Below are 576,716 nucleotides of genomic sequence, written 5' to 3'. Positions count from 1 at the left end.
AAAAGAGACCTTGCAGATGTGATTAAATTAAAATCTTAAAATGGGGAGATAGATCATCCAAGGTTATCTAGTGGGTGCAATGTAATCACGAGCCTTCTTAGAAGAGGAGGGCAGGATGTCAGAGAGAAGAGAAGATGCTACAAAGCTGGTTTACACGTGGAGAAAGGGGGCCCCATTGGCCTCTTGAGCTGGAGGAGGCAATGAATAGATCCGTCGCTGGAGCATCCAGAAGAATTCAGCTTTGCTGACCCTGTAAGACTCATTTCAAACTTCTGACCTGCAGAAGTGTAAGAGAAGAAGTCTGTGTTGTTTTAAGGCACTAAATTTGCAGCTGCAATAGAAAGCTAATGCAAGCAGTTGCTCATAAAATTAAACATACAGCCCCAGCTGGGTGGCTCAGTTGGCTGGAGTGTCATCCCCGTGCACAAAAAGGCTTCGGGTTTCATTCCAGGTCAGGGCATGTACCTAGGTCGCAGGTTCAATCCCTGGTTGGTGTGCGTATGGGAGGCAACTGATCGATGTTTCTCTCTCTTTCTCCTCCTTCCTCTCTCTCTAAAAATCAATAAACACATATCCTTGGGTGAAGATTAAAAAATAATAATAATTAAAGTAAAGTAAAGTAAACGTACAACTACCACCCAGCATCACAATGGCCTCTTGTGAATTTATTCAAAAAAATGAAAAACTTACGTTCACACAAAAACCTTTATACAAATGGTCATAGCAGCCCGATTTGTAACAGTCAAAAACTGAAAATAGTCCAGATGTCCTTCAACAGGTGGGCTAAGCAAACAGTGAGTGGTGCATCTCTACCACAGGGCACCGCTCAGCAATACAGAGCAATGAACTGTTGATGTGCAAAACAACGTGGATGAATCTCAAGAGAATTATGTTGAGTGAAAAAAGCTCACCCCAAAAGGTTACAAACTGTATGATTCCATTTGCCACTCTTGGAATGACAAATACATAGAAAAGGAGAACAGATTAGGGACAGAAGGAGTGACAGGAGGAAAGGAGAATGTACTTTAAAAAGGGCAACACGCCCAGCCAGGCGTGGTTCGGCAGTTGAGTGTTGACCTAGGATCCAGGAGGCCGCAGTTTGGATTCCTGGTCAGGCCACATGCCCAGGTTGCAGGCTCGATCCCCAGTCAGGACGTGTAGGAGGCAGCCGATGAATGACTCTCTCATCATTGATGTTTCTATCTCTCTCTTTCCCTCTCCTTTCCTCTCTCTAAAATAATAAAGACATATATTTTTTAAATAAATAAATAAATAAAGCAACAGGAAGGGTCCTTGAGACAGAATTGTTCAAGATCTTGGCTGCAGCAGTATATATACAAATCTACTCACTTGATAAAGTGGTATAGAACTAAACCACACACACAAAGTACAAATAAAATGAGGGAAATCTGAATAAGAAAGGTAGATGGTATCAATACCAATATCTTGGTTGTCATATTGTACAATAGTTTTGTTGTTGTTAATCATCACCCAGGGATATTTTTCCATTGACATTTTATTATTTATTCATTTATTAATTAAATATATCTTTATTGATTTCAGGGAGAGGAAGGAAGAGGGAGAGAGAGATAGAAACATCAATGATGAGAGAGTCATTGATGGTCTGTAGCCGGCAACCCAGGCATGTGCCCTGACTGGTAATCAAATCCCAATCTCCTGGATCCTAGGTCGATGCTCAATTGCTGAGCCATGCCTGGCCAGGCCTCAATAAAATTTCAATTTTTTAAAATGCACTTATGGCCCGGCCGGGTGTGGCTCAGCACTTGAGCGTCGACCTAGGATCCAGGCAATCAGGGTTCGATTCCAGGTCAAGGCACATGGCTAGGTTGTGGACTAGGCAGCTGATCAATGACTCTCTCATTATTGATGTTTGTATCTCTCTCTCTCTCTCTCCTTTCCTCTCTCTGAAATCAATAAAGATATATTTTTTTAAATAAATAAATAAATAAAATAAAAATAAAATGCACTTATGCCCTAGCCAGTTTGCTCAGTGGCTAGAGTGTCGGACCTCAGACTGAAGGGTCCTGGGTTCGATTCCAGCCAATGGCATGTACCTCAGTTACAGGCTCCATCCCTGGCCCTGGTCAGGGAATGCGCCGGAGGCAACCTGTCGATGTGTCTCTCTCACACCTATGTCTCTCTCTCTATCTATCTCCTTTCTATTCTCTCTGAAAAGCAATGGAAAAAATATCCTCAAGTGAGGATTTAAATAAATAAATAAATAAATAAATAAATAAATAAATAAATAAATAAAATGCACTATTACTATCAGCATATTAAAATAGTATCTTTCTCTTTAACAGGTATTTTGTGTCCCTCATACAACCAAATATTATTAGCATCTTAATAAAACTACTTTTGTATCTATTATAAATATGTATACAATTTTTTTAGTCATGGAGAAAAACTACCCTTAAGTCAGATATGATTCAAAACTCTAAATATTTGCTTTTATTTCTGCCACGTATACATTTCTGAATACCCTACTCTGTGAAACCCTTCACATCTACTACCTCTAGTAGAATGGTGGTTGAGGCCTCAGGCTCTAAAATAAAATTAACTGGGTCAAATCCAAGTTTCACTATTTATGATTTATGTTTCCTTAAGTTCTCTATGATTCAGGTTCCTCTACTAAGAAATAGATTAATAACTGATACTGAAAAGAGTCATAGTGTTGGTGGCGGTGAAAACAGCACCAGGTTTGATACCTGTAGAGTCAGACCGGACCTGGGTTTAGCAACCTCAGTACTTGAGTTCTGGTTAGGAATGAATCCAGAGTCGAGACACAAACTATAAGAGAAAGTTTATTTAGAAAACCACTAAGAAGAAATGGGCTCAGGAAACAAGTTATAAAGGCACAAGAAGGGCCCTTGGAGCTTAGGAGAGAAGGTAAAGGTAACAGGCCTAGAGAGGAAGAACAGGGGAGCGAGGAAAGGCCCTGGTGGTCCTCCTTCCTTTAAAGGTGAAGATTTTATGGGAGCTCTCAGGGGAGTGTTTCAATAGAATATTCATCAGCTTTCCAGGTGTGTCCTTTCAGGGTCAAGCTCTCCATTGATTGGTCAGTGCCAGGGCAAAGGGACATTAGTCAATGCAGCTGCTCCTGAGGTCACCTGTGGTGTCACTTGTCTGGTTTTGCTGCTTTTCTAGGCCTGGAGCTGAAACACAACTGAGGCCTAGATGTATTTGATGCAGGTCAGAACCTTATTGTCCTGGGGGCTTAATGCTTAAGGGCTATTCTCTGGCCTCTTGTTTGTTTCCCCCTCTTAGGGGTTCTAACCTGCATGACTAGCAACATGCCAGGAGAGGAAAGGTCAGAGGAGGGTCCAAGCCACATACCAGGGATATGAAAGGTCATAGGTTTTAAATCATGTGACTAGTAATATGCTAGGAAAGAAGAAATTATCCTGGAGGTGAGGCCCTTGTTTTCCCAGTTTTATCCATTGCTAGGCACCCTGGGCTTTTGCCCTGGTGACCTTCTGTACCTGCCCTATCGTCCTTGCTCTGCTCATGTCTGTCTAACTCCCTACCACAATAGTGATAATTAAATGAGTGAATGTGTGCACAGTCTTACACAGAGTAAGCACTCAACAAGTATCACTTAGCATTCTGTTACATACCAATATTTGTGTGATTTGATCACCAAAATACTGTGATTGCACACAGACAGGATCCACAAAATTAAGTGGAGAAACCATAGAGTGCAGAACACTACATGATGAAAAAGCATCCATTGAAATGAGACCGTTTGCTGCCAGTCAAATGACTAATTTCTGGAAATCTCTTAGAATGAGAAACATAGGCATAAAGTTATACTACAAACCACTGTAATCAAAACAGCCTGGTACTGGCACAAGAACAGACATATAGATCAGTGGAACAGAACAGAGAACCCAGAAATTGGCCCATGCCATTATGGTCAATTAATATTTGACAAAGGAGGCAAGAGCATACAATGGAGTAAAGACAGTCTCTTCAATAAATGGAGTTGAGAAAATTGGACAGGTACTTGCAAAAAAATGAAACTAGACCACCAACTTACACCATACACAAAAGTAAATTCAAAATGGATAAAAGACTTAAATGTAAGACATGAAACCATAAAAATCCTAGAGGAAAACATAGGCAGTAAAATCTCAGACATCTCTCATAGCAGTATGTTTGCTGATACATCTCCGAGGGGAAGAGAAACTAAGGAGAAAATAAACAAATGGGACTGCATCAAAATAGAAAGCTTCTGCACAGCAGAACAAACCATCAACAAAACGAAAAGGGAGCCCCCTGTATGGGAGAACATATTTGCCAACGACACATTGGATATAGGGTTAATATCCAAAATATATAAAGAACTCATACAACTTAACAAAAGGAAGACAACAATCCAATTTAAAAATGGGCAAAGGACCTAAATAGACACTTCTCCAAAGAGGACATACAAATGACTAAGAGACATATGAAAAAGTGCTCAGTGTCACTAATCATCAGAGAGATGCAAATTAAAACCACAATGAGGTATCACTTCACACCTGTCAGAATGGCTGCCATCAACAAGTCGTCAAACTACAAGTGCTGGCGAGGGTGTGGAGAAAAGGGCATCCAGTACACTGCTGGTGGGAATGCAGACTGATAGAGCCACTTGGAAAGCAGTATGGATGTTCCTCAAAAGATTAAAAATTGACCTGCCATTTGACCCAGTGATCCCACTTCTAGGACTATATCCTAAGGAACCAGAAACACCAATCACAAAGAACTTATGCACCCCTATGTTCATAGCAGCGCAATTTACAATAGCTAAGATCTGGAAACAGCCCAAGTGCCCATCAGTAGATGCGTGGATAAAAAGCTGTGGCACATTTACACCATGGAGTACTATGCAGCTATAAGAAAGAAGGGTCTTTTATCCTTTGGAACAGCATGGAAGGAACAAGAAAGGATTGTACTAAGTGAAATAAGCCATCCAGAGAAAGACAAGCACCACATAATCTCACTTATATGTGGAATAAAATAAACAAAATAAAATGATGAACAAAGTGGATCCAGAGACGTAGAAGCATGGAACAGACTGAGGGATCTCAGAGGGAAGGTGGGGAGGGGGGTGTGGGTGGGGAGAGATTAACCAAAGAATTTACATGTTTATAAGCATAACACATGGACACAGACATTGGTCTGGGGAAGGTCTGGAGGTGGGATGGATGTGGGGTGGAGGGGATCAATAGGGATAAAAAGGGGACATCTGTAATATTTTCAACAATAAAGATAAAGAAGCTAAAAAAAAAAAAAAGAAAAGAAAAAAGAAATAAATAAAATGGCAATAGATAAGTACCTATCAATAATAACCTTAAATATAAATGGATTAAATGCTCCAAAGGACATAGGGTAGCTGAATGGATAAGAAAATAAGACCCAAATATATGCTGTCTACAAGAGACCCACCTCAGAACAAAAGGCTCACACAGGCTGAAGAAAAAAAAAGCTTCTGGAGGACCTTAAAGGAGAGATTGACAGCAATACACTCATAGTAGGGGACTTTAACACACCACTGACTTCACTGGATAGATCTTCCAGACAAAAAATCAACAAGGAAACAGTGGCTCTAAATGACACTAGATCAGATGGATTTATTTAATTGACATTTACAGAATATTTCACTCTAAAACTGCAGAATAGGCTTTCTCAAGTGCACATGGGACATTCTCAAAAATAGACCACATGTTAGGACACAAAATAAGTCTCTACAAGTTCAAGATTGAAATCCTATCAAGCATCTTGTTGGCCATTTACACTATGCAGCTATAAAAACAAAGGACCCCTTACCCTATGGGACAGCATGGTGGGACCTGGAGAGCATTATGCTAAATGAAATAAGCCAGTCAGAGAAAGACAAGTATCACATGATCTTATTTATATGTGGAATCTAATGAACAAAATAAACCAACGAACAAAATACAGCCAACTACCACTGCCCAAGTTCAGGCCCTAAATTATTGTTTAAATGGCCTTCTCCTTTCGAACTGGGGCCCCTGCCTCAAGCCTCTCCTTATAATCAGATCTCTGCTGCCCAGATTATCTGTCTGAAAAACAGATCTGTTCACATCATTTCCCTGCTGGAAAGACTCCTGACTTCACACCACCATCTGGCCAAGCCTCTATTTCTTAGCATAAATTCCAAGGCTCTCTGAGATCTGAACCCAAAGTACCCTTCGCACCTTGTCTTCTACTTTGACCTTTCATACACCTTACCAGGCTAGACAACCGGACTCTTCCCACACAGGTCATGAACCTTAAGAGTCCCCTTTACTCATGCTGTTCTCCTGGGATGGAATTCTGCCCCCAATATTTTCTACCCAAATGATGATCCTGGTCACTGTTTAAATCAACAGAAAGTTTGTGGGTTGAATTCAATGACTGTGGTGCTCAGGCAGCCATAATAGCCATTAACTGTGACCTGAACCTGAATATGACACTCGCAAACACAAGAGCAAAAGGTTGTCAGTTTTTTCCCAAAATCTACCTCTTAGCTTCATGATATGCAGACCTTGATTACTCCACATCTGCTTCCCAGAACAACCCTATCCCAGTCGCTGGCTAGTGCTCAAAAGGGAATAGATATTCCCTATTGGCACAATATTGATAGCTGTGCCACTCACAGCTGGCCTTTTACTTTGTGTCTCCTGGTTTTGGCTTTCTGGGTCATAATCAGAATCTGGGCACTTCCACCACTTCTGGCGTGTCACTGGACTTTCTAGTATTATCCCAGAAAAATTCCTGCTGTCCTATATGTACAATTGTAAGTTTAAGATCTATCCTCAGCATGTAGCTACCAGATTTCTGGTTTCTGTCTTAGCTTTAGCCATTAACAGTGAGAATGACAGTGTAAATGTGCCACATCCAGTAAAGTATCTCAGAATACACTAATGTGTCATTAGCATCCACTTTGTGTGCTAATAGAATTACACTGTAAGGTTGAAGCCTCCTACTATATGAAGCAATTTTATAGTCATCATGGTTAAATCACTACCATGTAGAAATCTCTTTTAGGTTCCTGGACCCAATTGTAGTGGTGGAGTGTGGGGGTGGGTATGGAGTGTTTCCACAGCAATAAGAAATTCTCAGGCCACCAGCTGAATGTCCTATAATTCAACCCATTTCTGACACTGTCTACCCAGAGATAGCATCAGCTTCCACAGACTGAGGGTTCACTTTCACAAGATGCTTCCCCTTCCCCCCAATTCAGACCCCAGTTGCAAGCCCAGGTTGCTACCTTTGCTTTTGAACAATGGGCTACAGATTGGAGATTCCCACGACACCCTCCTTGTGCTTTAGACTCCAGTTGAAAGTCTGGGTTCTCACTGTACTTCTGACTCAGTGGCTATAAATCAGAGGTTCCCATGACCCCCTCCTTGGGTTCAATTAATTTGCTAGAGCAGCTCACAGAACTCAGGAAACCCATTTACCCACCAAGTCACCAATTTATTATAAAACTATACAACTCAGGAACAGCTTACACTGTCATCAACTCTGTGACATCCACAGCGAAAAAAGGAATTAGACGAAGGCCAAAAAGAATTCAGTCTGCAAACTTATCCCAATTCAATTAAAAGTTTAATATCCAAACCACCCCTTTATGGTTTAAACAGCAGCAGCCCAGTGAGGTCCATAGCTCTGTTTAACCTAGAACAACATATGCTTTTGGTCATAGTATCAGGCTCCCCAAAGGGTAAGGAGGAACCACTGTTTACTCCACTCTTACTCTCTCAGGATCGCTCAGATCCCACAAAGTAACTGGACCTCAGCCTCTGTAACACAGAGGCATGGGGTGAGAAGGAGCTGTTGCATAATTTTTCAAAGAACTCAATGGAGCCTGGTGACAGAATAAATATGACACTCTCCAGAGCCGGTGACTGTGTCAAAATAAAAAGACCTGTGCTAACACTTAGCCAATATATTCCTCACCATTGACTATTTCTCCTGTCCATGCCAAGACATTCATTATCAGCTACAGCTTCACTCAAGTGCTATCATTTTGCAGTTTGCTGAATCAGATGAAACTGCCAGGTGTGAGAAGCAGTTCTCTGTATAAAGAAAAGCTTTCCTTATAATGTACTTTTGCTGGCATTTTTTAAGAGGGAGAGATAACTGACAATACTCATACATTAAATCAGGACCTTAAGTGTGGCAGGAGAGGAAAATGCAAAACTCTGCCGCGTATCGCATCACAACACTGACATCTGTTGGTTACAACGGTAGAGTCTTCGTCTAGTCCCTCCTTTCTCGTTAGCTGCAGAGCGGTTCCTTCTAAACCAAATATCTTAACTGGCTCTGAAGCATTTAAGGTATGCTACGTCCTTCATTCCTAATAGATTGCAAAATCAAGTTCATGGTGGTTTCTCGTGTTAGCCTTCAACTCTTTTATAGAACAAGCCTTTATGCCATATCATTTCTTTTCTAAAACAAAAATCAGACATCTGTGTATACAACAGCCCCATGAATCCAAGCACAAGCTACATAAATAAAAGCTGTCACTTAACTGACACAATTTTGAAATGTTAATAATGAGGAAGATTACAAACATGTAGCGACGCATCTCATGTCCCCCATATAAATGCTTCCTGCCATTCACCCTGCTGACCAGTCTCTGTTCCTTGGCTCCTGTTTAAACCCCCTTTCTTGACCTCCATTGTGTTCTCTTCTCTGGGACTCTCCACTCTTCTTCTCTTCCTCTGCCCTCTGAGCATCCTCCCTGTGCAGTCCTGGGAGGCCTTCTTCTAACACTTGGTATCTAGGGGACTGTATCTAAGTACACGGTTTAATATGCCATAGACCAAAAACTCCCTGACCTTCCCTTGCCTGTATCTCCTGAGGTTTGAGTTCCTCAGAGTAAGAGGGAATACTTCCAAAGTCCCTTCTTTAATACTATAATTTTGGACCCTATCCATAGCTGTAGCTTTATGTCATAAAAACTGAGCTATTATGCTCCCTTCTGAATCATCACCCCTTTCTAACTCCCCCATATCCATCAAATGCAGCACTGTCCTCCCATCCCCTTAACTGCACCTGGATGTGGTACTGTGGCTGGTTTCTCTCTCTTCTCCCTCACACTCCCTATCTACTCCCACAACAGGAGTCCTGATCCCTGATCCCAGTGCCTCTCCCTGGACAAAGACAACAGAGGTTCACTCTCTCCCATGACACCAGTTACCATCTATGTACTGATGAACTCCATTTCCTTTTCTCCAGCCTAGACCTCTCCCCTAAACTTCAGACTCACATAACCCACATAATCCATAATTGGCCATCTTCACTTGGATAGCCCCAGTTGCCTGAAATGCTGCATATCCAAAATCAAATTTTTATTTATTCCTTTCTCCCCTACAAGCTAAGCTGTCTCCTTCTCCTCTGCACCTTATCTCTGTAAATAGGCCATTGACTTTATTGTTCAAGCCAAAAACCTGGGAGTCATCCACAACTCCTGTCTGACCTTCACATATCATACCCAATCAATCACAGGAGCTTAATGAACTTGCCTGTTGAATTCCAGCTCCCGAGTTACTCTTTGTACCACTCATGTCTCACTAACCCAACTGTAGCAGAAACCACTATCTGACCACCCAATATCTGTGTTCCTCTTCTACAGTCATAGGAAAACAGCTGTTCAGATAGAAACCATGTTTTCTATTTTTTAATAGCATACTTTAAAAATATGTTTAAATTTTTTTCTAGCAAATTAATCTATTAATTGTTTAGCAAACAAAACAAAAATATATGAGAGAAAGATCCAACATCAAAGCTATAAACGTAAGTCATCATCTTGGGGAGCTTGCCAATGAGAAAATTGCCAATAATTTCAAGCCATCACTTTATCCTGATGAAGACATTACAGCTCCCAAGTTGAGCAAGTGCCAAAATAAGAAATTCTTATCATGTCATGAAATTGAGTTTCAACAGCAAAATGTTGTATATTTCAAAGTGATCTTAGCAACATCTAGCCATATGATTTTAACACGAGAGCAATCGCTATGACTTTTTCTTTTCTTTTTTTTTTTTTTTCTCTTCAAGAAACTATGTTTTCTAAGTCCCTAGCATCTGGGGTGGGAAAAAGGGCATATGATTAGCTCTTGTCTGTGGAATATAAGTTGATGTTACTTGGGCAACTTGGCATTTACGAAGCAGATGTACATTCCCAAGGCCTTTTCCTTGCCCACCAGCTGAATGGAGGGGGGCCCTTGGGTCTTAGAGGGTGATGGGGCCGTGAGATAGAAGGAGCCTAGGTTTCTGAATGAGCACTTGGAAGGCCGTCTGCCAGGAATATTCATATTGAGCTGTGACATAGCATGAAACAAACTTTTATTGTGTCCAGTCACTGAAAATTCTGGGCTTATCTGTTATGTAGATAAAGCACTCTCTGACACTACCTGATTCAAACCAGCATCATTTCTCCTCCAGGTTATTGCAGGTGACTCACAGCTGGTCTCCGTATCTGTCATCTTGTCTGAATCCCCCCTAGATTGTGAGCTTCAGGAAGGCAGAAGCTGGCTCTGCTTGTTCAGAGTGTATCCCCACCCCACACTGTGGGGTGTACTATAGTGTACTGCTGCATACTAAAATGCCTAGTCAGTGCCTAGTAGGCAATAAAAATGACTAGGTTCCTTTCTTCCCAATTACTCCCCAGCTCATACTCTCCTCTCTTGGTTTTTATTATCTAATGCCCCCTCCCTATCTCTTATCCTAATGTGCACATGCACACACACACACACACACACACACACCTGCATACACACATGCACACACATTCACCAAGAGCTGACCTGAGCCCTCCTTCCAGTCCTTATGCTGTTGATACCCTCACAGTCCACCCCCTCCTTTTCCTTCCTACCAAGGCCTACCAAGACCTCTGCTTACATTTGCGATAAATCCTCTTTCATCTTTCTCATTTCCCATGCTACATTACACCCCCTGAGGGAAGAATTGAAGTTCGCTCTTACATAGAACTCCTCGGTGAACGCTCAATAAATGCCACCCACTGACTCCAATAACTTGCTTTATATAATACTCTACCTAGTATCTTCGGAGATGCCTCTGGGTCCAACCTTATTTTTTCTCATATACCTCAATTTTAGGATTTTAATGTAAATTACACATAACTCTAAAGCAAAACACAGCATCTACAAAGAAAAGACTCTTTATTACCTCCTCTGGGACTATGTAGTTTTTCATAAAGGGGAAATAGATTGCTAATGTATGAAATAAGCACTTAGGTTCAATGAATAATTGTTATTAATTACAATGAATAGTAATAATAATAATTTTATATCTATTAAACCTGTGCCTGGCACATAGTAAATGGTCTATAAACATCTCATTTAATTCTAACAACCCTATAAAGTGGTCTTCTTGCTGTTTCTGAATTTTATCTGCTTCTTTTTGAGCTTCCTTTCTTGAAAAAGTCCATAGCTGAGGAAGGGGGCTCTCCTTGAGACATCTGAAAGACTCCCTGCCGAGGGCTTCCAAAAGACAGGGGTTTGGTGAGGGTGCCAGAATATAACTGAGAGAGAAGTGCCAGGGTGATCAGCCTCAGACTCTCCTAATTTCATAGGGTGGCTGCTGGAGACCTACAGAAAGAAAATCCTGGAGATGCAATGCTATTCCTAATACAGACACCACGACTGCCAGTGTATCTCACCTGTTCTGTATGCTCACCCATCCCACAGTCTACACACCAATGTCCCACATTCGGTATGCCAACTGTCATGGGTCATCTTAAGCACACAGAAGCTGTGTTTGCAGTACTCATGGGATGCTGACACCCAGACCAGACCAGGACCAAAAGCTCTTCAAACCATTCACTTCAGCACTCCTCAAAGAGATATAACCTAGCTCTCAAGTAAATTTGTTAAAGCTTTCAGGCATGTCTCACCATGCTTCGGAAAAATTATCTTTCATTTATGTGCTGTACATTATCACTTTATGTGCAGGCATCTTATATATTGTGCTGCAGAAAAATAATTGATTACTCATGAGTGACAGAGTAATTGGCACTACCCTAGTTATTCAGCTATTTTTATGCATTATAATTACCAGCTTCGGTACACTAGACAGGATTTAATGTTCTCTAAAATTAATATTATTGAAGGACTTGATACAAAAGAATGTAGTGTGCTTAAATTAAAAACTTGTTGCACACTGATAGAGTCTCACATTGTTGGCTATTTATCAACATTTTGTTTTAATCATTGCAAACCCTTTATTCAAGTTTCAGAGGCTGTAGCTCATGTCGGTTCAGTACAATTGAATTCTAATAAGTTTACAATCTGAATTAGTTTGCAATAGTACATGATTAGTGCTGTGTTGAAGACCTAGAATCTTTTGCTTACTGACCTGCATTATAGCCGTGAGTTGCTTGAAAGGAAAAAAAAAAAAGGCAGGGAGTCATTTATATTTTATCTTGATCTTGATAACTTCCTAGTGTGCTAAGGCTGCATGAAATATATTAAATAAGCAGAATAATATACAACAATGATGCCCATGAACTCAGTAGGAGAAATTCTATCTTCTGCACTGTGGTCTAGCTGTGAGGCAGGAGAGACACTTCCAGAATAAATGATGTGGATTTGCAGATGAATCTGGCTCTTAACTTTATGTCATTCTACCTAGAGTGATTATAGCAAGATAGGATATTTTCGGTTAAGCATTTGATTGTATAAGGGTCCCCTCCCCGCTTTAAAATGACTAATCCCAGTCTCCCAAATGCTTATTACTTCATGAAACCTGGTTTTCTCTTCCTTGCTGTGAATAATCCCCATGTTTGGTCTCTTTCTTTCCTCTTTTATTCTGTCTACCTTTGTATGTTTAACAGCACAGGAAGTTTTACATTCGTAACTAAGTGCCATTGTTTGGGTGCGCCTTCTCTGCTTTGCCAAGTTCCCCAGTCCCTATCCCTCACTCCCCATGGGAACTGCCAGGCCAAATTATCACCTGGGTGTGGCTCTCCTGACTAGTCCTCTCTCTTCATTTTCCTTACCTTCCCTCCCAATCCCACTTCTCCTTTGCCTCTTCCTCAGCAGTGGGCCACCGTATAGAACTGCAGGGTACTTATGTACTCAATTCTTAAGTGCTTAAGTATTACTTTCAGTTGCCTGTTCCTAATGCAAAAACCATATTGGTGGACTCTTTTTTAAATCTTATTACTTTATTTAAAATAATAATTAAAGTTACACTCTACTGCTGTGGCTTATGAATTGCTTTTTTTTTTTTCTTTCTGAGAGTTAGCAAAAGTTTCTTAATAGAAAATTACTTCCCCTCCCCAGTATAATAGCTTAAGAAATATGAATTGAAGAATCATATATTTTACTATTAAGAAAATTAAAGTTAGAAAATACAGGGCTAGAACCAATCTTAAACTTGGAGCCAAAATTCTAATATTTCTTCATAATCAATGAATAGATTAACACAATTTCAAGTAATTGACTATGCTGTTCTAATATATATGTTTAGTAATCAAAGTGATATCTGCCAACTTGATTAACTTCCTTATATCTGCATTTAAAAATGCTTATTACTGCCCTGGCCAGGTGGCTCAGTTGGTTGCAGTGTTATCCCCTACACCAAAAAGGTTGCGGGTTCAATTCTCAGTCAGGGCACATACCTAGGTTACAGGTTCAATCCCTGGGCGGGGCACATACTGATCAATGTTTCTCTCTCATATTGATGTTTCTCTACCTCTCTCCCTTCTTCTCTCTCCAAAATCAATAAAAACATATCTTTAGGTGAGAATTAAAATAAATAGAGAGATAGATAATAAAATGCTTATTACCTCATAATTTATACAAAAACTCAAAATGGAATATAGACCTAAGATTATAGTTCTTACTATAACTAGTAAGAACTAAAACTGCAAAACGCTTACAAGAAAACATAGGAGTAAAATCTTTGTAGCGTTGGACCAGTCAATGTTTTCTTAGATGTGACACAAAAAACACAAGTGACGAAAGAAAAAAAAAATAGATAATTTGCTCATCAATATTAAAAACTTTGTGCTTTAAAGGACACCATCAAGAAAATGAAAAATAGCCCAGCCGGACATGGCTCAGCAGTTGAGCGTCAACCTAGGACACAGGCGATCGGGATTCAATTCCCGGTCAGGGCACATGCCAGGTTGTGGGCTCGATCAATGACTCGATCACCATTGACGTTTCTATCTCCCTCTCCTTTCCTCTCTCTGAAATCAATAAAGATATATTTTTTTAAAAAAAATGAAAAATAAACACAGAAATGGGAGAAATATTTGCAAATGATATATCTGATAAGGGCCTGGTATCCAGAATATATAAAGAACTCATATAACCACCCAATTAAAAATAGGCAAAGGAATTGAATAGCTACTTTGCTACAGATGATATACAAATGACCAATAAGCACATGAAAAAATGCTCAGCATTATTAGTCTGAAGGAAATGCAAATCAAAACCATTATGAGATTCTACTTTACTCCCACTAGGATTGCTACAATCAAAAAGATAGACAATAACAAGTGTTGACAAGATATGGAAAAAATGGAACCCTCAACATTGCTGATGGGAATGTAAAATGATTCAGCCACTTTGGAAAACGGTTTGGCAGTTCATCAAAGTTTACCATAGGGTTAATGTATGACCTAGTAATTCCACTCTTTTGGGGGACATATAACCAAAAAATTTGAAAACATACATCCACACAAACACTTGTACACAAATAAATGTTCATAGCAGCATTATTTATGATAACCAAAAAATAGAAACAACCTGCATGTCCATTGACTGATGAATAAACGTAATGTGGTATATTCATGCAATAGAATATTATTCAGCCATAAAAAGCAACTGATTCATACTACAACATGGATTAACCTTAAAAATATTATGTTAAGTGGAAGAAACCAGACACAAAAGACCACATATTGTACAATCCCATTCATATGAAATGTGCAGAATAGGTAAACCCATAGAGACAGAAAGTAGATTAGTGATTGCCAGGGTCCAAGGGAGCTGGGAATGGAGAGTGGCTACTAATGGGTGTGGGATTTCTATTTGGAATGATCCAAATACTCTGAAATTAAATAATGGTGATTTTTGTATAACTCTTTGAATATGCTAAAAACCACTGAATTGTATACTTTATACTTTATAATTGTAAATTATATCTCAATAAGCTGTTATATCTTTATAAATGTTTATTGATAGAAAGTTGTCTGATCAGAGAAGGAGCTTCCAGAGATGCAGACTGGGGTGTCTAAGACCTGGGACAGACAGCATTCCATTCCAGAAATCCAGGTGCTTCACCATGGCCTTCCCCTTTTTTCTTTATGTAATTAACCATTCCATGCATATGTTGATGTTACCTTCGGTAAATTACCTTCTCCTGACCTCAATTCTCTTTTTTAAGGTATTGACCCAAGGGAGTTAGAACCTACATAGAAAGAATACACATCGAAGTTGACACTGTTACAATTTTAATCCCAGGCGTACCAGATGGGACACTTTGGTCGCGTTATTTAACCTTACCAGGCCTCACTTATCCTCACCACAAAGTGGGGATAATTACACCCACCTCACAGATTGTGAAGAATGAAACAATGTACATAGCATTTATTCTGGTTCTTGACAGGGAGTAAGCATTCTGTAATTGCATTCTGGTTCTAAAATTCTCTGAGATATCTATTAGAATTGCAATTAAGTAATATATATAAGAAAAATAGTAATAAATGAAAATTATAGTTTAAGTTGACTTGACATAGAGGTTAAAATAAAAACAAGTTGAAGTCCTCTTGTCATTCTACACAGGCATTTCCATTAAAAAAGTATGTAATCAAATGCCTTTTCCATCTTCTGGCAGTTGTTTGATTTCTCAAATAAAATAGTGTCCAGTAAGGTTTGATGTGGTAAAATTGTTCCTGAATACACAAATATTTTCTTTCCATAATCTATCTGGATTCCAGACCATGACTTTCTTATCATACTTAAGATTGCTCGGGGTCCTAGCTGGTTTGGCTCAGTGGTTAGAGCATCGGCCCAAGGACTGAAGGGTCCCGGGTTCAATTTTGGCCAAGGGCATGTACCTCGGTTACAGGCTCAATCCCTGGCCCTGGAGGGCACCCGAGCAACCAATTCATGTGTCTCTTTCATATCAATGTTTCTCTCTCCCTCTCTTCCCCTCCCCGCCCCCCACTCTCTGAAAAAACAATGGAAAAAATATCCTCTGGTGAGGATTAAAAAAAAAAAAAATTGCTCTGGTAGGTCACAAAATTGATGGATGTGCAAGTGTGGGTCTATGGTAAGCCACATATTGTTCTTTCTGACCCCTTATGTTCTGAGTCAGAGAGAAGACACTTGGATGATGGCTTAGGGGTTTTTTCCTACTAATTTTGATGCCTGTGTGCTTGAGATGCTATTTGTTAGATTGTCAAGCAAACATTACTGGCATCATTTGCAAAATGACAAAATTACAGGGGCGTCTCCACCAACTGTTTTGATAGACTGACTTCTGACTCTCAAGGTGTCTTCCTTTTGATTCAAGCAGTAATTTATCTAAAAGTTAATTACCTACCATTCGTTCTCCCACTGAGCTAGCCCAGCAGCCTAAGTTGAGAGTGAAGAAAAGGGGAAAATCATATAACATACCTCCAGTGCAGCCACTGATTTTTCCCAGAAAATCAAGAAACAGAAATAACACTAAAAGAGAATGTCAGCAATGATAACAACAAATTCCTGCAAGAAGAACCCCTTAGACCTAGATGCAAGATAACACGGTCTCATTTCATTTTTAAATGAATACATGCTCCATTAAGAAACAGCAGCCTATGATTAAATCCAGAGCCATTTAAATCCCTCTAAGCCTGTGAACATACCATAAAATAACAAGCATTCTAGTGCTCATAGCTCAACCCATCTGCAGTAAATTTGCCAGCCTGGGGAGAGGGACAGCAGATATAAACTTCAGATAATTTCTCTAAAACTTATTAGGGCTTCCATAGCAAGTTTGTCCTTCATCTTCAAAGGCACCCATGGGAAATAACAACCCATGAAGACAAACAAGTGACACAATATGTTGAGTCATAACTTTAAATAAATAAAAATACCACCATTCAACAAATTATTCTATAGCACCAGTAACTGGTATATTATGCAGGCATCATCAAAACAGTTGACATGCACAATGACATTGAGAAGAACATTACTCTGTCTTAATCTTGTTTTGCCATCTGTGAGACTCCACAATTAATGCATCCTACTGTGATTTACCATTTTGTCAAACTGGAATATTGCATGTGTGTCCACAGGCTTTGTGACATAGACACTTAATAGATAAGTTGATTCAGAAAAGAAAACCAAAACAAATTCTAGAATGTTTGGGTCATATTGAAGTTAAAAATTCAAATAGATGACTTATTATAAAACCTATGTATCTTCATACTTTTTAAAAATTGATTTCAGAGAGAGGAGGAGAGAGGGAGAGAGAGATAGAAACATCAATGATGAGAGAAAATATACTTTTTTGAAAGGGACTAAACTCTAAAGTCAGAGGAGCTGGTTTTTGATCTTTTGTTCTGCTAAACTATATGACCTTAGGCAGTTTAGCTTCCCTGAGCCTCATTTTTCTCATCAGTAAAATGGGAATAAGTATAGTATGTATCACATGGGTTGTAAAGAGAATTGAGTTAACATGTGTAAAGCACTTAGAACAGAATCTGGTACAGGGGAAGTACTATATAGGAGTCACTTGTCATTTCTATGGTACTAGAGATGGGGGCTCCAGTAGGTGCCATGTTAGCATGACCAACACAAAATAAGTCCCTTGGCTTGGTACTTCTGGATTCTTGGACCCAAAAATTCAACCTGAATATTGATCTAGAACAACAGATGAGCCTTTCTATTAACAAGTAAGGAGGAGCTCATGAGTTCTCTTTTGTCCAGGTATCTTCAACTTCTGAACATCCAGAGGATGGGAAGAACATGCACTGGATCAGCAAACATTAATTAATTAAGAGATGCCATAAGGAGACCACCCATGTATTACCACTTTGCAGAAAATTGTGATACAGTAGTCTACCAATAATAGCATTTATAGAACATATTTTATAATTCAGAAGGCACTTCAAGACCCAGTAATATTTCAGAGTCACTATTATGAGCATTAGTTATCACTATATTGTAGAGGTGCAGACAGAGAGGAATAATAAGTTGAACTTATATCAACTATATTCTAGTAGTCTTTTTTTTTTTTTTTTTTTACTAAATATCCTTGATATGAGTATTTTTACTTACTACTTGTGTGTCTTTCTACTTTCCTGAATTCCCAGTTTCTTGGATCTGGGCAATGAGGACTCCATCATGCCCTCTTTTTCTGTGAGGATGGATTATTTACCCAGCTCCCCGCCCCTCCCCCCCCATATCACATAGGCTAATTACTCTGTGGTGCAACACCCCGAAATCAAATATCCAGACCTAGTAAGCACTGCAGTGGTAGTTTCCAACATTTTCACCTCTGAAACTTCCTTTGTTTTCTTTCCCCCCAAACAATGTCTGGAAAAATTTTATCTACTGAAATATAATCATTGGCTGTTCATTTGCTTGTTGAAGGCTGTCTAGGTTGTTTCCAGTTTTTAGCTATTACAAATAATGCTGTCATGAACATTTGTGTACAGGTTTTTATGTGAATATAAGTTTTCATTTCTCTGGAATAGATGTCCAACAGCACAATTCCTTAGGTGTGTGGTAGTTATATGTTTAGTTTTATAAAATAAAAAAACAACAACTTCCAACTGTTCCCCAGGGTGGCTGCACCATTTTCCATTCCCACCAGCAGTGCCTGAGTGGCCCATTTTAGCCACATCCTCACCAGCAGGTGATACGGTCATTATTTTCCATTGTAGCCATTCTGATAGGCATGTAGTAATATCTCATTGTGGCTTTAATTTGCATGCTCCTAATGACTAATGATGTTGTACATCTTTAAGTTTATTTTTTATTGTTGAGATTATTACAGATATCCCCTATTTTTGCCCCACTTCCCCCCTCTACCAAGTCCCCACCCCACCCCAGGTCTTCACCACACTATTGTCTGTGTCCATGGGCTATGCATATATACATATAAATTCTCTGGCTTATCTCGTCCCATCCCCCCCCCACCCTAGATCTGTCAGTGTGTTCCATGCATTCATGCCTCTGGACCTATTTTGTTCCTCAGTTTATTTTGTTCATTAGATTCCACATATGAGTGAGATCCTGTGATACTTGTCTTTCTCTGGCTGGCTTATTTTACTTAGCATAATACTCTCCAGGTCCCTCCATGTTGTCTCAACAGGTAAGAGATCCTTCTTCTTTACAGCTGTGTAGTATTCCATGGTGTGAATGTCCCACAGCTTTTGTATCCACTCATCTACTGCTGGGCGCTTGGGCTGCTCCCAGATCTTCGCTATTGTAAATTGTGCTGCTATGAACATCAGGGTGCGTATATCCTTTCTGGTTGGTGTTTGATGTTGCACATCTTTCCATGTGCTTATTTGCCATCTGAGCATTCTCTTCAGTGATGTTCTCTTCAAGTCTCTTCATGTCTTTTTCCCATTTTCTAATTGCATTTTTTTGGTGTTTACTGTTGAGCTTTGAAAATTCTTTTTTTTTTTTTTTTGCTTTTTATTAAATTTATTGGGGTGACATTAATTAGTAAGATTATATAAGTTTCAAGTGCCCATGTCTATGATACATCCTCTGTATACTGACTGCATTGTGTGCCCAGCACCCAAAGTCAAATCACCTTCCATCACCATATATTTGACCCCTTCACCCTCTACTACTCCCCCACCCCCTTCCATCTGGTGACCACCACGCTGTTGTCTGTGTTTATGAGTTTTTGTTTGTTTGTTTTTCTTGTTTGTTCATTTGTTGTTTTCAGTTTTATATCCCACATATGAATGAAATCATATGGTTCTTAACTTTTTCTGTCTTAGTTCTCTTAGCATTACATTCTCAAATTCTTTATATATTCTAGATACTAATACTTTATCAGATATGTGGTTTGCAAATATTTTCTCTCATCTGTAGCTTATCTTTCATCCTCTCCACATAATCTTTTATAAAGCAAAAGTTTTTAATTTGTTGAGGTCCGATTTCTCAGATTTACCCTTTATGAGTCCTGCTTTTTTGTGTCAAGTTTGAGAACCTGCAGCAGGAGTCTAGGACTAGGATGATCAACTCATCCAGGGGTGTTCGGGACTTTCCTGGTTTTAGCTTTAGAAAGTCCCGCATCCTGGGAAACCACTCAGTCCTTGACAAACCCAGACAGTTGGTCACCTTGACTAGAACCGATGGAGTCATGTCCTTTCTTTACTTCAAAGCAGCCTCAGTGGCACAGTAGAGGGTCTATGTCTGGGAGACACCACATCCTATGACACAGAATCAGGAAATGATGTCACAGACACATGAGTAGCTATGATCCTACAATGTTCTGATGGACACACATGCTAACTGCCATTCTCTTACTATGATGGGCATGATGCTCTGGAAAGGTAGCCTGCCAGGGAGAGAGTTCCACTTACATAGTCATCCCACTGTCCTCTGCAAGCTTTGGAGTCTGTACCCAAGGCAGCAGTTCTCACAGTTCTCACCCACATCCTTCCACATCCAGTTCAATGCTTTGGGCCAGGGGTCCTCAGTCCTGGCTGCATACAAGATTCTCCTGAAGAGTGCTTCAAAAATGCTGATGACCAGGCCCCATCCCAGGCCAGTTAAATGTGACTCTCTGGGAGAGTGACAGTGGGGCCTAGGTATCTATTAATTGTAAAAGCTCCTTAGGTGATTCCAATGTGCAGCCAGGGTTGAGACCTTCTAGAAGGTAAACTGCTTTAGAACAGAGATGAGATCTGTTGGCCACCACTGTACCCACAGCACCCAGCACAGTGCCTGCATATAGTAAGCATCTGATATCTATTTGGTGATTTAAAAATGAGTGACAAATATTGAAATGATCAAAGACTGTGACCAACTATCATTGACTTTGAGTCTCCTGCTAGGAACTGAAGAACCAAGTCAGGTGCAAGATAAACCACAAGATAAGCCCCCCTAAAACTCTACTGTCCCCAAACCCTTGCCGATCTCCAGAAAAGCTCCTGGAGTTGAAAGCTCAGGAAATCCCTGATTGTACCTGTGGGCATTTTTATTCCCATCACTTGGGAGGTAAATATTTTGGGTCTGGAACAGTGAGAGCTACCCCTCATCTCCAGGCAAGTTAGAATCTAGAGCCCCTGACAGCATCAGCATCACCAGGGAGGCTTATTAGAAATGCAGATTTTTTTCAGCCCTATCCCAGAAGAACAGAATTAGAATGTGCATTTTAACAAGATCCCAGGTCATTCACAAGCTCATTAAAGTTAGAGAAGTACCTGTCCAACCCAAATGGCTGAGAAGTTGTGGGACAGAACCGTTTGGCTCCACTGGGAAGGGCCTCTGCCTGGGAGGGTGCAGGAAGGGAAGAGACCCTCAGATGAGGTTGAGGGATAAGGTTGGGGGAAGGGGTGGAGCCACACCCAGAGGACAAATCGCCGAGCTTCCTGACCTTCACGAAACCCCCACAGCAGCTAAGGACTTGAATCTTCCACTTCTCAAATGTAAGTATTGAGCCTGAAAGATTAACAAGCAGGCAAACTGACACAGCCCAGAAGAATATCCTAGAGATACCATAGTGTGTTTATTTTTACTTCCTGAATAATCTGGCTGAAGACAGGGCCATGAACAGGCACTATCATCCTGAGATGGAGTAAAGCATGTGGCCCTGTCTCTGAACCACTGAGTGGCTGAGGCAAGCAAGCTCTTTGGGATCCACTCAGGGAGACAGGGCGGGTGGGCATCCCCACTCCCTCCTACACGTGGCCAGAGTTTTGTTGTTCCCAGATGACGTCCACTGTGCTGGGCAATCCCCTCACAGCGCCAAGATCCCCTAGAAACCCTTGCTTGCCTCCCCTCGACCCCCAGGAGTTTAGTTGGCATGTCAGCATCCTCATCAGCAGTTTGCATCCGTGACTGTTATTTCCATCATTTACTTCATCCTAGAAATGGCCTTCCCTGGGGTTTGCAGGTGGAAAGGGGTAGCTGTGCCTTTTCTTTTGTTAGCAAGGGAACTTCACACCTGCAAAGAAAGGATTTATTTTTTGCAAATTCTAGATACCTGATTGTACCCTTTTATGCAATTTTCTCCAGACTCTGGCAACACCCACGCATCCTTTCCTGCAGAAGCAATAGCTGAACACACCAGAAGTTCACAGAGAACAGCTCCCAAACCACAATGAACATCAAGGCAAGAGCTCAAACCTCAACTCACTCCATCCTAGGCGTCTCTCTGTCCTCAACGCAACACAGCTGCATAGACACAGAAACAGCAGAATGGATCTCAGCTAGAAACTGGGTTGAAACAATTATGCTGTGCCCTTGATGAAGCTGCTTAATCTATTTTCTTCTTTACAACATCATACACAGAAAACATTTTTCGTGCCCAGGCCATGGCTTGAGGCAGTTTTTGCATTCTGCATCAGGAGGAAATTGATTAATGTGAATGTTTTAGCTGTGGTTGTTGTTTGTGTATAAACTTTTGTTAAAACAAGTACCGCCGAATAAATGACCTTTATGTGGACACCTATTAAGGCACTAAAAGGCTTGGCTACATTCATCTGAGACGCGTACACATAAGGAGCGGAACAATGAGGGGATCAGCAGCTGCAAGGGGTTGAATTGAATTCTCCAACAATGGAAAAGTTTTTCAGACCCAAATACCAGCAATCAAAGAGAATTTTTGCAGATAATCCGAGAGAAGGAAAATAATAAAATTTAAAAAAATGCTAGCCAACTCCGCACCAGTTAGCATAAGGTTGCCATCTGAAACATGTCAGCTTAAGAGCAGACCCAACCACCATTCTTTCGCCCAACTGCAGTTTTCAGAACTGTTTCCCCAAATAATCCCAGATGGCATGCCACAAAATTTCAATTCATTTTAAAAGCTTTCTTTGCTGTTATTATGTGATTGAAAGTGCAAAAGCAAGTTGCCATTCTCATGGCACTATTTGCATTGGCTATTATCCCCTAAAATCCCCTTTAAACAGCTACATTGTCAGCCCATAGGCCTCATTTAGAACTACAAAAAAGCCCAGATTAATTCGATCAAAGAAAGAGCCAAGTACAAAATGCACTTTTCAAACTGTATCAGAGTGGGTTGCTTTACAGATCGCTTCGGGGCAAGAACCGCAGGGGAGAGAAAGCCCTGAAATAAAGCTTGGTTACGAAGCGAAATAACTAGGTTTGGCGCCTTCTCTGATTTGTTTGAGCACCTCAAGGCGAAATCTCCAATTAAAAATTCTTAGAGGAAAATATATTTAAATATAAATGCTGAAACAGACCCCCACCAATGGCAGCGTCACATTCGTAGCCTTGGCCCTGGGCCACCATTCTTAGGAGGCAGTTTGAATCCTGGCGTGGGTAACCTGGTTAGCAGTAGGCATTTCTGGAGCCTCAAACACTGAAGCAAGCCAAAGCAGTTTACACTGTAAACATTTATATCCGACTTTTTTCACCCCATCCCCAGAGGAAATGTTTTAAATTACCACAAAAACATAAATTGCTGGGAAACAAAAGAAAACGATGGTGACAGCATTTCTTGGCACAAAATAAAACATGCTAAGATTCAGGTCAAATTCCGGATGATAAACAGGCTGCCCACCTTCTACAGGCAGGCTGCCTGGACTGTTGGTCATGGGGTTTGTTGGTTTGTTTTAGTCTCACCTTGGGGTCTGGAGGTGGGGGAGAAAGCTGGGGTGAGCCAGGCTGGAGTTTGGGTTTCTTAGGGACGCTCCATTAGTTCCTAGGCAGGGTTAGCAGCGTCCGTTTCCACTGGAGATGGTGCAGCCGGGGCTGCAGCCGCCTGCTCCCTCCCTCTGCCCGAAGCCGGTCCCTTCAGTGGCTGCTTTTGTGCGCTGAGAACATTTTACTCCTCAGTAAACAGCTGCACAAAGGTAGGGCCACGGGACGGGCGCGGCAAGATGCGCGATTGCCTCTTCAGGGAACAGGCGGGCCAGGAAGGCGCTGAAAACACAGGCAGCTGCAACAAAAATAAAAGTCATTTGCAGGAGGGGGGCACCAAGGATGATTTCAGAGGGTCGTTTCAATCTTTGGCTCCTGGGAGGGGAGGAACTCAAAGTCCTGGGATGTCTGCTGTTCCCCAAACCCACCCGGGAAACAAAAGAACATCATGCTGCTCTAATCACATCACGTATTATGTTTAGAAAGGGCATGCTTACCATAAAACACTGGTCCTGAACTTCTTAGTCACATGCTCAGCTGGAAGCGCGCAGGGCTAAGTTATTCAAATTGCACATAGGTGTTCACTACCCCCAGCCACCGAATCCTCATGATCATCTAGAGAAAACAAATATGAAAAGGAAAGTCTGCAAACTGGAAATCTTACCCCACCTCCCACCCTTGAGGTCAGAAAGACAAGGAAAGAAGTAAATATACCAGAGAGGGGGTATAAAACCAAATTGTTTTAGGTGAAGGAAAACACTCATTTTTCCCCCAAGTCTTTCCCTGACTCTTAACTACCACAACACAATATAAAGAAAAATTGTTCTTTTTTTTTTTGAGATCCATATAAGCTTTTAGTGATTTTACAAACCTAAACCCATAAAGGAAAGGGAACACACAACATCTATTGATTCATTATGGGACAAACTATGCCATTGTGAGAAAACACATCCACAGTCACTTATTTCTAATGGAATTTCAATAGACTTAACTGAGATGGGAATGTTTCCTGTGACTTATGTAGGTCTCCCTGGAGTCTAAATAAAAATACAGTTACTTCCCTTTGATGGTAATTATTTGTTTGATGATGAGTCAAGCATATTACAAGCAAAATAAGAGGAAGATCAGCTTCTTCATTGTTACCACCGCTGCCAGGATTCAGATCCCACCATGGCCTCACTGAGGACATTAAGGCAAATCCTTCGAGGTTTTTTTGTTTGTTTTTTAGGATGGCAGGAAAATAAGGAAAAAGGTGCCAGGGTATATTGTAAAAGTCTCGACTCTCCATCAGGAGATCTGAATTCAGGTTTTGGCCCTGACTCTAACCAACAGAATGACCTTGGGCTAATCACTTTCCCTCTCCAGACCTTACTTTTCTCATCTATCAAATAAGAAGGCTAACTTAGATGATTGCCAAGGACATCCCAGAAGTAACATCAAAAAGTGATGAAAGTGTTTTTCCAAAGAATGCAGACAATAGTAATATAACAGTTCCAAAATAAGTTTCTTGTGTTATGTGCTTTCTGTATAACAGAATAGCTCCACTGGCATGGGATAGGACTTGGAAGGTTTTCTCTTAGCCTCCTAGAGGCTCTGGTCATCTCTCTGCTACATATATAAATTAACTTCAACATGGCCAATCTGAAACTAGCCTTGACATTTCTGGAAGTTAGCCAAATCTGAATCTCCATAAGCAAGCTTACTCTACCTATCTGGCATCGGCCCCGAACTGTTGGTCCTCTAGAAACAGCTTCAATGTTTTGTCTTCAGTCAAATGGGAAAACAGGATGCCATTTTAAAAATTATTTGACAAACCTACCTCTTACGTATTTTGTACTTGCAAAGAGGAAGTCTTGTTTTGCTTATAAATACTTTCATTACAAGTACTGGTATCCATGCATTCAGTCAAGAAATATTTATTGAATGCCTACTTTACACCAAGCATTGTTCTATAAATACAAAAATGAAAAAGAATGACAAGTTCTCTGCTCTGATAGAGTTCACACTCTAATGGGGGCCAGGGAGGAATAATAAACAAGCAAAAATAAAATTAGAAACAGGGTGCTGATAGAACAGAAACGGGGTGGCCTACACTGGATGGAGGACTAGCCATGTATAAAGATCAGGGAGAAGAGCACTCTGGGCAGAGGGAACAGCTGGGGCCAAGTCCTCAAAGCTCGGGAAAGAAAGCTAGTGTGGCTAGAAAGCTGTGGTGGAGGAAGTGGGTGGTGTAAGATAAAGTCAGAGATGTGAGCAGGAACCAGCCCATGTACATCATTGGACTTTATGCAAATTCCAGGAGGGATCTGATCAGAGAGTTTTAAGCATAGTAGTAATCTGACCTACTGTCCATTTTTAAAATGTTACTCCTCCTGCTGTGTGAAGAATGGATTCTAGGGGGAGCAAGTGTAGAAGGGAGACCTATTAGGAGGTTATGACAATAATACATGCAAAGGTAAAGGTGGCTTCATCTGGGAAGTCATAGTGGAGATGGAGAAAAGTGAGTAGATTCATGGTATGTCTTGGAAGATTTGTGACTGGAGCAAATAGAGATGAATCAAGGGAAGGATACTAAGCTAAGGGAAGGAGAGGAACCAGTGTAACTTCTAGATGTTGGAATTAAGCAACTCACGGGCAGAGAAGCAAGTGTAGTGGGGTGGGAGGAACTAAGTGCTGTGTTACGGCAACATTAAGTTTCAATTGCCCTATTAAATGTCCACGTGGCAAGATCAAGTAGGCAGTTGGACACAAAAGTTTGCAGCTTCAGGGAAAGGTCAGCGCTGTAGATGAGATTTGTGAGTCATCGGAACAGGGTAAATGACAGTCACAGTTAATAATTCTGGTTAAGGCACTTCGTCCCAGAGATAAATCGAGCAGAAGCCCTCCAATCCAGTGCACCTGGGACTTGTAGTTGCTTCCTAAATCAAACCCCTCTTAGGGGCTCCTTCAGAGCTGTTGGTCTCAATTGAATGTAGGGATTTTAGTCACTTGTTTTTGGTTTTGTTCCCATTGCTTTTTAGAGAGAGAGGAAGGGAGGGAGAAAGGGAGGGAGAGAGAGTGAGAGAGAAAAATTGATGTGAGAGAGACACATCAATTGTTTGCCTCCCACACCCCGACTGGGGTATGTGCCCTTGACTAGAATCGAACCCAAGACCCTTCAGTCTGCAGGCCAACACTCTAACCACTGAGCCAAACTGACTAGGGCTTAGTCACTTGTTTTGGACCCAGCTGCCACAATCCAACAGCACCTCCTCTGTGGGACACCCCGCATTTCTCTCATCCGACCCCCAGGTTTTTCTTGAGAACCTCCCTACTAAGGCAGACCTGCTCAGCTCCCACATCCGTGTAGTTGGAAAATGTGAGGAAATTAATACCCAGTGCAGGAAGCCTACAGAAAAATTCTACTCTCTTCCACCTCCATATGGACTGCTCTGGAAAAATAAAAGAAAATCAAAACCTGTTGGAACATGGTCTCACAAGATTGAGAAATCAGTCATTCTTAAATTCAAGAGGTGTCCAGTAGACTAGTGCATGTTCATACTTCTTCACTCTGCTCTCCTGCCTCACTTCCCCCTTTCCCTCACTCTTCTCCCAGGATTGCATTCAAAAGGCAGAAGGGGGCAAGCTGCTCTGCCACCTTACCACCAGTAGATCTGGGGGCGCTAGGAGAGTCTGATGAATGAGAATACTGTGTGGAGTCTCTGCAAAGCCTCAACAGGAGAATTTGAGCAAATCACCAGGGTTGTGGAGCAAGGCCACACCTTCTGTGGCCAAGAATTATTTTCCACTTGACAGACAGCTCCCGGTGTACCACTGAGATGTGTTGAAATGGATTGACCTTGGGATAACAGCTGACTACACAAATGACTCTGAGAAGTGCCCATCAAATTGGATATGATTAGATTCACTGAATCGTGAGTTCAGACAAGATCAGCAATCCACTATATAGTGGAAATCGTATGTTCAGGATTGGGCCCAAGCAAGTCCAGAAGGTATGGGTAAATTACATGAACAAGTAGTCCAGGTTCCCATTCACCTGTCTCTACTGCATTAATACCTCTTCTTCATCTCACTCCCATAGCTTCATAGAAGATTCCTTAACATCAATTAACAGAGGAAGAAAGAACTCAGGCCTGGTTCAAGGATGGGTCAATAACAATATATTAATGTAAAAAACAAAACAAAATTTTAAAAATGAAAGACTACAGCTGCATTACTCAGTAGTGAGCATAAAGAACAGTAATGAAGGGATATTCTCCCTATAGGCAGAGTTCAGAACAGTATACTTGGTCATCTACTCCATATGGAGTGGTCTGAAGTACAGATACATAGATTTCTGTGCAGTGGCAGAAAAAGAAAAAAAAGGCTTAACTGTTTAGTCAAGTCCTCAAAGGAACAAGATTAGAATATTGGAAATAAGGAGGTCTGAGGAAGAATGTGTGGATGGATCAATGGAAGTAGACACTAAGTATTTAAATCTTTCAGTCTCATGTTAATGCCCCTCCCAGTTAAGGTTCTCACTAACCAAACGGACAGGGTGACTTGTTTTACGAACATGAGTCAGCCTTTCTTTCTTGGACACCACAGTGCTTATGCAATAGATCCATGCTATAGCCATAGCCTCCATCCCTGTTGTGGCCTAAATAGCATAATTACCCCTCACTGAGATTTATGTAGCTACTACCACTGCTAAATGCCCAGCCTGCCGACAGCAGAGACTGATACTGAGATACTGATGTGGCACTGTTCCTCCAAGAATTGCACTTATATCTCCTTCCACCCTAAATGGAATAGTAGTTGCTCTTTCCAGATTTGACATCTGCTTTATAAGGTTTTCTTTTCTCTACACAATGCCTCCAATAGCACCATTATCTAGGTTTACATGCCCATTCTATTGACATTATATTACATAAATATTGCCTTGATCCAAGGGACCTATTTTACAACAGACGAAGTGTGACAATGGACACATGGCCAGACTCCACTACCCTATATGCCTCATCATTCTGAAACATTCAGGCTAATAAACAGTGTCATGGTCTTTTAGGACTCATTTAAGATTCTGGAATTATTACACTTTATTCCAATATATGGTATAGGCATTGAACCAATAGGAAGTACAAGGCTCTGTGTCTCCAGATGCTATAATACCCAAGACCAAGAACGAGTGAGTAGACGTAGGATTATTCCTTCTCACCATCACTCCCAGTGACTCGCTCACAGAATGTGTGCTTCCTGTTCCTTCAGCCTTAGGCTCTCCTGTGTTAGGAGTCCTGATCCTGGGCGAGGGTACTTCTACCAAGGAACACAGTAAGAGTTCTAATAACCTTGAAACTTCAACTCCTACTTGCTCACTTTTATCTCCTCATTCCAGTAGATGAACAGGCAAATGCATGAGTTGATTTCTAATTACCACGAAAAGCTAGGATCGATGCTACACAATGGTGTCAGGAAAGAGTATGTCTAAAACCCAGGGGGTTCACTGGAGCATCTCTTGGTGCTTCCATGCCCAGCGATAACAACAGATAGACCATTGAGCAACCAGTACCTGAGCAAGTCAAGGCAACTAAAGATTCAGATCTTTCAAGGGTGACGATCTAGGTCACACTGCCAGTAAGGAAGCCCAGACCAGGCAAAGTGTTGGCCAAGGGACAGAGACATCAAGAACGAGTGATGGAGGATAGAGATGATGAATGTCTATCATGGCCAAGGAAACAGCTGCAGTATCTGGGACTATAGTCCATTTTGCTAACTCTCTCATCTTAATATCAGCAATTACGGCTGGCGAGAGAAACAAGATGGCGGCGCAGGTGACAGCTGCGCCCGCCGCCTCCCGCAACCACGTCAAAATTACAACTAAAATACAGAACCACCGTCACTCAGAACCTCCTGAGATCTGGCTGAACAGAAGCCCCACAACCAGGGAGCTGAAGCAGCACCGAGACCGGTAGGAGGGGCAGAGATGCGGGCGGATGGGGCTGAATCCCGGAGAAACAGCTGCGGGCCCACACCCAGTGCCGCGGTGTAAACCCGGGAGGGAATCTCGGCGGTGGGGGTTTCCCGGAGGAGCGAGGGGTCCCAGCCCCACAGCAGCCCCCAGCCCAGGGCTCCAGGCCAGGAAGAGACGCCCCCACAACTCCAGGCTGTGAAACCAGCGGGAACTGTCCCTGAGGGTCGGGGAGGCTGCGGGAGCCCCGGCAGCTCCTCTAAAGGGCCCGCGCACGGACTCGCTCGGACGCTCTCTCTGAGCCCAGCGCCGGGAGCAGCCGGAAAGGACCTGGGACACTCGGGGAGGAACTAACCTGCCTGAAGTCGGGGTGAGAGGCGGAGGGGCGGCTTCCTCCCAGGCAGAAGGGCTGGCGGAGGCCATGGCTCCTTTGGAGAGTCCTCCCCGCACACACCCGGCAGGCAGGCGCCATGTTTGAATCGCCAGCACCTGGCTCACACCTTTGGCCCCGCCCCGTGATTCCCGGAGGCCCCGCCCCTCCCACCTGCAGCTCATCCAGGCCATTTCCAGCAGCTTTTCTATGCAAGTGGCCTCTTGAGCCTCATGCTTAGAACTTTCCTAAAATCTCTCAAACAAGCAACAGTGGGCCCCATACGGCTTGATAAGTGGCCCCAGGCCTGGCACTAGCGGCAGCCTGCATTGGCTCATAGCTGGGCCTCTCTTGGGCACCTCCGAGCCCAGCACAAGTAGCAGCCAACTACGGTTTGCTGTGTAGCTCATGCTGGGGGGCCCTGGGCAAGGCACTGGCAGAGGCTGACTTTGCACCTCCCAAGAGGCCCCAGAGACAGTGCACCTGGTGGTCAGACTCAGCCACGCTGGATTACAACCCTACCACATCCATGAGTGACACACTCAAGAGGATCACTTGGTGAACACCAAAGCCACACTGAAGCAAATCCTGCTCCATAGGGGTGTCTCCAGCACAGCAGCTCTTTGGCCGTATTTGCAGCTGGTCCACACAGCTGATTGGCCTGGGGGTCAATTCCTCCCGGTGACGCCAACATCAACCAAGGCTCAACTACAACAGGACAGTGCACACAGGCCACACAGGGGAGCACCTAGAAGGCCCAGCTCAGGTGACTGAGGAGGCTGAGCCACTGGGCCCTACAGGACACCTACTACACAAAGCCACTCCACAAATTCCAGGAGACATAGCAGCTCTACCTAATACATAGAAACAAACACCAGGAAGCAGCCAAAATGTGGAGGCAAAGAAAGATGTCACAAAGGAAAGAACAGAAGAAATCTCTAGAAAAGGAACTAAATGAAATAGGTCCAAGCAAGCTAACAGATACAGAGTTCAGAATTTTGTTTATAAGGATGTTTAAGCATACTATTAGGGAAATAACTGAGAAAATCGATAACATAATAAAGTGCCAATTTGAAATGAAGGCTACACAAACTGAAATGAATAATTACAGGGAATCAACAGTAGAGTACAGGATGCTGAGAATCAAATCAGCAATTTGGAAAATGAGGAAACAAAAAACGCTCAACCAGAAGAGCAAAAAGAAAAAAGAATCCAGAAATATGAAGATAGTATGAGGAGCTTCTGGGACAACTTCAAGAGGCCCACCATTCATATTACTGGGGTGCCAGAAGGGGAAGAAAAAAACCAAGGAATTGAAAACCTATTTGAAAAAATAATTATAAAAAATTTTCCCTACCTGGGGAAAGAAATAGACTTACAAGTCCAGGAAGCACAGAGGGTTCTAAACAAGAGGAACCCAAAGAGGCCCACAGCAAGACACATCATAATTAAAATGCCAAAGGTTAAAGACAAAGAGAGAATCTTAAAAGCAGCAAGAGCAAAGCAATTAGTTACCTACAAGGGAGCACCCATACGACTGTCAGCTGATTTCTCAACAGAAACCTTGCAGGCCAGAAGGGAGTGGCAAGAAATATTCAAAGTGATGAAAAACATGGAACTACAACCAAGATTGCTCTACCCAGCAAAGCTATTATTGAGAACTGAAGGTCAGATAAAGAGCTTCACAGATAAGAAAAAGCTAAACGAGTTCATCACCACCAGACCAGCACTACAGGAAAAGTTGAAGTGTCTTCTTTAAGAAGAAGCTAATGAACAAAAGAATCTGACGAACTAACTAAATCCAAAGACATTGACACATGCAACAGACGATCATATTTCAGAGGAAAGAGGGAAGGGGGAGTAGAAGGTGGGAAGAGATTAACCAAAGAAGTTATATGCGTATATGCATAACCCATGCACACAGTCAATAACGGGGTAAAGGCCTGGGGAGGAGGTGGGAGGGAAGTGGAGGGGGTCAATTTGGGGGGGAAAATGGGACACCTGTAATACTCTCAACAATAAAGATAAATAAAAAAAGAAAAGGAAATTTATAGCTATGTGAGAGGATGAATCTTAATTAAACTTATTGTGGTAATCATTTTGCAACATATACTACATATATAAACCATTATTTGTATACCTTAAACTAATACAATGTTACATGGCAATTATATCGAAATAAAACTGAAAAAAATAACTATCTAGAAATTAATCTAAAGATGTATGACACTCAATTCAAAAAATTACTACATGTTGTAAGAGAAATTAAAGAAATTTAAATAAACACAGGGATATACCATTTTTGTACATTGCAAGATATTCCCCAATTTCTATCTGAACAAAATTCCAACAGGTTTTGTGATTAAAATTGTTTTTGTTATTTGAAAAAAACACACAGAAATTATGGCTGGCTATGATTTTGAAAGTGACTCTGTGAATTCTTGAACCTGCACCTCCTTTCTCAAGAAAGACATAGACATCTTCAGATCACGAAAATGAAGGCCACATATTATGGTGTGGGAGCCAGACATAGGGGCAGGGCAGAGTTGATTAGAGAGATGTAAGGGAAGAACTATATCAGCACTTCATACCTTCCAGTCCAGACCTTCTTGGTGTCACATGTCCCCAGAGTCTTTGGCCAGATGTGCCAGACATAGCTACAACTGCAGCGGTCTCCTCAATGTGGCCTCTGACCCACTTCAGGCAGAGGAACCCTGATAGAATCTTGCCCTGTGCCCATGCTGCACACACCTACCCTCTGCCTCAGAGTGTCCCTACTGGCATGACACACACAGACCCACTTCGTGCCCATCAGAGCCAGCTGCATAGTTTGCAGGGCCCGGTACAAAAGAAAATGTGAGGTGGTGTGTTCAAAAAGCAGGGAAAAATCATTTTGCTTTCTTCCACAGTCTCTTTCTTGATGTGTCATGGTATATTTTACCTGCTATTTAATGCTACATTCCCTGGGTACAGAGATACTCACTGGGTGAGTGCAGAACCCCAAGTGTCCAGGGCCCCATGCCTCAGTACACATAGCACTTATTCCTGATCCAGTTCTCCCCTTGCCCAAACCCAGGCCCCAGTGGGGGCAAAGGGCAGGAGTAGGGTGGGGAAGCAGACTGCTGAGAACCCACCCCAGGGGGGCAGGGAAAGGGAGAGACCACTTTAGAGCAGAAGCTCCAAGCCCCACAAGCACATGCTTCATTGTCTCTCAGACTTCACCTACAAAACACAAATTCAGAAATAAAATTATTAAGAATTTCTTTTTTTAATTGATTTTTTTTTTAAGAGAGAGAGGAAGGGAGAGGGACAGAGAGAGAGAAACATCAATGAGAAACATCATCAATTGGCTGCTTCCTGCGCGCCCCCTACTGGCGGTCTGCCTCCTGCATGCCCCTTACTGGGGATCGAGCCTGAACCGGAGGCATGTGCCCTGACAAGGAATCAAACCAGTGACCTTTTGGTTCATGGTCGACATTCAGCCACTGAGCCACAACGGCCAGGTAAAATTATTAAGAATGTCAAGGCAGTGATGAAACAACAGTAAACCAGAAGAGCAGGGTCCCATTCTGAGCTCAGGCCCTGCATGCCTGCATGAGCCACATGCCCAGAAAGCACCCCCGGGTGCCCAAGCATGCCCACACTTTGAACCAATGAGAGATGGGAGACAACAAGTAAATTCTTCTCCCTCCTTACCCCAGACACACTGTTCTAAAATGCAGTTATTTATAATAGCCTCTCTGAAAATGGTTCTGTAAGATCACGAAATCAGTCCCACTCAATTTTAAGAGCAGGCAGCTCAATTGGGCATTTTCATATTAGCTCTCCCTCCTCCTGGCCTCCTTCCCCTTATGTTCATCCTGCTTGGATTGCAATCCCGATTAAAGTACTAGCACTTAAGCCACTTCCTCAGACTCTGCATTCTGGGTAACCCAGGCTGAGATCATCGGTTAACTGAAAAGGCAAGGAAGCAGAGAAAATACTTTAAACATTTTATTTTGATTGAAACGTTTTATTTTAATTTAGAATTTTTAAGCAGCCATTCGTTTGCCAATTTCCCAAAGGTTTTTGTTTTGTTTGTAAAGATTGGATTCACTAGTTGAATTTCTATTTTGTGTCCATTGACTAAATCACAGCCATAACACATCATTTACAATTTATAGACTTGACTTGTTTAAAGTAAAACAATAATTTTAAAACCCTTTTAAAGCAACTTGAGTTCATGATTCCTCTAAAATTTTAATAGATTTTTTTCTGACTTTTAACAGTTGCCGCAGCAAACCCTACTTGTTGTCATTATTTTAGTGAGTACCTATATAAAGTAGTTACAAAGCTCTCAGCTTAGTTTCATAGTAACAATTATTTTTTCAACTACTTTGTCATAGCTTTATGTAACATGTAATTAAATTACAATCACAAGTACATTATGTAAACAGGCTGACACATAAATAGGTTTACATCATTGCAATTATAAAGACATTCGCACATATAACACATATAAACAGGTTTGAGAACAAACAATTGATTCCTGGTGACAGTCAGCTCACTGGTAGAAACAGAAGCCTGTGGTATCCTTAACTTAGATATGTGGTTCTCAACGTGAGCACCCCGGACCAGCAGCATCAGAGGAAACTGCTTAGACCCTCAGGCCCTACTCCAGGCCCACTGAATCAGAAACTCTGGGAGTGGAATCCAGAAATCTCCAGGTGAATCTGATGCACATGCGAGTTTGAGAACCACTGTCCTACAGATTAGTTTAGTAGCCAGAGCACTCACTTGATGGGCAAAGACTGAAGAAATGATGTGTTTTAAATTTAACAAGTTAGTTCACTGTAGGTCAGTTAAAAGAGCTTCTCTGTTTTAGTTAGGATTAGGTTTGAATTCATATAAACAAAAAACTTAAAACAACAGTAGTTTATGTGAATATAGGTAACACTACTGAACTATACACTTAAAAACTGTTAAAATGGTAAATTTATGTTATATTTTACCACAATTAAAAATCAATTAAATTAATTACTTAAAAATTAAAAAGCCAGTGACTTAAAGAAATTAGAAATTTATTTTCTTTCATCTAGAAGAAATCCAGAAATAGACAGTCATGACTTATATGGCACTCCACCAAGTGACCAAGGACCCAAGTGCCTTCCGGTTCACTCTCCACCATCCCTAGAATGGGGCGCGCGTCCTCATGGTCCAACAGGAACTGCTAGAGCTTCAGCCACTGAATCAACATCCCAGGTAGCAGAATGGAGCAAAGGAAAAAATTAAGGGTACTCCATTTCTTAAAAAGAGCCTTTACAGAAATCCCACCCACTTTCTTTTAATATCTTACTGTCTAGTAGTCAATGGTTTTGCATAGCTGCAAGGGAACTTGGCAAATGTCTTTTAGTTTGAGGCATAATATTGCCCACCTAAATACTGAGATGCTATTACTAAGAGAACAAAAATAAATATTGGGAGGCAATTAGCAGACTTCATCACACATGATAACTATAAAATCATCCCTGTCATTACCCACCTCTCAAATGAAGAAATCTCTTGTGTAAAAAATTTCTAGATGTTCCTATAGTAAAAAGACACATGGAATCAGCTTTCTTTTGATAGATAAGAATTCACATTTTTCATGAGATTTTAAATGGAAAGGGGGGAAGAAAAATACCCTTCACTGAGGCCCACTACATGCCAACCACAGTGCCTTTGCACCTGTCATCTCACTGACACCCATCACCGGGGGTGGTTGGAAGTCTAATTTACTTTCTATAATATGCAGGATGGGCTAGATTTGATGCAGTTAAAAAGATAACTCACACCCAGCTGGCATGGCTCAGCGGTTGAACATGCACCTAGGATCCAGGAGATCACGGTTAAATTCCCAGTCAGGGCACATGTCCGGGTTGCAGGCCCGATCCCCAGTAGGGGGCGTGCAGGAGGCAGCTGATCAATGACTCTTTCATCACTGATGTTTCTCCTCCTCTCTCTGAAATCAATAAAGACATATTAATAAAAAAAATTTTAAACTCACTGGTCACTTGTTCGGAGGGGGGGTGGGGAAGTCAACATAAAGGACATGACAGCACCTAACTCCTAGCCAGTGACCAAGTGCCCGGGAGAACTGGACATCAGTGTCTAATGATGCAGAGTTCGAAAGAAGCTCCTTGAGGCAGAAGCAGTGTCTCACTGCCTTTGTATCTAGCATCTGGCCCACATCCTCACACATTCAAGTAGCCCGATAAATGTTTAAGTTGAATTGTTGGATAAATGGAAATTTTAAAATCCCCCTAAATCACTCATGTGAGTCTCAATCATCTTTCCAGAACCACTCCTCTCCTGAAAGAATTAGCTTCAGCAGCATTTATTCCTAGAATTCACTCAGGTTGTGAAAAAATAAGAACTTGCTGAAAATTAGGTTCTACTCAATTCCACCCACACCGCCTGCTGCCAGAGGAAGGACAGAGTGGGCACCAGCCCTCTAGTGGAGGAATCACTTATTTTAGCTTTTGTGCTGCAGTACATTTTGATGTCAAAATTTACATGGCAGTAATAACAAATGTTGTTATGGGAATTACATTTTTAATGTGATTAGGTTATATAGCAAGCTAATCACTTTTATGAAGAATAAAGTACCCCACACTGCTGGTGTTGTTATTAGGGATTGTCGACTAAATAATTGAAGCTGTGCTGTTTATGTAAATTCTTAATTGCTGCTGGGACTTGTACAGTAGGACAGTTAATGATCTTTTCTGTCGTATCTCTTCTGCCATGTGATGCCTGTTGTGAGCTTCCTCCTTCTAACTGCATAAAACAACTAAAACACTCTATTAAGAAAAAATGGGTAACTAAATCATGATGAGTCAAAACTCACCTAATTAAGACATGAGTGCCAGAGCTGAGCCTAGGGCTGCTTAGGGGCACATTTCTAATCATTGCTGGATGTCTCAAAAACAAACTGGGCATTACTATATCAGGAGAAAGAGCCAGTATTGTCCATTCAAGCACCTTCATCATCTTCATCTTTATTCCTGAGCCTCTAGTGCCAGGACTTTAATATCATTAGCAATATGAAGTTGAAATTAGAAAACTTTATACCACATTTGAAAATAAATATTATTGTGTGGGTTCTCACCCCACTTCTCAACTCCCCAGCCCACCTCTGGATCCTTAAACATTTTAAGTCTGGGGGGGGAAAAAAGGTCCCTGGACCATTGTTGACTTTGATCTTCCTTATGATTTCATGGATGTGTTTGCTGGCCTGGACTCTGACCCAAGGCAGTTAACGTGAGCAGGGAGGGGGTGGGGATGGAGGCCTGCGGGCCTTCAAGGCGCAGGGCCCAGGAGGTGGGTCAGACTGGGGGTTCTAGGCTTAGCCTGCTGGAGCACACCAAGAGCTAGGCCAGGAGGGTGTCATTCCCCAGAGAAAGGGCAGAACTCAGCTGCAGGGTGGCGGGTAAAGACAGGAAAAGACTACTTCAAAGAGGTCAGCCTGGCCTGAGGGCAGAGGCAGACTGTCTGGCCCTGCTGTCCATCTGCCTTTAATAATCTGTCATGAGAAGTGTGCTGGCCCATTGGGCACAGTCAGAGGCCCAGGACCCCAGGACCGGATCGACCCAGTTGCGTGGCGTATCTGCCCTCAGCCCCCACTCATTCTCAGGCAAAATCTCAAGTTTGGCACAAACATGAAGAAAGTCAGAGGGAAAGACATGGAGCGTGATCCACTCCGCACTGTTGATAAGGTTCTGTTGGAACAAGTGAAATAACCTTAAAGCAGTGTGTGGAGTGGTAGAGTGTCCTGAAAGAGAAAAAGTGCCTTGGTTGGCACAGCACTAGAAGAACAGGAAAGAGGCTGAGAACAAAGCCACGTGGCTGTAAAGGAGATGTGGGAACGTGTGTTAGTGAGGAACTGCTCTATCGGTGGAGCAGGAGGGAAGGTGACTAGCCCAAGGGCCCAGAGCAGCGCCAGCCACTGGAGCAGGGACAAGCAGTGCTAGTTCACATCCCACATGAAGAGTAGGGACACAGGAACCTTTCGGCATTCTGCTCCAAGATTCGTCATCCTCCAAACAGATGGGTAAACTGAGTGATGGGCCGCAGGGGTGTATCAGGCCCACTCCCCTGCGCCATCGGGGCCAGGGACTCCCAAGGACATTTGCTTCCCAGAACCATAGATGCCTCTCAAGTAGGGACACCCTCAGGAGTCAGGGAGTGTGAATTCTATTCCATTCTCTATTTCCATCAGCACATTCTTAATTTTATCTCCACAGGGATCATAACCACCATCTCCTTGTCCGGGGCCAGTTCAGCCTCACTTAGCGAACAATCTGCTGATTGCACTGGGCGGGTGGGACCTAATACATGGGAAAGAAAGGGGTGATCACTCTGAAGCCTGGAGATGGAAGTGGCTGAGGAGGTGAGGTGTCAAAAACTAACAGGAGGTGCTTTTCCAAACTTTTCTTCATGTCCTCTAATTATTCATCACCCAGTTTTGCCTCTTTAATGCTAGTATTTTTAGTTACTTTGAGATATTACTCACATACACAACAACTTACTCATTTGAAGTGTACAATGCAGTGTTTTTAGGGTTTTGGGTATATTCACAAAGCTGTTCAACCATCACCCCCAAAATACACTCTGTTCTCATTAGCAGTCACTCCGATTCTTACTTCCCTACTCCCCAGCCCCTAGCAACTACTCACCTGCTTTCTGTCTCTATGGATTTACCTATTCTAAACATTTCATTTAAATGAAATCACACAATATGTTGCCTTTTGTGTCTGGTGTGTGTGTGTGTTTCACTTAGTACAATGTTTCCTGGGTTTTTCCCTGCTGTAGCATATATCAGCACTTTTATGGTTGAATAATATTCCACTGCACAGATACACATTTTGTTTATCCACTTATCGGATGGTGGACACTTGGCTTGCTCCCACAATTTGGCTATTATAAAAATTGCTGTTATGAATATTAGCGTACAAGTTTTGTATGAAAGTATGTTTTCGATTCTCTTGTATATCTACCTAGGAGCAGAACTGCTGGGTCATATGGTAACTCTATGTCTCACTTTTTCGAGGAACTGCCAAACTATGGCTGCACCAATTCTTTCACATGACAAGAAATAAACTTCTCTGCTGTTTCAGCCAGTGTTCTTTTGGGTTTTGATGTATGTACAACTAAGCATAATTATAATACACTTGGCCATTAAGCCTTTAGTATTTTGTAAATGGGTACATATGCTTTAATTGCCAAGCATTTCTCATCTGCCCAATAAGACTGGAAGCCATTTGAGGATGGGGATCATGTCCTTATCTTTCTGCATCTATCACAGAGCCAAGTATGGTGCCATGCCCGAAACAGAATTACTTAAAATACTTCTGGATATATGCGTGGGTTGGGGGAAAGGGGCTCATACTAATGCCAAAGAACATAGAGAGAATCACCATCCTTCTGTGAGTAGTGAAAATGTCATTTCTACACCATCCGTCACTGAGCTGCATCTTCTAGTCTGCCTTTTTAATTACAGGACACTATGTTTTCTGTTGAAATTTATATAGAGAGACACTAGGTGTTGCTGCTTTCCCATGAAAAAAAAATATATATATTGCTATGGATTACCCAGTAGTACTATAAACCTTTATTTCGAGAAGTGAGGAAGAATTTTGACTTTCCTTTTTTTTGCTTTTGCCAAAGTTCTTTCCAGGTAGAATGCTTTCAAAATATATACTGTGGTAGGCAGAATAATACCCCCTACAGATGCTCATGTCCTAATCTCCAGAACATGTTAGGTTACAGGGAAGAAGGAAATTACAGTTGCTAACTAGCTGACTTGAAAACAGATTATCCTGGATTATCTGGGTGAGCCTCATATAATCACAAGGGTCCTTAAGAGAGGAAGGGAGACAGAAGAGAGTTAGAAAAAGGGCGTGACTCAGCGGTTGAGCATCGACCTAGGATCCAGGAGATCGGGGTTCGATTCCTGGTCAGGGCACAGGCCCGGGCTGCGGGCTCCATCCCCAGTCGGGGGCATGCAGGAGGCAGCTGATCAATGATTCTCTCATCATTGATGTTTCAACTCTCTCCCTCTCCCTTCCTCTTCCTGAAATCAATGACGATATATCTTAAAATTTTTTTGAAAAGAAAAAGATGTGACTATGAAAGAGGTGTAACATCTCTGGCTTTGAAGATGAAGGAAGGTGACCATGGGCAATGGAGCAGGCAGCTTCTAGAAGCTGGAAAAGACAAGGAGACAGCTTTTCCCCTTGAGTCTCCAGGACGGAGCACAGCCCTGCTGGGACCTGGATTTTAGCCGTGAGACGCCGTTCAGACTTCTGACCTCCAGAACGGTGAGGTAAATCCATGTTGTCTTAAAGTCACTAAGTTTGTAGCAATTTGCTATGGCAGCAATAGAACATCAATACAATACTACTACTACTTTCCCACTTCATCTTTCTGAAAGTATGAATCTACTTCTTAGGGAGACGGTGGGATGGGGGACCCAGGGTGAGGGTTAGGTGACAGTTCGCCAACATATAATTTATCACTGTACTGCATTGTGTTCTCTAGTATATATAATGTCCGACGTTAATAGTCATTACTTTTTATAGTACTTTGCACTTTTCCAAGAACTTTCATACATTGTTTGATGTGATCATCACAATAACTTTGAGAAGCTAATTGTAAACACATTGCTTCCTTTTTTGACAGATAAAAACAGTGAGTCAAAATAAAGGTCCCAGTCACAGGTAATGACAGAATCAGCATCTTGTTTTCCTCTCTTTCAGGATGCGTCTTCAGCTTTTTTCATCTTACTCCTTAAAAGAACTTGGGTCCCAGGGTGCTAGAAACAAAAAGCCCACTTTCCTGTTTCCTGTACATTTCCAGGTGTTCTGCCACCGTATCTAGCACTTATGGAAAGCCTCCAAGGCCATTAAGTTAATTGAGAGTTCCCATTGGGCTTGTAGGTGATGACCTGAAGTGTGGTGGGCAGGCAGACCTGCCTTTGTAGCATGCATGCTTCCCAAGGCAAAGGAAACCCTCAGACGCCAGAGGCTACTTCCTCCAAGGGTTTCCTCCTCACGGGCTGTCCCCTCCAAGCCAGCCCCCACCCTCCTGTGACCCTTGGAGGCAGCCCTGTAGCGAGAGGTTCACCGTTTGACTAATACTAAGAATCTCTGGCATGAAATCATCCCTCTGGCCTGTCCCACTCTCAACAGTGAAGAAATCGGACACCTAGTCTGAGTATCAAAATTAGTATCACCTACGAAGGGCAGATGGATATAATTTGCCTCCAGATGTGATGTCCTAAGGAGATCACATCCCTTATATAATTTTCTGGCAGGCAACGCATAACCTGAATCTAATCATGAAGAAATATCAGACACACACAAAATGAGGAACCTTTTATTTAAAAAAGGGGGCAGGACTGTATTCCTTTAAAATGTCACTGTCATAAAAGACATGGAAAAGGTGAAGAACAGTTTCAGATTAAAGGAGATTAAAGACATGACTAAATGCAATGTGTGATCCTAGACAGGATCCTATACTAGAGAGGGGGGAAATCCTATAAAGGATAGTATTAACTGACAAATGCAAATGGTGGATTATATTATAGAACTGTACAAAACTGGTATTTTTCAGTCTCTTATTCCTTCATTCAGCTATTTATAGAGCACTTAGTATGTGCCCGGTTATTAAAAGTCCTGATAGCACAAAGATGAATGGAGCTATGGGGCATGACCTTGAGGGATTTATAAGGTAGTCAAGGAGAGAGAGAAGTAAGTTTAAAAATGAAAGTACAAAAAAATCACTGTGTTCAAGGTCAGTATGAAAAAAGTACTGAAGGACCTCAGAGAAGGAAGTACCTGAGTATCCCTGGATAACAGAAAATTCGCATAGAGGAAGTGACATTTCAGCTGAGTCTGAAAGGACAGGACCATACTGTAGATGATTGGGATGGGACGGAGGAAGGGCTTTGAAGGTAGAACGAACAGTGTACCTAAGGATCCTAGGTGTGGAAAATATAAACTAACCAGGTGATACAATGTAGACATTCAAAACCAACACAAACAAGCTTGGCCCCCAGACTCCTCTCCTCTCAGCTAAGGCTTCAAGTTGGGCAGATATCCCAGTGGAGTTTACAGGCAGGATGTCCCCTATGGGCCTGTGACATTCCCTAGACTGAGGCTTCATTTTCTGAGACCTGATAGTTGTTGAACTAAGGGGAAGGCAATGAACCCCACTCTAAATACTAACCCCGAAATATTTTGACTGTGTGGATAGCACAGCCTCCGTTTATAAAAAGTTTATGTACAATCTACATTTAAAAACTCTGGTCCTGGCCAGGTAGTTCAGTTGGTTAGAGCATCGTCCCAATATGCCAAGGTTACAGGTTTGACCTGCACATACAAGAATCAACTAATGAATGCATACATAAGTGGAACTAATTGATGTTTCTCTCTATATATGTTTAAAAAAATCAATTAAAAAATAAAAATTCATATTCACATAAAATCGTATCAGTCTTCAGATTCATTCTTTCAGATATGAAACAAAATACTTAGTCCCTCAGTGGTAGCCCACAGAGATGGCTGGGTTTACACTAAGCCAGAGATGGTCTCCTTGCTAAAGTCAAGGCACAGGGTTTGCCTCCTTAGAAGGGTCATTGGCCTCCAAATGGCCTTCGCTTTTCTGGGCTCCCAGGACTGCGGGCTTAACAGAACTCTCAACATTTAGGTTATCCAGGAGATCTGGGTCCCAGGAAAAACGGGCTGTCACTAGTCAAACTCACCTAAAACTGATTTGTAACAGTTTATTTCATAATTTTCAGTGTGACAGAGCTCTGCTGCTAGGAAAGAATGAGGCTTCTGGGAAATATAAGGCAGTCAGTTGCCACTGAAGAGAGGGCTACCTGCACAAGGACCGGTTCTCCCCCAGGCCAGGCCAGAAGCACAGCCCGTTTCTCGAGCCACACATTCGGCATTCCACGTTGCCCTCTGCTGGAACACAGCACAGATAGCAGTGAGAGCATGAGCCATGGTTCAGAACGTGTTTGAATTCTGGTTCTGCCATTACTGACGCTGGGCCTTGGGCAATTCATCTCGCCACGCCTCCATTTCCTCACCTGCAAGAGAGATATGCTTCACGAGACTGTTGAGTGAATTAGTAAATTATGTGCGGAAAATGCAAGCCATCGGTTTCATAGCAGGCACTTGATAAAAGCCAGTCATTTTTCTCCTTTTGTTTACAGCAGCATTTGTGGTTAAGAAACAGGACTTAAATACAGAAGTACTCAGTCTAACTTTCAATTCTGCCACTTAACATTCTTGGAAAAAAAGAAACACGGTTTACCACTTACTTTGCTTCAGATATTGTGCTGGTTCTTTATACTTAATTTTTTCTTCATTCTTAATCTGAAGATATAACCTAGAAATAGGTATTATTATCCCCCATTACAAGAAAATTGAGTTCAGAGAGATTACTTTATTAAGGCCATACAGCTGGCAGAAGATAGGGCTGAGATTTCAACCCAGAATGTCTGAATCCAGTTTCTTGCTCCAAAAATCACCCATAACCAGGCTGCTTAGGAGAAGCAGAAGAGGGTGAAGGGGAGGGAGTAAAGGTGGTTGAAGATTGGGAAAAGTGACCCCATTCATTAGGGCTCTATTTCCAATTCCCAAAGCTGTTTCCCCAGATTTATTAGAGCTTAGAGTTGGAACACACTATAGAGATAGCTGTTACCCAGCCCTCCTTTAGTTAGAAAGATACGAGTTTTAAAATTAGCAGTCATGTAGCGCTGGCAGGTTAGCTCAGTTGGTTGGAGCGTCATCCCAATACAACAAGGTTGCAGGTTCAATCCCCAGTCAGGGCACATAGAAGAATCAACCAATGAATGCATGGAGGGGGGAGCAACAAATCAATATTTCTCTCTATATATATATGTGGATATACAGAGAGAGAGAGATTCTTTCTTCTCTCTTTAAAAAAAATCAATAAATTAAAATTAGCAGCCATCTAGAACTTGGGGGATGGAGCAGCTCTAGGGCTCTTAGGAAGAATCAGTGTTGTCTGTTCAGCTCTGTATTGTAGCAGTTATGCTTCACTGCAATTTATAGCTGGAGCACTTACTCTCCATTTGAACCAGACCAGTTCAGCCTAGACATCAGTCTCTCCATCCCTAGAAATCATCTATGGGGACAGGCCCTGACCCTCAAGTCCTAAGGAGACAGGTGCACACCCAGATTAAGGAGGCTTTGGGGTTAATCAGACCTGGTTTAGACCTCTATTAGTTACATGATCGTGGGCAAATTGAACATCTCAGTCTCTGCTTCCTCATCTATAAAATGGGGGATAGTCACACCTGTGAGGAATAAATGATAAACGGGTGTAAATTACAGCTCAACATGGTGCTGTCACACTCCACAAGAGTTAGTGAAACAACCTTCTCAGAACAAGGCCAAGAGCCTTAGGGTTGAGGGTAACAGATGGGGACTTACAACAAGGGCATGACATATGGACGTTTACTCCCCAGACCAGAGGTACCCAACAGGAGAGAGGACAGGGGAAAAGTAAAAAGCTCTCACAGGTGTCAATTTGCCTTCCTGCCACTTTCTCCATCCATCTCTTCTCAGTGATTCTCCTCTGATTTATGTGGTAATAGTTAAACAAGTAAGGTTCAGTCTCATTACTTTATTGATATAACTCATGAACTGTCTGATATTCTGGGATCAGAACCCAAGGAAAATTTTTCTCTGACTGGGTCTGATCTCAGTTCTTTCTCTTTCTCTCCCTTTCTTTTCTAAGAGTATCTAGCACAGGCAAACCAGTCAAATAACTGAAAAGTTTATTTGGGGAAAAGGAGTGGGGAGAGAAGGAAAGTGTGTGTCCTTAAGGGTAGGAAGGGACCAAGTCTTTTCATTTCAGTTGGAAGCATTCACAGCCTCATGTAAATAGATACTTAATCAGAAACTGACTTGCTTCTTTGCCTTTTTGGTATCTTCTCCAAAGTCAAAAGCAGAGTAATTATTAGTCCCAAGAAAGCAACTGTGATTACGGGTCTTTCCGTTCTATCCAAAACCACCTAGAAATAACAATAATAATACAGTATATCCTACATTTAAGGAGATCAGGTCAGAAAATTAAGAGATGATGATAACTTAGTTCAGCATGATATCCTGAGAAACTTTTCCAGGGCACCATGAATCCTGATTAAGCATAATACACCATTCACAAATTACTTCTCAAGTTTACAGCAGTAACTATGGAAGTTCCAAGCCCACTCACTACACCCATGAGACATCTTTTTCCAGTGTAGCTGCCTACAGACAAACACATACACACGTAATTCCAGACTAAAAAACAAATAGTGTTGTAATTGAGGCAGTTAAAGCAGAGGTATCCATCCCTAGATTCAAGCTCATGGATTAATATAATGAAATATTATTTCCATCCTTCCATTTACCATTTACAATCACACTCTATTTGTGTCCAGATAAAAGTATACCATTACAGAAGCACACAGGTCAAGCTGTTCAGGTTTAATGATTCCATGGTTTATGTTATTAACATTTGAACATATCGCTTCTGTTCCGTAAGTCCATGCACTATTTGTAGTTTGTAGATAACCCAGGTCACCCAGCCTCCCAATCAGAATATTTAATCAAAGTCTTCTGCACCTCAAACCCTCAAAAACAGAGCCGTATGATGAAATTACAAAGATACAGATTAGTCCAGACAGTGGCAAGGCATTGGTCTTTAAGGTCTAAAGATCTCTACAACCAACAAGAGCAGATGGGGGGCAAGGAACAAACAGGGAATTGACAGTGTTTGAACCCGACTTTTCTGAGTCCCTCCTTTCCAGACTGACTGAAAAATAAGCCTCCTTTCCTTAAGTGCAGAATGAATCTACTTATGCAACACCAAATGTAAGAAACCCTACAGGACAAGGAAAAGTAATAGTAACACATGTGGGGAGATAACTGTGGGCTGAAACTCTATTACCTCCCTACGGGAGTGGGCAAAATACCCTGGTGACAGCAACCCATAAGCATCTTGCTTGTAGAGATCTGGGGATTTAGCCAGGATGTTATCCAAGCAGCAGCAAGTACCCCCGCTGGCCTCGGTTGAACCTCCACCACTTTCCTGTGAGGGTCCCAGCAATCTTCTGGAATCCTCTATAGCAAATCTCCTTCCTCTTTCCTATAAATCTCTAAGCTAATTCCTTGCATCCAGGCAGGGTCAGAGCTTCCCAATAAGACCTCTCTCTGTAAGAAGCTAGGATTTTTTTCTTAACGGAAGTTCAACATTGAAGAAAAGATAGCAGTCTTTCACTCACAAATCTCAGGCCAACCTCAGGCAGGCTGGTTAAGGCAGGGACAAGTGTGAAAGGTCTATTAGAACCCTATTCAGGCCAAAAGCAGGTTACTCAGGAAATCCCTAAGATCAAACTGGTGCTCAGAGTTTTCTCTAGGGTGGTCAAAAGGAGTGTTTTGTCCAGCTCGCTTCTAACTAGAACAAGCTTCCCAGCTCTGGGATGAACGCGCTATTCCCTGGCCCTTTGAACTAGTGGACAACCTGCCACTATTTCAAACTTCCCGGTCCTTCTCCAGCCTGGATTTATGTCCCCAGATAATTGGGGCAGCAGTGAACCAGACTCAGATTGTGACGATGGAGAAAATAGCCAGTCCTTGTGCGTGTTTAGAAATTACCTGAACTCCCTTTGGAGTCGCATTTACTCCTAGCTCTGCACTAGGAGCATAATAATAAAACAAAAACGTCTTATTTTCAAATATTTTCCTACCACTTCCTCGACTTTTGTATGTTTCAATCCTAGCCTCTCCCCTCCTTCCCCTCACACACACACACACCACCAGAAGATTCTGTCCCAACTCTTCCAGTATTTCTAGGGCCCAAGAATAAAGCAGCATTAATGGCATTTGGCAGAAAATCCCATCCCACTTTGAAGACTCCTCCCAGTTCAACACAGTGAAGAAAAAAATGATAAGGTAAGAGAAGAGGCAATAGAAACTAGAGCCTTTCTCTTCCCACATAAGAGGCACGGAAATTTCAGGAGTTAGTAAAAATGACATCATCGCTTGCCAGAAGGCCACCAGCTACCACTGGGTGGGAGCCGCATTATCACTTGTTTCTCCTCTGGACTGAAATGCAAGATAGTCAGGATGGCTGTGAGTGTCTGCTGGCGGCCCAGGCTGTCAGGCAAGGTCAGGAAACGGTAGATGATGTTTTTGAGGTACTCCAGATTGGCTCCCTCCCTACTCTGGTCTCTGATGTTCTTCTCAATGTGGCTCTGCAGAACTCCAACCTCCTCTCGGTGCCGCTCCCCCTCCTCCAGCAGCCGCTCCTGCAGCTGATGCACCTCCATCTCCAGCCTGTGTTTCTGCTTCCTCAGCAATGTGATCTCCACCTCCTTGCGGGCCAACTGCTCGGCATACAGGAAGAAAGTGGGCTCATTGGCCGCAGCAAGTTGAAGTGCTTGGGTCAGGTTATCTGGAGAAGCTATGTCAGCCGGGTCCCCAGGACTCCCGCCACCCACAGGGCTTCTGCGTCCTGGCAGCACAGAAGACAAGGCCACGGACCGCAGTTGCTCCAGCTCCAAGTCCTTCTCGGCCAGCACGGCCAGGGCACGGTCCCGCTGCTTGTGCAGCTCCTCCTCCAGTTTCAGCGTGCGGTCCCTGAAGTCCAGCTGGCTCCGCTCCAGCTCCTGCCGGTGGTGATGCTGCAGCCGGGCCAGCTCCTGCTTCCAGTCCTCAGCCTCCTGCTGGTGCTGGCGCTCGAGTTCATCACAGGACAGCCGAAGGGAGATATACTTCTCCTTCAGCTCTGCAAGCTGTTCCTGGGCTTCCTCCAGCTCCTTAGCCAGGTTACCGTCTTTGGTGTTCTTGCTCTTGAGGACAACCTGGGCCCTCATCTTGTACCTCTCAAACTCTTCCTTCAGCTGTTTCAGCTCCTGTTGGTAGTAGAGTGTAGTAGCCTTCTCCCCATCGGCAGCCTCAGAGCTGGGCATTATCTCCAGGTTGCAGAGCTTCTCTACATCCAAGGTCACCTGGCTTTTCCTGGCCGCCACCTGCAGTAGCCTCTTCAGCTTCTCCATCTTGTCCTTCAGGACATTGACATCCAGACTGGACTCTTCTGCATGGCTGTCTAGAGGGGACCGGCTAGAGACTGCAAGAGCCAGCGTCTTGTTCTCCAGGTCCAGCTGCAGGATGCGCTCCTTCAGCTTCTGGATGGCCAGCTGGTCCTTTTGCTTGGCTTTCTCATAGGTGCCCAGCAGTTCCGACACCTCAGATATTTGGTTCTCCAGGGCTGCCACCCTCTGCTCTTCCAGCTGGGATTGCTGGCGTAGTTGATCCTCTGCAAGGGCTGTCTGTAAAACAAGGGAACAGATAGAAATGCATCCAGAAAAGCCACAAAGTCCTATGGCAAGCTTTTGAGAAAGCAAGAGAGGAGGGCAAAAGGACGGAGACTGACCTGGCAGGAATGGGAACTGGGGATTTTTCTGTTCATTTGGAAGCTAACAACAGTTCCTATAATCTGCTTGGGTTCTGCTCCCAGTCATAAGTTATACCAAACAATAGTAAGAATCTTTGTATATCTGCTCTTATTCTGCTTTAGTGCTTTCACTTTCTCCTATCACACACTGAACTCACATATTAAATGTTACCCTTGTTTATCATACACTTCCCCAAATCCTATTAAGAAATCAGATGACATTCTTGTCCTCTTTAATATTCCTGGTAAGTTCAAAACTGAGTTGGATCTCTCTCCACCCTGAACAGAGGCACTGTAAAATAGCATACCTTTAAAGAAAAGGCAAATCTTGACTGAAAGCAATCATAAGAGGTTATTTCTTGAAGAAAATTCCTGTTGCCCCTTCAGCCACCCTACCTGTAGGCATATACTGCTACCTACATAGGCATATACTTACAGGCAAACATACTACTTTCATTGCACAGCTGCTACAATACTGCTTCACAGAGACTAGCTGGTAAGATGCCAATACCCAGAAGCTCAGAGCTATCTGGCTCCCACCCAGCTTACACTCAGAAACTCCACATCCTGTTGGAAGCACACTCTGTGGATTCTGTCAACACCACACAGAACAGGAATTCCCAGGACTCACAAATACAACTTTCTGAATAGCATCAAAAACTGAAAGAGCAGCCACTTAGATCTAACTATCAAAGGAGAAAAAAGCCTTAATATTCCCCATTTTAGGTTAAATGATTGTTTGAAGGAGATGAAGATAATTACCTTCCTCATTTCCTGTTGCAACTGAGCCTGGAAATGGCTCTTAAGGCAGGCAGCCTCTTCCTGAAGCTCCTGCAGCCGGGGGTCTGGCCGAGCCTTCTCATCTCGAAGAGCCTGCAGCTCACCTTTGAGCTCCTCCACCTCACGGGTCAGCTCTTTAGTCTGCAGTTCAAACCCTTCCACCTGACCAGCAGCATATGCCCGCCCAGCCAGGGCTTCTCGGGTCTCTTCTAACCGAAGCTCCAAGTCTTGGCGCTGGGTTCTCTCCTCCTGCAGCAGTTTCTGGAGCTCACGCAGCATCAAGGCATGGTCACTCTGCTCTTGGGCCCGATCGTGCTGTTGTGTGATAAGCCGGGCTTTGGTTTCTGCTATCTGCTCCTGCAGCTCCTTCAATTCTCCCTCCAGACGGTCCCTCTCCTCCTCTGCCTTTTTACTGACGTCCTCTAAGTCCTGTTTCATCTTCTTCTTGTCAGCCAGGTAAGAAGCTTCCATGCGGGACTTCTCCTGGGTGACTGTGGCCAAAGAGCTGGTCAAAGTAGCCAGCTGGGTCTTCAGCTGGTGCAATCGTTTGTCCACCTCCCCACCTGCAGGTTGTCCATCCCCACTGCTACTGCTAACACCACTCTCTGACCCACTAGCCTCCTCGGACTTCAGAGGTGGTGGTCCATGGGCCAGTCTGTCATCTTCTGCCCCGAACTCACCCTTGGTGCTAGTGAGACTGGCTGTGGTATCCAAGCTGGTGGCGGTCCCAGTGCTATCCTCGCTGTGAGTGGAGCATCGGTCATCCACAGAGTCAGGACAGGTGAAGCCTGGAGGCTGGACACCTGCGAGGCCCACGTCCGCTTCGTGGGATACCGACAGCACCTTGATGCTGGCCTCTAGAGCCTCTTTCTCTTTCAGTAGGCTTTTATAGGCGCGGACCACATCCTTGAGACGCGTCTGATACTGGATGAGCTGCTTCTTCTGGCTCTCGATGGTCTCCAGCAGGTCCCTCTTGCTCGGGCCGCCCCCGAAATTCATCCCAAACTTCTCCATGAGGATTCAGAACTGGTTGTTCCACGTCAGCGTTTGGCCAACCTGGCAGACGGTCGCGAAGACGCTAGCTGACGTTGTCCCCGAGAGCGCACATCCGCTCGCCCCAGCCGGCCGAGGCCCGGGCGGGGTGGCGGGGCAGCCCGGCCGAACGTCCCGGGCACCGAGGGCGGGGCGGGTCCTATCCTGGAGGCGGGGCGACGCCAGCGCAGGAGGCGCACACTCCCAGGCCTCGCCCGCACTGTTCCAGAAGCCAACCCCGCGCTCCCCGCGCGCCCGGGCGTCAGCAGCCCCGGCCGGCCCTCGGCCTACGGTCCGCAAAGGGTTTAAGCCGAGCGCAGCCCCATCCCGACTTCCCAACCACCGCGGCCCGACCAGGGCGCTTCCGGGTCCGCTGGAAGTGACGACAGCGCGACGCCACGGGCGCCGCCCCCAGGGAGCGTCGAGTGGGTGGGGCTACTCCAGCGCCGGAGTGGGAAGCAGCCTGCTGGGAATCTAGCGGGGCTGAAAGTCGAGCGCTCCCGCGAAGAGCGGAGAGCACACGTTCAGGACGTGCGAGTGTCTTTGGTTTCATGAGGTTCGCCTGAGCTTGTCCTCAGGCTACGATCAGCAAGGGACAGGGCGACGTCGCACTGAGTCCTTACCAAACACTCGGGTGAGCGACGCGTCCCTAAATAGCAATAATTAAGGCTCTCATTTAGACCACGAAAACGGCAACCCTTTCTAGGACCGCGTTTGGCACCTAGTAGGCGTATAGTACAATAATTATTCGCCCCCTTTCTGAATCTGCTGAGTTGATTCAGCAAATGTTTGTAGAGGTCATCCTAGAGCCAATACGTCTGTCCCAGGTGCCAGCTATATTCCAGGAGCTTCTTAAGAGTTTTGCTATGTAGCCCTTTACAATAATTCTGCTCAGTGGGTATTATTAGCACTGTTCTGCAGATATGGAAACCTGAAGCACAGAGAGGTTAAGTAACATGTCTAAAATCAGATAGTAAGTTTAGAAATCCTATGCAGATCAATCCCACTCTCAACATACCAAATGCTATGCCAGATAATCACCATGAAGAGACAAGGTCCTGCCCTCAGGGAGCTCACATGTAGTGAGGAACCAAGCATGCAAATACAAGTCCTGTCATCCTACCAGTATGTATAAGCATATTTAAAGTGAAATGGAAATTAGGAGGGAAGCCTATCTAGGGGAGGCAGAGAAGGCTCTTAAGGAAAAGACTTTGGGATTTGAAGGATGAGTAGTAATTGCTCATCTAACAAGATGAGGGCAACAAGCATTCCAGGCAGAGGGAAAAGAGTGAGAGAACTCCTAGGGCATCTGGGAGCCTGACTCACCTGGAAAGCATTGAGAGTCATCTCAAGGCAGTAGTGTAGGGTATGTGAAGGAGGTGGCAACAGATGGGGCTGGCATAATAGGTGGGAACCCAAATTAAGGCATTTAGATTTTGTCCTGGGTGATAATAAGACACTAAATTTTAATCAAAAGAGTGGCATCATCAAGATTCATATGACTAGGTGGCGATACCAAGGGGCAAGAGGCTTGTGAATAGGCTGATTCAATCATGGAAAGAGTTGGAAGTGAAACGGCAATGACGACAGGGATGAAAAGAAAGATTAATAAAAGCGCTAAAGACATAGAACTGACCTGAGTTGTTCACCACTAGTTGTGTTATCATACTGGGGCTCTTTTAAATGTACTCTTTAGCCTTGTAAAAGCCTTCTTAGGAATGTAAGTCTATGGCTGAAGAGTAAAGTCATGCCCTTGAGCCTGGCGCCCAAAGTCTGTTCTCTTTAAAGGCTTTGCAGGTCAGGATGGGGCAGGCCCCAGAGGTCTCTTCAGACCTCATTTCTTAGAGGACCAGGTAACATCAGTTGCATTATACAAACATTCAGATACACTATCTCGTCATTTTACTCTCCATCATAACCTCATGAGATAGCGCAGATATTAGTCTCCATGTGTAGTTAAGAAATTGACCGGTTGTGAGGATTGTTGAAGGCAAGCACTCAAAAAAGGGCAGAACTGAGATATGAACTGAGGCCTGGAACAATGGCACATAGTGGGCATTCAATATTTGTGGAATAAGTGAAAGCTCTGGTTCCCAGCTGACCTCACCACACCTAGACCATAAGCAGTTGCTCCTAGAAGCCTGCTGGGATCCAGAACGGGCAAAATGCCTGCCCTTGCTCTACTGAGCAACCTATCAGTCCAGTTCAACCCAACAAGCATTTATTAGGTACAAACCTGGCATTGACCTGGTTTCTGCAACAGAAAATATTTATAATAATTCCTAGCCCGGCCCAGCGTGGCTCAGCGGTTGAGCGTCAACCTAGGATCCAGGCGATCGGGGTTCGATTCCTGGTCAGGGCACGTGCCCGGGTTGTGGGCTTGATAAATGACTCTTTCATTATTGATGTTTCTATCTCTCTCTCTCTCCCTCTCCTTTCTTCTCTCTGAAATCAATAAAGATATATTTAAAAATAAAATAAAATAATAAAGTAATTCCTATCTGGCTACTTCCCCTCTGATGCTTACTGGTGAAGCTTACTGGTCTACGGAGGCAAGGTCCTCACGACATCCTGGACAGGTGTGCTTTAACAATCTAGGCTTCTAGGTCTGTGCCAAAGTGAGGAAGGAGCTTCAGAACGGCCGCCTGGGTCCAGACTGAAAGGCCCATCGAGGCGAAGGCGATGCAATGGTCCGTGACGGCGCCGCCCAGGCCTGGGAATGAGTCTTCTGGCTCTGCTGTTTCGGGACCTAGGAAGCAGGCGTTTTAGGGAACCGTGAAAGCCAGCTAGCACTCGGGCATCTTCTTCCCCCACCTCAGGTGCGCTCCTCTCACGAGTCTGTTGTCCGCGAACCACCTACTACGCCCAAAGCCCCTCACTGGGCGCTGCGGGGGCCAAAGAGGGCTAAGACATCAGCACGGAGCGCCTGCACCCCGAGAGGGCGGGCGGTAATCACGGTAGTTGCTGCTAGTCACCAGGCGCTAAGCCCGAGCCCGGAGCGGGCTGGACGCAACAAACCAGAGCCCCGCGGCCGGCCACTGACGACGAGGGTGGGAGCCCTGCGGAGAGTGGACAGCTTCCCTCGGTCCCGCTTGGGCTGCCGGTTCAGCGGCCACAGAAGTGACAGGCCCGCTAGGAACGGGGCGGAACCCTGACCCTTTCCTCTTCAAAGCCTGCGCGGAACCCAGCGGGCGGCAGACTCGCTCAGCTTCGGTTTCTCCCCTCGCCGAAGCCGCGGGGCGGGGCCGGGGCGGGGCCCGGCGGGCAGGGGGCGGGGCCCGGCGGGCGGGGGCGGGGCGGGGCGGGGCCTCGCCGGGGGCGGGCCTTCAGTGACGTAGGGCGGGCCGGGACGCGCGGAGGCGGCGGCGGCGCCTCCTCCTCCTGCTGCTGGGCCCCATCCCCCCGCGACCGGCCGGTTCCAGCCTGCACCCCCGCGTCCGTGCCCGTGCCCCCTCCCCTGGGCCCCGCCATGGGCCTCACCGTGTCCGCGCTCTTTTCTCGGATCTTCGGGAAGAAGCAGATGCGGATCCTCATGGGTGAGGCAGACGAAGCGCGCGGCCCGGACGGGAGCGCCGGCCCCGGCGCAGCCCTCCGGCCCCCGCGTCCCTCCAGCCCAGCTCACCCGACCTCTGACCCTGAGTCACCCACCTCCTCACCCCCGACGCCACTGCTCTCGGGCGGGTCGGCGTCTGCAGCGCCGACCGGGGGGCCTGAGACCCGGAGCTGCGGGCCTGGGGTGGGGTGAAGCTCCCTCCGCCCTAGCCCGGCTGGGAAGAAGGGAGGATTCCGCCCTTGGAGACGACTTTTAAAAGGAGCGCGACTCTTCTCCTCTGACCTTACACCCCCAGTCCTCTCCCGCCCCTCCCCTCCCGCTCCGGGTTCCGGAGTTGGCGCCCGCCGCCCAGATCGCCCTCGAGGCCGGGAGGTAGACCTCGGCGCGCACCTGGAGCGCCCGGCGTTCGGCCCCCGGCCCCGTCACCGTCAGCTGTGTGGCCTCTCCCCTTCCCTGGTCTCTAGGGGGCTCCCTCGCTCCCATCTCTATCGCTGTGCCCCTCTCCTTTGCAGTTGGCTTGGATGCAGCTGGCAAGACCACAATCCTGTACAAACTGAAGTTGGGGGAGATTGTCACCACCATTCCCACCATAGGTGAGTCTGGAGACAAGACTGGGAGGAGCGGGAGCGCGGCGGCGGACCTCCGCAGGTCTACTCCCCACGCTGCATCCCAGTACTGGGAGCTGACACCAGATACAGCTACCTGAGAAGTGGGTCACAGTATCTGTAGGGGCTGGATGGTGCCCAGGAGGGCTGGATGTGACCTAACCCCGCCCCATTGTGGACTGCCGGCCCTCTGGGCTTCTGTTCCCTGGGGCCGCCTTGATCATTGCCTTCTGGTTTTGTGTCCCTGCTGAATTCACCTAGTTTTAGTGAGTTCCTTCCTTTCAGGACTTTTTTCTCATATTTTTTCCAATTATCTGCAGGCTTCAATGTGGAAACAGTGGAATACAAGAACATCTGTTTCACAGTCTGGGACGTGGGAGGCCAGGACAAGATTCGGCCTCTGTGGAGGCACTACTTTCAGAACACTCAGGTGGGGGCGGGGGTGCCTCCCCAACCCCAGGGGAGGTGGTGTTAGGGTTAGGAAGACTAAGATGTTGGCCTAGTCTGGGCCCAGGCCAAGGAAAAGCCTTATCCCCCTTTGTAAGCCAGCCTCTGCTCATCCTTCAGAACTGGCCGTAGTCTTCTGAGACAGCCACCTTAGGTGTGTTCTGAGAAGCAGGGTTCTGGGTCTAGGGTCCAGCTGCCTCATTTAGCTCTCCTCACATGTCTTTCCCTGTTCCCATGTATGTCTTTTAGCTAGACTGCTTGCCTGAGGACAGCAGCTATATCCTTTGCAGGGTGTCTCCACTTTGTGCCAGGATGCCTGCAGAGCCTTAGCGGAAGTTTTTAGACACAATTAGAGAAAGAGCCAGAATAGAGTATGTCCTAGGCAGGAATGATTGCTTCTCCTTCCTTTATGCCTTCCCACCCAGGGCCTCATCTTCGTGGTGGACAGTAATGACCGAGAGCGGGTCCAGGAATCTGCTGATGAACTCCAGAAGATGGTGAGCACCCAGGGCCCTGGGGACTGAGCCCTTGTTTTGGAGACAGAGATCTTTGTCCTGGTATGAAAGTCAGGAAATGCCTTACAGGCCCCGAATGTGTGTTTCTCTTTGTGGACACAGACACAAGGAGACTCACCCTGTTTTGCATTTGGGTCAGGTAACAAGCACAGGACATGAGTTTTCACATCTGAGTCTGAGAAGTTGGTGGGAAGAGGGAAATATGTGGTGGAGATAAACATCATCTTATATCCTTGTTTTTGTATTTTGGAATTTTGACTAGGGCAATTACTCAAATTAGAAAAAGGCTCTTTCTTGACTTAAGGGCATGATGGCCTCCAGTGATTTATAACTCTGTGTCTTGTGTTCAGCAGTAGACTACTACAATATTATGTTTTTCCCACAAATATGCTAGAAGGAGGAATGGGGAGCTTCCCTACACAGCAGGGAAGAGAGAGCCTGGGGACCCCGAAGGACCCCTCATTCTACACCCTTGGCCTCTCTCAGCTGCAGGAGGATGAGCTGCGGGATGCAGTGCTGCTCGTCTTTGCCAACAAGCAGGACATGCCCAACGCCATGCCCGTGAGCGAGCTGACTGACAAGCTGGGCCTGCAGCACTTGCGCAGTCGCACGGTGAGGGTCCTGCCTCTCCAAGGGAGCCACAATCTGGGCAGAAAGTAAAGGCATCTCCCTTTCCTTCCCTACTGTTAACCCTTTTCTTTCCTTCCCTTCTCTCCACAGTGGTACGTCCAGGCCACCTGCGCCACCCAAGGTACAGGCCTATACGATGGACTGGACTGGCTGTCCCATGAGCTGTCGAAGCGCTAACCAACCAGGGGCCGGCCCCTGCTGCCCGGAAGCACCCGCGTGCATCCCCGGGATGGCCAGACTCCCGGACTCCTCAGGCAGTGCCCTCCCTCCTGCTCCTCCACAGACACAGGCCTCTGCTCCTGCCCCTCCTGCCTGCATGTTCTCTCTGTCGTTGGCGCCTGGAGTCTTGTTCTCCAGGCACAGAGGGGTCCACTCTCCTGCCTGCTGGGACCTATGGAAGGGGCTTCCAGGGCTGAGCCCCTTCTTCCAGAGGAGGAGCAGGGATCTGGGTTTACTTCTGTTTTTTCCATTTTGGGCATACCCTTGGGCCAGGTGGGGAGGGAAGGTGGGGGCTCCGGGTGGTGCTATGATACGGCACTGGATATTGAATAATAAATTTGCTGTGGTTTGTACATGGTATTGTCTATAGCCTAGAAGTGGGGGCTGGGTTATTGATGCAAAGAGACAATTTGAGGGAGGCTCAAAGCAGCTAAGGCTGCAGGGCCAAACCCCCTCTCTCCAAGCACACACACATACATTGCTGCCTTCATCTAGCTCAGCTTCTCCCTCCTTGAGACTGGAAGTGCTGTAGAGGTTCCAGTGGAGGAAATCCTGTTTCTTCCCCAATTCCAAGGGGCCTTTGCTGAGGGTAACAGGATGTACCTTCATGCTTCTGTAAACCACATCACATACCCTATCCATCTCCTAGCTAGCTGTGGCTCTCAATGATTACTATCACGTTAAAATTTGAGGGGAAGGGAACATTTGTTAAAAATAAGGGTCCTGAGGTAGAGAAAACGTGATTTTTCAGGACTAGTTTGAGTCCCCAGAATATGCATCTTTAAAGTTGCCCAGCTGATTCTGTGGTCTATTAGCCTTATTTTATAAAACATTGGTAGGGCCTGGGGATTGCAGTTCCTTACTGTGCACCACTGGGACTCCTTCTACCTGGGAAGACACCCCTCCACCAATGGGGAATAGGAACCAGGGCTTCGGGCTATTCTCCAAGCATGGTTCACTCTGCCCATTTCCCTTTGCATCCCAGCAAAGCTTAAAAGCTACCATCGTGCCCTAGCTGGTTTGGCTCAATGGCTAGAGCATCGGACCATGGACTGAAGGGTCCCAGGTTCGAGTCTGACCAAGGGCACGTACCTGTGTTGCAGGCTCGATCCCCAGCCCAGGTTGGGATGTGTGAGGGAGGCAACCAGTTGATGTGTCTCTCCCACATCGATGTTTCTCCCTTCCACTCTCTCTGACAAGCAATGGAAAAGAAATATGCTCCAGTGAGGATTAAAAAAAAACAACCATCGTCACCATTTATTTATTTATTTATTGCTGTTCCCCCTTCTTTTATGTCACTTTCTCCAGGTTGCGGGCTGGTTTTCTCCATGAGCTTTGTAGGAAGTGAGTCTTGGCGGCTAATGGCTGACAGAGACTCTTTGGGGGCCTGGGTGAGTGTTCTCAGAGTCAGCACTGACTGCTCAGCAGCAGTGCAGCTGGGAATTATGATGGGTGTTTGGGACTCTCCCCTCCCAGGCCATTCTCTTCCTGAGCCAAGCTTTCCTGATTAATACGAGTCACTTGATCCTTGCTGGTTATCTAGTCATATGATCCTCACCTTCCCTGAAAAGAACCTTCTGAGACATTCTGGCCTCATCCTCCCCAGGGCCATAAAAGTTAATAGATTTTTCTTGGATATTATGAACTCCAAAAACACTTGAGCCCCAAGCGACCCAGGTAGAACCCACTTGCAAGAGAAAAGGGATTGATTTTTATCCTGTGATTAAAAAGAAAAACAGGTGAAGAATGGAAGGACTTGCCTGAAGTCACAGGTGGTCTCTGGCACAAGGTAAAATTGATTCACAGTCTTAACCCACATGGGTGCCTGGCATGGTGTGGAGAGGCTAATGCCAGAGGCCTGGACCCACTTCCTTTGGGTCATGATTTGATGCTGAGCCAGTGCCCTTTCCCCACTATGGTGGGATGAGGGGCACCTCTTACAGTCATAATGCTCCCGGGTCACAGAGGTGCTGGGCCCTAGTCAGCCTCTGTCTGGAAAGTTCCCTCTGGGAACGTCTTCCGGTGGGTACTTCGGGCCTGATTCCAGGCCCTATGGCCTGTGGAACCTCACCTCTGGGGGGAAGGCTGGGCCGGACAGAGTCATCACCTGTGGTGCCGGCCCCATGGAAGAGGTGGAGTGGACGCAAAGACGACCCAAGCCGGAGGACCTAAGGGTTGGGCTCATCAGCTGGGCAGGATCCTACCTCACTTATGAGCCATATAAGAATACGGTCACTGCTACTGCAAAGGGTTTGGGCCGGAGACAGGTAACAGAGTAAGCCTATACTGGAACCACTTTTCCCAGTGACTAAGCTCTGGCAACAGGAGAGGAGGGGGGAGAGTGCACTCTACCTAATCACTTTCCTGGCCTCTACCATTGCTAGGTCAAGGCCCTTCTACCCCATGCTCTTGCCCACAGGTCTTCATTGCTCCATCTCCCTCTTTCTAAACCTATTCCAGGAGGTGGGGCCACAAGCCTGGCCTTGCTACTTTGTCTTGCTCTGGCTGACCTCTACCCTCCATTCCAGCACAGAGTGGTTGTGTCATCACAAAGAGGCGAGGTGGAGAGCCCAGGCTGGAAGCCAGAATTGTGGGCATCCAAAAATTAAATCAATGGATACTACAAGGCCTGTTTTTGTTCTGGTTGTAGTTTGGGAATGGGGCAGTCTAGAAACCCTAGAAGAGTTGGTTCTCATTTTAGAGAGAGATGTAGGCCTCTCTGAGATGGGACTAAGACTGAGGCAGTAGCGAAGTCCTCTTGCTTATAACAGGGTTGATTGCAGCTAAAGCAAACCATTGCATCTCAACGTCTGTGCCCTCAACCTCATCCCTGAGCCCAGGCCTGCCTGTAAGAGGTCATGCTTTTCCCTTGCCCTGTTGGGGAGGTGCCCTTTAGGAATGAAAGTGTTAGCTGAGTGTGCTATTGAGGGGCAACAGTGAGGAAGAGAGAAGTAAGATTTAAACCAAAACATTTCTTTAAAAATTAGGTATTAAAGAAAGTGGTCAGGGAAGAGAGGGAGGTTTACCTTCCGTTAGTTGGAGGAGGTAGGCATCAAGAACTTCTCTTAGGATCCTGAGAAGCCCTATGGCTCCATTGCTGGAGGTGTCCTAAGATCTCTTGATTCCTGTGGATGAGAGAGCAGAGGAACCAACAGCAAGGAGGCTGATGTGGAAGGGAAGTTGGTTGGTCTCAATGAAGGTGCTAGGGTGATGCCAGAGGTGATGGTTGTAAGACTCCTTGGTCTAGTCACTTGGCAGTACTGATTTCCCTCTTCTCCATCCTAATGCCTCCAGACATGGGAGATCCTGGTCAGCAATGAGCATGACACACAGGCCGTGGTACGACTAAGGAGCTTGCAGGGCTTCTACCTCCTGTGTGAGCCAGATGGCACTATATGCTATGACCGGCCAAGGACTAGCCATCATGGATGCTTCCTACTCCGTTTCCACCGCAATGGCAAGTGGACGCTCCAGTGCATAATCAGTGGTCGTTATCTGGAGTCTGACGGCCAAGATGTGTTCTGCAACTCCCGGGTCCTCTCAGCTTATCACATGTGGACCCCCCGGCCAGCTCTGCATGTTCATGTGATCCTCTATAGTCCCCTCAACCACTGCTATGCGAGGGCTGACCCCACCGTGGGTCGTATCTGGGTTGATGCGCCAGTTCCCTGCCTGGGGGAATGTGGATTCCTGTTGCATTTCCAAGATGGATGCTACCACCTGGAGACCTCTACACACTGCTTCTTGTCCCACTTAGACCGGCTGGTCTCCCAACCCTCAGCGCAGACAGCTTTTCACATGCAAGTGCGGCCTGGAGGGCTCGTGGCACTGAGCGATGGAGAAGGGGGCATGTTATACGCACAGGGCCCACGCCTGCTCCTGGGCCTGGGCTCCAATCCCCATAGGGGTGAAGAGTGGTTCATCCTACAGCGTTGTCCCACCTGGGTCAGCCTCAGGTCAAAGACTCGGAAGTTCCTCTCTGTCATCTATGGCAAGTGCTGGGTCAAACGCAGCCGTGGAGGGAGGGAGGGCTAGCTACTGAAAAGAGGAAGTTGTGTTTGGGATCAGCGAGGATTTTTGAACTTACTCATAAGGAAGATCTAGGGATCCCAAGAGCATCTCTGTGCCATGTGCCAAGGAGAAGGGCGATAAAGCAGAGGTATGGGCTTTAGGGGGAAAAGGCCTGGGTCTTCTCCAGGCTACCAAGGTCCAACAAAAGGTGATGAAGGACAAGTAGGGAAAGCAAAGGAACCCCAGTCATAAAATATAGAGGAGGGGCTGGGACTGAGGATACTAGACTCAGGCTTATTATGACATGCTCTTCCTCTGCAGATGTTGAGGTATATGCTGCCTCTGAGCACTTAACTCCAATGTCGTTGTTCCAGTTTGAAAGTGACAATGATAGACCTGTTTTGCAGCTTCGCTCAGCCAATGGTTGCTACCTAGCCCAGGTAAGACCTTGGCTTTCTGAGCAAGACAGCCCGTTAGCCCTGAGTTCTTTCTCTCTAAGCACACTTTTTCTTTCTTCAAGGCAGGTGACCAGATGGTAAAGTGAACCATGGAGGTCCTTGTCAATTAACATTCATTTTCACCCAATGGGCCTATTTTTATCCAATGGGGCCTCCTTTTTACAACAATTAAAATACACCCATTTTAAGTGTGCAATTTAATACATTTTGACAAAGGTATACACCTATGCACACATGCCACACCACTTAACAAGTTAGAGACTATTTCTACCACCACAGAAACTCCCTCTTGGCCCTTTCCAGTCAGTTCCATCCACCCTTGTCCTTCCCACTACCACTGATATGTATTCTGCCGCTGTGGATTAGATTTAGATTTCCCTACTTCAGAATTTCATATAAATGGAATTATACAGTATTACAGTATGTATGCTTCTTTCATTCAGCATAATGTATTTGAATTTATCCTTGATGTTGCATGTATCAGTAGTTGATTCCTTTTTATTGCTGAGTAGTATTTCATAATACTACTCAAAAACACAAACAGCCCTGGCCTGTGTGGTTCAGTTGGTTGGGTGTCCTCCCATGCACAGAAAAGTTGCAGGGTCAATCCCCTGTAGGGAGCATGCAGGAGTCAGCTGATCAATGTTCCACATCAATGTTTCTCTCTCTCTCTCCTCCCTTCCTCTATCTCTAAAAAAGCAATTTAGAAAACCCCAAAACATAATTTGTTTATCCATTCACTTAATTACTTGAGTTGTTTCCAGTTTGGGCTATTATGAATAAAGTTGTTATAAACATTCGTGTATGAGTCTTTCTGTGGGCCTAATTTTTCAATTATCTTGAGCAAATACCTAGGATTGTAACTACTGATAAATGTGTGCTTAACTATTTAAGAAAATGTCAAGTAGATTTCTAAGGTGACTGTACCATTTTACATTCTCACCAGTCATTTATGAGAATTCTAATTGCTCCATATCTCCTGAAGACTTGGTATTGTCTTTTTAATTTTAGCCACCCTAACAGGTGTGTAATGACATTTTATTACGGCTTTAATTTGCATTTCCCTTATAATTGATGAAGTATGAGCATCTTTGCATGTGCTTATTGAGCAATTGTGTATTTTCTCTGTGAGGTATCTGTTCAAATTTTTTGCCCATTTGTTATTGGGTTGTTTGTCTTATTATTGAATTATAAGGGTTCTCTATATGATCTAAAGTCAAGTCCTTTGCCAAACATGTGTACTGTAAATGTTTTCTCCCAATTTGTGACTTGCCTTTTCATTTTCTTAATTGTGTCTTTTGGTAGCAAGTTTTAAATTTAATGAAGTCCAATTTCTTCATTTTATAAATGATTAGTGCTTTTTTGGTCCTAAGAAATCATTGCCTACCCCAAAGTTGCAAAGAATTTCTCCTTTGTTCTCCTTTAGGTGTTTTATAGTTTAGGTTTCACTTTTACGTTATGATCCATTTTGAAATGATTTTGGAGTGTGGGCCAAAGTTTATTTCTCTCCACATCCAGATCCCTTTTTGATGCTGGGCTTTGGGATACAACACAGACTGGGGAACTGAGAGAGCTGAGGTCACAATATGTTTTCCAAAAAGGATCTGAAAGCATAAAGCAAACCCTGGGAGCATGAAAAAGGCTAGTGGGTGGGATGTAGGAAAGATGGTCTGGGAATAAAATGATGGGAAGAAAACTGTTTTCAATCCTTGCTTTCCTTTTCTGTTCCCTTTATTATCTCCAGAGGCGCCATAGGACAGTGATGGCTGATGGGCACCCGCTGGAGTCTGACACCTTCTTCCGTATGCACTGGAATTGTGGCAGGATCATCCTGCAGTCTCCCAATGGACGCTTCTTGGGCATTGCACCCAACAGCCTGCTGATAGCCAATGCTTCCATTCCAGGTGAGCTAAGAAGCCCTCCTGCGAGCTTATTCTAAATCAGAGATGCTTTCAATGGAGCTGGGGTATGTTAGAATGAGTACTGGAATGGAGGTCAGAAGATTTGGGTCTGTATACTTGCCGAGTCACTGAATTTTTGTCATCTTTTGGGCAAACGACCTCTTTGAGCCTCAGTTTCCTTGTCTCCATTATCAATGGAGAGGATATCCAATCTGCCTGCCTCACAGGATTATCATGAGGATTAAATAGATTCATGTATCTCAAAGGAAGGAAGAATATTAAAATTTCTAAATGCTTTCACAAACACTTAACAAGTACCTAGCATAAGACTTGGCACACAGTAGGTGTTCACTAAATGTTAAAATATTGACCATTATTAGTGTCCCCCCATTTAGTGTCCCCCCTTCCTGCTTCCATCTGAGAAAGCATCTAGAGGCAGCCCACCCAGATAATGCCTTACTATTTCTTTCAGGCCCAAATGAGGAATTTGGGATTCGATTAGCCAACCGTCCCTTCCTCGCATTGCGAGGTCGGTATGGGTATGTGGGCATCTCACCAGAACACGACCTCATGCAGTGCAACATGGATGAGCCCAACTGCATTCACCTGCTGCCCTGCCGCCAGGGCATCTACCACTTTCAGGGTGAGTAAGCCACTCATCCTACCCTCAGTTCACAGTCTAGCCCTGCCTTAGCCCCAACTCAGACATCAAGGCCTGCCACTCACGACCTGTTCATCATAAAAGGAAAAACAGTTTCTTTCAGTTTTCACACTTCAAGATCTCCGGAGCAGGTTGGCAGAACAGAAACCAGCCCTCTTGCATTTCCATAGAGGGATCTGCCAACACAGGCAGGATAGGGCGGCCAGGGAGGGTGCCATGTCCCCTGGGAGCCCCCTCAGAGGCCCCGCTACTGGAGGGCTCCCCTTCAGAATTGCCCACCGACCTGAGCTCTTCTCTCCCCAGCACAGGGTGGATCCTTCTGGTCAATAACATCCTTTGGCACCTTTCGCCCTTGGGGAAAGTTTGCCCTCAACTTCTGTATCGAGCTTCAGGGAAGCAACTTGCTCACAGTGCTGGCACCCAATGGCTTCTACATGCGATCAGACCGAAGTGGCACCCTGTTGGCAGACAGCGAGGACATTACCAAAGAGTGTATTTGGGAATTTTAGGTAAGGCACAGTGGGTGAGAACCTGGTGTAGGGGAGCAGGAGCCAAGGGGCAAGAGAAGGTAGGTGGAGGGGTGGCATATGAGAGTAAGACTCAAATGCACCATGGGCTGACTTCTGTCCTACAACTTGATCAACTCCAGACATATATGCCAAATCTGTGCCTTTCCTCTCAGGGCTTCTAATCCTAGATGTGCTGGGGAGAGGAAAAATCAGATCCAGGTTTCTCACTATTGTACCACACACAGTAGGACTTGCAAGCAAGCCTGCAGGGGACAGGATGAGGTGTGTATCTGTCTCTCTTTATTAAGATGCAGAGTTTTGCCTATTTTTCAAAGACTGACTGAAGATATGCTTTCTGCCCTGTGCACTTTCTATCCTTACTCCTGGGTCTCCGGGGTGCTGATGGCTCCCAGATATTTATCTGCAGCCTTGACCCTTCTCCTGAACTCTAACATCATCTCTAACTTCCCAATTGACAGCTGACTTGACTTCATCCTGCCCTGCCTTCAAAATCAGCCTCCTCACCCTCCCCTCCAAAGGTGATTATTTCTCGCCTCCCCATGGCCATCTAGGGCATTGCCAGCCTCCCAGAAGCTCAGGCTCAAGACCTCAGCACCATAACTCCTTCCTCCCTTTCCTTTCCTTCACCACCCCCCTGAAAATTTTTGGCTTCTTCCTTAATGAAGCCGTTTTAGTGCTTTCTTCTCCTTCCCCCTCCCCTCCCCCTCCCCTCCTCCCCCTATCCCCTCCTCCCCCTCCGCCTTCTTCTTCTCCTTCTTCTTCTTTAAACCCTCACCTGAGGATATACTTATTTATTTTAGAAAGAGAGGAAGGGAGGGGGGAGAGAGAGAGGGAGAGACCCTGATGTGAAAGAAAGCATCATTTGGCACGAGATTTGGGCACACAGGATGAATATGTGTACTTGAGCCCCAGCAGCCAGGCTTGCTCCTTAATTGCTGTTACTACCAGTGGTTCCAGGCTTTTCACCAAAAGCCTGCAGTGCAACAAGGGCTCCCAGCAGCACTCGCTGCTGCCAGATCCTTCGCCACCTCATCTGTTCTCCACACCAAGTTCCCTTTCCTAAAATGCTGCCTTCACGCACCCATACCCTGTCCGCAGCTCTTGAGGGCAGGCACCTCACTGCTCTTAGACCTGTCCCTTCACAATCCACCTCTCTTACCTGGCTTGGAAAGTGATGATGTTGTAGAAAGAACTTTGGTTTTGATATATAGACCTGGAACAAGGGGCTAATAGGTTTGGTATTTGGGGAAATTGCTTTAACACTTCTAGGCCTTGTTTCCTTATCTGTAAAATGGGAATAATATCTAGTTGATAGGGTGGTGTGAAGGTTAAATGAAAATATGAACCTAGGTATAAACCCCCCAATACGTGTTCTCTCCTTTCCTCAATTTTCTACAAGTTTTCTAGACCTTTTTACTATGGCCAAACTGGGAAAAATAAAATGAAATCCCACTGGACTTGTTTTCTGACCTATTTCATGAAGGGCTTGGATTGAACTAAATTTCTCAGGCTCCTTCCAGGCCTGACATTCTAGGAGACAGTGTATTGTAGTGGTTAAGAGCTCACTTCTGGACCCAGGACTGGGTTGTAATTAGATTTTCATCAGTTAAACCTGTTTGACCTTGGGCATACAAACCTCTTAAAGTCTGTTTCTCATGGGTGAAATGGGAATATGGTATTTATCTCATGGGATTGTTGTGTTACATGAGATAATGATTGTATAATGCTTAGTAAACAGCCTGGCACCTAGTACACTCTCACTTAGTAAATCTTACCTATTGACTGCAATCTCCCTAAGACCTCTGATGGTGTTTCTGCACCATTAATTTGACTTAAAAATAATTTCTACTGCTTGTTCCTATAAATTAACTTTACGTGTTCATGTGACCCCCTCATCAAGAATGCGACAAATCACTTTATTCTCTCTCTTACAGGTTTTTTCCCAAAAGCCAGAGATCAGCAAATGACTGACTTAAGGTTTCTATTTCCTCTTCCCTCCCCAGGTCAATGGGATGCCACTTACAGAAATCCAATTCCTCCAGGAGAAATTACTACACTAAACAGAACAGAAAACCCAGAGTCAAGATCCGTGAGAATATCTGTTACACAATTTTTCCTACCCAGTTTAGCAAAACATCTGTTTCGAGCAACAATACATCATAAAAGGCCACCCCCAAGACCCTGGTGTGCATCTTACTCAGTACAGAGTAGGGGTCCGGAGGGGCGGGTGTGGGTTGAGACTGAGGCCCCACACCACTCCAAGTCCTAGCCAGAAGAGGGGAGACCAAATGATAACTAGAAAATCAATGGATGTTCCATTGATCTTCCCCATCCCCACCAGAACCACCCAACTTTCCACAGTGATGCCATGAGGAGTCAGCCTTGCCCTGATGGACTCAGAATCCAGATATGACTAACTGTCCTTTGGTTTAGAAAGAATGAAGGCTTATTAATCCTATGGGTACAGGGTAATGGTAATAATACCTTATGCCTATATAACCCACCCCCTCACCACCACCCACCACCTGTGAAGTTTACCAATCATCACATCTTGTCATTACTTTTGGTCCAGTCAGTTGGGCACAACAGGTACTTTCCCCATCACTGCCCACCTTTTTCAGGGACGTGGAGTGATTTGCCCAAGATCCCATGACTGGGACCTCTGGCTCAATTCTTCAATTAGAGTGGACTCTAATGGCCACTACTCTTTTCATCAAAACAGAGCTTCCAAAGTGACAGTCATTCTTGCACTGTCTTCATAACTTTGTTGTTTATCTACTTGCCATCTGCCCTATTATTATTTTTATTGACATATGCTCTTAAGTACATTTATTTAAAAAGATATTTTGATCACTATCATAAAATGAAAGACCAGAATCACTTGCCATAAATAGAAAGTGACCATAAAAATAAATACAATGAAAACAAAGTGATGTTATCAATCCTAGTTAGATTTTTTCCCTTCCCTGCGCAAGGCTCAAAGCCTGAGGCTCCCTTTCTCTCCACTAAAAAAAAAAAAAAAAAAATTAGCAACTGTTACAGAGGCACTAAAAACTAGGACCAAAATGAAGACTTTCTCTTTGATGCAATCAGAATCTAAAGGGAGTTGAAAAGGGAATCATTTTCATATTCCTTACTCAATATTATTTAAAGCAGCATCCACACACCTCCTAAAATGTTCTCAGATACCAACAGTGATGCCTGAGCCCCACTTTGGGAAAACTGCACTGTACCATGATGAGTGCCCGGTTTTTCAGTCCATTTAGAAGAGCAGCTGAAACCCAAACATGAGACATACTGCATTTGGATAGAGGAAAATGACCTCAGAGTTTTGTAAGCATGTTTCAACTCGAGAGATAGAAAAGAATTTTGTAAAAATTTTATCCAATAAATGAAGCTTGAGGACACTAGAGGCCAGGGCACCTCCTTTCCTAGAGAACATTAAGAATAGGCCACAGATATGGAGTGGAACACATTCTTCAGAGAGATGGGACCTTGGAGGTCATTTAATGCAGATCTCTCAGCATTCCATAAATACATAGCCACACGAAGATAAGCGAGCGTGTGTGTGCACGGGGACGCGCACACATACTTTCCCTCTTATGCCCTGGTCCCCACAAATGGCCATCCGTTCTCCACTTGAATGTGCTCGACCATGGGGTCTCAGCTGACAGCTTCTTGCTGATGTCAGTCCTGCCACTGAAGTGAATAGGTTATTCTCAGATGGTGCCATGCAGATTGCCACCCCACAAAGCCTTGCCCATTTTCCTGGGCAGTCTGTCCAGCAGGCATCCAGCTTGAGGGTACTGAGGGCAGGGCAGGGGCAGGTGTGCTCTGTTACCCTTGGAGTTTCATTCTAGAGCTGTGCTGCCCCATGAGCTTCCTGTGCTGATGGGAATGTCTACCGTCCAACATAGTAGTTTCAGGCCACATGTGACTGTTGGCATGTGACATACAGCTAGAGAGAAGCTGAATTATTCATTGTATTTCATTTTAATAGCCACATGTGGCTATTTATTGAACAGCATAATTCTAGAGTGTTTGATAATAGAGATCTCTTGAAGGACAACTTTGGGACCACTACCTGGAGTAAACAAATATATCCCCACTCCCCGACCCTTTTACATCATCATTCCATCCCTGCTCTTCAAGGGGGAAGAATTGGGAGGGATGAGCCCATCCTCCATCCCAAATACCCCTTTCTTCACCCCCTTCCCCCATATTCTTCTTTTTCCCTACATCCCAAGGCTTCCTAGGAGGAGCCTAGAGATTTCTCTGCAGGGAACAAAATTGAGCAGATTGGGAACTTACTGCCAAGAAGCAGCAAACAAACATGCCCCAGGAGCATGTATAAAGGGACAGCAGAATGTGAAAAATGGCATTTCTATCGTGTGCTGCTATGCAACACACACACACACACACATGCAATTAAGAATTAATATCTGGATTTTTTTAGATTAAGGAATTATTGAAAATCTTCCCAGTATGGTCATGGTGTTGTGGTTACATAAAAATAGTTTCTTATTTTTTGGAGATGCATGTTAGAGGACTTAGGGGTGATGTGCTATTACGTACTATCAGTGTGTGTGTGTGTGTGTGTGTGTGTGTGTGTGTGTGCGCATATGTGTGGGTATATGAGCACTCAAATACCAAGATAGATAGATAAATACATACATATATTCATACGTAAATAGGTAGATAGCTAGATACATACATATATACTTATATGCATACATAGTAACATAAACACATATATACATTAGTTAGATAGATGATACATATATACATTCATAGACCAGATAGATGAGAGAGAGCAAACTCTATAATTGTTAACTATAAGGGTGGGAGTATGTGTGTTCATGGGAAAAACATAAAGGACAACAGGTATTGCAAATTTTAAAAACTTTTTAAGAAATATATCTTTATTGATTTCAGAGAGGGGAAGGGAGATGGAGAGAGAAATAGAAACATCAATGATGAGAGAGTCGTCATTGCCTCCAGCACGCGCCCGACTGGGGATCGAGCCCGCAACCCGGGCATGTGCCCTGACCTGGAACTGAACCTCGATCTCCTAGGGCCTATGCTCAACCGCTGAGTCATGCCCGGCCGGGCTAAAAATGTTTTTATTACTGCCACGTGGAGGCCTTTCAAGGCCACTGTGAGAAGTGTGTGGGCATGGCTTCTCCAGCTCCTCAAATCAGGTGACACGAATGAGTGGCAGTAGGGCAGGACCAGGCAAGGTCCACAGCTGAGGAGAGAGGCAGGAAGGAGGAAGGAGCAATGATGCACTTGAGCAGGCCGGCATTAGACTCTCTGCACCCCGTCCCTTTTCCATTCTGGCCCTCCTCCCTCATTACAGGCCTTGCAGCAGCGGGGAGCCAAAGCAGAGCAAGGCCCGAGGGGCAGCAAGACTGCCGGCGGGGCCGGTGGAAGGAAAGGCAAGGATGCCAGGACAGTACTGAATGCAGGGGGCTCCGCTGCGGGGGGCAGGTAGCCTGCAGGGACAAAGAGAGGGTGGGCTTGGGTTTGTTGCCGCCCCCCACCCCTCAAAGTCATTGATGAGGAGAGGCTCGGACATTGGTTCTCTGCCCTGGATAGAAACACTCAAATCCCATTCCCACCCCCTTTTCCTGCTATGGCTGTTAGTGGTTCTATAGACTCAGGGGATACTAATCTCCCCAGCTTTGTTGGCCATGCAAGGAAGGAGGAAAGCTGTGATGACCTTGACCAGAGATCCACGCCCTCCTGCGGAGTCAGCTAGCCCTCCCCACACCCTGCAGGAGTGAGGCCAGGACTGTGTTCTTACCCCAGCAGGGTTTGAGACAGGCTTGGGGAGTGGTGTCACTCAGACTCCTCTCTGGTGCTGTCCCCCAGCACAGTTGATAGCAGGAGGGACCCAAGGATTCTGGGACGGGCAGAGCCACCGTGGTCACACTGCCAGGGGACTGCTGGAAAAAAGCAAGAGCACCCCCTCAGCTGCCTGTGATGCTTTCTGTTTAGTAGGACTGGTACCCCAGGGCTGCCCACCCCTGGACTGTATACTACACAACTCCAGAGGATGCCATTCACATAGTAGACTATGAGGATGGCACTTTCTGGAAGTGTGCACTGTAGGGACCTGAGAGAGTCATGAAATCTAGCTCAGGCCTTCACTGGGAATGGGAAAGCGGTGAGCCCTTCAGACTTCCAAGTCCATAAACTCCCCTCTTTCTTGGATACCTGTGCAGAGACGATCCCTGGGGAAGCACTCGGTACAGTCAGACCCTGAGAAGCACCTACAAGGTGAGGGTGGATCCACTCAGAGGGACAAACCAGGGTCTGGGGAGGGAGGGAGTGGCAGTGAGAGGCAGGAAGGTTCTAGGAAAGGCAGCAACTTCTGGCAGGGGTGAGAGCAGGCGAATGCTACAGCCCCGAACGGGCAGAGCCTTGGGAGACTAGGAAGGATTAAATTCCAGGGATGGTAAGCTGAGAACAGTGCATCCCTGAAGGGCAGGGACTGCATGTGTCCAGCATCTAACACAGGGCCTGGCACATGAGTGGGCCAAGTAAATGTTAGGTGGGTGGGTGGATGGATGGATGGATGGATGGATGGATGGATGGATGGATGGATGCACAGAGAAATTACCTGGAAGCTGCATTTCCCACTTGAGCTTCTCTTGTCGGCGCCACTTGGCTCTTCGGTTGGAAAACCAGACCTGAGGAAGGGCAGAAACAAAGCCACTGGCGGTGCTCTCACCACCTGTTCCTGCCCTGGGCTTAGAGCAAGACCCTTCCCAAGACCTGACATCTTCCCCTCCTGTCCCCTTTCTCAACTCAAAGGCTTGAAGTGGGGAGGAGAGGAGAGCAATCAGCAGAAGGCGCACAAGGAGGGTCTCGTTTCTAATTTCTGCTCCAAACAAATTTGTTTCCACCTTCCTGCCCCCCTTCTCCACCTCACCAGAACCCACAGCCTTCCCTGCACAGACCCTGTCCTTGTGGCGTGTGCACATGATGTGGCGGAGCTCACTCACCCTCACCGTGTCCTCGGGCAAAGAGGTAGAAGCAGCCAGCTTCCCACGGGCCACTGAGTCAGGATAGTGCCCACGCTGGAACTCTGCAGAGATCGGGGCTCAGATAAGGGCTGGGGAGGGGAGCAAGGCGCGGGTCTCCCCCTCAGGCCCCACCCCCACCTGCTGCAATTCTAAACTACCCTTGTCCCCAAGAGAGGACCACCACAGCCCCCACTTCTCAACCTTTGCCCACAGGCCTTGGGGCCATTGCGTCCAAACGTCACACCGAGCAGCCTCTGACCCACTGCCCACCCTGGCCCAGCACCTTTCTCCAGTGCCTCAGCTTGGCCTGGGGAGAAGATAGTCCGATTCCGGTGGCCAGTCCCTGGATGGGGACCCCGAGGAGCCTCAGAGCCACTATGGAAAGTGTGAGGAACTGGAGCCAAAACAGCTGAAAAGGGGGACAATGAGTTGTGGTGGTTTGTGATGGTGATTCCTCTTGTCAGATGGGGTCCCCGAGGCCCTAGGGCTATGGACAGGGGACAGCATGGGTATAATAGCAGAGCTGCAGTGGTGGGGCATTCACAGTCACTTGGAGGTCACTGTAGAGGCACTTGGTAGGAGGCATGCTCAGTGCCATGGTAGGCTGCATGCTCAGTGTTTGGGGGAAAGCAGCAGCAAGGTTGGTCCAGGTTTGATGATGCCACAGGAAATGAAAGGTGTTCTGAGAAGCTCTGCATGAGGCAGAGGGAGGGTTAGAAGGCCCAGTCCTGCCTCTTCAATGGCAGACCCTAGACCCTGTGAACCTAGGGGCTAAGGGACCTGGGCTCTGTTCTAGGACCTGCTAACAAATAGCTGGTGACCTTGGGGAAGTCATTTCCCTTCCCTGAGCCTCAATTTTCTCCTGCCAGGAGAGAATAAGACTATAAAGAACTGTAAAATGCTTAGGTTTGACTCCGATCATCCCTGCAGGCAACACAAAGACCCACCTGGTGATCTGAGCTGTGCCCAGGGCAGCCTCTGGCCCTCCTGTAGTGCCCGCAGGACTCGGTTGATAGAGGAGACCTGGAGGTGTCAGGGTGTTGAGTGGAAGGGTGGTACACAGCCCCAGGCTTGCATCCTAAGGAGATTTCCCCAGTATCCTAGCTCTCCTCTGTCCTGGCCCGCACAGTTCCTAAGGGCAGCCTTTTCTCTTTCCCCTGCTTGCTTCTCACCTGTCTGACCACCACCACTTTTCAGAAGAAAGCCCAGGAGCCCTGCCCGCCAGCCTGGGATGGCCCCATTGCCGAGTAAGAAGGGATCTTCTCCCCAGACAACCTGTTTGCCAGCCCAAGCGTGGGGAGAGGAGGGCACTTACACTGGGAGTCTTGTCCTGGGTGCAAAGCCCTTCAGCACAGAGCTGGCGTTGGATCTCCCAGGCAAAGAGGGCCGGGCACTCACCCTTCAGCTGGGCAATTCGAGCCACTACAGGGGGTGTGGCCAGGCGTGGCTTGCTTCCACCAATTCCCTTGGGCTCCAAGACACCTGTGCGGTAGTAACGCCCCAGGATCTTGCTCACACAGCCATTAGATACCTGGGTCAGGTGAGAAGCGGGAACAGATAAGGCAATGGGCAGAGGGTGAGTATACCTGGGACAGAGTGAGACCTACTGGGCCAGGCCACAGAGTTGAGAGTCCAGCCTCATCTTTGGGAGCCTGAAGTTCCCCATCCCAGCCTCCAAGAGGATCTTCTAAGAAGTAACCCAGGTCCCAGCCTGGCCGGGTGTGGCTCAGTGGTTGAGCATCAACCTAGGATCCAGGCGATCGGGGTTCGATTCCTGGTCAGGGCACATGCCCGGGTTGCGGGCTGCAGCCAATCAATGACTCTCTCATCATTGATGTTTCTATCTCTCTCTCTCCCTCTCCTTTCCTCTCTCTGAAATCAATAAAGATATATTTTTAAAAATAAATAAATAAATAAATAAATAAATAAATAAATAAATAAATAAATAAAGCTTAGAAGTAACCCAGGTCCCAAAGGCCCAGAGTCTATAACAGCCCAGACCTGCCTTAAGAGGGGCCCCTTCTCCCTGCTTCCTGTCCCTATCCCTGGGTGAAAGTTCCAGCACGTTACCTTAAGGCTTCGTGAGATGTCGCAGGGCCGCATCCCGCTGACTGCCAGCTGCACGATCTGCTGCCGGATGTCCAGGGGCAGGGGCCGACCGTTCACAAAGAGCCCCCCTAGCTGATTCACACTGCTGATCCCTGGGCATGAGAAGGAGGCATCCCCATACCACGTGTCCCCTCTCCCTGGCCCACCTATGGCATGAAGGACCCTCCCGCTTGGCTTCCCACCGTAGAGAAAGTCCTTCCCCAGGAAACTGCTCCCCTTCTGCTCCTAAGGTCCCCCAAACATGCCACTTTCTTTGGGAGCTGGCTCATGGGTGAGACCTTGCTCTGTGACCGTATGCATTGAATGTTGGTGATCTAAGGGAAACAGGGTGGAGCAGGGGGGCAGTGACTGAACAAAGCTTCCCCAGGACATGGGCCAAGAGCAGATGAAACCATGTGGATGTGAATGGAAGCAGGACCCTGAGATGTTCCCTCCCTCTGAACGCCACCCTGTCTTCCCACTTCCCCCAGGCATTTTACCGTCCTGTGGCATGCTCCAGGCTGACCTCTTCACAGAAGGGCAGGAACTGGGAAGGCTGGGGAGGGGAGTTCCTCCTGGGATCTCCTTCGTCGGTCTTGGGGCTAGGCCTGCAATAATCAGGGCTGATATGGGTGCAGCCTCTTGCTTAGAATGGTCTTGGGTTATGGTATATTATGATAGAGGGTCAGGTTTCTAAAATTATCCAGTAGGTTAGCTAGGAAAATTCAAATTTTCTTTACTTAAACCTTTCTGCAATGAAGTAAAACATCACAGGGCCAGCAGAGGACTGAATCTTTCTGGAAGTCTTTTTTTTTTTTTTTTAATATATCTTTATTGATTTCAGACAGAGGGAAGGAGAGAGAGATAGAAACATCAATGATGAGAGAGTAGTCATTGATCTGCTGCGGGCCTGCAACTTGGGCATGTGCCCTGACCGGGAATCGAACCTCGATCTCCTGGATCCTGGGTCGAGGCTCAACCACTGAGCCACGCCCGGCCCGGCTCTGGATGTTTTGATAAGGGTTTGGGAGGGTGGGAGGGCTCTCATTTCTCACATGTCCACTACAAGGAGGTAGAAAGAGATGACACCTCTATATGTTCAGGCTTTTTCCAAATAGACAACTGTTGTCTCTGACCCTTCAGTAGCCTTCTCAGCCCTGGGTGATGCACCTGGGCCAGAGCTCCCTGCCTCCTAATATCAGACACGATAGGGTCAAAAAACAAACTTAGGATATTCTGCCCAGCCAGAAGAGGGCATCAGTGACCAAAGATCCCAGTTGCCAAAGATCTGAAGCTGGAGACCAGGTTCAAGGCTCTGCCTTCAATTTGGGGCAACTCCTGAGGTTAGGTTCCCCAAACCACCAGCTAGAGAGCTTCCTTCAGAGCACTTTAGGGAAGGGTCTTGCTCCTGTTTTTTATATTCTCCAGGAAAATCTGGGGAAACACGGAGCTCAGCTCCACCTCCAGGCATTGAGGTTCTGGTCTCACACATTGGAAACAGAGATAACCAAGTCCTGGCTTCTTCTGGAAGACACATCTCTTGGCTGTTTCTAACTTGCTGGGATTGTTGGCTCCTGTTAACTCTGGAAAGTCCTAGATCTCGTAGTGACGCTTCACTCTCAGAGACCAACTCTGGAATCAGACACTCATTCGCTCAACTAACATTATCAAAGGCATGTAGAAGGGAGGGAGGGAGAAACAGGAGAGAACAGTTTGCTGACTGAAGACATAGGAGCCATTGTGAGCACAAGCAAGGAACATAGGTCATGGGCCACCATGTCTTTCTTGCTTTTATCAGCAAGTAACTGGAGTTGAAGCCACCTCTTTTCATGCCTGGAACCCTGGCAGGGCTGGAGGTCACTGCAGAGGCTAGCTTAGGCTTAGAACTTTCCTGTAATAACTATGCCATCTTGGTTCAGTTAACTAATCTGCAATTATTTACTGGATAAGGTATTAATCATGAGCATATTGCTGGTTGTTCAGGATGAAGGGAATAAAAAGAAAGGGGGCAAGGTTTTTGCCCTCCAAGAGATTATAGTGCAGCTGAGAGACGACACTAGCACAGGTAAAACAATGAACTCATGGACGGTATGGAATCCGCTACTTTTTAAATTCAGTAGCTAAGTTGCCTATTAGTCACTCCTCTCAGGGCAGAGACACATTCCCCTTCAAACTCTCAGATTGTCAGAAAGTCAGGAAGGAAGGCAAAAGTTTTTTAAAACAAAAAAAAACTGAGGTTCCCACAAGTCAGGAACTACCCAGGGAGTTAAACTCAATAAGGTTTAGAAGCCTGTTTCTCACTCAAAGCCGAAATTTCCAGCTCCTTTCTCTGCCTCCAGCCTTGCTTCATGTTTGTGTAATTGCTACCAAAGCAATGGAGAGAGGAGAGGCAAGCTGGGAATGTGAAGGGCTCTGCCAGGGTAGGAGCTCAGAATACCAGCCAAACCCTGAATTCTTGATAGGACTGTGTCCCCTCTAAGTGACCAGAGCTCAGAGAAGCTGTGAAGACTCAGGCTCAATATCCAACCTTAAATCATCTCCAAACCTAAAATCATCATGCCCCAACTCCCAGAAATTCCATTCCCAGTAGCCACACCACACATCCCAATATTCATATTAACTCATCTGATGAAAGAACTGGTGCTCACAAGATGGGAAAGCAGGGTAGGAGGTGGAAGGGGCAGGAGGGTGGGTGCTGTAAAGACAGAGGAGGAGAGAAGTTGACTTGGCCACACAAAGACATGGAGACAGCATGGGAGGCAGAGCAGACAATGAGCCTGCAAGTGAGCTACCTGTGTGGAGGCAATGAGGTGGGAGCTTCAGTGGGAGGGTGTCAGTCTCCTATGCAGGCTCCTGAGACCACTGCAGGCTCCAGGGGTGGTAGTGGTCTGGTCCTGGTAACAGCCTCCACTGTTCCTGCGTCAGTCCTGCCAGGGGTCCAGAGGCACAGAGAGCCCGTGCTCAGGAGCAGAGGACAGCCTTCTGGGAGCAGCCAGTGATGTCACAGGCCATGAGGAGAGGAGAGAGGAGGAGGGAGGTGTGCATGGGGCTGACTGACACCAGCCCTGAGGCAGGGCAAACCACAGCCGGTGACCCATTGTGTCCATGGGAAGTCCTCAGAACCCACTTTGTGTCCAGCTGCCACCCTGAAGCAGGTACAGAGCCACTCTCACGCAGGCCCCCAGACTCTGAGTGCACTCACTCAGGGGCCAGTACTCCTGAAGGGATTGGGAAATATGGAAGATGGGGAATCCCAGACTGTGTCTCCAAGCTCTGAATGCACAGAAGCCCAGAGTTACTTCCAGATCCACACATACATCTTCCCAGCTAGAATGCACATGCCTGGATTTTTGAGTAAACTCCTGGGTCTTTGTGTGTATTAGTATAAAGTATAAATTGGTAGAGAGACGGGTACCTCAACACTCTGCAAGTTGGCTCCTAAATCTTTGAGAGAATGAGGGTGCATGGAGAAGAGTGTGTCCCATGGTACCCGTTCTCTCCCCAGTGCCTCACCAATTCTCCAACTGGCTCCTTGATTGAGGTGACACCATGGGTGAGTTCTTGCCTGGAAATAGGGGGATCCTGGAAACAGGGGGACCTTGGTCTTCAGAACGCTAGCAATAGTGGTAGTGTTGGGGATGAGCCTCTGAGGGTAGTCAGGATGCAGGTGGCTGTTTCTGAGCAGCTGTGCAGCCTGGTTTTCATTCTTCCATTTCTAGATATATTCAGGCTCCATTTCACTAGGGATCTGATGCTTTTAAACTCGAAGTTCTGAATGACCCTCCTGTTCCCAAAGAGAACACCACAAGTTGTCTGGATCATTGTTGGGGTGGAGGCACCCAGCAGCGGTGGTTCTTGTGGAGTGGGGGGATGGTAGTGAAACATAGCCCCAAGTGCATGGAAGCTTTGCTGCCACCACAACAAAGCTTGGGCAGGTCACTTGTGAAGAAGCCAACATGGAAAGCCACTTGGGTCTCTGCCATACCTTGGATTCTGTGAAACCCTCCCAGAAGTCAGGTTGAAAGGAGGCAGGGTGTGAGGCAATAAGACTAGACCCAGAGGGGGAGAATGGATTTCACGGGGAAATGTTTTGGTCTGGGAGAAAGTGGGGGTGGGTGTTGTATGTTAAGCTTGATCCTAGGGCTGGGATCAAAGCAAAGCCAATGGCCAAAGAAACAAAAAGGCAACTAACAGAGCAGGAGAAGATATTTGCAAACAACAGCTCTGACAAGGGGTTAATATAATATCCAAAATATATACAGAACTCAGACAACTCAAAGCAAGGCCAAAGGTATCACAGAAGTGGGTTTTCTACCTTACCCCCCATGTACTCCCCTCTTCCTCCATCCTCCTCGGGCTGGTGCAGAGCCCTGGGGCACGGGGGAGACTGCAGCAGTGGTTTCAGCACCATGGGCAAAACAGCACATGCCTTACTGCCTGAGGAGCCCATTCAGTCCCAGGGCAGCTGGGACTGCTGGTGGCTCCACTCAGCCACGCTGGGTGAGAGGGGGTCCCAAGGAAGCACGTGGCAGCCTGCTCTTAGTCCCTTCCAGCCTCATCTCTCTCCCCTCCATCTGCCCCTGCATCTGGGGGTGCAAGGCTCCTTGTCCTGACCTGCTGCTCCCACAGACAGGTGCATGAGGGTGGAGAGAGGGGTGCCAGGGGGAGAAGGGACAAGCCCTGGCAGATGGTGGTGGCAGCGATTTCCCCCATAAACTACCCTCTCCCCCCGCCTTTACAACGCACTCTTGGGTCTGAACAAACAGAGGCTTTCGACCCAGAGGTGATGGGGGGAGGGAAAAGAGAGGAAGGGCCCTGGCAGGGGGGCCTAGCCAGCCCAAAGGCTCAGCCACTCAGCCCTCTGCCCATTGCGCCAGACTATTTGAGGAGCAAATATCTGCCTTCACTGTCTGATTCTCTCAACCGCCCCCACCAGGTTTGGGGCTAATTGTCCCTCATTAGCTGGGCCCAGGCCCCAGGCTGCTGCCAGCCCCCGCCATCTGCTCACAATTATACATTAACTCAGAGGTCTTGCCACCCGCCAGCCAGGCTGCGCGCCCCTCTCTGGGGCAGCCATGGCCATTCCAGCCTGTGCTTCACCCTGATGTAGAGCCCTGACTGCTGGCTTCTTCTGCCCTTGGGAACCTCTGGTATAAGGCCCCTTGGCTGTGGGAAAAGATGTGTCCCTCCAAAGAGGTGGCTGGAGTTCCCCAGCCCTCCTTATGAGGCCAGAAGACAAGACAAGCCCATGCGTAAAGCTGGAGAGGGCAGGGCGCAGCCGGTGCAGGGGCCCTGCCGGCTTTGACTGACGCCTCACCTCGGACTTTTGGTACTCACTAGGGGAGGTCACACGAGTCTCAGGATCTTTCTGTCCCTCCCTGTGGTGCCTCTTAGTAGGCTGTGTGGCCCCAGCTCCCATCGTCCCTCTCTCCAGAGAGCCCACATCTCATGCCAGCCCTCTGCTCTCCAGAGCGCATCAGCCCTGTCTCCAAAACCACTCTCCAGCAGCATGTGCCTCCCAGTTTAAAGTCATGGTTGTTTCCTTGCTACAAAAACTTGGGGAATCTCCAATGCACCTGGATATTTCTAAACTTGGCGCTGAGGTTGCAAAACATCACCCCCAGAGCTTTCAGCAGTCGCCCTACTCTCCCAGCCCAGACCCTGTTCTAACACCTGCAAATCGCTGCGCTTTTCCGCTCAGCTTCTAGGACGCTGACTACCCAGCTCCCTCCCTCTGAACGTGCCAGGGAAGGACTGAGGAGCACCTCCTCCCATCTGCGGCTTTGAACTGGGAGCTCAGGAAAATCTCCCCTTTCCCCCTCTTTTTCCTCATGAGCCCCTAACCTCTGAGCTCAACCCTGCCCCACGTTTCTCTTTGCTGGTGGGGCGGTGAGTCCGCTCTCCCATGGACAGCCCGCCCCCAACTGACTGTGAAGTTCAGCTGTCAGAGCCAAGGGCCCACCGAGACCAGGAAAAGAAGCCCGTATTGATGTGAAGGGCAGGTTGGGAGAGCCCAGCCCAGAGCCGCCAGGACCGCCTGCGCCAGAAGATGCTCTGTAAGCCACCTGCGGAGGGGGCCTCCCTGGGTCCGCAGGCTCGCCAGCCCTGCCCGTATGGGGAAGGCAATGGGTCCTAGCTGGTGTTTTCACACCCAACCAGTAACGGAAACCTAAAGCTCAATCTTTTCCCTGGGGACTGTGGGCTCTGTGCTCCCCAAAGCTTCCCCCACCCCCAACTTCACTCTGCATTGGGTAGAGGATCTGAGGAGCCCACAGGGGTCCATTTTAAAAATATACTTTATTTTAATAACCTTTATTTTTTAGGACAGTCTTAGATTTACAGAGAAATTTCAAAGATAGTAGAGAGTTCCCATACACCCTACACCCAGGTTCCTCTATTAACGTATTACCTTAGTATTGTACATTTGTTGTAGTTAATAAACCAGTATTGATATGTTGCTATTAACTAAAGCACACACCTTTTCAGATTTCCTTAACTTTTTCCTAATGTCCTCTTGCCCTCTTTCTGTTCCTGGATCCCATTCAGGGCCCCAGGTTACATTTAGACATCACGTCTTCTTAGGATCCTCTTGGCTATGACAGTTTCTCAGACTTGCCTTGTTTTTGATAACTTCAAAAATTTTGAGGAGTCAGGTATCTCATAGACTGTCTCTCAGCTGGAATTGTCTCATGATTTGGCTGGGCTCACGGATTTGGCGGAAGAAGACCAAAAAGGATACAGGAAAACTGTAAAGTGCCATTTCATCACAGCATGTTAAGTGGGCGTAATCTCACAGTGAGTTGTCTCTGTTGGTGTTGACCTTGGTCATCTCTGAAACAGTGCTTGCTGGGTTTCTTCACTGAAGGTGCTCTATCTTCCCCCCCACTTCCCATACAGTACTTTCCGAAAGAAGTCCTCCAGATGCACAGCTCACTTATGGAGTGGGAGCTACACTTCATCTGCTCAAGGGCAGAGTATCTACAGAAACCATCTGGATTTCTTCTGCCCAGGAGATTTCTCTCTTCTCTTCCATTTATTTATTCAATAATTTATTTATATCAATATGGATTTATGGATACTTATTTTATTATTTGGATTATAATCCAATATTGTTCTATAGTTCCTTTTATGCTCAAATTGTTCCAGCTTTGGCCATTGAGAGCTCTTTCAGTTGACCCATGTGTCCCTTTGGCATAGTCCCATTATTGTGGGGTTTGGTTTTGATGTGTGTGTGTGTGTGCGTGCGTGTGTGTGTGTGAGCACTTCCTTGCTTTCTGACTCTACAACATGTTCTAGGCTTACCCTGTGTATTTCCTGCCCCAGTAGTAGAATTAGCCATTTCTCCAAGGAGCCCTGGTACCTTTTGTTGGAGAATAGTATGAGAAACAAAAATCTGGGTGCTAGGTGTGCTTGTTACTGGGGTGTCAGTGCTTCTAGGTTCTCTCAGCTGATAGAGCAAAGAAATACATGTGTACTAATCCGTGCATATAGACATTTCTATAACTAGTTCTATATGTAATCATTTTTACCTAAATTAAACTAAAGATGAGTTTTGTTCTGATGTCTTCAGTTCTAATCCATTACTACATGGATCATTCTAGATTTCCCCCTTGCTCATCTGTAAATTCTGGACAATACTTAAGAATAATTTATTTACCTTTAGTCTTACAGACTCCATTCATTTCCAAAGTTATTTAAATCAGCACCTTTCTCCCACGCCTTTCACTGAAGTTGTTTCATACATTTGTAATACAGTTAGATTGTTTTGTCACATTCTGCATTTTATCTTAGGATCCCCTGACCTCTACACAATTTTTTTAAATTTGCATACATTAAGATTCACTCTTTGTGCTATAAAGTTCTATGGGTTTTGATAAAAGCATAATGTTATGAATCTGCAAATACAGTATTATACAGAAGAGTTTCACCACCCTAAGAAATCCCCAGTGCTTCACCTATTCAACCTTTCTCCCTCCCCCATACCCCTGGAAGCCACTGACCTTTTTACCACCACTATAGTTTTGCCTTTTCCAGAATGTCATCTAATAAAACCATACAGTGTGTAGCTTTTTCAGACTGGCTTCCTTCACTTAGTAATAAGCATTTAAGGTTCCTCCACATCTTTTCATGGCTTGATAGCTCACTTCTTTTTAGTGCTGAATAATATTCCATTGTCCAGATGTTCCACAGTTTATCCATTCACCTCTGGAAGGATATCATGGTTGCTTCTAAGTTTTCGCAGTTATGACTAAAACTGCTATAAACATCCATGTGCAGATTTTTATGTGGATTTAAGTTTTCAACTCCTTTGGGTAAAAAACAAGAGGCATGATTGCTGGATCATATAGTTACAGTGTGTTTAATTTTGTAAGAAACTACCAAACTGTTTTCCAAAGTGACTGTACCATTTCGCATTCCCAAGAGCAATGTATGAGAGTTCCTGTTGCTCCACATCCTTGACAGCATTTGGTGTTGTCAGTGTTTTAGGTTTTAGCAATTCTAATAAGTGTGTAGTGGTATCTCATTCTTGTTTTAATTTGCATTTCCCTGATGACATATGATGTGGAGCATCATGTCATATGCTCATTTGCCATTTGTATATCTTCTTTGGTGAGGTGACTATTAAGGTTTTTGATCCATTTTAAAATCAAGTTGTTTCTTTTCTTATTGTTGAGTTTTAAGAGTTCTTTGTATATTTTGGATAACAGTCCTTTATCAGATGAGTCTTTTGCAAATATTTTCTCCCACATCTGTGGTTTTGTCTTCTAATCCTCTTGATGGTGTCTTTTGAAGAGCAGAAATTTTTAACTGTAATTAAGTTCAACTTATCAATTATTTCTTTCATGAATCATGTCTTAGGTGTTGTATCTAAAAAGACATCACCATACCCATAGACTTGTTTTTTAGGGCAGTTTTAGTTTCACAGCAAAGTTGAGAGGAAGGTACAGAGATTTCCCATATAACCCCTACCCCTAAACATGCACAGCCTTTCCCATTTTCAATATCCTGTATTTGTTGCAATTGGTGAACCTAAGCTGTAGATGTTGTAGATGTTCTTTATCAAATTGAGGAAGTTCTCCTCTACTCCTAGTTTGCTGAGAGGTGCTTTATTTTTAAATCATGAATGGGGATTGGATTTTGTTCCAGGTTTTCTGGAACAAAATTGATATTTTTTTTTCTTCTTTAGCCTGTTGGTGTGGTAGATTACATTGATTTTTTTAAAAATATTGAGCCAACTTTGCATACCCAGAACAAACCCACTTGGTCATGATGTATCATTCTTTTAATACATTGTTGTATTGAATTTGCTAATATTTTATTGAGGAATTTTTTTCATCTATGTTTATGAGACATATTGGTTCAGTTTTCCTCTTTTACAATGTCTTTATCTCTTTTGGTATTAGGGTAATGTTGGTCTCATAAAATGAGTTAGGAAGTGTTCCCTCAGATAGCCCGCTTTGAGAGTGAGAGTAAGGTTTACCAAGCAGGTGTAACTCAGGCTTAGAGACACATGAAGCTCATCTTCTGTAACAGCATCCAAGATAGTATGACTCAATAATTAACAGTGGGACCTTTAGAGCCATCAAACCTCAGTTCTTATCCCAGCCCTGCCATGCCATCTGCATGATCTTAGGCCATTTAACTACTAATTCAACAAATCATTATCGAACACTTACTATGTGTCAGGCACTAGGATAACAGCAGTGAATATAAAAGACAAATCCAGCCCTCTTAGAATTGTTTTTTTTTTTTAAGGCTAACATTTTAAAACTTTCTGTGCTTCAATTTTCTCATTGAATAAAATGGGACTATAATAGTACCTATCTGATAGGATTGTTGTATTATGTAAGTTAATATATGTAAAGAACATTTTATATAAGTATTATATTATTGTTATTGTTACTATTATTACTACTACTATTATGTGCCTATAAGTAACATTATTATTTATTGACAGAGTTCAGTAGTTCCAGGCTAGGAGATTTCTAGCCCCACCCTTGCTTCCCTAACTCTGTATTCCTGTCTTTCCTGGCTCTCTGCTCCTTTAGTTGACCCTCTTGGTCTCCAGGCTAACTAAGCCTATTACATGAAATTCCTTCTCTGACCTAGAGTTACTTACCTGAGAGATAGTTGAGCAACTATCTTTGTGCTGCCTTTGAAATATACCAAAACTTAGCAATTTTTAAAGGGAAGGGGGTAAGGAGTATAAATCACTGATGATCCAAGGTCTTTGCTTGTATGTTTTCTAAAGGTTGTGGGGTCCTGGCCTGGCCTAGGTTAGAGTGAGAGGGGACTGTATTAGTTTAATGTAGCCATCACTAAAAATAAGTCTGTAGCAGGTTTTACATAGGAAAGCTCAGTGCTCCAGCTTTGGTAACTTTCCACTGCTCCGCATGACCCAAAGGCAAGGGGAAGAAAACTCCCTCACTAAGAATAAGGATCTTACTTACCTCTGTCCCAGGAATCCACAGCTATTTATCTTTACTGCACCCACAAGAGCCCCCAAAGCAGCACCTACTCAGCCCAACAGAAGTCACCACATTACCCAGAGAGCAAGCTATGTGCAGATAGGTAATTATATATGAAGTCTCATTACTGTCTCTGGCTTGGCACCACAAAACACAATAACCTGATTTTGAAAGGTCTGTTGTTCCAGTTTTATTATCAGCCCAGCTGGCATCCCCTTCATCACCAGTCCTCAGCTCACTTAACTCCTCTTTGCTGGTCCTCAGGTCCACTTTTTGGTTCTGCATCAAATTGCTCTTCCTCTCTTAAGACTCCACCACTTGACATCAATGATTTTAGCCTTCCTTGGACTGCGCCACATTTCTCTTTTGTATGTGGAAGGCAGTGCAACACTAATGTTTACGGATACCTCTGCTTACTCCCTGATTTTCTCACCCTGCTCTAGCACTCAGGCCATTCACTGCAGCTCCGTCTCCACTTGCTCTACCGGTTTGTCTTCAGTCTCCTGGTACTTTGAGGTCTTTTTCTTAGTTTTCTTCATATGTCTCTTAATTTAATGTACAATTTAATCGTTTCAACCAAACGATGTTTGGAAATAAGCTGGTTGAAGTTGCTTGACCTCAGCCACAGGGATCAGTCACTGGGAAGCTTGACAGAGCCAGGCAGCCCCTCGGGGCCTGGCCGCGGGCTCCCCCTGCAGTCTGCTCAGTGCTCTGCGCGCCGCAGGGACGGGACCCTGATATTTAAACACCGGTGTCCCGGGCTCCCTTTGCATCTCCCCTCAGAGCGTGAGCAGTGTCATTGGCAGGGGAGCCAGCGCCAGGTTAACAGGAGCCACGAGATGCAGACTTGGGAAAGACAAGGCAGCCGTGAGTGCTCTGAGGCACCAGTTCCCCTTCCAAATGGTAAAGCGATTAAGAGAAATGTCTCTTGTGAACTCAGATTTAGGGTCAAACACAAGGACGTTAGTGCATTTTCACTGTAACCTGGTCCTGGCCACAAAGGCAGGATGGGAGTGGGAAAGTTTGTGCTTGTTTGGCTTTCACAGTGAGAGAGGAGAAGAGGCCTGAGGTGGGGAGAACAGAGGGAGTGGGTAAGCTCTTCTATAGAGGTTGGGTCCCAAATGATTTACTTGGATGAGGCTGCTTGAAGAACAAAGAGTTGTACTCTTCTAAGGCCTTCGAATTTTTTTATTTTATCACTTGTTTTACCATTAGAACTTCTAAGCCTTGGGAGCAGGGAATATTCCAGCATTAGATCCTCTCTCATTCTCCTACCTCGTTTTGGATTAAGATAACATGTAAATGGCTACAACCCCAAAGTACAATTTGAGGGAAGACAAACAAAATGACATCACAGTACCTCCTGGAATTGTTGCTTTTAATGTGAAAAGCAAAATAATAAAGCTCGTAGGAGATAATGTAGGAGAATATCTGTATGACCAAATACTGGATATACATTTTAAAATTTACTTTAGAGGGGGTGGAAGGAAGAGAGAGAAAGAGGGGGAAAAAAACACATCAATGTGAGAGACCTATATCAATTGGGAGGAAATAGGCAGCCTCCTGTAGATGCCCTGTGACCTGGGATCGAACCCTCAACCTAGGTATGTGCTCTGATTGGAAATTGAACCTGCAGCCTTCCAGTGCACATGACACAGGCCAGGGCCCGGATATACATATTTTTAAATGCTCAACCTCATTAGATATCAGGGAAATGCAAATTAAGACAATAACAAGATACTACTACGTATCCACCCAAATGGCTGGAATTTAAAAATGCTGACAATATCAAATATTGGTGAGAATGTGGGACACCTAGAAGTCTCATGTACTGCTGGAGGAAGTCTAAGTTGGTACACCCTCTTTGGAAAAAGTTTAGCATTAGCTGCGAGAGTTAATATTCACAACTTATGGCCCCTATAATTTCCCCATAGAAATGCATGCACATGAATGTTTGTTTATAATAGCTAAAAACTGGAACCCAGTTCCAGACACCACTGCTGTATATTAAACCATTCCAAACTTAAAGGCATGAAACCATCACCATTTCATTATGCTTATGGATTCTGTGGGTGAGGAGTTCAGAAAGGGCCTAAAGGAAATTGCCTTTCTCCACTGGACAATGTCTGTGATCTCTGCTGGAAGACTCAAAGGTTGTGACTCAATAATGAGGGCCTGGAATCATCAAAAGCCTTTTTCACACATAATTTGGTTGTTGGTGCTGGCTATTGGCCGGGAACTCAGCTGCGGCTGTTGGCCAAAATGCAGGCTCTCCGTGTAGTAGCTCAGGCTTTCTCACAGCGTGGTGGCTGGGTCTCAAGGACAAGCATCACAAAAGAATAAGAACATGTGTGTTGAGAGATGTTTCTGTGACCATCTTTGCTCCTTGCTGTCCCTGTTGTTCCTTGTTGCAGGGACAGAGCTGCAGGCAGAGAGAAACAGCTCAAAGGCCTTGTGTTGGGAAAGCTTTTCTTTAAGAAAAAGTATAAGGCATATTTATGAAGTGACATAAGAAGTCACTTTTGTCCGGCCAGGCATGGTTCAGTGGTTCGATTCCTGGTCAGGGCATATGCCCAGGTTGCTGGCTCCAACCCCAGCAGGGAGCATGCAGGAAGCAGCCGATCAATGACTCTCTCATCATTGATGTTTCTCTCTCTCTCTCTCTCTCTCTCTCTCTCTCTCTCCCTCTCCCTTCCTCTCTCTGAAATTAATAAAGATATATTTTTTTAAAAAAGAGAGAAGTCACTTTTGCTGTACTCTATTGGCCAAAGCAGAGCGAAGGCCCACCCAGATTCAAGGGGTGGGAACACAGATTCTACCTCTCTGTGTGTTTTTCCCCAAATTATAAGAGAAAATTTATTTAAAAAGTTACAGCCCGCCCAGGTGTGGCTCAGCGGTTGAGCATCGACCTAGGATCCAGGCGATCGGGGTTCGATTCCTGGTCAGGGCACATGCCCGGGTTGTGGTTCCATCCCAGGTCAGGGGCGTGCGAGAGGGGGCCGATCAGTGACTCGCTCATCATTGATGTTTCTGTCTCTCTCTCTTTGAAATCAATAGAGATATATTTGAAAAAAAAAAAAAAATGTGGAAGCTTAAAAAAAAAAAGTTACAGAGGTAGTAGAAGTAAGCCAGCTGGGCTGCTTAGGCTCAGGAAACAAGTTATAGAGGCAGAAGAAGGACCCTTGGAGCTTACAAAAGGCAAAGGTAACGCCTGGGGGGGGGATAGAAAGGGGGAAGGGAAAGGTGCTGAAGTGCTCCCAAGAGGTAGAGCATCCATAGATTCCACCTCTTAATGGGAAGAATATTGAAGTCACTTTGTAAAAAGAACATGTGTGTTGAGAGATATTTCTGTGACTATCTTTGCTCCTTGCTGCCCCTTTTGTTCCTTGTTGCAGGGACAGAGCTGCAGGCAGAGGGAAACAGCTCAAAGGCCCTGTGTTGGGAAAGAGCTTTTCTTTAAAAAAAAAAAAAGGCATGTAAATATCACATAACTCGATGGTTGTTTAGCCTGTTTCAATTGCAGCGTAAAGCAGCGTCTTACCCTCTGAAGTACTCTTAGGAGAGCAAACTGTGTTAACTACTCTCCACTGAACAACAGGTTACAGTATAATTTTAGAGTTCTCTTGCCTTTTCATAAAAGCATTTCTTATTGGAATTTATGCCACTCACAAATACAGGAAACAAAGACTTGGGGTGAAGAGGAAAAAGATATTTTCCTTCATCAAAATGTCTCCGTGGTATTAATATGATGTGGTGGAAATAAGGTGTTCTTCCACTTGAAATAACTCTTCTTCGGGTGAATTAAGTTGGAGGAGACCCAGAAAAGGGCTCCCGAAAAAAATGCATGGATCATCCTGAAGTCTGCTGTGAGAGATCTGTGTGTCGCTTCAGGTTGCCACCTGAACCCTGGCTTCTTGACTTAGCTTCACCCTTGCCCTTTCACTCGCAGCAAATGACCTGTCTGCCTGGACTCTGGGCATTTAACACTGGCACCACCAGCGGCACACACTGCAGTTCCCCACTCCTCACCTTGCCTCTACATTCCCCACCGTGGCTGCTCACCCAGGTCCTGACTTCTTGCTTTGTTTCCCCTTTATTGCTCTGGCCCCTCAGCTCTGATCATTGGCACTGGCTGTCCTGGCCGGGTCCATGCCAACCCACCCCAGAACCCCAGCCTTAGTTAGGCCTTAGCCCCCAGCTATTCCAGGCCCCTGCCTGCCTTGGAAAGTGCCTCATCCTCAATTGTGGGGTCAGGGCTTCCTTAAAGACTCATTTTGTGTTCTGTCTCCTGAGCCCTCCTACCGGGTGTAGAAGATTGAGAATGTCTAATGTGACCGTCTCAACGTCCTCAAAATGTTTCTGCATCATGACATGATCTCCCTTCCTTAGCTCTTGATTTTAAAGGAAGGCTGTTCTATTAGAATCTCTGTTAATGGATGGGAGAGCTGCCACCAGCCTAGGTCTTTGGATGATTACTTGAAAAGAGTGACACCCTGGGCTGTTACGTGAGAGAGAAATACTCTGAATTATTTAAGACACTAAATAATTGTTGTTTCTGCAGCTGACCTACCTTATCAAATACAAGGGGCAAGCTAAAGTTATGTGTGGTTTCCAGGATTCAAGAAGAGGTGAAGACACAGACAAGTGTTGGTAGGGTTTAAATAAAATTAATTTTTCAGATGAACTATCCTATGTCTGGATCTGTCTGATGATAATAACTCCCAGTATAATTCCCAACTTCCACCCTCGACACCACCAACATCCTCAGTTTCAATTTCCAGGAAACTCAAATGCTATGTGATGGGTATATGGGAAGAAAGAGAAGGTAAATAAGTCACCTTGGTCATTTGAACAGACTGAACACTTACAATTTAATTCCAAATATTCTTCTTCAGTGCTTAGTCTTTACAAGGAAATGTCAAGCATACAGGGAACACAAAAATTAACAAGACTCATAGGAGCTTGTTATCAAAAAGCTCACAGACCAGTTCAACTGTTGCAAAAATAACTATGGTATAGGGAAAGTGTAGATCATACCATTGGAAAGGTATAAACCAAGGGGCCTGGGTATACAGGGGAATAATTTCTGATTGCAGGTATATCAGAAGTTTGTATGGGAAAGGCTGTATCTGCACTGAGTTAAAGGTCCTTCCAAGTAGAGGGAATTGGAAGAGCAAAAACTCAGGGACAGGAACCCCTGGGTGTATTTAGGTGAATTTTCTAGTGTGGCTGGAGCCACAGTGACTAGCAAAGGACACTATAATCCGGGTTCAGTCCTCCAATAGACAGGAGTCCTTTTCACAGGCAGGAGGAGGTGGAGACGCAGAGGAAGCCTGTGTTACCCCCACTTTATGGAGGCAGGGCCTTTAGGAGAGGCTGTAACGAGCACCCTAGACCAGAGGCAGTGGAGATGAAACATAGGCTCACTGCTTTTGGCTTTTTTAGTCTGGAGAGAAAGAGGGCACAGGATTCTTCCTTGAAAGAAGGAACGAGGCTTAGAAATAGTGCAGAGCTCTAGGAAGGGCAGAGTGCGACCAGGAGCAAAGGAGAGGCCCGGGGCTTGGGACTGCTAGGAAGGCTTTTGCTTTCCTGATAAAAATGGGCAGAAGTTTATTTTTACTGGTCTTTTGCGTCTTCCTTCTTCTTCTTAAGATGTCTAGAGCTGATGCAACTATGTTGCAACTACAAGGGAAAAACCAAGAGAATTGCAGAGGTGTCTGCCCTGAGGTAGTTGAACCTCTAAACCAGGGGTGGGGAAACTTTTTTTGCCAAGGGCCATTTGGATATTTACATCATCATTCACGGGCCATACAAAATGAACAACTTAAAAATTAGCTTTGAAAAAAGCTCCTAGATTTATTGAATCTCAAGTCCCACCTGCGGTTGTGTTGGCAGGGCCAGACCAAATGATTTCATTGACCCTATACAGCCCCGAAGGCTGGACGTTCCCCACCCCTGCTCTAAGCAAATATCTCCAACCTCTTGGTCTGTGAAAGAAAAAGATATGTTTATCCCATGGTTAATCTAGATTGCTATCACTTGCTGAGACATTCCTAATGCTGAGTTTGCTAGCCACTGACTTCAGGATTCTGAGGATAGAAAGGAAGTATGAGGCTCCATCCTAGCTTGATCATCTCAGTTTGCAAAGAGGAGATAGAGATTCAGAACCACATGATACCTTGTGATAAAGGTGGTGCCACTAGTTGGAGATTTCCTTATGCCTTTTTTCCTAGAGGCTTGAGTATGGCAGGCAGGGTCCAAGATGACAAAACTCAACAGTGGTTAAAGCCAATGGCCGTAGCAGGAGCAAATCAATATATAATTATCTAAGCCCGGCTGCTGCGAAGCCAGAGGCATTGATTAATGTCATTCCGGAGAATGGAATGAAGGTTGGTCTTCCTATTGAACGACAACAGCACAGGCTACAAAGTTGATCCATTAACTAAAAGTTTTGTAATCACCTACCCAAATCATACAGTTGTATGAATAAATCCTTTACACTGACTTACCATATAGATACAGCAAATTGGGAAGAGCACATTATCTCTCTTAGATTAATACCTTCTGCTGTGAAGTCTGAGAAATGTCTAAGTCACAGGCAGAGGATAAGCTGTTTTTCTTTTGTTTCTTTAAAATAGAATTTGAATTCTACTTTTATTTTTATTTTTTAAATATATCTTTATTGATTTCAGAGAGAGGAAAGGAGAGGGAGAGAGAGAGATAGAAACATCAATGATGAGAGAGTCATTGATCAAGCCTGCAACCCGGCATGTGCCCTGACCGGGAATCGAACCCCGATCTCCTGGATCCCAGGTCAACGCTCAACCGTTGAGCCACGCCCAGCTGGGCTGAGTTCTACTTTTAATGTTATAAATTTTGTTGTTTTTCCTTAAGATTTTTTAAAAAATGATGCCTTATGCTATCATGCATTTTAATCATGTATGGCTCACAGGGAGCATATAGAAATAACTTGATTTAAAAATCTACATAGAAGATTATGGTATCAGATATGATAGCAAGATTCAAGTTTAATCACCTAGACCAGTGCTGTGTCTGGTCATTAGCTTCTTGTAGTCATAGTCTCTTGTAGTTATTTAAACTTAATTTAAATTAGTTAAAACTTAACTATTAAAAATTCAGTTCCTCAGTTGCACTAATCCACATTTCAAGTGCTCATTAGCCACATGTGGTTGGTGGTTACTGTGTTCTACAGAGCATATATAGAACATTTCCGTCACTAAAGAAAGTTCTTTTGGACAGGGCTGATCTAGACGAACTTGAGTTTGTGAGCCCTTTCTTTTATAAACATACAGTGAAACTCTGTATTAGTCAGCTTAGACTGCCATAACAAGATACTGCAGACTCAGTGGTCTAAAAAACAGAAACTTATGGAGGCTAGAAGTCCAAGATCAAGGTGCTAGGGTTCTGGGAAAACTGGAAAGCCACATGCAAAAGAATGAAATTGGATTAGTTTGTCCCCATGTACAAGAATTAACTCAAAATGGATCAAAGACCTAACTGTGAGATCTGAAACAATAAGTGACATACAAGAAAACATAGGTACCAAACTTATGGACCTTGGTCATAGAGAACATTTTATGAATTTGACCCCAAAGGCAAGGGAAGTAAAGGCAAAAATAAATGAATGGACTATATCAAACTAAAAAGCTTCTGCACAGCAAAAGAAACTGACAACAAAACAAATAGGCTGCCAACCAGATGGGAGATGATATTTGCAAACAGTAGCTCAGACCAAGGTTTAGTTTCCAAAATATATAAAGAACTCATAAAGCTCAACACCAAACAAATAAACAACCTAATCAAAAAGTGGGCAGAGGACCTGTATGAAAAGATGTTCAACCTCACTAGCAATTAGGGAAATACAGATCAAAACTACAATGAGATACCACCGCACACCTGTTAGAGTGGTTATTATCAACAAAATAAGCAATAACAAGTGCTGGAGAGGCTGTGGAGGAAAGGGAACCCTCCTTCACTGCTGGTGGGAATGTAAACTGGTACAGCCACGAAGGAAAGCAGTCTGGTGATTCCTCAAAAAATTAAGATCAGAGCTACCATATGACCCAGCAATCCCTCTCCTAGGTATACACCCGAAAAACTCGAAAACATGTATTTGCAAAGATATATGCAGCCCTGTGTTCATTGCAGCATTATTCACAGTGGCCAAGCCATGGAGACAACTAAAGTGTCCTGTGACAGAGGACTGATAAAGAAGATGTGGGACATATATACTATGGAATACTACTCAGCCATAAGAAAGGATGAAACACTGCCATTTGCAACAACATGGATGGACCTTGAGGATATTATGCTAAGTGAAATAAATCAGTCAGAATAAGCTAAGAACCATATGATTTCACTCATATGTGGGATATAAAACTGAAACTTGTGATCACAAACAGCAGTGTAGTGGTAGCCAGAGGGAAGAGGGTGGGGGAGTAGGGGGTGAAGGGGGTCTTAATATATGAAGATGGGAGAAGATCTGACTTTGGGTAATGGGCACATAGAGCAATATACAGGTCTTATAACATAGAAACTCACACCTGAAACCTCTATGTTCATATTAACCATTGTGACCCCAGTAAATTTAAACTAGTATTAAAAAAAAAAAGATGCCAGGGTTGGTTTTTAGTGAGGCCTCTAAAGACTTGCAGACACCACCTTTTTGCTGTGTCCTCACGTGGCCTTTCCTCTGAGCACCTGCAAAGGGGAGGGGGGAGAGGTGAAGTGCAGACAGATAGGTAGGTAAGTAGATAGATATCTGATCCCTCTTCCTCTTCTTATAAGGACACCAATCCTATCAGAGTAGGGAGCCACATTTATGACCTCATTTAACCTTAATTCCCCCCATAATGGCCCTGTCTCCAAATATAGGGGTACGGGTTTCAACATATGAATTTGGGGGAATACAATTCAGTCCATAACAAATTTTGAGGAGGAGGGGGAGGCAGAGGAGGAAGAAAGGAGGAGAGGGAAGAAAAGTACGACAAAGCCAGATGTAGAGAGCCTCGTGCTCTATACTAAGGAATTGAGACTTTAGGGCCTCGTGTTCTACACTAAGGAAGTGAGACTTTATCCTAATGCCAAAGGGGAGCCAGTGCAATATTGAGGAGGATTCTTTGTGACTGAGATTTTGCATTTTAGAAAGAACAGCAGGTTAATAGTGTGGAGGATGGGTTTAAGTCAGAGGTAGGCCAGTGAGAATGGACACAGGAAGTCATGCTAGTGTCGAGTTTTCTCCTGTTTCCCCAAAGGAAACTTACTGGAGAGCTGAGAATTCTTTCTTTCCCAAGCTTCTGAATTCTACTAGTGCAGGTCTAGGATGGGGGCGGGGGTGGGTGGGTGGAGACACATTTGGCCACCTTAGCAGCAGGTTTGTCAAATAGTTAAGAGCAGATTATGGTCAGAAAGTTCTGGGTTCAAATCTTGACTCCACCCCTTATTAGCTATTGACCTAGAATTGGTTGCTTACCTTTTCTTAGTATTAATGTTCTCTTTTGTAGAAAGAGATTAGTTATATCTACTATGAAGATCCATAGACCCTTTTGTCCCTGTAATGTATTGTTCTAAGGATTAAGTTATATAGTGCAGGTAAAAAGCATTTAGCTTAATGTCTGTTTAAGTATATATTTTGTTCTCAGTGTACTTTGACAATTATTACTTCCAGGGATATATTTCACTCTTTTCTCGATTGTGTGTGTTTGTGTTGTCCATCACACAGAAGGACTCAGTCACCTTCAAGGAATTTAAAGTCTCTCTCTCTCAAGCAGCTCCATTTATTTGAGTAAACAGATTGTAAATAAATCATTGGTAAATATTACCAAATTAAATACATTTTGAAAAGCTTGCCAGTATATATAAAATTCACAAACATAGTTCCTTTAAAAAATAAAATATGTTCAGAGCACCCTTGATACAAAATGCCTGACTCCTGGCCGACCGGTGTGGCTCAGCAGTTGAGCATCGACCTAGGATCCAGGAGATAGCAGTTGGATTCCCAGTCAGGGCACATGCCCAGGTTGCAGGCTCGGTCCCCAATGGGGGACTCACAGGAGACAGCTGATCATTGACTCTCTCATCATTGATGTTTCTATCTCTCTCTCTCCCTCTCCCTTCCTCTCTCTGAAATCAATAAAGATATACTAAAAAAAAAAAAAAAAAAAGCCTGACCCCTGTCCTGTGACAGGGCCACCTAGAGACATCTTATGGTAAGTAGGTGGGGTTTCCATTGAGAGAAGCCAGAAATGCAAACTAGCCATGCTTCCAAACTAGCCAATGTTCTTGTATTACCTTTCTTGAGATAAGGTGAGGCTTTCTCACCTCTATACCTGCTCAACACTCAGTTCACCTCCTCTGGTCTGATGCTGCCCAGGTGCAGAGTGACCAGAATAGACTTCTAAGGATGATCATAGTCTCTTTCCTCCTATAAAGGCACAGTGATCATGAATTTTAGAGTCACTTGAACTGGTGTCAAATCCCTACTCTACTACTTAATAGCTTTGTGACCTTCAACAAACATTCTACTTGAGCCTCTAGCAACTTGTAGGTAAAATGAATATTCACAAATATTTACTGAGCAGCTATCTGTGCCAGGCATTGTGCTGGGAATTCCACTGTCAATAAATCGGACAGTCTGGTAACATTTCAGTGGGCAGAGGCAATTACATTACAATCTGATACATGTTCTGATAGACCAAAACTAGGAGGAAAGATAACTTATCCTATCCTGAGGGAAGGCAGTCTTCTCAATGCCTTCCAGGGGAGGCATTCTGATTTCTAAGTGAGGAGTTGAACGAAGAGGAAATAGTAGTCAGGTGAAGTGAGTGGGGATGGGTGAGCAGCAAAAATTATACTCAGAGACTGATTTTTCTCTTTACCAGCCATTTATTTAGCACATGTTTGTTGTGGGAATTATAGTAATTTTATAAGCTGATTGCGTACATAAGATATTTTTCAATAAGCCAAATAATGAAATAACCTACTCCAAACAAAGGACAGATTAATCACATTATTTTTCCAGGCAAAGGGAGATGAAGGAATAAAGTCCAAACTTTAAAAGGTGTACTTTTTTATACAAGGAGAGAGAGAGCATCCAACTCAGCTGTCAGAGCAAAAGTAAAAGTCCCTTATGCTGCTAGAGCGCATTGCTAGGGAACAAAACCACCGGTGTTGGTAGTCAGGCTGATCTTTTTAAAGAGGGCTCTGAGTGGTTTATGGCCACTGTCATTGCTGACATCCTGTCATGATTTACTTCCTTCTTACATCAAAACAACTGTACAGTACTTCTAAAAACAATTTTTTTTTTTTAGCTTTGTCATTATCACAAACAACTTTACTTAAGTCACAAACAAGTGGATTTGAAATCATATGAAACCAATACACACTACTTTGAAAGACCAAGTTCACTTGGCCTGTGCAGACTATGAGAGTTAGAGCTGTAAGAAAAGAGCTGGTGCTGAGAAATCACAGGAGGGATTTGGGGAGTAGAGAGGCATGATCAGATCTGCAGTTTAGAAATACCACTTTGGCTGCAGTAGGAAGAATGGATGGGGGGGGTAGGTAAGGAACACTGGTGTCAGGGAGCTCTCTTGTAAGCCTAGTGCAACAACCCAGGTGAAATATGCCAGTTTTAAGTAGCAGGAGATATTTAATAATCATAAACTTAACACATAGATCCAAGCAGTGTTCTGTGTTTAACATACTGATTCATTTAATCCTCAACACCACCCTTGGAGGTAGGTCCTATTATTCCTATTATTATTTTTATTTTACAGTTGAGAAATCCATGGAATAGATGTACTACATAACCTGCTCAAGGTAATGTAGGGTTGAATGTGAACCCAGGCAGTCTGGTTCCAGGGCCTGTGTACTTGACTGTGCTGCTGTAGATCTAACAGATTTCAGAGATTTACTAAGAAATGAGGAATGACCGGGGTGTGTGTGTGTGTGTGTGTGTACTGATGATCTCCACATTTGACTTGCAACTGGGTAGCTTTGGGTGTCATTATTTGGGCTCAGACACATACTAGGGAAGGGCAGGTTGGGGAGAAAAGATAAGAAGTTTCTTGTGAGACATGTTGAACTTGAATTTCCAAGGTGACAGCCACAGGCAGATATCTAGAGTGTCATGGGATATGCATGTCTAAAACTCAAGAGAGAGCTTTTAACAGGCTCTATATATTTGGGAATCCTTAGCATGCAGCCATGGGGATGGATAAGATGCCTTGAAAGAATGTTTGAAATTAGAAAAAAAAGGTAATTTGAGAAGAGCCCAGAGGAACATCAATATTAAGAGCAGGCAAAAGAAGAGTGATTCACAATGGAGATGAGGAACCGCTAGAGATGGGAGTAAAACAAGGAGTGTGGGAAGGAAAAAGACTCTTCAAAGAGCTACGGAGAGCTCAGCAGAGAAGTATGAAAAGTGTCCGTTGAATGGAGTCAATGGTGGTCATTAGTGATCTTGGAGAGAACAGTTTCAGTAAATTGATAAGAACAATAGTCAGTGCAGTGGGCTGAGAATTGAATGCAAGGTGAAACAAACAATTTCAGCAAGAGGGTGTGTGAAGGGAGGAGAGCATCTGAAGAGGAATGCAGAGTAAAGGAAAGATTTATTTATTTTTACTATGCAAGAAATTTGATATTTAAATGCTAATGAGAAGAATCCAGGATAAAATGAGAGGCTATAAAAACAGGAGAGGGAATTATCTCTTAAGAGAGTTCTTGAGCCGGCTGGGTGTGGCTCAGTGGTTGAGCATCGACCTAGGATCCAGGAGATCCTGGTTTGATTCCTGGTCAGGGCACATGCTGGGGTTGCCGTTGGATCCCCAGTCCGGGCGTGCAGGAGGCAGCCAATCAATGATGACTCTCTCATCATTGATGTTTCTCTCTCTCTCTCTCTGAAATCAATAAAGATATGTTTAAAAAAAAAAAAAAAGTCCTTGAATAGATGGAGGGGGTGGATCCAGAACATTGAGTTTAGTGTAAGCAATAGGAGGAAATTTTTTCTTTGTAACAAGGGGGAAGAGAGGAATGAGAAGGAAGATAAGTTTTTAGATTTGGCGGTGGGAAATGGAAGTTCTTGATGGCTGTTATTATCTCTCTGAAGTAGGAGGCCTTATCACTATTTGAGAGTGTGGGAGATAGTAGAGTTGGAGTTAAGAGGAAAATAGGTTTTAAAGAGGGCCAGTGATTTTTAGGGCTGTGAAAATACTCTGTATGGTACCGTAATGATGGATACATGTCATTATACACTTGTACAAACCCAGAGAATGTGCAACACCAAAAGCGGACCCTAATGTAAGCTGTGGACTTGGGGTGATTATGTGTATCAATGTAAGTTCATCAACTGCAACAAATTTACCACTCTGGTGGGGGATGTTGATAATGGGAAAGGCTATGCAAGTGTTTGGGCAGGGAATATAGGGGAAATCTCTGTATCTTCCTCTCAATATTGCTGTGAACCTAAAATTACTCTAAAAAAGCCTTAATTAAAACAGACAAACAAACAACCCAGACCCAGTGGAGTTACAGATCAATGACTGAGTAAACAGAAGAAATTCCCAGTAAGTAGAAGGGACAGGTAAAAATAGGATAGAGCCCAGCCAGGTATGGCTCAGCAGTTGAGCTTTGACCTAGGATCCAGGTGATCAGGGTTCGAGCACGGGTTGTGGGCTCAATCAATGACTCTCTCATCATTGATGTTTCTCTCTCTCTCTCCTTCGCCTTTCCTCTCCCTGAAATCAATAAAGATATATTTTTAAAAAAATCAGTATTAAAAATAGGATAGAGGTTCAGGGGCTTTGAATTCTACTTAAAGAAGAGTGTGTAACAGGCAACCTCTAAAATGATCACCAATTATCCTGCTTCTGGTATTTGAGTTCTTGTGTAATCCCCTCTCCTTGAGTGTGGGTAGGATCCAGTGATCCTTCTAATGAACAGAATATAGCAAAGTGGAGGGATGTTACTTCTGAGATTAGGCTGTAAAAGCATCTGTCTTGCTGGCCCTCTCTTGCTCTCTCACTTGCTTGCTCTGATGGGAACCAGCTTCCCATATTGTAAGCTGTGCTACAGAGATGCTGACCCCAAAACTTGACCCTGGGACGCGTGAAGTGCGGGAGAATCAGCAAACAGCCTCTTCCCAAAAGAACTGCAGGGTAAGTGGTGTTCTCCGTGCAGAGTCAGGTTTTAAAGATTAAGATTAAATGTCATAATTCCTAAGGTCCTTGGCTCCACATCGTGGGCACTCGACGAATATTAGTTGTCTCTAAACGTTCTTTTAAATATTTGTCCGCTCCGGCCCCCCGCCGCCCCACCTTCCGCAATTTTATCGAAAGGACACTAGGGCTGGGCGAGCGGGTGGGAATGGGTGTGGAAGGCTTGTCACGCTCGGGCAGGGGGCTGCGTCCCCTGGCTCAGGGCGAGCCTGCAGCGAGGCTTTTCCTGACTTGACCCGCGCGGCAGGAAAGAGCCCGAAGGGCGAGGGTCACCCCCTAAAATATTTATTCTTTCCATCAACAAACATGCATCGAGCGCCTTACAAGCGCTAGACACCGGTTACACAAGCACGAGCGCGACACACTCCGGACTGCAGGAAAGAAGCGCGGCCGCGTTCCGAGTCCAGGCCAACGCGGGCAGGTTTCACGATGCTCAGACTTCTCCAAGTTCTCCCCATAAAATGTCGGAAGTCGGTGTGCAGCCGGCACCGCGAACCCTCCAGGACGCGGCCTCTTCGGCTCCAGGTCCTCGGGACGCACTCCCCGGCCCCGAGGCGCCCTCCCGGAACGCGCGTCCACGTGTGCTCCCCGACGGCCCGCGGGGCCGGGCGGAGGGGCGGGGCCAGGCCGCTGGGGTCCGCAGACCCGCCCCCTGGGGCTCCCAGGGCGCCCCGCGCCCCGCAGCCAGATGCTGACGTGTCCTTTCATTCTCACTACACCTCCCGACAGTACCGACTAGGCTGCTCCGGAAGTCCCGCCCCAGACTTAGGCCGCCACCGCAAATCAGCGCTTTCACCGCTTCCTGGAGTTCGCCACCCGTTTTGGGGCCAAGGGGCGGGGCTTCGAGAGCAGGGTGCCTATTGGCTTGAGGTCCGGCAGGCTCTGGGTGCTAATTGGCCGGAGGGCGGTGGCGCTCTGGCACGCTTGCGCGGCGAGTAGAACGTGTAGCGGCGGCGGAGATCGCGTCTCCTTTTCTGCTCGCTGTCCCGCTCCTGCTTCTGTGAGCGTCCGGCGCGTCCCTCCCGTCCATCGTCCGCAACTCGCCGCCAGCCCGCTCCTCGCTCAGCGGCCTCTCACCAACACCGATACCCACATTGACACCTCCAAGCCGGGTTTCTCGCTGTCTTCCCATCTCTACACATGGCCTCCTCCGCGCAGAGCGGCGGCTCCTCCGGGGGACCCTTGGTCCCCACCGTGCAACGGGGCATTGTCAAGATGGTGAGAACCGGGCCCCAGATACCCACAACACCGCCTGTCCCTGGGCGGGAGTCTGGCGCTGGCTCCTCTTCCCCTCCCGCCAGGCTGCATAGTCTCCCAGGTCCCCTTATTCTCTGTCCCCCTTCTTCACTTTTCACCCATTCTCAGAATCCCCTCTGTAGAAGGAACCCGACACGGACTCCCCTTCCTATTTTCCCTCCTGGACACCCTGGCATCAGGGGTCACAGTGATTTCCGTGGTCGCGGCACTCAGATCTCCCGGCTGTTTACCACGACAGACCGAGTACTGATTGATTAACGGAGATAATTGGTTGATATCTGTCTTACCATCCCCCCGTCCTTCTGTCCATTTTGACATTTGCTGAGCAGTTTGCAGTTTTTCGAGATCCTGACATCTACTCTTCCCTGGAACTCTAGGAGTGCTTGGCCATCTTGAAGTTTTTCTGTTTCCACCGACGTTCAGTTCCTTACTCAAAGTTTCCTTGCTCTCTGGCCCTCATTTCCCTTCTTTTCCTCTCCACTTCTTGTGTAAAGTGTGTAGTTCTGAGAGCTGATATTTGTGCTCCCCCTCCTTTCGACCCTTAAAATGTTAGGCCGGTAGGAATATTAACCATCATTATTCTCCCACCCCTTAGAGTGACTTGCCTAAAGTCACATGGTGGTTTGGTTTGGAGCCAGGACTAGAGCCCAAGTGTTCTGATTCTCAGTCTACGGCTGTAACACTATAGATTTTATAACCCCTCACTCCCCACATTCTTGCATTTTGAATTCAAAATCTGGTAAAATTCATTTTAAAAAATTTACTTCCAGCTCCATGATAATTTTAGTATAAATTCTCTTCACCACTTCCCCTCTGTTGTCCTTCCCCCAACCCTCCCAAATCTTGGAACCTCACATTTCTTGGTTGTTACCAGATTTTCTGGTTGTGATGACAGTAAACTTCTAGATTTTTGTTTCAGATTAAATTATGACTTTTCCATTTGGAAGAGCAAATGTCCTTTATGACACTTTCTCCTAAAGCTCCACAGTTTTTTGCTGTTGTAGAAAGTTTAAAAAACATTGTATTTCCTTGGCTCATTGCCTTTCACAGGATTAAAATGTTCTTCAGCTTGTGTGTGTGTGTAAGTTAGATTTCAACATTTTTCTTTCCCCCTGATTCTCATGTATTCATTTCTTAGGTAATATTCAGCCACCGGTTGAGATCCTTAGGGTTTTCAATATTGCTTTCCCCTGGAGAGTCAGAACTGATCAGAAACTGAATGAGAAGGGACTTTCCAAGATGCACATATTTTCCCCTTGTTGAAATATTGACCTGACCCATGAAAGGATTATCCTGAAGGGTCTCCTCTTTCATTAATTAGCTTTTTCATGTGCACTGATCTTTCCCTTTACCATAGAAGCAAAGCTTGGCTTCATGGTCTGGTGGCGGGATTGGCAGCACTGAGTGGATCTCTCTGTGAGTTTTTTCCTTTGCTAAGGCCCCTCTCATTTGTGGGGTGGGAGTGGAATGAAGCTGAACATATTTTTGCTTCTGCTAGTGCTGGAGGCTTCCAGGGCCTTTGGATTCTATGAGGTGCCTATGCCTGCTCACAGATTACCCCCATGGATATTGAATATCCACAATCACTTGTTTATTAAGGGTCATATATTGTGCTGAGTATTTTGTTTGTATTATCTCATTTATAATACCTAACAAGTAGATAGGATTATTTGCTACATTTTACAAATGTGTAATCTGAGGTTTAGAGAGAATAAATAGTTTACTCAAGGGCGGGCACTTTTTATTAATAAGAGGCAGAGCTGGGATTCGAACCCAGGTCTGTCTGGCAAAGCACATGTTCTTCAGCATGGTGCTATGATGCCTCTGACTCCAGGGCATGAATTTATAAGGGTGGGGCCAGTCATGCATGGCCACAAAATTGCAGGATAGTGAAGCTGACTGTAATTGAAGCTGGGAAAAGATTAGATGTTACTCCTTGTCTTATCCGGGAGCTGCTATTGTGGTGAGTGACTTCATTTGCTGTTTCTATTCCTTATGTACATAGGAGTGTGGTGTGGAAGACATGTTTGAGTCTGAGAGGAGGCTTTTAAAATGCAATAATTGAGTAGTCTATATTGCTGGTTTTCTGTGACCAAACTGCAGGGGATGGGTGGGTCAGTTCCAGGCAGAGGTTAGGGGAGGGAAACCCAGCAAACTGTAGAGGGACAGGCAGTTTGTGCCAGGCTTAGAAGCCTTGTCTGGAATGAAAAATCGACCACTGGCAAATTGCTCTGTGTGAAGCTCTTTTCCTAAGCAAAGTTGTATTTTCCTGGAGGGTAATCAGTTCCCGTGGACTAGGAACTGCTTTGTAAGAACTCTCCAAAGGAAGACAGAGGAAAGCGAGAAGGAAGTAATTTGAAGAATAGGAAAAACTGTAATCACTGCTTTTCTGCCTTTGGGGAAAGGGGCAGAAACTGGAACACTTACTAACCAGAGGCATGCTTTTCAGGGTGAGTCCTCTGGATTTGTCTGGACTCAGGCAGAGCTGAAAGTCTGAAAAGATCTAGGCGTGAGGCTTGCTGTAGTGAAGAGGAATGCTTCCCTTTTTTGATCAAAAGAACAGGTTATAGGGCTGTGAAAGGTACCCGTTTTTCTGGTCTCTGCCTCATACTCCTAGTGCAAAGGAGGGAGAGAGAAACATCAATTGGTTGCCATTGATGCATGCCCTGCCCGGGAATCAAACCAGCAACCCTTCAGTGCACAGGACAGCGCTCAAACAACTGAGCCACTTGGCCAGGCAGTCCTGAGTTACTTTCTTTAAGGTTAAAGAAGAAAGAACTTGGGAATCAAGCTGTAAAAAATCTTTACATTTGACCAGTTGTTTAAAATGACAGTGATGGTAGAGGCTGTGTTGGCTATTTGAGTGGAAGCAAAGGGACAGAGTTGGTTCTGGAATGTGTTTAAAGAGGAAGTAGGCAGTAAGTTCACACAAGCTTTTTGGAGCCGTTCTGTTACTGAAAAGGCAGCAAGGATAATGGAAAAACTGAAGGTGGATTTATATTTCCTGAGTTGGGTTGAGACTGGCAAATGTGTGGGCAGAAAAAAATATAACCTGGAAAAGTAACTGTCTCTGTCAAATCAGATACCACTTTTTCAAAACCCTGAAGGACGCTAACTCTGGATTTCTTTGAATAATTTGCTAGACAGTATTTAGCTGCAACAGAATATTGTTAGTACATGCTTACTAGATGAGGATGGGAGAAGTCTTGGGGAACTTAGTGTATAAAATTTAGTCGCACTACTTAGCAGCTACATAGAGATAACTATTTTCCCTGGTTGTACTAACCTGAGTTACTTTCTGATTTGGGGATAGAGACTTTTTCTATGTCTTTTCACTCTAACTTTCCCATCTAACTTGGTATGTTTGCACGACTTTTCAATCTGGAGCCCATAGGCTGCTTTCGGAACAGCAGCATGAATCTGAATCTCCTGTGCTTATCAGAAACAGCCCTGGATGCAGCATATCTTATCTTGCTTATGGTGTGGAAGGCCAAAGGGAGGACAGTGCCAAATCCCAGTTCCCATTTTACCTCACTTCATTTAATTGCCTCCATAGAGGAAAGAAATCCCTCTGCCAGTCTTTGGTTTTATGCTAAGAACCATGATTCTCACTAGGTGACTGTGCAGAGGGTAACCTCGAGGAAGGAGATGGCCATAATTTCTCCTTCAACAGGAATTGTACTGCCAGGTTGTTGTAAAGTGGGAGGTAGACATGCTGGTGAGTAGCTTAGTAGGAAATTTCCTACAACCTATAGGAAATGCTACTTATAATATACAACACTTAGCTAAGTGTTTCTTAGGTTTCTGAACTAAGAAGTATGCGCCTTTCCCGAGTGTAGTGTGGAGAGAGTAGTAGTGTGCTGACCTCCTCCTTCCTATGTGCACTTACCTCATGCAGGCTGTGAAAGAAAAAACAAAACAAAAACTTTTCCTAAGCTACTGAAAGTACCCTTATTCTACTCAAAGGGACAAGGAAGCTGAATAATGATACTTTATAGAGTCCATTTGCAAAGAAGGAGGTAGAATATGATGTAAGACTTTTCCCTGCAGTCTTAAAATTGCCCACTTCCCAGCAGGTAAACATGGCAACTTTCAGTCAAGATTATAAGTGAAGGCTTTCTGTCATTTTTTCTGTGTGAGAAGGAAGCATCTGTCTGGCTCTAGTTATACTAACAGTGGCTCCTGCCATGTACTAACTAATTATATAGATTGATGAACAATCATATTTCCTTTCTTTCTTGAACACATTTTTTGATCATCTGCTGTGTCAGGCTCTGTCTGGGTATTGGAGAAACAGCAGTAAAAGAAGTAGATCAGAATTGTTTCCTTATGGTTCACGGAGGAGACAGACAATAAAGTAAATAAGAAATAAGCATGGTAATATAAATAGTGATTTTAAGAAGGGGAATGGGGAGAGTGGTTGGGAATAAGGGAAGGGGTGGCTTGGTTAGGTTGGGAGGTTAGCAAGGGCTTCTTTCAGCATTTGCACTGAGATCTGATGGACACCAAAGAACCAACCATAGAGGAAGTGTGTCCCGGGCAGACTGAACAGCAAGTGCAAAGGCCCTAGGGCCACCATTGATGATTATCTTCAGTGTTTTTATAGTAGCTCTTAAAATTTCTTCCAAGTTCAATGTTCCACATAAATGGTATGGGTTTAATCTCCATTATTAAGATATGTGTTTGAGGGTGGTAAAAGGCAGTGGAGGCGGTCACTGTTTTGATACCCTGATGAGATTAATAGCTGACATTAAGTCCACTGAATAAATGTAAACAGTGGCAGCCCGCTCTTGTTCATATTCTTGTTTCTTACAGGGCAAAGATTAAGGTTTTTTGTTTGTTTGTTTTTGTTTTAATCCTCACCTGAGGATAATTTTTCCATTGCTTTTTCAGAGAGAGTGGAAAGGGGAAAGAGACACACACAGAGAAAGAGACAGAGAGAGAAACATCGATGAGAGAGACACACTGAGTGGTTGCCACCCACTCACGCCCTGATCGGGCCGAGCATGCAGACGAGGCTTACAACCTTGCTGGAATCGAACCTGGGGTCCACGGGCTGATGCTCTAACCACCGAGTGAAACCAGCTAGGGCAACACTTAAGGTTTTTTGACTTCCTATCAGCCACTCCTATATATTCCCAAAGTCACTACAGCTATCCCCTGCTTTTCAGAAGTTCGTATTACACCACTTAGCTTTTATGAAAGACCTACATTAGTATCTGTTTTGGCTAACTGAAAGCAATCCAAAGAGAATTTTTGCTTTTACGAAAAAAGGTGAAAAGTAATAACAGCATTCAGCATTTGTTTTGTAGCAAGCCTTTGTAGAGGCAGTGTGCACCTTGAGCAGCAAGTGTGTCCGTGCCAGGCTCCTTCCCTGGAAACCAAACTCAGCATCTCAGCATCTCAGCATCAAGCTTCCATAGCTTTGAACTGTATCTGTGAGCATCTGTATTTCATATTAATTTATTTTGTGCATCCCTTAGCAAGATGTGTCCTGAAGTATCAGAGAAGCCTAAGAGAGCTCTTAATGGTTATGCTTAGTGTAAAACTAGATGTAATTAAGCATTTTGATTGTGGTGAATGAAATAAAGACATCATATGTGTTGAATTTTGCTTCTGGGAATGCTCAAAAATTTTTCCATGTAAGTTGATGGTAATCGCTTCTTCACTTGACCTCATTTCAGCTTAAGAAAGTTTTCACAGGACCACTCTCCGTTTGGATAGTGGGGGAAACCTGTACCTGTCTTCCAGTGGAGGAGACCTGGATGAGAAGATAAATGCCAAGAGCAGGCTTAATGAGAGTTAAATAGCATCTAGAACTTGTCAGTGTTCATACTTCTGTTAGCATTTTATTGCTACATGTAATTTACTTTGGCCTCTGGCAACTCTTAATCTAGCAGGCTTTAGTCAAGCTTTCACCAGTGGTGGTGAAAAACAAAGGAGCTGCTTCAGAGGTCACACTAATGGTCAGAAAGAAACTAGCTCGTGCACAGTATGACTCTTCATTAACGGGAGTGGGGACTCCTGAGGTCTGGTAGTGATCACACTACCTGGTAATAAGTGAGCAAATGACTTGTTGAGTCTGTGCCCCAGTTTACTTGGAGAGTGGAATTTGGAAAATAAGTGAAAATTTTAGTCTCCATTAGCAGGTTTAAAAGAGAAAATTGGCCAGGTTTTGGAATCCAGGTAAGAAGGTTGTCACTCACTTCTCAGTATGGGCTGGCTATATACCTTATAGGTGTGGTTCTAGCAGGGTTGCAGTAGATATCCTTTGGGGTCTGGTCTTTGATTTTATTTTATGTCTCCAAGGAAGAGCATAGCTAAAAACTGTAGGAAATTCTTATCAGGGAGAAGGAACGAAGTAAAAGGATTTAACTCTTACTGGGCTTATATAGCTTTTTCTCTTACTTCTTCTTGGGAGATGGATATCCAGGTTCTTTTGCTGCTCCCTCTCTTGGGAGACTGACATATGCTTTTTGTTTTCACAGCAGAAATTTATGCAAAATCACAGGTTGTGAACATTTGATGCAGATGGAGTGTTGTGGGATTTCACTTATTTTCAATGAGACTCAATATGATAAGTTAATGTTATGTTTTTCTCACTTAGCTCTAATGTTCATGGAAAAAAAGAACAGTGGTTTCAGTTGGTATTTAAAAAAAATTATTTTTTTATTGGCTTTTTTTTTTTTTACATTAAGAAGAAAAAATAAACCTAATGGAAATTTAGATGACATTTTCAGATGTCATTTTTGAGATGCTCAGCCTGCTATATAAACCGGGCTTGACAGATTTTTCTCCACTTATATGCTTATGATGAGTGACTTAAGGCACCATCTCTTCTTCCTCTTTATGCCTTAACACATTTTGAGGCGCTTTACGTGGGAAATAGCCTTGCTTGGGATGGTTTTGTAACACCAAATTCATGTGTAATAGGAGGAATTGAGGAGATTTGGGGGATCTGTGCTTAAGGTTAATCTAATTTATTAACACTGTACCTGGGAAGCAATCTGGCAGGGAAGAGAGATCCTTGGCTTAGGATTCAGGGGAGACAAGTTCTAGTCCAGATGCTGCTGTTCTCCATCTGGTGATGTAGGTAAGATTTACCTGTCAGACTTGACTTTTAGCTTTAATGAGGCAGTCAGATTCATTGTCTCTGAGCTCCTTCCAGTCCCCAAAGGCTGCAGTTGAATAAGAAAGCCTGTATTACATGTCTTTTAGGCATGATGAATCAAAGCTGAGAAGTCTCAGACCTTATGGTGGGCTTCACTTTGAATTGCTGCTTATCCTGCATGAAACATGTTTTCTGTTTCTATTTCTTGTTGTTTGGGTTTTTTTTTGGAGAAGGTGAATTGGTTGAAATACGGTTTTCTCGTATGGAAGACTATGTGAATCAACTGGTGGAGTGGGTGGATAGAAGTGAGCCAGGCAGGTTTCTGGCTTCAGTAGTGGTGTTAGGATAGACTAGGGGGAGTGGTTGTTTGAGACCTGGAGGAACATGATGCCAGTGGGTTTTATTTACCTAGTCTCACCTCTACTTCAGAACACCCTGACCTCCTGGTGTAGTAAGTCTTGAATTGGGAAGGGTAGGGATGAGAGGGGTACTCTGGGAACCTGTAGCCATGGGGAGAGCTTATTCTGTCCCTGCTCTTGATTGGAGGAGTGTGGTGGGAGTGTGGGACATGATAGAGTTCTGAGCTCTGCTTTTCACACTTCTAGGCCAGAGCATCTACCTTCAGATCATTCTAATGGTCTTTTGCAATCTTTTCCTTCCATTTAATGTGCAAGTATAGGAACCATCTTAATCTATTTTTTGGTAGTTCCTCACATTTATTTTTTATTTTTTAAGTTTATCTTTAAAATATATTGATTTTTAGAGAGGGAGAGGGATAGAGAGATAGAAACATCGATGAGAGAGAAACATCAATTGGCTACCTCCTGCACGTCCCCTACTGGGGATCGAGCCCAAAACCTGGGCATGTGCCCCGATTGGGAGTCGAACCTGTGAGCTCTTGGTTCATGGGTCGTTGCTCAACCACGGAGTCACCCTGACTGGGCTTGAGCTTATTTTTTTATTGTAAGACTTCTTAAGTCCATTTTTGGGTGTAGATTTAGAGAGAGAGAAGGAATTCAGTGATTTCCTAAACAGGTCATTTTTTAGGACCACCTAGAAGGCGTTTCAGAGGCACTGAATTAGAATCTCTGCGAGTGTAGCCTGGGAATCTGTATTTTGAAAAAAATTCTAAGTGGTTCTGAAAGGGTTGGTTTGGGATTGATCCAGGGGCTGACATTTGAGACCAACTGACCTTTTAAAACTCCTTTATTGTATGTAGTTGAAGGGGCAGGACACAGGTGATAAAAAGTATATGTTGGGGCGGGTACACCAGAATTTTATGTGAGGGGATCATAGTAGTTTGTCTCCTCTTTTTAGCACTTGTCTTGATGGCTCCTGGGACACTTTGCATTGCTTTTAATCTGTAGCTCAATATTGGGCTGATGTCCTTAGGGTTCTTTTACAGTGACTAAGGGATCCCATTCCTGAGTCATGACTGACAGCTGAGAAGTTGTTTTATATGCCTGACTTAGGACATATGCTCATTTTAACACTGCCACTTTTCTTTCTAGTTGCATAGATTCCCAAGATCTTCCAATAATTTGGCACCAATAACTTGACACATTAGTACTATGGAAGTCTTTAGTGTTATCTACAAACATGAAGATTCTGAGCTCTTCACTTTTGGCTTTTGTAATCCTTAGTAGTCACACACTTGGGCCTTTTGGTTTGACTATCTGAACCTATTCTGTTTCTTGTTTTTCAGCCCCATTCTTCAACAACAACAACAGTGCAGCCTAAAATGACTTCCTTGGTGGTCTTAGGCTTTACTTTTTTTTTTTTTTTTTTAATCTTTATTGATTTCAGAGAGAGGGAAGGAGAGGGAGAGAGAGAGATAGAAACATCAATGAGGAGAGAGTCACTGATCGGCTACCTAGCCTGCAACCCCGGCATGTGCCCTGACCAGGAATCGAACCCCAATCGCCTGGATCCTAGGTTGACGTTCAACTGCTGAGCCATCCCCGGCCGGGCGAGGCTTTACTTTTTATTCCACTAATTTGTCTAATGTGGAAATAAAATTTTCTTGTAATTTGTAAGTCTTCAAAGTCTTTTGGATTAGGGAGCTTATTTGCAGTTACCTTGGTGGCCTTTCATCATTTGACCAGCAGTTTTCTAGTTCATCCCTGAATTCCTTCAAAATGCCCAGGTGACTGCCATCCAATGTTAGTAATTTAATAGTTATTGATATTTTAATTTAAAATCTCATTTACTTATTTTGAGAGTACGTTTATTAATGCTGGGGATAGTGAAACAAGGAAGGGCTTAGGACAGACGAAGCGACAGGAGAGATCCTAGATGGGGCTGCTTTGGTTCACTGAGAAATCAGAGAAAAGGAGGGACATCATCAGGCGGTTAGCCTGGGATGAACTGCCACTGCCCATTGCTCCCCTGGTTGCAAATCTTGTGGGAACCCTTAAAGTTTAGGAGATGCATGCCTGTGGGGGAAGAAGACGGGGAAGGGAAAGGCGCAGGCCAGGAGGGAGAACACTTTATATATAAATTTTGGATTTAATACTTTAAATAGTATAGATGTAAAGTTAAATGCAAAAAACTCCTACCCTCCTTACCCCTCATTTTTCTGTCACTCATTCTTATTCCCCTAAGTAAATGTTCTTCTAAACCTTTTTTTTTTTTTTAATATGTCTTTATTGATTTCAGAGAGAGGAAGGGAGAGACAGAGATAGAAACATCAATGATGAGAGAGTCACTGATCAGCTGCCTCCTGCACACCCCCTACTGGGGATCAAGCCTGAAACCCCGGCATGTGCCCTGACTGGGAATTGAACCGCTATCTGGATCCTAGGTCGATGCTCAACCGCTGAGCCACGCTAGCTGGGCTAAACCTTTTATGCAGATATATACACCCTTCCTGGGATCAAGCCTGAAACCCAGCATGTGCCCTGACTGGGGATTGAACCATGACATCCTGGTTCCTGGGTGGACTCTCAACCACCGAGCCACACTGGCCGAGCCCACCTCATTTTTTTGAGATTGAGTAGTCCATAGTTTGGGTGTACTTATTCAATTTTTCTTATTGATGTATGTTTTTGGTTTTTCATGATTCTAAACTGCTACACTGACTGAACATTCTTTTATACATCTTTGTATTCTTGTGTTAGCATTTCTGTGAGATAGATGACTAGATGTGCATTCGCTGGTACCTTTTAATAATCAAATGTTTTTGGTGGTTGTAGAGGGCCTTTCCTTATACTTTACCTGTTTGTTTCACAAGTATTACCTTAGGTAAAATTTAGGGCAAAAATATAGCTTAACATCTTATTACTCATTAATCATTTTATTTTTGGTAGTCTCATTTTCCCAGTCTGAGAATCCTTGAAAACTACTTTGTTTCTTGAGTGGAAGGCAGGGCACAGCACCTGGGGATCGATAAATAACTTCTTTTTAACTCCTTGAAGACCCTTGGGTATTTTCATGTCTTAGTACTTAAAGGTCCAGTAAACTCTTTGGTTTCTAGAGAGCTCCATGACTAAGGAAGTGTGCCACTGCCCAGCTACAGATGACAGGAGGATGTGAGGTTTGACTTTTCCTAAGGGCTAGCACATAACTCTTCCCCCTTTTTCTTTTTCTTCTTTGATAAGAAGTTGGTGTGGTAGGTGGTGGTAAACATGACTGCATCCTGCATGGGGAAACTGTCATTTTTAGAGTTGTTTGGAAAGACTGAACTAAGGGAGTCATGTTTTCAGCCCTTTCCGTTAAGGGCTGATCCCAACCTTGGTAATAGTTTACCTAGTTTTCCAGGCTTCAGATGTGTGTGTGTCCTTACCTTCGTTTTAGCATGTCTGGATACCATCTCTACTTCTATTTAGTTTGAAAATCTTTGGGATCATCAGCTGTTTTTTAAATTGAAATGTTATTTTAAAAGGAAACTTAATTTCACTATTGAAAATGGAAAACCACTGTTGCTCTAACCCAAAAGTACCTTTAAGAAAAACCCCCACAATGAAAACAAAACATTATTAAATCCTAGCTAGGTACTGTTTTGCAGAGTACTGTGAAAGAAGTTTAACAAGTGGTGGAGATGTGGTAAAAAAAAAAAAAAAAAGGCTTCCTGCCACCAAGCTGAAACTTTTATACTTACTAGGAAGGATTGAAAGAGAATTGAAAAGGGGACAGTTCTTATGTATGTGTAAATATTAAATGCTGGTACATACGTTCATATACCACTTAAAGCAGTTTTTTTTTGTTTTTGTTACTATAAGCCCACCATACTTTGGGAGAACTGAACTGATTTTCTGGGGTGGCTCTGGTTCAATTCACTAGCTTCACTGATGACTAGTCATATAACCTTGGGCAAGTAATTTTGCACCTTCAAGTTCCAGATTTGCCTGTAAACAAACATAGTAACAGTACTCACCTATGAGGTTATTGCTGACTAAGTGAGAGAGCACATGTAAAACACAGTTTAGCACATGTGATGTTCAGTAACCATTAGCTGGTATTAGGAGTCCAGCAGTTTCCTCAGTCCCCAAGTTAGATGGGGAGTGAAAATGGAACTGGCTGGGACAAAATAAGAGGAATAAGGACACTGACAAGTTTTGTGAGTCTAAAGTTGTTCAATTGAAAGGACTGGCTTTAGTTTTGAGATTATATTTTTACTATGTTTGGGGGGCTAACGTGTCCTTTATTTTATAAACAGTGTGATGACATTTGTTTTATAAATAAAACATGGGTAACATGTCAGTCTCTATTTTTGAGGGGTGGGGGAAACTTTACTGGTTTGAAACTTAAAAGAGCCTGGGAACCTCTGGCACCGTAGGACCGTGTGTGCTGGCACAGCAGAGACATGCACACTGGCACGTGTGGAACTCTTCTGAACTTCAGAGGCATCATCCATTGTACTGTTATTTAGGAATGACAAAACATTCAAGTAATGTGTGGGAACGGGCAATTGTGTGAGTACTAGTCATTCATTGGCACAGGTGCACCTGGTTAGGCAAAAATATAGCAGGCAAAGTTCTGACTTCCTTTGGCTCCTGCCCCTATCCTCCCAGCAACCCTCTAGCCTCTGGTTCTTGAGGTTCAGCTTGCATTTCATCTCCCTTCTCCAACACTCTTATCACTGCCCCGCCATAAAAAACACTTATCAAAACTTGAAGTTGATATATTTAGAACAATTTTTTTACTATACTGTAAAACATTTTCTATTTTCTTTGTCCCAAGGGGGACTGAGTAATCCATATTTCTTTGGGGTTTTCTGGGCCTCTTTGCCAATTCCCCAAATCCACAAGGAAGAACAGCCACAGCCCTTACCCGGCTTTGGCACCTCTATTGTCTCGGCATAATTATCAGCAACCCCCCCTTTTTTACTGTCAGAGTGTTCTGATTTGAGTGATAAAACCTATATTTAGTGGTCATAGTAAGATCAGTTAAGTCTGGGAAAAAGAGTGTGGGGTGGCACAGTTCATAGACCAATCTAAACAGAAGGTGGATGGTTCTGTAAGCCTAGCTTGGGTGGCCTGGAGGAGGAGGGCCTTGTGGCTGAGAAGAAAGGCTTTTATGGAGAATAGGCAGCCTAGGCTTGAGGCCCCAGTTTGTACACTTAATTCTGGACAAAGCTGTTTACCTGAGGCAGTAGCTTTGTTTCATGGTGGAAAAGGGGGACTTGAGAATTTAAATAGTGATGGTTTTCTTGGAGAATGGGTTGGGAAAATCAGATGTGATATTTTCAGATCTGTTTTTGTTTTAAAAATCGTTTCTGGGGAGATGGTGAAATGACAGGACTTGACAGAGGCAGAGGAGTAAAATGGATGAGATAAAAGGCAGGAGACATGGGTAAAAACAGGTGGGAATACTCAGATGTCCACAAAGCAACCTGGATTCAATGTGCAAGGTAAAGGCAGCTTGCCTGAGGTGACTAAGGGCCCTGGAAATTTGGAGGGGAGAAAGGAGAACGAAGGCTTGCGAGTTTCTGTTTCTAGTCTCTAGAGTACACTAAGGTGATGTCAGTGAACTTTAAAACCTTATGAATTCTGTTCCAGGAGGGAAATTCCTTTGTATTGTAGCTTTGAATACCAAGGGGCATTTTTATTTTTTGCAACACCACCAAACTGGATCGTTATGCAAAGTGTAATTTATCTGCTTACCTAATAGGACTCTTGCAGGTCTTCATGCAAAGTGGTGTCTTCTGTTCCTCCCTTTCCTTCCTTCCCTCTGTGTGTAAGGGAGAGGAGACTCAGTGGACCTGGGTCCCGGAATCCCTCTGAGATCTATTATTCTGTGTGGGTAATTGCTTGTGTTATTACTCTTGGCAGGTGAGCCCTTTCACGGCCCAGAGGCCTGGAGGCTGCCTCTATTACTTAAAAGCCCAGTTATCTTGTTAAACTCCTCTCCAGTGAGAGCTTTAGAGTCTCCTGAGACCTCCCTCCTGCCTCTTTGTGGGGCACAGGCCCAGCTAGCCTTTAACCCTGCCCTGCCTGTGTTAGTCATTGCGATCCTAGCTCCAGAATAACTTTCTACATAGCAAGGCAGTATAGGGCTGCTAGCCAGACTGCTTGGTTCCATTAAATTCTTAAGAGTCCTGTACAGGTGCTCTGAATAAAAGTATCTCTTACTCTCAGTTCAGAAGAAAATGTATTTCTTTGATTATCAACAGGAGAAGCTGAAAGTCAATGTAGAGAGAAGAATAAGCTTGAGACTCAGATAACCTGAGGAACAGGAACTCAGAAAATTGATTTTTGAAAGTGGTTGATGGTACATCAGGCTAATTGTAAAGATGTCCCACATATCTGAGCTGCCCATAAACTTTCACTTGAAATTTTTCTGCTGCATATGTTACAGTTAATTTATTTTGTTACTCGGTGGAGAAAGTGCCTTCTCCTCCAAAGGTGAGGGGAATCACCAGCTAGATGATATGGTTTGCATAGGGCAAGTAGAATATTATGGGTGTTTTAAATATGGAGGAGCAGCCTCTTTTGGGCAGTACCTGCAGTGAAGATATCACAGCACAACCCAGATTGTGGCCAAACAGCCTTTTGTTTAACTTCCTGAGGACCTGTGAAGTCTGTGCATTTTGATGGAGGATAGGGTGGGCTAGGGCACCAGCATATAGTGGGGAAGGAATGACTACTTGTCTGGCAATTATTCCTTCATGGCAGTCTCCCTAGGCTTTTAATGATGAGAATCCTGGGATGGTGCCTTAACTTAGCAATAAAGGACTCTGAAATATTTATGGTAGATTTGTGATTTGTATTTCTTTATTTTGACATCTAAAATTGACTATCAACATTTCAAATACGAAAAGTTTCCAAACAGGTTTGGAAAATAAAACTAGAAATTTAACGCTTTTCGTGGATAGCATAGAATTTGAATTACTTCCTTGAGTTCTACAGTCAGTTCTGCGTATAAACCAAAATAAATGTATTAGATGTTCTTTAGAGATGATTCACTCTGAATATTATTATTATGCTTAATAACTTAGTTTCTGTATTGCTGTAAGTTCTAAAAAATGCACATGACTTTACAGAAGCAAACCTGAGGAGTAGTGAATGCCACAGTCTTCATTTGTCTTCATTTCTCTAGGATATTTCAAGATCTCTGGTATACTTTCATTTAGCTGTATCTGGCACACAGGCCCCCTACCCCTTTTTATCATTGAGTTATGATTTGACTTTGGTACAGTGTACATTTTGCTCAGGGACACAGTGATGGCAGTGCTGTGAGGAGGAGCGATAAGAGATGACAGCAGCTACAGCCATTGTAGATGGGAATAGGTGCTCTCTCCCCCTCCCTGGATCAGGAATTGTGGCTGTACTACTCTTCTTCCTCTGAGCATTGGAGTTGGGGAGGAGGAGTCAGAGTTAAGGGGGAGAGGGGCTGAACACACAGAGCCGACTGAGTAGCCCCTGTGACATAATCTCAGGCTTTCCACCCTGCCTTGGCAGCCCTGGCTTCACCTCTGTTTGCCCCTAAAGGGAGGAGGACAAGTCTGCTTGTCATCAATACTTTTTTCTTGGATTTCTTTAACAGAAGAAGGAAATTCCGTTGTATTGTAGTCTTGAATACCAAGGGGCATTTTTATATTTGGCAGCAGCCCCAAACAGTGAATCATTATGTCTTGCATATGGTAGTGTTTAATAACTGTTGGTTTGATTTGGGGAACCAGCCCATGGAAGCTTTACTTTCTTAGTGATTTAGTCTCTGACACCTGCTTTGTTGGCACACATAAATGGAGATTTTAATTTGGAAAAAGATTTAATCAGTAGGTAACCTCAGATACCCCTTTAACAGACATCAGCTCCCCAAATGCTTGTTTCTACATGTGGCATGGTGGGCCATCAGGATTGGGGGATTTCAGGTCTAGTCCTTGCTCTTCCATCAATACTTTATTTTAAGCAAAAGTCACTTGACTTGTCTTGCGTGCTTTTTCATCTGTAAAACCAAGGTCTCAGATTAGATGCTCTCTGTAGCTGCCCTCTCTCTGTAGATGATCTTTATAGTCCCCCTGAGATTTAAACTCCCCTATTTCCAAACAGGCCCAATTTGTGGTACAGCTAGCCTGGGAGCAGCCACTTAAGCTTGTCTCTGCTGAATGTGCTAGTTCACCTGGAGCAAGTGAAATGGATGCCATGATCCTGTGGGCTTCCAGTTCACTATGTTTGAATGCTGGGCTCTCTTAATTTAGGTTTGCTTCTTGCTCTTGCCAGAAAAAGAAAGAAGAAGCTGTCTATGTTGGCAAGTATTCTGGAAAGACCTCCCAGACCATACAGCTTATGTTCTTTTGGGATTGCTTGCTTTTTGTCTAAATGACTTTTTAATTTTCAAGAGATGATTCTTCCTGTGGAGGCAACAGCTCTGGCTGATAGGAAGCTTTTTCCTGATCAGCTTTCCAAAATTTTCTCTAATTTAGTTTCTTTTTGCCTCATTAAAGTATATGTAATAAAACCTTTCTTACCCTGTCTGCAACAGCTCCTTCCTTGTCCTCTAATGATATTTTTAGGTGGAGAAAAATGTCCAGAGAAGAGTCCTCCCTGGCTTGCTTCTTTGTCACTCTGACAGTCCCTACACATGTAGCCTTTGGGTTGTGGCAGTCGCAGGGTCCCAGATGGCACTGTGCACCTTTCAGCCCAATGACTTTCCTGGTTCTCCTTTCTCTGCCACATAAGGAAAGGACTTTATTGTACTTGCTGTATTGTTCTCAGAAAACTTGTATTGTTTTCAGTCATTTTCATCTTTTAAGAGCTTTGCAGATTTCACTGAAGTTCTGCTTCCTTCTTGTGACTTCTGTCTTGTCATTTCCATAGGACTCGAAAGTTTACAGTAGCCCTCCATTCTGTGGTGAATCACCATGCCTGATTTTAGGTTCTGAGTCAGCTGCCCTTTAAAAAAAAAACTTTTGTTCGTGTTGTTCAGCTAAGCATCTAATCTTCCTGGAAGATATGGAAATCCTCGGTAGGAGTGATAACACATTTTTATGTCCCTATGCTTTTGTACTTCTTTATTGGACCTTAAAATTTTTTTTAATTGAAATAAATACACATACCATAAAATTCCCCATCTTAAAGTACACAGTTCAGTGGTTTTTACTGTATTCACACAACTAGCACTACTGTCTAATTCCAGAACATTTTCATTGCTAATACAAAAGAAAAAGAAAGGCTGTACCCATTAACAGTTACTTCCTATTTTCCCCTCCCTTCAGCCTTTGGGAACCACTGGTATACTTTCTGTCTCTATGGATTTGCCTATTCTGGACATTTCATATAAGTGGGATCATTCAATTTGTGGCTTTTTCTGTCTGGCTTCGTTCATGTAGCATAATGTTTTCAAGGTTTGTCCATGTTGTAGCATCAGTCAGTACTTCATTTCTTTTTAATTTCTGAATAATACCATTTTATGTGTAAACCACATTTTATTTATTTGTTCATAACTTGATGGACATTTGGATTGTTTCCACTCATTTTGGCTGTTATGAACTGTATTGTAATAAACATTTTTATACGAGTTTTTGTGTGGACGTATGTTTTATTTTTCTTAGGTATATACCCAGGAATGGAATTGTTGGGTGATATGGTAATCCTTTGTTTAACTTTTAAGGGGCTGTCAGACTGTTTTCTGTTCAACAATGTATGCAGCTTTGGATTTCTCCACATCCTTGCCAATACTTGTTATTGTCTGTCTTATTGATTATAGTTATTGTAGGTACTGTGAAATGATGTCATAGTGGTTTTGTTTGCATTTCCCTTATGACTAATGATGTTGAGCATTTTTTCATGTCCTTGTTGGCTGTTTGTGTATCTTCTTTGGTTAAATGTCTTTTCAAATCCTTTGTCCATTTTTAATTGGGTTGTCTTTATTGTTGAGTTATAATTGTTCTTTATTCTAGATACTAGACTTTTATCCAATATGTTTTTCTTCTTATTTTCTTAAACATGTCGGTTGAAGCACAATGTTTTTAATTTTGATGAAGTTCAGTTTATACTTTTTTTTGTTTCTTGTGCTCTTTCAGGTAGTATCATATCTAAGAAATCATTGCCTAATCCAAAGCCATGAAGATTTACACTTCTGTTTTCTTCTAAGAGTAGAAGAAAACGTTTCACTCTTACATTTAGGTCTCTTACGTCTGATCCTTTCTACGTTAACTTCTACCTTGCACCATCTACAAAAGTTAACCTCATTCTTTTGCACATGGATACCCAGTTTTCAGTTTTTATTGAAAAGATTATTCTTTCCTCATTAAATTTTCTTGGCACCCTTGTTGAAATTTAACTGACTGTAAATGTGTGGGTTTATTTTGGGCCTCCTTTTTGTAACATGTTAGTATTTATTAGATGGCTGTCTTCATTCTTTTTGTTGTTAATCCTCACCTGAGAATAATTTCTCCATTGACCTTTTAGAGAGTGGAAGGAAGATAGGGAGGGGGAGAGACAGAGAAACATCAATTGGTTGCTTCCCACACACACCCAGAGCTGGGCTAGGGAATGAACCTGCAACCCAGGTACATGCCCTTGACTGGAATCGAACCTGCGACCCTTTGGTGTGCAGGCTGATGCTCTATCCACTGAACCATGCTGGCAGGGCTGTCCTCATTCTTTATATTGGGTCTGCATATTGGCAAATATTGCTAAGGTATACCGGTTCTATCTTAACAGGTTGATAGAACTGTTGTATCTTAACACCTTGCTGAACAACTAATATGATCCAGAACTAGTCCATGTGGCTGGCTACTTTTATGTCATGACCAGTCAGCAAGCTGTTTAAAGTTACTTAAATTAATGTAAGTGCAGACACGAGTTATCTCGTGACTGGTCAGCAAGGTGAACATGTTGGTAGACCTGTTAAGCCAGTCCTTGCAGAGCTAATAAGATGCTCTCAGCTAATAAGATTCCATTCTTAGGCCAAGATGATTTTTGCTCTTGGGCTGTGAAAAAAATAAATACTGGCTTTATTGGCATGCTTAAGCATTTCTGTGCCATTGCTTTCTTTGCCCTAAGTATAGTGTAGCTAGGTTTTTAAGAATTATTCTATTCTATCTTCTGGTGTCTGCGGTCTGGAGGTTTAAGAGTTAAATGCACCAAATCATTTATCAGGATCTAGTAAAGATCTAATGTGGCGTTTCTGTTGCTGAGCAACGTTTTAGTGGCTACCCATGAAGTGTTGCACTGTAGGTAAATCTAGTAAACCCGTAAGTGGGTTTGAACAGTTTTGAGTCCCCATTTTCCTTCTCAGCTGGCTTATTTCAGCCTTTGTCACCATCGAATTGTGCCCTGAAGCCAGGTCCTCTGAATCATACTGTGTCCTTCTGCAACCTTTATTGGCAGTGCTGAGAAATGTCTAATCCATAACCTCAATCAAAATGACTCATTGTGACAGCTATTTTCACAAACCTCCTAATGTATCAGGTAGGGCTAAGATCGTTTTTCTAGAATGTCACTTTATTAATGTAATTGGATAAAGCAGTTACCATATGACTTGCTTTCTATGCCCTATAAATTAGCAATTAAGGATAATTACCACATCCATGAAAGTTTGCAACATGAATCAGTACAGCTTTGGGAGAACAATTACCCATGACAGTTTCCTCTCAATATTAATATTTCTCTGAAATTAAAATTTCAGTAAACAAGCGATATATTTTACTTATGTTTATTGTTTGTTTGTCTTCCCACACTAGAATGTTAGCTCTTCAAGAACAGGCATTTTTGTCTGTTTTATTTCACTGAAGTGTGCCACTTGCCTGGAACAATGCCTGGCACATAGTAGGAACTCAGTAAGATTCCACTGAATTAATAAATGATAAATGAATCAATCAATGAATAAAACTATAAAAATAATCAACTTAGGTGTCAGGTCTTTCACTGAGGAAAATGACTTGTTTTAATGCCATATGAGACAAAAATTGTTTGATATATAGACCCTTGTTCTTTTTCATATTTTGTTTTAAGTATTTTTTCCCCTAGAAACTGTTTCTCCTTGGCTTATTTGGTGGGGAACCTTAGGTAAGAGAAAGTAATTAAAATTTTTTTATTGAGGAAGAACTTGAGTGAAGACTATTGACAAGTGAGGCAGGTAGAGGGAGTTTAGCAGTACTTGGAAGATGAAATGGAGATAGTTCAAAACAAACTAGCCCTCCTTTCTGCTACTTTGGTTCCTTTAAATAGTAGGAAGGAGACTAGTTCTTCCCTTGTGGACAGGTCTCTCTTCTTCCGTAATGGTCTGCAGACAGTTTTTTCCAGCCCCTCTGGCAAGGCTATGGTCAAATGAGGGGGGAGAGAGTTTCAGAGGAAAGATGCACACATGTCAGTTCTTCCTGGGGGAATAGGAATAGTAGTGTCTGCCACGTGTGTATCTATTCTTGTTGCTTAGGAAGTTGAATTGGTGACTGTTGCTTGATTTTATATATACAATAGTATAAAAGGTGTAGAGCAGCCTATAAAGTAAAAGTCATCTCTGCAGTATTAATTCAAGCACTGACTACTGTCTGAATGGCATTATTTGGAGTAAAAATGTAAAGAAGTTCTGATAGCAGTTTTTAGAAAGCATTCTGGGAGTGGAGGGTATACTAAAGAAGCTTTGCAAAATTTCTGTGTACAACTTGTTTGCCGAAGGCCTTAATGGGACCAGGATAATAGTTACAGACCCATTGTTCCCTAGAAACCTAGTATACTAGGTGGAGACATTAGCAGTAATACCTCTCTGATATTTAGGGGAAAAGGGGGGCTCTTCTCATCTGTCATTTTGCTTTCTTTAAAAAATGATGTTTTTATTGATTTCAGAGAGGAAGGGAGAGGGAGAGCTAGAAACATCAATGATGAGAGAATCATTGATTGGCTGCTTCTTTGTGCACCCCCCATTGGGGATCGAGCCCACAACCTGGGCATGTGTCCTGACCTGGAATCGAACCTCTGTCTTCTGGATCATAGGTCGATGATCTGCTGAACTACACTAGCTGGGCAGTAATTCTGTTCTCGAGTTTTTCAGTGGCCTTCGTCAGACTGAGAAATAAGGATTGTGTCCTAGTCTGGGTCAGTATTCACTTATCAGAGTTCACCTTGATTAGCCAAGGTGAGTTTTCTTATAAATGGGCCTTAGCAATTCCGACTGGGCTTACCAAGAGGTACTGGCTCTCCTAGGAGGGCTTTATTACTTTTTGTGAAAACTTGATTAAAACTGAGGAGCAGGCATTAGAGACAGATGCTCTGATTTTCCTGCTGTATGTAGCTGGGCTGTCCTCAGCCCTGTTTGGAATATTTGCATGAATGATTTCAAGTGCAGGTATTTTACAATGTGCTATTCTTGTTCCTGCCACTTGTGAAGAATTAACTATAAATGAATCAGGTCCAAGCTCTTTTCCTTTTCTTCCTTTGGCCCTTCTCATTTCAGGAACATCAAGCATCCTCTGCCCTAGTATACCTGTTCTTCCCTGGCTTTGCTTTGTTTGAGACTGTGTTTTATTAGAATGTCAGTTTCTTGGGATTATATTCAGTTCTCAGGAAAGGCTCTAGCATGGGTTCTCAGGAAAGGCTCTAGCAAGGCTATTTGGTTGGAAGCTGTGAAGTTTAATTGCTGATCACACTTGATCAGAAAGGATAAAAAGAGCATTACTTGTAACTAGTAAGAAGACAGTCTTTTATTATGTGTGTCATGGTGTAGCTGGGGAGGAGCCATTAAGACTAAAGTGTATGTGCTGAAGGTATTAGGAGTACTTAGACATTGATTAGAGTACTATTTTTTAAAAAGTTGGAATATGTGTATTTGTTGGACAGAATTTCTGTAACAAGGTAGTAGAATGGATAAATGAATTGTGCTATAGTCGTACAATGGAATAAATACTATACAGCTGTGAAAATTAATAAATTAGTGTTTCACATCACCATGAATGAGTTTCACCAAAAAACCCAAAAACTGACTAAAAGAAGCAAGTTACTGATGGGTACATGCAATAGACTCAATTTATATAGAGTTCAGAAAAAAGGCAGAATGAAACTGTGTTGCTTAGAGATGTGTACTTAGGTGGCAAAATTGTACAGGAAATCAGGGGAAGGATTATCACAGTGGTCAGGATAATGGTGGTTGGGAGAAGGAAGAGGCTACAGGTAGAAAAGGTCACGGAGAGAATCCAAGGTTCTGGCAGTGTTTTACTTCTTAACTTGGGTGCTGGTTACTCAGTTATTTGTTGATCTTATTCTTTAACATGTACATGTATGTTTCAATGCACTTCCTTTATTTATATTAATATATTTCAACTTAAAGTGTGAGTTACGGTAGAGAGGTGAAGGAGTCTTGTCAGCTAAGCAGATGTGTATAGGAGAGGCTTCCCTTCCTATGCCTGCCTTCCTTCCTTTGACTCAGCTTCCTTTCCAAGGACTCTTCCTTCACAGAGAACTATGTGGTCTTGTCTCCTGCAGAGCTCTATGTTGGCAGAACTCTCCAATCTTGTGTCTGTGAACTTTTCAGCAGCTTCTCTTGTTTTGAGGCTTGGAAATGAGGGTCTTTCAGACCTAGTGAAGCCAGTGTCCACCTGTTCATTAAATCATGCCTCACTGAGCAAAGACAACTTGAATGGCTTGGGTTATGTTTGTCATTTTTTCTTTACACCTTTTCTTCTCCCACTTGAAATCCTCCTTCTACCCTGCAAATATCTGAAAGTTAAAGAGCTTCAGAGCTCTTTTCACAGTTGATCTAATCAAAGTTGCTCTAATCCAAGACACCAGAACCCCGAGGTTCTGTGCCTGGTGCCTTTGATTAGAGAGATGAAAGGAGCTGCTGTGCTCAGGAGCCTTAAGGTGCTTCTTAGATTTTTCTGCTTCAGTAATCTAGAACATGGGTTTTCTAGATTACTTCTGTATTTCTGTCTTAGCCTAGACTCAGTGCTGTAGAAGCATATATACTAGTCTCTGGCTGCACTGCTCTTAACTCAGCTTCTTCTGATGGTGTGTAGGGGCTTCTTCCACCAGTTTCCCCTTTTCATAGGCCTTCCTGCCCTGGAATGGATGTGTGGATGGAGACATTAACTTCCTGATAATTGAAAAGAACACCAGGTGGGGGTGCTTGCAGGGATGAAATTATAAAGGTTATTAACCTCCATCTCACATACCTCTTCACTCTAATCAGTCTGTTTTATGACTTTTCTAGCACTTGTTAACTTCCTACTTGTATTTCTGGATCAGATAATTTCAGCGTTTAGTCCAAGTTTTTATGTGGGTGTTTCTCTTATAAAATTAAAAATAATCTCCTGCGGCCTGGCCGTGTGGCTCAGTTGGTTGGAGTGTCATCCCGTACATCAAAAAGGTTGCATGTTCCATTCCTGGTCAGGGCACATACCTTTGTGGGTTCAATCTCTGGGCAGGGAGCATATAAGAGGCAACTAATCAGTGTTTCTCTCTCAAATCAATGTTTCTCTTTCTTCCTCTCTCTCCCTTCCTTTCTCTCTCAAATCAATAAGTATGTCCTCAGTTGAAGATTAAAAATAATCTCATTCATTTACTCACTCAACAAATATTTGAGTGCTTCCAAGGTACCAAGTACTCTTGTACATGTTGGGGATACAGTATTGAACAATCTGTATTATGGTGCTGTTACCTCTAGACTGCTGATTTTTCTCTTTTTTTTTTTTTCTCCCCACACTCAGGTCCTGTCAGGGTGTGCCATCATTGTCCGAGGGCAGCCTCGTGGTGGGCCTCCTCCTGAGAGACAGATCAACCTTAGCAACATTCGCACTGGAAACCTTGCCCGCCGTGCAGCTGTAGCACAACCGGATGCAAAAGATACGCCTGATGAGGTAGGTTCTTCCTGAGGCCTCTCTGAGGCTGTGGACCCAGGTGATAGCCCACTCTTCTTGACAGATGTAAGGTTGATCTACACTTTCTTTTCTGTATATTTTGAGTGTTTTTATATCACAGGACTGATGACCCTGGACATACCCACAGTGTCTTGCATTGGTTTATATATGTTCACTGCCCTTGGCAGTGATCCCAGTCTTGGGGCCTTTTCTCATACTCTTTCGCTTTTCAGATTTGTTTGTGTTTAGATTCCTCCATCTCTTGGAATAGGTTAGGATATTTCCTAGGTAGTCTTGGCTGTTTGAGGTTGGCATTGGTTTTGGCAGAGCTTTTATATTAATTTTATATTAATTTATGTTTGAATTCTCCATTCATATTCAAAATTCAGTGAAAAATCGAGTTCTTCCCCCGAAGGACTATTGACATTACTAGTGTTTTGTGTCTTCTTCCAGAGACATTTATTGTCTGTGCAGGCACTCTCATTTTTCTAAGTGGTAGCAAATATACTATAAATACTGGCCTGTGTTTTATTACAGAGTCTTAATCTGGAATTCCTAAAGGCGTTGGAACTTCATAAAGTTTGCAAAATTTTGTGTAAACATGCATTTTTAAGGAAGGGAGCTTTTGTCAGTTTCTCAGGGCAACTTGTGGCTTAATACTAGTCAAGAACCATTTTGTTACGGGGATTTGAGAAACTTCTGAGCTTTTGCTCACTATCCTCTCCTTATCCCTTGTTCCCCCACCTCTAATGCCTGGCTACCTAGCCTTCATTGTAGTCTGCCTTGGACTCCTTCAGATCTTGCCTTTCCATATAGCTGCCATGAGTCCTAATTTGGCACTGTTTAGTCTTCTTGCTTCCTATAATTTGAAACATCAGCTCCTGTATCTCCTTTAGTTGTGCTTTGGTATCAAAAATGGAATTTCTGGAATTCTAATGATTTTTTCTTTGCCCCAACTTAATGATGTTGGGCAAGTTGGTACCTCAGCTGTCCTCTGCTATTCCCTGAGATAGTAGCTCATGGGGATCTTTTATGTAGGGAAAACATTTAATTTCCCCCCCATCTATAATCAAGGGTATTTTGTTTGAATTAAGAAGATAGTGAAGCAATGTTAGAGAAAATAGAGAAAATCACCCCAAATTCTGCTTTCAACAGCAATCAGTTAGATATTTGGGATAATGATCAAGTAGATCAAAGTCAGTTCTTTTTCATTGGTCCTCTCTCAGTGAGCACAAGTATTTGGAATAATAATAGTGAAGTGCTTAGCACATGTCTATAAAGTACTTAGTTGTTAGTTGTGGTAAGCACTAGTGTAATTTGTTAATTTCTTCTGTTACAAGTACTCCTAGTACTGTCAGACCAAGCACTGAAAATTAAATCTCTCTCAGTACTTTTCAAATTTTGGGTGGTATGTGCTTTTTTTGACAAAGATTTTGAATAGTTCTTTTCCCTTCAGTTATATGTATGTAACAGCTTGAGTGCTTCAGAGAGAAGAGTGTTGATCCTTGGCTGGCTAGAGCTGATCGAGTTCATTCCCCAGAAGGAAGAAGCAGTGTAGCCTCTAGGAAAGAAGGTTTTTATTTATTTATTTATTTATTTATTTATTTATTTATTTATTATTTATTTTTTTAAAAAATATCTTTATTGATTTCATAGAGAGGAAAGGAGAGGGAGAGAGAGATAGAAACATCAGTGATGAGAGAGTTATTGATTGGCTGCCTCCTGCATGCCCCTAACTGGGGACTGAGCCCACAACCCGGCATGTTCCCTGACAGGGAATCCAACCCCGGATTGCCTGGATCCTAGATAGACGCTCAGCAGCTGAGCTGCACCCGGCCGGGTGGAAAGAAGGTTTTTAATTTCCTATTTTGTGGATGCGAATCTAGGGCAGAGAAAGGCAAGGCCAGTTGGAACTTGTTTTAAAATATCTTAACTTGCTTGGCTCGCGTGGCTCAGCGGTTGAGCACCGACCTGTGATCCAGGAGATTACGGTTTGATTCCGGTCAGGGCAGTATGCCCAGGTTGCAGGCTCAATCCCCAGTAGGGGGTGTGCAGGAGGCAGTCAGTCAGTGACTCTTTCATCATTGATATTTCTGTCTCTATCTCTCTCCCTCCCTTCCTCTCTCTGAAATCAATAAAAGACATATTAAAAAAAAAATCTTAACTGTATCTTATGTAACAATACAGTAAAATCTTACCAGAACTATCCTAGGTGAAAGAATACCACATAATCTGATCCCAGATCTCTTTATAGTTTTATATATTTATATAATCTAGTGCCTTTTGTTTCTTCCAGAGCAATTCTTTGTCACTGGTTTTTCCTAGTAACTCTTCAAAGTTCTCTGACATGAAGTATTTGATAGCTGCAGATTTCATCCTTTCTCAGCTACAGTCACTATTTCTCCATCCTAATAATCTAGTCTCTCCTCGCCCTACTGTGATCTGTTTTTCCCCTGCTACCATGCCCTTGAAACTGCTCTAGCTCAAGGTAAGCAGTGACACCACTAATAAATCAGAAACCTGACTTCCTTGCTCTTATTTCAGCCATCCCCAGCCCCTAACATCCAGGTCTTTATCAAGACCTAAAGATTCTGTCTCCTTAAAACCTCTCTTCTCCAACCTTGAAACTTCATTACTACTCCTATTGTTCTTTGTTCAACTCTGATTGTGTGCTTGGAATTTTTTTTTTCATTTTAAGTCATTTTTATTTTTCAGTTATAGTTGACATACATTATTATATTAGTTTCAGGTGTACACCCCAGTGATTAGACATTACATAACTTACTAAGTGATCATCCTGATAAATCTTGCACCCATTTGTAAGATAGTTATTAAGAGTATTTTTTACTATGTCCCCTATGTTGTACTTTACATTCCCATGACTGTTCTGTAACAACCAGTTTGTACTTCTTAATCCCTTCACCTTTTTCACCCATCCCCCCAACCCTCCTCCCTTCTGACAACCATCAAAATGTTCTGTGTATCTATGAGTCTATTTCTGTTCTGTTTGTTTGTTATTTTGTTTTTTAGATTCAGTGTGGGTTTTTTTGTGCTTTTTTAAAAAAAGTATGTCTTTATTGATTTCAGAGAGAGAGAGGGAGGGGGAGAGAGAGATAGAAACATCAGCGATGAGAGAGTTATTGATCAGCTGCCTCCTGCATGCCTCCTGCTGGGGATTGTGCCTGCAACCCAGGCAAGTGCCCTGATTGGGAATCGAACTGAAATCCCCTGGATCATAGTAGATGCTCAACCGCTGAGCCACGCCGGCCAGGCAATCTATCAATTGTTGATAGATATACACTTATTGCCATTTTGTTGTTTATATATTTTCTCTTTTTCTTCTTTTTTTTAAATATATCTTCATTGATTTCAGAGAGAGGAAGGAAGAGGGAGAGAAAGAGATAGAAACATCAGTATTGAGAGAGTCATCATTGATTGGCTGCCTCCTGCACTCCCCCTACTGAGAGATGAACCCAAAACCTGGGCATGTGCCCTGATTGAGAGTCGAACCATGATCTCCTGGATCATAGGTTGGTGCTCAACCGCTGAGCCATGCCTGGCTGTGCCCTTTTTTCTTCTTAAAGAAGACCCTTTAACATTTCATGTAATACTGGTTTGGTGGTGGTGAACTCTTTGAGCTTTTTCTTTTTTCTCTCTTTTTAAAAAATTTATCACCCGGCCGGGCGTGGCTCAGTGGTTGAGCGTCAACCTAGGATCCAGGTGATCGGGGTTCGATTCCCTGTCAGGGCACATGCCCGGGTTGCGGGCTGCAGCCAATCAATGACTCTCATCATTGATGTTTCCATCTCTCTCCATCTCCTTTCCTCTCTCTGAAATCAATAAAGATATATTAAAAATAAAATATTAAAAAAAAATTTATCTTTATTGTTGAAAGTATTACAGATGTGTCTCTTTTCCCCCCATTGATCCCCTCCACCCTGCATCCGCCCCCACCCTCCAACCCCTAGGCCTTCACCACACTACTGTCTGTGTACAAGGGTTGTGCATATATATGCATGTAAGTTCTTTGATTAATCTCTCCCCACCCACTCCTCCACCCCTACCTTCCCTCTGAGATTCATCAGTGTGTTTCATGCTTCTGTGTGCTGGATCTCAGAGGGAGTGAGTTCTAGTAAGTCTATGCACAGGCCCTTTAAGAGGAGCTGCCTGGGACTCCAGCAGCGTTCTAATTCCCTCAGTCTCAATCGCTGTTAGTTTTTTACAGCCAGAAGTTATGGGGACTTCTCTTCCTGGCCCTGGAACCCTGGACTGCAGGACCTGGTGTGGGGCTGTGACCCCTTGCTCCTCAAGGGGGCCTCTGTAGCCAAGATACCCCTCCCAATTTTTATCTGCCACGCTCAGGTGTGGGACTAGCCCATTCCACCTCTACACCCCTCCTACCATTCTCTGTGTGGTTTCTTCTTTAGTTCCTAGTAGAACTTCTGTTCGGCCAGATTTCAGGTGGTTCTGAATGATGATTGTTCTGTAGTTTAGTTGTAATTTTGGTGTGGTTGTGGGAGGAGGCAGTACTGTGTTTACTTACGCCACCATCTTGATTTAACAAGTCCTGGAATATTGAAATAATAGTCTCTTTGCCTTTATTCTCTTTCTCTGTATGCTCCTAGATATATTTTTTAAATATTTCTTTATTGATTTTAGAGAGAGCGAGGGCGAGGGAGAGAGAGATAGAAACATCAGTGAAGAGAGTCATTGATCTGCTGCTTCCTGCACGCCCCTGACTGGGGATTGAGCCTTCAACCTGGGCATGTGCCCTGACTGGGAATTGAACCATCATCTCCTGGATTGATGCTCAACCACTGAGCCACACTGGCCGGATCCCAGATCTTTTTGCAACATACTTTTTAAAAAAATTTTTTATTTTTTTATTTTTAAATTTTATTTATTTAATTTTATTTTTTAAAGGGTCTCAGTCTCTCTCTTTTTTTTTAAATATTACAGATGTCCCTTTTTCTCTCCAGTGACCCATTCCACCCCGTCCCATACCTCTCCCAGTCCCTCTCCCCACCATTGTCCGTGTCCTTGGGTTGTGCATATATGCGTATAAATTCTTTGGTTACTCTCTCCCCCTCCACCCACCGGCCCTTCTCCATTCCTCTGACATTCGTCAGTCTGATCCGTGATTCCATGTCATTGAATCTATTTTGTTCATCAATTTATTAAGTTCTTTAGATTCTATGTATAAGCGAGATCATGTGATGTTTGTCTTTCTTTGCCTGGCTTATTTGAAACATACTTTTATTTATTCCCTTGCTCAGTGTCATTCCCAGACACTTCAGTGATTAGCTATTACCTCTGTGACAAACCTCAATGCCTTAGCCTGGGATTCAAGCCCATTTGTGGTTTGGCTTTTAGTTTCTTACTGACCCTGCTCCAGGATGCTGAGTTCCAGCCATGCTGAAAGTATTAAGAGCCACTTAAGTCTTGCCTGCTTGTGCCTTGGCTCATGCTGCTCCCTCCATCAGGAGCTCCTTCTTCATCTGTCCTGGTGAACACCTCCTATCTCTGAAGAGTCAGTCTCCTGAGAAGTCACTCCTGACATCTCCTTTCATTGTTACATTTTTGTGCTGTCCTAGCGTTCATAATATTTCATTTCATGTTTATATGTCTTGCTCTCTGTAGGCTCCTTGAGAGGAGGCACCTTATCGCCTGGTCAGTGCATGGTGTGAAGCAGGTGTCCAGTGAACGCACATTTACGTGAATAATTGGGAAAAACCCTGCGTATCTCTTCTGGGATATCAGCGGGATTGTGCAGTGCGGCACTACCTTTCATCTCTGGCTTTTTATTGTTTTGGAACATGTCTGATATTTTCACATTCAGATAGAGTCGAGGACATTAGTGCTCCTTCCCTTTTGTTTCACGATCCCAAATAGCATTCACTTGATTATTCTCTGCTTTCCCCCATGATACCTTCTTTCAAAGAAACTCAGCTCTCTCCTAAGTCCTGTGGCAATAAAAGCAGCTCCACAGCATGTCCCCAGCCATCACTGTCCTGTTGCAGGCTAGTCCCCATTGTTGCCTAACTATAGACAGCCTAGATACTGCATTGATGGGCACTGTGCGAATTGCATATTATATCCTACAGATTTACTGAGCTCCTCTTACGTGTGAAGCTCTGTTGACTTCATGGGAAATTTAGAAATGAATGTCATAGCCCTGCATTCAGTGGAGCTTTTGAGAATTGGGGTGTGGGGTATTTGGGGCAGAGAGGGATTAGTTACACATACAGGTAGTACAGAGGGATAATTAGAAGAGAAGGAGGGACAAGAAGTATAAAATTTTGGGCCAAGTACAAAAGTAGCTAGCTTTAAGGTTTTACATTGTTATGGGATTGAATCTTGTTTCAGTAGTTCATGAGCCTTTCTGGTCCAAAGAAATATTGGAATTAAAAATTCCATTTATCATGGTAGACATCAGAACCTTGCTTGAGTCTGGGCTTGGAGAATAAGCTGCTAGATTGCCTACTGTTAGGCATTCTAAAGGGAAGAGGGAATTTTGAGCCCCAGCAACTTAATGGTCATTTGCTTCTTCGATGGAGCCCTGGAACATCATTTGAACAGACCGCAGTTAGTCTTCCTGTTAGGCCCTGCTGGACCTTATTTGATAAATACTTTGAGCACATTTTCTTATACTTGCCTCAGAATGTTCTGGGAGGCTCTGTTGGGACAGGCTTCTCCATCAGGTAACTTCCTGCTGGCTACCATCTGTGTGGACACTTTTACAAAGATTCTCTCCTGGGTGCTTTGTTGCCCTTGTGAGGAGTGAGGTGGTCAGTCTCTTTCCTGATTCTCCCAGTTGCCTCTTTTCATATAATATCATATCCAGTTAATGAATTTGCCCAACCCTGAGTGGAACACAACTTGAGAAGGCTGGTCTAAGAAAGGAAGGTTGCAAAAACTAGATTTTTTTTCTTATAGGATTAGGTATATGTCCTTTTCAAGCCCTCCCAAAAGTGTGACTTTCTCCCATAACCCAGTGACTGACCAGCTGTAAAATGCAACATCTTTAAAGAAGGATGTTCCTTCAGCAAGCTTTAAAAGCTTTTAGTAATTCTGCCTAGGTGGTAGATACTGGAGGTTTCCCCATAGAGGCTAGATAGTTCCTTGTGAACTGACCCTTGATAAATGAATTTTTACCAAATTCTTGGCCTCCTCTAGGAGTACTTGTCTTATCAGAGCTTTTCCAAGTGTTTAGGAAGGCAGTGTGTTACTGAATTTTAGATATTAATGTGGCATTCAGAACTAAATCCTAAGCATTAGATCCATAGTTAAGATATTTTTAGACTAAGTAGATCATTAAGTTAATAAAAATGGTAGGAGCCTATGTTACTAGATTCAGTAGTGTTTCTGTGATTGGTTGATAATTGGGCTCATTTACCAGTCAACAGACTGTGATTACAGGTACTGTTTTTCATTTTTAGGAGTGGGGCAAGGGGCACAGATGGGACATAAAATATGGTGAGCTATATATTGCATTCAGTGATTGGTTCTTTTGCTTGTTGGTGCTTTGAGGAGAGTGCATTAGATGACTGAGTGTAAGCTTTTGTGTCTTTGAGAGTACTTACTCAGGATCAGTTCTTCTTAGAACTCTCCACAGTTGATTTATATAACAGGACTGGTTTTGTGAATACTAGCCCCACCAGGTGCTTGGTTTCTGGGAAGTCATACGGATGTTTTTCTTCTAGAAAAGCTTTTTTGGATAACCTGTGGAATAGTCCTCATGGACTGAAAGTTCAGTAGAGGGTTCCTTTTCCGGTCACACATATACTGTTGTTCCTTTACGATGTGTGGCCTGAGTTCTGGGCTGTACGAGATTATGGTAGACAGGGTATGCCTGTAATATACAACTCTTCCCTTTTATACTTTGCACTTTTTCTGCTTATAGCTCCTGCTGATCATATAATCCTGGAACTCTTACCCCGGCCTTCCTCATTTCTGTTCTAAGGGAACTTGGGGCATTAAACTAGGTCCAGACTGTAAATTCAAGTGCCTGTGGCCACTGACTGTGACAGGGCTGCTTCAGAAGAGAAATCTCCCTTTGTCTGTACCATCCCAGAAGTGATGGGTTGTGGATGGGGCAAAACCATCCCTTTGCATAGTATCTTGAGATCACATGGAAACTCTACTTCCCATTGTGTAGATGTGTGACTCACTCCTTCTGTCATTGTCAAGGTAACCAGGGCCTGTTACTGGTGTCCTCTCCAAGATTCTGGGACCTGGCCCGGCCGGGCGTGGCTCAGTGGTTGAGCATCGACCTAGGATCCAGGCTGTCGGGGTTCGATTCCCGGTCAGGGCACATGCCGGGTTGTGGGCTCAATCAGTGACTCTCTCATCATTGATGTTTCTATCTCTCTCTCTCCCTCTCCTTTCCTTTCTCTGAAATCAATAAAGGTATATATTAAAAAAGAAAAAAAAAGAAAGAAAAAAAGATTCTGGGACCTGTATAGGGTCCTACTGGTATAACTTCAGACTAGTGCAGTAGAAGAAGAGGAGACGTTTTGGGGAAAGTAGTACTTGCCATTCTCAACTGTTAGCTGTTCTTAAAAAGGTGAAGAAATGACATAAGCAAGGCACTTACTTGAGTAGGGGACTTACTTTGAAATAATAATAGCACTATAATAGAACCTTATTTCTACGTCGACGGTGCCTTGAACTGGTTTCAGGTTAGTTTAAGTGAAAGTGCTTCATAAACTGGAAAGAGGTGAACAAATGGAGGTTGTAGTTGTTATTTATGACTTCCCTTTGGCTAGGTGAGTGCCTGGAGCCTGGACTTTCCACTCAGGAGTAGGTTGATAAATATAAAGCATTTAAAGTAGTGGCTGGTATGTGGTAAGTGCTATAAAATTATTGGCAATTGTTATTTACAAAGTAAGCTATAGCTCTGAATAGACAGTGATGGGGGGAAAAAGTACTACTGCCAGCCTCTGGGAAACTGTGAAGCCTGTTTTTAGGGCCTGTGCTAGTTAAACCAACTGCTAGACCCTCCTTTTTATGAGCTCCCTAAGTGTGCGATATGCGTTGTGTGCATTTCATTTTTATATTCTCCTCAGGGCCTAGTGCAGGGCCAGGATATTGAAGAAATGAACTTGAATGATGGTTGTGGTGGGGAACTCGGCAGTTCTCATGTGACACATTTGTTTTGTCTCTCAGGCCTGGGCATTTCCTGCTCGAGAGTTCCTTCGGAAGAAGCTTATTGGGAAGGAAGTCTGTTTCACGATAGAAAACAAGACTCCCCAGGGACGAGAGTATGGCATGATCTACCTTGGAAAAGGTGAGTAGCAAGGAGGAAAGGACTCATTTCTCTCCTCTCTGAGTCTCAGGTTTCTCTGATCAGTTTTCATTTGGTGGAGGTAGCTCTAGGACAGTTGGCTGTTAAGTAGCTGGAAGTGCAAGTTCATGGCACATAGGTACAGAGGAGTTTCCTGATATTCTGGCTTCTTCTTTACTCCTGTGCCTGCTTTCCTGGCTTGGTTTAGGTATATGTTGTACAGCATAGCATCCTTCCCTGTATTTAGGCCCTCAGCCCTTGGAACTCAGTGGCTCTGTGCTTCTAAGTCATAGTGCTGATGAAATTCTTATAGATTTCCAATTGCATCTTCTATTTTCTTTATCTGTCTTGTGGTTTTTCTTCTGCTCATAGGGACTCTCTTTAGGAAAGGCAGATTTTTTTAGGGCTTGTGGTTTTTTGCAAGCCGTGTGTTTTGCAATTGAATGAGAAGAACATAGACTTTGGAGGTGTGCACATGTGGGTTAGAACCCTGGCTCTCCTCTCATGGACTCTTATTTAACCCTTAACTTTTCTAAGCCCAGTTACTTCATTTATAAGTTATTGAGAGAGTTTAAAGAGATAGTAGCTGTAAAGTACCTATCTCTGGAACAGAGTGTTCAATAAATATATTTGTATATGTGCACACATATACCAGTTGTTTAGCTGGGCCAGTGGCTCATGGGATATTAGGTGTTCTGGTCTTTTGGATTAGGTAGAGGGAGAGAAAGATTGTGAAATAGAGTTAGAACAGAAATAGGACATTGAAATACTTGGTAGACTGTTCTCCGTAAAGCATAAACCAGTTATGTTGATCTGGAATTATTTTAGTAACAGATATTTTTAAGTTTCCTATGATTATTTGATAAAATAACCTTCCAACTGAGCTGCTTTAGACAATCTATTTGACTTGGGTAGTCAGTGCTAGAAGTAAGCAAGCAGGGTAGAACGACAAGGCTAACATCCTCTTAAGATTCGGGCTTTAATTGTAGAGGGCGAGTTGGGCATGACTTTGGAGGCGTCTTGCCAAATTTACCCAGTAGAGAAACACCACCTTCTTCAGCCTCCCAGTGAAATGGCTATCTGTTTCTTGACTAGATGGGAAGTTATAGTAATGTATGGAATCTTTTAAAAAAGAGAAATTGACAGATTTGCTTTTTACATATGATTCAAGTAATATAATAGGAAATAAAACACATAAACATTATTGTTGGATGGTTACTGGTTAGAAAGAATGTAATACAAGTAGAAGTACTCTGTCTTCAAAATGCAATTCTTCAAGGACCTCATTACCTAAAATAATTCCAGTTCAATAACAGCTGGTCCCGCTGTTGGCTCAGTGGTTGAGCGTCAACCCATCGACCAGGAGATCATGGTTCGATTCCCTGCCAGGGCACATACCTGGGTTGCAAGCTCGATCCCCAGTAGGGGGCATGCAGGAGGCAGCCAATCAATGATTCTCTCTCATCATTGCTGTTCCTCTCTCTCCCTCCCTCTCTGAAATCAATAAAAACATATTTTTTTAAAAAAAGCTGGTAAATCTTCTATTACTCTGAATGAGACCTCACTGTGGGCATAGATATGTCTATAAAGAGCCAGTGTGTAAGCGTTCATTTAAATAACCCTGGTCTCCAACTAAAATGGTCAAATTGTTTATGTTAAGAGAATCTGACACTTAAAATAATCTTTAATGTTGTTTTTAAAAAGTTTATTTTTTAAACTGACTCAAATTACAAACTGGTTATAATTTAGCAGTTAAAACACTAATGTTTAGAATAAAACCTGGCACATTGGATTTGATCAATAAATATGTACTGAAAGAATAATTGAAAATTACCTATGTCTTTGAGTTTTAAAAGCTTAAAAGGCTTAAAGTTTAATATTTTCATTTATATACTTTACCCAACTCTCAATGCCTTTCTAATGAAAGGGAACAGTGGCTTAAATATTAATATTCATATACTTATCCTAGTTTATGGCTACTCTTTATGATGGGGGAGAATGATAGAATTTGAGAAATTGTGGTTAACCTAGAACTTATTAAAAAAAGAGATGATTAGTCTTCCAACTTTTGTAGAAAATACAGTCACACAGCTGCTCTTAGTGCCATCCTCAATTGTGACTTGATCAAGTTCATAAGTTGATAAGTAATAAGTAAGAAAATCAGATACATACCCTACAGATTCCCTGTTTTCAGTATTCTGTAGACCACATTTTGTTGCCTTCTTTGGGAGGCTGGCCCAGAGAAATATATTTTTCTTCCTTTGAAGGAGCAATCAGAACTAAATTTTTAGAAGTGGGCCTGCTGACAGCCATTATCAGAGTGCTCTGTGCTAAGAATGTCTGTTGGGTGTGCTGTTGATTGGCTGGTTTTATGACCACTCACCTTGTTTGTCCCCTGGCTTTGTGCTTTTCACCCCCAACCTCTTGGCCCCCTTACTTCTCAACTTTTCCCTTATTTGTTGACTCCTTCCCTTTGTCTTTTCGTTCTTTGTATTCCTGTTGTTTTGAAAGAACCAATGTAAAATTTACTAATGTCAGATAGCTGTGTCTGGCCTCAATAGTAACGTTCAGTGGAAAGTTTCTTGTGATCAATGCTCAGCCTCAGAACCTGAGTGTCCTTTGTATAAATATCATTCATCTTAACTTTTCTTGTCAAGAAAAGAGGCTTACAATTTGCCTATGCAGAAATTTGGGCATGCTAATGGCAAGGCATTTAGGTTCGTTTTGAGGGTGGTGTGTATATTTGTGTTTGCTTGCAGAAGTCATTGTATAGTGTATTGAATATAAATCTTACAGAATTTTATTCTGTGCCGACATTACCTATTGGCTAGACTGCTGTGTTTCAGTTTATCTAGGAGCTTGTTCTCTGTCATATTAAACATTTTTATGTGGTGATTCCCTCATAGATGGCTTCTTTTCTCGTTTTGGCTGACAAGCAGAGATTTAAGAGAATACACAGAGCCTAAAAGCTTTTTCAATAGCATAGAAATACAATTAATGGTTCAGGTGCCCAGGTAGAACCTAATCAGGTTGGGTTTTACGTTTAACTTTATTTTTCTTGCCTGCTTTGAAGACTGCTATTTGAGAGATTAGAAATCTAGACACTGCCTCCTACATCTCTATGAAAGCAGGAGAAAGTCTTTGTCAAACTGCATAGTTTGTCTTGGTGTCCTGTTGGAGCAAACAGTAGGACATCCTGAGAGGAATTGAACATTCTGGTGTAAAATGTAATAAATAACCCTGAACAAATCTGTCTATCTGATTGTATGTATGTTTTTAATTCCTATGTACTTGGAAATTTACAGACATTATTGTTTAATTTTCACAAGAACCCACCTAGGCAGGTACTCTTCTCATTTTTTAGATGAGTAAAGTAATGCTGAGAGACCTTGTCTAAGATATTAGGGGGCAGAATGTGTATTCAGCTCCAGGCCTCTCCTCCTTAGGTCAGTGCTCTGTATTATACACTCTTTGGCTACTGTACGTGTCTTGCTTTCTTGTCAATCTTCAGTAGTTACTGAGATTGCCTTTGGCCTGAGAGATACACAAGAAAATTAGAAACAAAGTCCTGAGAAAAAGATTTATAGGCCTTTGGTTCTTAGAGACTAGACATTTTGGGAGAAAAGGTTTTTTGAAAACCCTACACTATGTTGCTGCCTTGTCCAATTCTCTGGCAACATCATTTTCCTTGAAGAGCTAAGATGAAAGTGGGCTCCATTTGAGCTCTGTTGCCACTGGAGGCAGATTTGAATCTTGTGTTTAATTTTCTTTTTCTCTCCTCAGATACCAATGGGGAAAATATTGCGGAGTCTCTGGTTGCAGAGGGCTTGGCCACCCGGAGAGAAGGCATGAGAGCTAATAAGTAAGTCTTTATTACTCTTCTGACCCTCTTAATTCCTTCTACTCGACTGAAAGCTGGGGTTGCTCAAGGGAGGATGAGTAGTCAACTCTACATTGGCTTTGCTGCATTTTCATTACTGTCCCCTGACATTAAATGGGTAACCTCTGGTACTCTCTGGCTTTTAGGACATTCTTGCTCAGGTGTGGATTATTCTGAGCCAGCAGGTCACTCACCATTTGATGTGTGGCATTTGATGTGTGCAACCCCTTTAAAAAACAGGCTTTGAGACAAGGCAGCTCTACTCTTTATATCATAAGAATCAACAGGCTATGTCTTACACCATAGATATTCAGTTCCAGCGTATTTATCCATCCATGTCAAAAGATTCATTGAGTACTTACTATGTGCCAGGCTATGTTCTAGACACTGAGAATAGAGCTGTGAACATATATACTTAGCTTCTGCTAACATTTTAATGGGGAGACAAACAGTAAACCAATGAACAAATAGGTATCATATGCAAGGAATAAGTGTAATGAAAAATAAGTGGAGAGAATAAATAGAATTGAAAGCGAAATCTACTGTTTAGGATTTAAATTGCTAAGGGCTCAATAGTTTTTTGTTTTTTAAAAGTAAGGGAAAATTTATCTCTCTCCAAAGCTTTTGAAGTCTGTTTTGGTCTGTGTAAGTACTTAATAAGTAGTAGATAAAAATGTATTTGTTTAGCTAATGCCAGTGTGAACTTACTAGAAATGAGTGCTATGTACGTAGGCTTTATAGCACATGTCATGTTCAAGTTCACCAGTGTTGGCTCTTAGTAGGATGGATTGCAGCTGACTTTAATTAACACTTTAGTCTCTGAAAAGTAATAAGCTACATCAGTAATTTGGAGGCTAATGATGCTGTTTAAATCACTAAGTTCTTGCTGTATTATATGACTGTTGTCGCTGTAGAAAGGCTTTGGATAAATATTTGCATGGACTGTACTAATGATGGGGATGAGCCAAGGCAAAAATGCGCTTTTTGCCTTCTTCCTGCCTTGTTATTCTTAGGGCCTCTTCATTCACCAGCAACTTCTGTGGCCCTTTCTGACTAACTAGAATCATTTGCTGGGAATTTGTTGAATTAAGACATTTGTCTTAGGTAATGTTTTTGGAAGCATGCTGCAGTTGTATCTTAAGGACAATTGCTGGCATAGTTACTGTTGCACTATATTTTAGGAATCCAGTTTGCAACCAGAATGAAGAATTTTTTCAAAACCCATACTAGTATTGTACCATCTCAACAAAGAAATCTCCCTTGGTGTACCAATCCTTTTTTTCTTCAAAGTTGTCTCGACTTAAAGCCTGCTTTTCTCAGTTTTTATGTTTGCTTATGTCTCTTAAGCTACATTTTTTTCATCGAATTCTGGCTGTGATTTTTGGTTCCCTGAGGATATGATTGTCTCTGGGGTAGGGGTAGAAAGGTACTGAAGACTTCTGATTTGAGAAATTATAGGGCAGGGGTCCTTGTTTAGATACTCCTACTGCTCAAGGTAGGACATTGCATTTATGCATACAACCATTGCTGGAACCAGGCATCAAGACTGTAGAAAGGCATGCAGTTTACTTCTTTTGCTCAGATATGTGTGTGAGAGAAGAGCAGAGCCATTTCTGTTTTTATTTAGTTATTTGTTTGTTTATCTGCTGGCTTTCTTGCTGCTCTTGTATGTAGTGTGGTTTCATGCCTGATGAAGGAGGGGTCTTTTCATTTTCAAACTACTTTTGCTTAACTGGCCTTACTGAATGTGTAAGTAGTTTTGGGCTTACATTATCTGCAATAACAGTATTTGCTGCTCTGCATTCTCCAGCCCTATTCTGTGGACAACAAGGAGTAAGGGTGATTCTTAGTCATTTTCCCTGCATTGTGTCCTGCTGAGCTCTGCCTGGATTTCAGTTTCTGAATCTGGGATCGTTAAATGAAGCTGTACCCCCTGGAGCAGCTTCCCCCTGAGCCACCAACTTGTTCTCTTGTAATCGCTAATGGTAGAGATGTGTGTTTTTTGGATCTTCTAGTTAAATGCTCTTGATTGAATCAGTTGTTTGTGAAAACAAATCTGTAATCCCAAAGTTGCACTCATGGTGGTTTTCTGGTTCTTGGGTCTAAAGCTATTGGTCTGAAATAAATGCTGTGGTCTCTTTAAGGGAAGAAGATGCTGAATAAACCCAGAGTCAAAGGAGACCCTGGCATTTCTGTTGTGAGCTCACTAACCACATGTTTATTTTTCACGTCCCAGTCCTGAGCAAAACCGGCTTTCGGAGTGTGAGGAACAAGCGAAGGCAGCTAAGAAAGGGATGTGGAGTGACGGGAATGGTTCACATACTATCCGGGACCTCAAGTATACCATTGAGAACCCAAGGCACTTTGTGGACTCACACCACCAGAAGCCTGTTAATGGTGAGGCTGGCGGGCAAAGACAGATGTGGCTAGGGTGATTTCTTTCTACTTGCTTTCAAGCTTCTTGAGGTTTATAAAGCCTATTTTACTTATTTAGTATCCAAGGGAACTTGTTAAGGGTAAAACAACACCATGGTATTTTGGAAGGAAATTTGATCCAGTTCACATGGGTCAACATCAGAAATATTTTGCAGGGGTTAGTCCTTTGTCGGTATAGGGTAGTAAATTGCTGGTATTCTTGCACATTGGGGATGTTCCTGTTTTCTAAAGATGGCTACTTAAATAACATCCTTGAGACTGAGGTAGAAATGTGTATTCGTTGTACATCTAAACACACACATAAACACACACACACATGCACACGCACGTGCACACACACATACTATAGTTCTGGCCCTACTTTGAGACCTTGTTAACACTAACTCAGTAAAATAAAATTATTGGCAATCCTGAATTATTATTATTTTTTGCTGGACACCTGGTACTAAGGTAAGCAACTTACCTTACTGATAACAAAGCTTAGTTGTGAGCCATGAGGTCCCAGAGAGTTCAGAAGACGTGGAAGAATGGAAGTGCTTCTGATCTGTGTTCCCAGGAATAGTTGTGGAAGAATCTATTGTGTGAATGCTAATGATCTGTCAACACTTCATCATTTTTCAGAGGGAGGCTTTCCAGAGGGTATTGGGGAGAGGAACTGTGTTCAATGCAGTTTGATTGGGCATTGTTTATCCCTGGCATGAATTTTGCTAATGACTTAAGTGGTTTATTCTGTCATGCAGCTATCATCGAGCACGTGCGAGATGGCAGTGTGGTCAGGGCCCTGCTTCTTCCAGATCACTACCTGGTTACCGTCATGCTGTCAGGGATCAAGGTCAGACCCTGGGCTATGGGGTGGGTTTAGGGTTTGTTGAAGTGTTTAGCCATAGGTAGATTTTTCTACTTGTGGACTTCGGATCTGCGGTTTCTTCCTAGTATGGGCCATTAGCATTGGCTAGAGTACTTTAAACTTTGCAGTGGGACAATTCTAATTAAATCAAATAAGATTTTTTAACTTTTTAGTACTCATGATCTCTTTGTAGTGGACTGTGCGGAGAGATTGTTGAAACTCAGCAGTGGGGGATAGGAGGCTCTGAAGTTTGCTGAGTTTGGCTTGTCTTAATGTAAATACACATTTTGATTAAAACAAAAAAAGCCAAAGCTTTAATGTAGGCACTGGTGAATTTTCTCTTGGCAAGCAGTCATTTCCAACTGTAATTAAAATTATTTTCCCCATGATAACATGAGTTTTATTTGCCTTACCATGAAGTTTGTGATGATGCTATTTCTAATTACATTTTACCAGTATCTTTTAAAAAGTGTTAGAAGACCTGATCTGAGACTTTCCCCAGTGTAGCCTGGTTGGTTTATGCTTTTTGTATGGTTCAGTGTGGCATGAGTGTGTCTAGCACTCACGTTTAGGTTGCATTACTCACCTTACTTTTGCTCTAGTGCCCAACTTTTCGACGGGAAGCAGATGGCAGTGAAACACCAGAGCCTTTTGCTGCTGAAGCCAAATTTTTCACCGAGTCTCGACTGCTTCAGAGAGATGTTCAGATCATTCTGGAGAGCTGCCATAATCAGAACATTCTGGGTACCATCCTACATCCAGTGAGTGTGCCATGCCAACTGGGCTGCATGGGGTTGGGGGTCCATTTGGGGTTTGATGAGCTGTAGTTTGCTTCTCTTTCTTTTTTCCTGGTTTTAAGAGGCATTAAATATCTTTTTTTTTTTTAATATATCTTTACTGATTTCAGAGAGAGAGAGAGGGAGAGGGAGAGTGAGAGATAGAAACATCAATGATGACGTGTCGTCATTGATCTGCTGCCTCCTGCATGCCCCCGACTGGGGATTGAGCCTGCAACCGGGGCATGTTCCCTGACTGGAAATCAAACTGCGATCTCCTGGATCCTAGGTTGATGCTCAACTGCTGAGCCACGCCTGGCCGGTCCATTAAATATCTTGACAGGATTATCATCTACTGGTTTTTGAGGCATTTTCCAGGGGATGTCACTTATCTGATAGAATTGGACAAATGTGCAACTTCTCACTTTTAGAAAATTAATCTCAAATGTTACTGGGTTGACAAGGGGAAGAGAGGACCAATGCTATCACATATTTTTCCGAGCGTTGGTCCTAGAGATTGTGCATAGGAAAGATGGGAAGCTGCCACATCGATTAGAAGTGGCACTGAAACTTGCAGAATAGGATTGGCAAGTTTGCTTGTAGGTCTAGAAGTTTCCTACTTGGAGTATTGGTAGAACTATGATGGGGAAATCTTTCTATGGAAAAATTATTTTATGTATGCCAGGCCTTATCCAGTTTCCCCATAACTCTGCTTTTGAGCCGGAAATAGGTTCTTTATGTTCTGACTATTGGTGAGTTGTACCTATTTGTATACCTTGGTAGGCGGGTTATTCTTAGACAGGAAATGACCTTGTTTTTTAACACCTGAGTTTAAGTAGATTTTCATTATTATAACCTATTATCCAGTTCAGAGTAAACTACTGTTAATTATAATTTGATAGAGAATTCTTCAACATGGCAGTTGTGAAGGCTGGGAGGCTTGGTTTGGAATATGTCAAGGTCATGTCTGTTTCTTCTGGAGTGCTAGCTGTCTGCCTGTGCCTGCCAGATGGCTCTGTGTCATAGCAGACTGTGAATTGTAATTCTTTGGGCAAAAATGTAGCTTTAGTTATTCCCTTACTCAGCTCATTCTTGAGCTTTCCCTTTATGAAAAGAGGAGTAAGTGCTGATCTTAGGGAAGGAAATAATAAGGTGTAATCTCCACTAAAGATTAACAACCTCCTCTGCCCACAAGAAGAGCTATTGAAATGTCAATTCCATTCAATGCTGCTAACATTTATCCTGTTCCTATTAAGTGAGAGTTACTGTGCTGGGTGTTGTGAGGATATGAAGCCAAGGTTGTTGAGAGGAGTCATAGAGTAGCGTGTCCATCTTGGGGCTGGTTTCTTAATGAGGGAAATGGCTCTAAGGTTTGTTTTTTTTGTTGTTTAAAATGAACTGCAGACTGGATTGTAACTATGTTAATTGTGTCAGAGGTCAGAGAGAAATGATTCTCTTGCCATAGAATTTAATTTGTGTCTGCTTTCTCATGTGCCTTGTTTTTCAGAATGGCAACATCACAGAGCTCCTGCTTAAGGAAGGTTTTGCACGCTGTGTGGATTGGTCAATTGCAGTGTACACCCGGGGTGCGGAAAAGCTGAGGGCAGCTGAAAGGTAAGATCTGTCAGGGAAGCCTTCCAGCCAAGGATCTTGTTAAGGATCTCTAGGGAAAGAAATCTAGTGATCTCTCACCCATCTATGCCAGTGTCTGTTTTATTTCAGTAACGGATTAAGGAAATTCACAAGAGGTTAGGATCTCATAGAAGATTTGTAAATCTTTAGACTCAGTCGAATTCAGTGCTGTATAGTAAGGACCTAGATTTTTACTCAGACAGTATTCCTTACCTGATGTGCTTTTTTAATGTTTCCAGGTCATTTTTTTTGTGTTAATAAGCCTCTCAAATTTCGGGTTTTAGGCATTTGGGTTGAAATAAACTTGAGGTTCATTTGAGGACAATGAAATCTCTTACTAGCTACTCCCAAACAGGCAGGCTGGAGCCAGGGATATGATGGAAAGATAGAGCCTGTGGGCCTAACACAGGACCATTCAGTGCTGTTGTGAGGTCTAATGCCCTAATTTATTTAAAGGTATGTTTTAATTATAAATACTAATGCAACTGTGAGGTGCTGTTATGTTTTTGGCTAGGTGCAGACGTAAAATAACTTATTTTGAAAAAAACGATAGTGAATATTACAAAGATTGGTGGTGATTCCAAGTGTCAAGGTCAAGTATTTCCAGGTGTAGGTGAACCTCCTTCACTTGGTGGGGTAGATGGAGGAAAATGAAACAGGTAGCAAGAGTAGATGAACAGGGACGAGGGTTCAGGAAGCTGTAGACACCACCACCCAGGATACATTAAGCAAAGCCTACTGACCATGATGACGATGCTCCACTCTCAAGGCTGGTTGTGTGGCTCATTTTAGAATCATAAAATTATACTGGACTTTATTAACTTCACATGCTTGCCTTTGAGGCACACAGCTGAGAGATGTGCAAGAACAAGAATTGAATGCCTATAACTTTCTTCCCTTCTCTTAGGTCTTTTACATCCTTCTACACCTATAAGCAGGAATACTTGCAACTTTTTATAAAAATAGATTGTAATCTGGGTCATTTGATATGGCATGTCTGACAAAGGTAGATGGTCTGATTAAGAAAAACATAATTATTGTATAAAAGTTTTATTAGTCTTTATGTTACACAATTACATTCAAAAGATGTAATACTCTTTATCAAGTACAGTGTTCCAAATATCTCTGATTATTCTGTAATGCTCAATTTTTTTTTGTTGTTGTTCAGAAAATCCTGTCAGCCTGTTATTCTAAATTATTGTTTTGGTTGATAATTTTTATTGCATTCTTTAAGTTCCTGCCTCTTTGAAGAAAGTGAATATGATGACAGCAGTATCTACATGTTTTATAACATCTCTAGGAGATTTTATGGGTTTTTCAGAGAGTGCTCATCATTGTGAAAGAGGTTTAGACCAAGGAATACAAATCACATTTTGATAACGTGATTACTTGCTGCCGTTTTGCATGCTGTATTTGACTTGGTTGCGTTATTGGTAAATCTCCATCGAAGTACTTTATGTATTTTACAAATGCTACATGCGGCTTTGTCTTTTTCTCATTTTAGCCGCTTCTTTAAGACAGTTGCAATACTGTTTTAAGAAATATAGTTCCTTTCCCCTGCACATGTATCCATTTATTTGTAAATAATTGAGACAGCTGTTCATTGATTTATTTTTTTAAAACTTTGCACATATTCCATTTACCTCTCTTAGTCTCAAAGAATATCTGTTGGGCTTAATACTTTTAATAAAGTTCTGCCAACATGATTTTTAAACTCTTTTGTTTGTTTTGTTAATCCTCTCCTGAGGATATTTTTTCCATTGATTTTTAGAAAGAATAGGAAGGAGGGAGGTAGAGAGAGAGAAACATCAGTGTGAGAGAGAGACATTGGTTACCTCCTGCCCATGCCCCAACAAGCACCGGGGATTGAACCTGCAACTCAGGTATGTGCATGTCTTTGACCGGGAATCAAACCCGAGACCCTCTTTGTATGGGGTTCTAACCACTTAGGCACTCTGCCCAGGGTGATTTTTATTTTTATTTTTTTAAAAATATATCTTTATTGATTTCAGAGAGAGGAAAGGAGAGGGAGAGAGAGAGATAGAAACATAGAGAGTCATTGATAGAGCCCACAACCCGGGCATGTGCCCTGACCAGGAATCGAACCCCGATCTCCTGGATCCTAGGTTGACGCTCAACTGCTGAGCTACGCCCAGCCGGGCAGGGTGATTTTTAAACTTTTGTCAGTGAACTTCTCTTGTAGTTTGGTCCATTTTTCTTACTCTTTAGATGCACTACAGTGACAATTTTGTTCTTGTTTTCTACATAGGATTTGGGTAGCTGATAACCTTTTCATAATTCAAATGAAAAGGCCTATGTTTTTAAAAAAAATACAGGATGGGGCAAAAGTAGGTTTACAGTTGTGAGTACCTGAAACACAGAGTTTATCCTTGTATTATTATTTATTAATTATTGAATTTGTCATACGAACAACTGTAAACCTACTTTTGCCACACCCTGTTTATGTGTTTTAGTATATGTATTCTTCCCGTTTAAAAGAGCATCTGTTTTGTTTGTCATCTCAGTGCCTAGCATATAGTCGTCACTCAGGAGATACTGACTGGCTAAGCTAAAGAGCTAATTATCAAGGTGAACTTGAATTGTCCATGCTCAAAAAATTGCACATTTAGATCCACTATACCACCGATGGGTTTATGATTTATATATGCATCTTGGATAGTTGCTTATACACTTTCTCTTGTGGCTGTTGTCATACTTTGTTCTGGTTTGACTGATGGCCGTTCTCCTGCATGCCTTGTCGGTGAGGTAGGGTAGGATTATGTACTGTTTGCTCCCATGGTGATGGTGGATTCCCTTTGCTGACCTAATCTGTCTGAATGATTTGCATCCTTGCTTTGTTGTCAGGTTTGCTAAGGAACGCAGGCTGAGAATGTGGAGAGACTATGTAGCTCCCACTGCTAACTTGGACCAAAAGGACAAGCAGTTTGTTGCCAAGGTGAGTCATTCTCAGCATCTTGAGATGCATAGTGATTGTTTTCAGACTACTGGTAATACAAAAATTTGAGCAGTCCATCGAGAACTGAAGCATTTTTATTTGAAGGCAAGCCACTGGTGTGTACAGGTGCATGCATGATTGCACACGTGTGTTTATTGTAGGGGACTTAGGCACCATAAGAACTTTAAAATTTCTTTTTGTGAATTTGCATAACCTCATTAGAAGTTCATGGGTTAAAGTTGTGGACATTGCATTTTGAAATATCACTTATATTTTAGGGGTTCTTAGTAAATGACATTCTCTTAGATTTCCTGTGCCCAAATATATAAGGCCTCAAGTTTCTCTTTTTTTCTGTTTTAGGACTCTTGTGGTTTTGAATTCTTTCTAATGTGATTTTTTTTCTGAGAGCTCTCCACTGTTGTGTCCTGGGATGGATTTCTTTGATGGAAACTAGAGCTACTAAATAGATTGTTTGGTTCCAGGAGTGGTGCTATAGAAGTGTTTTTTCTTGCCTTGGCTGGTGTGGTTCAGTGGTTAGGGTGTCTGCCCATGCACAGAAAGCTCTCGGGTTTGATTCCCAGTCAAGGGCACGTACCTGGTTTGCAGATTTGATCCCTGGCCTCTGTCGGGATGCATGTGGGAGGCAACCAATCGCTGTCTTTCTCTCACATCAATGTTTCTCTCCTCTCTCTCTCTCCCCTTCTCCCCTTCTACTCTCTCTCAAAATCTATGGAAAAAATATAAAGCATTTTTTCTTAAATTACAGGCTTTGGTACCTTGGGGGGCAGACCTGTTCTCACTTTCCCCAAATGCTGTAATGTTTTCCAACCTATTTTTACTTTTGGCAAGAAATGCTAGAAGCTTTGTCCTTATGGACTGAGAGGTGGCTGTCCCAAATGTCGCCTAACAGTTTAAGATGGAAAGCCACTAGGTGGCACTGTCAGCCTGAAAAATCCTGGAACGATTTATCTTAGAATGATAAAATTTTAAGTCCTTGAAGAATTGGCTGAATTTCTTCACTTTTTTTTTTTTTTTATGATGCCCAAAACAATAGGTCACAGAGTGCTGAAGTTAGCCTCTTTCCGTCTTCTTCTATGTGGTTTCCAAGGAGTGGTCAGGTTAACCATAATTGCACCTTTTAGGGGACATCAGTGAGATTAGTCCCTGGTTGGACACTCCCTTATGCATTTTCCCATTGTGATGCAGACCAGAATGGATCTCTGCTTTCTTTCTGTGTGAGGGCTGTGCTAGCTTGGAACCTTGGACGTGGCTGCTCCACCTAATTGGAACTTATTGGTTGTGCTTGTTTCCTGTATTCTGTTCTGTTTGAAGACTGTAGCTACAAAATGAAAGAATGATCATTTACTCAACAAGGGAGGCAGGCCTTCCATTTTCACCATCGTCACTTTGAGGGCCTGTGATAATAGTAATGTACATGAGCCTTGGGTGGGTCCCGTTACTCTGTATTGTCACTACCAGCCCCCTCAGTTGTAGAGAAACCTAGAATATTTTGAGGATTTTGGGTCTTTGCTGGTTGGGGAACTAAGACATTATTGAAGAAATTAAAAATATTAGGTGACTGGGTCAGTAGCTTTGCATTTATCTTAAATCTGACTTTATTAGTAACTAGAACATTTCCTCCATTTTTAAAATCCAGGATTCCAAGATCTGTTTTGTGTTCTTGGTCTCTTATGTTTAGTTATAAAACACTGTGAGGCTTTTTTCATTACAATCAAGTTTTATTCATTATAGTGCCAGGATACAGGAGATTGTAATAACTATTTAATTGAGGATTATGAGGAATAATCATTCTCCTGGAATATCTTAAACATAAATTTAAGTCATTTGGATTTAGGTCTGCTTAGGCAATAGAGAGAAAAATGTGTTTGTAGACAGACAAATAGTTTTAAAACTTTTTGATTTTTGAAAATTTTCAGGATTTTTTTCTGTTTTTAAAACAGGAAAAAAAAAAGGCATAAAAAAAGAGAAGAAAAGACACTTACACTAGATGAAACTACTATGACAGTTTTTTTTCTTTTTGATAAAGTTGATCAGACTGTCTATGACAGGGATTGACAAACTATGGCCCATGGGCCAAGTCTGTCCCACCACTTGTTTTTGTATAGTATACAAGCTAAGGATGGATTTTACATTGAAAAAAATGTTTTGTGTTGTCCAGCTGGCCTGGCTCAGTGGTTGAGCATCGACCTATGGGAGATCAGTTCAGTTTCTGGTCAGGGCACATGCCTGGGTTGTGGGCTTGATCCCCAGTAGGGGGTGTGCAGGAGGCAGCCAATCAATGACTCTTTCTCATCATTGATGTTTCTGTCTTCCTCCCTCTCCCTTTCCCTCTCTGAAATCAATAAAGATATATGTAAAAATAAAAATGTTTTGTGGCACATGAAAGTTAAATGAAATCAAATTTCAGGGTCATGAAAAAATTGGAACATAGCCACATCTGTCTGTTTACATATTGTCTACAGCTGTTTTCCTGATACAGGAGCAGAGGTGAGTAGTTGTGAGAGACCATGTGGCTTACAAAGCTTAAAATATTTACTCTCTGGCCCTTTATAGAAAAGTTTGTTGACCCTTCATCTATACTTGTCCTACTCAAAGTGCCTTGATACAAGGAGCTTGAGCCAAAATGTAAATCAAGGCATTGCTTCTTTCATCAACGAAAGCTCGCTACAGAAAAAATGTCAGCAATGTTCTCAGTGATGTAGTTGGTTTATGTTCTGGTACAGGCTCCTTATTTCATTGCAGACTGGTAGCTATGTTTGAGTAGTACTGATCTGTAATCTTGTTGTTATTGTTTTTTGTTAATCCTCACCTGAGGATATATTTTTCCATTGATTTTTAGAGAGAGTAGAAGGGAGGAAGGGAGAGAGAGAAACATCGATGTGAGGGAGACACATTGATTGCACATCGATTGGTTGCCTGCTGCACTTGTGGATTGAACCTGCAACTCAGGTACGTGCCCTTGACCAGGAGTCAAACCTGGGACCTTTAGGGTGTGTGGGCATATGCTCTAACCACTGAGCAGCACCGGCTAGGGCTTATCTGTAATCTTTCGTGTATAATTTTTATGTTTGTGAGTTTTAATTTCATTATGATTTTAAACAACTCTATGTGCTTATTAAGAAATGAAGTAATCCATTTTTCCTCTCCCTTGAGGCAGCCATTTTTAACTCTTGGCAATCACTATCTCTGAATAAAATGTTTGTGTTGCTCTTTTAAAATTTTTCAGTGTTAGGCATAACTTCTTTTCTTTATGCCATGCAAGATGAAGATTTAGTTTTTTCACTCATGTACACATATTTACTTGGGTGTGCATGTAATCTTACCAAGTCTTTCTATTAGGACTTTATCATAATTCTGGTTCAGTTAATATCCAAAGTTTATTGGGGAAATACTAAGAACCACCGAGCCATATAGCATATTATGACTACATTTCAGTTCCTGCACAATTTTTTTTTTTTACCTGGAGTTAATTTTTAAAATTTATATATATCTCTTACATACTGATTAATTTAACTCCCAGATTCTACCTGTCTAACCCTTCTCTCAAGGCATTGATTTAGTCTGTTAATTTTATCTTTTTCAGCAGTACTTTCTAGGTGTCTTGTGATCTGTACCAGTCTGGACTAGTTCTTTTTCCCTGTAACAGAGCTGTCATCATTGGATTTCTTCACCATTACCCCGGGTTTTTGGGGTTTTTTTGCCTCATCCCTGGGTTGGAACTATGTTTGCTGGATTCCATGGCTGCTGCTTTTTTTTTTTTTTTAATTTTAATTGTCATCCAAGAATGTTTTTTGTTTGTTTTATTGATTTTAGTGAAAGAGGAAGGGGGAGAGAGAGAGAGAGAGAGAGAGAGAGAGAAACATTGATGTGAGAGAAAAACATCGATCAGTTGACTCCTGTATGTGCCCCAACTCGGAGTCGAACCCACAACCTAGGTATGTGCCCTGGCCAGGAATCCAACCTACAACCTTTTGGTGTATGGGACAAAGCTCCAACCAACTTAGCCACCTGGCCAGGGCCCATGGCTTCTTCTTTACCATTTAATACTTTATTTTGGTGGCACAGATTCTCTACCTTCGTGGGAAAAGAGTGCTTAGTAGATAAATATTTTGAGACCTTTCATGCCTTTTTATAATTACAACTGATTGATAGGTCAGCTGGGTATAGAATTTTTGTTAGAAGTTATTTTCCTTTAGAATTGTGAAGACATTGCTCCACTGTCATTTAGCTATTAGATAATTTTTGTTTTCTTAATTTTTAGAGGTTTGAAACCGTTCTTATTCTCTGTCCTTATATGATTTTTTTCTTTCTGCAATATCTTAGCAAATTCTTTTTCATCCTAAAATTTCACAGATGCACTTAGTTTGTCCATGTGTGAATATATTAAGAGCTTTTCTTTTGTTCTCTGAATGTTTTTCTTATTGTTATTATTATTTTTAAACATTATCTTCATTGATTTCAGAGAGAGGAAAGGAGAGGGAGAGAGAGAAATAGAAATATCAATGATAAGAGAGTCACTGATCATCTGCCTCCTGCACGCCCCTGACTGGGGAACGAGCCCACAACCCGGGCATGTGCCCTGACTGGGAATCGAACCCAGATCGCCTGGATCCTAGGTCGACGCTCAACCGCTGAGCCATACCCAGCCGGGCTCTTATTGTTATTTTAAAAAACTACATCTACTAGTTTCAGAGGTGAATATCATCTATTAGATTTTAGAGGAAATTATTATAATCTTTTGAAAAATTTCTTCTTCCTGCATAATCTGTGTTCTCCAAGTTGTTTTTAAATCTCTTTGGTTATTTTGGTCCCTTATTTTTCCATATTAGAGGATTTAGGCTTTCCTCAGCTATCTGGTGATCCTTGGTTGTTTCTCTTACTTAAGAATGAGGTATTCAGCACTGGATTAGAAGCAATGGACTTTTGTATGGGTGTACATCTTAAACCCAGGTGCTTCTTACATAAGTTTTAAACCAGTTGTAGCCTTGATGATTGGGGGAAGTCTACAGTATAAATCAGATTGACTATTGTGTTTTGTCACCACTGGCTCAGGATTTAGCTTTTGTGAGTCTGTGGAGACTGTTTCCACTCATACATCTGCGATCCAGCTTTCAGAGTTTTGTGCTGTATTCTTTTCTCCCATTAATCTTTGTCCTTTTGTGCTTATGGCAATAAAATTTAAAAAATTCCTTTATTTTTGCTTAGAGGTATTTAGGGAGGGAACCAAGGTAAATGTTTGCGCTTGCTTCAGTTTGTTCATAATTCTTCGCTCCATTGTGAGGCGCATCATAATTTATTTAACCAGGAAAAGTGATATTCATATAGTTTATAATTTTCCCATTATTTAGTAAATAATATTCATATTCATATAGTTTGAATATATGATATTCATATAGTTTATAATTTTTCCATTATTTAGTAAATGGAATAAATCTCTGTGTAAAGGACAATTATTTCCTTAGGAATGTTTTGGAGCATATTTGCCAAATAGCTCTCTAGAAATGTTAACAACTGTATATGCCCGTTTGTGTGTTCATTTTCTAATCTGTTGTAGAACAGAGGGTCAACTTCTTAAAGGGCCGTATAATAAATATTTTAGTCATTTTGAGCCATATAGCCTCTGTTGCAGCTACTCAACGCTGCCACTGTAGCATGAAAACAGCTATGGACAATATGTGAATGAATGCACATGGCTGTGTTCCAATAAAACTTTATTTATAAAACAGTCGGCAGTGGGCTGAATGGCTCTTGGACCATAGTTTGTCAACTCCTGTTGTAGAACGTGGGATATCAGCAATATATGTAAAAGGAAAAAAACGACCTGCATTTCTTTTTATAACCTAGAACTCAGATGCAGTTTTGTAGTCGTTTTACCTGATTTAAAATGTCTGTTAATGCCAGGAAAACCTAAAAAGGTCCTAAGATGCCCAGGGCCTTCATGAACATAGTCTGACAGTCCTATCACTTTTCCTGAATGATTCTGCTCTGGGGTGCCTATAAGGCCTGAACAAATAGTGGTTCTCTCTTCAGCAATCACTGTCTCCTAGGAATTAATTGCACAGAGACAGCTAAATAGCCTGAAAAGCCCCTGAAAGGGTGACCTATGAACTCTCTAACTGAATGCCTCTGGGACACTATAGGTGATTTCTGGAACTGATGCAACACTGTAGGTCAGATTGTTGGCCATGAGTCTCACTTGTGAGCAATTCGAAACTCAACAAAGTATTCTCTTGATATGTGTGGCCTACGGAACAACTGGTTTCCATTCCCTGCTTCAGCAGCTTTGCTTCTTAAGGAAGGAAATGCAAGGGAGGGCTCTCCTTGTCTCTCCAGGTTAGCAGAGAAGCATGTTCACTTCACAGTGATTAGCTGAGCCTGCTTGAGACTTTCGTGCCTGTCGTGGCTTGCCAGTTTCCTGCCTGCATTCCCTGTGGCGTTTTAGCTGATCTGTGCTGTTTGTAGCCATATGGTCCCCTGAGCACGTGGCTTGGCTTCCCTGTCCCTGCTGCTGGATGCTTGGGTTTTGCAGATTTCATAGACCTGAATAACATGGGGGTGGGGGCAGTGGTGAGGAGTGGCAGCATGTCCTCAGGAGGTGGAGTTTTCTCACTACCCTGCCTGGTTAGAGGCTTCTAGCTTGGTTCTCTGTACCAGTTGATTGCTTAAAAATACAAACCCTGAAAGAGGTGCTTTGAGGTGATTCAAAACAATGGGAAGTAGTTTTTGCTTTTAAGGAGTTTACCCTCTAGGGCTGTGTACGGGAGATTGCCTAAGTAGTGAACTATCTGGCATTGTCGGCCACCTCCAGTTTTGCAGGTGAGGTTATAAGCTATGCATAGATGCAGTGGATTCCAGTACTTACTTGGTTTGATCCTGATTATTTTTTACTGCACGTCCAGTCATAGCTTTGGATGGAATTCATTATTATGCCTCTCTAACATGGTTCTTAAACAAGGATACTTCTTAATATTTTTGGCATTATCTAGACTTTTCTATTATATTCCCATTTGGTAATGTGGAGAGAACAAAAAAATACTAGCTACTTCCTTGACTTTTCTGTCATAGGTCTTTCAGAAGTTTTGTGGATGATCTGTTCGGGAAGGTGGCCTCTGTTATACCAAAAAGAGATCAAGATTTGGTTTATAGCTTAAGTTAGCAAACTGATTGCTGCTAAGAAAAGAAAATGATTGGATTAGAAAAGATCTGTAAAATATATTTACCTGGCTTTTTAATTTGAGACTATTTTTTAGAATAGTTTTAGATTTACAGAAAAAATGGGCAGATAGTACACAGAGTTCCACATTACCCTTCCCCTCCAGTTTCCCCTACTATTGTTTGACATGAGTATGGCACATCAATTGTAAGTGGTATACCAATATTGATATGTTAGTATCAACCGAAGTACATGCTTTAGTGAGATTTCCTTAGTTTTTCTCTAATGTCTGTTTTGTGTTCCAGCATTTCATCCACGATAGCACACTAAATTTAGTTGTCGTGTCTCATCAGGCTCCTCTTGGATATGGCAGTTTCCCAGACTTTTATTGCACTTGATGACCTTGACAATTTTGAGGAGTCCTGGTCAGGTGTTTCGTAGGATGCCCTTCTGTGGGAATTTGTCTGATATCTGGTTTCCTTTGAAGTACCTGTTAGAGTGTCCAGTCTGTTTAATCATGCTTAGGTGCCTAGAGGTATTTGCATCAGGAAATTGTTCTGCTTAGTATTTATTTTGTCAAGGACACAGGGTAGCAGCTATACTCTTCTGGGGGATGGGGAAGGGAGTATGGAGTGACTCCAGGCCATTGCTGTAATAGTTGTGGGATATTCCTTATTTCGTCCAGGTTCAGTGTTGCTTCATTAGCATTTGCAGGATTAGCTTTGGGGAGAATGGATATAGCATACATATAGCCTTAGGGAGCAGGAGAAGCATATGAATGTCATGATTTCAGAGAGCGGAAAGGGTATTTGGTGACCTGTTCCTAGTGGCCCCACCAAGGGCACTCCCTGCTGGTGCCTATAGAAAACCCCTTTTGGGCTGCTGGACCTTTTGTTCCTATCTGGTACTGATAATTTAGTTAGCTTGGGAATATTGGTAGTTGTGTCTGGGGAGCTATTCTGTGTCTCTGTAGCTCAGGAGGCTGTTGTAGGCTCTTTTTGTTCATTTTATATACGCTGCAGGATTTTAAGAAGCTGAACAGCAGCAGCCCTTCACCACCCAGTGATCACTGTGGATAGACTCTGCAGATGGGGAGCGTTGCAGGAGGCCAGAGATGGAAATGGATGTCCCTTCCTTACCCCTCACAGTACTCTGGACTTCTTTTGACTTGTGCTAGCCTTAGCCTACACTCGTCATTATTAAACCATTCCTTTTTCCTTTTATGATTGGGCTTCAAGAAATGGTGGATTTGGATTTAGGGCATGTATTTCGAACCTAGTTAGTGACTTTTTTCAGTGTAGATTTCTGTTCCTGTGCCTTAGGTTATCTCCTAGAGTGTGTGGTATGGTGTGTGTGTGTGTGTGTGTGTGTGTGTGTGTGTGTGTGTAGATTGACTAGAAATCTCTGTAGCTTGTGGAGAAAGTGAGTGATGTGGGCATACTTAGAATTATCTTGATGAAAAGCACCATAAGAAATTCACTATTAAAAATGTGGTCGGTAACAGTGCTGATGTGCAGGCTTTGGGTAGTAATGCACTCTGCATTTTAGTTATTGCACAGTATATGACTAGAGCTACTATTTTAGTGCCTCTTGCATGCCTCAGCTCCGGAGCTGCTTGTTCTCTGTCCAGTAATGACACAATTTTCAGTGGAGTAATAAGTCATAAATCCCCCTTAAATACACACACGCACACGCGTGTGCGCGCACACACACCCATGCACACACAGTCACCATAAAACCCTTCACTAGAAAGTCAAACCTCATTTAGCTGGTAGCGTCAGAGTGTGCAGGTCTTCAAGAGGAGGTTTCTAATCAGGAAGATGTTGAGCAAAGAGAGTCTGCTGCCGAGGCCTGAAATTTACAGCTTCAGGAATCCATTTGCTGCTGCTGCTGCTAATGCATTTCAGGGGTTGACGAACACCAGTAACTTGTCACAGGGGCATGCTTAGATCTTCACATTCTATAATCAGGGGGTGAAGGTGTGAACACTATGATACTTTCTCTGGTTTTATTCCTCTCTAAGCATGACTACGGAGTGGAGAAGGTCTAGATACTTCTCATGTCTTGATTATAGGATTCTCAATGTTTTTGGCAATTGACAATTTAATGAGTTAGTTTTGGTGTGAGAGGAATGTGTATCTCTGTTCATCATTGGGATTTAGGAAATGATGTGTGTTCATCTGAGATGCCTGGCAATTAACTCTTATCCTGCACTTTTCGGGGAGGAGCAGTATTGATTTGTTTTACTTAGCTATTTTGCTTGGCATGGCTTTGTGGAACTTTTTCTTCTCTTTGGTTTGAAGGTGGGATAGCAGAATAGCATGTATCGTGGATACCTTGCCCTTGGGATGTTCTGTCAACCATTTTATAATTTGTTTCCTTTTACCCAAATGAGGGATTTTAAAGGATAGGGAAATCATCTTTTATCTATTTGGTCAGTTCTCCAAGTTGTTGCTTGTGTCTTCAGGGAATGAGAGGAAGTTTCCATTATGATGGGCATTTTTACTGGGTATTAATATCTAGATGGTAGTGGGAATGAGATGCACTCTTTTTCATTCAGTTACTGAATCTGTATTTTTGGTTATGTTTTGTGAGTTATTTTTAAGTGCTATACTCATGGATGTATTTTTGTGATTGGGCTGGCATAAGGGGCTCCTTGATTTGGAGGGTTCTATGCCCTTTGGTACCACCCATACCTAGGTAATCATCCCTGACCTTGACTTGGTCCTGGTGTGACCAAATACCATGCTTTTGATTACCCTTGGACTTCACCAAGTTTTTTGGCCAAATGAGTTTTAGGTTCTGGCTGTTTGGTTTTTAGTGGGTAGCCTTTGTGATGATCAGCTCTGTCGTAAAGGTGATAGCAGCATGCCTGTGGTTATTTGAGACTGGCTTTTCACAGCTTTCAGGGTTGCAAGTTAATCTTATGTATAATGGAAAATTAGAAAGGGGGCTGGGGGGAGATGAAGGGGTCAGAAATGTGGAAACAGAAGGAAACTAGACTTCGGGTGTAAGCATGCGCTGAGTATGTACAGATGTTATATTATGGTGTTGTACACCTGAAAGCTATGTTATTAACCAGTGCTGCCCCAATCAGTGTAATTAAAAAATATATATATATGCGCCCCTCCCTCCTTTCCTGCCCAGTCTACTTAGGCACTTCTCAGACCTTCATTACTTCTCAGTCAGTGGGTCTGGTTTTCTGAACACGACTTCCATTGCATGGTGGTAAAACCCAGGGATCTCTCCCATTCACCAGCCCTAGTCAGCCTTCCATGGATTTATAGCTCAGTTCCAACTATCATCTTTATTTCATTCTGTGTGATGACACTTTCCTCCTGCTGTTTCCTGTTATGTACAATTTCTTGCTTGGTTTTGTTTTTTGGTCTTTCTTCAGCTTTAAGTCACTCCTTTTGGTGTGCGGTTGGCTGGTTCTTTGGAAAAAGTGCAGGATCGCCATTTTGGAGGAGCCTGCAAGTAAATGGGTACATTTGTTCTCCAAGATCTGAATAGTTGGCAAAGGCTCTTTTATCTACAGCAAAGGAGAGTCTAGCTCTTTTTGTTTCATTTGTGAAGTTCTACCCTCACTGTGGCAGCTGACCCTGTAGTTTGTTTGGCTCTCTGTTGGACCCTGATGGGGCCTGATTGAAGCCCAGAAGAGGTGGTTTTGATTTTGCAGATGAAGTGGATGGTGACACTATTTTGTAATCAATAGCTACCTTGTAGCAAAGTGATGCTTGTAAAAAAAAAAGGGAAAGAAAAAGAAAGAAACAGCCTTGTAACTAGAGGCTCTGTGTATAGTTGGGTGAATTGTAGACTGTTGGCTGAATTGTGGGTTCTAGTTGTAACCTTGATGTGGTCCTAGCCTGGTTTCAATGGAATTTTATTCTGTGCACATTCAATGGAGTGTCCTGATAACCTCCACAGAGGAATATTTGTACTTTTGCCCTTTGAATAGTTATCCTTGTAACTTATCTCAGACTGGAAGTTAATCATTTTTAGCTGAGAGTGGAGTCCAGTGGCACTGATTTGGGGTTCTAAAAAAAAGATGCCCATAATAGTGCTCTGAAAAGGTGGCTTTCAGAGTAACTGAAGTAATGTTTTAGCAATTCACTGTTTCTACCTGTGAGATTAACATCTTTTCCACATTGAGATGACAGTTCTTTTTGCCCTTCACTTGGTTTTGATTTTTCTGCTCTCTATTGGGCATCCTACTTTGCTTCTTTCTCATCTAGTGCTGGTACCTTCTTCTAACCCAGCTCTTGCCTCTTTTCCTAGATTCACATTGAGATAGGGATTTATTTTAGTTTAGAGCCTGTTTCCAGGAACATCTTCAATAACATATAGAGACTGGATTTCCAGTTTGTAAGCTTTGTAGTTAACCACGTCTTGGTCAGGGCAAAAGATAAAAAAGGTTGACCATCTTTATGAATGATATAGACTCTGCTCGTTGAAAAATCATAATCGGGTCTTTTGGGGACTGGCAGTTGTAGTATAGTTTTTCCAACATTGTTGCCTCATGATGGATGATATTAGATCTACCTCAATAACTATTGATCTCACTTTTCTGGGGAGGGCCTTGTTCCATAGCATGTGTGCTGCCATATCTGGGCCTTTGAAGCAGGTTTAAACATTTTGCCTTCATGCCCACAGGTGATGCAGGTGCTGAATGCTGATGCCATTGTTGTGAAGCTGAACTCTGGCGACTACAAGACCATCCACCTGTCCAGCATCCGACCACCAAGGCTGGAGGGGGAGAACACACAGGTAAGAATAGGGAAGCAGTGGAGCCTCTCTTAAAAAACCCTATGGAAGAAGCTGGAGAATTAGTTAAATGTGGTACATATGTCTGAGAATGCTAAAGGACAAGTGTTTTAAATCTCCAAAGTATTTTCTAATATTTGAAGCCTAGCTGTTACTGGGCTGGCCTCAATTTGTCCTGAACCACACTCACTGCTCTACTTTATTATGGGTGGGCACTGCTGCCATTCTTCCCCTGGGGCTTGAGAGGAATTGAAGTTGGGATATGTGAGGTGGTGGATGCGTTTTAGGGAGCTCTTGTTTCCCTGAGAAGAAGGAAAGAGAAGGTCTGCATCTCACATGCGTAGTAGTAAGTCCTGTTTCTACTGGTCATTTTGATTAGATAGTTCCATATGTTTTTGCTGTAGGAATAAATGAATTTTGCTATATATATTCTCTGGGTCACCTACTCATCTTTTGCAAGTGGTAACTATAATGATCAGTTATACAGTTTTGCGCTATTTGTTGGATCTTCTGGAAGCATAGGTGCTTGCCTAACCAGTGTGGATGATTGGGGTATCTCAATTTTGAGAAGTTATGCTTAGATGAAAACTATAAAAATTGGTAGTCTGCAGACAGTTTTGTTTTAAATTTTGAGGTCATTTTCTTTTGATCATTAGAGTTACGAGAAGTTGAGAATGAGGATTGAGGTTGAACTTTTTTTGTTTTATGTCTTGTTGTTACACGTACCTTTACAACTCCTCTGATCACTAAAGTGTGTAACTGTGTTGACTGGTCACAGAACTGGGTTCTCAGTGAGAGCCAGTAACACAGGCAAGTGTTTGGACAATTTTCACAAATTAAATAGTGTGGTTGAAGTTAGTGCTGTCCATGTGAAATATGCTTTTCTATTGTCTTGCAGGTCCCCTTGACTTGGTACATTCACAAGTTGAAATTCATGCCCTGTTTTCATTTGCATGAGAGTTTACAGACAGCCCATAAGAGTAAAATAAAAATATCATAATTGTCTTTTGAATCAGATTATGCATAAGAAACACATACGGGATGGGTTCTTTGAATGTCTGGCCAATCAGTTCATTTTCTCCCTTTTTTCCCCTATGGAGGAGGCAATTTAATGCAGCAAACAGTATTGTGGTAAGGTTGAGAATTTAAATGTGTGAAAGCCTAGAAATGCCAAAATAAGTTTCTCTTAGTAACTGTAGCTCTGCCTCATTGCACAGAGTAAATATATAAATCCAATTTCATCAGTATTGGGAGTAGTCCACAATTCTGCATCTGTGCCATGCAGTTGGAATTAAGGTTCCCACAGCAACCACAACTTTGAAATTCTTGAACGTTAATTTTTGTGCCTTCATCATCAGCCAAAAGCATTATGTTAATGGAGATTATGTAGCCGAATTTTAAGCAGGTTTTAGGAGGGTGGGAGTGTTATAGCTTAGGTAAGATGATAGCAGGTTTTCTGGAGTAAGAACTAAAATATTACTGAGGGTTTTTAGTTTTTCTGGGACCCTTTTGAACTCCTCAAGGTGTAATGGATAGATTTTCCCTATCCTTCGTGGACAATGAGAAGTTGTTGGAATATATGTACAAGTTTAGGCAGAATCCTCTTTAGAACCCCTTGTTCTTTACCCCAAGGTAGATTCATTCTCTCCACCCCACCGCCCCCTCTTTTAAATTTCACTCCTGAAAATCTTTCTCCATTTTAATAAGGTTCTAAGTAAGACTTAGCTCTTAAGAGTCTACAACATGTGGCTTTTGATTGTCATGAAGAATGATTTCCTTTATTTGTTCATTAAATTCCTTTAGAAGATTGTAATGTGATATCACATAAAGAAGTAAGTTAATGTAATACAGTTTGAGCACAATGGTGGGAGGGTGCCATGAAGAACTCACCTGTGGTGGATGCTAGGGAAGTCTTCTCGGGATCAACAAGTGTATATTTGAGTGCTCACAGAAGAAGAGAAATTAGCAGATTGGAGAAAAGGTACTCTAGACCAACACTGTCCGATAGCTATATAATGTAAGCCACAAATGCAAGCTGTATTTGTTATTTGAAGTTGTCTAGTAGCTATATTAAAAATTTAATTTCAATGCATTTTATTTAATATATCCAAAACATTTCATATTTAAAATATTTAAAAAATTTATCTTTATTGTTGAAAGAATTATAGATGTCCCCTTTTTTTCCCCATTGGCCCCTTCTACCCTGTACTCACCCCCCACTCCAGACCTTCACCGCAGTATTGTCTGTGTCCATGGGTTATGCATATATGCATATAAGTTCTTTGGTTAATCCCTCCCCCCGCCTTCCCTCTGAGATTCATCAGTCTGTTCTGTCGTCATGCTTCTCTGTCTCTGGATCTGTTTTGTTCATCAGTTTATTTTGTTCTTTAGATTCTACATATGAGTGAGATCATGTGATACATGTCTTTCTTTGACTCGCTTATTTCACTTAGCATAATACTCTCCAGGTCTCTCCATGCTCGCTCAAAGGGTAAGAGATCCGTCTTTTTTTTTTTTACAGCTACATAGTAAATCCAATTAAAAATGGGCAAATGACCTAAATAGATACTTCTCTAAAGTGGGCATATATATAGATGGACAAGAGACATATGAAAAAATGCTCAGAGTCACTAGTCATCAGAGAGATGCAAATTAAAATGACAGTTAGGTATCACTACACAGCTGTCAGAATGGCTGCCATCAACAAGTCAACAAATGACAAGTGCTGGTGAGGATGTAGAGAAAGGGGAGCCCTGGTACACTGATGGTGGGAATGCAGACTGGTTCAGCCACTATGGAAAACAGAATGGAGGTTCCTCAAAAAATTAAACATGGAACTGCCATTTGACCCAGTGATCCCACTTCTAAGACTAGATCCTAAGAATCCCGAAACACCAATCAGAAAGAATATATGCACCCCTATGTCCATAGAAGCGCAATTTACAATAGCTAAGATCTGGAAACAGCCCAAGTGCCCATCATTAGATGAGTGGATGAAAAAGATGTGGTAAAAACATTTCAACATTTAATGAATATGAGAAATAATGAGTATTTTACTTCATTTTAAAGTTTTTACTAAGTCTTTTAAATCTGGTGTATATTTTACACTTGGAAGACATCTCAATTTGTTCTAGTATATTTCTAGGGCTCAATATCTACATGTGGATTGTGGCTTGTTAATGGACAGCACAGATTTAGAAATTCAAATGAGTGGGTTCATCATCATTGGTAAATATTTACTGGGGGTCACTTTGCACTGGATACTGTGCTGGGAATGCAGCAAGGGAGTAAACCAAACCCTCGTGGAACATTACAATCTAGTAGGGGAAGTATACAAGTAATTTCATTTATATTATGAAACAAAGTTTAGAATTTATGAGAATTTAATCTGAGAGGGCTATTTTGAGAGAGAGTGCTTTGGAGTTAGCTAAGGTAAAAAGTGGTGAGAAGTTTCTGACTGATGAGAATTGGGTGAGTTTGGGAATAGAGAAGGGATGGCCACTGTGGATGCTGCATGAGGTATGATGCCTGTGTGGTACAAAATCTAGGCAGGGCCAGACCTTGCTTGCCCTGTAAACATCTCAGGATACTTACGAAGAGGGAGAATATGGGGCATATGATGAACTCCAAATAATTTAGTATGGCTGGAATAGAGAGGATGGTTAATGCTAGAGAGAAGTGGGCTAGGGAGTTAAGCAGGGGCCACATGTTAAACATATGTGCCATGCTTTTAGATTTTGTTTTGAAGAATTTTAAACCTGGAATGGTTACTGTTAGATTTGAGTGTTTTCGTGTTGGTCGCTTGTATTTACAAAACATGAGAGTAATTTGTATTTATAAGAGATCATACTAGGTGAAAACTGATCTTCAGCAAGGAGTTGCGGTGTTTCTTTTGGTAAGCCCCTGTTGACCAAGGCCCAAGGGGGTGAATGATGGGATGAATGAGAACTTGTAGATGTAGCCCGAGCAGTCTCTTTTTGTACTGAGGGATTCAGAGTTCTTGCCTTTCTGCTTAAAGAATTTCACAGAACTGATAGTGGATGGAAGATTCAGCTCTATGCTTATCTTATAAAGTTATCAGATTTATAATATGCATGTAGGAATAAAAGTCACCTGGAGATCCCAGTGAGGGTATAATTATGTCTGTAATGACTAGACAAGCAGGCATCCATCTCCTTGAGGTCTTTGGTTTCTAGTATTCTTTACTGTATACCAACTGTTCTTATACAAGGGGAGACCAGTCAAGTAGTCAAGATGTAGGTATTGGGGCCACAGCTCTGTTAGCCCATATGGCATTCTTGTACAAATTAGACAAGGCTTCCCCTTCCTCTGAGTAGCCTCATGTCAGAGCATGTGGTTTGACAACAGAAAGGAGGCTGAATTTCAGCTCCCATTCAGCCCCTGTCCCCTTGGCCAGGCATCCGTGAGCAAGGTACAGAGTGCACAAGAATATGTTGCTGTTCTAGTTAGAACAGGGCTGGTAGACTCTCCAATGAGAATGTTGAAGGTTGTTTAGGAATCGGGGGACTTCTAGTGGCAGAAACACAAGAGTGCTTGAGGATTATTTGGAGACTATGGGTAGACTGTGGAGGGCCTTGAATAAAACACTCAGGAGATTGCCTTCCGTCTAATTTTTGGACACTTTCTGAAGGTCAGTGGTTTTAAAATAGAGAAAAAGATATCCTGACAGCTTATGGTATTGGGGCTCTTTCTGAGCAGAGTGGGAGAAGGTGCAGAGTAAGGAACTGGAGGAGTAGGTAAGGAGGGCAAGTCGTTGCATGAGCTTCCTCAAGGGCAGGCAGATGGCTTGCAGTAATTCCCTACAAGCTCCCAGATGACCAGCCAGTGGGGCCTGCCTGTCACGTAATGAAGGGGAGATTTGTTTGAATGTTTATCTTCCCAAACCCTAAAACCTCTGATAACATGTCATCAACTAATATAGATCTGCTGAGACATCTATATATTGTGGAGATAGTAGGGCAAATTAGATTTTCCTTTTTTTGTACAGAGATTAGTTCATTTCTCTTACAGTATACATAGAGACAAGAGGATTTTGCCCAAGGCTAACTGTATACTTCTACTCCCCTTTTTTGGTTACTTTCTAATTGCAGCCAGAGGAAGGGCTCTGGACAAGACAGCAGGATCAAAGGAACTGTTTTCACCCTAGGCAACTGCTTTCCAACAGTATCCCGGAATTCATGCTTCAGATTTTGGTTAGAATTTGATTTGTTGGTTCAAAATGTGACAGGAGTTAAAAGCAAGGGTATGTAATGGTTCCCTCAGAAAGATTACAGTTGGATGGCTGATGCTGCTGATTCTCTTTCTGTGGCACCATACTTTTGGATTATTCAGTGTGAATCCAGAGTTGACTCTTTGGAGATGTCAACTACTTCAGGCTGAGAGCTGTTTTGGACTCTGATATGTGGTGTTCCTGTGGTACAGTCTTCCCTTGGGATCCTTAGGGGATTGGTTCCAGGCCCGCTGTGGATACCAAAAGCTGTAGATGCTTATATAAAATGGTGAACTATTTGCATATAACCTGTTTGCATCCTCCCATATACTTTATTTCTAGAGTATTTATAATACCTAATGCAGTGTAAATGTTCTGTAAATCAATTGTTACACTATATTGTTTAGGGTATAATGACAGGAACAAAAGTCTGTACATGTTCGATACAAATGGGACCATTTGTATTGACTACATAGTACATGTCAGCAAAAACATAACATTTTACTTTTCCCAAATATTTTTGATTTGTGGTTGGTTAAAAGTGGAGGGCAGACTGTATAGTTGATTTTATTCAGTTGTTTGCTACAAAGAAACAAGTGCTAAGTCTTGGAGAAAGGCTATAGGTTTTCTGCCTTAAAGGAGATACTGCCTTAAAGGAGATAACACATCATGCAGTCTCAGGACTTCCTAGAGAGCAAGTGGCTTTGATGTGAAACTGGAAAACCTAGTGCTCTATTGCGCTGGGCTGCTGTGGGCTTTGTGTTACACTTGCAGTGTTAATGACAGTGGCATCTGATGAAGGTGCTGACTTACTCCTTCGTGAAGTCTGCTCATGCAGTGCTATTGTAGTAGACAAAGAAATAGGAGCTGAAATTTACCTTGAAAACAGGCACATCATTTACCCAACTCCCAGGTGTTAAGTGTAGAAAGTGTAGAAAGTTGCAGGGTCTTTTCCCTCAAACTCCTTTCCTTAGCTTCTCTCTCTCCCTCTCTCTCTCATACACACACACCCCTACCCCTACCTGCACCCCTACCTACACCCTTCAGCTTGGTCCTCTGGTAAGTATGGAAACTCAAAGGTGGAGCCCCTAGTCCTTTGCTTTCACCTTGTATTCATTTCTATCACCTTGTCTTTCAGCCTCTTCCCTGTGAACTTACCACATAAATGTTCTTTCACAGCAAGGCCTCTAAATATTCAGACCTGGGTGCTAAACAGTCAGTTTTATTAAAGCTGCAGTCTGCCTAATCTCCCAGTGCCCTTGCTGCCTTTTGGGGTGGGGGTGGGGGTGGGGGTGGGAAGCTGTTCCCAGGCCTGACCCCACTGGGTCTTCTATGTAGGGAGTTGATGGTAGATGGAGCTGCAGGTAGGCATATTATGACTGATGCCCTGGGATTCTTAAGAGCTTTTTGTCAGAGGCAGGGCAGTTTCAGGTGCTAATAACTCCATTCGTTGCACAGGGCTCCAGGGTCCTTTGCCATTTAGACACGATTAAAAGCGGTTCTCAACCTATTCCCTCCAGTTTAGATTTCTGAAAGCAGGATGACTGGTCCCTCTGGACCCTAAAGCAAATGATGCTGCCACTTAGATGCATACCAACAGAAAGCTATGGGGATGCGGTCCCTAAGAGAAGCAGGCAAACCAATAAACCCACTGACTGTGATCTGGCACTTGTGATGGAAGCATAAGGCAAATAGCAAATTAGAGAGGGACTCCAGCTTGGCATTAAGGACCTTGGAGAGAAGCAAAAGCTCTTTGAAATGGATATAGCGTTTCACCGGTTTCCAGTGGGGAGATTTGGGGACTGCAGCGGAGTGATCAAAAGACAGAATATGCCTGAGTGCTGGCAGGGGCATTCTGTACGGTTCAGATTTGCTTGATCTGGGTATTTTTGAGAAGAACCCTTGAAACCATCTTTGTTAGAGGACTGAAAAAAAATTATTAGGAGACTATGGGTAGGTCTTAGCTCCTCTTTTTAAGGTTTCAGTATGTATATTTCTTATCATTTGTGAAAAGATTCATATTTAGGTACAGCCTGCTCCTCGGCTGGAGAGGTAACTGGGGGGACGGTCCCGAGTCAGGGTGGTAAGGTAAAGACACTTGGTATTTGGATAGATAGAGTTCCTAACATGTTTATTCCACTGCTCTATATGGTGAACTAAGACCTGGAGAAGGCAGCAAGAACCTATCCTATTTCCCTTGGATTTGCTTTCTTCTCCCTATTACAAATTCTGTTTTCTTTTTGTTTCCTTTAGTTAATGCAAACCCTTTCCTATGTTCTTGCCTGTTCCTTTCAAATGATTTTTGTGGGATTTTAGCCTCTCCCAGTGGGCCTTGGGCATTAATCCTTCCCTGAACCAGGTGCATTTACCTCTTGCAGTGCATCTCTTTTTCTCTCCTCCCTTCATCTAATCATTGCCATTACATAGTTCTGTATTTTCAATTTATCTAAGTCTTCCTAGTGCTGGTGTGTTCATATTTCTTGCCTCTTTTCAATTCCTGTGAGCTGCAGTAATTCTCTGTTGTTTCCTACGTTGACAGTACCATCATGTTTACTGTCCTTAGACCATTTAGCAGAGTTCTCTGCTCAGGTAACCGTTTTTCTTAGGCTGGTTCTGAAGGTAGGCACCTTTAAGCCAATGTTTCCATACGCATAGTATTTCCCACTCCGTATCACCTGTACTATTTATTTATGTTGGCCTGCTTTCCACTGTGAAGCCTAAAGTACTCGGAGGGCTGGAATGGCATGGTTTTCTCAACTTCATACCTCTTCTTTTTTAGAATCTTTAGAGTGCCGTGAATACAGTAGGCTTTTCTGCTAAGGCTTAAGACCTAATCCATACACTGCTTTTGAGTGGCATTTTTACTACCTCTCATTCTGTTGCTAATCTCTGACTACTTCTGATGGCCATTCCAACTTGAGCTAGTGTACTGGTATGATAAGGAGGGAGTTTTTGCACTCCTATTTTTCTTGTTTCCTAATTGGATTATTTGTTCTGATGGCCAGGTAACACATGGCTTCATTTGCTGTAGACACTTACTTTTCCCCTCTCCTAGTTAGTCTGGTTGCTGCCATTGGGTTGACTAGCCCTGCCTCTCTGGGCCGTGGTTTTCCTTCTAACGGTATTCCGTTATCACAATGCAGGTTGGGTTCAGTCTACCAGAGGGCTTAATTTCAGGATTTTAAGTGTTTTTGCGGATAGGTACCCAATTGACATTCTTTTAACACCTCTACTTTTATTCAGGCTTTCCCAAATAGCCTTCTTTCATAGCTGTTCAGGTGTCTTGATTCATTGAAGTTTTTAGGTGCACGTTTTCCCTGAGGGCTATATATATTTTTTTTACTGTTGTTGACCTTGTTGGTTGTCAGATTATTTCTTTGCTTGGAACTAATTTTAAAATCAATTAGAATGCTTTCCCTTCATCTTTCTCTCTTTATTTATGAGGTACTGATTGCAGAGCTACCTACACTGTGTTTAGATAAATTACCTTTTCTTCTGCATAGCATTTATATTCAAGGCAAGTTTAGTGCAGTCATCCAGTGCCTTGCACTTTTGCAGGCCAGGGCTATAGGTTTCACTTGTTGGTGAGCTAATTAGCTTTATACTGGGAAAATTTTGCTCACTTCAAAATCTAAACATTTAAGTTCCTCATGTCTCATAGCACTGTGGATTTGGGAAATTATTTTTATTAGTAAGGTGTTTATAGTTTTAGAAACTAAATTTCTAATCTTGTTGAGTAAGTGTGTTGTGGTCACAAGGTAGACTTTAGACTGGATTGTAGATTATGGATGAAGCAGCATCAGTTCATGTCACTGTTTTGGAAAAAGCTTTTCAGTTCTGAGACTAGAAGGGGAAGCTGAAGGACACAGATGCTCTCTCTTTTTTTTCTAGCAAATGACAGGCCTGTTGCATAGGCATATTTTTTATGCCACTTCATTTCAGCCCTCCTTTGAAAATCTGCGGCCCATTTATGGGTGTTTGCATTTCCTAGGCCTTAATCTTACCATCTAGTATGTTATCGGTCTGTTTTTGGCTGCAAATGCCTTCGCCTGGTTCAGGGTTGTGTTTGTGGGGGCCACCTTGGCATATTGCTGTTTCCCAGGTGGGTGTCTTCAGTTATCTCTGAAGGTGTTCTGGAGACTGTGTTCCTGTAGAAGCCAGCTGATGTAGTCTTCTTCATCCTTGTTTTGGCCCCTCTTGAGGCTAAGCAGAAATATGCCCATTACTTGAACATCTGCATCTTTGTATTCAGACATGATGCCCAGAATTTGGGTGCTTCTGCTGCCCTGCTGATTCTGGATAACCTGCATAATGGATCCTGTAGTTTCTAGTTACTCCCTTAAAATGCCTCCTCCCCTTCCCTACTCAGTTTGATTTTTTGGGTCAAGTGGATTTCTCATTTCTTCACGTCTGTTGCCAGGTCACTACCCTGCACATAATTGATACTCACTTGTTCGTGGTATAATGTCTCATTCCATTCTCATTGGTGGGCTTTACTCATTCATCATTTAGGGGCGGGGGATGGCAGAACGCACGGACACTTGACTTTCTGAGTCTACCCTCCGCCACTCCTAGGACTATTTCCTTATTACTAGGGAGCCCAGGAGGAAGATTGGACTTTTTAATGTGCTGTTATCTTTCGTAAGGTGGTCTGGAATGAGGAGGAAGCGACTTCTTATTCATATGGAGCTGCCTTTAGTATCTGCTTATCCAGCTGGAGGGGCTTGTTTTAGAAGCACTGCCAGGCAGAAGCTGTAGGTGGATCTCTGTGGAGGGGTTGCTCATGTGCTGCGTCTCCAGGGCGCCCTTTCCAGCCTGCCTGCTCCCTCAGGGCCTGGCTGTAGGCTGGTCCCTGTGGGTGGGGGTGCAGCCTGTACTGTCCACCCTATTCTTATTGGGCCCAGTTTCTTCTTTTCCTCTTAGTGCAGCTGCTGTGAGTGAGGGCACTGTGTTCTGCATGAGAGAATTGGCAGACAGCTCCATTTGTTGCTTTTGGCCATTGGGACAGCCAGGATCATTAGGCCAGTTTGTGTTTTAAGAGGAGGGAGACTTGACATCACTGAAAGCAGAGCTTATTTATTTCTTATAAAGGGGAAAGACATTATCCCAGCCCTTTGCTGTTCCTTTCAGTGTGTATTAAACTAACAGCTCAACGTTAGTTTAATTTCCTCAGGAAAATGTCCAGGATTCCACCCTGCCATTTGAACCAGGCTCTGTCTCATCTTCACACATTGCTCTGTGGGCCCTCCTCCTCTCTTTTAAAGCTTTTTGGCTTCACACCCCCTTCCCTCACCCCTTCCCAATCCCCTTCTCTCAGAGGAGTGAATGGTTCTTTCAGTCTAAACAGGAATTTAGACATTCCTGTTTGCATACCAAGTTATAGTTATTCTAGAGGTGCATGGACTTACTCAGTAACATCAGAGTTCAGGGAAAAGTATGCTTCTCAACCGAGAAGCCGTTAAGCTGCTTCAGTTTTTAACAGCATTTGGGCCAATTGTATTATTAGATATCCATAAAGTAAAGCAGGTAGAGACTAGTCACTGGGGCTCTGTTAGAGAGATATGTCTCCATCCTAAAAGATACAGATTAGTCCCAGCATACCTGAGGTAGTTGATGGAACCTGACAAACTGAAAATTCAGTGTAATAAAATCCTACAGCCTTTCATCTCTCACCCTCATCACCCAGCAAGAAATGAATTCCAAGAGCAAAAGCTGTTAGTGTTTAATATCTCTGTCTTGTCTGTCTGTCTAGGAATATAATCGAATGTGCTCAAGTGGGAACATGCTCTCTCCTTGCTCTTGTGCCCATCCCAGACTGGCAGCTTTGGATACTTGTGGCCTGGTTCTGTTCTTTTCCTCCCAAGCTCATTATCTTCTCCGCCTCACAGTTCTCAGAAGTTTTGTTTGCTTTTGTGTTTTGGCTTGGAAATATTTCTGGAAGTATCTGAGCAGTAAGAGTATAGATTTCTGCTCCTCTTACTTTAGTTTTCATTTGAATTTCTTTCAGTTACCTCTCCCATACCCACTGTGGTTCCTCCCATTCCCCCCTACTACCCCCCCCCCTTCTGGGGTGCAGAGAGGGCGTTTATAAACTTGAAATGATGAGGTCACTCCTGGCCTACACAATTTGGTCACTCTCTTACTTGTTGCTGCAGACCTTGCAAATGACATGTGGCTGTCCCCTATGTCCCCTTCATCTTGAATGTTGCTCTTAAATTCTCTGTGCTATGTGTTGGATGCTGCATGAGTCTGCAAATGAATGTTTAGCATTGTTGAAGTTCACTGTTGTCCTTTAGCTGTCTTGCTTTGGGTTCAGCCAGAAGGAGTAGCATCTTTCACCTGAATTCACTATTTATAACATTGACAACAAACAAACTTGGTTACTCTAGTTTTCTTAGATATCCACATTTAAACTGCTTATTAAATGCAATTTCATGTTCTACAAAACTATGTTTGCACAATTTAAGCCTGGTCAGTATCCTTCTACTCCCAGAATTTACATAAATTGATATCTTAATTGGTCAGATCTCTAAGTCTATAGCTGATAGTGTTGATTTGAAGAGGGCATCTCTCTGATTACAGTAGAGTCTTTGTCTTTGATCAAGTGTTTGAGCCTGTGCAGTGTGCTTGGGGGGGCAGCGGGGGCAGAGTTCTCCTCCTGCCGTGTTTGTGTTAAAGAAAAAGTTATTCGTAACACTTGTTAAGGGAGAATAGGTAGACTCGATTCAGGACCATTGTGATATGCGTAGGGAACACTGCAGTGGGGTTTTGCAGTGGGGAAGAGAGATCGGACTCAACTCCCAATACAGTAAGAAAAAGTGGGAATTTATTGTCAAGGAGCATGGTGGGGGTGGGGATGGTAGGGGATGAGGAACCCAATAGGACATCGAGGATGCTGAGATGCTGAGGGTCGGGGATTCTGACTGAACTGACTTAGCAGGATTCTTGCTCAAACTGGATAATGCAGAGATGAACCTGGTACCCAAAAGTCAGGACCTAGTTGAAAAGAGAGTTCAGAGGAGCCTGAGTTGAGTTTGGTCAAGGAGAGAATCTTTGTCATTTGTGATGTCAGGTTTTAACCTTGGTGTTTGTACTTTGTTGTAGAAGGTTTCAAAACTCTAATTCTTTAGAGACTGTTAAGATTCACTTATGTGGTGCCTGTGGGACAATTGCAGCTTCAAGATACTTTTCCCAGTTTTATTCTTGTTCCCTCTTTTATTGCCGCCTTTACACCTTTCCCTCTCCTGTCCCTCTTCCTAGCAGGGTCCTCATTATTAGGACTCTAGCAGGGTCCTGTCTTTGGTGGTGGTCAGGATGAGTAAGAGGGAGTGGACAGTAAGAAGGTAGGTATATTTTCCATTTTCTTCCTTTACCGTGAGTCCACATTGACCCTGAATTGTAACCTATTGCCATGGCTAATTCACAGTTCTAAAGCCCCCAGTATAGCAGGGGACTTGAGGACATAAAGTCTAAGGAAGCAGTTTTTTACTTTGCCATGCTCATCCTGTGTATCTTGTAGCACTGTGGTGATGCTGAAGTGACTTGGAGTTCAGAAGCTTTGGAGCAGGGGACCTTTTGGTATTTCTAAATGCTGTTTGACTTTGGCACATCTCCCTTTTACGTCTGTCCCCTTCCCTGCTAGGAAAATGCTGTTTATACGTTTAATTCTATATTGTTCCCTGATGGGAAGTTCTGCAAGGACCAATCATTTGTTTGTTAACTGTTAGATTCAGTGTAAATATGACTGCCAAAATTATTGCTTCTTATTTGCTACAAATGAGCTCCAGCCTTCTGATTCACACAGGATTGCTCTGAGGGCAAAGATTAAGTGGATCTCTGTTGATGCCATATCTTTTGAGTGAACAGTGGACTTGCAGTGCACATAGGAGTCTGCCGCTACCCTTCTCTTCATGGTTTCCCTTATTCCCTCCTCCCACTAAGCCCTAGCTCAGATGTAAAGGAATATGTTCTCTCCGCTCTCACAGTGAAAACCAAGTGAGAGCTTTTCCCCTAGAGAAGAGGCTAGGTCAGGTTTTCTTTCCGTGCAGTTTCCGAGTTACTTTTGGTAGAATCTCTGGTTAGAGCCTGGACTGTTCACTGTTCACAATTGCAAGGTGTTTCTTTTGCACTGCAGCTTGAGAACTACAGTTCTAGAGATTGCTGCTGCTAGCAGTGGAAAAGTGGGGCTTTGCTAAGGCCATCTGTCCAGGGTCTTGGTCTTTGATAATACCACTTTTCTTTCTTGAGCCAGACTTAGACACAGTAATCTCTCTGCTGTTTCCTGTAGAAGCTTTTTCACCCTCCAGCTCTCAGAACCAACTGCTAACCAGACATATCCCTTCTTAGCTTAGAACATCTCCCGAGGATTCCATTGAAAGGAGATATGAGAGGAAATTTATCTGCTTCAGAGAATAGGTTCTCTAGGGAAACAGTGGAATTTCTTAGGGTTTATAACACTGTTTGAGCCAATATTTAGTTTAGGTGGGGCCTGTGATCGGTTTCAGCGTGAATTTCACTTTATAATATAAAGTGAGAAGGATTTTGAAGTGGTGCCTTGTTAGGTCTGGGTTCACACCTCATGTGCCATTACACTAACTGAACTTAGTAAGGCGGAGAAAAGGGGGCAGGGTAAAGAATGCGCTTGTCTTTGGCATGTGCAAGCAGCCTCAAATGGTTGGGGAAAAATGTAGGAACTTTATGGCACATACAGAGGAGCTAGGAGCCTGGCCGTGGTTCAGGATACAGCACAGCAAAAATCCTAGAAGATGCTTGATATGATTTCAGTCTTATATTTGTAGCAAAAATCCTAAAGTGACTTCTGAATCGTGGCAGGTGCACAAAAGTACAGTGTGTAGGTTTAATGTTGGGTGACAGCTCTGCATAGGCTGATGATGAGGAAAGCTTGTCCATTTTTTAAGGCCTTATAGAAGGTCTTCTGTTCAGCTCAGCTTTTTAGGGCTCAGCTCTAAGCATTACAGGCTGAGAAATGCTGGTTAACTGATTTCTGCAAATACACTCACAAAGATGGGTTTTAAAAGTCAGTTTTTAGATTTATTAATCTTATGAGGTGAATCCCACTGCCAAACAGACCAGAATGTTCTGAGGGGCAAGGCATTCTCTTTCTTGTGGAGGAAGCTGGCGTATTATTTATAGAATTGGAGTAAGGGAGGTTGCTGGATACTGAGGGAGACTGAGTAGCCCTGGATGCCTGTGTGGCCCAGGCGGAGTGTGAGGTACTGGGCATGTGCTCTCTCCACCCCCCTCCCTGTTAGATAGATGAGGATAGTTAAGTAGAGGCGTGGGGAGATTGGATACCTTGCTCAAGGCTCCTCTCTGCTAAATGAAGGAACCAGGATCTGTTTTACTTGTCTCCAAATGTGCCACATGGACTGTCCTCTGAGCTGAGCAGGCTGTTGACTGTCCCCCTTAAACACAGTTGGGTGGACTTCTCTAAGCCCATGCTTTTCAGAATTTCTGCTGTGTACCAGAAGCTGCAGCTGGTTGTTTTTGTTATGGTAACCCAAGCTTTCTTCTTTCAATGTATTTTTGCAAATAAATATTTTGTGCCATTTTGGAGGCACCGTAATTTATATGAAGAGGGATTTTAACTTATATTTCTAATGTTTGTTTAACATCAGAAAAGTAGGTGAACTGTTTCACCTAAATAGTCTTGTCTCCTGTATCAAGTTTTCCTGGCAATAACCTCACTGTCTAGAACAGTCAGGCCAATCCTATGAATATACAGTATCCTCTGCTCCCATCCTTTAAATTTAAGTATAGTTGGTATACAATATTATATTAGGTTCAGGTGTATGAAATTCTCCATTTTTAATAAAGAGTCTCAATACTAGTCATTTTTGTACAGGTCTCCAAGCCCTGTGAGCATCTGCTTTGAGGCACTTCATTATCCTTTATTTTTCATTTATTATTTTCATACATTGACCCCATTAGATAGATGGCTTAGACTTCTGGTTTCATCTTTATATACATTCTGTATCCTAGACACTTTTCCCTTATTATAAATGAAACGTTGATTTTATAAATTTTGGAAAATTTAAACAAGAAAATATAAATTACTTAAATCTCACCATCCAGAGGCAACGTCACCACTGTTAATATTGCATGGTCTTCACCTGCCTCTCAGTGTTCATGTTTTGTAACTGAGCATTTCCCTTTGGCCTTTAAATAATTTTATAAAACACGATTTTTAACTGCTGTGCAGTTATTAAGAATGTGGACATACCATATTTTATTTAACAGGTTTCTACCAATTTTTGTATAGATAAATTATTTCCAACTTTACAATTGTTAGACCTTCATTTTCAAAAGAGAGAATTTGCCTTGAAGTAGGAAGTATGAAAAGGCCCATTCAGATCTGAGGTAGTTCTTGGGCGAGTCCTGCTGGAGTACAGTGTAAGAAATTCTTACCACAGATCCATGTTCCCAAAGGGGCTGATATTTAGCCCTGCTGGCAGTACTCTCTCTAATCACCTAATTCTTTATCTATTTGTGTTACTTAGAAGCAGGCTGTGATCAGGCCCTTTGTGTTTTGTTGCCAGGATGGCTCCTTCCCCCCAGCAGCTGAACTTGCTGCTTCTGAAATGAAGGGTAGGGTAGATGTAAATCTTCTCCCTCCCAGGGACCACTGCTCTTTTCTGTTACCCTGGCTGGGATATGGTGAGACACTTTAATGGGAACACAAAGGCTCCGGTGGCAGCTTTGTGAGTGCAGCCTGCAGAATTTATTTGTTTCGTCCCATGTGCTGCTCTGTCAGTGACTTCCACAGTGCCATACACTTGTTATTTGCACAATTACATTGCACCCTATTGTGATAAAAACAATTACCCCCAAGTAAATGTATACAAAGTGTTTATATTTGGTTAAAGTACAACAGTATTGGTGACCAGTAGATATTAGAATCACTATTGCTAATTTAAAGGAATATACCACACCCCCAGCTTGAGGCGGTTGGCAGACAAATGCAAGTTCTCCACAGCTGTCTCTTGCTCTGTGTGTTACCTGAGCACTGGCAACACAGTCCTGTTTGATCTCAAGAAGTGGTGTGGTATTTACAGGGAGTTAAGGCTCAAATCATTGAGGGCTCTTTAACCTATAGTCAGCATGTAGAATACACATTCAAGCAAAAGGCAGCCATTGACAAATGCAGGTACAGGGTGCTGTCTTCCATTTCACTCAGCAGTTGAACTGTTTCATTCTTTACTGGCTAAAATCTCTGGTTGGTTGTTTGGGAGCATAGAGCATATTATTATGTACCAATTCAGAAGTTACTGCAACTCTTTCTGGGGTTAACATCTATGTGTCGTGATTAGAAGACACTCTCAGGTCCTCACCATTGTTCACGTGGACAGTTTTGCCTTCGTGTGTCTTTTTTCTAAGGGTCAGCTCTTACTGTTGGTGTCTCCTACTCCCCCACCCCCTGTCCCCTTCCCCCAGGAGTGGCAGGCACATTGTTTACTCCCAGGGCATTTTCTCAGCCACTGGCAGTTCATCTCAGGCCTGGTTGAAAGCTGTTTCTTCAAGGATCAGCTGCTTATGTGGGAGAACTCCATCAGCCAGAGGTGAGAGGGCCCCAGATGTATCTGTTTACTGTTTTTTAAAATCTTCATCCTTCAGAGATGATCATTTCTTTAGATAAACATGGTTGGGGGAACCCAGGAGGCAGGTGAGGATGGAGGGGTAGGAGCTGAGTCACCCGTCTCTGTCTGCAGGAGGTGACCTGCATGTCTCCAGAGGTGGTCTTCACTCTTCTTCCCCACCTCCTTGCCTCCACTTGGCAAACTTTCTTCCTGTTCTCCTCCGATTGGCTCTGAGAACTAGCTGTAGGAGCCAGGAGAGGGCTTTGGACACTTTGACCCTTGGTTGTGTCTGATGCACAGGAAGTGTGAGTGGAGATATTTCAATTTGTGCACAGGTATGTAGCGTGGAGTGACATTGGCTCCCTCTGTTTGATTCTGATGAAGCCTTAAGCGATGGGTGTGTGCTAAAATGATCCTGAAATTTCAGGAAGGGGATAATGGGTTCAGGGCTGGTGATCCTTCTGTGATACAGTGTCTTTCGTATGGGACCTTCCCTCTTGTTCTGAATAAGAAATTAGTTTATTGGTCATTTGAAAAAGTAATTTTAGCTCATAGACTCCTTGCCACACTTGAGTAACTTTTGAAAAGTATAATATTTTACCTAAGTCCCATTAAGTAGTAGGTACTCTTTCTATATTCCCTTTACTGTCCTTTAACTGATTAGCGAAATATTTATGTGAACCCAGAAGGCTGATTTATTTTATTGTCTCTTTTAATAACTTGCTTCTCCCTAGTGCTGGGTGCTCAGGCCCAGACACCGCTATGATTTCTGCCGCAATAATTGTCTGCCCTCCTCTGGCCTGCATCCTCAAGGGACTGCTTTGTGATTTCTTGGCTTTAATGAAGCCTTTAGCTGTCCCTCCTCCTGGGTGGGTGGTAATAAATCCACTCAAATTGATCCCACCAAGAGACAGTGTAACTCATTTTAGGGTATATAGCAGATCAGTGGATAAGACTCAGCATCCTGACCCTCAGGCATGTTCCAGAGACAACCCAGGAAGGAGATATAGAAGTGAAAATGCCACATGTCTACTTGGACTTGACCTCTTGATCTGGAAACCTTTCTTGGCCTAGGTCTGAGGGTTGCAGTCATGGTAAATTTGCTGGCCAAGGTGCTCCAGAAATTCTTCTTCTTCTTTTTTTTTTTTTTTAAATCAGGCGACCTAGATTACACCCTGACTCTACCACTCACTCACAGGTCTTTAATGAACTACTTTTTTTTTTTTTTTTTAAATATCTTTATTGATTTCAGAGAGAGGAAAGGAGAGGGAGAGGGAGAAAGAGAGAGAGAGGCAGAAACATCAATGATGAGAGAGTCATTGATCAAGCCCGCAACTCGGGCGTGTGCCCTGACCAGGAATCGAACCCTGATTGCCTGGATCCCAGGTCGACGCTCAACCGCTGAGCCACGCCCGGCCGGGCTCCAGAAATTCTTACACCTCTCTGAGAGTTAGGCAATTGCTGGTAAGAATGGTGTCTGAGATGTTGTCTGGAAATAGATAACAGGTCTTGGGGTCCAAGTCCTAAAATCACAGTGGAAAAAGATTGTTCAGAAGAGAGCCTGTGAGCGGGGAGACACATTTTGCACAATGCATGTGCCTCCAGCCCCTTCTTATTTGTCAGTATAAAGCACTTACACATCGAGCTGGCAGTTCCCTCTGTGGTGAGTCTATGCTCAGGTAACTTTCCATAAATTCTCATTGTTGCCTGCAAGCACAGATCTTTGGTGTTTTTAAGGTTTAGAGCAAAACAGGTTTCTGTATCTCTCCTGCTCTAAGGGTAACTGGCTGCATTTGTAATGGATAATGCCTGGCTGTGTGTGTGTTGTGGAGGTATCTTTTATTCATCAAGCATCTTTGAATGCAGAAGTCTAACAAAAAAAAGAAGAGAGCCTGGGTCTTTTTCAAACATTTATTTTTTATGTGATGATTTGGAATCATGGAATGAAAAGCACACACAACTTGGAACACGATAAAAGATTAATGAGAAACAAAGCCATGAACTCATCAGTGTCTCAACACCACTAAATTACAGCCCCTGAAGAGTCACAGTAACTCATCTGTGTGTCACAGAACAGAACCGATTATTGCTTGCTTCGGGTCTGACTGTGTAGCAACATGGCTCAATCAGCAGAGCAATGCAGAGTTAAAATGTTCAGTGTCAATGCTTTTTAATGCAGAGGGTCTTAGCCCTTGGCTACATATCCAAATCACCTAGGGATCTCTAAAAAATTCCTATGTGCCCTAGGCCTGCTGAATCAGAATTTATAAGTATGGGTCCCACAAAGCTTTCCATTTTCCCCCCTCCTCTCCTAAAGCTCCTCAGATGCTTCTATGTGCATCTAGGCTTAAGAATCACCATTTTTGTGTTCTGAGTGGCTGTGGTAGAAGTGGAGATCTGGTGGAATGGATTCTGGATGGAGTCTTATGATTAAAAGTGATGGCATCTAACTCAAATAAAATATTGTAGATGTAAATCTTGTTAAGCTTGCCATAAGAATTGTTTGAAGTAATCATGTTCTTTTACACTTTAGGGACTTTTCAGTTATTCCAAAGATGTCATAGCCACTCATTTCTTAAATGATGAGTTTAAAATTTCCCCCTCTGGAACGCTCTTCCTTTATAAGGCATTATTATACATTCTGTCTTGTCTGGAGGTGGTAGAAGGGAGAGAAAATCATTAAATCATTACCATAGTGGTGGAACTGTGATTTATATGAAGTAATACGTATTTGGTCTTCATCCCTGTTTCTGGCACAGAGCTCCTAAAACCCTTGGAATTTCCTACTTGAGGAGAGGAGGAAGCTGTCTTTTGTTATGTTAATGAGGCGACTTTTGGAAAGCCCCTGAGATTGGGGCTGGTTGCCAGGAGAACCAAACTGGTGATTTGAAGATTGGAACTTTTAGTCAGGGGAATGGAGGGGAGAGGAGGGCTGGAGGTAGAACCAACCACCAGTGGCCAATGTTTCAATCAGTCAGGCCTATGTAATGAAGCCTCCATAAAAACCCCAAAGGTCTGGGCTTGGGGAGCCTCTGGGTAGGTGAACAGGTGGAGATTGGGGAGAATGGTACAAGTGGAGAGGACATGGAAGCTCTGCGCCCTTTCCTCTTACCTTGCCCTATACATCTCTTCCATCTGGCTGTTCCTGAGTTATATCCTTTTATAATGAACCAGTAACCCAGTGAGTAAAATGTTTGTCTGAGTTCTATGAGCCTCTGCAGCAAATTAATCGAACCCAAAGAGGAGGTTGTTAGAACCTCCGATAGACCCAGAAAATGCACACGTGACAACCTGGACTTTCGATTGGCATCTGAGTGGGATGGGCAGTCTTGGAGGAACTGTATCTGAAACTTTCTGCAGGTAGAAAGTGTCAGAGTTGACTTAAATTGTAGGACATCCAGCTGGTGCTGGAGAATTGCTTGGTGGTGTGGGGACACCTCCTTGCCCCCACGTTAGAATTGGTATTATAGTAATTAATTGTAATAGTGTCTGAGTTTTCTGTCCTATGATTTTGGCCAGTGGCTGCCTTAAATGCCGTAATGTGGCCTGATTTGTGAGGCTTATCTGGGGAAGCTTTCATTCTCTTAGGAATGCCTGTAACTCATACAGATACTTAGGTGAGTGTCATCCCAGACTTGTCTTGTCCTCTATTTAATTAACTTTCTCAAGAAATAAAAATTAACGTGACTCTTAAATATTGAATGTGACTTTATTTTTTTCGCTTCCTCTTTTACAAGATGGCTCCTCCTTGAAATGCCCTTTTCCTTTTGTCCTTTACCTGTTTATTTTTTGTTTGCTTATTCTTTGTTTTTAACATTGTTTAATGTTAGAGCGTTACCTTAAAATTACCCATGGAACTTAAAAACAAACAAAATAAAACCAATGCCTACGTCTCAACCAGAATAATTAATCACAGTCTCTGGGAGTGGAGCTCAGGCATTGTTGTACCACAGGCGATTCTAATTCTCAAACAGGATTGCAAACCACTGTGTTCCAGTATTGCTTGGTGGCCTGCTTCTTGACCAGCCCCTGGCCTTTCTTCCTTACTCTTTCTAACATATCCTTCAACTGAGTATGTGTTAAAGCCCTTGAGAACGAGACCTAACCATTTCTCTTCTGCAGGTGACTTTAAAAGATTCTCTTGTTAGATTGGACCTTTTGAACTTTGCTTTCAGTAAGTAATAACACTATGCTTATTTAGCCTTCATTTGGGGGAGCTCAGATCTCTTTAGTAGTCTTATAATTAATTCTCACAGTGTTTCACTAGAGTCAGGTAAGGGATTCTTTATTGTTAAATCTAATACCCTGGAATTGCTAGGCTCAGTTGTCTTGTTCTCAATTTGACAGTTATACCTATGAGGTTGGACAGGTTCCCAGATTGCCTTTTTGGTAATCTGAGCTGTAAGATTCACCACCTACCTAGTTTTTCTTTACCTGGAGGATAAGTTCTTGAAGGACTTCAGAAAGATATTCTTTCTAATTTTTGCTGAAGAGATCTACTTGATGGGCGAGGCATGAGTAGCCTTTGAAGAAGGCTGTTGTAATGTTAGGATTATTATGTGAAAGTGGGCATCAAAGCCGGACTGATCCAGAGCAGAAACAATGAGACCAGAAGACAACATGAACTACCAAGATTGTGTCTTTAGCTGATGTTTAAATTGCATCAAATTAAAGGGTATTTTCCCTTCTCCATTGTGGTATCACCAAAGGGTGGAATTAGTGTCATTTTCTGTTGCTTTGAGTTTCTGGAACTGTCATTCTCCCTAAGGGTCACTAGGGGTAGTAACTCAGCATTTTATAACTGAAGAGGCAAGAAACTTCTCTGGAGGGCTTCTTAGGAGAGTTATTATTCCAGGTCCACTGAACCCTATTCATCTTTGTTTTTCCTGTAGTTCTTTAAAACACAAAATAAGAAACCTCTAATGTTATACTTAAAAGAGCGGAAAGTGCCTTGGCTTCTTTGGTTTAGTGGTTAGAGCATTGGCCCTCGGACTGACGGATTGGGGGGTTTGATTCTGGTCAAGGACATGTACCTCGGTTGCAGGCTCAATCCCTGGCCCCAGTTGGGGCGTGTACAGGAGGCAACCAGTCGATGTGTCTGTCTCTCTCACATCCATGTTTCTCTCTCTCTGTCTCTCCCCCTCCCTTTCGATGTTTCTCTCTCTGTCTCTCCCCCTCCCTTCCACTCTCTCTAAAAAATCAACAGAAAAAAAGAGCAGAAGGTATCGGGAGTGGCTTGGGGAGTGTGGCAAGTACCATGTATTCTTTTTTTAAAAAAAATGTTTTTATTAATTTCAGAGAGAGGAAGGGAGAGGGAGTGATAGAAACATCAATGATGAGTCAGTCATTGATCGGCTGCCTCCTGCACGCTCCCACAGGGTATCGAGCCCGAAACCCGGGCATGTGCCTTGACCAGGAATTGAACCGCAATCTCCTGGATCATAGGTCAGTGCTCAACAGCTGAGCCACACCAACTGGGCATGTATTTTTTTCTTGTATGAAAGTGGGTCACAGGAATGTTTTCAGTGTCTAGTCATTTTCTAGCAGTATCGTTCTTCAGGTGGTTACTTCGCCCTTACTTTGAGTGTTGTATCATGTTGGGAGTGAGGAGGGCTACAAAGGTGTGGAAGATGAAGCCCTCACTGTCAGATGTTCAGTCTGGTGGTGGGAATAACTCACGCACATGTTAAACAAGGCAGCATATGCTACATGCCGGGAGGGATACAACCCAGTGCTGTAGGGATTCAATGGAAAGAGATCATGTTTGACCTGTTTTTTACCACTTGGATTGACTTGTTTTTTACCGCTTGGATTCTGGCATTCTTCCTGCTTGTACCTCTCATGAGGTAGAAACCCAGACACAGGCCATTCAGAGACTCTATCACTGGGCAGGGTTGTGGAGGAAATGCATGTTTAATCCCCCATCCTCAAATTGTATTCTTCCTTCAGGGGTTTGTCTCTTTTTTTCGTTTGTTTAAATCCCTTCAGTCAAATCCAGTGTTGCAGGAGCCAACATCATATCCGTACAACAGTTTAGCTTTCTTCTTTGGGAAAAGAGAGAAAGAAGATGGATCTGAAAGATTGATGGAGAGCTTCATACACTAGGGGTGGAACTGAATTTTAAGTTGGTCAAGAGCCCGGTGAACCTGCAAGGTGTTGCTTGTTAGTTAGTTGTATGGCTTCAATTTGGAGAGCTGCCTTTGCAGTGTACAAGAACCTGCAACGTGTTTTTCCTTGAAGCTCTGCTTTTCACCTAGACATTTTGTGAAGGCCTTTCCTCAGGCAGCTCTTGTCGTTTCGCTGAATGTCAGCAGGCATTTACTGTCACTACTCTGATGCCAGAAGGGTGATGTTTTTACTTTCTAGCAAAATAGCCCCCGGCCTTTTGGTGTCTGTACATTTAAAGGTCAGCACCCTCTTTCTTCCTCTTGTCTCCTCTGCCCTCACTGCCATCTTTTTAACCTGCCCCTTCTGGAAGCTGTTTTTTGTAAAAAGCTCTAGAGCCATATTTTAAAGAGAACAGCTTGAGTTAAGTCTGAAGGTTCCAGTGCTGACTGTGAGCTTGAGATGGCCACCTCATTCCTCAGGAGAAAGTTCATGATTTATGGTTTCTGGCTCTTAGGAGGAAGTAATGTTGACTTTTTTAAGGGAGGGTGTTTTTTAAACCATGTATTCTTATTCTTGAATTGTTTCACAGCTTGATCATATTGTAATTTTGAGTAGTTTTCTTATTGAAATTGGCCAAGGCAAACACGGTGGCTTTAGTGGTGGAATTCTCACCTGATGTTAGGTCCTATTTCATTTCCCAGGCCTTGCACCTGTCTTTTATTAACAGGTATGTAAATTTCACATACATACAAATGTTTTCAAAGATGTAATGATGCTGGTTCTAATGAAGAATTTAAGACCTTCTATAAAAACCCCTTTTAAATTAAGTTTGTATATGGTGATTTTTAATGATAGAATATGATATATCTTTCATGATGGTGATTAGTTGTAAGTTTAGTCAGACATCTGTTTATTTAGCAAAGTGGTCATGAATATTCCCTTTGCAATTAACACTGATTTAGGGAAGATCTATATTTATAATTAATATATATTGAAGGTGTGCTAAATATACTTAGGCTCATGTTCATGTCCTTTTAATCCATTTTGTTCTTTTTGGTGGCATTCTCTACTTATGTTTGTTTCCTTTTGTGTATGGAAATTGTGATATTTTTAAAAAGTAGTGTACTCTTATGATAAACACTCATTTGCTAATTAAGTCAGTTTTCATTCTTGTATATCCATGCATGGCCAAGGTTAGAGTTGTTCCCTGTATGGTGAGTGTGAAGTAAAGGTATTGCCTGATAGGATACTTTCTTCTGTGCCTCTCGGCCTGTCCTGCTCAAGAAACATTTTGAACTGGACCATTCCGGTTCCCATGTGAGTATGTAAATGATGATGTGCTAATTTCCCCTTAGCTGTCTTATGTCTTCTCTCAAAGGAATCACCTGTGGTCATCTCTTCCCATTCTTGTGTTCAAGAAAATAATGTATTTGATAAAGTCCTTTGTCAGATGATGACTTCTAATTGGGGCCCCCTTTCTGTAAGTTAAGAAGTATAGGTGCAGAAAGAAAAATGGTTTCTTAAAGGGTGCAAAATAAATAGTGGGAAGAGAGAGTTTGGAGAGATAATAAATTCTCCCATTTATAAAAACGTATTTATAACTCCCCTGAATGCTTAGATGGCCACTTGGAGTAAATTCTAAGGCGCAACTGATTTGTCTCTTAAGTGTTCTCTCATTTGTATCTTGCAAATTATGTAATGCTGAGCAGCAATTCTTTTGTTAAACTATTATGTTCATAAACTGATATTTAGGAAGATCAATTCCAAGAGCCTTAAACTAATTAAAAAATGGTAAGTTAATTTTTTAAATGTCCTTGATAAGTAGAAAGACAGTCATCCTTTATAGGTAAAAAGTTCTTACTCAACTGTGAAGATTTGGGGAAAAGATGAAATAAGGGACTTAATATGTCCTGCAGAGGTTTAGGGTTGAGAATCATGCATCTTTAGAAATACCTTTTTTCTTTGCTTCAGTCATAGCCATTGTGATGCATTGCAATTTTAGAAATAGTTTTGACCATATCACTGTCTTACAGAATCAGGCAGAAGTCTTAATTTAATTTTCTTACACATTTTATTCAGCTCTTTCTTGTCTGCTAAACTAGCTTTTGAGCCTTAACCCTTGTGGTCTTACATTCATTTTCATAACAAAGGATTGTTGTGCCTCAAACTCTAGGGATTGTGATTTGAGGTGGGAGTGTATAGCAGGAACCAGTGAATGTGTAAATGAGAAATCTGTTTGTGGTGTCACAGACTCATCAGAGGAGGGCAGGAGAAGTGGAAGGGAAGAGTGGAAACACAGACACATTGCTGGGAGAGGGAAAGTCTCCCTCTGTCTCAACTTTCTGTGCCTTATTTCATTGGGAGGTGGTTCTGATTGCTTTATGTGGCTGGCCTTTTCATACTATTCCTTTCATCGTGTGAACATTCATCCTTCGCATGCGGTGCTGATGCCTGGCTTTGGTAGTAAAACATTACCTACTTATGCCCTGGCTTATGTGGCTGTATTGATGTCTGGTGTCTCTTCGTCTTCAGTGCAGAGCAGTGCCTGGCTATTTTGAGCCTGTGGTCAGTGTGTTGCAGAAATGGCTACCAAAGGCTGCTAATATTCCATCTTAGCAGGTGAGTGAGTCAGCCTGTGCTGATAGTAAAGTTTGACAATGGAGTGTTCATATGACTTGGAGGCAAAGTGCTCTGTACTTTGTCAGCACATTTCGTTCTATGTTTTCTTTGGTATTAAAGTAACTTTTAAGAAACTTAGCTGGAATCATTGAATAAACACTTTAGGAATGACTTTGCATTAGGTGCACTTAAGGTGTTTTTTGATCGCCTGTGTATGTGGAGGATGCAGCTTGAATGGCAGAGTTAGACTTTATACGTAAAAATGAAGGGAAAATGTGATTTGCAGGGCAACTTTTCAGGTTGGCCACGCTCTTCAAAGTGACAAACATCTCTGTTCCTTTGAAAATTACAGATATGTTGGTGTGCCCTATCATGAAATGAATTGTCAAAAGCCCTGTATCTTATGCTTTGGATATAAATAGCATATGTGGCTGTAGAAAGGACTCAGTTCCTGCCCTTGCCCTTGTCTCTCAGAGGAATCATGGACTTGAAATAATTTTTGCTTCTGTTTTCACTCATGTAGATCACCAACACTTGTACTAACATGGCCAATTACCATAATTCATTGTTTCTGTTCCAGGCTCACAGGGTGTTCCAAAGAATTGGCATTGGGTGTCGAGGGATGGTTCTGGGAGAATGCATTCTCTGAATACAAATGGTTTCTCTAACTATGGTCTTGGAGGGAATTTGGAGTCAGATAATCCAAAAACTTCATTGTTCAGTCTGGAGGATCCTTAGGAAAAAATTTTTTTTTTAACTAACGGCAGTTATCAGAGCCTGGTTGACATACTTGACAATAGTGAACATCAGTGGTTTGAGGAAATGACTCTTGTTTGTATAGGCCCACAGCATGGTGTTTTCTTACAAGGAGTAATTTTTTAGGACATGCCACTGTAATAGTTTTTAGCAGTACTTTAGCTACAACTGACTGGTGCCTTTCCATTATCAGTGTCACCATGTTGTATTGTCACTTACTTGGGCTTTCTATCTTTTCTTTGCCTTTTATTTTATGCCAATTCTTTTATTTAGGAAGAAACTGTATGTTATAAGACAACAGGAGTGAACAGTATATCTTGATAATTATAGAATTAATATATTTTTGTATGATGGCCCAAATGTATTTATTGTCCCCTTTCCATATCCCTTGCTCTCAATGGTTTTATTGTGTTTATTTATGTGTTTTATAGCTTTGGATTAGGAAACATCTTGGCTTTTTTTAATATCTTATATGTTTGGTTATCAACTGCCCAAGTCAATGTTGTACTAACCTATTTCTTTGACCTTGTTTTGGGCCCAATGGAAACACAGGCTTGCATGAAAACAGGATATTAAAGTGAGAATTTGGCACTCATGAGAGTCATTCCATCTTGACTGAACTGTGTCTGTGCTCTGCCCCCCTCTTCCTGTCCTAATCGAGGTATCTTCATGCTGACGTCTCCTGCTTTCTGAATCCATGCGAACAGATCATAATACTTGGTGATATAATTGCTCTGACTAGGCTTTGCACCATTTTTTAGAATGATCCCTGTGAGCAAAGCTGGTGTGCATGACACTATACTTCTAGAGCACTGCCATCCCCTTTGGGTACTGGGCCATAACCACACCAGCCAGGTGTATGCTGGCAGTTATTTGTCTGAAGTGGTAGCCACGAAGTCTGCTAACTCTCTGATACGTGGCAGAAGTAATTTTAAAATCAAGATACCCTAATAGTATGTGTGAGAATTAATCTAAGTATCTGGTGAGAATAGAAAAAAGTCTAAATGCCTTCTTCCTCTAAATTACCTAATTGAGCAATAAGCTTAAACACACAAAAAGTTTAAAAAAGCCCTAGCTGGTTTGGCTCAGTGGTTAGGTGCTGGCCTGTGAACTGAAGGGTCCAGATTCGATTTTAGCCAAGGGCACGTACCTCAGTTGCAGGCTTGATGATCCCTGGCCCCAGTTGGGGCACATGTGGGAGGCAACTAATTGATGTGTCTCTCTCACATCAATGTTTCTCTTTCCCTCCCTCCCTTTCTCTCTATGTCTCTCTCTCCCTTCCTCCTTCCCCCTTTCACTCTCTCTGAAAAGCTGTGGAGAAAATGTCCTTGGGTGAGGATTATAAAAAAAAAAAGTTTTGAAAAAAGAAGTGTCTTAAAAAACATTCCTATTTCAGTAAAATATAATTTTATAAAGACTGTACAAGTGGATTGTTAGAAATTGCTGTAGTTATTAAGAGGCAGGAGAAAGTGTTTCAAGATGGGGTGGGATGGTTCAAGAGAAGAAATGGCTTTTTAGCAGGACTGGAAGGGTAGGCGAGTGAAAGGTACAGGCATACATGGGTGGTATGTAGAGTCTGAATTCAGGTAGTGGACACAGAAAAGGAAAGGATGCAAGAACGTTCATGCCAGGAAGAGTCAGCAAGGTTTATTGATGAATTAAATTTGGGAGGGGATAGTTAAGTTGTAGATCAGTGGATATATATTTTGTCAATAGAGATTTAATAGTTTGATCCAGGGAGTAAGAATTTAGTTAAAAATAGGTAAGTGGAAGTAGAGCTGGTTTTGGGAGACTGGGTGACCACAGAAGGTCAGCTTCAGACAAGTTTGCACAACCTACAGGCGGGGATATTCAAGCAGAGAGTTAGAACTATGTGAGGCGCAGCTAGACAAAATGTGCGTGGCAGCAAAAAATTTTTAAGTCATCTGCATAGAAGATTATTGTTAATCCAGTGAAGGGTTCCACTTGCTGCAGATGGGTCAAAGGTTAAGTTTTGAAGCCTTGAGGCTTGGGTTGGAGGGTTTTGGGGCATTCCACATGCTGGTTCCCATGAGTGGAAAGACTCAGAGCTGGCTACTGATGGGAGTAATGAGGAAGATTAGGAAATACAGGCCCATAATCCCTTGACAGAAATCCTTAGGGTCACATGTTTCTGAATTCAGAAGTTTTTGGGTTTTTAGGTAGGTTATATAGTATAGGTATGGTATATTAATTGCATCCCATCCTCAGCGGGGCTGTGGATAGCAACCCCATAATTAAATACATTAATATATTTGCAGTGAAATGAATATTCACACTAAATGGGATGATAACTTTAATCTCACATCTGTTCATGTGAGTTTTGCAGCAAATAAGTTCAAATTAGGTTAAATTTTACTATCCAATGTGTTAATGAAAACAATCTTTTGGTTTTTAGAGCTTTCTGGAGTTCACGGTTGTAGATAAGGGATTTTAGACCTGTAGTTTGAGGCTACTTTGTTAGAGAATTTTGACAAGTAAAGGACATCACCGCTACCACCTTATTCCCCAAACCAGAGACAGGCAGAAACTCAAAAGTATAATGTAGGAAATTTCTTTTAAAAGATGGATTTGTACTAGTGTCTAGACTCCATACATTTCTTCCCTTCCATTTAAGAGCCTCCATTCTCAGGTGTGGGTAATGAAACTGTGTACTTTATCTGTGTTGGTAGACATTTTCTGGTTTACCAGTGGCTCTAATGGGGTAGATCATTCCGGGTGCTTTGTTGATATTACTGAGGCCAATTTGAAGAATTAGACAGTACAAACAAACAAATGTATTGTAAGTGGTGTTGGCATTTCATTGCTGTGTCAGCATTTTTTGTCAAGACCCAGTCAGTCTCCCCTTATTGAAAGGAGCAAAAGCCTACCTAGACTTCAGGTTATAAGTATTCACACTTGGTTCAAAAGAAGCACTTAGCTTCTCTAGGTAGCTTTAAGATCTTGACTTGGCTCTGTTTACACGAGACATTTGGTGTCTAATAGCCCACACACTAGGGCAGTTTAATGGTATGCATTGTTTAGAACATCAGATGAGCTGTGGAAGCTTGCCTTGCTGGTTGGGCACTGCTCATATCAGCCTCTCTGTACCACCCCCGGTATTTCACCTGGTTTTACATACGTGGTTTGAGGGATGGGTTAGAATGGGGAAGGTTTCCCAAGGGAGACTAATTTACTGGTTTTTAAAAAATGAACTTCGCAGAGGGAATTTTAGGTTATAGACTTCATTTGGCCTAGGGACATTCTTTCTAGAGAGACTGGCCTCAATGTCCTCATTTGTTTGAAAGATAATGGTGTGGGGTTTTGTGTCACTCACAGCAATATCCCTGCTCTGGCAAATGCTTGGCTAAGGCAGGATTTGGAAAACAAGGAGAGACCTTGCAGTTTTCCAGGATTGTTATGAACAAATGACCCTATTGCATTCCCTGCTTCCTCAGCACCCTCTGGACACTGTTCTGGTCATGGGCAATTGGCTTTCCAAATAGTGTGTGCGGGTTTGCAGCCGGAGCTCTTAGGACGAGGCCCAGTGGTTCCCCAGCTGACTGCTCTCGGAGCATTACCCAGTGTGCAGCTGTTGCCTGAATCACAAGTAGCATCTGAGTGCAAGGCTGGTGCTTGCCTACTCCCCTTCCTTTCTACTTGCTGCTCTGTGAATATCTGATCAGTGGGGCCGGGTGTTGGCTGGGATCCAGCTAAGTCAGCCGTGTTGTTGGATGTAGCCTTGTAGCATCTCTCCTTCTCGTTTTCTCCTTTTTGTCAACCTCCTAGGGTAGAGCGTATTCCAGTAGGAATTGTACTGGTTATGATGGTCTCCATATAAATTGAAAGAATGGTTTTCAGCCTGCTTTTCCTTGTGGTTTCTAAATTGAATGGCAAGTGAGATTTGGCTGATGGGTGGAAGTTTGCTGGCCCTCTGGCATAAGGTGTTGGGTATTGACCTCTATCTGACTTGGCCTCTTTTTCTTCTGTTGCCATCTCAGGAGTGTCTCTTCAAAAGCAGCTGGCTTAGCATTGATCAGGTGCTATAGGTTTTTGTTTTTTCCTAAACTTGTTTGTGTGGTTTGGCCTCTTGGAGACAAACATGGTATTGACCCGGTGATCAAACTCACTCCTAGCTTTTTAAGGGACAAATAGCATCCCCATTTAGAGCTGCAGATGGCCAAAGTTTCAGTGCCTGCTCCTGGGTAATGAATTCCTGTCAAGTGTCTTAACTCAGAATTTGGTGTAGAAGAGACTGGGTTCAGAACGATGTGTTTGTTTGTTTGTTTGTTTTTAGTGTTGGCTGAGCCAGCTGAGACTTCATTTTGGGGAAAACAAACTTGATTTGGCTTTTGAGAACATAGGAAAAAGGTGTTCCCCCTGGCAGTAAACTCCCCCACCCCAAGGGTGAGCTGAGGACTGAGGCTGAGCCTCAGGCAGGTCTCCTGTGCTCGCCGCTCTCCTGCACAGCTTCTTTCTTGCAGGCTTGGAGGACAGGAGGGACCACAGTAGTCATTCACTTGGGCAGGACATCAGATGATTCAGACACAAGCTCCCCATTTTGGGTCTCAATCTTCTTCACAACCACCATCTTGGAGGAGCTGGTACAGCTAAAGGAGCCAGAGCTCCCACCAGAGCCCAAGTTGGCCTGGAAGCCCATGCCATAGTTGGGGTTCCCATAAGATGGGCTCAGCACACCTGAGTAGCCGCTGGTAGTCTTGGTGTGGATACTCGTGTTCTGTATCCCAGACTCCAGGGGGTTCTCCTCACCCTCCAGCAGCTTCCTGTAGGTGGCGATCTCCATGTCCAGGGTCAGCGTGACATTCATGAGTTCCTGGTACTCGTACAGCTGCCAGGCCATGTCCTGCTTGGCCTTTCTCATAGCAGCTTCCAGCTCAGCCACCTTGGCCTGAGTGTCCTTGATGGCCAACTCGCCACGCTGCTCAGCATCAGCAACTGCTGCCTCCAGGGAAGCCCTCTGGCCTTTGAGGCCCTCGATCTCAGCCTGGAATTGGCTGATGTTCCGGTTCATCTTAGAAATCTCAGTTTTTGTGCGGCGCAGGTCATCCCTGTGCTTCCCAGCCAACGTCTGCAGCTTCTCATACTTGATCTGGTACATGGTCTGAGCCTTGACCCAGCTGCAGTTGGTGATCTCCTCATACTGGGCCTTGACCTTGGCTATGATGCCGCCCTGGTCCAGGGAACGGTTGTTATCCGTGGACAGGAGCACGGATGTGTCAGAGATCTGGGACTGCAGTTTGCAAACCTCCTCTTCATACAGCTGCCTGTAGAAGGTGATCTCATCGGTCAGCCCTTCCAGGTGGGACTCCAGCTCCACCTTGTTCATGTGAGCTTCACCCATGCCATTCTTGATGAGGACAAGTTCATTCTCCATCTCTGCGCTTGCTGATCTCATCCTCATACCGATTCAGGTCCTCCACCAGCCCCTGCATGTTGCCAAACTCTGCCTCTAGCCTCAGTTTCTCCTGGGCCAGCCTGTCCAACTACCATCGAAGGTTGTTGATGTAGCTCTCGACGTGTTGTCCATGTTACTGTGCATCGACTTTTGCTGCTGCAGGAGGTTCCATTCGGTCTCCAGATCTTATTCTGCTGCTCCAGGCTCCGCACCTTATCGATGAAGGAAGCAAACTTGTCGTTGAGGGTCTTGATCTGCTCCTCCTCCTGGTTGCGCACCGTCTGGATGTTAGGGTCCACCTCCAGCTTCAAGGGGCTCAGCAGGCTCTGGTTCACTTGGAGAGCTGTGATGCTCCCCATACTCCCAGCCCCGCCATAACCCCGGCCAGACTCATGTTGGTGCCCTGGCCAACCCGGTAGCCGCTGCCCACCGGAGAAAGGGACAAGGGACAAGCTGATGCGGGTGCCAAGCCCACTTGAGTACGAGCAGCTGCTGAAGGCCCCAGGGCCAGAGGTGGACACCCTGTAGGTCTTCTGGGTCACCCTAGTGGACATGGTGGAGGAGAGGAGACTGAACCAAACAGATTTAAGAAGGAACCAAAAAGCTGCTTGTCAGAATGATGTGTTTAAATTCTTCCTGGAGTACTCTGTGTTCTTGGGAGGGTAAATCTGAGTGGAAATTTTTACTAAGCCATAATGATAATAGAAAACAGTGAACTTGAATCTCTCGAAGAGCAGCGGTAGTGCACAATAGGCTTGTTGGAGCCTTGGATGCGGGGAGCCAGATGTTGTTTGTAGGTGTGTTAGGCATGAAAATTGAGATGCTGATTTTTCTTAAACTTTTTTGTAATTGAAAAAATCCCTTCTCTCCCTGTCTGGGTTGGGGGTAGGACAAGAAAGACTCCTAGGGTGCCTAGATGCATAGTGCACCTCATTTCTGAAAATGCGATTATTTGGCAGAAAATCCATAAAGTATAAACAGAGTAAGGTGGGACAGTCTGATCTGTGGAGTTTCCTCCTCCCATTATGTTCATTAAGGTACTAATTGTTGTATCTTGCCTTCTTAGGACTCTGAAGAATTTTTTAAAAAAAATATATTTTATTGATTTCAGAGAGAGGAAGGGAGAGAGAGATAGAAACATCAATGATGAGAGAAAGTCATTGATCAGCTGCCTACTGCATGCCCCCTACTAGGGATCGAGCCCACAACCCTGGCATGTGCCCTGACCGGGAATCGAACTGTGATCTCCTGATTCATAGATGCTCAACCACTGAGCCACGCAGGCCAGGCTGAAGAATATTTTTTGACTCTGAAATGTCAAGAGCTTCAGCTCTTGTTATATCTTATCTCTTGAACCTTGCATGGCTAATACAATTTTGTAACAGTTGATTCCTGCTTAATGGTTACCTTTGTCATACCTCACTTATCCAGATCACAGTGACAAAGTAAAATTTTGACTCCTGAAGAGCCAAAATAGATATCTTCCTAAAAATTAGCTTTCAGTGGAAACCCTTTGAATACTCAGAGCCTATTTATTCATATTTTATTCACATTTAGCCCAAAGTAGATTTATCAATTAGAAGTGAATTGGGTCTAGTAGCAAGGTAGAAAGCAGAGGAAGATAAAACAGATACTAGCCTTTGAATATGATGTGTCATTTTGCACCATGATATTTTATGTGTTGAGAATAGAAAATGATTTTACTGTTGTAATTTTATAGATTATTTTCTTGAGTGAAAATAGGTCTCAGGTTGAGGAGGTCAAGTAGAGTAAAAGAATTTTGCTTTCCTAAAGGGAGCCATCATACTTTGGAAGATTCTATCTTCTCTTACTGGATATTTTTTTGTTTTTCACTGTAGTATCAGTATCCTTGGTAGGACCAAATTTCCTATAGCCTTTACTTAGTCCACTTGAACAAAAGCTCAGTGGCTTCTAACAATAGCAAAATATCTAACAATATTTCTTGTTCCTGTATCCATCACAGGTAGGCTGTGGTTCTGCCTCATGTTGTCTTCTCTTTGGGACTCACGGCGATGGATCATTCATTATCTGGGATCTTACCAATATCATAGTGGAGGGAAGAGAGAGAGACATGGCGCCAAGAGCTGACTCAGTCTGATTTCATTGGCCACTCCCAAACTCACCAGGACAGGGATGTATAATCCTGCCTCAAGGAAGGGCTCTATGAACCACTTGGCAAAGTCTCACAGTGAGGTGGGAGATTATTATCTTCTCGCAGAGAGAGACAGACAGTATTTGTAACAATGCCACATACTTGATGGATGGCCGGATTTATCCACCCCAAATGGGGAACCCATATTTATTTACTTTGGGAAGTCAAGTTGAAAACTACTTTTGGCCTGCAAAAATTTCACTGGTCTGTTGGATCAATAACCATAAGCATTAAAACCCTAAGGGAATATAGTATATAAGTTATGGGTCTTATTTTCACTTTTTCAAAAAACTTAATTTCTTTTCGACCTGATTAAATCCCCTTGAGTCTATGGACTTGTTCTGATTTGCATAGCTGTACTTAGCTCCGGGGCTGAGTTGTAAGGGTGATCTCTCTAACCTACAAAAAACAATTGGAATATTGTTCTTCCATCTGCCACCAATTTGTATTTTGAGTAAATGACACCAGGAAATATGTTTTATAACTGACATCTACTTCCTGTTACCTGAAATAACTGAGTAGATTTATGCTAACATAATTCTATGCAGTATTGCTTATATTGGGGAACATGGAGCCCAAGAGGAATAACAGCCAGTGGAGCGACAACTAAATGCCTACCTCTGTGCAGTTGTAATATGGAGGCATCTGATCAAAGCTGAACCAAAAGGAAGCTCTGCTGTTCAGGAAAGGTTCATTGCTCTTCCTCCCTTCTCCCATCCTTGCTGGAGAAGAGTAACATTTGGTGGTTTGATATAAGCCAGGTGCTGATGTTAAAATCCACTGACCACATCTTTTACCCTTGACAGCCATTCTGAGGACCAGGAAAAAAGAAGTCCAATCTGTCTTGTTTAACAGACTTCTCAAAATATAGTTCTGCTGATTCCGGGCAGCCGTAGGCACTTTGTATCTGGGAGTGAAATATAAAATCTCTCTTGCTGCTGGTGAACAGTAAGATGTATGCTGAGTTGCCGTGTTTGTGCCCTTCAGAGGGTACATCAAGCTGCTGCAAATGCTGCTGTCATTTGATGTGGTGGCTCTGTCAGAAAGCGGAAGCTGCTGATTTCAGACTGGCTCCCTGTAGGATAATGAATTGTCATGCCTCTGCTGATTATCTAACAAGTTTGTACAACGTGTAACACAAGCTGACAAGACAAACAATTTTATTAATTTAAGCCTGGTGCTAATGGGATTACAGTGTAGTATGCAAGTAGGAGTATTATACACAAATACAGGAGTACGCTACCCCGCAAAGACTTGGATTCTGGGTTTGGCAACGAGAATTGCTTATTTTTCAAGAAACAGCGTTTGGTATTTCCGTTTGTCCTGTATTCATTTGAATTTGAATTGAAAAATACTTAGGAATCTTCAGGGATTTATGCAGCTCAAATGAAATGAGCCCTTGCATTAGCTTTCGAAGTATTAGTGCTGATAAATGCCAGTGGGCAGTAGATAAACTTTTGCTTTTTACAAACCAATTACCACTAAAAGAGCTTTTGTCTTAAATCTGTCTAGAGTTCTGTCTTCCTTTGGGGGAGTGCTGGGCCCTATGAGGAGATGGATTATATTTTTATGATCTCTGATCTGTCTTAATTTCAAATTCTCATGTTCTTGTATATGAACTTGACAATTTTAGATAGTTGCATCTTGGGTTGTTGACTAGAATTTATTAACTATGTTTATGAGAAGAATTCATCACCCAAGAGAAACTATGTTAATCTAGGTAGATAAGAAAGAGGTTTCCTATGAACTCTGTGTAATCTGATTCTGGATTCTGAGAGAGTTGTTCCCAGCGTGGAAAATGATCCAGCATAAGAACTATGGGAGTTTCAGAATCTGTAAGAATACATAGATGTTGGGATAATTTCAGAGCTTCAGAGATAGTAACAATGGGCTGCTTCTTTCAAGACATTGGGTAAGGAATGTAGCAGTGTAGCAGGCTCTTATCATTTGTGTGTCCACCAACATGCAGGCATTTAGTGCAGGCTATAAACTGTTCCAACTTAATGCAGTAGATAATCTAGAATTTAGAGCACTGGCATAAAAAAAAGTCACTTAAAAAATCTTAGTAAATCTAAAACAGCAAGTAGTATCATTCACTGTTTGCACCCCAACAATTGTGATGTTGCTGCTTATTAGCTCTCCTTTCCTCTCTCCCTGGTACCTCCCTCACAACATCTGCTTTAGTAGCAGCTTATATACTTCAGAATGTGTGTTGTTTTGAAGGAGATCAGGGGGTGCGGTGTGTGACTGCAGGTAAGTTCTGTAAGTGCATTTTGTATAATTAAAAAACAATCATAAACTAGAGAATAGTTGTTGATATGTTTTCCATTTTGTCTTCATTCTTCTTTTAAGAGGTAGAATTGCCAGCTGCTGTCAGAAATAGCAATATGTTTACATAGTGGTACAAATTTCAAATACTTTCCAGATTATACTCCCAGTACTAATAAAAGTTATTCTTCGTTTGAAGGTAAATGGTATTACTCTGCTTATCTTTGCCACTTTCTGAAAGCTTTTTTTAAAGAAACTTTTTTTATTGAGGTTAAACATCTAGACATGTATATAAGGTATAGTAATCTTAAGTATACATCTTGATGAATTTTTAGGTATGTATATGCCCTTTATCTACAACCCAGGTCAACATAGAATATTGGTATTCCCAGACTTTATACCTTGTGGTAACCACTCTTCTGATGTCCGTTATTGATTAGCTCTGCCTATTCTGAGCTTCATTGAATGGAATCATACATTGGGTACCCTTTTGTGTCTAGCTTTTTAAAAAAAAAAAAAATCTTTATTGATTTCGGAGAGGAAGAGAGAGGGGGAGAGAGAGAGAAACATTAATGATGAGAGAGTCATTGACTGGCTACCTCCTGCACGTCCCCCACTGGAGACCCAGCCCACAACCCAGGCATGTGCCCTGATTGGGAATCAAACCTCAATCTCCTGGATCGTAAGTCGATGCTCAACTGCTAAGCCACACTGGCAGGGCTATGTCTAGGTTTTTTTCATGCAATTATACCTGTGAGATTTATTCATGCTGTTTCCTTATGTCAGTAGTGGTTCTTTTCTTTTGAGGATAATATTTCATCATATGAATAAACTATTTTTTGTGTAGCCATTTTTTTATTAATTGACAATTAGATTGTTACCAGCTTGGATCTAGTATGATAAACATGCTAATGCACATTCTTGTATATGCCTTTTGGCGGACATACACATTTTTTTCTCCTAGGAGAAATAGTATACCTAGGAACAGTGTTGGTTGGGTCATAGGGCAGGTGAATGTGGATGGATTTGAGCTTTTTTGACTTTACAGTTGTATTAATCTGTGCCGCGTATTTATTACTCAAAACCTGTTAATGAATGGGAAAGGAATGGACTTTAAAGGATTTGGCTAGTTTGTGCCTGAAATTAGCCTACCACTAGTTCTGAGACATTAAGAGGACAACTAAATTTAAATCTGTTTTTGAATTTTTAAAATAGGCATTAAAACAATGACTTTTCTTGCCCGGCTGGCGTTGCTTAGCCTGTTGAGCATTGACCTAGGATCCAGGAGATTGCAGTTCGATTCCTGGTCAGGGCACATGCCTGGGTTTTGGACTCGGTCCCCAGTGGGGGGCGTGCAGGAGGCAGCCGGTCAATGATTCATCATTGATGTTTCTCTCTCTCTCTCTCCCTCTCCCTTTCTCTCTCTGAAATCAAGAAAAACATAATAAAAAAACAAACAAACAAAAACTATGACTTTTCTTTGTTGTGTAGTAAATGAGTTTGAATAAGATAATACATAGGGAACATTTAATAAACATTCCTATGTTTTTTTATTTTCTAGAGAAATCTGATCACCTGCTCATAGCTAATTAAAGGGAAAGTAATTGTTTGACTTTAACACTGTTAATTTTAAACTTTCCTAGCATTTTTTGTTTGTTAATCCTCACCAAAGGATATTTTTTCCATTGATTTTTAGAGAGAGTGGAAGGGAGTTGGGGGGTGGGGAGGAGAAGAGAGAGAGGTAAGAGAGAGATAGATGTGAGACAGATAGATGTGAGAGAGACATCGATTAGTTGCCTCCTGCACGTGCCCTGACTGGGGCTAGGGATTGAACCCGTGACCCTTTGGTGCAAGGGCTGATGCTCTAAGCACTGAGTAGCACCAGCCAGGGCTAAAGTTTCCTAGTTTTGCCAAGGACAGTCAGCTATGTGCATACATGACAATAAGAAAAATTAGTCAAGAGGTTAATGTATAACTTTATAAGAGTCTCAAAGGCACCTCTCTTCTATTTTTTGTCATTCTCTCCTCTCTTTGCCATTATTAAGGGACAAGTCTCTGCAAAAAAACTCTTTTTACCTTATTATCTGTATCTAATAATTATTTGAATTGCTCGCTTTTTGTTTAATAGCTTCCCCTTTCTTTAGTTGTTTCTTCATACCTTCAAGAATTGAGACCACTCTGTGTGTCCAGGCATTTACTAATTGCTGGTATTGTAACAACATGGACTTGATGAACTAGAAACTGCATTTTAATTGCAGACCTTATTCTGAACAAATTTGTACGTCATTGGAATTTCCTTTTATAGCACAATAATTTTTAGAGCACATTTAAAAAGTACAAAAAGATTTCAAAAATAGATTTCAAGTGGTTTATTGCTCTCCATATATACCTTAACTAGGACTTCTGGAAATCACTGTTTTCATTGTATCTCCATATGGTTTTCTAGGCCACCCACCACTACCATTTTGGCCATCAAGTATAAGATTAGCATGCTGGAACTGTGAATATTTTGCCTGCCTCTAATTATAATTCAGCTTCCCTTCAACTAAGTTTTAACTGTCCTCAAACACATCTATCTTCCTCCCTCCCTCCCTCCCTCCCTCCCTCCCTCCCTCCCTCCCTCCCTCCCTCCTTCCTTCCTTCCTTCCTTCCTTCGGAAGGTGAAGGTTTGGGGGAAGAAAGCGCTTTTATCAGATATATTTAAATTTCTTTATTAAAGCAAATCTCTAGACCTGAGGGCTTCGTAACTAGCACTGTCCAGTGTGATCATTTGACCAGCTATAGTTTAGTGGATTATTTTTTATTTTCAAGGTGGGGGGAAAGAAAAAGCTGTTGGCCACCATCTCATCTGGTTTATTTTGGGATACTTGATATCCTTGATTAACTGAGAAAGTATCAACTAAGGAAGGAGAGCTAAGCCAAAAAATACTTAACATGCCAAGGATAGAGGATTTACAGAGACATAGACATTTAAAATAAACATTTAGTCATATTTAAACTGTTCTGTAATACTCAGTGATCTCGCCCATCCTGTGTAAGTCTTCACCTTTGATAACCTGAAAGTTCTAGTTTTGATTAATTTTCTTTAGCCACAATTAGCAACTAGCATCTGTCTGGTCTTACTGCTCATTTGACCTCATTCTTTACAGCATTTTTCCTTGAAAGCTGTTAAATTTAGCTTCCTCTTTCGTTTTATTTGTTCAGAGCCCTTGTGTCTTTTTAAACGATCCAGTTTTTCTTTGAAGGCACATTTTTTACATAGCAGGTACAATTGTTATAGTAGTCTTCAAAGGTTCGTATCTCAGTACGTTGTTGTTCAAAACTACTGGCTATGATTGAGCATCCTCAAGAATTGTGTTCCAGAAATTAATTGATTTAAGATTAAATTGTAGGCCTTTGCTATTGATGTTCAGAAATATCTGGGACTCTCATTTATCATTACTCTTGTAATATGAAGGAAAGAGCTTTGGTATGAGATGTAGATTCTCTCCCTTGTTCTTCTAATTACTTGTTTTTCGGGCACAGGTGAAAACTCTAACCTCACAGAGCTTGATTTCATTATCTGTGCATGGAAGGATTTGACCTAGATCAGGAAGAGCAGGGAAATATCCTCAGGGGTCAGATAACCATATTACGTTATAAAGGCAGCCCTAGCAAACTAGCATAGACTAAATGGCTTAAATAACAGAAATTTATATACTCAGTTCTGGAGGCTAGAAGTTCAAGATTAAGGTGGTGTTGGGTTGGGTTTCTTCTGAGGCTTTCCTCCTTGGCTTGCAGGTCACTACACTCTGATTCCTCTTCACATGGTCATCCCTCTCTGTACATGTGTGACCATGGTGTCTTTCTAACCTCCTCTTCTTATAAGGACTCCTTACCAGTCAGATGAGGGCCCACCCTGCTATCCTCATTTCAACTTAATTACCTCTTAAAAGGTCCTGTCTCCAAATAAAGTCAGATTCTGAGGTTCAACATATGAATTTGGGGAGACACAGTTGAGTGCATAACAGTAACCTAAATGTTTCAAGCAGCTTAGTTTGGCAGAGAAGACTTTGTCCTGGACTTTATATCTACAACTATGACCGATCCCCAAGTTAGGCTTGACACATGATACTGACTCTCTGAAGAAGGCTTGGCACTCCTAACTAACTTCTAAGTTGAACTGTTTCACAGTTGTAAATTTCTCTTCATTTTATTTTCAAAGAATAATTGTGAAAGAAATTAGATCTGCAGTTGGCATCCTATCCTTTGCTGTTGGGTCCAAGCAGTCAAATTGGCTAAAAGATGTGGGTGGCTTCATAATTTGTGCATAATCTTTATCACAGTTCAGTAAACCCTCAATATTGTGGACCTTGATTTAAGGACTTTGGATTTCATGCACAAAATTTCCAGTTCATATGTCATATGTGAAAATTAATACCTTATTAATTTTAAAATGCTTTTAACCAAGATTTGCTTATAATTAAATGAACAGGTTACTTTTGTTATTAATTCACTGTTATTTTTAACAAATTTTAGTGAGTAGGCCATATGTTGGAAAAAACACTGTAGTAATTTTGCTGACATAAATAAATATTATATATCTACAACTATAGTCTACATATTTAAATCCAATAGTCACCAGTTTTAAACAGTGTTTGGTGAATGAATAGCACGTGATCACACTGATTGAGCTCTGTAATTGGCTCTGTTGTCTCCTGGCATGACTTTCTGCAGCAGTTTTAACTCCTGTCAAAAATTCCATGTGTGCTCAGCCACGCCCCAGCCATGTACATTTGTTTACTGGCAGTGACTGGTGAATGCACATGTGTACTAAACCTGTTCAATATAAATTTTAAATTATAGTAATACATACAGAAAACTTTTCTGTGAAATGAAACTTTTCATACATAGTTAATTTTAATTACACAAATGTGTCTACATAAGTAAAAACAGGTAAACTAATTTGCCAATTTGTTAACTGTAGCACAAGCTCAGAAAAAGTAGAAATAGTCTAAATAGTCAAAATCAGGGGTAAGTGAAGTAAATACTGTAATATCCATGGTCCACTAAGAGTTTTAAAAATTGAATTATTACTTTTAGTACAGTGTAGAAGTATTGAGTGTACAGTTTGAATTTTTACTTATATATAACTATGCATTCCAATTTTGTATCTACCAAATTTAGAAAGATTATATGTCTGCTGGGATGATTATTTCAGTTACAGTATTAAGTGAACAAAATGTCAAAGGTCATTCTATTTGTACTACAATTATAATTGTACAAAAACATGAGCATAGAGTAAAATGAAAAGGAACTGTTTTTAGAGCAAGGTTAAACAATTGTGTTTGAATAAATAGTAGAGTGAATTTTTTCATTTTAATTTCCTTTACTTTTTTTTATAATCCAGATTTGTTTATATGAATGAGCCTCCTATTTACAAAGATGATTTTTGATGAGGAACCTTCACATTAATGCTCTCCTGCATTGGGCCTTTCTTATGTTGTCAATAACTATAGTTTATCTCTTGAGTTCCTCTAAAATAGTGGTTCTCAAACATTTGATTTGAGGACTCCAGCATATTACTAAAAATAATTATTGAGGACCCAAAGAGTTTTTGTTAATGTGGAATAATTATCTGTTGGTACATACTGTATTAGAAATAAAACTGAGACATTATAAAATATTTAATTAAAAAAATAGCAAGCCTGTTATATATTAATACAAATAGGTTTTTATGAAAAATAACTATTTTCCCCCCAAAAAATTACCAGTGATACTACTTTTTTTTGGCAATAGATGTGTGTCTTTTTTGGCAAATCTATTTGATGTGTGGCTTAGTAGAAGACAGTTGGAATCCTATTACCTGCTTCTCATTTTTTTTGTTTTATGTTACTTTGGTTGAAAAATTGGAAGAAATTTTAGCCTCACACACATAAATAGCTGGAAAGGGAGGAAAAGACAGGTGCAGGGGTCTTTGGCCTACATTTTGAGAATTGCTGCTGTAAAACAATATTTCCCAGGTGACATTATGAACCACCTTGAATGTATTACTCAAACCCTGTAGAAATCTTGACTTGATATGCGTGTGGCTATAGATTGTGGATGGTGCTGTTGATAAAGAAAAGGTGCCATCAGTAAATCAGTATCTTCTGACAGTCCTCTTATTTTGTTCTCTTACAGTTGAGACTTAGATGAAAGTACTAGCCTGAAAGAGCAAATACACTCTCTTTATACTTAGGGAAGATAAGAAATCCCTGGCATTTTTAGCCTACCCCTGTTGTCAGAGAACAGAAGTACTGCATCTAGAATTGTGTATCCTCTGAGTCCCTTGTTTAATATGTAATAGTGTGAATTGTTTTTCTGAGCATTTGGTATTTTGCCACCATTAAGTTTGATAAATAATAGCATTGGCTCCCAAACATGTTCAGGTGGCAGAAATACTAGAACTCGTGGTACATAAAAATACTTAATGCTGTCATTTTAATTCGGGATAATTCTCCAGCTAGGAAATATATTATATGTAACTTACATAATATTAAGTATATTTGTGCACCAAAGTAGTCATTCTATTAATAGTAATGTAATAGTAAGAGTAGCTTGATATTGGTTCATTGATTTATTGATATTTGACACTTGATAGTGAATACTCTTTTTTATTAAAAAAAAAAACAACTTATGGGTAAAAATCCCAAACTGAGAGTATTCAGTTTATTAAGTTACTTTTTGGTAACATCATTTTTAAGTGATGATGACATTTTTTCCCTAACTTTGTTCTTCTTAAGGTTGCTGTGGCTATTAGTGGTCTTTTGTGGTTCCATATAAATTTTTGGATTATTTGCACTACTTCTGTGAAAAATGTAATTGGTATTTTGATAGAAGTTGTCTTGAATCTATAGAATGTACATTTTATGCTGTTAATCCTTCCTATCCATGAGTGCGGTATATGCTTTCATTTCTTTGTGTCGTCTTCAGTTTCTTTCTTCAGTGTCATAGTTTTTCAAGTACAGGTCTTTTACCTTCTTGGTTAAATTTATTTTTAGGTATTTTATTTTATTTTTGAGGCAGTTGTAAATGAGATTGTTCTCTGTTTCCCTTTCTGATAGTTCATTATTGGTGTATAAAAAAAATGCAACTGATTTCTGAATATTTATTTTGTATCTTGCTACTTTACTAATTTGCTTATCAGTTCTAGTAGTTTTTTGGTGGAATCTTTAGTGTTCGCTATATACAGTATCATGTTATCTGCAAATAATGAGAGTTTTACTTCTTTCTTTTCAAGTTGGATGCCTTTTATTTCTTCTTCTTGTCTGATTCCTGTGGCTAGGACTTTGAGTACTATGTTGAATCAGAGTGGTGAAAGTGGACATCCTGTCTTGTCCCTGATCTTAAGGGAAACGCTTTTAGTTTTTCGCTGTTGAGTATGATTTTAGGTGACACTTTTTCTGCATTCTGTTTCAGAAGTATCAGTATTCTAGAAAAGCAGACTGAGACCTACTAAAATATATTGACAAAGCCTATTAAGTCTAATTTCAAGTAATGATGTAATTATTTATGGGATAGCAGTTAATTCCAATCTGATTATTACGGCTTTCACAACAGTAATCTGAAGGTTGCAATTTATTTTTTACCTATTGATATTATAAAAGTGTTTCATTTCTTTTGCTAGAAGAGCTCTCTCACCCCACCCTTTTTGCCCATTCCTACATGATATGTACTTTCACATTTCTTTTGGTTAGTTCCATTGAGTAGGTGCAATGTGTGCGCATGTGTGAAGTACTTTAATAGGGCTATTTGGCTTTTCATAGTCCTTAACTCTGGAAGAACTTCACATTTTCATTAGGTTTCTGATGTTGCTGTATTGCAGATGCTGCGGAAGGCTTCTTTTGCCCTAGGCTGCCATCTTGTTTGCTTGGTATAGAGTTGATTAACAGAACAAAACCAGTCAGAACCCGTGCATGTAGCAGGCTGTGATTTTTATCAGAATGTTCTTTAATGTTTGTATATTTGAGCAAATTTTCAAAACTCCTGTGTTTTGGGGGTTTTTTGAAATTTCCTTTCTGCATTTTTGTGTTGAAGTGAAGGATTTGGGATCAGAAAAAGAATAATTTGTAAGTTGGTACCAAATGGTATTTCCAGAACTGGTTTGTAGGATCAGATGTGTGTTTTTCAAATTGGAACCTTTTCTAATGGGCCCCTGGGAAATGTCTTAGCTAAATTGCAACAGTGACTGGTGAAGTCGATCGAGGTAAATTGCTCCCATTGCTGAGGGTTCAGAAACCAGGCAGTTGAAGCTAAAATTCCTGGGGAAATCGGGTAGAACTATTGCAGATGGTTTCCCCTTTGAATAGAGAAAAGGGGGTTGGTGTCAATGTTGATGAATGGGAGGAGATTAAAGCCTGATTTTGTAGTGAATTGGTATCGTGCTCTTTGGGAGACTAAAGAGAATTTTATGAAAAGCCCATCAGAATCAGATAGGTGATTCTTTTCAATGTTGGCTACAAAGGATATCTAAGAACATATGGCGAAAACATTGGACTGTCAAGTAGTTTACATTATAGAAAAGTAGCACTAAGAAACTTCGTTGTGTATACCCTCGGTGAACTCAGAGGCCAAGGGATTCCACAGGCAATTTCTAATTTCTATTTCATAGTCAACTCCTGAGCAGTTTTGATTTGCGTTTAGTAAAATGAGCCTGACTGGTTTTGACTATTTATGGCGGTGTGTTAAAATAAAGAGGCCATCGGGAAAGTATTTGTAATGAGTATTCTGATGGCCTAGTTCATGTCTTTCCCAGACACCTGCCATGTATTTGAGAAAGACCCTTGAGCTCCCTGCAAAATGGGAATAATAATACATTACAAAATTGTGTGACAGCATCATGGCTTTTATAATCAATAAAGCTCAATGCTAACACCTATCTGTCCATTGTGCTGAATCTCTGGTAAATACAGAGAGCACTAAATTAAGGACCTACCTTAAAATTTAATTCAAAGTTAAGGAATTTCTGAGCCATGGCTCATTGAGTTGTGTTCCCAGACATTTACAACTTTTTATGTGTTCTCTCGATGGAGAGAATTTCTTGTGTTTCAGTTCTGTGTGTCTTGGAAATTCCTGTATACCTTTTTGGAGCTCAAATCTTTCACTTATCTAGGAGGGTAAAGGAATTGACAGCTCCCTTAGTTGATGAGAATTGTGTAACCATAGCTTATAATGGCTAAACTTAATATAATTTATGTTTGCAGCTCTCCCAGGCCCATTATAAGATCACTTTTTTTAAAAAAGTGGGCTTGACCATTTAAAAAATTGTATTTTTCAATTACAGTTAACAAACAGTATTTTATTAGTTTCAGGTGTACAGCATGGTTCTTAGACATTTATATACCTTATAAAGTGATCACCCTGGTAAGTATAGCACCCATCTGGCACCAATAAGATTACTTTTGATCCATTTTTCTTGCCTTTCCTAAGCATTTGGGTGTTTATTCAGTATTTACACTTTAATATTACTTGGAGAATGAACTTGGCACCATATGACTGGAAAACCAAATTCATGTTTAATGCCAAAGGTGGAAATTGCCATAGAATTGCTATGATGATACCACTCTTAGCCTTCAAGAGTTAAGGCTTTGGATTACTGATGGGTTGATTCTGGTTTGTGTGAACTTTCCTATAGATCGGGGCTTAATAGTCCCTTTCTGACTGCCTTTCAAGATTATTCTTGCCAAGAATTTGGTGCAACTAAATATTTTCCTTTTTCTCTCACCACTCTGTCCATGTCTAATTTAGGCTGAGTTCCTCCAGGCTCCATTGCCTATGTTCTGTGGTTTGTAAAGCGCTGTGTACTTTTATAGCCTCTGTAAATAACAAAATATGGCTCATGGCAATAACACTGTGGCATCCTATAGGTTTAGAGAGTGTGTGAGAGAGACATGTATCTTGGGTACACAATGTCTAGCATGCAAAACTATTCATCTTCTCACACAAATCAATGATTTTTCTGATATTTCTTCATTTGTTAGTACATGACATCCCTTTATCTTTGGGACATTTTATAGATAGAAAATAAGTGTGATGCCGTTCCCCTTCTTTTCTCCTCTTAACATAGCAGAGATGAAAGGGAGACAGGCTGGTTCCCAACTTGGTGAGATTTCTAACCAGATGCTTGCATGCTAGGGGCCCAGCTTCTTATCCTAGTCTCTCTGTGTATTTTGGTTTTTTTCCCCCCAGTGGGTCACTACAGATGCCATCACATATTTGAGAGATGCGAAGCTAGGAGCTAGAAGCTATTTCTATTGCCCCTGTCAATATAGCTTGATAAAATGAAAATGTCTCTAAAATGGTAGACTTCCAATTAAAAGGCTCCAGCAGGGAGTCTGTTTTGATAATGAAAGTGATTAAGAAGACACTATTTTTTCCATTGGAATGAATGTTTAGCCGAAATAGCTGGGTTTTCTCTCTCTAATTGGACTCTGCTAGTGAGGGTTTAATAATGATTCTAACAATCTATTAGCTGTCTTTGGTGATCAATGCTGGAGACACAGAAGACAAGTTTCTGGGTGATGGTGGCATATAGGGTTCTTAATGCCAAGCACTTCCTTTTCCCCCTCATTCTAAGGAATCACCAGCAGTTCATATTTGTTTCCTTTAATTCTATTATTTGGACATATCCTAGGTCAGAGTAAAGTCATACATGTATGGTTCATCAGTATTTATGTTTTCAATTGCATTCAAAACCTGCAGTTTATAGGTCTAGAAGCATTGGTTTTGATGTATAAATGGGGAAGTTCAGAATAAACACAGCTGCAGGATCAATTGCAGTCTAGGTACTATGTAAAACGTAATTTCTTAATAGTTCATCATCTTCCCCTTTATTCCATATGTAGCCCCAAGGAACAAAGCATGGAAGATGGGCTGCCCTGTTTATCTTTCAGCACCTCATTAACAGTCTGTCACCTCCATGGTGAGAACATTATGAAGACATTAGAGATACAAATAATTGTCCTGGGTATGCTCAGTGTCTCAGAAGGGTCATCCAATTTTTACTTTGTCATTTAGGTTCATAATCTTCCCTCCCTTCCTTCCTCTTTGGAGGGGGTACCCTGATTTGAATTGGGGACCTCTTGGTGTACAGTCCATAATCTCTTGTTTTATGATTGTGGCCTTGTTAGTGTAGCCATCTGAATAGAATAATTAGGGGTTCCATTACGGAACAACCAAGTGTTCTTGATAATTGAGGAGTATTTTTAAATGAAAAAAGCTAACTGAAGATTTGCAGGAGATGAGTCTTGTCTTCGTGTGCATGCTCTTGTGGTTGGAAGGGCCATTTTTCTCTGGTTTCAAACTTGTATAGATGGTATTCATATTCTCGTAGCCAATGAAATATAGGGGAGTTGTGGTTTTTTATTTAAACATCAGAATGACAATTTACAGTAGAATTATATCCTACTGGAGATTAGAGTCTAAGGTCAGAGTATGAGATAAAAATTGTGTATAGTGAAAAGTACCCTTGAAAATCACTTTATTGTCATTTTGCACAAACAGAAGAGCTTTAGGATGGGCAGATGCATCGTCTAGGACCAGGAACAGTTTGAAATTAAGGTTTTTTGATGGATAGACAGCTAACAATATTTAAATCCCTACCCTTCACCCCTCCATCTCAAGTCTTTCTCTTTGAGAAATACAGTTTTATTCTAATAAGCTTACTACATGTGTGAGGCAAATTCTTTGTCTTCATTGCACCTCTGGAATTTATAAGGAACTGCATCTGGAGAAGTAAAACCCATAAGACTCATATAGGTAATAGGAGGTGGAAGGGAATATGCAAGGTCTTTTATTTATTAAATTTATTGATTTTAAAGAGAGAGAGGAAGGGGAAGAGAGAAGCGTCTAGAGAGAGAAACAGCCTGTAATGAATTAAATAGTTATTTATGCAATCATTGGTTGATTCATGTATGCGCCCTAACTGGGGATCGGACCTGCAACCTTGGCATATTGGTACAATGCTCTAACCAACTGAGCTATCCATCCAGGGCCAATAGACAAGGTCTTTATATTGCCAGTGAAAATGTCAACTGCAGACACACAGTTTTAATAGTGATCAAGAGGGAGGGCTTGGGTTTGTTCTAGAAGCTGAGAGCACTTGATGGATATTTTTAAGAATTGGCAATGCTGAACAACTGAACTCGGCTTTCTCAGGTTGGTGACTAGCCAGAAGCCTGTCCACAGGTCAAGCAGGCATCTGCTCTTCTCCTAGGGGGGAGATAAACATCCTTGCCTGGCTCTGTTAAATTCTTTGTGCCATTACAGGGTGACTTCATTTTAGATTTCTGAGTTATTGCTGAATTCTGAGGGCTCTCTAGCAACACATCCAATTAATTCTGGTTACTTCCCGTTTCTGGCAGTCCTACTTGGTATCTCTTTTGTTAGGTATATGCTGACCAGTTTACTTATATTCCTTGCCCAGTTCTGTTTATTCTGTATACCTTGTTGCTGAGTAGTGTTCTTCAAAATGTCCTGTCTTTTCCTGTATAATGCTGGCAGGTTTTTATTGTTTTTGTATATATTTTACATGCAGTTTTATAGTATGTATTGCCTCGTATCTTCTGTGTTCCTTTTTACTATTGAGACAGCTGTATTAAATGCAACAGTGCCCTTCTGTAGCCCAGTACTTGATTGTACATTGCTTAATTCTCTCTTGGTTTTTAAACTCTCAGCCTGTAATGAATTAAATTGTTTCGGACTGTTCCTGATAAGGATATTTATGGATTGGAGATGGCAGAATTCCACAGAAGCACATTAGTGTCTCCTCTAAGTTGAAGCATTTATGTAGAGGCGTCCTTCTGAATGGAGGGAAATGGAAATGCTTTGGGACCTCTTGGCCTGTCTGGCCATCTAGCTTCATGCCACTCACCTTCACCAGAGAGCAGGATGGCAGGCGGTGATTACCAGGTCATTAACCCATAGAATAATGTTCATTCAAGCTTCAGTTGTTGCCTAGGTATTTCTCTAGCATACTCTATAGAACTTAAATATTTTTCAGGGTTTTATTAGTTACTGAGGTGGTACAAAGATGTTCCTGAAAGTAGATGGGGATGGAGGGTGGATGAGTCAAGATAAAATAAAATAAAGACAATGCAGGGTGGAATAAAAGTGTTTTAGGAGAGGCACAGAGACCAGACTACCAATGAAATTCAGAGCAGGAAAGTTGTTTGAGGATTGGGAAGTGCATAACTTGATAGAAGTGCATAACTGGTAGCAGCGATAGTTAGAACATACCATTTTGCATATTTACCCTGTGCAAGGCACTGGTTGAGAGTTTTCCTGCGCTCTGTAATTGATTCCACACAAAGCTAAAGCCCTATCAGGTGAAGATTTTATTATCTTCATTTTGCATGTCAGGAAACTGAAGCTTGGAAAGGTTAAGTTATTAATGTAAGGTCAAACAGTTGGTAAATAGAGCCCTTAGGATAGAGTCCCGGCCTGGCCCAAAGGCTGTACTTGTAACCACTTCTTACTGTTCTTGATTTTCAATTCAGTGCTTTATCTAGGTCACCAATTCTTTCAGTCAAAAAAAGTGTGGTGAAATAAATGTGTTGAGTAATGTATGTTATTGAATGCTTATTGCTATTTCATGCTATACACTTAATTGCTTCTATATGCTTATTGCTTAATTACATAAAATGCAGTAGTCCTTTTTATCATCTTTCTGCAAAATTGCCCCATATTTATTATGTTTTAAGCAGATAGAAAAGGCAAGAGAGTGGGCTAATTTTTAATTTTGGTGGTCAGAGGTTCTTTTTTTGGTAATGTTTTCTTTATGAATACACTGATACTTCGTTTGGTTAAAGCATGTGTCTGGTCAGAATGCAGCTATTCTGTGTGAAAACATCAAACAGCTGTCACTGTGCAGCATCTTTTCCAGGCACCAGGATTTGACATCTGGACTCAGTATTTTGGTTTAAGAGAAATGGTTCTTGCTAATCGTGTTGTCACAGGATCATACATCAAACAGAGCTGGGGGCTTTGTGTCTCTGCCAATTGCCTTCTGATCATTATTCACCCCGAGTTTAATGCAAAGAAAATGATCAGCTTGGGGACCACAGGCTAATCTTGGCCTACACATGCTGTTGGTTTCCCAAAGGACCAAATTTAAGTTTCTGTATTTTTCCTAGATTGGTATAAGTGATTTGGATGGGTGATGTTTGGCCAAGCTGTAAGCTAGTTAGGTGCCTTCTATGTTCATGCACTTCCTTGTGGTTGGCACAATATAATTTTAACTGTTTGTGGTCCACTTGAAAGTAGAGTGATTATGCTTGATATGAATGATACATAATGAAAGTAAGGGTTGGAAATAGCTATAAAGTAGTATTTGCCAGTAAGATTTTTCAACTGTGATAGGTGAAAAACCAAGCTTTGCATTTATGAAATATATCCTGCCTTCTTGACTTTATTGGAAATATACCACATTTCTTTGATTCTTAAAAGGCATGCCCCACATTTTAACATCTCTGATTTCAGGATGAAACTTGGTCATAACTGACAGCTTTATTTTTAGTGACAAGTCAAATAATAGTGCCTCTTACAATTGGCAACTTAGATTTGATTAAATACAATGACTCTATTATGCGTCATTATTTGGTTCTAACCCCCACTGTGTCATCTCTATTTCTACCAGCTTGGGAAATTTCTTGGTAAATTTGGAACATCTCAGTTCCTTTGGTTTTGGCCTGGCCATTTATTAACAAATGTTACTGTCATTGGTGCATTTGTACAGTTGGGATAATTTATTTAACACTTCAGAGATTAAGTAACATTTGAGAATTGTAGATGATGGAAAAGATGCTGTCTATTTTAAATGCATGGGAAGCGTAATCTTCACAAATATAATAATGCAAAGAGACATTAGAGGAGGGGAGTGGAACACATATTTCAGTGAAAACTCATTTAGATTTAATGCTGTTTACCTTCACCAAGATAAAGAAAGAACAGTAGCTGTGCCCTTGAATCTTAGAGACTTAGACCTGGAGGAGACTATGAGAGGATATGTCTTTTCTCACCAGTCAAAATTAGATTTAACTACCTCAGATGACTGGTCCTTTTCCATGTGAACGAAGGTTTAGTATTTCCTCACCCATTCTTTATTTTCATATGCTTGCAAAACCTTTCCTGTAGACATTGGGCTTTGTGCCCTCATTTCTAGAGACGTCTCTTTATTATATATACTATATATGTATGTATACATGTTATATATATATGTAAGGGGGAAAAACATTACACCATGTTTAAAATATACATGGTAATTTTAGGATTGGAAGGAATGGACTGTATTAGATCTGGTGTCTCTTTATACCAGCTCTAGATTCACTTTTAAAGCATTAACCATATTTTACTCATTATTAGAAATCAAAAAACAACAACAACAATGCCCCAGTTTCTCATCTGTGCTGCCACATTGCTGATGAATGTAAAAAGGGCATGTTAGAGGGCCATTTTGACACTGTTGTTTATATGCTGCCTAGAAATAAATTGTGGGACAAATAGTTTCCATTTTTAAAATTACTAAGTAATATACTAAACAGACATCTCCAGGCACTGTCTGGTAAGCAAATCATATGAACCAGAGACATTTGTTTGCTACATTTGCATTGATAACAGAATGAACCCTCAGTCATCTGTCCCATCTCTGAGAGGTTATTTGAATCTCAGACAATTTATGTCTTCAGTTTCTTCCTTAGTGATATAATAGGACTAATTACTTAATTTAATACATATATTTCACTATTTAACAATGAAATATTTTCCATTTGAAAATCTAGGGGATAGGAATCAAATTTTTATGTTCTGAATTATGCCAAGCTTATTTGATTGGTACATATTAGACACTGTACCCTAAGCTAAGAGTACATTCTAACAGTACTGTTGTGTATATATGTAAAGGAGAGAGGAAGAGAGAGAGACAGAAAGTGTGTGTGTGTGTGAGAGAGAGAGAAAGATAGAGAGAGAGAGAGAGAGAGAAACATTGATCGGCTGCCTCTCGTACATGCCCTGACCAACCAGGGATTGAACCTGCCACCTTTTGGTATATGGGAACTATGCTCAAACCAACTGAGCCACACAGGCCAGGGCTCAAACAGTATATTTGAGAATAAAAATTCTTATTTATTAATCAAAGAAAATTATGGATGGAATAATGGTCAGGGATGTGTGTTGCAAACATAGTTTTGAAATTAGAGAGAGCCTGGCTGGTGTGGCTCAGAGTTGAGCATCGACCTGTGATCCAGGAGATTGAGGTTTGATTCCTGGTCAGGGCTTTCCTCAGCAGAGGGCGTGCAGGAGGCAGATGATCAATGACTCTCTCATCATTGATGTTTCTTTCTCTCTCTCCCTTCCTCTCTAAAATCAATAAAAAAAACCATCTGTTTTTTAAAAAGAGAAAGACACAAAAAGATAATGGATTTTTTTGCTTTTAGCTAGCTATTTTGAAGTGTTTGAATCAAGTTAAAATGGCCACAAGTTATATTTGAATTGAAGACCTTTTTTGCTACATTAACTGAAATCTCACTTTCCCTTATTACTGCCTCCTTCATGAGAATTGTACTATGTTAGATATTTGCCCCCTATTGTGGTTTGAGTTGTGCCCCCCTCAAAAAAGGTATGTTAAAGTTCTAATGCTGAGTACTGTGAATATGGCATTATTTGGAAATAGGGTCTTCAAAAATGTAACTAAGATGAAGTCATACCATATTAGGCTGTGCCCTAAATCCAATGACTGGTGTCTTCCTAAGAGAAAGGTAGGACGGACACACACAGATGAAGCAAGCCATGTGACAACAGAAGCAGAGGTTGGAGTGATGCAGCTGCAAGCCAGGCATTGCCAAGGATTCCTGGCAACCACCAGAAGAAACTAGGAGGGGGCAAGGGAGGATTCTTCCCTTGAGCCTTCACAGGGAGCATGGCTCAGCCTTAATTTTGGACTTCGGGCTCTGAACTGTAAGAGAAACACCAGTTTGTGGAAATTTTTTATTGTAGCCCTAGGAAACTTAATACCTGTGTCGTCTCCCCCCCCCCCCCCCCCCCCCGCTTTTGTTTACATTTTACATCTTGTGATTAAGAATGACTTTTCTGTTTTAAAAAACAAAACCACACTCACAGTTTTTAAGTGAACATCATTTCTGCCAAAGCATGTTAATTTGGATTTTCAAACTGTTGCTTTGAATACTTTAATCAATCTTAAAAGAACTGGCATTTCAGGAAATTGTGACACTGGGCTAATTTCCAAATATTGTCTTTCCTCTGTACAAGGTTTCCCTTCCTGCCTCACCGGTGGGAGTAGCCTGACTGCCCTGGTGAAACTGGGAAACATTTCTCTAGTTTCTCTGCTTACAAGTCTTCCAAAGCAGCCATTTCCTGAACATCTCGTTATTCAGCTGTATTCTCACGCTGTCACTGGCGAAACTTACTTGAGTAATGACTGTAGAGCAGAGATGGGGTATCTTATGAGTTGTGTGGTCCCTATTTCTTTCCCATGACCTTTTCATACGATTATGAAGGAACTATTATTCAGCTCACTTTTCTGGAGAGTAAGAGTCGCCCTTTAGATTAAATTAACTCAGTGGGAGTAAATTTTTTAAAAAGGTAATTAAGCCAAAACTCCAAAGACCTTAACAAACTAGTATTTATGTAGATCTCTCTAAACTTCTGATGATTGTGGCTAATGTATATGCTACTTTGTATTCTAATACTTAAAACTGTTCATACAACCACTTTTCCCCCCTATTTTTACAAATAGCTTTATTGGGACATAATGGGTATGCAGGGAAACTGCACTTATTTAAAGTGTACAATTTGGTAAACTTTGAAATATACATATACCCATGAAACCATCACTACTGTCAAGATAGCGAACATATTCTTTACTCAAAACGTTTCCCTGTGCCCTTTGTATCCCTTCCCTCCTCCCCCTCCCGAAATGATCTGCTTTCTGTCACTAGAGATTGATTTGTATTTTCTAGAGTTTTATCTAAATGGAATCATACAGTATAAGTACTCATTTTAATCTGGCTTTTTTCATCTCAACGTAATTATTTAGACATTTATCCATGTTGTATATCAGTAGTTTACTCCTTTTTATTGCTGAGTAGTATTCCATTTTATGGCTATACCATGGTTTGTTTATCCATTTCCCTGGTGGTGATCATTTGTATTGGTTTTAGTTGCTTCCGGTTTTTGACTATTTACATATAAAGCTTCTATGAACATTTCTGTGCAACTCTTTGTATGGGTATATATATTTTTTATCTCATGGGTAAATACTCTGGCGTGGAATGGTTGAATCTTGAGAGTTGGGGTGGGCACTGTTCCTTCAAATGCTTTCCTGTGGTTCTTCCTCTGGCCTTGGGTGCTTAGAATTTCCATCACACTCCCTGCACAGATCAGTACTCTGCCCAAGGTGGAACCCTGTGTGGATCTCAGAGGTAATCTCTCAGGGCTGCTCTCTTCTTGGAACTCTAGCCACCTTGGTCTCTCCAGACCCTGTCCATTCCCTCTAGAAACTCCTTGAAAGCAGTAAACTGGCGCAATTGTGGGTCTTACTTGTTTCCTGTCTCTTAGGGATCATTGTCCTTCGTTGCCTGTTACCTAGCATCATGCAAACCATCTTTCGGAAAAAAAACTTTTTTGCATGTTTTAGGCAGAAGGGTAGATTTGGTCCTTGTTCCATCTTGGTTGGAAATGGAAGCCCCACATTTTTCTTTAATTATGGAACTTTTGATTTTAAACATACACATATATATTCTAGTGTACTAATATACTGTTTCCTAATTTTTCCAGTGTTCCAGATTTTAGTTTTTCCTAATAGCATTAAAGATGTACTTTTTTCTTATTTGAGATTATATATTTTAGAGCTCTATCCTCAAAGTGGATATATAGATCAAAGGGTAATAAGCTAATTTTCATACTGCATCCATAAATATTTAAATTTTTCTACACATAATCTAGTTTAGTTTTGTCACTATTTTTGTTCATTTCCTAGATTAACAGGGCCTTAGAATTCTTTTCATTTGCATGTAGTATTGAGGATGTGCATTTTTCATGTAATTTACCACATTTTATTTCCCTTTTTGTAAACCATTTATCTCCTTTAATTACTTTTAAAATAGGAGATTTATTTTATTGGCTATATATATTTGTATCTTTTTTGTGTGGCATCATTTCTTGCTTTATATATGGATTTTAAAAATATATTTTCTTAAACTTTATTTTTTTATTCTAGAACATTGTCTTTCCACAGCTAGGCTTGAATCTTTCTTTAATCTTTCTTTCTTCATTCTGTGTCCCATTTATTTGTTTGAGGTTTAATTATGGGATACAACTGGAAGGTTACTGCAATACCTGGTGAAACAAAGTTCTTATTAGAAACCAGCTCTCTTGATTGGTATCCCTACTCATTCCAGCCCAGTTCAAATCATCCCTTTAAAACTGCATCTTTAAAAGTGGCTTCTTTGAAAGAGTCATATAGATATTCTGGAAGCATGCTCTACATCAAGAACACCCCAGTGACAAAACACTTGTGTTGTTTTAGTGCGGAAGTCTAATCATTTCTGAAAATGAAAATTGGCTTCAACATAGACATTGGTAGGTATTCCATGAGGTGTGAAAGGTCTGGCTGGAATGCACGTGTGTGTTGGTTCCATTTTTAATTTATGTAGTTTATATGTGAATATACGGGCACAGTAAGCATATGTGTTTCTGCAAGATGCTAGCTGCTGCTGCTTAGAACTCACAAGTAGCTTAGGTTTGAATAACAGTAACACATATTTGTTGATGGTTCCCAAGATGCCAGTTACTGCTTCTAAGTACTTGACATATATTATAGATTTAATTCTACTAACAGTATGTGACTGAAAAGACTTGTTCTTTCCAGTTACAGATGGGGAAACTGAGACACAGTTCAGGAAACTTTCCCAAGGTAATGTTTCTGTTAAGTAGCCAAAGTTTGAAGAAAAAAAAAATTATTTTCTGACATTATACCCCATTCTGAGTCTGACTGTGGTATAGAATTACAATGCAGGATAAATAGCTAGGAAACTATACATTTGTTCAAGGTAAAAAGCAGTCCAAAAAAGTTCACAGTAGTCACAAAGCACAGGTTTTATGACTGTAAACAGGTAGGACCCTACTTAACCCGCTAACCTTCAAGTATGAACAAGATGCTATTCATACACTCTTTGATTCTGAAAGCCTACTGAACATCAAGAACTCCTTGAAAAATGCCGTGCAAATGTTCCCGTATAGTTTGCTTTTCCTTTGAAACTGGAAGTGTTTTTTCATAGGAAACTGAACGTTGGTAGGAATATAACCTGTGTCATTGTAACAGAAATAGTACTACATAATAGAAATTTACTGGTCTATATAATGAACCGGTATTTATTTTATTTTTTATTTTTCAATTACAGTTGGCATACAATATATAGTTTCAGGTGTACACCCCAGTGATTAGACATATAACTTTCTAAGTGATCTTCCTGATAAATCTCGTACCCATCTAGTACAGTGCATACATAGTTATTAGAATATTATTGACTGTATTTCCTATGCTGTATTTTATATCCCCATGACTGTTCTGTAACAAGCAATTTGTACTTCTTAATCCTGTCACTTTTTTCACCCATCCCCCCAACCCTCCTTCCACCTGGCAACCGGCAAAATGTTCTCTGTATCCATGAGTCTCTATCTGTTCTGCTTGTTCATTTATTTTGTTTTTTAGATTCAGTTGTTGATATATATGTATTTATTGCCATTTTGTTGTTCGTATTTATCTTTTTTTCTTCTTCTTAAAGAAGACCCTTTAACATTTCTATAATACTGGTTTGGTGGTGATGAACTCCTTTAGCTTTTTCTTGTCTGGGAAGCTCTTTATCTGGCCTATTCTATATGACAGCTTTGCTGGGTAGAGTAATCTTGGTTGTAGGTCCTTGCTTTTCATTGCCTTGAATATTTATTGTCATTCCTTTGTGGTCTACAAAGTGTCTTTTGAGAAATAAGCTGACAGGCTTTTGGGAGCTCCCTTGTAGGTAGGTAACTAACTGCTTTTCTCACTCTGCTTTTAAGATTCCCTCTTTGTTTTTAACCTTTTGCATTTTAATTATGATGTGTCTTGGTGTGGGCCTCTTTGGGTTCGTCTTGATTGAGACTCTGCACTTCCTGGACTTGTATGTCTATTTCCTTCACCAGGTTAGGGAGGTTTTCTGTCATCATTTCTTCAATTTCTTGTTTTCTCTCTTCTCCTTCTGGCATTGCCATGATGCAAATGTTGGTATGCTTGATGTTGTCGTAGAGGCTCCTTACACTATCTTCATTTTCTTGGATTCTTTTTTCTTTTTGCTGTTCTGATTGAGTATTTTTTGCTTCCTTATATTTCAAATTGCTGATTTGATTCTTGGCTACATCTACTCTATTGTTGATTCCCTGTGAATTATTCTTTATTTCAGTTAGTGTATCCTTCATTTCTGACTGGTTCTTTCTTATGGTGTCTGTGTCCTTTTTCATGCTGTTGAAGTTCTCACTAATAATCCATTGTTTTGAACTCTGTATCTGGTATAGTTTGCTTACCTCCATTTCATTTACTTCTTTTTTTTTGAGATTTTTTCTCTTCTTTCATTTGGAATCTGTTTTTTCTGTGTCTGCATTTTGGCTGCTTCCCTATGTATGTTTCTGTGTATAAGGCAGAGCTGCTACATCTCCTGGACTTGGTAGAGTGGCCTTGTGTAGTTGGTGTCCTGTAGGTTCCAGTGGCACAACCTCCTGGTTCACCTGAGCTGGACACTACAGGTGCACTCCTATGTGGGCTGTGTGCACTGTCCTGTTATAGTTGTGCCTTGGTTACTGTGGGCGTCACTGGGAGGGACTGACCACCAGGACAACTGTGTTCAAAGACTGGCTGTGACTACAGCAGAGGAGCTGCTGTGCAGGAGCTGACCCTACAGAGCAGGAATTGCTTCAGTGGGCTTTAGTGTTTACTGCGTCTGCCCCTTAGTGTGTCACTCGTGGAGTTGGTAGGGTTGTAATCCAGCATTGTCTGAAGCTGTCTACTGGGTGCACTGGTTCTGGGGCCTCCCGGGAGGTGCAAGGTCAACCCTCACCTGTGCCCTGCCTGGGGCCGCCTGGTAGGAGCTACAGAGTTATCAACAAATGGCTTCTACTTGTGCTGGGCTTGGAAGTGCACAAGAGAGGCCAAGCTGTGATCCAAGGCCAGCTATTGTTGGGCCTGGTCCCACGTAGCAAGAGGCATGGGGTATGCAGAGGCCAGATACTGCTTGTTTTAGAGATTTTAGGAAAGTCAGAAGCATGAGGCAAGAGAGGCCATTTGTATGGAAAAGTCACTGGAAATGGCTTTGGTGGGCCCACAAATTGGGTGGTGTGGGGTCTCAGGGAATCACCAGGGTGAACAGTCTGAGCCAGGTTGATGGAGACTCAGATATGGCGCCCATCTGCTGGCTGTGTGTGTGTGTGGTGATAGTGGTGGTGGTGGTGTGGTGTGTCTCTGAAAAGGAACAATGACCTCTGCCAGCACTTTTGTCTGGCAGAAAGCTGTTGTGTCCTGCCCCCACCCCATGCCCGACAATGTAATTCCTCCCCGTATATCCCTGTTGTTTTTCAAGCTGCTGCCCCAGCACTGGAGCTCAGAGGGAGTAAGTCTGAGTAAGTCAGTGCGTGGGCCTTTTACCAGGAACTGCCTGGTGCTCCAGCAGCCGTCTGTCTCCTTCAGCTGCAATCCCCACTGGTTTTTACAGCCAGAAACTATGAGGACTTCTGCTTCTGCTCTGGAACCCTGGACTGTGAGGCCTGGTATGGCGCTGGGGCCCCTCACCTGTCAGAAGCCCTTGGCAGATGAGATACGTCTCCTGACTTTTACCCTCCACTTGCGGGTGTGGGCCCAGCCCATTCTGGTCTCTACCCCTCCTGCCAGTCTTGCTGTGGCTTCTTCCTTAAGTCCCTAGTTGTAGGACTTCCATTCAGCTGGATTTCAGGTGGTTCTGAATGACGGCTTTTCTTAGTTTAGTTGTAATTTTGATGTGGTTGTGGGAGGATGCGAGAACCGCGTTTACGTACAGAGTCATCTTGACTGGAAGTTAAACGGGCATTTTCTAACTCCACTTTTCAATTAGCACATCTTTTGGCCAAACTAGTGTAAAGTCTTCATCAAATTGGCTCTTGTCTGTTGTTCTAGAGCAAAACCTGGTAAAATCTGAGTAACTCATTTGTTTTCCCTAGGATTTTTAATGTTTCAACTTTGATTATCTATTGAAACTAAAGTTTATAGTATTTGTTTTCTTGTCTCATTTAAGATTCATTGTTTTTGTGTGTTTGTTTGTTTTTATGAATATGGGAAATACATGTGGCAGTGATGCTTTAAGTTAGAAGAGTGTTTGGTGAAGTTTTGTGTCTTTGTGGCCACACCAGGCAGTATGTACTTTTCTGGGCCAAATGAGAATTTTAATAAAATATTCCTATTAGCCAGTAAATAAATCTTCTTGTCCTCATACCTTTCTTGGGGATAGTGTAGCAAAGGCTTGTGAGTTTTAAATAAAGTGTGCTGACTTGGTATTACCTGTGTATATGGGTGTAGTGAAGAAATTAAGGTGAGAAACTGTGTGTGTGTGTGTGTAGTTACTGTGCCATTTACACATCCAGGCGTGTGTGGGGGTGTATGGTATGAAACTAGGTATTTCTTAAAACCAGGAGTTCTAGGCACACATATGGCGAAGCCACAGGAATGAGGGTGTTGGAGTGGTGTTCACTTTTTAGCCTACTGTTTATACAAATGAGGCTCAGAACAGAAATTTCTGCCCAGGGACAGATTACTTTTAGGAATGTTGTGATGGCCTTTACCCTTTGAGATCTGTGGGTTTAGAGAAAGCACATTCTTCTTCTCTTGTCACCCATAGAAATGAGTCACATTTCTTCTGTAGTCGTCTGCATGTTCACTTTTTAGTTTTTATCCACCAGGACCCTTTTTATCCTTGTTCATAAATAGTGAATTTTATAACTAAAGTTAAAAGGTTCTGTCCAGTGAGCCAGCTTGTTAAGGAGGAAAATCACAGTTGTTCCAGTTTTGTCTTATGCTCAAGGCCTCACTGCACTTCCTACCTTCCCACCTCCCCATAACAACTGGGAACAAATTCCTGCAAAGAGGAAGTGAGACCTTCAGATGGCAGAAGGGATTGAATTTAGGACAAAACTATTCTGTTAGACTGATATCTTTACATTTTATGCAAAATATCATCTTCAAACTGACAAACTCTTAAAGTGTTGGAAGAACTCTCAGGAAGAGTTGATAAAGTCATTCAACTTAAGGGAAGATTTGGTAGAGGAAGCCACTTTGGAATCGAGATTCTTATTAGCATTGTAGCACAGACTTGGGTGACGGTTCTTCCTGGTCACTGGGGTGAATGGAAGAGGAAGTTATGTTGTCCATATCTGGGGACACAGTCAGGAATGGGCAGTCGTAAAGGGCTAGCTGCTATAGTGGATGAGAATAGACATTATGCTCTTGATTTCAAAAACACATAACCATGGTATATTCCAGAGTAGAATATATTTCAAAGTGTTAAAAGGGAAAGCCCAATATATTTGTCAGCTTACAGGAAAAAAAATCATTAGATTCTGAGATTTTTACACTGTAGCATAGAGAAATTTTTGACTATAGCAGAGCATATTATGAGCCTTCATACATTTCATGAGTGACACTGTGTTTTTGTTGTGTACTATCTGTACCCCCAAACACCTTGCTAAAATGTGGTATCCTCTTTTCTTTGTAGCCACTCCTGCTCAGTCTAGTGGCTCTGTTGGGCTTTCTTAGAAGTTTGCACTTGATGTTACATTCTGCCCTTACCCTCCATGTAGGGTGTCTTAACCCTAATTGGTCATGTTTGTCCACCCTCTTGCCAGTTCCATTTACATGTGTCTTCAAGTCACCTGCCTTGTCATTGTTATAGTAATTTCTGAATTGAGTGTTGTAGAAAGTGGACAGTTAGCAGTCAGACTGACCTCGGTTTCAGTTATTTCTCTGACTTAGTGACTAACCTTAGATGAGTTATTTAACATCTTTGAGCTCTGGTTTCCTTATTGGTAAAATGATGGTATTGTTGAAATCTTTAATAATTATCATTTTTAAATCAAGCTTATTTAGCAGCTCTGACTCACTTTGGTTTTCTAAATAAGAAGGTGCCTAAAGAGCCTCGGGTTTTTCATTTGTTATTGTACATCCACCTCACTTAGCTGAGAGCACTGACTACTTCCCTTAGGTCTGTGTTGAAAGACTCGCATGTACTAATGATCTTGGATCTTGGCTTTTATTTTGAATGGCTTTTATTTTATTTTGAATGATCTTGGATCTTGGCTTTTATTTTAAGTGTCATTTTAAGTGGATTTGTTATGCTAATGTATTAACAAATAATGTGCTTCCTAATTAGTCCATATGTAATAAGACAGGGTATCCACCTGAATACTTGCATACACAATTTCCTTAGCTCACCTTTTCACTGTGGTGAGGATTGCTGCAGCACATAAAGAAATCTGTTCTTTTTCTGACATGAAAGGTGGTGACATTACACTAGAGTAAATCATGAAAGCTGGGGACAACATGCTTGTCGGAATCATTTAAAATTGGTTTGGATAGTGTGCCATATTGAACAAAACACCTTTTAAATAGTTCTGGCCCTAATTTAATTAGGTTTTCCCTCTACCATTGTAATAGCTCCTAACTGGCCTCCTTATCTCCAGTTGCCCCCCACCTCTAATCCAGTTCTACATATTGCTGCTAGATTAATCTTTCTAAAATTTACTGCTGATTCTGCCATTTACCACTTTTAAAGCTTACCATTTCCTAGAGAAAAGGGTCAAACATCTCTAAGGCCCCATGATGTGGCCTAAGCTTCTAAACTTATTTGCTATAATATTCTGTATATATTGTTTGCTTTTAGAGTGGTTCTGACGGGGGAAGGGGATTAGAAATGTGTGTGGACTTTTTTAGGTCACTGGGGACATTTTTAGTAGTGGATGGGGCCCAAAGTGCTAGTTGGAACAGTCTTGCCTGCCGAAGATTTGACCTATCTGGGATGTCAGTGGTACACCCATTGAGCAGGACAGCACAACTCTGACAAATTGGCTTGTGGTTTTTCCTACATGTTTCATGCTTTCTTGATACTTTTAAAAATCTGCCCCCAGCCTGGATTATTCTTTGTTCTTATGTGTATACAAGTGTTACCCACTCTTCAGTATTCAGGCAGATAGGGCCATCTCCTTGAAGCTTCCTTAGATCCTTTGTGTCAAAAGTGATGATCTGTCATAACACTTTATCCATATTTTGTTTTATGGTACCATTTTCTATTTTGCACTGTGGGCACATGGCTTATCTTTGTTATTCGACGTTTAGGTCCTTTAAAGGTAGATTCATATTTGAATCATGTTTATATTCCCAGCATATGCAGCATTGTTCCTTATATGTCATGAGCACTTGTTTTATTTGAGTGGATGAAGACATTTGTTTCTGCCTTGAAGCACCATGGCACGTTCAGGAATTGCTGCTAGTTATTTGAAAATACTAGATTCAGAAATGGAAGAGCCACCCAAGATCTGATTGCAAGCATTTGTTGGATACTGGAGTGCATGCTCCAAAGAATTTCAGAAAAAGGCTAGTGTATGTTTTATAGACCATAGTAAAGCCATTGACTGTGTGGATCAGAAAAAGCTGTGGGTTGCTCTGAAAGAAATGGGCGTGACTTAGTGCTTGATTGTCCTGATGTGTAACCTGTGTTGTAGACTGGAAGCCACTGTCAGGACAGAATATGGAGACAGAATGATTTTCTCTAGGCAAAGGTGTCAGGCAAAGGTGCATTTTATCTCCCTATTTGTTTAATCCATATGCCAAACGTATTATATGAAAAACTGGGCTAAATTCAGAGGAATGAGCGGTGAAAATTGGTGAAAGAAATACCAATAACTTAAGATAATGCAGATGATACCATTCCTTCTGGCAAAAAGTAGCAATGGTTTGAAGTGACTTCTGATGAAAGTGAAAGAAGAAAGAGCCAAAGCAGGACTGCATTTGAACATCAAGAAGACAATAATCATGACTACAGAAGAAATATACAACTTGAACATAGACAACAAAGATATTGAAATTACGAGGTAAGATTTTGCTTGCCTTGGTTCAGTCATCAGTTCAAATGGAGACTGTAGCCAAGAAATCAAGGGAAGGCTGAGACTTGAAAAGGCAGCAATGGAAGAATTAGGAAAGATCAGCATGAGCAAAGTTGTATCTGTGGAGACCAAGGCTAAGCTAAGATCATGCACACCCTTGAATTACAGTTACTATCTATGGATGTGAAAGTTGGACAGTGAATAAGGCTGATAGGAAAATGATTCATTCAAAGTGCGGTGTTGGAGGAGAGCTCTTCGGATACCCTGGACCTTCAGAAAGATGAACAAGTGGGTCCTAGAGCAAATTAAGCCTGAAGCATCGCTGGAGGCAAAAAAAATGACAAAACCGAAGCCATCCTACTTTGGGCACATCATGAAAAGGTGGTGGTCTTTGGAAAAGACTATGATGCTGGGAAAAATAGAAGGCAGCAGGAAAAGAGGAAGAGCCAGTAAAAGATGGATTGACCCCTTAAACGAAGCCATAGGCATGAGTCTACAGGACCTGAGCAGGGTGTTGAAGACAGGACATTGTGGACATCACTCATTCATAGGGTCACCAGGAGTCAGAGCCACTCAATAGCACATAGCACACACACTTGAAAATACCCAGTAAAGGGACTGAATCATGTTGTGATAGTTTTGGTTTCTCATATGTTTTATAATTACTTTCAGATCATACTGACTAAAGTGAAATATAGCCAAGCTGTGAAACAATAAGAAGATTGTTTTATCTTATGGTGAGTTGGATCATATTCTTTGGAGGAAGCAGTAGGATGGGTGCTTGAGTGAAAATTCTTTTCATGAGTTAGGATAATGGAGTAGCAAAATTTTTAGCCTTCTAAGTGCATGAGTCCAATGTCTTGATGTTAAAAATATCACTTGTGGCCCCGCCGGGCGTGGTTCAGCGGTTGAGCATTGACCTAGAATCCAGGCGATCGGGGTTCGATTCCCGGTCAGGGCGAATGCCCGGGTTGCGGGCTGCAGCTGATCAATGACTCTCTCATTATTGATGTTTCTATCTCTCTCTCTCCCTCTCCCTTCCTCTCTCTGAAATCAATAAAGTTATATTAAAAAAAAAAAATCACTTGTGGCCCAGTGAGACTAACTTGTCCAAGGCAACAATATGAATGAATCCCAATGGAAATAATTTCAGCATTGTTGTATTTGTTTTCTTTGACATCTCAAATTTATACTTAGAATCACCTACCTCTTCAAAGACTGCTTCCTTTGTAATTCTTTTTCTTGACATAACGAAAGCCTGTCCCAGTGTTGTCTGTCTTGTTTAGGGTTTAACTCACTAATTATAATGGCGCCATTAATCTTTCTGTCTTTTGTTAGAATTGTTTCAATGCCTGAACTGGCAGATTGGACGATGAGAAGAAGAAATCCATAGTTTTAGATTCCCCTCCATTCAGTTTGGCCATATTAGGAGTTCAGAGCAACAGGTAGTCTAGTTCATGAAGAACAGGTTTCAGAGTGCCTTGGGATTTAGTAGCCCAAGCTGCCCTATGGCTGAAAAGTGAGTTCTTTATGACTGCAGCATTTAGATTCCTACTGAGCTGCAGAATACCCAAGTTTTATTACCTCTGTTTTAGACTACAGTGCAGAGAAACTAATATTGCCTAGTCAGTGAGAACGTTTACTAGGTTTGTTCTGTAGGGCATCAAAGAGTAAAAACTAGGACCAAATATAAGGAAACATATTTCAACTTAATATGAGAGAAAAACTTTCTAAGAAAGGTGTTCAGTGAGAGAGTGGGCTGCCCCAGGAAGTTCAAGTTTCCTTGGACTTTGAAGGGGTTTACACATGGGCTAAATAACCATATTGTAGGAATGTTGTGGAGGGGATTTGACAGTGCATAGGAGGCTAGATGTAGAATTTTAAGTTCCCATCCAACCCACAGACCCTGTGATTCTATGGTTAATAATTCATGAAAATAATGAGACTGGTTAACTCTCCAGAGGTGTAATGCATTTGCACTGATTTTGTCCCCCATGCATTCATTACAAGTTAAGTAGCTGGTTCTTGTTGAAGTTTGCATACGCCATGTGACAGTGACCCTGACTTTTTTCTCCTTCATTATACTAATTGATATAATTGAACTGTAGAATTCATTGAGAAAAATGAGAACTAGTTTATTGCCTTTGATACTGAATTTCCTTTATAGTTGTAACTCATTTCAGCTATGCCAAGTTATGGGGACAGAGATAATAGCAGCAGTTAAGAAAATTTTTTTGCTCCTTTGATCTTTCATTTGGAATAGAAATCAAGGTCTGAACGCTATTTCATGGTTTGATTTGTAAGTCCTACTTTTTATCCAGGAATGACTTTTGGCTAGCCTTAGAGCAAATTAGCCAGATGCTTATATATTTAATAGAGCTTTTCATTCTCTTATTAAAAATTAAAGTAAAAGCAGTCATCGTGAAATGTCATTCCTATAATAAACTATTCTAGAGCATGTTCAGATTTGTAATCGCATAAAATACATGAGAATGATTACCTGGATCATTCACAGGAGGGGAAACCCAAGATACTGAAATTAGGGAGTTATTTGCAGAACCTAGTTCAGATTTTCTTTTTTCAATTTAAGACAAGTTCCTACAAAACTTTTACCTGGGTTATATACTGGTTATAACTGTGTTATATAACTGGTGGACAGTTCCTTACGTGTACGTATCTTTGTGATCAAGCCGCAATATCTGTGATCCTGCTTGAGGCTGCAAATCTCTTATAAAGGAGGCAGAGAATAGTTTTATGCCCTGCCTGGCAGGATCCTCAGTAACTATTCGTAGGCCAGTACCTTATTTACCTGTCGTATTTATCGTTGCTTCATAATTGCTTCTCCCAGGCCAGGGAGATTAATTCAAACACACTGACTTCCTTTGTGGTTGTTGAGGACCACTACCATTTAGGTCTGATTCTTTTCCAGAGGGAAAGGGGAAGTTAATTTAAGAAGACTTAATCAGAATAGTGGTTTCTGTAGTACATGTATATGACTTTGAAAACCAATCCTGGGGCCATACATTCTGACACTGGCCTGCATTCCCTTGCCAAGGACTCTGAGAAGATATTGGTCTTCAGATGAGATGTGCAGTTCCTTTGAGGTTAAGTCATTTTTAAACTACTCAGAGAGCTTATTTTTCTATTTAAACCTCATTCTGTCGTAGGTTACAATCCTTTGGGGGCAGATATGGGTTGTTAGTTTCCTGAAAATAGAACTTAATTGGCTACTGTATGAAATAATCATTTTTAATTTGGCAAGAGAATCATAATTCAATCAGCCTATTAGGTCTTTAAGGTTGTATAGAAGCTAGAAAAAGTAACTAAAACCTCACTTGGAACACTGCTCCTTTGCAAACCAGATCTGTAGACTTCTGTGTGTGATTGTGGGTTGTGCACACTGGTGCATCTGATCATTCTTTGGTGGGGGGGGAGTCTGCCCCACCTCTGAGGAGTGCCAGCGACCATATTCAATGGCCTGGACTGAGTTTTTTAACTGCTATACATTTATTTGCTATGGAAATGCAGAGGACTAGAGCTGCCCAGCAGATGCATTATCTTTTTCTTATTATTTTAAAAATATTTTTAATATTTAATATTTTTAATATTTTAAAATATTGGCATCTAGCAAGGAAGCATGAGAACATAAGAGGCTATAATAAAAGTAATAAAGGTTCTTTTTAACATGAAAAAAATTAAAATATTAAAAAAATATTAAAAATATTGCCAATATTTTTTATTGATTTCAGGGGGGGGGGAGAGAGAGAGAGAGAGAGAGAGAGAGAGAGAGAAACATTAGTGATGAGAATCATTGATCGGCTGCCTCCTGCACACCCCCTGCTGGGAATCGAGCCTGCAACCCTGACGGGGAATTGAACCCTGACCTCCAGGTTCATAGGTTGATGCTCAGCCACTGAGCCACGCTGGCCGGGCTGTCTTTCTCTTCTAGACTTTAGGTTTTCCTATTTTGCTAAATAGCCAAGAGACCTATTGGGGTAGTGTAGTAATGTACATGGTCAGTGATTTCCTCTTTAATTCAAAAAAGATATTGTAGGAGGGTGGGGACTGGTGGTAAGCATATGATCATCGAAAATTGGGCAGGGAGATCAATTCTGATTTTATTTCCTTTAAACTTTAAAGGGTAGTTAAAGTTTCAGTGTCTGGGGCATGCATGAGTCACTTTTCCATGTGGCAACCCTTTTCATTTGGATATGTAGAGCTGTGGTTACTGTTCACAGCAGACGGTGAACCAGATGTGCCTGCTATTACAGAAGTGAAGTCTGACAGCTGTTACTTAACCTCTTTAATATCCTTATTCTATCTACTTCAGTCTTTTTAGATTTTTGAAACTTTATTACATATGAACAATTTTTGCCCAAAGGAACAGGCTTCCTCTCCCCAGTGATTGACAAGATACTGGTCAGCAGTGATTAGCAGAATGCTGTGATTCTCGTTTTGCCCTGATGAATATTTGTGTTAACAGACTAACAACAGCTTTGTGATATAACAGTTGTGTGGTGTCATAGCAGGATGGATTTCTTTCCATTTTTAGCTTTTAGATGTTTGTACTTATTATTAGAGTTTGGGTGCTCTTAAGACGTTGATAATTAAGGTTGCCAAGGCTAAAGGGAATGGTGATAAGCCAAGCATGCTTTCATGTTCCTAGGGACTCTTGTAGCAGCTGTACCAGTGCCCCTCGACTTACGATGGGGTTACATCCTGAAAATATTGTAAGGTGAAAATGTATTTAGTACACCTTACCTACTGAATATCATAGCTTAACCTATCCTACCTTAAACATGCTCAGAACACTTACATTAGCCTACAGTTGGGCAAATCACCTAACACAAAGGCTATTTTATAATGCCTAGTGTCATGAGAGTATTTGCATATATTATTAGCCTGGGAAAAGATAAAAATTCAAAGTAGCGTTCTCATCGTTGTAAAGTTGAAAAAAATTTAAGTGGAACCATTGTAAGTCAGGGACCATTTGTACTTGGATTTTAGCCTGAGTCTCTTGTTAAGCCTTTTCTTTCAGGTGACATTTCTTGAGAGAAATTTCTCTTCAGTTATCAAGTATTTATTGAGCAAACACCTGCTGTACCTAGATCTTTTTTATGCCCTGCCTTGAAGACTTCTTAAATTTTCTCTGGTTTGATTATGACTTCAGTTGTGTTATAAAATACTATAGTTGGGGTTTGAATAATTAGTGTTCATTGAGATAGGGACATACACCAGTTATTTTATTTTGACAGTTTTGTTGTACTGATAGGAAATGCTAAATTGAAACCTTTGGGTTCTTAGGTATGTGCTGATCTTGATGGGTTTTCCTAGGTGTAAAGAAAACAAAGTGAAAAAACAAATGTGGGTCATATTGAGGTGGCTCAACCTGTTAACGGATTTAAGCTTCAGAAAATTATCTCCAAATCTACCCCCACCCCCCCATCCACACACATACACTGTTGAAAGCTTCATCTTTTGTCTCATTTGTTGCACAAGCTTTTTGGCTCCGTTTCAAATACCAATCTTTCCAGTTTGTCATTCCACACTGCTCTCACTTTGTCTTTGTCAAATTCAGATCACTCCACTCCCCTTACTCAAAAGTTTTCTTCATTTCTGCATTTCACGGTTTAACACCTCTGCCTGGCGACTGCACCGGGCCCTTGTCGAGCGGTCCCTGGCTCCCTATCCAGCATTACCTCCTTGTTGAACTCCCCATTCTTTCCAACTGCTTATCTCTTTTCCTCCCTCTGGGAAGCGCTTAACTCGTCTTTCAAGTTTGAATATTTGATAAAAGTGCCTCTCCTACTTTTTGACATCATTATTTATATTCTGAAACAATGAACAACAAATTCCCCAAAAGTTAAAAAGTATGTGTGTGTGTGTATACACATATATATTATATAACATAAAGATATATAACATATTATATATATAATTTATGAATAATGGTAGACCTTTAATCTAGAAAAATTGACAATAAATTTACTCAAGCCCAGCCTTAAGCCCAGACTCGCCACATTGCTCTCCCTTTCTTCACTTTGTGAAAACTGGAACAGCTTCACCACAGGCTGGCCCTCATTCACAGGCTTGTGTTCTTGAACCTCTTGTGTAGTAGTGAAATTGGCAGAGAGGCTGGAAATGTTATGGAAATACGGAGTATTGGAAGAGTAGTTTTTAGAGAAAGGCAGGAGCAGGGTGAGAGCAGAAAGAACTGGAGAGACTTGGCAATCATGAAAAGGGTGCTGACTTAAGGGATGACATTTTAATTGACCAGTGGAATTGGAAAAGGGTTAGTCAAAGTAGAAATTGGATGATGAACAGCACAGAGAAAAAAGGTGAGACCTGAAGCCCTCCTCCAAGATTGTTTAATGACCACTTTGGTTCTGTGAGTGGATTCTTCATTACAGAGAGACAGAAATGATATTGATTCATCTTGTGAATTCTGATGTATGCTTTCAAAGAGGAAAGAAAGAAAATTTTTTATTCAAGTTTGTTAGCGGTAAGATGACATTCTTTAAGAAATATCATCCATGGTGGCCATGAGGGACCTTGAGCTATCTAATGCCTTTTGGTCTAAAAGTAATTTAACAATTTAGTATCTTTCTGGGTGACTGTAATTGCTAGATGTTTGATAGTCATGAAATTTAGTTAGCATTCTTGCTGTTGAATTGATTTTTAATGTTTATTTGCAAAACCTCAAATGTGTGTCCAAAGCCTTGAATGCTTTCTCAGAGTTATCTATTGCACACTTCCTAGGTATGAAATATCAATTTTACAGGCTAGCAAAGTGGTATTTAATGGTGGCTGACAGGATAGTGTTTAAGGACAATATGTATTGGATACTTAAATTTTCCTATTATCTGATTCTTGGCACAGATCATTGAATTTAAGTTGTACTGAGATTGCAGAAGATCTGGCTGCCTTAATAGCCCAAGCTATGCAGCACGTTTATTTAGTCCCAGGACCTTTCTATGCCTTTTGCTTTCTAAGCATGTACCGAAAAAAATAAAACAATTTTGGTTTCTACCTTCACATCTACTTGCATTAGGAGAGATGTCTAAAAAAATGCGAGGGACATTTTCAGGACGGCGCCTGAAGCCTGGAGTGCGCCAGTTTTGTGTGATTTGTTGACATCATTTGTTTTTTCCTTCTCTGTTTTCTTTCTTTGATTATACTTCAAGGCCTAAGGTTTTGCTACATTCAAACTTAAAATTTTGAGGCTAAATTTGGTAAATCTACAGCTGTAAAGGATGGTCTGTTTCATACTCTGTTGTTTGGTATTGCATTTTATTTTAAATTGATCACTGAATTTTAGGAATATGCAATGTCTTCTTAGTGGCTCCTTGTATACAATACATTGTTCAGTTAGATAAGTAAATGGAATCGCCTGGGTTACTGAGCATGGCTCACTTAAAATCTCATTTGGAACAATTTCTCTGTCCATCCTTTGTTAACTATATCTTGCTGGTTTATAGTACTGGAACTTGCACTGGAGTTAAACCTTGGAGACCTGGATTTGAGGTAATAACCCCTCCTCAATACAAGGACTATGGCTCTCTTTCCTTTCTGCTTTTCCTTTGATCTGTTTTTGGTTTTACTATCATTCTTTGCTGTAGGTTTCTTAGCTGCTTGTTTATTTTTTCTTAAAAAAGTGTGAGCATCTGAGTTAAACTACAAGGAATTTTGGAATGATTCAGTAGATATGGTGTTATATATATAATCCATATGGTTTGTCAGAATAAGAAGCCCTTTTATGATAGGCCCAAATTTGCATATTTGCTTTTATTTCTCCATCATAACTTTGTTGAGGGTGTGCCTCTGGTACACACCATAAGCTTCCCATCATTGTTGTGCATCCATCTGTTCATTGGAACACTGTCTCCTTACTCCTCTGCCCCTGCCACTCATAATTCTTAAGTTACAACCTCAGTGTGCAATGGGGAGCGATAACATGTTGTTATTGAAAACACCGAATAAAGATGTTGACTAAATAGGATGAAAAAGAAGCGAAGCCATAATTGTTTTCTTCATCCTTATATCCTGTGTACATAGTTCCTACGTAAAGAAAAGAATCTTTTTATAACACAAATAATCACAATATTTTTTCACTATTTTTTGCAATAAATTTTAAACAGTGCTACTTGATTTCAGTTTGGATTGATCAATTAAATGTTTGTGGATCAATATAGGAACATAGGGCAAAGTGATGTAATTTACCAAGTGTTAATACATCATCATTTGGAGATTAAATCTATGTTCTTTGAAAATGACCCCAGGCAAAAAAAAGTTTATTGCTAAAACCTGCAATTTAAATACACCCTGAAGATTAAGATAGATTAAATTGTATGTCCCATCTGTTCAAAAATGCATGTGGATATTATTTTATATTTAAATTTTGATTTTGCAGGTTGACTAGAAGGCCTAGAAAAGGCTAGAAAGACATAAGGGGCCAGTGGAGGTCTAGGGTTGTAGTGGGTGGTGGTGGTGGTGGTGGTGGGTGAGGCCAGGCAGTTTCATCAGTCTTGTTCTTGCCATCTGGCATTTCTACTTTTTCACCATAATATTGGACAGTTGCCTTCTGATTTTTATGGGTATGTGACTTTCTTGATAGTGGAAATTGTTTATTCATTTGAGTACTTTGAGAAACTGTTGATTAGCGTTGATGTTTTAATGTCTACTTTTGAAATTTGGCTCTTTCTTTTCTCTCTGTTCTTCCTTTCCTGTCTCCCTAGCTCCCAATTTGGATTAAAACTTAAACAGCTTAGTACTAGAAGACATAAGACATTTACACAATTGCAGATTTATTGCCTTTGAATTCTTAAAAATGAACTTTAAAGGTTCCTTTTACATTTTGAAGATTTCCAAGTGGTGCCTATATCTGTGCAGACTGACAATTACATTGGGGGAAGGGAGGGCAGAAGAATTACACACATCATAATATTTTCTCTAGAGATATAGCTTCTGTTTCCTTCTGTGACTTAATGAAGATGTTTCCTTCTGTGACTTAATGAAGATATTTCCACCTCAAAGAATGATCTCAGAAATACCATGCAGTCTCATTATTAGATGAATGGGTACAGCTTTGATGTTCCCAGTGCCCTTGCTTGAGTGTGAATGTTACAACATGGTGCATTTTCAAGGGGTCACAGGGAATTGACCTATTTTATGAAGCACACACTGGTGGGCATTTAGAGCCAGAGGGAACCACATTTCGATCCAGTCACTTTTTTTTTTTGTTGGTTTGTTAACCGAGGAAGAAATGGAAGCCCAGAGAGATTAAGTAATTTTATTCAATAAACATTAATTGAGTGTACACCATATGTCAGATTCAATACAAGGTGCTGGGGGCTACAGAGATGAATAAGTTTAAGTTCCTGTTGGAGATAAATACATAGTTCTCAGATCATACAGTTTGTAATTAGCAAATCAGGAAGTAGAATATTTATGAATCATTCATAATCAAATCTTTCTATATTGATATGACAAAAATTATGTCACCCTTCTGTCCATTCCCTGAGCTTTACTTTATTAAACCATTCAATAATGATCCTTTTCATTTATTTACCTGCTTTTAGAACAAAATCCAGTCTTCCATTGACTTCAGTATTTCTTTGGCCTAACACTCTTTTGTGGAAGATTAATGTACACCAGCCACCTACATTTTATCAACTGTTCAGCCCACTAAAAACTGTTCAGAATGGCTCTTGCTGAAGTTGCTGCCACCTCTGCTGGGCGCATTTCAGCCCTTATTGTGACTGCTCTGAATGTGTGACTCTGTTGTCATGCCTTAAAACTAGATCGTTGGTGGTCTTATTCCCCTGCCTCCTCCTTTTTCCTTCCCTTAGAGCTTCAGCTGCCTACTACTTCTTCCCCAAGTGGGCCATACTTTTGCACATCTTTGTAGCAATTGGTCATCCTTCAAGCAAGACTTAGCTAAAATACCTCCTCATGAAGCATATCTGACCTGACCTTTTCAAGATTTTAGGCACTTCATTTCTGCTCTTCTTATAGCACCTTGTGCATGTTTCCCAGTCCTGTAATTTTGTGGTCAGTTTTTCAAGCTTCTTCTTGTCTTGAGAACAGGAGCAATTTTCTCCAGCAACTGGCATATGATAGTGTTTTTTAAAAATGTAGTTTAAGCCAGAAGACTTCTGACTAGCTCAGGCCACTCCTCCCCTCCCCAGCAGTCCATCCCTTTGTTTCTCTCCAGCTCTCAACCGGGTTCTATGAGGTAGGCTAGTGCATTGCTGCCAAGAAACTTTCCATGGTGCTTCACTGTTAAAGGTAGATTTATAGCCCGGCCAGGCATGGCTCAGCCATTGAGTGTTGACCTAGGATCCAGGAGATCACAGTTTGATTCCTGGTTGGAGCAGATGCCCGGGTTGTGGGCTGGATCCCCAGTCGGGGCATGCAGCAGGCAGCCGATCAGTGACAACTCTCTCATCATTGATGATTCTCTCTCTCTCCTTCTCCCTTCCTCTCTCTGAAATCAATAAAGATATATGTATTTTTAAAAAGGTAGATTTGTAGTTCTATCAATCAGCAGTATATTGTATATATATTCAGTTAAGAAGCTTAAACATAGCCCTTAGTTACACACAAATCGATTGGCAAACCCTTTTTAAAAATTCATAAATTATACATGTGTAAACTTGAGCCCATCCCTATCTCACTAGTGTGAGACAACTGAAATTTTTTTTACAGCTAAATTAAGGTTATTTTTCAGTTCTCACTATGGTAGCGAACATCCTACATAATGGTATTGTTTTCATACTTAATTTAACTTAAGCATTTGTGGTTTTTTCATACTTAATTTAACTTAAGCATTTGTGGTTTAGATGTGCTGGGCAGCACCATATTCTGCAAAGACAGTTTCTGCTTTTAAGGAAATATAGTGTGCTGAAGTTAAAAAAAAAAAAAAAAGTGCAGATTGGTTTTCTCTAGTGCCTGTTATATGGCCATGATTATTTCTTTTTGTTATGAAGCTGATTCATTTGCTTAGCCAGAATGTTTCTCTCTTGGTTTGCTGGCCCTTCATCCTTTTGCCGTACCTTGTTCTTGATTAAAATTAGGTCATTGTTTTATCTTTGCTTATAGCTTTTTAGAAAATTTCTGATTAGTATGGATTTTAAAACCCTGTATGGGCTATATCTTATTTTTTGGAAGTATGTTGGCAGGCCATGATGTGGAGTGGTTTGGAATGTTTGCACCCCCCGCCCCCCGTAACCTCCTGGTGTTGGGTTGTGTTTGAATCTGTAAGATTTATTAGGTGAACATTCTGTTAGGTAAGTGACAAGATGTTCTGGCTTCTCATTAGCAGTGACCCTGAGTAGTTTCTTGCATTCAGCAACATTTGTTAGGAGCTGCCCGGCATTCTTGTCATCTGGTGGTGAGGTCGAGCTGGGATTCTGGGTGAGGTCACCTTGTGCACATCTCCCAGGAGGGCGGCTGCTCGAACAGGAACTCAACCCCGGTAGGTCAGAGAGCTTAGTGCTTGGAAAAGGAAAATGGGTCTTTTGCACTAAGCTGTTAGAGGGATCATAGGATCCTTGGACACCTTGTAATAGAATTCAGTGGCCATGAATCAGTTAAATTAGAGTTCAGCTTTTGCCCTTGCCATTTTCTTTTTCTTTCTTTTTTTAAATCCTCACCTGAGGATATTTTTATTGATTTTGGAGAGAGAGGAAGAGAGGGATGGAGGGAAGGGGGTGGGAGGAAGGAAGAGAGAGGAAGAGAGAGAGAGAAAATAAGAATGAGAATGAATTATCGATGTGCAAGAGAAACATTGGATCAGCTGCCTCCCATATGCGACGGGGGATCAAACCCACAACCCAGACACATGCCCTGACCAGGAATCTAACCCACAACCTTTTGGTGTACGGGATGACGCTCCAACCAACTGAGCCACCTGGCTGGGTTGCCCCTACCATTTTCTACTCGTGTGGCCCAGGACCTAAATTACACTGAGCCCTGGCCAGTGTGGCTCAGTTGGTAGTGTATCATCCCATGCACCAAAAGGTTGCCATTTCGATTCCCTGTCAGGGCTCATGCCCGAGTTGTGGGCTTAGATCCCCTGTAGGGGGCGTGCAGGAGGCAGCCAGTCATTGTTCTTTCACATCGATGTTTCTCTCGCTCTCTCCCTCTTCCTTCCTCTCTCTCTAAAATTTCAATAAAGAAATCTTCAAAAAAAAATTACACTAGTCTCTTTTCCTTCACCTGTCAAAAATATAGTATTTGTTTATTCTGTTGAATTGTTTTGAGGATTAAATAACTACAGTGGAATTTTGAAAGATACAATGCTGTTTGTAACCTCAGATAGCTTCTAATCACCTATGAGATGTAAGAAGCATATATACTGACTTGGGTCCCATGTTCCATGAGAGAAGAGAGAATATTTGATTAGAGAGCTCAGAGAACAGTTTCTTGATAGGTGGGTAGCATTTGGCCTTGGCCTTACAGAACGTTTGGCATGGAGAATAATGTAAAAAGAGGCGTACAAGGTTCAGTCATGGGGCTTGTTGAGGAAGAAAACAGCTTGGAATATAGTTGTTGGGACCAGAACTGAGCTAGCGTGTTTGATTGTATTTATATATATTTTATCTGTCTGTCTATCATCTATCTATCTATCTGTATCTATCTAGTCTTTATTGATTTCAGAGTGGGGGGGGAGAGAGAAGGGGGAGGGGAGAGAGAGAGAGAGAGAAAAGCATCTACAATGAGAGAGTCATTGATCGGCTGCCTCCTGCATGCCCCACACTGGGGATCGAGCCCTCAACCCGGGCATGGGCCCTGACCAGGAATCAAAGTGCAATCTCCTGGATCATAGATCAACACTCATCCGCTGAGCCATGCTGGCCAAGCTGATTATATTTATAAATAGTGACTAATCTCTTTTTGCAGTCAACCGGAGATTAGGATTAATATCTGAAAATTCTCATGTTAACATGCATTTAGAATTTGATAGCATGCTTGTGCCTCTCCCAGATTAAAGAGATCAGGATATTATCTTTAGTGCTCCCCCCCTTTTTGTGGTAAAAAATCGTTAAACATTTAGAATCTTAACTATTTTTTAAGTGTTAAATATATTCACATGGTTATGAGACAGATCGCCAGAACTTTTTCATCTCCCATAAATGAAGCTTTATATCCATTAAACAATTCCCTTTTCCCCTTCCCTTAAGTTCCAGGTAATTATTGAGCTCCAATTTTTTTGATGAAGTTTCCAGACTTCACTTAGTGACATTACATGATAAGCTATGATGTAGCAAATTTGGTGTAATTTTTCCATCTTGCTGTGGGAGAAAAATGATATTTTGTTGATGTTCAGACCTCCTTTAAGCTTGGCCAGCCCTACTAACCCTCACTTTATTTACATCCCTCTTTATGCAATTTGGTAACCACCTTGATACATTTTAGGTTTTTACTTTTCCATCTTTACCATGATCTCAAATTCAGAAACCATGCATGTAGCCTCCTTATGCTAGGGCTTTAAGGTCACAAAATAATTCACTCCTCACAAGAGAGTTCAACAATGTATCAAGTAGAAAAGAACTTTTAGGGTACATTGTTCTCTTATTGTTTAACTTTGTATATTGTAGACTTCATGGATTAGACATATGGGCTTGAAAGTTGTCTGTTTACTCTAGTGTAGTGCATGTGTTACAAGTTGTTATATTTTTCTAGCATTTCTCTCCATCACCTGTTTTAACTGTGGAAGTTCTTCATGTGCACTCCTTCCATTTTTCTTGGGTCTTTTGTCCTCACTTTTACATTGTAGGTGCTCCTGCTATTTGGGAACCGGCTAGGTTGGGATAGTCTGGGGCAGTAAGGGACAGTCTTTTTGAAGAGAGTTTTGGTTATCAAGAGAGTTGGACTTTCTGATGGTTGAAAATGTCTCTGTCCAGTTACATAGACAGGGTGCTATGGCCACTATATCAGATGAAAGAAACTACACCTATTATTTTAACAGAGACAAGTTAATCAGGTATTAATCAGGTATGGGAGTACTAAGAAGCCCAAAAGAGAACCCTAATGGTCACATGGAGGTTTTGACCATCATCTGCCTCAGTGAGGGAATAAATAGGAGGATCGACCCAGTGGAAGTGGGACTCGGACCTCCTTTGAGTTGATATGTGTGTCTGTAAGCTTGGAGGAGTAATCTGATGGAGCTGGGACCCAGTCCTCATAGGATGGGCTGCCAGGTGATTGGTAGTGGTGAATCTGAGGAGGTGCGATGTGACTTTCCTGGGAGTGTAGGGAAAACTACAAGCTGGAGTCGGTTGCTGCTACTGGAACACACTGTCATTGCTGGGAGGAAGCAGTATTGCTCTGGAGGAGATGACAGGAATGGGAATGGTGTTTGTCTCTTCTTCCTGTCCATTCTCCCTCTAACATCCCCTATTGGCAGAGCCTAGCAGGGAACCAGCTGGCAAAGCAGAAACATGGTTGGCAGGCTTCCCACCCCAGCATTATAAACAGGAATTTAAAAAAGGTTAGGTTTGAAACTGAGTGACAATAGCTTCATAACTGGCACAAATACAGTCCAACTTACTTAATCTCGGTGAGTTTCCCAGGAGCTGGTGGCTTTAGTGGGCATACATTACATGTTGAAATTAATTGACCTTTTCAGGTCTGTGGGGGACTGAGTGTGGAACCAGATGTGAGTGGAAAGCCAGTGAATAGTCTGTCACTTCTTGCAACCTTAATGGTACTAAGGCAGATGATTGAGAGAAACTAGCATGGGCTCTAGGGCCAGACAGATCTTTTCGGGATTTTTTTTTGCTCTGATGTGTTATTTTGGGCATGTTTTTGCTGTGGGCACCTAATTTATCAGTTGAGTAAAGCTAATAATTTCAGCTTTATTGATTCTTGTGGGGATTAGAAATAGTATGTGTAAAATGCACATAGTAGGCACTCAAATGGTAGTGATGTTTATTTTGCTTTTTAAAGAAGTGTTGTAGAAATTTAGGGCCAACCCTTTGTGTTAAGGGAGTTAGTCTGAAGGCTAGCAATAGGAAAGGTAAGTGTGTGGTTGTCGCAATGAGACGGTGAAGGGATTGGCATAAAAATGTGGTTAAATAGGCACAGTTAAAGATTCTTTCATGGCTAGAAGAACAAGGGGATTTAGAGTGACATAACATATTACAGGAGCTAAAACTGTACTCTCACGGACCTATACACCAGTCTCAGGTCTCTCATTCCCCATGGACACAAACAGCTGTGGATGACACCACTGTTGCAGAGTGAGATTTCCCTACTCATGCCCTGCTGTCCCTCAGTCTCACCTGACTGTCCTGGGGATCTGGTTACTTTCCTGCTTGTTCACTAGGTGCAAACAACTGGTATAAAATAACTCCAATACATTCCTGAGTATATTTATTTCAAACTGGGTAAAGAAACACTCTTTCCCAGGAGCAGCCTCCAGCAGGTCTTGCTTTTCAGGCTTGTCAAGGCCCTTTCTGCAGCAGGACAAGGCATATCATGTATATATAATGAAATTGCCTTGCCAGCTGGGTGCTGTATCTGAATGCCTGTGCTGTTCATAGTTCTGATAACTTCATTTACCAGTATTTCTCCATGGTAGTAGTGGATGATAAATGTTGTAGTTTACTGATTGATGACAGAGTAGACTATACCGTAAAAGAGAGTCATCTTTGCTCTGTAGGGTTAGAACGATATCTGTCCTGAAAAGGTACACGTCTCGTTTTATTGAATATTTAAACACAGGCTGAGAATACTTTGAATTCGGTGGATAAAATATGTGACACTAGACCTGGCAGCCTGATTCGGATCTTGGAGTGATGCAACTGGCAAGACAGAAATTCAGTGTCTAAAGGGAGACCTTTCTGCTGTGCACTTACATAATTCAGTCTCAATTTTGGAAATGCACCACAATTTATTGCACAAATTTGACTGGAAATCTGGCTCAATTGAAGGTTCCACTGGCATCAGCTAAAATGGTGTCATATCCAGCATCATTTTCCCTTCTGTGTTATTCCAGGAAGAAACTTTAATAATAATTATTTTTTTTAATATGGTAAAGAAGGGAAGGCATTTGCAAAGAAGCATTTCTCTAACAAGATGGTATTATCTTCTGAATGGGCTCACCCGATCCTGCTGTGTGTTACAGAGAAAATTGGTCTCCTATTGTAAGAGATTTATTTTCTCTCCATCTTGTTCCATCCTTCTAGAACTGTGGGAGGGCTTGTGGCACATCACCCTGCTGGACGGGTTTCATCTGGCTCGAAGCCTGTACTTGAAGTGACGGGCTTGCCTCTTCTGAGGGCAGTGGCTCTCCATTTTTAGCCTGGGGATGAAGGGTAAGAAATGTGGGAGAAGATTTCTCCATTACTAGAAAACATGATTTGGGGCCAACTGGTTAATTACGAGCTTCCAATGAAAAGGAAAGAAACTGTAGAAGAGCAGAGCCAACTGTGATATACTGGTCCCCGCTGGTTTCCTTTTCCTCGTGGGCCTCCAGGCCTGCTTTGTCCTTGAAGATTCTGTCTCCCTGCCCCCTGCCCCCTGCCCCCCATCCCCCATTAAAACTCTGCTTTCTTATTTGGAGATTTTTTGTGTCCTTTCCAATGAAGGGGTTTTCCGTGTTAACATGGACTTATGTTTGCAATCAATCGTCAGAACTATTAGCTCGAGAGAAAGAGGCTAGAGAGACAGTAATTATTTTTTTATTTCTTCATAGCTTCATTTCCTCATTTGAACAGCATGTGAAGAGTGCGCAGTCAGCAAAACTTCACACCTGTTAGTATTATTGCAGATTAGCCTTTCCAGAATGAAGGAAAGGCTCTGCAATCTTTCACCACCCCTTTCTTCCGCTCTTCCATCTTAACTGCAAATGTTACCACCCCAGCAAATGTCCTTGGTATTATATGTGCTCTGTAAAGATTTCTGTTAACTATTAGCTAATGATAGATTGAGGGCGTGTTTTTTCCAAAGATCATAAGTAATAGAATTTATTATGTCACACTTGTAGACAGAGCAGTAGAGAGAGCAGACATTGTTTTGAAGTCTTAGCCAGGTCAGAAGAGAACACACTGATTATTTGGATTTTGTAAATCTGTTTTTTTGGTAACACTACACAGTGAAATTACCAAGAGTACTATTTTTGCATCACTGCTTACATAGAGCCTAGATGTTGTACAGTGAGATACCTAGTCTAGAATCTTTTAATCATTTTTCAGTAATATACATATCTTTCTGTAGTGTAGAGTCATATCTGACAGTAGTAGCCAGAAGGTTGACACGTTAGAAATAGTTCATATTCAACTAGTGCTGTATAAGTGGCATTCATTAGATGAGTTTGCCTACAGTTGTATGGACCTGCAGTCGCATTCCCTCCCCCCACCTTTGTTTTGATTCACTTTTATATTTACTAACCAGTTCCATTCATTTCCACAATCACAGTAAGTGTAATTTGAGTTTTAAAAATCTTTAGATAGGCCTTTTTGTATTCCTCATTTTATTCTCTCTGTGTGTTGGCATTTTATAGGAATATGGCACTAGGCTAGGTGCTTTCTAGATAGTATAAAGATCTTTTTTCTCTCAGATCTTCCCGCTTGTGGTCTGGTAGGAAAGATAAAGATAGGAGCTATATAAAGTAATACAAGTCAGAAAGTGATTAATGCTGTAACTTGGGCTTATGTCTTCTGTCTCTTGGCATTTTAGCTCTTGTTAACATCCATGTTAGATATTGTAAAACTTAACTCAGGTAAGTAGCTTTGCTTCTTAGTAACACTCAAAGTGCAGTTGGTGTCCCCCTGACATTTATATCACCTAAAATGTGGCTGGAGTGTGAACTTAGCATTGCTTTAATTTGTACCAGTGTATTTATTCCTCTTTTGATTTTTACAGTATTTTGAAATAATTTTGCCTGGTTTTCACAGCAAAGTCATATATAATGCCAGGTCTTTTTTTTTTTTAACATGTCACCATGAAATTAAATTTATTCCAAGAAAGAAAGCAAACCTGGTTTGACATTTAAATATCAATAAATGAAATTTACATCCTTAACAGACTAAAGATAAAAAGCACGGGATCTCAAAGGTGTCAAAAATATGTTTGCTAGAATTCAGTATCCATTCATGAAAATGACCAAAGTTAGCAAACTAGAAAAAAAGGAAGTCTTAAAGAGTGGAATTTGAACTGTATTATTGACCGACATTAAGTTGTGATAACTGAAATTCATATATACCACAATTGTGCAAAGTGAGGACTATTTGTAAGTATTTTTACATATAAATTATATTAAGCCAGGTAATTCTTAAGTTGCTGATTCTTAGAGGAAACTGAGGCAAGCCAGCAGCCAGGATCATTGTTTAGAGCCCAGGCGTCTGTCTGATTGATCAGCAGCAGTGACCGATAGAAGGCTTGTGAGCCTTCTCTTTCTTTGGCCTTGAGGTCTGTAAGGGGTAGTGCTGTTGTTTTATTTCACTCTTTGTCTTATGCCTGCTTGGATAATGGTTTTTGAGCCCTTTGAGCCCTTTTCTTAGTCTTGAACTCTTTTAAATCTTGAACAGGGTCTTGGTAGTGGAGGAAAGGAAGACCTGATGTTTGGCCTTCTTTTTCCCCCCATCCTTACTGCATCGGATCAATAAATAGCAAGTACTTCTGGAAGTGCTCTTGGTCAGCTAATGTAATTGAGTAGAAGAGCAGTCTCCAGAGACAGATTTTTTCCTCCCTTACATGATGGTCTTGAAAATGATACTTTAATTTTGGGATGTGCAAGTTGCTGTGGAATGTAATCATATACTGTGCACTGCAGATGACAGGTGAGTCCCTTCAAGGACATGAAGCTGCCTAAATGGGCTTTGCTCCTTTCTCCCTGGATACTATGAAACTCTTCTCCTCTCATGTTGCCAGGAGACATTGTAACTGTGGCTGATTCTTGGATTTGATACTTTTCTTCTGGCTAGTCTAGGTCTAGAGCAGTCATTTTCAACCAGTGTGAAAATTCTGAAAACATACTGTACCTGACTCGCCAGAGGCGCTGACCTCTTTTCCCTTAGATAGTCAAATAAAAAATGACAACAGCCAACACAATAGCCACCCAGTATGAATGAATCAAAATTACTGTATACCTATTTTTTTTTTTTTGTCAGATCAGCAAAAAAATGCATTTTTTGGTGTGCTGCAGAATTTAGTAATTAGTTTATGTGCCATGAGATGAAAAAGGCTGAAAATCGCTGGTCTAGAGCACTGGATGTCTGGGCGGCAGAGAGGATATACCTTCTGCTGTTCCCTGGAATAGGCAGGTTGGTTTTCTCTCTTGATTCTCAGATTCCAGATTGTCTTCCTGTGTTGGACTTGAGGAATATTTGGAAATCTTGTTTTCCCACCATTATTAGAATGTTTCAAGTTGTCTTTATAGAAGCTCAAGGCAGATTTTTAATTACCTCCAGCTACATATGCAGAGGTAAGCCTAAATTCCCCAGTTGTTACTTACTTATGTTTTATTATTATTATTTAATCATTTTGACATTAATCAAGTTCCTCATTGTTGCTTTCTGACTTTTTAAACCTTAGAACTCCCCTTATTTCGGTTGGTTTAAGTGGGGCCAGGAGCTGAAATGGTGCTCAGCAACATTTCTCAAAGTGTGGCCCACAGTCCTCTTTGCTACTTATTAAAAATATAGAATTGTGGAAATCACACCAGATCTCTCCTAAATCAGAATATGTGGTGTGAGCCTGGCAGTCTGTATGTTGAAAGCTCCCATGTGATTCTTAGGCACACTAAAACCTGATAACCCCTGCCGGGCTGATTGCCTTCTGGCTCACCGGCCGGGAGCCTGGGCCTCTGGGATAGCTGCTATCAAATCCTTGCTCTACCGTTACTTGTTACATGACACGATGCCCGTACTTAATTTAAGCTTTACTTTCCTTGCTGTAGGAGGGGTATCGTAATCCTTACAGCCATTCAGGTAGGATTGCTATCCGCGTTAAGCCTACTTTGAAAGGGTTGTTATTGTAGGGGGGGAAAGTTTTCCTAGCCTCATAGGGTCCCTGTCTGGCTCTGAAAACTAAACTGACAAAGATTACCAGGAGAAATACATACACATGTATTTCATATAAATTTCGTGTGACTTAGGAGCTTCCATAAGGAAATGGAGACTGGAAGAAAGAGACTTGAGTATTTTATGCTAGGTCTGACAAAGAGTAGGCAGTCCTCTAGAAATACGATAGGCCAAAGAGCATGAGGGGCGTGGAGTAAACTGGGGGAAACTTAGCAAGGCCTCTCAGTTTGGATTCTTCACAGTGTCCCTTATTCTTTGTTAATAAGGATATATGGAGGGCACCTCTCACATGAGGGTTATAATAGGACCTGTTGCAGGGGAGAAAGTAGGAGGAAGGTCACAGTGATCTTCCTGATTCTGCCATTTTCTAAAACTCCTTCAGCTTGGACCCTACCATTAACAATAGCAATTATTATTATACCTTAAATTCCAGTGTTTTTACACATTTTATTAGATCCTTAAACATGGGATCAGCAAGATCAAATAGGCTTGTCAGGAAAATCTAGAAGTTTGAGGGTCTTATAAAGGCAGTAAAACACACTTAAGGGTTCTGGTATCTTGCATAACCATGGGGTTGAAAGTACAATCCCCTTCCATTCTCACACCCATGAATTTTTACAGTCACATTTTCATGTTTATTTAATTGGATTATTCAATTTGATTTGTTTTTATTGTTTACCATTTCTTCTTTGTTTTCTGGAGATATGTATAAACTGCATTGCATTGTTGTGAATTTGTGACTTACCCAGACCTTGTCTCTTTAATAGGCCCTATTGACCTTTAAGAGGTTTTTGTTGAGATAGTGAAGCAGAGCTCATTGGGGAGATAGACAGTTCCTGGGGAAATGTTTGGGTGTATGAATCTTCTGTGTATGGTCGTTTAGGTATAGTGGTGCAATATAACTTCCATTTGGCCAAGGTGGTTACAATTTTGAACCTTTTCCCAGCTGCTGACTATACCTTTCTAGTTGTCTACCCACCTTTTGTGGATTCTGTCTTCTGGCTGCCAAGGGAATTGAAAGGTCCTTGATTGTAAATACTCCCAGGGCATGTAGTAATGTTCCTATTTTTAAGTCTATAATTCAAATGGAAATCACAGCCTTTGTTTATTAAAATGGCATGTGTGGTAGGGCATCTGGGACTGGTCCAATATTTACTGTTTGAAATTTCCTCCATTTTAATCTGATCACGTCTGGTCTTATTTTAATTCAACAGTCAGTTTTAAGATCTTCATAGAAATTAATTCCGCATGGCTACTTTAATATGTTACAGTTCAAGCTCCTTCAAAAACAAAAATCAAACTTGTTTTTTACCCTGGTTATTTGAGAGAACATTTGTAGATAAATTATTCCCTTCTGCCTCTTGGAAGCATACATCTATGAAAGAATATATATTTTATTTTTTGAGGAAAAAAGGAATCTAATGCATTTTTTATGAGGAAAAGAATGGCTAGTTATTCTGCTGCAGAACGGTATTTTAAAATTTAAAAAGTTGCCCAAACAAATTTTGGGGTTTTCTATCCCCCAAATTTTTGACTTAAAAAAAGTCCAAAGTTATATAACAAACATTTTCTTTTCATCCTTGATATTATACCACACTTGCTTTAGATCCTCTTCTTTCAAAGAGATAAAACTTTACAGATAAAGTTGAAAGCCCGTGTACTCACCCCTAGCCCCATTCTTTCTAGCTTTCCTTTGCTCTTCCACCGCCCCTGGCACATCAGTCACCATAACCATCCATTCTATATTGTAACACTGTTACCCTCTTGCTGCTTATATAGCTCTATGAAGAATGTTGCTTGTGTCTGTTTTTAGTCTGTATTTAAGTGGAATTTTACTGTTTCATTCTACAACTTGTTTTTCTTCTCAATATTGTTTTTCACATTTGTTCATTCATTTGTTGTGTTGCTCTAATTCAGCTTACCAGCTCTGTGGTATTCTGCTCTGTGACTATACTGTAAACAGTGTTAGCATGAACACTGCTAGACTTGTCTTGCACGTGTGAGACTTTTCTAGGGTATAAATCTCCCTGTAAGTAGAATTTCCTAATTCTAGGGAAGCAGATCTTAAACTTTCACAAATGATGCCAATTAGTTCCATGTCAGGATGCCACAGTAGTTGGATCATTTTATAATTCCATCAGTGGTTAAAGGGCACTCACTCCCATTTCCCTGCATTCTCACCTTTAAAATTTTTGCCAGTATAATGGATATCCTGTAGTATCTCGATGTATATTTTCCTAATTATTAATGAAGTTACACCTTTTTTTTCATACACAGTGTCCAGTTGGAGTTCAGACTTTTGTGAACTACTTGCTCATACCTTTTACCAAGTCTTCTATTGGATGGATTGTTTCTCTTTTTTCTAGCTCTTCCTTTCTTTACTGAGTAAATTGAAGTAATTAGAAGAGAACTTCCAGCGACTCCCTACTACGTCTACCCACCTAATAGTACCTGCATCCGCACAGCTAAATATGAATGATTGGTACACCTATGTAAGGCCAGTTCTCTCCTTGCCTATTTAAGGACCTTGCTTTACCACTTCTGTCCTCTGCCCTACTTTATCACTTATTTGCTCTTTCCTGGACAATTGCCTGTTATTGCTCCCATCTAAAATAAAAAACAAAAGCACCTTCTCTTCACCCTGTTTCCTTTGCCAGCTGCCACATAATCCCTTCATACTCCTTTGTGGCACAACTTTCAGAAGTGCTGTATGTACTTGCTGTCTCCAGCTCTTCTCTTCCCATTCCTAGTTCTAGTTCCATTCAGGCTTTTGCCCCAGCAGCTCCCCCAGAATTACTTTTGTCAAGTTACTGGTGACCCACACTTAGCTGAATCCAACATGCACACCTTAGTCCTCCCCTCCCTTGCCCTGCTGTATTGGACACAGTAGGTCATTCCCTCCTTCTGAATTCACTTCCTTCCGTGGCTTCTAGGACATAACACTCTGGTCGTTTTGTCCTACTTGGCTCACTGTTGCTATTTCTCAGTCGTCTTTTGCAGATTTCTTCTCTTATTCTTTACCTCTTAATCTTATGTCTCAGGACTCAGCCCTCGGTCCTTTTCAGTCTCTTAGGTTTTTAAATACCACCTATATGCCAACAACTCCCAAATGTATACACTACCAGTTCAGACCTTTCTTCCAAATGCCACACTTGCATATCCCACTGCCTGCTCAACATCTCTTACACTTGGAAGTTTAGCATGTCCTGTTGCTGCACTCCTGATATTACTCCACTTTCTCTAGTCTGCTCTACCTGTGGTCTTCCCCATCTCCTTTGTTGATCCCACCTGTATTTCCATTTGCTCAGCAAAAACACTTGGAGTCATCCTTGACTCCTCCCTTTCTCTTAAACCTTACATTCTATCTACCTACTTCCTAAATATATCCAGATTCTAATGTCTTACTTTCCTCACTGCTACCTCTTTGGTGTAATCTACCATTATTCCCATCCCAGATTATTGTCATAATCTCATAAGTAGTCTCCCTTTGCTCTACCCTTTCTTTGCTATAGTGTCAGTTCTCAACGTGGTGGCCAAAGTAGTTCTTTCTAATGTTAAGTCAGACCTCTGTCTTTGTCTCCTTCAGCTGTCCCCCTGTACTCTGCTGTAGCCACAGCGATGTTTTTGCTGGTCCGTGAACTCACCAGGCATGCTCCTAACTCAAGGCCTTTGCCCTGATTGCTCTCTCTGCTTTTCTCCAGATTGGAGTGGGGAACCTTTTTTCTGCCAAGGGCCATTCGGATATTTATAACATCATTTGCAGGCCATACAAAATTATCAGCTTAAAAAATTAGCTATGAAAAAAGCTCCTAGATTTATTGAATTTTGAGTCCTGCCTGCAGTTGCCTTGGCAGGGCCAGACCAAATGATTTCATGGGCTGGACGTTCCCCACCTGCTCCAGATGATTACATCTCATACCTCCTTTCCTATTGCTAAAATGTAATATGATCAGGGTAGGCCTCACCAAGGTAATTACAGTTGTCGCCCTACACCCGTTTTCTCGCATTCTGCTGTGCCATTTCTTTATCCATTTCTCTTATCAGCTGCTAAGAGTCTTCACTTTAGCCTGTCATGTTGTTCATGATGTTTTCTCAGTAATGAATTTTTAAAATTTTAGTGGACCCACATTTATCAATCTCTCTCTTTTTTTTTTTTTTATAGTGGTTTGTGTTTATTCAGCCTTGCTTAAGGAATCTTGCAGTATCCCAAGTCATTAGATTATTTGGATACAGTTTTTTTGGCTATTGCATGGGCTAGATAAAATGAGTCCTGAATTACGGTTGAGGTAAGGCTTTGATTGGAGGTTCCTTCGATTCCCTCCAAATGAGCATTGACTGGAGATGTCATTTTGGAAACCAGCCAAAAATGATCTTCTTATAAAAATGCCACGCCTGTCTTTAGATGCCTAGATGTGGGCATTGGGCCTCTCTCCCAAACCCTAAAAGCTACAGAAGACTGAAGTCACCTCTGATGTGAATCATTGCAGGACCTACATACAATGTCAGGATGTACAGTGATTACAGCACAGACTGGTGTGTGTGTATTGTCCACCCACCAGATAAAGCAAGCATTCTTTTCTATTTTTATTTTTAAAAAAATATTCTCATGTAAATTAGAATCTAAATTTGACAGTCCTTTTTAGCAGGCAAGATTTAGCTAAGTCCTGTTTTCTCAGAATACATTCCACAGACTTCAGTTGCCTGTTAGAGATTTTAAAGGCTTTTATGTACATGGTAATTTGGAAGAATTGCTTTTATTTTATAGTTTCTTAGGGACCTCTAATATCTCTCTTGTAAGATGTTTGCAGATGTCAATAGCTGCTAGCTCTGAGGGGTTAGAGTAACAAGATCATTCTGTTTTCACTGTGGTGTCTTGTTTTCAGCTTGTGCTGTTAGTTCTTCCCTAGCTTCACGAGAGGCATATAATCGCACTCCCATGTTGCCCTGTGTTTCATTGGGATGTCTGTCAGTGTACTGCTTGTTTTCTTTCATTCTTTTGAGGGTATTTTGTCTTGGCCCAGTCCTGTTGAGTGTCTTAAGGAAAGGATTCTTTTTCTTTTTCTTTTTTAAATATATTTTTATTGATTTCAGAGAGAGGAAAGGAGAGGGAGAGACAGAGATAGAAACATCAATGATGAGAGAGTCATTGATCGAGCCCGCAACCCGGGCATGTGCCCTGACTGGGAATCGAACCCCGATCACCTGGATCCTAGGTCGACGCTCAACCGCTGAGCCACGCTCGCCGGGCAGGATTCTTTTTCAAACAGCCATTTTCACACATGTTGATGCACCTCATCCCATCATTTGCATTGAATGCTGGTTCGACCTGTATTTCTTACCTTTCCTTAATTGGTTTGGAGTTTCAGTCAGAGTGTACTGCTGGTGTTTGAGAATAAGTAGGATAAGGTTCGGATACTTAGATGCTGTGGCAGTCATAAGACTATGTAAGGTAAATGTCGATAGTTTGTGCGATTCATTTTTTAAAATATTCACTTAGGCTGGTGTAACCACACAGCTACTCTCTGTAAATAGATTGTCCTCTATTGCTTGGTGATTATGAATACATGGGTACTTCTTTATTTCTGAGGGCTGATTCTGATAACCATTGATTTTGTGTTTATTAAAAATCCTGTTCATTACTGGCACCTAACATCTTCTGTCTAGCAAGCATTCTTACTATATCATCACTGAGTGTCATCATAAGCTCTATTTTATGGCTTATCTATCATACTTACCTCCTCAGTAGTGACCCATTCTTTTCATTTGGCTGCCTGGATGTTTGTAAAAATACCCATAATCCTATACATCTGCCCTTATTACACAACACTCCCTCTAGCCAGGCAACTCTCATCTGTCCCATTGTGCTTGTTATTTTCTATAAGAAAACCTCAGTGTTATATTAGTAAAAGTTTTCATGTTTAGTGCCATACTTTACCTATTAGACAGTAATCATAACACCCAAGGACGCTGGTCAGAGTTTGGCCATCTCAGTAGTTTCTGGGCAGAGTACGTGGTCTCCCACACATTATCTGGAAGAAGGAATAGAGACTCACCTTCATTTCTGAAGGTGCGTTAACTTCCTAGAGGGGCATTGGAATGATAACTTCTACCTTTTTTTTTTTTAACCAAAGAAGTAGAAGACAGTTGGATGATGATAAATGTGAAGCTCAAACTCAAAAGAATTATCAACATTCTGATGAGAGATTTATTTGGTGATATCAGTGAGTGAAGTGTTTAAATGATAATGTCCTGGACCCCGAGGTTTAGTTAGGATCTAGAAGGAAAATTTATTTCTATTCCTTTGACCTCAATATTTTTATTAGGTTCAGTTTAAACATAGGGTATTAAAATGAGAGATTGTTTGGGAGTTGTTGATTATTTAAGAAAAATAATTTAAATACTTTTTGAATATAGAATGGGTTATACAGAGATAATCTTGTTTTGTCAGATGGCAAAGGTAAGGCTAGGTGGACTAGCCACACAGCATGGGAGTCGGGGAGCAACAGCCTGCATCTAGATTAGGAATTAGTCCTTGATTTTCTCCTTGAAAAAAATACTTGAATTTTTTCAAGTATTATCTGGGACCTGGAGATTCACAAATTTGTACAACTATTTATGAGTATGTACTATGAGGGGGGTACTGTACTTGGCTCTGGAGTCACAGGGAACAGCAGAAATGAATAGGATCTCTGTTTTCATGGGACTTGAGAGCTAGCAGGAGAGAGACATTACAGTAATTATACCAAATGATCTAGCCAACATCTTTCTACTTCTCTATACATGCTCTAACCCTCCTCACTCTCATTTTTAAAGGCAGACTTCTCTTGACTTTGAATGCTGGTCATTATGACTTAGAATATTGGATTCCTCCTCTTTTATTCCCTCTATTTTGTTGTCAGTTCCTATTAATTCATTTCTTAAAAATGGTTCTCATATCTCTTAAGTTCCTATCCATTTCCAATTCTGTCATCTTCACCTAGACTCTCATATTCTCAAAGTTACATTGCTTAGAATAATAACCTATTTTTGGAGAAATCTGGGGCCCATGAGATAATGAAGAAATAGTGTGTGTTTATATTTTTGTGTGTATGTTAAAATATTATTTATTTCTGCCTCTCTTGTTTGTTTTGTTTTTTAACTCTAATTTTCTTCCTAGTTTTTTCCTATTGTGCAAATTCACATGAAGTCCATGAAACCTTTCCCATGAAACCTTTTCTGATTACTTCTTTCCACTGACCTGAATTCTTGTAGCACCTAGTCCCTAGTTTATATCATACAATTTAACACTTATTCAAAATGCTTTGTGTTGCTGTTTCGTATCTGTAGGCTTTCTTCTATTACTCTGTTAGGTTACAAGAATTTTAAACCCATGACTATATCTACTTACGGAGTGCATTGTATGGGGCTAGTAGTTGGTCAGTGCTTATTAAAGGCTTACAGAATAGTAGAATTAGATTTATACTATGTCTGTGAATATTTGAAGGGCCCTAATACTTATCAAGCTTCCCCTATATCACAATTAATGTAGGTATTTCCCTGTCGATTGAACTTTTAGGCTGTTTCCAGTTTGGGTATTTGGAAACATTCCATTGCTTGTTTTTGAGCCTGTCACATGAAAAAGGTAATCTTATTCCCTGTAAAGCATTCAACCAAATATTAATCATTTACTGTGCATCTAGCACTTATTCAGTGTGTTGATGCTAAGAGGGAGGGAGTATGTTTCACTGCATTCTAGTATATTGTGCTTTTGGGTGTGCTCGTTTGTGTTTTGTGTTATTTCGGCTTTATTCCTCAGTCCTGATGTGCTGTTTTATTTTGCTTTTAGGATAAGAACAAGAAGCTGCGTCCCCTGTATGACATCCCTTACATGTTCGAAGCCCGGGAATTTCTTCGAAAGAAGCTTGTTGGGAAGAAGGCAAGTGATGACGAACGTATTGGCCAATGGGTGGGGATTATTTTAAGCTGGACCCTTCTGATGGAATCTCAGATACCAGCAGATGACAGACACTTCTCCACAGAGTCAGGTGGAATTGGTTCGATTCGCAGAGAGGCATGCCTTTCTATCAGGGAGTGGTATCTCGTGGGAGAGGTTTAAAATTGAGGCTATGACCAAAGTGTGATTCCAAAGTCTCACAACATGTTCCTTCCAGGGCCCAGGCACAATTCCAGTTTTAATTGTATATTGCCCTTAGCTCCATCACTTGGCTCTCTTGTTCTCTCCAACCACCTCCCTTAAAGGTTGGTGCTGTGGGATTTGCTAATGAGGGAAGGTTAGCACTTTTTCCTGCTTCCCCTACTTTTGAGGGATAGGTTGTCTCTCGAGGAGAAGAGGGGCTTTCCTGGAATAGGAGCATGCCTTTGTGGGCAGGGAGCGAGTGCGTGGTGTCCTATGGAGCCTTTTGGGTAGCACACTTGACTTTCTAGTTTAGTGTGGCAGCTCAGAGGCCCTAAGAGTGCATTCCCTTGCATTCTTAGAGCATAATATTCTATGACCAGCTGCAGAACTTGCCATTCTGGGAAACTGGTAGTGAGCTCCCGAGTTTCCCCTTATTTTTCTTGACCTTCCCACCCTAAGTGTCTTGGGCAGTTCTTCATGTCCTGAATAAACACAGGCAATGAATGGGATTGTTCCCTTGGTAAAGGAGAGAAATCTGTTCAGCAAGGAACTGTGATTGTCTTTTTCTTACTTTGATTCAGTGGGGATTCCTGTAGGCAGTGTCATGTTTTGGGCCACTTTTTATTGTATTTTCAGAAAGGTAAGGCCATTTTTTGCTATATGAATGGCCTTAACAAATTGAAGCGATATTAACATTCTTTACCTAAATGTAGATTTTTAAACTATTTATGATGTGACAGTTTGATAAGGCTCTGGTTTTGAACTTGTGCCAAAATAGTGTATAATAAATATAAATATCACCAATTTTATTATATACCATAGTCACTAGAATGATAAATTATAGCAAGAGATTTTGAAGTTGGGCATAAGATGAAGTTGCTAATTTTGAGGTAGAGAAAGCAAACTGGATTCCCTAAAACAAGTATTAAATCTCCTCAGGTTCCTTCAGAGAATAGGCTCATTTGTCATCGTATAAACCTTGACAGAATGCTGTATTCATTCATGAAGTGTAGTGCAAATGATGGCTTTAAGCCTCTTTCAATTTCTAGGTCTCCTGTTACCTGATCTAATGTCCAACATCTCTGTTTCACCAAGTTGGTATCGTATCACTCATTTACTGGCTCATAAACAATAGCTTAGAGACAAATAAGGAATTCCTTCACATGTGTGGATTTTACTGAAATTCATCTAAAATCACATTGAAAGGAGTGGCAGTGCGTATTTGATTCATGAGCAGCCCGTTATGGCATGTGTTATGGCATCCCCCTGGTTTCTTTGAAGACTGCCCTTCCCTCTTTCTCTTTCCCCCCTGGGAACATTGATCACAGTTTATTGCAGCAGCTGCTGAACGGTCCTACGGGTGGCCCAGGGCTCAGCTCTCAAACAGCCATATGCCAGGCCTCTATGTTTGTCAAGTCCTCTATCTCAGGAAAAAGGGACCTCAAGTGTCAGAAATGGTGGCAGTTCTTAAGCAATTAGGTTTTCTTGGTGGGAGAAGCCTCATTTACTGGTTCCTCTGCATCAGACCTGATTGGATTCTGTTTGTGCTGAGTCCAAGTTTTGTCCCCCATGGTGACATTGTATAAATGATGAATACCGTCATGCCTGTGTAGGGAGTAGGATGCAGCTCAGCTCTGCTGGGCTGGAACATTCCTGATGTGAACTGCTTTTCCTGACTCACCACCTGAAACCACTTGCCTGTCTTCTGGGGCCATCAGTTGCAATAGCGAACACTCATGAGCTCTTGAGTCTGGGAGCAGGCAGGGCAGTCGCTGCCTCAGGGGGGTGGCTAGCACATCATTGCACATTTCTGCCAATTCCCTTCAGACCACTGCAGCTGTTGAGCATGGCACATGGTGATTAAGAAGCACCGAGAGGGAGCATGTGGGCCTGTGTGCCTATGTGCTTGTGTGCAGGAAAGCTGATTAGGGTAGCCTGTCAGAGCTTAAGCAAGATAATGGAGGTAAAATCATTTTTTCTGTCCAGACTATTATTTGACTATCCTAGAAAGTCTATAATATGACAATTTTGAGTAATTTCTAGAATGCAGAGAAATAAGATTGAAGGCAAACTGCTGAGGTGCTTCGTTAGGTTCAATGGCCTCCATTTCAGTTATGGAAACTCGCTTTGATTCACTTCCAACATTTAATTCTGGCTAAATGCCTTAATTAAAGTAATGATGCACCTCCCTGAGCCTTGGTTTTATCACTTGTGAACTGGGAATATTATTTGCCTTTTCTCTCTCATGGAGTTATGAGAATCTAGGATAATGCTAGTCCTTTCAGATGGCAGGAAGATATATTGTTTTGTTTTAATAATGCTGTTTTTATATGTGTATAGAATTCAGCATAGCTGTACTTTTTCTGTTATGATTTTTTTTTTTTTTTTTACTGGTTCTGGGGTCAAGAGATGTAAATCAGCGTGCAACTAATTTGACTATCATCAACCCATTATACAGATTTGTATGGTACCTGGTTAGATGTGGCTTCAGGGTTCCAGCTTCCACAAAATGAATATCTGCAGTGTGTGTGTTTTCTCTGGTTTGAGGGAGAGGTAGGATACAAGGGTATGCTGGAAGCGTTTCAGAAGCTGTAGGAATTGCTATACTGCCTGGTAGAATGCCCTCCCCACCTCCTGTTTACCATCTGCCATCTGTGCTTTCACATGTACAATCTTGACTAAGGAATATGCATGGTCTTCACTGGGTTCTTCACGGCCCTAGTAGAGTGGAGAAATGCAATCCATGGTAATTTCAACATGTTTTTCAGTTTTCCTAAATGATATCCCAGGTATATAAGATGGTGAGATTGAAACCTTCCTAAAAGAACCAGGGCTGTAGTTCTCTTCCTATAGCAGAAGCAGTTTCTGTGTGTACATATTTTTTTCTTAATGATTAGACAAGTCAGCCCATGGAAAGCGAGTTTGTGTGCCTGTTATTTTTCTCTCAGGCAATAAGATAATAATAACTGCACCTTCATTGGCATTTTTTTCACACCTGCCTCTGAGAATCTCTAAAGTAGATCTCAGTATTTCTAATCTGTGTAGTATAGCATTTACAAATGACATAATTGCAGTTATCACCACAGGAACCACTGTATTCAAAGTTTAGATAATTGAAGGGTCAAAAATGGTGGAAGAGATGGAATTACATGAGCCAGAGGGCATTGACGCATCTGCCCTGGCAGTCGATGCTCTCTTGTCTTTAAAAGCCTCTGCCCCAGAATACATGTCTGCTCCTTAACTTGTTTTTGCCACTGTTTCTATTGAATAAGCAAAATTTGAGAATGAGGCTTATTTGTAAACGGATGACATTATGTGGTTTTCATGCCATTGAAAATTTTTTTGTGAACCAGGCTGACTCTTTTTTAGGCACTTAAAATTGGGCATTTTTCTTCTTATTATTTTTTTAATCCTCATCTGAGGATACTTTTCCCATTGTTTTTCAGGGAGAGGGAGGGAGGGAGAGAAACATCGATGTGAGAGAGACACACAAGCCCTGACCAGCGCCAGGGATCGAGCCTGCAACCGAGATACATGCCCTTGGTCAGAATCGAACCCAGGACCTTTCAGTCCACAGGCTGACGCCTAACCACTGAGCCCAACCTGCCAGGCCAAAATTGGCCATTTTTCTTGATAAATGCAGACATTTGGGAAGTTATGAGGCTGAAAATAATTTAGAAAGTTATTTCAAATTCATTTTGCTTTAGATTGTTCTCTTTTTGAAACCTATCTTTCCTGAGGGCCATACTCACAGAGGCATGGAATTCTTTGGGAATGGAGGGGAATGATCTCCCTATGTGCCACACTTATAATAAATCCAGTATGTTCGAAACTGAACTCATGATATCCTGTCAGAAAATCTGGTCTCCTCAGTGTTCTGGGAGTCACATCACTATCTGTTGCTGCGGGAGACATCTTCGACACCCTCTCTTACCGTACCTCTCATATTCCAGTCTCCCACCAACTTCTGCCGGGTGTATACGTGAATGTTTCCTCTTCTTTTCATTGCTCTTTTCCACCTTGTCTCATATCTCCTCTCATCTGGACTTCTGTAGTCCTTTTACTGGTTTTCCCACAGCCATTCTTTCCCACTCTGGTCCCTTCTGCACCTGCAACTAAAGGCTTCACAAATGACAATTACATCATGCTCCTCCTTTGCCTAAGCCTAATGGCTTCCCATTGCTTCCTATAGGGAACAAAGTTCAGCATGATCTGGTTCCAAGTCAATCTCTAGCCACAGGGTAAGAAAGCCTTAGAGTGCTGAAAACTTCTCTGTTGCTCATTCTGTTAAAAAATCCGGAAAAAGAGGGTGAGGTCAGCCTGCTTCTCAGATGTAACCCTCTACCCCTTTTCTCACCCACCTCCTGCTCAACTTTCTCGCCTTCATTCGGTTTCTGAAATTCATTATGCTCCCTCTCACCTCAGGGCTTTTGCACCTGCAATTTCTTTTGTTTGAGATGCCCTCTTTGTTCTCATTGTTCCTCCACTATTTATCTCATGATTATACTTTGGATTCAAGCTAAATGTGACTTCCTGGGAGAAGCTCTCCCCAAGCAACCCCCCTTCTAGCATATTAATCTGTACATAATTTTTACATCTTAATGTATTTGAATGTTAGTATCCATCTCTCTTGTTAGATTTGTTATATTAGGCAGACTAGGGCCCCCATCTGTTTTTGCTCATCACTCTAGGGCCCAGTATATTACAGTTCATTGTGCAGAGTAAGTGCTCAATAAATTTCTACCAAATTCATTAACTTTAGGGGATAAGGGAGACACTGGGCTGATGACTGTGGACCCAGATAAGAATATATAAAGGGCCCTGGCTTGTGTGGGCATCGTCCTGTACGCTGAAGGGTTGCTGGCTCAATTCCCGGTTAGGACACATGCCAGGTTGTGGGCCTCATCCCCAGTGTGGGGTGTGCAGGAGGCAGCTTATTGATGTTTCTCTCTCCCTCTCCCTTCCCCTCTCTGGGGGAAAAAATACATAAAAGGAGGTAGAAATAGGGCCCGTTTGATTTCCAAACAGTTAGCTTGTGTGCAAGAAGTAGGGTGATATTGCCTCTTCATTTCAGGACTCCCAAGTAAACCTGCAAATGGCTAATATTATATGTAAATGATGCTATCTCTGTTTTGGGTTAATGTGCTTTAATGAATCCGATTGGCAATCTGGATTCTAAACTGCTGTTAATAGTCTTGTTTCCTTGGGATAAAATATCCTGAATGTCTGAGTCATCTCTAGAAGATGTGGCTCATTTGTAATTTGGGGAATATCTTTTTATGATTTCATACTATTCCAGTTTGCACTGAGAACTAGACAGATTTCTTAAGGCAATTTATATAATGCTCATTCCAGCTTAATGGGGTCAGGGCTGTCATTTCTTGAGTTTTTTATGGTAAACTCTGAATGTTTTCACCTTTATTTAATTCTCACCTTCACCACCCTACAAGATGTGTGTATCTTTCCTATTTTTACAGGTAAAGAATATGAAGCTCATAGAAATTAAGTATGTTACCCAAGTGTCTATGCTTTTAATTGCTATGCTAAATTAGAGACCATCTAGAAAGGCCTGCTTTCCTTTGTGTGTGCTGAATCATGTGCAGATATCCAGGGTCACAGTCATTTTTTGAATGTCAGTTCTTGTATGGAACACATAACTCCATGCTACAAAAAGTTCATTCTCTTCAGCTGCATTATCCTAGTCTACAGATATCAGCAGGTGGTAATGACACCATAGATCAGCCCTCTGAATGCTTTCAGCCTACTAGACATTATCTCATTAGTCTTTGAGATGTCCCTGCGAAGTGACATTTCATCAAATTGTTCTTCAGAGAAAACTGTCAGATTACATGTTCTAGTTACACAAACAACATGAGGTCATAGGTAGCACTGCTAAGTCAATGTTGAAGCTTGATTTTCCCTTCTTTTCAATCTCTTGGAATAGGTGAGAAAGGAAAGGACAGGCCCCCTGTTTACCTTGGCCTAGAGCCAAGGAGAGATTGAGGAGCAATCTGAAGGCACCAGGGGTAACTTACATTCCTTACCAGGAGCAGTTTTTCACTCAGCTCCTGAGAGCTCTTCAGGCTTTTTTGAGGAGGACTCCTTTACTCTTTCGGGCTATTTAACAGGGCTGTCCTTTTCCTTAAAAACACTTGTAAGTTCTTTCTTTTGCCGTGTGTTACTTAATCAGCTGTGTTAAGCGCAAAGCTGGCAGTTGGGGATTCTTGTTAATTACTGCTGATGTATTTTAGTTTGGTTTTTATAAATGTTTCATTTGTCATCTCCACATTTTGCACTTCATATTAATTGGACTCACTCACGCCATGGAAAAGTCCTTTATGTTAATGATCAAAACAGGCCCAATGGGTGTGAATGTGTTGTGATTTAAATCGACAGGTTTATATGAGGTTGCTTGTCCTTGCCTTCTTAGTGGCAGCTGTTACCGCCAAAGTGGCTGTAAATTTTTTGAATAAATGACTGAAGATATTCACCAAATCGTGAGATGTTTTGAAGGACTTGTAATTCCTGACCATGCCTTTTTCTAGTAAGACTTCTCCCACTTTGACATGATGGGAATGTGTCAGAGTGCTTGGAGACCAAGGGTCATTTTAGATACCCTTTACCCTTTGTGTTTGGGAATGATCCTTGACTCATTAGCTCCTTTGTCTGGTAAATAATGAACAGAAATGACTGTAGATTTGCAAGTTTCTGGAAATTGTTGTTCTCAATAAGACAGAACCTGGTACCACCTAAATAGTAGTTCTGACAATGAGTGCTTGTTTTTTGAATCTGCAGACTGTGAAAAGTACCTCTGTGCTTTAGGGATTACCAGGGTATTGAGTTGAGCACATAGCTCTTAGGTGAAGTGTGGTATTTGTATGATGTATATTGTAATATCCTTTCTAGAAAGCTTCTCTAAGTTAAGTGAAGAAACTAGAACATTCAGCTGCATTCCTGGAAATTTCTTCTGTATGCTCACCTGTGGGAAATGATTTTTTAGCTGCTAGAGCCCTTGAGATTCTCTTATCTTGGTAATACTCTCATAGTACTTTGCTTATTAATGACTTTATTCCCTGGACTCCTAAGTTGCTTGTAGCTTTCTGGTGAAGGTTCTTGAATATATGACATGATTAGTGGTCTACTTGTCTTAAGGCACCCGCTCATCTTTTCAGCTGCGATTGTGAAATGTCATCCTTGGGGCTGGAACTTTCCATGCTTACTCCCTGCAAACTGGGATTTTATTTTAGAGGGAGATTTGTGCTGAATCAGCTCAGCTGTGTTTGGGTATAGGGAGAGGACAGGCTTTTTTCCCCACTTTAAAAATAACCCGCATGTGCCAAAAATCCTATAAAATGTGCTGAATTGCAACTCTTCCAACTTCTGATACCTCCTGGTTTACAGAAAATAGATTCTTTTCAGCTTGAGCTCAATAATAGTGTATAGAATATTTCTCGTTGTAGAAGAGTGTAAATGAGACTGTGTGCTCAATTACAAAAGAAACTCTGCTCTTGTCTTGCTTTTTACCTTCCCCTAGTTTTTATATTTTAATAAGAATATGGACAGTATATATAACTATTCTAGTAAGAAAATACACATTATCAAAAGTAGTGAGTCTAATTTTTAAGCACCAAATTTTCAGGGTTTCCTTCTGTGCCACCTCTCTTTTTATGTTTAGAATTAGACTAATATCTCCAGTTGCTTGAGTATTTCTTTTCCAAGGGAATGAATAATTTGCGTGTGTACAAGATAGTATGCATAAGTTTCTGTTGTGTCTAAGGTAGAAGTTCCTTCAACTCTTTACCACTGAGTGACAGAAGTGGTGTTTTAGGGCCACATCTTCATAATTGGGGTCATGAACTTATGAGCTCAAAAAATATGAGTTCCTTGTTTTAATGTATTTAAAATCTCAGTGAAGCTTTTTGTTCTTATTTGAATCAAGTTAAAAAAAAAATTTAATTAATACCTGGAATTGCCTTCTTGCATTTACTTTGCTGATTATCTCTTCTCTGGCAAATTTTTAGGAATTCCTAAAATGCTGCAGTTCTATCCCATGAGGATTGCTGCCTTGGACAGGCTCTGCTGGTGTTTTCATGATGATAAGCATAGTGTTCCCTCAGAATTTGTGTCTTTCTGGAACCTCAGAATGTGGCCTTATTTGGAAATAGAAGTGTCACACATGTAATTTAGTTAAGTTAAAAGGAGATCATGCTGTACTAGAATGGTCTCTAAACCTAAAGATTGGTGCCTTCATCAGAAGAGGATAGGACACAAACACAAATAGCAAAAGGCCATGTGAAGTTGGATTTTAAAGTGATGCAGCTGTAAGCCAAGGATTGCCAGAAGCCACAAGAAGTGAGGAAGAGGCAAGGATGGACTCTTTCCTAGAGCCTCTTGAGGGAATATGGCCCTGTTGACACCTTGATTTCAAACTTGAGAGTAAATTTCTGTTGTTTTAAGCCAACCAGTTTGTGGTACTTTGTTATGGCAACCCTAGGAAAGCAGGTTGGCATCTTTCTCTATCTGGCTTGACTCTTCACCTGGAGTTCCCCTTTTCTGGATTTGTACCTTGAAGGATGGGTGCTGATGTCCACTTAAGAAGGCTGCCATGGTTAGAGGGCTTCCATCACTTCTACTTTGACACTGATCAGCATTTTGAAATATGGTATGCCCTGGGAGAAATGATTTCTGTCAGTAGCTTTTGATGAGCCATGCTTATCCCATTCAAGAGTGATGACTAGAACATTAGGAATATTAGCGCCAGCCTGTGTTTTGGAGCACCACGTCTGACATTTTGCCTGCATAGAGTGCACTCTACGTAGAGCTGTGCATAAATTTTCTTCTGTAACTATAGTAATTTCAAGTTTGCCTTCAACCTGAAGCTTGGACAAGGTGTGTGTTTTTTTTGTAGTTTTGCCTTGTTACTTCTTCTGGTTTCAAAAAGTCTTTGGATTGGGCTGGGCTGAGCTGATGAACAAAAACAGGTAGTCTTCTGAAGGCAGAGGTTGAGTAGTTTTATTCTCTTTAAGGACTCAGTCCCCACTGCTGTGATCATGCCTCATCACCTGGTATGTTAAGAAAGCCAGAGGGGTAGCCTAGGAAATAAATTTATTTTTATTATTTAGCAATTATTTTTGGAGCAACTACTCTGTGCCATACCTTGTTCTAAGCATTGGAAATAGAGCCCTTAACAAATACCTATTTTCCTGGAACTAATATTTTAGAAAGGGCACATATGGTTGGTTGGTACCTTTTTAGAGGTGAAATGTGAATAAAATATCTCTTACAAGTTGTTTACAGGCCAGCTGGGGTAAGATTACATCAAAATGTGTGAAGTAAATAAGAACAGATTTGAATAACTGGTGAGATAATAGAAATGTGTCTCTTGGCAGTATTGGATTAATATTAATGTGAATTGTACAGATCATAGTTGTCTTTTAGAGACAAAGAGAGGTCTCACCTGCTGTGTGACCTTATGCACTTAATGGCTTCATTTACCACACATACTCCTGACTCTTATGAACATTTCTACTCCTAACTTCTTTTTCTGCCTACAGATCTGTTTCCAGCTGCTAACTACTGGATACCTAGATCTCAGTAGATAGCACACATCTATTCTGTTCAAAATGTAGTTTGTGGCTTTTATAGGACTTTCTTCCCTGTGTACAAACTGCCTTGGCTGCCTTTATTGTTGCTCTTATATAATGTCATCACCCACCCATTGTCCTGAACTTTAGAATTAGCAGTCTGCGCCTCCCAAGTTCACTCGATTCTGCCTCAGTTATATTTTCCAAATCTTCTTTTTCACAGTATTTCAGTGACTTTTAGTTTGTGTGCTCCTTATCTTTCATTTTCATTATTGCAACTCCTTCTCATCTGTGCCGTCTTTCACTTTGCTGTCAGAATTGCTTTTTGTATGCACAGTCATGATCATCTTACATACTATGGGGTGGGAGTTAATACTTTGTACAGATGCTTGCAGAAAAGCATATACTCCAGCTCTGGCCGGTGTATCTCAGTGGTTAGAGCATCGCCCCGTAACACCGAAGGGTCACGGGTTCGATTCCCAGGCAAGGACACGGACCTGGGTTGCAGGTTCCAGCCCAGATCGGGGAGTGTGCCGGAGGCACCAATTGATGTGTCTCTCTCACATTGATGTTTCTCTCTTTCTCCTTCTGTCTCCCTCTCATTGTCTCTCCCCCCTCTCCTTCCCTTCCACTCTTTCTAAACAATATTAATGAAAAAAAATCTTGGATGAGGATTAACCAAAAAAAGCAAAGCAAACCATCTAACTCCTTCATAAAGGACATAAAAGCAAAGGAAAGGCTGTTGTGTGTAAACATGATAACTTCCCTGAAGGATCATGCTCTCATTTCCAGTTTTGCTCCCTTTTATCCTCTGTTATGCGTCGCGAAGAACTTCTCACCATTCCGGGCCTCTCCCAGCCCTTTCGCAGCTTCTAGCCTTCACACTTGTTTTCCTGTAAGACTCTTACCGCTACCCGATACTGTCTCCCCAGGTAAAGTCTGGCGTTCTCTGGCCCAGTGCACTTTGATGTCCATTTCTATACTAGCGGTTTCCACGTCTCACCTCCCTGCCCCACTCCCCACTGCAGAAGGGCGAAGAGCCTCTTACCTTTTCTTCAGCTCACAGTTCCTGATGTCGCAGTCAGGTTAGGGTCCTCAGTAAGTCTTTACAGAAGAGGTGGGATTTGTCCTGTATCTAGATAATCGTAGGAAACCTTGGGGGCATTTGGTTATAGAGAAGGGATGTGAAAGCTCATCCTGTAGCTAGCTCTAAGCTGGGCAGATGGTTTTCTTGTCACCTGCCTTCTTTAATTTCCTCATGCTAGTGTAGACGTTGAGCCCATTCCATCAAGACTTCAGGCATAGCAGTCAGACTAAAACGTAAAATGAGACTTTAAAAATAGGGAGAGTAAGTTTTTTTCTTTCAAATTTCTGCATATGAATTCTGGTTATTGTCATTCCACCTGGTTGCTCGGCAGCAGCATGCTGGATGCCTGCTCTCTGCTGTCTTCACGAGGCAGCCTGAGTAGCCGCTCCTTAGTGCTGGAGGTCTGGTTTGGGGATATTTCTGTGTCTTTTCTTCATAATTGAGAATGTGCAGCATTTGTAATTTGTCCTTTTTAAAAATGATTTGACAGGGAGATTTACTCAACTAGTAGGCAGTAAGTTAATATTTTTTGATTTGGAATCCTTCATAATTATTTTAAAGCTCTAAGTGACAGAAGCTTGATGGACCCTGAATGCTCCCTGCTGCTCCCATTCCCCCCTGACTTGGGGTTCATAATGTCCCTATTTTCCAATAGAAGTCCAATGAATTGGGTGGAAATAAGTTCGTGACTTTTTTCACTTTGCCATTTCTGCAATGTATGGGGTACCTTTGAAAAGCCTGGCAGGTTGCTGCTGAGCCCAGCTCCTCAGAGCCTGTCAGGCTAGACTTTGATGCATGGTGGAGAACTGAGAAAAGAACGGCCAGTTAAGCATCTGACTTTTCCCCACTAGGCCTGGTTTCTGCCACCTGTAAACCACTGACCCTCCTTTATGTAAAAAGAAAAGAAAAGAAAAGAAAATGGGAAGGGAAGGGAATGTAAAGAATGAAGAAAGGAAGGAAATCATAGAAGTGACCTGGGCACTGATTAGAAATTAGGTGAACATCTCTTGGTGAAATGGTACCACATGCAGCTGGAGAGCTGAGGAGGCTTCTTTGTTTTTCTTTGTGAATCTCAAGAGTGGAGACCTAGAATCAATCCTAAGTGGATCGTCTGTTTGTTTATTTGTGGAACAGTGGTAGTATTTGGGCAGCCATGATTCCTTTGGATGTGCTTGCTAGTAGAGGGAGGGAATCGAAACAGACCCTGCATTAGGTATAATTTTTGGGCAGGGCAGAAAGGATGAAGCTGATTAATTTCTTAAGGATGGCAATAGAAACTAGCACCTTAAACACAGACCTGCAGCTTTGTCCACAGTTTGTCAGCCCACATTGCATTGAAGAGGATAGGTCATCTCTGTGGCCTCAGAGGCAGGAAGATAAGCACCTGAAGATTGTGTATGTCCAAATTCTTACACTTGGGATAAATTAATTTCTTCTGGTGTACAGTACCTTATTTTCTTAGTTTATAAAATGTAAAGGAACAGCCCTGGCCGGGTGGCTCAGTTTATTGGAGCACTGTCCCAGGCACCAAAAAAATAAAAGGTTGCTGTTTTGATATCTGGTCAGGGCACATACCTGGGTTGTGGGTTCAATCCTGGTTGGGGTGCATACGGGAAGGCAACTGTTCAGTGTTTCTCACATTGATGTTCTCACTCTCTTCCCCTTCCTCTGTCTCTACAATCAATAAAAACATATCCTTAGGTGATATATATATATATATATATATATATATATTTATATTTATATTTATATTTATATTTATATTTATATTTATATTTATATTATTTATATTTATATGATAGAACATATTTTCTATCTTAAAAGATGATCTTAGTAGAGAATCCAGAAAGGCTCAGTTATTCATCCTGGTATCTCTGATCAGACTCTGGTGTAACAACATTTACTGATCAGTGTTTAGTACTCCTAGTAGTGAGTCTGGGGAGGTCCACCATAAAGAGGCAGACGGAGTTCCATTCCCTGACCTGGGCCTCACCTCACAGTGTGGGCTGGAAGGGAAGAAAACTGGGAGCTCCGGACCTGAAGTGCAACTAGTCCTTCCTTTTCACCTCTCTATGGCCTTGGGTGCGTCTTTTTATATTAGTTCTTGGTTTCCTTATCTCTTGAGAGGGGAGTGGACTGGCAGTTGCCAGAGATCTGTTCCTAAACCCTGTAGTGAAGATTTTTGCCCTGTTTACGCTGATTGACCTACTTCACCTTTTATAGTTGTAAAAGTTTAGTCTTTTTCACACCAAAGACTTGTTTTCTTTTAAATATCAACAAATGTGAATGCGTGTGGCAGACAAAATGACAGAGCTCGAGATGTGTGTGAGTGTGAGACACATGCACACCCCTGCGGCCTGTGACCACTGGGTGATTCTTTATACTTACACTGAATGTTAGTGGCCTGTTTGTTGAGGGAGCTGCAATATAAATCTCTGCCACCTCTGTGGAATGGCTCTGATTATCTTTGGCCCACCAACCTCCTCTCACCATAAGAGGAAACAAGGAGATTGAACTAATTCTTTCCCACTTCTGCTTATGTTCCTGATATATCTGTTTATCTGAAATATTTCAGTTGTTATGGTTGAGGTTAATTCTAGCTTACTACTGAATCAAGGACCTCTTTTCTCCCTATTCTAGAACTTATGCCTGTCTTCAAATGATTTTCTGCCATTTGAGGGCTGGTGTTTCCTTCCCTCCATCATTCATCAGTTCACTAAATGTTGAAATAATGGCTTTAGAAACCAAATCCATCAGAATGATTGACTCCTTGACATTGGCCTGGCGCCTTTTCACATTTTCCACTAGTTTCTTCCGTTGCCAGTGGTGCTGCCAACTGTGTAGAAGGAAAGCAGCAGGCAGTTTGAACTACCCATCACGTGAGAATTTTTGAAGATGAAAGACATAGATGAGTTGCATTGCTGCTCTTCAGTATTTCTGGTTTGGTGGTCACTAATCATAGCTCCCTGAAGGAATATGGTATACGATCACTAAGTCTGGGTGGATTCAGTGTGTCTCTCCCTGTTCAGAGAGTGAAAGTGGTGTTGATAGTCTCTGTAGCCTCTTTACAGATGCACACTCCCCCTTCCTTCATTCTGTCTCCAGCCTCTTTGTTTCACTCCCTCCTCCATACTGTATCCTTTCTTTCCCCTCCCATCCCTCTGCTTTCCATTTTCCATCCCCTCCTCAAAGGTGCGTAGATCTTTAACACAAACAACTTCAAAATGCGAAGCTTGTCGTAGCTCTCGTTTTCCAGTACACACGCCCCATCTGCCATACTTCTGACTTGGCTGTTGCAGAGGATCCCTGGGACCTTTCTGGGCTTAAGAGGAAAAAAGTGATTTGCTAAATGTCACTTTTTCTTGTTTCTGTTCTTCCAGCAGCATGCAGCTTGGTTCAGAACCAAAGCTGACAGAGCATTAGCTTCTCTCTGAACAAGGTCCACTTAGTTTGCTTGATGTTTTCAGTTTTCCCTTGGGCTTGGGTCCTCCTGGATGAACATACAATATTCCAGGCTAGATAACTTTGTAGTACATTTTAAACTCTGCCTATGTGAAGTGCCATTTCCTGCTGATTTTAGAAAAGGGAAACCGTGGGTGAGGAAGAAATTTGAGCCACCTCCCTTAGTCTGGATTTCCCTTCCCTGAGGGTTTCTAGTTGATGGAACTGGGTAGGTGAGCCCTTGCTAGGTGCTCTAATGACATGTCAGCTTGATGCTGCCCCAAGCACAAGTACCATGTTGAATGCTTGGACATTGTGTCTGCTAAGAAAGGAGTAACTATTTGGATAACTGTGACCTGTTTCAGAGTCTGTGAGAAATATGTTTTCCTTGCATAGCCTTGCTTCCTGGAATTCACATTAGGATTTGATTGTTTCTTCCTTGACTCCATGTCATCATCCCTGTCCTCCAACCTTGTGGGTCCAGGTTAATGAGCAGTAGTGCAGGGTTGATGTCTTTGGGTCCTTGTTTCTTCCTTTTCTTACAGGGATTGCTCTTTGCAAAGATACTTCTTTTTAAAGGATTTTTTAAATTTAATTTTTAAACAGCCAGAAAGACATAATTTAAAACATTTTGTTCTATATAACATAACATATTTTTCTTTAAAAATAGATGTAGACAGAATTTTTAGAAAGCATATATATGGATAAAACAGTGATTCCTTTTTTATTTTCTCTCAAGATTTTCAGTCAAATCAAGAAACTAAATGCATGTGATTGTTTCATTTGCTGAAACAGACATTTTGAAGTCATTTGGCAGGAAAACCAATATGAAAACAGGATTTTTTTGACAAACTATTTTATAAAATAGGCAGATATTTAAATTAGTTAACATACCTTTTTATCTAATCTTTTAGATATTTTTATTTACTAGGAAGCCAATAACATTGTTTGTTTGTTTGTTTGTTTTTTAATATATCTTTATTGATTTCAGAGAGAGGGGAGGGAGGGGGAGAGAGAGAGATAGAAACATCAGTGATGACAGAGAGTCATTGATGGGCTGCCTCCTGCACACCCCCTACTGGGGATTGAGCCCGAAACCTGGGCATGTGCCCTGGCGAGGAATCAAACCAAATCCCCTGGATCATAGGTCGATGCTTAAAGGCTGTACCAAGCCAGCCGGGCCAATAATATTGTTTTAAGTTTTTTTTTCCTTTTTTTTTTTTTTTTTTTTTTGGTGTGCTGTTCACTTTTTTTTTTTTTAACTCTCACGTGAGGATATGTTTTTATTGATTTTAGAAAGCAAGGAAGGGAGAGAGATAGAAAGAGGGAAAGAAACATTGACCTGAGAGAGAAACATCTATTGGTTGCCTCCCGTATGCTCCCTGACCGGAAATCGAACCCTCAACCTTTCAGTGTATGGGATGACACTTTTTATTTTAATGATTTTGAGTAGGTAGCACATTCACTTGAATACTGAAGTGGTAAGAAAGGGTACACAATTGAAGAGCTCCCTTCTACCCTGGTGCCTCACTGTTTCAGTTTGCCTCTTCAGAAACAGCTAGTACCGTATTACCATTTCCTTAGGAATCTTTCCAGAGATATTTTAGACCTGTATAGGCAGATGTGTTTGTGAGTGGGTGGATATTCTTCTTATACAAATGTTAACATTGTAAATACAGTTAAAATTTTGTACATGTAACCAAATATAGTATCTTTGTGTTTGTATTTCATTTTTATGTGCTTAAAAGTACTAAAAGGTTATCAGTGTTGCTCTGCACAATTTAGGGAAAGCTCACAATTCTCCTGAAAATTTCAACCTAGTTTTTTCTGTGGCCATAAATATCCTATTTGAAAATGTAATTATGAATTCTGCTAATATCGATGATATTGTCCATTCTATCCTTGTTTATGAACTGTATTTTATTTTTGCTGTTTTATTATAAGTAACATTTACTGCTCATTTTATTGGTCACAAAAGCAATACTTGTTCATTCTAAAAAAATATTTTTGAAAAAAAAGGAAATGTTAAAACAAAAAGAAACTAACACCCAGGGATAGCGCCTGTTAATACTTGAGTGTATATTATTCCAATCTCCTTTTTATGCATTTGGGCATTTGCATAATTTTCAACTTAGCTGCTAATTATATGGCACTTACTGTTTTGTAACCTTCTGTGTGATGGTTTCCTGTGTCATTAAATAGACTTCTACATGAGGTACTTTTATCATTTAATATCAAGTGAATATTTAATCAGTATCCTATTGTTGGCTATTTATAGTGGTATAGCATATGGGCTTTGGAACTATAAAGACATGGGTTTGAATCTCTGGGGTAGCATTACCTAACTCAGGCCTGTCATGATCATTAAATGAGGTAATATATGTTAAGTGCTTAATGCAATGCTCAGCACGATATAAGAGCTCAATCGATAATTGCAAACTACTGAGTCAGGGCTTAGGAAAATTAAGAACAGAGAGTAGGCCCTGGCCAGGTGGCTCATTTGGTTGGAATGTCGTCTTGTACACCAAAGGTTATGGGTTCAATTCCTGGTGGGGTGTGTACTGGAGGCAACTGATCGATGTTTCTCTTTCTCATCTATGTTTCTCTCTCTCCCTAAGAATCAATGAAAACACATCCTCGGGTGAGGATTAAAATACACACACACACAAGGTTGAGTGAGAGAGAGAAAGGGAAGTGGAAAAGGAGCAGTGGGGGGGAGAGGGGAGGAATATAGAGTTAATTCTAAAGAGGGAGAAGGTGGCCAGCATTTTATTTTCCTTAGGCCCCATGTTGCCTTCAGAACCAATCTTATAAGATTACTCTATTGCTTGGCCTTCTTAAGATACTCATTTTGGTCCTGGATGCTCAGTGGCCCTGACTCGGATCCCCCTGATTCAGAGAAGAAGTGGCCTCTTAACATCCTGTTTCCTTCTTTTCTGAGATTCTTGGTATATTTTTCACAGCCTAATGGAGTTCCCCTGGGAACTGGCAGGAGACCTGATGAGAACTTAATTTACTGTGGCCCAAAAGAAGCTGAATAAAGTGGAAAGGATGTCTGATCCAGCAGTCTCTCTTTTTTTTTTTACCCCCAGTCTCTTAAAACCTCAGACTTGAAGCTCAAAATTGAAGGGTCTCCATCTCCTGAATTTACTAATCCAACCATAGCTGGGTTTTTGGATTTTGTTTTTAATGTTTTTATTGATTTTAGAGAGAGAGAAAGGGAGAGGGATAGAGAGATAGAAACATTAATGAGAGAAACATCAGTTAGCTGCCTCCTGCACGCCTCCCACTGGGGATTGAGCCCACAACCCGGGCATGTGCTCTGACTGGGAATTGAAGTGGTCATCTCCTTGTTCATGGGACAACACTCAACCACAGAGCAACACCAGCCAGGCCAACTAGAGCTCTTTGATCATCAGTTAGAAATAAATAAATAATATTGGATACACTGCTTTTTCTCAACTCCCCAAATGAATGATCAATTAATTTGGGATTTCAAAAGATTATTTATTTGCCTTTGATACATTTACTTTTAAAAGGTGTTTGATAAAATCCAACACCCATTTTTGATAAAAACTCTCAGCAAAGTGGGAATAGAGGGATCATACCTCAACATAATAAAGGCCATATATATGATAAACCTACAGCCAGCATAATACTCAATAGGCAAAAACTAAAACCATTTCCCCTAAGAACAGAAACAAGACAGGGGTGTCCACTTTCACCACTCTTATTCAGTATAGTACAGGAAGTCCTAGCCATAGCGATTAGACAAGAAGAAAACATAAAAGGCATCCAAATTGGAAAGGAGGAAACAAAACTGTCATTATTTGTAGACGACATGATATTGTACATAGAGAATCCTAAAGACTCCACCAAAAAACTACTAGATTTAATAAATGAATTCAGCAAGGTAGCAGGGTACAAAATTAACACCCAGAAATCAATGGCATTTTTATGCACCTATAATGAACTCTCAAAAACAGAAACTAAAAAAATAATCCCATTTACCATTGCAACTAAAAAAATATACCATGTTCATGGATTGGAAGAATTAGCATCATTAAAATGTTCATATTACCCAAAGCAATCTATAAATTCAGTGCAATCCCTATTAAAATACCAACAGCATATTTCACAGATCTAGAACAAACACCTCAAAAATTTATATGGAACCCAAATACACGCTGAATAGCCACAGCAATCCTGAGAAAGAAGAACAAAGTTGGAGGGATCACAATACCAGATATCAAGTTATACTACAAAACCACTGTAATCAAAACAGCCTGGTACTGGCACAAGAACAGATATATTGATCAGTGGAACAGAACAGAGAACCCAGAAATTGACCCATGTCATTATAGTCAATTAATATTTGACAAAGGAGGCAAGAACATACAATGGAGTAAAGACAGTCTTTCAATAAATGGTGTTGGAAAAATTGGACAGATACATGCAAAAAAGTGAAACTGGATCACCAACTTACACCATACACAAAAGTAAAGTCAAAATAGATAAAAGACTACTTAAATGTAAGGCATGAAACCACAAAAATCCTAGAGGAAAACATAGGCAGTAAAATCTCAGACATCTCTCATAGCAATATGTTTGCTGATACATCTCCTAGGGTAAGAGAAACTAAGGAGAAAATAAACAAATGGGACTGCAAAATAAAAAGCTTCTGCACAGCAAAGGAAACCATCAACAAAACGAAAAGGGAGCCCACTGTCTGGGAGAACATATTTGCCAACGACACATCGGATATATCCAAAATATATAAGGAACTTATACAGCTTAATAAAAGGAAGACAATCCAATTAAAAAATGGGCAATGGACCTAAATAGACACTTCTCCAAAGAGGACATACAAATGGCTAAGAGACATATGCAAAGATGTTCAACGTCGCTAATCATCAGAGAGATGCAAATTAAAACCACAATGAGGTATCACTTCACACCTGTCAGAATGGCTGCCATCAACAAGTCAACAAACTACAAGTGCTGGTAAGGGTATGGAGAAAAGGGCATCCTAGTACACTGCTGGTGGGAATGCAGACTGGTGCAGCCACTATGGAAAGCAGTATGGAGTTTCCTCAAAAGATTAAAAATTCACCTGCCATTTGACCCAGTGATTCCACTTCTAGGATTATATCCTAAGAATCCTGAAACACTAATCAGAAAGAATATATGCAGCCCTATGTTCATAGCAGTGCAGTTTACAATAGCTCAGATCTGGAAACAGCCCAAGTGCCATCAGTAGATGAGTGGATAAAAAAGCTGTGGCACATTTACACCATGGAGTACTATGCAACTGTGAAGAGGAAGGGCCTTTTGGCCTTTGGCACAGCATGGAGGGAACTAGAGAGTATTATGCTAAGTGAAATGAGCCAGTCAGAGAAGGACAAGTACCAAATGATCTCACTTATATGTGGAATATAATAAAATAAACTGATGAACAAAGTGGAACCAGAGACATAGAAGCTTGGAACAAACTGAGGGATCTCAGAGGGAAGGCGGGGAGGGGTGTTTGTGGGTGGGGAGAGATTAATTAGGGAACTTGTATGTTTATGGGCATGGCACATTGGTGTGGGGAGGGCCTGGAGGTGGGGTGGAGGGGATCAGTGGGGTTAAAAGGGGGATATCTGTAATGGTCTCAACAATAAAGATAAAGTAAAAAAACCAAAAAACATTATTTATTTGCCTTTGCTACATTTACTTTTAAAAGCTGGACTATTAAATTGAAGAGTTTAATGAATTCAGATATTCATTAAATTTGAAGTAATACTATGAAGTAGGCTTATTTCTAATCCCATAGGCAGCATGTTTTGTTTAAAGTACTTCAGGTGAGAGATTTGTTGTGATTTGTATTATAGAGTGATGATTCTTGGTTGTTCATATCATAGTCAACACTTAAGCAATGAAGGATTTACCCCAATACTAAATATAGGGTATATTGAAAACAAAATGAAGTAGAAATGCTGCTTTATTAATAAATGCAGGCAATCTCTTATCCAGATACAGTGTTATGTTATAATACTGTCATTTTCCCCTGGGGTTGCCTTTATATTCCTATCGATTCTAAGTGGTGTCCTTTTTTAAATTAAGCACATATCAACCAAAATTTTTATTAAAACAAATGGGCATATTTTATATACATACTCAACACTATTGTCATTTCTTGACTCAGAAAAAATTATCTGCTAGTTCTTTGAGTTTTTCATAGAAAGGCACTTATAGAAATCCTCATTTTTAGGAAAGTAATGAGCTTTTATTTTGTTTGTGTAAACACCTAAGCTAAGTTCCCTGATGTGATTAAATCTGTTTCTATCATTGGTCATTGGAGACAGAGCGAGGATAAATGTTCAGGGATACCTCTTTGAGTTTTCTTCATGTTTCCTGAAACTTTGTAAGTTTGCTTCTTTAGAGGACCAAAGCAATTGAGGTTTAAGATTCACTTTGGCGCCCAGCCAGCATGACTGAGCGGATAAGCATCGACCTAGGATCCTGGAGATCCTGTTTCGATTCCTGGTCAGGGCACATGCCTGGGTTGTGGTCCCAATCCCCAGCAGGGGGCGTGCAGGAGGCAGCTGATCAATGACTCTCTCATCATTGGTGTTTCTCTCTCTCTCCCTCTCCCTCTCTCTGAAATCAATAAAGATATAGTTTAAAAAAAAAAAAAAAAAAAAAAGATTCACTTTGGCTCTGTAGCCTAGAATGTAAATTCTGATCTTTGTCCATTTTCATTGTGTTAACCACTTTATCTGGTATTGTCATTACTTTAGTAGGGGTAGCATTCCCACTGCTAGGAAAATATTTTCTTTTTAATTCATACAGATAAAGATCTTATACAATCTCATTTTTATTTTATTTTTTATGCTTGCTTAAAAAATAATTGGACAATAGAGTTCTTCATTTAGATAGTTCTAATTATTTTGCTACTTTTTACCATCCTATTTCCTTAGTTCTTGACTTTGGAAAGCTTTGCAAACCTTTACTCTTGACCTTTCTTCTTTGTGAATAACCCCATTGACTTCCATCTCAGGTTGTGTATTTACCATTTTTTTATCTGTTTATTGGAATATTGTACACAGTTAACCATGGAACTGTACATTGCTTTTTGAAAATAGAGAAGTAGGAACGTTCAAACGCTAAGAATTGTTCAGCTGATTATAAGCCTTCTAGAGAATTAGAGCCAGAGTCTAGTCTTCCCTATTGTAACAGGTTACTGCTTTTTATGGCTGTCACTGACTAATGTTACTCTAAATCACACCTTAACTATGGTGTTCTTTTGTTTTCCTCTGTGTTTATTTTTTCCTGATTAAAAAGCAATATATGTTTGTTATAAGTTTGGAAATTATAAAGGAAAAATAAAAGTAATTCTAATCACTGTTAACTTTTTGGGGATATTCTCTTTTATTTATATAAGTTTATACTGACAGTATAACCTGAATGTTTTCCCACATTGTTAACTGAACTTCTTTTAATTTTTTTTTTTTAATCTTCACCCTAGGATATTTTTTCCATTGCTTTTCAGAGAGAATGGAAGGGAGAGAGAAAGTGAGAGAGAGAAACACTGATGTGAGAGAAACACATAGATTGGTTGCCTCCCACATGGGGGCCCAGAGATCAAGCCTGCAACTGAGATGCCTGCCCTTGCCTGGAATCGAACCTGGAACCCTGCAGGCCGAGGGCTGACGCTCTAACCACTGATCCAGGCCGGCAAGGGCAAAATGAACTTTTAATGTAATAATTTCACGACTGTGTCATTATATTCCTTGATGATATGATGATTTAGTTTACAAATCTGTGTTCATCGTAGGTTTTTTGAACTATGGTAGTGTGGTTTTATTTTATGTTTTAATAAACAGGCATAGTGTATAATAGAATCAGCTAGATTCCCTAAGCATGCAAAATCAGACTTCTAGACCTGGGAAGGTAAAGTTTACAGATGTTAAGGACAAAAAAGCTTTTATGTCTATTAATTGATGTCACTGAATAATTTTTTAGACAGAACTTGGTCCTTTAAGAAGTGTCATAGCCCCCCCCCCACCCCACCCCATATCCCATGCATTTTATCTCATTTTAAAAGATCAACCTTTTATGTTAATTTTCTAATTTTAAACTTTATTTTTATTCCCTTTTCTCTTAAATTTCATTTAGCCTAGTTCTCCCATTGTTTCCAGATTTTTAAACAACATAGCAACAAAATAGTCCCTTTGTACTTTCATTTTTTATTTGCTTGTGTGTAGACCAGCAGTAGATATAGTATAAGTTGGGTAGTTTTGGAGAGAACTGGAGTCAATAACAGGAGTTGGAGGTTCCCTGTCTCTCAGCCTTCTCATGAACAACATCTTCAGCCACCTGCCTTGTATCATCCATTTATTTTAAGGGTAGCTTCTAAAAGGACTCAGTCTTGGAATATCCTTGGGCTAATCACTCCTAGACTTTAATTCTCTCTAGGCATGTAACAGACTGAAATGACTTGATTTTACTTTGGATTATTGTTTTTGTACTTTCAGATTTTATTTGCGCTGATATATAGGATCTAGTCATAATTCTTTCATTGAGTTGTTATTTAAATTTGGAGAATTTGCATAATTCTACCGAATCTGCTTTCTCTAAATAGTGGTGTATGCTTGCCCTAAATATAACCGTAGTCCCTTTCATTCTGATTTTAAGTAAAAGTTGTTCATTTGACTTTATCCCTTAAAAGCTCAATTAACTAAGAGTTGGATTGAAAAAGAAATCTCTAATTATATAAAAAGCATTTAAATTTTAATCATTTAAAAAAATTACAGATCTATTTTTTATTTTTTCTCTTTGTAAGTTTGCCTAATTCCAAGTTGTATGACTTTGCCTTTTGTATTGTAGAAGACCCTTCTTTCATAATTTTTGTACAGATAATTTAATCTTTCTGAGTAATTGTTATTGTTGTAGATGTTATTAATGTGAATTCCCCTTACTGCACAGCCCAGCCATCTCTTAAGCAGCTAAAAAAAAATTCTCCTAATGTTCAGGAGAAGCAAAGATCTTAAAACAAAACAAAAGAAAACCCTTTCAGATAAAGATTGATTACTGATATATTGTGGAAATTTTTTTTAATATATATTTTTTATTATTGATTTCAGAGAGGGGGGAAGAAACATCAATGATGAGAAAGAGTCATTGATCGGCTGCCTCCTACATGCCCCACACTGGGGATCGAGCCTGCAACCAGGGCATGTACCCTGATTGGGAATCAAACCCCAATCTCCTGGATCATAGGTTGATGCTCAACCCCATCAGCCAGGCAGAATTATTAAAAATTGATTATATTTATTCATTTTAGGTTTGGGAGTTGATTTTATTAGATCAATACCTGTTAATTCTTCTCTGTTATTTCTGTTTGTTTCTGATCAGAGTGTATAACATGCCTGTAATATACTATCAACTATAGGATGTTTATCTAGACTTTTGAACCCCATACTTATCATTGAATATTTTATTGATTTAATTGCTATATTCTTATGTTTATTGTGATGTTTACTCACAGGAATTTTATCAGATGTCACTGACAGAATACTCATTTTATTAGATAAGGTAACAGCATTTCAACTTACGGCAATTACAATCATTTCTTATTGCAGGTTCTATTTTTATAAGTGCATTACTGTTTAGACATGCCTGTGCATCTTGGCTTATCTTTTACAGAGAAAGCAAAGAGACAATATGTTACAGATTCATCCTTTCTACTTCACACAATTAACCTGAATATTCATTCTTGTTTTTTAATATATTTATAAACATCACTGTTCTGTGTGAGATACTATATATGGCATTTTTGCTTGTTCATTTTCTAATACAGTAAGTTTGATTTTCCTGTACCTACTGGTTGTTCTGGAATGTACTCTTTAAGTGATTGGCCTTCTTTTGAGATTGTTTGAAAGTCTCTCCTTAGGGTAGTTTGCATGAAATCCTTGGCCAGTGATTACAGTAAACTCTTGTCTTTAGTTAGAAACATCAGTTGCTGATTTTCTAGTGTAAATATCATGTCTTCTTAGACTGGACCTTTGATTATCAGTTTAACAAGTTTAAAGCTCAAAAAGTTATCTAATGAGTAAACTAACTTTTCTAGTTTTGAGATATTTTCTTGTGCTAAAAGACATATAGACTTTCCTTTAATGGCACAAGAATAAAAATTCTTTCCATGCTGTATTATGGAGAAGATCTCATTGGGTCTTTATGTTTATTCCTTTACAACTATACTGTGGAAAAGTTTACCATTGGTTTTTTTCACTGTGGACTCTTGGAGTTGGAGGAAGGAGAGGAATTGGGTCAGCTGATGTGAAGAGCAGCATCCCATAGAAATGACCATACGTGACATATCAGGGAGAGATACATTGCTGTGTATACCAAGAATATATTCAGACAGGCTAAGTAATGAAAATATGAGAGTCCTTGAAACATGAATTACAGTTCAGTTCACTTTGAGTGTTTGCAAGGAAACTTGGAAGCAGATGCAGCCAGTGAGAGAATAAAGCCTATAGGGAATTGTGCTCTTCGGAAGAATCTTTTCGTAGCTTTTATATACATCATTTGTGGCATCTTTAACAGTAGCTTTGGTATTTGTCCTGAGTTCTGTTAACAGGGGCAGTGGCTTTGGAGGCAGTTTATTGGTAGCCCACACATCTTTTACCGTTTTTGTTACCTGTCGATTGTCTCTGCCCTGAGACAGTGACTCGTGTTATCGCACTCTTTGCTAATCTGTATTACATTACATTAAACTAAAAAGGGCAACTCCATGGGTTGACATCAGTTTTTATTGACTCAACTATGATGTTTAGGGAAACAGAATGAATTGACTTTGCTGCAGTGGGAAATTTGTGCTCTTTGTCCACTGTACTAATGGGAAGCAGGATCACAGGGCACGACTTGGGGATGGGGTGCAGCCCTTCACATGATTAGCTCCTGGCCTTAGAACTAAAGGAAGAATGGCAGGCTAGTTCACTGAGAAATGCTGGGGTTTAGTGCGTGGTTAGCAAAGGATTATTTTGTGTCCTTTGTCCACTATTCCTCAGCTATATGTAGGGCTGCAGTGAGGAACACAAACATCAAGCAGTAGTATCAGACTTGTCAGTGATCAGCATGCCAAAATGTACTTCCTTGTTACGTGACAAGTAGAGAAAACATATGGCAGGCAGGTGGTGGTGGCAGCATCATTATCAGCTCACAGTGAGATTGGCAGTTCATTTGCAGATAGTGATGCCCACCTGCCATGGAAACAGTACACCACTGGGCACCCGGAAGCCCTCACGATCGTGTCCTTCTAACAGTGTGTAGCCTGCCCCGCATAATTCTTATTGGTTGGCAGACATTGCCTAGTGGTGACCCTGGCCTCAGCCGAGGACGTAGTGTGATGAAATAGGAACATTGAAGTTTCTGGTTGTGAGCAGGCCAGTTTTTTATTTTTTACTTTTTAAAAATAAAGACACCTGTTAACTTTATATGTTTTATGAGCAACTGACCATTTGCTTATTTTTAAAAACTCAATCTTTTTTTCTTCTTCCAAATGTAATTTAAAATTTTACAGTCTCAGAAATTTACGTTGATAGTGAGAAATTGAAAGTACCCAATAATTCTACCTTTGGAGGTGAGCCCTTCTACCAGTGTTAGGTATATTCCTCCAGATTCTCTCTCTGTATGTGTCCTGGATCTTATTCCACCATGTAGTATTGTATGTACCATTGTGCACTTGTTTTTTTTATTAGAGCATACTTCCATAGTAGAGCGATAGCTCTCCCTTGTTTTTAAGAGCAACAGTATTTTTGAGAAGTGCTGGTAATACACTAGTGGAAAACAAATAGCCATGATCACTGCCAACTTGGAACTCATGGGCTAGTGTGAGTTAGATCGCAATTTGTAATTATGCATTTATGTTAAACTACCATGAATGCAAAGGACAGAGTGCTTGTACATATATCTTTGTTTCTATAGACTAAATTCCTAGATGTGGAATTGCTGGGTCAAAGGATATCCACATATTAAATGTTAGTACAATTGCCAGTTTGACCTCCAAAGATGTACCAATTTTGGTTCCTGCCAACAGTGAAAAATATCGCATAGGGAAACACGTGAAAATGGAAGAAGTTTCATTAGACAAAAGCATGGATAGCACTGATTAAATTAAACTGGGAAACTGGATAGAGATGGGAAAATTATGGTGGGACACAATGAAAATTCCCCAAACGTGTAGATCTCCACCAACAGATCTCCAAGGGAGATCTATTCTTCGTAGAGGAAATGTGTTAGAGCACAAGACATCCAAAATTATTTGACAGTTTTGTAGGAAGTCCATGAGCTATAGACTACTCTATCCCATTCTATGACTGCCTCTGAGAAATGGTGAAGCAGGCACACTTAGTTAGACTTGTGATACCTGTACATGTTCCTTGAGTTGGCTCTTCTTTTTAGAAAGCAGGAAAATAGACAAAGATATTTCATATACTGAGAAAGGTGGAATAATTTGTCCTACCTTAGACTTTTCCTCCATTTTTATGGGTTATTGGACATGTATTATAATTATTATTACCTTTGGGTAACCATGTATTTTTCTGGGAATGTGATGGAAGTATTTCCTTGAATTTCCTGAAGATTTTGCGGTTAACTGGGTTTGAGGTAAGAGCTCTCTGGCCATTGTCTGGCTCATGCTGCTAATTATTGTCTTATGGAATGCATGGGTAGAATTACCAAACAGACACACACACATTTAATTGTGGTAAAATGCACATTGCATAAAATTTGCTGTCTTAGCCGATTTAAAGTGTAAATACCATTAAGTAGTGTTAAATATATTCACATTGTCATGCAGCCAATCTCCAGAACTTTTTCATCCTGCAAAACTGAAATTCTGTGCCCATTAAACACCATTCTCCATTCCTTCCTCCCTCCGGCCCCTAGCAACCACTATTCTACTTTGTTCCTTTGACTACTGTAGATATCTCATTTCAGTGGAATTGTACAGTGTTTCTTTTTTGTGACTGCTTATTGAACTTAGCCTAATGTCCTTGAGGCTCATCCAAGTCATAACATGTGTCAGAATTTCCTTTCTTTTTATGACTGAATAATACTCCATTTTATGTATATACCACATTCTGTATATGCATTCGTCACTTGACTTGACAGACTCTTGGGTTGCTTTCGCCTTTCAGTAATTGTGAATAGTGTTGCTATGAACATGGGGTACAGATATTTCTGAGATCTGCTTTCAATTCTTTTAGATTAACCATACCTAGAAATAGAATTGCTGGATCTTATGGTATTTCTGTTGTTAATTTTTTGAAGAACTTGAACAATAATTTTCCTTCTTGTCCCTGAGAAGTTAGCGGTGGACACTGGTGAACTGTGAGTTTGGGAAAGGCTTGTTTGTCTATACAGTTGCCTCGAGCTGGCTAACTTCACGAATTTGGGATGCAAACACTGCATTTCACCTAAGTTTATTGTTCAATGCTAATAGCCTAGTTTCTGAATATGTGATTTGTTTTTGGCCTGGGGAGTTGGCTATATGCATATCTACTGTTTGTTTGTTTGTTTGTTTGTTTGTTTGTTTTTAAAATAGTTATAAAAACATAGCTATATGTCAGGAGACCTGGATTTGGAAGTGGACACAGATGGAATTCAGGTTGGTCTTTGCTCAGTGTCTGTGTGTAGTTTTAGACATTGACCTTTGTGTTATTGCTCTATGCACGCTGTGCCTTTGATCAAGGAACCTTGTTTCATTTAGTAGGCCTCTGTTTTCTGTGAAATTCAAAGAGAGGCTGGTGTGTGTAAAGTAAGAAAGGCCTATGATGTTAACACCTGACTATCTTGGAACCTTTTCTTAGCAGCAAAACTGAAAATATTTTATAACACAAGTGCTGTATCCTTGAGCTATTTTTCTTTGTGCCACTGGCAGGTATTTCTTAAGAATTATTATACTCTTCTTTGTATTTCTACTTTGAGGTCATGACATACTTCTTTCAGTCCAATTCACCATTCTAAGTGTAGCCTTTAGTTAACTTACCTGAATATATATTTCCTTTGTCTGAATGATTTCTAAGTGCCAGCTCATGGGCATGCTAGAGAAATGGGTGTGCTCTGAACTGTGGTGAATGAAGGATGGCTTTTCTATATTGACTTTGGTCACTCAGACAATACCTAGCCCCCAGAGCAGTAGAATTTATTGGAATGCTTGACAGTGTGAATATTTTAGCCCCCATTTTATTGCTCAGGTGTCCCAGTTTGGTCTTTTGGTGAGTGGAGACATTTCCTTCACAGACTGGCATATATTTGCAGAGGAAATGTAATGTAACCTTGTTATTAATCCATGTCATAATAATATCCCTTTTCTCCCCAGTAATTCTTCTTAGATGTCATTAGGCAAATCCTTTTTCTTCATATCCCTAAGCCTTGCATTTAGTTTTGTTACTGTTGTTTTAAAGACTGGGTGACATTATGTGTGTTCTGCACAAAGGCATAACTATCTCTGTATATTTGTGCTGCTTGTGTGGCTCAACTCCTCCAGGGAAGGTTCTGGATGAAGTGATTTAATTTCTCCTGACTGATGCTGACCTTGGACAATTTGGACACAGATGACTGTGATTGACACTTGTGTAAAGCAGAAAAAGGCCCACACTCAACTTCCAGCCTCTAGAGCAGGGGTGGGGAACCTTTTTTCTGCCAAGGGCCATTTGGATATTTATAATATCATTCATGGGCCATACAAAATTATCAACTTAGAAATTAGCTATGAAAAAAGCTCCTAGATTTATTGAATTCCAAGTCCCCCCTGCAGTTGCCTTGGCAGGGAAAGACCAAATGATTTTAGTCTGAATGTTCCCCACCCCTGCTCTAGACAAAGGCAGTAGGAGATGATAGCTTTTATGAGGGGTAAGAAGAGACATGCAGGGGACACAAAGGACAGTTTTCAGTAGTGCTTCTGGGGCCCCCAGCATTCTTTTTTAGGGACAAGCAGTGTTGTATCAAAATTAGGTATTGGGATGAGTTACACCATGATACAGCAATGAGTAAGGTAATGGTCAGAGCACTAGCACAAACACAGATGATACTTTCTAGATATATTTGTAAGTTTATAAGGACTTACGAATCAAGAGGATTAATGAAAATTCTCGCAGCTGGGAGGTTATTTTCAAATAGTGTTCTGTTTTTCTCTCTGATCCCCATCAGATTTACTTGAAATATTTTCAATTGTCAAACTATATTTCCATAATGATTTATATGTGCCTATTATTTACCTCATACAATAAACTGTGCAGTATATTTTCAGTCCATTTTAATGATATAGTTGTTGTTAGGTTGCTATGACTACTTCTAGACATCTTTGCCAGTCTCTTACGACTTCTTATATATATGAAATGGTTTCACATATATTTGTGGATCTCATGCCAGTGTATGCTTCTAATTAAATATTTACCAAACTGCATGTTTATTGTGGAGTTGTGATGTCTGCTTTAGTGAATGCCTAATGCCAGATAGACCCTCTTTGTGTCTCTAAGGGCCCTGTGGTAAGCTGGATTTTACCTTTCCCCCTGCAAACAGATGAAAGCATTTGCCCATTCAGCAAGGGAGGTGGGGGACAGGGGTAAGGGGTTTGTTTTGCCAGAAATACATCAAATAAGAAAGTTCCTTGACTCTGTTTATAGAGGTTTGTGAGCACTATAGATTAACATTCCATTGATGAAAATGAAATGTGCTTAAAATAGTTCTGACCCTGTGGGGAGTTTGGAAGGGCGATTGTAGATGGGCGAAAGCAACATGAATGCATGTGAATAAGCAACCAGCCTTGGCACCCAGTTACAGTGGTTTTGAAGGGATGTTACAGAATACATGTGAGCTGGGTTGCAGAGGTAGGAAGGGAGCTCAAAGATGCTAATGAAGCATATACACTGGATTATGGTTATAAAAAAATGGTTCACATCTACCAATTCTCATTTTCTTTCTAATATCAGTACTCAGCAGAAGCATTATTCATAACTAAAAAGTCGTATTTCATTAAACTGAATTTCTAGTCACCAGCCGTCCATTAGAATAAAGTTCAGTCACTATAGTAAGGAATTCTAGAACTGTGTCAGCAAATCAAGAATAAATAAAATATAGCCATTGAATTGATAGAAGTCCCTAAAAAGTATGTTCATGAAACTATTGAAGAGAGTATACTTCCCAATGGTAGTTTTAAATTAGAGGATCCCCCCCCCCCTTTCTACAGATTTATTTTCATCCAAATTCTTTTTTGAAATTGAAAAAGTAAGTGACTTATCTTTCTAGTCTAGTCAGGTAATAGATTTTTAAAATAAAATGAAGGATAAACATTTTATACCTGGTTTTTCAATATGCTTTAAGAGTGTTTTCAAGGATTCACAAAACAGGAGATAACAAAAGTTCCCAGGAGAAAATAGAGAAAGTTAGAGCCACAATAGCTAGGATCATATAAGACAGGAGTGGGGCTCAGAACAAACATTTGAGGCATGCAGTCAAGCACTTGAAATGTGACTGGTCCAAAATGAGATGTGCTATACCTGCAAAATACACACTGGATTTCAAAGACATATCAGAGAAAGAATCTCAGTGCTTATTTTTTTATTGTTTATATCTTGATAGGATGATAATCTGGGATATTTTGAGCTAAATAAGTATTTTTTAAAATAACTTCATCTATTTATTTTTCCTTTTTAAATGTTGCTAGTAGAAAATGTAAAGGTACATATGTTGCTCTCATTTGTGACTCTCATTGTTTTTTTTGTTACACTGTACTGCCCAGAAGGATTCTCTTGTGTTGAGTAGCCAGCCCCTCAAATGTTTGCTGCTTAGCTGAGTTTGGGTCCAGAAGCAGGACTATGAACCTCCTAAGAATTTGTTTTGAAGCTCATCCTATATCTGATGATTGGGTGATTGAAATGTGTTTTAAATTTTAAAAAAATAGATAACTCTTATGTTTCTAGAATAATTACGTAAGATACTTTTTAGCAGGAAAAAAGTGAGAATACATAAATTAAATATTGAGTATTATGGAAGGTCCTTTTATGTTAAAAACAAATGGAAACTTGGTTTCTCTTTGTTCATTGTCTTCTTAATTTTGTAAGGCAAAGAGTATCCTCCCAAAATATGTTTAGTTAACCTATTAATTGAGATGGTTCCCTACACTCTGCTCCAGTTGCATTTAGTAAATAAAATCTCCAATAACTGGTACCTGCAAGGTTAATCTGAAAAATGTCTAAATAAATACTAAATAGTATGTCATTCTTTAAGCCCTATTTATCTCTAAGTTGGAGTGAATATTTATGAGGTATATATTCTGGTTTGCTGTGGCTTCTTAAGGAGAAAAATATGTTTAATTGAGTTTTTCTGCCTTATGATTTCAGTAGTCTAATGATTTAAGTCAACATTCATCTTATTTATGCATATATGTGTCTAGGCATTTTTATTTTTTTATCTCACGGGTACTTATTTAGCACTTGCTTTGTGTGAGGCTTGCCTTTAACAAAATCAGTATATGTTTATCTAAAAATAACTGACTTGTAGAGCTTACCCTGAGTCAGGCCCTGCTCTGAATACCTCATGTATATTAATGCATTTCTTATAACAGCAATATAGGTAGAGTTATCCATGTTAAACTGAAGCACAGATAAGTTAAATAACTTATCCAAGTTCACATAGCTCATATGCAGAATTGCTGGGAACTAAACCCTGCAGCTTAGAAGCTCATGGTTCATGCTCTTATCTAAACTATAAAATATCTTAGTCTACTTTTGTTTCCTGGCTGCATTAGCTGCACTTGCCTAGATGATGATGTCTTTTCTGCATCTGGGGTGCATAGAGGCTTTCTTTAACTACCTGGAAATTCTCTCTTGAGAGTGATGGGTCATATAAGAGCTTATTTTGAGAGACAGGGTATTTATTACAGCTTTTTGTGAATTTATGATTGGCCATGATGAATAGTGGGTGGGATTTTATGTCAGTTATGCAAAATAGCCTCACATAACAGCCCTAGTTATATTAAAACTAAACTCAGGCTGTGGCCTGGAAATGTTGTGGATATGAAATTGTTCTCCTTCCTACCTTATCTTTTATGCATAGATAGTTCAGATTTTGTCATTTCATTATCATCAGCATCATAAACTCAGAGGTCTTTGGTAGTTTGACACTTTTCTAGTGATTAGTTGTATGAAGAACATTCATAGATCCTCAGAATTTCTTATGTGTGGCCCAAAGATATTCTTTTATACTAAAACTGCTTCCAGTCTTTATAAGAGATTGAGATATAAATTCAATTCTAAATTTTCATCTTAGTTCCTCTGAAGGGCCCTTGAAATTGCTTTTAAGGAAAACTCCACAATCTAATGGACCAAAGATGAATTAGATTGCCTTCTACCCTTTTCTTTGAGAACCTCTTTGAAAAACAAATAATGTGGGAAATTATATATATTTTGCTTGCTTAGTCTGTTTATAGGAATGGCTTTGATTAAAGCTTTATTCCAATTTCAAAATACTCCTCCCCTCCTCAATCTTTAAATTAATATATTTTTGTTATATAAAACAGCAGAATGGTCAGTATCTTGATAAAATGGTCTTCAGAATGCCTAACCCATTTCAAAAGTGTCCTTCAGAATTTTGTCTGAAAGGGTTTTGTCTGAAAGGGTTCCAGATTATATATGTCCATTCATGAAATGAATATTTCCTACATGTATACCCTTCTACTGTGCAGGCCCTGCAACAATTTCAGTGACTAAAAGACACGGGCTCCCCTCTCCTGGAGCTTACAGTCTTTATGTTTCAGTTTATTGTAGTAAATGTAAGGTAGGAATCATCACCGGAGAAAGAGTTCTTGCTCCCCCCCTCCCCCCCAGGATAAAAATCAGGCGAAACAGATTCAAAAGAAGGTTTACTGAAAACAGGATGGAGGGAAAGGAGAAAAGGAGGGAGCTTGATGCATCAAGGGAGCGCACTAACAGAGAGTCTGGCTCCCCGAACTGCTGCTGGGGTCTGGTTTATGTGGAGCTGGGCTTCTCCACACAAGTGCAGAGTAGGTTTCTTTGTTCTCCAGGTTCCCGCCCGTGGGCTGGCATTGACTGGCACAGGCCCGTTGGTTTGGAGAGTGCCTAAAGAGAAACTTTAATCTTATCGAGGAGAGACTACAAAAAATAGAACTGAAGAACGTTTTCATCCATCTTTTCTTTTTTTTTTTTAGGTATATCTTTATTGGTTTCAGAGAGAGGCAGGGAGAGGGGGAGAGAGAGACAGAAACATCAATGATGAGAGGGTCGTCATTGATCAGCTGCCTCCTGCATACCCCGTCCCCCACTGGGAATGAGCCCTAAACCCAGGCATGTGCCCTGACCGGGAATTGAACCACGATCTCTTGGATCCTAGGTCAGTGCTCAACTGCTGAGCCACGCCCACAGGGCTCCGTCCATTTTAAGAGAGGCTCAGCCTGTCTCATTATTACAAAGGTCCAAGAAAACACTATGTAGTACACCATTTTTAGCTAAGTTATCTTTTAGAATTCCAGAGTTCAATGATTCTCTAAAGTTCTAGTCTAGTGTGCTCATTTTCCAGGTGATGAAAAAGTGAGAACAATGATGTGATAGGACTCATTTGTAAGAGAGTGACAGGTGGGGCCAAGCCAGAGCCCATGGCTCCTTGTTATTGCTGTAAAGAGGGATCAGGCCCTGCTTTGTGCCATGTGCATGTAAAATACGTACTTGTATACTAAACAGGAGTACCTTTGTTTGAAAAATGAGGACCTCATCTGCATCATCTTATTATTTCTCTTTAACTCATGCCATTCCATATGTACTTACCCACAGCCACGAAATGCAGGTTATCATTTATTCAGATGAAGGCGTTGCTAGTATTTGCAGTTGTTTTAATTGAAACCATTTAAACTGTGTTTCTTTTTCAAGTGATTGAAAAGTCAGTGATGAGTATCTGAGATGAAAAACTCCAGCGTAGGGGAACAGATCTCGGAATCCACAGGAGAGGGACATAAATGCTAATTATACATTGACTTTAATTCCTGATTTGTCATGGCTGCCTGCAGGTGTGTGTCTTGGCTATGGGCTATTCTCAGGGCCTCATTTGTATTTGAGATTTTCTTTAATAATGATGCCTCCCCAGTGAGCTCTTTAATGTCCTACTTATTTTCAGTTCTCTTTCTCTAGATATAGGAAAAAATTAATTGGCAGATAAATGTAGCTTTTGGTCGTTTTGGTTATTGAAGAATTAAGGCCTTTTTTTCCTCTTCCCATTGATATCCCTGAGGGACATTTTTGGGGATAGCATGTCTTTTGGCCTTTTGGACTAGAAGATGAGATGCTCAGTGTTCATTTTTGTTCTTTGTTATTACCTTCCCCCCCCCCCCCCCCCACACACACACACACTACCACCACTCAAGTGGCCTCCTTGATGAGTAGGCATTCCTTCTGGGTAGAGAGCTAATGTGACTCTGTGCGGTATATTTGGCACTGAAGAGCTGCTCTCCACTCCTGTGTGCTGAGGAGGCTTGGCACTGGTACGTACAAGGTAACCTTGAGATTCATTTAGTTTATTTTTAAGCAGGAATGGATTTCTTTTCCATGGTAATAGAATTGAGGGCTTGACCTTGTTAGATGGATTGAGTGAAAGGGTATGTCACCCTCTTTCCCCATCTCCACATATTTTTTGACTTCCCACCAAATCCCCAAATTATACCATACATTGTGGCTATCTATGCCTTTTTGAACATGGCCTGAGTTATTTTACATTCCATGATGCAGGCACCCTTGAGTTAGCTTCTGTACACTGCTGATTTCCTGTGTGATTTTGCCATGACTCCAACAGATATCCAGGTATACTCCTGTCCCTCTTCCTGCTTCTGTAGCTTTGTTGTAGGGCTTTGCCAGAGATGAGTCAGGTGTACCAATGTAGACAGCACAGAGACCTTCTTCCCCTCGTGAGGATTTGAGTCAGCTACCCCTCTCTGTGTGTAGACTTCCCGTTCCTTACCCTGTCTGGCCTGTACTAACTCTGGCTGGCTGCACATGGGGAAACTATTGAAACCCCTTTGTTGGAGGTAGGTACAAGTTGTTCAACCTCACCCCCACCCCAGTCTGATCATGCTCCTCACATTCTCTACCCATCTCTTTAGCTTTACACAAGTTGACTGAGCAATAATTTCAATGCAGGCACCTGACTGTAGGAGTCATCTTTACATTGTCTTCTTTTCTGTGTTGCTGTATTATGACAGTACTTTTTATCCTTAGCTCTTAATTGGCTTTCTCTCTGGCATTGCTCCTTGTTGCTTTTGAAATGTGATTAGATGGAGTGTTCAAGTGTGTGATCTGACAGAGTTTTGAGGCAGCTGTCCTTTTCAAAATTTCCATATTCATTTTAAAATGAGTTTTTGAAGACCAGACAGTTTGAAAGGATTTTGATGGTGCTCACCAGCAGTGTGGCTGAACTTGATGCCTGTGCTGTAGGCTGTCTTTAACCTGATCCATGGGAACTAAAGACATGTTTAAAAAAAAATGGAATTCTGGACTTTCAGGCTGTGAGGCAGGCTTCAGGCTGCTTAATCCAATGTGTGTCTTCCATATAGGTATGAAAACTTGGCCATGACCCAAGCCAAGCATATGCCTTAATTGTAAAACAGACCCTGTATGTTTGCTAAAGGATATCACACACTTATTTCTTTTGACACATAAACATGTTTATTTTAAAAGAGTTCATAAAGAAAAAACATTGCTCGGTATGTCCATAATCCATATATTTAGTGTATACTTGGATTAAGCAGCTTTCCTATTTTAGAATCCTAACTTCCTAACCTGTTTGTATACATATCCTTTCTTAACTCAAAACGTAAAGATTCTTCTGATCCATTTATTCCGTGTTGTTTTCAAAATTTCCTAACTCCAACTTTGTTGATATTGGGTATAGTTAGCTGTGTCGTTTGGATTCACATACTGTGAAACCAGTCCCAAGCATCTTTGTGATTGTCATCTTGTTTGATCTTCTTGCTAGTTCTTAACTTGGTCCTTGAGAATTTATGGCAGACTGAAATTACATGCAGTTTTTCTGTAGAGGCATTTCATATTTTTAAGAAACTGATTTCAGAGAAGTCTGAAGGTTAAACAACCACGTTACCATAATATGGAGGAGTCCTGCAGGGACGCTGCCAACCCCTGCTCTGTCAAATATGATTTCTGTGGGGCCTTACATGTACAGCCATTTATCTCTTTCTTGGTATCAGTCACCTTTTTTTAAAAAAAAACAAACACTATATATTTTTAGAGCAGCTTTAGATTCACAGCAAAATTGAGCAGAAAGTACAGAGTTCCCCTCTTCTCCCCTCCATCCCTCCCTCCGCTACTATCACAACCCCTCCACCAGAGTGATACATTTGTTATGTTGAGGAAACCGTAGTTACGTTAGGGTTGACTCTCAGTGGTGTGCTTTCTGTGGGGTTGGGCAGATGTGTAATGGCATGTATCCATCATTATAGTATCATAGAGAGTAGTTTCACTGCTGTGAAAGTCCTCTGCTGCGCCTGTTCATCCCTGTCTTGTCCCCCAGCCCCTGGCAACAACTGATCTTTTTACTTTCTCCATAGTTTTGCCTTTTCCAGAATGTCATAGTTGGTATTAAACAGTGTGCAGCTTTTTGATTGGCTTTTTTCTCTTATGTATTTCCTCTGTGTCTTTTCATGGTTTGATGGCTCATTTCTTTTTAGCACTGAATATTTCTTTGACTTCGTGAGCCACTGTTTATTTATCCATCCAGCTGTTGAAAGACATGTTGGTTGCTTCCAAGTTTTGGCAGTTATATATCTTTATATAACTATAAACACCTATGTGCAGGTTTTTGTGTTGATATAAGTTGTCAGCTGTTGGAACGTTATGGTAAAAGTATGTTTAGTTTTGTACAAAACTGCCAAACTGTGTCTCAAAGTGGCTAACTATTTTGCATTCCCTCTAACAGTGAATGAGAATTCCTGTTCCACATCCTCACCAGCATTAGTTGTCAGTGTTCTGGATTTTGGCTGTTCCAATAGGGGTGTAGTGGTAGCTCATAGTTGTTTTAATTTGCATTTCCCCAATGACATACAATGTGGACCATCTTTCATATATTTATTTGCCACCTCTAAGTCTTTTTTGGTGAGATGTCCAGGTCTTTTGCCCTTTTTAAAATTGGGTTGTTCATGTTCTTATTGTTGAGATTTAAGAGTTTTTGGTATATTTTGGGTAACAGTCCTCTATCAGATAGGCTTTGGTGCAGATATTTTCAACCAGTGTGGCTCCACTGTCTTTCCATTGTTGTTTTTTAATATCTTAGATCCAGAAAATCAAACTGTGAATGAGGTAAGATTTCACATTTGTCCGGACACAAGTAGCTACTAGTGAGCTATGTGCAAAGTCCTAATCTTAACTTCCTTGATTCTTTATTTTCAGGTCAATGTGACTGTGGACTACATTAGAGCAGCCAGCCCAGCCACAGAGACGGTGCCTGCCTTTTCAGAGCGTACCTGTGCCACTGTCACCATTGGAGGAATGTGAGTGCTCAGCTGTAACTAAGAGTTCTCTTCTCGTTCACGTCTCTCCTTCCTTTCACCCCGATTTGCTTTCTGCTGCTCTTAACACAGTGATTTATGATTGTTACGGGCCTGTATGGCACTTTATGTTTGTGAAGTACTTTTTAATCACTCACTAGCTAATCATATACTTCATTATTATTGTTATTTAAGATTTATTGGGCTCTGTGTACTTGGCATTATGTAGCACATTATTACTATTAATAATGCCATTTATTGAGTGTCAGTCAGGCCCTAGGCACTATCTAAAAGTAGTTAGAAAGATTCTCTGCGCATATTAGTTTAGGAAGTTCAATTATAGACCAAAAAAAGGGGGCGGGGAGAAGAAGAGAGGTTAATTGGACATTTTCTTTGTGTAGTTGTATGTAATCAGTAGATGACAGGGTCTTCCCCTTGAACTGTGCTGGCTGTCCCCTGGTTATATTCTAAAGTCTCCTGAGAGCTTGATTGATGAATAGTCTTTCAAGGGAGGTATCTGTTGGAGGAAGGAGGAAGCCTGCTGGGCCTTGCTTCCACAATAAATATTAAAACAGTCAGTCAGTCCCCAGTAGCAATTCTTACTTTGCATAAAATATTCCAGCATGGTAATTGTTTCCTTCTCTATTTAACAATCTTAAGTGCTGTTTGTTACCAAACTGGTATTTTTCTTTTCTTTTAAGGGAGCATGATGGAAGGGAAGAAAAGAATAGGTTTCTTATCAAAACAGGGATTGTCTTATTGGAAGTACAATGAAGCCCATTAGGAAAAACACCTCTCAGCTCCAGCATGCCTCTGAAAGGAAAGAGGATCTTGCAGCTAATTTACCTTCCAGAAGTTCTCCAACCAAACAGGAACCTTTCCCTTCCTTCGAGTTATCACATTTGGAAATAAGTGTTTTTAGCCACTGTTATCACTCCTGTAGCAATCTGAGACTTCATTTTTGCCGAGAGGATCTTATTATAGCCTTTTGATGTCACTACCTGAGCACTATCACAGGTATCATGTTTGTTAGAAACAAGCTTCTTGACTGATTAGATAATAATTTTGACGTGGAAGAATGTAGGAAATATTTTGGTCATTCTTCTATCTGTATAACTAGCAATATTTAGTATCAGTTCATGACCACTTCTTAGGGAGCTTGATGCAAGCTTTTCTACTGTGGAGAGCTGGAAGTTATTCCCTGTATTAAAAGTTTTACTGACACAAACAAGGAATCCTCTCAGTAGATAACTGCTCCTCCTATCTAATTACTAGTAAAAACAACATCAGTACTGTAAAAATGTATATCTTATTTTTGGCAGATGGCTTTCACCCCTGTTTATCGAATAGTCTTTTAGAGTGGATTTTTTTCATTTAATTACTACTGAGGTATATTTTGAAAGTAAATTTACACTGCTTAAAATGAGATATCCTGGGAGTGTTCTTTTTATTGTTGCTTTTTTTTTTTTCTTCTTTTGGTGTTTTTTTTTTTTTTCCCCTTTATTCCCCCAGAATGTTCTGTAGGAATTTTAATTTTTTTAATATATCTTTATTGATTTCAGAAAAAGGAAGAGAGGGGGAGAGAGGGAGAGAGAGAGAGAAACATCAGTGATGAGAGAGTCATTGATCGTCTGCTCCCTGCATGCCCCCCACTGGGGATCGAGCCCCCCAACCCAGGCATGTGCCCTGATCTGGAATCGAATCACGATCTCCTGGATCATAGGTTGATGCTCAAAGGCTGAGCCATGCCCGGCTGGGCCTATAGGGATTTTTTTAAAGACAATTTGAGATAACTAGTTTCAAATTTTTTCCAGAGTCGGGTGTTATGGCCATGCCCATGCCCATGCCATGAAACCTTAAGGTTTCAACTGCATTGATCTTGGCTTTGACCAAGATTACTCTTTCAGGCTAGGCTGCCTTTCTGCAGAGGTCAGGTGACTCTGTTCCAGCCAATGTTTTTGTTAGATTCTTAGTAAAAAGACATCAACCTTTTAATCAGTTTGGTCAGCTAACACAGTTGATTGAGCTTGACAAGGCCATGTTCCTGCCAGGGGTGATAACCTTGACCTTCTACTTCCTGGTTCTTGTGGTTAGATTGTAAGAAATAATATATTTTTTTATGATTTACCTTGAATTGGACCAGCCTTGCAGGGTACCCGAGAAGCATAGAGTTCCCTCTTAGACTTGTTTCTACTGAACTAGACTTTGGAGTAAACTGCCCATCTGCAATTGGGAGACATATAGAATTTAGTGATATTGTTGAGGCCAGCCCTCACTAGACATTAAGCTCCTTGAAGATAGTGATTTTTGTCTCTCTTATGCCTTATTGTAGTCTCAGTATTCAGTATGGTAGGAGTTCAAAAAATTTGTGAATGATTTGTTTACTATATTGCAAAGTGTACCCTTATGAAGCATAAGAGGGAGTACTGGATGTTTCTTTTGAGTTACAGGTTTGTTTTTATCTGATCAATATTGAAAAACTTGTTTCCGATAGTTTTCCTCTTTTGTTTGATTATTGGAAGCTCAGTCCAGAGATACTACATCTCTAGAAAGTGTACCTAGAAGCATGCTTTTATATTCCAATCCTACTCATAGCTTCTCTTATTCTCCCTTTGCCTTGATTTTGTTTTGATTTACTTTTTTCTGAATTTTCTATACTTAACTCCAAATAGTATTGTAGAAAAGTTGAGGTAATATATATAATAAAAATGTCCAAATACTTGACTTATATTTAGAATTAAGATATACTAAAAGCATTCCATCTTATTTTAATGGTTAGTTATTAAAAAATATTGGCTAGAGAAGGGGATTTGATTTTTTAAATTTCAAATATTTTAATTTCATTTTAAACACACACATTTCCAAATCTTTGCTGTATGAGCAGCATGGATCAACTATGATATTCTGGTGAATTGCATAACTTCCTCTTTGGCATGAGGACTTAAAAACACTAATTATGGAACCCTATATTTTTGTGATTTACTCCTCCCTCGTCTATTATAGTTGTCCTTTTATTTATTTTGCAGCCACTTTAAAGCCATTTCTCCTTATTAAACCTTTTTAAAGTATTTATCTGTTTTCATACATATCCTTTTTGTATTCATATTTCAATTATTAATGTAACATTTAATGAGGTACGTAATTAAAATAATAAGCACAACCAGTATACACAAATCTGGAGACAGAAACAAATGGTACAACAGAGGAACAGAAGTGCACAGGTGTGCCAGAGTAGCCCTCAATCACTCTTACCTGGCATCAACCAGTGGGTTTAGTGAGTTATAGAAAGTCCAGGTCAGTTAAGGGAAGGTTAGTTAGGAGAGCTTTTATAGTAATGCATTCCCTCTTTCAGAGATAGGCTTTTGTCCAAACTTGTAGAAATGATGTTGAATTAAGAAGCAATCCAATCTAAAATATGTCTGTCATCATCTGTAGGCTTACCCACCTACAGATTGGCCCTCATAGTATCTCGTGGCTTTCCTGTTACTCAGGAGATCAGCTGGGATTCTCTTGACTGTGGAAGAGCTTCCCTCAAGCTGCTGATTCCAGGGGAATGAGAAAGATGAGGCGGATGAGATGGAGGCTCTTACAGGGTTATTTCAAAGCAGATTTTTAAAGGAATTTCACATGCCCAAGTATGTAAATTGTCTATATCCTCAATAGGGCCTGGTCTAATCCTTCTGTTTTTCCTCTTGATGTATTGGGGGGGTGGGGGGGTGAGTCACAGCATCTCCAGGAGGCTCTCTCTGGTTTGGCACAGCCTTCAACTCCCCATCTCTTGCCCTCTGGGGAATCAATGAAAACAAGGTTCCTCATTCCTCTAATAGATTAATTTTTTTTATTAACTTCACTGTGGAGTGGCAAGAGTTGTTATCTGCTAATCAAAACAATTTAAATAAAAAAATAAAAAGATCAAACTTTGAATTGTTTCTCATTCTCTGGCTCCCAGGCTGGGAATTAGCTGATCCTTTTAGGCCCCGTTTGTGACATGAAGCTGTCAAGATGGCGCTTCCTGTTAATTACTTTTTATTGTATTTAAGACACTTAAATAACTCTTCTTGTGATTTAGTCTTCTATGTAATTAGCTCCAGTGATTAAAATCTCGTTCTTTCATTATTGCCAGAGCCTTCTTGAAGAGTGAGATTTTTCTGGGGTGACCTTTACTTGTGCTGGACTTCTCAATTACTTTGAGCTCCAGTTTGGCAAACCTATATAATCTATTAACTGATTGCTCATGTCTTTCTGCATATCACATTTTCAAAGAAATGTGGTAAAAGAAAATTTGTTCACATTTACAAAGGGGCACCTAAAATATGTAACTTAGGGTCAAGCCTCACACATACACGCTTAAAATTAACACCACCCCAACCCCTATCCCTGGAAAATTGTCACATACCCAGTAGATGCAGTGTCACTAAGGTAATTCCTCCAATGCTTCCTATTATGTGAAGCATTTCACAATAATAGGAGACAATAGATATGGCCCATTTTGGGAAAGTGAATGCCACAGAGATGGAACTATGGACTAGGAACTGTTGGAAAATGCCTGTTTATTTTCTGTACAAGGTCACTGTTTTTTTTTTTGAGGTGATTGTGTGTTTTTTAACAGTGCTCTTCAAAACATTGTTTAAGTCTACTGGTTCCCTGCCTTAAGGCTTTCACTGTCAGGCTTAAACTCCTGTCTCTAGAGTTTTCAAATCTTAAAACATACTAATATCTGACTCTCCAGCTAAACATAGGAAGAAACCCTATTTTCTGGCCTAGTGTTCTTACTCAGAGTGTCCCACAACATCCTGAAAGTACACCTTTGACTCCTGAGGAAGTACGGAGACAGTATTAATGCCAGTGGCTCGGCCAGCAGTTAGGAGCTGGGTGGTAACCAACCCTTTTCTCTACAGACAAATTGGTTACATTTCACCGAACTTAGTGGGGGGTTTCCCCCAACCTTTTCCTACTTTGAAGGAAAAAGTATACCCCAGAATAAGGTCCCGCCACCTTAAATCATAAACACTTAATTAACCCCCACCTCTAAAAAGAGCACCTTAGATTGTTTTCTGAAAGTCAGAGGCAGATTGATTTATACAACTGTGCTGCTTCTGCTGTGTTGAGTGGTAGAAGTATGCCTGTCCACCATTTGAGGCCACTGGAAGCCTCTGTGGCATTTAGTTTTAGAATACTTTGGAAGGAACTAGTTGAGTAACGATGCCCATCTCCTGCTAGCTAAAGTATATAGTGATCATTTTAGAGACTGGTCCCATAAAGCGCTGTAAGAAGGAATAATGTGGCTTTTGCTAAGGGTTCAGGGTAGGAGTTAGGAAAACACTGGTTAGTTTCAGACAGAGGTCTCTTTTATTGAAATATTTTGTGGCTGTCTACCCATGCGGCCAAGTCTTATTTCTTTTAAGACCTCCTGGTTTCAGATTATTGTATTACCATCATGTCTATATGGAAGTTCAATTAAGTTTTTCATAGTGGAACCCTTGAATCATACAGATCAGCAGAATCCTTTCCTGAGCAACATGTGCTCTATTTTCCCCCTTTTCTTTATTCTTTTTTTCCCCTTCAGTATCAGTTGAGTATAGTGTCAGGCATTGGGTGGCTTAATGTTTTCTGAGCTGATCCTTTGGAAGCTCCCTTTCATCAGTTTCCCAAAGTATATCATAGAGAACCTAAGGGGAAGTTAGGCTTTTCTCCAAGTAAGGGGAGCTCATCATAAGGGAGGAACATTCTGGAATGTTTTAGAGATACAGGTAAGTGTGTTCAAAATAACCTCAGTTGTAGGCCATGTTTGGAAAAGTAAAAATGCTGTCCATTCATTCTGATTTCCATGGGCTCTCAAAGTAGCTCAGAGAAGTACTGGGCCCAGACAAGGGACAGGTTGCTGCTTCTAGAGCTGTCTACAATAACAATAGATTTATCTGTTTATTCATTCAACAAATATTTTTTGATCACCTACTATGTGCCATGTCCTGGGAATATAGCAGTGAACAAAAATGGTTCTGAGCGGTAAGGCTCTCCTGGCTGCAGCTCTCAGCATTTCTTGGCTCTGGTTGCTGAGGCCTTAAGAGTCCTGCGGATATTCAGTGTCTTTGCCACCCACAGGACCGTGTTTATGTAGATTTTATTTTTTTGCTTTAAGAAACACAAGTGACTTTAAAGAGTGCTTACAAAGGTTATTTTCTCTTCAGGTTTTTCCAGGGACTTTTAGAGACTTTAACATTCAGAGACAGGTTAAAATATAATCCCTCTTGTATCCCTCTTGTATTTTTAGGAGTCAGTAACTTAACCTCTCAGTAGACAAAATGAAATGCTCAAGTGACTATCCACTTGAGCCCACCTGTCCGTTTCCTCCTCACATTATAGCCCTTGGCCATTCAGTGTTGATAGAGCTCTGTGAATCCCGACAGTTCACTGTGGTTCCCATCCTGCTGCACGTTCTCCCAGGAACCAGAAGGACTGCCTACTTTCCTCCTACCTCACCTGGCAGAGGCACAGATGCTAACTTCCTAACAGTGTCTGCTTTTCACTTTTTTGGATGGTCATCCCTATCATTTTATAAATTAACACTATTGATTTTAAAAATTTTAGCTCTAAATAGTATCTGTTTACCAGCTTATATTAAAGATGAGTATTTTTGAATATTTCCACTATTACTTACACCCTTTATCCCCTAATTTTGTTACATTATTTTACTTTTACCAATAGTGAATTTTATAATTTTCAGTTACTCTGATTCTGATTAACTTTATAGCAAAAGATTAGGAAATTAGAATGCTTATACTTTCCCCCCCCTTTTAAAAAAGTTATATTTTTTCTATTATCAGATTTAAATGTTTTTTTCATTGATTTTTTTTTTGTTTTAGAGAGAGAAAAAGAGAGAGGGATAGAGAGAAGGAAACATCGCTGAGAGAGAATCATCATCTATCGGCTGCCTCCTGCAGGCCCCCAACTGGGGATCGAGCCCAAAACCTGGGCATGTGCCCTGACTGGGATTAGAACAGGGGACCTCTTGGTTCATGGGTCGACGCTCAACCACTGAGCCACACCTGCTGGGCTATTATCAGATTTATATCATTTATTGCATTTCCTCTCTGTCACTATAATTGACTTCTAAGCTTTGCTTGTAAGTTGATCCTAAAAATTTAACCCATACATCCTTCCCTCCCCCAATAGCAGTTATAATTGTGTTAAGCTGTTGGACCAAGAAGTATGGTAGTGGGATTAGACCTCTAGAAAAAAAGTCCTGTGTTGTTAAACCTCCAAAGAAATATTAATTCTCTTCGTGTGTGTGCCTTTCTGTATGTCTGTCATTTTCCTTTTTGCACATTTTCATGTGCAGCTGCCACTGTATCTCAGAAAGGCATTTTTTTTTACTCTGAAAGCTTTTCTGGCTCTGGAAATTTCCTGTTTATTTTTGGTTTCCTGAAATTTTATTAAAATATTTCTTGGTGAGTTTTGTTTGTCTGTTATTTGCATGCTCAATTGGCTTTTTAGATCTGAACACCCAATGTCTTCAACCAAAGGAGATTTTTTGTTGTTATTGTTAATTCTTGAATTCTTCAGGAGTTGAGCATCAACCTAGGATCCAGGAGATCATGGTTTGATTCCCCGTCAGAACACATGCCCGGGTTGCAGGCTCGACCCCCAGTAGGGGGCGTGCAGGAGGCAGCTGATCAGTGACTCTCTCGCATCATTGATGTTTCTCTCTCTCTCACTCTTCCTTCCTCTCTCTCTGAAATCAATAAAAATATATTAAAAATAATAATAATAAAAAATTAAAATAAAAAACACCCCCTCTTTCATTGAATTATCTGTTTTCCCCATGACTAATTGCTCCTTGCTTATTTTGTTTCTTTTCATTCATAAGTTCTCAAGTATTTTGTGGACCTTGATCTATATTTATGAAGGAAGGACTAGGTTTGAGTTGACAGCAGGAAGTATCAGAGGTAGCCTTCCTTTTTCAGTGCCTGAAAGTATCTGGGCCTGGAACATAGAGGAAGCAGGCAAATTTTAGACCTGACTAAAATTGTCAAGGTGAAGGGAGTTTTCCTCAGCTGGTAGAGAGCTTTAGTATATTTCACTGTGGTGGCATAGGAGATGGGCAGGGGTAGCGTCTATGATGTACTTTGGCCAATTCTGTCTCAAACGCTATTCCTCTGGTTTTTTTCAGGCTACAAACTCCATTTAACATCCTTCCGATGCTGAATCATCTACCCTCTGTTTTATAACACGTGTTTCTTTGAAGTATCTCATGTAATGATCTCATGTGACGTTCGGAGTTTGGGGAATCTCATTGGTATAAAGTTGAAGTCATGTTGGTTTCATTCCCAAATACACTACAGCATTGAAACAATGAGAGAGTTAAAGGGAGAGTTTTAGAAATATATAAAGACTTAAAGAAAAATCTGTAAAAGTAAAGTTGAGAAATCTATTGCAGTAGCTTACTTTAGTTTAAGTTATCACTGCTTTAGTGGCTTCAAGAACCTTTGTGCTTTTTGCTTTAAAGCTTTCTGCTGTTATGCTGGGTAACCTGCAAGTGCAGTTGAAAAAACCATGAAGACCCTCCTCCCATATTAAAACAGTGGATTAGTGAAGAAGGGCTACATCCTGGATCAGATTTTATGTTTTAATTAAAATGGTCTCTATTGGAAACAAAGCCTCATCTGGAAGAAGGAAGCATGAAGGCCCCAGGGTTAAAGGCCACTCTGCCAGTAGAGATTTAATTGTGACCCTAGGTTATTTATGCTGGTGCTCAGGGTAGAAACTTTTATAGGATTTAAGTGGTTTATCCATGACCCAGCTCTTCTTTCAAGCCATGTTTGTTTAGGAGTTTTGGGTGGTTTATTTGGAATGTCAACTGTTCAGGAACACACATAAAAAGTATGTAATCAAAGAAATGTCTGTGCTTGCTGGTAGAGTAGTGGGTGTTTGCCTGGGGTCAGAACCCTCTTCTCTTAGCACCTCTGTGGCCATCTGGGGGCCAGGGAGAGGCTGGCTAGCCCAGCTCTTCTGCATGGCGCTCCTGGTCAATTCTCAGATGATGTCTCAGAGCCTACTCACTGTGGTGCTTTGTGTCTGTCAATAAAGGTCCTTGAGGTGCCCCCAAACCTCCACCAGTCTCATACCATCCACTTTCTGTCTTTTGGGATTTGTGCAAGCTTTCTGACACGCTGTTAGCATGCTTTCTTGTTGTTTAACGCCGTTAGGCTTTATCTTTGTCCATGTCTATCTTCTCTGTCGTTTCGGTGGGACCTGGTAAAGGGGGTCATGTGTACGTAAGTCCTCAGTCTGCCTTTCTGACCTCCCTTGAGCGTTCTTTATTTATACCTTTGGATAGTGATAAAGAGAGGGGACATTTGATGTAGTTACCAATAAGCAAAAATTCTGTATCTTTTATATGCCATTTTCTCAGCCCCTTTCTCTTCCCAGTTCCTGTGGCCAGCACAGTACCAAGTGGTAAAGGGAAATAGGACTGGAGTTTTTATAGATCTATTTCCCAGTCATGATGCTCCTTGACAAGGATTTGCTCCAGTTCATACTGAATAAATTTTTAAAAAACTGATAAAAATTGTGGTAACATTTTCAAAAGCTTAGAAAATAGGGTAGAATTACCCATTATTTATTCATGCTAATATAATAGCTATTATTGTGTGTGTGTGTGGGGGGGGTAATTCCTTTTCAGTGCTGATTATTTTTTAAGAATTTAGGAATGGGAAAACTGACCACTTAACATAGTGTTGAGATGAAGTCTACAGGCAAGTGATTGTTGGATATTCAGATTCTGTGTATGTTTTTTTAAAGTAGGCTTTGGAGGTGAGCATTCCTGAGGTAAAACCTCAGCTCTGCTCCTAGACAGCTGGTAATCTTGGGCCTTTGTTTTTTCTTGTGTAAGAAATAATGATCTCACTCCTGAGATGCTGTTGTGAAGATAAAATATGCTAATGCATCTTAAATGTTTAGCATAGTTACGAAGATCAGCCTGGTCACCTTTGACCTTCTTTCAGATCCAGGGGTCTCTTCTGTCCTTCCTCTTTGTCTTATCAGCATCTCCAGCTGCTTCTTTGCTCAAACCTTTTTCCTTTTTGTAGGAATTTTTCTTGAATATTTTTATATTCTCTTCTCATTCTTCTCACTAACCCCTGGCCAAATTCATCCACTGATAATACGGCTTCCTCACGGAATGTACTAAGTATTAGCTTAAATAAGATACAGGAAATGCCCAAAGGTTAATTAAAAAACAAAACAAAAATGCCCCATTGGATTATGGCTCAGCTTTTGTGGCAGTAGTTCATTTTTATTGTTCCATAGCAGGCACTTCGGTTTGGATTGATCTCTTTTCTCACGTTTTAAATTGTCATGATGGCTAAATTACATCCATTTTTTCACTAAATATTGAATGTATACTGTGTTAACACAGTAATGATTGGTAAGTACGTGCACAAAGGTAGAAGTAATACCTTTTCATGAATAATTTTTAATGTTTCAAGTTTAACACACATTTACCAATGAATAGGCACACAATTTGCCCCTCAATAAAGGCAATAATTGAATAATATCTTTCAAAGCAAGAGGTGTATACAAGCGACCTACATGGATACACTTGCTCTAGCTAGTGATCTCGACTCCTACTTCTCTACTTTCTGCCTCTGTATCTGAAGTGTTGAAAAGGCAGAGGGTGTCGAAGTGTTTTAGGAAGTGCTCTTCCGTACCCACACCTTAAAGTCTTACTGAAAGTCGTATTCTGTAGAACTTACAGAGCAACTCTTTTTGCTGTGATGCCTTTGTGAGTTTTTGTGCTGTCAGTAAAAATATGTTTACAAATGGAACTTGGAGGAATTTAGAGACTGGCCCTTGGAAGTCAATATGTATGGAAGAATGCAGAGATGTTTAATAGCATGAGTGTCAGAAAGGGTAAAAGGAAACTTGGGGATTGCCTTCCATCAGGTTTACAGTGTGGGCTTTGCATGGAGCCTTATGGCTTTCTGATACATCTGCTTACATATCAACTGTGATTCAGCAGGCTTTTGACTCAATGTGTGAGCTTGTATTGTGTTATAATTGTGATTTTATGCACCAGTTCAGTAGCAAGGGCAATTACAGTGCAGTTCTTACACCATCCCTCCTCCTTCCAAACACAGTTATCTTGATGTTGATTGCAAAGTCACCCTTTTTTTTCTTTTTTAAATGAAAAGCAACTATGCAAAGCATTTATTCTTGTCACCACTTTCTCAAAAACCCCCTTCTAAAACTGTGTTTCTTCTGTGTCACTTAGTACAGCCTATGGCAGTGGAGAGATATGACCATTGAGTGAGGATTGACACAGGGTAGGGGAGAAGAAGAAATACCAAAACCCTTGGCTTTTTTACTGGGATCATTTGTTGCTTATATTCGAGCTATGAATCACTGAGTGAAAAATATTATGGCTTCTAATCCTTAGGAAAAATGTTGACCACCAGAAAACATATTTGTTTTTACTTAGTTTTACAGGTGGAGACTCATTTCTAGAGTTTTTACCAGCAAAGGTTCTATACTTTGTTTATGCAGTGAAAGTCTAAAGTGGCTATCGCATTCTAGACCTTAGCCACACTGACATTGGGCTTGATCCAGTTGCTAATGGATTCTGGGGAACAAAAACACAACTTGCTGTGTTCCTGTGATGCCAGCTGGCTGGTTGTGGTCCATAAAGCATAAAGGCACAGGTAGTAGAATTTTTCTTACTGGGCCTCTTTTTCCTTTCTGACCTGTATGAGAAACTTATCTTGAGTTTCCACCCCAAGAAGGAACCTGTGCCAAAACAATTTTCTTCTGCCTTACCTAGAATGATTGGGCTTGGTGAAAGAACATGGAGTTATTCTTCCAGTTGATAGTGGCTCGGAATTTCTCAGACTACAATGACAGCCTTCCAGACTCTAGGGTATTATTTTGAACTTCTTCCTCTAAACAGAGCATTGCATGAACTCTTGAGGATGCAAACATGACTTCTAGGGCTACCCCACCCCCATTTTGCTCTTTGCCAGACCCATCTGATTTGTCTGGTTCTACTTCCACTGTCAGAGCAGATCATTCCTGATGCTATTATATAATCCTCTATCTTGGGGTGTGTGTTTGTGTGGGCGGGTAGTTTTGTTTTTAAGTGGTGTTTAATGTCAGGCTAATAATAAACTGGATACGTAGGCCTGGGTTTGTCATAAGGCCACGAGTTTGCTTGTTTGTCCCTTACTCCCCTGAGAGGCGGAGAACTCCCCCTCCCCAAGTGATGCCTGCAGTTTGGAGGGGGCTCTTGTCATCACAGCTGCCTGGAAAATGCAGCATGGAACTCGCAGTTCTATCTGAAGAGGCAAAGATGAGGCATGCTCTCTTCTGGTCGCTTCCACATCGATTTCTTGTCTTCCTGCTACCTAAACAGAACCAATAGGTACGAGTTTTCTGATCCTGAACCAATTCCAAAGTTTGGTTTATTCCCTACCCACAATTCTTAGGCTCTTGGTCTTTGGGGGAGTTCCAGGTTCTTCGACACATTTATGATTCTGGGGACCTTAAGTTGTATTAGGTCATTCTTGGGCCTTAAATTGTGGAAAAGAAGAATGTATTAGTTGAACTCTTCTGTGTGGACAGTTTTTCACAAAACCATGTGATATACTCATGTAGTGCACTTTAAAAAATAATGGTGCCCCATATTTAAAATGTGGGTACAGTGTTTGTTGTTTTAAAAATACTGATCTTCACACCTAAAGATTCTGGTTTTATTGGCCTGGCATTGGTGTTCTGAATGGTAATTCTAATGTGCAGCTGACATTAATAAGCACTATGAAACAGGAGGTTCCAAAACCAACGTTCTCCTCTGTTCTCTGGCAAGTATAGATATAGGTAAACAACTTTACCAATATATATTTTCTTGGATCACTTTTGGTCCCGAAACACAGCCTTTTACCTCCACTAATTTCTCCCTTACCAGCTCTGCTTAGAAAAAGTACAGAATGGCAGAACAACATAGGAGCTAATTGGGTGATGGTTATTTCTAGCCCTGCCTCCAGCTTATAGGATGACCTGACGAGTCATTCTCCGTCCTTTCTTAAGGCTCTTATCTGGCCTCTTTGAAGAAGAAAGTGGCATAAACAACACTACTAATACTACGTTTCCTTAATGTATCTCTTAGTAATCTAAAATTTCTTTCAACCTGCTCTCACGGTCTATCAGAGGGAACTTTAACAAGGGTATGTTTAGGGGTGAAAGAAGTAGCAGTGAAGCCAAAAGTTTCCCATTGTCTTTAAAGTCTAGCCATGGGCTTTTCCTTTTGTGTAACCCTCTCCTCTGACTCTTGATCATAAACATTAGGTTCACTGGGATGTCTGTAGAACTGCAAAATTATATTTTCCCCAAACAGTAGTGATCACTACCAATTGACTCAGTGGCCTCATTGCCATTAGCCACTGACATGACCTTGAGTTAAATTATTTACCTGAGGGAACAGTGGACAGCATTGGAGAGAGCTTTGAATTTAGATTTCGAATATTCTTTTACCTCTGTCTGTAATGATCAAGTTTGTAGATTTTGTCTGGTGGGTAACTGTTGTATTATTGTTTTAAAATTCCCTCCTTAAAAGGACCGCTTAGGCTGTAAAAAGTATTAACATCTTTTGTTGTTGGGATTGTTGTTGGTAACTAAACAAAACTGTATTTTTTAAATGCTTTGGGGACGAACGAAATTCAAGTATAATTTATCCATTTGTTAGACTCAACAAATGCCAGTTGTGGGTGTATTAAAGACTCAAGCCAATAGTTAAATATCTAAGCCCTCGAGTTTATTGTGTTTTGGGTGTACACTGATGCATCTGAAATTAATAATGTGTGTTTTGATGACTGGCCTAATCCAAACTAATATCCTCAAGTGATTTGCTGTTTTATGTTGATGCCCTTTTAGCTATAACACCATTTATGACCCTGGTGGTTGCTTTTTCTGTTTGTTTGTTTTTTCACGTCTCTCTATTTATAATCAGGGCTTTATTCAGCTAGCATGCACAAGTATAACAAACTATCCAGTGCCATAATGTTCAATATTTTTAATATCATCTCTGATTATAACACATGGGAATTTGAGTTATATCACCTGCTCTTCAAGACTTGTTTTCAGGGAGAGATGTCAATCTTGTTCTTACAGTGGGTTGGCAGAGAAGGGAGAGTCAACAAAAAGCATTTCTATTTTGGTTTGGATCGTTTGAACTGGAACTATTTTCTACACATTGTCCTGCATTAATGAGTTTAGTGTGTTGTGAGGATGTGGTTGAATCATTGACTGTAAGGGATTCTCTCCACCTGAGTATTTACTTTGGTGGCATTTGTTTTTCTCATTAGTGCACTAACCTAGGATAGAACCTTAAAAAGTAAGTAGAAGTCTCTGAGGGCTGTGTTTTTTCCATTCAGAAATTCAGGGAAATTGGAATGTATTGGTAGGTTATAGTCTGGCACGCTTGTGCCAGTTCTGTGTTTTTCATCATGCTTTATCTTTAGAGCATTTGTTGAAGGTTTTTGTTTTCCCCGTTGATAGATTGTGTTCACCAGTAAGACACTACTCATTGTGGATTAGACGATAGCTCATTAGGGTTACCATACATCTTCCCCTCCTCCCCCTCATTCAGGCCTCTCCACAGCTTATGCTCCATTTTAACAGCGAGTAGTCTTTTTTGGAGGGTATACTTCTTTATTTATGGCATCTCCAAAAAACATGAGCTGAAGAACGAGTTCGCTTTTCCTAGAGCCTGGCACGAATAATCAGACCGTGATTATTCTAAAACTTTTCTAGATAACTTGTTTCCTGGGCATTAAGTGTTACCCGTCCTCCTGCCTCCCCTCCCACCAGCCCAGTGTAAAACAAAACCAAAACAGAAAACCAAGTAAAATCTGGTCATAGTGTCAGGACTCCCTTCTCCCTCTTACTGTCTTTAGGAAGTTATTCACCCTGGAATTCTGTTCCCTGTGGTTTTAGAATGATAACTTCCCATTCATAACATAATTTATATGTTCCTACCCTTTTCCCCCTGTACTAACAAAATTGCCAATAGCCATCTAACCAGTTTCTTTTTTAAGTCAGGTAATTCATTTCCAAATTAGACCTTGTTTCCTTATAATCAGCCTTGTAATGTATTACACACATCATTCTCAGCATTGGCTACAGAAGTGATTTAATGCCGGGTTTTTAATGTTCCTTCATTAATCCTGGTATTCTGGGATTTAACACTTACTGCCCTTTGACCATTGGAAATGATGAAAACTTCGATTTCTTGCATATTGGATAACACTGGACTGTTGCTGGAGCCATGAATCTTGCCTCTGCAGTGGCATGTATGCCTGAGTGCCACGGATGGATGGGTGCTCTCCCGGCCGCGCACTGCTACTGAGGAGCTGAACACGACGTCCTTATCAGCTCAGGGCCACCCCCTCCTGGTATAGCTGGTGTGACAGCTTCATCCGCTGGGCACATCTCTGGACTTGTGAAGTCAAGTTGAACTTTTTCAGCTATTTCCTTAAAGATGCTTTCTTGAGAATGTGTACCTTAATATCTGTACTTCGAACATTTTTCTTCTAATGAAGTCATGGAATTTTATAATAGGAAGATACGTTCAAGACTACCTAGTTCCTCATTTATAAACAAGGCGGCTTAGTCCAGGAGAAGTGACAACTAGGTCACTATCATGTTAATGATAATGGACACCAACAAGAAGAATGGTCACCAACATGTAGAATCCTCAGCCATGTGCCAGGCAGAATCTAAGTATAGTCTTGTTTCTTTCCCATAGCAGTGTCATGAGGTAACGTGCATTGCATAGCAAGTCCAGCGCTCCAGGCAGCTTCTCTCTGTATGCCCTGCTGTTGTTAAAAGCAGAGATGACAGCGTTGGTTGCTTTCCTTATTGTTAATGGAAGCATTGTGAAGGTTCTTTCGAAGAGAGGCTAGCTTATTTACTGTAGAGTCTTGTGGCCAGGGTAGTAATACCCCGGAAAAAAATGCCAAGTTCTCTCCTCACCTCATCCCCTCAAAAAATCACTGCTCAGGAGAAAGGAAGTCTCCTATTTGGAGTCTTTGCAGAGCCTCTTGTGTTACAAGTAGTTCCTCACTTAGTTTATTTTAAATACATCAATTATCCTGACTCAGTTGTAGTCAATGCAATATGAAGGTTACATGGCAGAATCATTAAAAAGCAGCCACTTTTTTTTTATACAAATACAGCAGTTATTCTGGTGCGTGTGACCCTCTCCACCCCTCTGACTGCAAGTGCTAAGTGTCATAGGAAATGGCCTTTCAAAGCTCACCTTAAAGAGCAGTGCTCTAAGGGGAGAGCTACAAACCTTTTCTGTAAGGGACCCAGACAGTAGATAGTTCTGCTTTGAAAGCCATATGGTCTGTGTTGCAAGCGTTCAACTCTGCCTTTACGGTGCTAAAGCATCCATAGATAATATGTGAATGATTGGGCGTGGCTGTGTTCCAATAAAACTTTAATTACAAAAACAGGCAGTGAGTTTACAGACTTATGGGACTTAGGCTGTGGAGATATGAATAAATACTTATAGAACAAGTGATAAAACCAGGCATTGGAATGTTGCAAAAATGAATCCTTGTGATTTAAGGAAAGAATTTCTGATGGCAGCATCATATGTAAATTTCAAAAGAGCTACTTCTAAAAATTTTAAGATGGAGAAGACAAGAAAACTACTTCAAAAGGTGGCTCTTAATTACAATGCGCATTCTGGTTGAGTGCACTTCTGCAGAGTGTAGCTTGAGGAAAATATTTCTGAAATGTAGTGGTTTAAACAATGCCTCCAGGTTAATAAATGTGGTAAATATTTGGTGATTTCACATATATCCCAAAAGTTATTTACTCAAGATGAACAAGAACCCCCCCCCCCAGAAACATGGTATCATTTTATATGCAAATATATTTTCTTAAAATGTTATCTCTTGACCTCTACCAAAAGCTAAGTTTATGAGGAAATGGCTGACTTTGGAAATTGTTTTCAATACAGTGTGTTCTACTGTGATCGCTTTGCACTTCCTTCTAATTTAACTGTCTCTGTACTGGTCACTGGTGGTAGAACAATTCACTTCCTTTATGTGCTGCCACAGGCAGCCATCCATGCATTTATTGTTTGTACTCTTCTGGTTATTTGATCCTATGAGCATGTTTTTGTTTTTCTAGGTGTCTGATTCTTATTTTTTGTTTAATGCTAGAACTGTAAAATGGCAGTCTTTCCTGTTAGAATTTATTTACCTGCTTCCCATTTAATTTTCTGATTTCTTTCTTTTCCCTTTCTCCCTTTTGTCATTCTCACCAGATCAGCACTGACATACCTTTTCTTTGTATTACCCTGTTGAAATTTTCAACCTGATCTAGTTTAAGAAGGCTCTGCCCTGCACTGTACTTGCTGGACTCCTAGAGGCAGTTTTTCTTTATGTTCAGCATGTCCCTTTTAGATGCATCTGGAATAACAGCTGCATTCCAACTCCTGAATAAAATGAGTCAGGAAAGCTTCTCATCGTAAAGCACCTGGACTCCTCCACAAGATTGGGGGTAAATTTCTGAACCTATCCATCATCAGCAGGGTAGTAAGACTAATTTTTATGGGGTGGAGATAGACCACGTGAATGAGAATATGACTGAACTGGTGTTATAAGAGTGCCATTTGTATCTGTTAAATGGAAGGGATTAGATAATTTGTCATTATGCTAATTCTAGGTAACAGATGGTGGCGAGTTCTGCATCTCAACAGCACTGTTCACCAAGGGGGAAATTAGCTTGCACCCAACTCAGCAGTCAGGCAGGAATTCCACTGAGAGATAAACACGACTGGTGCTTACATTAGTGTGTACCTCTGAGAACATCCGCACATATGCTGGGTTTCTTGAATTTCTCTATAGTTTACATATTCTTGGCCATGGCCCTCTCTAAGTTACAGGACCTCTTTGCTCCGAGCTGTAAAGAATTCCAGGTGATTTCTCTCCATTTGGTTACTTTAGGAAGATCATGAGTAGATGTAGGTTAGGTAGATGAGGCTCAAAGCAGTACTGTTTATTCTTCAGAGAAAAGATGCTGTACAGATAACAAAAATTTTGTTGCTTGCCAGTCTTTAGAAATGAACATCAGAGCTAAAATAAGGAACAGGAAAGCGGATGTGCTCTTTCTCAGTGCCATACCTTGCCTTCGATACAATATTTATTTATTTTTTTAAAAAAATATTTAAGTTTTTAATATTATAATTAAGTTCTTTGGCTTTATATTCTCTAAGGGTCAATCTTGAGCCTGTTATATTTTTCTCTGTAAATGATTTCCCTTTGGTATTTTATTAATTCATAGCTTCACCTATCCTTTATATGCTGATGATTATCAACTTTTTCTTTTTTTGCGTATCCCTACTCCTAACTTACTACATACCTGCTTTCCATTTCCATTTGTATGTCCTACTCTCATTTCAAAGCCAACATGTTTAACACGTATGCTGATTTAAAATGGTTTTCAAACTCAAGTCGCCCCAGAATCACCTGTGTAACCTATTAAAAAGCACCCCAGTGGAGTGGGCCCAGCTTCTGTAGGACTCATTAAATTACAGTCTTCTCTCAAGTGATTCTATTCTCTGTCATCTCTGTGCTGTAGTGAGCTTAAGAGAGAAGCCAAGAATCTAGACTAGGGTGATTGTGAAGAACTGTCCAGGCTGACTGGATAGACATCAGAATTGATCATTGCTTATACAGGTTATACTTCCAGATGTCCTTTAAATAGGCATGACCATTGAGTTTTAAGGGATCTGTAACGTCATTTAAGAAGTAGTATAAGCATTTTGGGCCAGGGAGCTTAAAAGTTGGAGGCAAACTAGCCATATCTTTAGTTCACACCAGGAGCTGAAATAATTGAGGATGTTTGATCCTACCTGGTGATCCTTGGGGTCTTGGGAGAAAGCAGTTTAGTTGGGTAAGTGGGGTGGGTTAGTTGTTTATCTGTTAAAGAAGTCCCTTATTTATTCTTTCCTGTTACTTATGCCATAACTCTACTCCATGCACTCAACAATTCAAATCTAAATTAATTCAGTAGTCTTCTAGATGTGCCTTTTGTAACTGCAGGTTTTCCCATCTCCATTTCTCCCTGCATAATGCTGCTGGATTAATTTTCCATAAATGCTGTTTTCATGCTGTTATTTCACCACCACAACAGCTATTTTAGATTTTCACAACCATCTTCAATCAAGTCTCCTCCTCTATTCTCTCTCTCCTCACTCTCAGCAGACAGTCTCATCTCCTACTTTATGGAGAAAATATGAGCTCATCAGGAAAGTGCTGTTAGCTTGCTCTCAGCCCCAAACTTGCCTTCCTCTTCCTTGCGTTCCTACCTCCTGCCTCGTGTCTCTGTGGAAAACGTCGACCTCTTTCCCTTGACTACTTTTTATTACGCATGTGCTCTGAGTTCTCTTTCTTTTTGTCTCCTGGGACTTTTGTGCCATTAGTTATCTATCCCCTTTTAACTAATTATTTGTAATGATCCTTCAGTTCTCTTTCTTTTATTATATTTATTTTCCCCTTCTTCATAGACAAGTTAATTGAAAGAGTTCAAAGAAATTTTAATTCTGTCTCCATTTGCTATTCATTCCTTTCCTATCTGGCTTTGACCCTTCCACATCATTGAAACTGAGCTTACCTAGAAGACCAGTGCTTCCCTTAAGGGCACTTTTCAGTCCTTAATTGGACTTCATCTGTCTGCAGTATTTAAGATTTATCATAGTCTTTTTTTTTCCTTTTAATATTTTTATTGATTTCAGACAGAGGGAGAGAGAGATAGAAACACCAATGATGAGAAAGAGTCATTGATCAGCTGCCTCCTGCACACCCCCTACTGGGGATCAAGCCTGCAACCCTGGCATGTGCCCTGACCGGGAATTGAACCGGGATCTCCTGGATCCTAGGTCGATGCTCAACACCTGAACCACACCAGCCGGGCGCATCACAGTCTTTTTAAAATTTTTTTCTCCTTTTCAGTGTAACATACTTGTCTAGCTTTCTTGCTACAACTCCGATGATTTCTCCTCATTCAGGTTTTGAGTGTTTCTTAAATATTTGTGCTTTCTAGGCTTTTGTCCTGGTCCCTCTTACCTCTGTTCAATCTCCATGGGTGGTCTCATTCATCCCATTGCTTCAATTTTCATGTAGATGTTGCTTATTCCCAAATCTGTCTCTAGACCAGTTCTTCCTACCAGGCTCCCCACCAGTTTATCTAGCTCCTTACTGTACATCACTTCTTAGATATCAAAACTCAGTATGGCTAAAACTGACTCAGGTCACTTTTAAAAACTGTTTCTTTACTCTAATGATCCCATTTTGATTGATGGTACCACCATTTACTTAGTCTTTTATTCCAGAAGTTGAAGTGTCATCTTTATCTCACTCTCCATACCTGATTATTACTGATGATGTTGGCAGCCAAAATGGCACCAGTTGTTACCAGTGATTGGACCTTGGTTCAGCAACCTTGGTACCTGAGTTCTAGCTAAGAAAGAATTCAGAGCCAAGACTCAAATACAAGCAAAAAGTCTATATGGAAAGTCATATAGGTAGAAAAAGTAAGCTGTGGAAGAAGTGAGCCAGCTGAGCTGCATGGGCTCAGTGAACAAGTTACAGAGGCAAAGGAAGGGCCCTTGAAGCTTAGGGGGAAGACGGAGGCAAGGAAAATGCTCCTGGGGGAAGTGGATGGGGAAGGGAGCAGGCATGCTGGAGAAAGAGAACCGTGCTGGGCCCTTATGTTACAGGAGGGGAGAGGGGCTCGTCTTCCCTGGTTGCTTGTGGGAGTTGGGATCTTGGGGTACCACTGGAATAAGCATTTCTGGAGGCCCCCATGGGAGGATATGATATAGTAGAAAGCTTAATTTTTGTGGAATTATACTCCTGAGTTTCCAGAATCCCATTTCCCTTAGTCCAGTCATAGAAGTGTAGCTGGGGTTTCAGTAGAGCTAAAATCAGAGCCAGTGTCCAGTTTCCTTTCCATTTTGAAGCCGAGTCCAGTTCAGCATCAGACTGGCTTAGCTTGTGTGTCCCTCTGTAGTCCAGTAGTCCATTGTCTGTGGAATCTGCATGGCTGTGGGCCATACAGGCGAGTGTATGGGAACCAAGAGAGAGCATCTTGAGCAACAAGAGTCCCAAGAGAGCAAACTTCTTTGTTTAGGAGATTATGTATTCCCAAATGTTCGTGCTCTTGTAGTGGTCACACCCATTCTGGCCAACCATCTCTGTCCCAAAGTTTTATTGCCATGCAATAAACTTCTCTAGTCATCCCAGCTTTACTGGCATGTGTCTGTCTTCCCTTTGTTAGATCCCTTCTCTCCCTGGAGAATGTGAAATTACAGCTTCCTGGTGAAGCTGCCCAAACGACATGCCTGTAATGTCTGGCCTTTCCTTTGCTCCTTTTCCATTATTGATAACTAGCTAATTACAGCATTATCACTTAGTCTGGAGGGGTTATATCTGCAGCTCTCACAGGATGATTATTCATTAGTTTTCCAGGTGTGTCCCTGTGGTCTCCACTGGTTAGTTGGTGCCAGGGCAGGGTCATTAGTCAATGCAACTAGTCCTGATGTCAGCCATGCTGACTCTTGTCTGGTTTTGCTGTTTTTCTGGGCCTGGAGCTGAAACACAACTGAGGCCTAGATGTTTTTGATGTGGGTCGGAACCTCTGTCCTGGGGGTCTAATGCTTAAGAGCTATTCTCTGGCCCCCTTTTTTGTTCCCCTTAAGGGGGTCTAACCCACATGACTTGCAACATGCCAGGGAAGGAAATGTCAGGGGAGGGTCCAAGCCGCATGACCAGTGATATGAAAGGTCAGGGGGGCTAAACTGCATGACTGGTGATATGCTAGGGGAGGAAAGGTTACCCTGGGGGCGAGAGCCTTGTTTTCCCAGTTTTGCCTTGTGCTAGGCACCTGAGGCTTTCAACCCTGGTGACCTTCTGTACCCGGCCTGTTGTCCTTACTCTGCTCATGTCTGTCTAACTGCCTACCACAGTAATTCTCAGGTTCATTCCAGCCTTTCTCTCTTACTGCCTGGTTTATGCTGTCAGTCTCCTTACTGACCTTCTAATTCTCGTCTTCCTCTCTTCCCATCCATTTTTCACACTATTGCTGCAATTCACTTTCTGAAACACAAATCTGATTGTTATTCACCTGCTTAAAACTCTTCATTAATCATTCCACAGCCTTTAGGATTAAGACAAACTCATGATCTGGAACCTACCTAGCCTACCTCTCCATGTTTATATTTAACATTGCCTGGCTCTCATCCGTCATTTCTGTAAAAAAACAGACAAAAACCCCCCAACTTAACCTCACTATTCCTGAAGTCAGTCTGCTCTTCTTGCCCGGAACATGCATTTTCCCCTAGCTAGCTTCTACTCATCCTTCAGCGGTTGCTGTCTTAGGGAAGCTTTGCCTTAGATGCCCTGCCAAAGCAGGATCCTAATTGGACATCTGTGCATGTGCTTCCTCAGCACCCTGTGCTTGCTTACTCATAAGGTTCATAGCACTTACAACACTAGGTCACAAATCTCTCTCTTTTTTTTAATTCCAAGTGCATAATACAGTTTTTGCCCTGTAGAGCGGGTCTTTGAGTTAACAAATGCTGAAATATGTTCCATGACTTCCCATCGGTTTATTTTCTAGACTCGCATGAGTTATACTTGAAACGTGGATGGTAGAGCTTTAGCTTTGTCTGGGGCCCTAAAGGTTCTTCATTTTAGTCCCTTTGATATGATAAACAGAAAAATAGGACTTAAAAGGTAAAGGTGTCTTAAGTTTCATCTAATTCAAGCCAGAATTGAAACCAAGGTCACATGATTGCAAATCTAAATGAAGCTCAGCTTCATTTATATATAATCCTGAAATAGCACCCTTTCCTTAGGCCACATGAGCATAACATGTTAATTTTACTTTTCTACATTGGTTTTTGTTTTGTTGTCTGTTCAGGTACTGTGTCAGGTACTGATCTTGGCACTGGGAATAAAGTATTTAATACTATAGAGAAAATTCTTATTTTGGGGGGGAAGAGTGTGGCTTACATTGTAGTGATGGAAAACAGATAAAGAAACAAAATATGTAGAAATAGGTAGATGGTCAAAGTGCTATTATAATACAAATAAAGATAAGGAAGGACAGAGGAGGTATTGTAGGGTTGGGAGGAGGGAAATTTTCAGTAGGGTAGTCAGGGAGACTTCAGTGATAAAAGGTGAGGCAGCAAGTGGTGCAAGGGCAAAGGGAACACCAGAGGCAAAGGGCTAGTGGTGCAAGTGTGGCTGCATAGAAAGAGTGCATTGTGGCTGGAGCTGAGCGAGCAAAGGTGGAGGTGGTGAGAGGCAAGGTCAGCAAGGTAGGGAAGGGGGCCAGCAGACCATAGAGGTTCTTCTAAGTCATGACAAGTATATGGCTTTTATTTTGAGTGAAACAGAAGTCATTGCAGAGTTTTGAGCAGAGGAGTGATGGGAACATCTATGGACTTTAATTTTCAAAGAATTATTCTGGCTCAGAATTATTCTGATTATTCGATTGAGAATGGAGCTTAGAGTCTTTGGTGTTTTTCTTTCTTGTTAGTAAGTTCACATTCTATTGACTTTTTTTTTTTATTAAACTTTATTTTTAAATAATTATAAATTCACAGAAGTTACGAGGGTAGTAGTACAGATAGGCTCATCCCATGTACCCTTCTTCCACACCCCCCAATGATTGTATCTTACAATTATAGAGCAGTATCAAAACCAGAAATTGGGCATTGGTATAGTGTATCTGTAGGTCTGTGCCATTTTATCACATGTGTAGGTTCATGTAACTACCACCACAATGAAAATGGAAAACTAAAGTTGCCATAAAGTTCTCCCTTGTGCCTTTCCCCTACCATCCTCCTTGACAACCACTAATCTGTTTTCTATCTCTATAATTTTGTAATTACAAGAACATGATATAAATGAAACTGTACAGTGTGTGATCCTTTGAGACTGACTTTTTTCATTTAGCATAGTGCCCTTGAGATCCATCCAAGGTGTTGCGTGTATTATTAGTTTTTCCAGTCTGTATGTGGAAGCTGGAGGCAGACTGTCATGGTGGAAGGATTCCTGTTTTATAACTTGAAATCTGAGTTCTATTCCAGGTCAGTCACTAAATAGTTTTTAATGTCTCTGAATCTCAGATTAGCCATTTGTAAAATGAGGGAATTGTAGTAGAACAGTAAGATCCTTTCGGCTCTAAACTCCGCGATTATGTTGAATGAAATTTTTCTGATTTTTCCTGCCTGTAGTAATGAAGTCCACCTCTTACGTTAATAATTACTGTGCAGTAATCTTCTATAGTCATATAAGGACTACTCAAGAAACACCTCATAATTGTTTTATTGACACATTGCTACTACTTATACTTTTTAAGAATGAGCTATAAGCTTGATAGGCCAAAATATTACTTGGCAAACTATTAAATGTGAAAGCAAGTCTGATTTTCTACTGTTTTCAGTGATAAGATAGATACAGAAGTAAACTTCCTAATCTACATAATCTAGTGAACCACAGAGGTACAAGAAATGTAATAAATTCCTGTTAAATGTCAACTCTACTCTTAATCAGTTCTTGAAACACATTTTTACTAATGAAGTAAGTCAGTTTCTTGTCACTGAATAAAGTGCTTAGCCAGAAGAGAAGGAATTAGCCAGAGAAGAGTCAAAGAGTTTGCTCCTTAGTAGTTTCCCTAGTAGGAAATAAATACCCTGTATGCCCTTTATTTGCTTATCCCTCCATCCTCTTAATACAGGGCATTTGGGTAATACATTATATCTTAAAGAAATGGTGGGTGTGAAAGAGTTGAAGAGAATAAATATTTTCCCATAAATTTGTCAAGTAGCCTGGCCTCCCACCCTTTACCACCATAGTGTGTGTGCACAGAAGGGGTTAGGGCTCTGGCAGTCCCTAGTGGAAGGGTTGGATGAAATGTGCATGCTGCCACAGTGCTCCACAAACCACAACCAGAAATGTGTATAAACCTGAAGGTATGTTTACTACTTACTGGAATGATACATAATCTAGGTGACCTCTAATATTATCATCTAGTGCTGTATAAAGATATGGAGAGATAGATGAAGATATATTGACTATGCATAACTGTCGATCAGTGTATGCTAGTTCATTTTAAAAATTAGGTTAGAATATATGTGAGGTGGAACATATTTTGTAGTGCATTTAGATCTACCCCCTCATTTTACAGATTCAGTACCCGATACAGGCTTTAGTGTCTTTACAAGAGTTGAAACAACCAGAGAGCTGGGGTAAGAAACCAGATCCTCTGTCCTGAATGACTGCTCTGTGCCATGAGTTCTTTATGAAATGAGCTCATAATTGCTCTCTATGGCCACAAAGGGCTGGAGGAAGTGGGAAACGTTAGCTGGCTTTCACTATTGAAGAATAAATATAAATGCTGTGTATAACTTCTCTTTTTTGTTAGATGGAGAATTGATCAACATTTATTCTTAACATTCCTGTTTTATCATATTCATCTGTTTTACTGTATTGTTTTGTCTCTCATTTTTTATAATTTAGATGATTTTTTTCCCCCTAATAAAATGTTGGTGTGAGATATTACCTTATATTAGACCTTTCTTTTTAAAAAAACTCTGCCATCCTGATTTTTTTTTTTTATGGGAAGTTGGTTTCCTCTTATGTGCATTTTGGAAAGCAAACAACAAACAAAATAAACTAAATTTTCTTTTTTTTGTTGTATCTAAAGATGTGGAATTGTTGTAACTGGTAAGCAGTTTACTGCCTCTGATTTATTTTTTCCAATAAGAAAATGAGTATAGTTGGGGCATCATTTTTGTTTAGAAACTCAAATGAAATAACTAGGAAAATCTCTTTTACTAATAGTAGGCCTACTTTACAATTACCTTGTTCATTCATCCTTATAAGCACCTCTAATTGATACCCACATCTGAATATAGTAGGATATTTGTAAAAACATAAATACATGTTTTCTTGACTTTAAGATACTCACCTTTCATATACTGCACACTTTAATGTGATCATGAATATTCCTGAACTGGCTCTTATTAACCCAGTGGCAAGGTCCTCAGAGCTCTCCTTACTTCACTGCTCATCTTCTCCTGCACTTCTGCTTTTACTTAGCATGGTGGCTGGAACTATTGGGTTACAAGTTGGTTAGGGGACTTCATTGAGCATCAAGTGTTTAGATGGAGATCACACTGTAATAACTCCTTACTCAGCTAGTAGTGAGGTGACAGGGCAAGATAAGAATTTTCCCCACTTATTCACTCCAAGTACCTAAGCAGAAGGCTAAAGATTAAGTGCTTTCCTACCACCTGCCCTGGACCCTGTGATAGGGGTGCCATTTGGGTAGTACAGTGGCACTCTGGAAGGAGAATATTCTGTATGGCCTTTGTCCGGCCTACAGACCTCTGGAAACTTTACTATGGCATCTACCTCTCACCCTGGGCATGAGTTCCCCGGTTTCCTGATTTAGAGGAAACTATGACCTCTGTAACCCATGCTTAGGGACTTAAAAAAAACTCTTAAGAATGCAACCTCATAATGTAAGAGTCAGTTAAACCCATTGAATCCGTTTGGAGGGCAACAAGCCTGACTGTCCTAAAGAGGAAGATAGATTGGGAAGTTATGAGAAGCTGAGAGAACTGACCTAAGGACAGAGTATCAGACTTGGAAAATAGATGGGGACCAGGGCAGCTCCAAAGGGTGAAAAAGCAGGAAGCAGAAGAAATTGTCTTTACTCAGGCATAGCCTAAGGACCCATCACCTGCACCAACCCTGCCTCAGGGGCAAGACACCACTGTAAATGAATTCTGATCGCCTCCTCTCCTTTGCTTCACTCCAAAAGCAGGGGCATTTAATTGGCAGAGCCACTGTCAGTGTGTCTGCACTGGCTGCCAGGGACAGGGGCAAGGGTGAGCATGTGGTGATTTTTTTCTTCCATGGTGTAGACAATGAAATACCCTACAGCGGGATATTACCCTATGAAGAAAGGGGGGATGGCAGTTGTCTCTTACTTACATCCACTGTTTAACATGTGATTTTTGGCTTTCAAACACATGTAAAGACCATATGTTGCACAAAAGTATGGAATGACTACAATCAACTTTTGTCACAGGACCTCGCCTAGGTCAGTGACTTTATTGACGTGTTGGGGATGATGGTAGGGGAAGGAGCCCTCTGCTGACTACAGATTCAGTTCCTTCCCTCCACTATTACTGAGGGAGAGATGTCTGAGGATATTTTCATCTCACACCTGTATCCATGCTCTCCACCTGTTCTTTTATAAAACGTTGATTTCTCAAAGGAAAGAAGAAACTAAGAAACAAGGGATGAAGAAAACATACTTGTGTCTACAATGAGCATTTCTACCTTGTGTTAAAATGTAGAGAGAAAAAGGCTATCAGACTTTTTCAAATCATTCTCCCCCTCCCCCAGAAAAGAAGTCCTCTGAATCCGCAGAAGGCAAGCAAATTATTATAATTAAATGTTTAATATATATATTTACCTAGCATTATTAGTATTAGAGTGATCAAATGTATAATATGATATGGATATATTATTCTTAATGAACTGATAAATTTTTAATGTATTAATGGCATCTTGGATAATTCATGTGCAGAATATTTTTATTCCTATTTTATAGACTCTTAAAAGGACAGTAGCATAATAAAGGGAAATAAGATGAGAATCAGAAGGACCTGAGCTGCCCATTGTGATGGTGTTCTCTGTGTTTCTTTAGGCAACTCATGTAAAAATTTTCAGGGTTTCTCTCTGTCATCATTTATATATGGAAGGTTTTGGATTATTTCATCTCTATGGACTCTTTCTGCTCAAAAATTCTAAGACTCAATCAGTTATTACATTGTTTTCATCCAACAGCGCATAGAACCTTCTGGGAACTCAGAGAGTGAAATCAATCAGCTAACCAATAAATATTTATTGAGTGCCTACTAAGTGTTTTGCTCTTTGTGGACCAGTAGGGAACATGATCTAGTTGGGAAGACGTGACATGTACACAAAGAAAGTTAATAGTATACAGCAGTAAAAGGTAAGTGTCAGATGAGTAGCACAGCCACAGGCATAGAGATGCAGAGAATGCAGGGCTTGGTTGGTAGCTAAGTTGACTGGTTGGACTAAAGCAGAAGACTGAAAGGCATTTAATGGAATAGGGTTAGAGACATATGAAGTCTCCATTGTAGAATGCCTTATATTGTCTGTTACCCTGTAATTTGTGGCAGTTAGTAAAAAAAAAAAAAAGGATTTAGAATTTTAAAAAAACTGGCTTCTAATCGTGGCAAGTCTGAAACTGTTTACTCTTTTTTTGTGAGTATGTAGAATTACCATATATTTACCACTGTTGTATTGCTCGAAGGCTTAGGTTAATGTGTGTTAAAGTGCCTGTCCTATAGTAGACACCCAGTAGATCTTCATTAAAGCTACAATTATTGAGTGAAAAATCAAAGAAACAGTTTTGTTGTCAGGTGTTTACAATTTAGGGGTTCGATAGGATTATTAGCAAGATCTTTTTTATCGTTGAAATGCCAAATCTCTATGCATAGCCTTCCTTGTTGGTTATAACTATGTTTTGTAACCTTTCTGTACCTAAGGTTTCTCATCTGTAAGCAGATGATAAAAACTCCTACCTCATCAGGATTTTGTGACCATTAAATAGTTTTTAATGTGACCGTTAAAAACTATTTACATTGAATAGTTTCATAAATGTAAAGCATTTAAAACTGTGCTTAAAAATTGTTCTTCTAGCCCCGCCGGGCGTGGCTCAGCAGTTGAGCGTCGACCTGGGATCCAGGCGATCGGGGTTCAATTCCCGGTGAGGGCACATGCCCGGGTTGCGGGCTCGATCAGTGACCCTCTCATCATTGATGTTTCTATCTCTCTCTTTCCCTCTCCTTTCCTCTCTCTGAAATCAATAAAGATATATATATATTTTTTAAAAATTGTTCTTCTAGCCCGGCTAGGCATGGCTCAGTGATTGAGCATCACCCTAGGATCCTGGAGATTGTGGTTCAATTCCCCGTCAGGGCACATGCCTGGGCTGCGGGCTTGATCCCCAGTCGGGGGTGTGCAGGAGGCAGCTGATCAGTGACTCTCTCATCACTGATGTTTCTACCCCTCTCTCTCCTTCTCCCTTCTTCTCTCTGCAATCAGTAAAGATGATAGATGATAGATAGATAGATAGATAGATAGATAGATAGATAGATAGATAGATAGATAGATAGATAGATAGATGATATATAGATAGATAGATAGATGATAGATAGATAGATGATAGATAGATAGATGATAGATAGATGATAGATAGATAGATAGATAGATAGATAGATAGATAGATGATACTTTTTTTAATTCTTCTTTTCCCTCCCTTTCCTTCAATTCTTTTTCTTCTCCTAACCCTAACCCTCTCTTTTTTCCTTCCGTTCCTCCCCCCTTCTTTCCCACCTCTGTCTCCTCCTGTCCTTCCCCTCCTTCATTTTCATTGCATATATGATAACTTAATGTTGTCTCTATATTGAAAATGTCTAACAAGGTTTCTATGCTCATGGTGGGTTTGAGAATGAGGATTATTTGCCAGACCTGTGTTTTCTGAGGACTAACCTGGCAATGTTTGGAATTGGTCAGCATTGCAAGGAAAGTGGGTAAGGGAGGCTGCAGTAAGTGGTCCAGATGAGAGTTAGTGGGAACCACATCTGGGCTAGAGAGAATAAATAGAATAGAAAACATTCATGGGAGAAACATTGGAGATTTGAATTCAAAGTTTTGACAGCTAATTTTATCTGGGAATGACAGAGACATCAGGCCTGGGTGACTGGGAGTATGATGGTCCTAGCAAAAGATGTTAGGAGAATGAGCTGATTTGGTAGGCTTCAGAAAAGCTTATTCTAGAGAACTGAGTTTTATTTTTGAAATGCTGAGTTTTACGTGATGATGAATCATACAAATTCACATGTCCTGCAAATAGTTGGAACTGGAACTGTGTGGCATATTTGGCAATGAGTCGACCGGTTTGGCTAGATTGGAAGTGCGTATTGGTTAGATAGTTTACTTTCTTCAAGCTAGATCCGGTATTTAATTTATTATCTTCATTGTTTTTGAAGGATCTAGTTGCCCCCTTCTGGGAAAGATGTCTGTCTAATAAAGGGAGTGTCACTTTGGGTGCATATTCCTCTGTTCTGCCCTGTTGTATAAGGGAGATTCAGATAAGTCTGTGCAGTTTGTCTATGAAACAGACATTTTTTTCTTCACTGTTTTTCTTCTGTCTTATTTTGAGGATTAGAGATCTGGGAAAATATTAGGTATTTGAAGGTGATGTTGTTGTATTGCCACTTACATTTAATGTGCCCCTCATACATATAGCCAAGCTTCATCATTGTCCTAACTTCCTCAGATATTTTGCTTACTTGGAAGTGCAGTGATACTCAGAGAGGAGCTGGCATAATAGAGTATAATACCACAGTTTTCATTGTCTTATAAAGCCATAACCGTGATAATGCTGAATAAATGAAAGTATCATATAAGAGGTGGCAATAAGATTACAGTACTGCAGAAATCCTGCGGGCAGGATAAAATTGTCTATTTAGTAAGCATAACTATTTGATAGAGCTATTTGGTGTTATGCTTCTTCCCCCTCCTTTTCTAAATCACTTAGACACATATTTTCAACACTGTTCTCTCCATTAGCTAGAGTTATGGAGTGAGTTAGGTGTTTAATTTTACCTCTTCCAAGTGCAGTAGTCCCTCTTATTTGCAGTTTTGCTTTCCATGGTTTCAGTTACCCACAGCCAACAATGGTCCAAAAATATTAACAATTCATAAGTTTTAAATTGTGCACTATTGTGAGTAGCCTGATGAAATCTTGCGCTGTCCCACTCCATTCCTCCTGGCATCTTTACGCTGTATATGCTACCTGCACGTTAGTCACTTAACCCTTTGCGGTCGTATTAAATTTGGACATGGATGTTGTACTGGTCGGAATTAAGAGCTTTCAGAGAAATTATGAACTGATACATGAATGAATAGAGTTAAGATTCGTACGGTTCCTTGCTGTGGTGGCTGAGAGCAGACATACGACCGGAACGGTAAAAAAGCTTTGGTGGCTGAGAGTAGACATACGACCGGAAGGGTAAAAAAGCTTTGGTGGCTGAGAGTAGACAAACGACCGCAAAGGGTTAATAGCCATTTTGGCTATCAGATCCACTGTCATGGTGTCTCGCAGTGCTTGTGTTCAAATAACTTTTATATTACTTAATAATGGCCCCAAAGTGCAAGAGTAGTGATGCTGACAATTTGGATATGCCCAAGAGAAGCCATAAAGTGCTTCCTTTACGTGAAAGGGTGAAAGTGTTCCACTTACTAAGAAAGGGGCAAAAATCTTGTGCTGAGGTTGCTAAGATCTACAGTAAGGACAAATCATCTATCACTAAAAGTATGAAGAAGGAAAAATAAATTTGCTAGTTTTGCTGTTGGACCTCCAACTGCAAAAGTTAACGGCATAATGAATGATACATGCATCTTAGTTAAGATGGAAGGGCATTAAATTCGTGGGTGGAAGACATGGCCAGGAAATGTGTCTGCTTGCTAGCAGTGTGCTGCACCAGAAAGCATTGCAACTACAGAAAGACTTCAGCCAGGGGTCCCCTGAAATGAGTGACCACATTCACATAACTTTTGTTATGGTGTATTGTTATAATTGTTGTCTTTTATTATTGTTATTGCTAACCACTTACTGTGCCCAATTTATCAATTAAACTTTATCATAGGTATGTATGTGTAGGAAGAAAAAAGGACATATAGGGTTCAGTACTCTCCCTGGTTTCAGGTATCCATTGGGGGTCTTGGAACATGTCCCCTGCAGATGAGAGGGACTACTTTATATTTCTATCTTATTTTCTTGTCTGTTAGTTTTTCTTTCAGGAGATCAAGGGTGGTAGGTATACCCTTGTATAGGCATGAGTAGAAATAAGGTAATGGGTGTGATGTGGCCCAGAGCTACCTTGGAATAGAGAATTAGCTATTCTGGCAGGTTGAGAATAAAGTGACATCTCTTCATCACCCACTTTTAAAACCCTGGTCCCTAGGTAGCTTTGGTTTTCTTTCTTTTCTTCCCGAACTGAAGAGTACTGTTGGTGCCCAGTGGGACATGACCTCTGAAGCTAGAGAGGTTTTTGTTGGTGCTCAGGAGTAAGTCTGTTATTTATAGTGAAGTTTGGATGAATATGTACTTTAGGGTTCAATGATTTATCTTTCTACAAAGACTAATTTTTTCATGGAAGGACTTTTTCCTTGTTTTCTTTCTCCTTTCCTTTCTCTACCTTCCCTTTCTCCTTTCTTCCCTCTTTTTCTCCCTCCCTCCTTTCTTTCTGCCAGTGTTTTTTAGGGCCTCCTTTGGTTTCATTCTAACCATGCATCCTTTCAGGTTCTTTAGACTTCAGTTTGCAACAGTCTTCATAGTTTTCCTTCCACATCCCCCTCTCCGCCAGGAAGAAGGATTAGGATTCATTCAGATACAAAGAGAAGGTGGAGGCTGTTGTTCCCAAGAGTTCTTGATTTTCATATCTCAACTCCAGTCTCTGGAAAATGCTCTTATGTAAAGAACAGTTGTGTTTAGAACCTGTACATATTCTGAATGCTCATTAAATAGGAACTAAAACTTATTGGGAAATTTGTTCTGAAGAGTGTTTTGTTGCTTGATTTGCTTCTAAGGCTGTTCAGATAAGCCCCGTTCCATATGTGCCCATTCTTGAGTCTGGCTTTCTGGGGTTACGCTTCTCTGTGGGTCATACTATGTCCTATGTTCAGTATAGCCACAGCTGGGTTGGTGGGCTGTTAAAAGCAGTCACCTTTGGCTCTCAGAGCCTGGAACAAGGATGTGCTGCCCTAACACTCCATGTGCCTTATAGCCCTTGAAAATCATTGACACCCCCCCCCACTCCCGTTTTATCCTAGTTTGTAGAGCCTAGCTCGGAACCTCGAGGCATTTGAATCTTCCTGTTTGTTTTCAATGTCATGCATTCTGGGCAAGTCCCTAGTCACTGTGCTGATCTTCTGGTGGGGCCTCTGGTGGCTGTCCTGGTGACAGGACTTGTTAAACAGATAAAGAAGCAAATAAGAATAAGAAGGCAAAAAAAAAAAAAAAAAAAGATTTTAGTTACTTTTAGGATTTTACATTAATTCGAGGGAGAAGTGAGAAAATAGGGAAGACAGTAGGACAGAGATTTGGTAAATCTATACAGGATGGTGTGCCACCTCAGGTGTTTCTAATTATTAATGCTTCTAAAACAGAGTCTCTAGTCTACATATGCTGCTTGGTTATGTGGGAGCACCTCCTGGATGTATTTTAAGAAAAAAATGAGGGGAAATCATAGTTTCAGATTCATGGGAATTCAGTCACTGGGTATTGGAGCATAAAAGAGACTGAATGGAAGAGGTCAAGTGTGACCCCTTGGAGGTGTCATCATACAAGTTTTTGGAAGCTACCTGTGGTTCTATAGGACTTTTTCCTAGTTTGAGGCCTGCTTGAAAAACAAGTAACATAATAAATAATAGATATTTGTTTATTGCCCATTGTCTGCAGACCCCTTTCATCTAGAATTTCACTCTCTCCTTTTACAGGCTTGTCAGCCTGCAAAAGTCTAACTCAAGCTTGCAGTTGTCACATTCATTTCTCAGAGAGCGTGGACATAGAGGTCTTCATGTGATCCTGTAGAGAAGGAAGGCTTTGGGGCCTGTTAGCCATCATTTTATCACTTCTTTAGTATCTTTTAGGGTGGACAGCCCACATTTTCCATAGACATGAGTAAAAGTAGATCTGATATTCTGAAGAAAATAGTTGTCCAGTCTTCTTTCCTTTCTATCTCCTTGTGAGTCCTGCGGTTACCTCTTCTTCCTTGCTTGTCTCTAACCTAGTGGCAAAGAAAGACGTCAGCATCGTGAAGCTTCCCTGTGGTTCAGCCCCACAGTAGGACATCCCTCTGTAGCTGAGGAGAAGTGAGATGAGCCACCTGGTAGGTTAGAAATCAGTACTGGAACCCTGTCAGCTGGGGATCTCCATCCCAGGACTTGTGAGAAAGACTGTCCTTGTGGCAAAGGTACACCCAGTGTGAAAAGGAAGTGGAGGCAGTTTTCCAGAACAAGACATTGGAGTCTTTGAGTGTCACAGGTGACAGAGGCCCAGGCTACGTGCCTGATGTCTTGTTGGATCTAGGTTCTCTCACAGTAAATAGCCATGGGATGCATTTTGTGCTCAGTTTATGAAATTTGACCACAGGACCTTGAAATTATTGTAAAGAAATTGTATGAGGAGTGTGTTTATTTTTGTGCATGCGTGCACACCGGGTTATGTACCTCTGCTATAGACAATGTTACTGTTATGAAATGCATTGAGCTGTTAATTATCTATCAACCTTTTCCTTTAGTCTTGGCTTGAATATATTGTAGAGGCATTTCTTATGGGCTTGCTTTGTTCTGAATATGTACGCATGTGTATGTTTGACTTAAGGAAAATATTTCTGCTTTTATAATCTCTGTGGACACCTCAGTGACTGATAAAATATCGATGGTTTTTAAGTGGAAAATGTTAAGCTGAAACAGCTAGATAAAGATTTGTGAGCCAGAGCCATTGAGAGTTACCTGTGATCTTTCTTCAGGTGGAGAATGAAGTGTGTGTGTGTGTGTGTGTTACGGCATTATTCCCAATGCCCTCTCTTTTAAAATACTTATCCACTTAACCCAGGTCCTTTTTTATTAAGTAGTATATTCCTTTTAAATTAGCTCTATTGTTAGGTACTAAATCAAGGAAATCACAAAATGTGTGAGTGAGCAAGTGTGTATGAATATAAGGGGAGGTTTTTCTTAAAGTAAAAAATTAAGGATAATGCAAGTCAGGTTTCTCACAGTCAGAGAAGGAAGGTATAAATATGGAAAGGAGGAAAACTACAATGAATCCTGTAACGTTGGGTTGGGACTATAGATATTTGTGTGAACTCATGGTATGTTGGTTGAGGTTTTCTAAGAAGCTCATGCCAAGATGGGACTAGATGTATAAGAGATTAATTGGGGAAAACCCTTCTCAGGGATCTGGATGAGGCTGGGAGAGCCGTCAGACTGCACTGTGGGCCTTAGCCCTGTGGAGAAGGAGGGAGGGAAAGAAGGAAGGTTGAACTGGAAAAATCTAAGCTGTGGGGCAGTTAGTTCTAAGAGTTTCTGCCAAGCTGACAAGGAGCCCTTGAGCCAGAGTTGCCCATCAGAGGAGTCCAAAGTCTCAGCAGTAGGCCTGTCTTAGTATCTCTGCTGTGCTCAGTCATTGGCTAGGAGCAGCTGATGGGAAGCACAGCCCTGGCTAAAACAGTGGTGGCTTTCCAGGCACAGCAGCTGGGACTGTCAGTCAGTTATGCTTCCTGCAGTCAGAGATCTGAGAGGCACATTTTCATGGCTGCCACACATGGTTTCCAATGGTATTAGAAATAAATGTATAGCGCGGGCGTGGCTGAGCGGCTGAGCGTTGACCTAGGATCCAGGCGATCGGGGTTTGATTCCCAGTCAGGGCACATGCCCGGGTTGCAGGCTTGATTCCCGGTTGGTGGCGTGCGGGAGGCAGCCGATCGGTCACTCATCATTGATGTTCCTATTTCTCTCTCTCCCTCTCCTTTCCTCTCTCTGAAATCAATAAAGATATTTTTTAAAAAAAAAAAAAAACCTTAAAAAAAAGAAAGAAATGTATAGAAATAATTATGTGAATGTGGCTACTTAGATAAATGACTGATTTTAGAGCTACAGAAAACGGCACAAGGTAAGCCTGGGATATGTTGTACCAGAAGTTAGGACATGCTCAGTGGATGATGGCGACATGTCCATAGGACACAGAAGCCTGCTTGAGCCAGTTCTCACTAGCCAAATTGGGAACAATTTCCACATCAAAATAAATAATGATAGTAGTTGATTATAACCCTTTGAATAAAATGAGATTCCATGAGTTTATACTGATCTAAATTAATTAATTAATTAATAACTTGGGAGAAATTACATAGTTTAAAGTGTCTCCTCACAAAATACATATTAGTCATAAAGAGGAAGAAGAGTAACTTTACAGTCGAGAAGCCTGGTAGACACTATCCTGATCAAGCCATCAAAGTGGACATCAGTGGTAAATTACAGATCATTTCATAGGAGGCTAAGGGAACAGTTCAGCCTCTCTCCTGTGGTGGTCCTGCCAAAGATGCATAACCTGCATCTGATCACAGTGGAACATCAGACAAACCAAAGTAACTGGCCTGTACTCTTCCAAGTGTCAAGGCCATGATATGCTAAGACCAAAGAAGTGTTCTAGACTAAGGCGACATGACAACTAAATGTAATACCTGATTCTGAACTAGGTCCTTCTTTCCCCTCAGTATTTTATTGGAACAATTGGCAAAGTTTGAGTAGGGTTTGTGAATGGTAGGAATGTGTCCACGTTGGTACCTTGGTTCTATTCATTGTTTTATGATTATGTAAGAAAAATATCCTGGTTTGTAGGAAATGAACACTAAAATATTTGGGGATGATGATACACCTGGTCGGTTACTTACTCTCAAGTAGTTCAAAGATGGAGGGCCCATTCTTTGTACAGTATGTGCAACTTTTCTGTAAGTTTTGAGTGTTCCAAAATTACACACACACACACACACACACACACACACACACACACACACACACAGAGTTAGGTAATCTAGGTAATTTTAGCTAACTATCTGACCTATCAATGTATTATTTGTTACTTCCAATCTTGGGGTAGAGGGATTAGGGATGGAGAAGGCTGACAAAAATGTGCTAAAACAATTATAATCTACAGTAAATGAAATCTATTTAAATAATCGTATTCTCGTGTATGGGCACAGAATACCTTTTCTCTGAGATGACAGAATATTAGGACCCCATGGTTTCAAAGGTATCTTGTTATTGGAAGGTATGTGCTCATTAAACAACCTGCTTGCTATGAAAACAAGTGTGTGTGGGGGAATTTCAACTACTAGAGCTCTTTGGAGAAAGTCTGTATGTTGGTTGTGTTTGATTCAGGAATATCTGACCATGTCTAATGAAAACTGTTCACTTTTAGCAGAACCTAAATTTCTCTTAGTTTGGAGCAGCAGTTGTATCCCAGCACTATTTCTCTTTGTTATTCTAGCTGATACAGAGAGACATGACTTCCTGTTAGACTTCCAAGGCTGTTAGTTCCCTTTTTGTATGCTGATTGTGAATTATCCATTCGAGCCAGACATGTATAATTGGAGTAGAATTACTGATACACTCAAGAAAGCAGAACTTATAAATTTGTCTAAAGCAGCATAATGTCATGGCACATAATTTAATGTTCTCTTTTCTTACTGGGCAAATGATCAACACACCAGTGTCGGTTTCTGAGCCATCTTTGGCCAGGAGGGACATCTCCTGACCTTTCATTAGCAGCCAAAAGAAATGAATGGGAGAGTGAAGTACATGGATGTAGGCTAATTCCATTTTCTCTCCCTCCCTTTCATTCTCTTTAAATTCTGTCTTAGATAATGGAGAGGAGAAGGACAAAAGCTGGTAAGGCATATGTAGAAAGCTTTTGTCCTTAATTGTGTTCTCAGCATGCTTGGCTGATATATGCTTAGGATAATAAATAATGTTCCAGCACTGTATTTCTAAAACGATGAGGTGTTTTTCTGATATTTCAGAGAATATCTCAAAAATTTCAGAATGTAAGCCCGGCCTGTGCAGCTCAGTGGTTGAGCATCGACCTAGGATCCAGGAGATTGAGGTTTGATTCCCCATCAGGGCACATTCCCGGGTTGCAGGCTTGATCCCCAGTGAGGGCACACAGGAGGCAACGATCAGTGACTCTTTCATCATTGATGTTTCTCTCTCTCTCTCTCTCTTTCTTTCTCTCACTCTCTCACTGTCTCTCTTCCTCCCTCGAAATCAATAAAGATATATATTTTTTAAAAAATTCAGAATGTATTAAAACAAAATTATAAGAATGTGCTATAATTTTACCACAATGAAAAAATTACTTATTCTAAATAAGCTAAATTATTTCATCCAGAAAACATTTACTATCTGCTTTATGCCAAGTGTGGTTCTAGTCCTTGTGGTACAAAGCTAGAAACAGGCAGTCCTTGCCCTCTCAGACCTCGTAATTTAGACAGAAGATAGACACTGAGGGAGTATCACAGGAGAGCACACACCAAGAAGAAAATACATGTGATGTGATTCTCACCTGCCTGGCTCATAGTAAATGCCCAGTGATGATGGTTGTTATTATCTCATGTGTTTTTACTCTCCTTACTGCTAAGCACCAGCACCAGCACCACAACTGTTCCTCCAGGAGAAATCTAATTAGGGATATGAAGCTAAGAGAATATGGCTTACACTCTGAGTTTCAGAGAGAAAGAAGGGGGGTAGTGGGCAGGGTGTGCAGTTGGGAATCTGAGGCCTTAGCTGGTTTGTGGACATTGCTGACAGGATGCGGAGGGCAGCGACCATGAAGGGATAGGGGATGATTGTACCCTTGGTTGTCTGCTGGCCACACAGGTACTCAGTAATTCTGTGAATTGATTTGAGCAGCGTTAAACAGGAGTGGATCATTAAACATTTGTGCAGTTTGGCTTAGTATTCTCTAGCTTTTCAGACAGAAACTCGTTTGTGAATTTTTTCTTGCCTGCTTTGTCATTCCAGCTTTCTCCTTCAGACCCCGTGTATTGACTGTAAAATGTCAATGCGCAGTAATTCAGATTGCAGTAACAAATACGTCTTTGTTCTTCTGGCATTTCAAATCTCAGCCTGGCACAAGTGGAGCTGTCCCCCAGTCTTCTTTCTGGCTCCTTGGTGGATCGAGCCTCTCTCCTGCCCTGTTGGGGCTTTATGGTGACACCCTTAGTTAATCCTCACCATATATCAACATCTACAGCTGTTGACTTGGGGCTGTTGGCATTCTCCACACTGCCAAACCTAACTCTGTGATAATGACAGCGTTTGCCAGCGTGCTTATGTGGTGACTCAGGAGACAGGGTGGCCAGCAAAACAGCCTCTTTGTGGGAGTGGATTTTGAGAAGTGCTAATTCTGTGGCAGTTTGGAGATATTAATATCGTGCTGGCAGTAGATAAACAGGCAGCAGAGGGGCACATAATGAGAAGAGAATCAGCCACGGCATCTTTTCCCTTCCTGCACATATTATTTTTTTTCTTTGTCTTTAAAAAAAGTAATTCCCTGGGTTTTGATGAAGAGAATCCTTATTTAAGTGGCTTAAACATGCACGTAAAGTGGTTAGTTCAGCTCCCGGCATCTCCAAAGTTTGAGTCTCTAAGAACACCAGTTTGTTAAGAGTTAACTACATCTCCAAACAACGCTAAATCATAGCATATGGTACAGTAGCCTATTGCTTAGCATACCCCCTCCCTAAAGGGCAGCTAACCAGATGGTTTGAGTGGGGCCTTTCATGTAATTATGACAGACACAAAGAAAGACATAAGCGCCAGTCTGCCCCAATAATATCATGCCTCTTGGATTCCAGTACTTACTACAGGTAATTTTTGAAAATTTGTTTTTGCAGTTTATTGCTTTGCATCAAGTTTCCTTTTCAGGTGGGGAGTAACCGTGCAGATATGCTTCATTCGTTGTCTGAGAGTCATGTCCAATGCAGTCTTCTCTAGTTAGTAGATGTAGGTCACTTATAGTGGATCCTCTTTCTAATTCTGGTGAAGGAAAGAAGGTTCGACACAGTTGAGAAATGATTTAAGGATTTTAATCTGCATGTTCTGTAGTCCTAAGGTAACTACTCAGACTATTACTTTAAAGCCGGTCATCTCAGATTTTATTTCCTCCATTTTATGCCATTTTTCATAAAGCATTTTTATCCCACCACAGTACCTTCCTTCCCCTCCCTACCCTACCCTATTTATTCATAGTCTTACCTTCTGCATGCCCCTTTGAGTGGGAGAGCCACTGTCAGGATTTCTGATGAGATGGGAAAGCACACCGAGTGTTCTGTTAAACCAATGTTTCTAACACTGCCAAACTGGAACAAGACATTTGCTAGTTATAGTATAGGCTAGAAAGGAGATTTCTGAGAAAATTTAGGTCATGCTTTTATGTGTTTTGTATTTTTTATCTGTGTATCTGATGTTTTAGAGCAGACTTTTCTTGAGGGTAGTGGCTTGTTTATAACAGTTGGTAAATAGCCCGGCCTAAAGTGGGCTTCTTATAAATATTCTCTGCTTGGTTTTATGTATGGATTGATATAGCATCTGACTGTGCTAGCCAAAAAGTGCTGAGCTGGGGAACTTTGTTATTCCATCTTTTATTTGGATTTTAGCTTAGCCACTCATTGGTCTTAACATCCTTGGCTTTTCCTCCCCTCTGCCAGGATGCGTTAAGACCTCCAGGTGCTGTTATTATTTCTGTTGACTGAGCCCCATATGCACCCCTCTGCTCACTGACCTATCTTTTCTGTTGCAGAAACATTGCTGAGGCCCTTGTCAGCAAAGGCCTAGCCACGGTGATCAGATACCGGCAGGATGACGATCAGAGGTCCTCTCACTATGATGAGCTGCTTGCCGCGGAAGCGAGGTGAGATGAATGATTATTAAGTAAAGACATTGGGATCCACAGCCCCGCTTTTTTCTTTCCCAGTATCCTGCCTAACCCTGGGCAGAATGTTATGGGAAATAATATGCCAAGAAAGCCTGTGTTCTTCTATTCCACATTTTCCCCATGAAAAGAAAAGGGGCACACTTCAAACTTGCTGTCTAACATTAAGTACACTTGGGCCTCTGTTTTTTAAATCTGCATAATAGGTATATATTAGCGATGATCTTTCTCTGGACATCAAGTACTGCATAAGATGCTCTTGTCATCACTGTGCTGTCTTCATTCTCTGGGACTAACAGTGAAGCCATGCTTACGAGTGTAGGACATTTGCCTCTGGTTCTTACCTCCAGAGGCCCCTGCTCTCTAGCCCCTCCCATTTATCACCTCTGGACCTTTTGTCATGTACAAAGGAAATGAAAACATTTATTAGGAAATGAGTTTTGCTTTCACACTTCTGACAGCTGGCAGGAGAGCATTTGAGAAGCTCTGTGACATTTTACTTTTGTCCTTCATCCCTGTGGCTGGTTGCCCCAAGGACATGCATTCTGCTCAGCAATATTTCCTACCAGCGACATTCCTCGAGGCTTTTACTCAGAGACATCTGTCATTGGGTGATACTGGTAGTTGAGTGATTCCCAGACTTCCCAGGAAACAGAGTAAGATCTAAGCTACTGTTGCTGAACTGACTTGGATAGCTCAGCAGACTGCTTGGACTTGACCAAAATATATCCACTCTTTCAAAGTGATTGCAGGTGCTTGCCTCACTCAGCCCTTTTTCTGCAGCCTAGTACTTCTTTAGTTTTAGAAGTTTGGTAATAGCCAGGTTATGCTTTATAGTTAAAGGAGGAATGAGTATGGGCACATTATTATGTGTACTTCAGACTTTGTCATTGAGATCACTTCTCTTGCTCTTTGGCCCAGAACATTGCCCTGATATGTGACATTTACTTCTCACACCATGTCACATCCTGATGGATAGAGCATCTGTAGAATGTCACACAGAATGTCAGCTAAGAAATCAGTCAAACTGCTGTAGCTTTTCAGATTCTTTCTTGTGGGCTTTTCTCAATGGGCTCAATGTAGGACCTAATTCTTGAGCACAAAAAGTTCAGTGAAAATACCAGTATCTTTGGTCGTTTAAGGCTCATTAATGGCCAGTGTAAAATAATATGGTAGAGAATCCATAAATGGTGTTTCTCTAATTTTTCCTTACTTCCTCATTTTTCTCTCCCTGCCCGTGTTATCACTAAATCAACTGGGCTGAAAGAACCCATCGTGGGAAATGTGGCTTCACATCTCTTAAGTACTATTTGATGATCTGGTTACTCTAGGAAATGGACAATGATTAGACTATACTTAAGGTGGGAGTGCTGGGGGAGGATCCGTGCTGGGCGTGCTCAGCTTGGTCTGGTGGTAACTTGAAAAATAAGTTATGCATTTCCAGAGTAGCAGGAGCACTTAGTAATACAATGGGATCCCGAGTCCTATTTTATCTTGGGTTCACTCTGCCACTAGTGAATATTTAATTCTGGCCAGCAGGTAAGCATGAAAATAATTTGCATAGCTACTCTGGAAAGTGAGGCCACACAAGCTCTCTTATTAAGCTGTTGGAAGTAGCTATGTTATGCTGTAATGTTTAATGAGTATACATAGAGAGTGAAATTTTTTAAGTTTTAGGTTTTAAGAAGAAAACCCGCCTCTTTAATCTAGTACTCATTCTGAGCTGAAGGAATGGAACAAGATGCCTTCCTGCTAAAGCAGTGAGCTTCCTGTAGATAATTGTGTTGAGCCATTGCTTTCAGATAGATGGTGGAAAAACTGGCTTCAGGGTCATTGCATTGTTGCAGGTTGAGTAAACGGAGAGAAATTGACTACTTTCCTAAGCCTGTGAGGCATTGCTCTAAGGCAGTACAGACCTCGTAAAGATTTAGGGGAAATGGCCAGCATGAACTGTGAGTTTTCCTTTGAAGCAGTATTGTCAATGAGCCTCAGAATGGCGGCCCAGGGCCATCTTCCAGATGCTAACCTCCAGCAAGATGAAATAAGATCTGAGAAAGACTGGAACATCTGCCAGATAGGAATAGTGGTTTTGTATCCATTAAAAAATATTTTTCAGTTCAGAAGGTAGCCCCCCTTTAAATTATAAAGTTGGCCTCACCTCAAAACCACCTGTTTTCTGATGCTCTGCTTTATTTCAGCTTGCCTGCAGTATGAAGTGCTCCATTTTCCATGACATACTCTCTTAGCATTCTTACTTGCTTCTGTCATGTTACAGCATGTCAGAGCTCTTTTTACATGCTGCTTCTGCCCCTTATCCTGCCTGTCTATTGAATATTATGGGAGTTTAAGGTTGTTTTCCCCAAGATAGATTAACTGTATTTTTTCCAGTTGAACTCTGCCTTGTAATTTTATGCCCCTGTCAATGGGCTTCCTCTGTCTCCCAGCTTAGTGTCCTCTGCAGATCTCATTAGCAAGTTGTTTATGTCTTCTTGGGCCCTGAGTAGAACCCCTAACAAGAATGGCTTCGGTGTTGACCCCAAGTCTCTTACTTTGTGGACTGTCATTTAACTGTCTTTTATTTATCATCCTTTAGCCACTTTTTAATCTTCGGTGATTGCATACTGAACCAAGCCAATTTGAATTAGTTTCCCAAGTAAAATTTCTTGAGGTACTGTGTCTAATTCTTTAGCAAAAGCCAAATTAATAACATCTGCTGTGTTCATATCATTCATTCTGAAACTTGTTCAGTAAATAATGAGTGGTTCTTTAGGCCCTACCCATAAGGGTGCTGATTCCAACAGATTTCTTTGTCTCTGACCCCTGGATACCTGTTTTTCTCTGTGGTTGTCACTAGTGGTATCAGCATGGTGCACAGTGCTCTTCCATTGACTTCACTTTCCAGAGCACTGCTCAGCCGGCCATTAATCCTTTTAGAGAAACATTGTAAGCTATGGGGAAAGGGCGTCCTGTTAACTCGTCTGACTTCTCGGGTCAGTGGACCTGCCTGCTTAGGAGCTGATGCACTTTCTCAGGTCTCTGCAGCTGTTGTTTCCTCTGCAGAGGGGTGGTATGATCTGCCAACCTTTCTAAGATCATCTGACGGGAGCTCAGGGGGAGCTGCGTTATGCATCCATTGGGAGACCAGGTGAGACAGAAGAGAAAGAAGAATAGCAATTTGCAGCCTGCCTACTGCTTTCAAGCATATTCACCTGCCTGCCAGAAACACGCTCATACCACCTGAGCAGCTGTGTTCAGTTTGCTGACCCTTCTAGGCTCCTTCATAGAAATGTCTTTCTGCTTTTGGGAAACCCTCGTTATACCTCAAATACATGGCACATCTAAAGGAAGCCACATCTTGTTTTGTTTACAGGATAAATAAACCCCTAATTCCCAGCATGCAGGCCTTCTTTTCTAGTTCAGTTGTCTGTCATCAGCTGCCTCCTCCCTCATTACCTTGTGTCCTGGCAAGATAAGGTTTTGGCATTTTTGTATGTACTCTCAGGCCTTGCTTCTCTCCTGGGCTCCATTGAAAAGCCCTTGATTTTGTCCAGGGTTCTGAGACCTCTAGTGTGTGTCCTTATTTTTAGTAGAAAGAATGTAGGAGCAGCTGATCTACACTTCTTGGTGACACTCCTGAACTTGGTTCTTCTTTTTAGGGACATCATATGGGCTCCTTTGAGAGTGTGACACATCATTTCTATTCTGCACCATGCTAATTTTTCATTCTCCACATTGATTTTCCAACATTTCCAATTCTCAGTTAACTTTGGTATGTCTCAGCCTGCTGGCCTGCTGCATTCCTAGTCTCGATGAGTGATCTAAACTGAAGATAGGGCCTTTGGCTCCTTCAGAGAATCTCTTGTATCCTTCTGAGGGATTTCCAAGATACTGGACCCTCTTATTCTCTAAGGTGTTTATACACTCAATCCTATATACTTGGTATAACACATCCAGTATGATTTTAAACAGGTTAATTTCCTTAGCGTTCTAGAGGTCTTTCCAATGGGCTTTTGTTGAGCTTGTTATGGACACTGAAGATGAGCTGGAATTAGATGCTTGGAATTAGATCAAAGCTTGTCTATGTGCCTGGTTTTCCTTGGACATCATACCTGGAGAATATAATCCGTGAGCATTCCTCTTTACCAATAACTCTATTTTAAAATGTAATACTTTAAGGTTTCCTAGAAACTATTAGTCTCTGTGGCTCATTGCAGCAAAACACGGAAGTTGTGCTAGTTCAGAAGTTGGGGCTTGTCTCCCTCCCTCCCTCCCTCCCTCCCTCCCTCCCTCCCTCCCTCCCTCCCTCCCTCCCTCCTTCCTTCCTTCCTTCCTTCCTTCCTTCCTTCCTCTCTCTCTCTGTTTCTTTTTTTCTTAATTTTAATTGACTTTTAGAAAGAGGAAGGAAGAGGGAGAGAAAACAGAGCATCAGTATGAGAGTGGAACATCTGTTGGCTGCCTCCTGCATGCCCCTGACCGGGGATCGAGCCCACAACCAGGGCATGTGCCCTGACAGGGAATTGAACCAGCAACCTTTCGGTGCACAGGAATGACGCCCAGCCAACTGATCCACACCAGCCAGGGCTGGAGCTTTATTTCTTTAAGGCACCTCTTAATTCTAATATTTTGTGATACTGAGATAGGATGTTTATATATTCAGAAAAGAAAGTGATGTCCCAGCTTGACTGTGGGAAAGCAATTGTTTTGAACAGTCTAGTGTCTGAGCCAATTTAAATGACTTTAGATTCATTCTGGACATACATAATGAGGTTAGGGCTATCTCAGAAGAAGAGAAAAGGGCAGGCTAGGCTCTCTTATCTTTTCGTGTATTTTCTATTTCTTGCCCAGCATACTGCGGATTAAGAAAACTGTGGTGGTGTCCTCCATCTTTGAGAAGCGAGCATAAGCTTGCGCCTCTCAGCTCTGCCTTGGTTCCCTCTCTTCCCAGGCCCCTAAGGGACTGTTTTCTGATTGAGCAAACCTTACCACAACTCCTTCCTTTAAAAATGAAAACCAACTAGTGCTCCTGCCTTGCTGACTTCCACTTCTCCAAACCCTATCAACACCAGTCCTTGATTAAAGCCCTATCAGACTGTTTAAGTAAGAATCTCTCTTGGTGATGTGATTACTGGGGCCACAATGGGCCTACCAATTTCCATGCATTTGGAGCAGTGACTTGTCAGTGTATGTTGCGTTTGCACTGAAGTGCTTTCAGTGCCACTGGGAAAGAGGTGCTCTTGGCCTCCTATTCTTGATTTAGCTACAGCAGTGCCACATTTCGTTCTGAAATAGAGAAATTTTCCCTCAAAATTTCAGTAGGTGAAAAAAAATAACCTGTGCTTAAAAAGTACACTACTTGATAGAGTCCTTCCTCTCTGTACCTGTAATTTAACTGGCATTTACAGTACTGGTTATGAATGTAATGTCAAGACTTACTCACCGGCACTTTCTGTTGCAAAGCTAAAACCTTTGGCTTGAGGATTCTTAAATGGAAGAGCTAAATACGACCCGTTTGACATAGTTCTGATTTGTTAAATATCTTAGTAAGAAGCAAGTTTCATCTGCATGTCAATCCAATGAGAAAACTGGTGTTGAATTTGAATGTCTGTTTTAAAATTTTAGAACTAATATATCCTATTACCGTGTATAGATTGCATGAGTTAATCAGTTCTCCAAGAAAACAAATCATTCCTCTACGGGGAGCAGTTGTTCAAGGCTAGTTTATTTTGCATGTGATTGCTTTTCATTCATTTCTTTTCTATATTCTCATTTTCGTGAGTATATCCTTGGGCCCAGGCATTGGGCATAATAGTGGTGAAGAAAAAAGATAATAGACTCAAGTCTTGCAAAGCAGGCAGTCTCTGTGGGACAGACATTAAATAACTTTATAGTGCCTCTAGATATTGCTATTTTTCCTATTCTCTTTTCTCACCTGTTTTCTTAGCCCCTCCTCTTTCTCCCTCTGTGTTATTAATACCACCTGCTGTACATAATTTTTATTCCATCTCTCATTTCTATTAAACTTTCCCATGAGAGCATCTCCCTGAAATTCATCTCTTCTATCCAGCCTCTGTTCTTACCTTCTCAATAGTTTAATGATACAGCTTTAAATAAACCAAGATTTCTCACTTTCAATGTAATGACCCCAACAAGTGAAATTTATTTTTGTATAAAACTACATCCTACTGAATACTGTTAAAAACAGAACTTTGATTAAAGTTTTTCTTTCCTTCTCTGCGTAATCGTAGATTCCTGTAACATCAGGGTACGTTGGATTGTTAGCCCAGGCTTCATAGAAAGCTGGAGTTGGGTGAAATTTCTTCTGTCTTCTTCACCAGCTGCATCACATCGTGCCAGTGCAGGTCAGAAGCCAGCCCAGAGGAAGAAGGCTGTCCTTTCTCCTCAGTATCCCTGTGGCACCCATTCTTCTTCAACCTGGGAAGTGCACGCCCCACTACAGTTTGGGCTTGCAGTTAGGTGTCATGGTCATGAGGCTGCTAATGGAATACAGCACACGTCAGTGTGTGGAGCAGTTTCACTGTTGGGGTGTAGGGTAGATAAGCTATTGCAAGAGTCTGTGATAACAGGAAAATGCATTAAAAGAACTGGTATGGGGAAGTGACTTGACGACACAGCTGAATGTGGGGAAATGGAGCTTTTCCCTTTCTAAAGAAAAGATGATGCACTCAGCATCCAAATAGCAGTAATCAATCTGCATTTAAGGCAGCACAAATGGCCGCTTCTGGAGAGCTGTTTCATGCCTCCATTGCCCAATGGTTTCCTCCGCCAGGATATTAAGAGGGTGTGCTCGCTCTTCATTTTATCCTATTCCCGCCCTACCCCCAGTTCCTTCAGATAGGACTCAAGCTGCGAGGCTCACCTTGATGCCTAGTGTGAGGGGTTTGGGATAAAGTTGGAACCTATTAGGCTTTTTTCTATTTTATATAGAAAGCTGTGGGTGGTTCTGCCTGGTCATGGTGAAATAGATCTCTTTGTCCAAGCTTTTGTGTACTCATTAATCTGCGCTTGTTATATTCTTTCAGAGGAAGTCATTCCAGATTAACCATCCCAGATAGTTGGGTTTGTCAGCCTTCCTCCATCCTGTCCCAGGATGCTAAACCAGTTCAGCTAAACCATTTATCTGTCCAGAGCAGCTTATCCATTCTCTTCATCTCACAGTTCTCTTGGCTAAATGGCTCTTGCTTCTTTCACACAACTCCTAAATATTTGAGGTTTCAATATGTATTTCAAAATACATTTGAAGATTATCAGACTGGGAATAATTTTAATTTTAATCCAAAACAATAGAGTGATAGTACTTCTCTGTTGACTTTTGAATGTCTTATAACTTGACTCCCTAAACCAAGACATTCTTAAATTATGGTTGTCAGACCAGCAGTGTTATTGGCACCTGGGAACTTGTTAGAAATGTGAATTCTAAGGTTCTTCCAAAACTTCCCCCACTCCAAATTTACTGTACTGAACCAGAAATCTGGACTTGAGTTCCAGCAATATCTTTTTACACATCCTTCAGATGATCCTGATGTACACTACGATCTGAAAACCACTGCCCTAAACAATTTCTCACCACTGTGAAACAAACCAAAATATTTGTCCTATTGTGGCAAATTAATAACCTTATTGCAATGTGAATTGTAATTATGGTTGTAAGTAATAGAAAGCTAGACATGGAATGATAGGCTTTGGGTTTCTTTGGATGCTTCCGTCCCAGTAGTGCCTTTCCTGTGGTCATAGCCACCCTGTTCTCACCAAGTCAGGCAAACAGCTCTTTGACTCTTGTCTCTGTCCCCTTCCTCATACTTTGCATTCATGGCTTTCTAATTCAGTTCCTTTCCAGCAACCTTCACCAGTGTTTGAGGGTTGCTGTGTTTGCTTAATTTGGTTCATCTGCAGTGTGAGGTGGCTGAGTGGGTCAGAGGGCTGAGTCTCTATCACAGATGTCCCTATATCCTACTTTGCTCTAAGCCTTGGAAATCTCTCAGGAGGACTATAGTTCAAATAATTAATCACTGATACATCAGTGCATGAACAGAATTTTATAGCTACTGGTGAAGGGGAAATCCACTTCATAGCTTTCTTTCCTTTGCAGGATTCTTCACATCTACATTTCCTATAAACTCCCTCATGCATTTCTGTTTTATCCTAAGCTCCCCCCCCCCCCAGCTTTGGCCCAGAAGTTGCGATGGAATACTTGCCATTCCTTTTGCCTCTGCATCAAGTTCAGAGATCCAAATCTCTAGTGGATGGCAATGAATCTTTTCTAGCAGGTCCCAGTAAATGCAGCTCACATTGGAAAAACCATTTTCCAAACAGCAAGTCTGTTGTTTTTCACTCAGTCAAAAGACACATTAATTATGTTACAGTAACAAATATATTATCAGGTGCATTGGGGATTAAAACAAAAATACACAGTCTAGTGAGGATCTGGAGGAGCAAGCAAATAATTGCAAATATAATTGTGTAAGAGTAGAGATGTAAGTGGATATCTGGCATGCATGGGGAAGGAGCACTGAAATCAAAGAGTTATCCATAAATAGAATCCATGAGGAAAGGCGTGCTCTGTCTGGAAATGGAAAACCAAATAGTGCTTTGCTGTTCTGTGACACGGCACTTACACTTCTGTGAATTTATCCTAAGGGATAATTAGTGAGGCACCCAACAATTTATTTAAAAGTTATTCCTCATGGCATTATTTATAATACTAGAAGTATTATATTAGCATAAATATCTAGCAGTAGACAATTGATTAAATTATGATACTTGTATCCATATGATGGCTTTATGTGCAGCTATTAAAATGATATAAAAAATTAACATAGGAAAGTGTTCATTTACTTGTTGTTTCTGGGAGGGGAAGATTGTAAGACTTTTCCCACATTTTTTGGAAGTGTGAGTGGGTGGGCATGTGTATATAGCACTCAGAAATTATGTTGATGATGCTTTTATCTTGGAATGTAATTGTGAATCATTGTTACACCAAATTTTTTTCTGATGGCCATTTGCCTTTGTCATCAAGACATGAAAGATTATAAAACCAATGTCATCGACGCACTTTTAAGCTATCATTGCATCTAATCTCACCTTTCTGAGGCCTTATCCTCTCGAGAAGACTTTAGACTGATACCGATCATTTCTACCCAGAAGTAATAGTTCCATGGTCCTAATCTGGGCCATTGAATTTGTTTGCTTGTGTTTCCCATCAATTTAGGACTTGGATGCCTTTTCTCTGGTAGTTCTTTCCCACAGGACTCAAAGTTTTTCCTCTTTCTTACTAAGCACTGCAGATCTGTAGTTATACCTGGCACAATAGCATGTGTCTTCGTTTCTTCTTATATTAATTTTAGATGAAATGATGGCCTAGAGTTCTTTGTTATTTGCTTCACTGCCTCATAATACCTACTAAGTCATTAGTCTGCCCACCTCCCCTTGACTGTAAGACTCAATTTACTCATTTCCAGTCTGCATAGGCTCCATCTTTTCTGTCTTTCTTACCAGTAATTCTGATTTCATTGAAAATCAGCCCCATAATCTTAGCTCTCCCACCTACCATTTTGCACCTGAGCCTGCTCTGTATCTTATTTTCTGAGTGTCAGGACCCTGTTGCTTCCTCCAGCTGCCAAGGAACCAGTAGGCCAAAGGAATTGTTTACTGCTGCTATGTTTCATTGATACCTATATTTGGTTCCTGCTGAAACACTGTATTCATCACTGTGACCTGAAACACAGTGAGAGGTGCTTTAGAAGTTTAGCAAGTTATTCACTTACTGTTCCGTTTTCAACCTTTCCTGTATTGTCTAGTAGGAGTTTCATACAGTACTGCCACTATGTTCTGTTTTACTGTTTATTGTTTAGGGTGGTCAGAGCTTTGCTCCCACTCACTGCCATTCAGATTGTTGCCCATGTTCTCTAGTTCTAGGAGACTTGCTGAGGGTAATGTGATGCCTTCCTTCTTGGCACACTTCTGCTTCTGTTCAGAGGCCAGGCTTTAAGCTCTTCTGCCCTGTTCTAGTCCAAGTAGTAAAACCAGTGTACATATAGCCTGACACTGTGCATCTAGGAGAGCCAGCATGCCTCACTCTTTAGCTCACAGACACTTCGGCATTATCCATGTCTCCAATTTGAAATACTTTCAGCATTCTGCATTAGTCAGTCACCAGTCTTTTGTTCAGCTTTGCTAGGCACACAAAAATGGAACTAGATGGTTCTGGGTTTATATAACTATGTGAACATAGCTCTGTGTTCAGTACGATAACAGACATTAAGGATAGAGTCCTACCCCTCAAAGGGCTTGAATTCTAGCTATAGAAATAAAGATGAATACATGATGTGCTTTGAAAGCAGTATATTGCAGTTTATCATTAGCTGCTGAACTGAGCCTGCCCCCCTATGTGTATTTATATAATTCCACTACCATTTCAAAATCATCTAACTACTCCCAGCATATAAACTGCGGCTTACCTAGGACCCCAGGTTAAGAATTCCTGATGTGATAGCTATGTTACGATTGTGATGAGGTTGTTGCCACAGGTAAGTTATAACTCTTTCTATTCTGTACCTTAGACCTGAAAGAGCACACATAATGAATAACGTTTGTGTAGAGTCACGGAGAAAATGTGCCTATTGGATTAGGAGGAGTGATGTAGAAACCTTGTGAAGATAAAAACAGGTCGAGGCCCAAGAAAGCTAAGCATTATAATTTCCACTTGATGTCACAGGCTGGTGGTCTTTGTTTTGGGTGGAAGTGGGGGAGCAGAATGATGAAATAGATTTTTATGAGCAGTCATGCAGCAGTGGAACGCAATGTTAGTCAAAGTAGTATGCGGTATCAAAAGGGATTGGTTGAATTTAATTAAAATATTCTTGATGTTATCTTGGGATAAATTGGTGAGAGCCTGGCCCAATAGGGTTACAAAAAGGTCACCTGAGTATAATTAGGAAGGAAGGAAGTATTGGATATAGGCAATGAAGCAGAAGCAGAGTTAGGGGGCATTTTGGTTCCTGGTTACCAAGGAAGCATTGTTTAAGGGAAATTATAGCTTCAGGACCTCCTTATACCTTTCAGCTCTATAGCTTTTCCTTGCCACGGCATTTCCCTGCTAATTCTCTGTTGTAGGCCATTTTTGCTTTCCATCACTTTATTTTCTTTAAATGTCTTTCATATATGAGAACATTTCTTTTTGTGAAACTGTTGGAAACTCCTATTCTCCAGAAAAATTCAGATATATACTTTTACCATTTTGGGGTAGTTCACAGATACACCAGCTTTCTAAGTGTGCAGCTCACTCATGTCCCCAGGTTAACAATTCCTGATGTGACAGCTATTTTATGGTTGGTGTAAGGTTGCTTCTAACCATAGATTCTTTGACTTTCTTTGTAATCTTACAAAAGTATTTGTTCAGAATAACAACCTGCCATCACTGAGTTGAGATTAAGATCGTGGTCTGTTGGCACAATATGAACTGTGACATGTCAATGATGCGTTGGAGAGGGTTGGTCTGTAGGTTTTTCTGTCTGAGTAAGGGAGCCCAGAACCTATTTCATTGCATAAAGCATGCTGAGATTCTAATCCTGTTGTGCTCAGGCAGTGGGGGTAATCTTGTTTTAACAGTTGATGGTTTTAGCGTCTAGTGGGGAGGAAATAGCATCTCGTGTGAGAATTTTAAACTCTGCTGTTTAAAGAAAGAAGAGTGTTTCTAATTATTGGAATGGGATTCTGCTCCCACACTGTAGCTTCTAAAAGCTCCCAGAAGCAACTTGGAAAGTTGAGTTTTCATTTCTCTTCTGACCTTTACCCCTTTGTATGAATGTGGATGGATACTCACTTTTCCTAGCTGGTGATGATTTCTGTCCATTATCGACACCACTGGCCTTTGCCATCTTTGCACTGGTGCATCTTGGAGACGAAAGGTTCTGCAAGGAGCAGGCTGTGTTCTGCCCCGCTGCTTCCTTTCTCCTCGCTGGCCTGAGCACCAGCCTGCCTTTGTGAGAAAGCAGCTATTAAGGAGACTCAGCAGGAGAAGTTTAGAAGTCAGGGTTTCATTCCTTGCTTAATGAAAAGGCATGTTGAGCTGTGGTTGCAGCCTGCAGGGAGAGGGATGTGGGAAGGGGTGTTGCTCTGTGGAGCAGGTTATCAGTGGAAGCAAATGTGCTAGCTGACTCCCCTCCCATATCTCAAAGACAGAGCTCCCCAAACCTAGCCCAAAGAAACTAGGTTTATAGGATGCATGGGGGGGCCCGCTGAGTAGTCACAAGGCAGCAGAACCTGGATCTTGACTTTATTTACATCTGTACAACTGTTAGGGGCAGTTGTGTCCTATAACCTTAAAGTCCTGGAACAAAGCTGTATACTCTGTTCCCTTTGGCACAGAACTGTGGCAAGCCTGCCACCCTTGGTGTTTGCTCCTTTCCTCCTCGAGAGACATGTGTGCATTTCTATACTGGGCACTTCCCCCGCTTGCTCTCTTAAGGAAAAGCTCTTGCTGTGGCATCATTAGCCTTGTGTCAGGCTGAGGGAAGTTTTCTGGGGATGGCTCACTCAGGTTATTTCTGCAGCAGTATGGGAACAAGAACCAAAGCAACCCTGGCACAGGGAAGGAGAACCAAGCAGAATTACATACCAGCTAGTTCATTTCCCAGAGAGCCCGCACAGTTGGCAGCCTGAGGCCAGTGTCCCCCTTACACTGTAGAGTGCTTCCTAGATAGGCGTTATTTGTCCTTAAGTGCTTACGAATTATTAACTTTCAGTGTTGCCTCTGTTTTGTTAACAACAATGAGAACTATTTCTCAGTTTGTATATGATGTTATAATACTACTTTCTTGCTGCCTCTTGAATGTACCTGAAATTGATCTAATTTGCAATCATAAATATGAAAAATTAAGTCTTTGAAGGTTTATAAGACTTAATTTTAAAGAATTCTGGTTTGTTTGTTTTAAATGTCTTATGCACACTATTATCCATGTTTTTTGGTTTGGAGTATTTTTTTTTTCCCTTGGGTGGCATGCTTAATCTTGGTTAAGTCCTTGATTTCTGCTTATGGCACAGAGCTGCTTTGGGGTCACAGAAAGCAAGCAAAATTTTAATTTATCACCTCACTTCCCTTTGCCTCGAGGACCTCTGTTTTCTAACTTACTGCTCAGGCCCAGTTCTTTCCTCTCATACTGTATGAAATGCTTTCCAGCCCCCAGGAAAGGCCACGAGTTCAGCGGTGCTCTCACATGAACCTGTCTGTTTATAGGGCAGGTCCATTTGTCTCAGTTGTCCTTGTTGTTGGAAGAAGATAAGGCTGTAGGCATTTTGTGCCCCCAGAGGACCTGCAGAAAACTTGGCAGGCCTCACCTTGAAGGAAGGCAAGTTACAGTCCAGTGGCCATGGGCTGGCCTTGCCTCACAGAGGCGTTCTCCCCAGGCGGCTCCTCTGAGGTTATGGTAGCAGAATGGGGAGGGGAGAGCCTTGGTGGCAGAGGATGAGTCAGGTCCTCTGTTGGCTTCCAGCCAGTGGTTTCCCATATAAACCATCCTCTAGTCCTCTCCCATGAGTTTATAAATCCCAAGGTACTGGGACAGACTTCGAGAACCAGCCCTGGTCCGTGGTCATTAACAGGTTCCCTTAATGATCAATCATTGAACTAAAAGGCAGAATCTGACCTATTTGCAGTTTCTAAAGCTGAATGAGCCCTTGATTCAGGCTTAGGAGGGAGCTGTGGGATTCAAGGAGCTTGGAAATGCTTTCTTTCAGTTAGCAGTTCAGATCAGAGTATGTGTGTGTGATTTTTATTTTTGTTTATTTATTTTTCTTTTTAACTCTGCTTTCATATCTTACCCTCATCTTGGAATGAAAGCTAGGTAGTAAGGAATGCATTTGTTTATTGTTTCTGAACAGAAGGCATTTAAATCAGCTGAGTGAGAGACAGATCCCGAGATGGAGGAAGGGGCAAGGGGTGAATGGTAAGGACCCAAGAATTTAAGAAGTATGACTGTTCCACTTTGCATCAAGCAACAGTCACCTCATTTGGTTTATGTGAGTTTGATTTAGAAAGTTAGTACCTGAAAGTACCCCTGCAGAGGAGTACCCCTCTACTGCTGGTCATTTAGTGAGCGCCTGGGTAGGAAGAATGTACAAGGGTGTCATTAGTGTGAGGGTTTGACATATTTGACCCTGATCTGGACAGTGTTCATTTTCTCGGGAATTCAGAAACTCTAAAAAGGCTAGTCACACAGTGGGCACACCCCTGAACCTCTATTCTTCATTCCCTAAACTCATAAATGTTCCCTGCTTGGGTCTGCAGACTGCAAGACACAGGAAGGTCTTATCTAATAGTGTAGTGACTTAGTGTTTACCCGTCAGCTTTTATTCACCAGTCCTTCATTGCTACACGAGTGATCATACACAGTGATGCTTAGGCTTCTGTCTCTGTTACCTCAAGGGATTAGGAGATAAAAGGTGGGAGATTGAAGCAAACCAACCAGTGGTCAGACATGTAGCAGAGTCCCAGAGTCCCCTGTTAAATCCACTGTTATTATAACCTGAGACTGATTGAAAATGAGGCTTAAAAAAAGAAAAGAAAATGAGGCTTAACATCAGTTATACAGCCTTTGCTAACTTTTCCTCTCCTGTTAAATGGCTTTTCCATACAATATTGCTTCATTCAGAGCAACTTATCTTTCTACCTGGGAGGAACTTATTTCCATTAGAATTGGAACACTAGCTACATATTTTGCATTTTAAGTGTTTCATGTGATTAAACACAGAAAGAAACATTATTACTTATGTTTCTTAGGAGTGTACTCTTCCAATTGATTCTTCTTTTGTGCCTGGAACAATGCCTCTAATTTGGAAACAATATCCGGGAGCTCTCTTATTACCAGGCATGCCATAGCTGAAACTAGCAGCCAACTGCTGATAACTGCGTTTAGGAGAGCAGGCTTGTATTTCCCTCCACCAAATACTCTTGCAGAGACTGGCTACTTAGCTGTGTGCAGTGTGACTTGCGTAGTGATTGATAGACCCCCGTTTGAATGACCTCTCTTCTTACCCTGTTTTCCCACTCTCCTACCCCTTCCCTATGAGATTTGTATTTTAATTGTGTTTTTCTTCTACAGAGCTATTAAGAATGGCAAAGGATTGCATAGCAAGAAGGAAGTGCCTATCCACCGTGTCGCAGACATATCTGGGGTGAGTTGTGTCCCTGAATAGAGCTATGTGGCTCAGAGGTGCCAAGAGCTTGGCTGCTGATTCACCGAAGGACTTCAGCTTATGTGTGTTCTGTAGCTCGTTTGTTTTCAGGCACTGAATGTGAATTTTTCCAGAGCTGCTGCCCATGTATCTACAGAGATACTGTTTTATATTCTGAAAAAGCAGAATTCAAACCAGGACCTAAATTTAACCTTCTGTCTTGTCATCTGAACTGTTACTGTGTTGCTTTTCCATTTTTTAATTATTATGCCTTAGAAGGTATTTCTTTCCAGTTTTTTTAAAATCTGTTTAATTCTCACTCTGGAAAGTCTTAGTGGACAAAAGTCAAGTATAGGTTTCAGGACAAGTTTAAGTATTGTCATTTCCTCGTGACTTATATTTCCTGTCGTTGCCTCTAATGGGGAGAAATGTGTGAGCATCCTTTGAGCTAATGGATGCAGATGCTGTAGAAGAATAGAAGACGAGATACTTTTGATCTCCCAAAAGACTGTCCAAATGAGTGTTCAGTGATGAAGCTCTACCCTTGCACAATTAGGATCTCTTGGCTGAATAGATACCCGTGTTAGTTGAGGGGGTTTGTTCACTTATTCAGCAGGTATTTCAGTGCCTGCTGTGCCTAGAACTGGTCTAGGCACTGAGAATATAACAGTGAACAAAACTGATAGTCTTTAATACACATGGGAATGGGAGACAGTAGCAAAATCAGGTAGTAGCAGCTGTTATAAGGAGAAATAAAACCAACTAGGGGGATAGTGAGCAGCTGAGGTGTTGATTTTAATCAGCTGCCCAGGGAAGGCTTGTTCCTTAATCAATTTGCCCTCTGTTCCTAGGACAAATCATCCATTTCAACTCCCTTAGTCACTGATGGTTAGAGGGGATTCAGGTCATGTGTAGAGAGGGCCACATAGCCCAAGGGTGGTGACAGAGGAAGAGCTAGTAAATCTTATCTTGGACACTCAGGAAGCTTGTCTTGGGCGCCAAGAAGTAAATGCAACTGTAAACAAAAGCTGCTAGAGCTCGGCCCAGCCCACAGCGGGTGATGAAGTAGAGTATATTATCTTCCTGTTTTGTGTCTGACCACCAAGGCCGAGGCTTGGCCGGTCGTTGCTTGTGATTGCCTATCGTGACTGTGTCTGTCAGCCAGCTCACCCTTACCTAGGCGTAGTGGTTCCTGTTCCTATTAAGCACTGTGATTCTTTTGAGCTTCTCTTTGTAGCCAGTCACTTCAGATTACAGATTAAACACTGTTGCCTACAGTAATTGGACTTCTGTCAAAAAGTCGTGCCTCTCTTTAATGAGTGAGGTACATTGATGTGCATTCTTCACAGTGGAGAGTCCTGAGCAGCCCACAAACCTGTTGCTAATGGCCTTAGAGCCACAGGTGACTAAGTTGTATCTATTTATTGTTAACAGTGTGATGCTATCAGACCTGTTTTCTCAGTGGCTTACCTTGCTGAGTTATTATTTACATATATTAATTTCTGTGTGCCTGCTGTGGCATTCTTAGCAATATTCTCCTTAATATCATTCTTTTGGTGAAGATGTTGGGGTAATCAAAGGGCAGTTTTTTGGCTGTTCAACTACGGCGGGGGGGGGGGGGTTATAAATACCTATTTTGGAAAGCACAATGGTGATGATTCCTCTACACTAGGACCAAATATGCCCAGCCAAAAGCTCATTTCAGGCTCACACTCTAGGGTCTTCTAAAAGCTGACTGAAACCTGAAAATGAAGTTCATTTTCTTGCTGAGATTTCCCGTTGGCAGCAAGTTCAAGTCCTCAGCAGGTTTTTGAGGTAGATGCATGCTTTCTTCAGGACTGTCTTCTTAGCATCTGCCAATGTAGTGTCCTAGTGATCTTTAGTGCTGTCTGTGAATGTGTGCTGCCTCCTGCTTTGATGCATTTTGGTGTTTTCTTATGTTTGTTTTTGTTTTTGGTAGCAGCATATCTTAGGAAACGTCTTCGTATTCTTCCTTGGTTTTGTTTGTTTGTTTGTTGTCCCCCACCCCCATCCGTAGCTCAGCTTCATGCATATCTTTAGTCTCCTTCTGTCTAGATATTGAAGGATTAGTTTGCTCTCATGTTATTTTAAAATAAATGCCAATTAAATCTCCCTCAGTTACCACATAAAAGCAAAAAGCTTGAGCAAGTGTGAAAGTGAAAAAGTTATTACATTTAAATAGATGTCAGAATGATCTTGTCTCCCTTCATCACACTTTGTTCAGCTTAGATTGGAGGTTTCCTTTTCTTTTTTTGCTTTTGGTGCCCTCTGTAACAGAGGAGCTATTCTTCCCGTTCCAGCCTTCCCTTCTTTCTGTCACAGTGTCCTGTTGGGGGGGGGGGGGGTGGTTGGACACCCTGGTGTTGTTTAGTGAGATGTATGGGTTTGATCTTCCTGAAGCATGCTGGCGATGCGTCTGTCTGAGAGACAGGTAGGCATATGGGGTCAGGCAGGCAAATAGTTTACAGCTAGATGAAGACAAACTGCCTAGAGTAAAGGCCATGGAGTACACACGTAGAATGGTTTCATAGAAGTTTCTTAATCTTTTTGTAATTTTTAACTGTGTTCTTTCCCCTCCCTTCATGACCCTCATCTTAGTTACAGGTCATGATAAATGGAAGTTTTTGTTAGGCTGACAGTATATATGCAGTATGCTGTCAAAATAATTGACTGTGAACTGGTATTTGTATAGTACCTCTCCCCACCCCAGTACACATCCTTGGGGGTGGGGGGAGACATACAGTGTGGGACAAGGGTAGGTTTACAGTTGTATCCACGTATGCGAAACAGAGTTTATTCTTATATTATTATTTATTAATTATTGTATTCAAAAGTGGATACAACTGTAAACCTACTTTTGCCCCACCCTGTATATAAGCTCCTCATGTTTTGTCTCCTAAACACCCTCAAGAAATGTGCTGTATAGAAGAGATTGTATATCATGTTTGTGAGACAAATAACCTATAAAATTCTAATTGTAATGGCCTCCAGCTTTTAGAGTTGAGTTTCAACCTTATTGTCCATTTCTCTTCTCTTGCATTTTTATTTTATTTTTTTAATTTATTTATTGATTTTAAAAAATATATATCTTTATTGATTTCAGAGAGAGGGAGGGAGAGGGAGAGAGAGAGAAAGAGAGAAACATCAATGATGAGAGAGTCACTGATAGGCTGCAGCCCACAACCCGAGCATGGGCCCTGACCGGGAATCGAACCCCAATCTCCTGCATCCTAGGTCGATACTCAACCGCTGAGCCACGCCCGGCTGGGCTGAGTAATTTTTTGAGAGAGAGAGTGACCTGTTGTTCCACTTATTCATGCATTCTTTGGTTGACTCTTCCATGTGCCCTGACCCAGGATTGAACCACAACCATTGCGCATCGGGGCAACACTCCAACCAACAAAGCCACCTGGCCGTAGCCTCTTTTCTTGCATTTTTAAAAATGATTTTACTGGGTAAGGGTCAGAGTGCATTAAAATGCCTTGTACGGACTTAGCAAGTGCAAGGCTTCCCTGGCTGACTTCCTGTGGTGGAGTCAGCGATCCAAGCACAGAAGTGAGAGGATGACTGCCTGCTCTGGCAGATAAGATACTGGCCTCTGTGGCAATGAACCAAGCAGGCCTTCTCATGTCCATTCATTAGCTTTCCCCAGGACTGGACTGGTCATTTTTTGGCTACTAAATATGCTTCCTGACTTTGGGCTCTGCTGTCCCAGTTCGGCCTGTTTTGTCTCTTTCTGTATTGAGAGCTTGGTACAGTTTTTTGACTTTTCGAAACTTGTGATGGCTCCCAACTTGTGGCTTTGTTTTCTGTTTGTCTGTTAGTACAGACGATTTTTGATGTTAATGTCAGCTGAGCTTTTTTCCATAAGGTACATAGCATCTGTGTAATGCCAACTGAATGAACCCTATCTTTTGGCTAGGGCTTTTTTAAACTTGGCTCTTCTGCATCTTTTGCACCTGTTTCCAGGGTAACCACTAAGGGAAAAACATACTGCCAGTCTCGTCATTTGAATCCTGAAGACGTTACTAGTTTCTTTTAGTTCTAATTTTTTAAGGTAAAGGAAACGGGGTATTACAGGTCCTGGTCATTGCTTCCTTTCTTAATCGTCTGTCCAGTTTCCTTCAGGCCAGGATATTCTTGGGAATGTGAAACCAACTAAGAATTTGACCTACTTGGCAGTGGATCTGATTAGGTTTGGAGGATGCTTCTGTGGTAAATGGTTCACATCATACACCCACAGTTTCATTATTAGTGGGTTCTGTTTTTCCCTGATCATGTCTCCACTCCCTCAACAGCACACAGAAAGTTGGAATGTGCATGTCAGTGGAATATAAGGCTGTTGCTTATCTTGGATTTATTATTGTTTTTGCTGTAGCCTGCTCTGTAATAAATACAATTTCCTACAGATATAGAGTGTAAAACAGGCAATAAAATGGGGCTGGTGCGTGGCTTACTGTTGTTCTGGTAAATCAGACAAATCAATTACAGTTCTGAGGTAAGAGAGCTCCCACTCCTCAGATTGCAGCCAGCACACCCGTTTCCTCCTGTCCTTCCCTGCGTGCCTTCCTGTCCCAGTGTGTGTGAGCAGTGCTGGGTGACTCGTGGTGTCTGTCTCACTTCTCCTCCTTTCCCTGTTGTAGCTGTTCTTTCCTCTCTTGTGCATGAGGAGTTATGATGTTTGTTTGTTGACAGCACTCTGAGAAGATAGAGCCAACCAGCGCCCTGTCCTCTCCAGTCATATTCCTCAGTCCCAGAACGGGACAGGGTACTAGAATGGGCTCGTACTTCTCCTGAACAACTGACTTTTCATGATGTGGAGTCCTGACAACTTGTGCGTTCGTTTTGTGTTGTCTCTTCTGCTTTCCTTCCTTGCCTTCCCTAAGTCCCAGGGCCTTTTTTTGTTGTTAACTGCTGCTGTGCTCACTTGAATATTGCTTTCTTTGCTCATGTTACCTACTAACTTTTTCATGACTGATTTTTATTGGCGATACATTGTGTTACTGGTAAGAATGTCCTTAACCCAGGACCCACATAGCTCTGGGGCTAGCAGGTCAGATTTTTGGGTCCCTCTTATTCTCTTATATCATGAAGTGAAGACTTACAGAGTTGACCAGTGGGATTCAAACTTGCAAATATAAAAGGTGGAAGTTTCCTTTAAAATAAATAAATAAGTAAATAAATAGGTAGGATTTTCTCTAGCATCTCTTGACCTCTTGCTTCAGTTCCTGGTTTCTCAGTGACTTCTTGAACTTGAATAGCACCGTCCTCCTTTCCTCAGGGTATTTGAAGCAGTCCTTTCTACAAGAGGGTTGGGCACCTGTATAGAAGTTATCTTTCTGTAAGGCCTAATGGAGTTGGGCCTCAATGGAAGAGTTTAAAAATATTATTTTTGGCTATAGAGAGGTAAAAAATGATTTGCCCAATAAGTCCGAAGAAGGTTGTAAAAGCAGCACAATCACCCAGAGGCTTTATACATTAGGTCTGTGTTCAGTTGCAGTTCCCTTTATGTCTTCTGGCTCACTTGGTTAGATAGTTTTCTTATTTTCATATAATTCTACAGCACCTTTTAGCTAGCTACCTTTCTGTTCTTTCTAATCCCTGGTAACTAGATGGCATAAATGCTCCTTTCTTGTTTGTTGTTTTGTTTGTTTTAATGGCACTTCCCCCTCTTTCTCTCCCTTAGCCTAATATCACATTCTAATGTCCCCTTTGTGCCAAACACACAAGCTCAGTGCCTATGGTTCTGCCTGGTGGGTTTCTGTGACCTGGGAGGGTTGCTTAGCTCTAGGGTTCCATTCACACCATAGCCCCTGGACCCATGACTAGGCTTTGCATTTGCTACCCTGGGGAAATCCCAAAGGAACCCTGCCAGAGCCCACTCACTGTCTGCTGACCTTGCTCTCTAGAGCAGGCATTATGTTCTCCATAAATATGATGGCCCCTTGCAAGAGAGCCATGGTTAGTGCTAGTGGGGGGTTCCTATGGTTGTTTCCTTGCATCTCTCCTGCATTCGGCAGCTCGAGTTTTTGTCAATTTAGGGGAAAGTATTTCTTTCTCTGTTATGTTCTTCCTCTACCCACACCCAAAGGTTCTTGGACTGCAATGTGCAGCTCATTGCCTTGTATTCTCACAGCATAGAAACATGCACTGCAGCCCCGTGGTACAAGGCCATGTGATGCCAAAGTGGCAGCGACCCCAAAAATTTCTCCCAGGTTCTTTCCATTTCTTTCTCCTTTTCCTGTCTTTCTGCCTCTGCCCCCGCTGCACCCCCACACACCCGCCGACTCCTATCTTCCCATCACCCCTCTCCCCTCCCTGAGCCCTTTTCTTCCATGTCCCTGTCCGCCTCTCCCTCTCCCTCTGAAAAAGAGGTGGATGTTAAGGAGACCTTGATTGTGTCATGGAGTTTGGTTCTCCTTAGGATGCACTGCCTAACGGTTGAGGGCATTGCTTTACTGTCTTTTGTCCCTAGTTCAGACTTAAGAGTCCTATGTGGCCAGTTCTTGTTTTGTCAAGCTCTCCTATTGAAATTCCTCAGAACTAAGTGCAGGAATATCCCTCTGTACTTCTAGAGAGAAATAAAAAAGCGTTTATGCTTTCCATGGAAATAAGAGAAAAGTGTATATTAGGTTGAGCATGTTTCTGAATGAGTATGGGAAAGAAATGCTGGAATTTTGTAATGATTGTATTTTAGCATTCACCACAGTTACTAGTGGTTGTATCCAAGCACCTCCTTTTATAAATTTAATCTACTTTTCAACTGAGTTCTGTTTCTTTTGTCAATTTGTGCACTATTAAGCACTAAATTTAGGACATAGTCTCTCACCTCTCTTATTTAGTTGGGGGTAGCAGGAGAAATTGTTAAAGACTTTGGAACTGGGAAGGCTATCAGGTACCCTTTCATTGGAATGCTGAGCACTGCCTAGTAAACCCTTTAGGGTTAACTGACTTTATGGGGGTCTGCTGCTTAGTTTTTAACCTGGTTGTTTACCCTTCTCTGGAGAGAATTTAATTTGTGAAGGCCTGATGGTTGGTTCAGTGATTCCTGTTTGTACAGATGTGACCCCATATAGATTTCTGCCCTGTAAAAGAAATGATTTCAAATGTTACATTTTCATTCCATGGTTTTACTGTACAGTTTTGCATCTTTAGCATACTCACTTCAGCATTCCTTGTGTATATGTATATGCCTGTTCTTCAGATTCTCCTTTGAAGCAGTTGTAATATCTTTCCAGTTCCCACATTAATTAGTGGGTTAAAATAAAATTTTTGGCATGTGTGTTTGTTTTATGTTTGTATAAAAGTCATGGTTTTACTCGTTTAAAAAGTATCTCTTAAGAAGAGAAGCAATTGCAGGAAAGAGAGAAATACAAAAGCATTTGTAACACTGGGCAATAAGCAATCATGTAATTATGTGTTTTAAAACCTTTGTTTTATTGTTTCCTCTATACCTGGAAATGAAGTCATTTAGAACATCAACAGTTCTACAGTGAATATGTGTCTTTCACCTGCAGAATGCCTGGTTCCATGCCTGTACCTTACTTGGTCCACCTTTTTGTTCACTGACAAGCTTTTGTTTTGGAAAATGCAGGCACCATAGGTAGAGGTAGTGAACACTGAAGGCCGGGTACAGTGTCTTGCCTTTTGGTGAGCGTGCCCAGCTCTGCAGTTCACACCTCTGAAGACATGCTTGACCTGGAGACTTGCCTGAGGTGGAGCACTATTGAGACAGTGTTCTTTATTTGTTGCTTCTTACAATAAAACATCTTCCCAAAATAATCAGCAGACTTGATATGTTACTGTAGTGAATTCTGTTCTTGAGGAAATTTTCTGCCACAAATTTTTCTAGTTCTCTTCTGAATTTCTTGTTTAACTATGACTTCACATAGGAGTGTGTGCAAATGAAGTGTCCTGAGTTATAATGATTTTTTTACTTTATTCCTTTGTTCAAAAAAAAAGATAAAGGAAATTGAGGGAGTACAGGAGCATTTTTTCCAAAGTGGCATCTCTTTACAAAGAGACTTGCCTCTAGCAGCATAGATTCTTCTATCGCTGATTTATACCTTCAGTTCCCTTTCCCATTCTCCAGATGCATAAGGATATTGTTCTGTGATTCTGTTTCATGGATGCAAATTGGTTAAATGAACCTATTACAGACATGGCTAAATGAATGTTAGGGTATTTTGAAGGCATTTGGTAAAATCCCTTATTCCCAGGTTCAGGTATATGATGGGGTTGTCTCATCTCTCCCTTGGCTACTGAGTGATGTGATGAAGCTTGAAGTATTTCTGCCCAGCCCTGGCTTTGCTCTCACTTCACCATCATAACACTACTTAGTCCTAGATTGAACTCATTTTTGTCCTGTGGCTATTGCTTACATAAACATCTCAAAGTAAGTCATTTTACTAGCATAGACATTCTGCTTACTTGTATTTTAAGGCTTTATTGAGTATGCTTCCAACATATTCCCTACAGAATGCCCAACATACACAGAATTTTGGACACTCCTTGCATTGTTGATGTGCAGCTAAATATCCTTGAATTGGAGCTCTGGGTAACCCTGGATTACCTAGTAATTCTGTGCCTCAGTTCCTCAGGAAATGGTGTTCTCAGGAAGAAATAATGAAGTTCCTAACACAATATCAGAGTTGGAAGGTGTGTGAGAATCTAAGTTATTACCAAGGTTTAACTCTGGAGGAAATCCTGTCTTCTGTTAATAGTCCATTATTGCAGTGTGCCCAGTGCTTCATCCACTGTAGAGACTGTGTTCTTCTGTATCTTATTCGGTTCTTTTTCTTTTTTTAAAAAATCCTCACCTGAGAGTGAAAGTGAGAGAGAGAGAAACGAACATCACTGTGAGAGAGACACATCAATTGGCTGCCTCCCATACACACCCTGACCAGCGCCGGGCCGGGGATCAAGCCTGCAAACTGAGGTACGTGCCCTTGACCGGAATCAAGCCTGAGACCCTTCAATCCATGGGCCGCTGCTCCAACCGCTGAGCCAGACTGGCCAGGGCTTTACTCAGTTTATTTCACCATTGGAAGTTATCAGTTCCAGTGACTGTGTTGTCAATTAGCTCTCTTTGAGAAGCGTTTCTTCTTGGATGGCCGACTCCTCTCCTGACCGTGCCTTCCTCCTCCTCCTGGGCATTCCTCTTCTTCCAGGCAATTTCCCCCCTCTATCCTCAGTCTTCTGATATCCCTTTTTTCAGCAATTACATGATCGGTTATTACCATGATTTTGCACCTGTTGATGCATTGATTGGTAATTGTTCTCAAGTCGATATGTGTGCAGTGGTTTTCCTCACTAGTTTCTAAACAAAGAAAGGGGCATCTTTTTTGTATCCCTTCAGAGCCTAGTTTAGATTTGATCTGCCAGATGATGATCTTAAACAGGGTGATACTGTTTTAGAAAATGTGGCCCTGTACGGGTAACTGTGCTGGTAGTTACTAGAAGTGAACAGGCATATTTTCTAGAACAGCTGTTTTCAACCTTTTTCATTCATCATACCCATGAACTAATTACTAAAAATCTGTGGCACACCAAAAAATCCATTTTTTGCTAATCTGATGATAAAAATAGGTGTAATTTGATTCATTCACGCAAGACAGCTATTGTGTTGGCTGTTGTCATTTTTTAATTTGGCAATCTAAGAAAAAGAGGTCAGTGGCCTTGACCAAATAGTTAGGTATTGCACATTTAAAAATTTTTGTGGCACACCAGTTGAAAATCGCTGCTCTAGAATATCGCAGCTGTATGGAGTCATGAGTAGTAGCATGGGCTCCAATATTAGATCACCCAAGTTCAAGTCCTTGCTACATTGCTTATTACTTTGTCTCCTTGAGGAAGTTATTTAACCTCTGTGCCACATTCTTCCCATCTGTAAAGTTAATAATAATAGCCCTTACCTCATTAGATTTGTTGTGTGATTGAATGAGTTAATGCATGCAAAGTATTTATAACAGTTGACATAATAAGAACTCAGCAGAGAGCAGTGGTTCACATGGTGGTAGTGATTATTATTAAATTGCTGAGTATTCTGCCTTGCACAGATCTATAAAGTATTTTTGTTTCAAACTTTATTCAAGTCCCAAATCATATTCCTCCCTCTGCTGAGTTCTTTTATTGCCTCTTCATCTCTCATTTAATATTTAACATATGGTATCTGGCTCGTTTTTTAAATGCATTTTTCATGTTGAGTCAGTGAATGAATGATCAAACAATATGTATTTATCAAGAACTTATTGTATGCCAGACACAATGCTGGGTGTTGAAGATATAGCATTAAACAAGATATATGTAGTTCTTATGGGGCATACACAATTCGTTGTATAATTACAGTTGTGATAGAAGTACAGAGGCCTGTGAGATTGTATACTGAGGGCCATATAGCTTATTCCACATAGCCAGAGTCTTTTAAGTGATTTTTAAATGAGTCCTAAAGAAGGAGTTAACTGAAGACAAGACTATGTATAGGAAGGTACTGAGAGAAAGCTGCTTGGGTTGAAAGGCAAGGCCTGTATTGTTGTAATGTGAGGCTAGTGATTGGAAATACAACAGTGAGTGAGTGGAACATTTACCTTTGTAGTCTCTGATAAGGGTTTTTAAATTGGACTGGAGAACAATGAGAAATCATTGGCATGGGAATGGAGTCATTAGGTCAGCATTTTGTATATACTGTGTATAATATACATGTTCCTACCCTTTTCCCATCCCCCCTTTTTGTGGAGAGAGATGAGGCAATAGTGGCTTTGGGCTATACTGGTAAGGGGAGGACATTGCACTGCACTATGTAAGGACTGAATGGTGGCTGTAACAAGGGTTATGACAGTGGATTTGGAAAGATAAATTTAAGATCCAGTTTGGTGATAGCACTGATAGAATTTGGTCTCTGCATTGGGAGTCAAGGAATGAGAATGAAACCAGGTGTCACGTGTGAGCATCCTGTGTGTCTGAGTACAGATAAAGGTGGTTGATAGTGCTGCTTTTCTCACATGGTAAATAGTTTGGTGGTGTAGATTTGGGAGGAAAATTAAAAATTTCTGGCCCTGGCCGGTGTGGCTCAGTGATTAGAGTGTTGGCCTGCACACTGAAGGGTAGCAGGTTTGGTTCCCGGTCAAGGGCACGTACCTGGGTTGCAGGTTTGATCCGGGGCGTGTGCGGGAGGCAACCAATTGATGTCTCTCTTAACACTGATGTTTCTCTCTCCCCCTTCCCCTCCCCCTCTCCTTCTTCCTCCCTCCTTCCCTCCCTTCTACTCTCTAAAAATCAATAGGAAAAATATCCTCAAGTGAGGATTAACAAACAAAAAAATTAAGAATTTCTGGACATGTTAAAATTGAGGTACCCATGAGCCATTCGCATAGTCCATAGCCCAGAAAGTGGCTTGGGCTTTATGCATGAATTTAGGGTTGTTGGGCATATAGATGTGAGTGTACAAAATTCTCCAGAGAATATTAAGAGAGAAGAGTCCCTAGGCCAAACCCTTTATCTCCAGAATTTAAAGATCATATTTGGGGAGTCACTCACCAAAGAAACTTAAAAAGGAGCTTCCTGGGCTGTCGGAGGAAAATCATAGAAACTAAGACGAGAGAGAGCTTCAAACATAAGAGTTGACTTTTGCTGCTTCAAGGTCGAGACAGATGAAGATTGAGAACTGTCCAGCGTATTTAGCAGCATGGGTTATTGGTGACCTCAGAGCAGTTTTTGTGGAATGGAAGGGTGGGAAGTGAGAGCTAGATGTCTTCCCAACTGGCTTATCCCCAGGAAGGCTTACATCTCTATGGCTTCAGTTTTAGGAGTTTTCTAACAATATAGTAAATGGATAAATGTCTGTGATAATGGTATCTGTGTAGTTTTCAATGAGTGAAAAAGCTTTAGCACATTCGTAATTACATATGCACTGATGAAGAAATGACAGTGATCCGAGAGCCTTGGTTGAAAAACCAAATTTTTTTGTTGCTTTGACCAGAACTCTTTGTCTGAATTCTCTGCCATGACTCATGCATTCTGGGGTATATGGGTTTTCATTGGTGGGCTAGATACGTAGAGTTTCACTTCTAGGACCCCAGTACAATATTCACATATGATTACATCATGCCAGAGTTACAAAATCATACCAGGTGGGGAAAGGGTTAAGTCTATGTTTTTCCTTAGGAAGAATTAGAATTTCCAAATATATGCAAAATACTACAGTTCTAACTACTCTTTTCTTAAGGGTAATTTAATAATGGTTTAAGCATGTTAGCACACATTTTTTTGTCTGCATGGAATTCTGGGTACTTTTTATCAAATCATTTGCTAAGCCCAGAAATGGGACTCTTTACATCATACCGCTTGCTTTACTCGGAACACATTTTTCTTATTCTTACATCATGTAGATTAACGTATGATTTTTGTTTCCTACCTGTTGTTGATACTCTTTCAGCTCTGAACTATAATTACCTAAGTCAAATTTTTATTCCTTAGGAAAAGAGCTACTTAGTTCAGCGTAATCAGTGCCATAAAGCACTGCGCTCAGATGCTGGTTTTGAAGGAATCATGGAGCAAATGTCATATCCAGTTTCAAATTCAGATGTTTTCCAAATCAGTTCACAGACTTTATTACAGTGTCCATAATAATTATTGTCTTAAAACATACAGAACAATTATAAAGAACTAATTTCTCTAGAGAATGTTGAATTTGGCTCGGAAACACTGGAGAGACAGTTATCCAACTGAATAATTTGTAAGTTTATCTGGGCAAAACTGAATCAACACTGAACGTTAATCTGTTTTCTTTTTTTTAAAAAAACCCACTTTTTTAGAGAGAGTGGAAGGGGGAGGGAGGGGAGAAGAAAGAGAGAAATATCAATGTGAGAGAGAGACATCGATTGGTTGTCTCCCCCACACGCCCTAGGGCGAGGCTAGAACCTACAACCCAGGTATGTGTCCTTGACAGAGAATTGAACCCCAGACCCTTCAGTGCTTGGGTTGATGCTCTAACCAATGAGCCACACTGGCCAGGGTGAAAGATTTACACTTTTTTTGACTACCAGTTTTTTGTCAGAAGTTTTGTGTTTGAATGCATCAACTATAAATAAGCCAGAAAATAAAATCATCTCTACGACTACCATCAGAAAAATTTCAGTAAAAAATACATCTTTTCACCAAACTGTGGGGTTTTCTTTCCTTCATTTTTCTCCCACCCACCCCAATCCCCTTCATAGTTTTTTTCAGGATAGGAACTTTCTATTTTATTCTTAATACAATCAATGCCTTGAACAGTGCCTGGCACACAATAGGTGCTTAATTGCTTTTTTCTATTAATTATATTTTTCCATATGAATATTATTAAGCCGTACTTTTAATGTCTGCCAAATATTCTGTCTTATTAATGTACTTTAATTTATTTAATTAACTTCCTATTGTTGGCTATTTCCGTTGTTTAGATTCTATTTTTCTTTCATAAACAACATTGATTCCATTAGCTAATTCATAGTCTATAATTAAGGAATATATGCCAAAGGATAGCATATAGTTTTTTAATGTCATCATTCTATATCTCTTTATTGAGTAAAATAATTAGGTTTTTAGTTTGATGTATTTGATGTTCTTCAAAACACTGACCACCTCTGTCTTAATAATAAATTTCTATAATAGTTGCCATTTTTCTTCATATCTTAAAAACTAGAACTTTCTCTTCCAAATTTTATAATTATCTATTTTTATTAACTCTTTAAAAATGTAAGGCTTTAAAAAGACCAATTAGACATAATAAAACTTTTCTTTAAGATTTATTGGACCTAAATTGATATGACTGCAGGCAAGAAATGAATGTTCACAGTATTTTTAGAGGATGTTGAAATTATTTTAGTCATCTAACCTTTTATGTTTTTTAAATTTTTTATGTCACAAGTTTCTTGTGGATTTCTTTTCCCTTCATCCTTTTCTGAAGCTGTGCTCTTGTCTCAGGTGGGGCAGAGGTTAGCATGACATTAATTTCCTTGCTCCTGAATTCCTGATTTATCCATGAAATGAAACTTGTGCTTCATCAGATTGTCTTTTAAATTCTTTACTTTGCACATATTATTTTAATTATCTCCCAAGCTATTTTCTGCTTCTGTAATAAATTTCTAACCTCTTGCCTATAGAGATTTTGAAAGTGATAAAAAAATGATCTAAAACGTTTAAAGAAAAAAATAGTATTTCAAACCTTTAGTTATTTTTTAATCTTGGCCTTGGAATTGCTATCTAGAGCAGTAGACTCTTCTCGATGTACTTTGTTCCATGTTCTTTCTGTTACGTACCATGTATAAGCTCTTTTTTAGACCAGTCTTGTGTCTTTTTTCCAGAAATGTTCAAGATGTTTTTGTGGTAGAGTCTTGTGCTGCTTAACGATGGGGATACATTCAGAGAAATGCCTCATTAGGCGATTTTTCTCGTTGGAATGTTTTAGAGTGCACTTACACAGACCTAGAAGGTCTAGCCTGCCGCACACCTAGGCCGTCTGGTGTAGCCTGTTGCTCCTAAGCTACAGGCCTGTACTTGTCACTATACTGAGTACTGTAGGCAATTGTAACACAGTGGTAAGTATTTGCATAACTAAACAAACACAAAAACGTAAAAATATGATATAAAAGATTAAAAAAATGGTACACCTGTATAGGGCACTTACCATGAATGGAGCCTGTAGGACTAGAAGTTGCTCTGGATGAGTCAGTGAGTGAGTGGTGAGTGAATGTGAAGGCCTAGAGCATTGCTGTACATTCCTGTAGACTTTATAAACACTGCACACTTAGACTACACTAAACTTATAAAACACAAGATTAAATCAAGCGCAAGAGAAAATGATGCAATCAAGAGACAGTAAGCACAAGATATGTGAGGCTACTGTTGGCATAACACAGCGTCCTGTTTTACAGCAAACCATTTTTTTATAAGTAGAAAGAGTACACTCTAAAATAGTGATAAAAATATGCTATGCTAAAGACATAAACCAGTAACATAGTCGTTTATTGTCATTACCAAGTATTATGTACTATACATAATTCTGAGTGCTGTACTTTATACGAGGGGGGGTGCGGTAGGTTTGTTTACATCAGCATCACCACAAACACTGAGTAAACAAATGCCTTGCAACATTAAGACAGCTACAGTGTCACTACGCAATAAGAATTTTTCAGCTCCCACCATTGTATATGCCGTCCATCTTTCACCAAAAAGTCGTTATGTGGCACCAGACTGTATTCCTATAAAGGTTCATTATTTATTCTCAGAAAAGGAATGACACGATTGTTAAGTGGTCTCTATCTGTCATCATTGATTGTGTTTATATTTACCAGTTTAAAACAGAAGTGTTACCTTTAACTATTTTCTTATCCATTTAATGATTTGTTTGCTATGAATTAAATGTCTACAATTTGGACAAATTACACGTTTTTAGAGAAACATTTAATGTCCTAGTAATTGAAGGGTCTGCTGTCCATTGCGTTAAGCTCCTGTGCACCTTTTTCACTTACAAATTGGTGTTACTGAGCTACTCTACTACCTCTTATGTCTGTATTTTCAGGTCATTACAATTTAGGTTCATAATAAAATAATTTTTCTTCGCATCGTAATTAAAGAAGCTAATGGTATCAAAAAACATTGTGTATTACTATGCTCTGAAATTAAAGAAATTTACCTGTTGGATTCAAAGTAGTCATAGGATACAACAGAATAAAACCATTTTATATTTACTTACCTGACATCAGAGAGATAAAACATTTTCTCCATGAAATGGGAATAGGAGTTTTTTGAAAAAGGAAAAGGGTAAATCAAGAAAGTGGAAGGCATGGATTTAGGAAATAATCCAAGACAGTAGGTGTAAGGACTTTCCAAGGTCTTGGTGAAAGGAAGGCCCAAGACATCTTACGTGAGCAGACCTCAAAGGCCACCACACAGAAATTAGCAGGAGGGTGGGAGCTCTCCAAGGAGGGCTATAACTTACAGTGTCATAATTTTATAAACACTGAATATCAATTTAATATAAAATTATCTGCTGGGAAGTTATAGAGTATGGAGAAATGGGAAAAGGGACTATTTGGGGTGGAGTTAAGGTTGGGAAGAAGGTGTGGTTTATTTGTGAAAACTTTCTGGAGCCCACAAATTATGAGCCATAATTTTCAAATTGTTCTGTGGTTAGGCAGACCTAAGGAAGGACCTTGCCATTGCGTTGGTGGACTGCACCCCTCAGACAAAACAGAGAAAGAGGACTGAATGTAGGAAGAGAGCGAACTTGTATAGTTGATACTTTCTTGTAACTAGGTGTATACTTCTACTCTTTTTATATGAGGCACACATACCATCTCTGTGCTTTCTAAGGTAATCTTATAGTTCAAAAGAAAAGTCTTATAGAATAAGCCAGGGCATTGTATTTCCTATTGATGATAAAATGCAGATTTTCCCACTGAAATGCAATGACTTTATTTCTAAAGGTTAAATTGAATGATTCTCACAGCATAATTCAGCTGGTTAAATTGGGGAAACTAAAAGTCATTCAATAAAGAATAATCTCTGAGCCTGTGTAGAATTTTCATTTGATTAAGAGTTGGATATTATTTTATTCACGTTAAGCGATATCACATGATTTTATTTCAATGTAGAAAAGAAATGTCAATAGGCATATGTACTCAGTAGTACTTTTTTCTTCCTTTGAACAGAACATTTCCTCTTATAGCCAATTGAGGATCATGCTTTCCTTTAGCCATTGCCTATGAATTGATACTTTCTCATGCTGCTTTTAGGAAACTGATAAGATTTTTTTCTGTGCTCTTCTAACCCCATGATTTCTCATCTAGACTATTTTCTGCTTGAATTTTTAAAATACTGTAATACATTGAATAGTTAAATACATTGAATAGATTAAAGTAGTTTATCTAAAACATGATTACTGAGTGCTTAATTTTGAACTTATTTTCTCTGAGCTATTTATAAATTAGTTGACTAAGAAAAAAGTTTTCTTAAGTTAAATAAAATATTGCATAGTCTACTTATCCATGACAATTTTTAATTTATTTTTAAAATTTAGGCATAATTTATATATATAACTTTTAGTATATAATTCTAAGAATTTTGATAAACATGGACATTTTGAGAGCCATGAACATACGGAACTATCACTGCAGTCAAGATAATAGAGCTGTTGTATCATCCCTTAGAATTCTTCTGTCCCCTTTGGAATCAACCCCCAGCCCTTCCCTTAGTCCCTGGCAGCCACTGATCTGTTTTCTGTCCTTACAACTTAACCTTTGCAAAAATGTCATGTAAATGGAATCATGCATTTGAGATTCACCCATGTTGTTGCCTATATTCTTTTCATTGTGGAATATTTCATTGTGTGAGTATACTACAGTTTGTCCATTCCCCTGATGAGGGAGATTTAGGATATTTCCAGCTTGGGGTGAGTGCAGGTAAATTCCAGGCCATATTCTGGGTTTCGGAATCTGTTTCTGTAACGTGATTTGACTTTCTTTCAGTTATACTGCCGTGATTGTTAGTCAGAATGCTGCTCTGCATGCTTTCCGTATAAACACAGGGTTGTCTCTTCCCTTACCATTTGCCAAGTCCCGGTTTCTTTTCTCATTACTGTACCTGTGAGAAGGTAATAGATGGGGTGAGCAAGACCAACCAAACGAAAATATTTAGATGCCTGTTCTTTGCAGGACTCCTGAGGGCAAGCATATTCTTAAAGTGTTGGAAGATTTAGGGTTTTTCAAGTCTGATTGCAGAGAACTGTTTTCCCTCCACATTTGGGACATGAAGCTATACTTGTGCTGACATGCTCTGCAGCTTCCTTCTTCCCATTTGGGAAGCAGACCATGCCAGCGCCTTCTGCCCTTCTGTCTGTCCTTATCTTGAAGGTTTGGAAGCTTTACTTAGCCAGGCTGTCCAACCTTAATAATTCCTAAAGGAGTAGAGTTAGGAAAGAAAATGGAAGGTTGTGTTCTGTGCTAAGGGTGCCACAGGTTAGAATGCCAGCCTCCCACGCGCAGGGCTTTCTTCCAGCCCAGTGCGCCTGCAACTGTCCTCTTGATTCATGCTCTCAGGAGGAGAGCCCAGAGCCCGAAACATGATTTCTCCTGCACTCCGACATGAGCCTGAGCGAGCTAAGAAACAGTGTGAGAAACTGTAAAGTACAGACAGCACTCTTTGATGAAAGGTTATTGATGGCCTAGCTTCAGCACCTTTTTTTTCTGTTTCCTTGTAATTTTATTTGTTTTTCAGTGTTTTTCTCTAGGGTTCTCTCCAGTGTTCACTCATTCCTATTAAACTTCACCTCACTGAAGTTTATGCCCTTCCCCATTCCCCCTCACACGCACCTCACCATGAAACATTGATAATCAGCCAGACAAGATTGGTTTCAGATTTTTTAGTGCTTTGTGGTATTGTTGCTGGAGAAGATTCCCTAGTGTCTTCCCCCAGGGCCCCATTTATATCAAGAGATTATCTTGCTGTACAGCTGGTTCCTCACAGAGAATCATAAACTCATTCTGTGAATTAAAATGTCATTTGGGCCATAGAGCCTGGGCTGTGGAAGGAGGAAGAGTGTGGAGTGATTGATGACTTTTTTGCCTTCCTGGTAGGGGACATACTTATGATTTGTCTTCCAGATAGCTGCAGAGGTAATTCTGGTCTGGAGAGCTCTGCAAAGATAGATAACTAGTTATCACCATACACCCTAAAGTGAGAGCGTGTGTTTGCTTCAGTGTCCTGAGCTTTCAGTTCTGATCTCCACACTCTTAGGTTTCCTGTATGTCTGTGCTCTTTACACACAGATTTTGCTGCTTCAATATTAAGATTGGTTGGACCCAAACACGCTGTGCTGTGGAGTCCGTTAGCCTCAGATCAGTCAGCGCTGTAAAGACAGGAAACTGTCCTCGCAGGGGAGGACCCTTCCTGGTTTGCTGGAGTGGCCAGTACAGGAAATCGCTGTAGCTCCAGGACGCTTCAGGTGTGGTGCTCTTCCCGGGTGTGGAGTGCCCGCAGTGCCACAGCGAGCGCTTGCATATGTTTGTTTTTAGTGCTTTTTCCTGTGATGTTCATCAAAGAGTGATTGTGATGGGAGCTAATTAGTGAGCTTCGTTATTAACAGTTCCCATTTGAGGCTTGCACGTGATAATCCTGAGTGGTTAATTGTTAACTAATAGGTTTACTTTGCCATTTCCCTGTGCGGTTTTGTGTGTGGTGCTGCTCCCCTCTTAGCAGTGTTAACTATGGTAATGCCTGCTCTAATGGGTATTGTCCGTGGAAAGATCATAGAACTCACTTTGCTAACATCAGGTACAAACAGCCTAAAACCCTGTTTTCAGAATTCACAGAACTTTGGTTTATGCCAGTTCTGTCCTTCTAGGATGCAGATGACCTGGCTGTCTACTCAGTGTTCCCGGGACCTTGGCCCTGTACTGGCCACATAAGTATCCTGCTTCCTCTGCTCTCCCCCCACTCCCACCCTGAACTTCCCCCCTCTCCCAGACTTGACAATCCATAATACTAAATTATTGTAAACATGTATTTGCTTACACAGCAAGTTATTTTGTAGAGATAAGTTGCAGTCTAACTACTGAAGGGGATTTCTTTCAGGCCTTGACACTCATATGGAAGAGGTTTGGGATGACAGGCCAGAAGCGCGGGAAGAGTAGGAGTGTGTAATTAAGGTGTCTCTATAACCTTTCCCTCTATCTGAGGGCCGTCCTGCCTATCTCCAGGGTCATTCAGAACCGCGCTTCTGTAGGTTTGAGGTATAGATATTAACATCCTTTGAAATGAAGTCACCCCAGGCACATTTGTTGCATCATTACTTTCTCAATTTCAAGGTGCATTGAGGAGGCAGAAACATTCCTTAAAGAGATGTCATCCACAGTAGCAGGTTAAATGTAGCTAATGTATCCTTAAATTAGCTTTTCTAAGAGTACAGGAAAATACTTCTGTATGGTTTGTTGTGGAGTACAGGTATTATGAAAACTGCCAGTGCAACCAAACAGACCTATCTGCTCAGAAGTACAGTTGCTTCTTGATTAGTTACACCAGTGGAGGGGAATATTGGTACAGAAAGTAGGAAACTATGGCTAATTTATCTGCTCAGATTCTCAAAGCCTTGAGCCAATGTAGTACCTGATAACTATGGCAGGTAGATTCTTAGACCTCCTGTAAGTAAACCACAGCATAGAAAACCTAGAGCTGAGAGTCTCTGCCACTAGATGTGAAAGCAGAAATATTGGGTGTTTAATGGTCTTATCATGAAATCAGCATTCTGTTGTAAATATCAGTGTTACGTCTTAAAATCTGAGGCCTTTAATTTTATTTTAAAAATACATTATGTATAATTGTCTAACCACTATGCTCTATACCTCAAACTACTATAAAATAATATTGAATGTCAACTGTAATTAGAAGGAGAAAAAAAGACTGTCCAAATTAAATTATCCAAACTAAGCCCTAACCTGTTTGGCTCAGTGGTTAGAGCGTTGGCCCGCGGACTGAAGGGTCCCGGGTTTGATTCCAGCCAAGGGCACGTACCTCGGTTGCAGGCTCGATGCCCGGCCCCAGTTGGGGCTCATGCGCAGGCCATCAGTCAGTGTGTCTCTCGCACATCGATGTGTGTTTCCCCCCTCCCCCCCACTCTCTCCGGAAAAGCAATGGAAAAAATACCCTCGGATGAGGATTAAAAAAACTACCCGAATTAAAGCGCATACCCAGTCTCTGCAAGGAAAGAACCACAAAATAAAATTAATAACCCGTTAACCCCCCCCCCCCCCAAAAAAGACTCTTGGAATTTTCCCTGATAGTAGTTCCAAAGTGTAAAAATTATATGCTGTATGGATACATTGGATACATTTGAATTCAAGTGCTGCATATTTGGTTTGTGACTTTCAATTAATTTTGTAACCTCAAATAAAAAATAATAAAATCTTTTTATCTGTATAAAAAATAAAATACATTTTGGAATTCTGAAGTTATAAAGACATTCTTAATTTCACTAAACTTTCTGTAGGTCCTCCTTCAGGATTATTGGAAGTGAATTAAAAATGTCGTGTTAATGACATCGTTTGAACTTGATCACTTCACCATAGTCCTTAATATCCACGTGGCATCTTTAACTCCTCAGCAGGCCTAAATTGGTCTCTGTTATACTGTTTCTCATAATCAAGTCTTCTCTTATTTACCTTTTATTGCAACCTTAGAAATGAGTGTAAGAGACTGAATCGCATTGCTCTACTTGCACAGGCTCTTTGGAAGGCAAATCATTTAACCACATTTAGTTAATTTTATAGTAATACAGTCAAAACTCCTAATATAAGTAATTTTCATAGCTAAATTAGTAGGGAATGATTTAAGGCTACATCACCTGAAGAAATTTGTCAGTTGGTCTTACCTTTCTTTTCACTTGTGCCACTGAAACAAATATTACAAGTTTCAAGAACTTTTATATTGAAAAGGTACATGCCAAGCAAAGGAAGTGCTTGAAATGACAAGGGAAGAGACATTATTGTCTGCCTGCGACTGAAATTTGAAAGAGCTGACATCTTTCGGTGATTACATTCAATTTGGTTGACTTTATAAGAATTTTTTATTCCTAAAAGCCCATCAACCTGGGTGAAATTTCCATCTTTGTCCCTTAATGGGTGGTCCATAACATATCATCTTCTTCAAGCCTTTGGAACACTTACCTCAAGAGGATGGGGGAGCTCCATGTGTTGTCTTACAGTTTTGCCTCTGGAAATAAACATGACCAATTCTGGTAGGCCTTTAAAATTTGCTTTCATGCCTTCAGTTGTCTTGGTTGGCTTTCACCTCTAGTCTTTGTCATTCCTAATCAGGGGCATGTCAGATTCTCTTTGCTGTTTCTGGAATAGGACTATTAAGTTGTAGGTTGAGACTTAGAAGGAGTCAGGAGCATGTGTTTTTTCTTTTTATTATTGCATGACTGAGAGTAAGGTACCTTTGCTTCTCTTGATCTCATTCTGAATAAGTACAGGTGACCCTTGAATAATACAGGGGTTAGGAGAGCCGATCCCCTGCACAATCGAAAATCTTTGTATAACTTTTGACTCACCAAAAGCTATTAATAGCCTACTGTTGACCAGAACACTTACCAGTAGCATATAAACAATCGGTTAACACATATTGTGTATGTTATATGTATTATATACTGTATTCTTATGATAAAATAAGCTAGAGAAAAGAAAATGCTACTAAAACTGCATTTACAGTACTGTATTTATTGAAAAAAAAATTCACATGTAAGCGGACCCCTATGGTTCAAACCCATGTCAGTCAAGGGTCAATGGTATCTGTCAAATAATTATTTAGCAAAATAGGACCAGTCTGGTACAACTTCCTTTTTAGTATTAACATTAAAGGCATATCTCTATGTGTGTGCATGTCTTTTTTCCTGATAAATACATACAAAAGACAGTGATGAGCAAAAGGCCGTTTCTGAAAAATAATAGATTGTTGCATTCTTAAGGGAAAGGGCCTTCTCTTCAAAGATAACATTGCTTCAGGATTTGCCATAATCAGTTTGATAATTGTTGACTTACTGGCTCGGCTCATGATTAATGTCCCAGATTTAGACCTGTATGGCCAAAGGGTTTTAGTCAGGTAGCACTTTCTTCCCCTTGGAGCATTCATCTTGCTTGACTGTTCTGGGCTTCAGCCAACTGCCAGAAAGGCCTTTCCCACTGTATATGTGTAGTGGAATATGTGTGACTTAAGTGTTCGTTGAGAGTAGTTTTCAACCCACTAAAGCTCCTGTGCCATTACCTTTTCCAGTGCGCCGTTAGAGACACGGAAAACCATCTCTCCTTTTCTCTGAGAATCTGAAGAGAAGGATGAATCTCATTACTGTAAATATGTTTCATCCCAGCCCGCCTCACTGCTCCCGAATGGGTGGAGCCCCTTTGGCCGGTGTGAAAACTCTCACATACTTTTTTTAATCCTCACCTGGGATATTTTTTCCATTGCTTTTCAGAGGGCAGGGGAGAGAGAGAGAGAAACATCGATGTGAGAGAGATACATCCATTGGTTGCCTTCTACACGTGCCCCAACTGGGGCTGGGGATGGAGCCTGCCACCAAGGTATGTGCCCTTGACTGGAATCGAACCTGAGACCCTTCAGTCCACAGGGCGATGCTCTAACCACTGAGCCAAACCAGCTAGGGCAACTCTCAGATACTTGATGGCTTCTTAAATTTTCATTATCTAATATTCATTAATTTAGATGCAATAACTCTTTTGCTAGAAGCAGAGTTAGCAAGGAAGAGCTTGGACTGCTTATGTCGCAGGTGTCAGGAAAGTGTGTAGAGCTTGCTGTCCTCAGAGGGAGTTTACAGTTCTGCTGGCTGGGCTGCAAACCTTGGAAATTCTGACATCCAGTCACTGTTACCACAGCACATGGGATGTGATATTTTGATGGTTGGTCATCTGTTTAAGTAGCTTGAGAGGCTGAAAGGATTGGAAGGTTCTTGGCTCCTCTATAACTTAGAACTCTGAGGTTTGAATGTCCACGGTTTGGTACTCTGGAGGGTGAATGCATGTACTTCGTGTGGATGCCTGGAAAAGGGTTAAAAAGTTCTGTGCGGTTTCATGTTTCTATTGTTTCTGTAATTATTCGTGCTGACATGATGTGGGATTGGTCCCTGTGGAGTATGTGCTGCTGTTACAGATTTCCCAGCCTGGGAACAGAGCTTTTCCCTGAAAAGCTCCTGGAGCAGGGCTTGCTGTACTGGTGCCCAGATAAGGCTGCACTCTTCCCCTCGGGAAGAAGCTGTGAGCCCTGAGTCTACATAACTATTGAAGGTGGAAGATGAACTACTTTGGGTTTCCTGGGAAAGGGCTTTAGGGACTGTATCACACAGCCCTAGAGTCCGTTTTTTTCTTAATGAAATTAAAGGTTAAATTAAACTCCACAGAAGGTTAGTATTGTTCTTCTCTCAATTTCATGTAGACAAAAGAGGAGCTCTTTCTGTCCCAGAGAAGGGATGACATTCTCATTTCAAAGCACTTTCCTAACTTGTATTTCCACTGATTGCTTATTAACTGAACAGACAGAGAGAGTCAGTGAGAATGTTCTGAAAACTTTTGATTAATTATATCTCTTCTATGAAGTCACATGGATATCTGATCTATATCATGGTTTTAGAAATGTCTAGTTTTCCAGGGTTATTTGCCCAGCTTCCTGTGGTCCGCTAAACCAAAGAGAAAGGAACATTTACCTGAATCCCGTTACTTTTCTAAGGGTTCTTTTTTTTTTCTCTACTAGGATACCCAAAAAGCAAAGCAATTCCTGCCCTTTCTCCAGCGGGCAGGTCGTTCTGAAGCTGTGGTGGAATACGTCTTCAGTGGTTCTCGTCTCAAGCTCTATTTGCCAAAGGAAACTTGCCTTATCACCTTCTTGCTCGCAGGTAAGTTTTATGTGTTACATGTTGCTCGGAAAATTCTTCCTAGAGCTCAGAAGTCATTTACGGAGGTCACATGCCCTTCTTTCCCCTGTGTCTTAGATAGGACCTGAAGCCCATCTGGGTGCTTTAATCTGCAATTGAGATTTGAACGCAACATTTCTGGATTTGGTCCTCTGTCACTTACAGACCCAGCATGGGGCCCTCTTCCTGTTCCTCATTTCTACTAACCATGGGATGTAGGAGTAGCTTAAAAGAAAGCATGTATCTTCATGCAGCCTGAGTGAAGGGAATTCCAGACATAGAAAATATTAATGATGGAATTCCCCAGTTGGCATTTCCTGTTTGGAATAGACCCCACCCCCCACCGTGTTAGTCCCAGGCAGGCCGCAGAGGAGCTGAGACACTGCCCTTGCAGTTCCCCAGGCAGTGCGAATGTCTATTTTTTATTCTTTTTAAATGTCCTTCAGATGCAAATCCTTCATGAAACCGCTCGCCATTGCCTTCACAGGCTCCTGCCCCTACCGTATCTGTCTGTTGCGCTGAGGTTGACATACTGTGGCAGGCCTTCCTTTCTTTGCTGACTGACTGTACAGCTTTCTTATCCTACCCTTTCAAGTAGCTTAGTGTTTCACAAGCCAGCAAGACTCTATGAACTGTGCTCTTCGAGCAGTTTATATTTATGCATTCAAGGAGCAAATTGCTTCATTTCTTCCCTCCTGGCAAATACTGGCTATTGGTTCAGTTAGGACTTTGAAGAAACTGTGGTCTTTGAGAGAAAGTGTCACTTTACTTCGACACCCTGCACCCCACCCCATACACACAGAAACATCCACTCACTCACAAAGGACTTACTCGGCTGTGTTCTCCCCATGCGCGCTGTTTCTGAGGCTGCCCTGCTGCCTCAGCACTTCTCTCAGATTCTTGAATAGAATTTGCCACGGGGGAGAAGAAACAGGCGCCATGTCATTGTCCCTGCCAGACTGCCTCCGCGGCCCTCTGCTGGGGGCACTGGTAGCTTCTCCCCTGTATAAGGGGCTCCCTCAGGCCCCAGCTGAATGGATTGTTGTGTGAGATAAATCACTCGCTGAACACATGCCCATGAAGCTCACGCTGCTGCTGGGTGGTCACTTCTGGTGGAGGCTCTCTCACACACTCTTAAGAAGTTAATGATCATTCCACAGCCCTGCAGGCTTCCTGAGGGACTAGTCGAAGCCTGACATGAAGCTCAGAGGTAGTCATGGGAAAGAAGGGCTGCAGCAAATCGACACCTCTATGGAGGGCTGTGCGTGTTTCTGCGAATGTGCGTTGCAGCAAACGAGGGGTGGCATAGCAGTGGCGAGAGTCCTTCACGCAGCCATCTCTGCCCCTAAGATTTCCATAGCGGAGAAATTTCTTAGCAGTAACTTCTTGCTGTTACAGAGTTTGAGATATGTATGTATCTCATCCTGTGCTCTATACCTGCAAAACAAAAGCTTCTTTTTGGCATTGTAGAGCTTCATCCAGAGGTGTGAAAGAAAAACAGTACTTTTTTTTCTTTCTTGGAAATTTGGCCACAGATCTGTAGGGTAAAGAAAACAATGTAGTTCTGGCTTCTAAACTCAAAACTACCTGAATAGAGCCAGCTTGGAGCTTTGGATCTATCTTGGTGGGATTTTTTTTGCAGAAGCTCCCTGGTCATACCTTACTTAAACACAAGCAGTCTGATCACTCATCTCAGCATCAGCCAGTTCCTTTGTGGACCTGGCATTCTAAGCTTAGCAATTCAAAAGGCATTGCCTGAGTTCACTTATATTCTGAGAGATAGATTACACAGGCAAATGCATGATAAAAATATAAGCTTTTATATTTGTCTCCTGCCATACTATTTGCAGCTATATTATACATCTTCTGGTTTCTTTAGAAATGTGGCAAGGATACAGGACATTGAAAAGTCGTAAGAGAAAGCAGATCTTGGTTTGAATCAAGGCTCTACTCTATACAGGCAGGGACTTAGGGAGATTATTTACCCGCTTCAGGCCTCAGTTTATACATCATTTAACTGGAAAGAGTATCATGCCTCTCAGGATTATTGTGAAAGTTTAATGAGATGAGAAAAGGGTTTAGAACAAGCTTGCCATAAAGTAGATCATCAGTACATATATTTCCTTCCTTATCCCCTCACAAAGACTTTGGGAATTCATAATTAGAGCTTTCCTTAACTCTTGTATGTAATGGCCATAGGTCATAGTCTCTGTGGTGGAGCCATAGTTATCTACTGATAGAAATAAATCATGAAAAGGCACTGTTTATGTCTCCTCCTGACTGACAAGCTCATTGAAAGGAAGGCTTCTGGCTTTTCCCTTTGAGACTTCGGAGCAAGGAACTCTGCATCATCCTGGTAAGACTAGGTCCTAGATCTAGGGAAGCTCTAGGGGGAAGACAGACATGTAAACAGACTGCAGTGTTGGGCACTAGGTGAGATAATAGACTCATTTACAAGGCATAGAAGTAGCACAGCCCGGCCGGGCGTGGCTCAGCGGTTGAGCATCGACCCAGGATCCAGGCTGTCGGGGTTCAATTCCTGGTTAGGGCACATGCCCGATTGCGGGCTTGATCAGTGACTCTCATCATTGATGTTTCTATCTCTCTCTCCCTCTCCTTTCCTCTCTCTAAAATCAATAAAGATATATTTAAAAAAAGAAGTAGCACGAAGAAGTGAATGGTTATTAGGCTGGAGATCAGGGAATGCCTCCCCAAGGATTTGATATGTGAACTGTGTTTTGAAGGACAAATACAAGTTTTCATTGTTGGGGCAGAGGGAGGAGGTGGAGAGGAAGGTTCAGGGTAGAGATGACAGCATGTACAAAGCTGTAGATGTTTGATATATCCTAATGTGTCCAGACAACCATGAACCCTTTGGTACCAGTGGAGTATAAACAATGAGGAGAAGGGCGGTGGGTTGAAGCTGGAAATGCAGACAGGAGCTAGTATTTTGTTGTTGTTGTTGTTGATGTTGGAGCTAGTCTTCCCGGGTTAAGAAAGTTCATTTTGGTGGATACATTGGACTGTGAGGCTGGGGATTGGGAGAGCAATTAAGAGGCAAGAGGGATAGAAGCCTAAAATTTGGCAGTGGGGAAGAGAAGGGATTAGAAAAGTATTTAGGAGGAAGACTTGATAATTTGGGAAATAACTGGATTTATTTTTTATTTTTTATTGGGGATAGGAGATGATGTTGAAGTATAGAAGAGAAAATAAAGCATCCAAGCTTGAGTGGTTGGGCAGAGTGTGATAGCCAAGGGCAACACATAAGTAAGAATAGGTTTTAGGAAGAGGTTATTGACTTGGTTTTAGACATGTAATATTTGAGGCATCCATGGGAATGCTCAGGTCAGCAAAGGGGCCTAGGCAAATTCTTCATGTGGGGGAGCCATCAGCATATAGGCAACAGTTAAAACAGTTCCAGTGCCTAAAGGACTGGTTTAGGAAGATTAAACGCCCTGGAAAATGCCAGCCTGTAAGGAGTGGGCTAAGAGTTCATACATGGGTGGAGAAAATGTGGTCAGAGGACTAGAAGGAGGATTTCAAGAGAGTAGTCTTCTGGAAGCTGAGGGAAGTTAGAACTCCAACGAGTTAGCAGTGTGAGATTTTCCCTGAAAGATCAAGTAAGTAAATCCTATGAAGTTGCCAGGCCGGGCGTGGCTCAGCAGTTGAGCATTGACCTATGATCCACAAGGCCTTGGTTCAATTCCTGGTCAGGGCATATGCCTGGGTTGCGGGCTTGATCCCCAGTGGAGGACATGCAGGAGGAAACCAATCAATGACTCATTGATGTTTCTATCTCTCTCTCCCTCTCCCTTCCTCTCTCTGAAGTCAATAAAATATATATATATAAAACACGATGAAGTTATTTTCTTGTTTATCAATTAGTAAGTCACAGATGACCTTGGCTGATGCAGTTACATCAGAGTTGATTCGGTCAAAGGCAGATTGCAGGCGATTGGGGAATAAATGTGGGAAATAAGGGACAGAATTAAAAATAGGCTACTCTTCACAAAAATTCAACAGAGAATGGAAAAGGAATTCAGAAAAGTGAGAGCTAAAGGGTCAAGGTAACATTCGAAGGATGTCAGCATTTGAATACTTTTGTAATTGCAATTCTTATTCAGGATCAGAACAGAATGTGGCATGTATAGTTGGAAAAGCTATTCAATATACCTATTGTTTTCATAATACCAATTACAGAATCTAAAACTCAACAAAATCTTCCTGGCAAATGAGAATATAAAAAAGATGGAGTGAGAAAATATCATAGGGGACATGAGAATTACTGGTCTGATTTCTCAGGAGAAGAAACTAAAAAGTGATGTAGGGAAATGACTAATAGACTAGCCACCTAGAGGAGATGGAATGAATAAGGTGGATGGAGGGAGTATCCATAGAGCAAGAAGGGCCCCTGGTTCTCTGAGACCACCTACAACTCTGAAAGTGAGTGGAGCCACAAGCACGGTGTTCATGTTGTAGAGCTGTTCACCTACACAGTGATCCTCAGGCCATAGCTTTGCAGCTGTGGGATCTCTCCACACCGTGTATGAATGGTGTTCTGCCAGAAAGGATGTCTCTGCAGCCAGGAGAAAGTTGGGGTTGTGATTCTCAAGGGGAAGGTCAAGATAATTGTTCAGCAGTCCCATATGTGCTGCTCTCATTAATCCCAGCCTTTTGGAGAGCCCTCTGGACTTCAAGGAGGGGTGGATACTTTCCATTTTTATGTGGTCTTTTTTTGGGCAGACGGCTCCACAGCTTGATAGGGAGTGGCATTTGGCCCAAGCCAGCTGGCCTCTCTGTCACGGTTCCTGCACCCCTGTACGTGGACTGATTGCTTGGTCAGATGGGATAGCAGGTGGGGCTGGACAACGTCAGCTGTAGCGAACAGGTTAGTGCCTCCTGAAGGCTCTTGCCCTTTAGTCCTTTGAGCACCTGGCTTAGGTTTGGCCGGTGAGCAGGTGACCTTACACCATTAGAACTGAGACTATTCAAGGTCCCTTCGCCTGCTGCTGTGGCCTCCTCCTATGCATACTTACTGCAGTCTTGGAGGCACTCACAGTTCTTGTCCTGAGTTAACAGGAAGTCAAGAACCCAGGCAGCCTGCATTTGTTTAAAGGCATTCTTTTTCCTCATCTAGCATTTAGTGAGCTCCATACATTTCCTTCCGTTAGAACAAAAACAGCTTACTGGCAATCTTTATTTTTAGTTTACTTTCACTTGTTATGTGTGTCCATTTGACTTAGTTTTTTGTCTAAAGGGATATTTAGTCACATCTTGGCAAATCGTTTGGCCCTTGAGTCCCATTTTTATTTAATAGCACCAGAGGCATGGAGTGTGTGTCTCATTGCTATGACCTTTATGTTACATTTCCTTATTTTGAATTACTTTCTTAGCCCTGGGGTGTGTGGGTCATGCTGAGGGCACAGTTCAGAAAGTTGTCCTGTTGGCTAAGCATAGCAGGTGTCAAGTTAGTGCCTGTAAACCAAATGCCTGAAATGTAAGATAGTAATCAGAGGTTTCAAGGCAGAGTAGTCTAAGGAGTCAGATCAGATTTGGGGGCTTCTGCTAACTCACTGAGAGTGCACCCCTCATTTGCATTTCCATATTATAAAGGTGAGACAGCTTATGTCTGAGGAATTATGGACTGAGGCAGGTTTGGGGTGGGGAGAGTGGATGTCAGCCACCTTACTTGGAACTCATGGTACAAACTACTTAGAGGGCAGCCGCCACCTGGCAGGGAGTTCCCATGTGCATCACAGCAGGTGCTTATAATTAACCAGTTACCTATTCATATGAAACAAGACTAGAAAATGAGACTAACCTCTGCCTGCCCTTTGGCATTATCCAATACTTTTTTTCTCTTTCTTTAATTACAGCTCCCCTCTGGAGCTGCATTATGACAAGGGAAGCAATGAGAAAAGGTTCTAGATGTCTGGGATTTTATAAATATTGGTGGTGGAGTGGATGGTGAACTAGAGTTTACCTGTGTGTCCTTCCACCCTGAATGCTTTTTTAATTTTTTAAAAAATTTATTTATATTGCTTTTTCAGAGAGAAGAAGGGAGAGGGACTGGGAGAGAGAGATAGAAACATCAATGATGAGAGTCATTCTTTGACTGCCTCCTGCATGCACCCACCAGTAATTGAACCTGCAGTCTGGGTACATGCCCCGACCGGGACTCAAACCTCGACCTCTTGTTTCATAGGTCAATGCTCAACCACTGAGCCATGGTAGCTGGGCCACCCTGAATGCCTTTGAATGAAGTGCTTCATTTCCTTCTTTGTCTTTAACGTCTCCATCCTGTAGGAGTATCAACTGCCTATTTCAGTAAACTAAAAACTTCTAATGAGAGAGGAGAAGGAAGGTGAATAGGAATATTCTCCTCATCTCCTGGCCCCAGGAATGGCGGATCCCCATTGATTACCAGTGCCTAACCAAATTAAACAATTAAAGCCAATGTATGTTTAAGTGAGAAATCCCATTCTGCTATCACAGAGGTGCTAATGAATCAGGCCGTTGCGTGGTTGTGTTTACTGGGCTTCTATCCTTAATTAAGCAATTACAGGGTCTGCTGATACTTATGAATTCTTTTCAGATGCTTTAATTGAATTGCAACTTAATGGATATGTGTAAAGTGGGGTATTCTTTCTCTTGGGACTTTCCAGTTTGAGTTTGTCTCCACCACCTACTTGCTTTCAGTTGGGTCCCATTACTGGAAATGGGCAGCCTAACATGAGACTTTTCAAGGGCTGCTCTACTTCTTTGCTGTTAAAGATATCATTATATGAATTATACAAATTATATTCTTGTCAAGAGATCCTGGAGCATCACTTGTAGGCATTAGCACAATAAACAGATTTGGGGAGCCTTTTTTAACAAGGCCAAGATTTTTGCAAACCAGCTGTAAGAAAGGAGTCTTTGATAGACAATGGATAATATGTAAGTTAATGAGATAGTTTCTGCTTTCTTGAATAGCTTTTAGTGTTGAGAGCCATATGAAAAACTTGAACAAGGAAAAAAAAAGGAGTTATGAAAAGTATATGCAACATCATGAGAGTACAGAGAAAAGAACAGTTAATTGGGGAATGGAAAATACTTCCCAAGGGAGATGGCATTTGAGGATCCAAGATCTGGAACATTTTCTTTTGGCCGGCTGGGTGTGATTCGTCTAGGCAAAAACAACTTAGCCTGTATCATTAATTCTGAGGAAGAGTTGCCTGAAAGAAATGGATCTACTCATCAATCATTTTTCTCTCTGGTTTTTTTGAGTGTGTAAACCTCTTTCTCTGCTCTACTGCCATTGAGTGTCAAGTGCTCTGCCCTCAGGCATACCATACCATCACCCACTGGTCACGTGGATGAAAGTCAAGCCTACTGTTAGAGCCTGATTATCTCCCAACTTTAGATCGTGAATCATCCCCAAAATGAGTCTCATCATACTTGTAGGTCATTCAATTGCATGGCTATTTAATAATTTATGTTATTTCCACTAGGCATTATGCTAGGAATATAGAAATGCATAAGATAGAATTCCACCCTTCAAGCAAAGTAGTTGCATTTATTAAAGCAAAGAATATATAGGCATGAAGAAAAAAAATACATTTTTGAGACAGATAAGAGTAGGAGAAACATGCCTTAAATACCATACAAATGAAAACATGTTGGATTTTTATAAAACACTAGCAATAAATATTGTGATAAATATTATGTCAGAAAGGCTACAGCTCTAGTCCATAACCCAGAAGTATAGAGTCTAGAGAGGGGTGGAGCTGAGTGCTGGCTCAGCCTGGGTCAGAGCAGGCCTAGAGTATGATATTCCACCTGAGGACCACTCTTTTAGAAAGGACAGACATTAGCACACTGCAGAAGGTTCAGAGGAGAGTGACCAGGATGGTAAGAGACCTAAGTCTCCCAGTAGACCTAGTAGCAGGAAGCAAAGGAGACTTCCAGGACACAATGGAGCAAAAGGATAAAGGAGATAGAGATTCGATTTGTTCAGTATCCATTTCAAATATTTTTCTGATTGAGACAGAGTAAGAAAGACATCAATGAAAATAATATTTGTTCGGTATGGTTTAATAGCAGTCACAAACCTTGGAATTAGGACACTTAAATATAAATTCTTGCTCTGGCTTTCTAGTTCATTTCCATCAGACCAGCCTGCAGATCTTGGTGTGATGCTGGGACCTAGCGGTGAGGAAGACAGCAAGCCCCATATGGCAGTTCTGTACCTGCCTGTCTAGATACTGAGGGAGAGAGGGTCCTAGTGGTGGCACCACCTTCTATGAAGAAAGTCTGAGGATTGTGCAGCCTCCTAATTGGGATGTTTAGCACTCACCATCTCAGTTGGGTTTTTTGGTGCCAAAAAAAGAAATATGATGATTTATTCTCAGCTCTTGCATGATAGGCCCATGGATTGCCTCTGGATGGATAGGTCAAAGTTAAATGAAAAGAATCCTCACCTCCTAAATCCTCTGACTTCTGCCTTTTACCTTTGCTTTTTACTCTTGTTTTGGAGTTTTAAAGATGAGACAAGGGGAAACTATCCTGGACAGGATCAGGCCTATTCTGTGCAGAGCTAATAAGAGCCAGCAGAGTATGGTTCGAAGGGTTAGACCTCTGGGCTTTCCCCCGAGGGTCCCTCTTCCTTTCCTTATCCTCCCCTCTTACTTTCAGGTTCTTTCTGAGTCTGTTAAAGGTTATATAAGCCCTGGTCAGTGTGGCTCAGTGGATAGAGCATTGGTCCACCCACTGAAGGATCTTGAGCTTGATCCTAGTCAAGGGTGCATACCTGGGTTGCAGGTTCGATCTCCTGCCCCAGCTGGGGCACATGTGGGAGGCAACCAAGCAATCAATGTGTCTCTTTCACATCGATGTTTCTCTTTCTCCCCCTCCCTCCCTCCGTTTCACTCTCTCTAAAAATCAATGGAAAAATGTCCTCGGGTCAGGATCCCCCCCCCCCCAAATAAAATGTTATCTAGGATGCCTTCCACCTGGTTAGCATGGGGGAAGGAATGGGAAACTTAAAGCAATTTAATGGCTCCTCTCTGATGGAGTGTTTCCAATACCAGCACCTGTCTCTGGTTGTGCCCAGATGCTTCAGTTCTAATCCTGTTTTATGTGGTTTTCCCAGAAAAATACATTTCAGTGTCGATTTTTCAGTGCCATTTTGTCAACCTGTTGGTATTTCCCAGCAACCATTTAGTAACAGTGGTGGCAAGCAGTAGCATCCAGGATTGGGCTACTTACTCATCACAACCTCTGCCCTGTGGGGGTGTCTGTTTGACCAGCCCAATAGTAGAAGATGCCAGGACCTGGATGCAGGAGAGGGAGTGTAAATGGTGCGGTAATTTGAAATGAAGGGAAATGCTTTGAAATCGTGTAATGGGCAGCCCTAGGGTGAACAGTACACACTGCCTGTAAGACTAATCTTGGTTACTATGGGAACCACCTCCTAACATCCCCCTTTCAAACAGAGATATAACTTGATTAAAAAAATAGTTGCTCATCATCGAAAAAATGTCTTTTCCCCAAACCCCAAGTCTTTGCTCACCTTAGATTCCTTTCAGAAAGTTTTCCTGAGCCTTCCCCAAACTAATGGGCTAGGTTTGCCAGCCTCTTCCTGGCTTTTTACATAAATTTTGAACGAGTGGCACTAACATGGGAATTAGAACACACTAGTGTCCAGTGTGAGGCAGCCAGCCCAAGCACACTCTCCTGTTGCCCCTGAGGGGGCACTTCAGGTTTTCACGCAAGGAAGTGGGTAGGACCACTGGCCACAGAATGTACTTCCTGATGCCTGTCCCCACAACCCCCTCGCCCCCATGCATGGGCTCTGCGGAATCCCAAGGAGTTGCTCTCGGTCTCAGTGCCATGGTATTGGTCCCAGATTCTGATGTAGGGCTGCCAGCTACAGACCTTACATGAGCAAGAACAATTTACAGTTCCTTTCATATTTGGAAGGCTTCTGAGATACAACCACATTCCCTCTCAGTCATGTTTTTTCATCATTAGAGCTTTTTTTCTGTTTAATTAAATTACCCACTTAATCCAGGTCTTATAAGTATGGGGTTTTTTAAACCACCCTTTGCCTGTGATAAAATAAATGAGATCTCCAGCTCTCTTCAGTGGCCTTTGATTTCTGGACATACAGCTCCCTGCAAGGTTGGCTTCTAAGTTTGGAGAAACTTGCTGTTTAAGCTTTCTGGGTTCCCTGTAGTTTCCCTTATTATACTTATGCTTTATGCTTATACAGTAGCAGTCCTGAATAAACCCTAGGAACTCCCATGCTGACCTTCACTATATGCAGGAAGCTATTTAAGTAAACTAGTTAGTCTACGATGGGTAGAGAAGTTCCCACTTCTCTGCCCTAGTGTGCCTCCTTTTTCTGATCCTGTACATCTGCTAGTGATTTTTCTAGGGTTAATTTGGGTGTTTTTATTTTTAAATTGGAACATGGTGTCTGTCTCTTCTCTGTGTTTTGGATGCAGCCCCTGTGCTAGGCATGCGGTTATTAACTCCACTGATGTACCAGTTCACTCATTAGCATTTGCATTTTAAATTACCAGCTAGAGCAGACGACATTTATGCTATATTTGTACCAATGCTTCTTCATGAATGATGTCATATGTGCAGGGAATACAGAAATAGCTCCTCTCAGGCCCTGATGTATTTTAGTCTTTATTTCTTTTTTACTCTTGATTCTCATTGTTTGATAGGGATTTTTTTTTATTCTTTTCCAAGTTTAGACCTATTTGTGAGTACTGCTGATTGGGAAGTGCTAATGACAGACCAAACCTTCATAACAAAATAGACGTATTACATAGAGTGGCCCTCTTTCCCTGTCACATGCGTTCCTGGTAGGCAGTCTGCTTTGATGAGAGAGGAGGGAATTTTCTCCTCCAGTTAGGTGGGTGGGGAAACATGGTAACAGATACTTGTTCTTGCTTGTATTTGTTCTCACATCTTTATTTTTTTATAGTTGATTAGTCAGTGGTTATTTATTAATACCTGCTATCTCTCGGCGCTGCGTGGGAAAAAAGGAAATAGTGTATGCCTTTAGGGAGCTTATTTTTAACAAGAAACATTTAGATTACACTATAGTATAGCACATACTTAGAGATAACAGTGTAAAACCAGGTTAGAGGGGGGCTTCTTAAGAGGGAGTTGTCAGTAGTTAAGTTCTCTTGGGGGGAACTATTCTTAGTGAAGGGTAACTTCAGCATCCAAGTCACAAGAACCAAGTCAGATGCCCAGTCATGGATCCTGGACCCGGGAATGGAGCCTTCCTAGGCTTAGGTGTGCCCAGCTCTGCTTAAGCTAGTCTTTGGCTGGTTTCTGGCAGCAGACTTGGGCAGAAAGTAGAGCTCTGGTAGGAGGTCTGTGTTCATGCCAATGTGCTGTTTCTTTGTGATCTCGAATTTTGGTTCTCTGAAGCCTGTTGCAGGGACCCTTCTTCCTGGTGAATTCTGACTTTTAAAACATCTGAAAATGAGATGTCACACTGGAAATAGTAGACGTGCATTCTGGGTAAGCAAACAAAAATTCTGCAATTGATATAAATGATTTCTATTTTAACCCTTTCTTACTAAAGGTCTTCCCCCTTGCAGTCCTCATTCTGTGGGTTAGCTGTTAGAGTAACCGAGACATGAAAAGTTGAATTTGAGGCTTACGATCCAAGTACAGACAATGTGTTAGTGTAGAACCTGATACCATTAAGGTGTGTCATTGCCACACATGACATTTCATACAATAATAAAAGAAATGACATGGGAATGCATTCTAAGCCTACTCTCGTGTTGACCCGCTTCATGCCTTATGGAAGCACTGGCCTTCTGAGATTGGCCTCACAGTAAACCTGCCATAGCCCACTCATCCTTCTTCCCTTAATGAATGGGTCTTACCCACTGGAATGAGTGCTGTAGGGCTAGTAACCTTTTTTCCTTCACTATACTATCACTTGAACAGTTCTAAATCCTACTTCACACCTGATACAGCTCTGTGTATGTCCTTTGATTAGTTTTGTAATAATTTCTTGCCCTGAAATATATGGATTCAGTTTTTCGAGAAACCTACACCAAGCAGTAAAAACTTTGGAATCAGATCTCCAAATGGGGTCTATGAGTAGTCCTATGAGGAGCCCATAGTCCTGTGAGCAATCCTTCCATTTAAGCATCTAAGAGTTCAGGGATGGTTCTGCCTCACGTCATTACATTTGCTCATTTTTTATAAGCAAAAGCACCCATGGAGTTCTTCTGAAAAGTTGATAGGCAAGAACTGCTACCTACCTCTGTGTTCTTTTCTTCCATGAGATGGTCTGCATTTGGCACACTCCATGTTTGCCGTGCCCTTTAGTGGCTTCCGTGAGCACCAGGCTTTGAACACAGGCCTTTGAACCTGAGTCTTTGTTTTTTTTTCTAGTCTCTAGCTTCTTTTGGTCTCTGTGCCTGTTACCTGGCAAAATTGTTCTCCAGAAACTAAGTTGTGTGTGACAAGTCAAGCATAGATATTATGGAGGAGATGATTGGGGCCCTGGGGACTTCAGAGTGGTAAGGCAGAACAAGACATACAGTTGGCTGGCGTCACCTGTGTGGTCATATGAAGGTGGATTTGGGCTGTGTTGTGGCAGGCAGATAGATGGCACTCAGTGTTCCTTCAGGAGCATTTATAAGTGCTACCTAATGATGCTAATGAAAGCAGTTGAGACAAACATTTCACTAAATTTAGAGCTGAGGAATCCCACAGACTATCTTTCATTTTGTCATTGCATATGTTATCCAGGTGAAGGGCTGATTGCTGCCAGTCTTCCCTCACCCTGCTGAGCTGGTGCTCCAGAGGAGGAGAGACGGGGTTGACTGCGTTGCCCCAGGTGCCAGGCCATCTAGCCTCTTGCGGTTCTCTGCGTCTTCCTCTGCTGTATGGTTGGCTTCCAACAGAAACCTTGAATTAAGTGGGTTAGGAATAAACTGCTTGAATGCGTTTGTGCAGATAGCTTCTCTCACCAGCTCTCTGAAGTGCTTTTTGAAATACACGGGAGCCCTTTGTAAGCTACTTTATAAGCTGTGAAGTCCATTGTTGCTGCTCTCTGCAGCCAGCGTGTCTCTAACCTAAGTAATGTCGACTTGGCTCCGGGCCAGGGCTAGGGATTGGAAACTTGAGTAAGCAGCAGAGCCATCCACCAGAGTCACTAGCAGCTGGTGCAGGTTGGAGGATTTGCAGAAATTGAGATCGCTGTTCCCAGATATTGGCACTTGCCTGGTGATGAATGACCGAGTCTGTGCTAACGGACTCTGCATGCTTTCCTTCGGCCTTTTCTTCTCAGCAGCCTATTGTGGCGCCTGCTCAATGGCTCCATTGTGGAGGAGAGTGACTAAATGGAGGGGTGAGTGGCCTGCTTCTACCACCATTCCCTCCCTCAGTTGGCTTAAATGGAGACATTAATAATAGCCCTTTGATCCCCTGAACTGGTTCTTGGGGCAGAAATTTCGTGGCACATAGCACAGATGCCACGGGCTAAGAATCCAGTCTCCAGAGGGTAGAGACATGGATTCACCTGAAAGAGAGTGACATGAACCCTAGGTCCTTTGCCTTAACTCACCCATCTGTAGCAGATTAGCTGGGGAGGTAAGACCAAGAACCAGAAAAGGCCTATTCTGATAAAGTCATTAATCATTAGTGTTCATTTCTGATATAATTGCCCAAGTGAAATTTTTAGAGGGTGATGCTTCTTTGTATAATTTTTTCTTATCGTATACAGTCATGCATATTCATATATGCATATGCTGAAACCACTGTTACAATGCCATCTTCCTAGAGATTAAACTGCAAAAGAACCGCATGAACCTCTGTTAAGAGACTCTCCCAACTCCAACCTCTGCCACCATCACTCTGTCATGTCATCTTTTTATTATCTTTATAGCACTTGCCACTATCTGAAATTATCTAGTTTATTTATTTTTGTTATTTATTCTTTGCATTGACAGAATGTAAGATGCTTAAAGGAGGGGGCCTTGTCTTTCTTGTAACTGCCAAACCCTGGAATAGTGCCTGACTTAGAGTCAGCATTCACTACCTAGTTCTTGGGTGAATGAGTAAACACTGATTCTGGGCTAACACTTAGCTGATTTTAAAATTCAAAAAGTGAAATAACAACACTGTTCCCATGGAGAAAGTACTAGAGCCACAGCAGCCCTAACATGGCAAACAGAGCACCAAACAAAGCTTACAGCTATTCCTGAGTCACATGGGTCTTGGATTTCTTCATAGAGAGGGTTGAATTAGGTTTCTGTAGGCTTCTTTCCAGGTCTGAATCTCTAATAAGAATAGCTTTTACTTAATGAGTATTATATGCTGTGGATTAACTAATTTAATCCACAGCGCTATCAGGTGGATACCATTCCCATTTCATAGGTGAGAAAACGGAGGCTTAGGAAGGTTAATTAACTGGCTAAATAAGTAGTTGAGTACATTTTCTTGATCTTATTTGTGCTATCATTTAGAATGCAGTACTCAAATTGACATTGGACATACTGTTAGCAAGGTCTTAGCTCTTCTGTTTCTCTAGTCTTCCCTCCATTCATCTCATCTGCCAGTGCTCTTGTTGACTGGGAATCAGCCAGGTGCTGCCTTTCTTTAGGGATGTCCAAAAGCAAAGCTTAAGAAGCAGACATGGTAGTGGCCCTCTTCAGGAATTGTAATGTGTTATAAGATTTTAGTTGTTTTGGAGTTTGAATTTATTTTGTTTGGCCCCACAGATGACACCAGTAGAAACACAACTAAGATGAGAGCATGGCTAGCACATGTGACTGTGAAGGAGAGACCATGTCAGACCTATGGGATGGGTTTATAAGCTGGGGCATTTATGGACAAATTAAACTTTAGCCCTGAATAAGCAATGTCCTAAGCCAGTTATTACTGCTCTGGCACTTCTAATGGGCCCTGTGCAACCCTTATAAATTATTCAGCTGCTTTACTAATAAAAGGCCAAGCAACTTGCCTAGTCTTGGTGATATTTAAGTATAGCTTAGAACAGGTTAGAGGTACAGAATACTTGCTGAACGCCAGGGAACCCTCCTTTCTAACTTGAGGTTGAAAGGGTTAAACCTATTATCTTGAGTAGCAGAGTTTTGAGAGATAATGCATAAAACTGGTGTTGAAATGTTAACATTGTAGATTCACAGGCTTTTCTCTGAGGAAATGCCTGCTAATGTTCCCTGAACTGACTGTTGCATCTGTTGCACCTTTCAGAGTATCATGATTATGGTGATTAAATGTCCCAGGATAGCCAACATTTAAACATTAGAAGTTGTTGGGGTTTTAATAAAATAATTTATACAACTTTTTATTTTAGAATAATATCAAATTTACAGGAATGTTACAAAAATAGTTCAAAGATCTTTTGTTTACCTTTATTGAATTGTTAACATATTGCCCCATTTGCTATCAATATAGAATCAGAAGATTTTTACCAGATTGCTTCTCACATCTGTAAACAGAATAAAATAAAATAATTTTTCCATTCCATATAGAACATACTTAAAAAAAAAAGTGTGTGACTACCAAACTTGTTCCCTGGCCCACCACGGTATTGTTGAGCCTCCAGTTTGGAAGGTGAGCTGTGGCAACTGTATATCCTGGCCTTTCCAGGGAAACTTCTGCTTTCAAGTACTCTTTTCAGCATTCAGGCCAAGTGTTAGCATCTTTGGGGCTCTGTTAGGCCCAGATGTTTCCAGAGGTGAGAGAACTTGAAAGTAGCACTTATGTGAGGCAGTTTATAGCCCTCTCTGGAAGCCACTGGGAACATGCCATCTCAGTCTATCTTTATGTTTGTTGTCCAAGGTTTTCGTGCTGCCCCTAGAAATGATGGGGGCTTGATAATCTTACTTCCGTTCAGATTTCAGTAAATAATAGATAAGATTAAAGCAAAATTATTCATTCATATATACCTTCAAGCATGCTTGGGTTCTCTTTTTTAAAGGTGCTCTGAGAATATCAGTGATTTCTTGACAAACTCTAAATTTACCTGAGTCCTCACCTGCTGCAAGCTGCGGGGCACCCTGGGAAGCAGACTCTCAAGGCTGATGCTTCCCACTGTGCCAACTGAAAAGCAAGACAAGTCATTTGAGGGCCCTGACTGCTTGCCTCACATTTCGTGGCACAGACTTTTAAAAGAAAGACTTCTTTTTCAACTTAGCACGTTCTTATATTGCTTTTCTGCATCCGCTCCATTTCATGTTTTCCTGAATTTTCACTGAAATGAATACTGTATTGGTATGTATACATGTGTTTATTGTCTCTGTCAGCTCTACTATGCTCTGCTTTTTTTCATTCCTTGGTGAGTGGCCTTGATTTTATAACAGCAAGAATTGTCACAATTAATGATACCTCCATTATTACCATTTGTACTCCTTAGTCAAGCATTTTGCCCGCATTGCTTTCCAAGATCCTTTACAGGACTTCAGTGACATAATCTTCCAGTGCTGGAGGAAATATTTAGCTTAGTGGAGTTGGGATAGGAAGGCTAATTATAGGGGAATGAAATAGGTGAAAGGTGAGTTTGAAATATTTTAAAGGAAAGTTGATAATAGAAAGTTCACCGAACAACAAATTGGAAGACCTTATTTCTCACCAGACTACTGCTCATGTATCGCCTCTAACCAGGCTCACACAGGTGCCTGCCCCTTCTGTACTTTATAAGCTCTACCCCACAGTTGTTAATTCTGGGATATGGTCCTAGCTATGGGGCCTTGGATTATATTAAGTGATAGCAGCCATTCTTTCAAGCCATGATGTTATTATGAACTCTTTCTTTTCCTCTTAAGTTTTGAGTTGAAATCAAGTCAGCTGATCAGTAAGTTGAGTTGATTGGATTTTTGCCCTGACATAAATGTGATCTGTATGAGTAGGAGATGACAGCTTAGAAGACAGCCTGTGTCTTCCCTCAGTTCATCAGATAAACAGTCTAATTGGATGACAGCTCGTATACTGAGCTCAAAGGTGAGCTAGCCAAGGGCTAATGGTAATGCCATTGATCCAGTTCTCAGAAAAGCAATTAGGGCCCAAATGAGGACCAAGGGCTTCTGGGATAGGATCAGAGAGAAGCCCAAAAGCTGTGTTGACCTGTCTTACCAGCTTCTGCGGGGCAAACTGCGTGTTTAGGGTGCCCCCTTTACTCATATGCCTCTCAGATGGTCATGTAGGACCTAGGCCCCTACGTGGCCCATTCGTCTTCTGTTCCTGGTTCTCTTCTTGGTGGGATTATAAATTCATCATGCTAAGTATTGGCTTTATCTGGGTTGGTTTCTTTTTTTCACGTGCCCATTTTATAAAGCTACAGATTTAAACACAGAAGTTGAGAAATACATAAGTTTAAAATTCTGTTAGAATGCTGGTTCGCCCACTTCACACATGAGGTATATTAAGGGTTCACCTTTAACAACAGCCCAATTAGTAATTACCAATACTGCTTATGTGCGGTGTGGGATTGTTCGCAGTTGCTATGAGAACCTCAGCTTTTGCATTCCCTGACTCATTTTACAAGAACAATGCAAATGGGAAGAGATTTGGAAGGGAGGATGATAGGACAGGGAGCCGGCAGATAAATGAAAACTCTGTTCTCCCTTGAATCACTTGGGATGGTAAATTCTCCGTGCTCTTTCTGCTTTTCTACCTTGTGCCCTCGTGGAAGTTTGTTTCCACTAAATTCTTAAGAAGTAAAACAGTTTGACCTTTATTTTCATCAAGTTTCAAAGCAGTTCAAGTTCAGTACTTAACAGGAAGATTGCCTTTAATGAGCCAGGTTTAGAAAACATGGATTTTAATCTCTTAGTGTTTGGAAGGATATGAGATGTGCATACACAGTGCGAAAGTAAGGTTGCAGCTTTAGCTTTAGCTATTGCATTCAAAACAGAATCACTGTCCCAGCAGCATTTAAAAAAAAAAAATTATGGATTTATTTTGTTGTTGTTGTGTCTTGGGGGACAAAAAAGCATCTCATCTACAGCATGTGCCTGTGTGTGGAATCTTGAAATTTTTTTTTAAAAAAAAACACACCCTTTATATAAGTAGCTCAGAAGTCATTTTACTTGTTTTGAACTTTATCTGAAAAAAAATTCCTGTTCCAAACCAAACTCCCTCCCTGCTCAAGATCTGGCCCCAGCTCAGGGTTAAGTGTGGGTTAGATTCTCTATAGAAGACTAAGGTGCTTCCCTCAGCCTTCGTCAGCGCTCATCGCCAACTGCGTTTGGTGCTCCATTACTCTGTGTGGTTTTATGCTGCATAGAAGATAAAGTGCTTACTTATCCCTCCCTATCCCTCTCATTCCTCTGGCTTTCACTGCACTTAAAAAAAATTGGAATGCTGGGTGAGAAATTCTTGATTCACAGTTTGGGTCAGAAGCCTTACATGGCCCATAGTCACCAGGACCCAATGTGAACTGGCTGGTACTGACTGCCTGTTGCTGTGGGCAGTGATGTTTCCTTAGAGTCGTGGGATGGTTACCCGGCACTTTCAGGTGTTTTCTGAAAGCTTATCAGTCCCATTGAGTTCTAGCGTGGTACATCTCAAGCTTGTTCAATAGGTCTAGAGTAGGGCCAGAAAAGCTACTTTCTCTAGCAGTAAGATTCAGTGCTGCTGATTTGTAGACCACTCTTTTGAGTGGGAACGGTCTCTACCACCATCTTCCCCCCTTTTTTCTCCCCTCTAGCTTGAAAATTATGAAATATCCAGTGTACACACAAAGCCTTAGTCGCTAAGAGCAGATTTTAGAGCCAGTCCCCATGTAACTGAGCTGAGGCTCCCCCACTTGCTAGATATGTGAAACTGTTTCCCCATTAATAAAATGGGGATGGAATGGTGTTATTGTGTGATCAGCAAATCATCCCTGGGAGGTGCTTCTTAGCCAGTGATAAGCAAAACTCTAAGTGGCCATTTTGAGTCCTAGGTTAATGCATAACCTGAATTCTATCCATAGAAAGGCCATAATCTGGGGAGGCCTCAGCCTCATGACATTTTAGGGCACTGCTCTACTTGAACCAGCACTGTCCGTGGCTTTCCCTTCCATCCATGAAACTAGAACTATGTCTTACTGTTCTGTTCCCCTTCCTCCTGCTAACATTAGCCCTTGCTTGTTGAGAGGTGTGGGGTCCTCAGTGGGGCATCCTCTGTCATTGTAGTCACATCTTGTGGAGCTATAATGGATGTACTGTCTTGATCCCTGCACTCAGTTCCTCTGGGTGGTACAGTGAAGTAAGGCCAATAATTAGCCCACGGGTAAGGGTACTCAAGCAATGTTTTAGTAGCATTGGTGGTTGCCAGTGAAATCTCAGATGTATGTAAGGTTACAGACTTTGAAAGTAGAGAGATGCTGTGTCTGAAAAGGAATTCCTTCTAGGGAGTAAAGGTAATTTGTTTGGGACAGAATGTGATGGTTAAAAGTGGAAGATGGACATGTGGGGCTGAATTGGTTGAAGAACTTGCCTGAGACCACAGGGCTTTTCACAGATCCTTGTCCCCTCCTTAGTAGAGAGTGTGGAAACATCAGTGAATGGCCTCAGGTGTTGTCTTGTATTTCTGAAAAAGCAAAAGTTACTTTCTCTAGCCTAGGATCCGTGCACTTTCTTTGTCCTTATTTGGCCTGCATGTTGGAAAATCCACACTGGCCACATTAAAGTAGCTGGCGTCTTCCATCCTTCCCTTCTCAGCTTCTCCCTTTTTCCCAGGGAACTTTGACTCCTGGTCTAGAGTAAGCTGTTTGCATTATGTATGTTCCCAACATTTTCTACAGTTCCCTACTTTATGCTTCCTTCTATTTCTTATTGAATGTAGGCCTTCTTTAGTAGACTCTAAACTCCCCAAGTCTTTCTGTTGCTGGTCTCTGTTGGCATTCCCAGTGCCTAGCACAGTCCCTTCCCCAGCATGTAGTGGGCAGTCAGTAAATGTGTGTTGAATAAATAGAAATTTACTTTACTCCTGAGCCATGCATGCATTCTTCAGTAGAAAATGGGAATAAGAAAATTGTGTATGTTCTTGTACATACAAGCTCTTGATCTTCATTTCTTTTGGATATCATTTCCAAGATACTCATAGATTTTTGTTCTATAGTCATCTGTGTGGCACCAACATGCATTTCTCTTGAGAGTATATTGTACCTCCAGGAACCAGGACTGTATATAAATAGAGATCATCACTGATTTTCAAAGGTCAGGCAACAGCCACAGAGAGTGCAAATTGATGGAACAGGCTCAGGAACAGGAGAGAGCAAACTTCACTGAGACTATTAGCTCTAGGCTGAAAATTAAGAACTCTTAGCTTTCCTCATATTTCCAGACCTCATGGCCTTAGCAGCCTCTGGAGATTGCTGAGCAGATCCATCAGCCACTACGGAAAGCAGCTATGTTAGATTTTATGGCTGTTTGCTCTAGCTTTCCGTGCTAGTAACTCACTGTTGACATGGCAGTCTACAACAATCCAGATTTTTCCTGAAGTTGCTTATCAAAATTGAAAAGGTCAGAAACACAATTTTTTTTTTTTAAATGTATCTTTATTGATTTCAGAGAGAGGAAAGGAGAGGGAGAGAGAGATAGAAACATCAATGATGAGAGAGTCATTGATCGGCTAGCCTGCAACCTGGGCATGTGCCCTGACCGGGAATCGAACTCCGATCGCCTGGATCCCAGGTCAATGCTCAACCGCTGAGCCATGCCCGGCCGGGCAGAAACCCAATATTTTGAGGCCAGTAATTAACTAGAACACTTTTACTTATGTAGATGCCTGTAAAACATGCTTATCAAAATAATCTTAACCTTTTCTCCCAGTATGGGTGACTGTAACACAAGTAAGAAAAGCATACAGTTAAACGATTACATCTGTGATAAGGTGTTTGACTCACTCCCACATTTCTTCATCCCCCCCGACCCTGAGATTGGCTAAGGGGAGTGGAGGGCCATGCGCTAGAATGCTCTCTTCCCTCCCTTTGAATTTTTCTCCCTCCAACTTCACCAACCACACAAACTTTCCCATTCAACAATTCCTCTTCCATTCTTTTATAGTTTCAACTGCATTTTCTCTTTATTTATTTCAGCTTTTTTTCCCTCCCTAACTTTATTTTTTCTCTCCCTATTCCCTCTGGTAGGAAAGGAGGGCAAGCAGGAAATTAGTATTTCTTTCATGGGGCTTGTGAACCAGTGCCTGTGATCAGTGCTTTTACCTGGATTACTCACTTAATTCTCCCTTGGCTCTCTCAATCTACCCTTTATTTAATTTATTGTCATAATGATACTGTTTGGGATAGTAAATGAAATATCAAGGAAAAAGTTTTAAATGTTTTGAATCAAATGAAAATTTTTCCTCATCCCATCAGTGAATTCTTTCCACTTAGATTTGAAACTTGGAAAACAAGTCTTGTTAATTTTCACTTATTCAGAGGCTGCTTATCCAATTTGGCAGCTATCACTTCCTTCTCTGCTCTCTCCTGCTGCTACTCTTATCTTAGCCTTTTCACTGTTCCTCCTCTACCATAGAGGAGAGGGGAAAGGAAATAAAACTTCAGCAATAAATGTTGCTACTTATTTTTAATTAGATTAGTGTGAGGCACTGTAAAATCTGACAGTTAGGTTTGGGACATTGGACTGACTTTTAAAAATTCACTATCTTGTAAGTACTTGTTGGTACTGTGGGCAAACAGGGTTGACTGATTGATGTAGATGAGGGCAGGTAGGTGAGTGCCTCTCGGTGGAGTGAGTCTAGCAGAACCTATCTTCCTTCCCTCTCTCCCTTTAGTACACATTTACTGAATGTACACTGTGTTCTGGGAACACAGCAGTCAACAAGACAAAAGCCCACCTTCATGAAGCTGACAGTGGGGTTTTGTATGAGGGCGCAGTCCTAAAGATCTGATTTGTGGAAATACGTATCTTCACTCCCCACAGTGCACCATGTGAGCCTCATGAGAGCAGGAACTGTTGTTATTACTTACTCCAGTAACATCATCAGTCCTGCCACCATTTCTGCTCGATTTCTTCTTTTACATGTTCAAACAGTTGCTCTGCTGGTTGCCTAAAACAAGGGATTGAGGAAGATTCATCTCATCCTTTAATCTCTTAGGTCTTTAGCTTTGTCTCTCTTCCTCTGGAAATTCAGTCTCCATCCATGTGACCACTCTCTGAGAGCTGTGTGTTTATATTGGCAGAAGTTAGGATCTGGAGAGCAATACTTCTTGTAGACTAATCACCAGAGTAATTATATTGTAAAATAATATGCATGATTGATAGTTAATATATCCCTCTCTGGGGAGCTGGGGAGCTTCATCGATTTGGAGAGATGAGCCCATTGCTTGTTTAGGAGCAGAGCTTTGTATGAAAAGCCAAATTCATGGCCGGACTTAGAGTCAGGAGCAGATGGTGGGAGGTGGTTAAAGGAAAACCATCATTTACCATAAGGGTGTTGCACCAGGAAGGATCCCGAGGGTTACACTAAAGGAATTATAAATGTCTAGATGACAGGCAGCAGGGTAAGAGAAGAGGTAGCATGTGCTCTTGTTCAGAATGAACACCCCTAGTATCTGCAGCAGATCATGCTGATCAAGGGATCTCCTCCTCTGCGCTCCTGCCATCCCAGCTGGCTCTGGTCTGAAGGATACTCGCTCCAGAGTGGTCACTCTGTAAAGTCTCTGCCTCTCCCTTTTGTCAAGCAGGGCACACACAGCCTCCCTATGTGGGAAATGTCTACATAACGAGAATGCCTCATTTATTTTGAGTCCATGAGCTTGCGTAATGTGCCTATTTAATACCCTCCTAAAAGTGCTTTACAGCACATGAGGAAGTAAAGAGGCCCACTCAGTCGTGCTTCTGGGCACAGTGGGCTGTGTAAGGTTGTTCTTGCTGCCGTGTACTTATGGGCAGGGGCTGGAACTGTGACATTTATCTCTGTTGATTAGGGTACCGATATATATCTGCCCCCATCTCCCATGGGGAGCTGCACCATATCTTGAGAGAGTGATGAGAGCACACCCATAACTCATGCTGCCTGGTCACTGGACTGTCAGTATGCAACGCCACTTCACCCCCTACACGTGGGGGAGGGGCACAGTTATACATAGGAGGGAGACTTGCAGCTCCTAATAAGTTCTCCTCACGGTGGCATGCCCTCCCTTCCTTTTTTTTTTTTTTTAACTATAGAGACTCATTTTTTTTAAACAAAAACACTGGTTTCTTTTTTTTTCTATTTTGTTGTTTTAAAGAAATACACAGTTATTGCCCAGCAGGCATGGCTCAGAGGTTGAGCATCGACCTATGATCAGGAGATCACAGTTCGATTCCCAGTCAGGGCACATGCCCTGGTTGTGGGCTCAATCCCCAGTAGGGGACGTGCAGGAGGCAGCTGATCAATGACTGTCTCTCATCATTGATGTTTCTCTCTCTCCCTCTCCTTCTCCCTTCCTCTCTCTGAAATCAATAAAAACATACTAAAACAAAAGGAAATACACAGTTATTAATGAATATGTGGAAAGAGAAAAATTGAAAATGAATAATCACTTCTACTTCCATCATCCAAACAATCTCCAACATTTATGTGTAGCTCTTTCCTATTGGGTTCTCAGCCTGTTCCCTGCCCACTCTAAGAGCCAGGAAAGACCTGGTTTGATCTCCAAAATTTATGCAAGAACCCTCAGTACCTTGGATAAACTTGTCTGTTTCTCTGCCCTTAAAATATAGGACTGGTAAATTTAAAGGAGATTTAAAATAGAAAACTGAATGGAGAGAGAGCTACATAAAAGACAGGCCAAGTTCTGTTGTTTTATTGTCCATGGTACTGGTCCTTGGAATTTGCAGTTGAGCAGAAATTTAGGGCTCCTTTTGAATTTCTGAGACTCGGCCTTTTAGGCAACAACACCCACCCATTTCATGGGCATATTATCAGTGTCCATATGTTTATAGAATCTGTTCATTCTAATCTTTTTCCCAGACAGGATCCCAATCTTCTAATGAATCTTCCTGCTTCTGTTCTCATGACCCTTCTGGTCTGTCTTTCACGTACCAGAAAGACCTTTTCTAAAATGCATGTGTGGGTCCCAACCAGGTGGCTTGGTTGGAGTGTAATCTGTATACCAAAAGGTTGTGGGTTCAATCCCGGTCAGGGCACATATCTAGGTTGCAGGTTTGAACCCAGGTCAGGTCGTGTAGGGGGACTGATTGATGTTTCTCTTCTCACATCAATGTTTCTCTCTCTCTCTCTTTCTCTCTCTCTCTCTCAAATCAATAAAAACATATCCTCCAGTGAGGATTTTAAAAAATAAATGCACATGTGCTCATGTCATTCACCTGCTTACAACTTCTCAGTGGTTCCACTGCCTTCAAAACAAGATGTTTATGGCCCCCCATGATCTGAGCCCTGTGCATCTTTCTGGCTTCACCACTCTACACCCTCACCAAGCCCTCTTCCTGAGCAGGGTCACCTGAGGTATCCAGAACCAACCAAGCTGGACTCAAGGACTTTACATATTCTATTCTCTCAGCTTAGAATAGCTGGGCCCTTTTCTCCTTCCATCATCGCCCCTTCACCCCCAGAAGCCTGACCTAGGCATGTGCTCGCAGAGAAACCTTGGATTAGCATACTGGTTATCTGTGTACATGCTTGTCTTTCCCGCTAGCCTGTGTGTTCCTTGTTCCTTTTGTATGCCTGGTCCTTAGCCCAGTGCGTGGCACAGAGCAGGTGTGCAGTCTATGTATGCTGAATGAGCGGAGCAGTGCACAATCACTTTGATACAGTAATCGCCTGCCAGGCCTCTGCCATCATGTCCTTCCTCCATGACTGTACTGCTCCCTGAAATCCAGAGGCCAAGTACCCCACTTACTCTGATTGCCCCAGTGTGCAGTACAACTATGGAGGATTCATCAGATGGCATCCATAGGAGTGACAAGTCCATGTTGGGGGAGGGGGGAGGACTGTGTACCTATTAAATCAGATTAAATTGTGAGGGTGAGGTTACAGAACATCTGTGGAAGTTCAGGTGAGAAAGAGTGGTCAGGAGAAGCTCTGGGGAGGGCCTGAAGCTTCATTTAGAGTCCTAAGGGCTGTTTCCTGGTATGCCAGTGATTCTTGCTGGCCTGCTGCCGGGTTCCAAGGGCAGGAACAAATCACAGTTTAGGACAAATCATCGCATCATCCTAGGCCTGAGTACTCCAGGTCAGGCACTTTGATACACATTATATGTGTATACGTGATTTTTTGCTGTCTTCTCCCTGGCACTTCCTTTGTCCCTTACTTTCTTTATTTTACTGCATATTTCACCACCTTCTATCACATTTACAATTTACTTGTTTATTATCTTTTTTTCTACTCAGAATATAAGATTCATGAAGGCATCGATTCCATTCTGCTTCATTTACTACCATAGAGTGAAACCTAGCACCTAGGACATTGTCTCAGTTATAGCCGGCCTTTATCAATAAGGACCATTTCCCTAAACAAGGAAATCCTATCCTAGAATTTCTATATCCTAGGTTTCTATGAGAGGCCATATAGCAACCTAGCATTCACCAGTCCTCTATTCATTTTTCTGTGGCCAGGGGAACTGCAAATTATTAAAACTGCATGATTCTATAGTCCTATCCCCAGCTCCCCAAGAAAGCACATCCAAGCATGTTGTCCCTGCCACTTCTGAGCCGAGGGAGTAGAGAGGTGACATTGTTGGGACCACATTGGCATCATGATTGGAGCCAGGGTAATACACTAACTTGTGTCCTCTGCAGCCAATGTTCTCAGCATCCTGATTGAAACGGCCTTGTAGAGCCCAGTCCTTCCGAGCCACTGATCCTGTGTAGGTGGTTGCAGGTTAGTTGGCCATGTCACTGTGAGAGTGCCTTTGATAAACTGGAACTCATTCCCTTTTTGATTCAAAACAGGCACCAAGAGTATCACCTGCTAAGTTTGTTTCTGACTATCCAGTTTCTTGGGAGGTGGTTGTTTCTATTCCACTTTGTATGTACTTTTTAAACAGCAAAAAGATTGTGGGTCCATCCTTGCCAGTCTTAGCTATGCAATAGAGGTTCTGCATCTTCCAGAGCAGGTTTGCCCAGGATTCTTTAGACTAAGAATTGTGTGATGAGAATATGGTTGCAGTAATGGGTTGTGATCAGCATGCGTTCGACTGCTTCTTCAGCTGATGCAGGGATCCATGTCAAAGGCTAGGGGGCAGGAGGGTACAGGGTGAACTTTGTGTACCAACAGGCTCCAGTTGGATCTGCTGAGAGACCAGTAGTACCAGGCAAGTCCAGATTCAAGATTCCAGTCACCTGTTGGACACTTCGTTCCTTTCAAATCACGCTGGTCCTTGCTGCCCAGGGGCTTTGGGCAAAATGGTTAACTCTTATGGATTGCTTTAATAGGCACTAACTATTCACCAACACTGGTAGATGCCTAGTAAATGATCTAACACTTGCAATAAACCAATAAGGCATTTTAATTTTTATCCCTGTTTCACAGGTGAGGAAACTGAGACCAGTCATCTGTAAATAGCACTGCTGGAATTAATCAGGGCTTGCAGTGCATAACCACCCATGGTGGCCCTGAGAGGCACTAGGACTAACCCTGAGCCCTTTACCTCTGAGTGTCAGGGGAGGCAGGCATCTTAATATTGAGTCTGATGAAGACTAGGGTTCAGATTCACCATAGAGGTTGAGGTCTCTGTAGAGCCACATAGAGCACATCATCTTAAATTAACCATTTTACCTTCTTTTCAGCTCTTCTTGTGTATCCAAAGTGCCTGCTCCTTGTCTGTGGAACTGTGTCTGCTCCACTTTGAAAGAGGCAAGTGGGGCTTTTCCCACAGCAGCAGTTGCCTCATCTGCCTTCCCCCAGGCCTGTGCAGAATGCATAGGTGGGGAGTGGTACAGAGGAGCAAACCCCTGTCAGCATTCAGAAGGCATCAGGAAGAGTACTGTACTACGACCAGTGACTTCTTGGCCACTTGGTTTCTCTGCACATACAGGGAATATGACCACAGATGAGAGTAGAGCGCATAGGAATGGAGAGAGCATGCAGCATGCTGGCGTGTTTGCTGATTGCCGTTCTTATTACAGCTCTAAGGCAGTGTTAAATTAGCCAATTAATAAAAATGAATATACCATTGGAAGCTACATTTGTGTGGAGCTTTTTGTTGTTGTTGTTAAATTGGCTAATTTAACACCATCCTAGAATGGTAGTGATTTGTAACAGCAGCAGCCCACGAGTTCAGAGGAGGTGGGGGTGATTCCCTCCAGAGCTTCCCCAGGCACTGCCTCATGCCCTGTGTCTTTCTTCTGTGAGGAAATGGAATAAACAATATCTAGACATCAGCTGGCAGTGGCCGTTGGGACTCTTCAGGGTGCTAGCCAGATATTCATGGTCACGGGGAGTTTTTCCCTGGCAGACTACATTGCAATCGTTTTCATATCCACGTTCCTACGCATGTGGCTGTCTATATATGTCTCATCACTGGATGCATCCTATCACTGTCTCCCCATTTTGCTCAAAAGCTAAGTTCTTATTGTGGCCTGCAGGTGCCTCTCTATCGCTCCACAATGTACGTATCTCCAGTGTGTGCACCGGTGCTTGGCACACAGTATGTGCTTGGTAAATATTTGTTGAATGAACGAATTCCAATGAGTAACCACAGTGTTCCCTGTGAAAGGTGTGTTGGCAGTCATGTTATGAGGGCAGATTTGCACTTCATCCTTAGTGCTGGACAAACCTCAGCCAACAGAAGAGTATGTACGTGGTCTCCTTTGAGATCACTCCCCATCTGCTCTGTTCTCACTCAGGTAGAGAGGAAAGTAGAAACAGTTCTGCTCTTCTAGCTGTGGCCCACTTGTCCTGACTGGGTGGGAAGAAGCAAAGGCCAACAGTGCCTTTGCTTCTGTTGCTTACTCCTTTCCCAGTCCCACATGACAATAACCAGGCCAGTCTCACAATCATTGGCAAAATACTGTGTTTCTCAGCTTTCTAGAATGGATCCTCATTACCGATTCCTAGGCATACTGGAACATGGGCTCTATCTAAGACAGACAGGCAGTTTATTGTGCACGACTGCCCAGTTAGCATTGCTCACAAAATGCCATTAGGAGCTCCCCTCCTTCCAGCCATTACAGCCACCAACAGTGTTTCCCACGTATATGCAAACTCCCTTTGGGGGTGAATAATGCCCTTGATTAAGAACCACTAATCTCTAGTGGAAGAAGAAAGAAATATTTTGTTACTGTTATCTGGAAAATGGGATGGATTATAGAAGTTCTGCTGAGCAGCATAACATTATTTTTGTTTTTGTTTTGTTTTTTTTGAGGCCCCAGCTGAGGTTAAATAAAGATGAATTAATAATGAAGTGAAATCAGCTTGGTTATATGACTTATTCCATTCAGCTATATTCTACAGCCCCAGGGGCATCAGTTGCTGAGGAAATAGACATTAAATCTGTATTCACCATAATCTTTCTCTGTTGATCTGTGCAGAAAAATGTACCAGGTTGCCATCTATATTCAGATCTTCTCTGAGTTATATTTTAGGAGGGAGATTAGGGCCAAACTCTGAGAGTCTTTAAGGGCTTATATGAGATACTGCAGTGTTGCAGAGAAAATGGAATGAGAGCTCAGCTTCTGAGAGACTGGATACTAGCCTGCCAGCTACCCTGGAACATCCTGGGATGAAGCTTACGGGAATCCCGACGGAAGTCAGGTCTTGGGGGATTTTCTAATGGCAAGTGTGTCCTTTCCTTCCTGGATGGACTTGGAGTTGGTAGGTTCCTGGCAGAGGTGTTCCAAACCATAAAATCTTTCCTTCTTCCTGGCAAGAGAGGACATTCATTAAATTCATTCCTGCTCTTTAAGACCGTGTCAACCTGTGCACATGTGGATCCTCTGGACGTTTTTTCACTGGCATAGCTTTTTATGCAGATAGTTATTGAATCTGTGGATAATATAAAGTATATACATATGTGTGTGTGTGTATGTGTATATGTATATATCTATATCTGTTTTGCAGAATTAAATTACCTGTTTGGGTAATTAAGTAACATGAAGTTTTAACATATTACCTAATGATCTCATTATAGTTAATCAGTGGTGATTTTTATTATCCAGTAACTACAAATGTTTTTTCTTTCCTTTTTTTTAAAACAAGTGGAAGTACATGGTGAGGTATCTTCATTTTGAGCTGCTTGCAAAGAAAGCTAAAACATGAGAATAGAAGAAACCTTTGGATGATAGCAAACAAATAAACTTAAATTCTTTGATTGAGTGTTTGCCACTGTGCCAAACACATGCAAAAGCATTTATTTTTAAGAAAGGGGGGAAGAAAGCAAAACCTAACACCAAAACAACCAAAATTTAAATACCACTTTTGCCATGTGAAATTGTCTAATCAGCCTCATTTTCTTCTATTGACATCATCAGCTTCTATTTGTTCTGATGCTTCATTTTTAGTATCTTTATGGGCTTATGAAAGCAGAAAGATTGCGTGAGTTGGAACAAGTTTCTCTACCATTTCCTATGTGTCCAATCTCAACCAAAATAAATCTATGCAAATGCCAGTGTCCTCTCCCTTGTCAGGTCTTTGAGACCTACTTGAAAGAAAACCGAGACCTACTTGGTATATGTCTTACCAAGCTAGGTGAAATCAACAAACAGAACACCCTTCTGCAACAGCAAGTGTTGCCCTTTGGGGACAGAATGGCATCTTACCATCACCTTTGAGAGCTGATGGGCCTGACCATTCTCAGCACATAACCTGTGAGTTGTGATCGGATCCTATGAGCATATTAAGATCATTTTTCATAGCTCATAGAAATTATTAAGAGAATATAAAGGTAGCATAACTACATTGGTGCACATAATTTATGCCTTTTCTTGTAGTTAATAAAAAGTAACTCTAGAGAGTTCTAATGTAAAGCTAAAGTACTCTTTGCATAGAGGAATATGATGGATTCTCTCACTACTTGGAATTGCTGTGCTGAGGAAGATGAGGAAGGGAATGAACACAGTCAAATAAATTAGGCCTTGAAACCCAAATAGGGCCATGTAAGCAAACTGAGTACAAATCAGAGAAGCATTTGCTAAAGAATATGTGATCTTAATTGAGGCTGAACAAAACCAGCCTCTCTGTACATTTGTGTGTATTTCTCTTGGCATGTGCAAAGAGTTGTTGCATTTCCACTCCTGTGATCTCAGATCTCTTTGGCAAAAAGTATCACCTATCCATAAAACTGCAGAGCAGATTTCCCCAAATGGCAAAAAATAATCTTTATTAAATATAGACAAGCCCATTGGCAAATAGTAGGTGGGACTTGTATGGTTTATCTAGCTTTATGGATCCTCAGATTTCCGGTGTTTAATTATTTATTGTTTTTAATATGCGAGTTTTATTTCTTTTTTCTTTTCTTTTTTTAATATGTTTTTATTGATTTCAGAGAGAAGAAGGGAGATGGAGAGAGAGATAGAAACATCAGTGATGAGAGAGTCATTGATCAGCTGCCTCCTGCACACCCCCGACTGGGGATCGAACCTGCAACCCAGGCTTGTGCCCTGACCAGGAATTGAACCTCAATCTCCTGTATCCAAGGTCGATGCTCAACCGCTGAGCCATGCCCAGCTGGGCACGAGTTTTATTTCTTAGCGCTGTCCTGGTTAGCACATATCAATCCTGGAAGGTTAGGTCCTGATGTGGGTGAAGCCAAGTGGGTTCATTCTTCCTCCCTATCCCGCAGGCAGCTTCTGACAGCCTTCCTGTGGAAAAGTATCCACTGTGAGGAAACAGAGGCACCATTCTCAGGGTCACAGACTGTATTTGGCGGTAAAGCAGGGGCTTCGTCCCATGACTTCCAGCTCTGCGAGCCACACTCTGACATAACTTGTTCTTGATCTCACTCACCTTTTCTGAACTGTCTCTCCCAACCCTGAGCCAGAGCTACTTTAAACACCAGTTCAGATGACACTGCAATTTCTTGGAGTCTATAGAAAACTTTGGAGTGGAGTATGTTTTCCTTCTTGGAACCTCAAGTCAAATCAACAATCACTTTATAACTTACTCTGATAATTGGATTCTGTTTGATCTATTTTTCTCTAAGTAGTTCAACAGCCTTAGGCCAAAATTATTATGTTCTGACCTGAACAAGGAGATCGGTGCAGCTAGATTTGAAACTGAAATGCAAAGCATGTACAGGGTACATGCAGCAAGCGTTCGCTTTGGATGGGTGTGGGTGGCAGGTGAGGGCGCCTGGGAGGAAGACTGGATTGCACATTTCTCAACAGGGGGCAGTCAGTAGTGGTATTTTAAATGGAACATTTCTTGTCTTAGCTCCCTCTCCCAAGTGCTGTAGCACCCTCTGCCATTGGAAGTATTGAGAGCATCAATAAACCACTCCCACAGTTTATTCCCGGTCGTGGGGGGTGTTGCACAGTCCCCGAGTAAGAGATCTATTGATTGGCAGCAGAATCAGAGAAGGCAGAAGGTAGAAACTGAGGGAACACTGATGAAAAGTCTCCTGGTTTAGGAGTCAGCAGTCTCCTTTTCAATAGGATCCCTATTTATTTATTTATTTATTTATTTATTTATTTATTTGTTACCTCACCTGGGAATAATTTTTCCATTGATTTTTAGAGAGAGTGGAAGGGAGGGAGAGAGAAACAAAAACATTGATGTGAGGGAAACACAGTAATTGCCTCCCACATGCACCCCAACCAGGACCAAGGATCAAACCTGCAAACCAGGTACGTGTCCTTGGCCAAGAATTGAACCCTCGATGCTTTGGTGCGTGAGCCGACGCCCTAACCACTGAGCCACACCGGTCAGGGCAGGATTAGTATTTATTAACAGTGGCATCCAGAGAAAGAACTCCCATGCCACCCTGATGCCTCATTTACAAGTTAGTGGCAGGCATGGCAGTGGTGGGAAGAGAAATTACTGAAATGACAATGGACAAAATAAGTAAGGAATGCAATTTCTCTTCCCATGTAACTGTCACTTGTTGCCGTCCATGCTGTAGCTTTCCGGGAGCGTGAATAACAGCAGCTTGATTTATTTCCTGACTTCCCAGCTGCTGTCTGTTCACAATTCACGGACTTCAGTCAAAACCATGTTCTGGGGAGATGCAGGCCCTTTCCTCCTCTTCAGCACCCCATCCCTCCAGGCTGGTCCTTTCTCCTGACATGCTCATTAGAATCAAAAGTATTCTTGAATTGTGTTTATCCATATTAAGTTTTCCTTGTAGTATCCTTTTATCTCAAGTATGGTTATTCTGCATTTTCCAGGTAACTAAAGTTCCTAAAAATATTTCTAAGAGGGCTAACAGGTATCTCTTGTCACCAGAGTGGCTGTTTTCAAGCAGTGGTTTAGACCATGTTTAAATATACTAAAATTTATGGGATGATTATCCTCTAAAAGAGCAATTTTCATCCAGTGTGCTGCAAGAATTTTTAAAACCTGCAATACTTATTTAGTTAGGGGCACTGACCTCTTTTCCCTTAGATTGTCAAATAAAATTTTTTTTTAAATGACAACGGCCAATACAACAATTATACCTTTTTTTTTTTGGTCAGATCAGCAAAAAGTATATTTTTTGGTATGCTGCAGAATTTTAGTAATTAGTTTATGTGTGCCATGAGATGAAAAAGGTTGGAAATTGCTGCTTTAAAGGTATTAATTTGTTTAATAATACACACTTTTCAGAGTGTTTTCACAAACTTTCCCGTCCTGGATTTTGCTATAGTGCTGTGAGGTAAGTAGGGCTATTGTTATTGCCACTTAACAAGTAAAAACACTGAGACTCAGTAAAGGTGTCTCTTGGACAAGGTCACACAGCTTAATTAAGGCTGGAACTGACACTTAATACTCTACCATTTCCTCTCCTTTTTAGGGACTGAGGGAGGAGGCCAATTTGATTTGTCCTCTTTGGATGTCAGAACAATGTTTCTTTTTTTAAAAGAATATTTTAAGCTTTTCAGTTCGGATCTTCCATTGAGACAGTTCTTTTTTCTTCAAATATCTGTGTCTCCCTTTAACCCACTGGACTCTTGGTTGTTTTTTTTACCCTCACCCAAGGATTTTTTATTTATTATTAATGAATTTAGAGAGAGAGGAAGGGAGGGGGGAGAGAGAGAGAGAAACATCGATGTGAGAAACATTGGTCAGCTGCCTCCCATGTGTGCCCCGATTTGAGATCAAACCCACAACCTGGGTCTGTGCCCTGACTGGCAATCAAACTTGCAACCCTTCGGTGCACATGACAGTGCTCCAACCAACTGAGCCACACTGGCCAGGGCTATACTCTTGGTTTTGAAAGTTGTCTCAGTAACACAGAGACCTGCAGTCCCTGTTGCCTGGTATATGTATATTATATACATATGTATTATATGCATACTACAAAGTTAAAGATTTTTGTAAAGTGTAGATGAATCATAAAAGCGTCAACTTTTTAAAAAATTTATCTTTATTATTGAAAGTATTACAGATGTCCCCCTTTTTATCCCCCCATTGATCCCCTCCACCCTGCATCCACCCCACTCCCAGGCCTTCCCCATATTATTGTCTGTGTCCATGGGTTATACACTTATGCATATAAGTTTTTTGATTAATCTCTCCCCTCCCACTGCCCCACCCCCGCCTTCCCTCTGAGATCCCTCAGTCTGCTCCATGCTTCTATGTCTCTGGATCTGTTTTGTTCATCAGTTTATTTTAGTTCACTATATTCAACATATGAGTGAGATCATGTGATACTTGTCTTTCTCTGACTGGCTTATTTTGCTTAGCATAATACTCTCCAGTTCCCTCTTTGCTGTCTCACAGGGTAAGAGACCCTTCTTTTTCACAGCTGCGTAGTATTCCGTGGTATAAATGTGCCACAGCTTTTTTTATCCACTCATCTACTGATGGGCACTTGGGCTATTTCTAGATCTTAGCTATTGTAAATTGAGCTGCTATGAACATAGGGGTACATAAAGTTCTTTCTGATTGGTTTTTTTTGGGGGGGGGTTCTTAGGATATATTCCTAGAAATGGGATCACTGGGTCAAATGGTAGTTCCATATTTAATTTTTTGAGGAAACACCATACTGTTTTCCACAGTGGCTGTACCGGTCTGCATTCCCACCTGCAGTGTACTAGGCTTCCCTTTTCTCCACGTCCTTGCCAGCACTTGTCATTTGTTGATTTATTAATGGTAGCCGTTCCGACCGGTGTGAAGTGATGTCTCATTGTGGTTTTAATTTGCATCTCTCTGATAACTTGTGACTTTGAGCATTTTTTCATGTCTCTTGGCCATCTGTATGTCCTCTTTGGAGAAGGGTCTATTTAGGTCCTTTGCCCATTTTTAAATTGGATTGTTTGTCTTCCTTTTGTTAAGTTGTATGAGTTCCTTATATATTTTGGATATTAACCCTTTATCAGGTGTGTCATTGAAAAAGCGTCAACGTTTTACAGTTTCAGCTCCCTTTGAATTTCTCAGCAGAGGTTTGATGATTAGATATTGACAGAGGGAAGAAGAAAGCTACAATAATGGTTGTCAAATAGATCCTGATTTTAATTAAAAAGAAATTTGATAACAAAAAGTTGTGTTTAGGTAGTAGTTAAACACACAGAGAGTTTGAATATTATTACTTTCTTTGATGTCTATAAAATTATAAAAATAAGTTGTTGGGAGAAAGAAAGCAGTTGTATTTTCCTAAGCCAGTTCCTTTTCTGACTTGAAGTGAGTGTAGTAGAAGACTTAATGTTGTGCTCTCCCAAGGACCAGCTCTCATATATCCTGACCTGGGCTGTGGTTCTCAGAAGAAACTTGAATGCCGTTCCAAGGCACAGGTGTACACTTCGCTCTTGCTCCCCCTCTTGAATCCCACCTCTACTGCCTGCCACTGTAAACATTGGGAGCATCAGTAAACCACCCCCACAGCTCTGCTCGTTGCGTGTTTCTCTGGACAGCTATTCATTCTTTAAGACTGCACGCCAAGTTTGATTCTCTAGAATGCTTCCTTTTCCCTTTCTGTGTTCACATGGCATCCTCTGCTCCCGCTGTCATTGCATGATCCTTGTAACTGTTTCTTTGGGTGGAGTTTTGGCCCTTGGGACATACTAGAAATTCAGTTAATAGTGGGCGGATGGGTTGATGGTATACTGAGTTACCTACCCCACCATTACATCCTGAGGAGAGCATCACTGTGCGCTGTTCCTTTCTCTACTTAGTCATTGTGAGTGCCTTAAACCAGGGGAGGAAAGGGGATGCTGAGCTTTCGCTACATGTCTGGGTAGAACCTGCAAACTTGTGTAGTGGTGTGGTACAGAGGAAAAGTAAGTGATTTCAGAGACAGGACGCTCGGTGTCTGGTCCTTGCTCTCCTCCCTCATATATAATGAGAGGTGGACAAAGATTATCTCAAGGGTGTCTTCATTACTCCAGCTTTGGGAATTCTGTGATATATCCCTTTTGGCAGGGAGACACTTTAGTGTGTTCATTACAAATACGGGTTTTAGAATCAGGAATAGGCACAAATTCTGGATCTGCCATTTATAAACACTCTGATCTAGGGCAAGTTATTTAATCTGTCTTTGCATTAGTTTTCTCATCTGTAAATGAAGGATGTACTAAGTATTAAATAACATAAATTAAAAAGTACTTAACTGCAATACCTAACAAAAGAAGTAGCACTCAAGTCGTAGTAGCTGTTGTTATTCAGTGAATTTCCTTGTGACCAGTCTCCCCTGTCTCTTGATATACTTCAGGAAACTTTTAATTATATATAGGGTGTCCCCCCAAAAATGTATACACACTTTGAATGATTATAAAGTCAGTGTTTATTAACATAGTTTCAAATTTTAAAAGACTACAGAAATGAATACTATTTTTTGTCAATATCTGTTTTCAACCTGATGACCATTCTGTTCCAGGCACTGCTGATAACGCAAAGCAATGGAATTGCAAACATCAAGAATCATTTTATTTGGTATTTGTGTGCCCTCAATTCTTCAGCTGTTGCCAGTTTTGTACCATAAACTTTATCTTTTATGTATCCCCATATAAAAGCCTAGTGGATAAATTTTCTTTGTTCAAAGCTTAGTCTGGCTTCATCCATTATTTCAAGTCAGTTAAACCTGAAAAGGAGTGAAAATTAAGTGAGTTATCAGCTGTTGAAGTGTGTATACATTTTTTGAGACATCATATGTCCCTAAAATGTATACACACTTTGAATAATTATTAAAGCAGTGTTTGTACGTCAGCTGCATTTTCAAACTTCCAGTAGCATTTTAGGATGAATTTCCTTTGTTCGAAGCTTAGTCTGGCTGAAAAGAAAGAAACATCAATTGAGATATCAGCTGTTAAAGTGTGTATACATGTGTTTGGGACACCCTGTATAAACCTGCCTTTGAAAATACCAACTGTTTCCTAATATGTTTTTAAGGAGTTCAGCACAGCCTATAAGATTATCTGTCTACACAGGAAAAGACATCCAATAACAGACTGCCATGTGCCAAAGCAGGGCACTGGGCATCATATTAAACAACCCTGTTCCTGACCTCAGCAATGTGGTTTTCTTCCTCAAGTTTCCCTTTAGGTTTCGTGTGACATAGAACTGTAGGCAAATGTACGTGTTTTTAATTTGAATTAAACCATGCCACCCTTCTTCTGTTGAGCACTGCGTATTATCCCTTTTCAATGTTATCTTGTTACCTTTCACCCCTGATTCTTGCCTGTTTGAATCTTTTTGTGTTTGTTCTCTCATCTGATATTGTATAAGTAGGTTCAGTGTCTTCACTTCAGTTGTTAATAAACATCCCGAATTGGTCCTGTGGTCATTTTCACAGGACCACAAGGGCAGTGACTTCAAGCGCTCAGGTTCATTCATTTCTTGAGCATTCTTTACTGAGCTTCCGCCCAGCCAAGCCACCGGTTGCCAACAGATTATTTTGCTGCAGTTCAGCTCTGAGTTGTTTAAATGAATTTCTTTTCAGTTTCTTTTTTATTTGCGGTGGTAGCTCAGTTTCTTTTTTATTTGCAGTGGTCACCAATCTTTTTACATATCTTAGAAAGCTGTGGGCCTTCTCTCCAAAAAATGCCGGATACATGAAGAGAAAAAGTGTATAACCACCACGGAAAGAGAGAGCCTTGAAAAACCATCATTATTTAAAAGGGCACATAGTTGAATACGGCTGCCATGTCTGCTGCAACAGGGGCAGTGGTTGAAGATTAGTTTGGAAAGTCAGATACCCCGTCTTTGAAGGGTACTGTGTCTGTGCAAGGTTTGTTTAGATTGTACCTAAACGTCCGGGTTGCACATGTTACTAAAGCAGCTATGAATTGGATGACCTTCCCTGCTCTGACTGCCTAAATTTCCTGGGGGGCTCTCTTGCTGAGGAAGCTTAGGCCAGGCTGTGTTGTGTGCTTGATTTTTGGCACGGGTTTAAAACCCTGCTCTGCAGGGCCTCAGGAGCAGCGAGCTGTACCGCTCCCTGGGAACGCCCTCTTCCAGCAAGTTAGGTGGCTCCTCCACTTACATAAGATGCGTGTGTTCTGGCAGGGAAGAGCTGCCCGATGAGTGTTTAGCAAAAATGATTTGTGTGGAGTTATTTTGAGACCCCAGGGGAGGGAATGACAGCCAAACCCTGCAGTATTTTAAACCACATCACTCATCTACAAAGATTAATACATTACAGTGTCTCAGCCAGAGCATTGGTAACAGGGAAATAAGAATGCTAGGGCCCCATCAGATTATAAATGCCCGTTCTCTCAGTCCACACAAGGTGACTTCAGTGGTTTGGACTGAACTGGGTACCTCCAGCTCCCCCCATTCTCTTCTGATACTGTTTGCCCTGAGGCAGGAGTGGACATGCACGTTTCCTCCTGTGGGGTTGGCCCGGGCTCCCTTTGGAGCTGCAGTATGATTCTCTCATTTACTATATGGGGAGCAAATTAGTTTTCGAGTAGAGAAGTGAGCCTACTTTTTGTGGCAGCCCAAATACTGACAGGTCATGGAGCTAGGAGAAATCCCTCCTTCCTCTCCAAAGCATTCACCTTTGCTCCTGACTCAAGCCTGAACAGCTGTCTACTAAGAATGAGTGAATTACAGAATATAGGATTTCCCAGTTTAGTGACATTAGGGGAGACGGCCTCCATAAAAAACACTTTTCTTGTTTCTGTTTTTCTGTGAAATTGTTTTGCTGTGAAATGTGTCTCACTGCTCCCCACCCTCTTGCACACAATTGTCCTCTTTGTCACCCATGAACTGGTGTCTCCCTGGGATGGTTGTCTGACATGGAAAAAGCCTCCCACCCCTCCCCCATCCATATTTGAAGAGTTCTTGTGCCAGAAGATCTAGTTGCCTCTGACCCCGAGGGATCCATTTGGGTGGGAGAGCATCCAGGCACTTGCTAGACGGCAGAGGGAGGGCACAGAAAAAAGGAACCCTGTGCGTGACTGATCGTTTGTTTTGTTTGTTTTATAATTTTAGAGGGCACAAGATTACTTTAATGACAAAAACTACAGAAACAAAATATAGTTACTGTATATAAGACAGGCGCTGACAAAATGTACAGCTTTCCAGAGTCCTCAAAATTCCCTACAACGATGTGTACCCTGACATTTTTCTTTTAATTCAGGTGCCTAGTCACAAGCCTCATGTGCCCCATCCTGGGCATAATAGGAAGGTGTGGAGGGGACACACTTCAGGAGAAGCACTGCTCCCTCTCGGGGAGGGGGGATTCTCTGCCACTTGGCCCTGCTGAGGAGTCAGTATCCACAGTCTCAGGTTTTAGCTAATGGCCTTTCCTTTGGCTTGTGATACTGGACAAGACCTGCCTAATGTGGAGTGGGGCCAGGGTGTAGTGGAGAGGGAACCTGGAATAAAAGTCAGCGAGGAGGCACAAACGGGCCATCATAGACTTTTTCAGGGTGGGGCAAGGAAACTGGAGACACCCTAAGGCTTTGGAAGAGATGGGAAAGGTGTGAGATACAAGGAGTGGCTCCTCTCCCCATTTTCCTGGAATGAAACTTTATTCTCAGGTTTGCGGTGCCAGTGGATCTTCCCATTCTTGTCTCTGGTCTCTGCCGCTTCAGACACTAACACAGAGGGTGTGTGCCCATCGGTAGGTAGGCACTGCCCTGGTATCATAGTTCCCACAAATGTCAGATTCTGATCTGAGTCTTTAGGACAGCTGCTGTCTCCTGCCATAGGAGTGGACATGTAAGCTCAGGCTCAGAGACTGTGCTTTTCTCAGTCAGCCTCCTTCCCCTTCCCTCCCTTTTCGTCACCCTCTTTCCTTGAGCTAGTGAGCACATGGCCCTGGGTTGTCACAAGCACCAGGAATCATCAGGCAGCGTGCTTGATCACCGGCTGTGTTCAGGAAGTCTCTGCTCCCACCCTCCCTAAGCACTCCCTCTCCACTTCCTCACCTGTCACTCCTGTATTAGAAATCATGATTTTTGGCAAGCTTCCCATCCAGGGTGTGTGTCTAGTGCTGCCCTTCAGTTGTGCAGTAAGTGCACTAGAGCAGCTTTCCGCTTTCTTGAAGACAGGCGCAGCTGATGAGACAGGCTACTATCTCCCATTTGGCTGCAAAAAATCTGGAAGCTTGTCCCTCAGGTACTGTGTTTTCTCCCTGACTGTCCTCCCTTCTCTCCCGCTTTCCCACTGAAGCTTTGCATCCAGTGTCACAGTTCAAATCCTGGTGCTTGGTGCCCTGTGGGCACAGTGTGACAGGAGCTAAAAAGCCTCAATTAAGTGCAAGTGGTGCTTTCGCTGGCCGCAGCGATGACTGAAATAGTTGTTTCTGCAGTGCTGCAGCCGTGGAGAATAAAGGATGCAGAGGCCCTCTTGTTCCCTCCGGTCTCCCAGACAGGGAAATGACCACTTCACTAGAACACTCTTTCCCTGGATTCGCTGAGTGGGTTCTAGGCAGTGTTTGGATTTGCTGTACCTTTTTTATCCCAGAGAGCCCAGTGAATGCGAGAAGGAAATGAATAGACTGCTTGTCACTACACCACCAGGGTCTCCGCATCATGCCTGGGGCTGCTGCTGAGAGACAGAGAATGAGAGTGGGCTTCCACAGGACAGGCTCGGCCTCTCCCACACAGTCCCTTAGGGCTTCCTTTCCCTCGGCCCGGGATTCCTGCTGCACAAATGGAATTGTCTCTCTTGCTGCAGCGTCCTGCCTGGAGTAAAGTCCATCTGCCTGGTCCCAGGGAGGGAGGACTGGTGTGCAGTCCCTTCACACCCCTCCCCCATTCATCCAACAAAGGCAGCAGATCTCTCTGCCTCAGCCTCCAAACGTGGCTCTCAAAGCCATGAGAAGGGATGTACCCACTACCCCATCAGACCTTTTTAATTAAATCAGCTAAAAATGTATTTCCAGTTTGAAGATTCCCTTCATGTTATGTGGGCTAAAACTGGAAAAACAGTAGAATGGTAGCAGATCAAAACCCATGTTTTTTGAGGACCTGGGATGTTTAGCCTAGAGAAAATAAGACATGAAGATGAGACGAAATAGATGTTGTGCTGTCTTCAGATATTTGAAGCGCTGTCAAGTAGGTAATGAATGTTTTATATGTTCCCAAGGAACTGGACCAAATCTTAGAGAGGGCCTAAATGTCAGATTGTGAAGCTCTAAGTTTATATGGGAAACCGCGGGAAGCCACTGAAGGGTTTTGAGCAGAATATTTTGCTTTAGGATAACTAATCTGTTAGCTGTGTGTGGGAAGAATCAAGTATAAGGGGAAATAGGGGGCAGGCAGGTAAATCAGAAGATGCTTGTCCCAGCCGGTGTGGCTCAGTTAGTTGAGTGATATCCAGTGTACCGACAGGTCACCAGTTCGATTCCCAGTCAGAGCATATGTCTAGGGGGTGTGCAGAAGGCAGCTGATCGATGTTTCTCTTCTCCCTCTCCCTTCTTCTCTCTCTAAAATCAAATATGTGTGTGTTTGTATGAAGATTATTGGCTAAAAGTGACAGGAGCCTGAGCAAGCTGAATTATATTGAAGATTGAGAGGAATCTATGGACTATACAAACAACTATGGAGATGAAATTAATGGAATTGATAAGATATAGCAGTCGTTGGGCTGTGTGGATAAAGTAGGGACAAATCAAAGATAAGTGAGTTTTTCAGATTGGGAGGATGTGCTGAAAGTACTGAAAACAGAATAGGGACAAGGGAAAAAGGAGGAGAGTGAGGAAGATGAGTTTGGTTTTAGACATTTTGAATTGAGGTATTAGGAGGACATCCAAGGGGAAATGTCTGTCAGATATTTGGGACTTGGATCTAGAGCTTAGAGGACAGTTAAGATTCCAGGTCTGTGGGTTCTGCCTGATCACAGTGATGGAGCACGTGAAGATGGATGGGCTTTCCAAGAGACAGTGCGGAGTCAAAAGAGGGCAGAACTGAGGCAACAACAATAGACAAGACCAGCAGCCCGGAGAGATAGGACACCACTAAAGAGAAGCAAGGGGAGGAAAGAGTTTCAGTAAAGGGTTCATGCAGTGTCGAATGCCATATAGAGACCTAGTAGGGCTCCCACTGAGAAGAGATTATCAGAGTTGCCAGTGAGGAAGGCACTTTTCCTCGTAGAGTTTCACAGAAAGATAAAGCCGGAGTATAAAATCATGGGAGCGAAGGTCTGTTGTCAGGGAGTGGAGGGAAGTAGTTATGGTGAGGAACAAAGAATGGCAACTCTGGAATGTCAAGGTTTGTGTTTAGGGGGTGTAAGTTTTGAATGGGGACATCTGAGTCTGTGGGAATAAAGGGGAAAGACCACAAATGCAGGAGAAGGAACATTCCTAAAACAGGGTGCAGGAGAGGCATATTGAGGCCACACACCTGTGGTTAATTCAGCTGCCTCAGACAGTTTCCCTTGAGCCATGTGCCCTTCCCTTTTACCTTGTAGACCATACGACCATAAACTTTTTTAGTATTGTTTTTATTATTATTTAAGATATTCTTATGCTCTCACCTGTACTGATGTTCTAGTTCTGGGAAGCTGAACTCTGTGCCTTGCTTGGATTTATTTATTTTTAACCAGCCTACAATGTGCTCTAGAGCAAGAGTCAGCAAACATCTCCTGTAAAGGGCTAGATAGTATGTATTTTAGGCTTTGTGGGCCATACGGCCTCTGTCACAAATAGACAACAGAGTGTGGCTGAATTCCAGTAAAACTTTATTTATGGAAACTGAAGTTTGAATGTCACACAATTTTCATGTGTCACAGAATATTCTTTTGATTTTTTTTTAACCTTTCTAAAATGTAAAAACCATTCTTCACTCGTGGGTTGTATAAAAACAGGCTGCGGGCTGGATTTAGCCTGCAGAAATTGTCTGTTTACCCCTTTACATTATGGTAACAACGACAACAAAAGACTGCCACGCTTCCTTCATCCATGGCCCAGAAGTCAAGTTACTCATCAGGATAAAATGTACTTATATGTCCAAGATCATCCTGTGCTCTTGAAGAACCTTGGCTTTTTAGAATTCCTTTTTGCCCCTGCCCCTGCCCCTGCCCTTGCATGTATGTCTGTCTATCTGGATTTGCTTATTTATTAGTACAGCTAGTGAGGTAAAGGGCTCTTGAAGAGTTTCTCAGCTTTCAGTGCTGTATTTATTGTTCTTGGTTTTCATGCCTTAGTATTCCTGACACTGGCTGGTTTCTTCTCCGGTTCCACTAGCTGAGTAGACATCTCTAGACATTTACATTTCACTTGCCTCAGGAGGAGAGGCTCAGAGCAAGTTTCTGTGAGTGGAATCAAGAAGGCCGATAGTTTGGAAGTACACTCCACACATCTTAGAACCATTTTGTTCAAACAACAACACAACTTGGTTTAGAAAAAGTCACTCTAAATTTATGCAGGTAAGTAGCTTTTACATTTGGCTGCCAGGTGTGTGCCAGAATACCTTCTGGAAGCTTTACTTAAAAGATCCAAGTGCGTATTTCCTGTGGCTTTCTCGCAACCCTGTAGCTATTCTCTACCAGCCTGGACCTTGGATTCAAATTTTTCTCTTTATCCATTAACTTGGAATTTAAAATACTGATTGGAGTTCTTCAGTGCCAAAAATGAAGGGGGGGGGGGATAATCTAAGTTTTATTTGATTCAGAGATAAAGTTAACATGTTTAAAATAAGTCAGAGAAAACAAAAGTTGAGGTTCTCATAGAAACCAACTCCCCCTCGTTGCTCACACTTGGGGTTTGTGCGTGTTAGGTGCTGTCTCCATGGTGCCAGGGTGTTACATAAAAGCTTGAGCCATCCATATAGCTGTCTTGTCATTAGAAAGACCATTGTTGCCCTACCTTTTGACCTCAAATACTTTGTTTTCTATGTAATAAAGATAGAAGGTTGCTGTTTTGATATGGAAAATGAAGAGAAACCCAAGAGAAAACATTTTTGGAGGGCATAGTTCTTTCTTTTGCCCAGTTGTTTCATTCTGCTCCTGGTTGATGATAATACTGCAGCTGCTGCTTGTAGCAAACCCCAAAATGAATATGTATTGGGAAGCAGACAGCTTGTCTGCCATCTCCAACCCCCTCCTCAAACCCATTCCAGAGACTACCTGGCTGGATTGTTTATGGCCATGCTCTTGGGATGCCAGGGAAGGGAAAGGCCTCGTTAATCAGTGAGAGTTTTTTCTTTCTTTGAAAATCATTGTTTTCAGATCTTGCTCTGCAATAGGGACATTTATAAGAGGTTATTCTGATGCTGGCCCAATTGTTATCCGTACCAGCTCAAACACGTTTCTTCCTTTTGGGAATGATTCTTTGGTGTCTAAAGCCAGTGATAAGTCAAGTTGGTGAAGCCAGTTCTGCACACTGCCCAGCTAGACTGAGAGCCAGAAAAACGCAATAAGGCCCCTAAGCCATCTCTTCTTTGTCTCCTTGGATAATGTTCGGTGATTTAGCATTTAACACTGACTCGCCTTGGTCCTAGAAATAAGAGTTACTAGAAATCCTCATGAACTCACCAAGTGTTAACTAGTATGCATTCGGAACTTGGAATAGGACATTGTTAGAATGGGTTTGTTGCATTTATCCCTGTTAGATTTTCTCCTCTCTGGCATTCGTTTGGCAAATAATTATTGAGTATCTATTATTTGCCAGATACTGGGGATACAGAGAGAACTGGCATATATCCCTTAACTCAAAATTACTACAGAATGGGGTCTGCCATGAATAGGCTAACAACAATTAGAGAAGAGACCTGAACCATCAGCTCTCTCCTAGGTCATGCCATTGATCAGAACTCAGATCAGAACATTTTAAGGCACATTTACAGCCAAGGACTGCACCTCCTTTCGCAGATGCCTCCCCTTCGCCCCTTCCCTCTCCCCACAGGGGACTGCATTGCATTTTGAAGATTGCATCTTATTGCTCCTCTTCCCAGTTAACTTCAGTTTCTGGTCTTTCAGCAAGTGCATCAAACATCACCAAATCAAAGTCTACCTCAGCAACTGGAGCTATGGACTAAAAACAGCTTCAGTCTCACCTCCTGACTGATTCTGACTTCCCTGACTACAATTACCTGAGGAGTTTGATCCCTTTAATTAGGATCTGTTCATTCTTCTTTTATCCCTTTATTCTGGTCACTGAAAGAACTTTAGCAGTGACATGTTCCAAAATTGGCCACAAGACACTATCTCCCCTGAGCAAAGTAGCAGGTTTAGAGAACAAGGGAAAGAAGAAAGAATTTGAGATAATGCAAAATCCTTGTTTCATTTCTGACCCTTTCAATACAAATTGAGGCCTCGTACCATGTAGAACTAACTCTTAGGAACCAACTGGTTTACCGTTTGCCTTGCTCTTTTGGGCTGTTTTGAGAACATGAAAATGGAGGACAAGCTGCTCCAGAGTGGGATGGTTGCAGTTCTCAATTGTTAACTGATTCCATTAACAGCATTTGCAACTTGAGACCTCCAAATTATTTCTGCTTTAAAACTTATGAGACAGAACTAAGAGCAAGCTTTGGTGTATGAGATGTGTTACATTTCTGAGAACCAACAATGTGAACTGATTTGGCTTTGCATGTATATTTAGGTGATAACCACATTCTCAAAATCAGGCAGATGGCCTGTCTTCCTCTGCATTTTGTAGCAATGGTTTGAGTTCTTGATTTTGTGCTTGATGCTTAGATAAGGAATAACTATCTAAATATTGTTAACCCCAAAGAATATTTTAAATTGACCTGGACATAGTTAAATATGGTTTTTTTCCTTGGGCTACATACAGCATTTAAATATCTTACCCTGTATGTGTAGTGGGTTTTTAAAAAAAATTGTGGGTTTTTTTGGTGGGGGGAAGGGTGGCAAGAGAAAGTAGAAAAATGGAACTAATTGAATCTAGGGGTAAAAAATCTCTGCTGAGAGTCTGTGAATTATAAATTGTCTAGCTGCAGCAGCAGGAACTCAGGCAAAGGTATTGGAGTGCAGTCAGTGTGACAGGAAGCTTATTTTGGTGTTCTTCTGTGCTTTGCCATGTCCTTGATGTTTACTCCAGGGACTGTGTATTTAGAAAGAAGGGAGAGGTGTCCATACTTTCCCATCTGGGAAACTTACAGCATTTTACAGCATTCTTACCTAGGTTCTTCGAGACCAGGGGTGAAAATGCCTCACCAGATGAGATCATCTAGTCTCCTGCCCCTTTCCCAGCTGTCTGACCTCTGGCTCTATACTCAGCTCCACTTTATCTGCTAGCTAGGCACATGCCAATGCTAGCTGATAAAGCCTGTTTTTGTTTCAAAAGTCCCATCGAAACTACCATTTTGTCTCCTCTGTGTTTTGATCAACAAAAATTGTGTTGGAGTTTAGGGGAACAATGTTTAAAGCAGAGGTACTTAGATTTGACTATTATTAAAGAAGTTTTCCCTAAATGTAGAAAATAAAATCACAGTTCCCTGGTCTGGGCTGCTTTCACATAAGCAGAGGGTAGGCTTAGTGGCCACCTTTCAGCTTTAGAATCAAACAGTAGCATTTTCAGTTTCATTGGGAAACTTCTTTATAACCCAGTAATCATCTCCATGCTAACTTTTTCCAATATTTTGTCCGGATTTTCTTTCCCCTAATAAGCACACCCCCTGTTTTCAGGCTAAGCATTTTCCCTCCTTTCTGTGTTTACACCTTTCAGATATTTGCAGATTGCTGTCGTGTCATCCTTAGTCACCGCTTAACCGAGCTGTACAGATCTAGCACTTTTTATCTTTCCTTTCCTTTAAAGGCACGCCTCCCTACCTGAGTCGTTTTCTATTGCTCTCTTTAAATGTGCTCCAGTTTTCTGTACTTCCATTTGGTCACAGAGCTTCCTAGAGCCAAACAGAGGGTCAGAAATGGTAATTGTTTTTCTTTGTTATATTGGAAACTAAACATCTTTGCAGTGCTCCAGCCTCAGGTCTCGCTGACATTGCTGGTCAGTGTTGACCACTTCCTCTCTGTATTGAACCTGCATTTCCCAAATGTTCTAATTTAAAGACCAGTGGGTAAGTGGGTGTTGCTGGGTTTTTTGTTTGTTTGTTTATTTGTCTATCTGTCTGTCTTCCTTGAAGTGCTATGTAACCATGGGAAAGTGGGATGTATGTAGTTAGGGGTTCTATTGGCCCCTCTCTTACTATTTGCATAAGGTCTACAACCTTGACAGTTAATTAGCCATTTCCTTCTCTGTGTAGTTCTTTTCTAAAGTACTTCTCCCTAATATTCATTCAGCATTTGTTGAAGATCTACAGTGGCCCTATGTGCTAGGCATGTGTTGGATCCTAGAAAGCGTAAAATCTGAATATGATATAGTACCCACCCTAAGAAGCAACTTAGTTTTAGTTTTATTTGGATTATTTTGTTCTCACCTAGGCTTGCTTATGGTAGCAAATGAGGAGAGAGAGCAGTTTTATGGGAACATCCAGGAAACTAACAGGTTCCAAGTTTAGGTCAGATCTCACAGATCCTGGAACCTGGAGGGCGACTGTTGGCCTGAGATTCCAGGGACTTCTGTAGATAGCCAGTATTCGTGCTCCAATGTTGGTGCAAGGTATTCCCCTCCCTCTAGCTCCCAATGGACTTGTTTTGTACCCAGTCCAGTTCAAATTCCAGAAAAACACCTTTCTTACCTGATTTCTACTTGGACAGAGCTTTTTCCCTCTGCCAGCCTGATTGCAAGCTATCCTTCAATCAGGTGCAGCAGCAACTCTCCTCCCTCCCTCCCTGTCATTCTCCACCTTCTGCTCTGACCTCCATCCCCATCTGTGGTGAGGGGAGAGGACAGAAGCCAGGGTCATGTGCTAGAAAACATAGATGCCTGAGGCTGTCCCTTAACAAGGGACATGGCATGATGAGCCCCGTAATGACTTGTCCATTCTACCAAGTCTCCTAGACACACGTGCTTGTGCCTAACATAATCCCATTATCACATGTTATTTTTTAACGCTCTGCAACCTACAGGCGAATGGTGAATTCAGCCACCAATAACGTCTTATACAACGGTAGAGGAAAGTAATGTTTTCATGATGGAAATTAAGCTTCATTGGCACAGAGTCTTTGCTTTTCATCATTGAGTTTTCACCTTCCAACACAGTGCCTAGCCCAGAGTAGGCACTGATACGTATTAGTGAAATGGAGTGACGGGTCTGTGACGTGAACTGTGTCATTTTTAGGTGTCCTAAATAGGCAAAGATTATGTCTGCGTGCCTCCTGTGCCCTTCCCTTGGCGGTGTCCAATGTGGTAGTGAGCACACAGTGGGCATGCGATAAGCACCAGTGACTGATCCTTCCAATTGCTTATTGTCTCCCCTAGATTTCTGTTTTCTTCACCTAATGCCCAGTCTCTTGTTTGGGAAGCTTCCACTTCTAGCTAAGGCAGATTTGCCACACTTACTTCCCTTTAGCTACTAATAAAGGAAAAAGCAAATGCACTCTGAGCCCAGAGGCTTAATTATCATAAAACTCAACGTACAGTGTAAAATAGAGTGATACATGACTCGTACATAGCCATCAATAGAATCTCTTCTGTGGCCATTATTGTATCATTAACAAGAATTTGTACTTCTTTTCCAAAGCTGACTGACCAAAGTATTTGAGTTAATTACCTGGTTAGTCAATGTCTCTAAATATATAATTTCTTTTTAATAGAATGCTCTGTAGTCCAGCATTTTAAATTTGAAAGGAGGCACTCTATACTCCAGGAGTCAAGCCTTGGGTGAGGAATCTTAAAAGGGCATAACCAAAATTATAGGATTTTATGGACGGGGAGACTTTGGAGCTCCTTCATTTTATAGACAGAGACAATGAGGCCTGGAGAGGTTTTCTACTTGATCAGTGGCAGAACAGAAACTATAACTGTCATGTGCTGATGGCTAGTGTAGAATTCTCTCTTCCTGAACCATACAAAATGAGGCAAATCCTTGTTTTGTTTTGTTTTTGAAATAGTCTTGTTCAGCCATCATATCCAGAAAGCATAGAAAAGCTGTGAAAAATAATGTTTTACCTATGGGCAGGTAGGTCTGTAGGGCTTCAGAGCAGTCCTAGAGCCCTGTGGAACAGGAGGGTGGGGGGTTGTCTGCCTTCTCAGCTGAGTGGGAGGTCAGCTGAGAAGGCCCCACAGGCAGCGTGTCTCTCTTGATTTGGGCACATTCCATAATAGGAAGGAACTCTTTTTTTTTTTTTTTTTAGGTTTAGAGGGTTTTTTTTTTAATTATTATTTAAATGTTTTTGGTTTTTGAATGGCTTGTAAGTGTCGGGGGAAATTTGACTGTTGATCTGCACCTGTGGTGTTTGAAGCACAGCAGGTTGATGCGTCCGTATCCGCAGGCAGCGCTGCCCTGGTGTGTTACGGTGCATTATCTGGAAAGACACTGGGAGTGGAAATAGTCATATCCAGAATCACCGGCACTTCCTCACCTGGCGCCAGGGAGCTTCTGGACCTCTGCTTATTATCTCCCTTCGTTTTTTGTGGGTATTTTTAATTCTCACTTGAGGATACATTTTTATTTTTTTAGAGTAAGAGGAAGGGAGGGAGGAGGGAAGAGAGAGAGAGAGAAACATTGATCCATCATTTGCCTCCTCTACCCTCCCCGAACCCACAACCTAGGTATGTGTCCTGACTGGGAATCAAACCTGCAACCTTTATGGTGTACAGGATGACGCTCCAATCAGCTGAGCCACCAGCCAGGGCTCACTTTGTATTTACCACCTTGGGATCTCTCCATTGCTGTGTGTTGACTTGCCCAGCTCAGCAACTATAGCCTCGGGTTCGCTTTCTGAGAACCCAACTTTCTTTACCTTGATCTTTTTTATTTATTTGTTTATTTATTTATTTATTAAGTGCCGTATATTGGTAACAAAGCTGCACATCAGAGACCCCTGCCAGTGCTGCAGTCATTTGAATAAAGGTGCAGCTTGGACAGAGTTCACTTCCTGACCGCACTCTTGGGAAAGGAAGGCGCAGTACAACTCTTCTGGCTGACAGCATGTGTCCTCACCGGGTTTTCAGCAGTGACACCTGTCTTTTCAGCTTTAGAATGTTAGCGCTCATTTGGTTTCTTGTTAGTGGACAGCATATTTCCTGCCCTGTCCTTTGATCCATAGGGACACAAAAGCAAGTCCAGAAGCTGATAAATAAGCACTTGGTAGCCTTTGAACTCTCCAAGAAAGCCATCAGGTCCTGCCTGTCCTTGCCAGCATTCTGTCTTCACGCCTCGGTCTACACCAGTGTTTCTCAAGCTGAGGGTCTTGCCCCACTGGAGGACTTAAATTAATTCAATGTAATAACCATCTTTATTTTCTTTAATGAAATAGAACAGAAGAGAGACAGAGCACAGCACATGTAGTCAAGATTAACCATTATTTTGTGGAAACTTTGTTACATAAAGTATATAAACCCAAATATACATGTGTATATGGGTCAAAATAAAAATTGAAGTTTGAAAAACAGTCACCTGCACTATCTTTCATGTGCAGGATTAGCTTGGTGCATCGATTTCTAACAGTCATACATTTGATATCATCAAACCCCTCCTGCTATCCTGGCCCCGACTTTGACCCCTGGTCTGATAATAGATTCTGCCTCCTCCTGCCCACTCCATGTGTCTGAGTCCCTGTGTTGGTATTCTGCCTAGGGTCTCCCCTTGTGTGTAGGAATTCCCCTGCCCAGAGCAAGGAACTGGCCCCTGTGCTCTATCTGACAGTGCCTGAAACTCTGCTACCATGACCACCCCAGTGCTAAGTGCCTCTTCGTGTTTTCTAAATACCAGCTGAGTCTGTTCACTTGCCCAGCTGGAAACTAAGTGCCCCAGGACCCTGGACTCTCCTACCTGCTCTCTCCATTGTGGGTTATAACACCACCTGGTTACAGTGTTGTTCAACTCCAAAACTGTACTTTTTCTCAATGGCTTTAATATCTGACAACCTAAGGGTTAGCTAGGCCACTTACTACCTTTGTGATCTGGGGCCTTATGTCAATTTTTGGATACTCGTGGGTACTCAGTAAATGTTCATTTTCTCCCTTTGTTCTTCTAGCCAGGGGTGGGGAATGTCCGGCCTATGGGCCGTATAACAGCCTGCCCATGAAATCATTTGGTCTGGCCCTGCCAAGGCAACCGCAGGTGGGAAATAAACCTAGGAGCTTTTTTCATAGCTAATTTTTAAGTTGATAATTTTGTATGACCTGCGAATGATGTTATAAATATCCAAATGGCCCTTGGCAGAAAAAAGGTTCCCCACCCCTGTATCTAGACTTACTCCTGGGTTTAACTCTGTTACCTGCTTCCACTGGGTCTGTCTTTAAGATGCAACTTCTCTATCTGTCCTAATAAGTAGTGTCAGCTAAGCTACATCTGACCCTGGGCTGCGATGTGACAGTGAGACAGGTTTTGACTAGGAAAGGGTGACTTCAGAGAAGACAAGTAGAGGAGAAGAGTTCACCCAGAAGAAAAGGAAGTAGATTATAAAAGCAGACATAATATTCTTGTTCCCAAGCAGCTTTGTGTCCCCCTCTTCTTTCTCTCACCTACCTGCCCGACAGGAATTGATGTGCATGGATGTGTTTACTTTTTCCACTTAAAAAAGGGCAGGGAAACAGCATGCTTCCGCTTCCTCCTCCTGAACAGCTGGAGCTCAGTTGTTGGGAAGCGGAGGAGCACTCAACAAAGGCCCTCCTTTGCCTTTGCTTCTATGTGGAGTGGTTGGGCTTTGGTCACCACAGAAGAGGACTGTCTTCTGAAAGATATTTTGAGTACATTTCAGCTTGACTTGTTTAACTCCCTGGGTTCATTGAGCCATCTTGTTTTCTGGATTGAATCACTCAGTGGTCTCCCAGGATTCAGAGAGAGCTGCTAGGATCTTTTGAGATTTCAGAGTACCAAGAAAGTGACAGGGGAATAGAATGTGTACATCTTCTCGACAAGTGAGACTCAGTTATCTTGTTTGACCTTTTAGTGAAAGTCCTTTCCCCTAGTCCCTGCTGCCTGGTGAGTTGCCCTGGCCTCATCCCAATTCTAGGCCCTGGTCATAGCCCAACCAAATGGCTGCTAAGGGTGGAAACAAACGCTTATTTTAGCATTATTCTTGTTTCTGCAATAATGCTTTATCTATGGTTATGTGGCCAAAAAGTTTAATAGACTTGTTTATTTTTCTCTCTGACAATTCTATTCTTGCTTAGTTTGCAGTTATAAAATGAGAAGTGTTTTTGGCTGTTGGTATTGTAAAAACCATGGGCTATCTTTCATTCCATTTTACTCCAGCCCTATCTCTCCCTTCAAGGTTAATCTCAGGCTCTTTGGCTCTATGAGTTTATTACTGTCTTACCTAAATAAGCTTCACTTCCCTGTGCAGCCAGGCATGAGGTGCCGGGAGTGAGGCAGCCCTGGTGATCTTGTTACCTGTGTGACAGCTGGGTGGGACCTTCAGCTGTCCGATCTCAGCTGGGTGGGAGAATGGCCCTGGCCACAGCTCAGGTGGCTACAGTGTGCTCCCTGTCTGGCATTTGGTTTGACTTGATGTATTTCTTTTATGAGGCCTTGAGACTTGAGGAGAAAGCTCTCTTCTTGAGCTTCTGAAAACCCAAGGTATAAACTATTCCTCTTCCTCTGAGCTTTATGACCTTGAATCTGTGCTGTGGCCAGAAACAATGAACAGCCACCTGGCTTCATCCATAAGCGATGTACCTTCTGTCCCAGCAGTGGCTCTTCTTCTCCCAAACGCTCCCCAGCAGGTGTTTGCAGTAGCCTAGATGCCCTGCTACTTTGCCTCCCCATGCCAAGTCTCTTGTTCCTCCACCTGAGGCTGTTTGTAAATAAGAGGTAACGCCTCACCATTCTGCCTTATGGCAGCAGGAGCGACCAGCAGTGAATCACAGACATGGGCCCTAAATGTGTCCTCCCCGTAATTTGGTTGTTTTCTTTTCCTATGTCTCTAGCTTAGTTCAGCTTTTTATTGCAATATGACTTGGGGGGAAATATTTATAAGTCTAATTTATACATCAAAACACAACCCATTTCATGGCCTGTCACAGATGAGCACTGTTAGCAATAAATGTATTTGCAAAGTGAATGATTAAATCAAAGAGAGGAAGAAAAGGCCATCTAAGTTGGATAGTGAGCACCTATTTTGTATAAAATACTGTCTCTGGATACAAAGAAGTGTGAAGGATGGAATTGTGTCCTCAGGGATCTTACAGGCCAGTTGTGGAGTGAAAGATGACTGAGATTTTGAGCATGGGTAACTGTTAAGAGTAATAATGGTAATAATGATCAGGTAATCAGAGCTAAAATGTATTGAACCTTCCCATCTGTCAGGCATTGTGCTAAGTATTTTACATACATAATCTCCCCTAGTTCACACAACCACCATGTGAAGTAGATATAAAGTAGATGTATTATTATACTAGCTTTAGAAATAGGGCAGTGTAGGCTTTGAGTGGTACAGTTACTTGACAAGGTCACAAAGCTAAGTGATAGAGTTAGGATGTGAATCTGGGTCTCTCTGACTCCAGACACCTGATACTTCATCAGATTTTGTTTTTCTGTCTCTGATTCTGAATGAAAAACTAATTATACTATTGATAAAATATAGCCAGAGGACAGAAGGGAAAGCTTATTTAAAGAGGAAAATGACAGAGTTAACACTTTTGAATTTGATGGGAAAATCAGATAGTGAAGAGGAAATATCTGAGAGACAGCTGGAATGGCTCTCAGAATGCAGAATGGCTGGGCGTATTGGTGTAGTCTAGGTAAAAGAGCCATTTATGTAAGTGAGGTTGAGGCAGTGAGACTAGGATTGTAAGGAGCTAGGAGTCCAAGACAGGACGCATCCCGCATGTGGGTGTGCGTGTGTTCCCTGCACATCTAACTTGGAACTCACTGGGTCCTCCTGACAGTCCCTGGATGCTGTGACTGAGTGAGAGCTCCTCTCCCCTGTTGCTGCCGTGATGGTGTTGGTTTCTCCCTTCTCCTACTATCTCTACCTTGTCTCAGACATGATGGCATTCTGATCTAAATGCCTGCCTTATTAGAAGTGTCCGAGGACTGTCCTTGCTGAACACTAAGCCTAGTGACCCCTTTTCATCACAAATTCTCCTTTTCTCCTGACACAGGCATTGAATGCCCCAGAGGCGCCCGAAACCTCCCAGGCTTGGTGCAGGAGGGAGAGCCCTTCAGTGAGGAAGCAACACTTTTCACCAAGGAACTGGTGCTGCAACGAGAGGTAGGACATCTTCCAGATGCTTCTTGGATAAGGAGGGGTGAGAAAGCGGGGTTCACTCTGTTTCGTGTTTCTCTACCATGTCAGAGACCAGCCTGTCCTTCTTGCAGTGCTCAGCCTTCCACATCCGTGATCCATTCTGCCCACATCTTACTTCCTGGAGCCCTGAATCATTGGACAGCCGCCCCCAAATTGCTCCTCACCATTGGTGTCCTGGGATACGTGGTGATCACCAGGCCAACCTAGCCAGCATCCTAATGCGGAGAGCTTACAGCTTTGCAGTCCTCCTGCTTGGCGAATTAGCCTGAGCTGCCTGCCTCCAGCTGGATTTAGAAGCTTGACTAACCCTGTCAGGGTCCAATTTTCTTTGAACATTTATTTGTATCTTTGAGTAATTGCATTTTCTATAGCAGGTTTTCTGACTTAATTTAATTGTATTTCTGTTTCTGCCTGTTGGGCTGGCTCTTATAGGCAGAAGTTAGGCTTCTCATCTGCTGTGGTTGGTGCCCATCTACTTGCTAATTTTTATCAAGTCATAGTCAACAGATCCATCTTCTTTCCAGGACTGTGCCAGCCATTAATCCTGCTAGGTGGGCACAAGAAAAGAACAGTGGGAGGAGTGTGCTGGGCTCAGGCTTAGGATCTTAGATCTGCCTTTGTCCTCGCTTTTACGATCAAATCCATAGGGCCCCTCCGGCACAGAGCTAAAAGGTTAGGCTCCTAGAGGTTATCTTGTTCATGGGTCTTTTTAGATCCTTGAGATCAGACATGTGGGCTTCTTTGGGATGTTCAGTGATACAAGTACCTATTTATAAGCTTCAGCATCTCTCATTTTTATTTGAATCACCAGCTAATATATTAGATGTGAGAGGTACCGGAGAACAGGATAGCTCATGGTGCTGGCCTAGAGAGAACCACCACTTTGACTCCTGACAAAGCAGTAGTTTTTGCTGTTGGTTGCCATCTCTTAGGGATTTCTCTAGCCTTGCTTTCCCATTTGGTGAAAGTGGCATGGCAAAAGAAATTCCGAATTCTTAGTTTGAGAGATACGGGTTCCAGTTCTCAAATATCAGCTGTAACCGCATGGATATTACTTCACATCTCCTGGCCCTCTGTACAGTAAAGGGTGGGGCTAAACCCCTTAGACGTCTCACCAGTTTCACATTGCCCTCTATTTTGTATTTGGTAAGGCATATTTATGTTTTTCAAGAAGAAATCCTTATATTGGTATGCAAGGTGCCCTCCCTCCTATTTTGTAACTGCGCAATGTAGCTTGAATTTTTATCGATTAAAGATAGCCCCCTGCTAGAGAAGCATTTAAGAATTCAAACACTCCACTTGGTCTCTCAGTAGCTATTACAATTTTTGAAGTGGCCCAAGAATTAGGTAGAAGGGGCCATTATTGTAGAATTTTTCTCTGTGTTGGCCTTTGGATAGGGAACTACAGAGCAGTTTCATGTTGGAAAAAGCAGGTGAGTTAATTCAATGTCATGACTTACAGACATTACAGAGGAAGGAGCCGCAGATGTCTGTTTGTTCTTTGGATAGAGGGAAGAAATCCCCAGGTTAGATTGCCTGAGACATTTGTTAGTAACATCCTCATCAGTTACTATCTAAATCATGCTACTGTTTTGCCTCCCATTTTCCACTGTTGTTTCTCATCTTCTAAAGTCCCTTTCCCTTTCTCTTTCAACTCTTGTTTCCCCACCCACTTTTTTTTCTGATCATGTTTCTGGCCCACTGGTGATACCCAAAAGCACAAGGGGGTCAAAGAGAATACTGACCACTAGATGAGTGAGTGGCCCAAAGCTCTTTTACTCTCTCATGGTTATTATGACCTTACCTTTGTCTGTATATTTGCTCATATTTGACTGTTAAAAAAGATTAAATTTTCCTCCATCTTCTTTGATGCTCCAGGCATGTGAGTGAGTTTGCAGATCCTTAGTCTAATCCAAAGTTGATATTGACCCTTCTTGTTTGTGGCATACCAGTCTTTCACAGCGCTACGTTGGGGGTCTCTTGAAAAAGAACCTTTCTGCATTTTCTTAGCTGTTCATATGATTACTTGGGCTGACTGTTTTAAAAGGTCTTTATCCAGAGGAAAGACAAGTATGGCCTACACTAAGGATAAGTTGGAATTTTGACTAAAGCAACCAATTATAGCCTGTTCCTGTGGGCATTTTCCTTTATGTAATACGTGAAAACTGGTTTCTGAACAGTGCAGGAATGAAGAGAGGTCTTTTGTTTTGTGATAGGTTTCTTCATTTGCTTTTACCTGTGCAGCACCTTCATTTTTTCCCAGGTGGTTCTGCAGAACTTTTCTTTTTGCCCTTCTTCCCTCACCCTTCAAGGATCTATGTAGAAAACCTGATGCGGAGTCCTTCCCCCCTGCAGGAGAAGGTACTGTGTAATTGCATGGGTGCCTGAGTGTGGGTCTACAGCCTCCCACCTGCAGAAGTTCTTACCTTCAGGGCCGCCTCCATTGTGCCAAGTTCCTCTCCAGGAACTCTTCCGGACCCAGGCTACTGCCATGATAGCCACAGTTAAAGTGGTGTTTTTTGTTTGTTTGTTTTATTTTTCTTAATCCTCACTGCAGATATTTTTTTCATTGATTTTTAGAGAGAGTGGAAGGGAGGAGGGTGTGAAGGGGGGAGAGAGACACATCAATGGGTTGTCTCCTGCTGGGCCCTGTGTGGAGCCAGGGATTGAACCTCAATCCAGGTACCCTTGACTGGAAATCAAACCTGTGACCCTTTGGCCTGTGGCCAACTCTAACCACTGAGCACACCAGCCAGGGCTGAACTAGCGTTTTGTACCTTCCTCCTATTCCCTTGATAATCAGATTTAGCTCAGATAATCAGGTATTGTGAAGATGTGATTATCCTCGACCCTGTCCTATCCCTCACCTTGAAATATTTTTTATTATCTTATTTTTGGCCAGAATTTCTCTATCTTCTGCATGCTTTTCCCAGTTACTGTAAATCTTCATTATCATATAGGAAAGGAGAAGCACACAAGTATCCTGATTTCACAGTACCTCCCGGGCCCCCTGTGTGATCCCACAGAGGCATGGCCATCCTTGGACTCCCACCCATGTGTGGGTAAACTGACTGGAGAAGGATATGGAGTGGGGGAGGGACTGTGTAATGGGTACTGCCCCTGGGTCAGCCCCTGCCAGGGAGGGGACAGAAAGTTGGGGACAGGGTGCCTGGTCCTGAAAAGTGCCCCCCCTGTTTGTGAATAAAGTACATTGTCTTGGCTATGGGTAGCCAGCCCAGGAATTGCTGCCTGTCTCTTTCTCTGTTTTGAGTGAAGAGAGAATTGTAGTCTTTTCATCCATACTTCATGTGGAGCCTGCAGTCTCAGACAAGTCTCTTCTTTACATTTCAGACAATCCCTCCCACCCCCCATTAACTTGAGACCTGATATCCCTGCTTTCCTTAAATGTGTCTTATAATGAAGCCAGTCAGCACAGAGCTATTGGCATTTCTAGCCATCACTCAGCTCCATTTTTCTGAGTGTCTCCCTACCACCTTTCATTACATGTCTTCTTTGTCTCAATTTTTTTTTAATGGTTCTTCTCCTCAGCCATTGGCTTTGTTTCTTTTCCTGAGTTGGGAGTCTGAGGACTGTTGCAGGTCAGTGGTCTAGGTGTTCTGGTGTTCTTGCCCCAGGGTTAGATACCTGATGACCTTTTACCTGATTCCCTTTATTACCTTGAGAGCAAAGCAGCCAAGGAACTCAGAGGATTTCCCTTATTTTTACTCAAAGGAAATCAAATAAGCTCAACAGTTCTTTCCAGGCTGACTCAGTTGGTGTATAGCAGGGGTGGGCAGATCTGGCCCACTGCCCATTTTTGTAAAGTTTTATGGAAACACAGACACACTAATTGTTCTGTGTACTTTCTGTGTCTGCTTTAGTCCTATGACAGCAGAGTTGAGTGGTTACAACAGGCTATATGGCCTGCAAAGCCTAAAATATTTACTTTCTGTCCCTTTATCAAAAAAGTTTACTGACCTCTGCTGTAGAGTTGGATTTAAATGGTTTGTTACATGAGTTTGCTCTTGTGTCCCTGCCTTTGAGGCTAGACTGCTTCTGGACCACACAACGTGAGATTGTTGTGTCTGTTGCTGTAGCTATGACTGTGAGCTGAGTGCTGTGTCCCTTTTAATGGCATGTGACACCCTCTTTGCCCCCTCCCCCAATACAGCTGCCTCTTGCAGGCAATTCTCTACCATGTTGCCAGGGGTAGGAAGATCTGGTGTCATCTCGCAGAGGGAGAATTGTGCCCATTGCTAGCATCTTCCCAGAAGTCGTGATGGGAGGTAGCATTAGCTAATGGGAAGATAACTGGCTTAAAAGTGCAAACTGCTAGGTTTTCACACTCCAGTTATCATGTGGTCCTGGGTAAACGATTTTTTCCTGCCTTGGTATTTCTAAAACACTGATCTAGCGGTCTGAAGCCATCCTCTTCCTTTGGAGGCCATTCTGTGAGTAAAACAGTCATTTGGGATCTCTTTACACCTTCTTGCCAGAAGGCCAGCTGCTGCCTGTACAGCACTGGGGTCACTGTTAGGAAAACCTGCACTTTTAGAAAAGGGGCTGTAAGGTGGTGTTCAAGAGATCAATACCTCAATTTAACCCTCTTAACAGTTCCAGGCTGTAGGAGGTGCAATTCCCTGGGGCAGGGGGCAGGACACAGAGGTTTGGTGATCATTTCCAAGGGCTTTCTCAATGACCCCTTTGTCCTCTCTGAGATCTCAGAAATTGCCCTTGCTGCTGTCTGGAAAATGACATCCTCATGCTGGACAGCCTGAGCTGAAAACTCCGGCTGCTGCCCTGACCTATTTCCCTTCTTCCTGCTGGCATAAAAGGGAGGATGTTCCCCTGGGGAGCTCATTCTGCAGGCTGCAGTAGCCAGGGCACAGTCCTGGATTCCCTCTCTCCCACTACCCCCTGCTTTTTTACAAACAAAGGTGCATAAAAGCATTACAAGCAGCTGTTGCTGTTTGAAAAACGTGTATTTATGTTTCTGGGAATATGGACTCGGGAGCAAATATTGGTATGTATTTATAGAGGGGCATTTGTCTGGGAAAGAAAACTTAGAATAAAAGGAAAGTGTTTCTATCTCCTTTGTTAGCACCAAGTGTCCTGCATCTTGTCTGAAAAAGATAACTCGGTCTAAGCACTTTACCTTTTATCTAAATAGGTGTGTCCCCCGCCGTGCCCTCCGTCTTTCTCCACGTCGCCCCTAATCACTGTGGTACATGCCCTCTCACTCTTCCTGTCTGTAGGCCCTTCTCTGTCCAGGAGACACATGGGAGGAGGGTCAGTGGCAAAGTTGTGTATCTGGATCAAAGCGATGAGGATAGTTTAAGCCGTAGGGAAATCTGAGGGTGAAGGACACCTAGTACGGGTGAGGCCAGTGACACACTGATCTCCAGCTCTCCCTGAGTGCCATGCCCCTTGGTAACCCCCCGAGTCACAGATAGTAAACTGATGGAAAAGTAAGCCAACTACCCAGCAGTGTTTCACTTATTTGCACAAAGACACCCTATTCTAGACTCTCTCTGCCACTGCCCAAGGGAGAGGAAATGCAGTAAGGCCAGCTCTCCAGACGGCTCTTCCATAAGGTGTGAAAGGCTATGTGGGGGCTAAGGTTTTTCTCACCTCCCCACACTCTTTTGACAGTTCATCACCAACCAGTGGTCTTTTATATTTTTCCATTTAAGGCTATTTTCTTTGAAGAGGGCTCAGATAAACATCTTTGTCTTAATAGTGATCAGGCTTTTATTTTATATGGCATTTTCTAGCATAAATAGGCTTTCATATATAATATTTTATTTTAATCTCACAGCAAGCCTATAAGAAAAATTGCCTTTATAAGGTAATCATTCTTTTAGCCATATTTTATCATTTCTCAACCTTCAAATATTTGGAACTAGTTAATTTGTAAAGGACTTCCCTGAAGGTCCACCATTGACTGAGAGTTCATCTCCAGCAAGGAACCATGGAGTCTGATTTTGGATGCTCATAAGACTGCCCAGGGATCTAAGGCAGCAATTTTCAACCAATGTGCCACAAGAATTTTTAAAACATGCAATACCTGACTGTTTAGTCAGGGGCACTGACCTCTTTTCCCTTAAATCAGTGATTTTCAACCTTTTTCATCTCATGGCACATATAAACTAATTACTAAAATTATATGGCACACCAAAAAATATATATTTTTTTACCAATCTGACCAAAAAAAGGTATAATTTTGATTCATTCACACCAGACAGCTGTTGTATTGGCTGTTGTCATTATTTTTATTTGACAGTCTAAGGGAACAGATGCCAGTGCCCCTGACTAAATAGTCAGGTAGTGCATGTTTTCAAAATTCTTGAGGCACATCAGTTGAAAATCACTGATCTAAGGAATTTGCTGTGGATATGCCTCCCCAAAATACTTACTCTGCTCTTGTCACAGTCCTTGTGTCTTCTGACTGCCTCATTCCTGCTGCATCTGTTGTTTGACCTTTGTGGGCCTTACTTCTCTTATAATGATGCCTCTGCAACCTATTTTGCTTCATTTCAGTTTGATCATATATGCGATCAATATGAAATAGAGCTATGTATATCTATAATCCTATTCTAATCTTTCTTAAAAGACAAATCTGGCTAAGTAAGTACATTGTTGGTAAATATATAACTCCCCACTGCCTGTGGGGTAAAGTCTAATTTCCTTAGTTCACACATCTCCTTGATTACCTCTTCAACTTCATGTCTCACTAGTTTCATAATTTGTACCTCATCAGAACTGATCTTATACTCACAGTTGCACATACATATCATGCCTTTTTATCTCTCCCATCCCTTAAGTCAACTTAAGCTCTCCACCCAGTATATCAACCATGCCCCTTCTTTGCCTTTTTATTCCTGCCTGTCCTTCAAGATGTACTTTCTTTTCTAGGAAGCCTCCTCTTGATCTCCCAGGCTGGGTAAGATACCTCTCTTTCAGTCCCCACAGCACCCCATGCACACATCTGTCATGTCCTGACCAACAGTGTTGAAGGATCTGTGTTGGCCTTCCCTCTAGATTGTAAATAACTCAAGGACAAGAACTTGCTTCTGTCTTGTGTTCTTTGTATTTTTGCCTAGTATATAAGAGACACTCAGTAGATACCTGTATCGGTTAAATCACCTGATTCCCTGTGACCCAATTCCAGAGACTGGGAAGAAGGCCTGGTCTTTTGTTGTCCTTTATAGTTCTTTGGGAAAACCCTCTAAACTCAGCATTTGTTTAGAGAGAGGAAGACTTTGGAGCATGAGTATTGAGGTTGGACACACAGCTGATAAATCAAGAACTTCTCATTGAAAAAGTCTATTACCAAGATCTGTCTATGCACTTACTATGGGACACTGACCTCCCTGGGTCTCCCCATCTGTCCAACCAGAATACTTAACGGTAGTAAAATAATATGTGACTGTTTTGAAAAAATTCCAGTGTTCAAAAAGAAAGCATTCATCACTCTTCTAATTTAGGCTACGCGTTTTTTCCCCTCCCTGGTATGTTTCCCATCCTCTGCTTTTGTGGATCAAACTGTTAATGAGGTGAAGGGCTTAATTTGAAGTTCAAGTCAGCAAATTCCTGTTCAGTGATAGACTGTAAGCATCATGAGAATACCAGGCTGTTATCTGCCCACTTACAGGCCCTTCATTTCTGGGCTCCTGGCCCTTGCCAAGTATCTGTAAAAGCCCAAGAAGGAGGGCCCTCTAATCCCATTCCAGCCCCTAAATGCAAAGGGCATCACAAAAAGAAGAGGTGAGGTTAAAATGAAGAATGGGAGATACTGTCACATTGCCCTTTTTCCTTTCCCCTGGCTGCTGGGTCTCCCCTATTAGCTTTTAAACTCAGCCAATCACCGGTAGCTTCCCCAGGCAAGCTCAGTGGCATTTGCTGGTGGGTGCCAACAGTGTGCTGGCTCCAGTGGGATTCCTCTCTGCAAAGCTGCTGGCTCAGCTAGCTGGTGTCTATTTCCCTGTTCTTCTGCTTGGAACTTTCATAGCCAGTCAAGCATAGAATTGCATCCATTCTTCTGAAATAGCTGCTGGGCCTAATTTTTCATTGGCTTGGCCATGATCCTATTACCTGTGATTATGTCATATAGGCTGACTGTTACAAGTTGGGTAGGCTTCACTGCCCTCCAGAGGCCAGTGTTCACATCCCAGGCTAGCTATTTGGGATTGGGAGCAGAATAAGGTGGAATAAGGTTTAGGACCTCAAGGTATTTGGCCTCCTTGGGACATGTAGGAAGGTCTCAAGTATGTAATTCTATCCCAGGGAAGAAAACCCTTTTCAGAAGAGGGATTCTTCCTTTCCCTGGGGAGTTAGTCCTTACTGTTGTAAACTCTTTCTTAAGAGACTTTTGTGTTTTCTGTGCCAATCAATTTGTTTTTCTTACTGTTTGTTCCAGTAAAAGGTAGTAAGAGGTATAGTCCATAGAACTGACAAATTCCATTTCCTCCACAAGTAGAAGCCTTAGCAATGCCAAGGCAGGCCCTGGCACTGGTTTCTCTGCCCTGTCTTTAGTTCTCACCCACATCAGTGTCCCAAACATGACTTCCTCTTGCATCTTTCTACTAGAATGGTCCACAGTACTTACTTTGAACCTCATCAAATTTGAGGCCTGAAAGTGAGTATAGTGGGCAGTGATTGCAGAATACATTTTACTGGTTCACTATAAGATTAGCATTGCAGATACAAGGTCATGAAAATCCTTCAAACAGAGCCTTGCTAAGCAGAATCTCTGCCACCTATTATATTTGGTTCTTTCCACCTATCTGCCATAAAATTTTGTTGTTGTTTTTTAAGGTAGTAGTAACCCAAGCACTCTATTTTTCAGCCATGAAGAAATTACGAATGTTATAAAGAAATGTGAAGAACTTGAACCAATTGGTTGAGAGTACAAAAGGCATGGTGCCTATAGCAGTAGGTCAAGAAAAAACATTTATAAAAGTAGCTGAACTGGCCATTCTTTTTTAGGGTGGTTGGTTTTGGGGGGGCGGGTGGTATTACTTTTTTTAAATTTTTGTTGACACTATTACAGATGTCCCCCATTTTCCCCTGCTTTGCCCACCTCCACCCAGGCCCCAACCCTCTTTTCCTCCCTCTGCCTTTCACCACACTGTTGTCTGTGTCCATGGGCTCGCATTTATGTTCTTTGGCTAATCTCTTCACCTTCTTTCATCCAGCCGTCTCCCCACCCCTCCCCTTTGATATCTGTCTGTCATTCTATCCTTGCTTCTGGTTCTATTTTGTTCGTCAGTTTATTTTGTTCATTAGACTCCACACCTGGAGATTAAAATGATATTCTTTATGAGCCATCCCTGTGGAAGACAGCTATTGCCAGGCACATTTAGCCTCCTGGTCTACCTTCTGTAGAGCTATGTAGAACCTGTGACCCAGAACAAATGGGGAAATACTGTCAGAAGGTAAGAGACCACTGGGTTTCTCACAAGTGAGGATTGTGGTAGGAGAGATGGGTGCCATTTATTATAATTAGATGTATTAGATGCCACTAGTAACAATTCCTCATTTCTCGTACCTCTTCAATCTTCTTGAATACTCACCACTTCTTGAGCTTTGGTAAATGTGCTCTTTAAAAAAAAGGGGGGGGGAGGGGAGCTAATATTCTTAATATAATAAGAAAGGGCTAAAGACAAGCAGCTCAGAATTTTTGTTTTTCAGGTGAAATCCCATATTGTGAAGTCTGTCTAACTTGGAAAATAGTTCTGTGTTTCATTAGTATCTTTTGACTAGCAGGTCACATAAAAGATGACCTCATCTAAACTTGCCCACTCTATTTGCAGAAGAACAGGACCCTGACACCCATGTAGACTTGCATGTGAGCTTTCATGCTGGCATGTTTGGGGGTCTTCAGGCCTCGTGCCTCCCTGTTCTATTTGTCCTGACCATTCCCACTGCCTGTGTTAGTAATTTCCCCTTGGAATTATATAATTCAACTGATACCTTTTTAGAACACAGCTCTTAATATACAGTAGCAGGGCTGCCTGCGCTGCCAGCAAAGAGTAAGCAGATTGTAGATTGCATTTGCTCTCCAGGTAATACTAACATTCTGGTGTTCCACATGTGACTCCCTCAAGGACACAGGAGTGACTGTTCTGGTAGATGAGCCGACCTTACCCTGCCCTCTTCTTGTCATTATCATGGCTATTCCTTGTGCCTGTTGCCAAGGACTAGATGAGATCCTGTTCCAAACCAAACCAGGCTTTATCGATGAACTTCCCATTTATCACTCCACCTGTGACAGTTTCTGGTCAGCCGAACTCAAATGGATTTTATATTTATTAATTTACTTTTTTAAATATGTCTTTATTGATTTCAGAGAGAGGAAGGGAGAGGGAGAAAGAGAGATAGAAACCTCATTGATAAGAGTCATTGATTGGCTGCCTCATGCACGTCCCCTACTGGGGGTTGAGCCCACAACCCGGGCATGTGTCCTGACCAGGAATCAGACCGCAATCTCCTGGATCATATAGGTCAAAGCTCAACCACTGAGCCAGACCGGCCAGGTTTAGATGGAATTTGAAAATGAAAGTGACCAGTGGTCTGTTATAAAATGCTATGGTCCATGAAATAAGATTATGAGCAAGCTTTAGACTTAATAGAAGCACCCTAACCTGGTCTGAATAACGTGTCACATATTCAGGAAGGATGAGCTCATTCTTAGACCCATCTTCAGAACATTCAAAGGCATCTTTCCCTTTCTGGTCACTTAACAAAAACTCTGTTAGTGACATGTGCAGAGTCAGACCTAGGTTCTTATTCTAGCTTCACCATTTGGACATGATTCTTAGCCTCTCTAAAACAAGGCCAATCTCGGTGCATCATAGGAATGGCGCCCCTGGGGTTGTGCAGTGCAGCAGTCCTGCTATACCTAATTGTCTCACCTATAACAAAGGTGCCTTTTCCATAACAATATTGAGATGATGTCTGTATATAAAGTGCCCAGCACTGGAGCTCTGTTATATAGTAAACACTCAGTGAACAACAGCTTGCATTATCATTTTTATTATGAATGAAAGTTCTCTCAGGGTTTAGCTAAAATCTAGAATTAGAACTTCAGTGTAGATAGGCCACTATCCCCAGATAGGGAAGTAGGCTGGGCATAGGCAATGTGTATTGGGAGTAGAGTAGCATTCATATTAGAATCAACAAAGAACAACAGTTAGTCCTCTCTAGTGTTCAACATACCCCAAAGCCAGTGATGGCCAATACATTCGCGCTACCCCTGTCCAGTCTTGTATCCATGGCAGACATTTCCAATCAGCTACAGCACGGCATTGGCTTGGGATCAGAACATTCTCAAAACAGGGCTCCTAGAAGCTACTACCAGTTGAATGGATTTTGGACTTGGGTTGATAACCTATTTGCCATCCTTGGACTAAGTTCTCAAAAGATTGTTTAAGTCCCATTAGGGATATGTCAGACTCTTCTATGAAGTAAGATAAAAGACAGAGTCTCTTTGCCTTTCCCTCTGCTTCTGCAGGGTCCTACATGTTGGGACCCCTTCTTCCTAGGCAGTGTAACATTTGGTGGAAAAGCATAGGTCTGGAGATAATGCCAAAAAGGCTCACCTGTGCACAGAGCCTCTTCTACACTTGACTATGGACAATAAGGCCAACCATCATCAAGGGGGGCGGGAGCCAGGACTCCACAGATACCTCATAGACATCTAAGAAGGAATGATTTGAGTATCTTCATCATGCACGTCAACTGCCATAGCCGCATTTGGAGGTGATCTGCCAATACCAAGGGCTCTCCGTGCTTTTCCTCGGTTTACACAGGACTCCTGCTGACCTTGTTCATTTCCCACTGTCACTGCGACTTGAAAATGAGGGATGTAGGGATGACTGATCTAGATCCTGGCTCTCTTATCCTCTAATGGAATAGCAGTGCTCTTTTCTGTCCTCATACCACCTTATCATGACCACAGCAGTCTAAGATTGCCATAGGTTTATCTTCGATCTGTATTAAATTGGAGGGTTGGAGGATAGTGGAGTGTCAGGCAGGAGCACTGAAGAAATGTCTAGGTGTTAACCAGGATTGAAAGGGACAAGAGGCCCGGCCAGGCGTGGCTCAGCGGTTGAGCATTAACCTAGGATCCAGGCGATCAGGGTTCGATTCCCGGTCAGGGCACATGCCCGGGTTGCGGGTTCCATCCCCAGTTGGGGGCGTGCAGGAGGCAGCCTATCAATCACTCTCTCACCATCCATGTTTCTACTTCTCTCTCCCTTCCTCTCTCTGAAATCAATAAAGATATATTTAAAAAAAAAAGAAAGAAAGAAAAGAAAAAGAAAGGGACAGGAAAAGGACCCCAAGACTAATCCTTTGGGACAGTCACTGCAGCAAGAACAAAAGCTGTCCATTGAGGCAGGAGAGTTGAATTGGAAACTGCTTCACTTTTTCTTTCCAGGTTAGCGTAATACCTCCCTCTTCCCCCTTTCCCTTCTCTTGATGCAGCGGGGTTCTATTTAATGGTTATCAGAAAAGGATCTTGGCATTGAATGTCCAGCTAGAGGTGGAAGATCATGCAAATAAGGCCAAAAGATCCCTTCATCCCCTACCAGAGCCTGCATATACCACTTCGCTTCAGAATTCTTTACAGTGCTTACAGTGCTGGGATGCTGTTACCTCTCCAGTAAAATAAATCTAAAACTACTGACCCAGGATTTTTATAACAGTGCTGCAACGTTATATGAGGAAATGCAACAAATAGTCCATTACCACTGATTGGATATGGATTTTTGGCCTGGCCACTTGCCACTTGGTAATTTTAGAATAGGGTCACTTTCAGAATTGGAAGATTCCTTGTAGGAGGGTACTGGTGTTTGCTAAATAGTTATTTCTTATCTTTCTGCCCTCTCACAGCCATGCTCCCCACCTCTGGAGGGTAGGGCCAACCTCTCTCTCTGCCTGGAAGAGATGGCCAGAGCTCATCCTTCATTAGCTTACAGGGCTGCAGACGTGGCCATTTCCAAACGCCCAGGGTGTACTTAACCACTTCCTCCTTCTAATCTCAGCACTTCCACTTCAAACACATCAGCAGCTTTGTAACTTGCATTTTATTTTGCTCTACGTTTTGGCCCTTCAGGTATTCGTGGGAGGAGGATGGGGAGACTGGGGAACTGTGTTGTCACTGATTTCAGAATTACACAATTACACCCTGAGTCATTGTCTCTGGAGAATCGTTGAAGCAAGAGTGCCAAGAGCATCCTTAAAGACTTGGCTTTTTAAAGTTGGATTCTGTTTCATATTTGATATGTGCCTGCCTGCCTGCCTTGGTTTCACCACCTATAAAATGGGTTCATTGGGCCCTGTTGCGCCTAGAGAATGCTGAAGGGTGATTACTAAGGCATGGTGGTAGAGGTTTCTGGGGACCCCTCCAGTTATTCCTACTTACTTACGTAGAAAAGGATTGCCAGGCCCCAGATGACAAATAACCATACACAAGCTGAAGGCATTGTGTGACCTGGACAGGGACCTCTGGTCAGTTTATTTTCTCATCTGCATCTGAATAATTAGACCCAATTAATGAAACAGGAGAACTGCTGGTCCTGGAACCTGAGGTCTGACCATTCTTAACCTCATCGTGCTGAACCGTGGTCAATTTTCCCTTTTTCTGCCATTAAATCTGTTATATTGCCTTTTTCTTGACATGACTTTGGTTCTAATAAGCAGTGTACCCTAACCAGAACCTGTCCCAGAGTGCTGAGGGGTTGGTTCTCTCAGTCCTCCTTATGGCCAATAGGTTGGACTAAGCCCTGAGAATCAGACACTGAATGTGTGTCTTCCTGTTGTGAGTTGTTATGCCCATCTGTCATAACAATGTGTCCTATTTCCTGGTTCTCTAGGTAAGAATAGAGATTCACATATACATAGATTTTGAAAATGAAAATGCCATCTTGCCTTCTGCACATGGTCACTGTCCCAGGACTCAGGTCAGACACCTCACATTTTGACCTCAGCCTCTGATCTTCATGGCACATTTAGACTAGAGTGTTTCAAAAGATAGGTATGAACCTCAGAAGCCATGGTCTTTGTTATTATCAAAAAGGATGCAAGATAGTTTCACCTTATCTGCTGCCTGTCTGGCTTTTTGTGGCCCAGGGTTGGGGTTAGTATGTCAAAGCAAGAGATTGCCCTTGACGCTTTAAATTCTTGCTTTCCCATTCAGAATTATGGTCAGCTGTTGAGATAGCCCAGCCAACCACCATGGCAACTTCCAAAAATCATGAGCCCTTGGGATCCGACATACAGACTTCTAGCCTTGCATCAAAAGATGCCATGTGCCTTCATATGCCCAGTTGCCCTGATGAGGCATAGCAAGCACATGATGTGCAGAGGGAGTCCCTGAGACTCCTCTCCATGGCCAGCCCTTCAAGGTGTGAGGAAGGGCTCCTCATGACACATTCACACATGCACCCGAGCGTGCCTAACACCCAGTGACAGGAATACTAACTCTAGGAACATAGGGCATTCTCACACTGCCCAGACTTCTTTCATCTGTCCTTCCTCTTTCATTCTTTCCCCCTCCCTCCCCCTTGCATTTCTGTAATTTGTACAGTATCGTTGAGAGGTGTTGAAGAGATCAATAGCAATTCACCTTTTCCCTTATTGATTAAAGTGACGGCAAGTAAAAACGGCAGGCAGTACCAAATCATTTATCATGAGCTGCCCATTTCCTACCAGGCCACCAGTGACCTCTCCCTCTGCCTCTTACATTGCTGATCTACAGCTGGGGTTACCCTTGTTGCTAGGCTGCTTTAGTAGGAATGAGAGAACCACTGTGTTTGGCTCCTATAATCAGAGCTGGGTGAGGAAGGAGACTGCAGGTAATGAGCAAGAAAATGACTGTGCAGCCTGTGCTTTGACTCTGGCTTTATTGGAGGGTTCACCACATGTGCTGTGCTCTCAAGAAGAGAAGCCTGGCATCAGTTGATGGACGATGCTGCCTTACCCAGCACTGCCTCACCCTCCCCTTTGTTTTTCTAAAGGGCACAGCCTGCTTTTATTATCTATTTTTCTACAGAATATAAATTGAGTGTGGTGAGTGAAAAGCCCATGACACCTGTGAACTGGCTCTCTTTTTGCTGAAGGTGCGAAGGTTTGTCATTTCCTCCATGAGCCTTCAAGTAGTAGCTTTGGCTCACTGGGGAATTTGGGGTGCCCGGGGTCGAGCATGAGTCAAGGGGTTCAGGAAGGGTTCTGGTGCTGAGAAGGGGTCTGTATCCACCAGGGGTTGAAGAATGGAGACAGTTCTTAATAGTTTCTTTCTCGACTCCAGAAACAAGCCTGGGGAGTGTGTGTGTGTGCACACTGCTCTTTTCTCCCTCGATGGAAACACCCTGATTCCTACTCAGGAGAGGTGATAGAGATACCCTCCCCACTTCATGACACTTCAGGTGCCACACACTAAAGAGTTTATTTTGAAAACTGCATCTCAAATGGCAAATTATTACTTCACTCACCTGATGGGATGACCAAGGGTCTTTGAGTCCCAGGGCTTGTGAAAGGGAAGTTAGCACTGACTACAAAGGCAAAGCTTGGTTAACCCAGTCTCTTTTTTCTTTGGGTGTCATAGTTTGAATTTTGTTGGTTCTCTGGCAACTCACTTACACAGAAGCAGCTATTGTCCACCATACCCAGCAAGGCCAGTAAGCCTTAGCCCCTCCAAAGTGCCGAAGTTTGTTGCCTTGAGGTGCATGAGCCAATTCCCAGAGACTCCTGTTTGTGTAGTTTTGGCTGAGGAGGCAGCATTTTGGGGCTACTGGGAAGCTGACCCTGCTTCCCAACCTCTGTGCTCATAGAGGGACTCACTTACCTGAGTAGGCAGTTAATGGTGACCAGTGGAATTAGCAGTTCCCCGAGCTGGTTGGTGCCCTCGGGGAGCTTGCAGTCTTACGTGTCATCCTGAGCACACAGCCAGGCTTCTCCAGAAGAGCACTGCCATCACAGTCATGTTTCCTGAGTGCCCAGTGGGTTGAGGTCACTATTTTGGATACCCTTCTCACAGTAGGGAGATTTCGCTAGAAACCCAGCGTTGCTATGTCAGGTAGCTCTGCGATCTGCAGATGCCAGACCTGGAGAAGGCAGCCAGCTCTCTGTGAAGCCAGTTAATTACATGTGAAGCTGCCAGCAGGACGATTGTTCTTCCCCATGGATCGTTAGTAAACCCTTCTGGCCTGCATAGATGGGGCAGGAGAAGTCTGACAGTTCCATCCCCTTCCTCGGCTTGGTCAGACAGGCCTTCCTCCCTTTCAGCCTAAAGCTTTCAAATAGCTGGGGATTGGGGGTGGGGGAGGAGGAGAATACTTTCTTTCCATTTAATGCAGGAGGTTTTCTCCTAATCGGAATAGCGGCCCTCTGCTTTCAGACAGGCTTGGTAGCCAGAGTACAAAGGGCTCACAGACTTGCCGTGGGTGGGAAGTGCTGGTGGCTTGGCTCCTAATATTTGCAGCAAACTACAGACTGGACGCAATTTGGAGATGAGGCAACTAATGCAGCAGATGGCGAATGGTCCCGCTCCACTGGGGCCCAAGGCCGGCACCATCTTCTTCCTTTAGCCGAGGCAGCCTCATTCCTGCCATGCCTGAGTACAAGAAGCATTTCTGATTTTTTAGAAACTTCTTTTTTTAGGAAAGATGGAAAAAGGCAAAGCAAATATAATATTGGAAACTCAATCTAGTTAGAAACATTTCCCCGTCAAACAACCTAAAATAGAGCTTTTCCTTTGTTGGTTAGAAAATCTTAGAATAGAAATCTACATTTCTACATAGAGCATTGAGTGCAAAAATAAAAAATGGGTTATAAATAGAAATAAGCATGACCCATTCTGTTTCCAAGGACTTGAGCATACAACCTTCAGAATACGGAATTAGAGCATCTTGTAGCTCTAAGGGCTTAGATGTTGTTATACAGTCCAATCCAAGCAGTTCACAGTAGCTGAGAAAGCTGAAGCATGAAGAAGTTGATCGCTTGGGCACCTTCACATAGTGATTCTTGAGAGAGCTAAAGTCTCCACATTCCCATGGTGTCAACCTTATACATTACCCCTCCATGCCTCCCAGATGACAGCCACCACCGCCTGCCCATCCACTTGCCGTACAATAAGTGGACTTTGATGGTGGCACATGTAAAAGAGAGTAGGTGTGTGTGACAGAGGCAGACAGAAGAGCTAAGCATGTGCATTCTCTAAGTTGTATTATTTTAGTGAGAAAAGGCCAGGAGGCTAAGTCAGAGGAGGAAGTCATCTGTGGTCTTGGCATTCTGTAAAAGGACTACCTAGACTGGCGCAAAGAGCACTGGGCACAAGATGGAGAAGGCGTGCCAGACAGGGAGGAGTCCAGGTGTCTGTCAGACCTGAAATTTTCCATTGCTTTTCCTGACATGTGATGATAGAAAAGCTGCTGGCTTTTTATGCCAAAAACTAAGCTTCAGAAGAGCCCAAAGGCCCAACCAAGGAGTGGGAACTGTCTTAAGTTGTGGGGTTTTTGTTTGTTTCTTTGGAATCGGAGGGCAACTTTCTTTGTTGTTTTGCTTTGTTTTTTTTTTACGTTGGGGGAAGCAGGGGAGGGGCAGGTGAAATTTCCTAGCTGGGAATGCCCTCGAGCTCTTTGGGCAGGTCTGTAGCTCAGACACTGTGTTCTGGTCACATCCAGCCAGGGCACAGGATGGACCCTCCTGTGTACCATCCCTTGCCCCCAGCATACTGTGCTCTTAGACCTGCTCCCTCCACACACAGGAGGCTGATCCAAAAGCAATGGCATATTGTCAGGATCTGGGTGTCACCCCCACCCTGTAGCTGAGGCTGTTTACCATCTTGTTAGTAATGATGTCTGTTTGTCTTTTAAGGGGTTGTCAAATGGGGGAGGAACAAATCATATTTTCCAGCAATTTAATTTTATTAACTCTGATTTCTTTTCCTTTTTCAAAGCACAGCTAAATAGAGCTAAACATATACACACAAGGGCTATATTTAGTCCTGATGGTGTGGTAAAGTAGGGAAGGCACAAACACAGAGGTTTATCTGCTACCTAGTAAACAGTGAGGCGTCAGGGCTGGAGAATTAAATAGTAATAATAAGCATTTATATGGTGCAATGACAACTTTGATACAGGGCATAATTTTCTGGGGATTGCTATTAATTGTGCTTCTGCCTGTGAGCGGCCCCCTGGTGAGGGGCTTGGAACACCACGCAGAGTTAAGCTATATTAAACGTCAGTTAAAACTGCGTAAAATAGAAATAGAATAAAATATGCAAAGGTCAGAGTGGCTATAAACATGCAGACATAGCCCTAGGGGGAGATGGGTTATAGAGCCTGGTAAGCCCAGTACACTGGGGGAGTTATGCTCATAGTTGTCCTAAGCTTCTTTGAGTTCCCAGGTTTAGTAGATTTGCTGGGGAGGGTTAGTTAATGGTATCCTCTAGCTTTCCCAAGTTCAGTTCTTACCCAAAGGAATCTCAAAAACTACTTACTCACTGTGGTCAGCCAGAAATGAAAGACAACCAGACAGAGTCTACCAGCGCTGTCCAGTGGAACTTTCTGCAATGATGGAAACATTTCTTTATCTGCACTGTCCAGTATAGTAGCTATCAGCCATGCATGGATATTGAGCACTTGAAATGTGCTTAGTGCAACTGAGGCACAAAATCTTTACTGAAATGTAATTAATTTTAATTTAAATAGCCACATATGGCTAATAGCCATCATAGTGGACAAACACAGGATTCTAGACAGTCCCTTCCCTACACTGAGACCTCAGGATGTGTTTGACTTGCACTTCACTCTTCTTCCTAAACCAGTAATCTACACTTTTTCCGTACCTCTGAGTGTTTTTCCTCAATGTTTTTGACCCAGTCCTCTCATGATGTTGACTTAAGCTCCCCAATTCTTTCATAAGGGTCACACACAATGCCAAGAAATGAAAAAGGTCAATGCCTGACAGCCCTGAGTCAAGCTTTAATACCAGGTGTTTCCTACTATCCTGGGCAAAAAAAGAAGGGAATGGCTTTTGATCTCTGGCCGAAAATCATAGATCTGCAGTATCGCCACTGTTCCCACAGAATATCTGATTCAGTTGCTGATTCTGACCCTTGAGTTCCCCAGAACCTGCAGGGATTGCAAAATTCCCAGATCATCCAGTGAAAACTCAACTGAATCTCTTTGGTCCCTTCGGCACCTGAACTGAAAATATACCTTTTCCCATAGCTAGTACAGCACTGTTGAATGCTTGGAATGAACCCATTAATTGGGATGGCATAGTGTAGTGGAATGAAGTACTGTACTGTTACCAAAATTCTTATGTTTAAGTTCTAGCTCTTCCATTTACTATCTCTGTGACCTGAACAAAATCATTTAACCTTCCTGAGGCTTCGCCTTCCCCAATAAAAATGAATGTGCTAAACTAGATGACCTTTAGGTACTGAGAGGACCTAAAGAAGAAGTCCAGTGGCCCTAATTGCTGTGAAGTCCTATGCCTCCACTCAGTTTCTCCCTCTAGATGTCAAGTGTACATGTGAAGCACCGCTTTCCTGAGGCCACCATAGGCCTCACCTGTGTCTAATTGCCACTGACCTACACTTGGAAATTGTCCAGCAGCACAAACACACCCTGAGCCGGACTAAGTGTCCTTACCTCCTCTGGTTATTATCATACTCATGTGAACCTCAGGGAGTCAAGAACTGTCCCCAATTACTTTGGGTCATCCTCAGAGATGGCATTTTGGCCTGTTGTAGAAGAAGGCTTGGGCACTGGGTCCATAAAGCAAAAGAGGGGTTTGTAAGTTACCTGATGTGTACCGATTATGCTGACTGGCTGGTTATTCACCAGCCCCCCTCTACCCAGCAGTCACTAGTCACTGCTCCCGGGATTGTCCCCAGCCTCCCAGAGCCCCTGTGGAGCTGTCAACACTGCACAGCTCACAAAGGACCCTTTAGCATCTCTAATTGAGGAGCTGGTGAGCCAACGCCCTCACTAAAGGTATTTTTAGCTGCAGTGATACAGCCTCATCTTTTTGCAAGATGTTTTGTGTACTTATTTTAAATGAAATTAATAAAATTGAAGACTGTGGTCCCAAACGCTAGTCCCCACAACCAAGAAGTTTTGGCACACCACCACCACAGACCTAATTAATCCTAAGACCAGGTGCTGAGACTCAGAGTTTGCCAGAACAATAAGCCAGAGAGCATGTACAGAAAAGAGAAGATCTGGACGTAAGAGGAATAATGCAGGCTGGCCTGGTATGAGGTGCTGAGGGCCCAGGGAGTGGCCTGGGCAGCACCTGGGAACAACTCTCCTTCTCGGACTCTCAGACCTTTGATGGATATGGGGGATTGAGTGAGTGGGCCTTGACTCCTGAGGATCTGGCAGCCTTGCATTATACAAGAGATTCAGTTCCATAGCTTTCTAACCTAATGCTTTTGTTTTCCTTCTCTTCATCATGTTCCGTGACCTGTCACCTTTCCTTGGCTTTTTTTGTTGCGTACCATGTGATCGGGGGCTAAAAGACATTCACAGAGCTTTTGCAGCAGAACCCATAGCAGGATCCTGGATTGATCCAGCCAGTGGTTCCCAAACCTGGCTGCACATTGGAATCATGGAGTGTGGGAAGCTTAGGAAAATCCTAATACCTGGGCCTCCCTCCAAAGATTCTGGCTTCAGCAAGTACCATCTTTCAAGTTGCCCAGTTATATTAGGTGATACCAAGAAATAATTTTGTTGATTGTGTTAGGTGTGATAAAGGCATTGTTGGTAATGTAAGAAAACGGCTGTATTTTTTAGAGATGCATACTAAAGTATGGAAGGGTGAAATGACATCACATCTGGGATATGCTTTACAATACTTCAGCAAAGAAAAAAAGGGATAGACGAAGTAAATATGACCATTTTGACAATTGTTCAGTCTGAATAGTATGTATATGGGAGTTAGGACTATTCTCTATTTTCAGTGTTTCAGATTGTTCAAATCAAAGGTGTTTTGTTTTTTAATAAAAATGTTTTTTGGTGGTTTTTTTTCATTTAAAAGCTCCCCAGGTAATTCTAATGTGCAGCTAAGGTTGAAACCTAGTGGTTTCAGTATTAAATTTGTACCTCCACATCCTAGAAGATCAGCTTTAATTTTGGACGTTGTATAACCGAAAACTGACCTTTCAGGATAATAAGCTCCCATGAGTAATCTGGATCCTAAACTCTTAGGTAGGTGAAGAACAGAATAGGCACAAAGAACAAATTAGACCTGTGTTTAGAATCTGAATTCAGAGTGGACAACTGGACAGCTTTGACTTTTATTGAATGACCTCAGTATCACCCATCCTTGAAAGCTGCTGTGCCGTATAGTTTACTTGCCTTGTTACCTGCCAACATTTCCACACACCACCCTGAGGACCTCTGTCTCTTGCCACACCAGGGAAATAGAAGGCACATGCCACAGGAGAGTCCCGATTTGCTCAGTGCTCAACACTTGACCAAGTGGAATTTTGCTAAAACCGTGTGGGGGCGGGGGGGAGGGGCTGAAACATGTACTTCCCTCCCTTCCCAGGAGTCCACATGCTCTTAGCTCTGTGTGCAAGTATGTGAGGGCTCTTTTGTATGCCTTTTCCAGCTCCCAGGCAGTATTCTGCTCTGGCTGCTCAGCTTACGGGGCAAACAGCAGCTTGCTGCAGCCAAACTAAATAGAGCTCTGGAGCTTAGGCTGGAAGCTTCCATGCTACATCTACACACCACAGCCTTGCTTAGCACCCTGGCTTAGCACCTCTTCATTCAGGGGCAAGCTGCTGGCTCTTGTTTATTCAGGGGGCTTTATGATTTATACCTAAACATTAAGTAAATCTGTGTGTTGCTTAAAGAAGCTGAAGCTGAAGCAGAGGGAAGGCTATGGACTGACTGCCCAAGGTCATCCAACCAGCCCAGACCTTTGCTACCATCAGTGTTTACTGAGAGCATGGGTACCCTCCTTCCTACTCCCTGGGGAAGTCTTCATACAGCCCTTTCCAGCAAATGCCAGCTTGAGAGAGGTACAGAAGCCACCCCCTGCACCTCTGGAGGAGGGCCCAGAGGATGTCTTTCTCCTAGGGGCTGAGTCAGTATTGGTCCTACTACTGCCCAGTGCCTGCATCCAAAATTCAAACCTGAGAAGTCTTCCTCAGCTCAGTCTAAAGAACAAGTAGCCTTAGAGGCATTAAAATTTTATATTTCAAGACATATGGCCTGCTCTGCATTTCTTCATAGGACCCTGGGTGGGAGGAGGCAGAAGCTTTCCCTGACTCTGATGCACCTCAGTACGTTCCTCCCCTGTCACCACTCTTAGACTATCCACCACAGTTGCTTCCCTCATTGGACTGAGTTCCTCAAGGGCCAGGACCAAGTTTTTCATCTCCACTATTCCCCAGCACCTGGCACAGTGCCGGTCACTGGACTGGCTCTAAAAAAGCATGCACATGAGTAAGTGGACCAAAGAAGGGCTATGCCAGGGACTTAGCCACTAAGCTAAGGGTCAGAAGCCTAACATTTTAGAAAGTAGTTTCTCATTCTCTAGGGCTTACTAATCTAAACTGTGTGATGATCCTGAGCCCTCCCTGAGTTAGCTTGTAGAGCAGCCTATGATGGGAAGGTTTCTGGCTGGTGACAGCTAGAGAGAAACATGCTATCTGGTTCTCTCCCTACTTTTCTTTGAAATAAATAGTAGTCTCTCTGTGCCTCGTTTTCTCCCATTTGATATTCATGGGCCTGTAAGCAATCTGTTCTCTCTCCCTCCTTACCTGGGTCTCTGAGGAGGGTGACATGTTTGTGGGATGGTTTCTCTTTATTTTTCCAGGGCAGTCAGTCAGTTGCTACTTGGCCAGCTCTCTTAGAAGTTAATCCCCCTGAACGTGAATGAAAACTCAGGGACACTAACAGCTTAATTAAAGCCACATGTAAGAAGAACTTCTGGAGTTGGTGACAGGACTGTCCTGCCTGTGTGACCACTTAGTCTTCTCCCTGCTCCCTACAGATTCTAGAGCAGAGGCTGCCATGCTGGGTGCCCTGGAATCACCTGGATATATTTTTGAAATATCGAAGTCCTGCCTACCCCCTCCCCCGCAACATTCCATTAAATTTGATCTAGAGCAGCAATTTTATCTCATGGCACACATAAACTAATTACTAAAATTCTGCAGCACACAAAAAATACATTTTTTTGCTTATCTGAAGAAAAAAAATGGTATAATTTAGATTCATTTACACCAGATAGCTATTGTTATGTTGGCTGCTGTCATTTTTTTAAATTTGACAATCTAAGAGAAAAGAGGTCAGTGCCCCTGACTAAATAGTAAGGCATTGCATGTTTTAAAAATTATTTCAGCACACCAGTTGAAAATTGCTGATCTAGAGTCTGAACATTGGTATTTTTTAACAGCTTCCTCAATGCTCGTAATATGTACTTGGGAACGAGAACTCAAAGAGCCTTCACTAGAAAGAGCTGTAATAGCACTTGAACTATTGAATAGTAGCTTGCCCCCTTCCCATCAAGGAAGGTAGAAGAAAGTATGTGTTTGCCTCTTCTGGGCATCCCTGTGGCACCTTCCTTAGCCAGTTCTGAGACAATCCCAGACGGTGCGATTGATAGTGCAGTCTGTCCCCACCCCACCACACACACACAGCCCACTGCTTCTTAACCTTGCGCAGGTGACCGGAGGGGAGATAGGTCTCTGTGGACAGTGGTTAGATTCTGTTTTGGAGGGCATTAGTGAGGAAAAATAATCCAGAACTGTGTGTACAATTTAGAGGAAGATTTTTTTTCAATTGTAGTTCAAGGAATGCTCACCTGGGTACAGCTCACCCTTCAGTTGCAGAAGAATCTGCCTTATCAGTGAGAGGCAAGGCCAGATACCAGTTGAAATCCCAGACAGCCTCCTACCCTCCCTCCATATCTTGTCAGATATTTCAAGCTTTAAGTCCTTATTCGTGCTCTGCCTACTTGGCTAGCTGTTCTTGCACTTGAGCGGCTTGTTTGCCTGGACAGGTCCAAGCTGTCTGAGCCATCAGCAGCTGCACCTCCTCCCTCGCGCCTTCTGTCTCAGCCAACCTTGATTCACAGTAGTGCAGATGGCCGCAGCCTTATCCGGCGACGTCTGCCACTCCCATCCCTCTTCTGCCCTGCTTTCCCAGAGATGAAGGGGCTGGGCCAAGCCTTGCCTACAGGTCAACCTGGGGCTAACATAAGACCACTCTTAGTTTATACTCTGGCATATTAACCCAAATGACATGATAAAAATAATTTTTATCTGAACCACATAAAATAAGGATACAGCAGGTCTAAGTTCATATTGTGCAGAAAACACTTTCCAGCCTGCATCAGAGCTAATCTGTTTTTGCAAATAGCCTGAGTTCCATCCAGTCTGCTTCCTAAGTGTTACTTGGAATGAGGATGAGCCGAGAAAGAATCAGAGGCAAGAGCAGGTGTCAGAAATCACCTTTCCCTCTTTCTTACCCTTTCCTCCCTTTCATGCAGACTTGGCAACTTCTCAAAGTACCGCTCTTCAGTTTCTCAGTCCCATTCAAGGTGCTGAAAGGTAGTGCCCTGTAACACCATTGTAATAAATTAGTTTCCCTTCTCCTTGTCCCTCTCTAAGAGAAATGAAGTGACGGATAACAAATGCGAGAGGGGTCACGCATGACCTTGTACACAAGAAAGATATGCCGCAGCAGCCCTAGGGCTTCACTCTGCCTTTGCCCATGCCAGCTTGCTGCTGAGCTGCAGACAAAGCACAGGAATCAAGGTGTCCCAGCTAGCAGGCTCTGCCGGAGCGAGACCCACAGCCATACCCTCTGGCGACAGCCTGCAGCAGGGAGGGACGCTGTGGCAGCAGTGTGCTTCATCCACGTGTGCGGGTTTGGCTCATTGGGGTAGGTTGTCTGTAAATCTGAGCTGTAGGTTCCCTAGCAGCTCTTGGAATGCCATTGATACAGTAAAACCAATATTCAGTGGTTCAGTCTGAGGCTTGGTTAGGTGTTACACACATTATTTCAAGGCTTTCTTCTCCACTGGAGAAAGTAGTTCTAAGCTACTTAAACAGGGAGGAACATAGCCCCCAAAGCCAACCCTTTCATAGGCAAATATCAGACCTGGGGTATATTATCCACTCTCTCTGTACAATTTGAGGTGTTTTCTTCTGGATAAGAATATTAGTAATTATTGACAATGACAGAATATCTTTATTGGCACCCAAGGATCAATAACATACTAACTAAAGAAAACAGAGGCTTCCAGAAAAGATATTGGCTTCTTTCCCTACAATTTGAAGCCAATTATTTGATGAGCATGAGGCCAGTGGATGAGTGGAATTAGGGGCCTTCCACTCCAAATATCCTGGTTACCTACAGCCTAGGGGTGGGGTCTGCTTTTTCCTACCTGATTTGGTTAGGAAGGAAGATTCTTTACCATAGTGCAGTACCCAAGAACCTTTTTGTTTCTCTAAAGCCACATGATAGATATAACCAAACTGCTCAATTTCATGTTCTTCCTGACTGGCCCTAGGACTCCTGGCCTTCTGTCTAGCATTATATATTGCTTTCTTTTCTTGCTACATTTTAACCATAGGAAACTTACTGTCTTGAATCCATTCTCTTCCTGTCTGACCACATTTTAGTGACCTGTCTGCTTTTGGTTTTGATCCACAGATTCTAGTCATTTAGAACTGCTAGACTGAGAGTGACCCACAGGCACAGCCCAGTTTCTGAGTTGGGTCCCAGGGACATGAAATGACAGTATTTGTCTTAACCCTTAAAGTAACTATCAGTTTGATAGCCAAACACCTTAGCCAGCAATAACCCGTAGCAGATACACTACCACCCTAGCCCCAGTTATGAAGGAGAATTGCCCTGGAGCTGCTCGGAGAAGTGTCAAGAGGACAGCAGAGCTCAGGGTAGGATGCTGCCTTCCCCTTCCTCCCAGACCCCTCATAGCACAGAGCAAGTTCAGAAGTTTGGAGACTGGGGTAGGGAGGTTTAGCCCGTCTTCTGCCTTCTATACTCACAGGGGCACTGCCTGTAAACCTGCCTACCTAGGGACCTATAGAGGGCTGCCACAGCTGCCAGAGCTGCCTGCACTGTTCACGTCATCTGGGTGTCTGCTGATGCCAGGATGCCCTGGACCCAAGGGGGCTGCATAAATACAGCTACTCATTGCCCAATACAGGGCTACTCTTTTACATTCACTAAAGTTTTAGACATGAAAGATGAGTCTATTCTCTCTGGAGACGGGTAGGGAAAAGATTCCCCAGCTGACTCTTCCTGGATCTCAGTTCCAAATGGAAAAGCCCACCACAAGGTCCTCAGTGTGTCCTACTCCACACACCTGATTCCACCTCAGCCTTTTTCTTATAGTTAGAGCAGCAGCACTACTTGGTGAGTCCAAAATCGGTACCCTTATATTTTTGTTTTTATTGTTATTTTTTAAATATATCTTTATTGATTTCAGAGAGAGGAAGGGAGAGGGAGAGAAAGAGAGATGGAAACATCAGTGATGAGAGAGTCTTTGATCAGCTGCAGCCCGCAACCCAGGCATGTGCCCTGACCGGGAATTGAACCCCAATCTCCTGGATCCTAGGTCGATGCTCAACCGCTGAGCCACACCTGGCTGGGCTACCCTCATATTTTTGAAACTGGAACAATGAGGCCTGGACTGCCAGAATGGAAATGAATGACCTTGTGGGGTCCACAGGTACAGCAGAGCCAGAGTTTGTTTTGGTTGTTGATTTCCACATGTTAAGTATTTCTAGTCGTTATCGAGTTTCCCTTCCTCTGTGTGATGGTCAGATTCTGTGTCCACTGTGGCCTTTGTGCAGGGACGGGAGAAAGAAAGCTTTGCTGCTTTATTGTGGCACCTGAAAATGGTTCTCTCTCCAGCATGGAGTTGCCAGTGGGGAATTACTGAGACAGCACTCTAGAGAATCACCAGGGAGACCCCTCCATCTCCTGCCAAGCTAAACAAACCCTGCCCTTGCACCATTCTGAATCACACCTCATTGCAGCTCATTCCTCTTTCCTGGCTCAGCACAGGGCACTGCCTTATGGGAAAGTCCTGGGTGTCGGCAAGAGAGGTATTTGAGGAGAAATGAACTGATGTAGGAAGGGGGAGTGCCACTCAGTCATCTTTTAAGTAGAAAGGAAAAGGTCATCAGAGCCACATGGGGCCTGGGTTGGATTATTGTTGACTCGGCCTTGCTGCGACAAAGGGGCCAGCTTGCTGGGTCCAGCACTGGGCACTGCCAGCCCCATCCAGCTGATGACGGCCAAGCACAAAGAAACGCATGCTCTCTGTACACAGATGGGTCTGCATGTCAGCATGAGCCCATTTTTAGCCCTTGCCCAGAAAGGGCAGCCCACAACACAGTAATTTAATTAAATTTGCCTCCCTCCATGGCCCACATATTTGAAGAGGTTTGGGGGGAAATGAATCTGGCTGAGGAACATTACCCTGCCGCTCTGGCACTGCCCCAGAGCTGAGCCGCAGTACCATAAAGGGTCTCGCCATCCTGAATACGGCCCAGGGCATCTGTCTGCACTGCAGGCTCTCTGGCCAGGCTGACTGCTGGCACATCTGGCAGCCTCTGGAAGCAGTCCGTCTCCATCACAGGGACTCCCCACCCCCTATTTTGCAGCAATCTCAGCAAAGCCTCAGCAAAAACTAGAGCCACAGTATTAGCTCTCCCCACTGATTTTAAAGTGTGGAAGAGAGGCAGAACGAGAGGACCTCACCCCTCAACTGACACTGCAGTTGCAGTAACAGTTATCACCCCAATTTCAGTGTTAGCCCACATCCCTGTACTTCTGCCCTGGAAAGTGATAGATATTTAGAGACTTGAAATTGATTCCCCCTACTCTTCCAGCAAACTTATTACCATGTTTCATGTCACAGATGCTCATCAGTTTTTTTCCTTTATGCCTGAGCTCAACCCACACCCATTTTCCACGCCCTATAGACCTCTGCCTGCCTCCCAGCCAGCACTTGTCTTGCACTGCGTTCAGCCACTCCTCAGGAGGGTACCTAAGCTTTTGCTTTCTCTTGTCTTCTCCTTGTCCAGAGTGTCTGTCCTGTCTTATCACTAACCTCTCACCTTTTCTCAGCCTTTTATATCCTAGGTCAGCAGTACCATGCCTGTTGGAGAAGAACATTCTCTTTGGTTGGCTTTCGCTCTCCCCACCAAAAGCACATCCTCATGGCTGGCTAATCTCTCCTGCGTAATGATAGCAGCACCTCCGAGATAAAGGGAATTTCTCTGGCATAGCTTGTCTCGGCACCAGCAGAACACAGGCTGTTGCTTCGGAGTGGGAATCATTAGAGTCAGGCCATTATTGGAGAGGACTGGTCTCTAGGGGCGCTAGCAGAAATTACCGCTCCTTAATAGATGGAAACTCATTTGCTTGAACCCCCTGCCCTCCTCTTTATTTATCTGCATTTTCACCTCCCTTCTTTTCCTGGTTTTGAAGCTGAAAAGAGACATAACTCCACCCAGTCCAAGATGGCAAATTTCTGCTAAATTAACTTGGTTAAAAGAGAGCCTTGGCTGAATGAGGCTGTTCTTTTAGAATGTTTCTATTGGGACTTCGCTTGAAACCATCGTGAAGGAGACAGGACAGATTCTAATTAAATGTATGTGATAAAATTATAGCCAGGGCCACATTGTTTCCCAAGAGAGGGTTTGTTGAGACATTTACTAGCTTTTTAGACCCCCGTTTCCGAACAGGCCTCTGAGTCAGTGTGGGCCATCTAAGCTTTCCCAGTACCAAGGGAAGGCAAGGGAGTTCCGGAAGCAGGAATCCTGCTTGACCTTAAATGGGTCTCTGACATGATTTAGTTTCTGCAAGACTTCCCCACATAGGGATGCATGTTCTTTACTTTACAGCTCTTCACTCTTATAGGGGAGGGGAGGACAGTGTAAGCAACAAATCCTTTTAATTTATACGCTATTTGGGCTGCCATAAGAGCTTCCATGCTCTAGAACAGTTGTGGCTGAAGAGAAAGAAAAAGTTGCCTGATTCCTCAGTTCTAGCTGTTTGAATGAAGTCATGAGTGGGCACCATCTGTTGCAGAGCATTAAGCACAGATAAAATGCTGGCATGAAAGGCCTTCCCCTTCTCTTCCTCCCTCCCTGGAAGCAAACTATAAGGGATTGCACCAAATTGCAAACTCCAGGGGGCACAAATCACTTTGTAGTTTCTGTAAATGGCGCCCCCTGGAGTTGTAAATCATAATGGGACCTGCTGGTATTCAGTAATAGTGCTGGGTTGAGAACTTAAGAGACCAGAGGCCTGGTCTCTGAATCAGCGATGGGACACTGGGAAAGTCACATCTCCCTGGGCTTCATTTTCCTTATAAATAAAATGAGGAGGTTCAACTAGATTTCCTGAACTAAGTTCCCTTCACTGTCTCCATTATCTCTGAAGTTAGAAGTCACAAAACGTCATTCTGTCCTCAGTATCCATTGCCGTTCCAAGGTCAACCAGCCTTGGTAACACGCCCATGAAGTGAAGATGCCCTCAGCTGACTTGATACCACTGGGAGAGGAGAGCAGCTGTGGACTTAAAACTGGGATGTGGAAGAGGGATTGAAGGAAGGGAAGCCATCCTGCAGGCACAGCGGCTGAAGCAGGAACGTGGAGTAGGCCAGTTACTTATTCTTCTTGTGTTCATATTTATATTTCTGTGTCTTCGGGACCTTTTTTCTCACACACATGTATACAGCATACCCAGTAATTGTAATTACTTCCCTTAGAAGGAAACAAAATGAAATGCAAACATGCCTTCAGATATCTCAGTCTGGCCATATCTCTCCAAGTCTCCGCTCTCCATTTCTAATTAAAAAATTGTCTTCCCTCTCCCGGGTTATTTAGCAATCTCTTTCTTGGCCCTCCCTCCTTTCTTATTCCAGACTTTCCCAATTTATCCCCTTAAAGAGATGAATTGGAGGAATATGCTGTCATATCAGAAGGAAGCCATTGTCAGTTCACACAGGCAGACACTAATAGGATAAAGTATTATCCGACTTCCTTTAAGTCCAGAAATTAAGTCTTCTTGCAGTGGTAATAGATTATAACTTGTAACCACTGCAGCGGTGGGTCACAGGAACAGGCTGTTAGTCTGAGGCCTCAGCTTCATTTCTGGGACTCTGCTGTGCCTATTGTGAGGGATGCACTGAGCACTCCTACAAACACCGCTGCACTATCCAGGGAACTGCCTCTGCAGAGAGCTGCCAATAACTCGTTGATTTCACCTACAGGGTGGAATCTGAGTGGGAGGAGCTGTCTGAATGGTCTTAATGAGCCTGGATGAGTGGGTAGGTAAAGGGAAAAAGCCAGGTCCTTGAAGACTAGGAAGTAGCAGCCCCGGGCCAGGAAACCAAACTTTGCACAGGGAACAGTTAGTGTGAAAGCCCTTCTCAGTCACCCTTGCTGATTCACTGAGCAGGCAGAGTGACTTACTTAGTGAATAAATTGACACCAGCGTGAAATCGGGGTTGAGACCTTAAAGGAGCTCTTAGAGACTATAGATTAGGACTTGCCTTGGAAGAGGAAACAGCATGAGAACCGTTGGAATAAAGAGCCATCAGTCTTCTAGAATGGAGTGCCCTTGTGGGATATCCTAGGTCCTCTCATGGCAGAAGACTGTACTTGAGTGGTGATTGGTGGCGTTGATACAAGAATTAATTGGAGTGTGCTTTTTATTAGTGGGGGTATAGGAAGGTAGGTGGGTATTAAAGAAACAAGTGGATCAAGGACTGTTCCTTTGCTACTTAGTAATTAATCTAAACTTTAGTAATTGCTCCATTATTGTTCCTAGGTGCACAGAATGCATGAACCTGAAAGGCTAAGTACTACTTTGGTCCATATAGTCTCCACACTTGGCATTAGGGTAGCCTCTAACTTCAATGCTTCCCCACTGCAGGTTCAAAAATCTTCTTGATAGGATAAACTAGAGAAAACAACACCATCCTTCCAAATGCTGACTGGCAAGAGAGCTTCTCCCAGGGATATCCGCACAGGCCTAGGCCTAATCTCTGACTCACTGCCAGGGTCCATGTGCACTGAACTCACAGTCATCATTATTTTTATGGGAAACATGATTTACATAACACCCTCCCTCTGGAATAATACTCTTTTTGTGGATAAACAGTGAGTTGCACCCTCTCCTCACCCCTCATGGCTCTGCCTTACTAGAAATGAGGAAGTATTCAGAAGAGCTCTGAGTAAGTCTGTCATGGTTAGATTATGGCCCTGAGGGCTGGTTGCTTCCCCCAAACAGTGGACAGCCTCCAGCATAGGGAACCAGGACTGTTGTGGGTAGGTGATTTGGCCCAAGTACTGACAGCAAAGCTGGCATGTACCAGAGAATAAAACCTGTGATCATCCTAAAAGCTAATTCTAGTCTCTCATTAGGAAATCAAGATGCATTCTTTCTTAGGCTTCTCTTGGAAAGTTGATCCTCCCTGCTTTTCTTCTGTTCCATGCCATGAATTTCATGCTAACAGCCCTCCCCCATCCAGGGTCCAGCCAGCCTCTTTCTTGCTAGGGCAGAAGAATCTCCCTGGTGTTCCTCTTTAACTGCATTGCAGACCCCTTAGCCTGTGTATGTGCCATATAACTTCATTCTGCTCTCATCTGCACAAATGATGGTGATTTTTTTTCCTGCTTTTGTTTTCTCCAAGCCTTCCAATACTGCTTTAAAGCCCCAACAGCCCTTCTTTCTTCTGCCTCCTGGTGCCTCTGCCCTCCCCACCCCCACCCTTGGTAAGGCACCCTGACAGAGAAATGGGTAGGTGGAGAGGACTCGAGAAAGCTTACCATCTTGGTAAGGGACCAAGGCTTCCTGAGTAGATGTCTACTGTCCCATTCCTCAGCCTGTACAACGCCAGTAGCAGCATATTTCCTTTCTTCCTTCTCTCCACAAGGAAAGATAATCTATTCCTAGACATAATGCCTCGGGCCACTATAGAGCTGAGTTAGGGAACAGAGCACAGGGCAGTATCTTCCTAGGAAGAAAAGTACAACCTATCTTTCCCACAGTGCTTGGGCTTATAAATGGTGCTGTCCCGCAGTCCCTGACTTCTGGATTACCATTCTTCCTCTCTGATATAGCTCAGTAGGCCTTTTCTTTCTCTTTGGGCATGGATGAGATTCAAGAATAAACATGGTGATGAGGGCTGGGTAGTTGGCCTATCCCCTTAAATATATCATGAAATAACTACCAACTATTATAGCATTACTAGATGATGTCAGGCACTGTTGTGTGATTTTATATAATGTCAATTCTCACAGTAGCCTATGAAGTAGTAAGGTAGGTTTTAATATTATGTCCATTTTAAAGATGAAAAACTGAGTATTTGTCCAAAGACATACATCTAGTAAGTGATGGAGCTAGGATTCAACCCAGGAACACTGGCTCCAGGTCTATACTTAGAAGCACTATGCTATATTGCTTTGCAGATAATGTATGTTCCACTGATCTGTTCCTGAAGCCTTTATCCCTGCTCCAAGAAGCAATTTATTCATTTTCACTTAAAGCAAAGACAAAAACAACCTTAATCCACTGCCCAAACCATTCTTCCCTCTGAGGGGAAGGGTACTTTCTGAATGGATGGAGACCTAGAGACATGCTTTCAGACAAAGGCTACCTTGCTGTTTAGCTGAGGCAGGATTTAGAAATGGTGTGAACAGTGCCTGCATTAGCCGATGGTATGGAGCGCTGAATGCCAGCAGAGGAGATAAAATCAGACATATGTTTGGATATAAATGTTCTCTCTCTTTCCTCTTCTCTAATTTTAAGTCCCTGCTGCTTTGTTGTAATAAAACGTTGGAGCATTAATTGTGGGCTCTGGCCCCCTGAGGTGGTAGCCTGCCTGGGCTGAGTAAGTCCTCTCTCAGTCTCTTCCATCGCCACTGAATGAAGCCTGAGCTCTACTACAAATGGCCATGGACTCTGGACTCCTTCCCCACCAACTACAGGAACTGTCTTATACGACTCTTTGTTATGTTTTTCCACCCAGCACCCAGCATGTTGCTGGCCTCAACACAGGTTAAATAGCCATGATAAAGCTGATGTCTCTAGGCCTCAGAACCTAGCCTGTCTACTCTACCTTCACTGAGAATAGGGTGCAGCATTACACTGAAGAAAAGGCCCTGGAGCAGATGCTGGGAGTGGCAACACCGCATGGCACTTAAAGAGCAAGGGCTGGGGTAGAAACAGTGCAGGAGAGGAGTTAAGGAGCCTGCCAAGAGTTTGATTGTTGAGCCAAATAGAAACCACTCCACTGTGGAGAACTTAACCTGATAGGTGTTTTAACACCTCTGTCAATCTTCTACTCCGCAAAGTTCCAAGGCAGGGAGAAAGCCAAGCCACCTTTTGCACTCTGAACACACTGCTTTATCTACCCTTTCCCCAGCAGCAGTCACCCTCTGTGGGATCCTGCAGTTTCTGTTTGCCATTGAACCTAAGATTCAGGAAGCTGTTTCATGCAGTTCTGATAATCTAGTTCCTTAAAGAGCACAGTCACCCTTGGGACAGCTGTGGGACCCCTGTGATCAAAATTCTGGTCATGCCTTCAAGGGCAGTGGAGCCAGTTCTGAAGGAGATCAAGCAGCTCTAAGAGGAAGGACAAGAGAGCACAGAGATGTCTGTAAGAAGGTCCCATTTTCACTGCATATTGGACAGGAAAGAAATGTGTTCTTGAAAGCCAGTAAGGGCCTAAGTGAGAGCACATTTGGGTTGGGAGTCAAAAGACCTGGGTTTCAGTTCCCACCTTTTCCACTAACTAGCACTGTGACCTTGAATATATCTTTCCGTTTCTTTGGGGCTTGGTTTCTTTGACTGTAAAATATGAAGGGATTAGACTAAATGATTTTTCATGGCCTTTAAAAAATTCTGTAATGAAAATTCTCTAACAACATATAATCAGCAGCAGAGTCTTTTCCTCTGACGTGTTGCTAAAACTATGCTCCTGAAGAGCTACCCACCCATGTTCCATCCTCAGGTAACAAACCCTACAGCTTGGCCAAGCTCTAGGATGAGTCATCAACATAGCATTAAAGGCTGCTCTTTCAGTGTTTGTGGGATTCCTCTTGTGGGACTCCTCTGAAGAGCTTTCCCAAGTATCTGCTGCAAAGGAGGGTTGCTGCTCTAAAAGCTGAAATGGTGCTCAGATCAAGGAGTAGGCCTAGCGAGGAAAGGAACTATCCTTCCAGCCCTAAGAACATTTATATCCAGGAACCATAATCTGTCTCCCCCAACTCCTCTGAAGTTCCTTCCGGAAAGCACTTCTTCCTCAGATTCCAAGACCTAAATTTCCTCAACCTCCACCACAAATGCATATGTCCTTGGGGCTCTTCCCCACAAATGTTTTAGGCCCATTTTTCTACCTCTCCCTCAGACCTTTGTTCAGCCACAGACCCTTCGTTAGTCCAGAGGTACTGCATGATTCCCTGACTGCCCAAATACCTGTCAAAAAAGGAGGGGTGTTAGGAAATTTCTGAAGCAGCAACTTCCACAGTTGCCTCTAAATCTGTTCTAAACAGCCTAAGTTGAGTCTTGTGGCACAAGGAAGGGGTGATTTCTTGCTTTTTCACCTGGCCCGAGCCAAGTCCCACCTTTTATTCTGCTGCAGTTTCTCTCTTTATTGGAGGTAGGGAGCCTAGAAACATGAGTGGTAGTTTCTAACTGTGTGCCCAGGCATATATGCTTCCACAAACACTGATTCCCAGAACTGGTGTATAAACACCCAGGAGGATTAAGAATTGGCCCTTTCTTAGCCATTTCTTAGCCAACTGCTGCAAAGTGCTGCCTGCCTCTCTCCCTATTCAGTGCCAGAGATCACACCCACTCAGTCCTGATTCCCTGCATTAGTATAAATACTAGCGCTGAAGAGACGCAGGGTCCAAGTTCATGCAGCCTCCCTGGACGTCATTACTCAGTAAGCATCAGGAGACAGACACCCACCACCACAATACATGTTTGACTCTTTAACACCCAGAGAACCGAAGCAACGCTGCCTGTGGGAAATTTAAGCCAAACATTATTGCAGACCGCTTAAATCCAGGTCCCCCGGGGTCCCCGGGGTAGAACTGGTGCTGCCTGAGCAACTTCTGCTGAGGTGGCATTTACCATCTGGCCAGGTCCCAAGAGCTGAAGCTGACCCATTTCCCCTGCTTTTCCGGGGGCGTAAGGAATTTGATTCTACCCCCCAACAAAGCCAGGGACTAACACATTTAGCTCATGGAAGGTGCACTAGAATTGGGGCACTTTTATTTAAGCTAAGGAAAGGTTGTTGACAGCTTTATTATTTTCCCATTCTTTAAAAAATTTTAACATTGTTTTCTCCTCCCACCTTACCTCACCCCTCCCCTTCGCCTTTTTCTTTAATTAGAAATGGCTTCGTCAATGCTCATAAGAATTTATAGGTTCACGGTCTTACTCAAGTTAACCGTTTGGGAACATTGAATTAAAAATTGAACAATATTTATTAAAATACAAAAATACACTTTTCTCACATTACAATCAGTGTTCTTTTGTTGGCATTCCCCCCCACCCACCCCCTTTCAAATCTGAACCCTTTATTTCCTTTTAAAGCTAAAATAATAAATGAAAGAAGTTACAGCATTAAATGGACCAGAATAACAAGAGATCTCTGCCTTCCCCACCCATGCCCACCCTTTATCTTCCACCTCCTCCTGAGGTAGGCCTGGGAGAGGGAAGCCTTCCCCCTGTTGTGCTACACTCAACAGGACTCCATGCAGAACTTACTGTGTACATGTGTATCACTTGTTTTTTTTCTGTGGATTTCACATCTTTTTATGAAAGGCTTCATTTTACTTTAAATGAGCCTGTGTCCTTGTTCTCTCTTCTTTTTCTTCTCTATTCATGTTCTGCCCCCACCCCATCACAACAACCAGTTAACATCAGCTGTAATAATCCCTAATGAATCAGCATTTAGAAGAAACACCAAATCACAAGCATGAGAAAAGCTTCCACTCCCCCAAGCTCCCCACTCCCAGCCTCCTCCCTCTCCATCTTAAAACAAACAAACCCATTTTCAAAAATCATAAAATGCCATCATTGTCTACAATCATTTGTCAGATACTGGGAACAACAGGTGGACATGGCACAATGTTAATTTATGGCCTCCTGTGAATACATTCTCTCTGCTTCTGCTCTCCCTTTCCACCCCCTCTGTTGCCGCACCCACTTTAGGGGCCTCCTTCTCATGGGAAACCCTGAATAGACACATGCCTTGCACAGATTGGGTTAAGCCCAACTGCAGGAATCTGGTGCAATGTGAAAGCATTTGACTGAGAGCTACGCCAGCTCCCTTCTCTGCTCCTTCCTGAAGCGCTCTATCAGGCAGGGCACATGTGTGTCCCAATGCACAAACCAAGGAGACTTGTGCACATGGACAGACATGAAGACTCAACCCCCTTAAGGATTCATTTGAATTTTGGTGGTTTTCCTGTTTAAAATACATTTACAGATCTATCTTCCCCTTGGCCTTTGAAGAAAAAAGTATTGCCTCTCAACGTTTTAGCACAGTACAAATTCTTGGTGCTTTTTTTTAAAATTTTTTTTTAATAAGATAAATCTGCAAAGACAGCTCTCAGTTTAAGAAAGGTGTCTATAGAAATGGATATTCTTGTATCATTTGAAGCATCTTCTAAAAAGTGACAGATTCAGTCTACCCCCACCCCCACCCCACCCCTCAGCAGCCCACACCCTACCTCTTTAGGGATGGTTTTTGATGTCTTAATTTGTTTTATCTTAGCAGTTTCAACCTTATACCAGAAAGCCCTTCTGGCAGCACAGCAAGTTGACTTGTGGCTTCTACCCCACAACATTCCCAAGAACCCCACTCCCTGTTTAAATAGAACTTACAAGTTAGAAAATAGTTTTGTTTTGATTTTTTGTTTTTAAATTTTAATATAATCTGTTTCTTTTACCAGCCCATAGATTTAATATATAAGCATATACAAGAAAAAGTCTCTCCCCACTCTGTACAAAAGTTGCTGTCTTTTTTTTTTTTTTTTTTTTTTTGTGCATTCTATTGCATTTTATAAGTTTTGGAGGGGAGGGGGAAATCATATTTGAGTTTCCTGTACCTTGTCCTTGGTATGGGTCTGAATTATGTAAGGTTCAGAGATAGTGGTGACTGTGGGGTGCAGAGAGTTCCCCAGGCTGTTTTCTGTCCAGTGGGCCCCATGTGCTGGTTTGTAGGTGTTGTAGTTAATATGGTCATGAATTGTGGGCAGCACTACTGCCCCCTCACCTGATACACCGGCTGGAGCTGCTGTTGCTGCGGAGGATGCCGCTGCTGGGATGTCTTCATCCACTTGTATAATCTCAACTGTTCGGGCGGCTGTGACTGTACTCCTCTGCTGGTGCCGCTTACGAAGTTTATAGAAGACAATCAACATGGCGGCAGCTAGCAGAGTCACTGCCACAAAGCAGCCAATGATGATCTTGGTGGTCTTCATGACTTCATCCAGGCTGGTCTGCATCTTGTCATTGGTGTCTGTCGCGGGTACTGCCACCTGCTTGGGCACACGGGTGGTCTGAATGAGCACCGTGGTAGAGGTGGTATATGCCGGCTGGTAACCAGTGGACGTGGTAGGAACAAGCTTGTATTTGCGTGTTGTATCCTCAGGCGAGATCTCAGTGGTCTCCACTGTGACTGTGGTAAAGAAGCTATAGTTGGAGGTGTTGAGCTCGGCCGTGCTCACATTGAGGTAGGCCGAGGCATTGGAGTTGCCTGCCACATTGGTCACCATGCATGTGTATACCCCAGTATCCGAGAGCAGCACGTGGGAAAAGTTCAAGGTGCCATCATTGAGGACAGAGATCCGGGGGTGGCGGGAGGCGTGGCTAAGCACTGTTCCATTGGGCAGCACCCACTTCACAGATGACATAGGGGGAGTCCGACACTTAAGTTCCGCCATCCGACCTTCAGAGATATTGAGGTCTCGAGGTGCATCCATGATGAAGGGGGCAGAGCACTGGAAGGAGGCCTGGTCCACCTCCACCAGGTAGCGGCCTCGCATGTGCAGGGGAGCGTGACAGCGGCCACAGCAGGTGGAATTGGTGGGTATATACTCCCGAAGCCACCAGGCTAGCCACAAAATGTCACAATCACAGTTCCAAGGATTGTGGTGTAGATGCAACTCCACCAGATACCTCAATGGAGTGAAGAGGTCATGGGGCAAAGAAGAGAGGTTATTGTGGGCCAAGTTGAGTTCCACAAGTGAAGCCAGCCCATCAAAAGCATTCCGCTCAATCAAGCTGACCTGTGAGTTCATGACCCATAGCTTTTTGAGGGAGCTTAGGCCATGGAAGGAGCCAGGCCTGATCTCAGGGAAGTGGTTCCCTGACATCTCCAGCTCCTCCAGTCCCACCAGTGGGGTGAGATTGGGCATATCTTTAATATTACACATGCCCAAGTTCAGGTACTTGAGGTTGAACAGCCCCTCAAAAGCCCCCTCAGAGATGTACTCCAGCTTCTTGAGCTCCCCCAAGTCCAGGCGCATGAGGGAGGGCACCCGGTTGAAGGCATAAGAGGGGATGCTTTCTATGGGGTTGTTTCGCAGCCAGAGCTCCCGCAGCTTGGACAGGTACTCAAAGGCCCCACTGGGGATGACTGTCAGCCAGTTGTCGAACAGTTCTAGGGTGTTGAGGCTGGCTAGGCCATTGAAGGCCCCCACCTCAATCTGCCGGATGGAGTTCCTGCCCAGCTGCAGGACCTCCAAGTGGTGGAGGTGTCGGAAAGTGTCCGCCTGGATCATCTGGATATTGTTTTCCATGAGGTTGAGGTACCGGGTGTTGGAGGGAATACCCTGCGGGACCTCGGAGAGACCCCGGCGGGTGCACACCACCTTGCTGAACTGGTTACTGCATGAGCAGACAGACGGGCAGTTCTGGGGCCCAGCGGAGGCAGCAGCAGCGATGGCTGCACACAGAATCCACACTTGCGCTGTGAGGTAGACAACCGGGAGCAGGACGGCATTCCAGGTGTGGTGCACAGTTACCTGCCACAAGAGCTTCATGGTGTGGCACGTTCATAATTCACCATCGCCTGGGATTTTGGCTCGGAAAGGAGAACCAGCCCTACCCCGGCTTAAGTGAGCTAGGAGCGCCTCTTTCCATCTGGAGAAGGAGGTGGGGAGGGGCGATTAGAGAGACGGAGCAGATCTGCCAGAAACATGTCAAACTCAAGAGTGGCCCCTCGGCTCCCAGCCCCCGCTCAAAGCAAGCCCTCGAAAAACTGACTTTCTGTCCCCCGCTGCAGCCATCCCCACCCAATTTGCTGTCACCTACCTCGGATGGGAGGAATTGGCGTGGTGTCCTTAATCGGTCTCCCCAAGAGCTGGCCACCTCGTTCCCATTCTTACTTCTTAGTTGTAATTAACAAAAGGGGGAAGTAGAGGGGGCGGGGAGGGCAGAGGGGAGGGGAGGGGAGGGGAGGGGGAGACAAAATGGCTTCTAGTAAATCCAGAGCCGGCAACGCTGGAGCAGCGGAGTTGAGGCGCCGGGGAGAGCCAAGGCCCGGCGGGCTATGCAGGTGCATGCCCCCCCCTCAGCCTGAGGAGCGGCGCCACCAGCGCTTCTTGGCTTTGTCCTTGGACCCTGGCACCGGCTTGCACCAGCCAAGGGGGAAGCCGCTTCATCGCCGGAGTGAGCCTCCGGCGCCCCCAGCCCGCTCCCCGGGCTGCGCCCCGTGGGGAGTGAGGGGGCGCCCGCAGCCGCCCAGGCCGCGCGCTCGCTGGCTGCTGCGCTGCCCGCTCTCCTTGTGGCGGCCGCTCCGGCGGCGGCAGCTGATGCAGTCGTTAGCTAGCGGGGCTGTGAGAGTTAAGAGGCGGTGTCGCGGCTCCTGCGCCCTCCCCAGACACACACCCCCTTCTTTCCTCGCCTCTTACGGGTTAAAGAGACACAATCTGGGCTGACTTTCCCAGTCCGCTGTCTGCTGGAGCGAGGAGCAGTAATCCGTCCAGCCCCCTGAGGGGCAGCGGCGTGGAAGCAGCGCCGGGACCAGGTTCGCTGGCCGGAGAAGCGCACGGCCGCCGGCGCGCGCCTGCACCGCAGGCCCCTTCGGAGGGTCCGGGGACCGGCACGGATCCGGCGGCAGCGGCCGCAGCCCCGGCAGCGCGTAACCGCCCGCCGCAGCCAGGCCCCCGGCGCGCCTCCGGCTCTGGCTTGGTGCGGAGCGAACGAGTTTGGGGCTTCGGCTCCAGGCGCCTTCAGTGGCTGCGCTGCCGGCGAACTGCTGTGGCGGCCCGAGAGCTGGCGGCGGCGGTGTGAGCAGCGGGGGTGGCGGCTGCGGGAAACGCTCCGAAGCCCGGGAACATGGTCCCCGCTTGCTAGTGGCAGCAGTGGCAGCAGCAGAGGGGCCCCTGCGCTCGGCGCCCACCGTCTCCTCCTCGCGCCGGGCTCGCGGTGTTGCAGGCAGCCACGCAGACTGCTCTCTCATCCTTTTGTCCTTCAGTCAGAACGTGAATGTACTGCTGACGCATACTGTTCTGGGGAGAAGATTAGCGTGATGCAGTGCTCTTATGTATGAACGCCGCTCCCCCTCCGCCGCCTGCCCTCGAGGGGTTAACGCCGGCGCCTTCCAGCGCCGCGTGCACCCCGCTCCGAGCCTCCGTCCCGCTTCCCCCGGTGTCCTCCCTCCCTCCTTCCCTCCCTTCCTTCCTTCCTCCCTCGCTTCCTCCTAACTCTCCCACCCCCACCCCCCTCCCGAGTAGCTTCTTCCCGCCCCCTCTAGACGTTGGGAGCGGGCCGGCGAGCTGGCGGGTGGGCGAGCTGGAGTGAGCGTCGAGTGAGCGGCCGCTCGAGTCGCGGGCGTTCGCAGCTATTTTGGTCCGGTCGGTCGCAGGGAGCTGCCGGGTGGCCGTTGATAGGCTGGAGAGGGAGCGGGGCTGCTGCGGGAGAGACCGCGCCGCCCCCGCAGCGTCGCACCTGTCCCCCCAACCGCCCCGCACACACGCACCGGACACCCTCCGCCACCCGGTGAGGTGGGCTCGGGCCGGGAACCTGGAGCGCGGCGGCCCGCGTTGGGGCTGCTGCAGTTGGCCAGCCTCCCGCCTGGACCGCGTCATCCTCACCCCCGCCGACTGCTGACGGGGCGCCTGGCCGCGCGGCCCCAGCGGTGAACGCAGAGTTTGGAGCTGCACCGTGGGGACGCGGGGGCGGCGGGGGGGGCCGGGGGGCAGAAGACCCGGAGCCCGGGCTGCTGCACCCAGGCCCCTCCGCCCTGCCCCTCCCTCGCAGGTTTCCTCAGCCCTCCTCGGCGTTAACTAGGGCTTTAAATGGTAGTTATAAGAGGGTTGCGGGGGAGGCAGACAGTGGAAGGAAAAACCAAGTGCAGGGAGCTGGGGAATGACAACCTGGGACAGCACTAAGGCTGGCAGAAAGGGTCGAGGTGAACTCCCAGAACCCAGGGCACAGTCCGTTCATTCACGGAGCCGCAGCCGCTGCTTCTCACTCCTCACTGCCCTGTGATGCCCCTTTCCCCTCCTCGCCCTAGAGCATTGGGGAGGAGGGGATCATCAGCCTCGTGCCCCTCTGCTTCACCAGCGCCTCTTCCTCGCTGGGACTTCCTGAGAAGAACTATGCAGCAATTTGCCCCTATTTGTAGTGCGAGGAGACCCTGGGGCATTTGACATTGTAGAACAAGACTAGGTCAGCCTTTTCCTAGCCGAAAAAGGCAGCCCCTTTCTTTGCCTAGCGGAGGTGGGGCCATCTGTGGCTAAGCCGTTGGAAGCCGGTCTGGTAGAATTTTGCCTCCGTTTAGTACTGCTTTTTCTCAAGGGCTCTTTCCAGACCCGTCCCCCCAACACCAGCTCACCTTGGCAAGCTTGCTTAAACCCTTATCACCTGCACGTGGCTTAAGAGCCGGGAAGTCCTGGATTTCTCAGCTTTCCACACTGTATCTCAGTATGGTTTGCTGCCAGTAACCTGAGCCTCGGACTTAAATATGCTAGGGATTCTTGAAGTTCTGGCAAGTTGGATTCCTCATTGTTTACCAAGACATTTTTATTAAGCATTTGCTGTCAGTATGCTGCCTAGGGTCACATAATAAGTGGTAGAGCCAGTATTTGAACTCTGGCAAAGCTCAGGTGTCTGGGAACTTGGGCCTGGAAGTGGTTCCCCAGAGTTTTCTCTCTGTTAGTGAGAACTCAGGTTTCACCCATCCACTTTAACAGTCATTTACTGGGACGTTTCACGCTCTCCACTATACTAAGGATGGATGGATGGATGGATGGATGGATGGATGGATGGATGGATGGATGGATGGGGGAGGGGGTGCGTTTGGTTAATCTTCACTTACCCAGGGAAGTAACTGCCATAGTTGTCTCCACTTACAAATGAAAGTACTGGGCTCCGGTAGGCAAATAATATGCTTAAGGTTATACACCCAAAAAGCAACAGAGTCAGCATTTCAATTCAGTCTTCAAACCCTGAGCCCAGTGTTTTCATTGCTGTAACAAAAATGTCCAATGTGTCCACTCTGCGTAGAGTAAATAGTGAAGGTAAAATTGGAGGAAAGACTATTAAAAAAAAGTTCAGTGAGGAGAAATAGAATGAAGGGTGGGAGAGGAGGGAATGAGAAAATAGATCCTTTATTTAACTTGTTTCATTCACAATGACTGATCAAGAGAAAGAATGAGAGAAATGGAAGTAAGTCTAACCCTGATAGTCAGTTCCATCTGGGCTCTTCAGCAGTTCTTTGTTTTCTTGACTAAAGCCCCATCTGCACATCATCAGCCTCAAGCAGGACACTGGCATCTTATAGGAAATGTAAACCTAGCCTGACAGGGATCTGCGGAGGAGCATCAGAAACTTGCTGGTAAAAGGTTCCTCTCCTTGCCACAGCTGGCATCAAGCTGGTAGAGTGCCAGAGGGTACCCTGGCCAGGGTGTGGGTAGCACACCACTGTATGGCTACCTCACCCTCCTCAGGCAAAAGAGGGTCTCTGCCTGGGCTGGTTTCCTGCCATTGTAGGCAAACTCAGGCTCCATCTGTTCAGCTCCAGGCCCAGCAAATGAAAGGTTCTATCCCAATACTGTGTAGGTGGATGGAAGGGTGGGCTAACCTTGGATCAAACCAGTACTTAGTAATCAGGTTGTCTCCTGGTAAATATTTGTACCTGATTGATCCCCAAGTTCTGTGAGCCCATGGAGTTCTAGGTGGGGCTGCTTTGTCCTCTGCTGGCCAACTAGGCTGAGAGAGCACCACAGAAGCTACAAACTAGACTGAGGAGGCTGTGGGGTCAACGCAGCACATAGCCCTTCTGAACTGTGTGCACTTCCGAAAGTGGCACTGTAACCCGAGTATTATGTAGTCATTCTGTTGCTCTTCACAGCCCCTGGTTCGGACTACTTCCTTGATTTGAAGTGTTGGTGCCAAGGAATAAAAAGGAGAGGAAGGCTTAATTTTTAAGTGCAAAAAAGGAAAAAATGCTTTCTCTTCTGGTTTCGCACAGACTGCTGTGATAAAGACGGAGAACTGAAGAAGGCAGCCAGTGACTGGGCAAAGCCTGCATCAATAGCTTGGTACCAGCACTAAGATTGAGATACCTGAGTTCTAGTTCCCTTTCCGCCATGAATTAGACATGTGAGAAATTTAAAACAGCTCTAAACCTTGGTTTTTTCATTTATAAAATTTAAGGAAATGGACTAAAGTGTTCTTTCCGGCTTTCATAGTCCATGATTTCTACCTCTTCTCAGATATGTAGCTCTCTGAAGAAGGTTGATCCTTTGGGATTGTAGCCAAGTCTTGGAAATAAGCCATGAAGTTGAGAAGAGAAAGCTTCCTTCAGTTTAATCTAGCCATCCACAGTGCCAAAGCAGATCAGTGTTTTCCCAGCTACTAAAAAGGCTTATAGATTACAAAATGTTAAAGCTAAAAGGGACCTTGGAGATCATCTGAACTTAACCTCTCATTTTATAAATGGCATTAATGAAAATCAGATAGTCATAGTGGCTTACCTAAAGCCACAAGACTAATTAATATCAGTCTGTCGTTCTGAGCTCAGCCCCTCAGTCAAGATGATAATGTATGGCTAATTGGCATTTACACCTGGGGCTTGGAAAATATTCCCAAGTGCCTGCCTCCTGTGGTCTTGTATGCAGGTGCTGTCATTATACTTGCTGCACTCGGATAAAGATGGGTCCTTGCAGAGCCAGTCTACCATTCCGAGTGACTTTGGACCCATAATAAGTGGAGGAAAAGTTCATCCAGGGACTGACTCTAGAGGACTTGGACTGACTCACCCAGCCTGATAATTGGGCTTTTGGTAAAGCCTAGGGCTAGACCACTTCCAACCCTGACATGCAGCCCTGAGGCATTATCTCCGAGCAGCCACTAGATGTCCATAATGTCTCACAGGGTGTGCTATGAGTGAGAAGTCTTGGGCAGGGTATTATCTTGCCTCCAATAGGCTTTTGGGCCCCTTAAGGTAGGCCCACCAGTGGCAGGGAGATCCCATATTTCCTGAAACTCCAGTTCCTGTTTGCAGTGTTGGGCTGCCAAACCGTACTCCAGAAATTCTGTCACAGTTCTGGAGTCTAAAAACGCAAAATCTGCCAAGACCACACTCCCCCCAAGGACCCCAGCGGAGAATTTGTTCCTTGCCTCTTGCCTCCAGTTTCTGGTGGCTGTCAACGTTCCTAGACTTGTGGCTGCATCACTTTAATCTCTGCCTCCATGGTCATGTTGACTTTTCTTCTGTCCCTTTCCTCTTTGTGACTTATAAGGACACTTGTCATTAGATTTAGGGCCCACCTTGATATCCCAGGATGATATCATCATAAGATCCTTAATTGCATCTGCAAAGACCCTTTTTGATGTGAACATATCTTTTGCTTATTCAGCCCACTGCAGTGACAGAGCCAGGTTTCAATCTCAAATCTGTCTAGCACCCAAATTCTAAACCGCTGTGATGCCGTGATGTCCACTTAAGAATGAGAGAAAGGAAGGGTACATCTGATAACCAGAAGGTAACTCCACATACCTGTGCTTGTTGAGGGGTAGAGGAGCCAAGGGTGAGCTTTATGACCACTGGATCTTCCCATCGGGAAGGGGGGGTGTCCCTCAGTCAGCACAGCCTTAGGAAACATCACACGAGTCAAGAGAAGGGGGCAGGCTGACCAGAAAATCTCTAGAAATCTGCCTCCTGTTATTTTCTTTTTTGCTTCTCTTGATTTCCTTTTACTGATGATTTTCTCACTTTTCCTTTACATGGTCCTTAGATTTTATCCCAAAGATCTTGGAACATGTAAGCATTACCAGTAATACTTCTTTTGGCATTGTTAATAAAATTCAGCTCAACTGTAACTAAGTCAGAAATGTTGAGCTTCATGCTCATTGGAGATTGAGAAAGACCTCAAGATGAGCCCAGCAGATACAGAGAGGTTTGAGTAAGAATTTAAATATATGTGTGTGTGTGTGTGTGTGTGTGTATATATGTGTGTGTGTGTGTGTGTGTATATATATATGTTCTTTAATCACAGCTCCATGCCTGTAGTTACACACTCATATATACAATGTATGCATAAATTTATTCATTTTGGTTGGATTTGGGGGAAGACCAGATATTTTTTTTCCCCAAACTGAGTCATACAAAGTATGTTACATAGAGGAGTGGGAGTTGAGGGAAAGAGAGCACGCTGGTGGGCGTTATACCATAGTGTGGTCGTCATGAAGGTATTCCTGAGTCAGAGAAACCTGAGTTCTGCCTCTTGCATACTATCTATGTAAGTTACTTTAAGCTTCAGATTCATGTGTAAATAGGATTCATTGTACTTCTTTTGTGATATTATTGGACTAGAAGTAAGGAAAATCAGTCTTAACAAGTAGTAATCGTGGTAAATAGCTGTTATTTTCTAATATGGAAACTAGTATAGAAAGCAAATATTTTTTCCAAAGTCAATTATTGAGAGAATCCATTTTTTTATTACTTTTTTTTTTTTCCTGAACTGATCTGCTCTTGATATTGCACCTAATTTAGACTTTTCAATTCTTCATTCAAGATATAAGGTGTTTTTTATTATTGCTTTTAACAGTTAATTTGAGGTCATTTTAGACTTACAGATAGGTCAAAAATAGTTCTCATGTACCTTTCATCCAGCTTCCCCTTGTGTTAACATCTTATATAACCACAGAACATTTATTAAAAACTAAGAAATTAACCTCTTGAAGACATGGGTTTTTTTGGTTTTTTAGTATATATTTTTATTGATTTCAGAGAAAGGAAAGGAGAGGGAGAGAGAGAAATGTCAATGATGAGAGAGAATCATTGATCAGCTGCCTCCTGCACACTCCCTACTGGGGATCGAGCCCACAACCCAGACATGTGCCCTGACCGGGAATCAAACCTCCATCTCCTGGATCATGGGTCAGTGCTCACCCACTGAGCCACACCAGCTGGGCAAGACATGGATTTTTTTACTCTTGCCCTCTACAATCTTTTCTCCATAGCTACCAAAGTGATCTTTGTGACATTATATCGGGTGATGTTATTGGTTTGCTTAAAATGCTCCATTGTCTTCCCTTCACAATTCAAATAACAACAAAATTGCTTGCCATGGACCATAGGCCCTAAGCCAGCATGCCTTTCTTGTACCTATGCCCTCTTGTTTTATCATCTTCCTCCTATTCCCTACACTTCAACTGTACTGCTCTCCTCTTGCAGTACTTTTAAGCTGATTGACCGAGTTAAGGCCTTTGCTCTCTCCTCCACCTGCAATGTTCTTTCCCCACATCATTAGGGAGTTGGCTCCTTCTTTAGCAGGTCTCTTCAGAGACTTTTCATGACTGCCCTCTCTAAAGTAGCCCCACTGTTCACAGTCATATCACCCAGCTTTGTTTTCTTATTTTATTTACTATTACCTGTGTTTATGTATTGTACACTACCATGAAAGCAGAGGCCCTTCCCATCTCTGTCCAATACATACATCGTAGTAGCAAGTTAAGTATTTCAGAAGAAAGAGGGCTGTTCTTTGGCCCATCAGAGTAAGAGCTCAGTTCTCTCTCCTGGTATATCGCTAGCCCTAGCCCTATTCTATAAATCCTTGAAGACAGGTTAAAAATTACCAGCTGCTTTTTTTTTTTTTTTTTTTTTTAATGCTAGGAAAATTAAAGAGGGTCCTAGTGACCTTAAGATTTCTCTAGTCCTCGGTTCTTAGAATTCCCAGCCCCTTGCTGACAGCTTTATGAGCTTTATGGAGGTATCATAAAGGCTCCCAGGTTCTTAGCAGTTGTGGGTATGTGAGGAGGGAGACGGAGAGGGAGTATAGGTGTGCATATGCCTGTCCTTTTCACATTTGCTAAAGTGTGTTTTCTCCAAAGGGAGTGGGGACAGTTGAGCCTCAAATAGGAAGCCCCAGGACAGTAAGACCAAATGCCCTGAAAGTGGCTATGCCAACACTTGTGCTAATTAAAGAATGTTAGGACAATCACCACTAGCAGCAGTAAAGGGTGCCCCATTACCTTGCTTTGTGGAGAGCTGGATAAATTTTAAGACAGCTATAAATATCCCACTGAGTGCCTGAGCTATAGCACAGTCTGGCTGGGCAATGAGAGGAGCCCAGAGCTTCTGTCCAGGATCCTCGTCTCTATTAGCTCTCAGTCCCCAAAACTTTCATGATTAAAGAACAAACAATTTCATCAAAAAATTCTTAATTTAAAACACTTAGGGGGAGCCAAAACAAAACAGCTGTGTAGAGAGTCTGCCTGGGAATCCAGGTCACCTGGTCCTTCTCCAGCTTTGTCATTGACTTTCTTTCCCTTTTGCCTTCAGGGAAGATGTTTCTTCAGCGTATGAGTCCATTTTTCTCAACGATGGGTATGTCACAGAATATTTTTTAAAATAGTCACGTGGCTCAGGGCTGTTCTGGCAATATTCTAGGGCCCCTTACTGAGCAACTCACTGCTTCCGAGAAAAACTTAGAGTTTAGAAAGTGTGAACAAGATGGGAATATACTTTTTATACTTACCCTAGGGAATTTCTGACTGAATTTAAGATATATATTCAGCTTGGAACTTTCTCCATGTTTTTAATCTGTTCATTTTGTCTTGAAACCTGTTGAGTCCTTTTCTGCAGTTTTGCCTTACATCCCTTCTGTGGCCTCCAAGCCCCTGCACGCCCCCTCAGTTTGCAGAGGGGTGTCATGTCTCGCCGCCTGCGCTCTGCCAGCCTTCTTGACCTGCTGTTCAGTTTCTCTGCGGATCGACCTCTGCCAGCTTTAGCAATGACTAGAGTCTTCCTAGGTCCAGTTGGTGTGGCCTCAATTCATCATTCAGTCCTAGCCTAGTGATGTGAATTCATTTGTCTTATCTAGGAGTTTCTTAGGGAGAATTGGAGGGCCCAGAATGGAAACATGAACTTGAATGTTGTCTCTTACTTGCACCCTCACCCCACTCATCCTTCAGCAAAAGGACAGGCTCTTGACCCTTAGAAGTGGAGGAGAGTACAGCACTGGGAACACCAGGAGGCCAGCCGGGAGCTCACACCACTGGCTTCCCCGTGAGTCATCTAACCACCAAAGGGTAGGTTGGCTGCCACCCAGGTTCCTGGATGCTGCAATCCTTTTTCACTATGATACAAGCCTCTTCAGGAGGTAGATCACCCAGCCTCCAGCCTGCTCTTGCCCCGTGCTTTTAGACGTGACTTTCTCTATCAGAGTTAGAGAGAAGAATTAGAATTTCCCAGTTTGTTGCTTGCCTATTCATACTCAGATTCTCTCTCTTTCATTTACTGTCTCTCTGGCAGTTCTGGATAACACGGCTACTCTGAGCCTCATTCTCCCTTAACCCGGAACACCACCCCCATCCACGATCCCCACCTCAGTTTTTGCCTCCCTCCCAGCCAGGAACACTAAGCAGTGTGTTCTTGGGAACCTGTTGGTCTACTTTAAACTATTTCTCAGAGGGACACCAGACTGAAATCGCTCTGCTTCTGATGAGGGGTCCTGAAGCCCCAGCTTTTGTGGGGCTACCAGCTGCGAGTCTGGGAGTCTCCCACTGTGATGCCTGGATGCTGGCAGCTGGGCCAGGGGAGCCCTCATTCTATATCACTTTCTTGGTGACTGGGGCCAGTTTGTGTGACAGCCAGGAGACTGCTTGATTTGTATTCAGTGCACAAGCCCTGAAAAAAAAAAGTCTGAGGAGCCCTGCCAGGCAATAACTCTGAAAGGATTCTTTGTGTCACTGAGCAATCTGTAGGCTGGACAAGAGCTGCCACCCCCCACTCCCCCCAGCTGGCCTCTCTGGCCCAGCAACTTGGTGGTGTTTGGAGCTGGCACCGAGCCCTTGGGGATCCCTACCCACAAGGAGACCCATCTTGGGATCCCAGGCACATGAAGCAACTTCAGCTCCATCCTTCCTACCCTGGTTCTGGCAGGCTGCCTCCAAATGCCAGTCCGTGGGATCTGTTCAGAAAAGGCGTGCGTATGCATGTGAGACAGACAGTAAGTGAAAAAGATATGGATATGAAAAAACCAACCAACCAACAAATGGGGACATTCTAATTCTCTCTAGTGGAAACCTCAGAGAGAAGGCTGTAACCTGTGTTCAAAACTGTGCTGCACTGGTCCATCTCTCTCAGCCAGCAGGACTGTTCACCTTTTCTATTTCCTAACCCTGTTGTCTGAAAAGACAGAAATAAGACCCTCAGGTAGCTGCAGCGTAAAATTCTTTAGCAAATTGAAACCAAGAGGAGCTCCCACTCTGATAGTAGACCACGACCACCTCTGGCCTTCAACACCATCGACAACCCTGCCCCATTTACAGTGCCGCTTAAGTAGTTGGCTCCTCCCAGCTCCTGTCTGAGTCTCTCTTTAAGAATGTTATTTGTTATGAGTTTTCTAAACATATAACCATGACTCTCCTGCTTAGGCGAACAAGACCATTCTCATAAATACTATTCTCTAGGAAGGAGAAGAATTAAGCAGGTGTTGAAGAATTTTCTAAAGCCTCACATAATATGAGCCTCGAGGACAGCACCACTGGCTGGCGAGGGGGGAGATGGGTCTTAGTATTTGGCCCCCAAACTTCACCATGTTAAAGCTGCATCTCTTTGTGAGAGAAGCCGAGAGGTTGGCTGAATTTTGTCTCATCATGTGGTGCATGTTCTTGGAGGTGACACCCGTTCTCCCTCTCTTCATATCTCGGTGCTGCTGGGTTTTTCCTACCAGCTTCACCTCTGCCAGGGTTAAAACCTCCTTTGTCTCTGATTTGCCCTAATTGTTTTGAATATATTAATGTCCAACTCTTTGAACAAAACTATGTTCAAAACATATGGTTGCCCATATTTAGTCCATTATAAATAATATACCTGTACTAAACACTGCAGTACTTTCTAAAGAGTGTTCATTCAATAGGACATTGTAACTAGACAAATACTTTTTCCCCCCATTTTATTTTAGAAGCCTCTAGGAAGGACTATGGGCTTAAAAGAGGCCGTTTCTGGGCCCAAAAACTAGCAGAGTTGGGTCTTCTGCATTGGCCTGTATCCAGCTTCTCCTAAGGAGCATCTGGTCTCCAAAAGGAACAGAGTTGATGCTCCACTCAGGGACTCATCCCAGACTCAGTGCTGTCCACCTATAGATACGTGGAGGAGAGGAAAACCAAGGGAAATATTTCCCTTTGGCTAAAGGAGAGTTTTTCTCACACCCACCTCCCATCTCCAGCGCTCACCGCCACATTTGGGTCAGTGTACTTACGGTTTGCATGTGATTCACCTCTTAGCCCTGATGTGTAGCACAGAAGGATTTATTTATCCCATCCACAAGGGGGGCGGGGGGCAGGCTCATGAAGAAAAAGGCTTTGTAGACAAGAGCAGCCCTGCTTTTTTCAGAGACCTTTGTGCCCTGGAGCAGGTCGGATGAGCAGAAATTCTGAAACCAGTGACTTGAAAGCTGGTCACCAAGGAAGTTTCTGCATGTGCCCTGTGCAACATGCTTATATTTAAAATCCTTCCTTCTTTGCTCTCACCTTACTGAAAGCATTCATTGTTTTCCCCCAGAGGAGATGATGTTTAGAATAAAGAGAGGGACTTTTCTTCTCCCTCCTTCTCCCTTGCCCACCTTTTATTCCTCCTCTCACTCTTACTCCCCAAAATTAAATTATTTTTTTTTTAATCCTTGCCCAAGGATATTTTTAACATTGCTTTTCAGAGATAGTGGAAGGGAGAGAGAGAAAGGCAGTGGGGGGAGAAAGAGAAACATTGATGTGGAGAGACACATTGATTGGTTGCCTCCAGCACCGGGGATCATGCCTGCAACCGAGGTACGAGCCTTTGGCCAGAATCGAACCCGGGCCAACACTCTAGCCAGTGAGCCAAACCGGCTACGGCCCAAAACTTAACATTTAAGAGAACCTTTGAGAAGGGATTTGAAATGGCTTTCCTCTCATCCTCAGAGGTATGAATACCATTTTCCTGTTCAGCCCTTTTTCCATGTAGTTCATATGGAGTAGAAGGAATGTATCTTTCTGTACTGATGGGTCTCATTCAGTCATTGTGTGCATTTGTCTCTGTGGCCTGCTAATGCCATTTGAGTTTCTAAAATCCTTATTTTGGAAATGTACTTCTGTCCTGGGTTTAGCTTCCAGTTACAGGATTAGCAAAGATTATAATTACAGGGTCTGTCTGATGTCTTCTCCAAGCTTTCTATCAGATTTATGCCTATGAATTGAGAAATTTGTACATTGATAGAATGGAAACTAGCAGCACATGTGGGCTAATGGTGGAAGAAAATGGATCTCTTATAAAGAATTGGAGTGGTATCAGTCCTGATGGTTAGATCAGAATCAATTAAGAACCAGGAAACCTAGATTTTCAGTCTGTCTCTTGACTTTACAACTATGTTGGACCGCCAGAGCCCTCTTCTCTAGATCAACTTTTCGCGGACCCTAACTCACCTTCCCTCCACCACTGTCATTGCACTCTGAATAGATCTCTAAGTTATACTCTGGGTGGCACCCTTAGTTAAGAGCTCTCCTGTCAAAAGGGCTCTCCTGTCATCAGCAGTGCCTATGGCATCCATCCTGTCAGTTCTCATTAGCTCTCCTGCCCTACACTGAGGAGCCCTAGAGGCTGAAAAAAGGACAGAGATGGGCTTGGGACACAGAGCAACCCTTGTGACTCAGAAATATTGGAGGATCCATTTACCTAGTTTAGTTATAGAGGTTAAAAAAGACATGACTATGGAAAAGGCTCCCAGGTCACTTTAGGCTATATAGGTGTTTTATGCTGCAAGTTAACATCCAAGCTAGAGATTTATCATCTCACATTAAAAGTCTCAGAGTAGCCCAGCCAAAGTGGCTGTTGGTTGAGCATCGTCCTGTGCACCGAAAGGTTGCAGGTTCAATTCCCGGCATGGGCACATATCTGGGTTGCTCTTCCATTCCCCAGTCTCAGGGCACTTGCGGAAGGTGACCAATTGATGTTTCTTTCTCTCTCCCTTCCTCTCTCTAAGCATGTGTTCAGGTAAGGATTTCTGTTTTTAAAGTCCCAAAGTAGGGAAGCTCAAGGGCAGGTTGATTTAACTAAAATGTGGCCCCAAGGTCAGAATTGAGCACCTTTGTTCTTTCCATCTTTTCTGTTCTGACGTTCTGGCAGCATGCTCACAAGTGTCTGCCTTGGCTATAAAATGGTTGCCATAGCTCCAGGCATTGCATGCTCACACACCAAACTCCAAAGGCAGAAGAAGTAACTTTCTTGTTTTGTGTATCTTTTTTAAAAGCAGAAACATATATATTTTCCCACATGCCTCTTACCTGTCTTCCTCTTACATCTTATTACCCAGATTTGAGAGAGACTCCTATATGGGACTAGGAAAGAGAACTCTCCTACCTCACTCCAATGATTGGCTGATACCAGAGATTCATGGAGTCCTTGAATTGAGATAGAGAAAAAAATACCTCTTCATTTTTATTACCCTCTAACTCAAATTTAGCATTTTCTTTGAATATGAATGTAAACAACAAATCATAGTAAACCTAAGACTATCACCAAGAGAAATCACAAACATTTTCACATTACATCATAGTAGTTACAAGAATTCCAAAATGTTTACCTTCATCACTGCTGTGAAATTATAATTTTTAGACCTACTGCTAGATCTTGTTTTTTAGCATGTTAACAAAGAAGCACATATATTTACTGTATCCTAATTTGAGGGACCTGTTGTTTTTGAAATGTATTGTTGAAAGTGTTACAGATGTCCCCCTCCTTTTCCTCCATTGACCCAGCCCCCCCCCCAGGCTAATTTGGATGGGTTTTTAAAAATATTCTAATAACAATGTTTCAGTATAATTGGTTTCCTTTGCAATCTTATGTATTTTAATTTATATATTCAAAAATACACAATACGCACAGTATTGAATCCTTATGTTTTATACCTGAAACTAATATTGTATGTCAGTATTATTGACATACATAATTGACATACAACAATGTAATACTACATGTCAGTTGTGCCTCAATAAATAATATATATGTATTATTCTGTGAAGAGGGTCCATAGATTCCTCTTGACTTCCAGAGAGTCAGGGCACAAAAATAACTTGAACCAGTCAGCATTTTCCTGAGTCACATACATATACCACAAGGAAATACAATGGAGACCTGCCAGCATGGAGAAGGGGAAATAATGGCTGTTGAGTGGGCAACAGTGGGCCTTCCTGTAGTGAGCGCCTGTAGGCTCAGGCAGCTTACCTGCCACCAGGTGGTTCCTTCCCTGCTATTGTCCAGCTACATTTAATTTGCAGCAGTGTCTCCCAAACTTCAGGTATTCTTAGGCCATCTGTGTGCTGCTTCCAAATCCAAGTACCCCTTCTATTACTTCCTTAGTCTTTTTCTTTCTGAAGTTAATTATTTTAAAGGAAACTTTTTAAAATGAAAATGTATATTTACCATAAATGAAAGGAAACCTTAAATATAAGTATGGAGCCCGGCCAGCATGGCTCAGCGGTTGAGCATCGACCTAGGATCCAGGAGATCGCAGTTCCATTCCCAGTCAGGGCACATGCCCAGGTTGTGGGCTTGATCCCCAGAGGGGGGAGTGCAGGAGGCAGCCGATCAATGACTTTCTCATCATTGATATTTCTGTCTCTCTCTCCCTCTCCCTTCTTGTCTCTGAAATCAATAAAAAAAGTATAGAGAATACAGAATAGTGTTAAGGAATTCTGGCTAAATCTTATGTGGCTACAAGGCTCTGAGCCTGAGGTCTGCTCTTTTTTTGTTAAAGAAATGGTAAAGACAGATCAGCAGTAAGCCTAGACTTTCTCCTAAACTTAATCACAGGAGTTGAAAAATAGTTTAAAAGGGAATAACTCAGTTTGTGGTTGTCATTTTGTGTCCGTCATTGAGTCCCTTGGGGAAGCAGGTTTCTGATGGACTCCTCGTCTTACCGACTAGTGACCCCACCTACAAAGGAAATTAGGTTAGTCTGACTTATTGTTCGTGAGCATGCATCATCTCATAACAATCACTTGCTTTCTAAGAGCTCCGAACTGTTTCAACAACTGATTCTGGGATTTGGTCCAGGACAAACTAACTTTCTTACCCTGTGGTTCATGGAATTATTTGTTCTGTTCTTTTTTCCACTTTCGAAAGGTCAGACCAGCATTTGCCTGTCTCTTGTTTAACGGCATCTCTTCTGTCCTCTGGGACCCAGCAATGATTGGTTAATTGATATGGCTTGGTGTTACTCAATGGGACTTTTAAGCGGGAAACCCTGTAGCAGAAGAGGGTGGCCCATTTTGGTTGGCTCAGCTTCAAAACTCAAAAAGAGGCAAAGTAGATGAGCAGAGGACCTAAAGGTCAGACAACAGGGACTGAACCAGAGCGATTTTGGCCCTGGTCCCCTCAGGAGAAAGGCATGCAGGAGGGGGTGGAGCTGAGCGTGCAGTTTCAGGGTGCAGAGCCAAGGATTGCACTCGTGATGTTTGAGAGCTAGAAGGAAGCTTAGAAATCTATGCCATCCCCTGTCTAGAGATGAGAAAACACCCAAAGAAGTTAAGTGGCTTATCTTAAAATTTCACTGGCATAAAGTAGTGGTAGAGCCAAGATTAAAACCCAGAGACCTGTCCCCTGCCCTGAGCTATTTCCACTCATTATCTTAAGTCACTCTAAAAAATACATTCTCTTCCTTCAGCCCACAGTGTTAAATTGGTTTGGGGTCACTCACCCACCGTTTGCTCCTACATTCTTCTTTCCCTTTCCTCACTTATCATTTCCCCTTCGCCCTGTTCCTCTTCTTCCTCTCACTTTTCCTCACCAAGGCCCTGAGGGCAGAGCAACAGGAATGAGCCCTCTCCTCTCATTCTTGGGTTTTTTTAGGGCTTGTGTTGAAGCTCTAGGGAAGGATATTCTTTTGGGAATGTCAAATCTTTGTACCCATGGACCTCTCCTTTATCTATGCTGTTGCATACAGGCATCCTTTATGTCAAGGGAGCCAAGAAGGAACCCCCAAGAGTATTTGAGGGGAGTGCCTCTGTCTCCCCCTCTCTCATACCTCCTCCCATAAAGATTCTAGTTGCCAAGTGTGGGGGGATCTGAGGTCTGCACATCTCTTCTTTCCTGCTCTTTTCTGGACCTCAGGGAACACAAGAGGCAGAAGTTCAGGGTGGGGAAGATGAGACCACAGCTGCAATTTCCAGGCCCTGAATTAGGACTAGCAGTGATTTTTTAAAAATACTGTTTTGTTTTGTTTTTATTGATTTTTAGAGAGAGAGGGGAAGGGAAAGAGAGAGAGAAACATCAATTTGTTGTTCCACTTATTTATGCATTGTTTGATTCTTGTATGTGCCCCGACCAGAGATCGAACCCACAACCTTGGTGTATCCGGACAACACTCTCACCAACCAAGCTAGGGCCTGGCCAGGGGTGATTTTTTTTAATCGAAGAAACCCTGTTGAGAAAGACAGGCTGACACTTGCTGACTATGCTTTTACAGAATTTCTCCTGGAGCTATTAGTTGTGTGCATGTTACATGTTGAGTGAGCCTTATGGGCATGTTTGTATGTCAGCGTGTACTGCAATCCCCCAGCAGGCCCCATGCATAACATTCTTAATGGTTTGAAACGACAAATGTTATTGTCTTTGAGTTAAGTGGTTCAATTAGCGCTGATTGGAAAGAGTGGGATGAACTGGAGAAAGCATATTTGGTAACAGCCTTGGGATGGCAGGGAGGGAAGGAATGTGTCGCCACTGAAAACAGCTTCCAGGGGTGGCCTGGCTGACTGCAGGGCTGTGGGAGAGAACTGCTGGGACCAATTTTTATTTGGGGGGCAAAAAAGCAGAAAGCAATTAGAAGATGGGTAATATCAGTCAATGCAGAATGTATGTGTATCAATTCCCCCACGTAAAATATTAATCACTCCACTGTGTGCCACCTCTGCTCCACTCTTAGCGCACTTTGGGTTGGTAGGCAGAGAATGCTCTCTCCGGTTTACAGGTCCTTCTTGCAACTGTTCACTTGAGTATTTATATGTCTCTCTCTCTACCAGAGAACAGGACCTTTGGGGAAGAGTGGGAAGATTGCAAAGCCTTTCAGAATTCCTTCTAAGCAGCCTCTGATATTTTGGCCCTGTAGTAGTCATTCTTGGAGCAAATGTGGGGCCAGAACCTTTACCCCTGAGAGTGTGCCCCCTCCCCAGTCTTTCTCTTCACCCCTTTTTCTCTGTTACCCTTACAGGTGCAAAACCAGCATCATTTCAATGCCCAGAGTTTTTTCATTCTTCCCTTTCCATCCAGGTTTGAGTTTCACAATAATGTGGAGGGTTCAGTGATTGATCTTCTCTCTGCCAAGTCCCCCAGAGGTTTTCTCTTTCTACTCTGGATAAAAGAAACCAGGCCTGGCTGCTCTGTGCTTTTCTCTCTCAGACCTCATTCTTCCTGGCCCCTTCTCAAGCTTTCTCTGTTCTTCCAAGGCCTGCCAAGGAGGACACTTTGCTCTTTGGGTACCATCCTGCTACAGTTCCCCTCTTCCTTCCCTTAACTCCACCATGATTATAACCACCCACCACCTCTAGACTCAGATAAAACCAGAAGACTTGAGGAGCCTTGAGTCTTAATGACATGTCAGTGTAGCTGCATGGCATGATGCTTAGCAGTGTGGACTTAGGAATCAGAGACCCACTTTTGAATTCTGGTCCTGTCACATACTGGCTGCATGGCCTTAAAGCTAAGGCACTTTAACTCTTTAAACTTCAGTTTCCTCATCCATAAAGTGGGGATGATACTAATAAGTAGAATTATGGGAGAAAAGTCACCAGAGAACCCCAAATTATAGGAAGGGATAGAATGGAATAGTCAGAACAGAGGCTCTCTGGAGGTGACATGAATGTAAAAGGTTCTGAGCTGATGTCTTAGGTTCATCAAATGAAAGCTTGACTAACACCAGGGAGGCCAGGGTAAACACATGCATAGTAAGGCTTCCCAGAGACCACTGCATTCTGTATCAAGAACTGGCCTCAGGGACACCTTGTATCCCAGGTAGATAACCTCAGGTACCACTCAATTGGTCCCATCTGGTTTTCATGAGAAAGCTGAACCTGGAGCTGATGTGCGCACATGCATGTGTAGAAGAGAAAAATATTTGTCCAGTTCACCCTTTTCTTTCTCTCCTTTCTCTTTTTTGCATGTGGGGATGGTTCTTCTTTTTGAATGCCCCTACAGAAACAGAATTTTTCCAAAAAACACTTTTCTGGCAATCCTAAGTCCATTTTTATATCATTTATACACAAATTGAGTCAGTGATACCCAGCAGGTCCTGTAAAGTACAAGAGTCCATGCCTCATCCATCTTAGCCCTTTCCCCAGATAACCCACCCTTACAGCGCCACTCTCATACCAGGAAAAGAAAGCCTCTGCAAGTTTTGCCTTCACTGACTCAAGTGATTCAGTTACTACACCATAGCAATGAGATCACTGCTGCTGAACCATCCAGAAGGAGGACCTTAGTGCCATGTAAAACTCCAGGGGTAGTTGGACACCAAGCGAGTCCCATGTGCCCCTCAGATGCCCAGAGGTCTTGCCATCAGAGCAGTCTATGAAAAAAGCTCACCTCGGCCTCAGGTTCCTGGCTGATTTTTTGGGCCTCCCTCACACTATTTTCCCATGGTCTTTCTGCCCAAGTCCCTCTTCCATTTATCATGTCGCCTGCAAATCCAGTTTCTTGTGCTCCTGCCAAGATCCTTCTCCGCGTTCCCACAGCTGTCTACCTGTGACCCAACCAGCCTTCCCCAGAGAGTTTCTATAATTATTTGAGAAAACCGTTGTTCCAAGAAGATAGTCAGAGCTGCCGAGATGAGGGGCTCTGGGAGGGGACAGAGCCAAGTCAGCCCTCCCGTGCTGAGAAAGAACATCATTTCCTATGTTTCTAAGCTCATCTCTGCCTTATCTACATTTTTAACATAGACTCTTCCCTCAGATTCATGCCTGTCCACATAAATGGCAGTACCGTCACTTACCTAGAAGCCTCCAGTCCAGTGAACATGGAGGAGGGGTCTGGGTTTCCATAGGGTAGAATTCAGACCTTGTTCTTCTCAGCTTCTGCCTTGTGTGCTCTGCCTCTAGACCTTCCCACAGGCTCCCACCTGAGGGTTTTCCTTTCCAACAGCATTCACCACATCCTTACACATGGGACAGCTTGGAACCACAGTACAAATTTAAGTTTCTGTCCTGGGTCTGTCTGCCCTTCTTCCTAAGATTTAGGCATACTTATCATTTTGAAATGAGCAAGACTGCTCTATTAACAGAACATCAAGTTTCAAAATATCTTAAAAGTACGGAGAAAGATGGGCTGCAACTTGCAATGTGAAATGTGATTTACCAGTTGTAACAAATGCCAAGTCCTGTGTTTAAGTTCAAAAAAATCACTTTCACAATTACAAGATTAAGGTGACTTAGCTTGACTGCAGTTCATTTTAAAATACCCCGGAGGAGGGGAGGTATTTACTACAAACTACACACTAAGGACCATGTGTAGTGACTGATAAAAATTACATTAATAGAGTAATAGTATAGATCGAAGGAGGTAATTATTCTGCTCTGCTTGAGCAACATCTGGGATATTGTGTTCAGTTGTGAGCATTGCAGTTTTAGAGTTTTTAACAAAAGGGAGGAGCATTCCTCGGAAGGGACTGGGTAGTATAGAATGTGGGGTCCAAGTCGAGGGAGTAAAGGAAACCACGGGGGATGGAAAGAAAGGACAGAGGAAACATGAATAATATGAACGGCTATCACATAGAGGGTGGTGGCAGTGAACACTGTTCATGTTAGTTGCTCATAAATAAGTCTTTTCTCTTGTAATCCTCAAAAGCAGCTCTTCGAGCTAACTCTCCTACTATTACCTACTGGTAAATAAGAAAAAGGGATCTGATTTACTCCAATTTGCTACAGACTACAAAATATAGGCCAGTAGAAGGAAATACAGGTGGGTGGCTTTTAACTTGAAAGAGGAGTCTTGTTGAAGTGAGAGCTCCCTGTTGTGGAATATTTGGATAGAAGCTGATCATCTCCCAGAAGCGTGAGGAAGACATTCGAAGTGGGAAGGGAAGGAAAGGGAAGGGAACCAAAAAGACCTTTGGTTCAGATGGGGTGTTCTGTAATTCCCTCGGGCTTTCTGGGGGCAGCCTCAGGGACAGGAGAGATGCTGGGCAGGGAGGGAAGGCTAGAGCTGCCGGTCCTTTCTTCTGCTCAGCTCACAGATTACAGCCATTTACAAGCTCTCAAACTGGCAGCCTGTCTGTCAAGATTGGATCTGGCCTTCCTCCCCTTTTTCATTCCCCTCCATTGCCACAGCTTGTCTTCCCACTCAGGAAGGGGTATTTTAAGGAGACTCCATACTGTCTCCCCTTCTCTATCGTCTCCTTCCTGGCAGCAGCCACTGAGGGGGGCGTTGCCATCCTGTCTTCAGATCCAAGTATGTTGACGAGGCCGGTTTGTGTGTCTGCATGCTCACACTGCAGCCTGATCGATGCCTGTCAGAGCTCAGCATCAGAGTGACAGCCGCTTGCCAGGCTGTTTGCTGAACACAACTCGTCCGTCAAGGGAAATCAGACGAAATCCATCTCCTTGTCCAAAGCCTGGCCCTGAGTCTGGAATGCCATTTTTATATCCCACCCTACTTTTGTGCCTTGAAAATTAGTCCTCCTGGGATTTCGGTGTTACATTGGTGGGTCCCCTAGAGCAGAGAATTATGGTCAATAGAATGAGGTGAAGAAACCGATCCTAGTCCCTACCCTTCAGGAACTTCCAGTTTAGAGCAAGTGGCTGCTGTATGGGCAGTGCTGGTTTAGTGCATACAGAATTGACATGTAACTTTTTAAACTGATTTCTATGAAATAGCACGTAAATCAAAAGGAATTAATTTAAAATTTTGTAAATGTATTTTGGGTAAGGTGTGACCACATTAAATATGTGTGTTGCAGACAGTTGGTGGAGAAGAGTCTCTCTAGAAGATCTCATTAGACAGGTAATTAAGGGGCGTTAAGGCTTTCAAATTGACAAGGACAAATTTTGGCAAAGGTTTTACGTTTGTAAACCATTTGGGGCTGTGAGAAACTCTGTCACCCTTGGCAGTAAGCCAGCTAGCTGTTTCTCTTTACCCTCCCTAAAGCCTCTTTTATCCCATACAAGCCTATACCTGAATCTTCAAGAAGACCCTCTCTAACCCTCAGCCACTCCAGCTCTTCCATTTCCCAAGGCTGCTGGCTCTTAAGTAAGGAACTCTACCGTGCTGCCCACCTCAGGCTGTGCCAGGTAATGCTCTCCCCCTTGACTGCCCTCCCTCTCATCAGGGGTCTGAGTGACTCACAGGTGTCAAAAATGTTACAAAGGGGCCAGTCATTTTGGAAAGTAATATTTTTTATGCCACTGCCTAGAAGACTGTGGAACACAAAATTGATCAAAAGACAAAAGCGGATGTCTAGATGGTGAGGGGAAGCAGTCAGCCCTGGAGCAATAGGGTAGAACATAGCAAGCTGAGAAAAATGAGGTGTTGGGGGCAGGTGCAAAACCAGCAAGCAGAGGATGGAGATCCTGGATGAATGGGAGACTAGGGAGAAGCCAGAGTTTGGGAGTGGCTCTTTCTTTTGCTGGTCTTCAAAGGGCCTTTCAAACTTGGGAAGGATTATATGGTACTAAGCCCCTGGGGATGTACCTGCAGGAATCAGCCCCCTGCTTGGGCCTCCTGGCCCCAGGCTGTCCTACATCAGCAAGCTGAATTCTCCCCCACCCCAGGCCTGTGGGCTACAGCAGCCACAGCTTTATTGCCCACACACAGGAGCCACTCTGCAGTAAAAGAAGGTAAACCAAGGTAAAGGGAATGGCTGGTGCAGGAGCTGTGCCTGCTGCCTCTGGTCTTCCCTGCACCCCTGACCACCGTTAAGGCCGCTGTAAGTAAGTCATCTTCCGTCCCCTGGGCCTCCTTTCTGGGGCTGAGTAAGCGACCCACGTGATGGTCAGTTGTGGCAGCAACATCTACATAAGCACCTTTGTTCAGTGCTTCATAGGCCACAGGCCTCTAAGGACAGGAAACAGAGAGGTGATATCACCGCTTGAGGCAGACCGGGCTGTGGAGGACATGAGTCCTGCCCAGGACGACCTCAGGTCAAACCTTTATAATACAAGCTCTGCTGTCCTATACCTGGGGTAAGTGTCTGTAACACAGAACTAGCTGGAAGAGGTGGAGTCATGGGCTTGTCAGTGTCCAAAGAGAAGTGGAGGGAGGCACAAGCCCCTGGCTGACTGTCCTCCCAAGGTCCCCACCTCACACCCACTGTTCTGCGCAGCAGGTATTTATGCCTTGCACGGAGGATGGCATTAGCCGTCGTTCCAAGTCGCCAATAATTTTCATTTTGTCATGCGGCATGCCCGGCCCTTTCGCCAGAGAGCTTTTAAATTCTTCCTCCTTGGCCTTCTTTCTTCGCCCCCCCCCCCCCCCCCCGTCTCCTCCATCACCAGCTTGATCGAGAATCATCAGTGAGCCTCAGCTTTCCCCCCACACACAAGCCACTAAATCTTTCCTGCCTGCCTCCTGACCTGCCATCATTTCCCAGGCTCACCTCGGCCCATGAATGCTTAATTTAAAACTGCTGCTGCTGCTCAGCAGTTTGTAATTCTGAGGTCTATTTCAACACAGGAAATGAAATGGACTGATGAATGTAGGCAGAAAGGTGAGCAGAAAACCGTACATACAGTATCTCTGTGATGTGGGCAAAGACTTTCTTAACTATTTAGTTTAATAAGATGAATTTCTGCAGCGTTGTTATTCTAATAGAATGGATATCTGCCTGATCTGTGGCCTGCAAGATGGTTATGCGTTTTAAATATCCTCCTCTCCACAGTGATAAGTTCTCTGGGCTTTTCAATAATAAACTTAGTTTTCAGTTAGGGAAGCTTGAAGGATTTTGCTTTGGTTAGAGGATTAAAAAGGCAGATCCACACTGGGGGTTGGGAAGCAAGGAAGGTGGGCCAGGTTCTCTACTTCGCAGCCTGTGCCCTTCCCGAGGGAGCTGTCCACAGTTTCCCAGGTTCTTGTCATCTCAGTGTGGCTGATGTCCCCACCACTGGGATCTAAAGACGCCCCCTGTAGCTTCAGAGGTTTTAACTTCCGAGGTTAGAGCCCCTCTCGGCATTTGTTGTAGCATTCCTCTGCAGAGTCCAGGGCAGCAGGAACAGAATGAAATAGGAATAGTGAAATCTGGCCTCGTGGCAAGGGGATGCCCTAGCCTGACCACACCCTGTGTGGGCCCAAGAGAAGGGGTCGCAGCTGGTGGCTGGGCTCATGCTGAGCAGCCAATAGAGAGTAGATGCAATGAGTCCCAGAGAGTAATGAGCCCAGAACACTGCTAACTGGAGTGCTCAGCTTGGAATCATTGGGGAAGCCAGCTCAGACAAATCTGTGTAGAGGGGAATCGCAGCTTTCTTAACGACTTTCTTCCTCTATACTGACACATCACCCCTTTGCCCAAAAGCAGAGCAGCCAGGGCCAGCAAGAAAACAGATGCCTCCCTCAGGTCCACTTCCTGGCCTCTCTCAGCATGCCTCCATGCCTCAGTCTCAACCCCTCATGGGCCTCCCACTCTCTGGGTCAGAGCTCCAAAGAATTCTTAGACATCTGGGAGTGTGATTCTCCTGATGTCAGTGAATCATTCTGCCCTCTGGTTAGTGACAAGAGCCAGTCTCTGCAAGTTGGCAGGACTGTGTTCAAATTCTGGCTTCTCTATTTACCAAATGACTTCTGAGCCTCCTTTCTTTATCAATAAAGTAAGACTAAAAATAACCACTAAACGGAACGGTTGTGAGGATTAACTAAGGCAATATGCCGCCTGTGAACCTAATTCAGTGTGTGGCACCCAGCAGATACTCAATAAATGTTAATTCCCTTTCCTCTTCCTTGTAATAGGAACTATTGGTCTTTCCTTCAGATGTGGAAGTGGAAACTGCAGAGCCCTCTTGCGTAGAGTATTTGTGATCCACAGTGAGCCTGGCTGTTCGGACTAAACCTGTGTTTAGGGCAATAGAAAGAATGTGGCAGGTCCTGAAAGCAGGCCTTTGCCCCAGATACTGTATGTCAGGGACTGTGTTTGGATCAAGTAATAAAAGAAAAGCAGGCCTTGTTTCTCTGAGATTATCTTTTTTAAAAGCATTTTTAAAAGCAAAGACAAATCGATAGATAAGTGGCAGTGATTAGCACCTGGGTTTTCTTTTCATTCAATTCATTTGACAAACATGTATTGACCTTTTACTGTGCGGCAGGCACCCTGGTAGGAATTGGGACCACAAAGTCAAGTAAGGTATGTTTTCTACCATCAAGCCTGCAGGCTCAAGAGCTCATCACCCCTCAGAGCATATATGGGGTATATGTGCTCTGCGACTCACAGGATTCTCTTGGGAAACAACTTGGGGTTCAGAAAAGACTTCCTGGATGAAGTACAACTTAGGCCGAGTTTTTAAAAATGAGTAGGCATCAGCCAAATCAAGGGCAGAAGGACATGCACTCCGGAGAGAGATACCAATGTATCAGAAATTGCAACACATTGCTCAGTCGGCCCAGATCAAAGAGTCCATGTAGTTTTAGTGTAGAAGGGATAGGAGGTGGAAGGAAATGAGACTAGAGAAACATCCACATGTCCGTCTAGGTGTGAAGCTCTGCTGGTTCAGCTGAGCAGGGCAGTTGCCAGTGGTCAGGCCAGGCTGGTCAGGCTCAATACCTCCAGTTCAGACTCTCTTCTCTCTCAAAGGCAAGTCCCTGGGTGGTTCTAGAAGTCACATAGGCCTTGCCAAGGCTAGGACCATACAAGCTGGACTGTACATTGGCCAAAGGCCTGTACTTTTTCCTTAGAGAACCAGAGTTTGGTTCTCTCTCTGACCTGGGTACACTCAAAATATGTTCTGTTCTCACTATAGGTGCTTAACCCAATAAGAAGAGCCAACATTTATTGAATGCTATTGTGAGCCAAACGTTCTGAGAGCTTTATGTATAATAACTCATTTAAACCTCACATATTCCTTCTAAGGGAGGTATTCAGTTTTATTACTTCCATGTCATGGTTTGGAGAAACTGAAGCACAGACTTAAAATAACTTGCTCACAGTTACTAAATGGCAGAGGCTGAATTCGAACCCAGGTAGTATGGCTCCAGAGCTGTCACAGGTGGTCACTGTGTGGTTCTGCCAATGAATGCAGCCCCCAAATCAGGAGGAAATGCTGAAATCGAGGCAAGTGGATAAAGGTAGGACTAGACACAAAGCATTTTGCTCATCTTTTATGCAGGGAAGGAATGGAAACTCATGCTGCTGACCAACCCTGGTAAAGGCTGGGCCATCAGCCTTTCCCTCCTCTTTCTGACTCCTTTGTCTGCCCTCTGTTCCTTCTGACTCATCAGCATGGTCCATTAACAAGCTACCTACCTCTATGCCTTTTTATTTCTTCCCAGTCCTGCCTCCCAACCATCATGATTTTAACAGGATTTTTGTACATCTTATCTAGGTTCTTATCCTTTCCCTCCTGCCTTCCTAAAAATGGACAGAATCTACCCTGTGATTCCTGTGTCTCAGGTTTGTGTCAGGGGCACGCTGGGCTCTGACTTGTCCCATCACTACATCCTTCAAGATCAGCCCTCTAAACCATTTCTTCGGAGCTACTTGTCCACCTTCTCTTAGCCTCTGCTCTCCCCTGCATTCATTGCATTCATATTTCCCCTCCCTCTCTCCCTCTCTCTCTCCCTCCCTCCCTCCCTCCCTCTCCCTCTCTCTCTCTCCCTCTCCCTCTCCCTCTCCCTCTCCCTCTCCCTCTCCCTCTCCCTCTCCCTCTCCCTGTCCCTCTCCCCCTCTCCCTCTCCCTCTCCCTCTCCCTCTCCCTCTCCCTCTCCCTCTCCCTCTCCCTCTCCCTCTCCCTCCCTGTCTCCCTCTCCCTCTCCCTCCCTGCCTCCCTCTCCCTCTCTTTCTCTCTTTCTGTCTCTCTCTCTCTCTCCCTCCCTCTCCCTCCCTCCCTCTCTCTGCCTCTCTCCCTGTCTCTTTCTCTCTCTCCTAACCTCAGCCCTTTATGTCCTGAAATTTTATTCTTGCTTCTCCCCCGCCCTGCCAGTCATGCACTATTTCCAGAGCATGCCCCAAGTCACTCCACATCCTAGAATGTGTTTGCCTTGCCCCTGACCTGTGATGTCCCATCCAGCCATTAATCCTGACCCCTCCCTGAAGAGTTTCCTGACTCTCCAGCCCTCAAAATTGGCTCTTCTTGAACCCCTCCAGTACTTGTCTGTGCTGCCACTTGGTGGCCATGTGTTTTACATGGCATTTTGTCGATAGCTGACCTGATATGGTTTCATCATGTCTTCTCAACTCAATCAAGTTTGTGTTGTTCTCCATTTGGATCTACTGCAGTGCCTAATGCAATGCTTTTCTGCTTAGTAGATGCCAAATAACTATTTCTTGGTTAGTTGATTACAATAAGTCCTGGGTCTCTTTAGGTATTCTAATGATTTTTATACATTTCAGTTCCTTCAGCATTTGTCTCCCCATTTTGAAGAATCCCAATTATTTTTGGATTTTTCTTGTCTCTTTAATCAGCTCCACTGGGCATCCCCGGTCCTTCTCCTGCCCTGCTGCATCTTTCCAGAGATGCAAGGCTGAACCACAAAGATCTCCCCTTACAGGACACACTCTACTCTTTTAAAACTTTAACCTGCATTTTTTGCTGCCTGCCTGGCCTTGGAAGCTATCTTTGTTAGGAAAGCTCTGGATAGCGATCAGGAATATAGCCATGTGGAAGGTGTTGCCCAGAAACAAAAGAGCCCTGCCAAACACAGTCTCTCCCAGGAGTCCGGGATATTCCTCCTTCAGGCACCCTCCAGTGCTGCCTAGAATCCTGCTGCTCCTGCGCAGGCTGTGGGAACTGGGGGGTGGAATCAAACAACCAACAGCCTCACTTGGAGGGCATAACTGAAAGATAATGGGTTAACAGAGCAGGTTGATTCAGGACAGGACCTGAGCGCTGAGACATGGAGTTCTTTGTTAGGAATAATGAATCGGGAGGCTTCCTGGGAGACAAAAGTTGTGTGGAGTCGCCCCTTACAAATAGCTTCGCCCGTTTCCATTCTGCACCTGGGCAGAAACATCCTGAGGGGAGCTTCTTAGCATTCCTCTCCTGGTAAATGAGCAGACGTGCCGGAGAGGGCCCTGCCACCTCTGCGTCTCCCTTGGCAGAGCAGGGGCTGTTGCCTGTCTGGCTTTTACAACCATGGTGCAAGATCACCGTCTCGGGCTGGCAGGGCCACAGGAAGGGAGCTGGACAGCCCACACACCTGGCAGATCAGCCGGACCAGAGCACAGGTCCTTGAGGGGGACTTAGAGGAAATAAGGTTGGCGAGATGGGGAGTGTGAGCACCATGTCATATACTTTCTCCTTGAGGAGACAGAAGATGCTGAGAATCTCTTCTTAGCCCTTCTCTTTCTTTCCGTCCTCTCGGTGGCATCCCTGTGAGTACCTGCCTAAAGGAGAGGACGGGAGTGGCCTTTCCCTTCCTTTCTGCTGCTTCTGCTCATCCCAGTCTGTGTTTTCCTCCCACTGGTCCAGGCAGCAGCTCAGCAGCAGCAGGCAATTGAGAGCACCTCCAAACAGCATTAAATTAAATCAAATTGCTTAAATGGTATTTACACGGAGTGGTGGGGTGGGGGCAGGAGTCTCAAAGCCTTTTCCAGAGGGCACAGTGGCAGGAAGCCCATGGGGGGGGGGGGGGGTGCATTAACAGCAGTAGCTGCAGCCAAGCTGTCCTCTGTCAGAAGAGCCTTGAACAGGCAGCCAGGCTTAGGCAAGGGTCAGGCTCATTGTGCTTCCTCCAAAGTCAAAGGGACTCTTAATTGTGACTTCTGGGAAATCTTAGCCAGAGACACTGAGCATCTTCATTTCCTATCTCCATTTCAGAACATGCCTACCTTGGGGGCGTGCTCCCCACGTGGAGCAGAGGGCAGGTGTTAATGGATTTCTGCTTATTGGAACCAAATTGGAAGGTGGAACAGGTCAAATAAGGCCACTAAGTCCCGTTTGGGGGAACACAGGGTATCTACTCTCTGCTGAGAACAGGGCAGACTCAACCTATGCAAACAGTAAGGTTGAGGGTTACCCACTAGCTCCTGGGACCTCGTTAAACTGAATTGTATTTGGCACATTTGGTTGAAGTAGGAATGAGAGAAATAATTGTGATTAATGGGACCCTGGCTTCTGTCAGGAGGATGGGCAGAGTTTCGTCAACAACCAAGCTGCTGACCCATCCTACATAATATCCTTTCCTGTCACTAATATTTCTCCCTCTTTTGCCTGTGATCTCATTCCAATGGCTTTGAGAACTTTCAGGAACTGGTTATCCCAAAAGAACACTAGGAGCCTGTGTCCTAATGTAGGTAAAGTGGAGGAAGAAGAGGGAATATGGTCCCAGTGCAGTGAAAATGCCCATGTCCATTACTCCTTGCCTTTCTCTAGGCAGAGACGGCTGGGGCCTGCTGCAGAATGAGGTGGGGCAGGGCTGCTGACTGTGGCCCAGCAGGCTCTGGGTACTAACTCCAGCCCTGCTTGGGGAGTTTGCAGGGCTTACGGCATATGAGAGCTTCACTCTGACAGTGTAAGCAATGCCATATTTAAAAAAATTTTGTTGAGCCCTGCCAGTGTAGCTCAGTGGTTAAAGTATCGACCCACATACCAAAGGGTCATTGTTCAATTCCCAGTCATAGCCACATGCCTGGGTTGCAGGTTCGATCCCCAGCCCTGGTTGGGGCGAGTGTGGGAGGCAACCAATTGATGTGTCTCTCACATCAATGTCTCTCTCTCTCTCCCTTTCTCCCTCCCTCCCCTCCACTCTCTCTAAAAATCAATGGAAAAAATAGCCTCAGGTGAGGATTAACCAAAATAAAAACAAAATTTTTTTTATTTTTAGAGAGAGAGGAAGGAGGAGATAGAAGAAAGACACTGATTGAGAGTATCAGTGTGAGAGCAAAACATCTATTGGCTGCCTCCTTCACACACCCTATTGGGGGATCGATCTGGCAACCCAAGCATGTGCCCTGACCAGGAACCAAACCGGAAACTTTTCGGTGCATAGAATGATGCTCAACCAACTGAGCCACACTGGCCAGGGCAATGCCATATTTTAATTGTCATTAGTAATAAAAAATCACAGAAGACATCAACCCACAGAAGAGGGCAGGAAACAGGGTCATTAACCAGGCTGATCTGGCCCCTGGTATGCTGGGTTTATCCCAAACTTGGCTGTATGTGCTCAGACCTTATAATGGGTGGCCTGAGAGATAACTGGCCCTCCAGATCATGCGGAGCAAAAATCCAGTTTTCCCATGCCACAGGAGGGTAAGCACATACAGCCCTCACCCACTCACACTGCTAGAACTCAGAGTGTTACAGGGACTCTGCATCATCTCAGAGAGTGTTTTATGTTTCTTACTCTGTTAGCATAGGTTTGTAACAGAGTTTGGGAATGTGCATCAGACATGAGCAGAGTCCCCTGTGGGGGAGAAAGAAGCTTTCCTCTATAGATTCCTAATCAAATTTAATTACATACATACATACGGGAATCCCACATACATGAGAGAGTCAGAGACCCCACATACATGTGAAGTCAGAGACAAGGTAAAATGAGGTATATATGGCATTTTGAGCTAAGGATGAGGTAAGACATCTTGTAGCTTCTGAGGGGCAGAAGGTCATTCACAAAACGATAAACATAGATGTTCAATACTTAGATGTTTGCCCTGCCCTATAGATCGGGGATAAAAGTTATCTCTGGTGATAACTCTTATTATGGGCAAGACCTCCAGTTTAAATTCTTTAAGGGAGAGGTAAGTTTCTTGTGAGCCCTCAGGGTCTTGATTGCCTTGAGCTCAACAGAATTCACATGCCAAAGTAGTACATTTTAGGGAGGTCTGTTCTGAACCCTTTATCCTCACATGCCCAGATCTCCTCTCTGTTGGACCTAAGAGAACAGCTCCTTAGTAGAATGAGAGGAGAGAATGGGATTCTGTCTGTGGCCTGTCCCAGGATGTAGATTAGCATTACCTTCGTGTGGATCAGAAAAGGGCACCCTCTCTGGAGTCAAGCACAGAATGCACAGTGCACAGCTTGATGAGGATAGCGAGGCCCCCAGCTTGGCTAGTGAGGGAAGGTTGGAGATAAAGAAGGGTATGTGTGAGTACAGGGGTGTGGGCTTAATAAGAGGATCCCAGAGGAGATGCTGGACTGATGGTGAGAAGTAAGGAGGCCCCGTGGTCACCGTGCTCCTCCACTGAATCCCTGCCTTCAGTGTGTCAGGCAGTTAATCTGACAGTATTCGGGAGAGATGAGCTTTCCATGTTTATGTATTAGAATTGTTTGCTGTTTCTTATTTTTAGTTCAGTAAGACATGTAAATTGGCTGGTCCCTAGCTGCAGGTGTAGAATTTTTATTTGTTTGGGTTCTCTCTGATCCCGTTTTCTGGCCTACAGCAGGGATTGGTGTCTATGTACTTTTTGCCAAGAGACCAGGTGATGGTGAAAGAGAAGAAGGAGCTCCATTTCCCTTTTCCCCCAACATAGGACATTCCTGTCCCAGCCTGATAGTTTTTGAGTAGCCCCTATGGCCATAGCCCTGTTCTGAGAATTCTGAAGTGACTAAGCCAGGAGTTGGCCTCCCAGCCTAAGCCCCAGATTCCCTCAAACCCAACACATTTGCCTTTCCTTGAAGGTTCCCTTGTTCTCCTGGAAGGGCCTGAGACCTTCCAGCAGCAGTAGGTGACTCACAGCTTAAGGTTTTCTCAGTCCTGTGCTCAGATGTTCCCTCAGGTGACCGTGGCCCGACTGGCACACCTAACCCCTGGCTTTGAGGATTTAGCACTAGACAGTGGTCTGGGGGCTTGGCTTGTCCTCAGAGCTCTTCCTCTCGCTGTCTCATGTCTGCTTTTGCTCTTTCCCCCTTCTTGGCTGAGGGGTGGTGGCCAGGAGGTGGTGAATGTGTGGAACAGAGGGAGGCACACACAGCTGCTGCGTGCGCTCGTGCCTGGATCAATGGGGGAATCCATTCTCACAATTATACTCAGCACAGGCAAAGCCAGCTGCAAAGCAGCCCCTTCTGCCCATGACCCCTGGGTGCCTCTGAGTCATCAGTGCTGGCTGGCTACACCGACCGAGCCTGGTTTCTGCCCCTCTGGGTTCCTATGAGCAAGCCTGCTCTGGCATGGGCAACTGTGGGACAACCCTGTTACCTTAGAGGTGACACCTCAAAACAGGCCCTCTCCGGTCACTTTGGTGCGACTAGATTTCCCCAAAGACGGTTTTCTGTTTCAGGAACTTGCCTCCTCCAGGTTCATTGCCAGTGATCTGGAGAATCTAGGACCTTTTACCTTTTACCATCTATTGACTGTCTACCATATCCCGTTAATAAGGTACCATTAATAAGTGCCCATTATAATAGTGTAATTAAAAGTGGTATAAATGGCCCAGACGGGCGTGGCTCAGCGGCTGAGCATTGACCTAGGATCCAGGAGATCACGGTTCAATCCCCAGTCGGAGGTGTGCAGGAGGCAGCCGATCAATGACAACTTTCTCATCATTGACGTTTCTCTCTCTCCCCCTCTCCCTTCCTCTCTCTGAAATCAATAAAGATATATTTTTTAAAAAGGGGGGGGGGAAGTGGTATAAACAAAGTGCTGGTTGGGGAGGTGGGCATTATTTACTTAGCATTACCTAAGTAAGTATCGAAATGGTTGGAGTGAAATCACATTGTGTAGAACCTTAATGAAAGGGCTGGATACAGGTTTGTAGGTGACGCAATAGGAGGGAACATTCTAGTCAAAGGAAATGACGTGCACAGAGGCCTGAACGATGCGTTGTGTGCAGATGGAGGTGGCTTGGCATAGCTGGAGCAAAATAATGGGGACCAAGCTGGTAGAAACCGAGACCAGTACAAACCCACGTACAAGGAGTTTATACGCTGCTGTGCTGAGGAGTTTGAACTTCAGCAGAGAACAAGGAAAGGATTTCAGTAAAGGAAAAGGTGATCAGATTGGGACTTTTTTAGAAAGTCGTTTATTGTGCATTTACTATGTCAGATTTCTTCAGTAATCCCTTTGAGGTAGTTACCATTATTATGCTCATTTGACAAACAGGAAAATCGCCGACCCAGAGAGATTAAATAACCCACTCAAGGTAATAAGTAGTAGAGCAAGATTTAACCAGGTGGTCTGGCTTCAGGGCCTGTGTTAATTCTGTGCTCTACTGCCTGCGATAAGCCATGCTCGGCATTGTGGAGGGGCCTTTAGGAAGGGGCAAGGCTGGTGGCAGGGGTGCTGGTGTTGGCCAAAGCTAGGGCCTGAACTCCTCAGGGAGTGGCACTGAAGATAAAGAAGGGGGGAAGAACTCGAGACATTTATGAAGTAGATCGGTGACCTGGAGATTGACTGTGAATGTCAAAGGAGTCAAGGGTGATTCCTGAGCTGCTCATGCTACCAAGTGGGATAAAAAATGCAGGCAAAATAGCAGGTATTATAGTGAAAACAGTAGATAGACATGTTATATTTGAAATTTATTTGGCAGAGTTGAATTCTGAAGAGAGGTTTGGACTGGAAATAGAAGTTGTGGTGTCATTTAACTCAGAGAGCCATGAAATATGGGGACTGTCTACAGCTTAAAATGGCCCCCTGGGGAATATCCGTATTCAGGGGGCATGTTATCAGGAAAGAATTCACAGTTGAAACTAAGAGAAGGGAGAAAAAGTCAAGATTGGGAATCACAGAGGCCTAAATAAGAGTTTCAAAATGGAAAGTGGGTGCTTAGCTTTGTCAGACCTCTCAAAAGGTCAAAAATAATGAAATCTGAGAAGAAATTATTAAAATGGCAATTAAGAGGTCTTGAGTGACCTTTTGAAGTGGTAGTTACATTGGAACATCAACGGCAGGGACCAGCTGCATTGGATGGAGAAGTGAGGAGTTGGACAGAATACTCTGTGGGTAGAGAAGAAGGCCAGCTGGATGGGATGTGAAGTCAAAGCAAGGTTTTCTAGAATGGACAAGATATTTGTGGAAAGAGGTAGACGCTGGTGGAAAAGGAAATTGGCGTGATGATAATAGAACTTCTCTCTCTCACAACTGATAGAAATAGGTGCCCAAAGAAGCAAAAGAGGGTGTGATCTAGAGCCAGGTTAGTGGTGGAGGGGAAAGTAATCCTGGATGCCAACATAAGTGCTTTTTAAAGGCAAACCGTGGGAATCCATAGAAACCCACAGCAGTTAAGGTAAAGAAGCCTGAGAGTTGGAGTCAGCAGTACAGAGTACACCTGTCCCCAGAGCAGGCCTTGGGGTCCAGGAGATACGAGTGCTTGCAAAGGGGAAACTGGCAAGCTTGACCTGATTGGACAACACTTGGTCTTCCAGACCAGGTCAGAGATTTGATAACCTCATGCTGTTACTCCATAGATCATCCATACCGATTTCTACTGACAAAAATGGCCAACCATCTTGTCGCCCTAGCTCAGTCCCTATGGGGCTCTGGTACAGCCTGAAGTTCTGTGGGAAAATGTCACTGCCCTGACTCCCTGGCCCAAGCCCCAGGTTTGGATGGGAATGCTGTCCGGAGGCACCTGATACAAAGCAGTCTTCACTGCTCTTTGGGCTATGACTATTTTTCAGTCAGCCAGGGAACGTAAGGAAAGCTGGGCAGGTGCATTCCACTTCAGGTGTGTTTCCAGCCCGGCTGGCATGGCTCAGAGGTTGAGCATCGACCTATGATCCAGGAGATCGCAGTTCGATTCCTGGTCAGGGCACATGCCCGGGTTGCAGGCTCCATCCCCAGTAGGGGGCGTGCAGGAGGCAGCCAATCAGTGACTCTTATCATTGATGTTTCTTTCTCTCTCTCTCTCTCTCCCCTTCTCCCTTCCTCTCTCTGAAATCAATAACACATATTTTAAAAGAAAGAAAGAAAAAGAAGTTCCAGAGCCTATCTCAGGCTCAGGTAACCTGTGGAAAAGTACGCCAACAGTGGTGCCCTAGCCGGGCTAGGGGCAGAATGAGGTCCCCCTGGTTCATCCACATTCTCTGCATAAACATCAGGGAAGAGAAAGTTAAATCTCCCTCTAGCCTCCCACCCCAGGTTTCCCTGGGAAGATGAACAGTCTGCTTTCCTTATTGTCTGCACCAAAGGAAACAGATTGCGTCACTTTGTAAACTGTGTTACCGCTTGCAAAGGCCTGGAGTCAGCAGGTTTGCATTTCCCGGCAGACTCCGGATGCTGATCCCCTTGGCTGCCTCTCTGCCTCAGGCAGGACCAAAAGCTGCCTCCACCCCTGTCATCCCACTCCTCATCCCTGAGGCGTTCAAGAGAAGCAGCCCTGAGCCACCTGGGCTCACTGCTCAGTCCTTCCCTCAACTTCAAGGAGCTTCTTGACCCTTCTTGCCCTGGGCCTGATTTCCAGGCATTTCTAGGGCTTGGGCTCGGCCAGAACAGGGACGTCAGAAAAGTAGTTTTCTGGAGAACAATCGGCTGTGTGGGTTGAATTTAAGAGTCATCTGATCTGGAGCTGATGGGGGATTAGGAGCAGAGGCACTGGTGGGGACTGGAGCCCTGCTGCCCCGGGAGCATGGGGAAGATTGCAGTGCTGCCTGCCTTTCCCCTGCCCACTCCCCACCGGCAGCTGCCGCCGGTTGGACCCCAGAGGCGTTTCATAGGCACCACTCCCAGAGTATTATATTATTAATTGCTTCGTGTTAATGTTCATTGACTCCGAAAGACGTTGGTGTGCCTGTGCGTGGCCAGGAGTGCAGGGGATAAGTTGGCTGTGTCGAGATGATGCTTTATTTAGGTGAGGTGTCTCTTCAAGTTCACAGCTCCACGGTGGCAGCACATTACAGCCTCACACAGCATCAGTGATGGTGGGGAAGCTGCTCCATGGTGCGGCTACTGCTACAGGGCAGAAAGGGAGTCTCAGCTGCACTCTGGCTGCTCCGGATCACTACCCACATTCTTACAGAAAGCTCTGGAGGGGGTGCTTGGGTTGGGAAGAGGCTGGAGTGCCTTTTTCCTCTCCATTTACCACCTTCCTCTCTCCTCGAGTTCTCCTACAGGAGTTGGCGATTGCCATGTGGGGCTTCCCCACTTGCCCTTCTCTCATCAGCTGCCACTCATACCTGGTATACACCAGCACCCCCCACCCCAACTCTAGAAAATTCTGACCCGAGAGAGACTCAGAAACCCATTTACACATGAAGAAACTGAGCTAGGAAGGCAAGTGACACTCTCAGCCCAGAAGAGGCAGAGCTGGTACCTAGCTCACTGTTCTAGTCTGAGGCTTTTGCTTTGCTCATTGAAGCCTTCTCCCATCCAAGCCTCATTTCCATCTTGTTCCCAGTTCCAGGCTTTGTGCTATGCTCGTTGCTGATGGCTTTGGGTATTTAAAGCCAGACTATGGTGAGACAGCATGTGGAAAGATGGAGGCTTCTGCCTAGGAACCCTGTCATGGGGGCCCCTGATGTCACCTCCCCAGATGTAGCGAGTGTTTCTGCTCTACCTTCCAGAGGAACTTGTAGCCAGCAACCCCTCTCCCCAACAGGAAGTCTTCATTTTAGATGCCCCAGAGCAGGGGTGTCCTGAGCTGCTGCTCCTGCCTACCCTACCTGGCATTGCCTGTCCTGCCTGAGGTGACCCACCTCCCTTGGGGGCAGGAGCATTCCCCGCAGCTGTTTTCCTGGCATCCCACAGCCTCTCAACCTATGGAGCTGAGGATAGCTGTTGCTGGGTAATTTCCTGTGCTGCCTCACGCTGTGCACAGAGGCAAGGCCAAGGCACTTGAGGGATCTACGTCTCTCCTGGCACCTAAAAAAGGGAAGGTATGTGGGATCTCCCGCCCTCCCCCATTGCCAGTAAGTTTCCTCTGTTCTCTGCCTCCTTTAGCTACCCTGAGTCACCACATGAGCATACAGCCCCCTGCTGTGTGTCCTCCCCTGTTCAAGTTTTTTAATCATTTGCCCTCCTGGGCTCCAGCTGCCTCATTTGGGCCACCCTTTCAGTGGAGTCTGCCTGCAGTACCCTCCTCCCCCTCTCCCTGTCCCCCACCTCACCATAACCCAAAGAAGGCTACCTACAACTTTTCAGCTTACCCCAAGACTTAAAGCCACTAGGCATCAACTTGGCTCCTGGAGCAGGAGAGGAAAAACAACTAAATGAACCCCCAAAGCAGTCAGAATTTTCTCTGTGGTCATAGCTGAACTCTTAAATAATTCATTTTCTCTCTTTCTCTTCCTCTCTCTCTCTCTCTCTCTCTCTCTCTCTCTCTCTCTCTCTCTCTCTCTCAGGATCTGAAGGCTGATTGGCTGGGGAGGGCAGGACCAGCTGAGAGAGAGTAGTAGGATCTATAAGAACATCGGCCTCTGCCTGGCTTCTACTTCTCTTTCCTCCTGTACCCCCTCAGTGAACCCCAGCAACTATCTGACCTGTGTTGCACCCCAGGCAGAGAATGTGCCTCACTGCCTAGAGCAGAATGATTTAGCCCCCACTGCCTGTTTGATTGAAGTAGTTCCTGTGTTGAGACATTGGACAGAATCCAGACAAGGGAAAGGAGGGGAACAGTTTGGGAGGGATGAGGGACAGGGACTGAGTATATTTTTCTGCAGGCCCAGGGCACTGCAGCTGCTGAGAAAGGGACTGTGGGAAACTAAACAAATTCATGGCCACCCCCCTCCCTCTCTCATTCTCTTGCAGCCATGCAGAGCTAGGGGCTGCCCAGTTCTCTTTTCTCCTCCCTCTCTCCCTTCCTCACCCACCAGCAGCTGGGAGGGATGAGACCACAGCCTGGCTGGGTGGGCACTGAGGTGTGTGTGTTGCCTGGGCTTGGGAGCTCTTCCTCAGTGATTAGGAGACATGCAAATTAACAGCCTGTGCCGTTCGTATTAATTTGGTAAATAAGCCAGAACAATTTCATTAGTGGCACATTAATGTGCTTGGGAGCAGGAGGAGGTGTCTCATTGTGAAGCAGCAGGACCCGCTGGCTGCCTTGGCCCACAAACAGGCCAGGTCCAGTGTGTCCAGCTGGGCATGGCTGGCTGGGCCACAGTCCCCCTTTTTGGCCCTTTGGCAAAGAAAGACCCCCCCTCAGCTAAGCAGAAAGGCATCTGTCACACATTAGCTCTTCCCATCAACCCCCACTTGCCTTCCCTCCCACTCTATTTTGCATGAGGCCCCCAAGGTGTAAGAACCCAAAGCTTTCCCAGGCACGGAGGAAAACAAAGGGGTCTGGCTCAGCCAAGCAGAGCTGCTGTGGGATATCACGGTCCTGCTGCTGTTGGCTGACATCAGTTGAAGGGAAGACAAAGCAGTTACATGACCTTATCTAATACGCAGGGCCCTCTTTTCTTTTTACAGTAAGAAAACAGGCTAGGAGAGGTCACGTGACTTGCCCAGAACTTCACAGCTAGAATTAGGACTTGAACCCAAGTCTATCTGACTCCCAGGAACTATGTGTTTTCTACAAGTTCATGGCCCTGTCAGTATACCCAGCCCTGGGGAAGATTGCAGAGGCTAGAACAAGCTTCGTTCCTCATGAAGCACACAGTCTAGCTGGAGAGTGAAGACATTTGGGAATGAAATAGCCGCTCCGACCAGGAAGTAATGATTGATGATGATGATGATGATGATGAAGTGTTCATGTGTCAAAGTGCTTAACTTAACTCTTCTAAGAGCTTAACTTATTTGGTCCACATAACAAATCCTTTGAGGGAGGTACTATTGCAATTCCAATTTTACAGTAAACAGGCACAGAGAAGTTATGTGACTCTCCAGATGCCATGCAGATGGTAGGTAGATTTAAATTCAGGTAGTCTGGCTTCAGGGTCTGTGCCCTAAACCCCTGTGCTGTATACTGTCCCCTGAATGCCAGAGGGAGGATAAGCCCATAGGTGTTCGGAGAGTGCTTCACTGTAGGCCGGGTTCAGGGAAGCCTTCGCAGGAAGGTGGTGTTAAAGCTGGAGGAGCTCAGCTCACAGGGCTAGTTCAGGGCTGCAAAATCCCACCCACTCCACTAGCATTAAGTGCTAAAGGCAAGAGATGCTGGCACATGACTGGGCCATCCGAGTGCACCATGAGGCAGCATCACAACGTCCTTAAACGCCTGAAGGTCACGTCTGACCACTAGGGTGCTCGCTTGTCTTAACCAGACTTACCACCAAGGTACTTACTCAGTGTGGTGCCCCTCACCCCCTTCTCATAGTCCCGGTAGTCTCCTCCCCACCACACCGCCTCACCTCCTGCTCCAGCTCTATGTTTTCCTAGGTCTCAGCTTCAGCATGAGCATTAAAGAGGGGGAATGAAGAGAAGAGCCACCACCTGTCCCTTGCTGACACTGTTATGTCCATATATACATGTAACTCTGGTGCCCTCAAGGCCACAGCCCACACATGTATACACTAAATGCCCACCTGAATATGAAGCCCTCTGGCAGTCCATAGTAGTCACCCAAGACCTGAACTCCCTGATGTGACATGCCATTGTAGTAAGCCTCCCAAGAATATAAAAAATTTGAGTCTTTAAGTTGAAGAGAGAAGTAGAGCTTGTACAGCCATGGACCCACATTATATATAGTCAAACCACAATTTCTGGCAGTCAGTATAAGAGAGACATATAATGAAGGATGAACACATATACCAACCTAGGGGTGCCCTGCTTAACCTTCTACTTGCTCCCCTGTAACTCTCCCAGAGCTAGGAAAGAGTTAAGACTTTGATCTTCAAACTGAATTCCATGTACCATCCAGGCTGGGGCATGTCCAGAAAGATAACACAAGCACAGGACTTGGCTGGAGAGGCGGGAAGCTGAGAGACTGGGAGCAGCTGGACCACTAGCCCAGCCCTATCTCTCCGCTGGGGCCAGCCCACCTTATCCTCAGTGCCTTTGTTTGGCTGAGAAATTACTGTGGTTGCAGCAGCTGTAATAAAAGGGGAAGCAGAGACCCACGGGCGACAGCTTTATCTCCCTCTATAACCCAAGATGGATTCAGTGGCAGCGTAGTGCCCAAGGCTAGAGATTTCCTCTCTTCGGCTGACCGAGCCCAGGGACTCGTCAAGCCCAAGTTAGTATATCGATTGCAGGATGAGAGGGGCTGTTTAAGTGTGATGTCAGTGCTCACCTGCCAAGAGAGCCTGGCTGCTCCGCGGCAGCATTGGCCCCAGGTATGGCTGCTAGTTGCTGGGTTCTCCCTCTAATGTGAGCCCTTGAGAGGCCAGCCTCTGGTTTTTGGCCTCAGAGAGAGAGGTATGAATTTGGGGTTTGCCATGTGGAGTGAGGTCTGAGTTTGGGCACCCTATAGGACAAGAGGGAGGCTACCTGCCCGGTTGCCTTTGCTACCCATATCTGAAGTTCTTGCATTCATTTCCAGCTGTCTATTGCCAAGAGGAGTGATGAGGGTGACCATCAAGCTTCTTGTCACAACCATGCTGGCCCACCACAAGCTACTCGAGCCTGGAGGCAGGCCTTGTGCTCAAGCAGGGGAGCCATCCTGTTTTAGGGAAAGGATACTTGGCTACTAACATATAGAAAGGCAAGAGACCAAACCTGGGAAGTCTTCCAGCTTCACTGCTTTCGGCTGGGCATAAGGAAGTGTCTCAGGAGCCCCCAAATACAAGGAGGCCAGTGGTTTAGTGGTGGAAGCCAGCATCGCACATACACACACACACACCCATACTCCACCTATTATCTCATGAGCCCCCAAACACAAGGCAAGTAGCCTCTCGCTTTCCTACTGCTTCCCAAAATTCCTCTGGGGCCTTCTGCTTCTTGGCCTTAGCATGTTCAATAAAACTTGGCAAATTTAGAAAGATAAGAGATGGTTTTCCCATGTGTGTTTTTTTAAAACAGAGTTGACCTACAATATTATATTAGTTTCAGGTGTACAACATAGTAGTTTGACATTTATATAACTTATAAAGTGATCATCACGATAAGTCTGGTAAATTATCTGTCACCATACAAAGTTATTACACTATTTTTTTGTTGTATATTTTTTCCATTGATTTTTAGAGAGAGTGGAAGGGCTGCCCAGTGGTCCAATAGCAGAGCTTCCCTAGTGCTCCAGTGCCCTGGGCATTTGCAAGGAGGCAAAAGGCCCTTCAGTTAGTCCGTCACTCACCTCAATGGATTTGGTTGCCTTACTAACTGGTGAGCTCTTGAGGCACTTGTTTTTATCAGAGCACCATTTTGCCCACTTGCCCTTCTCCCTGACAAATGCAGGTCCCCCAGTAAATTGATTGCCAGCATTAGACAGGAGAAACATGTTTTAACATCTACAGGTAGGTACTAGATGTTGGTTCTCCCTGCTTCTACCCCTCAGCAGCATGGTGCAGGTAGACGCAGCCCAGCATATCCCTACACTCCACCCTGGCTCTACCAGTGAGGTGCAAGGTCCCATGGTCTTGATGGTAGAGGGAGCTGGCATTAATTGGGTGGGAAGCAAGGAAATGGGGGTTAGAGGTGTGACTGGAGGAAGAAAGGAGTGCTCCTGAAACAGGGCTGTGGAAAAGGGAAGGAGATGCTCTCAGCTCTGCCCCTTTCTAGCTGCACTTCCTTCCCTGTGCCTCAGTTTCCCCACCTACAACATCAAGTTGAGTTTGGTCCTATACATATAATATCTTTTTTTCCTAGCTCTTGTAAACTCTGCATATCTTCTTCTGTACATCTCAGATTCAGGCACTGTTGAACTTTCATTTACCCTTGAAGGGTTAACTGTGGACCTCAAGTAGGAAGAGGGTGTCCAAGAGTGGGGAGAAGCCAGGGTCCTTTCCCCTGGCCCTGCCCCTTCTTTTCCTCCCACTGCCTTCTCTGCGCACCCATGCCATCTCTGTCTGCTTCGAGGGAGTCATATCCCCGCCATCCTCCCTTGCTGAGTCAGAACTCCGCCAGGTGGGCGAGCTGCTCTCCTGCCTGCCCTCACCGCTCCAACCCTCTGCCCTAGGCTGCTGCCACTGGCTCTGGCCCAGGCTTAGAGAATTCCCAGGTATTTAGACATTCATTTTATTGCTTAATTGAGCTTGAAGCCATTTAAATTAATACAAGTTTTTACATTTGTCAGCAAAGACTTTTACAGTCTCCTTTAGCGGGGGAAGAACAAGACTGGGAGAAATCAGAGAAGGAATTTTTCCTGGGTCATTGCCTCCTTGAGGCAGGAGCAGAGTCAGTGCTGGATCTGGGGACCAGATCAGTCTTACAGAGGGTGGGAGGGGGGCATCTAAGAGCCCTTGAACCCTGTGGGGGATCCCTGAGGGTTCTGGAGTTCAACCCCAGCACATAGCTCAAGGTCTGGGCTTATGGCAGTTGTTCTTCCTTGGGGGTAAACCTTCTGTTGGGGTCGCCCTCTAACTTTTTCAGGGTTTAATGCACTTCCTGCCCACTTGTCCTATCCTGCCTCTCCTCGCCTGACTCTCATGCAGCCACTTTTTTTTTTTTACCTTTGTTAAGCATTAATTCATTCAGCTCTTCCAGGAACAACATAGGCTGCCCTCTCCCCAGGGATTGACTTGCTCCCCAGAATCCCCCTCTTCCTAGCAGAGCTGGAGGAGGGTACTGAAGAATAGGGGGATGTAGCCAGAGCTGCCTGCTTCTGATCTCACTCCTGACCCCCAGCTACACACACACACACACTTCTAACACCGACTCCCTTGCTTAAGCTAAAGAGTGGAGTTTACCCTCTTAGCTCTCTGTCAAAAGGAAGGAGAATTTGAAGTTGCTTTGTCAGTGATGTTATCTATCAAGGATGATTCTGGGGTGTGTAGAGGCAACTTTCAGAACTAAAGCGAAGGCTTCTAACGGTCGGCAGTGCAGGGGCTCTCACCAGCTCCTGCTTTTCTGCTTAGCATATCCTTTCCCTCTCCTAGTTCCAGCCGCTCCTGTCACAGTGGAATGACCCTGCATACTCAGGGCCACCCCCTGCAGGCTGACGCCCCCTTTCTCTGTGCCCCAGGTGGAGGTGGAGGTGGAGAGCATGGACAAGGCCGGCAACTTCATCGGCTGGCTGCACATCGATGGCGCCAACCTGTCCGTCTTGCTGGTGGAGCACGCACTCTCCAAGGTCCACTTCACTGCGGAGCGCAGCTCCTACTACAAATCCCTGCTGTCTGCCGAGGAGGCCGCCAAGCAGAAGAAGGAGAAGGTATGGTGCGGGATCGGGCAGCGGGCGGGTGCCGCTACCCCAGCTCGTACTTTCTCTCACTGCCCCCCAACACCGTTGCCTTCATACAACAGACAGAAGTGGTTCTGTTGCCCCTGAACTGAGTCACCGTGGTTGTCAGACCCCATATCGGGAACCACATAAGACCAAGGGCAGGGCTGGCAGCTTAGGCATCCCCAGCCATAAGCCTGTTGCACGCCTGCTCTGGTGGACCTGCAGCAGAAAGCCATTGGGGAGGTGACCTTGGATGGATGAGAGAAATGACTGGGGGAGCCCCTGCTCCTTCCTCATTCCTAACCCTTCCTGTAGCCCACATCTGAGTTTCCTGCACATTGCCCTGCAGGGAAGCCCATTTTGGAAGCGGCCCCAGGAAATGTATAAAGCTGTTAGGACAGCAGAGTTATAGCCCATCAGTCTCTGCAGACAGTGCATCAAAGAAACAAGGGGGATGGGTTGGAAAGCAGCTTTTGGAGACAAATGGATGACTAAGGAACCCCGGGGGTTTAGTGGAGGGAGCTGGGCTTAGCACCCACCCCACCCCACTCAGCCTATTGCCACTGACTTAAACCCAGCCCTGATAATGGGGTAAATCAGCCGGCCACCAATTTGTCAGAGCTTCCCTGAGCTTGAGGAGGAGGTCATGGGACAGCCATGCAGAGCCATAAATTTGTTCCAGGAATAAACGTTTTCTTCCCCCATGGGGCACCCATCTGACTTGCAACTTGCCTCCCAGAGCCAAGGCTCAGACACCTGCCAAAAGGAGTGGGAGGCTTAGGGGTCCCAAAAGTTCCTCATTTTCCTCCAGCCTGGGGCAGCCATCTCCTCACTCAGTCTCTTCCCACCTTTCTTCCAAGAGAATGCATCACTTTTCCTGGGGACTGGGCCCCGGTCACCCTCCTGGATCTCTCCTTTCTTCCATCCCCTGGGGATTAGGGCTGGTGACCAACCCCCTAATGGAGGTGGAATGACTCCAGGGAGAGGTAGCCCAAGAAGCTAGGACAAATGAAAGGGACTGTTCATGCCTTGGAGGAGTGGGCCACCATGAGGCCTCTGAGGAGGTTTCCACCCTTTCCTGTCCCAGTTCTGCTCACATTAAACCATGTCTTCCTAGAGTGATGGGGAAACAGGCAGCCTCAGCTCCTACAGCAAAGGAGCTCCCTTTTGGATTTCCTGTTTGTGACAGCTGAATTTAAGACTGCCACCCGTGTCCTCTGCCTGCTGCAGGGAAGTGGAGATGTGGTGCTGGGCCTCATGTACAGAGGGCTGAACCTTCACTGAAGACAAGCACCAGCCTCTGAGGCCCAGATTCTGAAAGCATCTTTGCCCCCTGACCCTGCTCCCTGGCTACTCAGCACGTGACCCTAGTAGCTACCCCTTCAGATCTGAGCGGTCCTCTGAGAGTAGAGATCCCAGAGGGACCCAGGATAGAACAGAGAAGGGAGTCTGGCCTGAGATGGAGAGGTGGGTCCCTTTCCGGGTACATCACTGTTTACTACACAGTGGATTTGCCTGAAAGAGCCCAAGTCATCTTTGCACTGGTGCCACATGACAACGCTGAGGAGTAATTACCAGTGATTAATTACTTACACAGGCTGCGTGTTTTTATTCCAGTCTAATTAAAATGCAGCGCACCGCTCTCAGTGCGGGGCCTGCCTTCCTCCTGGGTCCTTCTCCTGCACATCCCTTTCTCTCCAAGTCTCCTCAGGGAACCTAGTGTGGCTTTCCTCTCCCAGGAGCAGCGTGGGCAGAGCTTTGCAGCAGCCCCAAAGTTGGCTGGACTCAGATGACTGCATATCTGAAGTGTCCCCAGGATCCCCAGTCTTCCCTGCTTGTGTCCCCATGACGGCTGCCTTAGCTGTTGAGAGACAGGCACACTCGGGGTTCAGAGATCATCATGGTGGTACCTGTGAGCTAACTGAGGAAAGGCAATGCTGAAAGATTGTGTGAGACCAGGAGTGCGCAGAAGTCTTCAGGGAATAGTCTGTGTGTGTGGTTTGTGAGTAGGTCTGTCTGGCTGCTGCCTTCCCTGCCTCCCTGCCAGGCCTTATTCCTGCTCCCTGTGCACTCCGGGCTTCTCTCCTAATGACGAGGCTGGTCTTGTCCTCTGCTTCCTCTGCAGGAGGCTGAGGCAGGGTTTCCTCCCCCCCCCCCCCCCCCAGGGATTCTGGGTAGGTCTGAGGACCAAGGAGGGAGCTGCTGATGGCAGTTGCCTGGACTGTTCCCTTCCCCCAACCACTCGTGCCCTAGCAGGACCCTGGGCAGGGTTGGTTTGGCTATTGATTGGCTTTTATTGAGCTTTGCTTCCCTACCTTCGACTTGAAGGCCTCCACCACCCTGGCCACATGTCAGCCCCACCCGTGGAGCCTCCTAAGCAGTGGTATTAAATAGGATTTAGAAAGGAAAGGCTGCAGCCAGCCAAGGCTCAGTCCACATTGCCCAGCTCCTGCGGGGAAGAGGACCTGGGGCTCCCTGAGGAGGAAGTACAGGGAAGGAGTGGGGGTGCAGGAGCAATGTGAGGACAGGAGGAGAGACAACCTCTGCTCCTGAGCTGGCCTTGCCTGTGCCCAGCCAAGTGGGCTCCTTCCCTAGGACAGCCACAGGGGACAATTAGGAACCCCAGAATGTAGAGGGGACCTAAGCAGGACAGGAACTGACACGACAGAGCAGATGAGGAAGGAGGGACGTATCTCTCTTGCCCTGGGTCCGTAGTCAGGGCCATGGAGGAAACATAGAGGGGCCCTGTCTCAGGACAACTCCATCTTGGCCCTGGCCTTAATGCAGGAGAGCTGCCACCAACTGATCAGAAAAGCTGGGGATCTCTCCACACTGTTGCAGCCCACGTGCTCCACAGGTGACTCCCAGCATCCCTGGGCCCTGCTGTCCAGGCCTGACTCAATCTTGTCTCCATCAAAGGCCAAGAGCATTCACAGCTCCCAGACCCCTATCCTACCCAGCATCTTGGCCCTGGAGGCCCCTCCCCAGCTCTTCCTTCTGCTAAGAACCTGGGGGCCGAGCCTTAAGGCATTGACTCTGTATCTGTGTGCACAATTACTGTTCCTATTGGAAAGGGTCTTTGGGTTGTTCTTGTCAGGTATCTGAACCATAAGAGGGCCTGGGGTGGCTGTGGGAAAATGGCACATGTCTGGCAGGTATCTTGCTAATATGTCCATCCCCTCCCTGCCCCAGTTCTACAGAAGGGCAACATAAGACAACATGGGCGCCAGGCCGGGCGTGGCTGAGCAGTTGAGCATCAACCTAGGATCCAGGAAATCGGGGTTCAATTCCTGGTCAGGGCACATGCCCGGTTGCGGGCTAGGCAGCCAATCAATGACTCTCTCATCATTGATGTTTCTGTCTCTCCGCCCCCTTCCTTCCCTCTCTTTGAAATCAATAAAGATATGTTAAAAAAAAAAAAAAAAAGACAACATGGGCAAAATCAACCCCTATTTAAGGGTGGGGACATGGGCAGCCAAACCTGTCCCAGCTTGACTTCGTTTACCAGCTTGCCTAGGGCCACTGGCAGCCAAGTTCCAGGGAATAGCTGGTCTCCTCCATACCCCAAGGGGAAAAGGGAGTCTTCAAGGCTCTACTATTCAGAGGGCCAGCCCAGCCCTCTCTTAGAAATGAGGTTTCTTTATCTGAGGAGCAGCTCTCCCTCTTCTACCCTTTTGCAACTGCATGCTTCTGGTGTCTTCTCCCCTCACAAGGCATCAGTGTGCACCCCACTGCTCCTTTCCTGCTGCCCAGTGAGCTGTGGGACCTGTCATAGGACTGACTGGCCCCTTTGCTGCCTGCCATGCAGGAGCAAGGGGCCTGAGGGCCATCCCTTAGGCTTTTGTTTACATCATCCGTGACCTTAGGCTTGCTGCCTGAGCCTGCCAGGAGAGAAGCCCCAGCCCCTCTCCCCAGGAGGAAACCTGATGCTGTCGCCAGAGGCTCTTTTACTTGAGTCATTAGCAGTTTCTGCTCTCACCCTGTCAGTCTGTTCCCAATTCATCAACTCCACTGAGCAGCCTCCTTCCCCCACAGCTGAGGGAAGCTGGATGGGGTTAGGATGGGAGCCCAGAACTTCTCCCAGGCTCAGGGCCCACTCAAGAGCCAGTCTTGTCTCAGAGGCAGTGAGAGTCCTCAGAGCTGCAAGGATCTCAGAGGGGGTGGGAGTCTGGAGGTAGATAGGAGTGACTGGCTAAGTAGTCACTTCCCTGGAGGGGATGGGGGATCCTTGGCCTCAATAGGATGTTGACCTTGGAATTGGAAGGAATTGTGGCTGTCCCCCAGAGTGCTCTCAGTAGTCCATGTGTGGCCTCTGATTAGAGAGGCCCTTTCATAAGAAAGTCCAAAGTTTAGAGACCCCCTTTTCATAGGGCAGGTGGGCCCTGGACAGATTAGGCCAGGAGTCTCTGGTCTGCTGCCTGCCTCCTCTCCTGTGGCGGCCGGGCTTGGGGCATGAGGAGCAGGGGTGTCTAGGTGCTTATGATGAGGGAAGTGGCCAGGGTAGTAGGACGGGTGTTAGAGGAAACTGAGAAGGCTCAGGAGCTGTTTGGGTTAGAGCCCAGCCCCAGACCAGGAGCCCAGCAGCTCAGCCTCAGGAGGCAAAGGGCACTCTCTCTGTGGGTGGCAGAAGTTTGGACCTAGGAGATGTCCCTGGCAGCCACCCCTTCCCCCATCCAGGGCTTGGAAAGTTCCTGTTGCTCATTCCAGTGCTCTGGGCCCTTGCCTCCCCTTCTAGTGGAAGGACACACACTTGTGCCACATTAAAGGCCAGAGCATGGCCTCTGTGCCTGTGACCCAAGGTGGCTCAGTAATTCCAGCAGTCCTGCCCACAGCTGCTTCCTGATGCCACCCAGGAATCTGCATGTCAGCTGAGCGATCCCATGGTCAAACTGCCTCATTTTACAAGGGAAGGAAAGGAGACTCAGAGAAGCAGGTGACTTGACCAAAGTCAAATGACAAAAGGCAAAATGAAGGGACAAGAGGATATATAGGTTTTCCCACTGCTCAGTGCTGCCTTCTGTCTCCAGAGGCCCAGTCAAAGCCAGAAGCCTCTTGAAGAACTCTAGAGCCAGCCTCCCTGTGTTCAAATCCTGGTTCTGCTACTCCTAACAAGCCTGTGTGCCTCAGTTTCCTCTTTAAAATGGTAATGTTGCCCTGGCCAGCATGACTCAGTAGTTAGAGCATCAACCTGTGCGCTGGAGGGTCACGGGTATGATTCCCAGTCAAGGGCACGTATCTGGGTTACAGGTTTGATCCCCTCCCCTGGTTGGGGCACATGCGGGAGGCAACCAATTGATGTGTCTCTCTACATCGATGTTTCTCTCTCCCCCCCCCTTCCACTCTAAAAAGCAATGGAAAAAATATCCTCACTCCTTGGGCGAGGATTAAAAATAAATAAGTAAATAAATAAAACGGGTAATGTTTACCTCCTCTCAGAGTTTTTGTGAGGATTAAATGAGTTGATATATGGAGAATGTTTAGAATGGCACCTGGCACCTAGTAAGCATGTAAGTTTTGGGTGAGTTCTTTTATCACCCCTTGGTCCTCTGTGTGTTTGTCTGTGGGGCCCTGTGTGTGGTCCAGTCCCCCATAGTCCCTCACCCCCTTCCCCCTGCTCAGCTGGAAAGCCACCTCCCTTCCCTGCTCTGACAGGGCTCACTACAGGGATAATCTCCTGGCCGCAGGATTGGACTTGACATGCTGTCACATAGAATCAGCTTCTGAGCTGCTGCACCCCTGACAGCACAGGGCTGGGAAAGGTGGAGGGAAGAGCCCAGCTCCTGAGCTAGAGTCAGAGCAGCCTGCTCGAGATGAGGGCAGAGAAGCTGCTGAGAAGGGCCGTTCTTGCAGTGACGAGCCCTCCACTTCCCAGGGCTGTCACTTGCAGAGCCTCAGGAGTGCCAGTGGCCCTGTGACAGTTCAGCGTGACCCTGCAGAGTGGTATGGGGGGGACCCAGAACCACTACAGCTCCAGCGTCCTCCTGGTATGCATGAGAATCACCTGGGAGCCAGCTTTGATTTACTATCTCTGGGACCTTTATAACAGATCCTAATTTGGTAGGCGCGTGGTGGGACCCAGGCACCTGCATTTTTAATAAGCTCCCCAGTTGTTTCTGCTGTCTGCCAGAATTTGAGAACTGCTGGATCAGAAGCTCTTAAGAGCACTCTTCCCCTTACCTCCCAGAGGTAGGAAGGTTCCAGGGGCTCAGCCCAGCGCCATGTGAGTGCCCTGTGCTGATTCCCACATTCACTCTCCCAGCAGTGACCCGCTTGCCTCAAAGTCCCTTTCCTGGTATCCTTTCTGACTTTGCTTCCTCACCCCCTCCTCCCATCTGCCGACCACACACGCAGGTCTGGGCCCACTACGAGGAGCAGCCCGTGGAGGAAGTGACACCTGTGCTGGAGGAGAAGGAGCGCTCGGCCACCTATAAGCCAGTGTTTGTGACCGAGATCACTGATGACCTGCACTTCTACGTGCAGGATGTGGAGACAGGTGAGTGCTCAGGCCCAGCCCAGGCATTGCTGCCTCACAGCTCCTGGTGTGGTCCAGCCCGCCTCCAGGGGCTCCAGGGACCTCCCCTACTGCCCACCCACCAGGCCCCGGATGCCACTCTCTGGGCCCACGTGTCATTTCATGACCTGCAAGTGAGCCCTAGAGTGGGCGGGCTGAGCAGGCCCTCTGAGGACTGGTGAGGTAACCAGTTTTGCCTGGGTGGTGCTCTGAGACTCTTAGGTAATTGTTTTGCTCCCAGGCACCCCTGGCTGGGCTGGGCCTGAGTATTTGTAGCCCTGAGTCTATCAGGAAGCAGTGAACAGATTGGATGTGGTGAGGAAGCAAGAACGGGCATCACGCAGCCCTCTCCCCCCAGCTTCCTTGGGAAGGCAGGTAGAGGAGGGGAGCGTGGGCTTGTCTCTGCTGGGGTTTCTTCTTCTCCAGAGGTTACCACAGCCTTGAATGGCAGCCATTTGCCATGGAAACGGGTACTTCAGGGGAAGTCGGCCCCAGGCAGTCTTCTAGGACTCTCTCTCCCCATCCTCCTTCTTCCTGCCCTCCAGTGTTGCGCCCTGTGGCCAGGGTCCTGTAGGCAGAGACCTCAGGCTCCTGGTGGACAGGGTAGTAGAAACGGCTCTCTCAGTGGCTGCACCGTGGCCCCTCCAGCCCAACTTCCCACCTCCACTCCCTTTAACCTGACCTCCCTCTTATTGCAGTCCTGTACAGGGAAGCATTTTAGTTGAGCTCAGAGGGAAAAGCTCTTAGAGCTGCCTCTAGGGCCAAGGAGCCAGGTCCTTGCAAGGCAAAGGGGGCAGAAGACCTCACTGGCATTCGAGGTGGCCTCATGGGTGGCAGGGTGCAGCTCTGCCCAGCCTCCTCAGCCCCCCTCATGCCCACTCCAGATCACCAACAGCCTTGTCTCAGCCACTTCCTCTCTAATGATATTTCCCAGGCAGCTGCTTTTGTGGTAATGTCATTTTGCCAAGGAAAACTGACAGTTTTGAGTCCTGGGCTGGCTATACTTGGGAGGGAAAAGAGCGGGGGAAGGGCAGAGATGGCGCTGATGAGCCTTCAGGATGAGTCTTTAGTTCTTTTTTTGTTCATTGTCACCTGAGAATGTTTTTTCCATTGATTTTGAGAGAGAGAGACATCAATTGGTTGCCTCCTGCACACACACCGACTGGAGCGGGGATCGAACCTGCTACCCAGGTTCATACCCTTGACTGGGAATCAAACCCAAGACCCCTTGGTGCGCAGGCCATCGTTCTAACTACTGAGCCACACTAGCCAGAGCCGGGTCAGGTTCTCTAGAGGTCAGCTGCCATCCAAGTGAAAGTTGGGCCAGCCATTGCCTTGGGAATGAAGCCAGGAGAGACCCATCCTCCAGATTTGGGTGGTGTGATGGGAAGGAGTCTTGCAGTGTTGGTCCAGGTAGGAACGAGAGCTGTTCCTGAGCACAGGAGCCAGCAAGAATGAATGGCCCTCAGGGAACTTGGGAAGGAACATCAAAGACAGTACCCAGGTTACAACAACTCCCAGACAGAGGCTCCACCTGGTCTCTGGGTCCTGCTGGGGAGGACTCCCCTTGAATAAGAACAGGTCCCTGAGGTCTCCAAGGGACAGAGCTTGAGGATTCGTGGCCTTTGCCCACAGTCTCTGTAATCTCAGAGGCTTCTTGCGCCTGCCCGGTACTCCACCTGGCTGTCTCTGTCAGCTCTTAGGAAGCCATGACGCTGCAGTGAGCAGTAGCCAAGGCAGAAAATAAAGAGAACTAAAGAGGAAACTGTGTATTCTTAGACTACTGGAAAAGGGACTGAGGTGCTTCATGGCTCGCTGCCTGGAGGGTTGCGGTGGGCTCCAGAGAAAACCCTTGCCTCAGGTGGCTCCATGAAATCCAGGAAAATAAACCTCAGCACGCACAGCCTCCCTCTTCTGCAACTTTCCATCCCCTCTTGGGGGACATCCTCTCACCCTCTCTCCCTTCTCCTAATTAAAGCCTGCCTTCGGGAAGGAGCTGATGAAAACATTTCCATTAGCTATAAATGACCAACCAGGTCTCTGTGTAAGGACCTCCCAGAGGGCTTTGCCTTTTTGCAGGAGGCAAAGTCTGCTTCTGTTGCCTTGGAGCAAAAAAATAAAAACAGACCGAGTATAGGAGAAACTTGTCTTATGTAGAGGCTTCTCCTTAGTTCCTGAAATTTTACTGTCTGGGCAAGGAACAGTATCTCAGGAGAATTAATAGAGTGTTTGCCACTGGGTAAGGGAAGGTCAGTTGCGTCCTAAAAGCCCCTGTTCTGAAACAGTCTGGGCAGTGGCCCGTGCAGAGGCCTGAGAGTGGACAAACCTCGTGTGCATATGCAGAGGTCATCTTTAATGCAGTTGAATTATTAAGCACCCTGCACATGTCAGGGGTTCTACAGGGCCTTGTAAGAATGAACAACCAAGGGAGCTATCGTCTGTGCCCTGAAGGAGCTCACCATGTAGCAGCAGAAACATAAACTCCAACAAGGAACTTAAAAGGTTGACTGATAAGGGTACGAACAGCCGACATGTGTTAAGCATGTTATAGTGAGTGGCGCCTTGGGCCCTGAAGATGGAAAGAGGAATCCATGTGTACCCAGCCACCCTGACCTTGGAGAGCAAAGGGGGCACAGCAGGTCTGATGCAGAGCTGCAATCAGGACTAGCAGGGTCGTGAAGGAGAAGCCACTGGGGACTGATGCTTGCTTGGGGGGGGGGGCAGGAAGGAACTAGGAAGGGAACCTGAGAAGACCTTGGGTGTTGCTGAACCTGGCAAAGGGGAGGGGACACACAAGCAGCAGTGCCCCAAGGTAAGAGCCACTGGGGGAAGACAAGACAGGGAAGGAGAGTTCCCCCGCCCCCGCCCCTCCCTGGTTGAGGAGGACACTGAATTGGGGGTAGGAGGGAAGAACCCCAGCCTGACAGCACCAGGAGTTCAGTTCAGCATGTATCTCACAGAGTAACTGGTCAGAGTGGACAAGTCTGAATATACTGAGACTGGATCCTGCTCTCAGAATTGCTCTCCATCTTTTATGGTTCAGATTCCTGGGGCCCTCTCCTTGTCTAGAGTTGTATGGGGTTTATCCTTCATCTCCACTTTAGCTCCTCAGAGACATTGCAGAGAGTGGCTGCTGTCAGTCACCACCTCTGTGGCCCAAGGCAGGGCCAGCTCTTGTAGGAATGGGCTGCAGGCTGGCCAGCTCCCACCCTAGAAGAGGCTGGTTGGCCTTGGCCTAGCTCCACATCCATTCACGTTCTCCACCTCCTAAACCAAAGCCCAGGAATGTTGCCAAGAGGTCCGCAGCCGTGGCCAGTAAATTGGAGAGCTGGGGTTGGAAGACTGTGTTCCTATAAGGCCTGAAGTGTCAGCAAGTCACCGTCCTGCTTTTGAAAACAGACAGCATGAAACCCTTGAACGGAGACCAAAGAAGACCTCCCTGAGGGGTGGAGGCGAGCCAATGCTGCAGGCGCTTTACAGAATTCCTCACCCCACCCACTCCCCAGGCTCCTCTGCCTCCCAGCCCATCCAGAATGAGGCTCCAAAGAACCCAGCATCCTGGCCTCACTCTCTTTTCCTCCCCATCAGGCACCCAGCTGGAGAAGCTGATGGAGAACATGCGAAATGACATCTCCAGTCACCCTCCTGTCGAGGGCTCCTACGCACCCCGCCGGGGAGAATTCTGCATTGCCAAATTTGTAGATGGAGAATGGTAAGCCACTTGGGCCCCGAGCGGAGCAGCAGGAGCCATGGCAGGTCTGTCCTCAGGGTACCAGCTGGACTTCAGGCATTTGCCTCTGCAGCCTGGTTTCCACTGGGGTGTTGTTGACCTTGGCCAGCTCCCCAGGGTAGCCCTCTTCATTGCCCAGAACCCATCTGAGTCTACACTGGAGCCTGTGATTTTCCTGCAGTCCAGCCAGCCTCTCGAGTGCAGAAGTGTGTTCCTCCTACTCTCTCCCCTCACTCTGTTGGGGGGGCTCTGGCTGACTGGGGCTCTCCGACACACTGGTCACTCCACACAGGAAAAATGATGTTTCAGTGAGCCCAGACCAGCCACCCAACCCTCCACCCCGACTGTCTGGGACATGAGCAGCAGCCCACACAGACTGCAAGGTCACTTGTGTCTGGTCTACCAAGGGTAGGGCCCATGGCCTTCCCAGGGTGACGAAGTGACTTGGATGTGTTCCCTGCTGCGGCCTCCCAGACAGATCTGCCAGCTAATTACAGCTGCTGTTTAGTGTGCTGAGTTTAAGCAGCAGACATCAATCTAGTCATTAGTCTTGTTGCGTGTGCCCCAAGGACACATTAATCTGCTTCACATGCTCCCCTCTCCCTCCTTCGGCTCCCAGCTATGCTCTGATTTCATTAAATGGTGACCACAGTGCCCTGATGGAGTCTGAGAACTGTCCTCTATGACACCCATGGGTGTGCTCTTTGAGCCCTGGGCAGGGAAGTGCTATGCCCTCTCCTCTGCCATCACTGAGGCTCCAGGGAGATTAGACTCCTCAGGGCTGTCCCTTGAGCTCTGCCCATGATGCCATTGCAGGTACCGGGCCCGAGTAGAGAAAGTCGAGTCTCCTGCCAAAGTACACGTCTTCTACATTGACTACGGCAACGTGAGTGGGGGACCGGGGGGTAGACAAGTAGACAAGAGTGGGGCTCCAGGGGCCATTCAAAACAGTAGCTCCCTAGGTCAGGGCCATCTGATCTCTCAAAGGTCCCTCTAAGCTTTGGACTCCCTTACTGACAACAGTGCACATATGGGCATTGCTGCTATTTGTGTAACAGGCGGTGACCCCAGTGACTCAGCAAAACTGGCATCTCTGGCCAGAGGCCTGTGTTCACCGAGTGGTCTCCCAAGTGCCCAGCCGCACCCACGCTTCCTCTTCTGCCCTGTTTCTGAAGAGTGGGCCCAGGAAGGCCCTCTACACCCTGCAGTCCCTGGTCCTCATGCTCAACATGGTGCTTGTCCCATCTGCTGATCTCTAGCACATCCCAAAACTGGGTTTGCTGGGAAGGGGCAGTCATGAGGTGGCCAAGTGACTGGGAGATTCCATGTGGGTGGCAGCAAGCAAGAGAGAGCGCTGTAGTTCAGAACATGTGGTCCTTGGGCTGTGGCTATGGAAGAGTGATCAGGGAGGCCATTGAGGGAAGGCATTAGAAATAAATGGAAACGGCGAATAGAGTCCAGTTATCAAATTATTTTAGTGGGAACCAACAAGTGTGCCAACACCATGCCCAGGGTTAACTCTGTGAGTCAGTTACCCACCTGCAGGTGCCAGCAGGCCGTGTTCTCCCAGGGCTTTGCTGAGTAGGCAAGGCTGTGCATGTGGCTCAGTGGAACCGAGTTGTGGGCTAGTGGGCAGGCCCTAAGTTAGAATTCCCAGAGCCTGGCCACAGGGAGTAGTCCTGTGAGAACAAGGGGCCGTCAAGTGTGTGATGTTATTGGCCTGGTGTATCCTCTGCAGAGAGAGATCCTGCCATCCACCCGCCTGGGTACCCTGCCACCTGCCTTCAGCACTCGTGTGCTGCCAGCTCAAGCCACGGAGTATGCCTTCGCTTTCATCCAGGTGCCCCAAGATGTAAGTCGATGCACCTTCCCTCCTTCTGAAGGGGACTGTCCAGTGACACTCAGCCACTCCTGCAGCCGTTAATAGGCTGACAGGAGATGGAAGCAGTGGGTGGTCTCTTAGTAACAGGACTGAAAAGATGGGAGTGACTGAGGAAGTTGAGGGACGGTGCCATCAGAGCACTTGAGCTGGTTCTTGAGGATGGTTAGGCCCCATGGCCAGGGTGCACTGGGGCAAAGACTAGTTTACCACAGTCGAGTCCTGGGGTCTGGCGGGCAATGTCAGGAGATGAGAGGGGAACAGTAAGGCAGCGTCTGGGATCAAGGCCCTGTATGCTCTGCCCTGGCAAGGAGTTTATTATTTATGTTATAGGCAGGAGGGATGTGGCAGGATGTTCAGCAGAAGTGTGACATAGTCAAATCTAGTTTTGAAAGTTACTTGTAGTGCAAGGGGGAAACTGGAAGGAATGGTTGGGACACAAGTGCAATTGAAAATCCAGGCCAGAGACAATGGTGGCCAAACCAGGGGGCCCGGGGAGTAGGGCTAGGGAGAAAGGGCCAGGTCTCAGAGCACCATCAGAGGGGGTGGGGATGCGGGAGGGGCAGAGCCTAAGATGGGTTTTTACATGTGGATATGTTGCTGCTGGGCGAGATAAAGGGGGTGAGAAGGAGCAGATTAGAGGCTGTGGGAGCTCCAGGGGGCTTTGTAGTGTTCAGTGTGGAAAGCGAGGTAAGACCCAGAATCACGGTTTAAACCATGGGAGCGAACAGGTGTGGAGTCTATGGACATGGGATGGGGAGGGGGAGCCTGCAGTCCCACAACCTAAGGAAGAGCCTGAGGTGAATGTGCCTCCTAAGGGGAGAACCTGTGCCCAGGGTTGCCGGCGCCACCCACTTTCCAGAGGGAAGGGGTGGCCTGCAGTGTCCAGCTCCCAGGGAGTCGGGCAGGCTGAGGAGCGGCCCATGGCCTCAGCATCAAGGAGTCCCTGGGCTCAGAGCGAGAGCCGTGTGAATGGCATGGTTGGAGGAGCCACCAGGTGCAGGGTGCTGAGGAGCAAATGGTAGGGTAAGAATAGGCCTAGGGGCGGTCAGTCTCGGGGATGGGGAGACATGAGCATGGAGAGAACCTGAGATAACAGTGAAGGCAGAGAAGTGGGGACTGTTACGTCACTGCGCTGGAGCAAGGCCCAGCCGAGGTGGGAAGGGCAGGGCCTGGGCAGCAAGTGCAGGCTTAGTGTGGGACGGGGAAGAGCCACTTGCCTCAGATACAGAGCAGGCGGGTGGGGGTACAGGGTAGGGAAAGAGGATGCGATGACATGCAGATGGGCTTGGAGGGGAGGGGAGGGACAGAAGGAGAGGGGACACTTCACGGCCAGAGCCTGTGTCCTTCATTAGGATCTGAGCGGGCAGTGAGCTGCAGGCGGAGGTCTGTGACCAGGACCTGGGCCCACGTGGCGAGCTTTTGCTCGAGCTTGCCTCTCCCCTAACCCGGGTGTGTCCCTGCTCCAGGAGGATGCCCGAACAGACGCCGTGGACAGCGTGGTGCGGGATATCCAGAACACCCAGTGCCTGCTCAACGTGGAGCACCTGAGCGCCAGCTGCCCCCACGTCACCCTGCAGTTTGCAGATTCCAAGGGGGACGTGGGGCTGGGCTTGGTAAAGGAGGGACTGGTCATGGTGGAGGTGCGCAAGGAGAAGCAGTTCCAGAAAGTGGTACGTGATGCGGAGGTGGGCACCACTGCGGGGGCAGGCCCCTAGTGTCTCCAACTGTCGTCACAGAGGGGACTGGGGACTGCGCCAAGAGCCAGTGAGGGAGCAGGGAACCCACCATCCTGCTGCTCCTGCTGGGGAAAGATAATGGATTTCGGTTTGTTGGGGTTTTAAAAAAAGCTAATTACATCCCAAATTAATTGGCTGCAGGTTTGGCTGAGGCTGCAGCTGCAAACTAGAGCAGAAAGTTTCCCTTCGCATGTACCCCAGGTGACAGGCCGGAAAGCTTTGCCAGGGGTGGCATGGAAAGGGTCAGAGCTTGTCCTGCCTTCTCTCCTACTCTCGCTTCCTTTTCTCTAACATACAACTTCCAAGTCCAACTCCTAGTGCACAGTGCCACCAGAGCCAGGTGGCAGTGCCAGGGGGTCCGAAGGGACTCTGCCACAGCACTCCTCCAGCCTGTTAGAAAAGCCCCAGGGCTTGGCGCTCGGCCTGAGTCCTGCTCCCCTGTTCCTAAGATAACCTTAAAGATCAGCCTTTGCAGCCTGAGTCTCCCTTTCATGAGATGAGGAGAGCTAGCTGCTTCACAGGGCAGGCTGTGAGGATGGGGGCTGACACCGGGAAACCAGCTTGCACTGTTCAGGTGCTGATCATTACGATCCAGTTCTGGAGATAAACGGCCCCTTCCACTGAGCACCCTACTCATCGAAGTCCTCCCTGCCTCTCGCCAAGCCATCACTGAGATCCCATGACACACCAGCCCAAGGGATGGGCTGGTGGCCAGCTCGTGCCCTCCTCAAGGCAGGAAGTGATTAGAGAGCCAGCATCGCCCAGCTTGTCCCCACACTCCCTCCGAGAGGAAGGATGAGAGAGGCAGGGTTGAAACCAGTGTTCTATCTTCACATGCCCCTTGCTTTCCCATGTCCCAGCCCCTCTTTGCCTTTCCTCTCTCCCCACGTAATGTATCAGTGGTTTGTGGTTCCATGGACTGCTTGTGCAAGTTGAAAATTCATTTGGAAAAAGACCCCAGTGTGAATTGCTCCTGTGTCTTCTCTGGACAGGAGAGGCCTGATTCTAGTCCTCCCCGTGGAGACCCCCAGTGTCCTGAGATTGCTCCGAGAGGTTAGCTTAAGTTTCCCTGTAAAAGTAGAAACCTTAGTGTTACCCATATGAAGCTACCTACAATGTCTCTGATGTCTAGAAAATTCCTTTGCCCAGTCCCTGAGATAAGCACCTGATGTGTTCATTGATTCATCTATTCTGTCAGCAAACATTTATTGAGGGCCTACATATCTCAGTGAACGAGACAGTATTCCTCCCCTGTGGAGCTTACATTCAAGCATGAGGAAATGAGCAATAAAAATAAGTATAATAAGTCAATGAAATAGAATGTTAGAAGGTGCATGCAACGGAAAAGGTGAAAATAGAAGTAAAGGGCAACTACACTATGATCTCCCTTATATGTGGAACCTAACGAAGAAAATAGAACCAGAGGCATGGACACGTGAGACAGACTGACAGGTGTCAGAGGGGAGGGTGGCTGGGGACTAGATGAAAGCAGGTAAAGGGATTAAGCAAAAAAACACACCCATATATATATAACTCATAGACACAGACAGTGGAGATAGCCAGAGGGGAAGGGGGCTGGGTGGGGTGGTCAGATTTGGGGGAAATGGGGACAGAAAGAGACTTTGCTGTGGGCAATGGGTGCATGATGCAGGGTGCAGATGATGTTTTGTTGAGTTGTACTCTTGAAACCTTTATGGTTTTGTGAACTGGTGTCACTCCAGTAAATTCAACTAAGAAAATAATAATATATACATACATAAATAAAAGCCATTCCTTTAAAAAGAAAAAAGTTAAATAATAGGTTTTCATTTTAAAGTAAAGGGAATCAGGAGTGTGTAGGTGTGGGGCTGGGTGTAATTTTAAATGGGGTCATTGGATGCCTCATTAAGGAGGCAATGCTTTTTATCAGAGACGTGAAGGGGCGGGATAGTAGCCAGGTGGCTGGAGTGGGAAGAGTGCAGATGGAACAGCCAGCACAGAGCCGAGGAACAGCTAAGAGACCAGCGTGGCCCACACTTCGGCTTTTACTCTGAAGGAGCTAGATCCACTGGGCAGAGGGATGACACAGACATGACCCGGGCATCCTGCAGGGTCACTCTGGCTGCCCATTAGTGAATACCCTCGTCTTGACCACTCCCTTTCTCTCTCATCCCTCCAGATCACAGAATACCTGAATGCTCAGGAATCAGCCAAGAGCGCCAGGGTGAGTTTTCGCCTCAGGAGCCCCAGAGGGTGCTGAGAGAGGGGGCTTGGCTGTCCTGGTTCCAGCGGGTCCCACCTCTCTGAGGAGCCATTTTCTGTTTTCCTACAGTTGAACCTGTGGCGCTATGGAGACTTCCGAGCCGATGACGCAGATGAGTTTGGCTACAGCCGCTAAGGAAGGAATCGGGTCCGGCCCCCAGCACCCCTCACGCCAGCACCTCTTCCTCTGCCAGGAGAGTGTTTCAGCTTCAGACCCCAGACCGGGGGCGTAGATTGGTCCAGCTTTGCTTCAGTGTGTGGAAATGTCTTGCAGGGCACCATCTGGGCTGGGGGTGGGGTGCAGGGAGCCTGAAGCTTTTAAGGGACAGGCATTGGCTTCTGATATGGTGGGCACTGCCATCCAGTCTCTCCCAGCTAATTTCCTGTTTTTATTTAGATGGGAATTTGTGGTTTTTTTAAAAATTGTCCTCAAATCAGGAAGAAACATGAAAGACTTTGTGCTAAAGGAGGGTATAGTCCTGGCACCAGAGGCCGGCTGCCAACTAGCCCCCCATTTCCATCCCAGACTGCCCTTCTTCCCAGCCTTGCCCAGCGGTTGATTATGTGATTCCTCTGATACATCCATTCTCAAATGCCAGCGTGCCCTCTCCTTTTCTGTATTTAAAGCTTTTGAGGCCCAATAAAATAGTACATGCTGTCTGCAGCCCTTGTTGGTCATGGTGGAGCCCAGAGCTTGGGATCTCAGCAGTCCAGGCCAGGAGACCTGGGCACCTGAGTGACTCCCAGGGTTGTCATCACATGGTTGGCCGCACCCCCAGAAACCTAGCCATGACTACATCCAGCTCCTTATGGGACCCAAGAAGTCAACAGGAGTATAGATGATGAATCGGTGTGAATTTCCACCTATCCTGGAGATGCGGTCCTGCCCCAACAGGCAAGCCTACTCTCACCATGGTCTCTCACTTTATTTTTCATTGTGGAGGCTGGTCATGGAGAAGAGAATGCCCGTCAGTGGGAGCTGGGTGGTTCATCATAGTTCCAAGCAGCCCTTAGGGCATGGCGGGCATCACCTGACACCTCGGCTACCATGCAGGAGGCTGCAGATCTTCTCTTTTGACTCATCCATCTGGACACTGCATGTGGCTGCCCTCAAGGACCTTAGAGATTGGAGCAGCTCAGGAAGCAGTGCCCAGGACTATCCACGGGAAAGACCAGGCTTAGTCCTGCCAGGGCCCTAAGTCCCAGGGACTCGTTGAGGGACATAGGCGTTCCTCCTCCAGGTAGCAGGAGGAGTGGCTAACACTAGGTAGGCTGGCACAGTGTGGGTAAGATCAAGGCCCTGGGTCCTGCTCAGCTGCCTCCACAGTGTGTGTTCTTTAGAGAGTGGAGCTAGAGGTCAGGGTGCTCCAGGGGGGTCAGGGCCACTAGCTGAGGATCACCTGTCTCTCCAGGTTATTAGCTGTTGCTCCATTTGACTTGACACAGTGCGCCAGTCCTCAAGGTAGAGCTGTCTGTGGAGTTCAGAAACCCCAGGCTACTGCTAGCTGCCAAGGGAGGAGAGAGACCCGGGAGCAGCCACTGGTGTGTAGTGAGAGCCTGTCCTGCTATTCAGGGAGTACCAGGGAGAGAAAGGAGGTGTGTGTGATGGGTGGTCACCACTCTGCTGTCCACAGAGTCCAGGAGATCTGCCTGTACTCCCAAACCCCCTTGGCCTCATTCACCTGGCCCTGCCCTTCCCAGGCCTGTACTCTGGTGAAACACGGTGACACCTCTTCCCGGTAGCCCCACTTGCCACCCTGCTTTCTGATCTGGGGTGACGCTCCAGCTGCCATGGTCTTGGGGAAAGTCAGTAGAGGTGGTGGGGCCTGGTTAGCCACCTGTCATTTTAAACTAGAGATCCTGGGCCCCTGAAAATTCTGGCTCCTGGCAGTTCTGCCCCCACATCCTCTTGTTCAGGCCCTGGGTTCACCTGGAGTTCTTCCCAGTGTGCTTCCAAGGACTAGTTAAAGGGGGCAGTGAGAATGAGGGGAGGGGAGAGGAAGGGGAGAGATGTTGCATCAGCACAGCTCCAGAGACCACTGCACTCCCTCCTCTAGAAGACTCACAGTTTCTGCCTGCGGCCCCTCTGGGTGGGTCAGAACAAGTGCTTATGCTCCTCGTGCCAGCTCCTTATGGGGCCCAAGAAGTCAGCAGGAGGCGGACCATGGATTGTACGAATCTCCACCTGCCCCCGCTCCTGGAGAAGGTGTCCTGCCCCCAGCAGGCAAACCCAGTCTCACCATGCTCTCATTTCATTTTTATCCGTCACGGAGAAGAGAATGCCCACTTCACCCATTTCTCTACCTCCTGGTGGGGCCACACGGCGTGTATTCACTTGAGCACAATTTTCAGGGGGCAAGATGCCAACCCACTCTTTTGTGAAAGGGTCCGAAATCATCTCACCGTCTTAACAGTTGCCTTGGTTACATCTGCGCCAAAATAAACCCTCTGCGGTTCTCCAATTGAAACGATGCCTGAACCTTCCCACTTCTTACTTCCTTTCTTTTCCAAGGCTGATTTAGACAAAGGTCAGAATATCCATTGGCGGGGGGGGAGCCACCCAGGGTGCACAGTGTAAGGAGTCACTCAGAATGTGCAGGCGCACTGGCACATTTTCTATGCATCCATAGTTGAAACCAGTTAGCATCAGCACTTGCACAAGTAGCGCCCGAACCCTCTCTGGAGGTCCTTCCCCTGCAGGAGTTACTGAACATGGTCCTCAGTGTCAGGATCACAATTTCTGCTTCCCATCCACCTTCCCGGATGAACAGCAAAATCTCATGAACACATTATTTGTCCCCACCAGACTAAGATTCAGCTGGCCACCAGCACAGCGCTGGGTTCAGTGAGTGCCCAGGTGTGTCCGGTCTAGGTGTGGAGGAGGCAGCAGATGCCAAAATACTCAACAAGCCGCAGTGGGCACTGCACCCAGACAAGGGGCTGAGCCCTGGCCCAGTGGCTGGGAAGGTGTAACAGGAAGAGGGCCGGGTTGGGGCTGACAGATGGCCGAGGGCAGCTGGTCTGTGAGCAGGCTCTGGAGTGTCCGGCCTCTGAGGCCGATGCAGCAGAGCCACCAGGGCTGTTCTGATACTGAGCCCTGCCAGGTGAGCCTCCCTCCCTGCCAGCCTGCGGGACCAGCAGGGAGGGCGGGCGCTGGAGGAAAAGGCTTGCGTAGGTGCCTCCAGTTTATTTATTAGTTTGATTATTTCTACATCCCAGGGAGATAGTCAATGGACCCCTTTTCTTGCATTAGCCCATGTTGGGAAGTAACAGGGAGGGGCTGGAGAACTGAGGCCTCAAGAGTGGTTATTGATGTCCTAATTACAAGAGGATGCTAATTTAATTTGAACCTAATTACAGTGCACTACCCTGGGTGGCATGTGTTTTAATAATTAATGTCCTTCAGATGCGTAGGAGTGTAATAATATTTACACTGGGTTGGCCAGCAGCCTGGGGAGGCTGGCTGGGGGCCATACCCCACCCTCCTCCCCGGGCAGCTTGGCTGCTAGCAGGTGAAGACGGCACTCAAGTCGTAGTTGGCTAGTGTCTTGTCATCCTTCCCAGGGACCATGCTTGGGCCTCATTTCCCACCACTTCCTTGGCCCAGCTGGCCACTCCGAGGGATGGGCTACCAGTCCCGAGCTCTGAAATACCTGGTGGCCTGCAGGATAGGGCTCTGGACAGCAGCTCCTCCCCCACCCCGCCGCGTGCACCGGTTTCTCATTCCCCTGCCTGCCTGGGCCCATCCTGACGGAGGGCTTGTTTATGGGGGAGGGAGAAGGGTGCTTGGTTTTTCTTGGTTTTTTATTGGAAACACTTGTAAGGAATAGTACATTCAGAAAAGTGTACAAATAAGGGTACAGCTCAGGTTTTCACAAAGTGAACACACCTGTGCAACAGATCAAAAAAGAGAACATCACCCCTCCCCCATGAGCTCCCTCCTCAGTCACTGTCACTCCCAAAGGTAACCCAGCAGGTGCGTTTTGCCTGTTTGGTTGCATCTTTGTGGATGTTTTCCAGTTTTGCCTGGTTTTCGATTTTGCGCAGGTGGAGGCTGCGGTGTGTTTTGTGCCTGTCGGCTCTCACTCGGGCCTGTGAGGCCCGTCCTTGCTTCGCTAGTTTGAGTTTGTGCGTTCTCACTTCTGTATGTTCTCTTGTCTGTGGTTGTGAAGAAGTCAGATGCTCAGCAATCTGCTAGAGCCAGAGCTATGCCAGTCCCTAAAGGACAAATCTGCTCGTCCTGGCTATGCAACTGGGGTATGGGAGGTGACACTTTGTGAGAAGGGGTAGCAAGATGACAGGGCAGTTCCATCCCCCACAAGCCCAGAACAGTGTGGTTGCCAGCATGGCTCCTGTGCCCAGCGTTTCAGAGCTCCCAGAGGTGGGAAAAGGGTCCGTCAGCAAAGTTCCAGAAGCCAAGCAGAAGAACCAGGGGTTTAAGAGATGGTGTGAGGGCCCTGGCCGGTGTGGCTCAGTTGGTTGGAAATCGTCCTGTGCACCAGAAGGTGGTGGGTTCGCGTCCCAGGCAGGGTGCACACCCAGGTTGCATGTACAGGAGGCAACCGATCAATGTCTGTCTCTCCCTCTCTCTCTGTCTCTCTCTACATAGGTGGCTTAATCACCTGGGGTGCTCATTAAAATGCATTTTCAAGCCCTAGTCGGTTTGGCTCAGTGGTTAGAGTGTGGGCCCGAAGAGGACTGAAGGGTCCCGGGTTGATTCCAGCCAAGGGCATGTAGCTCAGTTGCAGGCTCGATCCCCGGCCCCAGTTGGGGCGCAGGCAGGAGGCAACCAATTGATGTGTCTTTTTCACATGGATGTTTCTGTTTCTCCCCCACCCCTTCCACTCTCTCTGGAAAGCAATGGAAAAAATATCCTCGGGTGAGGATTAAAAAACAATAATAATAATAATTAATAAAATGCAGCTTCCAGAAATAGTGCCAGGACTATATTGGGAGTGGGGGTAGGCTGAGTGAGCTAAATGCTCAACTAGTGTAGCAAGAAGAAAACGGATAATGTTTGAAGTTGATAAAACAAGAACTGGCCTATTGTTTAGCAATAAGATAGTAACCACCTAAAACGTGATTAAAAGTGGTTGCTTGTAGCACAGCTAGGGGTGGGGAGTGCTTATTGTAATTCCCTGTGTACTGTTTAAATCACATAAATATGCATGGATCACTTCCCACTCCCTGCCTACTATCTCAGTTCCTTCGGGCCAGCACCTGGGAACCTGCACTTGGACGCTTCCTAGGTGATTCTGAGGAGTTCTCAAGTTCGAGAATTCGCTATCATCGTCCAGACTCATTTTACAAGACGAGGAAGGAGACAAAGTGACTTGCCCAAGGTCACCCAGCTTATTAATGACAGGGCCAGAAATAGAAAACAGATCCCCTGGCCCCAGGCCTGTTAGTTTTATCTACATCATAACTTTCACCTTGGTGGGCCTGAGGGGCGAGCTGGGGACCTGGCTCAGTTGCTGGAGGGCAAGGAGCCCTTGCCCAGGCGCAGGGGGGGCGACCCCTCCAGCAAGCGGAACACTTCGGATCACAGCACGCTCGCACCGCCCTGCCAGCAGCAGCGTCTTCAAATCATTTACTCAGAATAGGAATGGGTCGGCCCTGAGCCATCCAGAGCCCCCTGAACATTCAGGCATTTGCCATGTACTGCGCTCCTCCCTGCTAGTTCCAGGTTCTGTTCTAAGGGCTGGGATAAAATGAGGAATAAGCCCTGGCCTCGGAGACCTCACAGTCTGTTGAGGACAGCAGATACTGGTGATAGGAAAACCTACTTAACTTCACCAAAATAGAGGCATGGGCAGATGCCATGGCATTAGCTTGTCAAGTTGACAGTGTGCAGGCCCCATGATCCAGCAACTCCCTCCTGATTCTGTCTTCAAGGGCTACTTGCCATGTGAGAACCCCCACCAGGAGTCTCCTGCAAGAATGGCCATTGCCGTTTTGTTCCTACTAACAAGAAAACAGCACAGCAGACCCCGCAAGTGTATCCACACAACAGATTAATCAGCAATGAAAATAAATGAATTGTGGCTACATAGCAACACAGACAAATCTTAGAATCAATAAGCACATCTCAGGCCTTCATATGAAGTTCAATATCAAGTTACACTAGCTTATAAATACATGTATGTGAAATGGTCATATAATTTATGGGATATTTGAGAGTGCAGAGGGACACTTAAATTCTTACATTTGTACCACAAACGTAAACTGACACTGGCAAACTGGGGTGCCTGGACACCTTTGACATAGGTCATAAAATAAGCAGTTAGTGGTCACCTCCAGGTGAGGCAGGGGACCCTGGGGTTGGGATAAGGAATGATGACAGGGAGACATAAGTTAATGGGAATGTTCGAAGTCTCAGTATGAGAGATGGGCCCATAGATGTTTATTGCATTATTAAATTAATAAGATGGTATGGGAGCTCAAAAAATAAAATTTTTCCTGGGAGTTAGGTGGAGTTATGGTCAGAGAAACCTCGTAGGAACACTTCACTCTGCGAGGGAAAGTTATGGAAGGTTTGAAGACAAGCTGACACCATTTACCAGATGCAGAGCAGATCTAGTTGAAGGAACACACTGTGCTAAGCCCTCTCCTGGCTGGTAGTGCTCAAGGCTGCCTGTTTGGGTCCCAGTGTCCACAGAACTAAAGACCAAAACCCAGGCCTGTCATCACCAGCCCTGGGTGCTGACCAATGAGGTCCCACACCCCTTTGGGAAAAAGCCTTGGGCTGGGGAAGCTGCCAAGCCTGCCCACGACACTTGACTTTCCTGGAACACTTTTCAAATTCAGCTGTAACTGAAAGTCAGGTGCACAGCTCTTAAAGCTTGTGGGTGTTTACAAATCTAAACATCACCTCTGAACTCAACTCAGATCAAAGTAGAACATAAGCGTCTCAGAAGGCTCCCTGATGGCCCCTCCCAAAGGTAATGATGACTTTTACCTCTGTCACCATAAGTTTTGGCTGTTCTTTGCAAAAGGGTCTTTCAAAAGCCATTTCCCAAAAAAAAAACAAAAAACCAGTGCCAGGGAAGTGAGGGGGCCACACAGTCTCCAGAGACCTTTACTGGAGCACCTAAAACTTGGGGTTGGAATTGACATGCAGCAGGATGGGGGTGTCAGAGCCCACCACAGCTGCTTCAAGACCTTGGACAAGGCCAGCAGGATTCAAAGGTCCCTGTCCCTGCTGCCCGAGGGCTTTGGCTTCTGCCTCCCTGGCAGCTCAGATCCATCATCCTAGGTCAATGGAGTCATTATTCTGTGCCCTGGGCTCAGCCTCTGTGCTGTGGGAGCGGATGACACTGATATGATTCAGTGAGCAGGCAGCCTCAACCCATAGGAGTCATCTGGGGACCTGGGCCTAGGAGTCCAGCTCCTCTACCCGGGCAAAGCACCGAAGTGCTGGCACAGACCGAGTGAGTGTGGCCCTGGGACAGAGCCTGTGGCTTTAGCATTTCATGTTCTCAGCTGTGTGCGTGGAAGGAGGAGGGGCCAAACTGCAGTTCATCTAAATGGGGCCTCTTTCGGGCTTTGCAATGTGTCCTTGTGCACACGCACAGCTCACCTGTGGCCAGCTGGGTCTGAGCCTCGAGGTTTCACCGGAGAGGAAATGGAATAGATGGGGCAGGCTTCCCTCCGGTCCGCTTCAGGCGGCCACCTTGCCCGCCCTCTCTCCAGCCTCTCACGCTGCCGGTAACGCAGAGTTTGGATTTCAAAGAATTTCTTGCTGAGCTTTAGGCTGCATTTAGAGATTGAGTCCACAGATAGATGTCACCCAGATTAGTAATTATCAGGCTGAGTTGATGCTGGTAGAAAACCTGGAAATGAGGTTTATCTCGAGGAGTCAGTACAACACAGTGGTTGAGGCTCTGAAGGCAGAAAGGCTGCCCCAGTTTGCCCCTACTTGCTGTGTGCCCTTGGCAAGCTAATTAACCTCTGAGAGGCTGTTTCTTCACTTGTAAACTGAAGATAAAAAGGTAAAAGTTCCTGCTTTTAAAGTTGATATCAGAACTCACTGAGATATTTGCAAAGCCTTTTGTGCAGAAGCCTAGCACAGACTCAGCGTTCGGTAATGGCCACTGTAATAGCTCAGGGCAGACAGTGCAGTGAGGTGAGAGTCTGGACAGCCCAGAACTGTTTGTGTGAGAGGAACTAGACCAAAGTCTGAGACACTTAGATCTGCTCCTGCTCATGAGAGCATCGTGTGGTTCAGGCTGGATGGGAGCCAGGGTATCAGGAGGGGCAGGGGGCTGAGGTCGCTTGGCTGAGTCCCTGGCTGTCTCCCATGAGGCCTCAACACTCCCTACTCCAGTTGTGGCGTGGAGGGAAGTGGGTAGCAGGGTGACCTGGGACTAAGCCTGCAGCTGGTCAGCCCACATGTCCTGAGCACCTAGAATGTGCTGAAGATATAGCAGCAAACTGCTCATGGATGGATGAGAGCATGTGGCCCTACTCAGCTGGGCATGGGGGATGCCACACCCAGCCAAAACTTACCCATGGACGCCTTCCCTTGGACCTAAAATTTGGACCTAGCAGACAGAAGGGAAACGTGACGGTAGGGGTTGGCTGTGTGCAGGTGTCTCTCAGCAGCCATCTGATTAGCCGACCAGATGACCTGCCGTGGAAAATGACGCCTCCCCCTGATGTACGTGAGTGGCTGTGGCTCCTAAGAAAGCCCTGTGGGGGGCAGCTGCGGGGCTGTGGGCAGAGTGGAGTGGGCTGCAGAGTCTGTGCTAGGAAAGCAGGGTGCTGCAGCTATCAAGTGTGGAGCAGCGTGTCCCCATTCCCGGCAGGAAGCCCAGTGCTGGGGGTTACCAGTGCCTCAGCAGGCAGGGCAAGCAGCCAGCATCAAAGCCACACTCCCGCCCGAGCTGCCATGGGAATTCTGGGTGCATGTCAGCCCCAGCCGGGCCTGCCTCCTGGGTTTGGCATGGGCCTGGCTAGCTGGGAAATGAGAAAGTCAGGGTTTCAGGTTCCCCCAGGAGAGCAAAGCCAGAGCAGGGTTGTGCAGAGGAAGCCCCCCAGACTCAGACTGAGGACACCATACCAGGCAGGAAAGGTTAACACCCATGTGTATGACACTTCCTAGATGACCCTCCAACCCACGTTCACCGAAACACTGGAGTCAGAGGGGCACACTCTGGGACATCATAGTGTATGCTGTTGGGGGCATTCCCATTTGACAGGGTCACCAGGAGGTCAGTGTCTGATCTGAAGTTACGCAGGGTGTGAGAGTGTCAAAAGCCACACACAGGTGGTGAGCCACCTAGGTGATCTTGTCCCCTAGGGAGGACAAGATCAGGAAAGACAGGTCAGAGCTAAATTTTACCCCTCCGGCTGTGAACATCTGGAGAGGCTGATGCAGCAGCACACATACATACACACACACGCACACACACACACACACCGTGCAATGCAGTAGGAAGGTGGGAGCAGTGGGTATCACTACAGACTGGACTGGCCGCCTTGTCTCATCTGGCCTGATCTGTAGAGGACAGCTCCCAGGGGGGACTCGAGGCAAAGATCTCAAATGGTGCCTTGTCTGATCAATTGATAGTGGCTCCCTCGGGTGCTGTGTACAAAAGGATTCTGAGGTCATAATAGAAAGTCAACTGTAATTAATTATTGATGTCTACCAATGAGGCAGGATAGTAAGAAGTTAGGCAAGTGGAACGGGGGAACTGAGACAGCTAAACAAATTGGCTGAGCAGTTTACACCCGATACAGAAGGTCATCTCTCTAGAGATAACACCTAGGGCTCAGTTGTATTTCAGGTCCAGGTCCAGAAAAGCAGCAAAACTAGATGTGTGATGCCAGGACCAGCTGCAATGACCCCTGCCCTGGTGCTGACCAATCAGTGGAGACCATGACCATGAAAGGGCACACCTGGGAAAGCTGATGAATATTCAATTGCGATCTCCCCTAAGATCTCTAAACTCCCAGCCTTTAAAAACCCTCAAAGGACCCGGTGCATGCTCTCCCTCCCAGGAGCATGCCCACACCTTTCCCCTTCCCCTCTTCTTCCCCCACAGGCTTGCACCTCCTGTACTCTAAGGGACCCCACAAGGCTTGCAACCAATGGAAAAATGAGCAGTGGCAGCTTGTCCCAGGATAACCCCCTGAACCTGTCCCCAAAGCCCCCTTTTCTCTGACTTCTCAGTGAGCCAAAGCAGTCCAGCCTGGGCTCATTTTTCCTATAACATTTTCTAGGGAGTCAAAGCAGCCCTGCCTATTCTCTCTCCTGTTGCTGCTTCTGTCCTAGGCCCTTCCTTTCTTCATTGTCCCCAGCTTTAATAAATGTTCTTTCAAAATCACTTGGACCTGTGTTATGAAATCCTTCCTGCACAAGGTCACACACTACTGGCTGGCCCTAGGCAGACCTGCTAATGGCCAGGTTTCCTTTTTGGTAACATTTTCTGGCGACCATGCAGCGACCTTGTTTCGTGAACCCACACATCCCAGCTGGCCCACTTCTACTACTTTCATAACTTTCGACTTTGCTGGTAACAACAGGTGGGGCTTCACCATCAACATCACCGGTAACATGGTGCTGTGACTCAGATCACCTTCTCAGGAATAGCCCTCGCCTCCCTTGGCCAGAGGGGCCTCCTTACGCTTTCAGTAAATCTTTCTGTATCTGCCTCACATCTGGGCACCACTGATACCTCATGTCATCTCCTGAAGTCACTCCCTTTTACCATCTGGCCTCCAGAGACTACCTCTGACCCAGGGCCTGCTTAATCACTCATTGCCGTGACCAAAAGACTCTTGCTTACAAGTATTACTTCCAGCCTACTGTTCTTTGTCTATATCTCTCAGGTGTTTCACTCATCTCCACGGGTTTCCTTCCTCAGATTGTCATATCGTGGTGTAAAGTGGCAGGATTCCAGAGAAGCCCGCCCAGGACCACGTCACAGCCCCAGCCCTGTGCCTGGGACCAGCAGGGGCCCATTGCGCCCTCCCGGCTGCTCACTTCCCACTGGTGAGGCTGGGGCAGAGTTCCTGGAATCCCCGACCTCTGTGTTGTAACGTAAGAGGCTGACTTTGTTTGAGTGGTCTTCTTTAAAATCCTCGAGCTGGGTGAAAGGTTAAGGGTCGAGAGAATATCAGCTAAAGGTTAAGGGTTGAGATAACTCAGGACAAGAGGGGAAAAATGGGTGGCTGGTTTTTGACTTTGGCGTTCCAATTGGAATTCCTTTCTGAGGCTCTGAACAAAATCTTTTGCCGGATAAATGAGAGCCTGAAGTCATTCTGCTCCGAAGATAAGGGGCGTCTCATCCCTCCAGCTTGAATCTTGGGTTTCCTTAGGCAACTAAGAATCTAAGGCCTGCCGGGCGTGGCTCAGCGGTTGAGCGTTGACCTGGGATCCAGGAGATCAGGGTTCGATTCCCGGTCAGGGCCCATGCCCGGGCTGCGGGCTCGATCCCCAGTCGGGGGTGTGCAGGAGGCAGGCGACCAATGATGACTCTCATCACTGAGGTTTCCACCTCCCTCTCTCCCTCTCCCTTCCTCTCTCTGAAATCAATAAAGACATCTTTGTGCCGGTGTCAAAGGGTAAACTTCATGACATGCCAGAGCCCCATACAGAATTCCAACTCAACTATAATTACAGAATTGACTAATCCAGGAATGCACACATAAAGGTGGGTTACCTGGCGCTCCAAGTTTTCACGGCTGTATTAGCTGGGGAGAGAAACCAAGATACATAAGAGGATTTGAGATGACTCGGGAGGTGACAGCCCCTTGGATCTCAACCCACTAAACAATGTCCCTAGAAATTTGTTCAGACTCTGCAGATCTCAAAATAAAACCAAAATCTACATGGGAAATTGTGCCCCCAAGGACAGAAACTCCCAGCCTCCAGCTCTCATTAATATGCCTGCAAATATACAATTAATAGGAAGGCTTTACTTGCAAATACTTACAGAAATGAGAAGATTTAACTAGAAGTGATATCAACTTAAGATGGCCAAAATGTAGCTCTTTTGATGCCTAAATCAATTTTTGCATGCAAAATTAGAAACGCCGGCTCTAAAGTTAAACTGAATGAATGGGAAACTTATCTTAATTGGAAATTAGAAGCTCTTAGAAGGAGCACAGGTAAATCACACTCAGAATAGAAAACCAAAAAGGCTGGTCTCAAGCAGAGGGGAACCAGCAATTGTGTACATTCCTTGGACTAGAACAGAGTTAAGAAATCTACTTATATATTTCCTTGACTTTCTCCGGGACCCTGATGGGTTTGCAAAGGAATTTAATTTAACTGTTAGAGAATATGGTCTTGGCTATTCTGACTTATTCCAATTAATAGACCTACTGGTTTTGGGGAGCAAAACAACAGAAGTTCTAAGTAGGGTCTCCTGGGAAACTCCTGTAGAGGGGTCCGTCTTTATTGTAGAAAGCCTGGTGACCTTAGGAAGGATTATAGGAAACTGAAATGGGATTTAGAAAGAGAAAAACAGCAGCAAGCATAGGTTGCTCCAAAGGCTTTCCCCCTTCTCACCGATAGTTTGGGAGAGGTTGGGATTATCATAAAAGGGAAAAGCCACTAAGGCTCTTGTAGATACTGGGGCTACTTCATCTGTTCTTAACCACACGCAACTGAGTTGTCTCCATCCTCAGAGTTAAAGCTTCTGCACAAATGGCAGGGATATCTAATCAATGTCTGTTTGTTGTTGTTTTTTTAATTTTTTTATTGATTTCAGAGAGAGGAAGGAAGAGGGAAAGAGAGAAACATCAATGAGAGTTATTGATTTTCTGCCTCCTGCACACCGCCTACTGGGGATCGAGCCCAAAACTCAGGCAAGTGCCCTGACTGGGAATGGAACTGCGACCTCCTGGTCCTAGGTCGATGCTCAACCTCTGAGCCACACCAGCCGGGCCAATGTCTGTTTCTTAGAACCTGTTCCCTTCCAACTAAGGAATGTTATGGGACAATATATATTTTTGCTAATTAAATCTGCCCCCATTCACCTGATAGGGTGAGATTTTCTTGAAATCAGTGATGCCCACATATGCTTTTTCCAGAAGGATGAAATGTATTTAGAACTAAATGAACCAGATGCTGAACCAAATGGGAAAATAATGATTTTAAAGGAATCTCCACAAGAGGAAGCTAATCTTGAGACTGACTGAACATGTGCTAACCATCTCTTCTTCGTTATTAATTTCCATGATTGCTTCGGGGATGGCTTCACAGGGCACCCGTCCTACTCAGAACAGTTCAGAACAGCCCAGAGACTTGCATAGATGCCTCTAACTCTTGGCTTGTTATGTAGATGGGGAACTAGTGCCTCAAGAGTCCCCTTCTGGGGTGCATACTTGCCAAATGGGAGAAATTTGGCTCTGAATCCCTCAGGAAAAAGGCTAATCTTCTTTTGTAACATGACCGGGCCCCAATATAAACTGGGTGACAGAGAGGTTTGGCTAGTCAATGGCACCGTTAATTTTAATACTATCTTGCAGCTGGACCTGTTTTGCCCAAGGGAAGTGGATGGATGTTCCATATATTCAAGCCTTTATGGCTTTCAGAGATGACCTAGCTATGTGCTGCCTGTAACTAGAAAAAATGTACCCAGATGGGAAGAAACATTCCAAAAGTGGGTGAATGGATTTGTCAGTCCTTTGCCAACATTTGAGTGGCAACCCAACTGTTGAGGTATTGAAAACAACTGTCCTTGTTTCACAAATGAACCCTTTATTGGGCCAGAGTGTGGCTCCAAAAACAATTCAAAACCCACCAAATCCTTTTACCTTTCCAAAACCTCCCTTAATAATCTTAAAAGACTTATAGATAATTGGCTTTATGAAACCAAAGTCCTTCTCAGGGGAGCTCGCTTTTCTATAGCTTTGAAATACAAATACCTGATCCTCTTCAAGAATTCTTACCTGGGCCATCTTTTAAAATGCAAATTTTTGGGAGGGGATTCTTATCAAAAGAGGTAAAACCTTAACCATCTGAGCAGATCAGTTTAACTTATTTCAGCTGTTTCTTTCTAAATTAGTGAATTTTGATGAGAAGTTATTGAATATCTAGATATTCTGAAATAACATGAAATATTGAAATGATTGCTAGACAAGTCTTAAAATCACTTACTTTTGGCTTCTTATTACAAAGAAACTATAAAATAGATTTGGAGCTGTTAATGAATGGCTTATACTTTATTAGAGGTATGTTTTTTGAAAGTGAGAGTATATTTGCCAATAGGGGAGCCTATGTTTCTAAAGGTTATGAAATGTGTTCATAGAAGTATCAGTCTAAGGAATGCTGGTTGCTTACTTTTTGGTTATCATTGGAAATGGAGGTTTCTAAGACTTAAAAATTCTAATTAAGTTGGACATAAATTGTATGGTTTTGATAATAGAAGGTATAAAGTATGGAGATGCATTTTTGAAGGACAGGGATTGAAAGTTCACTGTTCTAAAGATGGCTATGTCTGAATGGGTAAGAAGGTTTGTGAAAATTGTAGAAAGGTTTGTAGAAGGTTGTAAAAGTTGTAGAAAGTTTGTGAAAGCTGTAGAAAGTTTGTAAAGAGAAAACCTCCAGTCAGGCTCCCAGTCTCCCTTCCCCCACCTCATTCCTCTCTGGTAACATTCTTTGATGACTCTGGTGGGACCTGGAATTTGTTTTCTTTTTTTCTTTTTTAATATATCTTTATTGATTTCAGAGAGGAAAGGAGAGAGAGAGAGAGAGAGAGAGAAACATCAATGATGAGAGAGTCATTGATCGGCTGTAGCCCGCAACCTGGACATGTGCCCTGACTGGGAATCGAACCCTGATCCCTGGATCCTAGGTCGATGCTTAACCGCTGAGCCACGCCCGGCCGGGCTGGAATTTGTTTTCATTACACTCTGTCTTCTCATCGTTGGTGTGGGGAAAACCTACCAGTCAGCTATAAATTCTTCATCAAAACACGCCTCCTCAATGCTAAGATGGAAGGTAAACCTGCCCTCTGGACATGGAGTCACCCACCCACACAACCCCAGGTGATACCTAGATGATGGGATCCAGTGAGTCAAGACCTGATCACCCCTGACATCCAAAGGGACCCCTTCCCTCCCCCTTGTTTGGCTGGTGTGGAGTTGAATGCCCTGAGTAGGGTAAATCCATCCCCGTGGCATCTGGCTACTGCCCTGGTAGTTGATAAGAAAACCCTCAGGGCACTGAGTAAACACATTCACAGGACAAAACACACTTTCTCTCTCTACTGGTGTGGAGTTGAGTCCCATGTCTGAGTGGGGTAAATCCATTCTCAGGGCACCTACTGCCCTGATCATTGGTAAGGCCACCCTCAGAACACAGAGTAAACATCCACAGGCTGCTCATGCTATGACTCCCTGTTCTCTATCTGGAGCATTTATCACCTTCTGTCATTGGGTTTCTTTTTTTTCTATGACTGTTCAGTGAGCCAAAGCTGCACCAGTTAGGCTCATTTCTTTCCTATAACATTTCTTGGGAGCCAAAATAGCCCTGCCTAGGCTCTCACCTGTTGCTTAATTCCTCAGATTGGAGCTGATACTGTTTCCACCACTCATTCATGGCCTTCTAAGCTTTTATTGAGTCTCAACAGGTCTTCCTACTGGGTGATTAAGGCCTTTCCAGTCTCCTTGAAAGTTGTCAAAAACAAGTTGTCTTGTGCCTTCTCTAAAAAAATTAGTAATTTGGATTATGTGTATGGTCCTTTTGTGTATATCTTTATGTGATATGGGTTCATCTGTGTATTATGTGTGGTGTGTTTTCTGCCTCCCAATGACATAACTAGGATATAATATTTTATTGGTTTAAAGAGATTAAATACTTACATAGATCAAGCAGGATCCTGTGGTCTGGGCAAAATATTTGATATTAAAACTGGTTTAAGTTTGATTGACATCTTTTAGAGTTATTGCCATATAATGAGTTTGATTGACCTGGGTTAGCAAAAACTTTATGTTATGATCTTTTGGTTAAGTATGTTTGACAACTTTCCCAAGGTTTGAATTTTAACAGACTTTTTCTTAAACCTAGAAATGACTTGGAGTTATTTCAATGGACCCTGGAATTCCTAAAGGATTTGTTCTCTCTCATTATGAAAGAAGCTTTTGAACTAATTAGGCGTATTTAATATGCTTGAAATTACATGGGAAGCTTTGCCAAATAATAATAATAATGATGTTCTATTTGTATACATATGTTTTTATTAAAATGGATATTCTAGAGATTACCTGAAACCTCCAGGATTCTGCAAAGTTCCAATATACTTTCATTTGTAACTCTAATTGTTATCTTGGAATGTTATATCTTATAGAAAAGCAAAGTTCTTTATCAGTTGCATTATAATCAGGTCTATAATCATGTCATTTTAAGTTTTGTCATTATAGACAGTCATTGTTTTACTCTGATGCATTTGCAAATACGTTACATCTTTAGAAAGACCCACGAAAAGGACTCCGACTTACTCTAAAGTACAGATTTTTAAGCAGGTTATATTTGAACTAGATGAAGATTTATAAAACTCTAAGGAATAACTGGATTCATGGAAAGACTGGCAAATAATCAGGATAAACAAAAATTGGTTATATGGGATTGAATGAACTGAGGATAATTATTCTTATGACTTTGTTAAAAATACTGCTGATTTTTAAATCTTTTTGTTATTAAGGAAACTTATTCTTTCCCTAGAGCAATTTGGTAAATTATACCCTCATAAGCAATACTGAAGCTTTTATCATTTCTCCCTACTTAATCCCTCTAGAATTTGGCAACTCTTAATGAGTGAGTATTATTATTTTCATGCCAATATGTTTGTTTGCATGACTCCAATAGGAATCTGTACTCTTTATAATAGGATACATAAAACCAGTTTCCATTTGCGGTTTTACTAACCAAGACTTTTAATGGAATGTCATGATCAAGAGAGACATGCCTAGACTCTGGTTGTCACCAGAAAGCTTTAAGAAATTAAGATTGACTTTGACACTGATAAGAGCCCCTTGGAGAAATGGCCCGGTACCTTGCTTATTCACATGGTTCATGGCATGCGTTCCAGGTGAGGAACGAAGGTTGCTTTCCTGGGAGATGACAGAAAAAGAACCTCAACCACCAGCTAGAGGGAGATGTCGTTCAGAGCACGGTGCTTCATGATGTCCTGAGCTGGGCTTGCTCCTGGTGATGCCCCGGGCTCCACCTCAAGTCAGGAGGCAGCGGGGTGCACGTCCCGGGGCGCACGGCTGCGGCCTTGGGCCTCCCTGCCCACGAGTCTGGAATGCGGGCCCCGCGCAGGGCACCGCAACCAGCCCAGGCGAGTGCAGCTGCCTCTTGCCCGTCCCGGGCCCCTTTGCTGCCCTAGCCCTGGGCCTTTCCCAGGCACCAAGGTCCGGAGGCCCGGGCAGCAGCCGCCTGGCGCTGGAAGCTGGCACTACCTGGAGTGGCCAAGGTGTCCTTAACCCTAGCCCCAGAGAGACCCACCATCTCCTGGTCCCCCAGTCCTTCTACTGGTCCCTGGGGGGGGGGTATGTCTCTGGGCACTTCTTGCTCTCCTCTCTCCTCCCATATTCTCCACCCTGTCCCGGGAACTGTGGTGCAGGCGCCCAATTGCTCTTCATTTCCTCCCAGCTCTCAATGGTCCCTCCCATCCTTCTGGAACCAGTAGCAACTGCATGGCTTGGGAACTTGTTAAAAATGCAAACGCTCAGGCCCCACCTCAAACCTATGGAAAGAGAAACTGTGGAGCGCAGCAGGTGATTGTGCTGTAAGTCAAAAGTTTGAGAGCCGCTGACCTAAACAGTCATTCATTTATTCATCACCCCACTGTGCAGCCTTGCCGGTGGAGGAGAGGCATCCAGAAGCACCCAGGTGTTCACCCGCTGACCATAAAGAAGTGCTGTCCAGTAGCTTTGGGGTGGCAACAAAGACACTCCTGTTTGGTCCAGTACAGACTGGGAATCAGCAGCTGGAGAGGAGGCCCCAGGCCCAGGCCAGGAGGGAAGTGAATGGCTGCTAAGGGTTCCCCTGGGGTGGGGGTGGGAGAAGCTGCGGGGGTTTGCCTTGGTGCTACACTCCCAGCACCCACCGTCAAAGCTGTAAGGATGGGAGGTGCCCCCCCTCAGCCCCTGGCAAGCAAGGACCACCTCTGGAGTGTCAGCACTCGTGGCCCTCGAAAAGAGGAGGCAGTGTGACCGGAGGGAAACCAGGGCTTTCCGCAGGGGAGGACAGTCATTCTGTCTCCCAAAGTAAGCGCTCCTGTGGGCTGTCCACCTGCGGAAAAGGCCAAAGTTCTGTAGGGACAGCTTTATGGGGCAGTGGGTTCCCCATACAATGAGGGAACCAGGGGAGGGACAGACCCACGAGCCACATGGATCAGGCCAGTGGGGCTTAAATCCAGCCCAAACCCAGTTTTCCTTGGCTGCACAGACGGGTAGGGGGCCAGAGAGGTAGGGATACACTTCACCCTCTCTGTTTCCTGCCTCCCCAGAAGGGCTTTCAGTGAGTATAAAACCACACTACACACCCCCACCCCCACTCCGAATTGTAGCATAACACGGAGCCTGACGCTGCTGGATGATATTCTGGGTGCCCCAGAGCCCTGCCTGCCATGAAGTGATGGCTGTTTTTTATGCCGGGGCCCTGCTCTGATCTCAAGGAGAATATCTCACCAGAAATTGGCATGCCATGGCAAACAATTAAAAGAGAAAAATAAACCTAAGTGCAATCTCAGGGTTCTTGGAAATGAGGAATTACAAGGTGGTAGCATGAAAAAATTATATAAAAATCTATTTTTACATCACAATAATGTGCTTTTATATGGGTAGTAATTTCTGGATGTGCAATAAAGTGGCTTTTACATCAGGCAGAATCAGAGTTTATAGGCAATCAGTGCTTTTATCTGGGAAAATATAACTCACCCATCCCCACGCCATCCATCCTGCAGGCGGCAGGCCTCATCTTCCCAGCTCCATCTGTATTGAGGAAATAATTATGCAATTAAAGTGTCAGCCCCCCAACCCCCCGTGATCTCCCAACCACATCTTCCAGCTCCTTCCCAAAGGGACAGGCCATGGGTCCAGGGCTGGGCAGTAGAGGGGCCAGACAGATGCTGACCACTGTCTCCATTGGGCCAGAAAGGATCCCAGTGCTTAGAGAAAACCCCACAGGGCCAGCAAGCAGTCCATAGACACTGAGGGTCTGCTACGGGCCAGGCATGGTGCTAAGAACCTGGGAACCTGGGCCCTGGGCCTGGCTTGGAGAGCTCACAATCTTAAGACAGTCATGACAGGGACAGGGTGGGGGTGGGGGCATGAGAGCTATGTCAGGTAAGCCCTGGGAGCTGAAGGGACACAAAGGAAGAGCCTGGGATGGGGTGGGTGGGGCGTGGCACTGACCTGAAGCCTCTGTCCAGGGGGAGGCAAGTGAGATGGGTGATGGTATGGAGATAAATGAGGACTGATTGGGGACACCGGGACAGGCGTGCGAGGGGACGTGGTAGCTGCCCTCCAATGCATAGAGCTAGAACTGTCTCCTTCAGTATGGTGTGGTCTCACCCAACATTTTCTGTACTCTCAGACACTAACCAGTCAGGGTCCTGGCAGGAGACAGGTGACACATTCCATTCAGTAAAGGCCTGTGCACAAAGGTGTGCGGGTAGAGCTCAGGGAAATCAGCAAGAGATGATCCAGGACCCCAGCGCTAGGAAGAGAGGAGCTGTTACCCCCTCCAGGCCTGAAAAGCTGAGAAAAGAAGGCCTCGGAATGAGACAGGTTTCCACGGGAGTGAGGAGCGGCAGGAAGACCCCACTTCACTCTCGTTCTGCCCGTGGCCTCCTGCCCGCGCCGCCCAGTGGTCACTCCCCAACCGGGGCCAGAGATCAAGAGAGGCCTCGGTGCTGCCCAAACGGGCAGCCTCGGGGGGGGGGGGAGATCTGGACGTGCAAACGGAAGACAACCAGCACTGGCACGCCTGGGAATTATTGGACAGCCTGGGAATTTGGCAAAAACCTAAGTCCATCAATGACTATTATCAGTATTTCTACACGCTGACATTTTGCAGTTTTTCACTCTTTTCACATTTTTGTTCGCCGGAACCCACACTCACCGTCAGCCTGGACCATCTTACCTGACACCATTCCGTGCTTCGTGGTCAGGGAACCTGTGTGACACGGTAGAAAGGAATCCCTAGGCCGCGCAGATGAGGTGTAGACCCAGGTGGCCACTCTGGCGAGTGAAATGGCAGGTGCAGGCTCTGTGTATCCTGAGGCCCCGCATTTCTGCTCCTGGCACTTACCCCGAAGACATCGTTACACACAGTCTCACAGGGGACAGGTATGAGGACATCTGTGGAGATTTTCCTTGTGCTGGGGAGAGAGGGAGGCCCATCCCTGTGAGGCTGGATGGGTAAAACCCGCTGGAAGCAGACCAGGGGCCGCTGCAGCAGCAAGAAAGTCTCTGTTCACACACGCGGGAGCCTTGAGAGCAGTGCTGGATAGGAAAAGCAAGAAAGACAATGCGATCCAGGATTCTGAAGCACCCAGGTGAGATGCAAAATACATGCACGCACATAGAACACTCTGCAATTGCTTTTACAAACCCAGACGCTTCAGAATGGTTGGCTTTTGAGAGGAGACAGAAGGGGACTGGCGCCGAAAGGGGCCAGGTAAACAACGTCCTGAATAAAGGACCCAAGAGGCAATGCCTGGGCTCCAATCAAAGCAGCGCTGCTGTGTGACCTTGACTGTAACTCAGCTGCTGCTTCTTTAAAAGAGGAGGAAAGAGTTATAACTAGATCCTGAAGCATGTTTATGAGACCAGATGCTGGTCCAAGGAGGCCTCTTGGGGGCTGGGGGGGGCCACAAAGTCCACTGGTCTGAAAGTGCAGGGCAGGGGGCCACTTGGAGGTGGCCCAGCAGCAGCCAAGTATGTGACATCAACGCACATGGGCTGATGTCCAGGACACTGACAAAGCCCCCCCACCCCAAATCATGTCTCACGCCGTCGCCTGTCACAGAACTGACTAGCCACCATAGGGATTCCTTTCTTAACTCAAAGCCTCTTCTCCACTAAAATGCAAAATATGGCCCCTCCCCAGCCCATTTGGTTGTTAGCAGTCATTAACAGTTTCAGTCATTAGCTCCCAAGTTGGTTTGAATTTGTTTATAGGATTAGCTTCCTATCACCTGAAAAACTGAGAAAAGACAGCCTAGGGGAATGAGCCATGCGCCTGATGAATTGGATGGGAGGAAGGGGAATGAGCTTCTGGGGGTGTGATCATGGAGGGGAGCCACTCATGGTGGGTAGGATGCTAGAGTGGGGGCAGGGGCTCTCCGGGAAAGGCACCCCATTTTGGAAAGGCTCCAACATCGAGGCAGGGGAGGTGAAGACGGGCATGAGCTTTGCCAGGAGCTGCCCAGGGTCCCCAGGTGTCAGCCCCCAACTGACCCCTTCACCTCCCTCCCTGTCCAAGTAAGGATGTGTCAGGGGCTACAGCGTCTCTGTGGGTTTATGCCGCATTGCCACCTCTCTTGACTCCCTCCCTTCTCTGCCCCGGTGGCTGCACATTCGCTAAAGCTCTGATTTCTTTGATTCGACCCCCTTCCTATTTCTTCAGTTTCTCTTGCTTACCTGCCAGCGGGGAGGTAAAGGGCTGCTGCAAGCTTTACCCTGTGCTCAGGGCTCAGAGTAAGTGACAGCCCCCTACAGAAGCAGCTCTCAGGAGCAGCTCCTTCCAGCAGCTTTGTGTCCCCTGAGCTTGATGCACTGCAGCTCAGGGACAACTGAGAGACATCTCCACCAGCACCAGCTGTAGTGGGTTGAATAGTGCCCCCCCCCCCCCGAGGATATGTCCAAATCCTAATCCCTGGTACCTGTGAATGAGACCTTATTTGAAAATGGATCTTTGCAGATCTAATTAATTTAGTATTTGAATTAAGGCAGGATTTTGGGATGGGCCCTAAATCCAATGACTGCTGTCCTTGTGAGACAAAGGGGAGGGAGATTTGAGCAGAGCACAAGAGAAGGCAGTTGAGGAAGGCAGTGTAAGGCAGTGTGGGAGAGGGAAGTCATTTTCCCTCTATCCTTCTGAGTTCTTTGCTGACCCCTGTAATAAAAGATTAACACGAAAAAAACAAATAGAAGTTTGTTAACATGTACACCTCATGTGTGCATGGGCGAGACCCAGGGGGAAATGGGTGACCCTCCCCAAGGTGACTTGGAATTCAGGATTAAATGCCACCTTCATAGGGAAGGAGAGAGGGAGGGAGGCCTTTTGGGGGACCAAATGTTTGTCAGGAAAGGTGAATGGGCCCTTAAAAAAGAGATGGGTGCCTGATGGTTTGTGACAAGGCATGTTTGGGTGTGGTCACTTCTAGTCTCCTCTCCTAGAGGAGTCAGTCTTCCCTGGCCGGTAAATCCCTGGGGAGGGAACTGATGGCAACTGAGTTCCTTTGGGAGGCTCCATCTTCGGGCAGATGAGGGAGCTCAGAGAAAGCCTTTCCCTACGGTTGCTGTTTTTCAGGTGCCTACACTTTAAAGGACCCAATATACCAGAGCTGCATATTTTGGGGTGGCTGTTCTGTTACCCTGCAGTGTGCAGAGGGGCCAAGGTTGGAGTTACGCTACTAACATAAGCCAAGGAACACCAGGAGCCGCCAGGTATGAGAAGAGGAAAGGAATTCTCCCCAGGAGCTTTCCCTGGAGAGGCCACGACCCTGCACACTTGGCAGAAGAGGGAAACTGAGGCACTGAGCCACCTCAACTCTCCTTGGGCATGAAGGGCTAGCCCCCAGCGGCACCATCCAAGGCAGAGGTGGGGGCTGAAGCCAGGCACCCACCTTCCTCTGCCACCTTCCCCTTGTTTGCCGCCAGCCTTTCACAATGCCCTTGGGGGCCAGAGCTGCGTGGGAGCCCCCGTGAGCCCCAGACCCCTGGCAGGCACGTCCCTGCTGCTGCCTCTCTGCCATGCCCTGGGAGATGAGGGCAGTGCCAAGCCTGAGTCCCCTGCGGTGATTTCATGCCCCATAAGATGGGCAATCAAAAATAATAGACACAGCCGCTGCCCTGGGCCTGCCGCCGCAGCGGGCAATGCTGAAGTGGCTGCCTGGAAAATAAACTAATTCCCAGCCCTGGTGGGGAGAAATAACAGCATCAGCGTGGAGCAGGAGCCTTGTCTTGGCCTGCAAAGCCCCGGCCAATAAGTGGGCTAAAAATAAGCAGCCTCTCCTGCTGCGGGGGGGCCCTTCTTTCCCTGCAGGGCCGGGCCAGCGACGGGTTTCTCATCTCCAGGCGGGCATCTGCTGCACAGCCTCAGGCCTGGCCGGGGGTGCCAAGGCGGGGGCACAGGCAGAGAGATAAGAAGGGGAAGGGCCGGGGTTCAGCTCTGAGCATCCAGCTGTCAGTGGTGAAGGACACTTTCTGAGCACCCATGTTGGAGCTGGGCACCCAAGGAGCCCCAGGGGCCCATCTGCACTTGGCAGGAAGGCACGCACAGACCCCTGGCCTCGCTGGCTCTCTCTGAACACAGTGGGCCACAGAGAAGAGACCACAGGCTCTAGTGGGGTCCAGCATGTATACTTGTGCTTCTAAGAGAATGAGTTGCTTTTTTCTTTTCAAACAAAGAATGAACATTTTAGTAGGAATTGGGTGAGTGAGGATTCTGCAAAACACCCCCTGGGGCTAGGAGGGGGGGCATGGATTTAGTCCAATTATGCTGCCGTGGAGGAAACACTCGTTTCAATAATGCCTCTCTGGAAACAGAGTGAGAATGTGAGCCTCCCAGAAATATTCCTTATAATGCTTTTTTAAAAATCTTCACCCGAGGATATGTTTATTGATTTTTAGAGAGAGGAAGGGGGAGAGAGAGAAAAATATTGATGTGAGAGGGAAACATCAGTTGGTTCCCTCCCATACGCACCCTGACTGGGGATCAAACCTGGGGCCTAGGTATGTGCCCTGACCAGGAATCAAACCCACAACCTTTTGGTGCACGGGACGAAGCTCCAACCAGCTGAGCCACCCAACCAGGGCTCCTTATATTGCTTTTTGGTTACATCCAGCATGGAGCCCTCCTGTCCCTTCCCACCTTGAGATCATGCACACCCAGCTCCCACCTGCCCGTCTGCTGGGTCCACGTGGTCCCCAGGTTCCCAACATGTCTTACCTGGAGAACTGCCAGTCTTCCCACCATCTTCTTGCCTTCAATGGATTGTCCCCTTTAAGTCCATTCATCAGCTTAAAAAAATGTCAAGGGCTTCTCAAATACTTGGCCTGACCTTTCCCTACCTGTGGCTAACCTACTCCTTCACCCATGCCTGTGCCTGCCTGCTACTTAGCAATCTAAACCCTCCCATCTCTTCATCCCTCTGTGCCTTTGCTAAAGGCAGTTCCCATTTTCTAGAACAGCCTTCGTCACCTTCGTTGTCCCTTGAAATCATACTAAGTTTTCAAAGCCCAGCTCACATTGTTACCTCTACCCCAATACATCCCAGGGAAAAATTGGTCACTCCCTCTCCTTGTGCCCTAGCACTTTGGACAGTTCCGTCTCAGAACCTGCATGTCTCATTGCAGTTTTTGTCTGTACATCTCCCCTGCTGGGTGGCTAGATCCTCAGGGCCTGACTGAGAACAGTGCCTAACACATAATAGGAATCTGATAAATGCAGCCAAACTGCAGCTGGCCTGCAGACCAATGGAACGGATGGTTTTGTTGAGGGTTTTGAGGGTGGTTTGTTACATAGCATTATTATGCTAAGAGCGGACTGAAGCAAAAGGCTCCAGAAAGCTAGGGAGGTATGGGAACCAAGCAGGCAGCTTTGGCAGAAAGCCACTCCATAGGCATGTGAGTGGTGAGCGCTGGCGTTGGGTGTGGGGTAAGGTTACTCTTACTGTGGTGACAGTCAGACCACCCAAATTAAGGTCCTGGTTCTGCCACTTGCTGCTATGTGTGTGTCTCTGGGACAAGTGACTCATTTTCCTCACTCATAAAATATGGATGATACTAAAGGCTCTGTCTCGTGGGGCTCTTGTGAAGAACACATGAGACAATGCCAAGCCCGGGGCCTGGCATGCGGTGGGGGCTCCACGAGTGTTCCCTGTTAATGATCGTGGCTAATTATGAACGATCATCACCCGCTCCTCCTTCCGTGGGTCCTGCTTGCCTGCTTCCTGCCCTGTTCCACGCAGCCTGCTGTGACTGGTGAGAGGAGCCACAGGAGGGAGGCAGTTTTCCTCTGTTTTTTCCACCCCATGGTCCCTTTGGGACTTTGATGTTTCACGAGGGGTTGGCAGCAGACTGTGCCCTGTCTCTCCCCCAGAACCAAGTGTGGCTCCAGCTCCTCTTATGGAGCGTGGAGAGAGAGGAAGTCACAGCTCAGAAGGCAGGGCTGGCCACCAGCAAGGGATGGGGGTGGCACTGAAGGTGACTACTTCGTTTTCCCAGCTCCTGTGAGTCATGTAGAGCCACCAGCACGAAGCCCAGCTTCTGGGGATGGAAAAGAGCCCTGGAGTCTCCATGGCAACCTCCCTGGTGGTCACCTCAGCTGACCTCGTTCTACCACCTCCCCAGGAAGCAGGGACTGTGGGGATTCAGAGCCTGTGGCATCACAGGCCTTGTCTTCCAGAAGCTTCCATTCTGGCTGTGGTGGCTAGAGGGACACAAGAAATAGCTGAGCAAGTCACAGCATCACATACCCACAGGACTCTCAAAGCCGCCTGCAGAGGACCCCACGAGGAAGATGTGCCAGAATCTTCCAGGGTACACCTGGGAGGGGCTGGAAGGATGGCAAGGGCCTGGATAAAGGGAGACGAGGGCAGACTGGGGCATCCTGGGCACCCTGGCTCGCTGCTACTCCTCTCCAAACGACCTGCCCTCTGTGGAAGGTCCCATTGACACCACAGCTGTTCCCTCACCGACTCCTCTCAGGAGGGGCCAGGCCTTGCCAGCAGCCTCCATCTCCAGTCAGCAGCCTGCCTGAAAATAGTCTCCAAACACAGAGCCCCCTCCTGGGCTTCCATTTCTCAGGGCTCCCAGCTCCCCAAGCCAGAAATAAGGGACAGGGAGGACTCGAGTCCTGTTGCCATCTAGTGTCTCCAGGCTCCAGTGCTGGCGTGAATGGAAGGGCTCACAGCTCCCCGGACTCCTGCCTGCAACTGTGGCCACAGCAGGAGATGGAGCAACTGCAGAAAGATGGGTTGGAGGAGTGTTGGGCAGAGAAGGTGAAACATAGAGGCCTGACCTGACCCAACTGGCTGGCCTGGGGCAGGCCACTGCCCCATCACTGCCCGCCACTGTGCCATCTGCAAACCACCAGCCCAGCACCTTCCTTTCCCCAGGGGCTCAGAGTGACGAAGGAGAAAGATTCGGATGGGCAGTGCAATGGAGGGGGGGTGGGGGAGGAGGGCTGCTTATGGAGGATGTTTATGAAGGCAGAGTCCTTTCCTCCTCTTCTAGAAAGAATTCCAGGCACGCATCCCCTTCCAGGGGGGGTAAGATCCCTGTAGCCCCATCCGTAGGCCCCCTCCTGGCAGCATAGTAACAGAGAGAGACCCGCATAATAACAGCAAACACACAGCATTCCCTGTGTGCTGACTCCTGCTCTGTGCTTCCTATGAGCTTGCTCCTTTGCCCCATTTTACAGACGAGGAGGCTGAGTAACACAGAGAGGTTGAGCAACTTGCCCAAGGTCACACAGCTGCTGAGCAGTGAGGTCAGATTTGGACCTTCCCTTATGCTGCCTCTGCTCCTCGGAGCTCAGTAAATCCTAGGGACCGTCTCCATAGCTCTTTTGCTCAGAACTTGGGAAGACAGCGTTGGAGCAATGCCCCCAGTGTGGCCATAAAGCAGTTTTCTCTGTATGCTGCTCGTAGGATCCCCCAGAGTGACTTGGGGCAGGGGCAAGGGTGGGGGTGGAGGACAGGGACAGGAGAGACACCTGGAGGCAAACTAGGTAGCCTGAAACCAAGAGATGACAGGGAACTAAGAGCAAATGAGAGCGCGGAGATGAGGCTGGAAGATTCTTTTGAAGGGAAGGAAAGAGAAGGACCCTAGAGAGAGGGGTGGACAGGAAACAGCAAATGGGCTCCGTCGGGGCCCAGCGGCCCCTCAGAGGCCTCGGCTCTCCTTGGCTCCCTCAGCCGGCTCTGCGCTCTCACTGGGGCGAGATCAACCTTGAGGCGAGGCACCCAGGCTGGGGCGGGGGCTCATGGTGTTGGAGATGTCACTGAGAGCCACGTCCTGACCAGAACTGTTCCTGCTCTAGCTGAGAACACTGACTGCAGGGGGCTGCTGGCCAGGCCTGGCCAATGGTGGGGTTCCGCTGCCACTCGTGAAGGGACACGGCCAAGGACGTGAGCGCTCCTCTCGTGCCTTCAAGTGCTGAGCTGGCAGAGAGGAGGCCTGGGCAGGGGCGGCAGGGACAGGCCAGACACTGCGTCCTGCCTGGGAAGTCACACTTGTCACTGCCACCGTCCATGCCCAGCACCACCTTGGGCCTTGCAGCCACACAGATGCACCAGGGAGCATCGACTCCCCGACATTCTGGGATGTGAGATGACACTGTAGCCACCAGGAGGGGCACCTGCCACACCAGACTATGCTCACAGAACGAGGCAGCCTCCGTCTCATGTTCAAACTATCATGACCTGCCTCCCCTCAAAAGCCCTCCCTCCCCCAGGTATATCTGGGAGGTCCCAAAGATACTCCACGTCCCATTGTCATGTGGGAAGCTGTCTCTGTGCACAGCCGGGTTAGCTGTCCCAGCGGTCGCGGGTCCCAAAGGCTCATGGGCCACATGAAGAGCCTCGAGTTACGTGACTTCTTAAGTCAGTGGAAGCACCGCGAATAGCACGGGGAAGGAGACGGGCGCGTGAACCCACAGAGACTGGGTGCCCGCGCTGGAGGGCGCACAGCTCAGAACCCTGGGTGGCACGGCCCACAGGTCATGTGGCTCCCTGTCTCATCGGCCTGGTCACAGACAGTGACAGGAGGACCACGTCAGGATGAGCGAGGGGCTCCGTGGACGCCGGCGCCAGGAGCCAACACTCGCTTGCTCTGGTGCACCAATCGGCCTGCGGAGCAGCTCTTTGTTTTTTTAAAGATTCAAGCCCATTTTGTACAGGTTTCCCCTGCTCCCTGAAAGCAGAGCGTTCCCACGAAACGGTTTGTAAACTGAAATGGCGTGAAGCGAGGCAATTACCTTAGGACGCGTCTTTCAAAGGGAGGCACAAAGTCAATGCAGATAAAGCCCAGAGGCTCTCACACAGCTCACAGCCCTGGGGGCCTGGTGGCCGACACCCAGATGCTGAGGGTGGCTCCCGGGAAGGGGCCTGGAGATGCCGCTCCAGCAGCTCACTGCAAATTCTCAACGCTTTTCGCCTTTTTCCCTAAAAGCAAGAATCCTCTCTGGATTTCTTTCCATTAGTGAGAACAGGTGCTAACACAGGTCGTTCGTAAAAGCGCAGCGGTGTAAAGCAAACTTTCACAAAGTGGCGAATAGCTGTACTTTATTTAGATTATTCAAGGTGATCTCACAGTAAGAGTTAGTCGAAGGCAGCATTTGGGATGTTTGAAGCAAAGAACCTACTAATTTTCTTGGGCATAGGACACGTGGGGGAGAATGTGTCACCAGCGGGTGGCTGATGTAAGACCTTGTGACTATTGAGCGTGTGGGCGCCCCAGGTATATTTAGTGTATCATGAATATTTGATACCTGGGGTTTTTTTTCATCTCTCTTCTCTATCAGCAATGCTCTTATTTACTCCATTCTCTCTCAGGCAACCTGAGAAAGTGTGGTTGGCCTTGTCCTAACAAGACCATCCCGACAGTCCAGCGGGGTCCTTCCAGAGCCTGATGGAAGCAGCAATGTTCCTGTGCGGGGTCCCTTATCCCCATACCTGCTCCTCACTTCCTATCAGCAAATGCTTTCATTTAATTCAATCCTACATTTGTTGAGCATCTACTATGTTCCAGGCACCATTCTAAGCAGTGGCGATTCAGCCGCAAACTAAACAGACAAAATCCTTGCTCTCATGGTCCTTACATTTTAGTGAGGGAAACACACAAGACACCACATAAATGCATCATACCTGATGGAGAAGGTACCAAGTGCCATGGGGGGGACAAGGTACTAAAGGAGAGAAAGGAGTGGGGGGAGAGGAATTGGGCTACAACTTTCAATAAGGTGGTCAGGGAAGGCCTCACTGAGAAGATGACATTTAGGCAGAATCTTGAGGTACAGGACAGAGCCTACCATGTGAACATCTGGGGAAGGGTGTTCTGGGCAGAGGGAACAGCCAGTGTAAAGGCCCCAAGGGTTTGGACAAAAACAAAGAATCTTCTAGGTTTTAGATTTAAAAAACAAAACACAGCTATCTCCGCAAGCTCAGGTTCTGCCACATATGATATAAGAAAGGACGAGACAGCATAGAGCAAGCTTCTGCCTTTTGGTTAGGCCTTCAGGTCAGCAGGCATTATCCACTCTGACACCCCCCCCCCCCAAAAGGGATCAGGTCCTTTTCACCCCACACAACTACAAGGCTTCCCAAAAGGTTCATTTGGGTCAGAAAGATAAGATCAGGTCTCCACCTTCCAAGACAGAAGTTGCTTTTAATCCAAAAAGAACAATCTTTCTAACATTCCCAAATGCTAAGTCCAGCCTTTCTGACAACCTCTTTGCACTTATTTAGTTTTTTGAGGCCAGTATATCTTTGAAACCCTTCTAGGAACGATTATTTTCACCCCATTTTGCAACTTGGGAACCCAGGTTCAGAGAGGGAAGTTCCCAGCCCAAAGACACACAGCCAGTCGCTCCTCCCCATGCTCTTTGCACCTAGAGGCTGTGTGACTTTTGCCAAAGGACTCGGGCTCAGAGCCTCAGGTTGCCCATCTGAGAGATGGGACTAACGCGCCACCCCTCCCACCCAGGATGTGGTAAGAAAGGAATGAGGTAAGGAGGCTTGGCACAAAGCAGTTGCCAAGAAATTGTTAGTATTATTACTGTTTCTACTCTGTGGGTGGGAAAGAGGGCTCCGGGCCCACTAATGGGATCAGTCTCCTGCCCTCCTTCAGTCTGGCTTGAGGGTTCCAAGGCGACACGCGGGGTATTTGTGGTGGGCCTAGGGGGTTGTCTCTGGCTTGGGGCTGGGTGCCTCTAGGCTCTCTGATCAGTTTCCATCTTTTTTTTCTTCATGAGTTACATTAATTTAACAACCTCAGTAGCGGGGGGAAAATAGCTAGGGAACAAATGTGGAATAGCTTCAATTAAAATTAAATTGAAATAAATTAAATTACACGGGCAACTTTCTGGCACTCATCTCTCAGGTCAAGTTATTGTGGAGCACTCTGGCTGCAAAGGAGATGGCCTGGGCGATTCTGGTGCTTCCTGGCGGCTCCCCCAGAGGCCTGAGGTGCAGGGTGGCCTTCAGCCCCCACCTGACCTCCCCTGGCTGCTTCTGGCAACTTCTTGTTGGGAGAGTTTCCGGAGGAGCCAGAGGCTCAAAGCTGGTCCTGTGTACCTCTGCCTCCTTCATCTGGTCTGCTGCCACCATTAGGCCCCTGGTGAAGGTGAGCATTGAATCCAAGATAAATGACACCCAGCTCCAAGTGCCTTGGGTCGAGGAGGTGCCTGGCTGATTTACAGCGGCGAGGCTTAGAGCATCCACTAGGTTTGCAGCAATCCTCACCCCTTTGGTTTCTACAGCCTAGATTGAAGTGGGGTGTGGTGGGGCCCAACCTCTCTGCAGGGCACAGACCCCCAGCTGCCCCTTCCCTCCCAGGCTGCCCTTTAGGGCCACAGCAAACCAGATTCCAGGTAAGGCCCAAGACGTTCCTGGGTCTGTGTTTCTTTCAGCTTCCCATCAAATCCCCCAGGGTCTGAGGGTAGAAGAAAACCTGCCACAAGCAGTTTTTGAAAATGAAAATAATCCCTGTTTTGAGTGAAAAATTCATGTGTGTTTTGCATTCTCTCATGATAGATTTATGTTTATTTTAATGTGTAATGTTTTACAATATTTACCAGTGACTAAATTTGACATGCCTGGAGGCTGTGTACTTTACCCCTGATGTTCCAGGAGCCCCTGGAAGAAGGCCTGGCAGCCCCTGTGTGAATCAGCCTCGGATCAACCTCAAGGTCCATCCACACCCCCAGCTCCATCCCAGGCTGGAATCCTAGAAGGTGGGAAAACCCTGACGTCAAAACCAAGGACATTTACAACATAGATGAGACTGAAGACATTATGCTAAATGAAATAAACCAGACACCAACAGATAGATGCTGAATGATCCAATCATATGAGGTATTAGATGAGTTAATTTCACAGGGACAGAAAGTGGAAGGGCAGGTCCAGGGGCAGGGGAGTGGGGAAATGGAGAGCTACTGTTTTGTGGGTACACAGTCTCAGATTTGCAGGTTCTGGAGTTGGATAGCACAACAATGTGAATTTGAGCCTCTGGTGGTGGTAAATTTTAACCACTTTAAAATGCTTAAGGTGTTAAAATTTATGTCACGTATGTTTTGGCACAATTAAAAAAAAGGAAGGCACCAAGGGTCAGAGTGGTTAGCAAGCAGGGACTCACTGCAGGGCCGGGCCAGGGGCACAGGCTGACCCTCCTTTCCCTGCAGAAGACCCTGCTCCTGCCCTGCTCCCCAGGGAGGTGGCAGTAGATACAGGCCTCTGGCCACCTGGGTTGTCCCCAGCACTGGCTGGAAGGAGCCCTGGAAAACAATCGTTCCATTCTCTGAATTTTACATGTGGGGAAAATGCAGCCCAGGGAAGGGGAAGCCGCCTCCCCCAGTCCACACAGCTAGTGGCTGTCCTTGAGGGGTGATTTCTGGGGGCCAGTCCCAGCTCTTTCCTGATGACTCGGCAGCTAGAAAGGTCCATGAGAGACAAGCAGAGCCCTCCTCCCCAGCGCTCAGCATCCACCACTCACTGCCCCTCCACTCCTAGGAGAGTGCAGGTAACCCTTGCCCTCTCCCCAGACTTCACGGAGGATTCATTAATTAACCCTCGTTAAGGGCCCAGGCACAGGCTAATGGACAATAGGCATTCTCATTATTATTTTTTAATCCGACTTTGCAATTTTATAGCTCCCTTCCTTAGGAAGTTGATTAAGGCTGTCAGGCAAGGGCTCAAAGAGGGAGGAGAAGACCAGGGGCTGGGTCCCAACTCTCCCTAGGGCTTTGCCTGGGGCCCACTGTAGGGGAGACTTGAGAGGGGGGGCAGCTGAGCCACCCGAGGGAGGCAGGATGGGCAGAATGACCATAGCCAGAGGGTCCCCAACTCCAGCCTCCGATTCTCACTCAGGAATCGGTCCCCTGCTCTCAGTTTACCTCCCCAGGGAGTGGGGAGAATTAGGAGCTAGAGACAGAACAGAGCTCTTGTTGCCTGTGCCTTTCATTTGGTGCGGGGTACCCCGCGGTGAAGCACCCTTCCTTTTACACCTTTTTGCCTCATCTCATCAGTCATCAAACGTATCTTGGGTGTGTCAGGCCTACACTGGGAGCTGGAGATAAACGAGTGATCCAGGCGTGGCCCACCCCTCCCAGAGCTCATAGCGGAGAAGCAGCCTCCCCGCCTGCCTTCCTCACCTCCCACACCCCTGCCTTCCCATTTGCTCTCCTTCTTTCCCCAGATCCTTGCTCCTCTTTGGGTACCAGAGCCGAGGATGGGGGAGGGCGCTGTGGGCAAGATGGGACAGGGGTACTTGGTGGCCTGTGCTCCTGGCTGGGATGAACAGCTATAAAGGCTCTGGGGATGAAGGGTACCTGGGGGTGGGGGCTGTGCCACCAAACAGCACCACCACCAACAGGCCCTCAAGGGCTCCAGGCAGCCGTGAACCCCTGAGGCCTGCAGCTGTGGTGCCCGCTGCCTCCAAGCTGGCACCAGAGCAGGCCCAGCATACACCATGAGGAGGAGATGGTGCAGCCCTCCCCGAGCCCAGCCTGGTGCCCTCTCCATGAAAGCAGCAGCAGGCAAGAGCTGTCACACATTTAGGAAGTTTGATATAGAGCAGACAACTGTGTAATGGGAACCAGGGGACTGAGAATACTAATCCCGACCCTCCAGGCGGGGCCTCCAGCTCCCACACGTGCAAACAAGGACCCAGGCATGTTGGGTAACACTGGAGAAACTTGGCAGAGAGAATGCAGGGATGTGAGCTGTAGAGTCAGGATGCCCAGAGGCCGTGTAGCCTCTTATAACACACGCTGTCACATCAAGGTGAGTAAGGGTCCTGCTCCCAAGCTCTGTCTGCACGGGGATCCTATAGGCTCAGCCCTTCCGTAAAGGCAGAGCTGGAATGGGCCTTTTGTGAAGACAGCGAAAGGATTCATTGAAAACTACCGGCATGAAAACCAGATATGGTTTGCTATCAATGACACACAATTATGCACAGAAACTATGGATAACATGCAAACCATTTTGATATAAACTGCTATTTTTTATTTGGAGTTTGAATTCATTTCAATTACAACTCAATATATGAATCTATGCACATTAAAAGTGATCAAAAATAGATCTAAAGTCTCCCCTCACCCAACCATTCTGCCCCTCCCTCATCTCCAGAGGTAATCACTCTCATGATTTTGGTGTGGATCTTTCAGGTTTTAACAAATATTTAAAAATCCATTGGATAGACCCACAGAAACTGTTTGAGGTGTGTTCTTTTAAAACATATATACAGGCCATATTGGATCTATTCTGCAACTGTCTTTTCACTCAATATTTTTTTACATCTGTATACGTTCATACCTGGTTCATTTATTTAGGCCACTGTAATCATCTTAACACTATAATACCACATTTTATTGGTCTATTCCACTATTTTGCTATTTAAAAAATACCTCAGTGACCATTCTTGCACATACCTCTGTGCACACGTTTGTTTCCACACGTGCGTCTCTCCAGCACTGACACACGGAAGCATCACCACTAGGTTGTAGGATATGCACATTTCCCATTTTTAATAGATCCTATCAAATCACTCTCCAAAGTAACTGTATGAACGACTGTCCTACCTCCAGCACTTATATCAGCATGCTCATTTCCATATAGTCTCACCGGCACTTGATATTATAAAAAAATTTTTTTTGTCAAGCTGGTGACTAAAAGTAATAGAGTTTTGATTTGCATTTCTTTAATTACTTCTGGGGTTGAACACCTTTTTGTTTATTGCCGTTTATATTTTCTCATGTGAATTGCAAACTTATATCCATTGTTGTTGTTTTTTCTATTTGATGGTTTTACTTTTTTCCTGGTGATTTATAGATGTTCTACAAATGCTGGATGTTTAAAAATTTATCTTTATTGTTGAAAGTATTCAGATGTGTCCCCCTTTTTCCCCATTGAACCTCTCCACCCTGCAACTGCCCCCCCCCAGGTCTTCACCACACTGTTGTTTGCGTCCATGGGTTATGCATATAAGCATCTAAGTTCTTAGATTAACCTCTCCCCACCCATTCCCTCACCCCCGCCTTCCCTCTGAGGTTCATCAGTCTGTTCCATGCTTCTGTGTTTCTGGATCTGTTTTGTTCATTAGTTTATTTTGTTCATTAGATTCCACATATGAGTGAGTTCATGTAAAACTGAATCAGGAAGAACTAGAAAACCTGAATAGGTCAACAACAACTGATGAAACTGAAGCAGCAATAAAAAAACTCGCAGCAAACAAAAGCCCTGATCTGGACGGCCTCACAGAGGAGCTTCACCAAGCATTCTACTTGTAACAGCAGTCCCTTTAACATTTCTTGCAGTGCTGGTTTGGTGGTAATAAACTCCCTTAGCCTTTTTTGTTCTGAGAAGCTCTTTATTTCACCATCTGTTTCGAATGATAGCCTTGCTGGGTAGAGTAGTCTTGGTTTCAGATCCTTGCTTTTCATTACCTTGAATACTTCATGCCATTCCCTTCTGGCCTGTAGAGTTTCTGGTGAAATCAGCAGACAGCCTTATGGAAGCTCCTTTGTAGGTAACAGATTGCTTTTCTCTTGCTGTGTAAGATTATCTCTCTGTGTTTAATTTTTGGCAATTTAATTATGATGTGTCTGGGTGTGGGCCTCTTTGGGTTCTTCTTGCTTGGGACTCCCTGTGCCTCCTGAATTTGTGTGACTTTTCCCTTGACCAGGTTAAGGAAGTTTTCTGCCATTATTTCTTCAAACAGGTTTTCTATCCCTTGCTTACTGTCTTCACCTTATGGCACTCCTATGATGTGAATATTATTACATTTCTGTTGTATCACAGCTCCCTTAGACTGTCCTGTTTTTAAATTGTCTTTTCTTTTTGGATCTCTGATTGATTTTTTTTTCTACTTTGTCTTCTAATTTGCTGATCCAGTCCTCTAATCTTCCACTAATCTGCTGTTTATTCCTTCCAATGTATTCTTTATTTCTGCTAAGTCACTCTTCATTTCCTTCAGAGTTTCCATATCTTTTCTCATGCTGTTGAGCATCCTTATGATCAATATTCTGAACTCTATATCTGAGAGATTGCTTATCTCCATTTCATTTATCTCTTCTGGATAAATCTCTTGTTCTTTCATTTGGGGCTTTTTTTTTTCCCTCTCTCTCCCCATTTTGGCTGCTTGTTTGGGTTTATTTCTATGTATTAGGCAGATCTTCTAGGATTCCCAGTCTTTTTGGAGGGTCTCTGGTGCAGGACAATGTCAGATGCTGTTTGTAACTGGCCTTGGGTACCCGGTTTGGAGCTATCTGTGATCCACAGCTTGTGGCTTCCGCTGCTGGGACTGAGGAAAAGACCAAGATGTGCACCAAGGTCTGCTTTTCCAAGCCCTGAGTCCAGAAGCAGATCAGGCAAAGACTCAAAGCACTCAGAGATCCACAGCTGCCTGCAGGCTGATTGTTATCCTCAGTCTCTCTTTTTCTTTAAATCCCCAACCAAGGGTATTTTTTACATTGCTTTTCAGAGAGAGTGGAAGAGAGAGAGAAAGAGAATCATCAATGTGAGAGAGACACATTGATTGGTTGCCTCCTGCACAGTTCCTGACCAGGGCCGGGGATTGAGTCTGCAACTGAAGTACATGCCCTTGACTGGAATCAAACTTGGCTGATGGCTGATGTTCTAACCACTGAGCAAAACCTACTAGGGCTATTCTCAGTCTCTTAATGAGTCTCAGGCTGTAGACCACAGCAAGGTATAAACTCCACAGGGTGGGGCGAGAGGTTTTCCAACAAGGTAGAGCAATTGCTTCCCCCACCCCAGGCAAAAGCTGCCTGGATGGTAAAGGTCTGCCTGAGAAATATGTCCTCTGCAGTAAGGGGTAATGACTCAGCACAGGAATCCAGATGGCTGCCCTCCGAACTCTATCCCCAGAGGAAGCACTCTTGGATTTTTCCTCACACAGCTCTAGTCCAGTCTGAGCTCCCCCCACTGAAGCCCAAGGTGAGTGGCTACACACAAAATTTTGTGTGTTGGCCCTTTATCTCACTGAGAATATTTTCAATATTTATTTTAAAATTCTCCTGTCCACTCTATTAACTGTTTCCACAGTTAAAATTCTTTCATTTGTTGTTGTACTCAAGAGAATGGCTTTACTCAAATATTTGGGAGAAATATCTAGATCTGTGTGAAACTTCTGCCCTGAAAAGAGGCAAGGTATAATTGTTTTCAGTGAGTGGGGGTGGGGTGGAGGTGGGGTGGGGGTTAGGGCAGAGGGTGTCTTACACAGTAGATGACTCCTAGTCACTAGTCTTCCCTTGCTGTGGTTGCTCCCTGCTCCTCTCAACCAGTGGGGCTGGGGCATATCCCTATTTTATAATCTAAGCTCTCATACCCATTGTTTCACCTGAGACAAATACCCAAATTCGTGCTTCCTGATCCAAAATGAGCCCATGCGCACACACACACACACACACACACACACACACACACACACACACATACATGTGCATTCATGTTCTGGCAACTTTAAGCAATCCCCAGTCAGTTGTTCTTGGATTCTTTCTTTCCAGGATTTAGCTCCTCTGGGCATGAAGCTCTTCTGATGCTTAGAGATATACTAGGGTATGTTTCCAAGTTAATTGCTTTGGGTCAATTCACCCTTTCAATATATAGATTTAAGTCTTGTCTTATTTAAGAAAATTTTTTCTTTAATTATATTTTAAAATATTTTTCCAGGGTCATTGTTTTGATTTACTACTTCGTGGACTACAATTGTGTGATATTGGATACCTTTATCTGCCTTATACATTTGTCATTTTATCTCTAAATTTTAAAGCCACTCTCTTTATTTCTGTTGTATTTTATTTCTTTTATATGCTATCTATTCTCCTTTCTGCTCTTTGTCCTTTACTCTTAAATTATGAAATGGTTTTGTATTTCCTATTGTGGGAACTGAAGGTGAGATATACATTTTAACAGGATCATTCTGGCTGCTGTGTGGGCAAATGAAGGTTTTTGGAGAAGAGAAGCAGCAAGGAGGTGGGTGAGGAGACTACTGCAGAGGTCTGGTGGCCTGGAATGGAGGGTAGTGATGAAAATGGTGAGAAGTGCTGATCTTGGGCTCTATTTTGAAGGTACAACTGATAGAATATGCTGCTAGATTAGATATAAAATTAGAGAGACAGCTTTGGCAGGGAATATTAAGATTTTGGTTTTGGGTTTAACTTTGGGATTTCCTATTAGGCAATTAGAACAGGCAATTGGATATTTGAATCTGGAGTTAGAGAGGTTGGGGCTTGAGATAAAAATTTCGACGGTCTCAGCATATGATAATTAAAGTCTTGGGACTGGAGGAAATCATTCAGAAAATGAGGGAGAAAGTATAGACAAGAAGCCCCAGGACAGAGCCTGTCACTCTTAGTAGTCCAAGCCGGCAAAGCAGACAAAGGTGGACATGGACAACAGTGGGGTGACTTCAGGGGGAGGGGTGCGGGTGGGGGTGGAGGAGGGGGGAGGGGGACAAATGGTGAGGGGAAAAAATAAAATAAAATAAATATATATTTTAAAAGAAAGAAAGAAAATGAGGGAGGAGAGAGAAGAGGTCTGAGCATGAGCCCCAGAGCCCTCCGGCATCCCGAGGTCAGAAGTCTGCGAAGAAGCTGATGCAGTAGGAGAATGAACAGGTGTAAGCAGCTGCACCAAATAATGCTGAGAGCAGTGAGGCGCACGGATGAGACTGGGCCATGGAACAGCAGTTGGTGACCTTGGATTGTTTCCTGATTAGAGCAGATTGAAGAAAAAATGGATCCATCCTCTTTACTCCTCCCTCAAGAACCCTTTTCCTTCCCCTTCCTGAATAATTCAGTCCAAAAGCCATTAGGTGGGGCTGGGCCAGGTGGTGTCATGGCCGGGAGTGGGGAATAGTTTGGTGCAGGGTGTTAGAACCTGAGTGGGGTATCAAGGGCATCTTTCGGGGAGGGGGTCTGTGATGGCAGCATCAGAGGGAGATTGGTTACCTATGAGGACTGATTAAATAAGCAACGCATTGAGGATAATGGGATTAAGGGTTCTCACGGGGGGAAGAAAGTTATAAATATAAACAAATGGAAATTAGAAAGAATCCTATGATTTTGGACTGGAATTGGACACATCTGTATGAACTAATGGTTTCTAATATATCTGTATAGAGATATATATATAGATATATAGATATATAGATATATAGATATAGATATAGATAGAGATAGAGATAGAGATAGAGATAGAGATAGATTTAGAAACAAATATAGGTAAAAATTTGTGTAGACAGAGAGATTTTCTCACTCTGTCTACTGAGAGGACCTGGGAGCAGCACCATCCAAAATCAAAGAGCACACTGAGTGCCCAGATCTTGGTTTCTAAATACCACTGTCACTTAAAGGACCAGGGTTCCTTGGAGAAATGGCAGATTCCAAGGCCAAGGCAAAGAAAGTACAAGATAAGCCTGGACCATCTTGTACCAGAAAGTAAGGAAGAGCTCAAAACATGTCAAAGGGACGCAGAAGCCAGCCTGAATGAGCTCTCACAGGTCAAATCTAGGGCTAGTTGAATATCAAATTAAAAAATAATAAAAACAGATTATAATTCAGTGAATAAAGTAGGAATCCATGAGCCTATATTGAGAGAGAGAGAGAGAGAGAGAGAGAGAGAGAGAGAGAGAAAGACAAAGCTTCAAAGCTTTTCTTTATAATAGAATACCAACTAATAAATATAGAAGGAATGATGGAAGTAGGAAATTTGGCAACCCTTATAATAATAGTGAACTTGGGCAAGAAACATCAATGGGTGCTAAAACTAGTGAATGAAAGTTTGAAGAGTAACAGGATATTGCAGAGCTTCAAAATACTTATTGAAGGATAAGTGGAGAAACCTGGCAGCCACTACCTCAGTCAACTAATCAAGGTTAACATCATCAGCAATGAGACAAATTGAAATCATGTACCATCTGCCATGAGTCAATGAGGAAAATGCAGCATCAGTTCTGTGATACTCCTGCCAAAGATGCATAACCTGAATCTCACCCTGAGGAAACACCCAACAAATCTGAGTTGAGGTACACTGTACAAAATAAGTGGGCTGTAACTTCAAACTTGTCCAGGTGGGTCAAGGAAAGACTGAGGAACTATTCTGGACTGAAGGAGACATGGCAACTAAGTGAAATGTATGATCTTGGACTGGATCCTTTTGATAGAAATCACATTAATGAGATAATCAATGAACTTGAATGGAGTGTGCAGATCAGGTGGTAGTGATGTATCGGTGTTAATTTCCTCATTTTGCTGGTAAGAGAATGTCCTTGTTTGTAGGAAATGCATCCTATCAGCAACTTGCAAACAGTTCAAAAGAAAAAAGATTTTTACATTGTTCTTGCACATTTTCTTTAAATTTGAAATATTTAAAGACAAAATGAAAATAAAACACAAGAAAGAATTCATGGATGAGAAAACTAGCTGACCAATCCAGAAAGTGGGCCATTGTGTAGGACAAGTGGCTAGGTTTCTTCCAGTGTCTGTGAGAGGAGAAATGAGAGGGCAGGATGTGGAGCTAGTCTAGACAAAAGAGATTTAAGGGACACAATAGACCAGTGTGGATCCTGGTTCCAACAACAGCTCTGAAAAGACATTTAAAAATCAATCAGGGATATCTGAATAAGAACTGAGAATTAGATATTACAGAGTAATTCTTCCTAATATTCTAGGCATGAAAAAGCCATTGTGATTATATAAGAAAATGTGCTCCCCCCACCCCGTGCACACTGAGGCACATGGATGCAAAATAACATGAGGTCTGGAATTTATTTTCAAATACTTCAGAAAAGGGGGGTAGACAATCAAGTAGAGAAAAACCTTTGATAATTATTGAATCTGGGCGATGGGTATTGTATTAGAGAGCTTGGGCTGCCTTAACAAAACACCACAGGCTTAAACAACAGTAATGCCTTTTCTCACTGTTCTGGAGGCTAGAAATCTAAGATCAAGGTGTCAGCAAGTTTGGTTTCCTCTGAGGCCTTTCCTTGGCTTGCAGATGGCTGCCTCCACACTGTGTCCTCATGTGGCCATCCCTGGGTCTATGTTGTCTGTGTCCTAATCTCCTTATAAGTACACTAGTCATATTGAATTAGGGGCCACCCACATGACCTTATTTTACCTTAATTACCTCCAAATACAATCACTTTGAGGTACTGGGGGTTAGGACTTCAACTTATAGATTTGGGGGCCGCACAAGTCAACCTATAACAGCTATATGGGAGTTTATTATACTATTCTCTCACTTTGGTGAATATGAGATTTTTCATTAAATGCAGAAAAAGTGAAGAAAGCCATTGTAGATGGGTCTTTTGAGAAGCTTGGCTGCAGAAAACATTGGAGAAATGGGATCATGCTTAGAGATAAGCTCTGAAATAAAGGAGTATTTTTTCTTTTAAAATAACTGTTATTATGGCATATTTATATGCTAACAGAAAGGGTCCGCTCGAGAGAGAAATTTGATGCACAATGGAGAAAAAAGGATAATTGCAGATGAATGTCTGAGTTGGCAAGTGGGAAGGAAATATTACGATACAATGGAAATGTTGCTCTGCCTCTCCCCAGGGAGGAAAGTCAGACTGCAGGGGCTCCTGGCGCCAGGGGCTTGCAGGTGCTGTGGTGGGAGTGTGGACCTCTCCCAGTTGATTGTGTTTCCTCAGTGAAACAAGAAGCAAGGATATCCATCATCAAAAAGTGGGGAAGTGTTGGAGATTTGCGAAAAGGAGAGAAGATATGAACTGTTCCTTTGGGAGAGTGGAGAGTGAATTGAACAGGAAATGAGAAGGAATGCCGGGCATTATTGAGCCCCCTATTGAGGGTCAAATATATGGTTTGCAAATATTTTCTCCCAATCTGAAGTTTGCCTTTTCATTCACTTAACAGAGTCTTTTTCAAAGAGACAGTTTTTTATTTTGATGAAATCCAATTTATCAATTTTCCCTCTTACAGATCCTCCTTAGGCAAAAAAACCTAAGAATTTTTGCCTAGACCTAGACCCTGAAGATTGTCTCCTTTTTTTCCCCTAGAAGTTTTATAGTTTGTACATTTTACAGTTAAGTCTGTGATCCATCTTGAGTTAATTTTGTGTAAGGCACGAGATAGCTAAAGGTTTACTTTTTGGCCTATGGATGTTCAGTTGCTCCAGCACTGTTTGTTAAAAAGGCAGCCTTCCCTCCATTGAACTGCATTTGCACATTTGTCAAAAATCAGTCTAGCATCTTTGCATTGGGTCGATTTGGGGGCTCTCTATTCTGTTCCATTGATATATATGTTTATCCCTTTGGCAATACCACAAAATACTGATTACTTTAGATATATACTAAGCTTTGATATCAGGTAGAGCAATTCCTCCCCTTTATTATTCTTTTTTAAGATTGTTTTGGCTCTTCTGGGTCTTGTGCATTTCCATATATAAACTTCAGAATAAGCTTGTTTGTTTCTGCAAAAAATTTTGCTGGGATTTTAATAGAAACTGCGTCAAATCTATTTGGGGAGATCAATTTGGGGAGAACTTACATTCACTATGTTGAGTCTTCCAATCCATGAACACATTATGTCTCCCCAAGTATCTAGGTCTTCTTTGATTTCGTTCGTCAGCATTTCATCATGTTAATGGGACGTAGGTGGGGCAGAGTGTCTAATGCCTTGAACTGGAAGCCTCGTGTCAATTTTTCAAGTCTGACTTACTAAAATTGGTAAAGACCTTGAACAAGTTTGACTAGGAGAACCGTTTCAGTCTGTTTCAGACTGGATTGTTCTGAGTCACTCATTTTCTGCTGACACTTTTCTGTGCCCTCCTACCTTCTATTGTGGGATGATCTCTCCTTGTATCCAGATCCTTGGATTAAGAGCTGCTTAAAGTTCACCACAGCGTCTTTGCCATTTGGGTTGCTATGGAGACTTCCCCTCTTTCCAGTGCTATCTATACAACTGCTCACTAATTCTTGGGAGTAATCACTACTTTGTACTTGTTGACCCCACAGCTCTCTAATGCTAGTGTACAATTCAGTGGCAGTTAGCAATATTGTGTAAACATCACCATTATCTAGTTCCAGAACATTTTCATTACTCAGAAGGAAACCACAAACCATTAAGCATTCACTCCTCATTTTCCTTCCCCTCAGCTCCTGGCATATATTAATATGCTTTCTGTCTCTATGGATTTGCCTTCTCTGGATATTTCATATAAATGGAATCATACAACATGTAACCTTTTACATCTGGCTTCTTTTACTTAGCATGTTTTCAAGGCTTATCCACGATGTAACAGGTATCAGTGCTTCGTTCTTTTTAATAGGTGAATAATATTCCATTGTATAGATATACCACATTTTATTTATCCATTCATCAATGGATGGATTTGGGTTGTTTCTTTTTTAGGATATTATAAATAATGCTGCTATGAACATTCATATATAAGTTTTTGTGTGGATATATGTTTTCAGTGTTCTTGGGTATATGCCTGGGCATAGAAATGGTAAGTCATACGGTTACTTTACATTTAACTAGTTGAGGAACTGCCAAATTGTTTTTTATAATAACTGTACCATTTTACATTCCCACCAGCTGTGTTTAAGGGTTCCAATTTCTCCACATCCTCAATAACATTTTCTTTCTTCCCCCCCTCCCTCCCTCCCTCCCTCCTTCCCTCCCTCCCTCCCTCCCTCCCTCCCTCCCTCCATTCTTTTTTGATTACAGGCACTTTAGTGGGTGTGAAGTAGTATCTCACTGTGGTTTGGATTGACATTTTCCTAAGGACTAATGATGTTAAGCATCTTTTCATGTACTTGTTGGCCATTTGCATATCTTCTTTTCACAAATATTTATTCAAGTCCTTTGCCCATTTTTAAATTGGGTTGTCTTTTTGTTGTTGAGATGTAAGAGTTCTTATGTATTTTGAATATTAGACCTTTTTCAGATGTATGGTTTACAAACATTTCCCCCCATCCTGTGGGTTCTTTTCCATTTCTTGGTAGTATCCTTTGATGTATAAAAGTTTTAAATTTTGATGAGGTCCAATTTATCTCTTTGTTGTTGTTGCTTGTACTTTTGGTTTCATATCTAAGAAATTATTGCCAAATCCAAGGTCATGAACATTTACCTTTATGTTTTCTTCTAAGAATTTTAAAGTTTTAGCTCTTATGTTTAGGTTTTCGATCAATTTTTAGTTAAATTTTGCATATAGAATGAGGTAAAGAAAGACTTAATTTTTTACATGTGAACTTTCAGTTCTCCCAGTATCATTTGCTGAAGAAACTATTATTTCTCCATTGAATGGTCATGGCACCTTTGCCAAAAGTCAATGACCATAGATGTATGGGCTTATTCCTGGAATCTCAATTCTATTCCATTGGTCTATATAGCATTACACTGTTTTGATTATTATGGTTTTGTAGTAAGTTTTAAAATTAGAAGTCTGAGCCTTCCAACTTTTTTGTTCCTTTTCAAGATTGTCTTGGTTCTTTGGGGTCCCTTGCAATCCTATATGAATTTTAGGATCACCTTTTCCATTTCCACAAAAAAGGCCATTGGAATTTTGATAGGGATTTTATTAAATATGTAGATCACTTGAGGAATATTGTCATCTTAATAATATTAAGTCTTCCCTGCCCTTCTGGTGTGGCTCAGTTGGCTGGAGCATCATCCCATACACTGAAAGGTCGCAGGTTTGATTCCCAGTCAGGGCACATACCTAGGTTGCAGGTTAGATCACTGGTCGGGGTGGGTACTGTAGGCAACCAGTATGTTTCTCTTCCTCTCTCTCTCAAATCAATAAACATATCCTTGGGTGAGGATATATATATATATATATATATGTCTTCCCATTAATGAATGTGGATGTGCTACCATTAATTTAGATCTTCTTTTATTTCTTTCAACACAGGGCTTCCCTGTTCTCATCTGTTTCACACTCAGTCTTGTGGGCGGCATCTGCTTTCTTTCCCCATCTGCTGTCAAAGATCCTTTCTTTTCACTGCTTGAATTTCATTTTACTTTTGCACTCTTTCTGAAATTCTACTATTGTATTAGAAATTCATTTGAGTTAATAAGATTTTGTCTGCTTTAGAATTTTTAAAAAAAAGATGAAAGGAGAAGAGTTTGTCAGTTATTGTAGTTTATTGTGAAATTGTTTAACACATGAGACTTTCTCTATCCTCCAAGTCAAGGTCTCCCACCCTGAGGAATGGGAGTTGGATTGATGGAGCAGAAGGGGAAATGTTGGGAAATAAAGCATCCAAGCTGGGCATTCAGGCTGGACTAAGGCCCCGGGGACAGCTTCTTCTATCCCCTTTCCTCTGCAGGTTTCTCTCCCACAGCCCAGTGCTTGAGTTGGTACTAGAATTCTATTCCTTTAGAGGTAACAGACTTTTGAAGGCCATATGTAGAACAGTTTGTATGGAGAAAACGCATCCTGAATTCCAAAGAAGGACCAACAAACTTATAAAAGAACAATGGGACATTGCCCCCTTATTGGGGGAAACACTCACCCACACTCCTGGTATTTCCATTCTGCATGAACAAGCCTCCATAGGTGCAACTCCTGGCTTTTCAGCAGCCCCTTCCTCACCATTCCTCCTGAGCGTGAGCCCACCCAACCCAGGACCCAGTAGGGGAGTCTGCCTCCCTCTGGGGTCCAGTTCAGGAGTCTTTTTATTCTCACACTGAGCTGTGTCCTGCAATTTAGGCTTGGTCAGCAGAAAAAGTCGCATTTCATTTTTCCATCTCCTTGTTCCCGTCTTACTTTTCAGTTTCTTGAGAACCTAGTCAGAAAAGAGAGGTGCTGTTTACTGGATTCTCATAACATCTTGCTGAAGATTGCTAATAATCCAGTGTCCCATTAGATCCTGGACCAGACTTAACTAGTAAAGGAGTCTTAAAAAGCAAAACTTTTTTTCTGGTTTTAAATAGTGCAACCTTTTAAGGACCCAGACATCACCAGTGTGAGTGTAAAAGGTGTTCACATGATCATTTATTCGTAAAACTCATCAGTGGAAAATTGGAGGATTCTACCTGTTCACGTAGGACTTTTTATTATTTGCAAAGACCCCTTCCCCAGGCATTTCTGGATTCACCAAGGGGTGTCCTATGTGCGCGTATGAATCTCTCCTGGGTTTAAATCAGCCTTAGCCATCAGTTGTCCATTTAGCCACAGTCGTCCCCCCACCCCCCTGGCCAGCTGGAGCTCCCATCACTGCTGCTTCTGTTTCAGCCAGACAACTGTCACTGTCTCCACTGCCCCTGCTGGGCTCTGCGGCTGCTGGCCTGACATTCGTGCAGAGCTGCTCCCCAGGCTGAGCTGCAGCAATGGTGCTGGGGAGGCCCCCTCGTAGACCCAGGGAAGCTCTGGGGGTGGGAGGAAGTGCTCCTCTGTCAAGGGTACACTGAGGCAGGACAAGGTGGCTTGGGTTCTGGGGAGTTACAGTCAGTGAACAACTCTTTGAAAAGTGCTAGTTCCTTCCAGGGCACCCCCCTCCCCCCCATAGATGAAGCAAGGTCAGTTCCAGTGCAGGCTGCCACATGCTCCGTTCTGGAGCTCACACCAGGGCTGGCCTAGCTTGCCAGGTCAAATTCCCTTCTCTCCTAGAGAGACCTATGTTTCAAGGCCCCCAAAGTCCCTGCCTATCGCTTGGTCTCACCCAGCAGCCCCCTCTGCCAAGCCCAGAGATTGTGGCAGTGACCCAGTCCTGGTACCCCAGCATGGACAGGGTCAAGCTAATTTGCCCTGGAAGGCGCCTCAGCTCTCATGTAAATCTGGATGCAGCAGATACTGGGGTGGGGTGGGCATGTCCTCCAAGGGGATTTCTTCCACATAAAGAGTGACCCTCCTGAGGAAGACTCTACCCGCATCCCTGGTTCTCCTTCCTGTGAGTGCTAAAGGCCATACGACTGCTCCACAGCCCCCTTCCTGGGAAATCGTGCCTTCCCTGAGCATAGTCCGTCATCACTCTTCTTCCATTCTTCTGTGGTCCCTGAAAGGAAAGTCTTCTGTCTTAACTGGGCAGGCAGTGGGTGGGGTGGAGAGAGGGGGAGAGGGGGAAAGGGAGGGGGAGAGGGAAGGAGGAAGGAGAGAGAAGAAATGAGGAAATGAGACCCTGAAAGCTGTTGGGGTCCTATTTGGAAAAGTCCCTGTCTTCAGAGTCAACACAAGCTCCTCATGGAACCTGTGAGATGTTAATTCTGGAATGGGGGAGCCCAGTTCAAGGGGAGACTGGGACAGAGACTGGAGAGGGTGAGCTGGGGGCCTGGCATGAAGGAGGAAGAGGGGCCCATTCGCAGGCAGCTATGGGGTTTGCCACCCCCTTCCTGGTTGGGCTGAGGGGACGAGGTGTCTAAAGCGTGGGAAAGTGTCCCGGGGACAGAGGGGGCAGGGAGGACTGCCCCCGGGATCTGGAGGGAGCCTCAGCCCTCCTGCCCGGTGAGCGGCGGCCGGGCTCCACCAGGGGGCGCGCGAGCTCAGCGTCTGCGTCGCGCGGGGCACCGGGCGCGGGGGGCCTAGTTTAGGTGACCTGGTTCCCCGGTGGGGTGGCTCAGAAGCAAACCAGGTGCCTCAGGAGGGGGAGGTTTACATGGGAAACACGCAGGCCCATAACAAGTTCTTATTGATTGAATGAATGCGCTATCAACCCAGTTACACTGAGAAATTCAAGATTTAACTCGTTCTATCCCATCCTGGTCTGCCCCTGGATTTTTCACATGAAAAGGAGCCTGATGGAAGGGGACAGTGCACACCTAGGTGGCTTCCTGCCGTCTGTTTGGGGAACAAATGACTGAAGGGTGGGGCTGGGGAGCAGCCATCCCAGGACCCTGTGGTACCTGTTTCTGCTCAAAGACGCATCTAGGTTGGACCAGGCCCTAGGGGATTTCCATACCCTGGGCCAGTTTCCTGGAGGTGTCTCAGGCTAAGGACAACACCTCAGGGCCAGAGGCTAGGTGAGGTGGCACCCAGGCAGGGCATGTTGCTTCAAGCCCTCTTAGGGACTCGCCTCCCTCAGGACACATCCCACCCTCCCTTGCTCAGACACTGGTTGTACTGGCTGCTTCTCCCTCTGTGGTCTTGGGCATCACTTCTCCAGGAGGCTACTTAGCCTCCTCTCTCTGATGCCTCTCCTCTCTTGCGATGACAGCACAGGGCCTGCAGTTCTACAGGCTCAAGTTCAAATCCTTGTTAACCAGCTCTACAATTTGGAGCAAATTACTTAATCCAAACTCTCTTTTTCTTCCCAGTTACACTGAGCAATGGGACTACTTAAGGCAGCTACCACAAGAGTAGTTGTGAGGTTTAACTGAGACGCTCTGGCCCAGCCAGCATCAGCCAATGTATGATCCAGGTTGGATTCCAGGTCAGGGCACATGCCCGGATTTCAGGCCCGATCCCTAGGAGGGAGCATGCAGGAAGTAGCCAATTGAGGTTTCTCTCTCATCACTGATGTTTCTCTCTCTCTCTCTCTCTCTCTCACACCCTTCTCTCTCTGAAATCAATAAAAACATATTTTTAAAAATAAATAAATGAGACACTCTGTTAAGTCTTTAGACTAGGACTCAATACATCTTGACTGACCACAGCTGTGACTGCTGAAGTACTTTTTTCCCCCTAGGGGAGCAGGTCACTGTTTCTTCCCCAGTGGATGTAAGCCCTTCAAGGGCAGTGGCTGTTTTCATTCATCTGGACCAGCACACATGTGGGACTCAGGATACGCCTGCTGCGGGCTGTGTGCCCTACCTGGGCCCACGCTGGCAGGAGGCAGAACCTCTCACAGCTCCTGCCCACTCCCCTCCCCCACAGGCTCTACATCCCTGCTGTGGTCCTAGGGATGATCAGGCCCTTCTCTCCCTCTCCCCTGCCGCAACCCATCTGCACAGCCTGCAGGCCAGCGGCTCCTTATCTCCTCAGACACTCATGTCTCAGCCATGCTAGCAGCTCCAGGTCTCTACATGCAGGTGGTCCCAGCAAGGGACCCACACCCAGGAGGGCTGCTCGCTTGTCACCCACCTCACCACACCCAGGTTCCACTGCTGACTCCCTGCTCCACTCTAAGCGAGTCCTGTGGAGGACCTGGTTTTCTGCTCCCTGCACACTCTGAAGTGCTCATGATTCTCAGTGGAAGTCTGAACATCAGTATTGCCAGAGGTTAGGTAATAGAGTGGGGGAGGACTGCAAGATGGGGTGGAGCGGAGAGCAGAGCCAAATTCATCATAGTGTTTCTCCTGGTGGTGGGAGGGGAATAAGGTGGGGTGGTGATGGAGGTCAGGGGAGAGGTTAGCTTTATTCATTATGCTTAATTTTTTGGGTAAGGGACACTGTATTCATATATTATTTATATAGTTTTTTTTTAAGTATGCACACAAAATGCAGGGCAGCAAAGCAAGAATGCCAAAATGTTACACAGAGGTGATTTCTGGGAGGTGAGAGCCCCTTGGATCCCACTTTCCAGCACCCTTGCAGCCTGGCTTCAGCCTGCATCCTAGGAGCATTATGGTCTCTGCTCAAATGAATCCCCACCTCTGCAAGCTTTGTCTCCATATCCTGCTTTATTTTTTCCATAGCATTTATTGCCACCTGATATATTTTAGACTTATGTGCTTATTGTCTGTTCTTCCCCATTAACATTTAAGCCCCACAAAGGCAGGGACAATAATTTATTAAAAGATTTTGTCCTGGACTAGGGATTCTGGGGGTGCCAGGTAGAGACTACAACAACAAAAAATGCCAAGAAAGAGAGGGGGGGGAAACCCTCAAACCAATGAAACTTCCCACTGAAAATTATAAGCCATACAAAGAATTCTAATGCAAAGAAAGACAAGGAAATATACAATCAGAAGACAAAGTCACTGCAGATGGCATCGATTTTATAGAATAGTTTGACAAATGTTTTTAAATAAATGCATTTAGGAGCTCAAGGAGATGACTGAAAAAATAACTTTTATGAAATAAAAAATTTAAAAAGGAATAAGACATTCAAATAGGCAAAAATGAGCCAAGAAGTAGGTATCTTGGAAATGAGAAAAAAATTAACCACTAAAAAATGTGATAGAATAGATTCCACAATTGAAGCAAAAAAACATATTAGTGAATTTGAAGATAGTACAAAAGAGTTAGCCTAGAATATAGCACAGAGATGAAGAGATTAAAATAAGGGCTAATCATGACACGAATAATTGAAAGAGGCTCCAACATATGAAAATGGAAGTCTCAGAAGAGGAGAAGGCAGAAGTAACATTTGGAGAGATAAAGCTGAGTTTCCTGGATTGAAGAGGACATGAATTACTATTATTACTTTTAAAATCCTCATTGGAGGATATTTTTTCCGTTGCTTTTCAGAGACAGTGGAAAGGAGAGAGAAACATCAATGTGAAAGAGACAGATTGATTGGTTGTCTCCCACACATGCTCCGACTGGGGCCAGGGATCGAGCCTGCAAATGAGGCACGTGCCTTGGCCTGAATCAACCCCGAGACCCTTCAGTACAGGGGCTGACACTCTAACCACTGAACCAAACCAGCTAGGGCAAGGTCATGAATTTTTAATTAGAAGGGCCCTCAAGGTGCCAAGCAAAGTAAATAAAAATAAGTCTACACCTACACACACTGCAATGAAGCTGCAGAACATGAAGGATAATAAGACAATCAGAAAAGCTATTGCCTTAGTGGGTTTGGGCTGTGGTAACACAATCACAGACTGGGTAGCTTATGAAAAACAGGTATTTATTTTTCTCCTTGGAAGTTTGAAGTCTGGAGGTTGGAAGTCTCAGATCAGGGTGCCAGAATGGTTGGGCAAAGGCCCTCTTCTACATCATAGATTCCTCCTCACATGGTGGAAGGGAGCAAGAGATCTCTCTAGAGTCTCTTTTATAAGGACACTAATTCCACTCATGAGGGTTCCACCCTCATGACTTAATCACCTCCCCAAAATCTAACCTTCAAATATCATCACCTTTGGGACTTAGAATTTCAACATATTAATTTTAGGGGGAGCCAAACATTCAGACCATAGTGGCTATTAAAAAGAAAAGATAAAATACACCTAATGGCATGTCCTTTAGACTGACAGCTGACTTCCCACAAGCAACAATATCTGCCAGAAGACAATGGAGTATTATCCTTAAAGCCCTGAGTTTAAATGTAGCTAATTATCATGCAGGAGCAAAGACAAAATAAAGATACTTTTGCATACAAACAGAATTTACTCCCACAGATGTTCACAAGAAAAAGAAATTCAGCAAAAAGAGAAATGAACCCACAAGGAATAAACAATGGTGAGCACTGACATTGATAAAATGTTAGTAAATTTAATTAACTACCAACTTTAAAAAGTTTTATGACTTTAAAAAAAGATGAAACAAACTCTAAATGGACCATAAGGACAGAGAGAGGGGTGGTGTTCAATTGGTGATTAAAGTAAGCTAGTGGACTTGTTTTTGGAAGAATAGAAATACTAAATTTTTTGACATTGCTAGAATAATTTTTAGTTAAGCATGCATATTAAAAATGTAAAAGTAATTATTAAAAGGAAAGCAATACAATCCTTATTGCATTAGTCTACCCAGGCTGCCATAACAAAATACCACAGACTGGGTGGCTGAAACAACAGAAATTCTTTTTCTCACAGTTCTGGAAGTTGAAAATCCAAGGTCAAGGTACCAGTGAAATTGGGTTTTGGTGAGAACTCCCTCCTTGGCTTTCAGAAAACTGTTTTCTTGCTATGTCCTCACATGGCCTTTCCTCTGTGCTCAGGAAGAAAAAGAGACATCTCTCGTTTCTCTTCCTCTTCTTAGGAGGACACCAGGCCTATTGGATTAGGTCCCCACCCTTAGGATATCATTTAACTTTAATAATCTCCTTAATGGATCTATCTCCCAAGTACAATCACACTGGGAGTCAGGGCTTTAACATAGGAATTTTGGTGGAACACAATTCAATTCATAACTATTATCTTCCAAGTTGGCATAACAAATGTGTAGAGAGCTTGATCAGTTTAATGGGAGGCAAGGAAAGAGGGGAAAAAAGAATGTAGATGTAAATAACAAAATAAGGTGGTAAAATGAGTTTAAATACATCAGTAATCACATTAAATGTACTGATTAAGCTCATTAGATTAATCTCTTTAATCTCATTAGATTAATCTCTTTAACCCAGCTCTCTGCTGCTTATAAGGAACATGTTTTAAAGAAAACCATAAATTAAGATCAAAATGTACAATATGATAAAGATAAATTGTAAAAATACTAACCAAAGAAAGTCAGGATAGCAACCCTAATATCAGCCAAAGTAGATTTTAATGCAGCCTTATTAATAAGGATAAAGAAGGATACCACATAATAATAAAGGAAGAATCCACAAAGACTTAAAATGCACATACTTGGCCCTGGTTGGTAGTTCAGCTGGTTAGAGCATCATCCTGATACACCAAGGTTGTGGGCTCGATCCCTGGTCAGGGCACATACAAGAAACGACCAATGAATGCGTCAATAAGTGGAACCACAAAGTGATCTCTCTCTCTCTCTCTTTCTCTCTCTCTCTCTCTCTCTCTCTCTCTTTCTCTCTGTAAAATCAATCAATAAGTTAAAAAATTTAAAATAAAATGTACATACTTGTATTCACCTTGCAACATAGCCTAAATATACATAAAGCAAAAACAGGGAGAATTACAAGGAGGAACTAAAGAAACCATAATCCTACTGGGAGACTTTAGCATATCTCTTGTAGGAACTGATAGATCAAATAACAAAATTAAATAGGAGATCCATCAACTATATTTAGAACTCTGTACCAAGCATAGAAATATACATTCTTTAAAAAGACACAGGAGTCATTTTAAGAGAATTTCAAAATATTGGTATTCTGCAGAGCACTTTCCCTGACCACAGGGCAATTAAATTTTTAAAATGCTTTGAAATATAGTAAAAATAACCTAACCAAACCAATAAACACCATCTTCATTTTTTTCAGACTTCTGTGTTTTCAAAAAGAAAACTTCTAGGAGAGGGAGTCAAATGGAAAGTACAAAGTATTTAAAATTGGATAACAATGATATACAACATATCAAAACATATGGGATGCGGTTAAAATTGTACTTAATGATAAATTTATATAGCCTTAAATAATTTTATTAAGAAGCAAGAAAATAATAATAATTGAAATAAATGCTCACTTCAAAGAGCAGGAAAAACAAAAAAATGGAAGGAAATGATAAAGACAGAAGCAGAAATTAATGAAATAGAAAACAATAGAGGAAATCAATAAAATAACTGGTTGAGAAATAAGAGAAAAGGCATAAATTATATTAAGAATGAAAAGTGGTATTAGTATTACTATAAATACAAGAAAGATTAAAAACTCATCAGATTAGTCAAGCAATAAAAGTCTGAAATAAAGAACTACATTTCCTAGATGCCCTTTCAACTAGGCATGGCCCCCATGGAATGTAAACAGAAACGAGGCACAAACATCCCATAGTGTCCTTAAACGGAGGGGGCATGCCCTTCCCTTCCCTTTTTCTCTTTCCTACTTTCTGGACTGCGGACTTGCTGTCTAAACTAGAGGAGCGGCCATTTGGACCATGAGATGTGAGCCGTGTTGAGGATGAAGAAGGAATGGAGGGAGTCTGGGTCCCTAAGGACTTTGGAGATTCCACCCCAGCTTTGGACAGAAAAATAAACTTTTAACTTGTATAAGCTGCTGCTCTTTTGTGGTATTTTCTGTCACTGATAGTCAAAGATAATCCCTTGCAATAAAAAAGGAACCTTCCTTGAACTGTTAGAGGAAATCTATCAAAATCTCATGAAGAAAATAATTTGGCAAACAAAATAGAAACAGAAGCACAGATACATAGAACTGACTGACAGCTGTCAGAGGGGAGGGGGGTTTGGGGGCTGGGTGAAAAAAGGTGAAGAGAATAAAGAAAACAAAAAAAGAAAGAAAAACAACAGCTATATATTTATATGACACATAGACACAGACAACAGGGTGGTGATAGCCAGAGGGAAAGGGGGGAGGGGAAAGTGGAAGGGGCATAGGGGGATAAATGAAGATGAGAAGAGACTTTATTTTGGGCGATGAACACTAGGTACAGTGTGCAGATGATCTCTTATTGAGTTGTACACTTGAAACCTGTATGGTTTTATTAACCAATGTCATCCCAATAAATTCAATAAAAGTAAAAAAACAAACAAACGTCAAACACAGCAGGGGAGACACTTCAGAATCATTCCTGCAAAAATCAGAACTAAGACAAAGATTCCTCCTACCACATCTGCACTCAGCATTGCACCTGAGGGCCTATGTGAAATGCCAGAAAAAAAGATAAAAGGTGTGAGAATTGAAAGCTGTAATGATTTTCTACATTAAAAAATTTAGGCTTTCAGTAAAGATGATGGATTGAGCACATGAGTCTAATTTTTCTCCCTCCTGATATGCCACTAAAACTGTGGTAAAAGGATTTTTTTAAAAGCAGACATAAATCCACAAGAAAAAGAGAAGTTAACAAAAATAACACTTCAGAAACTAGGAAGCAGATGGGCAAGTATTGCTGACTTAGCAGGGCCAAGAAAGCCATAACCCAAACTGACAGCGGCTAGGTGGGGCACCATCTGATCTACCTTGCTCCCTACCACCCTCAGAGGATTCAGGAACTGTCAGTCTTGTTACTGGTGTAGTGGGTAAGGCTAAATAGGAATATTTGGTTGAAAGTTTATAGGAAGCAGTTAGGCCCTGGACCTCAGACCTTTCCCCCTGTTCCACACTGCTGAGGATTATTTTCTAGACTGAGGAAACCAGATATGAGGGTATGGGATTATACACAAAGAAGAGTGAATTAAGTTAATACATGCTTCATGAATGCTGAAATTGTCTAGCCTTTCCTACCAGATTTCCAAAAACAAAGACTTAAAAGTACTGACAATGGACCACTACACCAAACAGCCCACCGAGAGGACTCTACAAAGAAACTCAGAGTTGACACCACCACCTCCCACATTCCAGTTGGCTCAGAGCTTCCAAACAGCTTTGTGGCTTCTTGCACTTGGTCATAAACATGGTCTTAAATAGACAAGCAAGAGTCATCAACATCTGAAGAAAGCCTCTAACATAAAAAGGAAGCCAGCAGAAACAGACTATAAAAGCAGAAGAAAACGAACAAACAAAAACAATAGAGCTATTATAAATACCCTTGGAAGCAAAAAAAAAAAAAAGTTTTGTATCCATGAAATGAGAACAGGATGTAGATCCATTTCTTGCCAAGATGCTGAACTACCACAGCTTCTGGCTCCTTCTCTAGAGGTCAATGCAAAAGGAACTACACAAGAACACCAGGAAAGCTCTGAAGAACCCCTGGAAACTATAGGAGTTCTTCTCTTGCTTCTCCCTACCATGGCTTTGGGGTAAATAGTACCTGTTTGGGGCACAGCTGTTGTGACTCACGCTTTAAACCAAGGGTCAGTGGGAGTAAAATTAGAAGCTCCATATTTGTGTTGAGCTGAGAAAAATAGATAGGGATTAATCATCTTTTAGTATATTCCTCACCACTCACTTTATAAACCTCCAGGGCTGGTAAATTATGATCTAGGAAGTATCACCTCCTAATGTTGCTTTCCCTGGGGAGAGGGATGAGTGTGTGTATGTGTGTGTGTGTGTGTCTGTCTGTCTGTCTGTCTGTCCCTGGGGTGAGAACTGATATTTTCTGATATCTGGGGCTCCGCACCCTGAATCTCATCTGCCCCACCCCCATGCCTGCAGAGCTAATTTGGACTGACAAGCACAAAGGTCTGGCCCTCCGCATTGCTTGACAGAGTATCCAGTGCCCAGGGGAAATGAGCACTGAGGAGCACAAATATTTCAAAAGAAAAACAACATATTGGGTTTCAGATTCCGTCAGAAGCATAAATATTAGAAGAGATGGGCCAAAATGTTCTAATTAGCCTCATAAACATAGAACGATAAAGGAAGATATTAAAAATATGAAACAAAATAAGAAAACATAAAAAAGAACCAAGCAGAAACACAGTATAGGGTATGAAAAATGCAATAGTTGAAACATAATATTAGATATGGAAAATATAATAATTAAATAAACAACAGAATAGATAAGATTATTACAGGCAGAGAAGTGAATCGGTGGGTCAAGTTGAAAATCTTCAAGAAGGAAGAAGAGAAGGACAGAGATACGGAAGTCATTAAGTCAAGCCCACTTGCAGGGGCAGAGGAATTGGCTCTACCTTTTGAAGGGAGAAATGTCAAAGAATTCGTGGGTATTCTACCTACCACATTAGGTTGGATTTTTCTTTCTAATATATCCTGCTTGGTATAAAGGAAGATTGGTATAGTTCACCAATTTTAGAAAATTCTCAGCCATTATCTCTTCAATTTTCCTCTATTCTATTTTCTCCTCTTGGACTCTTATCAGATATATACCAGATTATTTCATATCTTTTAACCTTTTTCATAATTTCTATGTTCTAATCAGTACTAAATTATCAGTAATATCTTCATATTTATCTTCTAGTTCATTAATTCTCTCTTCAACTAAGTCTTCAATTGGGTTTAATATGCTAATCACATCATCTTATTTTGTTTTTAATTTTTTTTAATTTTTATGTTTTAATCCTCACCTGAGGTTATTTTTTCCATTGCTTTTCAGAGACAGTGGAAGGGAGAGAAAGAGAGAGAGAGACAGAGAGAGAGAGAGAAACATTGATGTGAGAAAGATACACTGATTGGTTGCTTCCTGCACACACCCCGACTCGGAGACTGAGAATGCAACCAAGGTACTTGCCCTTGGCCAGAATCAAACCCAAGACCCTTTAGTCCAAGAGCCAACACTCTAACCACTGAGCCAAATCAGCTAGGGCTAAATTATAATTTTCATATCGATAAGTACTACATGTTTATCAGTTTTTGTTAGTTCTTCCCAATTTTGATAGTCTTCCATTGCTAGCTCACTTTTGTGATTCAATCTCTCACCCCCAACATAGTTATTTTATACCTCTATCTAATAATTCCAATATCTAATATCCTTAAAGTTCTAACCCTGTTGGTTGCTTTTCCTGACTTTCACTCATGGGAGTTTACTTCCTGTAACTTTTTAAAATTTTTATTGTGAGTTCACATCAATAGATATTAATCTTTGGGCCTTAAATGAAGATGACTTTCTCCAGAGAAGATTTGCATTTGCCTTTTTTAGATGCCAGGGTATGTATCAACCTGGGGCCATGGCCACTTTAGCTATCTTTCAGGGTCCCAATTTACTTCAGGGATTTGGGGTTCATCTCATCTGTGCTACTGGCCAAAAAGTCTTACAAAGTTTATCTTGCTGCACTTATATTCATGGACATTTGCACTCAGGGCAATCTCATCTTTCCTGTATGCTTATAACTTCACACTTTGGTTTCAGCTCACTTGGTCCCCTGGAGATTTTATTTTCTTCTTGCAATCTCAGCTGTGTAATAAGAACCATGTTTTGAGCAGGATAGACATGATTGTGGCAACAAAGCTTGTCATAGTATCTAGGCTGCTACTTCCAGAAGTGGATGTACCAAGGATTTATTACCATGAAAATATCTGTAAAAACAAGTAGAACTGATAAGAGAACTCAGCAAAATTGATGAAAGAAGCCAACATTTAAAAAATCCATACTACTTCTCTATATAAGTAATAACCAATTAGAAAATATAATATAAAAATGTCATTCACAATTGCAATAAACTGTAGGACACTTTGGAATAAATCTAACAAAAGATATGCAAGGCATTTATGGAGAAAAAAATCACAAAATATTATTGAAGGACAAAAAAATATCTAAATAAATGGAGATTTTTAAATGTTCATGGGTTATATTCATGGGTTAGAAGATACTATCATAAAGATGTTAGCTCTTCTGAATTTAATCTGTAAACTAATATAGTACAAATGAAAATTCTTATAAATTTTTTTGTGGTACTTGCTAAGCTTAATCTAATCATAATGTTGAAGAAAATAAGCTAAGAAAATGGTGAAGAGGAATAACAAAAGTTAGGAGGAATTTTCCATACTAGATATGAAGATTTATTATAAAGTTATACTAAGACAGTGTGGTATTTTCACAGGGAAAGAAAAGTCGCCCCATGGATTAAAATAGGCTACAGTCCAGAAAATAAACCCACTCATGTTTGGAAACTTGATATATGAAAGAGGTTGCATTACATTATTGGGGAAAAACAGAACTATTTAATAAATGATGCTGGGACAAATTATTATCTTTATGGCATGATCAATCTTTATAGATACCACAGAAAGTCCATGTGGATTAAAGACTAATGTGAAAGGCAAAACTTTGCAATACTTAGAAGAAAATATAGTAGAGTATCTTTGTAGTCTAAAGTTAGGAGGGAAAGGATTTCTTAAAAGAGACACAAAAGCTTTCAATTACAGAAAGGAATTGATAAATTTGACCTCATTAAAATTTAGAGCTTTTGTACAATAATAGATAAAATGAACACAGTTAAGACAAGACACAGATTGAAGAAACTGTTTGCAATGCAAATAACCAACAATGAGTTAGCATCTGGAACCTATTAAAAATTCTTACAAATCAATTATGCGGAAAGACACAATATTCAAAAATGGCAATTGTTGCAAACAAGCATTTTACAGACGTGGAGGGCCAAATGGTCAGTAAGCCAATCTGAAAAACTGCTTGCTGTAAAAAGGAATCAGGAAGTTGCACATTAAATACATATGAAGACATTGTCAGAAGCCACATCTAAAATGCTAATTTATATAGTCATTCAAAAATGTTTTTTTGCCGGAGAATCCAAGGTGGCAGCAGATTAAGTGGAAGCTACACTAACACTCTCCCTGGACCAAACTGGAATTACAAATAAAATATAGAAAAACCATCCTGAATAATCAACTGAAGAGAACCCTCATAACCAAGGGTGTAAAGTAGAGACCACGTAGAGAATGGTAGGAAGTGCAGAGGAGTGAGAGGACTGGCTGGGCTCCCACAGGGAACAGCTAAGGTTCTGCAGGGATATATCAGCTATGGGGTGGGGTGGGGGGGGACAGGTTCCCACTGAGAATTCTGAGGTCTAAACCACAAGCTGGGCTCCTCAGCCCAGAGCACCAGAACTGAGAAAGGATCCCACATGACATCTGGCTGTGAAAAGCATCTGGGTTTCTGTCTTCCAGGGAGAGGCAGCTGGAAATGCAGGCACCTTCTTAAAGGGCCAAAGCACAAAGTTTCATGTGCAGCCACTAGCCTTGGGCTTTGGAAGAGAGAGGGCAGAGTAGACTAGAGTGTTGTGAGAAGAACCCAGGTTTGCAGGCTCTGGAGATAGAGCTCAGAGGGCAGCCATCTGGATTCCTGTGCTGAGTCATTCCCACAAACAGCAGAGGACATCTTTCTCAGGCAGACATTTAACATCAAGGAAGCTTTTCTCTGGGAGAGACGGGGAGCAATTGCCTCACCCTGTTGGAAAACCACTCACCTCACCTTGTGGAGTTTACAATTCACTGTGTTCTACAGCCTGAGGCTCAGTAAGAGACAGTGAATAACAATCAGCTTCTGGGTGCTTTGAGTCTTTGCCTGATCTGCTGCTTCTGGACCCAGGGCTTGGAAAAGCAGACTTTGGCTCACATCTTAGTTCTTTCCAAATGCACCCAGCCCTAGCAGAGGGAGCCAGAAGTATGGATTGTGGAAAGCTTCAAACAGAGTTCTCAAGTCCAGTCACAAACAGCATCTGACATTGGCCTGCACCAGAGACCATCCAAAAGACTTGGAGTCCTAGAAGATCTACCTAATACATCGAAACAAACCCAAACAGGCAGTCAAAATGGGGAGACAGAAAAACAAGCCCCAAGTGAAAGAACAAAAGAATTCTCCAGAAGAGATAAATGAAATAGAGATAAGCAATCTATCAGAAATAGAATTCAGAATATTGATCATAAGGATGAGCAAGAGCATGAGAAAAGATATGGAAACTATGAAGGAAGTTAACAATGACATAGTAGAAATAAAAAATGTATTGGAAGGAATAAACAGCAGCTTAGTGGAAGCTGAGGATTGGATCAGCAAATTAGATGACAGGGTAGAAAAAAATCACTCAATCAGAGAACTAAAAAGAAAAAACAATTAAA

The 576,716-nt window shown here is 43.2% G+C and overlaps 6 protein-coding genes and 1 pseudogene across 7 annotated transcripts; 3 read left to right on the top strand and 4 right to left on the bottom strand.

The window, feature by feature from the left end:
• Nucleotides 1–45,660: 45,660 nt before the first annotated feature.
• Nucleotides 45,661–50,822, bottom strand: GCC1 (GRIP and coiled-coil domain containing 1). The gene is made up of 2 exons (XM_081146896.1): nucleotides 49,409–50,822; nucleotides 45,661–48,521 (listed from the first exon to the last, which is right to left on the bottom strand). The coding sequence occupies exons 1-2, from the start codon at nucleotides 50,438–50,440 to the stop codon at nucleotides 47,226–47,228; spliced, it is 2,328 nt and encodes a 775-aa protein (XP_081003022.1). The 5' UTR covers nucleotides 50,441–50,822; the 3' UTR covers nucleotides 45,661–47,225.
• Nucleotides 50,823–53,792: 2,970 nt separating this feature from the next.
• ARF5 (ARF GTPase 5) lies at nucleotides 53,793–56,785 on the top strand. The gene is made up of 6 exons (XM_081146895.1): nucleotides 53,793–53,994; nucleotides 54,524–54,604; nucleotides 54,937–55,046; nucleotides 55,489–55,560; nucleotides 56,065–56,190; nucleotides 56,299–56,785. The coding sequence occupies exons 1-6, from the start codon at nucleotides 53,928–53,930 to the stop codon at nucleotides 56,383–56,385; spliced, it is 543 nt and encodes a 180-aa protein (XP_081003021.1). The 5' UTR covers nucleotides 53,793–53,927; the 3' UTR covers nucleotides 56,386–56,785.
• Nucleotides 56,786–58,550: 1,765 nt separating this feature from the next.
• FSCN3 (fascin actin-bundling protein 3) lies at nucleotides 58,551–63,967 on the top strand (the record flags this gene model as incomplete). Its single annotated transcript, XM_081147694.1, has 6 exons — nucleotides 58,551–58,694; nucleotides 59,722–60,418; nucleotides 60,760–60,878; nucleotides 62,641–62,800; nucleotides 63,270–63,440; nucleotides 63,762–63,967. 6 exons carry the CDS (start codon nucleotides 58,551–58,553, stop codon nucleotides 63,965–63,967), a joined length of 1,497 nt encoding a protein of 498 aa, XP_081003820.1.
• Nucleotides 63,968–69,292: 5,325 nt separating this feature from the next.
• PAX4 (paired box 4) lies at nucleotides 69,293–77,518 on the bottom strand (the record flags this gene model as incomplete). The annotated part of the gene is made up of 10 exons (XM_081147729.1): nucleotides 69,293–69,483; nucleotides 69,795–69,936; nucleotides 70,208–70,263; nucleotides 70,614–70,683; nucleotides 70,999–71,081; nucleotides 71,303–71,428; nucleotides 71,967–72,042; nucleotides 72,335–72,550; nucleotides 73,090–73,220; nucleotides 77,428–77,518. 10 exons carry the CDS (start codon nucleotides 77,516–77,518, stop codon nucleotides 69,293–69,295), a joined length of 1,182 nt encoding a protein of 393 aa, XP_081003855.1.
• Nucleotides 77,519–98,727: 21,209 nt separating this feature from the next.
• On the top strand, nucleotides 98,728–517,842 carry SND1 (staphylococcal nuclease and tudor domain containing 1). Its single transcript, XM_081146624.1, has 24 exons — nucleotides 98,728–99,028; nucleotides 122,266–122,415; nucleotides 131,584–131,704; nucleotides 135,485–135,563; nucleotides 137,818–137,978; nucleotides 138,758–138,849; nucleotides 139,467–139,625; nucleotides 141,148–141,254; nucleotides 144,138–144,228; nucleotides 156,056–156,169; nucleotides 247,369–247,458; nucleotides 285,228–285,328; nucleotides 325,871–325,981; nucleotides 341,119–341,191; nucleotides 365,501–365,642; nucleotides 419,209–419,318; nucleotides 500,878–501,066; nucleotides 507,430–507,571; nucleotides 511,178–511,301; nucleotides 512,136–512,205; nucleotides 513,058–513,171; nucleotides 514,668–514,871; nucleotides 517,096–517,140; nucleotides 517,249–517,842. The coding sequence occupies exons 1-24, from the start codon at nucleotides 98,951–98,953 to the stop codon at nucleotides 517,312–517,314; spliced, it is 2,733 nt and encodes a 910-aa protein (XP_081002750.1). The 5' UTR covers nucleotides 98,728–98,950; the 3' UTR covers nucleotides 517,315–517,842.
• Nucleotides 186,990–188,443, bottom strand: LOC308561531 (keratin, type II cytoskeletal 8 pseudogene; annotated as a pseudogene). Its single transcript has one exon. The product of its transcript is annotated as a keratin, type II cytoskeletal 8 pseudogene (transcript).
• LRRC4 (leucine rich repeat containing 4) lies at nucleotides 456,321–459,185 on the bottom strand. The gene is made up of 2 exons (XM_081146625.1): nucleotides 458,711–459,185; nucleotides 456,321–458,539 (listed from the first exon to the last, which is right to left on the bottom strand). Exon 2 carries the CDS (start codon nucleotides 458,437–458,439, stop codon nucleotides 456,481–456,483), a length of 1,959 nt encoding a protein of 652 aa, XP_081002751.1. The 5' UTR covers nucleotides 458,440–458,539; nucleotides 458,711–459,185; the 3' UTR covers nucleotides 456,321–456,480.
• Nucleotides 517,843–576,716: the final 58,874 nt, after the last annotated feature.

The sequence above is a fragment of the Miniopterus schreibersii genome (assembly GCF_964146895.1).
Source record: "Miniopterus schreibersii genome assembly, chromosome: 9".
Lineage (NCBI taxonomy): Eukaryota > Metazoa > Chordata > Mammalia > Chiroptera > Miniopteridae > Miniopterus > Miniopterus schreibersii.
The sequence above is the reverse complement of the archived record's forward strand: the minus strand, read 5'-3'. Positions and strand labels throughout refer to the sequence as shown.

Coding starts and splice junctions, on each gene's coding strand:
- ARF5 (XM_081146895.1), top strand. CDS start 53,928: ATGGGCCTCACCGTGTCCGCGCTCTTTTCTCGGATCTTCGGGAAGAAG. Junction 53,995..54,523: donor GCAGATGCGGATCCTCATGG/GTGAGGCAGACG, acceptor TCTCCTTTGCAG/TTGGCTTGGATGCAGCTGGC. Junction 54,605..54,936: donor CACCACCATTCCCACCATAG/GTGAGTCTGGAG, acceptor AATTATCTGCAG/GCTTCAATGTGGAAACAGTG.
- GCC1 (XM_081146896.1), bottom strand. CDS start 50,440: ATGGAGAAGTTTGGGATGAATTTCGGGGGCGGCCCGAGCAAGAGGGAC. Junction 48,522..49,408: donor TGCAACAGGAAATGAGGAAG/GTAATTATCTTC, acceptor CTTGTTTTACAG/ACAGCCCTTGCAGAGGATCA.
- LRRC4 (XM_081146625.1), bottom strand. CDS start 458,439: ATGAAGCTCTTGTGGCAGGTAACTGTGCACCACACCTGGAATGCCGTC.
- SND1 (XM_081146624.1), top strand. CDS start 98,951: ATGGCCTCCTCCGCGCAGAGCGGCGGCTCCTCCGGGGGACCCTTGGTC. Junction 365,643..419,208: donor TATCACCTTCTTGCTCGCAG/GTAAGTTTTATG, acceptor CTCCTGACACAG/GCATTGAATGCCCCAGAGGC. Junction 512,206..513,057: donor TCTACATTGACTACGGCAAC/GTGAGTGGGGGA, acceptor TATCCTCTGCAG/AGAGAGATCCTGCCATCCAC.